The following is a 459975-nucleotide window of genomic DNA, read 5'->3' on the forward strand; positions in this document are numbered from 1 at the left end:
TTTGGCCCTAAAAAGACAAAAAAAAAAAAAAAAGAAGACCTCTCGGGGTGGGGGGTGGGGAACAGGAGTTCCAGTGTTGTCACTGCTGTGTCTTGGGTCACAGCCCTTGCATGAGTTTGGTCCCTGGCTTGGGAACTTATGCATGCCAAGTTTGCCCTACCCCTACCTCCCAAAAAGGATAGTGATAGTGGCTTTGACTAGGTGAAGAGTAGTTGAGGCAGGTAGAAGTGGTCAGGTCCAAGATATATTTTAAAGGGACAGTCCACAGGATTTGCTGACCAATTGGGTGCAAGGAAAAAGGAGTCATGGATGACTCCAAGGTTTTTGTCCTGAGTAACTGGAAGCAGGGAATTGCCACTCACAGTCCAGGGAAAGCTGTGAAGGAGACAAGGTTGGTTTTGGCTGTTAACTTCGAGATGCTCTTAGAAAGAAGGCCAAGTAGGAGTTCCCGGTGTGGTGCAGTGGTTAACGAATCCGACTAGGAACCATGAGGTTGCAGGTTCCATCCCTGGCCTTGCTCAGTGGGTTAAGAATCTAGTGTTGCAGTGAGCCGTGGTGTAGGTTGCAGACGCGGCTCAGATCCCACGTTGCTGTAGGCCGGTGGCCATAGCTCCTATTAGACCCCTAGCCTAGGAACCGCCGTATGCTGCAGGAGCGGCCCTAGAAAAGGAAAAAGACAAAAAAAAAAAAAAGAAAGAAAGAAAGAAAAAAGGAAGGCCAAGTGATAACTCTTAAAATAACCCTGGTATATAACTTCCCTGAGCCCTTGCCTTAGACTAATATTAATGGAATGATATCCTGGACTGCCTTCAAGAATAGTCTTCAGGAGTTCCCGTTGTGGTGCAGCGGAAAGGAATCTGATTAGGAACCATGAGCTTTCGGGTCCCATCCCTGGCCTAGCTCAGTGGATTAAGGATCCCGAGTTGCCCTGAGCTGAGGCCTAAGTCGCAGAAGCAGCTCAGATCTGGTGTTGCTATTGTAGGCCGGTGGGTACAGCTCTGATTAGACCCCTAGCCTGGGAACCTCCATATGCCGCGGGTGTGGCCCTTTAAAAGACCAAAAAAAGTCGTCTTGAATTTCCCGTGGGACTCAGCGGTAATGGACCCAATAGCATCCATGAGGATGCAGGTTCAATCCCTGGCGTTGCTCAGTGGGTTAAGGTCAGCAGGTTAAGCATATGTTGTCGCCTTGAACTGTGATGTAGGTCGCAGACGGGGGCTCGGATCCCACATTGCTGTGGCTGTGGGGTAGACCAGCAGCTGTAGCTCCGACTGGACCCCTAGCCTGGAAATTTCTCTATGATGCAGGGTGGGGTCCTAAAAAAGAAAAAAAATCATCTTAATTTCCATAAACCTCAATTTCCTCACTTGTAAATGGGTTTAATACTCACTTCCTAGGTCATTAAAATAAAAATATATTATTTGTAAAGGTTGTGGCCCAATAATCTAATCTACTTTTCAATGATGCAATAGGCAATCAACCTATGTTCCTTCTCTTAAAGCCAGATTAATCGTAATGGTTTACATCCTATCAGTGAAAGCAAACTGTACTCTCTAAGACCTTTGTAGCCAAGGCAAACAATTACTTTGCCTAATAAAGGTAAGAGTTCTGCAAAAGACAGATTGAGGACTTGGCGGTGGTTTTGAAGAAAGAGAAATACGCAGGAAATTGACACTGGGCGTAGTTAAGTGACAGGCTGCCCTAGCGACCACACTTCCCAGCAGCCCTCGCGCAGCCAAAAACCTTCGTGGATTGGACTTCTCCTTAGGAGGCGGGGGAGGAGGGGAAGGGATAGGCGCGAGGTACTCTGGGTAGGAGACGGCCTTCGACGGAGGCGCCATTTTGTGAAGCGGTGGACCCTGCTGCAATTCTGGAGCACAAAACCGCTACTGCTGCTACTTCTGTCTTTCTTGGGGGTAAGTGCGGCATCCACCCGTAATGACTGGAGGTTTTTGCTCTTGGGGTAGACTCTGTAGAGCCTTCCTGTCAGCCGCGGGCGGCGGCCCATCAGCCCCAGCCAGATCTCCCGAAGGGCTACCAGAGGCTTTGGAGGGCCGCGCCCCTCCTCGCCACCAGCATTGTCAACTTTCACAGGGCGTTCTGCCGCCCAGTTCGAGGCCTGCTTTTTTCGGGCTTTGAGTGTACCCCTACCGGGACGTGTTTCTGACTCCCCAGCTGAACTGAATCGTCGTCTGTTTCGGGTACTTCTCAGGGGCGCCCTGGTAGTCTCCAGCCGCCATCGCCCCGCAGCTTCGGTGAAAGCTGTTAGGTGAAGGCTGATCTTCGGGCTGGGAATCTCTTGGGAGAAGGCGCGTGTGCAGGCAGGAAGAGAAAGCAGGACGCCTGAGTCGGTCGCGCAAGCCGTGGCGCCGCCATCTCAGCCGCGACACCCCACGGAGGTGGGTCCGGGCACTGCCCAGGCGATCAGGGGCTGCATCAGAGATTATACCCAATGCCTTGTTTCTCCCAGATGGTTCTTTTCCGTTTATTAATTCAGCAGATGTTCTTTAACAGGCGCCAGGGACGGCTGTAACTAGTTTCTCGGACCTTACACACATCGAACGCCGTCTAGCTGTGTGATGTTGTATCACTCCCTGTGCGCCGCGGGGCCAGGCTGGCAGCCTCTGGGGTGGTTATTGTTACCTAGGAATTAAGTCATGTCGAGGTTTGCTCTTGTCTGATTGAAACAGCTTTGGACCAGCCGTTGCGTTATAAATGGAGTAGATTTCAGTCAGCTCAGCATCGGGTTTCTGAAAGATTTTAAGTTTTTTATCAGTAATTTTTAAACTTCATTTTGCTCCTTTTATTAGTAAAGAAACTTTGGTTAATGTTTTAACTACCCGGTTGGAGTTGCCTTGATCCAGAACACAGAAAGCTGATTGCAGCTGTGCCCTTTTTGCATTGTAATCCTAGGGTAGGAACAGGAAATGAATCTTCTGCTTTATGAATCTTCTGTTTTATGGGTTTGTTATGAATATGGAATGTGATATTTTAAAGTATATTTAATCTTTTTATGCTCATTGTTAACAAAACTTTAGCTTGATTTTAATGTTGACAGTTTGTTCCCACCTCCCTCCCCACCCCCAACTTAAATAATTACTGGTAAGGGTTTGATGACATTCCAGTCTCAGTAGTGTCCCAGTTTATGGAACAGTTGACTTAAGTAATCTCTCAGATTTGCAGCAACCAATCTTTCTTGTCTCCTAGAAAAGACAAAATTTGAACCTTTTGGAGCAGTGTGCTAGATCTTCAGTAGGACAATGGGTTCAGACAAACGGTAAGTTATTCCTGTACATGCCTTTGATCTCAACATTTCAGTAGGGACTGAAATATTTGTTAAAAATTGTTTATCAGGAGTTCCCGTCGTGGCGCAGTGGTTAACGAATCCGACTAGGAACCATGAGGTTGCGGGTTTGGTCCCTGCCCTTGCTCAGTGGGTTAACGATCCGGCGTTGCCGTGAGCTGTGGTGTAGGTTGCAGACGCGGCTCGGATCCCGTGTTGCTGTGGCTCTGGTGTAGGCCGGTGGCTACAGCTCCGATTCGACCCCTAGCCTGGGAACCTCCATATGCCGCGGGAGCGGCTCAAGAAATAGCAACAACGACGACAACAAAAAAGACAAAAGACAAAAAAAAAAGATTCTGAATTAAAAAAAAAATTGTTTATCAAACAAATATTTGAGTGTCTTTTGTGTCAGGCATTGCTGTGAGCATTTTCATACTTGCTCTCACAAGCACACAGTTTGATTAGAGATTAAAATACTGAGTGAACTGTGCTGTGACAAAAGAAGTTGAGGGTGCTGTTAGAACACTTAGGGAAAATTTCCTGGAGAAAGTATTCTCAACGGTGATGACTGAAGGGTAACAAAGAACTGGGCAAAGAAGGGCAGAGTGAAGTAGTCGCTGAGGGTTCCCAGTGTTGGTAACGGCCAGTGGCAGAAGCTAGGAGATCATACATTCTGGCACTTTGCACAGTACCTAGCTGTAGAAAGCAATCAGTGACTGCCAGTTTTCACCTCCATGATAAGATGGTCCAGATTATAGAGCTGAGAAGCTTTGGACCATGGATTACATTTTTAAAAAGAAGAAAGAAAAACTGCTAAATAATTAGTAGAAAATTAAGATGAGAGCATCTGTAGATTCTCTCACTCAAAGCTCAAAGCATTTGATTTAAACACACAACCTTTACTTATTCAGCCAGCTACCTTCTTAGTATTGAGTTCAGTCCCAGTGAGCGATCAAATTGATGGTCCATTGAGACTCAGGAAAATGTTCATGTCATATGATATCATTGTTTTAATGCTTTGTCAGTAGTTGGTGGTTCCAAATAAATTTAACATTTCCGTTTTAGGGTCTTTTAGCCACATATTGCATATGATGGAATTGTCCTAGACTACTTGTTTCATTCGTTTCTTTTTATTAAATGTGTTTACTCTAAATGAGGCCTTTATAAAAAGCCTTTCCTTTGTCTTTCTAACACAGTAGTTTTATGAACCTGGTAAGCAATTTATTAAAGAATTATTTATATCTGTGGTCAAATGAAATTAGGCTTCTTGTTATTATATTTTTCTGTGAAGCCCAGTGCTGCCCAGTAACCAAAAATAAATCAGCTGTTGTGGGGAAAAATATTCTCTGATGGTGCTAGTTATGTCTAACAGATGAACTTGGTTAACTGCCTAATGAGAAACAACACTTAAATCATCCAGGTTGTTGGTCCATTTCTCAGTAGTGAGATATCCTTCAGAATGGACAAGTCAGGACATGTTCTTTGAAATTGAGTGAAATGCCAATACAACTGACCTTTAAAATAGATTTGAATTGTGCAGGTCCAATTATTTATTGAGTTTTCTTCAATAAATATAGTACCACACGATCCATAGTTGTTTGAATGTGGATGCAAAACAGCATGCACAGAGGGCTGACCCTGAGACTTGAGCGTTCATGGGTTTTGGAATCTGCAGTGGGTCCTGGAACCAATCTATACTGAGAAGTAACTGTAATTGCACTCTTCTTGGATTGATCACTAGGATCTGAAATAAGGGATGAAAGAAGTGATATGGACCACAGGCTTGGGGGGAAGGCAGAATGAAACTAGCCTAACTCTCTCAAAAGTATTAGACCCAAATATTTGATAGCTGAATTTTTAGATTTAGTATGAATTCCTGAAAACTACCTGTGCATTGAAGGATATAGATGTTTTCTCAACGGTTGTCTTTGTAAATTGGAATTCGGTGAAAATTTTTAAGAGATACATTGAACTATTTGGATATCTTATAAACTGAGATGCGGGGTGTATGTTTTTCAAACTTATTTTCTAAAGGGACAAAATGTGATATACTTGAGAGTAAATGAAAATTATTTCCCCTGACAGAGTGAGTAGAACAGAGCGCAGTGGAAGGTATGGTTCCATCATAGACAGGGATGACCGTGATGAGCGTGAATCAAGAAGCAGGCGGAGGGACTCAGATTATAAAAGATCTAGTGATGATCGGAGGGGTGATCGATACGATGACTACCGAGACTATGACAGTCCAGAGGTGAGTGACCAGCAACTCTTTATGGAGTTGTTAGAGTTATGAACTATAAATTGTTAGAATTATGCACGGAAGCTCCAAGATTCTTGAAATAAGACCAGATGTGGAAATCTCTCAAATGTAAAATTATATTCAAATTCTTTATTATTCTAAAATCTGTTTGACTTGATTATAACCCTCAAAGACAGACTGAGCCCTGTAGTAGTAGAAGACTGGCTAGGGTTGACATAGGGCTCACCATGCATCAGGCACTCTTTTGAGCACTTGACTTAGATGAACTCAGGTCTCATTACAACATTATAAGGTAGATGTTATTCCCATTTTTAAAATGAGGCAGTTGGGGCATAATTATATACCATCCCTGTGCCTCAGACGTGATTCTAAAAGTTGTAGTTTAACATCATAATATACTTTGTTCAGAAGTAATTGTGGTGCCCACATAATCTTGCACTTTTTTTTTCTTTTCCCATTCAAATAGTCTTATTATAGCAAGTAATACTGTTTGTGTGTTCATATATTGTATGGTGAGTTGTTGAACTATTCTCCCTGAACTAAATGATTGTTGCCAGGTTTAGGGATTTCTGGTTTTGTTTTTTTGCTGTTTTAGAAAACATCATCATGGAGTTCTTAAATTATCTCTGTTCCTAAAGATAAATACCTGAGAGTGCAGGGACTGAATCAAAGGATATAAGTAAGCCTGGTGTGATTTGAATTATAATTTTGTTTATTGTAAATCAGAGAGAACGTGAAAGAAGGAACAGTGACCGATCTGAAGATGGCTACCATTCAGATGGTGACTATGGCGAGCATGACTATAGGCATGACATCAGTGATGAGAGGGAGAGCAAGACCATCATGCTTCGCGGCCTTCCTATCACCATCACGGAGAGCGATGTAAGGGGAACCAACAGTTCTAATGAGTCATCTAGTAGGCACAACAAAGTTTGAGCCTCTTTCATTATTTTCTTGTGTTATTTTATCTCAAGCTACTGTCTAGTTTCTATATTTAGGGTGGAGTTCTCTTACCTTGGTTCATAATTAAATTACCATTTATATTTAGGCTTTGAAGGTCAGTGTAGAGGTTTTCAGAAGTTCCTTAACTACAGGGAGCAGTTCTTATTCCTTCAGTAGCCCTTAGGTAGTCAGTACATTTTTATTGAACTGGCTACTTATTCACTGAGGATACATCAGTAAGAACATTTTATGATTTGGCCACCTTTTGACTTGATGGAAATTGTATTCTCCATTTGAAACCTCTGGAAAGTCTATTGAAAAGCCTGGCTCCTCACCTCTCAGACTGGCCACGTAGGACTTTGGTGTACTGGACATTGCCTGATTTCCATTGGTATCTTTGGCCCTCACCCATTCCTTCCAGCCATATCTACCATTTGCTTTCCTGCAGGCCACTTTGGATATGTCCATTGTTCTGCCAATGTACTTTTTTCTGCTTGAACCCATTCCTGACTTAGCAGACAGAATTTCTTATGTGTATTCCCAACCCTTGAATGCAGGAGGTTGCCCAGCTAATGCAGTTTGTGAAATGAATGTGATATGTTTTTTTTGTTTTTGTTTTTGTTTGTTTTTTGTCTTTTGTCCTTTTAGGGCCACACCCGAGGCATATGGAGGTTCCCAGGCTAGGGGTCCAATTGGAGCTGTTGCTGCCAGCCATAGCCACAGCCACGGCAACACCAGATCCAAGCCACGTCTGCGACCCACACCATAGCTCACAGCAACGCCAGATCCCTAACCCACTGAGCGAGGCCAGGGACCGAACATGGTTCCTTAGTCAGATTCATTTCCGCTGTGCCACGACAGGAACTCCATGAACGTGATGTTTTGAAATACATTCTTTTATGGCCACACCCATGGCATATGAAAGTTCCTGGGCCAGGAGTTGAACCAGTGCCTCCGCAGCATCAGAAGTCACTGTAGTCAGATTCTTAACCCACCGTACCACAGCAAGAACTCCTGAAATACATTTTTAAAAGATATAAATAGACAGTATTGTGCAAGTATCATGGAATATTCAGAGTAATGTTCTGACTAATGTTCACTGAATTTTATTTTTATTTTTCACTTTTGGCCACCCCAAGGCATATGGAGCTCCTGGGCCAGAGATCACATCCGAGCCACAGTCACAACCTAAGCCGCAGCTGCAACAACACTGGATTTTTAACCTACTGTACCGGCTGGGGATCAAACCCGTGTCCCAGTGCTCCCAAGACACTGCCTATCCCATTGTACCAGAGCAAGAGCTCCTATTTTATTTATTTTTAATTTTTTTATTATAGTTTATTTATGGTGTTCTGTCAATTTCTGCTGTACAGTGAAGTGACCCAGTTATACATATGTATACATTGTTTTTCTCATATTATCTTCTGTCATGTTCTATCACAAGTGATTGGATATAGTTCCCTGTGCTATACAGCAGGACCTCATGGCTTATCTATTCTAAGTGTAATAGTTTGCATATACAAACCCCAAACTCCCAGTCCATTCCACTTCTTCCCCTTCCCTCTTGGCAGCTGCAAGTCTGTTCTCCCATGTCTGAGTCTCTCTCCATTCTGTAGATAGGTTCATCTGTGCCATACTTTTTTTTTGTTTTTTAGGGCCACACCCATGGCATATGGAAATTCCCAGGCTAGGGGTCAAAGCAGAGCTATAGCTGCCTACCTACACCACAGCCACAGCAATACGTGATCCGAGCCATGTCTGCAATCTACACCACAACTCGCAGCAAAGCCAAATCCCTGACCCACTGGTTGAGGCCAGGCATTGAACCTGCATCCTCATGGATACTAATCAAATTCATTTCTGCTCTACCACAATGGAAACTCATGTGCCATAGTTTAGATTCCACATATAAGTAATGTCATATGGTATTTGAGTTTCTTTTCTGACTTAACTCAGTATAAGAATCTCTGGTTCCATCCATGTTGCAAATGTGACGTTATTTTGTTCTTTTTTATGGATGAGTAGAATTCCATTGTGTTTGTGTACTGCATCTTCTCGATTGGTTCATTTCTTGGCGGACATTTAGGTTGTTTCCATGTCTTGGCTATTGCCAATAATGCTACAATGAAATAAGGGTGCAGGTATTTTTTCTAGTGAAAGTTTTGTCTGGATTATATGCCCAGAAGTGAGATTGCTAGATTATTATGGCACTTCTATGTTTAGTTTTCTGAGGAACCTCTATACTTTTTTCCATGGTGGTTGTACCAGTTTACATTCCCACCAACAGTGTAGGAGGGTTCCCTTTCTCCACACCCTCTCCAGCATTTGTTATTTGTAGACATGTTAATGATAACCATTATCTTTTTAGGGCCACACCTGCGGCATATGGAAGTTCCTTCAGCTAGGGGTCAAATTGGAGCTGCAGCTGCTGGCCTACACCACAGCCACTGCAATAGCAACATGGGATCTGAGCCACATCTATGGCCTACACTGCAGCTTGCAGCAACGTCAGATCCTTAACTCAGAGTGAGGCCAGGGATCGAACCCACATCCTTATGGATACTGGTTGGGTTCTTAACCAGCTTAGCCACAACAGGAACCCCCCTCATTGTATTTTTTGTTTGCATTTCTTTAATAATTAGTGATGTTGAGCATTTTTTCATGTGCCCATTGGCTATCCATACATTTTCTTTGGAGAAATGTCTATTTAGGTGTGCCCATTTTTCATTTGGGTTGTTTTTCTGCTATTGAGTTGTATAAGTTTGTATATTTTGGAGCTTAAGCCCTGTCGGTTGCATCATTAGCAACTATTTTCTCCCATTCCATAGGTTGTCTTTTTGGTTTTTGTTTTGTTTTTTGTCTTTTTTGTTTTGTTTTTTGTCTTTTTTCCTTTTCTAGGGCCGCTTCCCGAGGCATATGGAGGTTCCTAGGCTAGGGGTTGAATCGGAGCTGTAGCCACTAGCCTACGCCAGAGCCACAGCAACGTGGGATCTGAGCCGAGTCTGCGACCTACACCACAGCTCACGGCAAGGCCAGGGATTGAACCCGCAACCTCATGGTTCCTAGTCGGATTCGCTAACCACTGAGCCACGATGGGAACTCTCTTTGGGTTTTTTTGTTTGTTTGTTTGTTTTTTTAAATGGTTTCCTTTGCTCTGCAAAAGCTTGTCAATTTGATTAGGTCCCATTGGTTTATTTTTGTTTTTATTTTTATTGCCTTGGAAGACTGACCTAAGAAAACATTTGTGTAGTTGATGTCAGAGAATGTTTAATCTTTATTTTCCTCTAGGAGTTTTATGGTATCTTGTCTTAATGTTTAGATCTTTAAGTTATTTTGATTTTATTTTTGTGCATGGTGTGAGGTGTGGAATTTTATTTTTTATTTTATATTTTGGTAAATTTTAGACAGCTGAAGAAAAATATTAAGCTTACACAGCCTTAGGAGTTCCTGTCATGGCACAGTGGTTAACGAATCCAACTAGGAACCATGAGGTTGCTGGTTCAATTCCTGGCCTTGCTCAGTGGGTTAAAGATCCGGCGCTGCCAGGAGCTATGGTGTAGGTTGCAGATGCGGCTCGGATCCCAAGTTGCTGTGGCTCTGGTGTAGGCCAGGGTCTACAGCTCTGATTAGACCCCTAGCCTGGGAATCTCCATATGCCTCGGGAAGTGGCCCTAGAAAAGGAAAAAAAGAAAAGAAAAGAAAGCTTACACAGCCTTAGTCTTCTAAACACTGGAAGTGACAAATGGGATGATAGAGTTACTAGTGGTCCACTATTAGCATTAGCGGATCCACAGCACACTCACTACAGTATGTACCTTTACACTAGTAATGCGGAACCATGATCCTGCTTCATAAAAGCTTAAGAAGGAATAATAGTAAGGTCAGCAGATAATGAAGACAAGGCAGAGTAGAAAGGGATAGATGTTAGAAGAGGTCCTGATTTTTTTGTTTGTTTTTTGTCTTTTTTTATTTTAGGGCTGCACCTGTGGCACACAGAGGATCCCAGGCTAGGGGTCCAGTTGGAGCTATAGCTGCCAGCCTATGCCACAGCCACAGCAACGCCAGATCCAAGCCATATCTGCAGCCTACACCACAGCTCACGGCAACATCAGATCCTTAACCCACTGAACGAGACCAGGGATTGAACCTGCATCCTCATGAACACTAGTCAGATTCCATTTCCACTGAGCCACTACAGGAAGTCCTGGAAGAGGTCCTGTTAAAAGTGGTTCTGTGGAATAGCTCTGGAGGCTTCCTTAAGGGAAGTGGTTTCTAGTGGAGGGTAAGGAAGGGCTACAGGGAGATATTAGTTGAGCTGATTCCTAAGGCATAGAAATGTTTTGATGTGGTAGAGAACTGAGGAAAAGGTGTGGACTGGCCCTGACCAGTCTGATTTGACTGAAATTAAACACTTTGGGAATTCCCTGGTAGCACAGTGGGTTAAGGATCCTGCTGAGTGCAGGTTTGATCCCTGGCCTGGGAACTTGCTCATGCCACACATACATGGTCAAAAAAAAACCCACCAAACTCATATTCCCCTAATAAAAATAATTTATTGACATAACGATGTAAACCAGCTATAATAGAAAAAATGAAAACCTTTCAAAAATTAGATTGTTATTTTTTTATTTTACTTTTATTTTTTTGTTTTTGTTTATTTATTTATTTATTTATTTTTGTCTTTTTGTCATTTCTTGGGCCACTCCCACAGCATATGGAGGTTCCCAGGCTAGGGGTCCAATCGGAGCTGTAGCTGCCAGCCTATGCCAGAGCCACAGCAATGTGCGATCCAAGCAGCGTCTGCGACCCACAGCACAGCTCACGGCAACGCCAGATTGTTAACCCACTGAGCAAGGACAGGGATCTAACCCGCAACCTCATGGTTCCTAGTCGGATTCGTTAACCACTGCGCCACGATGGGAACTCCTGTTTTTGTTTTTTTAGAGCCGCACCTGCGGCATGTGGAGATTCCCAGGCTGGGGGTTGACTCGGAGCTGTAGCTGCTAGCCTACACCACAGCTACAGCAGCGTGGGAGCTGAGCTATTTCTGCGACCTACACCACAGCTCAAGGCAACCTCCAGATCCTAACACACTGAGCAAGGCCAGGGATAGAACCTGCATCCTCGTAGATACTAGTCGGGTGTTAACCACTGAGCCATGACAGGAACTCCAGATTAAATTAAATTTTTAAAAAAGAAAAGACTTTGGGTAGGAGGGAGTGGATGGGAAGGTGCTTTGAGGGCCAGTGCTGGAGCCTGAAAGTTCAGCAAAGTATAAAAGAAAGCTACTAAGGTTTTTGCCTATTAACAAAACCTGTGCAAGTTAGAATGGTGGAGGGGTTGATGGAAGGCATAGCTGAGCTTAGGTAGCTGCAGCTCTGTTTTGTGGCGCAGGGGAGGCAAATCCTGCAAGAGTCAGTTGAGGAAAGTATATTTTGGTTTTTTGGGGTTTTTTTGTTCTTGTTTTTTGGTCTTTTGCCTTTTCTAGGGCCTCTCCTGTGGCATAGGGAGGTTCCCAGGCTAGGGGTCGAATCGGAGCTGTAGCCACTAGCCTACACCAGAGCCACAGCAACGCGGGATCCGATCCTCGTCTGCAACCTACACCACAGTTCACAGCAATGCCAGATCCTTAACCCACTGAGCAAGGCCAGGGATCGAACCCGCAACCTCAGTCGGATTCATTAACCACTGTGCCACGACAGGAACTCCAGGGGCAAAATATACTTTGGGGGAAAGTATACTTGTTGATCATATTGTCATCTTGAATCTATTAGGTCTGTGGCCCTGGGAACTCATAGAGAAAGTGGGTGGCATGGGGACAGCAATGCCCTAGCTAATTATGGGGGCCTTCCCTTTTGGTAATGAAGCAAGAATATAATACTTATGTATTTCAAGATTCTTAGAAGTGCTTACCATAAGAAGGCAGGTGCTGGGGCATTCCTTGGTAGTCTAGTGGTTAGGATTCGGTGCAGTCCCTGGTTTGGGAACTGAGATTCCCACATCAAGCCACTGCACACTGAGGTGGTGGGGAGGGGTATGTTTTCAAAGTAGAATTCCTCAGGTTTTCAAATATTGACACTATTCGTAGGAAATTTGCTTGTTGAGATCTTTAAAACATTTGGGTTGAGGCAGGCAGGGGCGGGCATGCCCACGTCATGTGAAAGTTCCCGGGCCAGGTATCGAACCTGAGGCACAGTAATGACAATGCCAAATCTTTATTTTAAAATTATAGTATTTAAAATATCTCCTGAACTTCAGTTTATCACTTTCATTATTATTTGTTAGTTTTTTAGTTCTCCCACTGAACATGTGAATTCTTAGAGTAACTATCTTTAATTAAGTATGTTACTGTATATGTTACTATATAGCACTGCTTTTATAGAAACTGTAGTTATTCTGGTGACTATGTTAACTATGTTACCAAGTATGAACTTGAGTCAAGTGGTTGGGTCTACTTCTGTGTAGCACTTCTCATACTCTTTGAAAAAAATAGGGTTGATTTTTCTTTTTTGTTTTTGTCTTTTGTTGTTGTTGTTGCTATTTCTTGGGCCGCTCCCGCGGCATATGGAGGTTCCCAGGCTAGGGGTCTAATTGGAGCTGCAGCCACCGGCCTACGCCAGAGCCACAGCAACGTGGGATCCGAGACACGTCTGCAACCTACACCACAGCTCACGGCAATGCCGGATCGTCAACCCACTGAGCAAGGGCAGGGACCGAACCCGCATCCTCATGGTTCCTAGTCGGATTCGTTAACCACTGCACCACGACGGGAACTCCCAGGGTTGATTTTTCTTATTTGTGGTAGCTACAGTCTATAAAGCCACAGGGAATACTGAACAATATGCTCTTAGGAAAAATATAAAGTTAGGTTTCTGTGAGTCTCTATTCACATTTTTATCAACGGATCAATATACAGCCTTGATTCGTGTGTGTTTCTGTTTAGAGGTGCCTTATTTAATATATATTGTGAATTCATTAGCATGGACCTCACAGCCAACAGCACTGTAACTCGTGTGAATGAAGCTTTTCTAACATACACATTTTCTTTGTAAAGGACATCATATCCTTCCTTCTTGGATTTAGAAACACTAGACAGCACTTCAGCCCTGTCCTTTTTTTTTTTTTTTTTTGGTCTTTTTGCCTTTTCTAGGGCCGCTCCCTCAGCACATACGGAGGTTCCCAGGCCAGGGGTCTAATCAGAGCTGTAGCCACCGGCCTGTGCCACAGTCACAGCAACTCGGGATCCAAGCCTTGTCTGCGACCTACACCACAGTTCACAGCAACGCTGGATCCTTAACCCACTGAGCAAGGCCAGGGATTGAACCAGCAACCTCATGGTTCCTAATTGGATTCGTTAACCACTGAGCCATGATGGGAACTCCAGCCCTGTACTTTGTAAACAGTGTATCACCAACAAAAAGTACAAAAACGCAGGGAGTTCCTTGGTGGCCTAGCAGCTAAGGATCCGGCATTGTCATGGCTGTGGCACAGATTCAATCCCTGGCCCAGGAGTTCCTGCATCTCACAGGCGTGGCCAGAAAAAAGTGAAAAACATAAAACTAAATAGACTGTGAGTAGGACACTTGTTTTAAAAAATGAACGCTGAGGAGTTTCTGTAGTGGCTTAGCAGAAACAATCTGACTATCATCCATGAGGATGAGAGTTCAATCTCTGGCTTCGCCCAGTGGGTTAAGGATTCAGCATTGCCGTGAGCTATGGTACAGGTTGAAGATGCGGCTCAGATCCTGTGTTGCTGTGACTGTGGCGTAGACCAGTGGCTACAGCTCCCAATTGGACCCCTAGCCTGGGACCCTCCATATGCCTCAGGTGCAGCCCTTAAAAAAAAAAATGAAAGAAAAAAGCTCGGAGCTCCCATCATGGCCCAGTGGTTAACGAATCCAACTAGGAACCATGAGGTTTGGGGTTTGATCCCTGGCCTTGCTCAGTGGGTTAAGGATCCAGCATTTCCGCGAGCTGTGGTGTAGGTTGCAGACGAGGCTCAGATCCTGAGTCGCCGTGGCTGTGGCGCAGGCCGGCGGCTACAGCTCCAATTAGACCCCTGGCCCGGGAACCTCCATATGTTGCCGGGTGGCCCTAGGGAGAAAAGAAAAGACCAAAAAAAGAAAAAGCTGAAACAAGGCAGAGCATCACCTCTGCCGGGAACATGTGCATGAGGCAACTCAAATGTTTTCACTACTCTGCACATGTTTTCAAATGACCATCAGAGCACTATAGGTTAGGTATTGATTTGGAGTTAAAATTTTTAATGAATAGGCAGCTCCACAAGTAGAGAATCCACAAACAATGAGGATTGAGAATCCTGCAGCGTTCACCCATAATTATGGAAAGTTGGGGCCACTAAGAATCTGCTTCACAAATTTGGCCCTGGTTTTTTTCCTGGGAGTATTGCTGCCTAGTGTGATTGATAAAGAGACTAAGGTACTTTTAATGTATTTTATCTTTTCTAATAGGGCTTTGATCTGACATCAGTAACAAGCCTACTAGCCAGAAGTCTTTCTTTGGGCTCAATTAATGTTTATATACTAAGAGCCTAAGAGTATTATGAGCTTTGTTAACTTTTATCATTAATGTAAATACAGGAAAACTATTTCTTGAAGACATTGTGAAGAAAAAAAAATTTTTTGGGGCCATGCCTGTGGCATACAGAAGCTACAGGGCCTGGGCTCAAACCTGGATCATAGCTGCGACCCAAGCCACAGCAGTGGCAGTGCTTGATCCTTAACCCACTTTGCTACCAGGGAACTTAACAGAAAATATTTATCTTAAGGGGGGTTCCTCATTTTTTGGCTATTGATTCTTGGTCATTGAATTCAGAGGATAGTGACATATCTTCTGCCTCTTTTTTTCTTTTTTTTTGTGGCTGTGCATGCGACACATGGAAGTTCCCCAGGTCAGGGATTGAATCTGAGCCATATCTGCAACCTGTGCCCACAGCTGCAGCAACACCAGGTAATAACCAACCATGCCAGGTTGGGGATTGAACCTGTGCCTCCTCCCCATGCCAGGTTGGGGTTGAACCTGTGCCGCCTCCGCAGCAACCTTAGCTGCTTCAGTCAGATATTCTGCCTCTATTTTATTTGATTTTTTTTTGTCTTTTTAGGGCCGCACCCATGGCACATGGAGGTTCCCAGGCTAAGGGTCAAGTCAGAGCTGTGGACACTGGTGTAGACCACAGTCACAGCAACAACAGATCCTTAACCCACTGAGTGAGGCCAGGGATAGATCCTGGGTCCTCATGGATGCTGGTCAGATTCGGTTCCTCTGAGCCACAACGGGAACTCCTATTCTGCCTCTTTTAAATCTCATTTTTCTCTTTGGTCTTTTAGAACAAAAGACAAAATTAGACTAAAGGAAGGAGGCTTGAGGGACAACCTCCATGTGAACTTACCATGAGCAATATCGTGTGTCACAACGTAAATAATTGTGCTTGAGGAAAGACCTAGTCAGCACAAAAAGAATGCCTTCAGGGAATTCCCATCATGGCTCAGTGGAAACAAATCTGACTAGCATCCATGAGGACGCAGGTTCGATCCCTGGCCTTGCTCAGCCATTAAGGATCTAGTGTTGCCATGAGATGTGGTATAGGTTGCAGATGCGACTCAGGTCTGGCCAGCAGCTAGAGCTTCAATTCAACCCCTAACCTGGGAATCTCCATATGCTGTGGGTGTGGCCCTTAAAAAAAAAAAAAAACAATTCAAATCTGTTATATCATTTTCTGTGAGAAGTATTCCTGCCTTTATTCCATTTTTAGAATAATTACATTTTGATGATAGAAGTTTTAAAAGCTTGGCTAATTAAGCAGTTGATGAATCCTTGAACTCTCTTTAAGTGTGGAGTAGTTTGTGGCTGAATCTTTAACTATAAATCTGTAAAACCCTGTTCAGATTCGAGAAATGATGGAATCATTTGAAGGCCCTCAGCCTGCGGACGTGAGGCTGATGAAGAGGAAAACAGGTGAGAGGTTGCTTAGTTCCTGCTATTCTGGTTCTCTTCCCCATTCCCACCTCAGTCCCTAAAGAACATCCTGATATCCCCAATCTTCAAGCACATGAATTCAGAATGAAAGGTTTGCCATGGCTAAGGAATGTGACTCTTTGAAAACGATGTTAGGAAGCATCTGAGGACCTTTTTAAAAACTTTGTTTCTAGGGGCTTTTTTTTCTTCGGTAAGTAGTGATTTATAAACTCCTTGTTTGACTGTTTGTAGTCGGTTGCATGGTTACTTTTTAAGCGTGGAATCAGATCGAGTGGCATTTAGTTCAGGCGGCTTGGTTCCTTGCCATGGCAAAGTATCAAGAAGATCCCCAAGTCAAGTCACATTTGTAAAGCTGCTTCCCAATTGGCTTTGTCACGCAGTGTTGAAGCAGTGGGAGAGAGATTCACCTGTTATAAAGGAACTGACTAACACGAGTATCCCGTCTATATCTGAATGCTGTCTCTAGGTGTAAGCCGTGGTTTCGCCTTCGTGGAGTTTTATCACTTGCAAGATGCTACCAGCTGGATGGAAGCCAATCAGGTTGCTTCACTCACCAAGTCTAGATATTCATGAAAATGGAACAAGTCTGTACAATTAAAAAAAAAAAAGGTTGAAGGAGTGGTTTGTTCCAAAGGAGTGACTTTTAAAAAAGAAAAGCTTTGTATATATTAAAATTGATATTACTAGAATAAATACCGTGCAAAGCACCACTACATTGCAGAATTTGCTCTGCCTTTAAACGTGGCTACCTGGCAGGGCTTTGTTAACCCCTGAATATCTTGAACATCTCAAATATTCCTCTTTCCTTGCCTGATTATATTCCTATTTATTATGTCAATTGAGAGTAATCTTAGAATATCTAACTCTCAATTTGACAGTGAAGAGAGTATAAAAGAAGTCTGCTACAGAAATTTTATAAGAAACTCTTTATTTCTGCTTTGAGATCACAAGCCTCTTGGAGGCATAACTGCTCATATGGGTCTTCAAGAACTATTTAAGGACCTAGTAGAATTTATGAACAATAAGTCTGATGAGACTGGCTTGGGAGCTGATGTCCTGCCACTGTCTGATCTAGTTAGAGTGGCATTAACATTCTAATCTCCTTGAGAATACCTTTTATAGTCTCTTCAAAGCAAATCATTGATGATTCTTTGATGCAGCATTAACTGAAGTGTTCTACAGTTTGTCAAGATAATGTTCAGGAGTTCCTGTCGTGGTGCAGTGGTTAACGAATCTGACTAGGAACCATGAGGCTGTGGGTTCGATCCCTGGCCTTGCTCAGTGCGTTAAGGATCCAGCATTGCCGTGAGCTGTGGTGTAGGTCGCAGATGCGGCTCGGATCCCGCATTGCTGCAGCTCTGGTGTAGACCGGTGGCTACAGCTCTGATTAGACCCTTAGCCTGGGAACTCTGTATGCTGCGGGAGCAGCCCTAGAAAAGGTAAAAAGACAAAAAAAAAAAAAGATAATGTTCAGTGCTTGGCACTTAAATAACATTTTTTGCAAGAACTCCAAAGCACAGTATCGAATGCCTTAACCAAGTGCATTCTGGGGAAGTTTGCTTAACTCATTATGTTGCTTTTCTGCAGCATTTTATGATTTGTCACTCATAAATAAGAGTTATATTCTTTGGTAATTTATTGTCATTTATAGCAAGACTCAGGAATGGGGGGTACATTTTGATTGACTGATTTGTTAGATTTTTCAGCCTATTTCCTTAACCCAGAGGTGACAATCTGGTCATATAAAAGTAGATCTTCATTCATTTCATACCATGACACCATCCTGATAAATTCAGAGTATATGCAAGTGTTATGTGAGTCCACTTTCTTTACATGATGGCATCTTTTAATGCAGTGAATATATCAGAATTACTTGTCTGGGAGTTTAAAGCTCCTAGGAAATTAAAACCTGTAAGACACTTGAAGATCTCCACAATTTTAATGTATACAAAGCTATGTTAATGTGTAATATTTCATTACAATTCAAATTCACTCCAAAAATAAAAGGCCAATAGGATTAGGGACTCAGTGGTAGTTTGGAGTCTCCCCTAGCACATATCCCTTCTAATGGGATGATCTGTTGACATATCTCCCAGCCTCTTTGTTTTTGCTTCTGTATAACACAGTGAGTGGATGGCCCTTCAGCTTTTTCCCTCTTGGCCAGACATGCAGTCTTGCCTTTAGATATTGCAGAGACAACATTCACAGCATGTCTTTAACTCTTCCAGGATTTGCAAGAATCAAATTGCTCAACAGTATGTATGTTTAGAGGGGTTAGACTCCTTTAAAATTTTTTGGATATCTAACCTCCTACTTAAATCTGTTCTGACAGTGTCAGAACATCCCACTCCCTTCCCCTCCCCCAAGAAAAAAAATTTTTTTTCCTGTTAAATGAAGGCTCTTTGGGGGCAGGTGCTGGGTGTACTCTTGGCTAGACTGATTCAGCTCAGAGTTTTGACCTTTGAAAGTTAAGTCCCTTTAGTCATGTGGTTGACTTGAAGGATGAGGTGGTATATGAACATTTACAAACTTCCTAACCCCCTGAAGAAACTTCATTGGCCTCCTGGTTACTCGTCTCGAAGAGAGTACCATCTATTTCACTGAAAGACGCATCTTTCACTCAGGACATCACGTGGTTGGAGTTGGCAGGAAGAAATCTTATTTAGCTGTTTTAGAGTCGATGGCATTCAGAATAGTCCCTCCTGAGAAAATTGTAACCAGATTCCCTTTAAAAATGAGTTCCTTCCCATTGTCCCCCAAAGGACACATCCTGAAGCAGGAATATGGGGGAAGGGGAAAAATAAAGGCTTTCACTTTGCATAAAGATGGGGGCCTGGGGAAAAAGTGAAGTGAAGCCCAAGGACACCATGTTTAAGGGCTGAAGTAGGAGACAACATCAGAACTGGGAAAGTTGTGTCTTCTGCTTTTTGAAATAGACTGTCACTCTCAGGCAGCCTGTCAATGCTGAACGTTAGGACTTCTGTCTCTGCTGGAGACACGGCCTGGTGCATGTCAGCGTTTAGTGTGTGGCAGCTTTCTCAGCACTCCCTGACTCCGTTTACCTTTACTCCGCATCCCATTCTCTTACTGCCTATCTGAAGGATTGGATGGGCAGAGTATAGGTGGCGGTGGTTGGTCCTCCCCGTATGTTGTCCATTTAATTCCAGAGCACTGATTTTTCCGAAGTGTGCTCTGCCCTGGGAAAATGGACACACGTTCCTCACAATGGAAATAACTAATTACTTCTTTTTTTACAGAAAAAGTTGGTGATTCAAGGAAAGCATATCGCAATGCATTATAGCAATCCCAGACCTAAGTTTGAAGATTGGCTTTGTAACAAGGTAAGCATGTGTTCTTCCCAGACAGACAAAACTTTTTCTGGGTTTTGTTATTTTCTGTTTGTTTCTTTGCCCAAACAAGGAAACTAGTAAGTATGCAATCACCAGCTTTTATTATAAGGTGATTTTTGTGCTTTGTGACTTTCTTGGGTTTTCCTGAGTAGGTATTAGAGGACGGAATCCCTCAAACATGAGAGATTTTTTTTTAAAGATCTGGGTTCTAAGCCCAGTTTTTCAGTTGAGATTTTAAGTTTGTTTCACTTGTATGGTTTCTTGAATTCCAGAGCTCTCAACTTTTGGCAGTTTCCTAATTACATTAGCAAAGCTCTTTGTGACCCTGCTCACATTATATAAGGTCTGTTATGGTCCTGTCACCAGTGCACCATTTTGAACTTCTGTTGCCATTGATATTTTGAGAGTACTCAAATTCTGTTCTTCACATGTCCCATATCCAGCAGGGGTCTAGACAGTATTCTCTTCACATCATATTTGTGTTTATAGAGTGGTCCATATAGTGCTCTTGTGATAAAAGGGAGAAGTTTTCCAGTAGCTTGCTAAAAGGATTTGGGGTGAACTGACTTCCCCAACTTGATAAAAATGGAATTCTACTTCAAAATACATCACAGTTTGTTTTTCTTAAGAGAATTCACATAACAAAGCATTCTGAATTTTTAGGTTAATACTCCTTTGTCTTAGATACATGCTGTCACTTTCTGTTTTTTGTTGCTCACTGACCCTATTCCCTATTACTCTAACCCACACTGTTACAGTAAGCCTGGCTTACTGTGATAAATAATTATAGATAAAACTTTTTTTTTTTTTTTTTCCAGTGCTGCCTTAACAATTTCAGGAAAAGACTAAAATGCTTCCGATGTGGAGCAGACAAGTTTGGTAAGTCCAGATTTAGCTATTTGGACTATGTATTTAAACCTGACTAATGGGTTTGTCTGTGAACCTGAGAAAAAGGCATTTAAATGAGTAATGTATATACTCTTCTTAAACCTTCTTACCTTAGGTTAGGTAGATGTTGCTGATGATTGTGAGAGTGCAGATAGTTCTTTAAATTTCCAAAATAAAGTCTGCTTGCCTGGTGTGTTCTGCATCTGCTCATCTGCTTTACTTTTGTATCGAGGTAGTGTCTGTCCTCCACTGGCCCAGTTTTTGCATTCCGCATTTAAAGTTCACATCAAGGAGATCCCTGGTAGCCTGGCTATTGAGGATCCAGCATTGTCACTGCTGTGGCGTGGGTTTGATCCTGGGCCCAAGGACTTCTGTGTGCCACGGGCACAACCAAAAATAATAGTAATAGTTTATGGTGTGGTGCATTGGGATCAGTGATATCTACATCACCAGGATGCAGGTTCGATCCCTGGCCCAGCACAGTTGGTTAAAGGATCCAGCGTTGCTCCAGCTGCAGCATAAGTTGCAACTGTGGCTCACATCTGATCCCTGGCCTGCAAGCACCGTATGCAACAGAGTGGCCAGAAAAGAAAAAACTTAGAAATAATAATAAAATTCATTTAGGAGTTGCCTGGTGGCATAGTGGGTTAAGGATCCTGCGTTGTTGCTGCTGTGGCGCAAGTTCAATCCCTGGCCCAGGGACTTGCACATGACATAGGCATGCCAAGAAAAATCTATATTTGTGTCAATTAATGGGGTTGTACTATAACCACAAATGGCTATAAAAGAAAAAAATCACTACTATATTTATTTAAAATTAAAACTTTGGGAGTTCCCGTCGTGGCGCAGTGGTTAATGAATCCGACTAGGAACCATGAGGTTACGGGTTCGGTCCCTGCCCTTGCTCAGTGGGTTAAGGATCCGGTGTTGCAGATGTGGCTCGGATCCCGTGTTGCTGTGGCTCTGGCATAGGCCAGTGGCTACAGCTCCGATTCAATCCCTAGCCTGGGAACCTCCATATGCCGTGGGAGCGGCCCAAGAATGAGCAAAAAAAAGACAAAAAAAAATTAAAAATAAATAAAATAAAAAATTAAATTAAAACTTTGTTGTTTGAATGTTTTTCTTTGCATTGGTTTATTGTTTGTCTTCAATTACTGAGTCTTCCCCTCTTTTTATAGATTCTGAACAGGAAGTGCCCCCTGGAACCACAGAATCAGTTCAGTCTGTGGATTACTACTGTGATAGTAAGTTCAAATGTAATCTTCTGACCTTTATGTGGAAAGTTGACCTCCATTGGATTTTTTTGTTCTATATCCTTTTTTAATGAGGAATGACAGCTTCAGATTGTCTCATGAAAGATTGGTTTTTAGGCATTCTCTTGTGTCACAATTGGTTAAGGATCTGGTGTCACTGCTGTGGCACAGGAAGAAAAAAAGATTGGTTTTTACAATCTTCTCCATGTCAAAGTGGAATATACACAGTTGACCCTTGAACAACATGGGTCTGAACTGTGTGGGTCTTCTTATATGCTTTTTATTGTCAATAAATTGTACAGTACTACACCATCTGCTATTGGTTGAATCTGGGGCTGTGGAACTACCAGTACAGAGGGCTGACTGTAAGGTTATACACAGATTTTTGATTGCATGGTTGGGGTGGGGGTGGGGTCAGCACCTCTAACCCCACTGCATTGTTCAAGAATCACATGTACTAGAAACCTCTCAGCATTTGTTTGTATTTGAACCTGCCTGGAAAGTCATTGGTGGTCGGAATGCATACATATGTCATTTGTCTCATTCACCCCCAGCAATCATACTTCGAAACATAGCTCCACACACTGTGGTGGATTCCATCATGACAGCGCTGTCTCCCTACGCGTCCTTAGCTGTCAATAACATTCGCCTCATAAAAGATAAACAGACCCAGCAGAACAGAGGTTTCGCGTTTGTGCAGCTGTCTTCTGCAATGGTGAGGAGTTTGTTAAATCTTTCCGTTTAAAAGAAACTGAGCTTTAATAGGCAAATGTAGTTCATCCAATTGTGATACTATATGTAAGGCTCCTTGAGCCCAAAGTTCAAGACTACATAGTGACAGTTATTGTAGTGCTGAATTACTGACTCATGACTTCAGTTAAGTGGTAAAAATAACATATATACTTGTAAGTAACTGGCATCACTGAAGTTTAAGCCATGATTTCATCCTTTCTTCATGCTTTGCTTTGTTTTGGATTGATTTAGCATTTATTCTTTTAATAATACTGGATACCGGAGCTCCCATCGTGGCTCAGTGGTTAACAAACCTAACCAGTATCCATGAGGACGCAGGTTCGATCCCTGGCCTTGTAGACATGGCTCAGATCTGGCATTGCTGTGGCTATGGCGTAGACCAGCAAGCCACAGCTCTGATTAGACCCCTAGCCTGGGAACTTCCATATGCCACAGGTGTGGCCCTAAAAAGCAAAATTAAATAAAATAATATTGGATACCTTCATGTTCTGGAGGAAGGAGGGTTTTTTTTTTTCCTTGAGATTTCATACCCACAAATAATAATGAATTGCTCTTCCGTTTTTGTTGTTGTTGTTGTTTTGTCTTTTGTCTTTTTGAGGGCCACGCTTGGCAGCATATGGAGCTTCCCAGGCTAGGGGTCTAGGCAGAGCAGTAGCCGCCAGCCAGAGCCAGAGCCACAGCAACACCAGATCCGAGCCATGTCTGCAACCTACACCACAGCTCACGGCAATGCCGGATTCTTAACCCATTGAGCAAGGCCAGGGATCACATCCACAACCTCATGGTTCCTAGTTGGATTAGTTAACCACTGAGCCACAAAGGGAACTCTGAATTGCTCTTCTTTTAAAATACTTCTTTGAATGGGATAGGTGGTAGGGAGAGATTTTCAATTAAATGACAAGATTATTTTTCTTCACATTCTCTTTTAGGATGCTTCTCAGCTGCTTCAGATACTACAGAGCCTCCATCCTCCTTTGAAAATTGATGGCAAAACTATTGGGGTTGATTTTGCAAAAAGTGCCAGAAAGTGAGTGGCTTTGTTGTCCTCACTTCAAACTATTGCATCCACACTCTTGCCTGGGGACAGACACCTTGCTAACTGCGCCCAAAGCGCCCAGATGCTGTCCTTCCTGGTTGCCAAGGCTGGAAGGAAACGGTTGTTGTCTTCTTATCTTTTTAGAGCTTATTTCTTCCTGTCCTTAGTAACCAGTTGCCAGAAAACTTCAGAGCAGAACAAAGATGGCAGAAGGGTTGAGAATATGTGCTGTGCAGACTGCTTCAGGACAGTGCAAACCCATCTGGAAATAATCCTTTCCTTCTAGAAAAGCATGCTAATATACAGCTTCGTGTATATAGAGCTCCACTCTCTCTAGCAATGTAAATTTCCCGTTTCTAGTATCATTGCTCATCCAGCAGACACCTTACTAGATGGCAGGGTACAGTGTGGAACAGAAATACTATGGGGACACTTGCCTACTGAGGGCTTTGTCCACGGAAATCCCTCCTTGCTCTGAAATGTGGCCTTGTTGGCATTAGAGAGCTTCCAACCAAGGCTGGAGTGAATTGCTGTTTGCTAGGTAGTGCGAAGTTAGTGTTTGGACACATACTAAGATAGAATCACATGATTGGATCTTTATGGTTTCAGAGACTTGGTCCTCCCAGATGGTAACCGGGTCAGCGCCTTCTCTGTGGCTAGTACAGCCATTGCTGCCGCTCAGTGGTCATCCACCCAGGTGAGATGGAGGATCTTTTTGCTCAAAGTAGTGTGGTGGTGGTACACAGATTCACAGAGGTAACCTCTGCTTCAGTGCTTGCCTTGGAAGCTCTCCAATGACATTTTAAAAACTTGATATCCACTAAGTTTGTCTGTTTCCTTTTTTTTGACATTTTGTAGTCTCAGAGTGGTGAAGGAGGCAGTGTTGACTACAGTTACTTGCAACCAGGCCAAGATGGCTACGCCCAGTATGCTCAGGTCAGTAGATTTGGCCAGCATCCAACTTCTGGTCTCCAGGCTGTGCCTGAGAATAGCAGCTTTAATGGTGGACTTGTCTTCAGTATTCACAGGATTACCAGCAGTTTTATCAGCAACAAGCTGGAGGATTGGAATCTGATGCATCATCTACATCAGGTAATAAATTTTATGTCCCTTTTATCTTTTATTTAAGTAAATATAATTGAGATTCAACTAGATATTCTCACTAGACCCAAATAAATCTAGAAGAGCCATTTACCTGCAAGACATGGGGGAGCTGGGGGTGGGGGCACATTTAAGGTTGTCACCATGTGCCTAAGATCCTGGGAGAAGATTGGGATCACTCGTGTACATCAGGAGCTGATGGGAACCTTTTAGAGACCATGTTGTGATAAGTGTTCATCCTTGGACTTCAATTTGGTATTTCCCCTCTCTGTGTTGTTAGGAATCATGGGTGCCCAAGTGGGTTCAGGTGATCAGAGACAGTGTGGCTCTAGAGTCTGGTGTCTAGGAGTTCACGTCATGGCGCAGTGGAAAGAAATCCGACTAGGAACCCTGAGTTTGCAGGTTCGATCCCTGGCTTCGCTCTGTGGGTTAAGGATCTGGCACTTCTGTGAGCTGTGGTGTAGGTTGCAGACACGGCTCAGATCTGGCATTGCTGTGGCTATGGTGCAAGCAGGCAGTTACAGCTCTGATTCGAACTCTAGCCTGGGAACCTCGATATGCCGCAGGTGCGGCCCTAAAATGCAAAAAAAAAAAAAAAGTGGTGTCTAGGCATCAGTCAAAAGGGTCACTTTAAGATTTTCCTTTAGTTTTTGTTCCAGAGGTTTTTTTTTTTTGGTTTTTTTTTTTTTTTTTTTGTCTTTTTGCCATTTCTTGGGCCACTCCCGAGGCATATGGAGGTTCCCAGGCTAGGGGTCTAATTGGAGCTGTAGCCACCAGCCTACGCCAGAGCCACAGCAATGTGGAATCCGAGCCGCGTCTGCAACCTACACCACAGCTCACGGCAACGCCAGATCCTCAGCCCACTGAGCAACAGCAGGGATGGAACCCGCAACCTCATAGTTCCTAGTCGGATTCGTTAACCACTGTGCCACGACGGGAACTCCTTGTTACAGAATTATGAAGATTCTCAACCCCAGAGCAGATATGAAGACGTTCTTCCCTTCCTTCTTAGCTGTCATATAGAATGTTTGACTTTGTGTGTCACATTCTAGTGGGATTATAAAAATGAAAATAATAGGTTCAAGGGAACTTACTGGGAATTAGGTTGTTAAGAACTGAAATATACAAAGACAGATGCTAGATTGGGCATTACAGATAACAGTATTTGGCTTCGAATTCAGTGCCTCAGCTCTTCCTAACCCCTATGTTTGTCATCAGGCACAGCAGTGACCACCACCTCAGCAGCTGTAGTGTCTCAGAGTCCCCAGCTGTATAACCAAACCTCCAATACACCCGGCTCTCCGGTAATCCTATCATCCTAAGTACAGAACTGATGACTGGGGGAAACGTTGTGTTGCTGTACAAGTGTTACCTTTTCCTGCTGTATGATATAGGGTTGAATAATATACACACACACACTTATTTCTCTCTGTCTGATAGTATTAGCTAATAAAATAGTTTTGTGTATATATTTTAATATAAGATTCCAAACAGGGTATATTTATACTATGCATGCTTCAACTTGACCTTTAGGAAGAAAGTTGTTAGCAAGTGTTTTGCTCAAGGATTGCCTTAGATCATTGCTGTAGTGTGTCTGTCAGGGAGCCCTACCTGCTGGATGATTGCAGTGATTTAGTTCTCTTGAGAGGCTTTACAGTTGAAATTATATTGAAGCTGCTGTTCTTTCCAGACTGAGGAAGCACAGCCTAGCACTAGCACAAGTACACAGGCCCCAGCCGCTTCCCCCACTGGTGTAGTTCCTGGTACCAAATATGGTAAGCTAAACCTCATGGGGCTGTTGACAGTTGGAAGGTCTTAGTTGTTGTCTCTGTTTAATAAGAGTTCCTCTCCCTTTGTGGGTGTCAGAGGGACACTTGGGGATGTGAGAGAAGAAGATCATTAAGGCCTGCTGCATTTCAGTGGCTTAGAATTGGAAGTAAAGCCAATTTCTTACCTGCAAATGACTGTGTGCTGGATCTTGTTTTTGCAGCAGTGCCTGACACATCCACTTACCAGTATGATGAATCTTCAGGATATTATTATGATCCAACCACAGGGCTATATTATGACCCCAACTCACAGGTAATTTAAAATATGTTTTGGGGGAGTTCCCGTCGTGGTGCAGTGGTTAATGAATCCGACTAGGAACCATGAGGTTGCCGGTTCGGTCCCTGCCCTTGCTCAGTGGGTTAACGATCCGGCGTTGCCGTGAGCTGTGGTGTAGGTTGCAGACACGGCTTGGATCCTGCATTGCTGTGGCTCTGGCATAGGCCAGGGGCTACAGCTCCGATTAGACCCCTAGCCTGGGAATCTCCATATGCCGTGGGAGCGGCCCAAAGAAATAGCAAAAAGACAAAAAAAAAAAAATATATATATATATATGTTTTGGGAAGTTCCCATTGTGGTGCGATGGAAACAAATCCTACTAGTATCCATGAGGATGCAGGTTCAATCCCTGGCCTTGCTCAGTAGGTCAGGGATCCAACGTTGCCGTGAGCTGTGGGTAGGTTGCAGATGAGGCTTGGATCTGGCATTGCTGTGGCTATGGCTCCGATTGGACCACTAGCCTGGGACCCTCCATATGCTTCAGGTGTGGCCCTAAAAAGCAAAAAACAAAGCAAATAAAATGTATATTTTGAGGTTTAATGTACATAACTGACACGTGCAGTTTTTTGAATGTTTACTTGTATATGTTTTCATACATTTACCAGCACTGAGATAAGAGCTAGAATAAACATTCCCTAGCATGCTGAACGTTCCTCATATTCTAGCCAGTCAGTACCCTCCCCCTTCAGTAACCACTGTTCTTATTCCTATTACCATAGATTGTTAAGTTAAAATTTATAGATGGAGAGTATTCACTTAAGTGGTGGTTAGTATATTCACAGTGTTGTACAACCATCACCACTATCTCATTCTAGAAATTTTGATCACTCTCCCCCAAAAAACCCAAACCCTGTCCCTCCTCACCCCAGCAACCACTATCTGCTCTCTGGCTCTATGATTTGCCTATTCTGAATAAGACATTTTATATAAATGGAATCAGATAATATGTGACCTTTTATGTCTGGCTTCTTATTAACAACCCTTTATATTCTTGAGAGTAGAAATTAGCAGACCTGTGGCATGATGTTTTATTTGTGGTGCTATATATAACTTTTAAAGAGGAAAAGCAACATTAACACTACATAAACAACTATTTATGATGAGGAGCTGTATATATATAGAGAGAGAGAATAGTAAAAATAAGTGCTTTTGACAGGAACTTGGCACTGAGAGCTTGTGGTTTCTGAGAGAGTCCGGTGTGAAGCTATGTGGGGCCTGCCTAGCAGGCCAAGCCTCTACATGCTTTACTGCTCTCGTTGGTGAAGTCTGGCCATTTCCTAGGCGGTTCTCCTTGGTGGCCACAGAAGTTGTGGCTCCTGTGTCTGATCCACATCACCTTCCCTGGAAGAGATACAATGTTGGCGGTCTCTCCTGGGTTCCTATTGATCAGGTATAATGAGTGAGTGGACATCAGAGAGGAAAGGAGAGGTAGCTACTATCTATTCTCTGTTGCAGTTCTCTCTACACATTTCAGATCAGGCTCCTTCACCCTGTTACCTCCTTCCAGGCTCCCAAGCTAGCATTTTACCACCTATGTGTGGTTGCCTAGGTGTGCACAGGCAGGATTCTGCATGATTGAACCCAAAAATGAAATGTTAACTGCTTGTCATGGAGGACATGTAAGAAAAAGCTCCTAAACCCTGTTCTGGCCACCTGGTTTGTATAAATGGTCTATCTATGGAAAAGAGACCCATTGCTCTTTGGGTACCTTCTAGGCCCAGGAATTAAATTAATGGGAATTGGACTCTTGGAAAGAAACCACATTCTGCTTTTGCCCCAGAAGTTTCACACCTCTTTGCTGATTGGTTCATCATCCTTACTACACCAAAGTGTACAAGCACGTCCTTTTCTCTGCAAGGAAATATTACTGGTGCACATGTTTTATGTCTTTATGTTTCACTTTTTGACAAAACAACTTTTTTTTTGGCCATGCCCATGGCATGTGGAAATTCCTTGGCCAGGAATACCTGTGCCACAGCTATAACCAGAGACACAGCAGTGACAACACTGGATCCTTAACCCACTGAGCCATGAGGGAACTCCCCGAACAACTTTGATGTGCTTTTTTTTGTTTTTTTAATAACTTTGCTGCAGCTGTGGCAATGCTGGGTCGTCTTAACTCACTGCACTGGGCCAGGGGTCAAACCCTTGCCTCTGCAGCAACCTGAGCCATTTCATCAGGTTCTTGACCCGCTGTACCACAGCAGGAACTCCTTGATGTGCCTTTTTGACAAAATACTTCTTTAAGTTAATGGTTCTACATAGCAGAAAGTCTGCATTAATTGTGTTTTATTTCAGTGTGTGACTGGGTCACCTTGCTGTACAGTAGAAAATTGACAGAATGCTGTAAACCAGCTATAATGGGAAAAAAATAAAAATCATTAAATAAAAATAAATAAATAATGTGTTTTATTTCTAGTACTACTACAATTCCTTAACTCAGCAGTACCTGTACTGGGATGGAGAAAAGGAGACCTATGTGCCGGCCGCGGAATCTAACTCCCACCAGCAGACGGGCCTCCCTCCTGCAAAAGAGGGGAAGGAAAAGAAAGAAAAACCCAAGAGCAAAACAGCCCAGCAGGTGGGAACATGACCCAACCAGCAGACTCATATTACTCTCTGGGGTATTGGGCTTAATTTGAGGAGGGGAGGGTTGGGGGGGTAGGCTGTGACATTTATATCAGCTTTATTTGGATTCTTTTGTGTCAAGTTTGTAGAGCATTTTGCAGTTTTTTTAGTGTAGTTGTGTGTTGTCTGTCAGTTGCCTGTGTACTTAGCGGAGGGAACTCCTGAAAGCTCACAGACTTTTGAGCAGTATTCATTAAAGACTTTGGTTAGGAGTTCCCATCATGGCTCAGTGGTTAATAAATCCGACTAGGAACCATGAGGTGGCGGGTTCAATCCCTGGCCTTGCTCAGTGGGTTGAGGATCCAGCGTTACTGTGAGCTGTGGTGCAGGTTGCAGACGCAGCTTGGATCCTGAGTTGCTGTGGCTCTGATGTAGGCCGGTGGCTACGGCTCCGATTGGACCCCTAGCCTGGGAACCTCCATATGCTGCGGGAGTGGCCCTAGAAAAGGCAAAAAGACAAAAAAGAAAAAAAAGACATTGGTTGTATGCATTAGCACCTCATATAGATAAGGGCAAATGGGGTTTTGTTACAGACTGTGTGGTTGAGATAAGACCCTCCTTAATGGTTTATTGTCATGGTATAGGAGACTAAGTGTTGTCCAAGTTCCTCCACTTAAGTGTTCTTTTCATGATTATTGTTTGACTTTAGATTGCCAAAGACATGGAACGCTGGGCTAAGAGTTTAAACAAGCAGAAAGAAAATTTTAAAAACAGCTTTCAACCTGTCAATTCTTTGAGGGAAGAAGAAAGGAGAGAATCTGCTGCAGCAGATGCTGGGTTTGCTCTCTTTGAGAAGAAGGTAACAGTATAGGAATAGCCATCCTTCGTCAGGGGAACTTAGGTAAATTAGGTGAAACTTCAGGTTTACGACTTGTTCTTTGTTTCCTAGGGAGCCTTAGCAGAAAGGCAGCAGCTCATCCCTGAATTGGTGCGAAATGGAGACGAGGAAAATCCCCTCAAAGTAAGTACCACCAGTGTGTAAAGGCCATATCTGTGCTTTGTGTCTCACTTTTGAAACTCAGCTACATCTTGGCTAATGTGATTCCTACTTAAAATGGGATGTGGTCACTGCCAGTGGGTATTTGGAACAGCTTCTACACGTAGTATCCATGTTCAAGGCTTTGTTTTCTCTGCATGGGAGCAGGTGAGATGGAGCAGAGAATGAAGCCTGAATTCCTGAGCTCAGTTAATTGAGTTTTATTGCATTTGTAAATAGAGAGTTTTAACGGTCTGGAGAGAGAAAATTAAGACAAGAAAAAAACGTATTTTACTTGGTAGACACTAATTGGGTGGGCCATTACTGTGATCATTGTATTTGGGATTTTCAGACATGGTCAGTAGTTTGCAAACAGCCATCCAGAAACTCTTCTTATGCCCCAAGAGGGTTGGTGCCGGGAGGCTGTGGGGCCCAGCACTAGAGGACCTGACCGCTTCACACAAGTGGTGAAGTGGGGTTTTCTCACAGCTTGGATTAGGCGTTACTTTTAGCCATTGCTATCTTTCAGTTGTGCTTCCAATGACCTACCCTCCTTTTGTCCCTAGAGGGGTCTGGTTGCTGCTTATAGTGGTGACAGTGACAATGAAGAGGAGCTAGTGGAGAGACTTGAGAGTGAGGAAGAAAAGCTGGCCGACTGGAAGAAGATGGCCTGCTTGCTCTGCCGGCGCCAGTTCCCAAACAAAGACGCCCTGGTCAGGCACCAGCAGCTCTCAGACCTACACAAGGTGACCATGCTTCTCTGACCTGATCTGAGGCAGGGTGGGGAGGCAGCAGGTACCCCGACAGTAGGGAAGGTTCAGTAAATACCTCTTGAGTAATTGCCTTTTAGAAGGCTACTCCTGATTATAGTGTCTCAGATTTTAAAGTGGAAAGGAGCATGGCAGCTCCATATACACCAGGCTCTGGCTTTCATACTGTAGTATAGTGGAGAATACAGTAGATACTGATAATGTGATATTTCAAATTGGGATGGTCTGAATTCTTTTTGTCTGTCAAATCTCTCATATAGCAAAACATGGACATCTACCGACGATCCAGATTGAGTGAGCAGGAGCTGGAAGCCTTGGAGCTGAGGGAGAGAGAGGTGAATGGGGGTCATTGTGCTGCTAGAAAGAGTGTCTTGGGGTAACTGCCTTTGGCTTTTATTTGTAGCACTTGTTCCAGGTCCCAGGGGCAGGGTGGGGATTTGTCAAACACTTGTCACCTGACCATTGTGGCTCATGTAGACTGGACTCAGGCAGTGTATGCTTAGTGAGCCCTACACTGTCTCTTTATGAGGGTGTTCAGGACTGCTTACAAGTCCTGAGTGCCAGATACTTGCTGGTGAAGTACGCTAGATTTTAGTAAGGAGAGTGAGCTGACTTGGCCTGGCCAGGGAAGCCTTCACGGGCAATGAGGGCAGCTTCAAATGATGCCGAGAACAGCAGGACTGCAAGTAATGAGGGAGGAAGCAGTGGGCAGGAGAGCCTGTGAGGCCAGTAATGGGCAGTCATTTGCTAGTTCATAAGGCGGGTTGAGAGCCAGCTGGGCAGGGTGGCATTTTTTGTTTGTTTGTTTGTTATTTATTTTGTCTTTTTAGGGCTGCGTCCACGCAGCATAGGGAGGTTCCCAGGCTAGGGGTCTAATTGGAGCTGTAGCTGCCAGCCACAGCCACAGCCATGCCAAATCTGAGCTGAGTCTGTGACCTACACCACAGCTCACAGCAACGCCAGATCCTTAGCCCACTGAGCAAGGCCAGAGATCAAACCCACAACCTCATGGTTCCTAGTCAGATTCATTTCCCTTGCGCCACACTGGGAACTCCTGGGCAGGGTTTTAAATATAAATAGAGGCCTGTATGTTAGAAATGAACAAGTGAGCAAATTACTCGAGATTTCTCAAGATAATTCTGAGGAATCTATAGTTAGGGCTTTTGTTTTCCTGGATTTTTTGTTTGTTCGTGTTTCTCCCATTGTTTATGGTGCCAGCTCCCCAGAGACTAGAAGGTCTCTAGAAGCCTCCTTGGCTCTGTCTGCTCTTGAAGGTGGGCCTGTCCCAATGCTGAGGGGAAACAGCAGCTCTGCCCGCCTCTCCCTCTAAGATGTTGGCAGACTCTGCCCATGCCCAGCAAGCTGGTTGAAGAGCTTGACAAGAGGTGACTCATTGGAGTTGTCTTGTAGTGTAGCAGGTTAAGGATCTGATGTTGCCATTCCCGTGGCTTAGGTTACTGCTGTGGTGTGGGTTTGATTTCCTGGCCTGGAAACTTCTGCATGCCACTGGTGCAGCCAAAAAAAAAAAAAAAAGGAAGGGACTCATCAAATAAAACCACTTGCTTGTTGGGAACTCAGTTCTGCCCCAGGTTCCACACATAATTCATCTCTACAAACCTGCAGTTTTGGATATGACCAAGTCTAGTGAGGGAGGCAGAGCATGTGGTATTTCAGACCACTCTAAAAGGCCAAGCTCCAATGGAAAAAATAAAAATCATTTTAAAAATAAATAAAAATAAAAGGCCAAGCTCCAGATGAAGAAAGCACTTGAAATGGTAATCTTGAAATGTGGGTGCCTGAGACTACCCACAGATTGTCTAGCAGTATTTGTTTTCCCACTTAGATGAAATACCGGGATCGAGCTGCAGAAAGACGAGAGAAGTATGGCATCCCAGAACCTCCAGAACCCAAGCGCAAGAAGCAGTTTGATGCTGGCACTGTGTATGTGTTGTGCACATTTTCCACTTTGTGAGCCAGGGCTCTGGCTGTTTTAAGTAACTGTGTGTTTGCCACTGGCAGGAATTACGAGCAGCCCACCAAAGATGGCATTGACCACAGTAACATTGGCAACAAGATGCTGCAGGCCATGGGTTGGAGGGAAGGCTCGGGTTTGGGAAGAAAGTGTCAAGGCATCACAGCCCCCATTGAGGTAAGCAGTGGGATTAGGCTTCATTGGCTTGCAGGCTTACCCCAAAGATGAGATGAGGAAGATGAGCCTTCTCCCTGCAGCTCTACCATGTTTTACCCTCCTTTTAAGATGTCAGTTGGGAATTCCCACTGTGGTACAATGGGATCGACAGCATCTTAGGAGTGCCGGGACACAGGTTCGATCCCTGGCCTGGCACAGTGGGCTAGGGATCCTGGCCTGGGAACTCCATATGCCGCGGACAGCCAAAAAAGAAAAAACACTACAGTAGAAGAGAAATATTAATTTTTTTTTTTTTTTAAAGATGTCAGTTGGGAGGGTTGGGTGTGGTCCCTGCTTGATTTAAAACCTTTTTCTAAGGACTGTGTATTTCTGTGTCCTTAACACCAACTCAGACCCATGTAACTTAGATTGGATTTTTAGAAAGGTGATGTGCTTTAATCTTTCTTTCTAAGTGATTTTGGTTACATATACAACAAATATAATTTAGTAGGGTTTTCATCCGTGATAAGAAATCCTTACTCCACCAGAGCTCAGGCCCGCAACCACTGGCCTTCTAGACATGAGCACCACCAGTGATTATTTCCTCTCTGACCTTGTAGCCTAGCATAGGTTATACTCTCACCATTGGTTTGTGCACATGAACTCTGCTGGCTTAGAGCTGTCCTGCTGCAGTCTGTGCCCAAGATTACCAGGCCTTCCCTGGGCTTCAGTGCTTTGGAGCCCTTATGCTGAGCAGGCATGGGGCTGGGGAGAGTGTGGTTCTAGCTACCTGTCTCCGTTACGCATTTGATCCCTTCAGTCCTTAAACCTGCTCCAGGTCTCCAGTGCAGAAAGCCATATCTTCCTCTTTAACTTCCTTTCTTGTCTCCCAGTGGGTGTTCATGCTCAGTAGGGAGTGGGCTGGATGAGGGGAGTGAGAGCAGTCTACACCCTACCCCACCGCTGCTGACAGCAGTTTTATTTCCCCCAGGCTCAAGTCCGGCTAAAAGGAGCTGGCCTAGGAGCCAAAGGCAGCGCATATGGACTCACTGGTGCAGATTCCTACAAAGATGCTGTACGGAAGGCCATGTTTGCCCGCTTCACTGAGATGGAGTGAGACTCAGAGGGGTGACAAAGAGCACGGAGTGCTCCAGCTCCTAAATTCACTCTGACCACCTTTCTCTTTAAGGGCATGCCTCATGCTGTTAATAGTTTTTAGGGTGAACCACTTCATTCTGAAGGGTTCTCCCACTTAAAGGAGTTCCCCTTGTATGAGTTATCTGGTGAATGGACTGCCTTCCTGCCAGAGGGCTTTTGAGCTGGCCAAGGGGACAGTGGGTCTTTTATACTTCTGTGTATATAGTGTAATGTAGTGTGTTTTACATGTGTAGCCTATGTTATGATCCAGCACCCCCTTGCATTCCTAGGGGTTGTTGAGATGCCCTAGGTGGTATGTAACACCAAAGCCGCCTCTGTCATTCGTTGTGCTGTCTTTTCTTGGCAAAAGCCTTGTGTATATTTGTACATTACACATTTGTACAGAATTTTGGAAGATTTTCAGTCTAGTTGCCAAATCTGGCTCCTTTACAAAAGAAATACCTTGGAAAATGAGTATCTGTGTGTCCTTATTCTTGGGTGACCAGGTGGGCATAGCATGTCAGAGCCAGTCAAGCCTGGTGTAAAAACTCTTCATTAGCCACTCAGTCATAACCGAGCCAGCTTTTCCATGTCCACTTTCTAAAGGCCGTAGTGAGTGTGAGCACTTGGGCCTCTCCACTTCCCACAGACTATATTGCATACACGCAGGGGTAGGCATGTTACTGCTGTGTGGGCAGGAACCTCCCTGCTTTTGGCCATGATACAGGTGATCCCCCTGCTGAGATGGAGGAGCTGAGAGGCCATCTCTGTCCCCCAAAGCGCTCTTCTCTGCTGTCATCTCAGCTGCCAGGGAGGTGGTCAAGGACATTGCACGGTTTTCCATTCTGGGTGGTGTCACCCCGTCCTTGCCATCATTTTGGCCAGCAAGACCATACTTGACAAGGTCAGGAAGAGTGCCTGAGTCTGAGGCTGCTCCCGAGATCAGACGTCGTGATGGCGTACCCATGCCGCCAATCTGGCTGAACTGAGTGCTTGGGCTCCCTGTTTGGCATGTAGTCAGGGAGGGGGAGCTTATTCTTAAAGCTCGAAGCCTATGACTTTTGTGGATGGTCATGTTTTTCAATTTTCAGACAGGGCTGGCCTTTATAAAATCAGGATACAAAATGCTCAGGAGCTTTCAGGGCCCAGGCCCTCACCTCAGCTTCCTAGGGAGTGTCTTGGAGAGACTAAGCCTAGCTTTGCTGGAGAGATGTCAAGGCAAATACAGAAGCCCCAGGCCTGGGCTCCTGTGGGCTAAGTTTTGGGAACCAAATGAGGATCCAACAGGCTCGCACATCTCCCGGGGTCAGCCACACCTGTAGCCCTTGCAAGCAGTTTAATTAGACACATCTGACAGCCACCCTGGACGTCTGTTCCAGGTGAGGCCACTCTTGAGGTTTGGGAAACTCTTAATTGCACATGCTGAGCTCATCAAAGGCTGAGTGAGTGTAAGGTTCTTTCCTGGGGAAGCCACAGCTGAGCCCTGGCAGCAGCGCTAGACCTCTGTCAGCCACCTTGATCCTTGAATTGACTTCCCCACACCAGTAAGGGCACTTGAATCAGTCCCAGCCTGCTTGAGGCTGATAGTCACCTGCTTGAGGTCCCATGAAAATGGCTCTGGATCTGCAGAGCATCTGCTGTCTGCACTGATACAGGCTTTAACATCTAATTACTCTCCATCCTCTGATCAGCCCCTCAGAGAAACTGGAGGCCCCCTCTCCCTTTTTCAGCCTGTTCCACAGCTATATCTAACACAAGCATACCTAGCCAGGTGACTGCATCTGAACTCATGGCCCAGTTTCTTAAGGTTTGACAGGCTGTACCTTCAACTCAGATCTCTCATGCAAGACTATATTTGGAAGCTCCTGCTAGCGCTGCATGACTCATCCCCTGAGGACCTGAGGCCCAAGAGTCCAGGTGTCGCCTACTGGCACGTTAGGATCTGCTTCAGCCCCAAGCCCAGGGAATGAGTGTGCTGTGTCCTACCATGCCACAGGGCCACTGTTCCAGTAATGCCTGATGCAGGTGCTGGAAGAGCAGTGCAAAGTTCCCAATCAGGGAAACCAAAATTCTGAATTTGGAAGGGTCTCTTGCTAACCTAGAGGGAGCCTCCAGGGATCCCAAATCCAGGCTGCCTTTGGCTGGAACAGCTGCTGCAATGTGCTGGGCTTTGAGGGCAGTCCAGGAGCAGCTGTCATGGCTGTGCATCAAAAGAATTTCAAAGCCCAGATGAACATCCACGGCTGAGCTAAGCTCCCCAGGCATGCACAGTCTGACTGGAGGTCTCAAGGGCACCTGGAGTCCAGCCATCAGCCACCCTAATTCCCCAAGGATGAATGCTCTCAGGGACAGGTGGGACTGGGGTAGGAGTACATGGTGGGGGAGTGGGGGAGGTGCCTTGGAGACTGGACTTTGGAGAGGGGGCTGTGCTGCTGGTGGCCACCAGGTGGCAGCACTCTATCATTTATAGGCTGGGCTGGTTTAGGTGCTGGTAGTAGGATGTCTCCCCAAGTCTGGGGTGTGGGAGGATGCTAGGGCCTCTTCCAGGTCTGAGATTCAAAGAGACCTGGCTAGAACTCCAAGCCTGGTGCTCTGTGTGGAACGGGACAGGAAACAAGTCTGTGAGCCCTGCAGTTTCTTGACAGTTCCCCCTCTTCCCACTGGCTGGAAGGGGAAGTTGTTGCCCAGCTGTGGGGAAAAGTCAGGATGGCCCTGCACATAGTAAGTGCTTCAGTCTCTTAGCAATTCTTCCCAACCTAGGTAAATAATTTCTGTGGTTGATAAAATGCACCTCTGCCTCTCACACTCCCTTCACCATCTGCCTGACTATTGGCTCACAAAAATATTCCCTTGGCAGAGCCCACATTGGATCCAGAGCCTCTGTCTCTATAGCCAGAGGAAGTTGGGGCTGAGCTCACCCAGGGCTCTCAGGAGGAGGCAGGGAATGTTCACATGCCCTCACCCAACCTCCCAAAAGGTGAAGGGGAACTTTCCAGCAGGAGACACAACCAGGGGCAAAGCCCTTGCATCTGCTTAGTCTCTGAACTACTTTTAGTCCCTGAATCACTTTCACCTAGTGTAAAGAGGAAACAGGCTCAAAGCAGAGCAGTTGCTGGGGGTTACCAGGCTGGAAGGTGCTGACCCTAGGTCCTAACCCAGGTACCCTGCCCAACTGACACCTGGACCAAAGGGACTCAGTGGAGGTGGGTCCTTAGCTGCAGGCACAGGATCAGGCTCTGGTTTGGGCAGCTCCGGCTGATGGGTTGGGGGTGGAGCAGCGAGCTGGGCCTTGGGATACCACAGCCCTCCCCCTTCCCCAGCCCCCCACTGCCCTGGGGAGAGAGAACACTGACAGGGAGAGGCAGGATAAAAGACAACTGCAGACAAAGCAAGGCCCGGAAGATGCGGGGAAGAAGATCCGGAAAGGTCTGCCATGGCAAGATAAGGCAGGGCAGGGACGGCAGGGACGGCAGGGACGGCAGGGTCTTGGGGAATAGGTTCTGCTTCAGCCCCTGGCTGCTTGAGAGATAAGACAGCCAAGCAGCAGTGGGTGAATTTTGCACACTGAATGGGGAGGCGAGGCCCAGACAGGACTGCCAGGCACCCCTTGCCAGCTTTTCAGACAGACTGAGCAGCACCCCCACCTGCTCCTGCCCTGAGTCTGGTGCACCCAGGTCAGGATCCCAGCTCCAGGCAGGCACCACCACCCCTTCTGCTGGATGAAGCTATTTGAGAATGATTCATGAATGCCGTTAAAGGTCCCCGTCCCCCCCCCCCCCCCCCCCCCCCCCCCCCCCCCCCCGTCCCCTTGCTTGGGTAGGAATGGCGGGGTGGGTAGTGGGAGGAGTGCAAATTTGGGAGTCCTGGCCTGCTTCCATAGGGTGGGGTTAAACACAGCCAAGTGCCCCAGGACACTGGCTCCAGATCTGCAGGCTGGAGCAAGGCAAGGCTGGGCCCAAAGCTTGGGGGATACCCAGGCGGGGGCTGCTGCTTCTTTCTCCCCATGTCCTAGTCTGTACTCACAAGCATGCGAGAGTGTGCCTGCACATGCACGCACAGGCCTGAATAGTCTTCCAGCGGCAGAAACTTCTCTGGCACCCTCAACAGTGTGTGTGTGTGTGTGTGTGTGTTGGGGGGTAGGACATGCAGATGCCTGCAGACCCCAACCTCCCCCAACCCCACCCATGCGTGAAGCACACAAGTTCACACATACCTCTTTCCAACCAACTGCACATGGGCAGGCCAGGTCCAGTCCTGAAAGCTCGCCCCTGCACACACTTAGAGCCTGTTCTGGCCCAAGGGCGCGGGAATCAGACTCTTGCTACCCCCTAAAGGAAGGAAGACTGGTCTGGCAGCCCCACTGGAAGCTGGGAAGAAGGAGGGAGACCCTAGGCCACAGTGGAGCAGGGCTCAGCTGGCAGAACAGAGGCACACCCTGTGCTCGCACGCAGTCACTCTGCAGCTTCCCCCTTCCAAAGTAGGTGGATCTTGGGGGTTTCCACCTTAAACGGGCTCCTAAGCTTAATGGGGGCAGAGCTGAAGGGAGAGGGGAGGCTGAGGAAAGGGACACATTGCTCCTGAAACATTGGCTCAGAGCTCATAATCTCCCCTTCTGTTACCACACTAGGTAAGGAACAGCAGCAGCCTTCTCAAACAGACTGGTAAACTGAGGCTCAGAGGTGGGCAGCTACTGCACACTTGACTGATAGGGGTCATTCACAGCTTCTGGTACCCAAGGCTCCTATCCCTGCCCCTAATCATCTCCGTGGGTTGGTGTCCTTTGTCACCCAAGATTGGCTTCTCCCCTCAGACTGGGAGACCCTAGGATCACCCCCTCAGCAAGCAGTCCCCAGAATCAGCTGGGTTCTGCCTTCTCCCTCAGACTGGAATCTCCTAGGCCTGGGCACCCCAGCATGGGTTTGGCTGGGCCTCTCCTCTCAGACTAGGATGGAGCCCCAGCCTGAGCCCCTGAGGCTCTACCAGGCTCAGATGCAAAAACGTGAGCAGCAACCACACACTGCTGTCCTCCCCCCTCTCAGATTTTTCTGGTTCTTATTAATGTAAATGAAATCTGCTCAGCGTCCTTAATGGAAAGCGTTCCTGGAATTTGTGCAAACGTGGTGGGGGTGGGGGGCAACCTGAGATTAACTCTTGTGCAGCCAGACAGACATTCCTCAGGCTGCACAGTGACCCTCAGGTTTCAGGCTGGGTTGGGGCTTGGTGGAACCAGGACTGTCCCTCAGCCCCTGCCAGAATCTTGTCCAGGAACATTAAGGGCAGCAGAGCACCATATATATTCTACCCTTTGTCCTGAGACCAGTGGGGCAGTCCAGAGGTTTCTCAGAGCCTGAGGAAGATGGCCTTGACAGGAAATGGGGAGCCCTCGAGGGAGGGGCCCAGCCAAAGCCCACAGGGGTAAGGGGTCTGAGGAGGGTGGCAACTGCTGGTCTGGCTGCCCATCCTGTCCTCATCTGGCTCTGTCCTGGGTTGGAGGGGGACCCAGGCAGCAGACCCTGTCTTTTTGAACCTCTGCACCCTGCAGGGAGAAGACCCCTCCTCTGTGGCGCCCCCACTTCCTCCTCCGCCAACCTTACTCCTGTGATAGATCTGCCAGGACAATTATCTTCCTAACCGTGGGGTCAGAGAGAGAAGCTGGAGACCCCAGAGTGGGTGCCCAGGGACGATTGGCTGTGAGGGTAGGGGGCAGAGAAGCCCTGGCCTGGAGCCCACACCTGGCCCTGCCTGGCTCCCTCGGCAAAATCTGGATGCTTGTTCTGGCACAGCCTTCCCCGCCCAGCCCGCCCGCCGCTGGCCCCAGTAGATCCCTGTTTTACTGCCTTTCGTAGCCAGGACGGGGATGTCTGCTTCATTGGCGGGGGTAGGGGAAGAGTCTAAGATTTCAATTTCTCCCAGGTGTGGCTCAGTCTGGAGGATGCCTTGGGGAGGCTGGCTGAGGGGCCAGCACCTGGGGGGGAGGGCAGTGCAGAGAGGGGGAGGGGCTCAGGAAGGGGAGGAGGCTGCAGAGGGGGTCTCCAAGAGGGAAAGGGGGCTTGACGGGGTGGGTTGGAGGGGCAGGGGACTCAAAGTGGGACTGACTTCAATGGGGGACAATAGGCTGACAGTCCTCCCTCCCACCCACACCTGTCAGGCAGGCTGGGGGAGGGGGACTGACCCACTTAGCTGCCTCCCCTCTCAGGCTTCCACTAATGAGCGCTCAGGGCTTTGGGAGGCAGCCTTCTCCCCCCACCCCAGGCTGTGCCTGAGGCTGTCCCTTCCCCCCAGCCCCTCATTATCTACTGGGGTGCTTATTGGCTCTGGCTGCCCCCCTGATCTGCAGCTATGCCTGCCTGTGTCAGTGAGGAGGCTCTGGGCCCCCAAATGTGCCCTCTCTGCACCAGCTCCCCTACACCCCCAGGGCTGGGAGACAAAGGCTCCGGCTCCCTGCTGTGCAGCTGGGCTCTGAGCAGAGGGCTTTGATTCCACCTATGGGCCCCAGCAGCATGCCAATGAGGGAGGCTCGGGAGACCTGGAGCAGAGGCGCTGGCAGGACCCCTGGGAGAGGGGGTCCGCTCTGCTCACCAGAGGACTTTCTGGCAGCTGTGGTCAGCCGTGCTTGACCAGGGGAGGGGACCCATGGTGGGTGAGGTGGGGGCGGCTCCCAAATGTGTGAAGGATGGAGAGTAGGGAGTGCCATTGGGGGGCGCAGTTCTGGGAGGAAGGTGTGGGGTTAGGAGAGCCGGTGGGGAGGTGGGGAGAAGTTTACATGGGCCAGGATCCTTATGGACAGTGTCGTGGGGGATCACGGCTCTGGAAGGACGATGCCCGTAGGAGCGTGAACGGGGAGGTTGTGCTGCGGGAAGGGCAGCATAGTTCTGGGAGGATTGTCTAGGGAGCACGAGAGTGAGAGTGTGGTCTGGGGGTGCTGATGTGTGTGGGTGGCACAGCTCACAAAGATATTCTGTCAGAAGACAGTCCAGCAAGGAGGCGGCCATGTCTCTGGTACCCTGGGCCTCTTCTGACTCCTCCTCCCCCACATTCCTGGGGTGCATGGGGAAGTCTGGTTGCCAGAGCATGCCCAAGGGCCCCCAGGCTTCCTCTGGCTCTGTCCCGCTGTCCATCTGCCTGCCCCTTCCCCAAGGATCCCAAGGCCCAGGTGGCACTCTCCCCTCGCAGCAGCACCCTCATTAGGAAAGGGCTTTGAGATCCTTCTGCCCCAACCCCCACCTCCAAGCCAGCTGCAGGCTCTGGCCCCTAGAGCCTGATAAATATTTATGACAAGATAAGTAGGATCTGCCAGGTCCCAGCCCAAACCTTTGTCCTGGGAGCTAGATGGCAAGGCAAGGCCAAAACCTCAGGACTTGAGTGTCTGGGGCAGAGCTGGGTCTCTGGTTCCGGTGGGTAGGGGCAGGCCTGATTGAGTAGGCCTCCTGGGCCCTTCCTAGGGAGGGGGCTGGGCTGCTGCTGGATCCCCAGGTGAGTGAGGGGGTTTTCTTCAAGGTGCCTCACTGGCCTAGGTCACTCTCCCCCAACCTGGCAGGTCTTGTTTGGGAGGGGCGAGGGAAGCATGGGTTTACACCAAACTTGGGACCCCTTTAATTCCACTGGGAACAACTGCTGTACCCAGGGTGGGGTTAAAGCCACACCTAGGGGCAGTTCTGAGCTCAGGGAAAGAAGCCCTGAAATTGAAGAGGGTATGACGACCAATTTTTTTTCTGGCTACACCCACAGCATATGAGAAGTTCCTGGGGACCAGAGATCAGATCGAACCTGTGACATAGCAGTGACCTGAGCCACAGCAGTGACAGCAGGAAACTTCGGGAATGAATACCATTGATGGTGAGTCCAAACTCTGGGTGTTCTAGCTGAAGAGGTGTGGCTCATGTGATCCAAGGGGGTCACCCATGGATTCCAACCCTGCCTAGAGTGTGTAACCCTCACAAGGCAGCCAAGCTGGGCTCAGGGCTGCTGAAGAGCAGGTGAGGGCAGCCTACGGAGGCCTGGAGGAGGAGTCCCCACTTCCCTCACTCTAGGGCTCCTGCCTAGTGGGCCCCTGATCTTTGTCCTTCCTGGGAGCTGGGTGCCACCTGACCAAGCCCTCGGAGAGAAAGGCCAGGCTCCTTGTGGTGCAGGTCAGAGGCCCAGACAAACCAGAAGGGTTTGGCCTCTTACATGTGGCCCCAGGTGCTCCTGGGGTATCAAGGGCTGGCCTGAAGCTGCAGCCACTGACTGCACCCTACGTGGCAGGTGTGGGCATGACGAGGGAGATGGAGACTAAAGCAAACTGGGACCCAACTGGAGCACCCTTATGGGCCCTGCTCTGAAGAGGGGACAGCCACCTTGTGTGGAGGCTGGGGAGCTCCCAAATCCCTAAGGGCCAGCTCTGCTGTTCCTATGGTCCCTGTGTGTGTGCCCACATGTGTCAGTGAGAGGTTTGGGGCCTGGGTTAGGGTCAGTGCCCTCTCCCCACCAGTCATAACTCCAGCCACCTTCCCAGTGTTGCCTGATAATAGCCCCATCTGACCCCAGTCAGGCGCTTCCTTCCCACAGCCTGCAGAGCAGGGAGGATGTGGGCTGTGAGGGGCTCCTGGAGCCTTTGCCAGGATGGTTTTGTGTTTAGCATCAGCTGTTCAGACCTCAGAATTCCTTAACCTGGGCCAACTGGGCTAGTGGGGAGGCAGGATCCTGAGGGGGCTGCTCTGGGCTGGATCTCCCTTCCCAGGGCTAGACAGAGAAGCTTCTACAGATGTTGGCCCCTTCTGGGCTCAGCTTACCTACCTGTGACAGAGGCAGGTGGACTGGGAAGCCAGGGAAGGAAATCTTCTCTTTCACCCACTGGTACCCAGCCTCCAAGAAGAACAGGCCCTGAGACAACCATAAGGAAGAGCAGGAGGCATTAGGGTCCCTTGGGGTCTTCTCCAGATTCAGGAAGCATCTCCTACCTGCCTGAGGGCTGCTTTTTCTCCTAGATGGACTTGCTCTTCTCCCCACCCATCCCAGGTAGTCACTGGGGTCACTCAGCATCCCACATGCTCTGTGCCATGCTCTCAGCAGAAGGGAATTCTGGGGGTGGGTCTGGGAATCTGGAGTGTAACAAGTCTGCTTGCGGCGGACAGACTGGGAAGGTAGACATCCTCACATCCTTTACTGACTGTCCTGCATAAACATACACACACAGGCACACACATGCACGTGTACACACATGTCTCCAAGGCCACAGGCAGCCCATATATTCTCTGAACTTGGCTACGCTAATGCATTAATGGAAAAGCCTGAGACTCGGAGCCAAGTTGCTCCCAGGTGTGTTTAACAAGCATCTTCTGGCGTCACTTGAAGCCCCAGAGACAGACTCTGATGGTAGGATGTCAGGCCTCAGGGCCAATGAGCCTGAGTGTCCAGTCCCTGAGTGTGAGAGGGTCACTTGGGACCCGTGGATGCAGAGGTCAGTCCTGAGCCCACATCAGGACCTATCAAATGCGACCTGTGCTTCTGGCTGCCAGGCTGTCCTCGGGTTTCTGAAAGAGTTCTTGGCAGTGACAGAAGAGGAGATTTTCTGTCCTGCCTGGACCCTGGACCAAGGTTATGATAATAGGTCTGGAGTCCTGGAGGTTATAGGCTCTTGGAGGAGAGGACTGCTACCTAGAGAAGCCATCTTCCAGGTGTGTGGTCATCTCCCAGGTGTACACATGTAGCTGTCCTCGGGGTATATTTTCATTGTTGTCCTCCAGGCCTCCTGTGGGTGATTCCTGCCGATACAATTCTTTCTTGGGGCCCAGTGACTGTGATGGTGACTCCCAGACTGCCACTCCCTGAGGTCAGGAGCAGACTTGAATGGTCTTCAAGCCCCAGGCTCTCAGTTAAGCAGGCTCAGGATCCCACTCAAGGCTACTATAGGCCAGAGACATGTGAGAAAGGAGTGGGTGGGGAGGTGTGAGGGGATCATTCCTGACAATATTTTCTTCTCTGACCCCACTGCCAGAGAAGGCAATCAGTCTGGCCTTCTGGAAGTGTGGGGGTGGGTGATCCCAGGCTGGATAGCACCCCCCCCAAAAAAAACCCTGCTCCAACCCAGGCTCAGCCTCCTCCACCCACCCCCTCCGGCCACCTCCCAAATCCCCAATCCCGGCAGCAGACCTCCGTGTTTGCTTGTTGCCATGGCAATGGGATGCACCTTTCTGTTACCATGGCAACCAGCCAGGGGTTTTTAAAATTCAGTTGAGGTAATTTCCACCCCTCAATCCTCATCCTCAGACACCTCATTCTTCTCTTTTCTTCTCTGAATCTTAGAAGGTGGGGGGAGCCCATAGCCACCAGTCAGAGGTGGAAGATCAGAGGGACCAGTAGGAAGACTTTGGCCCCATTCTTTCCTGACTCCTCCATGTGGACTAGACCTCAGAGAATAGGGCAGCCTCTTCCCCATTCTCTTTCCAGATCAGGTCCATGGTGGGAAGATGAGGGATTTGCATGGCTGGGCGGACAGAGGCCAGCACACCTGGGAGGCCTGGTTGAGGGTATGGTCTGCACAGCTATGCAGGAGCAGGGGGAGTCAGCGGGGACCCTCCCAGACCTCCCCCTTTGTTTCCAAGGCTTCTATGAGGATCTCAAGATGCTAGGGCCCAGACCCCAAGACAATAGGGGGCCGATGTTCTTTATGCTGTGTCCTGGTGCTAAGGAGCTTAGCTTAGTGGAACTCTGGGCTGGCTGGATTTGGGCAGAGGGCATCCAAGAAGGATGGAGGGAGAGAGATGTAGATACTGCCCTGTACCTACCCTTACTTAGGGTCCTCTTTCCCCAGGAATCAGGGCTTCACTGGTCTGGTCATTGTAAATTCATGAGGCCCAGCATTCCCTCCTGCCCTCACCGGCTTCCTGATTGGAAGAAGAAGAGCCAACAGCCCAGGACAGACAGGTGGATGCCCCCCTGAGCAGAGTAGACTGAGTTTAGGGGATGATGGGGCCCCAGGCCCATACTCTGGATTTCCTGTTGTGGTACAGTGGAAATGAATCCAACTAGTATCCATGAGGATGATGGGGTTTTTTTGTTTTTTGTGTGTGTGTTTTGTTTTGTTTTTTGTTTTTTGCCTTTTCTAGGGCCGCTCCTGAGGCATGTGGAGGTTCCCAGGCTAGGGGTCTAATCGGAGCTGTAGCTGCTGGCATACGCCACAGCCACAGCAACACCAGATCTGAGCCGCATCTGTGACCTACACCACAGCTCATGGCAAAGCGGGATCCTTAACCCACTGAGAGAGGCCAGGGATCGAACCCGCAACCTCATGGTTCCTAGTCAGATTCGTTAACCACTGAGCCACGATGGGAACTCCCAAAGATGGGGTTTTGATCCTTGGCCTCGCTCAGTGGGTTAGGGATCCTACGTTGTCATGAGCTGTGGTGTAGGTGGCAGACACAGCTTGAAACCCGAGTCGCTGTGGCTGTGACCTAGGCCGAAGGCTGGCAGCTGCAGCTCCAATTCACCCCCTAGCCTGGGAACTTCCATATGCCTCAAGTACGGCCCTAAAAGAAGAAAAAAAAACCAGCCCAGGCCCCATCATGCCTCATGTGCATGTAATTCCTTCACACTTTGACTTGTCTCTGTGGCAGGTTCATGCCCTACAGGTGAGGCCATGCCTCAAGAAGTGGATTCAAGGAGGGAGAAGTTGGGAAGAATCCTGCAAGCAAGAGCACCCTCCCCACCTCCCCTGTTCTCTCCCTATGCCTGTCCTTCCACCCCATCCATCAGATGGGTAGAGGGGTCTCCCCAGGATGAATGCGGAGGGACGGCAGGGCCAGCAGGTGGGTACCAAGGCCAAAGGGAAGTCACTACCAGCTTCTCTGTCCCTTGAGCTCAAGGCCCAAGACCCTATAGCAACAACGCTTCTGAGGACACAGATGGACAGGCCAACCTAGGAGGGTTACAGAGAAGCCCCCAGGTTGAGGCCCAGGCTGCCTGAGTCCCTACTCCCTTCTCCCCGCCTCACCCCAGGCAGGGAAGTTTTGTTCGGGTTAACTGCCCTCCCCAATCTATTATACAGCAGCCCCAGCCAGGGTCCACTCCACCCAGGGGTGGGGTTCCCTGATGTCCTTCCCAAGGACCCACAAAGGCCCTTCCAGAGTCCACAAGTGCCCAAACACCTGGATCTATGGCCCCCCACGTGCAGGCTAATAAGGTCTGTGTTTGACACTTTTCCTGAGTTATTATTCCCACTAGCCCTGCAGGCTCCACTGGCCCAGACAAAGCCACAGGGCTGTCCATGGCAAGCATGGTTAACTCTTCTCTGTTCCCCTGTCAGCAGATGGGAGAGCTGGGGGAGGGGGGGTTAAACCAGAGAACTCTGGGAAGGAGGGGATGGGGTGAGGTTGAAGAGGAACAGGACAGAGGAGTGTCATGGCCACCCCACCACCACCCTCCCACTTGCCCACTTTTCTCTCAGTCCCTGTTCCTCCCAGGTTCCCAGACCAGGGAAACCACAGGCTCGGCTGGGGAGGAGGGAGCCCAGCCCAAGCCCATGGTGAGAGTGGGGATGTCTCAGGTGGAACACCCTGGTAGCACCTCCAAGTGCTTATCACCCTGGCACCTCCCCTCCAAAAACATCTACTAACCCTGGCAAGCTTGTGCAACACTGGAGCCCCCTCTGCAGTCAGAGGAGTCAGGGCAGACCACCCCATCCTGGGATACCTGATGGCCTTGTTTCTGGGCACCTTCTCTCCTCTAGGATCAGACACAGCACCCTGTCCCTCACACGTTGGCTGTGTCACTCACATCATGTAGGGAGCTGGCCTCATACTCCACAGGTCATATCCTTGGACCAGTCTGATGCCTGAACATCAGGAGACCCCCAAATTGCCCAGCCTCACTGGAGAGGGGCCCCAGGGGCTTCAGCACCAGGAATGAGGGCCCAGAAGCCTGCCTCCCCAGGGGGCATTTAAAGGAGAAGCTGAGGAAATGCCAGCAACTATTTATAGCCTGTGGGATATGCCAGCCCCAGCCCATGCCCTCGTTTTCCTGCCAGCCACTTGCCCCCCGCCCCGTGGAGTGAGCATCGCTGTGCTGTGCTAGAGCAGAGACCCCCAAAGACTCAGAGCAGACTTCTCTGAAATGCCACAGCTCAGGACCTGCACAGTCTTGGGAACTGGGCCATGGGGGCAGGGAGCAGCGCCTGACCCAGGGCACGGCATGGTGGGGGCGGGGTACTGGAATGGGAACATTTACTCTGAAAGCCAGGCCAGCTTCCCATTGGGCAGGCCTGGCCAATGGGAAGGGGTAGTCAGATAGGCCTCCTGGTAGGGGAGTGGATTCCAGTTCCCTCTGCATGGAGCTAAGGCCGTCCAATTATCTGTAGGTTTGGGCACAGGGTGGTTGTCTTGGGAGCTCTAGGATGCAGGTCCGTCCCCAGCCATGCACAGTGGCTTAAGTATCCAGCGTTGCCGCAGCTGCAGATTAGGTTGTGACTGCCACTCACATCTGATCCCTGGCCAGGGAACTCCATATGCCCCAAGGCAGCCAAAAATGGGAAAAAAAAAAAAAAAAGTGGAGGGTAAAAATTGTCCTGCCAGCTCCTGTTTAGGAGCCTCAGCCACAGGAGCAGGGAGCAGATCAGAGCTGGGGATGTGAGGGGCACTGGGTGTCCCTGAGGCTGGTCCCCACCCCTAGCTGAGTGGACTGGAGATCAGAGGCTTAGGAACCCCTCCCAACCCAGCCACCTGATGAGAGTGCTTTCCACTGAGCCCCTCCAGGAGCACCCCTGAGCCCTGACCTCCCAACTACTCCGTATCCAGATGCTCTGACAGCCCATCTATCTTGGGTCTCTCTGGGTTTCTGTGGGGCCCAGGGGCATGGCATCTGTTTCCTTAGTCCTAAGCCTGTCCTCCAGGAAGATTCTGAGCTCTGGGAAGGCAGAAACCAAGCTGGCCAATGTCCATACCCTCCCCACCCACTGCCCATACCAGGGCCCAGGAAAAAGAAGGACACATGGACCATTCTGTGTGAGGCAATGAATGATTTTGCCTTAAAGCAATGGAAATGTATCTGTACTTTGCGATCAGTCCGTTGACTGAGTTGTTATCCAGTGCTGCCCAGATCTGGGGACCAAATGTGACTGAGACAGATGTGGTTTCCGTCCTACCAGAGCTCCCAGTCCCGTGGGCAAGGAGGACAAAGTCAATCCGAGTGGCTGGACCTGTGATGAGGGCCGCGGGAGACATGGGATCTCAAGGAGGAGCGACTAGGCTATCTTCTTTTTAGGAGAGGTCCCTGGGCAGAGCTGGCCCCTGGTTGGAGCCCAGCATCTCCAAACTGTAGCCCAGAGAAGGAGGCACATCAGGACCCAGGAAGAACCCCTCAGAGCTGGAGTTGACTTGACCAACTTTCCCCGAGATGAGATGGACTCCGGAGAGGATGGTGAGATGGGAGGTCAGAGGGGCCTGCAGGGGGCATCTTTTTTTCATCATGGATAGGCACAGAGAACCAGGACTGGAGGCAGTGGAAGGGCCTCGGGTCACTGCCTGTCACTGACCTGAAGGACAGGCCAACTCAGATCTCCCTGGAAGCTGGCTCTCCTGTTCTGACTGGAGACTGAGACCCCAACTAGGATGTGAGCAGGGACATTCTGGCCAGGAACACTGGGGAGCAGACTGTGAGAAGTACTTGTCATCTCAGCCTTATCTGGACTCATTTATGTTCCTTCCCAGCAGGCACCCCATTCCCAGGCACTGGTTGTTCTCCCCCAGGGCCTGCTAGGATGACCCCCAATGCACTAGCCAGGCATCCACCCGTCCCACCTTCCAGGGACACAGGGGTCGGATCCCCACACCTCAACAGGTGAAGCCCATTCTTCACCAGCTGCCAGCACGGAGCCAGCCTCCTTCCCGGGAAACCATCTGCTCAGCTCAGGTTGCCTGAAATGGGCACCAGCATCTGAACAAACAGTCCTGAGTGAGGCGGGGCTGGGGGTGTGTTGCAAGAGGTAGGGCCCCTGCCCCTAGCCCTGCTCTGGAGGGAATTCCCACGAGTTCCCACAGCTGCCGCTGTCCCAGTCCTGCCTGATGACTGCATAGACTTCCCACTCCTCAGCCCCATGGCTGCCACTGCCTGCACACTGGAGCTCTCCCCGGCCCTCCCCAGGCCACCCGTCTTCTTGTCCTGGCACATGAGTGGCCTCTGCTTCCCTCCAGGAAGACTCCTCCCATGGCTCCCATCCCTGTCACCACACCAGTCAAGCTGGGCTGTCCTTCTCAGTGTCCACCACTGCCCTAATGCCAAGGGCAGGCTGGCACACAGTGGGTAATCAGAAAGCATTGCTGCCTGTGGCCGTGACTGTGGAGTGAGTGCTCCCAGGGATGTGGCCTGTTTAGTTTGGACCAGCTGTTCTTCCTGCTCCTCAGTCGACGTGAAGGCCTGACCCAGACTTAGAGCTGGGCAGGCTCCTGCCTGGGGGCTGCCCTTGTAAGACCCATACTCAGGCCAGCTGACTCTGCCCCTGCCCACTTGGGGAAAGAAGGGACTGGCACGGCCCCTCCCCCATACCCCTCTGCTGGCATTGGCATTCAGAGGAGGGGGGGGCCCCTGCCACCCGGAAGGAACAGCCTCTCTGGGCCTCAGAGCTCTCATCTGGGAAATGGTGTCCCATCTATGGGGTACGGGGTTGCTGTGGACCTAGGATCTGGGCATTCTGTGCCTGGCACCCCTCAGAAGGCTTTGGACCCTACCTTGCCTGCTGCCTAGGGGTGGGGGCAGGGAGCAAGTGACCTTCGTGCATCTTTTTCCACGAGAGACTGTCAGTGATCTCTATCTCTAGGTGGGGGACTTCCAGACAGTACAGAGGTGGGACCCGCAGGACGGCACAGGGCTCCCCAAGGACCCGAGGGTACACAGGGGTCCCTAGCAAGCCTGATGGCCTATTTGCTATGTGATCTCGGGCTGGGGTTGGGGATGAGTGTGAGGTGTGGCCCCTCCTGCTGGGTACTCCAAAAAGCAGTAAGTGCCTCCCCCAAGGTTCATTTTCCATTTCCTGTAGGTCGGATCTCAACCTGACAGGCATCCCCTCTCACCTCCCAATCACCATTCCTCCCACCCTTCCCCCTCCTCCCACCCCCTTTTCTATTACCCGCCCCTTCCCCCTACCTAATTGGAGCGCGCCCCCACCCCCACAGAATGGCTTCCTCTCTCCAAGTCTCATTCCAACCGCAGTGAGGAGAGGCCCGCACCCCACCCCACCCCGGCCTCCCTGCCTCCCCACAGTCCCTGCTCTCCCTCCTCTGCCCTTCTGGAAGCCTCCACCCCACCCTGAAAGAGCCCACCCTTCTGAATCCCCCTCCCCAACCTGGGATTCAGTGTCGTGGGGCGCCCACCCCCAGCAAACTTGGCTCCTTTCAGCTCCCCTCCCTCACGGGCAGAGGCAGGGCGTTCAAGTCCATTTAATCTTGGCAGAATGCAATTTCCTGCTTCAGGGAGCTGGCGGGTTTAGGAGGCTTAATGAGGGGGGAGGGGGGAGGATGGGGAAGAAGAGAAGCTGAGCAGGGCTGGGAGATGGAGACAGAGTCCCTGAGAAGGGTGATCCAGGAAGCTCAGTGTCTGGAGGTTGCCTGAGGGGTCTTTGGGCTTACATAGGGGTCAGCTCTTCAGCTTCAGGCTCCCACTAGTAGGTCAGGGGCTCCTCAAACCTCCCTGCCCCCAGCTATGTGGGGTGGAAATGGGGGAAGGGGAGAGGCCCCAAAGTGGCCCACAGTATGTGAGTGTGTGTGTGGCACTTGGCCTGTATGACCAAGTGGTGGACGTGCAGGTCCAAGATTGCAGGTGGGGGAAGGGGGTCCCAGGGAAAATGTGCAGCTGGGGCCATCCTAGATGGCCCAAATCCTCAGGGTGGGTCTTGGGGAAAATGTACAGCTGGCAGGTCCCAGACCCCCAGGTAGGGAAGAGGGCAGCCGGGCTGGAATTTCAGCCCCAAATGGGATGTTTATCTGGATACCGCCACCTAGGAAGCAGAGAAGATAAGGGACAAAGGGGCCTCTCAGCTGCCGGAAGCCCCACACCTGGCAGGGGCCGGGCGGGGCGGGGCGCCGGGGGGGGGGGGGGGGGGGGGGGCAGCCTAGAGGCTCGCCTGGCTCCCAGAATACCAGCAACCTTCCAGAAGGAGACTGAGGCTGGGCATCTCCCTGCCTGCTTCTTCCTCTGACTGACACCTCCCCATGGATTGTTCCTCACTCTGCCTCTTTGCTGAGCTCAGCTCCGGCCCTCCTGGCTCCTCTAAGCGTCAGTCAAAGCGGAGCTCCTGTGCTACTGATCGTACCCCCCACCCTGCCCTGCTGGCCCGGCCACACACACATCTCTAGTAGACTCTGACACCAAAGTCCGCTCAAGACAGCCTCATGATCTGGCTTCCGGGACACACCTTAACAGGCTCTTGCCCGGGTTGTTCCTTCATCCTTTAAGCTGGGAGATTCCTGATTGGGTCTTTAAGGCTTCATGACAGGGTCACCTCCTCTACACAGCCTCTCCTGAGTCAGCCTCCTAGCCCTCTGAGGATACACACCTGCTAGGATGCCCCTGGCTGGACTAGGAGCTGACCTGGGGCCTCATCATCTTGCCAACTCCAATAACTCCTGGTTCATAAATGTTTGGAGGCACTGGGGGCTGAACCCTGGGGTCAGGGCCAGAGTGGGGCTGGCCTACTTAAGGAGGGAGGCAGGTGTGTGGCCCAGGAGTCCCAGGTGTGCTGCTTTGCTAGCACCACCGCCTTGTTCCCATGGCAACTGACAACCTGCAGGTGGGCTTCTCCCAGGGACAGGAGCATAAGGTTGCCTTTGCTGGTGGGGGTGCCAGTGGGGTGAGACTGCGCACCGCCCTGCAGGTCCTGGATGTCTGAAGAGCTAAGGCAGTGACAGGTACCCCATCCTGTGTGGACCCTTCTGCCTGTGGCAGAGCAGTTCAGGTAAGCCCTCATGCTATGCCCCTGGCGCTGGCATCTAGGTCTCTCTATCATCCGTTGGGAAGAAACAAAGGTGCTATGGGCAGAGTGTGCCCTACATAGCAGATACTGCTCCTAGCAATCTGCTCTTGGTGGCTTATTTCATCTTCCCAGCACCCAAGGTGGAGGAGGGACTTGCTCTCATTTTACAGATGAGGAAACTGGTTCTCAGAGAAAAAGCAGATGAATGCACCTAGGCCATGGGTGGGTGAAATCCTCAGGCTTGGAGTCAGGGGGGTCCTTAATGGGCCCAATAGGGACCTTCCCATACATGTGTACTGCAGCCCCAGCCTTGCTGGCCCTGATGTTTGGGTAAGCAGAGCGAGGTGCATTGAGATCAAGAGCTCGGTGGCCCTGCCTGCGCCTGCCCGTGTTCCCACTTCCATGGAAGTTCTCATGGCTGCTTGGAGAGCAAGGCCAAAGCTGCAGGGCTTCTGCCACTGCCCAAGCTGCACACTGGTTTCCACGCTTCCGTGGATCTCATGTCTCGCTAGATGCCGGGCCTCTTCCTGACTGGGGTCCACCTCCCAGTCCTCCTGGGGGATCTCCAAGGTGTAGGATCCTAGGTGGCCTAGACCCTGCAGAGACTTGATCCCCCCAATCCTGTGCCATTAAGGTCTCCTGAGGAGGCCGCCACCCCTCAGTCTCAGACCTGTAAGCCTAACCACTCCTTAGAGAAAATTTTGTTGAAATTTCAGGCCAAACTGGGGTGGAAAAATGGCATGGGGTGGGGTGGGGATTTGGTGCCTTACCTAGTGAGTGGTCTGGCCGATTTCGCCCATCCTCCCAGGACCAGCTCTACACCCTTAGCCCAGGGGAGACTCCACAGGCCCTTTGGAGGTCACAGTCCAGAATGAGAGTGAGATGGGTGGAGATGTCAGCCTCTGTGGCCTGGGATTGGGCACATGGGATGTCTGCAGAATGAATGAATCAGTGACATTTGAGCAAGACACAAGGTAGAGTGAGAGGTTCTTTTCCAGAAGCTCCGAGGACAGAGACTAGCTGGGCAATCAGGGAAGGCCTTTGCAGGGAGATAGCACTTGAATCTGGCCAGAAGGACTAGGAGAACCATCCTGGGGAGATAGGAAAGATATTCCTGGTAGGAGACTAGCCCAAGCAAGGGCTAGAGAGTAACATTGTACTCGGTGTGATGGGGGGGTGGCCCTTCAGGAAAGTTGGAGTGACCCAAGGAGCTGACCGGCCAGACCATGGGAACCTGGATTCCAGCACTGAGGTTCATCTGCGAGACCCCTGCAGAGACCCCTCTGACTGGGTCCCAGAACAGACAAACTGGGCTCTGGTGCTTCTGACTCGGACTTTCCATGGGCATTTTCTGGGTCCTCATCCTCTGCATTTGCTAAGCAGCACCTTTGCCTGGGAGGGGGTGAGGGGCCCCTGGTGTGGGAAAGTGTGGACATCTCATCTGGGGAGGCTCCGTGGGGAGAGCAGATGGCTAGTGGTGAGCCAGAACTCACAAGGCATGCGGTCTGATCTGCCAGGGAAGGGGCAGAAGGGTTTGTGCCCTTGATCACCAAGTGACAGAGGGGGCAGAATTGACCCTGCCTAGACAACTGGAAGCCCCAAGTTTCCCCCACAACAAGCCTCTCATCATAATGAAACACCCTGTCCAGGGAAGCAGATTGGGTGGGGTGGTGCTCAGGGGCATTCAACAAAGAATTTCTCTCATCCTCTGGCTGGGGTGGTGGGGTGGGGCTCTCAGGCCTTGTACCCTCACCCCCAGCTCAGCCCTCACCTCCTCCTCCAGGACCCCTCTCCCAACTGCAGGCCCCAGGATGATGGAGGCCCAACCTGGACCATCTTGTGGCCCCAAGGCTGCAGAGCCTGAGGCATGAGCAAACCAATGTCCAGGCCTGGGTCCCCCTGGATGACTAAAACCATAGGGAGAAACACCGTGTTATCCAGAGGATGGGCCCCAGCCAGCCCTGCCTGACCCCTTCCCGGAGAATGGGGCCCCCATAGCTCAAGCTAGGAAATGTGGGCTCCCTGAGGCTCTGTGTTAACCCAGGGCTTTGGGTTGCTGCCTAAGATCCCAGATTCAGGCTAGTGTACAGATGTCCTTGGCTGGGAGGTGCTGACTTGGGGGGCACTCAGCTGGTAGGGAGACGCCTGTTCCCAGGCAGGGAAGCTGAGACAAGTAGTCTGGGGGATGTGTCCCTCAGGGGAGTCTGGTAGGTCTGGGATCCAGAGACCAGCCCCCACCTCCACCCCATGCCTGGCTCCACCCCCCAGAATGGGTGCTGGAATTTCCTCCTCTTTCCAGCTGCCCAGCTCTCCATGTGCCTTGTCTCCTCCAGGCAGGTGCTGGGTACACAGAGAGGAGTAGGGAGAAAAGGGCAGCCCCATGGTGGAGGGTGGTGGGGAAGGACCACAGTGAGGAGTTGGGTGGACAGTTAGGGTGACTTGGGCTAGAGGACAGGAACAAGGGTGCTTCAGGAGAGGATAACGGGGACACGCTGGAGGACCTCACTGTCCACTCAAAGACTGTGAGGAGCCCAGCAATTGGAGTAGGGGGCAAGTGGCAGGGCAGTGGCCTCCTTTTGAGGAGGTAGCGCCCCTCCGGCGGTGCCCCTGACTTTGTCCTGGGGATCCAGACCTGTCCAGGGCTAGGCTGGCTGAGGGGTGCAGCTTGGGCCCCAGAGACCCTTCCTGGAGGTCTCTGAGCGAATGTGACTGAGGTAGCAGTGGCACCAGTAGGTGCTCAGGGAGGCTGTGGACGCTCCAATGCATCTTCTAGGAGGCAAGAGCAAGGCCCCTCCAGGTTAGCCTGAGGGTGCTGCAACAGGCAGGGCAGAGGGTGAAGGATGGATTTCCGATCTCTCCCTCTGTGGGCCCTGCCCCCTCCCCTCCTCCACATCCCCCTCCCACCTTATCCCCTGATCTAGGCTGGTCCCTGCTCCTTCCAGCAGCAAATATGAGCTTTGCAGAAACTTGTCCTCGGATTAAATTTTAAACCACGGTCTCAGGGGAGGGGGGCAGGGAAGCAGCCAGGCCACATGCAGAGGGTGTACGAGGCCAGGAGGGAAGCCTCTCTCCCCTCCCCCAAATCCCAGGTCAAGTGAAAGGTGAGGGGACCCTGGCTGGGTTTGAGGGTACCCAGCAGTACCCCTAGTAATCTAGCCAGGTCCCTATTCCCTTCTCTCCAGATTGCTCATAGCTTCCTTTCTGGCCCCCCAGGAGCCAAGCTAGAGGAATCCTTGAAATTTTAGATCAGATTATGCTATGCTTCATTACCCTCAGGCCAGTCCTAGCCTTTATTCCATCAGAGGCTGCACCCCAACATTCAAGGGGGCCCGAGTCTGGAATCCTCAAACAAGTTTGCCCAGGCCCCTCCTCCCCGAGGTCTCAGTATTATTTTCTAAGAAACGGGTACAGGGGAGTTCCCATTGTGGCGCAGTGGAAGTGAATCCGACTAGGAACCATGAGGTGGCGGGTTCAATCCGTGGCCTTGCTCAGTGGCTTAAGGATCCAGCATTGTCATGAGCTACGGTGTAGGTCGCAGACATGGCTCAGTTCCCCCTTGCCATGGCTGTCAGGTAAGCTGGGGTTACAGCTCTGATTGGACCCCTAGCCTGGGAACTTCCATATGCCATGGGTTCAGCCCTAGAAAGACAAAAAAAAAAAAAAAGAAATGGGTACACGGAGATGTTCTGGCCAGGGTGAGCCAGAGCCCCTCATCTTGCCTACGACTCCATAGATAGCGCAAGAGAGCCCCCAATTCCTGGATGCAGGGCCAGAGGCCAGGTAAGGCTGAGGTGTCCACTCTGCCCAGTTGTGTTTGGAAATCAAACCCTCATGGGAGAGGAAGGAACCCTCACCTGGGGTAGGGAGCTTGGGCTCTGCCTCGCTACCCTGCCAGCCACACCCCTGGGACAAAAGAGGCTCATCACTCTGGATGGAGAGCTTTGCAGGCACCAGGCTGGCCAGGACAGGCCCAGCTCCCTCCCACCGCCTGGCACTAGCCCTGCCACCCGACACTCCTTAAGGCACAAGGCCATGAGCTGAGAAAGGGAGATTCTTTGCAAGCAAGGAGCCTTCCTCCTTGGCCAGTCCTAATGCTTCTGTGCCACAAATCTTTGCAGCCCCGAAGAGGCAAGGTGCTGGCCGAGAGCCTGCATCTCCTGGGTCATGGGGAATGGAGGCCCAGATGGGATGCTCAGGCCTTAGACCTCATATTGTAGCCCTTCCTCAGGGAAGACCTGGAGCCAGACTTAGAGAAAAGGGCCAGGATGGCAGGGTGCCCAGGGGCGGCCCACCAGCTCCGCCCTCTTCCGGGAGGCTGCCTTCATCTGGGCCCCACTTCCCTGCTGGGGGAGGCCGTGCCGTGACTGTCACGGAAGGGACATTCCCCAGTCATTTGGAACTAAATAAGTCCAGATCCCAGCTTGCAGGCCTGGCTGCAGGACCCTCCTCTGGCCCCCCTCCCCCAAGACCATGGCCACACAGACACATGGAGGGTGTGTGTGCAGCAGATGTGGGCCTGGGAGGCAGCCAGAAACCCCACAGGATCAGAGCCTGGTGCAGTCAGCTTTGTTGGGGGGCTGCCCAGGTCTCCCTTAGCTCTGAGACACACCTCGGCCTAGGGGACTATGCCTGCCTCTGGGAGGCTCACTACTGGAGCACCCCTGCTTTTTAAGTCAAGGCAGAGTCTACTTTGATTCTCTGGGGCTATAGCTTGAGACACTCCTCAGCCCAGCTCTTCCGTAGAAGAGGGAACAGCCTGTGGGCACCCATCCCTGCCCCATCCTTGGCTCCAGGGAGTGTGAGCAGAGGCCTCAAGCAGCTCCCAGGCCCTGATCAGAGTAAAGAGGGGCCCTGGGATGAGCTCCCCTCTCATTTAACACCTAGTCTATACCAGTCTCCATTCTGGGTGCTGGGAAGCAACAAATAGACACAACAGTTCTTGGCCCTCTCTCTCTTTCTCTCTCTCTCTCGTGCTCTCTTTTTTTTTAAATTTTAATTTTATGGCTGTACCCATGGCATATGGAAGTTCCCAGGCCAGGGATCAAATAGGAGCCACAGCTTCAATCTACACAGCAGCAGTGGCAATGCTGGATCTTTAACCCACTGTGCCTGGTGGGGGATTGAACCGGCACCACCACAGAAACAAGCCTGCTCATTAATCCTCTGTACCACAGCAGAAATTTCCTGATGCCAATAGTCCAGCAGGGGTAGGAAAAGGGACATAAACAACAAGCATAAAAAGAAGTACATGATGGCGTAGGTTGGGAGGAGAAAATGAGAGGAAGGAAGGGAGTCAAGAGTGCTAGGGTGATGATGGAAGATTTACTGAGAAGCTTCTATCTAAGCAGAAATCTGAGAAGGTGAGGGAGACGCCATGGAGGGGCTTGCAGGAAGGGCATCCAGGCAAAAGGAACAGTCATTGCAGGGGCCCTGAGGCTGGAGTAAGCCTGGTGGGGGAGGAAGAGGCAGGAGACTGCAGCCAAAAGCAAGAGGACATGAGCTAGAAATGGGGCAGGGGCTGAGGCAGCCACTTCAAGAACTTGGCTCTCAATGAAATCAATGCCATTGAGAACTTTGGGCAAGAGAGATACATGTCCTGGCTTCCATTTTAACAGGGCCCTTTGGATCCTGGCTGGCTAGCGGGAGGCAAGAACCAAAACTGGGAACCTGGTAAGGAGGCTCCACTACTCCTCAGGCAGACAAGGTTGGGCCTGGAGGTGGTAGCTGCAGAAGCAGTGGCTGCAGAGCTGGTGGTCAGGGAGAAGGTGAGAAGTGATCACCTGATAGTTTGCATATTTTGAAGGCGAAGTTGAAAGTATTTACTTCACCAGATGGTTTAGATGTAGATGGGAGGGGCAATCATAACTGAACCGCGCAAAGCCAAGGAGTGGCTGGTGAGTACTTCCAGGTGGCTCCAGATCTAAGGTGTTTTCAGCCAGGCTCCACACCCCTTACTCGGTGGCTGGGGTGGCCCAACCACTACTGACCCAGGGCCCAGGCCCTGAGAAAAAGGCCTGCTGCTATGGGGCAGAGGAAATGCTGACTTCCCATCCCAATTCTTAGTAATGAGGAGTTCCCGTCGTGGCGCAGTGGTTAACGAATCCGACTAGGAACCATGAGGTTGCGGGTTCGATCCCTGCCCTTGCTCAGTGGGTTAAGGACCCGGCGTTGCCGTGAGCTGTGGTGTAGGTTGCAGACGCAGCTCGGATCCCCCATTGCTGTGGCTCTGGCGTAGGCCGGTGGCTACAGCTCCGATTAGACCCCTAGCCTGGGAACCTCCATATGCTGTGGGAGCGGCCCAAGAAATAGCAAAAAAAAAAAAAAAAGCCAATTCTTAGTAATGAGGCCTCTCTGAAGAAGATAAGGATTGAGCACTGAGCCCAAGACCTGGGCTCCCCAGCAGGGGCTGGGCAGGCCCAAGTGGGTGAGGGATGGCTGTCTGGCCTCTGTCTAAACAGGATGTGCTCAGGCTGGCTGACGGTCATGGGTCACTTGGCAGCCAGCCAAGCCTGGGCCCACCCAACCCCCACCTCCCTCACACACACACACGTATACAAACATGGGATGAGGGAGTGTGGGGCAACACATGAGGATCTCAGAGCCTAGTCTTGCAGCTCCCTCTCTTGCTCACTCTGAACTCACATGAGAAAGTTGCCGATGGCTCTGTGTGGGCCCAGCCAGGAAAATGCAGAGAGGCCTAGGGTCTCTTAGAGTCTGGATGGGGATGCAGAATCCACAGGGGCCCAAGGAAACTCCTGACCCAGCCACTAGGACTGGCTTCCTGGTAGGTAATGACTTCCTAGAAGTCTGCAGGATATATAAGGAAATAAGAAAAGCACTCTAGGCACAGGGGAACAACATACGCAAAGAACAGAGAAGGGAGAGAGGGCAGAGTTCCTGGAAGAGGCCTGGTATGGCTGCAGGGCTCCAGCAGGGAAGGGGAGGATCAGGCAACTTCAAGAAAGGAGGCCTGGGGAGTTCCCGTTGTGGCGCAGTGGTTAACCAATCTGACTAGGAACCATGAGGTTGCAGGTTTGATCCCTGGCCTTGCTCAGTGGGTTAAGGATCTGGCGTTGCTATGAGCTGTGGTGTAGGCTGGCAGCTGTGTCTCCGATTGGACCCCTAGCTTGGGAACCTCCATATGCTGCACGGCCCTAAAAAGCAAAAGAAAAAACAAGGAAGAGAGAAAGAAGGCCTGGAGGCCGCCCCTGGGGCAGAAAGGAACAGTGTTTGGGGGTGAAGGAGGTGGCCAAGGGCTCTGGGCTAGAGGAAACACAGGGTTTACAGTGGCACTGAAGTCAGAAAGAACATTCCTGGTAGAGGGGACAACAGCAGAAAAGGCCTAGAGGCAGCTTTGGGGAGCGGCCAGGGAGGTGGGTCTTTCCAGCTTTTGATCGGCTCAGAGCCAGTCCCTGGGGCAGGCTGGGCAAGAGAAGGCTGAGCGGAACCCCATCCAGAGCCCGAGTTATGGGTGACTCCTCACTGCCCACCCCCTCCTGGTCCTGCTGCACACGGCCGGCACCCCCTCCTGGGCCCCCTTTCCAACACGCCCCCTCTCAGAAATCCAGTTCCGGGCGGGTGGGGGATGGGCCAGAGAGCAGGCAGCGCCTGGGGCAGAGGAGATGAGAAAACCAGAAAGTGGGGAAACCTGAGCCAGCAACGCTGGGGCTGGGCGGGCCAAGGCTTGCTCAGCCTGTTAGGCCCGGGAAACAGGTTCCCCAGAGACTGGGCCAGAGGAGGGAGTGCTGCTTTAGTCGCCACCTTCATCAAGGGGGCATGGCCCATCCGTGAGGCTCAGGCCTTCCTCATTCAGCCTTCTAGATGCAGAGGCCCTGGGAGGGCAGGTCTTCTCTCAAGGTTCCCAGTACAGCAGGCTGCCCTCTCCCCACCAGGGAGGCCAGAGAGAGGCAAACAGTGCAGACAGAGTATAGACACGCAGCAGGAGGTTCAGGGCTGCACTTCAGTCCCCAACAGCACAGCCTGGAAAAGCCAGAAGGAAAAGAAACAGGCATGAGCATGGCCAGAGACAAAGGCTGGGCCAGGCTGAAGTGTTTAGGGGTGTTTGGGGGAGAAAACCTTCCTTCAAAGCTCTCCTTCCCATGGCCAGCACCATCACCTGGATGGAGGCTGGGAAAAAGCAGGCCAATTCCTCCCCATCTGTAACCCCTACTGTTGGGCTCTGTGGTACCTCAGGAGCTCTGGGAAGTGGAGCCAGGTGCCCAGAGCTCATCAGCCAGGATATCACCCAAGGGCCTGTCTGCATCTGAGAAGGGAGAGGAGGCTGCTCCAGGACAGGGACCCCAGGGGTCAGTCGGGGAACCAGTCCTGGCTTAACTATCTCTGAGCTCCACCAACTTGCACGTCCAGATTGGTACCAGGTTGGGCCATAGGGGAGCTGGAAAAGAAGCAAGCCTGGGATCTGAGGATCCACAGGAGAGGGAGGGAGGGAGACCTGGCAGGTAGGAAGTCAGCCCGGCCTGGCTGTCTCCCTTCAGATGACCACACAGGGCATCCAGGGTGGCTCTCAGGTGGAACTAGCACAGCTGAGTGGCGTTTGGAGGGAAAGAGAGAAGGACTGGGTGACAGGGAGAGTGTCTGCTGGGGGCAGCCGGTCCAAGGTGGCAAGGAGTTGGCTCCTGGCCTCTAGGCTCTTGGCTCGTGTTCCCTCTTGGACCTGGGGCTGCAGGGATTTGCCCTCTTATTCATTCAATAAAGATTTATTGAGCGCCTTAAGGGCCACGTGGAGCTCCAGCACTCGTTGCCAGCCCCCAGCACTGGGCCTGGTTTGCAGACCCTTGGCTCCATGTGGGCCCTGTGGCCTGGCCCTTCCCTCCTGGAGCCTTCCCATAGCTCTTGAAAATGGCATCTTTCCCATCCCACAGCATGGTGGTTACAGGCCTCACCCCACTTTTCGCAGTCTCCTCTTCCTTATCTGTACAATGAGGAGAGCAGGGCTTGCTTCTCAGTTGCAAAGTGCCAGGCAGGGGAGTAAATGACCATAAACTCTGTTGGCATGCAGGGACCTCCAACATGGCCTTGGGGGCTGGTTTCATGGGCTATTTGGACCCCTGAAATTGAAGGCAAAATCACTGGAGGCTCTACATATTTCTCCCGATAATACATATTATATATAAAATAACATTTATAATGATGCAACGCTCAGCCCAGCATCACACAGGGCAAGGGTACAGGGTAGATTTGCTGCCTCAATAATAATTGTTTTTATTCTTATTGATTACTCAGCCTTCTCACATTGATTATGCATCATTCCACTGTGTGTAGCCCTGCTCAGCTTTAGCTCTCTTCCCTCTTTCTATCTCCTCCTCCTACCCTCCCACCCCCGGCACCAAAGACCTCTGTGTGCTGGCGCTCTTCTGAGTGTCTGAGAGGAGCTCCAGGTACCAATCAACTAAGTCTCTCTCCTTTCCAACCCAGCACCCTGGAGTTGTCTTTGGCAAATCCTAACAGTTCTACTTTAGTGACTGTGATGGTGATCATGCCGGGGGTGGTGACAGAGGTGGCCAGGCTATGAGGAGAATATGGAGGCTGGGGATTGGCAGTGGTGGAAGTGATGGTTTTGGAAACCACAGTGATGGTGGCAAAGGCTGTGCTGGTAATGGTGGTGCAGTGGTGGTAACTCAAGAGTGACCTGGTGCAGAGGAGTGAGGTTGAGGAGGAGTGATTTTCACAGTGTTTTCAAATAAGGTATGGAGACAGGGACAAGGAGGAGATGCACAGGTGCTGTCACTGCAGCTAACATAACAGCAGGCTGGTGTTTCCTCACATCAAGTGGCCAGCCTTGGCTTGGGCCAGCACTCCAGGTCCAGGTCAGGAGACCCTCAACAGGATCCCTAACATCTCACCCCAGCCTGCATTTACAGTCAACCAGTCAATGGGTCAGAGGGAGAGATGTTTCCACCGGTCTCGTTAGCCAGGAAGAGAAGGGGAAGGAGGAAGAGGAGAGGAGGAGGAAGGAGAGGAGAGAGAAGAGACAGAAAAACAGGGGGAGAGGAAGGAGGGGGAAGAGGAGGGAAGGGCAGAGGAGAAAGGAAAGAATAGAGAGGAGAGAGGAGGAGAAGAGGGAGGAGAGAGGGGACAAAGAGGGTCCTGCCCATTGGAACCTCAGCAAAGTGCAGGGGGCTGGTGAGGCCTTGGCCTTGGGGATTGGGTTGGAGTTGGGTGGAGGTCACGATGGGCAATGGGCGCATGGCTCAGTCTCAGGGCCCTCAGGTCCTCAGGAGGCCATTTGAAAAGCAAATGTCCCTTTTACAAGAGGAGGCCCAGCCTATCGGGCTTCTCTGGGGTGTGGAACTCTGAGGGATGGGTCTGGGGGGCTACAGGCTTGAAATAGGGCTGGCTGCTGGAGGGATGGCAGGGAGCCCTGGAGCTGCTGAACTGAGCTGTAAGGCTGACCTGGCCCGGGCCGAGGCGGGAGGCATGTCCAGCGGTACCAGCCGTCCCAGGGGCTGTACCGCCACCTGCTGAGCGGCCGGGTGCAGTCCTGGGTCCTGGCTCACGCGGGGCCAGGCGCGGCGGGCAGCGGGTGGTAAGGAGGGACACCGCAGGGGGTGCGCAGGTGAGCGCAGGCTCGCTGCTCCCCGGCGCGCCTGCTCTTCCCGCCAGGGAGTTGAGGGCCCGGGTAAACACCAGGCGCGATGTGCGCGGTGTATCCACGGAGAAAGACAAAGCCAGGGCGGGGCGGGGGCGCCGCCCGCGAAGCCGGGGCGGGGGCGCGGAGGGCAGATTAGCCTCCCCGAGCGCGGGCTGCCCCACCGACGGGGAGCCCTGAGCCCAGTCCTCGGACAGGTGGAGCGGGGGCGGGACAGCGGCCAAGCGGGTCCCGCCCCGGGGGTGGGGCCGGGCGGGGCGGGCGGGGCGGGGCCGCGCTATGCAAATGTCGCCCACGGGCGGCCAATTGCTGGCGCTCCCCGCGCGGCTCCGAGCGTCCCGTCCCGCCGGCGGCCGCGAGACCAGAGCGAGCGAGCGAGCGAACCGCGGCGGTCCGGCAATCCCAGAGCGCAGCCCAGCGCGGCCGCCCGGCCCCAGTCCAGAGACCAGGCGAGCACAGCGCCCCGAAGCCAAGCGCGCGCCGTTGCCCGCGCCCCGCGCCGGGGAATGCGCCCTCGGCGCGCCGGCCAGGGGGCGCCCGCAGCCCACCTGGGGGGAGGCGGCCCCTAGCGCCCCTGAGCCTTCCCATGGCCCGGGATGGGGCCCGGGGCCTCGGCTGCTGACGCGCCCGAAGCCCGCAGAACCCGTTAAGCCGGGGCCGCTGCGGCGACCCCGGCTCAGGCACAGCGGCGAGAGGGCGCGAGCAGGGCCATGGCCCCGGGGGGCCGCTAGCGCGGACCGGCCCAACCGGGAGCCTCTCTGCTGCCGCCGCCACCGCTCAGGAGCCCAGGCCCCGCCGCTGTGGAAGAGGTGAGTGCGGCGGGAACCGGGAGGGAGCGGGCAGGCGGCCCGGCCACCCCGCGATCCCTCTGGACCCGCGGCACTGCAACTCTGCGGAAGTGTCTAGGTCGTGGGGCTCAGAGGGAGAGCCTGGGAGCTTCCCGCGGATGCAGGGTGACAAAACTGGAGTGGGCGCTGTCCAGGCTGCCGGGACCCTCCGTGTCGAGGCGACATGGGGATGTGTGATGGCCTTCGGGGTCGCCAGTGTGCAAAGCAACAACTTCCCCCCGCCCCAACGAAAGGTTCTGGGTGGATGGGTGCTTCCACACACCTCCACCCCCTTGTTCCGGGAGTGGGAGGCCTGATGCCCCTTCTTCTGGCTGAGCTGTCCCAGAAACGCCTCAAGGCAGTGCTCTTACAGTCGTACTCCTGCCCTGCCTCAATGTCCCGATCTGGGGATCCTCTACTGGAAGCAAAGCGCTATTCTGGCAGCCTCCACGTGGAGGGTCTCCAAGATCAGCAGGGCAGGAGGACAGCCAGCCCTAAGGCTTTTCTCTCAGCTCTGTGACCAGTCCCCTGATCCCCCACTGCCAGTTTGGGTTTGCTCTTCTAGCAGGAAGTCTTGCTTGGATTAGGGGCCCTACTCTATGTGGGGAGAAAGTGAGTTGGGAGAGCCTGCAGTCAAGCTCCCATCTGGACAGGTTGGGGCCAGTCAGAAAAGTGGGCAGGGGACACTAGGAGCTTGGTGGGCTTCCCTAGAGCAGGTGCGACCAGAGAATGTCAAGGTGGCCCAGGAATGAGGCAGGGCTCACAGAAGGGGTCAGCTGGAGCTAGGACTGGAGGGTTGGCTGGATAAATAACTTCCAATTCTTGAGATAACTGTATTGTGAACACCAGCCCATGATTATTTGAGGGAAGGGGATGAGCCGAAGGTACCGATATGTCCCCTCTGGTGGTTGAGGGTTCCTGTCCTCCTGAATCCATCCAGATTGTCTCCCGAAGCCCCTGTCTTAGAGATAGGGAGACTGCATCCAGAGGTTGGGAGGCTCATCCCAACCCAGGGGGGTGGATGAAGCTGGACACTTTTCTCAGGCTGCACAGAGAGTGTGCCTGGACCCTTCTGGTAAGGTATCCTGGAAGGTGAGGGCACCGGGCATGCCTCCTCTTGCTGTTGCCCCTGCTGCTGCTCCTCAGTTCTGAAGGAGTCAGACCCAGAAGTGCAGGGGTTGGGGAGAGAAGGCGAGGAGCCCAACCTCAGCCCCCTGCTGCTCTGGGCATGCCTTGAGGGGGAAGATGGAGCCAAGCCCAGGTGACCTTGACTTGGAAAGCCTGACCACTAAAGAAGGGGGGGTTTCAATTCCGTCTATGCTGGGGTGTTTCTGCTTCTTGGTCCATGGGGGGACTGGGGGAGGGGAAAGCCAAGAAGTCAGGAAGGAGCTCTGGCCTGCTGTGGGAATTATCAGAGGTGCTAGGAGGGGGGTAGGGTACTGTTAGTTTCTTCAGCACATTCCCTCAAAGCCCCTGCTGCTGCATCTCTTCCATCCAGGCAGTTCTCAGCTCGGAGGAGTCAACCTTCCTTCCCTGAGGCAGGCTGTCCACCCCCCCTCACCCCCCCAAGCCTGGAAAGTCTGGATCTGGCTGGACTATTCAACCTCCTAGCCCCCTGCCCCGCCCCCAGGTGCCTCCAGACCCCCTCGTCTAGCCGCCCCTTCCCTGCACCCCTTGCCAGCCCCAGCCCCTCGGTTCTTTGTTCGAACGTCTCTCCTCCGTCCCTCCCTCTCTCCTCCCTCTCTCCTCCTCCCTCCCGCCTGCCTGCCTCCCTCTCTTGCTCCCTCCCGCCAGCCTTCTTTCCTTCCTTCTCTGCTCTCCTCCTGGTGGGCTCCCAGGTGGCGGTGGCTGTTCCTTCTCTGTCCACCCACCTGGACTTGGCCAGACGGGGTTTCTCTGGGGCTGGGGCTGAGTGGAATGCATCTAGGGGCTGGCAGAGGGGAAACGACTGTGGAAATGCCTTCCCCTTCCCTCTCTCTGCCCTTCTCTTCCTCTTCTTCCTTCCCTTTCCTTCTCTCCTCTATCCCCCAGAAGTCAAAGAGGGGACTTGGACTTGGGCCTAAGGCCCCAACAGATTTGAACATCCCCTCATTCACCCCTTTAAAGGGCCAAAGCATCGTGGGAGGTCCCTGTAGGGGCCCAGTGGAGCAAGGCCCTTTCCACCTTCCTGGACACCTTGGGGGCCTCCAAAACCATCCTTGGTTACCATGACCTCGTCACCATGAAAATGGATGTAGGAGAAATGAGGTCACAAGGACGAGGGGAGGTGAGTCACTCAGAGCCCCCTGATAAGGAGGATCAAAGCTCTCCAAGGGACACAGCCTACATCTTGTCCTCCCCAAGTCAGGACAGTGTCTCCCAGCTTCCTTGAGCCCCACCCCACTAGCAGGTCAAGTTCTTGAGCAAACACCTGCTTGTAAGGATGAGTGCTGACTTGTAAGTGTGGATGTGTTTATATCCACAGCTGTTCGCGGGGGGCTTCCCAGGTGTACCTCGAAGGTGCTGGTAGCTGCACTACTCTTTCTCCCACCTGCCTGCCTCATCAGGGCCTGCCATTCAGTCAGCACCAGCTTTGTGCCTCAGCAGACTGGGGGAGGGGCTAATTCTGATTCTCACCATCCTCTGCAATGGGGGATCTTGAAGGAACATGAGAGATGTGTCAGGAGCTCAGGAGAGGGTGTTCCCACAGAGGGCACCGCAAGGGGAATGGGTCAGGCAGCCTGAAGGTGCACTTCCTGCATGAGGAACCACCAGTGGTTTGCTTGACGGGAGAGGCCAAGCTCAGGGGAGGTGACTAGGGACAGCATCAGGGTCTGTGTGGAGCCTGGGCCTTGCCTCAGGATGTGTTAGTGCCAGGGATTAACAGGCCACAGTACCTCTTACCCCCAGCCCCAAGGTCCTAGAAATAGGCCTGGGGTCCTGCCTCCCATGGGAGAAGGAAATAGACTGGGCAGATCTGGGAGAATGGGGCTCATATTGTCATTCTTAGTGCCCCCACCCCTACTGCCTCTGAGTTGGCGGCGGGGGGGGGGAGTTTGGAAGTTGGCACTGGTTTTTGCCGGGAGGGAGCAATATGTTCTGACAACTGGTGCTGGGCGACATTTACCCAACAGCCAGCCTGCCTGGGGAGACAATATTTGAAAAACATTGAATGGAAACTTGGGCCTGCTGAGGGTGTGGGAGTTTTGCAGGGGACACTGAGTCTGGCTCAGATCCTACCCCAGGTCTGCTGGCCTTCTGAGCTCCCTTTCTTTGCTCTTTGTAGGTAGAGCTGAAATTTTTCCAGGCAGGAAGTCCTTCTGTATGTCTAACCTGTATCCCTCCTGCTGTGATTTCAGTAAAAGTAGACCTTGCTGTTCCTTGCCTCTCCTTTTCTGGCTGCTGTCTCTCTCTCTCACTCTAGGTCATCCTTGTGTGACTTCCTCATCCTCTACTCTCTCTCTCATGCCCCCAACCCCAGTGATCAGGTTCAGATTTCCCTGTGCTGGGAGGAGAGGTTTGGTTGGAACCGGCAGGACTGGACCCATCTCTTCTCCATTCCTTCAAGCGAGAGAAGGAAGGAACAGCCCATTTACTTGCGGGGTGGATGCAAGGGAGAGAGCCTGCTGGAAACTGGAGAGGGCTGGAAGATCGCCTGCTTGAGCTGAGCCCTGTGAATGGAATTCAGGAGGCTGTGGTGGGGGGAATGTTTAAGTCTCCACTGGCTCCTATTAGCACTGATAACTCCAGGCTGCACCCAGTTGCTTGGTCTTCAGGCCCATTGGCAGGGAAAAGAAAGTACATGAGGTTTGCACACTAGGGCATTCATGGTTCCAGGCCAAGGGTGGGAGAAAGGAAACATCCATCACCCTCTTTATTTTATTTTATTTTTTTAATTTTTTTTTGTCTTTTTGCCTTTTCTTGAGCCCCTCCCGTGGCATATGGAGGTTCCCAGGCTAGGGGTCTAATCGGAGCTGTAGCCTCCGGCCTACGCCACAGCCACAGCAACGTAGGATCCAAGCCGCATCAGCAACCCACACCACAGCTCACAGCAACGCCTGATCCTTAACCCACTGAGCAAGGCCAGGGATCGAACCTACAACCTCTTGGTTCCTAGTCGGATTTGTTACCCACTGCGCCACGACGGGAACTCCCCCATCACCCTCTTTATTCAGATGAGGAAACTGAGGCACCTTGGGCAGAATTACACAGAGAAATGGTAGGGCAGGACATCCCCTAGCCCTGTCTGCCTAACATATTACAATCTTCTTTCCCTCCCCCAGGTTCCTAGACAGCTGCCTGCTTCCTGGGCCCTAGGCCCCTCCCACAATGCATGCCGCTGGTCTTCTCCTCTGGGCTTCCCTACTGACTGGGGCCTGGCCAGCCGCCCTGACCCAGGACCACCTCCCAGCCACACCCCGGGTCCGGCTCTCATTCAAAGGTAAGAGGCTGCCTTACTGTTGCCTGGCATCCTGCTCTGTCCAGAGCATTTGGCCATGTTGCACAGGAGAGAGAGAAGAGGTCAGGGCAAAAAAGGACAGATTGTGTAGCCACATGGGTCACCAAGGGTGTGTGGGAGGAGGCAGGGGAAGTGGTGACTTGCTGAGAAAGGCTGGAGACTGGACTACTTAAACCTTTGGAGAAGGTCCTGAGTCTGGGCCCCTCCTGGAGCCGGAATGTATGGTCTCTGGGTTCGGGCCTGCAGAACATCTCCCTCTGTGATATCCGGGGAGATAGGGACATCATGCCTTTCAAATTTGAGTTTGCAGAAGCCTTCCCTGCCCCTGGGCCAATCCTGCATGGTCTTTGGGGTGGAGGGTCAGACAGTTGGGCAGACCCTGAGGCCTGTTGGAGGAGCAGGACCTGCTCTGCTGGGGTGTGGGTGCTTGAGAAACCTTGCTGTGGGTCTCCAGGTAGGAGGGGTTCCCAGGAACTGGGAAGGGGGCTGTTGGCTATGACTGGAGGATAGGCTAGCTGGTGAGCTGAGAGAGAGCATGTGCTGTTGTGACAGGTCCGAGATCCTCAGTGAGTGCTTTGCCTGAAGTAACAGGAAGGTTTTTTTTTTTTTTTGTCTTTTTGTTGTTGTTGTTGTTGTTGCTATTTCTTGGGCCGCTTCCGCGGCATATGGAGGTTCCCAGGCTAGGGGTTGAATCGGAGCTGTAGCCACCGGCCTACGCCAGAGCCACAGCAATGCGGGATCCGAGCCGCGTCTGCAACCTACACCACAGCTCACGGCAACACCAGATCGTTAACCCACTGAGCAAGGGCAGGGACCGAACCCGCAACCTCATGGTTCCTAGTCGGATTCGTTAACCACTGCGCCACGACGGGAACTCCCCTGAAGTAACTGGAAGGTTTTTAATGATGAGTTGAGGTCTGCAGAGTGAGATGCGGTCCCCCAGCTCCATCACAGGCAGGTGCACACAGGTGGCACACATACCCAGGCATACAGATGGCTTACTCACTAGCCGCTTCCTCAAAGGTGTGTGTGATCCCAAAGAGCCTACCCTTGGTCTGAGATAATGGGAAGTGGCCATGCCTGGGGAACCTGGGGTCACTGCTGAGTTCTTAGCCTTGGCCCTCCTCTGGCCCAAGGTCACATTGTCCAGCCGTCTGCCCTGGGTGGGGCCACTTCAGCCCTGGCTGGCCAGATTTCCCGGCACACTTAACTAGGGTGAAAGGCTGGGCTGACCTTTTCTTCCTCAGGCTTGGCTGAGGCCCAGCCCCCACCTCACCATTTTCCCTTGTCCCCCAGCAGAACCCCTCCCGGCCCCATCCCACCCCTGCAACTTGATTGGGGGAATGGGGAGTGAATTTCTGAACATGTGCCTGTGAGGAGTCCTGACAGGGCCTGAGAGATGGGCAGAAGTGTCGATTGGTTTGGGTTGTCAAAAAACAACCCCTCTCCTAGGTCTGGGAAGGTGAGCTATTTATTCTGTGCATAACTCTTCCCTTCCCTGGTGGAATTCCTCAGAGCAGATTAATAAATACTGCAGGGGCTGGTCCCCCTCTCACCCTCTCCCCAGCCCAGGGTCCCTGCAGGAGGAATAGAGCATCTCCTCCCCCCACATGCGAAGAGAGGGTGGCTTGGTCTCCACACCCCTGGGATCTCGAAGCCCAGACAGCCACTCTGGGTATTGTTTTTGTCATCACCCTGGAGACCCATGAGAGGAACGAGTCCTAGGGAGGTCCTCTGTACGCTCCTTTCAAACCTTCTTGGACTTGCAGGGGCAAAGAGGCAAAGGCTTTTATTCCTGTTTTCCAGAGCGAGAAACTGAGGCTCAGGCAGGGGCAGGGCCAAGGTCAGGCAGGAGGCAGAGGCGAGGCCAGAAATAGAACCCTGGTGTCCTGGCTTTGCTGACGCCTGACACCCACATCGGTCAGGTCGATTCCCTCTCAATTAGCTCTGAAGCCAACACCCGCGGTGACTAAAAGCCCAACTCGCTGGCAGCCAGCCTGTGGGGCTGACTGTTGTGGCAGCCTGGGGTGGGGCGGTAGGTTGCCTAGGGCCACTCCATCCCCGGGCCTCTGTGCCTTTGCACACGCAGGTTTCCCTGCCCTGAATGACCTTTCCTGTTTCCCACGTGATATCTTGTCCTAGTTCTATGCTTAGATGTCACTTAGTGTAACATACTCGAGCACCTACTGTGTGCCAGGCCCTGTGCTCAGTACCGGGGGACTCTGTAGTGAGTTAAATGGGTTGCTCATAGACAAACTGGCTGAAAAAACAATGGCCACCCCAACACCCCCACCTCCACCTCTGTGCTGGATGGTCTCAGCCAGGTCACACCTACGATCTGGCCCTCAGTGGGGAGTAGGTCTTCATTGAGCGTTTGTGGAGTGAGAGTGGAACCCAACACCTACAGATTCTGGGTCCTGGCCTGGCTGTGGCCAGAGCTGGGGGAGCTTCTCTTCCGAAATACACACAGGGATGCAGAGAGGGCTACTTTTATATGCACTGGTGCTCACTCCGGCTCCATGCCTCAGTTTCTTCCTCTGTGCTTTGGTTGGATATAGCAGCTGGCCTCCCAGGCCTCAGGAACTCAGCCCAGCCACATCTCCTCCCCTGCCTGGGTCCTGCTGCCACTGGGCGGTGCTGGTTGCAGCCTGGTCAGGCCAGACCCTCCACGCCAGAGGTGCTGGTATGAGGGACCATGCTGCCCAGGGCAGATAAAGGAACAAAGGCAGGAACTGGGTCAGCCTTGGGCTTGTTGCCTGCCCATCCGCCTGGGCACCCCAGCCAGGCCTAAACCAAGAGAATATGTAAAGGAGAAGGAGTTCAGTCACAGGTCAGAGATTCCTATGGCCCATCTGAGTTTCCATGAGCAGCACAGTGAAGGTTGGGTGGAAATGAGGGGTCAAGTGGGGAAGATTTTCAGGAGCAGGAAAGGTATTCTTTGAGAGCTCGAGGTTGTTTAGGACTAGAGGGCCTGGGCAGCAGGACCCTCTTTCCTCCACCTGTCCTTGCCTGGGCTTGGAGTCCCCTTAACCCCATTGTCACTGGCCAGTGGGAGGGAAAATTTCTCCCTTCCTCCACCCTGAGATGGTCCACACCCTGGGGTACCACCTCCTGCTGCAGAAGGGATGTGCGAGAGCCCTGCCAGTTCCTTTGTTCAGCTTGGGAGAATGTTTACTTTTTCCCGGGAAGCCACCCCCACTGCTGCTGCCTGGGCTGGCTTTGGCCAGGACTTGGGGCCAGGAGGTATTTGGAGGGGAAAAGGGGTCTTGTGATGACATGAGGTGGCTGGGCTTTTGGGGAAACTGAGACAGGGGTAGAGAGATGGAGTGGAAGGCCACCTTGTCAGGGGAGGTCAGGAAAGATGAAAATAATAGAAATAACAGAAGGTACCCATGATGATAACCAAGTGGTAGTCCCTCTAAGGCCTGGGAAGGGGAGCTCCCTGGGTTTCCTGGGAGCAATCAGACCCAGAGGTCACTCTGGAGCAGGACTAAGATGGAGCCTGGCTCTGCCTGATGTCTGAGCCTGCCCCAGGACTGAGAGTGGTCAGTGGGTTGGGGGATGCTGGCACAGCCCTCTCCCATGGGCCAGGAATAGGGTTCCAGAGCCCTCCAGCACCAGCTTTAGCCTGCCTGGCCTCATTTCCCACGGAAAGGGCTGGGTTTGTCCTGGGCAAGCTTCTCGTGTCCTCTGCCGCAGAAGAAAGAGCACTTGGGTTTGCTTATGCCCTATGCATCCAGCCCTCCCTCACCCCAGCCTCTCCATTGATCAGAGTGCCCTAGGAGACTCTCCCTTTGGAGAAGGGAAACTCAGAGAGGAAAGAACTCCTATGTCCAGAGTGGCTCTGGAGTTCCACCTTCTTATAGTATGGGCATATCTGGCTTGCTCTGTGGGAAGGACAATCTGCAGATGGAGGGTGAATGGGGGGTGCTGGTCACTGCCCACCAGCCCACCTCAGCCCAGGATCTGAGCCTCTGGGGCTAATGGCCCAGAACAGTGCCACCACTTACATCATTTGCTTGTGGCATCAGAGAACTAGAGTCGCCGGGTCTCCTTATTAGGAAATGAGGAGATTGGAGGTTAGGAGGGGTCACAGTCCGCTTACTTCACCCAAGGGGGAGTGAGTACGGGGTGAATGTGGGTTGAGATGTAAGTGCCTTTAGCAAGCCTTGATTTAGCAGTAGTGGGGGTGGGGCTGGGGAGCTCGAGGACCTGCCTGCCCTCCCCTCCACTGCCAAGCAAGGGGGTGTTCCCTGGCCAGCCAAACAGGCTTGGAGCTTCACATTGCAAGGGAGGGGTGCGGAAGCCCAGGATCTTGGAGGCCAGGGGTGGCAGCAGGGAGCTGGGTAGGGGTCCAGTAGCTTTGATAGCTGCAGTGGGACTTGAAGCTAGCAAACTGAAGAGAGGTGGGTATTCCTGGATGATCCTGATGAGGGAGGAAGGAAGACCCAAAGTGTGAACTTGAGCCCAGATCCCTGCATTTGGGATTTCGATTTTCCCAGAAATGGGAGCTGCCTTACTCCTGAAAGAGGACTTGGAAGTGGCCACTTTGGGAGTTGGGAGGTCCTGGGGACTGGCTGGCTGCCCCTCAGCTGGCCAGGGATTGGCCCTCAGAGAAAGCAGGCCAGGTCCTTGTGCTTGCTGAGAACCTGCCTGAGGCCCAGCCAGGCTCAGAGGCCCTCAGCTATGGTCCTTCCAGGCCCAGCCAAGCTTCAGATGGGACCGCCACTGGCTGAGCCTCCGCAGCACAGGCCCTGTCTCTGGTTCACTGGCATGATGCCCGCCCCTCCCTCCCTGGCTCGAGCTTCCTTTGGCACCAAGTGAGGAGCTGGTGCATGCTCAAGGAGTAAATCATGTTCCTTGGCAGCCCTCGCTGCTTTGTAATCGTAAAGAATTTAAAGAGAAACCGCCAAGATAAAAATCTCATCCTGGCCCATAAAGGCATCTTTCACCCTGTGGCTTGGGAGGCAGAGCCCTCAAAGTGGGTTCCTGACTATCTGCACCTGCGCAGGTACACCTCCAACCCCGTGACCCCGCCAGAGGTGGTGAGGCCCCTGAGGGTGTCTTCAGAGGTGGGGGTACCTGGCCCCTGACTCCTGGGACACCTCTAGCTCCTTTCTCAGGGCAGATAGTGGGACATGTAAATTTGGTAGAACGCAGAGATGGTGCTGGTGGTGGTTGAGAGAGCTGGCCCTGAGGGTAGACACACCCCTATCCTACTTTTGTCAGCTGTGTGATCTTGGACCAGTGGCTTAGGCTCTTCCACCCCTGGTTTCTCCATGTAAGGAGACAGTGGCCCTATGGACGTGGCATCCTGAAGGCTCAAGCTGCCTAGCTTGCATCCTGGCTGTGGGTGGACCTTGCATAGTGAGGTGTCCCTGCTCCCTCGTCTATAAAATGGGGATAAGAATGGTACTGACCTCATTGTGTCTTTGAGAAGACCAACTTTATGAAGACAGTTATGGCTTCGCCCAAGGAAGTCTCAGAACCTAGGAGCTATGCTGAGGGTAACAGACAGGCGAGGGCTGATCCTGGGGGTGGCCACAGAATCCATGCTGCCTCTCCCTCTAGATTTCTAACCCTTGGTGAGGCAGACAGTATTTGGAAAGGACTGCAAGAGGGACCCTGAGCCCAGTGGGTGGAATGGGGTTAGGAAGAGGAGGATTCCTACCATGGACATCTGGACAGGCTTTGTGGAGGAGAGTACATCTCAAACAGGGGAAAAGAGGTGTTCCTGTCATGGCTCAGTGGAAACGAATCTGACTAGTATCCTTGAGGACGCAGATTCGATCCCTGGCCTCACTCCGTGGGTTAAGGATCCAGCATTGCTGTGAGATGTGGTATAGATCACAGACACAGCTTGAATCTGGTGTTGCTGTGGCTATGGTGAAGGCCAGCTGCTGCAGCTCCATTGGGACCCCTAGCCTGGGAACCTCCATATGGTGTGGGTGTGGCCCTAAAAAAAAAAAAAAAAACAGTCAAACAGGGGAAAGGAGATTTCAGGAGAGGGAAGAGCAGGAGCAGAAGCCAGAAGCGGGGTATATGGTGCAACAATTGGGGAAAGGGCAAGATCCCTAGCAACAGTCTTGTTCTTGCTGGTTATAGAGTTTGTACTTTCTCCTTGTGGTTTTGTGGGTTTGTTTTTTTTTTTTGTCTTTTTGCCATTTCTTGGGCCACTCCCACGGCATATGGAGGTTCCCAGGCTAGGGGTTTAATCGGAGCTGTAGCCACCGGCCTACACCACATCCACAGCAATGGGGGATCCAAGCCATGTTTCCAACCTACACCACAGCTCACAGCAACGCTGGATCCTTAACCCACTGAGCAAGGCCAGGGATCGAACCCTCAGTCTCGTGGTTCCTAGTCGGATTCGTTAACCACTGAGCCACAAGGGGAACGCCTCCTTGTGGTTTTTAAGCTTTTTTTTTTTTTCATGGCAGAGGTATCAAATACATGCTGGGAAAAATCCAATGATTTTTGCATTCAGGGAGGGGATGCCACAGAGGGAGCCCCTTCTGAGATGAGTGCCCGGGTCAGGTTGGGACCCACAAACAGCTGCAGTGACCCCCCCTTGAGGGGGGTCTGTTCTAGCTCCTACAGCTTCTGCTAGGGTTGACCAGACCCGGGTTGCTCTTGGCTGTCTGACCTGGTCTGGCGCTGTCCTGGGAATCTGAGCTCTGCCTCAAGGGAGCCCTTAGAGCTTTGGAGAAGCAGAGACGATTCCTGCTGCATTTTTCTTAGAAATAGCAAGAGGGCCTTTGCCAGAGGCCTGGATGCCAGAAGGCTCCGGTCTGAATCCAAAGCCCAGCTCACGTGGGTGCCTGAGCTTGGCAGGCTTGCGGGCTCCCACCCACCTCACCTCCCGGGACTGCTGAGCGGCCCTAGGGAGAGGGCGGAGGCCTTTGGGCCTCCAAACCCTAATCACTGATCCTACCCGGCAAAGAATGGGGTCTGGGCGGTGGCTGCTGACCTAGGATCCAGGAGGCTAGGCCTTGGCAGAGAGGATCAGCTGCATTGACTTGTGAGTTCTCACTGGGGCTGCAGGCAAGTATTGTCTGTCTGCTACACCTCTGCAGGGCAGGGACAGCCTCAAGGCAACAGGCCCCTCCAGAGACCAGGAGGTCTTTGGGACATGACGCCTCAGCTCCAGACCCCCCCTTCCCCCAGTCTTCTTCCTTCCTTCCTCCCTCCCCTCGATCCCCTCTTGCCTCCATCTCCTCCCGTCACCACCATGACCCCTCCTTGGCTTCCTACCCGGACATGCTCTTTCCTCTAGGTCTCTGCACCCAGCCAAGAGCTTTGTTTCTTCCCATTTAGGACTCAATGCTTTAGGACTCAATGCTGATGCCCTCATTTCCCTCCAAGGGCAGAGCCCACTTGCAGGTCGGCTAGCATGGGTGACTCCTGAGGGTCATACACCACAGTTGCCAAGCAGCAGCTAGACTGTGGGGGTCGTGCAAAGGAGCAGAACCTGAGGTGCAGTGGGTGTCACTCCAGGCTCCGCTGCCCAAGGCTGCCCCCACTGTCATTTTGTTGAACACTCTCCAGTCCCAGCACCAGGCAGCGCAGAGTACTCTCTGCCTTTCTAGTCTGGTAACCAGCTGAGTCCTGCCTGGACTCCTGACATAACTTCAGTGCGTCCCCCAAGACTGATCGTGAGCATTCTTCGGCACAGTGCCTCAATTTCCCCATCCGAATGTTGGGGAGGGGGCTAAGACTATCTCAGACATCCTGGGAATCTCCGGGTGGGTGATATGAAGGGGCCTCAGGGACATCAGGAGTCTGAGGAGAGCAGCAGAGACGGGGGCTGGGCTGAGGGCAGGGGGAGGGTCTTGATAGCTACTAGCCTGTTGGTCCCATCCTGTCTGCCTGGTTGATTTATCAGAGTAAATGAACCATGGAGAGTTTGTTGTCTTTTGCAGTCACAGGGAGGAGGAGGTGGCAGAGGAAGGAGTGAGGGGTTTCCGGGCCAGGTCTGGAATGTGGGAAGAGGGGTGGGTCCCAAGGCCTGTGGAACTAGAGGCTCTGATCCACTCTCCCCACCTGAGAAATGGATCAGTGCCACCCTCCCCTCAAGACCAGCCCCTCTTCCCACCGCCTTCCCACACTTCTTGGGGCACATTCCATTGTGAACTGCTTGCCTGGCCCAGTCCCCCTCCACCCATCCCTTGCACAGGGCCCGCCCTGCCCCTTCAAGCTAGCTTTCTTCATTTTTTTTTTTTTTTTTTTAGGTGCTGCTCCCAAGGCATATGGAGGTTCCCAGGTTAGGGGTCGAATCAGAGCTGTAGCTGCTGGCTACAGCCACAGCCATAGCCACACAGGATCCGAGCTGCATCTGCAACCTATACCACAACTCATAGCAACACCAGATCCTTAACCCACTGAGTGAGGCCAGGGATTGAATGTGTCCTCATGGATACTAGTCAGATTCGTTAACTGCTGAGCCACGACGGGAACTCCCAAGCCAGCTTTCTTGCCCACACTGTGTCTTTTCCAGGCTAGGCTAGAGCTCTGAACTTTGCCTGGCCGATGGATGCCCAAAGGTGTCCCCCTAGGTAGCTACATCTCATTTGGGTCCATGTAGGACAACCCAGCCTCCTGAGCTGGCAACCCAGACCTAGAGCACTTGGGTGCCGTGGGGCCCTGGGGGTGGGTAGGGATTAATGGAGGCACCTAGGCTGGAGGGCCCCCTACCTGCTGGAACAAAATGGTCGAAGGTCATTGAACATCCTTGGGGAGAGGTGCAGAACCTCTTATATCCACCTGGTGTGTGTGCCAGGGGACAGTGACCCTGCTGCCTCTTCTTTCCTGGCTTTTCCTGGGTCAGAAGGGGCTGTGCCCGCAGCCTGTCTTCTCTGGGGCGGAGCAGGTGGGCACTGGGGCGGAACGGGCGTGGGAATAGCATGCCTCATTCTGCTGGCCCCAGCCCCTAGCCCTCAGCCCCCCAAATGGGAGGAAAGGCTGCAGTGGAGCTTAGCCCAGCTGGGCTGCTCCAGCTTTGCCTCAGCTTGGTGTTTACTGAACAGCTGGGATGTTTACAGTAGCCCTTAAGAAGGGGCCCCTTGTTCTAGAGGATTTCCCTTCTTGAGGGTCTCACTGGGGGCTCTTCTGACCTTACTACCTCCCCACACTCCTGGGATAGGCCTGTCAGGGAGGCAAGGGCTCCACCCATATCCACCCTCTCCAGGACTGGGCGCCCGCCCCTCCACGCTTCCCTCTGGCTTTGGGGCCCTCTCCCTGGATGAACCGAGGAGTCAACATTCCTTGGAAGTGGCAGTTCTAAGTGGTGAAATACGGTAACCAGGTCCCCAGTTCAGACTTTTAAATTAAATTCAATCAGAGCTGTTATTGAATATAAACACACGGAGTCATTTACATGTTAATTATGCTGAATGGACTATGAGGCCATAATTAGTTGCTAATTGGGTGAGAGCGGCTGTAATTGGTTTTGTTGGCACCAACCTGGCTCACCTGCCTTGGGGGAAGGGGGGCCAGAGTGTATGGCTCCTAGGGAGGCCTTTGGGCCCCCCGTTCTGGACAGCCTGATCCAGGGATGGGATTGGAGAGGACAGATTTTGAGGGGCTTGGGGCCAGAGGAACCTGGAACTTACCCCCCGGTGGGGAGTCAGCTTGAGCCCCCCCTCCCCAGCAAAACCCTGGGTCTGGCTTCTAGGGGTTTTCATCCCTGGGGGCTGGGGCCTGGGAGGAGGGACTGGGGAGCCAACCCCTGGATCAAAGGTGACAACCTCCCCTGCCCAGTCCTGTGTGGGACCTGGACCTGAACAAATGGTAAGTGCCCAGGAGAGGGTTCATGGGAGCACAAGGCACATGTCACCTTGGTATGTCCCTGCAGATGCTGGGGTCTTGGGTTGGCCTGGCCAGGTTTGGGTCTTGGCATTGGAGTATGAGTGAGGTGGGTGTGTTGAGCAGGGAGAAAGGCTGCACGCAAGGGCTTTGGGGCTGCCCTGCCCCCTACTCGAATTGGTTGGGGCTCCAGGGTTGCAAGGCTGTGGCCAGAGGCTGAGGCCTTCCGGCTGGCCGCTCATTAAAAGAGGATTAGGCTGGGAGCCAGGGGACCAGCCCAGCCCCCGGGCCTTCCTCTGGGGCCCCTCACAGCTTGGAAGAGTGATAAAAAGGCTGGGGACCACCCCTCCCTAGAGCTCACGGCAGTGTCCAGGAGGGATTGTCTGGACCCTGCTACTTCTGCTGCTGCTGCTGCTGCTGCTGCTACCATCTCCTTTTCCACCTCAGTTTCCCTCCTCAGAAGGGCAGGAGGATAAAGCTGACAAAGACCCTGGCCAGCACCCCCACCCCTCACCCCCAGCTCCAATTCTCTTCGGTTTAGGGATTAGGGCTGCACCAGCCCACATGAGGTCAGAGGTCAGGGCTGGGCTGCAGGAACCTGTCCATCACCTCCCAGTACCCAAGCACAGCAGCCCAGGGAGGTGACACTCTCAGTCAAGGCCTGCTGCTTTGTGGAGCTGTAACCAAGGGGGCGGGATATCCATCTCTGCTCCAAGACCCCCCCTTTTGCTGCAGCCCCTGCCTCACTGGCAGCAGATCTGGTGTCCTAGAGACGAGCAGCAGGGGTTGTGGGCCTCCCACTCAGGGTCTGCTGGTGAGGGCTGCAGACACGCCTCCTCAGTGCTGTCCTCGCCCATCGCCTCCTTTAAAGTAAAACATCATCAGCTGCTTCCCAGAAAGGAGGAAATGGAGACCCCCCCCAGGATCAAGCCTCCTATGCATTGAGAAATTTCCTGCCTCTGGACCTTAGCCAGGCCCTTCTGGGCCAGGACCCCAAGTGTCTAATGGCCATGGAAGAGGGCTAGAGGCTGGGAAGGGCTGCGGAAATGAGGTGTCTAATTCCAGAAAAGGCTCTTCCTTCCTGATGACGGGAAAAGCTTTCCCGGATATCACCCCGCCTAACCTGTACCCAGCTTGGGTGAGGGCGTGGGGGTGGGGAGCCCTTTCCTGGAGCATCACCCAGGCACACCGCCCTCCCTCCCCAAGGTCAAAATTTATCCGCACTTGAATCCCTGATACCCACAGAGCCCTTGGTTGCACCCTAACCCCTTCCCCAATATTGTGTTGAGGGTGGGGGAAGGGTGACACTCCTGCTCTCATAGCTGGGCTTGGGACAGGTGGAGCAGAGATGGGGACTGGCCTGAGGACATGAGCAGCTGGGGACCATGCCAGCCCCCCTGCATACACTGATGCCCCCTCAGGCCCCCAGGTACCCTTGGCCCAAATCCCTGCTCCTCAAGGGGGCTGGGGGCCAGTAGACCCTTGCCCTACTGATGCCGCAGTTGTCAGAGTAGAATGCTCAGGGCTCCTCGACCACCTCCTGCCCTGCCCTGGGCTTTTTGGAGGAGTGAAACTCCACCCCCACCCCCTTCCTTTGCCCTGTGGCAGAGTGGGGAGGGGAGACAGGACACCAGTTTTACTCCTTACCCTGTGACCTGATGTGAACACCACTCTCCCCAAGGCCTCAGTTTTCCTGTCTAGAGCTGGGGCTGCAAGGCTGGCATAGGGCCTCTTGCTTTAATTCTTTCCTACAATCTGGCATGAGGGAGACGAGCACTCCATGACCCCAACCAGAGTCACGAAGCCCATGTCAGAAACACATGCCAGAGCCAAAAGATTCCTGACCCTTCGTCCCACCCCTCCTCCACCCCACAAGGCCTTATGGGGGCTCCCCGCCCCTGCCAGTTTCCACAGTGACCAAAACATCATGTCCTGTGACAACGGAGCCATTGACGCCATATCCTGTGGCCACAGGGCGGGATCCCGAGGGTCCTGAGTCATGTGCCCCATCAATGGAGGACAAGTCACCTTCCGGCCCTGGCCCCTCCCAGTGGGCAGTCCCTACCACCAGGACTAGTTTCACCAGGCCTGCCCCTCCTGTAGCCCAAAAGACCGTGGACCTGGATGGGAGTCCCACGCTTCATGCACTCTGACATGTCACTTCCGTGTTCTGCCTCTCCTCAGTAAATTGGACATTGTGAGCACAGGTCTTTGCATGTAATAGGTACTGGATAACTAAGTGAGAGATAACCTAAAGGGCAGGGGCATGGAGGGTTGAGAGAGTAGGATGTCAGATCAAGGCTGATCTCCTTCTGATGTAGGTCTGTTTCCTCATCTGCTGAATATCTCTCCTCTGCCCTTCTCACAGTGCTTTGAACTCAGAATGGGAACTTGGACTTGGGGCTCTGGCACTGGGGGTCATGGCACTGCAGAGGCAGAGGGTCCAGATTATATGGGCCCAAGTCTGGGCAGGGATGGAAGGTTAGGGTCATGGCTGGTTGCATGCCTGGGGCTATATGTTTGGCTCTTCACCCTCAGCTTAGGTGCCTGTGTCTGAAGGTGCCTGCTTGAGCCTCCCCTCCCCTACTCCATTGCCCCCCAAATGCCCCCTAGCCTAGCAGGGCATGTAAGGGCACAGCCAAGGCCATGCTCCCAGTCAGGATATAAATAACCCCTGACAGGCTGTCCTAACCTGGGGGTGGGGGTGGTGGGCTCCACTGGCAGTCCCATTTCCTCTCTGGCCACTTCCTGGCCCCAAGGGTGGGGGAGTGTTTACTTTCCTGTTGTCACTATGGCTGAGTGGCCAGGCGGGGGACTCCGAGTGGCCCAGCAACAGGTGCAGGACAGGTGCTTAGGCTGCCCTGCCCAGAACTTCAGAGGCACCGCCGGACAGGCGGGTGAGGCCATAGCCAGGCAGGGATCGGCCCTTTGATCCCTTGGCGTCCCTGCGTCCCAGTGGTTGGCCAAGGTCATCACCTGTATTCTCTTGTTGCCATAGGCAGGGCAGGGCCCTTTGCTTGCCCTGCCCAGCCCTCAGACTTGGGCTCTGGGTCCACTGTGGGAGTCCCCTGGCTCCCAGCCTACCTCACATGCCCATCTCAGCCCAACCTGAAGCTCCATCCAAAGCTGCTCTCAGGCACAGCCCCCGCCAGCTCCTCTCCAGGGTCCCCAGCACACAGCAGGGTTCAGGATCAGCCGGGCTAGTCAGAGACACCTACCTGAACAGAGGGCAGCCTTGACTAATGGGATGGGGCCACCTGCTGGTTCAGGCGGCATCTAGGGCTCTCAGTGACCTCAGGTCCCAGTATTCTCCCTCCCCAGGCCTCCTCCTTGATTGCCCCTGTGAAATGGGTTACCAGCTTTGGGGCAGGGTGATGGTACGTGTATGATCCCTTTGGTGATGGCTTATCTGATGTGTGATGTGTGTACTGGGCCATGTGCCTATGTATACACTCTCCTGTGTACTGCCGTCTCAAGCCTCTTGTGCTGGTGAATATTCATCACCCTCATTACAATCCCTCCTCTCCTGTGGAGCTAGAAATAACCAGAGGTGGGTGGAGGAGGGGCTTGCCAAGGGGACCCTTCCCAGAGAAGGGTTCCCAGGTTTCCTGGGGTCCTGCGTCAGTCATTGGCCTAGCACTGGTCAACCTTACTCCTGTCTCAGCCTCAGACAACCTGGGGTGAGAGGGTCAGGGCTGCCAGACTCACACAGAAGGGAAACGGCTCAACTGGACCCTGTCCCTAGCCCTGGGTGCTCTGTTGCACTAGGAGGAGGGCCTCTTTCCTGGGAAGGACTTCCTGGCTGGTTCAGAGTGGCCTGAGGATTCTACCATCAGCAGCCCTGTGGGGTCCAGGGGAAGCCTGAGGTCTTGCTGGGCAGTTTGGCTCCAGCAGGGATTTCCTGTGTCCTGGCCAACCTGCTTCAGTCAACGTGGGGACCTTGCTGTGTGCCAGCTTTGCCCTCTGTCTGGTGGGTAGCTGGGGTGAGCAAAGGGCACCCTGGCTCCATGCCAGCATCTTTGAGCTGTCCTGGATGCACCTGCCCCCCACCCCTTTGCCTCATAACCCTTTTAGGCCCCTGTGGGGAGCTGGCCCCACCCTGAGGGTGAGAACGTTACCCCCACCTGAGCAGAGAGTCTTTGATGCCATCATGTGCCCTGGCCCATACCCGCTGCCCTTTCATTGGGACCCGGAGCCTAACTGGGCTGCCAATGAATCAGGGCCCTGGCTTTGGGTGTGGCCACTAGGCCTGCCCACCTGTTCCCTGTTCCACTTTCTCCTCCCAGCATGCCAGGGACTAGAGAGGGAACCAGGTGGGCCCTGGAGGGGGAGCTGGGGGTTTAAGATGACTGTGTGTTGGGGGTGCCCCCTCTGTCAAAGAGGGTGTGGCTGGCTGGTCTCCAAGAACCCCGACTACTGCTCTGCTCTCTGCTCACAGAGCTTAAGGCCACAGGCACGGCCCACTTCTTCAACTTCCTGCTCAACACCACCGACTACCGAATCCTGCTCAAGGACGAGGACCACGACCGCATGTACGTGGGCAGCAAGGACTACGTGCTGTCCCTGGACCTGCACGACATCAACCGCGAGCCCCTCATTGTAAGGGCCAGCCCAGTGTGGGGCGGGGGGGGAGAGGGATGCGGGCCCCAGGGCTGGGGGCCCTGTCCGGCAGGCCCTCTGACCCCCATCTCTGGCAGATCCACTGGGCAGCCTCCCCTCAGCGCATTGAAGAGTGTGTGCTCTCAGGCAAGGATGGCAACGTGAGTGCAGTGGGACCCACCTATGGGGTGGGGGGGCCGGGGGACAGGGGACCCCAGGAAGGCAGTGGGGCCAGGCAGGCACCTGGGCACCTCCTTGGCTTTTCCTTGGCCCCAGGGTGAGTGCGGGAACTTCGTCAGGCTCATCCAGCCCTGGAACCGAACACACCTGTACGTATGTGGGACCGGCGCCTACAATCCCATGTGCACCTATGTAAACCGCGGCCGCCGTGCCCAGGTAAGCCCCGCACACCCTGGCCCTGTGCCGCCCCCACTGCTAGCTTCCTTCCAGGGGTCTGCTGGAAGGATGGGCTTGAGCCCCAGCCCTGCCACTTCCCAGCCCTGTGACCTGGGGTGAGTGACTTCTTTCACCTCTCAGAGCCTCAATTGCCTCACTGAAAATGGGGCTAATAGCTGCCTTTCTCACAGGTCGGTGTGAGGAAGAGGCAGTGAGCTGACGCTCTCAGAGTTCTTAGCACTGTGCCTGGCATGTAGTAAGCACTCGCTCCACATGCGGCAGCAGTTCTCTTGGCTATGCCTGTGGACCGTGCCCCTGCAGCCAAGCCAGAGGGCCTGGCGGGGGCCTCAACGTCAGGAGGCTGGACGCCAGGGTCAGCTTCTGCCATACGGCCTGGAGGAGAGCTGCCCCTTCCTTGGCTCTGCCCCACCCTGCCCGCTTCTGTCCTCCTCCATTTCCATGTGGGCATGTGTGTGAGCTGGTGCGACCTTATAGGGCCTGTGTGAGAGCGATTGGACCTAAGGGGCACAAGTGTGTACAGGCGTGCCCCAGCTGTACGTATGTGGTCATGCACGGGTGCATGTATGTGCTTTGGGGGCCCAGGTGCTCCCCCATGTTCCTGGCATGTGTGGTGTGAGAGGCTGGCAGCCCGAGCCCGCTCCCCCAGCCCCTGCCACCCCTGGCTCTAACCCCTATTCCTCATCTTCTCAGGCCACACCCTGGACCCAGATGCAGGTGGTCAGAGGCCGAGGCAGCAGAGCCACGGATGGTGCCCTCCACCCGACGCCCACAGCCCCACGCCAGGTGGGCCTCATCCCTCCAGGCCCTTGCCCGGCAGCACTGCCTTTGAAATCAACTCCCTCCCCCCTCCAGGCCTGGCTTTCCCACCAGGAACCTGTACCACAGCCCAGCCTCCCCAGGGTCTTCCATCTACCTCTGTGTCCCCCTACCCCTTCCCTGCAGTGCCCTCAGGCTCTGAAGGCATTCCCAGCTGGACTCATGTCAGCCTCAGTGTGACCCCTGCAGGCAAGAAATCATGAAGCCACCAGGTGGGGAAGACAGGAGCTCTGGGGACAGCCGTGCCTCTGCCCTCAGGACACATATGTGTAGATACATGGGCACCCACTGGGCATTCTCCACCCCTTAGCACCCAGCGTGGGGACGTGGCGCATGTGTGCGCCCTGACACACGACTCTCAGATGTTCATGCCCCTTGCTTCCCCTGGGTCATGGGTTAATACAGGTGTCCTACACACTCCCATGCTGGGGCTCTCTTCCCCAGAGCTGTGTGTCTACTAGACTTGACCTGGGACAGGGCGGGGGGCTGGGATGGGGGTTGGGGGGCTGGGGCTGGGCTGGGGCGGGCAGGGGGGCAGGGGCTGCCGGTGAGTGATAGAGCAAGTGGTCACTTGAATCTGTGTGTCTGTGGCAGGGAGTGATGAAAGGTAGGACTGCCCAGACTCTGCGTGCGTGTGTGTGTGTGTGTGTGTGTGCACGCGCGCGCGCCCAGGGTGTGAAAATGGGTTCCGTATGTTGCCAGTGGTGTGTGCCAAGCTGTGTGTGCAACCCCATGTGTGCTGGAAGTCGTGTGTGTGGAGTGTAACTGGAAGCAGGCCTGTGTACACCTTCCCATCACCATCCCTGCCACCTGCTGCCCCTTTCTTTCTGCCTCGGCTCTCTCCTTTCCCTCCCTCTCCCTCCTCATAAGCTCATCCTGGTCCCACTGCCTTCACCCACTTTCCTCCTAGCATCTGCAGGGCTGGGCTGGGAGGCATGGTGGGGAAGTGTTTGTGAATTCCACGTGGTCTAGGCTGGACCCCTCAACTCCCGGCTCCCTGCGGAGACGTGTGGAGCTGGGGCCCCTGCTGAGGGGCAGGAAAGGGCCTGGCCTATTAGTCTGTCCTGAGGACCACAGGTAGGGCATAAAACCTGGAGACACAATAACCTCTGAGCCCTCTGGCCTGGTGGGACCTGATGGCAAAGGATAAGACCCCAGATCCTTGGCCAGTACCCGCTGCCCTGGTCAGGTTGGCAGCCTCTTCATGGCCCAGGAGAGGCAGCCACAGGTCAGAGTTGTGCCTTTGTGGCTTAAGGGGACCCTGACCAGAGTCTTTCTGAACGAGCTAACATGGAGGGGCTTCAGCTCCTGTAAGCCCACCCATCCACCTCTCATGATTCAAAACCAAGTCCTCTGAGACTTGATTTCCAGGTCTTCTCTGAGGCCTAGACCAGGAGGCACCTCCCTTGGAACCCAGAGCACAGCCCTGCCCTGGGAGACTGGCCAGATAGGGTTAAAACTCATGAGACCTGGGAAACTAGGGGGGCTTCAGGGTGTCCCGGGGGCTTGCTCTCACCCTGGGAGCCTGAAGACCCTCACCTTTCCTGGCTGTGGGATGGCTGGGATGATGCTGAGCCCCTTTCTGCCCTGCAGGATTACATCTTCTACCTGGAGCCTGAGAGACTCGAGTCAGGGAAGGGCAAGTGTCCGTACGACCCCAAGCTGGACACAGCCTCAGCCCTCATCAGTGAGTGCCCCCATCCCACCCTCGTTCTGTAGGCGAAAGATGTGGCCTCTGCCTCTGGAGCAGGGAGCATGGCACTAACACTTACCCCAGGGCAGACCATGAAATTGCCACCTCTGAAGCCCCTGCAGTGTGGTCCCACTTGGTAAGGGGAGGGGTACAGAGCAGACCCCAGTGTGAGCTAGGGGCCAGAGACTGGGTGGTGTGAGCCTCCATCCAGCCCCTCAGATGGGGGTGGGTGGGCTCAGGGGCCAGATTCTACCCTGAAATCCACAGTGTAGTCCATGCAAAGGCCTCTACCCTCCAGGCCACAAGGTTCCTAGAAGAGAAAACAAGCCAAGTCTGCCCCAAGGGTGGTATTGGGTGGTCCCATAGAGTGTTCTCAGACTGTCTGGGATGCTGGGAGAGGCCCACGAGGCAGCACCAGTGAGGAGTCCTGGCACAGGGTCCAGCTGGGGGAGTTCGTTTCTGGTCTGACCAGGTGTCTGGGAGAGTTGGGAGAATGTTCTCTGAGGAGGAGTCCTGCTTAGAGCAGAGCCTCAGGAGCAGCTGCTGCCCTACTCCCAGGTTGGGTGAGCCACCACTGACCCTGATGCCTGCGCTCTGCCTACTTTCTGGCTGCCCAACCCAGCCTGCCTCTCAGAGCAGCTGCTGGGCAATGTGCCGCCTCCAAGCCGGGGAGAGGCAGAGGGTGGGCCTTATCCTCCCCATCTTGGTGAGTACGAAGGTCCTAGCCTGACGGCAGAGTGCAGACCAGGGAGTCTGATGGGGGAAGGCAGGGCCTGCCCGGGGGGAGACTATAGGGAAGACATGGGATGGTGTGCTGGAGCCGGTGTGGTTGTTAAATTTTCAGGTATTTTGTGGGTCAGCTGTTAAAAAACAGCTATTATTAAAAAGTAAATTATGTAAGATTACAATTAAATAAATGACTTCAAAAGCAAAGGTAAAATACTCAAACCTCTTGGCTTCTAATTATTTTACTCCACATTATCAACTATGTTCTTGAGATAATTTACATCTACTGTATCTATGCAATGGATATACTATACAATGGCTTTGGCAGCTCTTCCCAGCACCATTTTCAGTGACCTCAGGTTAGTAGCTTGAAGTCAGCCATGGTGGGAGTATTTACACCACAAAAATTTGGCGCTGGTTGCTCATCGGAGCCAATTGCTGCTATTAATCCCAGTCCTCCCGAAGCCAGTGGTGAAAACATTCACCAGTGGTGATCCTGCTGTGCCCTAGAGAACCTGAGGGGGAAATGGGACCCAGCTCTGGAGGGATTCTGTGCTCTGCACTGGCCTTAGCCAAAGGCATCCCCCTGACTGATACACTGGCCCACCCGCAGACGAGGAGCTCTACGCGGGTGTGTACATCGACTTCATGGGCACCGACGCAGCCATCTTCCGCACCCTTGGAAAGCAGACAGCCATGCGCACAGATCAGTACAACTCCCGGTGGCTCAATGGTGAGCACAGCCCACGGGACCTTTGGTGGGCAGCACGTCTGGAATGCTGCACGGAGATCATAAGGAAACACTGGCGGGGGGGTGGAGGGGTGGGATATTTGGCCCTTGACCAGCTAGGTTGTGGGTAGTTTCTTGTCCAGGGAAGAATTGGGGGTGTTCCTGTACTGGGCTAAGGAAAGAGGCCTAGTTCGAGGAGGGCTCCCCCAGCTGACCCCTGCCCCCCTGCAGACCCTTCATTCATCCATGCGGAGCTCATCCCTGACAGCGCAGAGCGTAACGACGACAAGCTCTACTTCTTCTTCCGCGAGCGGTCTGCTGAGGCACCGCAGAACCCCGCCGTGTACGCCCGCATTGGGCGGATCTGCCTGGTATGCACTGGCGAGGCCCCTTTCGGCCCCCTCCGCAGACCCAGTCCTGGCTGTCTCCACCCCGCTCTGTCAGGGTCTCGGGGGTGAGTGAGCTGATCTGACCCAGCCCCTGCCCCTGCCCCCCAGAATGATGACGGCGGCCACTGCTGCCTGGTCAACAAGTGGAGCACATTCCTGAAGGCACGGCTGGTTTGTTCAGTACCAGGCGACGATGGCATCGAGACACACTTTGATGAGCTCCGTGAGCACCCAGCAGGCGGGAGGGGGCCTGTGGCTACCATGGGGGCTGGCGGCCAGGTGGGTGGTCAGGGAGCGTCTGGTGTTCCCGGGCCCCCCACCAGCAGGAATGAGCAGGGCCTTTGGGCTTCTGGCCAAGGTACCCTCCCAGCACCCTCTCCCTCTGTCCCCAGAGGATGTGTTTGTCCAGCAGACCCAGGATGTGAGGAACCCAGTCATTTATGCTGTCTTTACCTCCTCGGGGTGAGGCTGGGGCCCAGGCCAGCAGTGGCAGAGTGTGGCCGGGTTGGGGGTGGCTATGATTTGTGGAGGATCCCATCCTGGTGGTGAGCTGTGGGTGGGGGCGGGGTGGGGAGGGGCCCCGGGCCAAGGTCTGCCCCACCTACAGCAGCAGCCTGCCCTGCCCACAGCTCTGTGTTCCGAGGCTCTGCCGTATGTGTCTACTCCATGGCTGACATTCGCATGGTCTTCAATGGGCCCTTTGCCCACAAGGAGGGCCCCAACTACCAGTGGATGCCCTTCTCAGGGAAGATGCCCTACCCACGGCCCGGCACGGTAAGGTCCCCACTCACTTCACCTGACCTTTTCCTCTCTTTCTATGAGGCCAGCCTTGGGTCAGGCCCTTTGCAGACGTGGGCTCCCCATCAAGGTGCTCAGAACCAAGTAGAGGAGGTGGTCCATACACACATATGGCATTTACCCTCAGTAAAGCTGAAGTTAAAACACAAAAACACTCTGCCATTTATGCAGTGTCAGGCTGTGAAGAACCCAGCAAGGATCCTGAAACAAAGACGGTGGGCTGGGTGTGGTGGGGTGCTCCCTCTGGGGGGCTGTTTGGGAGCTAAAAGTTGTAGGGAAGAATCTTCAAAGCAGAAGCCGGAAGGCAGGCTGGAGGTGGGGTTGGGCAGGAGCCCCTGCAGTGGTGGAAGGCAATTCACCTGATCTTGGTGTGACGTGGGCCACTGCAGAAGTCTAAGCAGGAGAGGTTCGTGATCTAATCACATGCCTAGGGTGTTAAAGGAGCTCAGGGCTGCAGTCCCACTGATCATGGGCAGGGTTGGGGGGTGGTGCCTGGAAGAACAGCCAGAGAAGAAGGAGACAAGTGGGAAAGGGGATGAGGACCTAGAAGGGCCATGGTCAGCTCTGCCAAATGCTGCCACAAGGTCATGGCACCTGAGGCCAGGGAGATGACCATGGGATCTGGCCATGTGGGACTTCCTTGGAACCTCAGCTGGAGCTGGACCTGCCGAGAGGTTGAGTGCAGGGCAAAAGCCGGTATGGGGGTTCTGAGGAGTGGAGTAGGTAGAACCCCTCCCAGCAGACTGACAGAGGAGAGCGACAGAGTAGAGACGTCTTCTGAAGCTAATGGGCCCAGAGGGCCCCCCCGGGTGGCCTGGGCCTGACGCTCATACCCTGCCTGTAGTGCCCTGGCGGAACCTTCACGCCATCCATGAAGTCCACCAAGGACTATCCTGATGAGGTGATCAACTTCATGCGCAGCCACCCACTCATGTACCAGGCCGTGTACCCTTTGCAGCGGCGGCCCCTAGTGGTCCGCACAGGCACGCCCTACCGTCTCACCACTGTCGCCGTGGACCAGGTGGATGCAGCCGACGGGCGCTATGAGGTGCTTTTCCTGGGCACAGGTACCCACTGCTGCTCCCGGCCCCTCCCACTCTGGGCCCTCTGGGTGGAGGGTGCTGATCCATGGGGCTGGGTCCTACCCTGCTAGGGGGTTGCCGTAGAGTTGTCTGGCCTCTGCCTTCTCTCTGTTGGAGCCTTCTCTCTGTTACCACAATACCTAAGAACAGGGGTAGGCAAACTCCATTTTCATCCCCATCTCTGGTGGCTGGAGCACAGGGACCCTGGGTGACTGGGGACCCATATTGAGACAGGAAAAGGGAGGACAGTTGGCATTCACCTCCAGTACACCCAGGTCCAAATATGGACACACATGCTATTGTGTGCACAGCACCTACCTACCACTGTTCCAGGAGCCCTTAACCCAAGGGAATACCTCCAACATCCTATTCTCAGCTTCCCCAAATGTGGATCTGGAGTCGGAGGGACAGATTCTAGCTGTCACCACCCCCGCTTATCCAGACCCAGTCCCCTCAGACCTCTTCCCCTCATCTGAGAGCAACTCTTCAACCTTGGCACAGAGCTCCTGCTCCACTGCTCTTGGGGAGTTTGGGCCCTGGTGGGGGAAGGGGCTGAGGCTGGTGCCCCTTCCCCAGCGTCCTCAGCCTCACTGAGGCCCTGCCCGGCCCGTTCCAGACCGCGGGACAGTGCAGAAGGTCATTGTGCTGCCTAAGGACGACCAGGAGATGGAAGAGCTCATGCTAGAGGAGGTGGATGTCTTCAAGGTGGGTGTGACACCACCCAGTCCTATCCTCCCCCTGCCTGCCAGCCTCCCTCAGTACCAGCTTCTGACCCCAGACCTCCAGGTCAGGACAGGGAAGGTGTGCCCAGGGTCATAAGCTGATCCCTGTCTTCTTCTAGGACCCAGCACCTGTTAAGACCATGACCATCTCTTCCAAGAGGGTGAGTTTTGGCAAGGTGGGCTAGGGGTAGGGATGGAGCCTGCTTCCCCTTGGGGCAGGCCCTTGGCACAGAGATGGGTCCCCTGAGGCGCAGAACAGGAAGGAGAGGAGCCTGGCCCAACTGGCTCCTGAGGAGGGCTAGCTGTGGGGAGGGAACTGACAAGCCCCTACTCCTGCCCACAGCAACAACTGTACGTGGCCTCAGCCGTGGGCGTCACACACCTGAGCCTGCACCGCTGCCAGGCATATGGGGCTGCCTGTGCTGACTGCTGCCTTGCCCGGGACCCCTACTGTGCTTGGGATGGCCAGGCCTGTTCCCGCTACACAGCATCTTCTAAGAGGTATGGACCCCCAGACCTTTGGAATTTCGGCCACCAGACCCAGGGCCCTGTCCTAGGGGGGTTGGAAGTGGATATGATGTTACCCTGGGGGACTCTGTGGGTGAGATATCCTACTCTGGAATTTGGGACCTAGGGGGGCGAGCTTTCTTGGGAATACTCCTTCAGGAGCTATCTTCATCCAGGCGGAGCCGCAGGCAGGATGTCCGGCACGGGAACCCCATCAGGCAGTGCCGTGGGTTCAATTCCAATGGTGAGTGTGCTATGTCTCACCACTGGGTGTGGAGCCACACAGCCCACAGAACTGCTCACAGGGTGCACACTGGAAGGATTCTCACATGGTCCATGGGGGTGAGAGGGCTCAGGGTTTTGGAGAAAGGATGTCCCTGGCCACCCCCTCAAGGAGGGGATGCCCAGTGGCCCAGCCCTGTACATGGTGGGCTGGCCCTGTATATGCCCCTCGCCAGCCTGCACTGGAGGCAGTGCTGCTTTCATGGAGCACCTTCCCATTCTACAGCCAACAAGAACGCTGTGGAATCTGTGCAGTACGGCGTGGCAGGGAGCGCAGCCTTCCTTGAGTGCCAGCCCCGCTCGCCCCAGGCCACTGTTAAGTGGCTGTTCCAGCGAGATCCCAGCGACCGGCGCCGTGAGGTGATTTCCTGTGCCCCACAGTCCTCACCGTGGATGCGGGAGTCCCTTGTCCAATCGAAATTCCACGTGGGTGAATGTAGTGTAGGACCCAGTCTGGGCCAGCCCTCCTTCTAAGAAGGCCATGCCAAGCTCCCTTCCCTAGGTAGAAATCATTTGAGTAAATCCAGTTGTAGGGAAACTCAGCAGGGTTTCCATATTATATGGAGACTGTTTGTAGGCCTGCCTTTTTATCTGAGAATGCTGTGTGTATACTCTCTCAGCGGTGCTTCTCATTGTATGGAAATGTCACATGGATGAGCTCCAGCATATGGAAATATGAGCTCCCGCATATTATGGAAATGCCTTCAAGGCATTCCCTTCTTACATGGAAATTCTATCAGGGTGCCCCAACATCTATTTATTCTCATTAGGTAGAAATTGTGTGTATGTTCTGGAATTCTCTCATTGCACAGAATCCCCTGATGGTCATTCCTCCTGACATGGAAGTATGTGTTATTCAGATGTAATGTGGAAACTTCATGTGGGTTTTTCTTGGCATATGGAAATTCCACCTGAGTGCCCCTACCATGGGGTGGCTGCAAAGGTGGTCTGATATGGGAGCTGGCTGGGGCAGCAGGGTGGTGCCACAACTCCTGAGCCATACCCTCTGCCTCTGCAGATTCGCGCTGAGGACCGCTTCCTGCGCACAGAGCAGGGCCTGCTGCTTCGCGCCCTGCAGCTTGGTGATCGCGGCCTCTACTCCTGTACAGCCACCGAGAACAACTTCAAGCACGTCATCACACGGGTGCAGCTGCATGTACTGGGCCGGGACGCCGTCCATGCTGCCCTCTTCCCGCCGTCAGCTGTGAGCGTCCCACCACCCCCAGGCGCCGGCCTCCCCACGCCCCCTTACCAGGAGCTGGCCCAGCTGCTAGCCCAGCCGGAAGTGGGCCTCATCCACCAGTACTGCCAGGGCTACTGGCGCCATGTGCCCCCCAGCCCCAGGGAGGCCCCAGGGGCACCCAGGCCTCCTGAACCCCAGGACCAGAAAAAGCCCCGAAACCGCCGCCACCACTCGCCGGACACATGAGGCCTGCTGTCTAAGCCCTGCAACGGGCTAGTCTAGCCCTCATCCCTTTTAATATAAAAGATATATATATATATATATATATATATAAAAATCTCTATATTCTATATACACCCTGCCCCTGCAAAGACAGTATTTATTGGTGGGTTGTAAATAGCCTGCCTCAGCGGCAGCATCATTCAAAACTTCAACCCACGCTGGTCAGAGACGGCAGAAAACAAAGCCCACCTAACGAGGCCCAGCCAGTTGGCCGGACCAGGCCAGGACCACACAGTCCCCGCAGGCTCAGCTGGGAGTCTACCTGCTTGGACAGCCACCACCGGGATCTAGAGGACACAGGGAGGGAGCAAGCTCTGCCTGGATGGGGCATGGACTACACCTTTGCCAGTGTGTGCTGTCAACCTGTGCCATTGGCATATGCGTGGATGCGAGGACTGCTTTGGAGACTGGGGGTGGGGGTGGGGGCTAGATGCACTCAGAGAAGGGAAGAAGGGGCTCGCACAGGATGCTGGCCCCTGCCTGGTTAGGGGCACTCAGTCAAGGCCAGTCCTTTCCTGGGTATTTATTCTCTATTTATTGGGGACAGGAGAAGAAGAGCCCCACCTGGGTGGGGTAGCTCCTCCAGCCCTTCCTTCCCTCCCTGCCTGGCCACTCTACCTCCTCTTTGCTTTTTCTGTGCCACTGTGATGCGGAGGCTGGGAGAATAGCAGAGGGGCCGGGCTCAGGCAGCGCTGAGGGGAGAGGGGGCCATGGTGGAGGCCTGGGGCCTGCAGGGGCTCCCTGGGGCTCTCTTCTGCCCACCACTTCAGATGATGGGTGTAAATAGCTCTGGGGGGGGCAGTTTGGTAGGTGGGTGAGGTCTCCTGGCAGCCCTCTGCTGCCCAGGCCTGCCACACCTGCCCTTGGGTTCCATCTTGCTAATAAACACTGGCTCTGGGACTGGACTTTGGCTTTCTCCTTGGCAGAGGAGGGAGGATGGGGGTTCAGCCTGCACCTAGATTCTGTCCCTCCCACACACACCTCCAGGTAGTTTGGCCACCAGTTCCCTCATTCAATTGTTTGATCACTTGTTCACACTGTTTTCTCACTTGCCTTTGTGTCTTGCCAGGCTCTAAGGACTCAGAATTGGCAAGACAAAAACCACAGCCCTGACAGTTCAACTGCCCCTGTCCTGAGAATCCCATCCTTCCTGCCTCTTTCCAGCCAGCTCTCAGCAGAGGGCCCAGCACAAGCAAATGTCCAGAGGTGGGGAAGACCAGAATAGGTGGGAAGCTGCTAGAGAGGACCAAGTAGGCCTGGGGGCCCCGTGCCAAGTTTAATGAGCAAGCCCTGGCAGCGGAAGCCAAGAGCTCGGGAAGCTCACGGATCCAGCAGGGCTTAGGGCCATACGTGGCAGGCAAGGGGAGCCAGGTGGGGCTGGGGAGGCCGTGTAATGATCCCATTAAGTAAACCCAATATGTAGAAAACAGGTTTAACAAATCTGGGCTTCTGCACCACTCCACCCCCACTTGGCAGTGTGTAAGGGGCTGCAGAAACCCCCCCAGGAACCACTTAAAATGTGGGGGTGGGGGTGGTAGAGGATGAATGGTACCCAAAGCCTAGAAGTGGCACAAATGATGTGTTGTTCCTGGATCAATTCTCCCTCACACAACAGGGTAGATGTTGAAGCCACCAACTCACAGAGCCAGTATCTGCTTGCCACATGTTTAGGGACAGTCTTCAGTGCTCAGTATCAGGCTCTGGCACTGTGTCATGGTCTCTTGCATCTGCAAAAGTTGAGTACTAAGCTGGGCCAGGTTTCCAAGGAGTCCAGCCAGGAGGAAGCCATGAGAGCCCAGGGTCTGGGTCTTCTGATGGGAGGTGGCAAATCTCCAGAGGCTGGAGCGTGATACTGCATGCTCAGATGAACCATTTCCACCCAGTAGCACTGTCCCATCTGAACACCCACACAGACCTCAGACCTCTAAGCTGAGGCACACGTGCCCTGAAGATACCCCTAGGCAGGCCCACTAGTACCCAGTAGGGACAGAAGAGGAGCAGAGTGGATGAGTCCCACTCCTCCATGCTCCTGGGAGCGCCAGACCTGCTCTGGGACAGCCATTCCCTGGAAGAGTCTGGCCAACTCTGCAGGTCAAGTACACATGTACACATAAGCACAGGCACATGCAAGTGTGCACACACATAGGCAGCCACATGCAGAAATATACATGCACACACTAGCACACATCTACATGCACTTACACATTCATGCACACACATGTCAACCCACACAAGCAGCACAAAGTACACATACACGTGCACATGAAGAGAAATGCACAAAAGCTCATCTGGCTCAGGCACACACGGTACACAAACAGGTGAGCAGAGACACACAGAGGTACGAACACACAGGTGCATGTGTACACAGTTGTATACACAAAGGTGTCATGTCATCGCTTTGCTTGGTTCCAGTAAAGGATAGACACACACAACCAGTACATGCGGCAGACATGCAAGCCCACTCAAGTCCATTGGAATCAAGGAGGCCTGGAGAGGCCTTGCCCAGGTCAGATTCAGCCCTGGGTATAGGGCAAACACAAGGTCCACCTTTCCCTCTTGACTCCCTGCTAAGGAAGGGACCCTGGTCTGGAGTTACGCAGCCTTTCTCAATCATCTCCTGCTGTGTGACCTTCTCAGCCTCCACTTCCTCATAAGTAAAAGGGGGCTGATGATGTATGCAGCCATCAGCATAATCTAGGTAAGAAGCAGTGCTGAGCCCAGTGCTGGGCAAAAGGCAGGTGCCCCATGCATGCCTCTCCTACTCCCTCTGGCAGCCCCATCCCCCATGGCCCCCACCCCCAGGAATTGAGGCCCTATCCTCCCCTTTCTGAGCCTGGATCCTCTGGAACATGTCTCCCTGCTCTGGAGCAGGGGCTGAACTATCTCCAGGGTCTCTCCCAGAGGGTTTGGGGAATGATGCAGAGGGGGTGCAGAGTCAGCAGTTGAGGGATTGGGGCCATGCCAGCCTGATTAGGATGGCTGGGGGCTGAGCTGGATTCACCTGTCCTTGTCTCTGATTGGCTCTTTGGTACCAACAACCCACAAATCCTACTAAACAGCCCCACCAGGGCCTGCACTTGTCTCTGGACAGTTGATTGCCACTTCTGGGGCCAGAAGGGTGTCTGTGGAGGCCAGACCCTGGCTTGGGCCTGGCTCTGGGGATCCCTTCCATCCAGAAGAACCAGCTGACTACTCTGTTCCTTCACCTCCTGCCGGGGCCATGGGGGCTGGGGCCAGTGCTGAAGAGAAGCACTCAAGGGAGCTGGAAAAGAAGCTGAAAGAAGATGCTGAGAAGGATGCTCGAACTGTGAAACTGCTGCTTTTGGGTAAGGGTTTGGGCCGAGCTGAGGCCACTGCAGCTAGAAGCCTGGGAGCAGGCAGGTGGCCCTTCTATGAAGCAGGAGTGACTAAGGAAACAGAATGCGCCTACAACCTGATAGGGAACAGAGTGGGAGCCCTGGCCAGGCAAGACCAGGCCTGACAAGTGATACCTTGGCTCCCTAAGGCTGGGTTCCTACAGAACTCCTCTCCAGAGGGTCCAGCCTTAGGCAACTCCCTCTCCCTCCACACTTTTGTAGATATGTGTGTACGAGACCCACTTTTGTCCTTGTTGGGCTCCCTGAAACTCCAGCCTTTGGCTTGATGGGCCTGCTGGGCAGGGCTTAGAAACCATGGGCCTCCTTGGGAACCTGTAATAGAGCTGCTCCCTTGGGAAAGAGAGGGTAACAGTCACCTGAGAGTTGGCAGCCTCTAGGACCACCCAGACCCACAGACAATGGCCCTCTGTATTCAAAGCTTTATTGTTGGCAGACCTGCAGAACAGCTAAACGGGGTTAGAGGGGGTACTAAGGCCCAGCAGGGAATAGATAAGGCCATGTCCATGTCCACGGTCCCATGGGTAATGAGGGGAGATGGGATAATCCAGTACCTTGAGGCCAATTCCTCCCCGCAGGGTAAGAGGGAGCTGATTTGAGAGTGCAGTGTGGTCTCTACTGGCTCTCCAGGGTCAAGTCAGACAGCTGGATGTGGGCAGAGGGACCAAGCCAAAGTACCCCAGGGAAGACAGGCTAAGCCAGAAATCCCATTAACTGTGCCCAATGCCTATAGGAGAGCAGGCTCAGAGGGGCTGTCAGCTCTGTCCTTTAACCCAGCCAAAGGCCCTAATTCCCTCTGAGCTTCTTGGAGACACTCCCTTCCACCCCAGGTGAAAGGCGGGGTTGACCCGGCTCAAATAATCCCATGCATGCACTACCATAATTTCCCACCAGGTGGCGTTCCAGGTTTCTTTATTTTGGCTTCACAATTATAAAGACTGCGTTTACCGTTTACCGGGTCTCAGAGGATCCCCAGCACAGTTGAGGTCGATTTCCCCACCTCAGCCCTCTTCTGTCACTACTGACATTTGCGTTTTGCTGTCAGGGCATCAGGACCTTACTCTGGGAGGTGAGGGAAAAATAGGTGGGACCAGGGTTTGGGACAGTGTCCTGGGCTCTCTAGCCATTTTCTGGGCCTCGGTTTTTTGTTTTTGGTTTTTGGTTTTTGGTTTTGTTTTGTTTGTTTGTTTGTTTTTATGGGCGAGAATTAGAGGGGGCGGTGTGGTCAGCGCGGCTCTGAGGCAGGGTTTCCATTCCAGGTGCTGGTGAGTCGGGGAAGAGCACCATTGTCAAGCAGATGAAGTGAGTGCCCCTGCCCTATCCCAAGGCCCCTGCGGGTGGGCACACGCACGAGGTCTGTCCTTCCCAACTTACCCAAGAGGTGCTGACCCGGCTCTCCACGGCCGCAGGATTATCCACCAGGACGGGTACTCGCTGGAAGAGTGCCTCGAGTTCATTGCCATCATCTATGGCAACACACTACAGTCCATCCTGGCCATCGTTCGCGCCATGACCACGCTCAACATCCAGTATGGAGATTCTGCGCGCCAGGTGTGCCAAGAGGGTGGTTGAACAGGGCCTCTGGGGACTCGATGCGCGAGGCTGGGCCCAAGTCCATGTCTCCACCAACCACTCCCCCTGCCCCCAGGACGACGCCCGGAAACTGATGCACATGGCAGACACAATCGAGGAGGGCACTATGCCCAAGGAGATGTCAGATATCATCCAGCGGCTGTGGAAGGACTCGGGTATCCAGGCCTGTTTCGAGCGCGCTTCAGAGTACCAGCTCAATGACTCAGCCGGCTAGTGAGAGCGCAGGCGGGGTGAGGGGAGGGGGGCGTCGGCGGGGCCCTGCCTTGCCCCTTCTCCCGATCCTATCCGCACTCCGGTCTCCCGCAGCTACCTTTCGGACCTGGAGCGCCTGGTAACCCCCGGCTACGTGCCCACTGAACAGGACGTGCTACGCTCACGTGTCAAGACCACGGGTATCATTGAGACGCAGTTCTCCTTCAAGGACCTCAACTTCCGGTACGGCCCGCACCCTCTCTCTAGCTCTGGGGGTCTGCCCCCAGGTTCACCGCCCGAGGCCCCGTCCGGTCCCAGAGGCCACATCCCTACTAGAGACCCTGCCTCTTCTCCGACACATTCCCGCCCCCGCAGAAAGGCCTGGCCCCTGCCGATGCCAGTCCCAACTGAGAGCCTCCCAGCCAGCATTAGAAAGTGAGGGGATGAGTGTGGGCGCATCCAGAGGGCTCGATGCTCGGGTTCAGGTCCAGGTCCTTACGGCCCCGCAGGATGTTTGATGTGGGTGGACAGCGCTCCGAGCGCAAGAAGTGGATCCACTGCTTCGAAGGTGTGACGTGCATCATTTTCATCGCGGCGCTGAGCGCCTACGACATGGTGCTGGTGGAGGACGACGAAGTGGTGAGTGCCCAGCAGGGCCTGAGCGTTAGAACTGAGAGGAGGAGTGTAGAGACGGCGCTGCGGGCGCGGGAAACGTCTGAGAGGAGACATTCGCCCCACTCAGAGGGGGCGAAAGGGGAGGCGGTCTTGGAGCTGTCTGTCGGGAAGAGGGAACCCAGGAGCCCAGGGATCAAGGCTCGGCCCGCGGGCCGCAACCAGGCGGGGCCAGCGGCCGCTGTCTCCCCGGTGCCCGACAGCCTCTGCCTTCTTCAGAACCGCATGCACGAGAGCTTGCACCTATTCAACAGCATCTGCAACCACCGCTACTTTGCCACCACGTCCATCGTGCTCTTCCTCAACAAGAAGGACGTTTTCTTGGAGAAGATAAAAAAGGCTCACCTCAGCATCTGCTTTCCGGACTACAATGGTGAGACCCTCGATCCGCCGCCAGGCGGCGCCCGGAACCCACGATCTCGGCCTGCGCTAGGAAGGATTCGGGACAGGGAATGAGAGCCCCCTTCCCCACCAGGGTCTAACACTTATGAGGACGCGGGCAACTACATCAAGGTGCAGTTCCTCGAGCTCAACATGCGACGCGACGTGAAGGAGATCTATTCCCACATGACCTGCGCCACCGACACACAGAACGTCAAATTTGTCTTCGACGCTGTCACCGACATCATCATCAAGGAGAACCTCAAAGACTGCGGCCTCTTCTGAGGTGGCTTCTCACTGGCCAGGATGATTCCCTGCCGTGCCCCTTAGTCCCCTTAGTCTCAATACCCCAAGCCCTATTCCCAGCTCCCCACCCTAGCTCTCTAGATCCACTTCAATTCCTGGCATCTGGCCCCCAACTTGCAGACCTTCCCGCTTCCAGGCCCCACCCTGGCTCCTCAGGCTTCACACCCCCGCCCCCGCCCCCACCACAGGCCCCTCTCCTAACTCTCAAGCCCCAGCCACTCAATCTCTTTTGACCCTGCCCAAGCCCCCAGGTGTCACCCCTTCCAAGCCCACCTCCACTTGTCTCTCAGCCCAAACCCAATTATTTTGGTTCTTAGGAATGTTGACTCTGTTCCTTTTTCTCTTCACAGGTGTCTGAGCTCATGCACCCTTGAGATCCTGTAGCCCTAGCTGCCTTGTAGCCCTGATCCACAGGACCCTATCAGAACCCAGGACTACTGGGCCCCAGGCTGTGGCCCCACCAGCCACAGATCTAAAGCCCTGAGCCCTGCTAGCCTGAGGCCCTAACCCTCCCTCATGGCTCCCAGGATTCCCATGTCTCTCAAAGCACAATGCCCCCAACCCAGCACTGCCCTTCACGGCCTGGCTACTCTGGCCTCCAGGACCCACCACAGCCAGCCCCAGCTAGGAGCAAGCAGGACCTGGGGCAGCTAGAGCTCATGGTGACTCAGCAGTACCCCAGTGACCAATCTCCTCCTGTGCTTCTGCCGCAGGAGGCCCGTGACTCACCTGGTGGGTCTAGGTTCAGCAAACAGCCCTCCCTCCTAGAGCCTCATGAAGGGCAGGGGGGCAGGCAGAGAGCCCTCCTCCAAGCAGGTCTGCTGCTTACCATCAGCCCATTCTAGCCTTTCCACCTCCATGTGACCAGTCTGACACCCATCTACCCAGTGACCAGTGACTGGCCCGCCCAGCAGCTTCAGGGATCCAAAGTTCAAGCCAGTGCTGGCCTGTGCCGCCCATACATAGATGATTAGTGAGTAGGGGCAAGCCTGGGACCTCCTGAGTGCCAGGAAAAGACTCAAGCTGGACCCTTCCCCACATACCCTATTCCCTTCCCCCATAGGTTCTGCTGCCTCCGTCCTTGGACACTGGATTCATGTCCTACCTCACCCACCCACCCACAGTACTCCAGGCCAGCCAGTCTGTTGAGGGAGGGTACTGTTGACACCAGCTATGGCCAATGGTCAAACTGTCCAGAGGGGTGGCTGGGAGCAGAGTCCGGCTCTCATCGATCAGCTCGGGCAAAGGATTTGGGACAGGAAGGAGGTCCAGGTTGTGCTCAGAGGGGTCTGCCTCAGGTGGGGTCACGAGCAAACTCACGTGACCCTCTTATCCCTGCCACCTGCTTCTTATCCTTCCCTGGTAGGAAAAACTGAAGGCCATGTCCAAACCATCAGGAACAAAGGCCCATGTCCCCACACCCCTGATCCCTACTTCTCATCAAATGCCACATCCTTGCTGATGCCTGAGGGCCGGGGCCTGTGCTGCAGTCGAAGGCAAGGAACTTCCTTCTGGCAAGGCCAGGGCATAATTTGCACTCCCATCAGCTAGATGCACAGACTCAGCAATAAACCTTTGCATCAGGCCCCAGTTGTCTTTTCTTGGGGGGAAGGGGAGAGAACGTTAATTATCACAAGTCATGGGCATTTATTAAGTCCCTGGTGCTGGTCTGGACATGAATAGGATGATGGTCCCTTCTGGGGAGATGACCTGACACAGCAAGGGGCACTCTTGGGGGCATGGGCTCCATCCATGCCTCTAGAAAGAAGCCATGGGAAATATTCACAGGGACAGTCTTGGATCAAGAGAGGGTTGTGAGGAGGAAGCTCATTCTGGCAGGGACAGTCAGATGTATAAGGCCCAGGAATGTGGGCTGGTGGGCCACAGGAGTTCAGTGCAGCAGGAGCAGAGAAAAAGATTGAGTGGGGAGGCAATGGGCTGGTGCCAGAGCCTGAGGGCCCGTGCTTCCTCCGAAAGATGATGGGTCCAGGAAACCCTTGAAGCTAGGACATAATTGCAGGGCTGGGATTAGGGTGAGGCAAATGAGGCACTCGTGTGAGGTGCAAAATATAAGTTAGTGCCAAAAATTCAGTAATCAAGATAAATATTAATGCAATACTTTCAAAAATAAAAATTACTGCAAAAAAAAACCCCATGATAAACAGAACATCAAATCTTTAAATAAAGACAAGATCCTAGTGCACCCTACAGAGCCATATTGGCCACTGAAGCAAAAGGGAAAATGTCCACACTCCTATGTATGTATTTTATGTGTTTTGTTTGTTTGTTGTCTTTTTGTCTTTTTAGGGCCACACCTGTGGCATATGAAGGTTCCTAGGCTAGGGATCTAACTGGAGCTGTAGCCACCTGCCTACACCACAGCCACAGCAATACCAGATCCTGGCCTCGTCTTTGACCTACACCACAGCTCACGGCAATGCCGGATCCTTAACCCACTGATCTGATCGAGGCCAGGGATCGAAACTGCAACCTCATGGTTCCTAGTCAGATTTATTTCCGCTGCACCACAACGGGAACTCCTATTTTATGTGTTTAAAAAGTTTAATTTTTTTTCACAGAACATTAAAGTAGTTGAAAAAACATCAAACAAATTGAAAGTTTGTATATTCAAACTCACAGTGGGAATTCCCTGCTACGATGCAATGGGTTTGGAGGCATCTCAGGGACACTGAGTTACAGTCTTTTTTGGGTTTTTTGTTTTTGTCTTTTTGCCTTTTCTAGGGCCACACCCGAGGCATATGGAGGTTCCTGGGCTAGGCGTCTAATCGGAGCTGTAGCTGCCGGCCTACACCACAGCCACAGCCATGCCAGATCTGAGCGGCATCTGTGACCTACACCACAGCTCACAGCAATGCCGGATCCTTAACCTACTGAGCAAGGCCAGGGATCAAACCCACAACCTCATGGTTCCAGTCGGATTTGTTAACCACTGAGCCATGACGGGAACTCTCCTGAGTTGCAGTTTTGATCCCTGGCCCCACACAGCCACAGTGGGTTAAGGATCTGGCACTCCTTCAGCTGTGGTATAGGTCACAACTGTGGCTCAGATCTGATCCCTGGCCCAGGAACTCCATATGTAGTAGGGCAGCCAAAAAAAAAAAAAAATTAAATTAAAAGTGTTAAAAAACTCACGTTACTTGAAGCTTAAATATTTTATTTATATCTAAAACAATTTGTACTTTTATTTTCTTGGCTTTAGTGGACATAAAATCATCAATGATATTTTCCAAATCTGTTTTTGGGACATACAATCTTTAAAATTTTTCATCAAATCACATATATAGGGACACACATCTCTCCTGGGGGCCAGGCATAGGGGAAGACAGAGTGAGGCTGGGGGGATTCATGAGGAAGAGACATGTCATTGCCCCATGGGGATCAGTGGCAAGGGTCTGGATCTGCAAGGAATGGAACTCAGTGACAAGGGTCTGAATTTCTGCAGTGACCAAGTGCATGGGATGCCTCCACCAAGCTGGGGCTGCAGAGCATTGCTGAGGGAACTGAGTTTTCTGGAACTGTGGCCACCTGGGGGAGAGGCCCAGGAGGCAGATACCTGGGGTAGGGCAGAAGGCAGCATGTGGGCAGTATCCTTGGTGTCGAGGTGGAAGTGGCCCTGTGAGCCTGAGCAGGGCTAGAAGGGGAGAGTAAAAGTGCCCAGCCTTAGCACGGGGTGGAGGGAGAGACACTGGATGGGTTAGGGAGCCCAGGAGACATGTGAGCAGCCACACTGGTGCTGCTCAGAGGCCTAAGAGGAGGAAGATGTGGCTGGGACCTCCACTGGGTGGTCTTGGTCCAGATGAGCTGAGGCTGCTCAACCCTGCCGAGGACCCTCTGCCTGAATAATTTACTGGAGTGAGGTGGTGAGTGGGATTTTATGGTGGTGAGGGGCAAGGCAAAAAACAGGCTTTGAGGAGCTGGAGGTGGCAGGTGACGGAGGAAGCTGTTGGCAGAGGTGGGCTGATGGGGTCTTCCATACAGCCACCTTGTCTTGGAAGGAAGGTAATGAGCTCCCCAGCCTTCCTAGGCAAGGAATAGAGAGGAGGCCAAACACCATGCAGGAGCTGGAACCTGTGCTCCAGGAAGTCTGACTCCAGGGATTTAGGACGAGTATTCTTGGCTCCCATGGACTGGGTTCACTGCCTGGCCTCAAGCTGCCCTGTCCATGGCCAGTTTCCCAGCCTGAAGCCTCCTTGGCACCACTTACCACACCGGTGTAATTGTACCCTAAGGAGCAGGATCAATGGTTGCCCGATGCCTGATTCACAGTCCAGGGCAGAAGATCAGAGAGAGCTGGCCCAGAGTTGGCACAGTGGCCACACCCTCATCATGTAGGCAGGGGGCATTTACTGTGGGTACCTCCAGCCACTACCATCCCTGCCTGACTTCAAACTCAAGGTGCCCCTGAGGGCCTTCACAGCCTTCAACTCTGGCTCTGACAGGACAAACCTGGCCCGGCCACTGACCAGAGATTAGACTGGCCTGGCGGATGGTTAATGCCACTGACGTCAGGGCCTGGTTGGGTGGCCGCTGGGGCCTTGAGCCCTCCCCACAGGCAATAGCATGGCCCACGTGACCTGGACTCATTAAGCCACTTCAGTGACCAGAGAAGCTGGGGGCCAGATCTCAGGGCAAAGAGGAGGTCTGCGGGGAGCCCTCCAGGTCTGCGGGAGCAGGCTTCAGCCAGGAGGTCAGCAGTTCTGGGGACCTGGGCCAGGGGAGACCTAGAGAGCAGGGTTTGCCTATGGGTCCCCTCTCTATTTCCATACCCCTAAAGTCCTGCTTGTGCTGCCCAAAGAGGAGGCTCCCAGACACCAGACTGGGCAGAGTGTAGTCAGGAGCTGTGGGTGTGGATCCTCAACTCTGGGCTGTGGAGGGGAGAACAACTCTCTCCTATAAGGCCTGGAAAGCCCCCAACATGACTTCAGGCCAAGGGTCCTGCCCCTACACACAGCCCTCCACCTATCAATGCTGATCCCACACTCACTCAAGCCTCCCTGTGGCCAACTGGTTTCTTCCACCCACAGTGCCCTCTCTTCCCCACCCTGGCATGTGCCTTTCCTCCCCTTGGCAGAGCCAATGCCACAGATTGCTTCTCCATCAGGTTTTTCCTGAGCCGCTTTTAGAGCTAACCTGGCAAGAGCTTTCCTGTCTAGAGGAAAAGACAGGCGCACCCAGAGACACTGAGGCTGTGGCCATGCAGTGGGGTGATGAAAGCAGCTGCAGTAAGTACAGGGAGAGCTGGTTCTTCCTGGGGGCTCAGGCAGGATTCTCAGAGGTGACCTTTCATTTGGGCTTTGAGGAACAAGTGAGAGTTTGCCAAGGAGGTGGGACAGGAACGTGTGCGGCCAACCAGGCAGTGGGGGATGAAGAGGCCAACTGGGAAGAGGAGCAGGTTGGGAAGATGTCAGGGAAGCCAGCTGGGTGCGAGACAGGTGCTTGCAGTATATCCAGGGAGCTGGTGGATAAAGATGCTAGGCTCTGGGGAGGACTGGGTTGGAGGTGAAGATGGAGCTCCACTGTAAAAGAGGGTCTGGGAGTTCCCATTGTGGCGCAGCAGAAACAAATCCAACTAGTAACCATGAGGTTGCAGGTTCAATGCCTGGCCTCGATCAGTGGGTTAAGCTGTGGTGCAGGTTGTAGACGTGGCTCAGATCCGGCATTGCTGTGGCTGTGGCATAGGCCTGCAGCTGTAGCTCTGATTAGACCCCTAACCTGGGAACCTCCATATGCTGCAAGCGTGGCCCTAAAAAGCAAAGCAAAACAAAAGAGAGAGAGAGAGAGAGAGGGTCTGGGGTTTCTGTGTAGATGGTGTGCCAGGGGAGGTGCTGGCATGGTGAGAGGAGCCTACCTAGCTGGAGGTTGAGAAGATGTGACTAAAGAGGGAGGAACAGAGCAAAGGGCTGCCGGGACCCTGGAAGGAGGGTCTGGGAGATCCTGGGACCCTAAGTTCTGCCTTGTGTGTTTAGCAGTTTCTGGAGATGAGGGAGCGGAGGCAGGGGGCCCGGCTGAAGGCTAAGATAAAACTTCCTCCACCTTCCACTCCACGTGGCTGCCCCCAGTGCTGCAGCTATGTGGATGGACATTCCCTCTGGCCTCTGGCAGAAGGCGCCTGGTACCTCTCAGAGCCCCGTAACGGCTGCCAGATGTCCAGCCACCTCGGGCTGGGTTGGGAGATTCGGCAGGTGGCGGGAAAGGCCTCCGAGCTGTGTTTGCCCTGGCTGGGGCCCAGGCCTAGCATCAACAAACAGGCAGCCCCTCCCCCAGCCTGGCCACAACTGGCCCGCCCAGGGACCCCACATCACGCTGCCTCGGTGCCTCCCACAGCAGCCCAGACCAGCCAGTCCCTGCTTCTTCCAGTTTGGATTGAGGACCCCAACACCCACATGATGAGTGACTTTGAAGCCAGGCCTGGCTCCTCAGGAACTGCCAGTGGGAACACCCAACCCTTTGCAAATGGCTTCTGTTAGCATCCAGGGTATCTGGAGATGGGAGGTGGGGGCAGATTGAAATGCTGTTCAGCGCCTCTCCTATGTGACTCTGTCCCACCGGCAGTCCTCAAGGCCCTTTGGAAGGTAAGAGTCTTGGGGTCTCTTATAATCAAGGTAAGCTGTGATCTGGGGATTACACCAGCTCCAGATCAAGAGGGAGAGCCAGTCCCTTCCTGTTTTTCAGCCATCAACAGGGAAGGAGCTTGGGTAGTTTAGGTTTTCAAGGATGCCACCATCCTAATGCCTTTCTCTTTAGTCCTCCCAGGCCCCTGGCACTCTCAGCCAAAGCTGAGTCCCCTGCCCTTTGCTCATAGCTTCCCCTTCACCCACTCCCTGAAGCCAGGGGAAAGGACAGAGCCATTTCGTGTAACACAGAGAGAAACTGAGGTGTGCCAGGGCTTGGCTGTGGTGGTGCCATGAGTCAGGAGGAAGAGAATTCTGGAGTCCTGACTCCGAGGGCAGGGGAGGGTTGTGGTTCTTCCCAACACCGGTGAGGGGGGCATACATGAGACAGAGACATCCAGCTTGGCTAGGAACAGCAGAGGCCATGGATTAATCGGATCAGAGCCAGTGGCTGAGAAGCAAGTGACACAGCTGTTCTACGAACACCCCCGCCCCAATTCACCCCCAAGGTCAAGGCCTCCCACAGCCCCTGAAGGGGGGGCCTTAACACCCACCACCCACCTCTGAGCACCAAGGCCTTAGGGGAGAAGCAGGCAAGGGTGGGATAGGAGCTTCCTGCCAAGAACCTGGCCACCCTAGAACCCCCTTCCCCAAGGCACCAAGTCCCAGGCCTCATTGCCCACGGGCAGACACAGCTGTCTCCTATTCCTTAGAAATAAGGAAATGGGGGCATGGCCAGGGGGATCCAGGCAAGGCTGAGCACCAGCCGAGCCCGGCTCCACCCCTATCCTCACTGCCCCAGCAATTGTCTACCCGCAATCTCTTCTGAATATTTGGGGGTAAAGATAGAACTGATATAGGGAATGTCTGTCCTCACCCTATCCCACCTCTGCTTGGGAAGGGTGAGGCAGGCAGAAAAGAAGTCCCTTGTCCTGAGTGATGTCTGGAAATCCCCCACAGAAGGCACCCTTCACTGAGGCCCTGCTCCCACTCCTCTTGGTGAAGAGCCTCTTCTGGCTTCAGGGAAGTGAGGGCAGAGTCTTTCGGGGGTAAAGGGGGCAACTCAGAGACCTCGGAGAGAATTTGCTTTGGACTAAAGCATTCCCCCCCACAACATGCAACTGAGCCTCTTCCAGAGCCGCTGCTCTCCTACCTAGGGACTCAGGGCTTGGGCTGCCCCCTTTGCTCCAGGCCTGCCGGGGCGGGGGGGGGGGGGGGGGGGGGGGGGGAGGGTGCGGGGGGGCGGGGGTAAGGAAGGGGCCCCGCCTCTCCCCAGACCGGCCCCTCCTCCCGCGGGCCGCCAGGGATTGGCGGGCCGGGGGCGGGCCGGGGGCGGGGCCGGGCGCCCTTCATCCCCAGCAGCTGCGCTCAGCCGGGAACAGAGCCGACAGCACCGGCCGGAGCGGAGTACCGCGCGTCCCCACCCGCGAGGCCAGGTACTGCTGGGGGCGCCGACCCCGAGTCCAGGGGCACCGGGCGGGCGGAGCCCTACTGTCCACTTTCACGTCCGGATCTGGACCCTGGGCAGCTCCCTTCGGAGCTGCCCAGGTCCCGGGCAGGCGCCCCAGCCTCCGGAGCTTCAGCCCCAACCGCTCCGAGCGCAGGTCTAGAGACCTTCCAGTTGGGACCTTCCAAGCTTAGGATCTTCCGAGCTTGAGCGGGTGTCCCAGGAGGGGCACTTCGTTGTTTCGGGGCCTCTCGCAGAATCTGGCAGGATAGCGGGAGATCCGTGGCACCAGGGGCTGGGGCCACAGGACGCCTTGTTGGGGGCTCGAGTGGCGTGCGATAGACTGTCAGAGGCATGGCCCACGGGGACGGGCTCGAGAGGGTCCTGGAGGGGGGCCTCAGAGGGCCCGGGAGCAGGTCCTGGAGCGCTGCCCCGACGGGCGCCTGACAAGCAAATCAGCCCGGCTGGCACACCGGGCCTCCGGGTATATTTATCCCGCTGTTTTAGGCAGGGGCTTGAGGGCAGATCGGGCCAGGTTGCCTAAGGGGCCGCGGGGCACATTTTGGTCCCAGAGCCGGTGCCATTTGCAGCCGGGCCAGCGGGCACCACGGGCACAGGGCTCGTGTGGCTCCCTGGCCTGAGGGCGGGGCTCCGGCCGAGCTCCTAACGGCCTAGCGCCAGGACAGGGTGCGAGAGCTGACCACACGCTCAGGGGCGGAGGGAAAGGACCAGGATTCGGTTTGCAGGAGCCCGCCCTCGCCCGATTGGCCACAGCGGGTGCATGCGTTTGTTTACACCCGGGAGGGGGAGACCAGGGGCGGGGCTTGTGGGAATTGGCCCCCTCCCCCACAGTGACCTGATCCCTGAGCCCAGGTTTAGGCACTAGGAGAGGTCTGAGGGGGACTAAGTCTAAGGCCCCTGCACTGTGGGGAACACCTACACCCAGGTCCATCCTTCCTTCAGCCTGCCAGTCCTTCCTTCCACGGCTGCCTTGGGCCACCGTGCTGTCCCTGAAAGAGGCCCTTTCTCTTCAGTACACAGTCTGGCATGGGGGCTCACTTCCTTCTGGAAAGGAAGCAAATCCCTCAGAGGTTCTCAATCTGGAGCACAGAATGCTGGAGAGATCTCGAGACAGTTCATTTTGAGAGGGGAAAGTTCTACACAAGCACAGAAGGCTTTCTGCAGGAAGCACCAAAGGTGGGAGGAATGGGGGGGGGGGCAGGGAGCCAGGCCTGGAACATCTCCACAAGGGCTAGAATGACTGAAATCAAGAATGAGAATCTAAGAGTTCCCCTTGTGGAGTTCCCGTCATGGCTCAGTGGTTAACAAATCAGACGAGGAACCATGAAGTTGCGGGTGCGATCCCTGGCCTTGCTCAGTGGGTTAAGGATCTGGTGTTGCTGAGCTGTGGTGTAGGTTACAGACGCGGCATCGATCCCATGTTGCTGTGGCTCTGGCGTAGGCTGGTGGCTGCAGCTCCGATTGGACCCCTAGCCTGGGAACCTCCATATGCCAAGAGAGAGGCCCAAGAAATGGCAAAAAGACCAAAAAAAAAAAAAAAAAAAAAGAGTTCCCCTTGTGACTCAGCAGATTATGAACCTAACTAGTATCCAGGAGGATGAAGGTTCAATCCCTGGCCCCACTCAGTGGGTTAAGGATCTGGTATTGCTGTGAGCTGTGGTGTAGGTCACAGATGCAGCTCGGATCCTACATTGCTGTGGCTGTGACATAGACCAGCAGCTGCAGCTCCAATGTGACCCCTAGCCAAAAAAAAAAAAGAAAGAAAGAAATGAGAATCTCTGATCCCTTCTGGCTGAGGGCAGGGGGCTGTGCCTCTGGGGTGGGTTGGGGTATACGTCTCAGAACTTTGTTCTGTGTGGGCCCATAGAGCCCCTGTCCTCAGTGGCTTTTCAAGCCACCCTTTGTTCAGTAATGTTTTCTGGAGTCCATGTCACAAACACCCATCAGTCCAGGGCTCCAGGTGGCCAGACCATGAGAGTTGTTTGCTCCTGTCCTGGTGCCTGCTTCCCCAGCAAGTAGACTTGGAGTCCTAGACAAATGGAGAAGCTGAAGAAGTGCAGGAGTACATGCTGGGTGGTTCATGGTCTCTACGTGGGGGCAGGAAATATTGTTGAACCGAACCGAGTGTATCCCGCACTCGGTCTGGGCTGGGTAGGGTACAGGCACTTAGTTTGAGGAGAAACTGTTTGGGGGGAGCAGTTGGCTGCAAGAGAGATTCAGTTTTGGCATCTATGTGCACAGAAAGCTGGGGTGGGATATGATGCAGCCTATACCGAACAGGGATAGGGGCCCTGCGGGAGAATGTTCCAGTGCAGTCATGGCCAGCCAGGTGCCACTTGGAGCAGGTGAGATGTGCTGGAGCCTTGCCAAAGACCTCAGACCCATTCCATTCACTTAATACTTACTGAGTACCTACTGTGTGCCCCAAGCACAGTCCAGTAGGGAAGAGTTGGACTTTGACTCTGGATAAGAAGACAGATGCAGGGTGGGGGCACTCTAGAGGACCAGGTGGGGCTTCTAGGGGCTAAAGGGAAGGACCAGCTGCTGGGGCAGGAGGGGCTTTCCGGTCAGCAGCCTGGGGTGGCTTGGTTTTGAATTTCCGCTCTGCGGGCCACGTCCTGTACACAGCCTTCAGCCGGCACGTCTGCACACGTGCATGGCCACTAAGGATGGGGGTCACTCCAACTGACTGTCATCTCCGTAGAGCTTTCCCATTGTGTGGGTGGACAAGCTCTGGGTGCTGAACTAGAGGGTTCTGAATTTTCCAGCTGGGCCCGATCTTGTGGCCCTAGTGGGCTCAGTCCCACCCTCCAGCTGTCCTGAATCTGGCTAAGGAGGGCATGACCTGCCCTTGTAAAAACTTGGAAATGCTGTGGCATCCTGCATCCTGCTGTGGCATCCACTGGGCCTGCTGCCCCTCACCTGGGCCTCTGGTCCCTTCTCAGCACCTTGCTCCTTTTGGGGTGCTCTGTCTCGTCTTGGCTATCTCTCTGTCTCTCCATCTGGCTGTCTCTAACTGGTTGGCTGTCTCTGTCTGTCTGTCTCTCACCTGTCTGGTTGTCTGTCTCTCTGTCTGAATGGCTATCCATCTCTCACTGTATCTTTCTCTGTTTGTGTCCCTCTGTAATCTGTCTGCATTTCTATTATCTCCCTGTACCTTGCTAGGACTGTCCCTCTGTCTGGATCAGTGTGCAGGGACACACATATCATGTGGGTATGTTTTCTCTCCCTGCCTCTCTTTTCCCTCCCTCTGCCTCTCTCTGCTTCTTCCTGACATTGGATGGTGTCTGTCCTCCAGGCTGACCTTGCCTTTTGCCCCTCCCCAAGCCAATCAGGGTCTCCAGTGAGTCCTGAGCTGCCCCAGGCCCCTGTTCCAGCTTTCTTTAGGGCCAGAAGTTCGGCTGTCCAAATATTTGGCTGCCTCCAGGGAATTCCGGGTCAGCAGGAAGGAGGATGGGCTGGCTGGCTCGGGGTCTCCCCTGCCCCTGGGGGGCCACATGCACGTGATGTCCTGTCCTTTGCCTCAGCTGGGCCTTGGGCTGCACGTCCTTCTCAGCGGGCTGGCAATTGGGGGGAAGCGGCTGCTGCTGGCTCTGGCCTGGTCTTGAGCCGAGAGGTTCTAACTGTAGCTTCTACTGGGGCCAACCTGAGCAAGGAGGGTCCAGGACTGGGCAGCGGGGGAGGCATGGGCGTTAGGGGGCTAGGCCCAATACTAAGCATCTGTTAGGTGTTTAAAAAATGTACCCTGTCACAGGAAAGTCCATCTTCCGGCCCCAGCTGGGGCCCTCAGATCCTCCTAGATGCTTCCGGATGCCCAGAACACAGAAGGACGGGGCCAGGGAGCTAGGGGATGAGAGAGGTTAGTGTGGCCAACACATCAATGTTCTGCACTGTTTGTCTTTGCCTGATGTGCCCCTCCTACATTGCCACCCCCTATGTACCAGCCCGGTGTTGGTCACACACTAGCCACTTAGTGTTGTTGACCACAGGGGAGTCGTAAATGGAAGACTGGACCTGCTGAGGTCAAAATCTGGAGTTGTGGGTCTGGGGGAGGGGCCAGGGCTTTGTTTTAGCATCCTCGCCTGCTCTGAACACCCTCCCACACGCCCTGTCCCTAGACCCCCGACCTCAGCAATCAGCTCTACACCAATCCCTGTGGCTGTGCCTTAAAAACATACAATCCAGACTTACCTGTCAAATCAAGTTTCCCTGTTAATGGAGAGCTTGTCCGAAGAGGGTGTTTTCCTTCTGAAGCCTGGAGAAGTAGGTGGACAAGGGGGTGCTATATTGGGAGGGGCACCTTCTCTCAGCTAACCAGAGCAGCAGTCAGGACAGGTGAGCTCGAACTGGGAGCAGCCCTGAGCCCCAAGAGATGACCACATTGGACCTTTAAACCAGGCCAGCAGCCTCTCCCCTAAGATCTGGGCTGAGGTGAAGGCTGCCCAGGCACACGGAGCTTGGGGCCCATGGCAGAAAGCTATGTGGGGTCTGCAATGCCACCAGCACATTCCCACAGGGCCAAGGAATGGCTCCCTGTAGCTGACCCGCTACTGCAAACCCACTCATGTTCCTGAGTGTTAGGGAGGAAAGCCAGGCTCAGAGCCCTGGTACCTCCAAGGACCTCGATGCAGGGATAGAGAGATGTGCTTCCCATAGCAGCTGACGCAAGCAGTGGCCCCACAGTGGCCTGGATTCCTGGGTCTCGAAATCTTTAATTAGCCGAACTCAACGCCTGCAGAGGAGGTGTGCCTGACGAATTCTCACCCTGTGATGTCTGCGTGGGAGGACGGTACCTGCTGTGCTACCCCTGTGGCTCCTGCTCCCCCTGGCCTTTATCTCCCAGCAGAGCAAACAGGCCCCAGGGCAGTGGCCTGGACCATTGATTTACTGCCTGAACCCATGCTACACCCCTGACAGATGCCATTCTGATGATCTGCCCAAGGTCGCAGTAATCTTCCCACCCCAGAGCCTGACCCCTCTCTGAGAGCCCGTGGTCTGCCCTGGGGCTGAAGTCCTGAGAGAGGCTCCTCGGTCGGTCCCCACCTTTGGTCCAATCTCACGGAACCCCTGGAGGACGGAGGCCACTGAGGTCCTGAGTGGGGAGTGCTTTGTCCATGATCACACGGTGTCCAGAGCCAGGTCAGGCCTCAGACCCAGAATGTCCACTCCCGCTTTCCACACAAGTGGGTCAGGATCTGCTGACAGCTTTTGTCAGGCAGGGGCTGTCATCTGAGTCTACCCTAATACCTGATGCAAAGGAGCTTGGGAGGTGGCAGGCCTGAGAGATGGGAACTTTCAAACATGAACTGCCAGCCTCAGGGAATGGCTGTAGATCCACATGCCAGGCCAGTTCTAGTCTCTGCCCTGGGCCCCCCAACCCTCAGTCCTGCCCTAGACTGAAGCGCAGACTCCTTCAAAGTCCTATCAGGCTTGTCTATGCCTTGGAACCTTCATTCTATCCTCACACTGCCTCATATTATACCTCAGGGCCTTTGCACATGCCATGCCCTCTGCTTGAGGCACTCTTTCCTGTTTCCACACCTTGGGACACCCTACTGGAATTTATGAACTGGTTCCATTGCCTCCTCCAGGAAGCCTTCCTTTTGCCTCTCTCTCTCTCCTCTTTTTATAATTTTTTTTTAACTCATGGTATGCAAGTTTCCTGGGTCAGGGATCAAACCTGTGCCATAGCTGTAACCAGAGCCACAGCAGTGACAACACTGGATCCTTAACCTGCTGAGCAGCAAGAGAAATTCTCCATCTTGTTTTGTTTGGTTTTGTTTTCTCTCTCTCCTTTTCTGAGTCCCAGGACTATGTGGCTCACACTCAGTTACAGTAGGAGCCATAGGGTAGGGGATGTGGGTAGGGGTTGTGTCCCTTCCAGACAAGAAACTTCTTGAGGAAATGTAGTCCATGTCTGCTCTGGGATGTCAGGCCAGCCTGAGACCCAGCAGTGACTGGTCATGAGGAATAGACAGGACCTGAAAGTCTAGGTCCAGGTCCTGCTGGGGGATGGGGAACCTGGATCCAGGACCTCAGACATCTTGGCCATGACCACGCCATGTCCTGTGGTCTCCCTGGAGGCAGTGCTTGGCTGCTAGGGAAGAATATTAAGGCAGAGAAATGCGCTTTGTCCAAGCTGCCGACTCAGCACAGTCTGAGGGCCTGTCCCAGCCTGCCCAGGGTGAGAGGCCCAGCAAGGGCAACCCCAGCTAAGAGCCAGGGGGCACTCTGGAGTGACTCTGGAGAAAGGGTACAGATAGCCTTGGAGAAGTGCTGTTGGTGAGGCTTGGGGAAGGGGCATGAAGGAAACAGGCTGATCTTGAAGACTCTGGTCCAGGGAATAGGGTGTGAGAAGAGATGCTTAAACTATCATGGTCATGAGTGGACAGGGCTGGAGGAGAGAAGGGTTCAGATGCCAGCATAAGAGGAACAAGAGGCAAGTTGAGGTGTCCAAGGGTGCTAGGTATGGGGTCCCTAGGACCGAGGTGCCTAGGATCTGAACTCTGGCTTGTGGTGGCCTGGGGCAATGGCAGGGAGGTCCTCTGGTCAGTTCCACATGGCTGCTGCCTCCAGGACATGGGGCCTGAGGCCTGAGCCTAAGCCTCCCCACCCACCCTAGCCCCGAGTGCTGAGTTTGAGACCCTGGTCCCCCAGCTTCCAGAGTAGACCTGAGACCATCAGGGTCTGGAGTGGGGTTGGGGGTTTTAGGGCAGAATGCAGGGTTCCCAAGCAGAAGGGCTGCCATGATGTCAAGATCAGGCTCTGGCAGTGCTGCCCTGTCCCTGGTTTCCACTCTGGCCTCAGATCTCCTGCTGGCCTGACTGGCCTTCAGAATGTCCTTATTGGAGTTCCCATTGTGGCTCATTGGTTAACGAATCCGACTAGGAACCATGAGGTTGCGGGTTCAATCAGTGGGCTAAGGATTTGGCATTGCCGTGAGCTGTGGTGTAGGTTGCAGACAAGGCTCAGATCCCATGTTGTTGTGGCTCTGGCGTAGGCTGGAGGCTACAGCTCCGATTTAACCCCTAGCCTGGGAACCTCCATGTGCCGCGGGAGCAGCCCTAGAAAGGGCAAAAAGACAAAAAAAGAAAAAAAAGAATGTCCTTATTGATCCTGGGGGTACTATGCCCAGGTACCTTCTGGGGTAGGTGGCTCCCCAGCCCCAGTGATAGGAGAGGAACCAGTGAGTTGTCTGGGCAGTAGGCAGGGTTGGGCATGAGGAGGAGTGGAGCTGGTTCCTTTGAGGCCCAGCAGAGCTACTTTGCTCTCCCTGAGAGCAGGGAGGCAAAGACTGACCCAGTGGTCCAGGCCCACCTAGAGCTGGCCAAGGCCCCGAGTTCCTGATCTGGGGCTCCAGGAAGTATGGGGTCTGCTCAAGAGGGGTGGGCACCTAAGTGGAGGGTTCCCCAGCAGGGCAGGAGAGTCTTGAAAGAGAACATGGCCCTGAAGTCAGGGCTGTGTGGAGGGTCAAGCCCATGTGGCCCAGAGAACTGTGCCCCGAGGTACCCATTTCCTGGAAGGTTCCCCGAGGGCCCTTCACAGCCAGGCGGGCAGGGCCCAGGTGTCCAGCCACCCAGCACCGCCTCAGGCCTCCTGGCTCGGTGGGGGGAGTGTAGCCTCTGCGCCTGCCGTTCCCAGCGCCAACTCTCAGCCCACAGAAGCTCCTTTGTTCTGGCTGCCAGCAAAGCCCGCCGGGCGGCTGGGAACAGGGCCCACAGCCCTCACCCTCTCCCGAGGCCTCCAGCCATCGGGTAGTGCCATTCTAGGTTGGCTAGGAGGCCCCTGGCACACAGGGCCGGCACAGGAAAACGTCTCCCAGTGTTACTGTCAGGGAGGGGGGGGTCAGTCCAGGGTGCACCCCCAGAGTGGGGTCTGGAGGCCTTGGACTCAGCATCCTGGGGTCCTGGCACCACTGGGCTCTGAACTCAGGTCATCCACTGACTCCACATCACAGATGGGGAAACTGAGGCCCCACAGGCTTGCCTGGGCCGATCTGTGTCTGTGGTAGGCGGAGCGCTAAATCCTGGCTGAGGCATCCCCTCAGCATGTTCTGGAGAACTTAGGTACCTGAGCTCTGCCCTGAATCAACTTCTGGGAGATGTGCTACAGCGGCAGACTTCCTGTGGGAGTGTGAGCCATGGGCCCGAGGAGCAGGGTTGACCAGAGGGACTGTCTACCCCGTAGACAGCTGACCACGTCAGTGTGGGAGCCTGTGTTCCCGGTGGTGGTGGTTCCAGAGCGATGGAGGCACCTCTGCAGACGGAGATGGTGGAGCTGGTGCCCAATGGCAAACACTTGGAGGGGCTGCTCCCAGTCACCACCCCCATGGCTGGCAACCAGAGGTGAGCCAGGGCCCCAGTCATGGCTTAGGGTGGGGCAGGGCAGCGTGCGGGCCCAGGCGCTGGAGCTGAGCTGCCTGCTGTGGTCTGTGCCTGCAGGGTCGAGGGCCCCGGACGGAGCTGTGTTGAGGGTGAGGGCTTCCTACAGAAAAGCCCCAGCAAGGAGCCGCACTTCACCGATGTGAGCAGGGGCAGCGGTGGGGGGCTGGGGTACCACTGGGAGCTTGGGTGCAGTAACGAGGCACTCTGGGGCAGCGATGGGAGGCCAAGGGACAGTGGTGGGGAACCAACACTAATTTGCCCTCCACACTCACCCGACACCTCCCATCTCACTCTGGTGCCTGCAGTTCGAGGGGAAGACATCATTCGGTATGTCAGTGTTCAACCTTAGCAACGCCATCATGGGCAGCGGCATCCTGGGGCTCGCCTACGCCATGGCCAATACAGGCATCATCCTTTTCCTGTGAGTGCCCTCAGCAAACCTTCTAAAGATAGGAACCCTAAACAGGCCACCAACCCTGACCTCCCAGGACCTGCTGGTTTCCTGTCCCAAGACCCAGGCTACAGTGGGTGGGCCCTTACAGTCAACCCAAACCACTGCTGAAAAAAAGACAGCCATGGCCAGACAAATATACCTCACTTCCCTGTAAACCCACTGAGCTGACGACACAGAGCCAGCCTAACAGACCCAAGTCTGTCCTTCTACCACATTTCTGTGTGACGGATAAACCCTCAGGGCCAGGCTGTATGTGGGTACACGTGTCCTTACCTGGGAGCACTGCCCTGTGGCCTAAATGGAAAGCACGTTTGTTCAAAGAACTCAAGGGGAAATGGTGCTCGGAGGGCCCTTCTGGGTCACGGCCACCCTGGGTCAAGCCAGGTGAGGTTCACCACACCTGGGGTCTGCTGAGCTTGCATCCACACATGTGGGGGATCCGGACAGCTGGGTCACAGACCCAGCACTCCCAGGCCTCCTGGAGCTCACCGCCCCCGCCAGCCTGGGGAGGCCCTGCAGCCTCTTTTCGTCTAACTTCCCCAGCTTCCTGTTGACGGCCGTCGCCCTGCTCTCCAGCTACTCCATCCACCTGCTACTCAAGTCCTCAGGGATCGTGGGTGAGCCCCAAATCTGGCCTGTAGCAGGGAGGGGTGGGCTGGGTCAAGCCCTCCTGACTGGATCCTGATTCCCCGGCCCTGCAGGCATCCGTGCCTATGAGCAGCTGGGCTACCGTGCCTTTGGGACCCCAGGAAAGCTGGCAGCAGCCCTGGCCATCACGCTACAGAACATCGGAGGTGAGGTTGACGGGCAGGCGATGGGTGGTAGACAGGCTGAGGGCTGGCTGGTCTGGCTGGATTGGCTGACCTGCCCCCTCTCCCCCAGCCATGTCCAGCTACCTGTACATCATCAAGTCTGAGCTGCCCCTCGTCATACAGACCTTCCTGAACCTGGAAGAGCAGACCTCGTGAGCCCCAGGGTGGGGTGGGGCTGGGTGAGCGTGGGAGGACCCAGTCTGTCCCTCTGCGTCCACCACTAATGGCGCTCAGGCCAGGCCAGCAGAAGAGACAAGGCAGGGTGGAGGCGGGGAGCAGAGAGCTGCCAGCAGAGCTACCTTTCAGTGGACACTCGATTATGAAGCATCTAGGGGAGGCCCCAGGAAGGCCATGTGGGGCCGGGGTGGGTGAGGCCGCAGAAACTGCCCGCCTAGCCCTGGACCCAGCCTGAGAGCGCGGAGGACCTGAGAACCTCGGGCTTAGCTCTAAGCTCCTGCTATTCCTGACCATGGCTTGGGTGTTAGCCCCCCCTCGCGCCCCGCCCCAACCAAGAAATTAAGCCCACAGTGTCCCAGTTGCCTGTCATCAGTTTAGCCAGCACTGATGGCATCAACCATGTTTTGTGGGTAGAAACAGAGAGGACAGCCAGGCCCTGCCCTTGGCCACACAGTCCGGACAAGCAAAGAGACTGTGCAGCTAAGAGATGCCCCGGGAAGAAGGAAACATCCAGGATTCTGCCCCTGGCCCTGGGGGCCTTTCCCAAGGAACTAGCCTTTGAGCTTGCCCTGAAGGGGCATTTCCTCAGTTCCCTGTATCCACTGTCCATTGGGGGGCGGGTCAGGATGATACAGGATGCAGATGTGGGGAGGGGGGACCACAGGGAGTTCAGGTGGTTGGCAAGTCCCTGAGGCCCCCATAGAAAATACCTCACCCCTCAGAACCAGGTTCTTTCACCCCGCTGGCCCCCTTGGGGCTATTCCCTGGGAAGACTAGACCCAGACTTAGGTGTCCTGGGAAAAACAACAACCGTGACTATTATCGTAAGGGTTTCCAAACAGGAGCTGAGTGCATTAGTCTTCACATCTCCCGCAAGGAGAGCGCTAAGAGTATGCTCACTTGGCAGATGGGGAAAGGGAGACTCAGACCTGTGAACAAGTATTCTTCAGAGGTCACTCAGTGGTGTGACTCAGTGGCACCCACCAGCTGGGGGTGAAGGCAGGTGACCCCACCCAAGGCTGAGTGGGCTCTAATCTTGGCTCCCCACTCCTGGCCCTGCAGGGACTGGTACATGAATGGGAACTACCTGGTGATCCTGGTCTCTGTCATCGTCATTCTGCCCCTGGCATTGATGCGGCAGCTTGGTGAGCGTGGTGGGACCAGATCCTTGGAGGGATGCCTGGGAGGGGACCCTCAGTCTCACAGCCCCCCTTCCCCACTTTGCAGGCTACCTAGGTTACTCCAGTGGCTTCTCTCTCAGCTGTATGGTGTTCTTCCTAATCGCAGTGAGTCACCCTCCAGGCTGGTTCAGGGAGGGGGCAGGTCTTTCAGGAAGCCTGGGTCAGAAGGCAGCTCCTCCAGGAGTTCCCTGTAGTGCATCGGGTTAAGGATCTGGCATTGTCACTGCAGTGTCTTGGGTCCCTGCTGTGGCATGGGTTCAATCCCTGGCCTGGGAAGTTTTGCATGCCACAGGTATGGCAGGGGGAAAAAAAAAGAAGGCAGCTCCTCCAGTCCTGATCTAGATGTGGCTTCACAGTGACTTCTCAAGCAGCCTAGCCTGGCCCTGATTCCTTCATCCTTCGCCATCCCCACCTAGGTCATCTACAAAAAGTTCCACGTGCCCTGCCCACTGGCTCCCAATTTAGCCAACATTACAGGCAACTTCAGCCTCATGGATGTTGTCAAGGAACAGGCCCGGCTGCAGGTCGAGACGGAGGTCACAGCCTTCTGCACCCCGAACTACTTCACACTCAACACACAGGTTCCGACAGCCCAGGGTCAGGGCAGTGGGCCTGGTGAGGGGGGGTGGCCATCCTGACTCAGAACCTGTATTTCCCCAGACGGCATACACCATCCCCATCATGGCCTTCGCCTTCGTCTGCCACCCCGAGGTGCTGCCCATCTATACAGAGCTCAAGGAGTAGGTGGCTGTGGCGGGGAGAGGGGGTGGGGCTGCCATGAGTTGGCCTGGGGAGGATGGATGTGGTCCTAAAGAAGGGAGGGAGTGGAGTTCCCGTCGTGGCGCAGTGGTTAACGAATCCGACTAGGAACCATGAGATTGCGGGTTCGGTCCCTGCCCTTGCTCAGTGGGTTAAGGATCCGGCGTTGCCGTGAGCTGTGGTGTAGGTTGCAGACGTGGCTCGGATCCTGCGTTGCTGTGGCTCTGGCGTAGGCCGGTGGCTACAGCTCCGATTCAGCCCCTAGCCTGGGAACCTCCATATGCCGTGGGAGCGGCCCAAAGAAATAGCAAAAAAAAAAAAAAAAAGAAGGGAGGGAGTGATAGGAGCCAGATCATTTTATCAATGATTTCCAGGGGCACCACGAGGGGCCACTGGGGGCAAGAAGGAGGCTCCCTCAGCTGCCAGACGGTGAGGGGTGGTGCCAGAGAGAGACCCTGGGACACACGGGGCTTTCCCAGTGTGGCCCAGTGTGGCATCACTCCCCTCCCCTGCTGCCCCATAGCCCCTCCAAGCGGAAGATGCAGCACATCTCCAACCTGTCCATCGCCGTCATGTATGTCATGTACTTCCTGGCCGCCCTCTTCGGCTACCTCACCTTCTACGGTATGGCTGGACCGAGGGCAGAGGCAGGCCAGGCTGGGGGGCAAGGGGCTGGCCGGTGGCCATGGCGCCCTGCAGGCTCTAGGTGCTTTATTAGGTCTGTTAACTGTGCTCTGCAGCTATGGAGGTGAGTCTGTTGCCACTCCCCACAGTGTCAGGGTCAATCCAAGTTCAGAGCCCAATCCCCTCCCTGGACCTCCCGCTGACCACTCCCTGCCTGCCACAGATGGGGTGGAGTCAGAGCTGCTGCACACCTACAGCAAGGTGGACCCATTTGATGTGCTGATCCTGTGTGTGCGTGTGGCTGTGCTGACGGCAGTCACTCTCACGGTGCCCATCGTTCTGTTTCCGGTGAGCCGATGTGCAGGTGACCAGGTGGCCAGACCAATGGCAGGTGGGATTATGCGGCTGACAGATTGATGACTCTCCCCAACCTCCTCCCCAGGTGCGCCGTGCCCTCCAGCAGATGCTGTTTCAGGACCAGGAGTTCAGCTGGCTTCGGCATGTGCTCATTGCTATTAGCCTGCTCACTTGTATCAACCTGCTGGTCATCTTTGCCCCCAACATCCTGGGCATCTTTGGAGTCATCGGTGAGGGTCCGGCCCTGCTGTGAATGGAGGCAGGGTATCACCCCAGAGAACGTCCCTCCTGCAAACCCTGTTGGATTCCTGAATCTGTATCCTACATTGAAGGGATGCCTGCTGGCCATGTGCACAATTTGGCTTCCTGTCTGAGATTCTGAGGGCTAACCCATTTTGAGGGCTCAGAGAACTGAGTCAGTTACTCTTTCTGGGGGACAGGAAGCCCAGAGGTTGGGGACCTACGCAAAGGATTTCATTGGGTTTTGTCCCCATCTCATGTATAAGGCAGTTTGCAGTGATTCAGGGAGAGCCATGTAGCTGGTAAGTGGAGGGCCTTCATTCAGCCCTGGGATTATGGGATTATAAGGTTTGGGGTTCTGTCCACTGTCCCATCTCAGTTGAGGCTCTGAGCTGGAAGATCAGACAATTCCAAGACATCTTTGGGGTGACCCAACTCAAGAGGCAGATTCTCCAACCCAGCTCTGCAAGGACCAACACACAGACCTGGGGGCTGAGTATCCTGGATATCATAGACAGGATTCTCGGTTGGATGTCTGAAATTTAACTCAAAATGAAGCAAGCAGAAAATAATGTATTGGCTAAATTAATGGACAGCCTTCAGGAATAGCTATATCCAGGAACCCAATATCCTCAAGGTTTCGTCCCTCTCCTCTCTCTGCCTGCCTTTTCTCTTTGCTAGCTTCATTCACTGATAGATTCTTCTGACACCAACTGCACTAGCCTTCTGCTCTCTAGAATCAGGCAGAGCTCTCAAGTGGAGTCTCAGGATGAGACTCCCTCAACAAGGAACATTTGATCTCAGTAAGGGTCTACCCCTGAGCCTCAGCCAGGACGTGAGCCAGCAGAGGCCATGTGCTACTCTTTGCAGGTGCCACGTCTGCCCCATGCCTCATCTTCATCTTCCCTGCCATCTTCTATTTTCGCATCATGCCCATCGAGAAGGAACCTGCAAGGTCTACCCCCAAAATCCTGGTGCGAGGGGCCTAGAGGTTGTGGGGCTGGTGTGGGGCTGAGGAAGGTGCCCTGAAACTCAGACCTAACTCTGACTTCTGACCCCACAGGCCCTTTGTTTTGCTGCAGTTGGTCTCTTGCTGATGACCATGAGTTTGAGCTTCATCATTATTGACTGGGTCTCGGGGACAAGCCGGCACGGAGGAAGCCACTAGGATGAACCCCCCCATCCTGTTCTGTATCCCTGCCCAGACTCTTCGTCCTGTGGCCAGCTGAGGGAGAAGGAGAAAGATGTGGTGAATACTACGGCATTTGGCCCTGCCCCACGTCCTCTCTGTTGTAGTTTTTGTTAGAGCCAGGACCAAGGCCCTTGGGCCACTACCCTGCTGGGCTCCTGGGCCGCAGGGACTTCCTGAGCCGGGAACAGGGCGGGGTTGTAACTCCTGCTCCCTTCCTGCCGCCGCAGACCCCATTCAAGCCCCTCACCCTCTTTGCACAGGTGCATAGACTGAGGCCCAGCAGCTGCCGCAGAGGTCACACAGCCTGTAGGGAGATGTAGAGCTGAATCAGGCCCGCAGTCATCCCCCTACCTTGCTGCTGGGCCACAGTCCACACCCTGAGGCCTCATCTCCCCCAGCCCACTGGCCTTTCCTCCTTCTGTCCCCTAGAGCCTCTTCAGGCACTTGGGCTCAGGCCCTTAGATAATCTAGTCCTGTTCTCCCACCTCCTCCACCAGGAGCAGACCCCCCCCCCCGACCCTCCGGCTGGGGCCAGCAGGATCTTTTGAGGGTGAGGCTGGTGTGGGCACCCCCAGGGACCCCTGCCCTGGCCCTTCACCAGTCCCAGGGAGGCTGGGACTCCCCCCACCCCCAGCCCCGGCCAGAGCTCACATTCCACTGCAGGGAGAAGGAAGAGGCTGGAGGGCCCTGGGAACCAGAGACCCCCAGGGCCACACTGGGGCCAGGGTGGAGAGGCTGGCAGCCCCCTTTTATAAATATTATACATAAGACCAGCTGTGTTTTATATTCTTTTTTAAAAAAAAATTTATTATAGTTGACTTACATTGTTCTGTCAATTTCTGCTGTACAGCAAAGTGACCCAGTCATCTGTATATATACCTTCTTTTTCTCATATTATCGTCATCACATTCCATCACAAGTGATTGGACATAGTTCCCTGTGCTATACAGCAGGACCTCATGGCTTATTCATTCTTTTTTTTTTTTGTCTTTTTGCTATTTCTTTGGGCCGCTCCCACGGCATATGGAGGTTCCCAGGCTAGGGGTTGAATCGGAGCTGTAGCCACTGGCCTACACCAGAGCCACAGCAACGCAGGATCCGAGCCGCGTCTGCAACCTACACCACAGCTCACGGCAACGCCGGATCATTAACCCATCTGAGCAAGGGCAGGGATTGAACCCGCAATCTCATGGTTCCTAGTCGGATTTGTTAACCACTGCACCACGACGGGAACTCCCGGCTTATTCATTCTTAATGTAACAGTTTGTGCTTTATATTCTTTTTTTTTTTTTTTTTTTTTTAGGGCCTTACCCATGGCACATGGAGGTTCCCAGGCTAAAGGTCAAATCGGAGTTGTTGCTGCTGGCCTACGCCACAGCCACAGCAACGCCAGATCAAAGCTGCGCCTACGACCTACTCCACAGCTCACAGCAATGCCAGATCCTTAATCCACTGAGTGAAGCCAGGGATCAAACCCCCAACATCATGGTTCCTAGTCGGATTCATTTCCACTGCGCCACAAAGGGAACTTTCTTGCGCTTTATATTCTTGATCGCCGTGGTTCCTGGGTTCCTGGAAAGTGGGGTAGGAGCCAGGACATGGAAGCCGATGGCAGCCCGCCCGCCCTGCCTCTTTCCCTGGGCTGAGGGTGGGGACAGGGTGAGTCCCCTAGTCCACCCAGGCACCCCCCCACCGCCTCCCAAACCAACCAGTGGCGTGCTCAGACCCGGTTCTGGGCTGGGGCCAGGCTCAGCACAGACCTGCTTTCTCACGGGGTGAGGTGGGGAGGAATTAATGAGGCCCCAGGAAATGGGACAGAGAGAGGCCTCCGGAAGGAGGCAACGTGAGGTGCATCCCCAGCAGCTTCAGGGAGGGTCTGAGCTGGGGGCCACGGAGCCACACGGAAGCCCTGTGGAAGGGCCCCCTGCCCTCCCTGGCTGCCATGTCAACCTCTGACAATGCCTTGAGTCCGGGGATAAAAATCCAGCGGTCCTGTGCCCAGTCAGGCTAATCTTTTATTAATGGTAAAAGCTGCCATGAATAAGGGTGGGTTGTTGAGTGCCCATCTGGGAGGCCTGAGTCTTGAGTTGGGGCGGGGGGGTGGTGTGCAAGACAGGGCAAGAGCCACCCCAGGTGCCCTGGGCTGGGTGGGATTGGGAAGCTGCCCACTGCCTGAATCAGCTGGGATCCAGCAGGACAGAGCTGCCCAGGCCTTGGCATCAAACCCTCATTAGGAGAGACCCCGCACCCAGCTAGGATGCCGGGGAAAGGGCAGCAGGAAAAATCCAGTTTGAGAGCCGACAGCTGCCAGCTTGAGAAACCCCTGAAGAAAGAACTTCCCCAAGCTAGTGGCTGCTAGGCCCATGGCAGTGCCAGCTGATCAGAGGGGGACTTCCTGTGTCTGGTTCTCATTAGCCCCAGGCTCCTGACTCCAGCCTCGGGACTCACCCAGAAGCCCCATGGCCCCAGAAAAGAATTGGACACCAGCCAAGAGGTGGCCGCAGCCCAGAATGCCCCTGGCATGCAAGGCCACCCTCAGGGGGTCACCTTGTCACCTGGGGCCATGGCCTGAGACCCTTGCCTCCTGGGGAGTAGGAGGCAATAAAGGCCAGGGCCCTTCCTGCTGACAGACCCTGGAGGTCTCTTCTCACACTCCCTCCATCCAAAAAAGGCTGCAGATCTGAGCCGCTGCAGGACTGCCTGGAGTCTCTTAAGACCCCAGGTCTGGCTTCAGGCCTCTCAGACCAGGGGATGTTCTGACAGTAGGTCCACCCACCCCTCCCCCAACAAATGCATCTAGGATGGAGGAAGGACCCTGGCCCTGGAGGCCATCTCTGGCTGCCCAGCAAGGTCTCCTCCAGACCAGGGGGGAGGGGGCAGGTGGTGTGGCCGCTACACTATATCCAAAAGTCAAGTGTCCACAATAATGTTTGAAAATTAGTATCCTGGAAATTCCCATTGTGGCTCAGCAGTAATGAACCTGACTTAGAATCCATGAGGATGCAGGTTCGATCCCTGAGCCCACTCAGTGGACTGGGGATCCAGTGTTGCCATGAGCCGTGGTGTAGGTCATAGACACAGCTCGGATCTGGAATTGCTGTGGCTGTGGTGTAGGATGGCGGCAACAGCTCTGATTAGACCCCTAGCCTGGGAACCTCCATATGCTGCGGGTGCGACCCTAAAAAGACAAAAGACAAAAAAAAAAATTCCCAGGTCTTTCCCCTTCTTTTTTGCTTTTTCAATCTTGCTGTGACTGGAGTTCACAGCAAGCTCAGCGGTTAACGAACCCAACTAGCATCCAGTGAGGATGCAGGTTTGATCTCTGGCTTCACTCAGTAAGTTAAGGATCCAGCATTGCTGTGAGCTGTGGTGTAGGCCTGCAGCTATAGCTCCAATTCGACCCCTAGCATGGGAACCTGCATATGTTGCGGGTGCAGCACCGCACCCCCCCCAAAAAAAGGCAAATTTTGCTCTGAAAAAAAAAATTTTTAATCTGCTTGAAATATTAACAAATTAGAGCTCCATCGAGGTCATCTATATATCTTTTCACTGCTTTTCGTATGACTACTTATAACAGAAAAATAAGATGATGCAGAAAAGGGGCCAAAGCATGGACCTTGGACTCCCTGATCAGCAGCTGCCCTTGCCTGCACACTGGTCTCCGGTGTGTGCATGCGCACATTCCCCTATCAACTGAAAAGGAATTCATTCAGCGAGTATTAAGTACTCTTCCATCACCTGGACACACAACAATGGACAAGGTGAAGACCCTCGCCTTCCTTGAATTTACATTCTAGGTTGAGGATTGGATTCAGACCAGAAATATGAAGCATAATCAGTAAGTTCTATCATTCGTTAGAAGATGGTCAGTGGTACAGGGAGTAAAAATGGCAAGTTAAGGGCCATGAAGAAGAAGGGCTGGGAGGTGTTTGATGTTTACTCAGACATTGGAGAGATAGGAAGTCATGTGGATATCGGCAGGGAACATTCTAGACAGAGGAACTAGCCAGTGCAAAGCCCTGAGGCAGCCGAGAAGCCATTGTGGCTGATGTGGAGGGAAGCAGAGGATGGGAGAAGGGGTGAATGGGGGCTAATGGGGGGCCTTGTCAGCCACCACAGGACTTAAGATTTTTCTCTGGAAAAGGCAGGAGCCAATGCCAGGTCCTGAAGAGAGGAGGTGGCTGTAGCAACTCTAAGTGGATTTTTCTGGCTACTGCATTGAGACAAGATCCTGGTGTGTGGGGTAGGGAGCCAAGGGTGACACTGACACCAGGGCTATTACAGTTTTTCCAGACAGACATGTCAGGTGGCTCTGTCCAGGGACTGGCACAGTTGGGGTGAAACGCTGGGCATGTCCTAAAGATAGAGGTGCCATGGTTCCCTGATGACTCCAGCACCTATGAGGGGAAGGGCAGAGGCAAGTCCAGGGTGACTCCAAGTTGCTACTCTATCCACTGAGGAAGGCTGGGGAGGAGCAGGCTTGGAAGGGACATCAGTTTTGCTGATGGGAAGTTTAAAACACTAACTGGACATCAAAGTGGAAATGCCGAGTTTGCTGCTAGGTATGTGACTCGAGTTCAATAGAGTGGCCAGTACTAGAGCTTTGGATCTGGGAAGCAAAGAGAGTGAATAGGTACTTAAAGCCAGAGGCCTAGATGTGATGGAGGAAGGTGGGTTTAGAAGGAGGAAGGCAGCAGTCAGGACTGAGCCCTGCAACATTCCTGGTGGGAGGTTGAAGAGATGAGGAACCAGCAAAAAAGCTGAGCAGGGAGTTCCTGTTGTGGCTCAGCGGGTTAAGAACACAACTAGTATTCATGAGGACACAAGTTCAATCCCTGGCCTCCCCCAGTGGGTTAAGGATCAGTGTCGCCATAAGCTTTGTTGTAGTTTGCAGAAGCAGCTCAGATCATTCATGGCTGTGGTGTAGGCTGGCAGATGCAGCTCCAATCTGACCCCTAGCCTGGGAAGTTCCATAGGCTGTAGGTGTGCCCCCCCCAAAAAAGAAGCTAAGTAGGAGCAGCCAGAGGTTGGGAGGAAACCCCAGGAGAATGTAGGCTCCTGGGAGTCAGGTGAGCATCAGCTGCTCCTGGAGGTGAGGGTACAGAACTGACCACTGGGTTGTGGGTTGCTGGGGACCCCAACCAGGGCTTTTGTGTAGAGGGAGGGGCAGGCCTACCTGGAAGAGGTAGAGGAGAGGGAGGTAGGAAGTTTAAAGAACAAGTGCAGACAATTTATGTGAAGTGAGAGGAGCAGGGCCAACAGAGGCAATTATGGATGACTGGGGAGGGGGTTACCTGGTAGGTTAATGATCCAGCCTTGTCACTACTGTGGTATGGGTTTGACCCCTAGCCAGGGAACTTCCGCAAGCCAAAAAATAAAATAAAAAGAGAAGACTAGGGAGAAGCAGGTATTGAGCATAAGACACTGGAAGAAGCTGGGAGGGTGGTGGGTTGGAGGTAGTTGAAGGACTCCTGGGCCAGAACCCCGGAAGTACTGACCGAGCTGGAAGACAGTATATGCAGTTTGAACAGTGGCCTCAGGGAGCACACAGGGTGGCCACCGTGGCCACTGCCTGGCCTGGCCCGGCAAAGCGCTGGTAGTTAAGACATCATGGGTCCAAGATGCAGCCAGACACATCAAGGAACCTGTGGAGGGATCCCAAAGACCCATTCAGATCCCTGCCTTGACCTCAGTTTAAAGTCATCCAGCAACTAACTTTCAAACTACTTGGAATAATAATAATAGACTACAAGTTACTTAGAAAGAAGAAGCAAGAGCAGCCCTGGAAGAATATCGGAAAGAACAAAACTGCATTCAAAACCCCACAAGACTGCAAACCTGCACTGCCATGCACAGCTGGACCTGAACAGGATTAGGCAGGGACTTAATCCCCACCCTCAACCACCCCGCCCCGCCCCCCGAGAACATATAAGGCGGTCTCTGCTACCCTCTGGCGGTCAACGCCGGAGTCCGCGCTGGACAGGATTAGGAAGGGATTTAGTCCCCACCCACCTCCTCCCCGCCTACCCAGATAAGGTGGTCTCTGCTGCCCTCTGGCGGTCAACGCTGCGCTGCACGGTGACCCACCGACCGGTATTAAGACCGGGTCGGCTCGGGGTGCAGCAGGCCCTGAGACCCCAAGGCTTCAAGACAGTCCAGGAAGGCGTCCTGGCTGACGCATGGGAGGAAGGCAGGCAGGAAGACTCAAGGCTCGGGGCAGGGCGGGAGGGGTGAGGCCGCTAAGAGAAGGGCCAGGGCTTCAACACCAGATATCCTGGGCTGGTGAGGAGCTGCCAGTCCCACCCTTGCCTAGGTCCTCCAGAGACCAGGCCTGGGGTCCCCCACGAGCTGCCTGATCTTGGATGGTTTCCTGGCGCGGAGGAAGTGGCCAGAGTCCCAGACCCACCCTTAACCAAGCATTCTGAGAGAATCAGACAGCTCCTCTCCTCATACTGCCCAAGTCTCTCCTGGGGTCAAGCTCAGCAAGGCACCTGAAGCTCCTAAATCACACACACGGGGCCCCGGCCCAGCGCAGGCTATGGGCACTGAGCCGCCCCAGCTTCAGGAAGCAGAGGGAGTGCCCACCAGGATAATCAACCAGATCAGCGTTTATTCTCCACGCTGTGAATTTGGGAAGATGGAGGGCGAGAGAGCATCTTGGAAAAGAGCGAGTAAAGATGCCATCATTCAGGAAGGCAGATGTCGTGGCACGTTCTGCGGATCGGCTGAGGGCGTCTAAGGCTGGAAGGAGGCCAGGTGGGCTGGGGTCATAGCCAGGCGAGGGCCATGGGGCGCCACGGAGAACTCTGAGCAAGAGGACGCCGAATGGCTGCTGCCCTGTAGAGGGAAGGCCTCGCTGGCCACCGAGTTGGCGGATCGGCGGAATTAGGGGCCGGGTTGAGGGTAAAACAAGGCAGAAGGTCAGGCCCGATGGGGGTAATGGTGAGAGGCAGTCAGGAGGGAGGAGCGGGCTGTGAGGAGGTGGGGGGGGCTGGGCCCGCCTCAGCTCCCGCCCTGCGCCAAAGACCCGCTAGGAGGCGCCACTGCACCGTGATGCCGGTCGCCGAAACCCAGCCTAGAGAAGCCCCGGAAGAGGCGGGGCGGTGCACACAGAGGCCGCTTCCGGCTTCAGCTCGCGCGGGTAGGCGGGCTGGGCGGGGGCAGGATTCTGAGAGGCGCGTGGCGGGCGGGGGTGCGGGCGAGTGCCGAGGGGCGGGGGCAGGGAAGGCCAATGGGCGCGGGGATTAAGAACTGGGGAGGAGGGCGCGAGGGGGTTGCCTTAGGCTGAGGAGGCAGTGTTGGGGGTTCATAGAGCAGGGGCTACAACTACCCGGGGCGGGACACCAAAAGCAAAGGGAAGGGCTCTGGTCTGCAAGACTTGGGGGCAGGGCAAGCGAAGGAGAAATGGAAAGGGAACTCCCGTAGGGGAGTGGAGAGGTGCACGGAATTGGGGAAGCAGATATAGGCGCCTGGGGAACCCTTTAGACAGATTTATTTATTTGTTTACTTTTATTTATTTATTTTTTTGCAGCACCCCAGGCTTGTGGAAGTTCCTAGACCGGGTTTGAACCTGCACCCCAGCGGCCACCCCAGCTGCTGCAGTGACAACACGGGATCCTTAACCTGCTGCGCCACGAAGGAACTGTATATAACTTTTTTTTTTTTTGTCTTTTTAGGGCCACACCGGCATTATATGCAGGTTCCTAGGCTAGGGGTCCAATCGGAGCTGCAGCCACTGGCCTACACCACACCTCATGGCAATGCCGGATCCCTAACCTACTGAGCAAGGCCAGGGATCGAACCTGCGTCCTCATGGATGCTAGTGAGATTCCTTTTCGCTCATCCATGACAGGGAACTCCCCATATACTTTTTTTTTTAATGTTTGAACAATGTTGTTTTGGAGAAGAGGCCAAGCCTGTGGAGAAGACTGAAAGGGAACTAGTCAGCCCAAACATGCTAAAGGAACAAGCGCAGCCCAGTTATACATGCCCTGCCCCCAACATGTCTCCAGCTACCCTCTCCTAGAAGATGTGGGACCATCCTGTCTCCATAGGCTTCACTCCATCTCCTTCATCTCCTGCACCACATGGTGGTCACCCTCTGCCTCCTTCCCTTCTCTCTTGTCCACAAGAACCATTCTCTTCATAGCCACCAGAGGGAACTTTAAATAGCAGATCACGGCCCCCACCCTTAAAAAACCCTCCAGTTTTTTCCTTCACATTTGAAACAAAATTAAAACTCTCCCTGCCCTATGGCCCTGATGATTGCAGCCCCTGCTGACTGCCCTCTGGCACTTGCCCACAGCCTGGCCTGTGCTGTGATGGACAGTGCTGGCCCAGGGCCTTTGCACCAGCTGATAGCATCTCAGAAGCTTTTCTCTAGCTGTGTTAAGCAATCCCAATGAGGCTCATTCCTCTACTCTGTCTAGTTGGCTTCTGTGGCAGTATTTGCTCCCTGCACTACTGCAGAGCAGTGTCCCATGCTCCCAGGGCTCAGTGACCAGCATCTCTCCCAGGACATGTCCCCTGGCTCTTCCCTCTCTACTCCTAGTCACCATCTACAGGCGGCATCAGAGCCCTGGTGGCTGGGCCTTGGAGGCACCTCATGAGCTGCTTGCAGTTGCATCACCTTCATTAGGGCTGTTTTTGCTTCTTCATTAAATTAAATTCCAGGAAGCAGTGCTAATGAAAGTCCTAACAAGTCGCAGGAGAGGTTACCAGCCCCAGCCTGTGGACAGCATGACAGGGGAAGGCGCAGCAACAAGGTGAGCAGAGGAGTGGCTCCTGGGGATAGGGCTGATTATCATCTCCCAGGCCCTCTAAGGACCCTGGGTTTCCCAGGGGACCTGGCCTTGAGAGGCTGCATAGATGGCAGACACAGTGGCAAGTTGGCAAGAGCCTTCAAGGACAAGGAGGCGGGGGCTGAGCTCAGGCTTGGTCCCAAAGCTTTGGGTCTCCTGCTAAGTCACTGACTGGGCAGTTCTCCCCCAGTCTTATCGCAGCACCCTAAGTGCCAGGATCTGTTGGATTTTCAGGGCCAGACATGGGTCACTGGCTTGAAGATGCTGGTGCCCACTGCAGGCTCATATGTACTCCTACCTCAGCGTCTTTGGGGCACTTGGGAATCCCCTGCCTCATGGCTGTCCCCCCTCAGTCTAAGGCTCCCCTCACTGTTCTGGCCAGTCTGGCCTTTCTGTTCCGGAACACCCAGCCCCTTCCCACCTCAAAATCTGCATTGCTGTTGCCTCTGCCTGTCACCCTCTTCTCTTGGCTTGTCACATGGCTGGTCCCTTCTCATCATTCAAAGTTCCCCTCCTCTGACCATTTCCTCCTGTGTGCACCTCCCAGTGGCTCTCATGCCACCCTGCTGATTTCCTCCGAAAAGTGTGGAGTTCATTTCCCTGTAAGCATGTTTGGTGTGTTCTCCTGAAGGCAGGATCCCAGCTGCTTCCCTCACCCTAAGGTTCTCAGCACAATGGCACACAGTAGGTAGTAAACAGTAGTTGCACAGGTGACCCCTTTCACAGAGTTTCCTGCCTCTGTATCAGGTGGAACCCCCTAGCCCATCCAGAAACTTCTGGCATGGAGTGTTGGGGCCTGAGTTCTCCAGGCCAAAGCCACTTGTTTTTGAAGGAGGAGGATAACTGGGAAGGGGGACCCTGAACCCCAAGGCCTGCTAGGCTTGTGATCATTTCTCTGAAGGCTGGGGATAGAGGTTTGGGAGGAAAGGGCAGAGAGAGCAGAACAGCTTGACTCCAATCTCAGAAGTGCTGCTGGGCTCAGAGCAGGAAAGGGGAAGTGGCGGGGATGTACCAGGAGGTGGAGCCTGGCTCAGGGCGGCAGGGAGGCAGCCAGCTCAGGCCGCTGAGATGTACAAGCAGAAGTTGCCAAGGAGGTTATGTCTGCAAAGCTGCTATTTGGTGGTACAGAGTCTTGCCTGCCAGGGATTCTCTGCCATCTGGGGGCCATGGAAGTGGGGTGGCCGGATCCCTGTGGGGGCCTGCCTGTTCCTGGACTCTGTGTTGGGGCAGACACACCTACCCTGAAACTGCCTTTGGGGAAGTGTTGGCAGCTTCCCCTTTCTGGAGCCTGTGACTGGGGTGTCCCAGCCCACCCACGGAGGGGGTCTCCGTTCCTCACTCCATCCAGCCTGGCGCACAACAGGAACTCAGGACAAGCCGGACCTGTTCTGTGGCCTGTGGTCAGTCCCAAGGCTCTTCTGGTTGTCCAGTGAGCCGGTGGCCGCCACTTCTCCATTCCAGCTGGAGTGCCAGGCCATCCTCAGTTCTGCTGAACGTCACTTCACTGTCGTTTATGGTCTTGTTCACGTGGTGCTGGACCAGTGTGCACAGGGACACGAGTCATGCCTCCTCCCGTGAGGCCCCGGTGGGGCAACTATGCTCTGCCCCCAGAACAACATCTCTTGAAAGGATGAGAGGACTTCTGGTTTCCCCAGTGTGGAGGAAGCAGCATGCCTGTGATGTCCCTTACTGGATGACCGTGGATGGGTCCTGCCTTCTTCTGGGCCTCAGCTGTGAAGCCAGGTGTTTCTGTAGTTTCGACCCTTGATTTTCTCTCCCCAGCGCTGCCCCGAAGGAACCCATCCTCCCATTCCCTGTTCCCTCTTCCTGGAACATGATTCCTCCTCCTCAGTGACCTTTTTCCTCGACCTTTTTCCTCCTTGCCCTCCACCAAGGAGGCACCCTGACCTTCCCAGGCACCATTAGTTTCTCCCCTCTCTGCACAAACAACTATGGCAATGTTTTTGTTTGTTTTTCTTTTTTGGCATATAGAGCTCCTGGGCCAGGGATCAAAGCCAGCCGCAGTTGACACCTAAGCCACAGCTGCGGCAGCACCGGATCCTTAACCACTGTGTCAGGCTAAGGACTGAACCTGTGTCCCAGCACTTCCAAGACACCATAGATCCCATTGCACCACAGTGGGAACTCATAGGGCAAATATTTTTATAGTGACAACAGGATTAGTTGTTTACACCTCTCCCCGCTCCAGGATGAGGGAGCCCCTGGAAGGGCGGGTTAGACTCTGTGTGATTCATTTCATTGCATTTGCCAAGTATTCACCTGCCACCCTCAAGGCTTAAGCTGCAAGGGCTCAGGAGTCAGAGACCCGGGTTGGTGGGAGAGGCTCAACAGCAGGATAGTGGGATCTGGCTGGCTAGGGCAAGCCCCAGGACAGTGGGAGTCAGAGATGCCAGCTCAGAGCTCGGTAATGAAAGATGGGGAGGAGGGATGAGTGGGGGAAGGAAATGGGGGGGAGGTATAAGAGGATGGGGAGGGCAAGGCAAGCCAGATGGCTGGAGTGCTGGTGTGTTGCAAGTGGAGGGAGATGAGGTGGGCCTTGGATGGGGTCAGCAGCTATAGGGCCTGGCAGAAATTACTGTTATCACAGCTAACCCCTGCTAAGGGTGTTCTATGTACCATGCACATTCTGAACATCTACTTACATTTCTTCCCTTAGGCCTGGCCTCACCCAGTGCAGTGGGTATCTCTTAATATTAGGTCCATTTTACAATTAAAAAAAACTGAGACACAAGGAATTTCTGATACTTGTCTCAAGTAATACATAGTCAGTAGGTTGCAGACTGCTCCCCAGAGCCCTTGCTGTCAGCTGCCACTCTACCACCTCCTCCCCAACACAGTCCAATGCAGTGTTGTTTGTGGGCTTTATCCTCAGGGCCACAGAAGTTTTGTATGCAAGAGTGATATGATTTCTTTCGTCAGGATCCCTTCATTTGCCATATAGAGCATAGATTGTAGGGAAAACAGGAGGGCCAGAGAGGAGGCTGGAGGCCTAAAATAAGGGACAGTGGGGACAGAGAATGGGGGTATGTTTGAGGGGGAACTGAGGAGGGAAAGAAACTGATGGGGTGTAGAGTTGGGTGGGAGGGTCATGGCTGTGGCTGGTGAGGGGCCCCAAAGTGGAAAGCCCAAGAACAGGGTGAGAGGTACCCCAAATGTCTGGGGGGGAGGCTTCAGGGCATCGGTGGACATGGAGCTTGTGATCAGGGGAGAAGTTGGGCTAGAGATGGCCCTGTGGGCCTCTGAGCCCCCAGAGCCTCCAGTATGTGACTGGAGGAGCAAACAGAGGCCATGCAGTAGCCCTGGGAACCCCCATGAAGACAGAGAGGGAGCAACTGGGAGTGCTGGAAGCAGGAGTTGCTGGACTCTGTAGAAAGAGCACTTAACTGGTGGGAAGGGTGCAAATACCACAGAGCGTGGCTTGAGGCTGGAGGAAGCTCTGGGTGCTGCCCTGCCTTGCCTCCATTGATTGGGGTCTGAGTCTGCCCACCTCTGGTGAGCCTGGCCTCCAAGGGGCTGACAGGTTCTCCCTGTTGCCTGGCAACTGCAAGAGCGGTTGGCTGTTGCTAGGAGCAGGCTGGAGAGGCCCGAAGAGGGAGGATCAGGATCGGCTCTCATGCAAGGGGTGGGGCTGGCAGGGGATGAGGCCCGCCTTGAAGCTGGGTTTGTAGTCTGTGTGGACCCGCTGTGTTCTTGGCTGTGTGCACCCGTTTTTACAGTGTGTTCTGTGAATTTGAAGCATTTTGGAGGCCGGGCATATGTATAGATGTATAGAGCATATCTCTGGATGTCTGTGTCCCTGGGAGGGCATTGTGTATTTTCAACAGGTTTGCTGCATGCAGGGCCTGCCTGAGATTTGGCTCCAGACAGGAGGGAGCCCTGGGGAGACTAATGGAAGGCTTGGAGGACAATGCTGCTCAAGGAGGGAGCAGATGAGATATGGACACACACACACACACCAGGGAGCTGAAGCAAGGTGTGTGCCAAGATGGTGAGGAGGAAGTCTATGCTGAAAAAGAGACTGTGGGTGGCCAAGCATTGATGAACAAATATTGGTGGCCAGTTCCCTTCCTGGCTTTGTGAACCTTCCTTGTCTTTGAACTGGGGCCTCGTTGCATCAGGTGACATCTCTCCCTCTCTTTTTCCCTCTCTCTCTCCTCTTTGGGTCATGCTTGCTGGGTCCCAGGTTGGAGTCCCAGGATGGCTACCTGCAGGAGGATACCTCCCAGAAAATCAGAAAAGGATGGATGTCTTGGATGATTAGAGAAGTTATCCCAGTTGAATGAGATAGTCTGGGCAAAGGTGGCATTAGACCTTTTTCTCTTTCTTCTTTTTCTTTTTCTGTCTTTTTAGGGCCGCACCTGGTGCATATGCAGGTTCCCAGGCTAGGGGTTGAATTGGAGCTGCAGCTGCCCGCCTACGCCACAGCCACAGCAATGCCGGATCCGAGCCGCGTCTGCAACCAACACCACAGCTCATAGCAACGCCGGATCCTTAACACACTGAGCGAGGCTAGGGATCGAACCTGCGTCCTCGTGGGTACAAATCAGATTCCTTTCCGCTGAGCCACGACAGGAACTCCTCTCTGTCTCTGTCTCTCTTTTTTTAACTGCAGCTTTGAGAGAGAAGGGGCCAAACCCACTTTAAGACGAAGAAAAGCGGCAGTCCAGAGAGCCTCCGGGGCACTGTAGATCCCAAAACAAGTTTATTGGGTTCATTAACTTTAACAAATGACGAAGACACGCCTCCTCTACTCATCTCGCTCGACTCTCAGAAGCTTGGAGGGCTGGTTCCTGCTTGGCCCGCGAGGTGCACAGGATCCTCATCCTCAGGCTACGAGATCCGCCCGCCCCCGCCGTCGGGCAGCGGAGCTCCAGGCGCTCCGCACCCAATCGGAGCCCGGCCCCGCCTGCGATCAAAGCTTCTGTGCTAGGCTCTAACCCTACAGCTATCCCTTGGCGTGGCTCCGCCTTCAGCCCGCACCGAGTTTGGGCTGCGCCTAACTTCTCCCTCGAGCCAATCACTGACCCCGGGTCTCCTGTGGCCCCGCCTCCGGGCCCGCCCCGGCCCAGTCCTCGGCCAGACTAGCTCGGGCCCCACCCCCGGCCCGCCCTGCCGTCGGTGCGCGGCGGCCTGGAAGGCACCGCCTGCAGACGCTCGGAACTGCGGACCCGAGAGCTACCCGTAGAGGGCCGGCGGCGGCGGGAGCCGAGTGGGTCGGGCGGGGCCGAGCCGGGCCGGGGCCGTGTGGTGGCCGGGCAGCGGCCGGGCCGGCGGACGGCGGGATGGGCTGCACCGTGAGCGCCGAGGACAAGGCGGCGGCCGAGCGCTCCAAAATGATCGACAAGAACCTGCGGGAAGACGGCGAGAAGGCGGCGCGGGAGGTGAAGTTGCTGCTTTTGGGTGAGGCCGCGTCCTGCGCTGGGACCCCTGATTCCCTACCCAAATTCCCTACTTTGACCTGCGGACTAGTGTTTCGAACTCCCACACTCGGCCTGGACTTAACCCCTTAGACCCGCCTGGCAAGGACATACAAATAATGGATCAAAACTCAGGATTGGCCTAGACCTCTCAGATCCAGAGCCCAGACTCTAGATCAGACTCAACTCATCCCAAACCCCGGGCCCCCAAACCCAGACACTGGTGCCTCAACATCCGCTGCCCAGAATTCTGTCTGACCATCCACCCTTACTGACCAACCTCATAGACCTTCAGAGCCTCTGCCTTGTCTTTTCATCCTTACCTAGACTTTACCCAAACCCCCAGAATCCCACTCAGACCCCATCCTCAGGCACCACCTGTTCCCTCACTAGCTCCTCTTCTTTCTATTGGGCATGAGTATCTCCAGGGCCCCTCCCAGGCCCCCACTCACTCCCTCCTTTCCCCTCTGTGCCTCATCTTCATTCTAGACCCTATATCCTCCACCTGTGCACCTTGACCCCAAGAGACCTCTCAAGTGGGATTTTGGTTTGGACCTATCAAATGAGATGATTACTTAATAAGCTCTCCCTCCAGCTGGAACCCCCAAACCTTTAGAGACCCCCCCTGCTCCCTGCATCTGCCTCTGCCTCACTGACTCCCTCTCTGCATGCATCTCACCTCAGATCCTCTGCTCCCCAGCTCTTAAGTCCTCTCTCACACTCTGGCCTTTTCTAGATTCCCCCACTCTTCCTGCACCAGGTAGGCTGAGCTGGGAAGACAGGCCCCAGACACCTAGGGGGCTGGACTGAGGCTCCACTTGGTCACATCCGGGAGGGGACCAGGCCTCAAGCTTCCCAGAGAGTTCTGCGTGCTGTCTATCTGCTTCCTAGTTTCTAAGCCCTGTCTGGGCCGGTGGGTGGTGGGAGGGGGTGTCTGGGAGTAGGAAGGAGTGTGGAGGAGTTCGGGTTGCGTGGCCTCCAAGGCCAGGGAAGATGGTGGCTGCTTGAGGGGTGGGGGGAAGTGGAAGTGGTGAGACAGCCGACATATTGTTGCCCCCGGCGGGCAGGCCAAGGAGATCTGCTGACGGGTGTGGGCCTCCCACACCCCTTCTGGGCCCAACGGCCTGGGACATGGCCTCTGGGAGTAGGTGGGCTTGTCGGATCTTGCCCTGCAAGGGAGGGAGTGGTGGACCAGCTGGTTGAATAGTTGGGGGCCCTCTAGGGTGGGCATCTGAAGTGGACTTGTGCAAAGACTGTGGGTCTGGTAGTGGTCCCCGTCCAGCCTCCCACTGCGAGCAGGTGTGCCCAGTGGCAGCCTGATTTAGAGGGATTTCAGGGGGGAGGGGGGAGGGAGACCCTCCTGGCATCATTGGAGGCTGGACTGTATATGTGGGGGGTGTGGCCCCTGATCCCCAGAGCTGTCTTGGGGTCCCCAGGCTGTGAAAAGTGGGGCTTTTCACGCCGGGCGTATGGCTGAGAGACAGGATGTCTTCCATCCTGGGCCCATCTGTTGACTGTCCCTGGGGGCCCGGCCTCAGGGGCACAGCCCCGGAGATTTCAAAATGGCATCCGCTCCGCCGCCGCCGCCGCCGCCGCTGCGGGGAGGAAGAGAAGGGGCGGGAAGGGGCGGCGGCCCAGCCTCCTGGGCTGTTTTGCGTTGGGCGCTTGCCTCTTCCTGTCTCTGCTGCGAGTGCGGCAGCGGCAGTGAGTGGCAGTGAGTGGGTGTCACCGCGGTGGAATGCCCATCTCTGTTGCCCTTTGGGCCTGGGGACGGTGCTTCCGGTACTGCTGCCTCCCAGTGCCCGGCCGGGGGGCCTCTAGCCAGCCCCTTCCAGGCCGATGGCAGTTATGGTGGCTCCTGAGGAGACCTGAAATTGGGCCATGGAGCTGGGGCACACAGAGCCTCTGGCCTGTTCCGCGTCTTGACCCTATCCCACCAGTCTTGCTCCTTGAACCCCAGCTCCTGTTTTGGGCCTGGAGACCCCTCCCATACCAGGCTGGCAGCAACCAGGGGTGCTCAGTATTTTCTAGGCTGGGGAGTCCATCTCAGCATCCTGGCCCTCTGGCCTTCTCTTCCTTTGTGAAATGGGCTTCCTGGGTTTGGGCCAGAGGAGTGCTGTGCCCAGGATGGGGAAAACAGGGCCCTCGTGGAGTGGGGGTTGGGGGCTAAGATCCTGCAGAGGATGCACGGTAAGGGGCTGGGCCACCAAACTTTGCCTGAAATTGAGGACCTGATCTGCCACGGCTGCGTGGGGAAGGGTCCTGGCTGGCCATCCCTTTCCCATCCAGGCACAGGGAGGTGATGCAGTTGAGCCCAGCTGAGGCAGCTTCAGAGTGCTGGGCTCCTGTCCCACATAGCGGGAAAGACTCTGTCCAGGCAACGGGACTCAGGCTGGGCAATTGCCAGCCTTCCCTCCCAGCCAGAACCACGCCTGCTGCCCCACCCGCATACTGGCTCCTTCCTGTCCTGGGTAGCCCTGCCAGCGAGCCGGCACAGTCACTGTCACCAGGGCAGAGGCAGATGTGGAGCACAGTGGCAAAAGAGTTTTTCCTGACAACTTGGTAGGGGGAGCAGAGTTGCTGATATCAGTCCTACTTCAGAGATGCCCTCTCTCCCTCACCACCCAGTTCAGCTTGACTGATCACCTATCCCCGGGTATCCCCAACTATCCCCAGTGCCCTTGGGCTGGGCACTTAGGGGAAAGTTAGCCCATGTGTGTTTAGGGGGAGTCTCTGATTTGGGATGGGCCTGTGTGGGCAGCTTATAGAGAAAGGAGAGACAGTGTCCATCTTGGCTCCGGAAGTCTTCAGGATATAAATACAGCAGTTCTCTCTTGCCCCTGGGACTTTGTATCTGTTCCCTTTACTGGATGTCCTTTTCCCGTTTTACTCCTACTTGATTGTTCTTTAAGACTCTGCTCAGGGATCACCTCCCAGGATCCTTCCTTGACAACTCCCCCTTTCCCAGGCTGGGGAACACCTCCTCTGTGACACCCCCCCCTCCTATGCCCTACCCCCATCAGACCATGGTATTTGCCCTCATTACAGCTGGTCATAGCTGCGGTCCCCTGAAGCAGGGCAGGGCTGTGTCCTGTTCATTTGCCAAGCCTTCTGAGCCAAGCATGGAGCCTGGTACCTACTGGGTGCTCCTTGTCTGTTTGTTGAATGCAAGAAGTGCTGCTTGTGTGAACTTGGTTTTGGGGATGGGTAGATGGAGGAGTATGATGGCAGTCACCCATATCATGGGCAGGTGACAAGAGCTCGGTGTAGAGCCAATGACCAGGATTGAGGGGGAGGCTGAGGGAAAAGTTCTTCAGGCTGTTTCCTTTTGGTCTCATCACAGCCAGCCCCTGTCCCACTCCATGCAGACCTCTTGCTGATGAAGAATCTGCAGCCTGTCACAGGGCACAGCACTCTGGAGGGACTCCAGCTGTTCAGATGGAAGAGTGGCTTTGCGTTCTTCCTTTCAGCGCAGGCTGCTCGGGGACTGTTGCAGACCTGCTCTCTCTGCTGCTCCAGTAAAGTCTTTCTCTCTCTTAGGGCTGGAGTTGCCCCCCTGCCATGGGGATCAGACCTGAGTAATGCTGCAGGCATTCTTGACCTGGCTAGGGCAAAGACTGCACACACAGGGGCGCAATTAGGTTTATCCAAAGAAAAGGAAGGGAGTTTTGTGACCTTTGTCCGGTCTGTGTGTCTCACAAGGAGCTGGGCACACTGTAGGTACCTGCTGAGTGTGATGGAAAGAATGAAACTGTGGAGCACATCTGTGAACAGGGATCAGTAATTCTGGGGCTGTTGGCCTGGGGCTTGGTGTAGCTCGAGTTGGTGGCAAGGGCTCGCCTAGGATCCTGGCCACCTGCATAATGAGTAGAGTCTAATGATGCCTGTGAATGGAGGGTGCTTCCTGGAGAAAGGTGTCCTCTGAGTAACCCTGAAAAATTAGTCACATTTGCCAGGATCAGGCATTGGGCTTGGGGGTGGGAGGCAGAGGAACCAACTCACCAAGGGCACTGAGGTAAGAAGTCCTGGCCTAAGTTCCCAAGCCTTTGAGTGGATGATGTTTCCTGGCCTGGGGGAGGAAGGCTCAACCTCCTTAGACCAGTTCTTAGGGTTACACAGACCTGAGTTCAAATCCCAGCTCCACCTAGTATACTGACTGAGAAACCCAGCAACAGGTGAGATCTCGGTAGATGACCTGCTCTCCAGCTATAACCTGGGACCAGGTGCCTGCCTGCAGCCCAGGTGTTGTGGGGAAAGCACACCAAAGCCTGGAGGTATGAAAACAGGTGAGAGACCTTCTGCTGTCTCCTGCAGAGCTGAGAGTTTGGTGGGGGTGGTGTCCCCAGCCTGGAGGCTGCCTGGCCACAGTATGGGGGCCCTGGGAACCCCCTCCGTGGCCCTTGGCAGCTGGTCACAGCAAGTGGGAGACTTGTAGACATTTGGTGCCATCTGGAGTGACACGTTGTCTTGGGGACCTTTGGCCCAGCTTCTGGGGGCTGAGCCACCTTCCTGGGGGGTCTGGGGTTGAGGGTGTGGCGGGGCCCTGGCTACCAGGTGGGCTGGTACCCAGGCTGACCTCCAGCCTCCCTTTTCTCCTCAAAGCTTTCCCACTCCCACCCTCCTGCCATCCGCCATCCTGCCTGGAGCTCATTAGCACTTGAATGGGAGGCGGGGCAGCTTGGGCCTCTTGAGTCTCTTCTTCCCACCCCTCCCCCAGGCCAGGCTAGGCTTTGTCTTCCAGAGCCAGTGGTGCAGCCCTGGGGCTCCCAAGCCAGGGAGGGAGTAGGGGGTCTAAGCCATTTCTGACCCCCTCTGGCTGGGTCCTGCCTTGTCCCACTGGGCTCCGCTCCCGCCCATGACTCCAGTGTTGGTGCAGCCAGTAAAAGTCGTACCTCTAGGATAGGAGTGAGAGTGGGTCCTTCAAGGGATAGCCCTGAGCTGGGAGACTGGGCAAATCAAGGTGGTTTTACAAAGGAAGTGACACAGGAGCTCAGCTGAGGGCATCCCATTGAGGGGTAGGAGTGAGAACCCCAGACAGAGGGCAGAGCAGGTGGTGAGGACAGAGGGAATGCCTGCCGCTGTGGCTGGAGGTGGAAGTCAAGCCAGCTGGGGAGCTTAGGCTTGCCAGGCCCTGAGGCAGTTGAGCCACCCACTGTGCTTGAGTTGAAGCCTAGGCTGCCAGATGGGGCTTGGCATGGTCCAGGACCCCTTCGGGCCTGAACAGCCATTCAGGGTTGGCCCTGGGCTGGCCTGCGGGGCCACCCGGTAGCATCACTGGTATACTAGGCTTGCAAACTGTTGCCTAGTAAGTGACAGCAGGTAGTGCTGGGCATGGGGCCTGATGGGTTCCCAGTGAGGTCCTAGGCTCCAGCACCGCAGGGGCTGGTGCATGGGGCAGGTTGGGTCACAGGCCGCACACTGGTCCTGTACACTCTGCCCTTGGTCTCAGTCCCTGGTTGTCTCTCTCGGTCTTGGTCTCTCTCTCTAAAAGGCATCCCTTTTGGCAGAAACAGGATGGAGGAAATGTCCGCATAAGCTCTTAGCCTCTGAGTGATCAAAACTTGTCCCACCACATCCCCAGCAGAGGGCGAGACAATCTGAGTTTGAGTGCTGCCTCCCTGGCAGGATGGGGCAGATGGGGGCAGGGCCCAGGCCAGCTTTGGGCTCAACCTCCCAGTATCTCGGAGCAGGAGAGTCCTAACCTCCAAGTTCAGAGTGGGGAAGGTGTCAGCAGATTTTGGCCAGGCCTCAGCTGATGGGACCTGCCTAAGAAAGCCCTGGGGAGGGCAAGGACTAGGCCCTTTGATGGTGGCTCTAGTACCTGATACTTGCAGGCGGTCCCTCCCTCAGCCACAGGTGCAGGGTGGGGCCCCCTCTGCCCAGCCCCACCCCTCCTCTCCAGCCCGCCAGCCTGGAGCTCTTGTTCTTACTAAACCCCAACCCACTCCACCCTCACCCCAATGCTGCTTCTTGGGGCTACAATCATCTTGGTTTGGGAGGAGTAACCTCCCCGGAATAACCACACATTCTCTTGGCTGGGCCAGGCCTTCAGTCCTGGGCTTCTGTGTACACTTCCAAGGCTTGGCAGTAAGTGCCGGGCCAGTTTGAGCCAAAGCCCGAAGGTGGGATCATATAAGGCTTGTGAGAAGGTGTCCTTGTAGCTTGGAGGATTCCAGAGTGCCAGGGTGCTACAGCAGCACTTACTGTGCTCCGGGCTGGAGGAGGGGCAGTGAGGTCTGCATGGCAGGGCTGGGCCTCTCGGGGAAGTGGTGTCCACACCGGAGGAAAAGGAGGAAGCAGCTGGAGGAGGAGGAGCTCAAAAGAGGAAGAGGCCAGAGGGCTGCTCACACTCTGCACTGGGGTGGGGGGGGTGTGAGCCAGGTCATCTGGGGGGATTAGAAGGTGAGCCCCACCTGTGCAGGCGCATCTGCATATCTCCCTGGGCCACCCTACTGGTAGTCACTGGGTTGGAGTTAGTCCGCACAGCTCTGACCCTTGTCTTGCCCCAGCAATCACTGGATCCAGGATCTCAGAGAAGGTGGCCCCTCTGAAGAGGATTCCAGGCCCCTCCTCTGACCACAGGAAGTGGTGGCTGGGAGAGGGACGCCGACTGGGGGTGGCTAGCAGGAAAACAGAGGGCTGCTCCTATGTTCCCAAGCGGCCATTGCCCTCCAAAGCCGGAAGGCCGGCTGCAGGCCCAGATGAATGCCCGGAAATGGAGCAGCAGCCCTGGGATTAGCTCACTCTGGGTTTCCCCTGTCTATGGGTAGACCGAGGGGCCCTTGATCCAGCCTAAGGGTTCCCCCTGTTACTACCCACTGGGCCTGGGGGTGCTTTCACTGGGCCTCAGTTTCCCCTCTCGTGACAACAGCAGCTGCCTCTCGTTAAGCCTTGACTGTTGCATAGGGCTGTGAGGCTGGGACTGACATTTTATCCATTTCGTTCATGTAGAAACTGAGGGTCAGGGACATTACGTGACTCACCCAGTAAGCAGAGATACCAAAACATGACCCAGGTGGTGACTCTGAGCGCCTGCCCCCAACTCCTGTAGCCCCTCAGAAATCTCTGCCCAAGTGGCAAGAATTGGTCAGTCAGGTTGACAGACAGATGCTGTGGGTCCTGGTCCATGTCCCCTCACAGTAATACTTAGGTCATAGTCAGGCAACTTAGTGCTTCGCTTTGTCCCTAACATGCTTGTGCTCAGGAGACCAGGGCTGAGGAAGGCTCAGAGACTGTCATGGTCCAGCATGGGGGCCCCTGAGCCTGGTCTCAAGACCACGAGTTGTCCAGATGGGGAGAAGGGAGGAATGTCCTGCAGGGAGCCCCCACTAAGAAAGAGCAAAGGCTGTGGTGCGCCCGTGTAAGGTACAAGGTGGTGAATTGATGTGTCCATGCTGTGAGTTGGCCACAGCATGAGAGGTGTGGGGAGACTGGCCCTCATGCTTCTTGGCCTCCAAAACCCAAGTTTTCCTGCCTTGTCCTCCCCACAGAGGTTCCCAGAACTCTGCTCTAAGTTGTCAGGCCAAGAGCTGAGGAGCCTGAGAGGCTTAGGAGAGCTACAGCAGAAGCAGTAGATGCATCAGGGTCTTAGTGGGCTCTGAGGTCACTCACAAAGCTGAGAACATGCATCCTCATGGCCAGTCAAGACTTCAGGTCCCAGAGGGCCCACTCCCCACTTTCCTCACCATGTGACCTCAGGCTGTCCTTTCCTATCTCTGTGCCCATCCCTGGGACCTATGATGTCATGTTTCTCAGCATGGCCCATGGCTTGTGGGCACATAGACAAACCTTGGGCTTGGACCCTGGAGCAGTTTGGGGTGGGTGTGAAGGCCCAAGGGAGGCTCCTCTTGGCAGGCATTGGGCTTGGTACCCTCCCTTGAGGGGTACTTTTCGTAGATTGGGCCATGAGGCCCAGGCATGGGCATCTCACCCAGGGTCTGCCACCATGAATGAGGAGAGGTAGGAGTTCCCATGTGGGTCAGTAGGTTAAGTATCCGGTATTATTGTCACTGCAGAGGCCCAGATTGCTACTGTGGCACAGGTTTGATCCTTGGCCCAGGAACTTCCACATCCCCTGGATGCATCCTCCAAAAAGGAATTCCCGTTGTGGCTCAGTGAGTTAAGGATCCGACTAATATCCATAAGGATGTGGGTTTGTTCCCTGGCCTCACTCAGTGGGTTAAAAATACAGTGTTGCTGTGAGTTGTGGCATAGCTTGCAGATGCAGCTCGGATCTAACATTGCTGTGACTGTGGTGTAGGCCAGCTCCGGATTCAACCCCCAATCCGGGAACTTACAAATGCCGCAGTTGTGGCCCTAAAAAGAAAAGAAAAAAAAAAAAAAAGAAGTAGGAGTTCCCAGTGTCGCTCAGGGGTAATGACCCTGACTAGTATCCATGAGGATGTGGGTTCAATCCCTGGCTTCACTCTATGGGTTAAGGATCTAGTGTTGCTGTGAGCTGCAGTGTAGGTCGCAGATGGTGTAGGTCACAGACGTGGCTCAATCCCACATTGCTGTGGCTGTGGTATAGGCCAGCAGCTGCAGCTCTGCTTTGACCCCTAGCCTGTAACTTCCATATGCTGCAAGTGCGGCCCTAAAAAGGAAAAAAAAAAGAGAGAGGTAGAAGTTATTTAGATTCTTTACAGCCGCACTTGTGGCACATGGAAGTTCATGGGCCAGGGATCGAACCCTCACCTCCACAGAGCTTATACTGGATCTTCAACCTACTGCGCCATGGCAGCAACTCCCAAAATCTTTGGGTTTTTGGGGTTTTTTTGTCTTTTTTTTTTTTAGGGCTGCACCTGCAGCATATGGAGGTTCCCAGGCTAGGGGTCAAATCTGAGCTGTAGCCGCTGGCCTACACCAGAGCCACAGCAATGCGGGATCCAAGCCACGTCTGTGACCTACACCACAGCTCACGGCAACACCTGATCCTTAACCCACTGAGCAAGACCAGGGATCGAACCCACAACCTTATGGTTCCTAGTCGGATTTGTTTCCTCTGAGCCACAACGGGAACTCCCAGGAACTCCCAGATTATTTGAAAACAGCAAAGGCAGTCCTTAAATGAAGCATCAGGAAGAGAGGTATGCCAAATGGCCTGGCTCCTTGCATGACCTGGGCCCTGTGCAGCATCACTCCTGTGTCCCAAGGGGCCAACGATGAACAGGCCTCGGGGCCTCCTCTCCTCTGGAGTGTCCTTCCTTACCCAGTATCTCACTTTCCCTCTGTACAGTGGGCAGGGTCCCACTGAGGGTGACAGGGCCCTACCCTGGGGAGGCCTCTCCCTTGCACTGAGAACTCTGAGTTGGCAGTGGCCGGCCAGGCCCTGGTTGTTAGTGCCTTTGCTGGTCAGCATCATGAACTCCGGGAAGCCGCTGGAGGCTTCCCAAGTTGACACAGACTAGAGGGAAGGAGGTTCCGTGTTTCTTGGGGCACCTGGGGGAAGGCGAGACCACACATGTGGATGGGGATGTCGCAGGGTCAATCCAAGACCCACATCCCTGCCCTTCATAGTGCCACACCCAGGCTGAGCCTCCTTGGAGGGAGTGAGGGGGCCAAAGAGGGGCACCTGGAGGAAGGAAGAGACGCCAGGGGAGGGGCTTGGGGGGCCTTTGTCTGGCGGGCCCTCTCCCCCTTCCTCCCATTCCCATTGTTCCCTGGTGTGCCGCGTCTCAGTAGGCTCCTGGCTTCCCAGGCTCGGGAAGGGGCCACGGGCGAGGCACCTCCCCCAGCTGCCCGTTGCCGGGACTGCTTTTCAGAAACAAATGCTCCCCTGCGCCGCCCAGCCCCCACCTTCTCCACTGGGTCTCTGGCTGCCGGGCTCCCCCTGGTGGTGGCGGCTGGGACCCTAAGGCTGCAGGGGAGCGGAGGGAGCTACCGCGGCCCTGAACCACAGACTGGGCGGGAGAGAAGACGTGGCACCTTCCCGGGATAAGAGTGGGAGGTGGTGCCGGGGCTGTCTTTGGGATGGGCTTCCCAGGGCGGGATGGGCGCCCCCGCTTTCCCCCAATGCCCCACCGGGGTAGGCCAGTTGGGGGTGTGGTAGGGGGGTGGCAGTGGGGACAGGCCTGTGCTGTGGGTTTGAGCTGGGCTGCTGCCCAAGCCTACCCTGTGGTCCCAGCCACTGCTGCTTCTGAGAATCTCTGCCCTCAGGCCTGCCACGTCAGCTGGCTACTGTCCCTGGCCCCACATATTCCAGGGGAGCCCACCAGCACATGAGCCTCAGCCGGGCTGCCTCTCACCCAGCCTGCCCAGCCATCTGGGTGCGGAGAGTCAGTGAGCAGTGTCTGCGGTGAGGACGCAGGGCGGGCCGGAGTACCCTGCTGTGTAGGAGTGCTGGGTTGGGTTGTGTGAAAGGGAAGTGACGAACTTGGAGCAAAAAGCCTGCAAAGGAGTGAGTGGCTCTGACTCCTGTCCCAGGTTACACAAGTCCCGGCAGGGAACCGCCACTGCTGAGTCAGCTTCTTAGCCACTGGTCATTGCCCTTCACTGTACTTTGTCTGAAAGCCTCAGAAACTCGCCTTCAAAATGAGATGGCCACAGCAGGCCTCTCTGCAGGCTGTGGTCACAGCGACCTATGCAGTGTGGTCACTGTGGGTTGTAGGAAATGAGAGGTTTGGGAAAATCTGTCATCTTCCAGAGGGTAGAAAAATAGTGATAATAACTTTGATCTGAATGCTCGCCGTGTGCCAGGCACTCACCCGTCTCCTAGAAGGAGATGATGGTGGTGTCCTGTTTCACAGATGAGGTGCCAGAGGAAGGGCAGGAAGGGCCTGCGGCTCTTGGAGGTCTCAGGAAGGATGAGGGTGGGTCCAGGTCTGGACCTCCCTCTGGGAGAAGATCTGAAAGTGAGAGATGGGCCTGCTGGCCACTTGAAGCTTTGCAGCCTCTGCAGAAGGGAAACTGAGCCCAGAGAGGAAAGCAGCACATCAGGGCCTCACAGCAGGACAAAGCCAACTGGGAGATAGAGGGTCCAGAATAGACAGAGACAGCAGAGACCTGATGCCGGGACTTGGGATCAGCATCAAGCTTTTGGACCAGTGGCCCCGTCTCTGCTGCAGAGGCCCTGCTAGCCTTGTTCAGGCAGGTGGAGCTGTTTGTTCTCCCCTCCCCCATGTGTTCCCTCCTCTGTTGAGACCCAGCATTCACAGAGTGGAAGCAGATGTTCTAACACAGAGCAGCCGCTGTCACCCAGCACATCATAGCAATTACTGCCCGCCAACTGGGGGCCCAGCAGCTGCACCCCAGGGCAAGGGCTGCAGAGGTTGCTTCCTTGGTGGGACGAAATATGGCCCAGTGGGAAGTCTTAGGCCACCCCAGGGAGCCTCTGCGGGTCCTTCTGGTCTCCCTCAGCTGGAAAAGGAGTGCCTGGTGGGCCCCCTGTGGGTAGGAGACCTGCCATCTTCTAGTGACTGAGTTCCCCTACCAAGCACCTTTGCCACAACCCAGAACCAGCGAAAGCCCCCTCCTCTGAGGGCAAGGTGCAGGGCTGGCTGGGGAGAACTGCGTGCCCAGAATCAGTCAGGTACAAGCAGACTCTGAGCCATGTACCAGCCTATCTGATAGGGTAGCATCATCAGGCCCTGATGGAAAAGGAGCCCGCTGCCCCACAGCTCCTAGGGCACCTAGCTTGAGAGCTCTCCTGGAACCACGGTGTCCACCTGGATGTCATGCTGTGGTCCCACCCACCCCGCCCTCTGATCTGATCTGCCGCAGCTGCTCCTGGGCCAGGCCTGTGATTCTGTCCTGGTACTCCCCCCGGGCTTTCTGCTTGTCTGCCAGCACCACACCCTTTCCTGCCACTTATTTCTTCCCTCTTCAGTCACAGCTGCTAGAAGGACAAAGGGACTGCTCTGGGTCCAGGGCTGGGGGCCCCATGACCTTGGTTTGTCCACCTGTCAAATGGGAGTCTTTCTACGATAACCCCTGCTGGGGGACAGAGAATGTTCTCCTAACTCTTGGAAGGGAGACTGAGGCTCTAAGGGGACAGAAAAGGGGACCTTAGTGTCTACCAGGTCTGCCACTGCTAGGAAAATCAGATGCAAAGCAAGTTTGTGCTGTCCTCCCCATTTCTGCCCAGGGTCACGGAGTGGCCCCTACCACTTACCAAGAGACCAATCAAAGGGAGACTGGTGCCTCAGGTGGACAGTAGTGCCAAAGTCACCATCACCTGAGGTCCCTTGTACCCTGGAGGTGTCTACTCTGCCTGCTGTCTGCTCTGAATCTCATTTCGCCTGACTGGGGATGGCATGATGGATCTAACTCGTCACTTTACATCCTTGGCCTCCACTCTTGCACTGGGCCCCCCGATCCTGTCTGAGACGTGGGGTTCCTGGGTCGTCCCTTCAGAATGTGCTCTTTCCTGCCTCCTGCTCTGCAAGAGCAAGCACCAAGGTGGGGAAGAAGCCAGACGATCCCCTGGCCCTCGTGGTTCTCCAGTCCAGTGCTGTACTCACTGCCTCACGAATATTCTGGGCCCTGGGGGATGGGCCTCAGTGATTAGGCATCACTGTCAGGCCTTCCCAGGCCCTCTCCCTATGTCCTCACTCAGCAGGTGGGGCATGTTATGTGGGGGATCTTGGCTGCTCCTCTGCCCTGCACAGCACCATGGAGAGGGAGGGGTGCTGCCACCTGACTGCAGCCCACACTTAGGGGAATTCACTGGGGCTGGGGCGTCTAGTGCCAGGAGCTGAACTAAGAGGGGAATCACACCCCAGCCTTCCCAGAGCATGCTCCTTTGTGCCACCCCCTGTGCTCCTCTATCCTGAGAAGCAGGCCTGGGACAGGCAGAAGCCCAGTGATTTCAGGTAGCAGGTGCCATTTGTGAGGCAAGCCCAGGCCCCTCTCCTCCTGGGTTGTACACATCTGCCCACAGTGGCGAGGGCTCTAGTTTCTCCCAGTAAATGGGCATGTGGGCATGGAGGTAGGGCGGATGCAGGCAGGCAGGGGCCTCAGCAGGATCTGCTGCTGCCTGGCAGACACTGCAGAGACTTAGACCTGTGTCTGCCCTGGAAGGCAGGGAGTGGACCCAGTGGTGAGCGCCGTGTGGCATGTGGTGCAGTGCGAGGAGGTACCAGGGAGTGGGCCACCCGCAGAGGGGCAGAGAAGCCTCGCTCTCAGTTTCCTCCTTTGTGAGCTGGGGTGAGAGTAGAGCTCCCCGTCTCCTCAGGCTCGCTGCAGGATGACTTGGTGGACATGATAGGCACAGAATAGCATCTGACACGTAGAGGGCACTGCTTACTTGGTCGTGATCATCAATGCTGGTGTTAGTCTTGCTGTTCAGGGTCGTTTGTGTGTTAGCCCCTCTATCCTCCGTGGTTGTCTTGACCAACCTTGGGGAATAGGGGGGACAGAGTTCCACTTCCCCACTGACCCCGCCACCCACCCTGCTGAGCTGGGCAGAGTGACAGACCTGCCACAGTGATCTGGAGGTTTGGGACACATGTAGATGGGGCATGTGGTACAGGTGTGCCTGGCAAAGAGAACTGCGTGGGCCAAGGCCTGGAGTTGGCAAGAGGCAGTGCCTGGCAAGCGCAGGTGTGACTGGCAGTGATGGGGCAGAGCAGAGGGAACAGGCTGGGCAAAGGCTGGGAAGGAAAGCTGGGCCCAGCTGAGGTGTGCTCTACTTGGAACTTAGGACAGGGAGCAGCAAAGGGAAGAGCTGAGGCCCTGCCCCCACCTCCTCCACCCCCCTAACCAGGAGTTGGGTGGCCTTCTGGGTCTCACACTCCCTGCACAGACTCCCTGGGGAATGCAGGTTTCTGGGCTGCACCCCTCAGGATCTGGCTGTGTGTCTGGGATAAGGCCGGTGAGTCTCTGCTTTTTTTTTTTTTTTTTTTTAAATACCCACCTGAGGCATCATCCCATAGCATCTGTGCATATTTTGTTAAGGGCTGGGTAGGCCAGCCATCATTATCCTTCATGTCTTCCTGCCCTTCTGAATCCTGGCTACTGATCTTGGGCCAAGACTACTTTTATGAGCCTCAGTGTCCTCATCTATAAAATGGGGGAATCCATACCTATTTGTGGGGCTGCTGTGACAGTCACAAGAGAGCCCCTGGAGTTCCCATTGTGGCTGAGCAGGTTAAGAACCTGACTAGTATCCATGAGGATGCGGGTTTGATCCCTGACCTCGCTCAGTGAGTTAGGGATCTGGCGTTGCCACGAGCAGTGGTGTAGGTAGCAGTGGTGTAGTGGGTCGGATCCCATATTGCTGTGGCTGTGGCGTAGCTCAGCAGTTGTAGCTCCGATTTGGCCCCTAGCCTGGGAACTTACATATGCTGTGGCTGTGGCCCTAAAAAAGAAAAGGAAAAAAGAGAAAGAGTGCCAACAAATCCCTCAGCACTGGTCAAAGAGAAATACAGGGTGGGCTCCCCAGGCCGGGGAAGTGTCTTGAGTTAGTATAGGGGTGTGTGTGTGTGTGTGCGCATGCGTGTGTGTGTGTCTAACGCTGCATGTCTCTCAGGTCCTGGTCTCTCCGCCTGGAATAGACCTGGGCCCCGCGAGCAGGGGCCTGGGCCTTGGGCCATGTCTGGGAGGCAGGGGTGTGATGCCATGCCCAGATCCAGGCCCCTTGGCAGCTGCCCCAGGCCCCAGGGAGAAGAGGCCTGCTGCCATGCTGGAGCGCACAAGGCTCCTTTTTGCCAGCTGCGCCAGGGCTCCAGGTTGGGGAGCCCTGGCCACAGTGTGGCAAGCCTCCCTGTGTGAGAATGACAGGGTGACTCCCGAGGGGCTGGCCTCAAGTCTCTGGCCAAAGCCCCTGAATTTAACCAGGGCAGTGGGATCCATGGTAGGCAGTGGAGCTCGTGGGAAGCCAAGGCCTGCAGTGAGTCCACCATGGGGTCCAGGTGGCCTAGGTTTCCTTCACCCCTGTGGCCCTGCCAGCCGTACCCCTGTAGCTCTGCTGCCCACCAGGCCCAACTGCCCCCATCTCACTGTGCACTTGATGGGGAGGGTGAGTTCTGCCTCCGGGGCTGCATGGCTGGGCCGCTAGTTGCTTGCCTGTGTAGCCCCACTGGCCTGCGCTGACCGCCTATGCCCTTTGTTCCAGGTGCTGGGGAGTCAGGGAAGAGCACCATTGTCAAGCAGATGAAGTAAGTGCTGTGTGCAGGAGGCAGCCTCCAAACCTTGATTTCCCCTCTTCTTCCTCTGGGCCTGTCCTGCCCCCGAGTGTAGGCCCAGCCAGTGTGAGCCAGGCCCAGAACCTTTCCAGAGGCAGAATCCATCCTCAGGTCCCAGTGGTTCAGAGGCAGTTTCCTCCTTTCTGAAGTAGGTTCCCACAGGCCCCAGCAGCCCCAGGCGACCACGTGAGGTCCCTGTGCACCCTAACCCCTGACCCCTGGCTGCCAGGATCATCCACGAGGATGGCTACTCAGAGGAGGAATGCCGGCAGTACCGGGCAGTCGTCTACAGCAACACCATCCAGTCCATCATGGCCATTGTCAAAGCCATGGGCAATCTGCAGATTGACTTTGCCGACCCCTCCCGTGCGGTATGTGGACTCCCCCGTCCTGCCTGCCCCCATAAGGCTTCAGGGCAAGTCTTGGCCTGGGGAAGATGAGAACACCCCAGCCTGGGCCCCGTTCCAGAGGCCTCCCTGCCTCTGACAGATGGGGTGGGAGTGCACTCCTGCACTGGCTGACCCCTCACCGCTGTGCCCAGGACGACGCCAGGCAGCTGTTTGCGCTGTCATGCACGGCTGAGGAGCAGGGCGTGCTCCCCGAGGACCTGTCCGGCGTCATCCGGAGGCTCTGGGCTGACCACGGTGTGCAGGCCTGCTTTGGCCGCTCGCGGGAGTACCAGCTCAACGACTCTGCCGCCTAGTGAGTGCTCCGAGGGGCTGGGCTGTGGGCACCTAGACCATAACCTGGACCTGAGGGCCTGGGCGCCCTCAGACAGATATGGCCAGTCTTTTCATGAAGCTGCTGTCAGCCAAGGCCTTGGTGGTGTGGGGCTTGACCTGCTGCAGGATGCTGGTCACCCCACAGGGAATAGGGCAGATAGGCTGGCCCCTGTGGGGAGACATCCACAGGTTCTGGATGGTGTCACCCTGATGGGCTGCTGACCCCATACTCTCACATCCCCTCTCCTACCTCTGCATAGGTCAGTCTCTATATCTGAATACCTTTCCCACTCCCACTACCCATCAATCCTGAGCCCACATCACTCACAGAGACAGCCTCCCCCCCCCCTTGCAGTGAATGCACTGGGGAGTGTATGCCCCCCTCAGGAGCTGTGGGGTCACAGCCCTTCACCACGGGGGGCCTCCCAGAGGTCACAGACTCAGTGCCAGCAGAGCTTTTGGGTCCTGGAGGCGGGGAAGCATGGGTCCTATCAAAACCACTGCCATCACAGTGCCCAGGATACTCGAGGAGGCCAGGTCACCTTCTGGCCACTTCCCACTGTTCCACAGCCCCGTCCTTCCTTCTCCAGATGTTAAGTACCCATTGTGTGCCCAGCACTATTCTGGGTGTGGGGATTCATCAGGGAGCCTGGGCTGTGCCCTCCTGGGCAGGTTTATGCCGTGACAAGATCACCTGGGGTGGGAGCAGATTGGAACATTCCAGGGAATGGGCACACTCCAGCCCCTCTTCACAGCCATCCTCCAAGGCAATGGGTCCCTGGGGTGAGCCCACCTGTTGGGGACAAGGGAGAAACTGGTGTAGAACCCAATGGGCCTCTGGGCTGGAGGCTCTCAGTAGGGGCCAGGTCACAGCATATGCGTCATGGTCCCCCATAGCCCTTCCTGTTTTTCTGTTCTGTCCCTGTGTCTCTGAGTTCATTTCCCTCTGGCCTAGCTGCTGGTGGGAGTCAAGAGCTGGCTTAGGGAGTTCCTGTTCGTGGCTCAGCAGTTAACGAACCCAACTAGCATCCATGAGGATGCAGGTTCGATCCCTGGCCTCGCTCAGTGGGTTGGGGATCCGATGTTACCATGAGCTGTGGTGTAGGCTTGGATCCCATGTTGCTGTGGCTCTGGTGTAGGCCGGTGGCTACAGTTCCGATTTGACCCCTAGCCTGGGAACATCCATACGCCACGGGTGCAGCCCTAAAAAGACAAAAAGACCAAAGAAAAAAGAGAGAGCTGGCCCAGCAGTCCTGCCCCAAGAGTGAGACATAAGTACTGGGCAGTGGCTGAGAGGCCTGGACCCAACTCCCAGGACACAGCAAGGATACTGAGGCAGGCGCAGAGCCGGTCTCAGGGCTTGGCTGGGGCATCACTGATACGAATTAGAGAGCTGGTAATGAGGAGCCCCTGGGACCCCAGCCAAGCAAGTGTCAATGCCCTCCCCCTGAGGAGCCCAAATTTTACTGGGCGCTGGGCAAAGAGCCCACTGGGCCTGGCAGGCCCCAACCTGTCCAGCCCCGAGTCAAGGGACATGCCAGGCTGCTCTGCAGTGAGTGCCGTAATTGTGCCCATTAGCATCCTGAATCCCTCACCTAAGGACTAATTTGCCTCCTCCTGCCTCCCTCGCCTGCAGCTCCACCACCCTGGATCCTGTCTGAGGCAGGCCGGGCTGAGGCCTGGGGGCTGGGCCTTGGCTGGCCAGGTCCAGAGCTGCCCCTCCTCCCAGGCCTGGTCCACAGGCAGGAGGCAGGGACGCTAGCGCAGGCTTCCTCATCTGAGCAGTGAATGCAGCACAGATAAGGGCTCTGCCTGAGAAATAAGGGGATGGGAGGGAAAGGGGCCAGTTGGCCCCCGGTGACATTCTGACCCCCACCCCAGCTACCTGAATGACCTGGAGCGCATCGCACAGAGTGACTACATCCCCACGCAGCAGGATGTGCTGCGGACCCGAGTGAAGACCACAGGCATCGTGGAGACGCACTTCACCTTCAAAGACCTACACTTCAAGTGAGTGGGCATGTAGGCAGGAGCTGCCAGCCTTGGGGGTGCCAGGGCCTGCTGGTGGCTGTGTTGGGAGAGAGGGCTGATCCAGGATCCCCAGCCCCAGTCCGAGGTTTCTCAAGGCTGTGTGGTTGCCAGCAGCTCACAGCCTCTGCTGCCCTAGCCCCATGTGGCCGCAGCCAGCTCTGCTAACCAGCCCGACCCCACTGGGCCAGTGTGGATGACTCTGTGGAGGCAGCCGCCCTACTCTGAGTAGGCCTCTGTCCTCAGTCAACCAACCTGTGAAAGGTGGCAGAGAGACCTTCTCCCAGAACCCCCTTCTCTGAGCTAGGGCACTGGGTCCGCAGGATGTTTGATGTGGGCGGTCAGCGGTCTGAGCGGAAGAAGTGGATCCACTGCTTTGAGGGCGTCACAGCCATCATCTTCTGCGTAGCTTTGAGCGCCTATGATCTGGTGCTAGCCGAGGACGAGGAGATGGTGAGAGGCCCAGAGGCCACTGAGCCGGGTGGGGGCAGGGCTGGGGCTGGGGCTGGTGCTGACATCACCGTCCTGCCCCCAGAACCGCATGCACGAGAGCATGAAGCTGTTTGACAGCATCTGCAACAACAAGTGGTTCACGGACACGTCCATCATCCTCTTCCTCAACAAGAAGGATCTGTTCGAGGAGAAGATCACACACAGCCCCCTGACCATCTGCTTCCCTGAGTATACAGGTGTGGGGTCTGGGCCTCTGGGGAGGAGCTGGTGGTGACCAGGTGACCCCCAGGCGCCCCCCGCTGGACAGAAGGGTAACAGTGGGACATTCAAGCAGGAGCTGGTGCCTCACAAGCACATATACTTATACCTGCACGTCCCAGGACCCTTCTTAACACACTCAAGGAGGCACTCCGTACATGTCACTGGGCATCCTCCTTCACACAGTCAGGTGCCCCTCTGCACACTCAGAAGTGTGTTTGCTCTCACAGCCGGCACAATGTGCTCATCGTTTCACCTGCACAGAACCTTGCTGTACCTGAGGGCAGGGCCTGCCTGCCCCCAACACCGCACACGTCCTCACCACTTTGTCTCCTGCAGGGGCCAACAAGTACGACGAGGCAGCCAGCTACATCCAGAGCAAGTTTGAGGACCTGAACAAGCGCAAAGACACCAAGGAGATCTACACACACTTCACATGCGCCACAGACACCAAGAACGTGCAGTTCGTGTTCGACGCCGTCACTGATGTCATCATCAAGAACAACCTGAAGGACTGCGGCCTCTTCTGAGGGGCAGCGGGGCCTGGCAGGATGGTGAGCCAGAGGGGGCTGGGCAGGGAGGAACGGAGTAGGGCCAGTGAACCCAGAGAAGGGACCGGGTTAGGGCTGGGGAGGGTCCAGGTGGGCGTGGTGGACCTGGGGAGCCAGTAGGAGACCGGGGGGAGGGGAATTGGGGGGGCAGAGGGTGCTGAGTCAGGAGGGCGACCGAGTGCCAGGCACTGAGGAGGTGGCACGGGTAGGCCCAGGCGGTCCCAGTCCTCCCTGGAGAAAACTCACTTGCTCACCCATCAGGCCACTGGCCTAGCCGGAAGGAAAGGATGTAGATGACAGAGGGGGCCCAGCCACCTGCCACTCAGCATGACCAGCTCAGTACTCCTCCCTGCCCTCTTTCCCTTGGACCTATCTGAGGGTCCTGGGCTGAGTCTGGCCCCAGCAGCCCTGGGGAAGGCGGGAGGACTCTGCCAGTGCTGCAGACTCCCCTCCTCCACGTAACCCAGCAACACACACTGGATCTTGGGCAGCCACTGTGTCTCTGGTAACAAGTGGGTGGGGAAAAAAGGAGCAGGGTCATTGTCTAGGGAGTCTGGAGGAGAGCTACACAGTGGCTCCCTCCCAACCCATGTCCTGACTGTCCCCCACCTCCAGGGCCACCGCCGACTCTGCTCCCCCAGCCCGAGGAAGATGGGGGCAAGAGGACCGTGCTCCCCACCTGTCCCCCTGGCCGCTTTTCCCCTTCTTTCCTCTCTCTGTTCTTGGCTTCCACCCTGCCCTGTCCCCTCCCTCAGCTCCAGAGACTTGGGGGAGGAGTTGCCACAGGCCTCCCTGCTGGAAGCCCGCTCTTGTCCCTGGTGCAGGGAACGGCCGAGGTACCCCCTCCTGGCATCTGTTCTAGTTTTGACCATTGTCCTCTTCTGCGATGAGGGAGGGGAGCACATGCTGAGTCTCCCAAGGCCTGTATTTGGAGGGGCACCCACTTCTCCAGCCTAGGACCCCTGGCTTCGCCTAACACCAGCCCCTGACCCAGCCCAAGTCCAGATGTTTACAGGGAGCCTCCTGCCTGCTCCTCAAACCATCCCCCGCCCAACAAGCCACTCGGAGGCCCCAAAGGAAAAAGCACAAGAAGCGTGAGATGTCACCATTCCCGGAGACCACAGTCCACCTGCTTATCTCGTAGCTTTTTAAAAAAATTAAGTCAAGAGGGAGAAAAGAAAAAAAAAAAAAAAGAAAACTGCAAACCTAGAAAACTTTTTAGAGGAAAACTATTTAAAACTGTCAGATCCTGACCAGCGCCCACCCAGCCCCCTTCCTGTGATTCTGTGCCTTGAGTGTGTCTGCGTGTTTACACCCATCCCTCTGCTGGTTGCCCCCCTGTGTGGGCAGTGCCCTTGCCCTGCCCTCCACAGAATTGGGTTCCAAGGGCTGTTCCAGACAACTGCCAACGTCACTGAGGGCCCCGCTCCAGCGGCCCTGGGCCCTGGCTCCATTAACCTAAATGTAGCTCCTTAGCGCTAACCTAGGAACCGCCGCTGCCTGCTGAGGGGCCCTGCCCCTCATGCCCTCGCCCCAGGCCCGGGTCCTTCAGCGTTGAACACTTCCTTGCTTTTTTCACATGTTTTATGGAATTGTTCACCTGGTTTGAAATAATAAAATGTAGAAAGAAAAAATACCATGAACTGCTCACCATTCTTCTCTCCCAGGAACAGAGACCCAGGCTAAGACATGCGGAGGCAATAGTGGTCTGCACCTGGATGCTTGCTTGCGGCAGGGCCCCGGGTCATATTCAGCCCCAGTACTCATCGCTTCAGTTTTCCCACTTGGATTAGTCATCTTACTTGTTGGGACCTCCGTCCCAGCACCTGTGCAGTTTTGGATCTGGTGCAGCCTTCAAGCTTTGCTGGGAACAGTGGGGCAGATGTCTTAAGCTGCTCACCTAAGGGGATTCTTCCACATTGGAAGCAGGAGTGTCCAGTGAGTCTAGTACAGAAGGATATGTAACTTCTGGCCTCCCAAGTCCAGGGCTTAGAGACAGTGTGTGCTGTTGATTCTGCACAGCCCCACTAGGCTGCAGCCCCTTGAACACACTCCCCTGTCCCTCTCTGTGACACTGCCCAGAGCCTTGCCCAGATTTGAGGCCCCTTGGGTTTGACTAAACAAAGTTGAGGACAGCAGGGCCCTTGAGGCATGTTCAGAAAGGTCTCTGTCCCAGAGGTCCCCCCTCCAAACCTGAGGGGAATCGAACAGGCAGGTGGCAATACTTCCTGTGACGGTAGCTACCGGCGGGGAAGGGGAGCGCTGGAGAGCTGCAGGGCTGTGGCTGCGTTGAGACCAGGGCTCTCAGTGCAGAGACCCATGAGGTGATGGGACGTGGTCGTGCGTTGCTGGAGGAAGGAACGGTCGATGGCAGATGACAGGGCCGGGATACCTGTGGAGCGATCCCTGAGCGCCAGGCAAGGCACCTGGACTTTCTGCCCTGGACTACCGGGACTGCAGTGGACAGAGCCTGTGGGAAAAGCCCGCCTCTACTGGGCGGGGCTCGCAGGCGAGCCCTTCCACCTTCGGCCACCAGAGGGCGCTGCAGTCCGCGCGGGGCTCTACCGGGCTGGTCGCGGAAGCTGACGTCATCGGTCCTGCTGAGGACGCGGGGCACAAAGGCAGCTTTGTAGGGCAGCGGCGGCTGCTCCGCGCCCGCGGTGAGACAAAGCAGCCTGGGCCGGGGTCGGCGCCGCCGAGGCGGGGAGACGGAGGGTAGGCCCAGGACCTGGGACCCCCGCCTCCGCACACCTGCCAGTCCCCCCTCGGCCTTGGGGCCCCGAGTCCTGGCAGGAGTTGAGAGACTGCAACCGCCGCATCGGAAGCAGATCAACGCCTCTCAGACCCGGTCCCCGCCTTAGTCCCTCGGGCTTTTCCTGCTACCCCTGCCTCTGAGGTTCTGAGGAGCGCGGATTGACAAGAAGTACAGAATCCCACGGCTAAGCAGGATCCCTTCCTGCCTTCAGCGGTCAGCCCTAGACCCCGCTGAACTGTAGATATACGGGCGGGGCGGGCGCCAGAGATAGTTCCTTCCTTCCGTCCTGAGAGAAAACCCTGCACAGAGGGCCATTGAGGGGCTGGCATTGTCTGCCTGAGGAACCCAGTGCCTCCCTCCCTGGGTGGGCCACACAGGATTCTGGCCAGGAACCCCTTATACCCGTTGGCAGTGGGTCTGGGTGGGGTCCTGGCAAGCAGTGCTTCCCTGGGCACAGACAGCTAGGCTCCCACCTGCCCTTGGCCCTCCTACCCCTGCTCCAATTTTGAGAGCATAAGGCTTCATTGTCCCAGCACTGGCGGGGGCGGCCTCTCAATTCATCCTTGTTTTTGATGGTTGGGAAAATCCCAGCCATGGGGGGCAGGAGGCAGGGGTGGCTTCCCAGGTGTCCTACACCCTAAGAGGAGGGACTCCATGAAGTTGACTCCTGGGGATCCCCCATTGCCTAGAGCTGTCCAGGGCTGGACCTCAGCCATCCCTCATCCTGGGAGGAGCTGGGTGAGGAGAGCCAGAGATTCAGTGCTCCCTGGCCTGGCTGTGTGGTCCCTCAGAGTTCTCCCAGCCTAGGAAGGCCCATCTTCCTGGCCCCGCCCATGGGCAGCTGCATCTGTGAGGCTCAGAGCCAGGAAAAGGACCCAGGCTCCTGCTCCCAGACCAAGCCATGGATCCCAGTATGAAGTGGGCTGTCTCCCACCAGTGGGGACTGTCCACCTCCCAGAAGGCCTGCTGCACTCCAAATAGTTTGCTCAGGCTACTCATGTGGTAGCAGCCTTGCTATTTTTAATCCATTGCGGGGGGACGACACCGGGACACAGCTGGGAAGAGAGAGACAAGCCCTCAGAGTCAGAGAAGTCTGAAGAGGGGAGGATGCAGGGAGATGCTGTGGGGAAGAGGCAGTCCAGGCTTGCAGCCACTTCCCAGCGCCCCTGGGCCAGACCCCCCACCCCCAGCAGGTGGGTGGAGACTCAGTTGCTAGGTGCAGAAAGGAGGGGGTGCCCCATTAGAACCTGAGCACCTGAGGCTGTGGGGGCTGCTGAGGCCTAGAAGAACCCCTTACCATGTTCCAGGGCAGTCCCATGGCTCCTCCTGATGTCAGGAGAGCCTCCTCCCCTGAGGACCCCTCAGAATCATTCCCCACCCTTGACCCAGAGTTCCAAGTCAGGCATCAAGGCTGGAGCTCTGACTCCAGCCACCTGGCCTGTGGCATGGCCAGCTAGGTCCTAGTTGCCTTGGGAGTCAGGAAGAGGTCTGGGATAGGACTCCAGATTCTCTTGGCTGAGTTCTGGGTCCAGCCCACTCTCAAACAGCTGAACCCAATCCTTGGGTCTCTTGCCCTGAAAGGGATCCTAGCGACCCTCATTCCTGCCATAGGGCTATGTATTTCCCCAAGTCTCCCTTGAACACCTGGAGGGAAGCCAGCACCCAGCACACTCCCAAGGAGAGCCTCAAGCCTGCTGAGGTCTGCGTGCAGCTGTGCGACAGCAAGTGTGTCCATTCTGCCAGCCAGTCAGCTCCTCAGTTAACCACACAGTGATGGGCACTAGTGTCCAAGGGGGCAAGGGTCAAGGCCATGGATCTCTTTTCCTTCCCTGCTTTTGTTTCTCCCCTTGCAGGAGACCCAGCCTCACAGGTGATGTTATTTAGGAAAAAAATTTGACATTCCTTGGCATTACTCTGTTTTCTGACCTCATTATGGGTGAAGGGAGTCAAGTCCTGAGTGGCTGCTGCAGGGTCAAAAGGGGCCTGAATTATCCCTTTCCATAAACCCCCCCAAGACCCAGCAGGCCCCAGAAGGTGCAGGTCCTCCTGCAGGCACTTGTTTCCCTGTGCCTAAGGCCCTTAAGTGCTGGCATCTGCCGGGAACCCTGAGCCCTTGCAAAGAGGCTTGGACCCAGTGTAACAAGCGTCCAGAGCTCCAGAGGAAGGTGGGTGAGGAGGTGAGTGGTGAGGAAAAGGCCAGCAGGTGGCAAACGGGAAGGCCTAAGGGGTGGAGGGCCCAGCCCAGGCTGAGTCCTGGGGTGGCTGGAGTTCTCACGTGGTTACCCCGGGCTGAGCTAGGGAGGAGTGTATGAAATGCCCGGCTAAGAGCCTGGGGTGTGCCCAAGTTTCAGCAAGCTTTCTGAGTGAGGGACTGGGGAGGGCAGGGTCCTGAGGGGAGGTACTCAGAGGAGAACTGGCAGAAGGACCACCAAGTCTGGGTCCCCTGTGAAGGGGTCCGGCTTCAAGCTGCAGGGGGGGAGGTGAGGGGGTGGGGCTTTGCCCTGTTTTGAAGGAGACAGGAAGGCCTCCTTGAGTTGGCCGCTCTCTGGAGGGAGGAGTGTGGGCTTGGGCACTGCTGGGGTGGGTTGGAGACTTGGAGTAAGAAGACTTAGGAGTCCCCAGTCTCTGGGCAGGGAAAGAGGTTCAGGTGGAGGTTCGGGCATTGGGCTGGGGGCTGGGAGGGTGGGTAGAGGGGCGGTGGGGGAGGGAGGGAAACAGGAGAGGAGCCAAGCCTGAGAAAAGGTCCCATGAAGCTGGGCTGGAAGGGGCTGCCGTGGAATCTCCCTCGAGGCTGGTGGCCTGCATGCCACAGGATGCCCAATGCTGGGATGGCAACCGGAGTGCACACCTGTGGACCCCACATGTGCCAGACTTGCCTGGCCCGCCATTTACAACCTGGGGCAAGTGAGGAGAGGAATCTGAGAGATTCATTCTGCTTCTAGGGACACACAGCTGGTGAGCGACAGAGTCAGGATTCAACCCCGCCCCTCCTCAGCTACTTTGGTGGGGATCCCTGAGGCAGTCCATCCTCTTCGAGATGCATCTTGAGCCCCCCCACCAATACTCTCCTGATGCTCTCCCCCAGCAGAGTAAGGGAATGTGGGATTTATGTTAATGTATGTTAATGAGCACAGGGTGCCCCAGGAGTCGACTTTTGCAGCATTCTTGGCACCTCCTCCCCCGCTTCCCCCAGGCTATAGGAAAGGAGGGGAGAGGGAGGCCCCACCCACAGGCCCCTCTTCTTTCTCCCTCCCCCTTCCCCCCCCTGCTGGGCAACGAAGAAAACAGGAGTGAGTGGAGAGCTGTGATGTGGCTGATGGGGGGGGGCTCCCCCCATCCCGGAGGGGCTGACCTCAGCCGGGGAGGAATGTGCAGGAGGCGGAGGGCAGGGGCGGAGCGGGTGGGGGTTGGGCCCCAGCCAGAGGCCCAGGGTTCCTGGTGGCCCCTCCTTCAGCCCCTCCACCTCAGCTCTGACAGGGCTTTCAGAAGGGAAGGGAACAGGCAAGGAGGGGAAGAACTGATCTTTCCAAAAAGGTGGGCCAGGGTCCTGCGGGAGCCTGGAAACCGGTCTGGGGATGTGTGTGGGGGAAACGCCAGACAGACCCTTCCCAGGAGATCCTCTGGCGTGGGTAGCAGATTGTTAGGGACGTTAAGCCTCAGCTAGATTCTCCAGGGCCCACTTTCCTCCCCCCATGCCTAAATCCTCAGGGTAGCCCTTCCTAGTACCCACGTGGCTGGAAGAGGGGAGGGTGAGATATTGGAGCCACCAGCCCTGATGGCAAAAGCAGGTGTGTGTGGGGCGCCAAGGCCTGACCCAGCCCAGGCTGGACACTGGGAGGGTTGGCTGTAGCCTTCCCCAAATGGATGTCCTACCCCAGCCTAGTCATACCACCTAGAGTCCAGGCAGGGGGGGTGGGGGAGGCCCAGCTGGCGACGAGGGCTGGGGACGCAGGTGCTGGGACTTGGTACAACAATCCAGTTATTTCCAAAAGGAAAAACCAAGGCCTTGGCAGGCTGTGCCACTGACAGGCAGCACCAGGGACCTAAGCTGCCTCCCCTGGTGTGTTCTGTCCTTTCAAGACCCAGACCCAGGCTGCCTGATTCCAGAACCTTTGGGGACTTCCAGAGCCCAGAGCAACCCACAGTCAGTGACCCTGCCCCTAAAGGTTGCCTCTGGACAGTCCCTACCCCGAGCTGAACCTGCATACACTGGGACCTGGGACTGAGGAGCAAAAATGAGACCTGGGGAGGGGGGAGATGGGTGAGCTCTTTCCCCCCACCCCCCGCCAGAATCTCCCATCCTGCTCCACAAAGGCGACACATCTGGAGGTGGGAAGGCTCAGATGGGCCAGGGACAGCCCAGTCCCTCTGGCTGGTGGGTTGAGTCCCAGGGTGTTGGAAAGATGGTGGGGGCTCCTAGTTTCATTTTCCAGTATGGACGTTGGATTTGGGGGTGGTGAAACAGAGGCTAGGACCCTGGACACAAAGAGCTAAAGCAGTGGGGGCAAGTAGGGGGCACAGTAGGGGTAGGTGGGGACCTCAAAGGCACTTGCTGATCTTGGCTGCTTGGGTGGAAAATTGTAAACAGCCAAAGAATTTTGTTTGCTTGCATGGGGCCAGGGGAGGCTGTTCAGGTCCAAAGCAAAAAGAGCCTGGGAGGAGGAAGAGGCTATATCCTGGAAGCCCAGGAGCTCAGACAGGGATGCTTCCCCCACTCTCCCTCTTAAGGCCCCTGGTCCTCCCACCGACCCCCACCCTTCACCTGCCAACCGGCCAGCCAGTCTAGCCAGAAATACCAGGCCTGAGGCTCAGGAGACAGAGGCATGCCCCACCCTGGCTGGGCACAGACACTTCTAGTCCAGGGACTTGTCAGGAGATGAGCAGCAGAACTACGGGCACTTGAAGCACCCACACAGCCTCCCTCAAAGACCCCTTGAGGAGCTGCTGATCAGCCTTGGGGAGGATGCATTTTGGGAGGATGGGGAGTTGAAGCCCACTCTCAAGTCCTGGTATGTCCATCCAGGCAGAGCTGAGAGCCCCACTCTGTCACTGTCAACACTCAGCCCCTCCAAGGAAGTACCCCTGACGGTACAAATAGAGAGTATCCACCAGGCGCAGCTTTAAGCCAAGATCCCAGACCCTCCCCGGCTAAGAAACGGAGGTGTAGGAGGCCCCTCCTGCCCTTGAAGCTCCCTTGGGTACCTCACTGTGTTTGGTGGGGCAGTTCCCCCCATCTCCAACCTAGGAAGAAAGACTGGAGTTCACAGAGATGGCATAGAACCCCTCGCCTCCCAGCAGAGATGTGGGACTGCCCTTTAAGACAAGGTCGCTGGATGATCGCACACCCTGCAGGGCAGAAATGAGACTTAATCACCTGCCCCGCTACCTCTCTGGCCCTCCTCCCCTGCCCCAGACTGGCTCTCATCGAAGCCACTGCCAGCCAGGTGGCAGAAGTACTTCGTGGCCCAAGTGTAAGGAAGGACTGGGTCTTGGGGGCCCATCAGACCTCCAGCTGAGAACCCCCCTCCCCTGACCTCTGACTGCCCTTCCCAGCTGGCTCCTGGGAACCTAGGTGGCAGCTGAGCCGATCGTTACCCGCCTCCAGCTCCCCAGCTGTGGATGGGCAGGTGGAGAGCCAAGTCCCTGGGGGTGCCCCGTGTCTGGCTTTCCCTTCACCAGCTGCGCAGAGCCGCAGGGGCTGGGGGATCTCTAGGGCTTCTTCCTCCTTTGCCTTGACTGCCTGCCCCACTTCTAGAACCGCCGGTCTGAGGCATCCTATTGCTATGAAGCCCGACAGGACGGGGGGAGGGATCGACCCTACCCGCCGCCCCTCCCTTGTGCCCGCTCCACTCTGGCCTGGCCACCAACTCCAGCCGGTCCCGGCTGCCTGCCCAGTCACCCGATCCGCCCCGTAAACTTGACGGCGGGGCGCGGCTGGCTTGGTGGGGGCGGGGGCTGCTCCTTAAAGGAGCCGTCAGAGGGTGCCCTTCGGCCCCTAGGCTTCTCCCCTTCTCAAGGGTGAGAAGGGGCTAGGGTGAGGAGACGCTGCTGCCGGAGCTCTCTGTGGAGTGTGAGAAGGCAACCAGGTGTTTTGTGACATCGCAGACCTCACAGGCTTAGAAGCGGCAGTGGCAAGTGTCAATGGAAGGAGGGAGGGAGGTGGGAGTCCTAGGGTGGGAGGGGTCTGAGGCTGCCAGCTCGGCGCGGGCATTTGGGGAGAGCATCTGGGATGTGCCCCAGGACCTTGCCCCACACCAGGGCTCCTGTGCCTGGCACCTGCCCAGCCAGCTTCTGGGAAGGAGGGTGGGCATTGCAGCCAGAGCCCGGCCCCACCTGAGGGGTCCTGGGAAGGGCTCTAGCTCAGAGAAGTGGAGGGGTTCCGAGATGAGGAAACCTCCAGAGGCTCAGCTTAGGGAGACAGTGGAGGCTGGACAGAGAAGGGCAGTTCACCCGAACTGGGGCTGAGAGGCTGCCTCTGGCCCTTGGCTCTTCTCAGCTGATTCTTCTTGGGGCAGAAGTCTGAGCTCACAGAATTTCTGTGTGTGACCAGCCCCTCCCACTCTCTGGGGTGGGGAGAGTGAGGTCAAGTGCAAAGCTGGGGCTGCTGGATCCAAGAAGAAGCAGCCCCAAGTCCGAAACAGAGGCGTGTGCCCAGCCCTGGGTCTCCCCGCAGCCCTCTTTCCTCTGAGAAGTGGGTTTCCTGGGATGCCTCAGATTTGAAGGCAGTGATTGATGCCGCGGTTATATTTGCTTACCTGCATGTCCAGAGAGATGCATACACTTGTGTGCACACACACACACTCGTGCAACCCACACATATACATGCTTACAAAGTGCACACACCCCAGACATACACTCACGGTATAGGCATGCACACAATACCATGTGTGTGCATACTCACATGTGCCACACCTCCATGTTTAATAAAACACACTTGTCACGTGGTCTCACATAGATATGTACACATGTTCATATAGATAGACATACACACGTGTGCGATACAGATATACAGAGGGACCCTCAGGAGTGCATTCACACTCACAGGCGATCACACCATTGGCTCCAGCCCCAAGGTGCTTCTGTTTCTCTGCGGGGGCCTTGGGGGCACAGCCACATCCAGAGGCCCCGCCCCCCCATACTCTCACACCCATGATTGGCTTATTTTGCTCATTGCACTTGGCACCTCTGAAATAACTGCACCAATCTGAGTCCTTGCTGGCACTCTGCCTCCTCCTGCAGAGGGACCTTGTCTGAGTCCCCCAGTGCCCCCAGCCTCAGTCCCAGACTGGTGTAAAGTAGGCACACAGAGTTTGTGAATAAATGCCTGTGAGTGTGTATACAGAAGGGCGGGTTACTGGGGAGGGTGACGTGGTGGGGCGGGTGCCTGACACTGTGGGGTTGACCCCAGGCTGTGCCCAGCGTGGGTGTGTCTGTGATCGTGGCCAGGCAGGGCACCCTCTTCGGGAGAGGAGGGCTGAGGGCTGGGAGGCGGAGTGCGACCCCCCAGCCTCTTTCCCCGAGGGGCTGTAATATGATCCCTGGGGACTCCCCCCAGCCTCCCGCCCTCGCCCTTGCTGCAACTCCTTCTCTTCCAGATCCTGGGGCAGAGTCCAGGGCGGCTCAAGACTCCTCCACACACACCCGCTGAACCCTGAGCACCCTGAGCCCCGGGGATGGGGCGGGCCGAGGCCGCCGCCATGATCCCGGGCATAGCCATGTTCTGGGTGGCAGTGCTGGGGGGTGCTGCTCCCCACACCCCACGCCTTCGCCTCTCCTTTCAAGGTAGGTGCACCTGGCAGGCGGAAGGGCCCAGCTCCTGGTGGGCAGGAGAGGGACCCAGTGTGGGTAGGGGGCATGTGTTTGCTGTCACCCTGGGTGTGTGCCACTGGACCGAGTTGGATTGGGGACACTCTCAGGCCATTTCAGTTAACCCTTTCTGGTCTTGGTCCCCAAGCTCTCTGGCCACATTCTCATGCTTTCCCAGGAAGACCCCCTTCTGTCCCCATGGCAACCGATCCTGCCTCTGTCCCATCTCCTACTCCCAGGGCAGTTGAGGTGGGGCCATTAGAGCCCCCTTCCCACAACCACAGGGTGGTCATTAGGCAGCGGCATCAGCTTGAACCCAGGCACTGTGTGCCTATACAGTGAGTACATGTTTGGGGTGGCAGAGAACCCTCAGCTTGACTTTAGAGCTGGGGTTCCGGCTTCCCTACATGCGGGCCTACACCCCAGAACCCTTGCCTTCCTGTATGCTGGCCAGGAAACCCAGCTCAGAGACACCTCTTGTCTGAACACACCTGAGAAGCTGCACCTGCTTTCCCCATGGGTGGGGGCTGCACTGTCCACCCTGGATGCCCTGCACCTGGGTGGGTCTGTCCCCTCCAAGTGTAAACTCATACACATGTAAATTCACACGTGTGTGGGCCAGGTCACACACAACTTGGGCCTGTGAGAGAGACAACACGCAGGGCCTAGAGGAAGTTTGTAGCTTGGTGGGTGAATCCTTAGCAGCATCCCCATCCCACAGAGCTCCAGGCCCGGCATGGCCTCCGGACCTTCAGGCTGGAAAGGACCTGCTGCTACGAAGCTTTGCTGCTGGATGAGGAGCGTGGACGTCTGTTTGTGGGTGCCGAGAACCATGTGGCCTCTCTCAGCCTGGACAACATTAGCAAGCGGGCCAAGAAGGTGCCAGGGACCCTCAGCCCTAGCACTGTCCCTGGAAAGAGCCCCGGGACCCCACTCCAGGCTGCCTGGAGAGGCCTAGGAGGACAGACCCCCCCCCGAGTGAACCCCCTTAGCACAGAGAACAGCCCAAGTCCCTGACCTGTGCTCTCCCTCCCCCACCCTCCCCATAGCTGGCCTGGCCTGCCCCTGTGGAATGGCGAGAGGAGTGCAACTGGGCAGGGAAGGACATTGGTGTGAGTGTTGGCTGCCCGGGTGGGAGTGGGGAGGGTCAGCCCCTTACCCTAGAGATGGGCAGTGCTAAAACAGAGGCCTGCCTGTTCTAGCTGTGAGGGGGCAGGAGGGTCGAGGTGGCTGAAGTCCGGAGGTAGTGAGTCAGGGTCGGGGCTCATGTGATTCTTCTTGGGGGCCTCTGAGTCACAGGGGGCAATTCAGGCCTGTGCTTCCCCACGAACCCATGCTGGGGAGAGGTGGGCCGGGCTGGTCACCAAGGGCACCTGGGGGCCCGGAAGTCCATGTTAGTACTTGTCTGGGCCCATGCAGAAAAGAGGAAGGGGTGGGGGATGCCACTGGTGAGTTGTAACCCTTTACCGCCACCTCCCTGGGGGAGCCCTCATTGCTCCTGCCCCTGTCTGCGTACATGCCAGACCGAGTGCATGAACTTCGTGAAATTGCTGCATGCCTACAACCGCACCCACTTGCTGGCCTGTGGCACAGGGGCCTTCCACCCAACCTGTGCATTTGTGGAGGTGGGCCACCGGCTGGAGGTAAGGCCAGATCTAGTCAGGGAGGGCAGTTGGGAGGGTAAGGAAGGACCTGGCAGTAATGACTCCCCCCTGCCTCCCAGGAGCCCATGCTCCGCCTGGACCTTCAGAGGCTAGAGGATGGCAAGGGCAGGAGTCCTTATGACCCCAGACATCGGGCTGCCTCCGTGCTGGTGGGTGAGTCCAAAGGCTGGGACCCCAGTAGAACTCCTGGAACCCCTCAGAGACTCTAGCATCTCGCAAAGTCCCAAGACCCTACCTAGAGCCCTAGAGATCCCCATAGCCTCACTGAATTCCCAAAAGCCCCCCCACCCCCGTCCCTGAGCCTCCAGCTTTGCTAAGCAGCCCTTGCTCTGTCTATAGGGGAAGAATTGTACTCGGGAGTGGCCGCAGACCTCATGGGCCGGGACTTTACCATCTTCCGCAGCCTAGGCCAGCGTCCAAGCCTCCGAACAGAGCCACACGACTCCCGCTGGCTCAATGGTGAAAGGCTGGTGGGGCTGTTGGGAGGGTGCCCTCATCTCCAACAGAGCAGGTGCTGTGTCAGGCCCGTAAGGGGAGTGAGCCGTGAGTGCTCACCTGGTTCCTGCCCTGGTTCAGGCTCTGCACTAGGCACTGGGTCTCAGGGCAGACAAGATAAGTATGGCCATGCCCTCTTTAAGTTCACAGGCCTCAGAATGAATACACAAGAAGATCAGTTCCAACGGCCATGAGACACAATGAGAGAATAGAGAAGAAGGGCAAGGAGGCATGGTGGGGATGGTGGAGGTAGGGTTGGAGAAAGGAAGCCATCTGCTCAAGAGAGATGTGAGCTAATTCCCAAAATACAGCAGGATTGAGGAGAGAACATAAGAGCATTCCAGGCAGAGGGAATAATTAGTGCAAAGGGCCTGGGGGTAGGAACAAGCCAAGAGACAGACTCTTGAAGGAAGCAATGATAAGGGGCCTAGACTGTCAGGATAGGGTTGGGCCAGGGTAGATTATTCTGAGTGATGGGACCGAGCAGAGGATTTGAAGCAGGAGTGGGGCATCTACTTCCTGCTGGAGAGGAAGATTCATGAATGAAGGTAAAACCAGATACCCCATATCCCTCCTTTCTTGGCCCACTGGCATGGAGACATGCCAGGGGCAAGGTGAGAGGCCCACCCCTGGCCATGGTCCCCTGCCTGTGGACTTAGGTGGCCATGGTCTCTGCTGCCCTCTCGTGGTTTCTTCTTGATTTTACAGGCCCTCATTCTTTCGATTTGGGGTGGGGGGGGCTACTGTCTGAACTTGATCCTGGAGGTTGTGTCCGCTGCTGCCCCGAGGGTTTCTGCGGGCCTGAAAGGAAGGGGAGGTGGTGCGTGGGTCTCTTAGCTTGGGGAAGAGCCAGGACCTTGCTGACCCCACACCTCTTGCTGTGGCCAGAGCCCAAGTTTGTCAAGGTCTTTTGGATCCCAGAGAGTGAGAACCCAGACGATGACAAGATCTACTTCTTCTTCCGTGAGTCGGCAGTGGAGGCCACACCCACACTGGGACGCCTGTCTGTGTCTCGAGTTGGCCAGATCTGCAGGGTGAGGCATCCCTGGGCCACAGTCTGTGACCCCGTCCCCTCCCTTTTGCCTTTGTGTTGGTGTCCTGCCCTCATCCCTTCCCACTGACCCCACAGAATGATGTGGGCGGCCAGCGCAGCCTGGTCAACAAGTGGACTACATTCCTGAAGGCACGGCTGGTGTGCTCAGTGCCTGGCACTGAGGGTGACACAAACTTCAACCAGCTTCGTAAGTGACAGGAGTGGGGGATGGGGAGGTGGGGGATGGGGAGGTGGGGGATGGGAGGTGGCAGAGACTGCTGTGCACAGGCCCCCAGCTAGGTCCCTTCCCTGCAGAGGACGTGTTCCTGCTGTCCTCTCGAGATCGCTGGACCCCACTGCTCTATGCTGTCTTCTCCACATCCAGGTGAGGTGTGGGTGGGAGGCGGGCAGGGCTGGTTGGGCTCCACTTGAGCCCCCCCTACTCCACTTACATCTTCTCTTGCAGCAGCATCTTCCAGGGCTCTGCAGTGTGCGTGTACAGCATGAATGACGTACGCCGGGCCTTCCTGGGACCCTTTGCGCACAAGGAGGGGCCCTTGCACCAGTGGGTGTCCTACCAGGGCCGCGTCCCTTACCCCCGACCTGGCATGGTGCGTAGCCCAGGGCCTCCCACCACGACCTGCTTAAAGCTTCAGTGGTGAAGAACTTGGCATGGGGTTTTCTTGGTGAATGTGGTTTCTTCCTGTTGTTATTGGGAAAACATTGTGTTCATCAGACAGGGCTCTGCAGGGGAGGCCATGTTTCCCCCTCAGACTCCCAAGGGCAAGGCTGGGGCTCTTCTCTCAGATTCCCAGGGCGGGCCTCTGGCCATTACCCCTACCCCCTGCCCCAATGCCCGGTTCTGGGAGGTCTCCTCTGGAGGGCTGCCCACCAGGCCCTTATACCCACATCCTTGTTGTGCCTCCTCCCCACCCTCCAGTGCCCCAGCAAGACCTTTGGCACCTTCACTTCCACCAAGGACTTTCCTGATGATGTCATCCAGTTTGCCCGGAACCACCCCCTCATGTATAACTCAGTCTTGCCCATGGGGGGACGCCCTCTCTTCCTACAAGTGGGTGCCGGGTACACCTTCACTCAGATTGCTGCCGACCGAGTAGCAGCTGCTGATGGACACTACGACGTCCTCTTCATTGGCACAGGTCAGGGCCCTGGCATGGCCACCCACAGATCCAGGCCAGGCCCTTTGGCCTGTGAGTGGAAGCTCCCCCAGTTCAGTCCCATCTCTGTATCTTTGCTGGGATGGTGTCCCCATCTCCTTCTGGATGCTGCACTGATTGCTCTAACCCATGTTCTTCACCTTCCCGATCATGCTGAGGGTGGAGGTCTCAGAGGTGAGGAGAGCCCTGGCCCTAGCTGTCAGGGAACACAAGGAGTTGCTCGCCCCCTCTCATCCCTGCAGATGCTGGCACAGTGCTGAAGGTGATCTCTGTTCCCAAGGGTGGCCGGCCTAATGCTGAAGGGCTGCTCCTGGAGGAGCTGCATGTGTTTGAGGTGAGGCCTAGCCCCCATTATCTGGGGTACTCCAACCCCTTGGAGCCCTGTTCCTAGTGCTCCTTCTCCTTCTCAGGACTCAGCAGCTGTCACCAGCATGCAAATCTCCTCCAAGAGGGTAAGTGACCAGAATGCTTTGGGGTGGAATAGACCCACCCCAGCGTGTTCCCAGCCCCCCCCCTTTCCTCTCTTGGTAGTTGTAAGTCTTGGGTTCGAGTACAGGTTCTGCCCCCGCTAGACTGTGTGACCTGAGACCTCAGTGTTTCCATTTGTCAAGTGGGGAAAGAGATCCCTGACTGATGCGAGGCGGGTACAGGGCCGCCCTCGGTCAGCCTGGAGCCCCTTGTACCCCTAGCACCAACTGTACGTAGCCTCTCGGAGCGGGGTGGCCCAGATTCCGTTGCACCGCTGTGCTGCCCACGGCCGCGCCTGTGCCGAATGCTGCCTGGCACGTGACCCCTACTGCGCCTGGGATGGGGCCGCCTGCACGCGATTCCAGCCCAGTGCCAAGAGGTGGGCAGGGGTGGGGGCAGGGGGAGGGTTGCCTGGAGGGAGACTTTCACTGCCCCTGGCTAAAAGAAGGGCTCACAGAGGCCCCAATGTTCCCACCTCCCCAGGCGGTTCCGAAGACAGGACATAAGGAACGGTGACCCCAGCACGCTGTGCTCTGGAGGTGAGTGCCCCAGCTTGCTCCCACCCCTCAACCTTTGAAGACTGCCCCATCCTGCCTTGCCTGAAATCTGACATTCCTCTTGTCCCCAGACTCTTCCCATCCCGAGCTGCTAGAGCGGAAGGTGTTCGGTGTAGAGGGAGGTAGCGCCTTCCTGGAGTGTGAGCCTCGCTCGCTGCAGGCACGAATGGAGTGGACCTTCCAGAGCGCTGGGGAGACCGCTAGCACTCAGGTGAGCTCCCCCTCACCCCCCAGGTCCTTGTCCTGCTCCCAACGTCCAGGAAGTGCCCCTGATTAATGAGACCCTTGGCCTTCTTCGCAAGTCTGGACGAGGTCCAGCCCCGCCCAATGAGTCTCCACCTAATCAAACCCCTTACTCCAGTTTGGACCCTTGCCTGCACTCCGCTTTCAGTTGAGGCCCTTTTCCTCTAACTAGGCTCCTGGCGCCCCGCAGCGTCTGAGCGAAGCCCCGCCCTCGCCCCGCCTACCGGGGGGGCCCGCCCCCGACCCGCCCCCCACGTTCAGGCGAACTCTGCTCTGTTCGGGTTTCCACATGAAGACAAAGGTCCTCCTGTCCCTAACTTTCAAATGCATACGTGCAGGCACCCCTTTCCTGCTTCTGCTCGGCCGCTATTGGCCCTTTGCCCCTCCTGTCTCACGCTGGGAACCGGAAGCCCAGTTCCCCATCCTGACCCTGACGCTCCGCCTCACGCTGGCCCCGCCCGCAGGTGCCGGCAGAAGAGCGCTGCGAGCGCACTACGCGGGGGCTGTTGCTGCGCGGGCTGCGGCGTGGAGACTCCGGCGTGTATCTGTGCGCAGCAGTGGAGCAAGGCTTTTCGCAGCCGCTGCGTCGTTTGGCGCTGCACGTGCTGAGTGCCACGCAGGCCGAAAGGCTGGCCCGGACAGAGGAGGCTGCTCCTGTCGCACCGCCAGGACCCAAGCTCTGGTACAGGGACTTCCTGCAGCTGGTGGAGCCCGGAGGCGGTGGCAAGAATTCCTTGCGAATGTGTCGTCCACAACCCGCGCCGTGCCCACTGCCTCCTGAATCGCGGAGGAAGGGCCGCAACCGGAGGACACACGCCCTAGAACCGCGTGCTGAGCGGGGGCCACGCAGCGCAGTGCACTAGTGATTCTGTCGTCCCCACGCCGGGGACTGGGGAGGAGGTGACAGGCGGGAGAGGGGGCAGTTAGACCCTGGGAGACAGCTAGGGGCCCGACACTGCGGTTCCTGGTGGAGGGAGACACGGACCGACAAGCCCTGGCCAAGGGGCAGCTGTGCCCGCTTATTTATTAACAGGATAACGCTTGAATGTAATCCCAATAGGGGTGGCCCAGGCTGGGTACAGGGTACAGATGGTCGGGAGGAGGCAGAGAAGCGGGGTTCCCGAGCGTTGACCTGGGTGGGGGAGGTGCCCGGAATGCCCACCCTGGGGAAGGACCATCTCTTTGGGCGATGAGCAGAAAGCTGTGAACAGGCTGGGTGGGTGGGATGGGGCAGCCTGGTTGTACTAATGCAATAAACATTATCAGCTGAAGCTGGAATGTCCCCAGTAGAAAACCGCTGGTCCTAGTATTACCAAATCAGGTTCTTGAACTCTTTTTTTTTTTTTCTTTATTTCTTTTTAGCTTCTTGTCTTTTCTAGGCCCACACCTGAGGCATATGGAGGTTCCCAGGCTAGGGGTCGAATTGGAGCTGCTGCTGCCGGCCTACGTCACAGCAACACGGGGTCCGTGCCTCATCAGCGACCTACACCACAGCTCACAGCAACGACAGATCCTTAACCCACTGAGTGAGGCCAGGGATCGAACCCAAAACCTCATGGTTTGTAGTCGGAGTCCTTAACCACTGAGCCATGACCGGAGCTCCCTTGAACTCTAACCAATAGAAATTGATAAGAGGTTAGAGGGGCTTTATTGGGACTCCCGTTACAGTATGGGGGGCAAACAAGAAACAGGTGCCCAATAAGCAGCAGGTGCCCTTGCTCACACCATGAGGGAAGTGGGGAGGGGGCAAGCTGGTTCTTTAAATGGAGTGATGGTGGTGGCAAATTGATTGATCAGTGGGAGGAGTGGCTTAGGTGGTGTGTCCACCCCCTTGTTGGTGCTGTGTGCAGGGATCAGGCACAGTAATCTGCTTTTGCTCCCTATCCCTGAGAAGTGGCAGTTTGGGTTTTGGCCCTTTTGTTTCTTATTGTTCATAATTTACCCCAGCTGCATGCATGTAGTTATTTTTAGTCCCTGATAGTTTGTCTGTATTCTTTTGCTTGAGGAAGAGACATTTGTCCAGGTATAACCCTGCAGCAAAGAGTCCTAGGTTGCACCCTGTCTCTTCACCCACTCCCCCCTGACTCCCACTGCCCCCAAGGATTCCTCAGCTCTTAAGGGCTAAGGGCTGATGATCTCTTCTTCTGAAACTATTCCTGCTGGGCAGGGGATGCAGACCCTATCCTACCCTAGGGGTGTAGAAATCCCTTGTTGACTGTTTTAGGTTCCTATAGGGACCTGGGCTACCCTCAGCTGGAATGAGTTGGAATCCTTGAGCCATCTTGAGTCTTGAAACTGTTGGAACCTAGAAGGCACAAACTTAACCCCAAGGTTAAACAGGGGCCAAAAAGGAGGATAGTAATAGCCACTAAATGGCCCAGAGTGGGCAGGAACCAAGTTCATTTGGGGAGGCATTCCCTAACTGATGACCACACAGCCGGTGGTATCTCCCCTGCCAAAAATGTGAAGCTGTTCTGCTTGGGTGTGTATTTTTATAATATTAACATTTCTCCTGTCTCATTGATTCAGGTGCAGGAGGAAGTATTAGTTATCCCACAAATTCTGCCTTTTTCTGTCAGAAGGCAATTAAGAGCTAAACGATTATCTAGAGTTAAATTAGCCAACGAAACAAGAGCAGCCTTAAGTCCTGATAAGGCCTACCCTGTCTGGATTATCACATAACCAAGCTGTCTGGTGAGACTGCTCAGTGTTGCTTCCTGATAGATAAAGCCTCCCTGTGGAGCTGCAGTCCTGTGGCTAGCCTTGCCACTGCTAAGATCATTGCTCCTGCTCTCTGGGTTTGGTGGTGAAAATCCCTCTTATACCTCTAGTTCCCTCTCCTATGAAGGGGACATCATCACTGCAGTTAGAGGCCATAGGTTGATTGGAAAAGGTCAGGGTCTGGCTATAATTCCATAACACAGGGTGGTTTGGGTGTCTGCAGAACAAAGCCCTTCGGAGGTGCAGAAGTGAATGTCTGCCTCATGGTTATTTGGAGCTGGGAGTCCTTGAAGGACAAAGCTATTGCTAGTATGTGTGCAACTCGGGGGAGAAGTAACCATTCTGTTGGTCGTTTAGATCATATGATGTCATAAAAGTCTTAATAAAAATCCTCCAGTATGATTCTGTCAGAGAGCAGAGGCGGGAAAGTCAGCTCACTATTTGTTCCGTATCCCACAAGTGGGTTGAATTTGATTTCAAGGAGATGGAAAATTTCCTTATTTGAAACAGCACACATGGGTGAGGTTGTAAGTACAGTGTATTGTTGTATAAGAAGCAGAACATCTGATATAATTATACCTGGGGGCGGGATTGCATTGGAGGTGTGTGAAACAAATGCCATTTGTGGAATTTAACTTAGTGTGCCCCATGCCTTGGGTCCCATTGTATGGGGGAGTCAGGTAAAAGCCCTGGGATAGCCCCCTGGAAGGTGCGAGTGTGCCTAGCAGAGGTCAAGGGAGTAGTGATTTAGGTAGTCATCGGAAATTGTAGGTTCAGGTGAAATGCAAGAGAAAGGCTACTAGCCAGCTGGGGCTGTTGATGGCATGGCCAGCATTCTTGTAAATATTCCTCTTTGAATATGATTTTGGAAATGTTAAGTGAGTTTTCTTGTCATTGTCCCTATTCCACCCCTAGCCTAGGAACTTCCTTATGCTGTAGGTGTGGCTCCTAAAAAAAAAAGGGAAAGAAAGTCATTTTCCTGCCTGCAATGTCAAGGGTGACTCAAGGCTCCCTTGGAGCGATGAGGATGCATTGTCTTAGGATCTGGAGCCCACCAGGTCCTTGGGGCATGTTGGTTGATCATTTGGTCTGTAGGTCCCTCTTTGTGATGGTATCTCATCCCAATTTCGCCAGGAACTCGGGCTGCTTAGGGTTGTTTCTTTGTTGCCCACAAGAGGGAGCTTGCAACATGCCCCCCCCCCCACCTCCTTCTGACAAAAGGCACACTGGTTTCCCCCCAGGTGGCTCCTAGGCTGTCAGCCTGGGTTTGTCAGCCCTTTAGGGTCCCCTCGACGACACAGTGGGTCAATCACAGCAGCCCAAAGCTGTGTTTTCTTCACTGGCCTCTGTTAAGTCTCACTGCTGAGGATGGACCTTGAAGGCCTCCTCTACCAAGGCTGACAGCGGGGTTTGGGGCCCAGCCTCAAGCTTTTGTAACTTTCTCCTGAGCGCGGGAGAAGACTGGGTGGTCAAATGCAGGGCTAAGAGCGATGTCCCTTGTGCAGACTCAGGGTCTTAATTGGTGCCCTTCCTGAATGCCTGTCACCCGGCTCAGGAAGACTGCTGGGTTTCCCTCTTTGGGTTCTGCGTCACTTCTGGGACCTTGTCAGAATCTAGGCTTTGCCATCCACCTTTTCATTGCTTCTGACAGACGAGGAATATACTGTCCCATCCTGGCCTATGTGCTTGTGACCTTCCGAGTGTTACCCCTGCTTGATCCATGTGGTGGTGTGGATTGGTGGCTACTGGGCTCTCTGTGTGGTTTGGGGATGTCTTTGCCTCCTTCTAATAAAAGGCACACTGGTTTTAGCCCAGGTATCTTCTTGTGCACAGGAGTCCCTTCAATGTCTTGGTTACCATGGGGGACATCACTGGAGGTATGAGGAGGTTTGTTTGGCTGAAGGCTCCATGTCCCTGCACGTGTGAGTAGCAGGGTGTCCTGGGAAAGACCGTAGCCCCAGGCCCTAGTTGAGGTACATCCTCCCCTGGGCTCCAGCACCAGGCAGAGTCCAGGCTGGTCTATGTGGGTCACTCTGCCCCTTCCCATGGTGTTGCCCCCTCTAAATATAGCCCAGTGGGCTGAGCTCAGTCCTATTTTCAGTGCAGGCTGGGAGGTGGCCAGGCCTTCCCCAGGGTCATAGGAGCCACTTCTACTCCCTCCTGTCCTGCTACTGGGCACGCTCATCGGCTCCTGGCTGCCCACCCACCCACCATGCCCGAAGGAACCCAAGAAGGTAGGAAAATAACTTGAAGGGAGGGTAAGGCCCCAATCCTCTGACTCTGTGGACCATGGGGAAACCTGGCCTCTGTCCCACTGACCTCATTTTCTTCACTCATTCGTCACTATATCCCAGAAGAGAGACCTGCCCCCGCTGTGCATGAAGGAACGGCTTACTGAGTCTGGAAAGCCTCTTCAGCTCAGGCCTATTCCTCCTGCAAGGGACTGCAGGGGGTGCTTAGAGGAGCTTCCCCACTTGGGGGAAGAGTAAATCAGAGCCTGTGCTTAAGTGGGCCAGGCAGTCTGGCCAGTGCAGTTCTTCCTTCGGGGAGGACACTGGGATTGGGGGTGGGAAATGGTTTTGGATAGCGTTTGGGTGCATGGCCCAGGGACTGGGAGTGTATAGGATTCTAGCCTGAAACGTGGGCTAAAAAGTTGGGGTCCCTTGGCTTGGCCTGTCTGACTTCTAGTTAAGACTTTGGTGGCTACCACTCATTGCCCCACTGTATTCAAGAGGGATGGAGGGTCGGAGGGACAAGAGCATTGACTTGGGAAGCTTCAGATACAGTGCTGCTCCAAGGCTCCAGCCTGATCTAATCACTCCTCCCATCACATTTTCAGCATTTTATACTGGATGGGAGGGGCCTGGCCCCGGGTGTGGGGGCATCTTAACAATAACATTTACTAGGGTTTTTCCTGGTAACAGAATCCAAGTTCAATTTAAAGTGTGTGAAAAGCACAGCCAAGTGCAAAGAGGGAATTTAATATGAACCTCAAACTACCATCACCCAGTCATAATGACAGCCAGTACGTGTTTTTGTTTCACTTTTTTTTTGTCTTTTGTCTTCTTGGGGCCACACCCACAGCATATGAAGGTTCCCAGGCTAGGGGTCAAATTGGGGCTGAAGCTGCCGGCCTACATCACAGCCACAGCAACTCGGGAGCCAAGTTGCATCTGCGACATACACCACAGCTCACGGCAACGCTGGATCCTTAACCCACTGAGCGAAGCCAGGGATCAAATCCACATCTTCATGGATCCTATTCAGGTTCATTAACCACCGAGCCACAATGGTAACTCCTGTTTCACTTTCTTTTGAGCATGGCAGAGGCCCGTTTGAAGCAAATCACAAAGGTTGAGGTACTGTACTGAAAGTGATAGGCCCAGAGTCCAGTCACCCTTGCCTGTGTCAGGAGGTATCCCTGCAGTGTCCCTCCATTTGACATCTGAAGATCTCAAGGGGCCAAGATTTAAAGGAGGGGAAAAAAAAACAACACAAAAAACCCCAGGATACAATGTTTAGAAATCACAAAACGAACACTCCACTGGGTCTGAAAATAATTAAAATCACAGAAAAAGTACACAGATTGCAGTGACTACATGGGCAGAGGCTGTGAACTAGGAAACCACACACATATTGGTCAGGCTCCCCAAGCAAAGAAAACCAACCAAATTGGTCAAGAAAAGCCTTTCCTCATTTCCCAACTTAGCAAATATATGTGTGCACTTAGGTATATTAAACTTTTTTCAATGGAGATGCTAATGGTGGCAATATTGTACTCTTTGGGTGGCTGTGGACAGCCATTCCTGAGGTCGCTTTGGTAATAGCCTAAAAGAAAAAGTCCCTGTCTTGGATCCAGTAATCCTACTTCTGGGAATCTGTCGTTAATAACTATGGGGAAATTGGGGAAACCTTTATACTATCATGCATGTCCTTTTCTAGGGTTTATTGGAAACAACCGAAATGCCCAGGCAGCCTAGAAGGGATGCCTGAGGGGAGACCTCAGAGGCAAGCACAACAGTTTGATAACAAAGGCCGGTCTCCTGTGCAATGTTAAGTGAAAAACAGTAGCGTTCCCAGAAACAGAGCAGAATCATGCTGAGTACATCTAAAGGGGGCAGAGTGAGGCTGGGAGGGAAAGGCACAAGGCTGCCTAGAATGGGGCTGCTGCTGCTGGGGACAATGAAGAGACCCCAGGCACAGGGTCTACAGGGAAAACTGATAGCAGAAAAGGCAGGAATGAATTTCATGGGTTGTGGGTTTAGTCCTCCCAGTCAACGGCACCTGCTATTACTGTGGGCGAAAGGGGTTGTTTTGGCTCCAAATCAGGGATCATTCCTCAGTTGGTGTTAGGAGCTTAGGAGCCAAATGCCCCCTCTCCTCCCTACCTTTTCTGAGCTCCTGCTGCTCCTGGAGGCCATCTAGGAGAAGAGAGGGGGTGAATCCCCGGCTGAAACACCCTGCACTACCCCTGCAGACACCGCAGCACCAACGACAAGAAACCGGGCACCGGTGGCCCCCAATCACGTGCAGGAGGTGCGCCTGTACCAGGTGGAGTCCATCAGCGATCTACACAGCGGAGGTGAGAAGGGGCGGGGGAGCGGGACAGATGGACTGGGAGGAAGGAGGAAAACAGGCACACCTGATGCCCCATTCTCCCTGCAGATCCACTGTGCCCCTACCTGGCGGAAGAGGCGCAGCCATGGGACGAGCTCCTGGGTATCCTGCCTCCATCACTATGCGCCCAGACCGGCTGCAGCCCTGTGCACAGTCGCGGCGGCTTCCTGCTGCTGCTTGCGCTGCTGGTGCTCACCTGCCTGGCGCTCGCTGTCCTGGCAGTCTACCTGAGTGGTAGGGAGGGTACAGGAAGCCACTGGAATGGAGAGTCTGAGCCAGGGAAGGGCTGGGTGGGTAGGAAGTCGTGGGGTGCTCTGTCGTCGGCTAATCCCTTATTCTCGCCGTCTGTCTTGCAGTGCTGCAGAGTGAGTCCCTCCGCGCGCTGGTGCACACGCTGCGCGCGCAGGAAGAGGTGCTACTCAAGCTCCGGCTCGCCAGCCTCAGCCAGCTGCGGAGACTCAATTTCAGTGAAACCCGAGCACCTAGCTGAGAAGCCCCTTGGACCTGGGGCCTGGGGGGGTATCTGTAGGGGAGATAAAGTGGTCGCTGACAGGTTTCTCCTCTCCCACTGCGACTCGACACTTCCTTGGTGAGGGTTTTGTATGACCCTGAGGTGACCCCAAGGCTCCCTGCCTTTCTTGACTTCTCAGGCTAGACCTAGCCAAGCATTCTAATGCCAAGCCCTGCTTTGGGTGGCCCAAGGTTAGGGGAAGCAACACCAGCCTCCTGGCTCCTCCTCTGGCCTCCTGCAGCTAGAGGTTCAGAAGTCTAGAAATAGTTGCTCACCCCAGTCACCCAAACTGCCAGGCCCCCTGGTGGGGGTCCAGCCTCAGCTCTCAGAAAACAGGCTGGGCTCTGAGCAGGGGGAGGAAGGCCACTGGGGAGAGACTATCTTGGAGGGCAAAGGGGAGCTGGAGATAAGGAGGCCCAACTGGGTCAAGCCTGGGTTAGTGGAGAGAGAGAGGGAGGTCAGGCACAAACAGCCAGAAGCCAGGGCCACAGAAGACTGAGCACTGTTTAATTATCTCTAATACTCTTTAAAAATCAGCACATAAATCCATTCCAGGTAGTCTCACTTCCCCACCTGTTGTAGTGGCATGTGTCCAGATCCCACCCCCTGGAAGTGGTTCATCCCAGGGGAGCAAGACCTGAGAAAGGAAGGCACAGCCCTCTTCTGCCTGCCCCACAGCCCTGTGACAGGCTCACAGCTGGCCTGGCCTGAGACAGGGCAGGAAGAAGCCACAGGGCTGAGTGCAGGGGCAAATTGCCAGGGTCCCAAACGGCCTGGCCTCTAGCCTCCCATACTCATCTCTGTTTTTGGTTTTGTCATTAAAAAAATAAAGTGACAATTCCTGGCAAGTACCAGGTATTGCACTGTCTTCTGTTAAAAGTATAGGCAAGGACGTGGACAGTCTCCACTTCAGCTGGTCCTGCCTCACAGGATGTCTGCCCGCTTGTCCCGCACACGGCTGCGAGCCTTGGTCCTGGCTTTGAAGGAAGCAGCGTTGTACAGGTGCTGGAATGGGGGCAAAGAATGAGGATCTAGTGAGATGGGGAGGGGGCGGCCGGGGCTTCTATTCCAGCCCCTGCAGAGCTCCAGGCCTCCAGCTTGTGGGAATGGAGGGAAGACAAACCTTCTCAAAACGTGAGATTTTGCAGGCCTTCAGGGCAGTGGCATCCAGTACCAGCACAGGGCCCAGGCCAAAGATGTCACGGAGTAGCTCATTGTTCTGGGGGCAAAGAAGGCAGTGAGCTCAAGCTAGTCTGAAGCTGCCAAAAAGGCTACCTCCTCCCTGTCCGCCTCCCCACCTGGAGGTGGTGGTGCATGCCAGAACCCAGCACATCCTTGAAGGCAGCGTAGATCCGGCGCCGAGCCCAGCTGTCCACATAGAGCACCTCGAGCCCAAAGCGGACTGTCTCTTCCTCACACTCACCACCCTGCAGGGTAGAGGGGCTGTGACTGGGCTTGGTGGCTGTGCCTGGGGCACACTCTTGCAAGGAGGCATCCAGTCTCACGCGTACCTCAACAAAGTGCAGCACAGAGCGGAAGGTCGAGCGCTGGCGCCGGCGGTCAGCCTTGGCACGATACTTGTTGCTATCGGTGGCCAGAGTGCGCAGCGCACCGCAGAGGGCCTCCATGTCCTCATAAATGAAGTCTTCCTGCAGTGGGGGTGATGGAGGACGTGTGAGCGCAAGCCTAAGCTCTGCTGCCTCTCAACACATGGGAGTTGCCCAACCCTTCCTTTCAATGAGGAAGTCCTTTTCTTCTTGGCCTAGCCCTCCTGAATCGCTTCCTGGTCCCTGCCTGTGTGGAGCACTCAGGCTTACTGGCCCTATCATAGCACTCAGCATCTGAGTCTGTGTTGGGGCTACTCCCCTGCCATAACGACCTAAGGCAGCCTTGTTTTCAGTAGCATCCCCTGCACCCAGCCTAAGATGGGCAGGTGGTATCAGCAAGCACCTCCCTCCGCCCCCCACCTCTCACACCTCAAGGTCCCGGGCCAGTTCAAAGAGCAGTGCGATGGTCTCTCCAGCAGCAATCCGCAGGTTCACGCTTTCACTGGATAAGAGCTGGGGCAGCTGGGGCAGCTGCCTGGGGAAGGGGCAGGCTGAGCTATGTGTATGTGGGTTGGGCGCCTCTTCACCCTTCACCTCCCACTCCCAGTGGGCAGTCGCCCCTACCTGTCCAAGATGTGGCTGATGTGGGTGCTGGGGCAGATGGTAAGTAGCAATGCCCAGGCCTGCAGGGCAGCACAGAGCAGGCCATGCAGGCTGGCAGGGACCATAGGAGCTGTGGCGCCACCCACACCACAGGACCGGCTGAAAACACCTTCCAGACAGGTGAGGCAAGAGACCAGGTCCTAGGGGCACAAGGAGTGAAGTGAGTCATTCCGGGGCAGAGCTAGGGCCTGGGTGCTCTACTGCTTGTGTCCAAAGACCACTTACCTGTACATCGGCAGCAGCCACGTAGCAGCCCAAGCCAAGAGCAGAAGCGCACTGTGGGGAGGAGGGCAAAGCCAGGCCTTCGTCAGAGGGTGACCCTGGGTTCCCAACCATGGGACTCACCCTAAAGTAAGGGAGCCTGAAGGAAAGTGGAACCCACCTCTCTGCTTAGGAATGGAAGGGGATGAAGGAAGGAAAGGGATCACGGGGCATGGAACACTCACGTGGAGCCGGGCAGCAGGGCTAGCTGTGCCATCAGTGAGCACAGAGACCAGCAGGGGCTGCAGGCTGTGGAATAACTCCTCCCCCTTGGGTCCAGGGCCCAGCTGCACACACAGCAGACCTAGCACGGCAGCGGCCAGGGCCTGTTCCTCGCCCTTCCCTGCAAGGATGCCTTCCAGTCAGTCCATGCAAGCAAGGGTTGGCACCCAGCCAGTTCAGGCGCTCCACTGGCTCCCAGGCCCAACCTTTCTTGAGGCACTTTTCCAAGGCATCAGCCAGTGTGAGGCAGCGTTCCAGCAAGAAGTCGGGAAGTAGGTGAGCTGCCAGGGCCAAGCGCAGGCTCTCAAGAGCACCCTGCCGGGTCTTGGCACTGGTGGATGAAAAAAAGGCCATTTTGTGGGCTAACCCTACCCACTCACATCTGGCATGGGCTGAGTGGGGAGATGGGGAAGGGGTTGGCTGGCAATCAGGGGTACCTCTTGTCTGTGAGGCAGTCCACATACTCCTTCAACTTCTCCTCAAGGTCTTCCTGCTGACCCTGCTCATCCACGGCATCCCCCCCTGCAAGGCCAGCTGGTCATCCCTGCTTCTTGCCCTAGCCCACAGAGCATCCCCCTGAGTCCCTGCCCAACTCCCACCCACTCTTACCAAGGCCTTCCTCTGCAGCGGTGCTCAAGAGGCTGGGGCATTCACTGGTGGTGCTGCGAGCCTCACTGGCTGCCTCATCCTCGCTGGAACCTGAGTCAGCTTGGGTACTGCTCCGGGCACCTGCGGAGGGTGGGAGGAGAACTTAGGCTGCCTTCATGGATAAGTGATGGCTGGGTCACCTCACCCAGCCTCATGATCCCACAGGACACTATGCTGCCCCTCTTTCAAGGCTGAAGTGGGAGGCAAGGAAGCTGATGCTGGGGAGTCTGAGGCTGGAAGCAAGAAAAAGAGAACGAAGTCCATCTGCTGGAGACAGCTGAACACCGGGCCCAGCCTAGGATAACTTGGCAGACTTGGTGAGCAGAGCCTCCTTGTCTAGAGCCTACTTTAAGGGAGAGACCTAGAGCTGGGCAAAGGCAGAAGGGGCTGCAGTAGGCCTCACCAAGGCCCAGGGCCCAGCATAGAGTGGAGGCATATTCAGGAACACTATGCGGGAGACTCAACCACCAGCCCATATGATGCCCCCGAATTGCCAGGGCAAGCACCAGGGACCTTACAGAGTCAGACCCAGGGTTCAAATCCCAGCTCCAGGGTTCAAATCCCAGCTCCATCTCTTACTAGGGGTGTAACCAGGTCAGATACCTAGTCAAGAAAAATTAGCAAATTCATTTGCAGGGATGCAAGGTGAATTAAAGGCACTGAAGAGCAGAATGAATAATGCACAGGAATGAATTAGTGACTTGGAAAATAGAAAAATGGAAATCATCCAGTCAGGACAGCAGACAGAAAACCAAATGAAAAAACATGAAAGCAATATAAGAGATTTATGGGATAATATAAAGCAGGCCAATCAATGCATAATAGGGATTCTAGAAGCAGAAGAAAAAGAAAAAAGGATTGAAAATGTATTTGAAGAAACTATGGCCAAAAACTTTCCAAATCTAAAGAAAACAGATATCAAGATACAGGAAGCACAGAGGGCCCCAAACAGGCCCACACTAAGACGTATTAGAATACTCTACCCAGCAAGAATATAATTTAAAATAGAAGGTTAAATAAAGAATTCCTCCAACAAACAAAAATTGAAAGAGTACAGCATACTAAACCCATTCTAAAAGAAATATTGAAAGGGCTCCTCTAAATAAAGTAAGAAATAGGATGGAGAAAATCACAACTGGAAACCAATCACTTAAATAAGCCAGTATATAGAACTAAAAGGTGGGGGTGGGGGCGGGCGGGGAGGAGACCTATTATAAAAGTGATGATAAACACAAGGAACAGCAAAAAGATAAACATGAAAATGTTTTAAAAAAGGACATCAAAATCATAAAATGTGGGGAAGTACGAAAACCTAGGCTTTTGTTTTGTTTTGTTTTTTACAATGTGTTTGCACCTATATGACCACTAGACTAAAGCAAGCAGATATAGGAAGGGGTTGACAGACTTGAAAAACAGGGCAACCACAAATCACAACCAGGGAGTTCCTGTCATGGCTTAGTGGTAACAAAACCAACTAGTATCCACAAATCAAAACCAAACAATGCATTCACAACAACTGAAAAGAAAAGGACACAAGCATAAAATAAAAACAAAGGAACAAAGGAGAAATATAAACTCCGCTGGAAAAAAAGGTTTCAAATGGCAATAAATACATATTTATAATTACTGGAGTTCCCATCATGGCTCAGCAATAATGAAACCGACTAGTATCCATAAGGATGCAAGTTCAATCCCTGGCCTTGCTCAGTGGGTTAAGGATCTGGCTCTGCCGTGAGCTGTGGTGTAGGTCAAAGACGCAGCTCGGATCCCAAATTGCTGTGGTTGTGGCGTAGGCCAGCAGCTATAGTTCCAATCCGACCCCTGGCCTGGGAACTTCCATATGACTCGGATGTGGCCCTAAAAGGACCAAAAACAAACCAACAATAATGACCTTAAATGTCAATGGACTGAATGCTCCAATCAAAAGACATAGAGTGGAAGACTGTATAAAAAACCCAGAGTCTACAATATACTGCCTATAGAAGATTCACCTTAGGAAAAAAGGACACATGTAAATTGAAAGTGAGGGGATGGAAAACGATATTTCATGCAAATGGAAAAGACAGGAGGAAGGCAGGAGTTGGAATACCCACATCAGGAAAAAAACAAAACAAACAAAACAAAAAAAAAACATAGATGCAAAATTCTCAACAAAATTTTCGCCAACCGAATCCAACGAAATAGTAAAAAGATCATATACCAAGACCATATGGGATTCATCCCACCTTCACAAGGATGGTTCAACATAGGCAAATCAATCAACATCATATACCAAGTTAACAAAAGAAATGGCAGAAACTACATGATCATCTCAATAGATGCAGAAAAAGTATCTGACAAAATCCAACATCCATTCACGACAAAAACTCTTATCAAAGTGCGTAGAGAGGGAACATACCTTATCGTAATAAAAGTCATTTATGACAAAGCCACAGCCAAAAGAATGCTCAATAGAGAAAAGCTGAAAGCTTTCCTGCTCCAATCTATAACAAGAGAAGGATGCCCATTCTCACCACCTTTTTGTGTGTGTGTGCTTTTTGGGGCTGTACCCCCAGCACATGGAGGTTCCCAGGCTAGGGGTTGAATGGAAGCTATAGCTGCCGGCCTATACCGCAGTCACAGCAACACAGGATCTGAGCTGCATCTGTGACCTACACCACAGCTCACGGCAACACCAGATCCTTAACTCACTGAGCAAAGCCAGGGATTGAACCTGCAACCTCATAGTTCCTAGTCGGATTTGTTTCTGCTGCACCACGACAGGAACTCTAGGAATGCCCACTCTCACCACTTTTCTTCAACATAGTATTGGAAGTCCTTGCCACGGCAATCAGACAAACAAAAGAAATAAAAGGTATCCAAAATGGAAGAGAGGTAAAATTGTCACTCTATGCAGATGACATGACACTATACATAGAACACCCTTAGGACTCCATGCAAAAACTACTTGAACTGATCAATGAATTCAGCAAAACAGCAGGATACAAGATTAACATTCAGAAAACAGTTGAATTTATATATATTAACAATGAAATATTAGAAAAGGAATATATAAATATAGTACCTTTTAAAACTGTACCCCAATGGGAGTTCCCGTCATGGCACAGTGGTTAACGAATCTGACTAGGAACCATGAGGTTGCGGGTTTGATCCCTGCCCTTGCTCAGTGGGTTAAGGATCCAGCATTGCCGTGAGCTGTGGTGTAGGTCGCAAACATGGCTCGGATCCCGTGTTGCTGTGGCTCTGGCGTAGGCCAGTGCCTACAGCTCCGATTAGACCCCTAGCCTGGGAACCTCCATGTGCCGCAGGAGCGGCTCAAGAAAAAGGCAAAAAGACAAAAAAAATAAAAGTAAAAAAAATTTAAAAAATTGCACCACAAAAACTTAAATACCTAGGAATAAACCTGACCAAGGAGGTGAAAGACTTATATGCTGAGAATTATAAAACAATCAAGGAAATCAAAAGAGGATTCAGGAGTTCCTATTGTGGTACAGTGGAAATGAATCCAACTGGGAACCATAAGGTTGTAGGTTCAATCCCTGGCCTTGCTCAGAGGGCTAGGGATTCGGAGTTGCCGTGAGCTGTGGTGTAGGTTATAGACACAGCTCCGATCTGGCGTTGCTGTGGCTCTGGAGTAGGCCAGCACCTACAGCTCCGATTAGACACCTAGCCTGGGAACCTCCATATGCCACAGGAGCAGCCCTAGAAAAGACAAAAAGACAAAAGCAAAACAAAACAAAACAAAACACCAAGCAGGAGACATAACTCGCCCAGACTTTAGGCAATATTACAAAGCCACAGTAATCAAGACAGTGTGGTACTGGTACCAAAACAGACATGGCGATCAATGGAACAGAATAGAGAACTCAGAAATAAACCCAGACACTTACTATCAATTAATTTTACACAAAGGACACAAGAATAGAAAATGGGAAAAAGTCTTTTCAGCAAGTGGTGCTGGGAAAACTGGACAGCCACATGAAAATCAATGAAACTGGAACACACCCTCATACCGTGAACAAAAATAAAACTCAAAATGGCTTAAAGACTTAAACATAAGTCAAGACACCGTCAAATTCCTAGACAAGAACAAAGGCAAAACATTCTCTGACATCAACCTTACAAATGTTTTCTCAGGTTGTCTCCCAAGGCAACAGAAATAAAAGCAAAAATAAACCAATGGGACCTAATCAAACTGACAAGCTTTTGCACAGCAAAGCAAACCATTAAAAAAACCAAAAAGACAACTTAAAGAATGGGAGAAAATAGTTTCAAACGATGCAACTGACAAGGGCTTAATCTCTAAAATATATAAACAACTTACACATTTCAACAGCAAAAAAGCCAACAACCCAATGGAAAAATGGGCAAAAGACCTGAATAGACATTTCTCCAAAGAAGATATACAGATGGCCAACAAGCACATGAAAAAATGCTCAACATCACTGATTATTAGAGAAATGCAAATCAAAACTACTCTGAGGTACCACCTCACACCAGTCAGAATGGCCACCATTAATAAGTCCACAGATAACAAATGCCAGAGAGGGTGTGGAGGAAAGGGAACCCTCCTGCACTGTTGGTGGAAATGTAAACTGGTACAACAACTATGGAAAACAGTATGGAGGTTCCTCAGAAAACTAAACACAGAACTGCCATAACATCCAGCAATCCCACTCCTGGGCATATATCTTAAATTTACACTGAAAAAGATATGTGTACCCCTATGTTCACTGCACCACTATTCACAAAAGCAAAGACATGGAAACAATCTCAATCAACAGATGAACGTGCTAAGAAGATGTGGTATACATACACAATGGAATACTACTCAGCCATAAAAAAGAATGAAATCGGAGTTCCTGCCATGGCTCTGTGGTTAACAAACCTAACCTAGAGTCCATGGGGATGCGGGTTTGATCCCTGTCCTTGCTCAGTGGGATAAGGATCCGTTGCTGCCATAAGCTGCAGCATAGGTCACAGATGCAGCTTGGATCTGGCATTGCTGTGGCTGTGGTGTAGGCCAGCAGCTGTAGCTCCAATTCGACTCCTAGTCTGGGAACCTCCATATGCTGTGGGTGTGGCCCTAAAAAAAAAAAAAGAAAGAAATCATGCCATTTGCAGCCACATGGATGCAGCTAGAGACTCTCATACTAAGTGAAGTCAGTCAGAAAGAGAAAGACAAATATGATAGAATATTTACATGTGGAATCCAAAATATGGCACAAATGACAAATGCTGGAGAGGGTGTGGAGAAAAGGGAACATTTCTACACTGCTAATGGGAATGTACATTGGTACAACCACTATGGAAAACAGTATAGAGGTACCTCAGAAAACTAAATACAGAACTACCATATGACTCAGCAATCCCATTCTTGGGCATATATCTGGACAAAATTTTCTTTGAAAAAGACACATGTACCCATATGTTCACTGCAGCACTATTCACAATAGCCATGACATGGAAACAACCTAAGTGTCCATCGACAGATGGATGGATTAAGAAGATGTGGTACATACACACAGTGGAACACTACTCAGCCATAAAAAAGAACAAAATAATGCCAATAGCAGCAACATGGATGGAACTAGAGACTCTCATACTAAGTAAGTTAGAAAGACAAATACCATATGATATCACTGATTTCTAGAATCTAACATATGACACAAATGAACCTTTCCACAGAAAAGAACATCATGGACATGGACAACAGACATGTGGTTGTCAGGCAGGAGGGGGAGGGAGTAGGATGGACTGGGAATTTGGGGTTAATAGATGCAAACCATTGCCTTTGTAATGGATAAGCTATGAGATCCTGCTGTGTGGCACTGGGAACTGTATCTAGTCACTTATGATGGAGCATGATAATGTGAGAAAAAAGAATGTATATATGTATGTGTGACTGGGTCACCTTGCTGTACAGTAGAAAACTGACAGTATACTATAAACGAGCTATCATGGAAAACATTAAAAATCACTAAAAAAAATAAAAATATAGCACAAATGAACCTATCTATACAACAGAAACAAACTCATGGACATAGAGAACAGATTTGTGGTTGTCAAGGGGGAGGGGGAAGGAGTAGGATGGACTGGGATTTGGGGTTAGCAGATGTAAACTATTGTACTTGCAGTAGATAAGCAATGAGATCCTGCTTTGTAGCACAGGGAACTATATATCTAATCACTTGTGATGGAAGATGATAGATGATAATGTGAAAAAAAGAGTGTATATATATGCACAACTGGGTCACTTTGCTGTATAGCAGAAATTGACAGAACACTGTAAATCAACTATAAAAATTTTTAAGTAAAATTTAAATTAAAAATAAAATCTATTCTGAGAATTTCTTTCTTTCTTTTTTTTTTTTTTGGCCTGTTAGAGCCACACCCGCAGCATATGGAGGTTCCCAGGCTAGGGGTCGAATAGGAGCTGTAGCTGCCGGCCCACACCACAGCCACAGCCACACAGGATCCAATCCCCATCTGCGACCCACACCACAGCCACAGCCACACAGGATCCAATCCCCATCTGCGACCCACACCACAGCTCACCGCAACGTCAGATCCCCAACCTACTGAACGAGGCCAGGGATCGAACCTGCAACCTCATGGTTCCTAGTCAGATTCGTTTCCATTGTGCCAGGACAGGAACTCCTATTATGAGAATTTCTTTGCCTCTCAGCACTTGGGTCTTAAACTCCATGCTGCCTTCCACAGCACCCAACTCCAGTTTCCCAAGGGTTCGGTTCCTCTTTGCATCTATCGGACCCCCTTTGCTCCAGGCCTTGGCAGCCTATATACTGCTATGGACAGCCTACTGGGCTGGCCACCTCACAGAATCTCGCATTATAAACTTTGTAGATGCTCAATAGTGAGGCTACACCACAGTAAGGGAAGACGTCATAGGGCATAAGCTCTATAAGCAACAGATCCCCCGTAAGGGGAATCCTGGCAACTGTTGTACACTGATACAAATGTCTTCCCCTGACAAAGGGGCAGAATATCTTGCACAAGGAATTAATTTTGACCAGAGACGTCTCTCGATGGGAGAGTAGAGGATGCTCAAAAACCTGTCAGTTTCAAAGGGAATTTGGGGGAGGCTCCGAACCCCTTCAGGTTAAAGCCTCCTGGTACATTCTTCCAGCACACCAGATCAATTTCTAGATTTCTTTTGTTCTTGGTTGCAGGTTACTCAGCATGGGAGGATGCTCTTCCAAGAGAGAAGAAACACCCCGGGAATTTAAGCGGAAATTAAAAAAAAAAAAAAAAAAAGGCTGAAAAAGGAAAAACTTAAATCCTACCCCAGCACTGCCTGGCCTTTATGTAATTTGAGGGATGGCGAAAAATGGCCTGAAAATGGGTCTCTAAATTATAATACCACTCTGCAATTGGATATATATATTTATTTTATGGCCACACATGCAGCATATTGGAAGTTCCCAGGCTAGGGATCCAATTGGACCTGCAGCTGCCAACCCACACCATGGCCACTGCAACACAGGATCCAAGCCACATCCGCGAACTATACTGCAGCTTGTGACAACACTGGGTCCTTAACCACTGGTGAGGCCAGGGATCGAACCCACATCTTTATGGATACTAGTTGGGTTCTTAACCCACTGAGCCACAATGGGAACTCCTGCAATAGGGTCTTTACTGCTTCAGGATGAATAAATGGACTGAGGTTTCCTATGTTCAAGTCTTCATAGTTTTTTACCAAAATATTATCCTATGTGGCTCTTGTAAATCAGAAGCCTGGAGAACCGAAAAACTCTCCCAACATTTTAGATGATCCCCTTCTGGAGTTCCCATTGTGGCTCAGTGGAAATGAAACTGACTAGTATCCACAAGGACGCAGGTTTGATCCCTGGCCTCACTCAGTGGGTTAAGGAGCCGGTGTTGCTGTGAGCTGTGGTGTAGGCTGCAGATACCATTCACATCTGGCATTGCTGTGACTATGGTGTAGGCTGGCAGCTGCAGCTCTGACTTGAACCCTAGCCTGGGACTCTCCATGTGCCATGGGTGCAGCCCTAAAAAACAAATAAATAAATAAATAAAAGTAAAATGGTAAATGATCCCCTTCCATTTTTTTTTTTTGGTCTTTTTGCTATTTCTTTGAGCCGCTCCTGCGGCATATGGAGGTTCCCAGGCTAGGGGTTGAATTGGAGCTGTAGCCACCGGCCTACACCAGAGCCACAGCAACGCGGGATCCGAGCCGCGTCTGCAACCTACACCACAGCTCACGGCAACGCCGGATCGTTAACCCACTGAGCAAGGGCAGGGACGGAACCCGCAACCTCATGGTTCCTAGTTGGATTCGTTAACCACTGCGCCACGATGGGAACTCCAATGATCCCCTTCTAATCTTCCCCTACTCCTTTTTAATTTATTTGATTTTTATAGCATTTTTTTTATCAATTACATTTATAGTTGTACAATGATCACCACAACCAAAGTGTATAATAGCATTTCCAACCTAAAATCTTCCCCTACTCCTGACAGTACCCTTACTTCTTCGGAGCCACCCACTTCTCTGGAATCACCTACCTCTCTGCATCCCTCTGAATGATCCCCAACTCTACCTTCCTCTTTCCCTCTATAGCCTCCATTACCTCAAGACAGACAGACTAGTCCCTATGGTAACTTGTAGTGGAACTTCCTATCACTCAGGATCAGGGAAAATATGCCCTCTTAAGGAAGTGGCAAATGGTGAAGGGGCAATCAGAATACATGTGCCCTTCTCTCTAACTGATTTAGCTCAATGCAAATAGCGACTGTGCTGATTTTCTGAAAACCTCAGTAAGTTTGAAGGGTTTTAGGCCCTAACTTTGGCCTTTGATTTAACCTGAAAGGATGTCCAAATAGTACTTGCTGTACTTCTGAGGAAAAACAGAGAATTTGGGCAGCAGCCCAGCAGCACAGCAACCAGCTTGCCAGGGACCAACCCCAATATTTTGTCATGGGTGCAGATTCAGTCTTGAATCAGAAGCCTTGGTGGAGTTCTAATTCCCCAGAGGGGAGTTCCTGTTGTGGCGCAGTGGTTAACGAATCTGACTAGGAACCATGAGGTTGCGGGTTTGATCCCTCCCCTTGCTCAGTGGGTTATGGATCTGGCGTTGCCGTGAGCTGTGGTGTAGGTTGCAGACGCGGCTCGGATCCCGCGTTGCTGTGGCTCTGGCATAGGCTGGAGAATAGCTCTGATTGGACCCCTAGCCTGGGAACCTCCATATGCTGCAAGTGTAGCCCTAGAAAAGACAAAAAGACAAAATAAATAAATAAATAATTCCCCAGATGGAACAGAAGCCAAGAACCACATAATCCAACGTGTATTAGAAGGGATAAGAAAGTGTATCAGGAGTTCCCGTCGTGGCGCAGTGGTTAACGAATCCGACTAGGAACCATGAGGTTGCGGGTTCGGTCCCTGCCCTTGCTCAGTGGGTTGATGATCCGGCGTTGCCGTGAGCTGTGGTGTAGGTTGCAGACGCGGCTCGGATCCCGCGTTGCTATGGCTCTGGCGTAGGCCGGCGGCTACAGCTCCGATTAGACCCCTAGCCTGGGAACCTCCATATGCCGCGGGAGCGGCCCAAGAAATAGCAACAGCAACAACAACAACAGACAAAAAGGCAAAAAAAAAAAAAGTGTATCAAAAAGTTAACTATGAAAAGGTTAAAGGAGTGACCCAGGAAGAAAAAGAAAATCCAGCCCTCTTTCAGGGACAGCTTGTGGAGGCTTTTAGAAAATTTACTAACACTGACCTCTCCACTCCCAAAGGCCAATTCCTTCTGGGACAACAGTTTACTAAGCCAGTCCAGTCCACTCCTGATATTAGGCAGAAACTCCCAAAGTTTCAAGTAGACTCACAAACCTCTAGGCCCCAACTCCAAGAGGTGGCCTTTGGGGTATTTAACAGTCGAGATCAAGCTGAGAAGGAACAGAAAACCCTACATGAAAGCAGGCTGGCCAGGGCTCATGCTAAACTGGCAGCCATTGCTATCAGCCAGGCCTTGCAACCTAGGACAACTCAAGGGGGCCAAGGAAGTTTGACTATCCATCTAGAGGTAAGACCAGCAAAGGGCAGTTCTTCAAATGCAAGGAAACTTGCCATTGGGCCTGAGAAGGCCAGTAAGAGCTCCCTGGGCCCTGTCCAGCCTGCAAATGAACAGGTCAATGGAAGTGGGACTGCCCAGGCCCTCAGCAAAGAACTAAGGGAGGTACACCTAAAAGGGGCTATTCTACAGTATGTGGGTGATCTACTAATACATAGCCCTTCCATGGAGGCCTTGGATCAAAATACCACTGAAGTCCTCAATCTCCTTGGGGCCCGAGGTTATAGAGTCTCTCAGATAAAGGATAATATTTCAAAGCCACAAGTTAAATATCTGGGATATATTATAAAACTCAGAAGTAGAGAGTTATCTCCAGATAGAAAACAAGCTATATTAGACCTAAGTACTCCAAAAACAAAGAAACATCTCCATACTTTTGGGGGCATCATAGGATTTTGCAGAATTTGGAGTCTAAGATTTGGGCAATGCCAAACCCCATATGAAATCACTAAAGGCCCAGACACAGAATTTTGGACTGGGGAACAGGAAAAGGCTTTTAATAATATCAAGCAGGCCCTCACCAGAGCTCCTGCTCTGTGTCTCTCCAATTTGAAAAAGACATTCATCTTGTACGTGGCTGAAAAGCAGAGTACAGCTCTGGGGGTCCTAGTACAGAAGCAAGTAGAAGTTCCTCAGCCTATATGATATTTTTCCAAACAAACTAGACCCTGTGGCTCAAGGTTGGCCTGACTGCCTTCAGGCAGTAGCTGCCACCACTGTTTCATTAGTGGAAGCAGCTAATAAGCTTATCTTTAGACAGCCACTGGAAGTCCAGCCTCCTTACCACCAAATACAAGGGATTCTAGAGATAAGAGGCCACCATTGGCTAATGGAGGTTGCCTTACAAAGTACCAGGCTTTGCTCCTCAACTCCCCAGAGGTAACTCTAAAATTTGCCACACTCTCAACCTGGCTACACTTTTGCCTCCTTAAAGCCCAAAACTAACACATTCTAGCCTTGAAACCCTTGACCAGGTTTATGCCGGTAGGTCTGATCTAAGGGATCAAGCCATAGAAAACCCTAAGGAAGAACGTTTACTGATGGCAGTGGCTTGATTACAGACAGGGTTAGGAGGGCAGGGTGTACTATCATGAGCACTCACAGTGTTACAGAAGCAAAACCTTTGCCAGCTAACACCTCAGCCCAAAAGGCTGAACTGATAGCTCTAACCAGAGCCTTAACCCTAGGGAAAGGAAAAATTATAAACATATACACAGACACAAAATAGGCCTTCCTTGTTAAAGGATCTGGTGTTGCCGCAGCAGCATAGATCACAAGTGTGGCTCAGATCTTAACCCTGGCCTAGGAACTCCATCTGCCACAGGGCGTCCAAAAAAGAAGATATTCTAAGCTTGTTTCTGAAGCTGATTGCTATAGTCTATCTTTGGGTGAAGAGCAGATGCCCATGATAATAACCGAGATTATGCATGCTGGGAAAAGCATCCTTTAAAACACTGTCTGGGAGCTCCTGTCATGCTGTAGTGGAAACGAATCTGACTATAGATAGCTTCCATGAAGATGAAGGTTTGATCTCTGGCCTTTCTCAGTGGGTTAAGGATCCAGCGTTGCCGTGAGCTGTGGTGCTGTGGTGTAGGTGGCATACGTGTCTTGGATCTGGCGTTGCTATGGCTGTGGTGTAGGCCAGCGGCTATAGTTCTGATTCAACCCCTAGCCTGGGAACCTCCATTTGCTGTGGGTGCGGCCCTAAAAATAAACAAATAAAATAAAAAAGACAACCCCCCCCAAAAAGCGAAGTCTATAATAAGAGAAAAAAAAAGGACTCAAATCAATAAAATTAATAATGAAAAAGGAGAAGTTACAACTGACATCACAGAAACTGAAAGGATCATAAGAGATTCCTACAAGCAACTATTTGCCAATAAAATGGACGGCCTAGAAGAAATGGAAGAGTTGGATAAATTCTAAGAAAAGTACAATCTTCCAAGACTAAACCAAGAAGAAATAGATGAGCAGACCAACGACAAGTAGTGAAATTGGAACTATGATTTAAAAACTTACAAAAAACAGGAGTTCCCGTCGTGGCACAGTGGTTAACGAATCCGACTAGGAACCATGAGGTTGCGGGTTTGGTCCCTGCCCTTGCTCAGTGGGTTAACGATCCGGCGTTGCCGTGAGCTGTGGTGTAGGTTGCAGACGCAGCTCGGATCCCGCGTTGCTGTGGCTCTGGCGTAGGCTGGTGGCTGCAGCTCCAATTCGACCCCTAGCCTGGGAACTTCCATATGCCACAGGAGCGGCCCAAGAAATAGCAAAAAGACCAAAAAAAATAAAAATAAATAAAAAAATTAAAAAATAAAAACTTACAAAAAACAAAAGCCCAGGACCAGATGGCTTCACAGGTTGAACTCCACCAAAAATTTAGAGAAGAGTTAACAACTATCCTTCTGAAATTATTCCAAAAAATTTCAGAGAAAGGAACACTCCCAAACTCATTTTACAAGGCCACCATCACCTGACACCAAAACCAAAGATATCACAAAAAAAGAAAATAACAGCTCTTTGCTGATCGTTTTCAGCAATCAGACTGTCGACATTCCAAAAATGTTGACATCATTCCAAAAGGACACACAGTTATTACGAAGGGCCCCAGAGGCACTTCGTCCACATCAATCTAGAACTCAGTCTCCTTGGAAAGAAAAAGAAGAGGCTCCACGTTGAAAAATGGTGGGGAAAAAGGAAGGAACTGGCTACTGTTTGCACTATCTGTAGTCATGTACACAACATCATCAAGGGGTTACACTGGGCTTCCGTTACAAGATAAGCTCTGTGTATGCTCACTTCCCCATCAACATCTTTTTTTTTTTTTCTTTTTAGGGCCAATCCCGCAGCATATGGAGGTTCCCAGGCTAGGGGTCAGATGGGAGCTATAGCTGCCGGCCTACACCAGGGCCACAGCAACGCGGGATCCAAGCTGCCTCTGCGACCTACACCACAGCTCACAGCAACGCCAGATCCTTAACCCACTGAGCAAGGGCAGGGACCAAACCCGCAACCTCATGGTTCCTAGTCGGATTCGTTAACCACTGTGCCCCGACGAGAACTCCCCCATCAACACCTTTATTCAGAATGGTTCTCTTGCTGAAATCCGAAATTTTGGGGGTGAAAAATACATCCACAGGTTTCTGATGAAGCCAGGCATTACGTGTTCAGTATCTCAATATGAACACGCCCAGAAAGATGAGTTGATTCTTGAAGGAAATGACAATGAACTGTATCAAATTCAGCTGCTTTGATTCAGCAAGCCACAACAGTTAAGAACAAGGATATCAGAAAATTTTTGGATGGTATCTATGTTTCTGAAAAAGGAACAGTTCGGCAGGCTGATGAGTAAGATCTGAGTTGTCTGGCTATAGAAACAATATGCCAGATGATTCTTCAGACTCATCTATAATGTTTTAAGATATAATAAAAAGCCTATTGACCTAGGACAAAAAAAAAGAAAATTACAGACCAGTATCACTGATGGACATAGATAAAAAAATCCTCAACAAAATACTAGCAAACCAAATCCAGCAATACATCAAAATGATTGTATACCATGATCAAGTGGTATTTATCCCAGGGGTGCGAGGATTTTTCAATATCCACAAATTAATCAGTGTAATATACCACATTACAAACTGAAGAATAAAAACCATATGATCCTCTCGATAGATGCACAAAAAGCTTTTGACAAAATCCAACGCCCATTTCTGATAAAAACTCTCCAGAAACTGGCCATAGAAGGAAGCTACTTCAACATAAAGGCCATATGTGACAAACCCACAGCTAACATCATTCTCAATATTGAAAAGTTAAAAGAATTCTCACTAAGATCAGCAACAAGATAAGTATGTCCGTTCTCACTTGTATTCAACATAGTTTTGGACGTCCTAGCCACAGCAATCAGAGAAGAAAAAGAACTAAAAAGAACTGCGAGTTCACGTTGTGGCTCAGCAGAAACAAATCTGACTAGTACCCATGAGCATGCAGGTTTGATCCCTGGCCTCGCTCAGCGGGTTAAGGGTCCAGCATTGCCATGAGCTGTGGTGTAGGTTGCTGACTCGGCTTGTATCTGGTATGGCTGTGGCTGTGGCTATATGGCAGGCAGTTACAGCTCTGATTCAACACCTAGCCTGGGAACCTCCATATGCCATGGGTGCAGCCCTAAAAAGACAAAAATAAATAAATAAATAAATGAAATCCAAATTGGAAAGGAAGAAGTAAAACTATCACTGTTTGCAGATGACCTGACACTATACTTAGAAAATTCTAAAGATGCTACCAGAAAACTGTTAGAGCTCATCAATGAATTTGGTAAAGTTGTAGGATACAAAATTAATACACAGAAATAAAATACATTTCTAATTTCTATATACTAACAATGAAAGATCAGAAAGAGAAATTAAGGAAACAACCCCATTTACCATCACATTAAAAAAAAAAAGAAAAAAACCTAGGAATAAACCTACCTAAGGAGAAAAAGACCTGTACTCTGAAAACTATAAGATGCTGATGAAAGAAATAAAAGATGACATAAAGGGAAAGATAGATATACCATGCTCTTGGATTGGAACAATCAATAGTGTCAAATTGACCCAAGGCTATCTATAGATTCAACACAATCCCTATCAAATTACCAATGGCATTTTTCACAGAACTAGAATAAAAACATTTTAAAGTTTATTTGTAAACATAGAAGCCCCAAAATAGTCAAAGCTATCCTGAGAAAGGAATCAGGCTCCCTGACTTCAGACTATACTACAAAGCTATAGTCATAACAACAGTATGGTACTGGCAAAAAAACAGAAATAGAGATCAGTGGAACAGGCTAGAAAGCCCAGAATTAAACCCACACAACTATGGTCAACTAATCTATTGACAAAGGAAGCAAGAATATACAATGGAGGAGTTCCTGTTGTGGCTCAGTGATAATGAACTGGACCAATATCCATTAGGACACAGGTTCACTCAGTGGGTTAAGGATCCAGCATTGCCACAAGCTGCCGTGTACGTCGAAGACACAGCTCACATTCCTTGTTGCTTGTGGCTGATGTTTAGGCCTGCAGCTATAGCTCCGATTTGACCCCTACCCTGGCAACTTCCATATACTGCAGGTGCAGCCCTAAAAAGAAAAGAAAAGAAGAAAAGAATATACAATAAAGACAGTCCTTTCAATAAGCAGTGCTGGGAAAAATGGATTATTACATGTTAAAGAATGAAATTAGAACACTCTCTAACACCATACACAAAATAAACTCAAAATGGATTGAAGACCTAAATATAAGATGGGATACTATAAAAAACTCTTAGAGGAAAACATAGGCCCTACACTCCAGCATAAACTTCTAAAATATCTTCTCAGATCCACCTGCTAGAGTAATGACAATAAAAATGAAAATAAACAAATGGCACATAATTAAACCCAAAAGGTTTTGCACAGCAAAGGAAACCCTAAACAAAACAAAAAGACAACCCAGAGAATGGGAGAAAATATTTGCAAATGAAGTGACAAGGGATTAATCTCCGAAATATACAAACACCTCCTGCAGCTCAATATCAAAAAAACACAACTCCATCACAAAATGGGCAGAAGATCTAAACTGACAATTCTCCAAAGAATATATACAGATGGCCAAAAAACACATGAAAAGATGTTCAGCACTGGAGTTCCCATCTTGGCTCAGTGGTTAACAAACCCAACTAGTATCCATGAGGATGCAGGTTTGATCCCTAGCCTCAATCAGTGGGTTAAGGATCCGGCATTGCTGTAAACTGTGGTGTAGGTCACAGACACAGCTTGGATCTGGTGTTGCTATTGCTGTGGTTGTGGCATAGGCTGGCGGCTGTAACTCCAATTCAACCCCTAGCCTGGGAATCTTCATGTGCTGCGGGTGCGGCCCTAAAAAAAAAAGAAAAAAGAAAAAAGATGTTCAACCTCACTAATTATTAGAGAGATACAAAACAAAACTACTATGAGGTACCACCTTACACCAGCCAGAACAGCCATCATCAAAAAGTCTACAAACAATAAATGGTGGAAGTGTGGAGAAAAGGGAACCCTCTTACACTGTTGATGGGAATGTAAATTGGTGCAACCATTACGGAAAACAGACTCCTCAAAAACTAAAAATAGGAGTTCCCGTTGTGGTGCAGCAGAAACGAATCCAACTAGTATCCACGAGGATGCAAGTTTGATCCTTGGCCTTGCTCAGTAGGTTGATGATCTGGCCTTGCCATGAGCTGTGGTGTAGGTCACAGACTTGGCTGGGATCTTGTGTTGCTATGGCTGTGCCAGAGGCCGGCAGCTGTAGCTATGATTTGACCCCTAGCCTGGGAAAACTCCATATAGTGCAGGTGTAGCCCTAAAGAAGGAAGAAAAAAAAAAAAAACAAACCAAAAAAACTAAAAATAGAATTCCCATATGATCCAGCAATCCCACTCTTGGACATCTATCCAGAGAAAATCATGACTCAAAAAGATACACATACCCCAATATTCACTGCAACACTATATACAACAGTCAAGACATGGAAGCAACCTAAATGTCCATCAACAGAGGAGGAGAGGAAGATGTAGTACATACACACAATGGAATACTACGCAGCCATGAAAAAGGAATTAAATAATGGCATTTGCAGCAACATGGACACAGAAATCATCATGCTAAGTACAGTTAGACAATGAGACACAAACATCATATGCTATCACTTATACATGGAATCTAAAAAAAAGGATACAATGCACTTCTTTGTAGAAAAGAAACAGACTCACAGACTTTGAAAAACTCATGGTTGGTTACCAAAGGAGACAGGTTGGGGATAGGGGCAGCCATGGCAGAGGAATAGACTGGGGGTTTGAGATGGAAATGTTGTAAAATTAGGAATGTGATGATGGTCGTACAACTATAATAAAATTCATTCAATTAAAAAGAAAAAAGAAAAAACACTGCCAATGCCAGGATTAAAAGATGATGACATCAGAAGTAGACATCTCTCTCAAGACTGTCAGACCTGACTCATACAGCTGCTTACGTTTTCTTGAACTTTTACACACAAATTAAATTTTTATTTATAATGGGCACGATCCTATGCAAATCAATCCAACTGTTGGGTGTGTGGTAGCTGCATCTGGTACCTTTTTGTTGTTGTTGTCTTTTTGTTGTTTTAGGGCCTCACCGGCGGTATATGGAGGTTCCCAGGCTAGGGGTCTAAACAGAGCTGTAGCTGCCGGCCTACACTACAACAACGCAGGATCCAAGCTGTGGCTGCGACCTATACCACAGCTCACGGCAACGCCAGGTCCTTAACCCACTGAGCGAGGCCAGGGATTGAACCCGCAACCTCCTTGTTCCTAGTCGGATTCGTTTCCGCTGCACCACGACGGGAACTCCACCTTTTTTTTTTTTTAACAGTTGTACCTGCAGCATATGGAAGTTCCCGGGCTAGGGGTCGAATCAGAGCTGCAGCTATGGCCTACACCACAGCCATGGCAACACCAGATCTGAGCCCCATCTTCAGTCTACACCACAGCTTGCTATAATACCAGATCCTTAACCCACTAAACAAGGCCAGAAATTGAATCCACATCCTCACAGAGACAATGTCTGGTCCTTAACCCACTGAGCCAGAACAGGAATTCCTGCATCTAGTTCTGATTTACCTAGGTGGGTTTATACCCTCCACGGCTCTCCTTAGTTAGCCCTTTGGAAATTTATTCTAGCAGACTAAGCCAGACAACCTGGGGACATACTGAGCTGCAGATAACGAAAATTCTTGATTTAAATTTTCACTTATGACCTTATTAATATTGTTAGCTGTATTATTTTTTAAAATACTGCCTGTTTTACAAAGTTGTAGTTTCTTGCGTCACCAAATCTGTGACTGAGCCTCTGATAAAGTGATGATATACAGTTCCATACGAGATCAATGACAGTGTAATTCTGGATATGGGAAGAAGCAACAAGAGGGAATATTCTCCTCATAAGACACTAGAAGACAGGTAGTCCAGAGATTTTTGCTACTGTTAATAAAGCCCAGTCCAGTAGTAGCACATCAAATGGCCTACCAATGAAATCTTTGTCAGACCTAGGAATGAGCATTCCTAGTACCATAGGACAAAATGGTCATGAAATTCCCCCAAACCATCGTCAAATTTATGACTGTAAAGGGGCCCTGCTTACTGGAAACTAGCACTTATCTACCTTTATAAGGATTATATCATGAACCACTGCAGTGGCTGACCTTCAACACCCCCTGAAAGGAGTTCAAGGTGAAAAATCAGCAATGAGGCAGGCACTCTGTGCTCTGAAAAAAACCTGGCAGAACAGACCTTTAGATATATATTTTTTTTTGTCTTTTTTTTTGTCTTTTGTTGTTGTTGTTGCTATTTCTTGGGCCGCTCCCGCGGCATATGGAGGTTCCCAGGCTAGGGGTCGAATTGGAGCTGCAGCCACCAGCCTACGCCAGAGCCACAGCAACGCGGGATCCGAGCCGCGTCTGCAATCTACACCGCAGCTCACGGCAACGCCGGATCGTTAACCCACTGAGCAAGGGCAGGGACCGAACCCGCAACTTCATGGTTCCTAGTCGGATTCGTTAACCACTGCGCCACGACGGGAACTCCTAGATATATATTTTTAGGAAAGGATTTTTATGAGCCTGAATTTGTACATCTTCTCATATCTAGAAAAGCACTAAACCCACTAACAGTGACATGCACTTTGGCCATTAAGGAGTGATGTGAAAGTCAGAATGAAGTAGCTGTGGTTCAGACATCCAAAGTAATACTAGGTGGCATTATGGGCATAATTTCAGACAAGTCGTTGTATTCCTGAGAGTTTAAGTTTTATAAGCTATGTCAGACTTGATGCCACCAGCCATTCTCAAAGCAGCATCAGCTGGCAGCTGGGAGCAGCAATCTCAATGAGGTGTTTTTTTTTTTTTGTCTTTTCAGGGCTGTAACTGTGACATATGGAGGTTCCAAGGCTAGGGGTCTAATCAGAGCTGTAGCCACCGGCCTACGCCAGAGCCACAACAACGTCAGATCCGAGCCACATCTGCAACCTACACCACAGCTCACAGCAACACCTGATCCTTAACCCACTGAGCGAGGTCAGGGATCGAACCCACAACCTCATGGTTTGTTTCCACTGCGCCAGGTCAGGAACTCCTGTAATCTCATGTTTTAAAGCTCTCCTCTTGTAACAAATTATTAGACAATAAAGTTGCTTTAGATAACACATTAACAAAAAGAGAAGACGTGTAGGCGTTCCTATTGTGGTGCAGTGGAAACGAATCCGACTAGGAACCATGAGGTTGCTGGTTCAATCCCTGGCCTCACTCAGTGGGTTAAGGATCCGGCATTGCCATGAGCTGTGGTGTAGGTTTCAGATGCAGCTCGGATCTGGCATTGCTATGGCTGTGGTATAGGCCAGCAGCTGTAGCTCTGATTCAATCCCTAGCCTGTGATATGCCTCAGGTACAGCCCTAAAAAGGAAAAAAAAAAGGGGGAGAGAGAGAGAAGATGTGTATGATGACCAATAATATATATATAAAACCAATAATAATATAATGACAAATATATATATACACATATGCATACACATATATAAAACCATGCCAAGTGGCTCCATTCCTTTGGACATGTAGCTGAAAAGTAGGGCACAGTTCTGAGTCCTTGTACAAAAACCAGGAGAAGTTCCTCAGCCTAGACTAGTTTTCTATACAATTGGCTTGACGTTGGCCTGGCTGCCTTGAGCAGTAGCTCCCACCACTTTAGTAGTGGAAAAAGCTAAAAAGCTTACCTTAGTAAAGCCACTGGAAGTCCAGACTCCGCATCAAGTATGAGGGATTCTGGAGATTGAAGGCCAACACTGGCTAAAAGGAGACCATCTCTTGGCTCCCCACCACAGTTAACTCTCAAAACATACTGCACCCTCAATCCAGCCATGCTTAGAAAGCCCAAAGCTAATACATTCTTGTTCTGAAAACTTCAACCAGGTTTATGCCTATAGACCTGACCTAATAGATCAGGCCATAGAAAACCCTGAGGAAGGCATTTCCGTCGTGGCTCAGCAGAAACTAATCTAACATCCATGAGAACATAAGTTCGATGCCTGGCCTTGCTCAGTGGGCCAAGGACCTCGCGTTACCATGAACTGTGGTGTAGGTCAGAGGCTACAGCTCCAACTGGACTCCTAGCCTCAGAACCTCCAACCGCTGCAGATGCGGCCCTCAAAAGACAAAAAAAAAAAAAAAGAAAAAAAAAGAAAACCCCGAAGAAGAATGGTTTATTGATGACAGTAGTTTCATTAAGGACAGAGTCAAGAGGGCTGGATATGCTACTATGAGCCCTTCGGGTGTCATAGGAGCAAAACCTTGGCAGGCTAACGCTTTAGCCCAGGAGGCTGAACTGAGAGCTCTAACCCAAGCCTAATCTCAGGAAAAGGAAAAATTATTATTATTTTTATTTTTTTGCTCTTTAGGGCCACAACCGTGGCATGGAGGTTCCCAGGCTAGGGGTCGATTCAGAGCTGTGCCCACCAGCCTATGCCACAGCAACGCCAGATTCGAGCTGTGTCTGTGACCTACACCTCAGAAGGAAAAATTATAAATACATACACAGACTCTAAACATGCCTTCCTTGTTTTACATGCCCATGCAGCTATCTAAAAGAAAAGAGCACTTACAAAAGCAAAAAAAAAAAAAAAAAAATTCCTTTGTGGTTCAGCAAGTTAAGGATCTGGTGTGGTCACTGCCAAGGTTCAGGTCAGTATTGCAGCGCAAGTTTGATCCCTGGCCTGGGAATTTTCACATGCTGCAAGTGCAGCCAAAAAAAATCCCTTGTAAATTATGGAGCTGAGATTTTACCACTTATAGAAGTAGCTCAAAGACCAAAACAAGAAGCAGTCATTCACTACTGCAAATAACTACTGTGGCCACTGAAAGGTAATTTCTCAAAATTATCCGAGGAAACAATAAGGGAGATAAGGAAGCAAAGAAAGCATCCCTGATGCCCATAACAGAAATGGCACTGGGTCCATCCCTTACCCCATCTAATGTTATACCCAGGTACTCAGCTTCTAAAGAGACCTGGGCATGAGACAGAGGGGAAACTAAGGAGACAGATGGCTGATTGGACACAGATCAAAAACTGCCTATATCTCTTTCAGACCAATGGACAATCGTTAAAGGGCTACACGATTCTCTCCATGTGGGGAGAGATCCACTGTCTACAATTGTTTTTTGACTTTTTATAGGGAAAGGGCTTCCAGATACAATCAAGAGCATCACTTGAGCTTGCACCCTCTCTGCCACTCACAATCCAGGAGACAACATCAAACCACCTCACCTTTTGTTAGCCCAGTCCAGTGACATGGGACTTACCCAGGAGAGGAGTGACAGATTTCACTCAGATGCCCTCTTTCCAGAGCTTTAAATACTTACTAATTTTTTTAGATACTTTTACTGGGTAGCTAGAGGTCTTCCCCACCAGAACAGAAAAGGTAACTGAGTTCCCATCGTGGCGCAGTGGTTAACAAATCCGACTAGGAACCATGAGGTTGTGGGTTCGGTCCCTGCCCTTGCTCAGTGGGTTGACGATCCAGCGTTGCCGTGAGCTGTGGTGTAGGTCGCAGACGCGGCTCGGATCCCAGATTGCTGTGGCTCTGGCGTAGGCCGGAGGCTGCAGCTCCGATTTGACCCCTAGCCTGGGAACCTCCATATGCCGAGGGAGCGGCCCAAGAAATAGCAAAAAAAAAAAAAAAGAAAAGAAAAGGTAACTGAAGCGGCTAAAGCACTTCTGAAGGAAATTATTCCTAGGTTCGAGATGCCCTGTCATCTCCAGACTGACAATGCATAGCAAAGGTCACGCAACAGCTTTCACAGGCTTTAAAAATTAAATACCACCTCCAGGGAGTTCCCGTCATGGCTCACGGAAATGAATCTGATTAGTATCCATGAGGACACAGGTTCGATCCCCGGCCTTGCTCAGTGGGTTAAGGATCCAGCATTGTCGTGAGCTGCGGTGTAGGTCACAGACATAGCTCAGATCCTGCACTGCTGTGGTGTAGGCCAGCAACTATAGCTCCAATTCAATCCCTAGCCTGGGAACCTCCATATGCCACAGGTGCGGCCCTAAAAGACAAACAAAATACCACCTTCGTTTTGAAGCAGGAGATAGATGGGGCCCAGTCTGAGCAACTGTAATCTGTTCTCTGTGGACAAACAACTTCAAGATAAACTCTGCATCCTGTTGGACAAAAGAAAGATCATCTCTTTCTCATTTCTGAAGTCAAGGAGACCTCCAGAACTGCACACTTGAAGAAAGGATCCTTGGGGGTCAAAGAAAGGAGGGGCACCAGACCACAGTATATCCTGTCAACTTCCCAGAGACCCCTGTGCTAAAATACATCCTGAAGGCGGGGCCCTGAGTCAAGCCAAAGCCAGACGAAGCAAGATGACTGGCCAGAGGAAGCCTGTAAGGACTGCCCCCATACAAGTGATTTAAACGATCTCCAAAGCACATGTTGATCTCTTCCTCTCTTGCTTTTTCTCTGTGTGTCTTTCTCTCTCCCTTTCAACTGCTCCCACCCAGCCTGCCTGTGCCTCTGTTTTCTCCCCACCTATCTCCTCTCTCTAAACAAACATTTAATTGCCTCACTACCCTCAGTCTCTTTGCAGAATTCTTTCTCTAAAGGGACAAAGTTCTGGGAACCTACATCAAGTGGTTAGGGTTCAGCATTCTCATCCAACAGCCACCCGAGAACACATTTGTTCTGGAGACCTCAGTCTTCAGAAAAAGTGGAACAGGCTAATCACAACCTGAAGAAAACCTTAAGCAAATTTTGTCAGGAAACATCAGAACCATAGTATCATCTGCTGTTAATAGCCCCCTTAAGGGTCAGGGCAGCCGCTAAAACTACTAATACAAGCACCTTAGAAATGACAGACAGATGGAATTCCCATCACAGCTCAGCAGGTTACGAATCCAACCAGTGTCTATGAGGACGAAGATTAAATTCCCTGGCCTTGGAGTTCCCATCGTGGCGCAGTGGTTAACGAATCTGACTAGGAACCATGAGGTTGCGGGTTCGGTCCCTGCCCTTGCTCAGTGGGTTAAGGATCCAGTGTTGTCGTGAGCTGTGGTGTAGGTCACAGATCAGCTCGGATCTGGCGTTGCTATGGCTCTGGCGTAGGCTGGTGGCTACAGCTCTGACTGGACCCCTAGCCTGGGAACCTCCATATGCCACAGGAGCAGCCCTAGAAAAGGCAAAAAGACCTGAATAAATAAATAAATAAAAGTCTCTACTGATTGGGTCCATTTGTCCAGGATTAAACTGTCTCTACTGATATGTTACAAAAACACACAGTCCAGCCAAACCTGTGAATCTGTCCCTTTCCCCAAGTCTTTGCAGGACACAAAGAATCTTGAACAGCCTGAAAAATCCAGGTGGACAAGTGAACTTGTTTAAGACCTGATGCTTTTACCCAAGAAGGACAGAAAAACTTCATAAACCTAGCAGAAGGAAAAAAAAAAAAAGTCCAATTGTAGGGATGACAAACTGACATTATAGCAGTGTTTTGTTTTTGGCTTTCAAGGGCTGCACATGCAGCATACGGGAGTTCCTAGGCTAGGGGTCAAATGGGAGTTGTAGGTGCCAGTTTACACCACAGTCACAGCAACTCGGGATCCGAGCCACATCTTGGACATACACCACAGCCCACTACACACTGGGCTAGTTGATTAAACCTGAGATTTACTTGGTGGCATCCTGGAGTGAGATGCCTATTTCTTAGGGTATACATGGTTACTACGGTGCAGGGTGGCTGCCCACCAACATGTCCTTCGAAACTTGTCTCACACTTACCAGAGCCAACAAGACTGCTAACTCTTTCTCTTACTAATTTACAGAGCTCCCTTGATTCACTGGTCAAGGTGGTACTTGACAACATGCTAGCCCTGGATTATCTATTGGCAGAACAGGGAGGGGTCTGTGCAACTGTCAATATTTCTTGTTGCACATACATTAATACCTCTGCTCAGGTAGAAACCCACACTGAAAAAATTCAACAAGCCACCTGGCTTCAGCTGACACCCATTAATCTGGGCAGGGGAAGTAAAAACTGGTTCTTTGTTCTTCTGGATAAAAAAACTTCCTGACAGGAAGTTTTCAGCTTCTTATAACCATTCTCTTTTCAGTCATACTGACTTCTGCTGGATTTTGTCTAGTGCTCTATTGTCTTCCTTACTGTTAAAAATCTGTGACTGGAGTTCCCATCGTGGCGCAGTGGTTGATGAATCCGACTGGGAACCATGGGGTTGCGGGTTCGGTCCCTGCCCTTGCTCAGTGGGTTGGCGATCCGGCGTTGCCGTGAGCTGTGGTGTAGGTTGCAGACGCAGCTCGGATCCCGCGTTGCTGTGGCTCTGGCGTAGACTGGTGGCTACAGCTGATTCGACCCCTAGCCTGGGAGCCTCCATGTGCCACGGGAGCGGTCCAAGAAGTGGCAAAAAGACAAAAAAAAAGAAGAAAAATCTGTAAGACTTTTAATCCCAGAGAAGAACCTGGGACCAACAAATTCAGATCTTCCATTTTAAAAACAGAGAGGACAGAGTTCCCACTGTGGTTCAGGGTGTTGAGGATCGTTATTGTCTCTGGGGTGATACTGGTTCGATCCCCAGCCTGGTGTAGTGGGTTAAAGATCTGGCATTGGAGTTCCCGTCGCGGTGCAGTGGTTAACGAATCCGACTAGGAACCATGAGGTTGCGGGTTCTATCCCTGCCCTAACTCAGTGGGTTAATGATCCGGCGTTGCCGTGAGCTGTGGTGTAGGTTGCAGACGCGGCTCGGATCCCGCGTTGCTGTGGCTCTGGCATAGGCCGGTGGCTACAGCTCCCATTAGACCCCTAGCCTGGGAACCTCCATATACCGCGGGAGCGGGCCAAGAAATAGCAAAAAGACCGAAAAAAAAAAAAAGATCTGGCATTGCCACAGCTGTGGTGTAGGGCACAGCTGTGGCTTGGATTTAATCCCTGGCCTGGAAACTTCCACATGCTGTGGGCACACCAAAAAAAAAAAAGAGAGAAAGAGAAAGAGAGAAGTCAAAATAGAAAAACATATTAAACTTTAACCCTAGGATTTAATTTTTTTTTTTGTCTTTTGTCTTTTGTTGTTGTTGTTGCTATTTCTTGGGCCGCTCCCTCGGCATATGGAGGTTCCCAGGCTAGGGGTTGAATCGGAGCTGTAGCTGCCGGCCTACACCAGAGCCACAGCAATCTGGGATCCGAGCCGCGTCTGCAACCTACACCACAGCTCACGGCAACGCCGGATCGTTAACCCACTGAGCAAGGGCAGGGACCGAACCCGCAACCTCATGGTTCCTAGTCGGATTCGTTAACCACTCGCTACGACGGGAACTCCTAGGATTTAATTTGATTTGATTTTTGCTTTTTAGGGCTGCACCTGCAGCATATGGAGGTTCCCAGGCTAGGGGTTGAACTAGAGCTGCAGCTGCCAGCCTATGCCACAGCTCACAGCAATGCCAGATCTTTAACCCAATAAGCAAGGTGAGGGACTGAATGCACATCCTTGTGGATATTAGTCGGCTTCATAACCCACTGAGCAACAACGGGAACTCCTAATCCTAGGGTTAACAAAAATATACTTACTAATCACTCATGATGTAACCTGATTACAGTGACTACAATAATATTTTTACCAACTCCTGTCTTGTTTAGTCTATTTGTTTAGTTTTTTCTCTCTGGAGCACAACAGTTTTCCAGATAAGATGGTGGTGATGCAGAGATTGAAGGCACTCCTCAGAACAGACCCTGCTGACTAATAGCGGAAATCACCTTGGGTCTTATTAAAGACAGGGCAAGAGCTCTGTGGCCTCAGTTAGGTAGGATCTGCAAGCTCCTTACCAGACTGATGAAGTTATGGAACATGGACATAGCTTCCACATTGCCTTTCATCTTCCCAATAAAGATTTTTTTAGGGAGTTCCCGTCGTGGCGCAGTGGTTAATGAATCCGACTAGGAACCATGAGGTTGCGGGTTCTATCCCTGCCCTTGCTCAGTGGGTTAACAATCCGGCGTTGCCGTGAGCTGTGGTGTAGATTGCAGACGCGGCTCGGATCCCGCGTTGCTGTGGCTCTGGAGTAGGCCAGTGGCTACAGCTCCGATTCAACCCCTAGCCTGGGAACCTCCATATGCCGCGGGAGCGGCCCAAGAAATAGCAACAACAACAAAAAAGATTTTTTTAGGGTCCACATCAACCAGGGGGGTGATATGAGGTAGGAGGTAAATGGACCCCAGGCTGAGATCAGTTGAGACTTGTTAGGCTGAGTAAATTGGACCTTGTGGGAGTTCCTGTTGTGGCTCAGCAGAAACAAGTCTGATTAGTATCCATGAGAATGTGGGTTCAATCCCTGGCCTTGCTCAGTGGGTTAAGGACCCAGCGCTGCCATGAGCTGTGGTGTAGGTCAAAGACATGGCTCGGATCCCACATTGCTGTGGCTGTGGTGTAGGCTGGCAGCTATAGCTCTAATTCCTCCCCTAGCCTGGGAACATCCACATGCTGAGGGTGTGGCCCTAAAAAGCAAAAAAAAAAGGAGAAGGAGAAAGTTAAGGAGATAGTTGAAGGAGAAAGTTAATAGCAAGAGGCTGAGCTCTGCGGGAGTATAAAGATAAGATGATCAGATTAGTCACTCTTGAAGTCAAGACTTCTCTGACTACACATGGGCAAAAAGACTCCTAGGGGTCAAAAAGAGAGGAGACATCAGGCCGTATTAAGTTCTGCTAACCTTTGTGTAAGCCCTTGTGCTAGAATCCATCTTGGGTAGAAGGCCAATAGGTGCACGCAACTATTCACAATAGCCAAGACATGGAAACAACCTAAAAGTCCACTGACAGATGAATGGATTAAGAAGATGTGGTACAGGAGTTCCCCTCGTGGCTCAGTGGTTAGCGAATCCAACTAGGAAACATGAGGTTTTGGGTTCAATCCCTGGCCTGGCTCAGTGGGTTGGGGATCTGGCGTTGCCGTGAGCTGTGGTGTAGGTCACAGATGCAGCTCGGATCCCGCGTTGCTGTGGCTCTGGTGTAGGCCGGCAGCTGTAGTTCCTATTAGACCCCTAGCCTGGGAACCTCCATATGCCACGGGTGCAGCCCTAGAAAAGACAAAAAGACAAAGAAAAAAAAAGATGTGGTACATATACACAATGGAATACTATTCAGACACAAAAAAGAACAAAATAATGCCATTTGCAGCAACATGCCTTACTTCACTTATTCTCATACTAAATGAAGTAAGTCAGAAGGAAAAAGACAAATACTATATGATACCACTTATATCTGGAATCTAATACATGGCACAAATGAACCTATCTATAGAAAAGAAACAAACTCATGGACATGGAGAATAGACTTGTGGTTGCTGAGGGGGAGGGGAAGGGAGTGGCTTGGACTGGGAGTATGGGATAGTAGGTGCAAACTATTGCACTTGGAGTGGATAAGCAATGAGGTCTAGCTACTCAGCACAGGGAACTATATTTAATCAGTTGTGATGGAACATGATAGAAAATGAGAAAAATCATGTATATATATGTATAACTGAGGCACTTTGCTGTACAGCAGAAATTGACAGAACATTGTAGATCAACTATAATAAAATTTTTAATTTAAAAAAATAATAAAACAAATTAAAAATTAAAAATAAATAAATAAAAGATGTATATGTGTATCTGGGAGGGCCCTGGGTCTGATCATGTGTGAGAAATAAACCAATTGGCCAAAGGAAAACAAAGACCCAGAACTGCCCCCAAATAAGTGATTTAAAGCCTCTCTAAAGGCTTGTTAGCAGAGCTCCCGTTCTGGCGCAGAGGTTAACGAATCCAACTAGGAATCATGAGGTTTCGGGTTCGATCCCTGACCTCGCTCAGTTGGTTAAGGATCCAGTGTTGCTGTGGCTGTGGTATAGGCCGGTGGCTACAGCTTCAATTAGGCCTGGAAACCTCCATATGCTGAGGGTTCGGCCCTAGAAAAGACAAAAACAAACAAAAAAGACAAAATAAAGACTGGTTAGCTTACTCAGATACAGCCTGGTGCTAATAAATCACCTTTCATGCACATTCCTCATTCAGGATGCCCACACCAGCACTCTTCTTTTGGGTGTGTATTACTGCCTTGCCTCTGTCTTAAGTAAATAAACTACTTCTCGGAGTCCCCCGCTGTGGCACAGTGGAAACTAATCCGACTAGGAACCACGAGATTTCGGGTTTGATCCCTGGCCTTGCTCAGTGGGTTAAGGATCCAGCATAGCCGTGAGCTGTGGTGCATGTTGCAGACGCGGCTCAGATCTTGCATTGCTGTGGCTCTGGCGTAGGCCGACAGCGACAGCTCCAATTCAACCCCTAGCCTGGGAATCTCCATATGCCACAGGTACGGCCCTCAAAAGACAAAAAAAAAGAAAAAAAAATTTTTTTTTAAATTAAGTAAATAAACTACTTCTCTGTGTGCTCTCCCACAAGTCCTGCTTAGCCTCTGATAATAAACCTTGTACCTGTTTTTACAGTTTTTGCCTCCTTGAAACATTCTTGTTTTCAAAGGGGGCAAGAATCAGGGCAACTCTGCTTTTAGCCTCTAGCTGGTCTAGTGGCTAGGTTTCCGGGTTTTCACCTAGGCTGCCCAGGTTCAATACCTAAGCAGGGAATTAAGATCTCACTTCAACCCATCACTCACTGTTCTCTCTCAGAGATCATCAGGATCATACTGAGCCTTCCCGCAACAGAACCCTACCATATATCCTCTGCTGTGGCTCCTCTCTAAAGTACCTAGAATTATCTATTATTAAGTATCTAATGCAAATTTCCTGAACTGTTTTACAGATGTTAAAATCACCACCATAATGGAAGAAATTATCTACTTACTGATCATGAGTGGGAAGCTCCCAGACTCACTGGCACATAAGGACTGATAATGTTAACACCTGTGACCTGTTACCTCACCATTAATCAATCAGATAATTGTGCAGGAATGATAATATACCATAGGACACCCCCCCCCCCGCCCCAATCCCTCACCTGGCCTGTAAAAACGCTTTACTGAAACCCTTTGAGGAGTTTGGGGGTTTTGAGCACCAGCCATCCCTTCTCCTTGTATTGACACCATAGGCAAACACTGTACTTTCCTTCCCCACAAGCCAGTGTCAGCAGATTGGCTTTACTGCTTGTAGGCAAGTGAAACCAAGTTTAGTTCAGTAACACCCGCACCCAAGCCCCGTGAAAGAGGTTGCCAAATCTGAACTGTGCCTAACAGGCACCCCATCCCTGCAGAGTAAACATATGTGTTTACTGCACCACTATATGCTTCTTTCTCCAGGTCTGACCGAGCTGATAAGCGACTCTCAGGGCTGCCTCATGTTCCAGGGCACTCATCCACCTTCTAGGGCCAAGCAGCCCAGGACCAAAATTTGCATCTTCCCTATCATCCTCTCTCTCTGCTCTCTGGGATAGGCCAGGCTAGCCCAGTCCAGGAAAGGATCAAGTCTCGGCGAGGGGGCTGGCTTCCTGCTCCGTCCGGCTAGATTGTCCGGCAAAGCAGGCAACTGGAGTAAAGGAGCAATGAGAAAACCAACCAATGCCAGTAGGTACGGACAGGGTCAGGGCCAAGAGAGAGGGCTCCAGACAGGCAGGCAGCACACTCAAGTTGGGCGCACACGTGGCCGCTGACTCCCGGGGCACGTGCCGACCACGGAGGAGCTGCAGAAGGTGGCACCAGACTGGTCAAAGAAGGAGTCCCTTGCCCAGGACCCTCCGGGACACCGACGGGAACCCACGCAGGGGCCCCTGCTCGGCGTTCCTCAGTTTCCCCGTGACGCCCCACCTACCTCCTCCGCGGCGCTGGCCGCCTCTGCGGGGCGCGTTGCCCTTTCGGGCGCGGGGCATGCCGGGAATCAGGTGCCCGACGGGCGCGGGGTCAAGGACCCGGTGGGTGAGGGCTCCAGACCAATGAGTCACCGGCCAGTGCACTGAGCTGAGACTTGAGCAGACGGTGGAAGGCACACGCCGCGCGCGCCACCATCTTCACCAGGCGCCTCACCCTGCCAAACGGGTCGAAACGCCCCGCCCTGCTAAATGGGCGGCTGGGAAGGCGAGTCTCTGGCCACTTGGTTCAGCGCCACATCCACGCCGGTGAAACTACTATTCCCAGGATGCTGCGCGCACAGATTACAGCGGGCCGGATGGGCGCAGGGCACCTAGGGAATTGTAGTCTACTCCCGAGACCCACACCCACAAAACTCTCTAGCTGAACTCTGCACCCACAATGCCCTGCGCTTCCCCTCCTCCCATACAAACACGTGTAGTCGTTAACTCTGAAGCTGCTCCCTTGGAGCTGCCCACCGTGCATGACGGGCAGCTCTGGGCATTTGCAGTTGTACCCTCACGACGGGAAGAGGGTGGGTTCTGGTAGAAATGGGGATAAAACCTCAGTGAAGAAAAAGTAACTTTATGATGAAAGCAGGATACAGACAATAGCTTAGCACTGACACATCTTAGCCAAGCTCATGGGGCCAACCTTTCCCTGAACGAGTCGTCCCTGACCTCTCCATGGACTCAGTGAGGTGTAGAACAGAGCCCTAGGCTGGCAACCCTAACCTTCTGGAACATTGACTTTTCTTGGGGCTGCTTCCCTGTCATCAGGGATCAGGTGAGCTCACAGGGCCTCTAGTTTTAAAATAGTGTGTTTCCTCTGGCCTCTCCCACTCCCCAGGGATCCCATGGGAAGTGGGGTGTGTGAGGGGAGAGTTGACTGTAACGTAAATAGAAGAAGAGTGAGACAGAGTCCTCCCTCCAGGACTGGAAAACTGGCAGCAGGAACAAGAAGGTCCGGGACAGGTGACTCCTGGCTTTACGTTGCTTCTTCAGGCCCAAGCTCAGGCCTGGGCTCCTGACAGGTAGGGCCAGCCCAGCCCCAGTAACAGCGGCAGCTGAAGGACTCCCAAGCTCCAGGGCTGCCACCTGGGTGCAGGTGCAGAAAGACTTTCAGCTGCCCTGGGTCTTGCCAGGCACAACGGCCATGACCATGGCACCGCTGGTGACTGCAGGCCATGGCTGCCCTGGTAACGTTGATCACGTAGGGGCCCAGGGTGCCCACTAGGTAGTCACGGAGATGCCAACACTCCTCCTGAGGAGAGGGGAGGAATATATCAATGCTCCTGCTCCATGGCCCTGATATGGGATGCCAGCATGGGCTGTGTGGCAGGCTGGACAAGGCAAAAATCACCTCAGAACTGGAGAAGCTCAGATCTCCCCAGAGCACCACGCCGGCTGCCCCCAGTGCAGCACTCACACCAATGGTCTGCACAAGTTCATCCTGGAAGCAGAGAGCTGCTAAGCCAGATCTGTGCTGGCCAGATCCATCTGGGCCTACCTCCACTTTCATGGCTCACTGCCATGATGTGATCCCACCTCTACAGTAGGGCCACTTGGCCCTGAGCCTCTGAGTGGCGTCTCAGGCCCTTCACTCAGAGAACATCATGCCTCCCCACTCAGACCCCTAGACTTAAGCTTTCACTTACCTGGGACAGGAACCTTCCAGAGTTCCGGTGTGTAAGGCGGGCATAGGCCAGGACAGGCAGGGGATGTGGGTGTCCAACAAGGGCCACACGGAAGGCCTCCTCCAGGCGGTATCGCACAAATGCCTGGTGATAAGCAGGTGGTAGCCCAGGTGGGAGGTAGATGCTGGGGAAGAGGGCACTGGAGGCAGCCCAGAGCCAATACAGCTGGGTGTTGCGGGCCAGGGCAGCTGCATGGCAGTGGCCTGTGTAATTAGAAGCCGTACCATGCCAGCCATTGCCACAAGCTGGGTAGTGATAGAAGCCCCAGAGCCCATGGGGCCGCAGCATGCGGCCTAGCCGCAGTGTGTCCTCCATCAGTGCACGGGCTGCCTCTTCAAAGCCAGCACGAGCCTTGCAGAGCTGCTCCTGGGGATCCAGGTTGGGATATACCCGCTGTGCCCAAGCACAGGATGCTGCCTGATAGGCTTGGCGGCGGCCCCAGTTCCCAGCCCAGAGTGGACACCATTCCTCCCAGTCCAGCACTGCCAGGCCAGTGAAGCCAGGTCGCAGGCTGCGGTGGATCTGATAGGCAGCCCGTGCCAGGTGGTGGTCAAGGGGCACAGCCTGGGGGATGCCGCCATTGTGAGCTGTGCCCCTAGGCCCAAAGTAGGGATAGAGGCCGAGCTGGTTCTTGTAGAAGATGGTGATATTCTGGCCGTGGAATCGTTGACCATGGTTGGCTGTGATGCCCAGGGCCTCTAGTGGCAGGTGAACGCCAAAGAGGGCCTTACAGCGTGCCGAGGGCACGTTCCACAGCACACAGAAGGGCCGTTCAGGGGCCCGCAGCAGGGGCTGGCCACACCCCAAGCACATGGCCACCCCTAGCACCAGGGCCAGGCCTAGCTGCATGGTCATGCCCCAGGGATGGTAACCTGCAGGAGAGAAGGGATGTGAACTTAGAGTCCATGGCCACACCTTCCACACAGCAGAGAAAGCTGGGAAAACTCCAGCTCCTCCCCATAAGGAAGGGAGGTGGGGGGAGAGCGGTCCCCAAGGGGTCTCACAGGCCTCTCAGAGCAGCCACAGCCCAAGCTGGCCTGGGCAGCTCCCTTTCCATGTTGTCTGTCTCTGTCATGGCATCATAGTGCCCTCTGACACCTCCCTCCCATGACTCTCACAAACCCCCTTCTTCCCTCTGCTCATCTTGCTTCCTGCCCCAAGAACACTCAACCCCAACCTTTCCTGGCTTAATTCTACACAGCACTGAGCTGTCTGCTACAACATCTCCTCTGGGAGGTCTCCTGTATCTCCAAGTGGAGTGAAGGCACTTGAGCTCCCACTGTCCTGACATGGATCCTGCCGCTGTATGCCTGCCCTGTCCCCTGGGTTGAGACCCTATCTGTCTGTCTAGTTCACTACTGCCTGTGTCCAAACCAGTGCCTGACATACAGTAGGTGCTCAGTGAATGGTGATGAGTGAATGTGGAAGGAAACAGACACTGTGTCCCCCGGGCCTGGCAGAGTGAGAGGAGCAAAAGGCAGATGTCCCTCCATCTGTGGCCCTAAGGCCAAGGTAGATATGGGGGCTCCTGCAGAGATAGGGGAACTGAGCCAAGGCTGGGAGGTGAGAGAAGGAGGTCAACAAATACACTGTCACAGCCACACCCAACAGAAGCCTTTATTCAGCCACACTAAGCACTCTGAGCCACAGCCATGGAGCCACCCTCTGGCCCCCCTAGCATTCAAGAAATATGGGTAGGCTAAAGCTGTCTTCAGGGGCTAGAGCTGAGGGATGGCCAGTAGGCTTAGGCTACTACTGTCCTGGGCAGTGAAAGGACCCAGAAAGTCAGTATCTTGCCCTAGGTAGCCCTCAGATGTCTTTCTCCATCCAGAATATGGGGCATCCTCTCAGGTCTTGGTATTGTGTCTTCAGCAGGCTTTGTGGAAGGGGCCCTGCTGGGGGTGGGGGTAAGGTGGTCACAGGCTCAGGCAGGGGAGGGGGGGGCGGCACTAATGGCCCCCTGGGGGCTCTTGGGGCAGACTGAGCAGTCAGGCTAGGAGCCTTGCTGGGTGGCTGGGGAAAGGGGGCCTTAGGGAAGGCACTGAGCAGAGTGGCAGGCAGCCGCCGACTGGTGAAGACTAGGCCCTGCACAGGCTCACCCAGCTGGTAGCCCAGATGGGCATAAAAGTGCAGCTGGTCATGGGTGGTGAGGTGTAACCGGTGGAAGCCCCGGGCCTGAGCAAAGGCCTCGAGGCCCTCCATGAGGCGGCGGCCAAAGCCACGGCCCCTCAAGGCCCGGGCCACCACTACTGTCTCCACTAGGAGGCTCTGGGGCCGGTCCAGCACGCGTGAGAGGCGAGCATGGCCCACCACAATGGGGGGTGCCCCCGGCATGGGATGGGGGCTCAGCAGCATCAAGCAGAGGGGGAAGGCATCTGAGGACTGGCCCAAGGAGTGCAGGCGGGAGGCACGGCTGCGGGGCCACTGCTCGTTGATGAGGTCGGCACAGGCATCCAGGAGCTCAGGTCGGCAGTGCACAGGCTCCAGGGTCAGCTCAGCCAGGTTGGGGACTGGGGTCTCCTCTGGCTGGCATGCAGGATCCAGGGTCAGCTCTGGATGGCATGTGGAACCCAGGGTCAGCTCATCTAGCCTGGGGCTCAGAGTCAGCTCTGGCTGGTGTGTAGGATCCAGGGTCAGCTTGGCCAGTTGGATCTCAGGGTCACCTCTGGATCCAGAGTCAGCTGGGCTGGGCTGGTACTCAGGATCAACTCCACCTGGTGAACAGGGTCTAGGGTAGGGGTCAGCTTGGCTGGGCCAGGGCTCAGACTCAGCTTTCACCTACATGTAGGATCCTAGGCTCAGCTGAGTCAGGCTGGGAACCGAGGTCATCTCCTGCTGGTTTGCAGGTAGCTCAGTGCCAGATTGGGGGTTAAGGCCCTAGGCTCCAGCAGTGGTATCTCCTCAGACCTTAAGGGTGCCTCTCCTGTGGACAACAGCCATGCTGGGCAGAGCCATAAGGGAGGATGGAGTTGGGCAGGGAGTGGCTGACAGAGTGCTAGCGAGGGCCACGCATTCTGGAACTGGTGGGCTGCATTTTGTCCCCACATTCATCTGATGGCATAGGTGACCTGGAGGATCCCATCCCCTATACCTGGGGGAGCTGACTCAGGTGGAGAGGAGAGGGGATGGGTCCAAGGTGCCCTGCCTTACAACTGGACAGAGGCTGAGGGCTAAAAGCTGGGGCAGAATCCCAAAAGTCCTAGCCCCAGCCTGCTCTGGTTATAGCTTTGTCCTCCCTAGGACAGTTGATCTGGCCCTATACCATTGCAGCTGGCTGGCTATCAGACAGACCATGCAAACTAGACACCACAACCCCCTGACAAAACCCATTATTCCCTTCAGAGGGAACACAGCTGCCCCAGGATCTCCCCTGTCCCACCCTTCTCCCTATTCCAGGTTCCAGCCTCTTTTTTTTTTTTTTTCTTTTTTCTTTTTCTGCTGTCCCCATGGCACACAGAAGTTCCCAGGCTAGGGATCAAATCCAAGCTGGAGCTTGACCCATGCCACAGCAGCAGCAATGTTGGGTCCTTAACCCACTGCACTGGGCTGTGGATCAAACTGGAGCCTCTACAGAGACAAGTCGGATCCTTAACCCATTGTGCCACAGTGGGAACTCCAGTCCCAGCTTTTTTTTTTTTTTTTTTCCTGCTTTATTTAGGGCTGCACCTGGAACTTCCCAGGAAGGGGTCAAGTTGGACCTGCAGCTGCTACTACATGGGATCCAAGCCGCATCTGCAAACTACACCACAGCTCATGGCAATGCTGGATCCCTAACCCACTGAGCAAGGCCTGGGATCGAACCCGCGTCCTCATGAATACTTAGTTGGATTTGTTTCCACTGCACCACAACAAGAACTCCTCAGTCCCAGACTTTTTGAGTATCTGGGCCATGCCTGCCACCTAACTGATCCTGAGACACTATTCACTCATGCATCCAGCTCAATTTTCCCTTCCTGGATTGCCTCCCCTGCCTGGGGCACAGAGTCCATGGCCCCCTCCCAACACTGCCCAGCTCAGGACTCTTTGATTGGGCATGCACCCTACTGTCTCCTCAGCAGGGGCCCCAGCAGCACTAGCAAGGGGCCTGGATCACATAGCACTGTGACTCCTGCTGGCCTAGTTCCCCACTGGCCTGAGTTTCGTAGCCACCCTAGATAAGAACCACAGCTTCCTTCCTACATCCACGGGGTGCCCAACTGCCACCAGGTAGGGGGCCCATACCTCCCACCCCCAAGCTCCATTGTTTGTCCATCCTATCCCAGGTTCCTGCTGGCAGGAGGGCCTATGTGGGGGATTGCTAGCGGTAGGTAGCCACTGGGCTCCACCCTTCTGCTGACCTGCTCCACGGGGAATGCCTTGGGTCCCCTTCCCAGTAAAGCCCCCTGAGCTTGAGGCCAGTCCACACTGGTCAGTAACAGTAGCCCCCTCTCCTCACACCACATCCCATTAAGAAGGCTAGAAGTCCCTCACCTGCATCAGCCACCTCCGCAACAGCTGCACCCGCGGGCCAGGAGGTAAGAAGCCCCAAGATCCGCCCCTGGGTCTGGAGCCCCCAGACTTCCCCATGGGCTTGCCCGCTTCTGTGCTGACCCCACCCACTGTGGGCGGGGCTCCCGAATCCCCAGAGAAAGCTGCAGTCTCTCCAGCCTCGGTTTTCCCCTTCCTCCCAGTGGGTGACAAACCGTGGAGTCTGGGGGTGGGGGCTTTGGGTGGGTGTGGCTCGGCATGCTCTGGGAAGAAAGGTCAGACGCAAGAGGGGCATGCAGGGAGGCTTAGTAACTTAAGGACTCTACGCCCTCTGCGGACAGGGAGAGCCGGGAACAATGAGGAGAACACGCCGCGCGTGGGGAGGAAGCAATACTGACATGTTGACGCCGGGCTCCGGGATGCTCCGCGTCCTCACTCCGCACGGCTCCGTATCTCGCTGGCTCTGGCTCTGGCTGTGATTCTTCCCTCTCTCGGCGCTGGCCCCTAGCGGTGCGGCGGACGCACTGCAGCCGTCCCCGCCCGCGGCGCACCACCCGGTCGCGGCGACTACAGAGCGTCCAGGCCCCGTCCCCTGCCGGGCGCGTAATAACGCAGACCAAACCCAAAGCGGGTTCAATGCTAGCTCCACCTCTGCCCCTCCCGCCTTTGCTTTTCCAGGCCCTGCTCCAGTTGAGTTCGGACCGAGCTCCGGGTCCATCTCGGGTTGGCTGGACTTCCGTCTCGCCCCGCCCCAGGCCCAGATAGGTCACACCCCAGCTCAGCTTTGTCTTGGCTTACGCCGGTATCTCCCTCCAGGTCAGCATGGTAGCGGTCAGATCGAGTTGCTTCCTGAAATTGAGGACCCACCCAGGGAAGCAGCCGCCTTTGGACAGAAATCTGAGTGAGAGGAAAGTTTTCCTGTGCTCTTTGGGTCCCAACGCCTGCACGTTTTAGGCGCTCAATAACAGCCCTTGGGGAGTTCCCGTCGTGGCGCTGCGAAAGCGAATCCGACTAGGAACCATGACGTCGCGTGTTCGATCCCTGGCCTTGCTCAGTGGGTTAAGGATCCGGCGTTGCTGTGATCTGTGGTGTAGGTCGCAGACGCGGCTCGGATCCTGCGTTGCTGTGGCTCTGGTGTAGGCCGGTGGCTACAGCTCCGATTAGACCCCTATCCTGGGAGCTTCCATATGCCGCAGGTGTGGCCCCTAAAAAAGCTATGTAAATAAAAAATAAACAGCTTCTTGAAGTAAGAATCATGTCTGCTTTGTTTGTGAGGCTAGTACCTCTGAGCAGATTCTGCATGGCTGTGGTTAGGCCAGCAGCTGTAGCTCCGATTAGACCCCCTAGGCTCTGAGAACCTCCATGTGGCCCACGTGCTGCCGTAAAAGGACAACAAAAAGAGATGGCGTACAGGGCTGGTTACCACCAACACACAGTGGGAGCCAAGGAGCTCTACCTCTATAGCCAGACAGCCTGGGTTTGAATCTCAGCTTCTCTTCTCTATTTTCTGGCTGTGCAACTGTGGGTAAAATGCTTTCCCTCCCTATGTGTGTCTCAGTGTCCTCATAGCGTCGTGTTAGGATTTCACAATTAAGTCAGCCTACTTAAAATGCTTAGCATAGGACTTGGAAAGAGTATACGTCCAGTAAATATCAGTTCTTATGATTGCTGCAGTTTAAAGACTGGCTTGGGTCTCTGGAGGAAATAGTTCTGATCCTACTGGGCGGGTGCCCAAGGCTCTAACTCCTCATGCAACTATCCTGGTCTGTAAGCACATGTGCATGTGCTAGCATATGCTCATGACAGTGGCTGAGTGTACTTCTGACTGTGATCATGACTCCTGTGACTGTGTCTGTACTTGAGAAAGCCATAGCCAGGCCCAGAGTGCATTAGGTATCAATGTATGCATGTGCCAATCACCACGTGCCCTGCTGCTCACACCATGTTCCCCTCCACCCAGGGTAGCAGCGACATTGGAACTCCTCAGCCATCTGCACCTGATCCTTGAGTGAGAGGGCACCTTGGAGAGTCAGAGGCCCACCACCAGGTGTGGGCTTGATGGAGAAACTGCTGGGGTTGAGAATGGGGAGGGCCTCGGTGTGGCTGGGGCGCCGGACACAGCGGCCATGGCCAGAGCACACGGCCTGACTGCACAGAAGAGCCCCGCTGGTTACATTCAGGATGAAGGGCCCAAGCGTCGTGTCGACATACTCCTTGATGGACTGGCATGATTCCTAGATGGGAGAGGGAGTGTCAGGGACACCATGGCCAGGCATGGGTCCACCTAGGGCATTGAGGCACTCACCTGCTGGTCAGCCAGGACTGCAGGGGTAAGGGTGGGCCAGGGTCTCCCCAGTCAGCCTGGCAGCTGCCCCCACCCTCACCCCCATCCTGAGCCTGAGCTCACCTTGGTTCTTGTGTTCTCCCAGCTCACCCAGAGCACCACTCCTGCTGCCCCCTGGGCTGCACTCTCCCCCAGGCTGTGTTCCAGCTCCTCCTGGGGAAATGATAGCATAGCTCTGTGGGGCCTCCCCACAGCAGACTGCTGTGACACTCCTGGATGGGACAACCCCTACCTGGGGCTGCTCTAGCCCTGCTGGCCAGTGGTAACCCTGCCCCCACTCTAGCTTGGCACACAGTAGGTGCTCAAAGAATGTGAAAGGGAAATGGATGAAAGCACCCCAAGGCTAAAGTGCCCCAGGGCCATGTGGCCTCAGGTACCAGACTAACTCCTAACAAGACAGGCTATAACGTGGACAGGGTCACAGGAGACTCACCCGAGACAGAGGGCGGTTAGTCATGTCGTAGAAGATCTGGGCATAGGGCAGCACTGGCAGATTGGGGTCCCCAGCAGCCGCAGCCACACGGAATGCCTCACTGACGCGATGCTGCACATACAGCTGAGTCTTATTCGTGCCCTCCAGTGCTGCGGGCAGGTAAATGCTAGGATAGAGGGCACGGCTCTGGCCCCACAGCCACCCTAGTTGGTCATTCTGGGCACTGACTCCTGGGGGGCACTGGCCTGTGTAGTTGGATCTTTGAAAATCATAGTTATAGCAGTCAGGGAAGCCATAGAAGCCCCAGAGCCCATGAGGCCGCAGTGTTTGTCCCAGCTTGAGGGTGCCTGCCATCCAGGTTTGTGCAGCCTCCTGGAACTGGTCCTGAGCTGCTGCCTCCACCCAAGGAGCTGGCCAGTCTGGGTGCTGCTTCTGTACCAGTGCCCGCGAGCGCTGCCGGTAAATGTCCTTGGCATCCCAGTTGAAGGCCCAGCGTGGGCGCCATGCCTCCCAGTCAATGACCGCCAACCCTGAGAAGTTGGATTCAGGCATGGCAGCCAGGATGTCCTTGAATGTGCGGTTCAGGTGGACATCCAGGCTGGCATTCTGGGGCAGGCCACCAAACACAGGCTCCCCAGCAGATGTGTAGTAAGGGTAGGTACCCAGCTGGGAGCTGTAGAAAATTGTCATGTTGGGGCCGCGGAAGGTCTGCCCTGGGTTGACCACCACCTCAAACACACTGACATCCACGTCCACGCCGTGCCTCTTCAGACACCACTGGGTGTTTGCATTCCAGATGGTGGTGAATGGCCGGTTGGGTACCACAGGGTCCCTGGATCCTTGGGCCACGCTGAGCAAGTTCAGGAAGAGGGTGCAGATGGGAAGCAGGTGAGCTGCCATGGCACAGGGCAGGTCTAGGGAAACCTGGCCAGGGGAGGCAGAGCTGAGAGCAGGCTTTGAACTCTCTGACCCCTACCGAGAGCAGGCAGGCCAAGTCCCTTGCTCATTAATCCATCTCTGTTCTGGTTTCAGAGAGCTATTGACCAGTGGGGCTCAGGGAGGTCAGAGGGCAAAGGAGAGGCACTGAAAGGAACATGACCACTAGAGGGCTCATATGAGTTGCCTCTTGGGCAGGCCACTGCCCTCTGTCTCCCACAGGCCTAGTCCTGTTCTAAGCTTGTCCACCCGCCTTCCCAAGGGCCACAGAAACCATAATAGCTATCTAGAGAAGTGCAGCTGAGGGCTAGGCCCTCAGCCTCCAGGCTGACCGGCTGACAGAAACAAGTGGGGGCTTTCCTGTCTCTTCCCCCAGGAATCCTGGCCAGCCATTGGAGGTAAGGATGCTCAATGACATAGGAAAGGTCAGCCCAGCCCTCCTTACACCCCCAGTCTGCCCACTTGCCCCTGCTGACCTCAGGGCTGAAGGGCCTCATTCTCCAGATTTCCTGACCCAGGGGTGAGGGCCTAGGCAGGGCTCAGCAAGAGCTCAGCAAGATTCTGTTCCTTAACTCTGGTCCAGCTGCAATGAGACTCGGAAAAAACTGCAGCAGGAAACTCTGACTTTATAGGGAGTCACCCCGCCCAGTCTCGGGGCGGGCTAAGGGGGTGGGCCCTGGGCTGGAGGGCTGGCTCAGACAGTGGAGCCGACTGTGCACTCCTAGCAAAGTGCTCTTGGTAGGAGGTAGGTCTGGGCCGGAAGTGACCCCTCCCATTCCGTCAGCACTTGAGCTGGACTTTGTGCTTTATTTGGGATGAGGTGGAGTGAAGGCAGTACAGGAGGTCAGTCAATCCTGGTGGCAGATAGGACTGGGCAGGCCTGTCTGCGATACTGGCGTCTGGGTGCCTTCCCTGCAGGGCTGCATTATGACGTCTGTGGGCCCTAGGTATTTTCGCCTTTGTTGGCCCCTTCCTCACAATATTTTTAAAATATTTTATGACTATATTTGTATAAAGACATATAATCCAAACTGAATTCATTATTACTTATTAATTATTAATATATTTTTTCTTCTGATTAAAAATTTTTTCTTTTTTTCTTTTTAGGGCCACACCTGTTGCATATGGAAGTTCTCTGAGCCACGGTTGCCACCCTACATCACAGCCACAGCAATGACAGATCAAACCCACATCTGTGATCTGTTCTGCAGTTTTCAGCAACCCACTGAGCAAGGCCAGGGATTGAACCTGCATTCTCATGGATACTATGCTGAGTTCTCAACCCACTGAGTCACAACTGGAACTCCAAAAGATTAAAACATTTCTCTGGGGAGTTTCTGCTGTGGCTCTGGGGTAACCAACCAGACTATTATCCATGAGGATCCAGGTTCAATCCCTGGCCTTGCTCAGATAGTTAAATATCTTGTGTCACTCTGAACTATGGTGCAGGTCATAAACATGGCTCAGAACTCGCATCACTGTTGGCTGTGTAGGCCAACAGCTGCAGCTCCAATTCAAACCCTAGCCTGGGAACCGCCATATGTTACAGGTGCAGCCCTAAAAAGAGGAAGAAGAAAAAGCTTTCTCTGGGCCCATATAAGTGTCATGGCCCTGTACCTACCGGGTAAGTCACCCCTGCTTTAGGGACCTGCATCTGAAAGGCACTGTGTTCCTCTAGTCAGGGCTGTGTGTGTCGTCACCCTTTGTATATGGGCTGGGTCAGTGACTGTGTCTTTGTGAAGCCCCAATTAGTGGACATCTGGGCCTCTCCAGAAATTCCACTAGAGTCAATATGTGTGAGTGTGGGACCCGGTACCTAGGATTCTGTGTGTGCTTGAGACACAGACATCTTATGTGTCTTATGACTGTGTGACCCCATGTTTGTGTGACCACATGTATGAGCATGGATGTATCACTGATGATGAGTTTATTCATTCCTATGTGATTTTCCTTGTTTGCTGATTCAGACACTAGTAGCTGAGACCTGCTGGGTGCCCAGGCCCAGGCTTGCCTGCCAGAGTTGGGTGAAGGAAACATTATGTCCCTGGCTCATGTGAAAGCACTGCCAGGGTCCATAGCCAGTCTGAACTTGAGCTCATGGCCCCCTGGCATGGCGCTTACTGGAGCAGTGACAGTTGGCTACCATCTGGATTGGTCTTCTAGGCTGGCTTCTAAGCTGGCAGTGCTGAAAGGGAGGAGGGCCTAGGTGCTGCGGGCTGTGGGCACATCAGCCACCACCTAGGCATGGGATCCAGCCAGAGATGGTAGCTGTGAACTACTGCTACTAGCTCCGACTAGATCCCTAGCCTAGGAACGAACCTCCATATACTGCAGGTGCGGCCCTACAAAGCAAAAAAAAAAAAAAAAAAAAAAAGGAGTTCCCGTCGTGGTGCAGCAGAATCAAATCTGACTAGGAACCATGGTGAGGTTGTGGGTTCAATCCCTGGCCTCGCTCAGTGGGTTAAGGATCTGGCATTGCCATGAGCTGTGGTGTAGGTCACAGAGGCAGCTTGGATTCCATGTTGCTGTGGCTGTGGACAGAGGCCAGCAGCTGTAGCTCCGATTGGACCCCTAGCCTGGGAACCTCCATATGCCCCGAGCGTGGCCCTAAAAAGACAAAAAAAAAAAAAGAAAGCAGGTCTCAGAGTAATGACTATGTCAGAGAAGCTAGCAAAACTCCCAAGGGCTGAGGGGGCAAGAAAACATCAAGACCCCTTCTTTCTGAGGCTCAATGCTCCATGCAACTTTCTGAAACTGGGGTAACTCGGAGGTCACCCCCAGAAACCTATGGCTGCGTTGGCACAATCCAGCTAACCAGCAGGCCAGCATTCTCTTGCTGGCCTCAGTCCCAGGGAGAAGCCTAATGGTGGAATAGCAGGAAGAAGCCTGGCAGCCCAAACCCCTCCTCCACCCCAGGGCCCTGCCCACAGGCCTGCTCCTGCCTGGCTGGCTGGTGGCTGGTCTGATTGGTCCAAGCGGTATGTGTGCTCAGGGTCAGCCCTGCCTGCTGTCTGGTTGTGTTCCCTCAGGCCCCTGAGTCATCTCCCTATCACCCACACCCAGAGGACAGCTCCAGCCATCCCCAGGCTGCACTTTCTCCAAGGCTGTCTTCTAGGCCTTGCAAGGGAAGCGATGTGAGGTGGTCACAGGTATGGCAGGGTCACAGCCATGTAGAGGTCACAGATGTTTGGGAAAGATAACAGCTGTATAGGATCACACATGTGGGGGATCACAGCTTTGCACATAGGGGGTTTCAGGGGTCATAGCTAGGTGGGCAAGGTCACAGCTGGGTGTAGGGGTCACAGCTCCTCCTTCCTTGTCCTCCTTCTGCTGGCTCTGCCACCTCGTGGCTTTATTGTCCAATACCTGAGTCTCCAGCAGGCCTCTCCCCACCTTGGTCACAAGCAGCTGGGAACCCTCCCTGCTGGGTATCCTCTTCCTCCATGTGATTTGACACCTCCTTTCCAGGGCTACCACCCAACCCTCTTCTCTCCATCTCTGCCATCAGCAGCCAGAGGGACAAAGGATCCCTCTGCAATCTGAACTGATATTGATTTGGTGGGGACTGCTTCTCCAGGCTCTGACCACACCACCCTCTCGCCTGCAGGCTTCTCTGGGGAACACTCTCCACAGTTCAACATCTGACTTGGTCTTGGCATCCAACATGTGTCTGCCTTTACACTGTCATTCCCCTGAGGATGGTGGTGTTTGTTGGTTTTTCACGGACAGATCTCCAGCACCCAGCCCGGTCCTGGCACACGTGTGTGCTCATGTGTTCACTGAATAGGTGAGACAGTCACCACAATGGAACAAAAGCTGTGCCCCAAATAATACCCCAGCCTCAAACTCTGTGCTGCTTTTTTCCCAGCATCAAGCTTCCCCTTCTCCTTTCAAAACTCAGTGTATTTTTCCCCCTTTTCATTTTTGGGCACCCCACAGCATATGGAATTCCTAGGCCAGGGATCAGTTCCGAGCTGTAGTCGAGACCTAAGCTGCAGCTGTGGCAGTGCTGGATCTGTAAACCACTGTGCCAGGGTGGGGACTGAACCTGCGTCACAAGCACTCCCTAGACACCACCGATCCCGTTTTGCCACACGAGAACTCCTTAAAATGCAATGTAGAAAAGCACTTCCTCGTGGTTACTTCCGAGTCCTTGCAGCTGGGGTGCCCTCCTCACCACTCGGCTGTTTCCTGAGGGCAGGGGCTCAGTCATCACTGACAGGGACAAGAGGACCCCAGGTATGGGTCTTACGCTGAGGGGAGGGACAGAGGCTCACCCAGGGTAACTCGCTTCAGAAGCAGAGGGAGGGAAGCAGGTCAGAGCTGATCTGCTTCTCTCCTCTGGGACAGCTGTGGACAAGCTATGCTCTCCCATGGCTGGGACAGAGCTGATCATGGAGGGTCCTCGTCACCTCATCATCCTCTCTGCAGTTGTACAGGGACTGGGCCTCAGGACCCAGACCCCAACGCCCTGCTTGCCTCCTCCCGACCACACCTAGTGGAGGACTCTGACGCAGATGGGCAAAGTGCGTGTGACTGAAGTCCATTTCCCTTGCCAGCAAGGCACGGAGGAGACACCCTTGTCTGTGAGAATAGCAGGAAGGAGTGGTCTGGCTACCTGCCCAGCCAGGGAAGATGAAACATCCGCTTTCCCCTTTCTCCTTGGGTGGGCAAGGTGAGGTGGCTGGCAGCAGCCCAGCTGGAAATACAGTGGCAAGTAGGAGAAGCCCAATGAGCCTGTCCCTCACAGAAGCTTGAGCCTAACTGCTTTCCAACTGATATGGAGAACAAGGTCCTTGGAGGTGGGGTAGAATGTGAGCCCCACCACTACCAGGGGCCCCTGCCCTAGCAGGATGGCTGGAGCAGGCAGCTCTGGCCCACAAGTCCCAGTGAATGCATTTTATAGACGAGAAAGAGTCTGAGACAGAATTGAGCTCAAACCTTATATGGAAGACTCTGAAACCTCCCACATGCCCTGGGGCAGGCTCAGACAGTCCAAGCACAGAAGCAGTTGTTTTATATTTAATTTATGAAAGAGACCCGAAAATAATAATAATAAACTATACAGGGACAGGGGAGTAGGGTCAGGTCCTCCCCAGCCCGGCTGTGCCCCTCTTCCTCTCTGGCAGGGAGAGAAGGGGCCTCCCAGGGGACTGCCCCTCCCCCTTAGAACAGGGGGTGGGAGCTGGTACGAACACCCTGCTGGGTATCCCAGGGGCTCTGCCCCTCCAGACTCCAGTTTGTCCACCCCGTGCAGGCTCCTACATGCCTGGCAGAGCCCAGCTTGTCTGGCAGCCAGGTGAGAGACCCTTACAAAGTCCAGGTGAGGGCCAGGGCTGCCAGAGCCAGCAAGCTGGTGAGGTGGGACCCAGCCCAGGCCCTGCTGGCATCCCCACCTGCCCGCCTAAGGTCCCGCTGGCATTGCTCGCCGCCCCAGCCCACATAGCACTGGCAGCGAAAGTGCGTCTGCAGGTGGTTGCGATCGGCCCAACTGAGTTCCCCTTCTGGTCGCAGCTGCGGCTCCCCAGGTGCATGGCTGGCCACTAGGCGGAAGCTGCTGGCACTGAGGTGCAGGAAGATATTAGCACTGGGGTCTCGGCGCACACAGCGCCCATGGCCATGGCACTGGGCCCAGCTGCAATACTGGGCAGCCCAGGACACATTGACGACGTAGGGTACCAGCAGCCGTGTCAGGTAATCCTTGAGGTATTGGCAGGTCTCCTGTGGGGAGAGAGGGTAAGGGCTCAGGGTCAGCTGCCTCAGCTCATAGGCCCAGATGGAGACTGTCCACACTGTGGTGACTGTACCATCTTTTACCAGCGCACACGTGCACACACATGCATGTCTGAGCCTCACTGTCTCTGTTCCTTCTAGGAAGGGGGTAGGGGCAGGGACTGGACCCCAGCAGGGCAGAAGGGACAGGGTGGAACTCAACAGCAGTTCAGGACAGCAAGTCCCCTTTCCTGGGAACAGGGGAGGGGCTTTGTCTTCTCTGTTGGGACCAGGGACGCCTTGGGTGGGAGACAGGCCAGGGGACCAATCTAAGGTTTGTAGCCAAAAGCACAAAGGCCCTGGCTGCCCCCACAGACTCAGCTCTGGTAGGCTGGGTGGGTCTTACTTACCATGCTGGTGGTGTACCCTGCGTCTCCCCAGAGGATGACGCCAGCCGCACCTAGGGCTGCACTCTCACCAATGGTGGAGATGAGATCCATCTGTGTGGGAAGGAGATGGTCACTGGGGAAGACCGAGACTACCGGGTGAGGACAGACAGGGTGGGCAGGCCCTAGCCTGTTCTGAACTGCTGATGACCCCCGGCACAGGCCTCCCCTTCTCACCCTTAGGCAGAGGCTCTGTTTCACTTTCTCTTTTACCGTTTAAACCATTTCCACCCCCCACTGTTCGCTTCCAATTCTCAAGCCAATTCTCAGGTCCACGTGAGCCTAGGGTGTCAATCACGATGGACTCCGAGGTCAAAATGCTCTGCTCAAGTCCCTGCTCTGCCCTGAGCTTTCTGGGGAACTCTGGGCAAATTTCTCAGTACTTCTGGGCCTCAATTTTCTTATCGGCAAAATAGAGATAATGATGCCACCCTTTCATAGGCTTACAGAGAGAATGCGGTGAGAGGATGTAGCGCAGCCAATAAACTTGGGGGTAGGAGGCCTCCTGGTAAGCCAAACCTACAGTGGTTTCCCAAGGAAGAAAACAGGCCCAGGGAGGCACATACCTCGCTAAGCCCTGTGAGCCCGCGGCTATAGGTGGGCCTCGTGAAGACGTAGACCGGGAGTGCATGGTTGGCATGGTGGGTGTGAGCCACACGAAGGGCCTCCTGAACACGGAAGCTGACAAAATTGCGGCCATGAGTGGAGGAAGCGAGTGTCTCTTCCAGGTAGACAGAGGGGAAGAGGGCCGTGCTCTCAGCCCACAGCCAGGCCAGCTGGTCGTTTCGGGAAACCTCAACATCAGGGCAGCGGCCGGTATAGGTCTCCCAGTTCTGCACATAATCATGGTTATAACAGTCGGGGAAGAGGTAGAAGCCCCACAGATGCTGAGGCCGAAACGCCTTGACAAATCGCAGTGTCTCCAGCATGAACTGCCGGGCAGCAAACTCAAATTCATACTGCGCCTGCTTGACTACACGATCTGGTGGCCAGTCAGGGTGACGACTGGCCACCAGCTGGCGTGATAATCGGCGGTACACGTCCTTGTCCTGCCAGTTGCGCACCCACACTGGCCGCCAGTCCTCCCAGTCAATGACTGCCAGCCCTGCAGGTTCCTGTGTACGAATGTAGTGTTCCACATGTCCCTTGAGCATCTTCAGATGTACCCAGAGACTGCCATTCTGTGGCACGCCGCCATGCACAGACCTCCCCACTGAATCAAAGTGTGGATACATGCCCAGCCGGTCACGGTAAAAGATGGTGATATTCTGGTTCACGAAACCTTCATTAGGTGAGGCCTGCACATCGAAAGCCTTCATGTCCTTTGGGTCCAGTGGCACCTTGTGGCGTGGGCCACAGTCTTGTGTGGGCACGTCCCATGCTACCACAAAGGGCCGGCCGGTGAAGATAGGTGGTGCTGTGGGCTTGAACTCCGTGGCCCACGCCACCGCCAACACCACAGCCAGTGTGACGGTGGGGCCCAGGCCTGCCCACATGCTGGGGGCTGCAGGAAGACAGTGTTACCTGCCTGGCACCAGCTCAGGAACTGGGGGGAGGATAAGAGAGAACAAATCAATCTAGACAATCTTGGAGGTGCCCACCCCAAGCACATCAATAGTCCCAAAGCCCATGCTGTGTAGGGCACTGTGTCCAGGGTTGTTCAGACCCTGTTAATGGCTACAACAGGTCAGTTCTGAGAGACCACAGGCCACTGAAGGGCAGGCAAGGCACCCTGGGATCTTGCTGCCAAGAGCATAGGGCTCCTTCCTGGAGCAGGTAGCCTACGGCTGGGCAGAAACTTCTGCTAGGTCTGTAACTGCTCTTTGAATTGCAAAACTGAGCTATGGATTCACTGCTGAGACCCACACATGACTCAATACCACCCGAGACATGGTTTCCCCAAACCCAAGGCCTACCCTGTACCCTGATAAGAACTCTTGGTCCTGAGAAATCAGCATCTGGGTAAGGCAGAGCACAGCTCAAGCAGCAGCTAGGAAGCTGGAACGCAGCCTCGGACCGGGTTATCTTTTTTAGCACCGCCCAGCAGGAGTGAGGCTATCGGACTCTGTCTCGGCGAAGACACTCTCCCAAGCTTGGTGGAGGCCCCGCAGGGACAAAGGGGCGGCGGATCTCTCAGAGTGGCGCCCGGCAGACCGGCTTTTCTCTCTCTACAGCCAACAGGAATGCGCGCGCCCGCGCTCCAGGCGGGTCTGGGGCAAAGCCCACTCCACCTGGCCTTTGTCCGGGACCCCGCCCCCGCCCCGCACGTGGGGCCTGAACTCCGCCGGGTAGGGGGTAGGGCCCCTGGGCCTCCTCCCTGAGGGTTCAGAACCGAGACCGCGGAGAGAGAGCCGCCAGGCATGCACTGCCCTCCCTCACCTTGCGCAGGCCGCCACCGGGACCTGCGCCACGGCCATCGCTACCGCCATCCCCGCCCCAACCCGGCCCGCTCAGGCGGAACGACCAGGCACGGCCACGGCCCCGGCCCGGCGCCCCTGCTGGCTCCGCCCCCCCAGCCCGCGGGCCCTTTAAGAATCCGGCGCGGAGGCGGACCCAGAGCAGGACTTTCGGCCGGGGAGGGAAGGTGTTTCTGACTTTCGCGCCGCCAGTGCCGCGTTTTAGGCTCCACGGTCCCCAGACCCTCTGCCGAGAAATGTGGCCACCGGTATGGAACCGTGAGACCCCTCGGAACGGGGCTTTCTCTTGGAGTCTCAGCCTCGAGCGTTAGTCAGCCCCAAATTCCACCCCCGCAGCCGGCGGCCGGTGGTACAGTCCTCCCGGCTTCGCTACGCGGCCAGTCGCTTAAACGGACGGCATAAAAGAACGGGATGGGGAGCTTGAATAAAGGAAATGTTGGTCCCTCGCCCGGCCATTAGGAGGTGCTGTGGGACCCCGAGGTCTTGGCTGAGGGCAGTAGTGAATCTGGCTCTGCACTCCTGAGTGCAACCTCCAGCCCAGGGGCCCCTTTGTAAAAGGGGGACAGTGACCGGAGCCGATCTCCAACCTCCTAAGACAGTTTAATGCCCAGCCCCCTCCGGATCAGAGTTCCCTTCCCGCGTCCCTAGTCTAAAGGGAAGCCCCGCCCCCTGCCAGACTCGGGTAGGAGGCCGAGTATCTGCGTTTTAGCCCTTCGAGGGCTGGGTGGTTGCAGTGGTAGTGCTGGCAACACGAGCTGTGGGTCGCAGCTAGGCCTGCCCTGTTCGGGGCAAGTATGCCGCAGGGGTTAGGGCGTCCCCTTGCCCCTGACCTGCACCACGGACAGGCTAATGCTTGTTTCGTCTCTGGGGTCCTGTGGGAGGCCGCAAGGCTTCCTTTCAACCCTGAGGGAGCGCCACCCTTGCTAAAGTTCCTGGCCAGATGGCAGAGAAAGCCGGACCCGGCCAGAGGGGTTCCCCTGGTCCTCCCGGTGTACTGAATTCTTTTGCCCTCAAGCCCCTCCCTCTGGGGGAGCAGGCTTCGGGCTGGAACAATGCAAGGATTTCTTGCCGCTTCCTCAGCTCCTCCAAAGGGCCGGATCTGCACTCCCAACCCATTCCACTCCGAGCGCCTGGGAAGAGAGGGAGAGAGCGCTCCTGCGAGCGCATGTACCGTGGTACAGAGCTGTCTTCTGCGTTGGGCTCACCTGTGTAGGAGTCCGTCGGCCCAATAAGTCCGCAGCCTCCCTCCTTCTGGGGTAAGCCTCTCCAGCCAAGCTACTCACACCAGCTCCTGCCCTCTGGGCAGCGGCCGGCCGACTTGATAAACCCCATCCCTCCCACCCACTCCCGCCTCCCACCACAGCCCTTTCTCCTCACTTCCTGCTGCCCCTCTGAGAGGAAAAGGCCAGGAACATGCGTGGGGGAGGGGACCGCCTTGACCCTGTTTCCCTTGGGCATGCCCAGCTGGCTGGCTGTCTGCCCCACCCTTCCCTAGTAGGCCATGGCCTGGCAAACTGCACCAGGTGACAGGAAGGCTAGGGGGCGAAGTCAGGTGCCAGTCTCCCACATGCCAGCATCTACCTTAACACTGAAAATTATTCTGCCCTATCTACCCTTAGGGTTGAGGCCCATTCTCAAATCCAGCAGTTTGTGAGTAGAGGGGCCCTGGTGCTCACGCTTTGGGAGTCAAACTACTTGGGGGATGTTTGGCAGATGGTCCCCCAGAAGCAAGTGTTAAAGAAGGGAACCAACCCTGGGGTGGGGAACTTACAGGAGCTGAGTCAATTTTTTTCCACTGAGAACGGAAGCATCCCAACTGTGACAGTGGACAATGTGTTGATGTGGGTGACTGTGGGGTGGGGGAGGGCCTGGAAGGGTTCTGTGGGGTGCTCTCCTGCCAGAGGACATTTCTATGTGGATTTCACTAAGATGCTGCAGAGAAGGGGGCTCCTTACAACACAGGTGAGAAAGGGGTGTATTCCTGTGGGAAGAGTACACATAATGTAGCTGGGTCCAAGGAGGGCTGCAGCAGGGTCCCAGCTGTCCCCTTCAGAGGTGGACAAATCAACACCCTCAAATCACCCTATTGGCTCACCTCCTTGATGTCCAGGGCCTCTCTCCTAACAAAAGGCTGTGTAAGACTGAGTCTGGGGAAGGTGAGCACATATCCTAGTCTAATGCTGATAACCAAGAAGTCCAGGACATGGCATGGGAGGGTGGTATCCCTGGACTACGCTGGCTCCACAAGGGACACAGGCCTTGGAAGCTCCAAAGGTGCGGGCCCCTGAGGAAACAAAGGCCAGACCAGACTGTCCCAGGGCAGGGACACTTCCTTAGGCAGCCAGCAGGAAGGAAGTGAGCACAGCCCAGTGGGAGGGAGTGGGGAAGCATAGCCATAACCCCCATTGTTTTCAGCTTTGGGGTCAGCCAAGGCAGGCCCAGTACAGGGAGTTCCCCCACACTGGGACAGTGGTGATACGATGCCACTTGACATGGCAGAACTCTGGCCCTGGGGCAGTCAGTATGAGGGTCAGTGGAAGATCACAGGGGTTCATGACTGGCATCTTATTGGGAAAATGTCCAAAGAACTACAAGGCTAGGCTGCACAGGGTGATCCTGCTCCAGACTTGACAAGTTTAAACCCCCCAAAGACAGGCAGGTCAACTCTACAGACCCAGCAGCCCATGTCTCTGAACTCCCTCCTCCCTGAGAGCTGGGCTGATGGTCAAGGGCTAGGCCTAGCAGAGAACCAGCCCCAACAGCAGGGCCTGAGGAGTGTAGGCCAAATGTCCATAGGGGGCAGGGTGCAGGGTGCAGGGTGCAGGTGAGAAGACTGGGTGGAAGGGGCCAGAAGTATTCGGTGGCTGAACTTTGCCTGCTGGAATAGAAGTCCCAAGCGTACTCTCCAGGTAGTACTCACAGGCAGCCTTGGGAGAAGGCAAGAGGGTTTGGGCTGCAGAGCTTCACAGTAGGTCAAGGGCAGTGGCACCCACCTAGCTGCTGTCCACCTAAGGCTGGGCTTTGTAGGTCCAGGGGGCTCAGGCTCTGACCACATTATGGGATTAGCTGACACTGCTGGGGGCAGAAAAACTGTTCCAGACCCCTCTGAGGTCACACTTTCACCTCAGGTATGCGAGATGGGTCAAATCCCGAGTGAAGCATCCCAAGGCCTTCCAATTCCAAGGGTCCCCACTTATTAACGCAGAGAACAAGCTACTCTCCATCTTAAGGGGGCCTGCAGTAAGGGCTGTGTGAATACACTGCCACCTGCTGGTTATGGCTGGGTTTGCAGCAGGCTAGGCTCAGGCTCACTCTGACCCTTGCTGGAGATGGAGGTGACCAGAATCCTGGGCCCACACCTACCTACTAATAAGCCCAACTGGTGGTCTAGACACTATGTATCACAGCCTCAGAGGATGCCACTCTTGTATGCAGGGTCTACAAACAATTTTATTGAACAAACAACACAACAGCCTCCCTAGATTGAGGGCTACCCTCCCCAAGCCATTTCTCACACTCTTAAAGCACAGAGTTCGCACAGTAAGGATTTAAAAACAAAAAACAGTGATTTCTATGTAGAAATCAGACTCTGCTCCAACAATATCATGGACTAGACTATTTACAAGCTTTCACATTTTAAGTATTCCTTTTATGGTTCTCTCCTTTCTGTCCCTATCCAGGGGTTCCAGTACTTTCTCTTGACTGATCCTGAAGAGATGGGTATACTGTAGGGGAAGGGGAGGTGGGCTCCTCAGAGCTACTGGCACCAGCGCTCAGGTGCTGTCCCTTACACAGGGCACTGGATGTGTAAGGGCAAGGGAGATTAGACAGAGTAGGTGGGATAGGGCAACTCCCGACAGGCACAGGCATCCAGAGCCCTTCCTGATCCCCATCCTATGCCCTCTCAATTGGTGGTGCAGTGTGTGTCTGTGGGGGGGGACACAACTAGTTGTAGTGGGGAGAGATCAGCTTCACCCTGGGTCGAGGGAGATGCCTCCCACACCAGTCCTAACTCTTATTAACAGCCAGCAAACTGTCCATCCATTTGGGGGTGGGAACAGATGGGCAGGTAGGCAGGAAAGATCAGGCTTGCGCTGCCCTTAGCCTCTGTCCAACACAGGAGGAATCGAGGTAGCAAACGGCTGAAATGCTCCAACGAGAGGGTAAAGGAAGTGAGGGAAAGGAAGTTCCCACTGTGTACAGCTCCCACAGCCCTGGGGCTGGAAGAAGGCAGACCTTGCTTGTAAAGTGCTGTAGCCTCTATCAGGGCTGGGCCCTAGGCAAGCGTGGAAGAAGGCAGGCCAGGCAAGGGCACAGGAACCTGGCCTTCCTGACCAGCATATGCCCTGCCATGCTCCTCGTAGGGATTGCTGGGAAAGGTGGGCTGCTAACTTCGCCATCAGCCCTCGCCAGCCATCAGCCACTTCTTGTCCATATGCAAACCAACACCCAACCAACATTGTAGGACTACCCTGCTCACAGCTGAAGGTTCCAGGCCAGTGGAGTTTATTCAGGGTTGTGGCCCCAGCCTAGGTTCCTCAATGGAAGCCACACCTTGTGCCTGGGGGTTTCTTGCTGGGGCAGGGGGTGTTTATGCCTGCCACCTCCCAGGCTCACACCTCATAGAGGATCACAGGGAAATCCACGTGGATGCGGGGGGGATCCAGCTTCACGATGCCCTGCCATGGAAACAGAGGCTAGTGAAGGCCAGCTCAGGGCCCCTACTCCAGGAAGCCTTCTTGTTCCTCCCAGCTCCGCCCCCAAGAGCCCCCACCATGACAGCAGACCCCATCTGGGTCTACCTCCACACACTCAACACAGGCTCTGTGACCACTGCCCAGCCCCTCACCTGAGGAATCAGGTTCTTATGCACCCGCCTCAGCTTGGCCCGCTTCTGCCCGTTCTTGGTGATGATTGTCTCCTCATAGAACTCGTGAGCCAGATCCCCATCCTCGTCATAGAACATGGAGCTGTGTAGAGGGAGAGGGGAACAGGCTGGGCTGAAGTCCCACACCTAGTCATGGCAAATGCCACAGACCACAGGGAAGAGCGCCCTCACCCAAATGCAGAGGAAAAACTTTGGTGGGAGGAAGAGAGGATAATATGCCTGGAGAATCCCTTGCTTAGGGTCTGGGGTCTACTAGAAGGAAGTGGGGTGGTGGCCAGTCCTACTCTGTCAGACCCTGAAAAGAGAGACCATACCAAAACATCACTGGCTTGTTCAGCAAGAGTAGCCCTTACATCAGGCTCTTGTCTTCACCCAGGACTTCTAAAGTGAGCAGGATGGTGGCCTGGGCATGTTGGTGTCACTCCAGAAGACACTGCTGGCCCAGGACCAAAGCCTGAGATAGCAGATGCCTGAGCTAAGAGGAAGCCTAAAGAGGAAAAGGCTGCATATTCCCCCACCCAGGTGGCTGATGCAGCCACTGTTGGGATCCCCCTAGTATCTTTTTTTTTTTTTTTTTTTAAGGGCCGCACCCGCAGCATATGGAAGTTCCTGGGCTACGGGTCGAATCCAAGCTGCAGCTGTGGGCCTACACCAAAGCCACAGCAGATCCCCAACCCACTGAGCAAGGCCAGGGATCAAGCCAGCGTCCTTGTAGTTACTAGTCAGATTGGTTCCCACTGAGCCACAAGGGGAACTCCCCTCCTAGTATCTAAAGACAAATCTAAACTAGCATCATCTGAGTGCCAGTCCCCAGGTGCGAGTCAGGGACAGGCCAATCTAGAGCTCCTGTCTAGACCCCCTAGGGGAGGGGAGAAGTCAGTGTTCCAGGTATGGGAAACATACCTGGTTGAGGGTCTTTTCCCAGGGCCCCATCCCCAATGCTAGGGCCCAGTCCTGCTTTCCCGGCCATTACCCAGAGATCCAACCCCACCACAGTGGGAAACGGAAAAAAGACAAAACAGAGGGTCATTCTCCTCTAGGAAGAATTAGAGGTGAGGGAGGATAGGAGCCTTCAGCTTGTAGGCTGGAACGGAAGGAATAAAAGTGGCTCTGAAGTCTCTAAGAAGAAATCCCTATCTTAGGTTCACTGTGCGGAGGGCATGCCCAGGGACAAGCCTCAGGCCCGCTCTTCTCCTCGAGAGACCTTCAGAGCAGCCAGACCGCTGGGAACCTACTACTCCGTTTCTCCGACCCCTTGTTCCTATGGGGACCGGAAATAAGAAAATCATCCTGACTCGGGTGTAGGGGTTACAGCGGCGGGAGCGCCCCATGACGCGGGGCGCCCGGCCGCCCGTCTGTCTTCCCGGGGGCGGAACCCCGCGCCCTTACCCGCGGCGCGTGAATACGAAGGGGGGCACGACTCGGCCCCGCGGTCGCACCAAAGCTTGCTCAGCGACCGCCGCCTCCGGGCCGCCGCCCCCCGCCGCCGAGGCGAAGGGCCACAGGCCCCGAGCTTTGGAGCCGCTGGCGCCCATGTCAGGGCCACCGATGCATGGCGGGGTCCGCGGCCGCTTAGCTCTTACAGGGCCGACAGCACCGCCATGCCCTGCCTCAGCCTCCGCTCGCAGGTGCCGCCGCCGCCGCCGCCGCCACCTTCTTCAGGCTCCGCTGTCTCCACGGAAACCTCACTTCCGCTTCCGAATGCTCTTTACTTTGCCCCCTCTGATTGGTTGCTTCTCTCGTCCATCCGCGGAGCAGGGCCAATAGCCGTCCTCCGATGCTAGGCATCCTAGCATGCACTGCGAAACGTCAGTTCCCAGCAGGCCACGCTCCCTCCACCTGGGGCCGCTCCCACACAAGAAACCTGTGGCGGTGTGCTTCTGGCTTTTTCGGTGTGTGTGGCGGCGCAAACGTCCACAACCTATAGAGGTCAGGCTCAGCGGACCCGTCCAACCACCAGATCCTCTCAAACCAGCACTTTAGGGCCTGACTTTAGGCCAGGCTGGGAAGTGCCTATCTGGCCTCATTGTATTCCCACCGTGGCATGCAGAGAAAATACCGAACTTAAGAATTGGCCAGTGGTTGTATGGCTACATTCGGGACTGAAGAACTTCAAATCGTGTTCTTTCTAAACCCACCAGAAACCATGCTTCATGAAGGTTAACATCTGTACCTTCGGTCCCACAAGCAGTGTCTGCTCCACACCAGTGTCTTGGCGAAGTGTGTGGTTTCCCTAAGCTCCGGCCGCAGCTGATGTTCTTGCCTCTACCATGCCCTGAGCTCCCAGGTGTTGACTAATGACCAAGTACATATCCATATCCCACAACCTTCACAAATTGGTCCCATGGTCCCCGTGGAAAAGGTGCTTTATGAGGCTGTCTGTCAATCTTGGCAGCCACTGGCATGAGGGGCAACTGCAGATGAGGGCCCGTAAAAGAATCCAAAAGCAGAATGCTTAAATCTTTATTCAGCCAATTCTCTCAAGCCCCAGGCCCTGATGCCCTTCACCCCGACCCCTTTCCCAACAGGAGGCACTGAGCTGAGGTCACAAAATATTACATACATTCGCACACATCATCAAAAATACTCAAGGGAAAGACCCTGGCTTTGACTGGCAAACAAGGCACAGAGGTGGGCCAGTGCCCACACATAAACCCTGACCCAGGGACACCCTCCTTGGAGGAGGCACTGAGGCACCATTGCTGCACCATGAGCTAGCACTACCTGACCCCAGAGTGTCTGAGGAGTCAGAGGGTGCTACAGAGAGAATCCTAGACTTCCTTGATGCCTAGAATATCCATCCTTGGTTCTGACAGGGCTGTCCTGAGACCCTATCCAAGACCTAAAACACAATCTTTCACCATAGATGAGGGCCCTCATCCCTGCAAACATGACCCTATTATTTGTTTGTAGGATCTCAAAGATTCTTGTATCTAAGATACAAATTAAGGAGACTTCTGTCTGCTCCAGCCCCACTGGCAACCCTGGAGCAGCTTCCCAGGGCAACCCTGGCCCACCATGACCCAGTACACGAAGGGCAGAAGGGTGCAGAGCCATGCTGTTACACCCACTTGTGGACACAGGGGACCAGCTCCTTCGCTGTTCTCTGGGCTCATTCCCCCAGCAAGAGAGGGCCTCCATGCACATTCATTCCTCAGGCCACATGGGCCTTCGCACACTCACACGGCACGCCCTTGGCGCTGCCTACTCTCCTCCTTCCACCCAGGGGTACAAGAGGTCACCCCAGGGGTACAAGAGGTCACCCCAGGGGGCAGGCATGCAGGGCTTCCTGGATCTTCTGGCGGCAATAGGAGTACTTCTTCAGGATCTGGCGGAGGTGTTCCTCTTCTTCCCGCTGCAGGATGCGTAGGAAGTTGTGTAATTCAGGCATGCTGAAAGCATCCCACTGTAGAGGGGGGGAGACACAGGCTGCAGCAGACACCAACAAGCCAGCAAGCCCTCCCCAGAAAAGACCAGAGCATCATGATCACACAGGTAGGATGGGGCTTTCTAAAGCCAGCTTCTTGCCTGATGGCCTCTGCTAGGATTTCCAACGACAATCCACATACAAGATGGGCCCCACAAAGTAGGGCGGTCACCTCGTGGACAGGCAACCAAGCCAAACGTTCCCAAGTTACCTGTGGATACATCATACCCACTCTCTCTGAGTTAAATCTCACTCTGCCTGTGTACTACCTTGGAGCTAGAAAGATTCCAGGTAAAAAGTTCTAATGCCTGAAGGGGGTGCCTCCATGTCATCCTGTGCCCATCTGTGTGACTTTGATCTGACTACCACACTGTAGAAGGGGACTCCTGCATCACCGGAGGGCTTTCCACAATAGGAAAGAGCAGAGCAAAAAGACATTTCTTCCTGGCTTCTTGAGTTAGGCCCTAGACCTTGGCATGAGTGTCACTTTAGCTACAAGTTTCAAATACTCTTGGGAGAGGTCTTGCAGGGCTACTGTAGCTGCAACTCACCAGTCCTGCCCAGTGACAACCAAGAAACTAAGGATAGCTGTATACTCACGTTCACCTCCCCAGAGTCATTTTCTTTCAGGACAAAGCTTAGGGCCTTCTCATTGGGCCCTGCGAGGAGCCGGAGCCGAAGGGGCTGCTCATCATCTGACAGCTTCCGGAGGTACACTGAGGACCAGGCAGGGGGAAGGGAGTGTTTGATTAGTCAGGCCCAGTCCCCTCAGCTGCTGCATGCACAAGCACATTTACTCTCAGACATGGTGGGGTGGGGTGGAGTGGGAAGCCCACCTTGGCCATGGCGCTCAGCCCGCTCAAAGAGCGCAAACTTGCGGGGATCATCTACCACCAAGAACTTGCGCAGCAGGGCCTCGATGACTTCACGTGCCCGGGTGCGTGACAACACATGCAGGTGCTTGACAGCATCTTTAGGCAGGTAGAAAGAGGTACGGCGTTTCACAGCTGTGCCCCGCCCTGGGCCCCGCCGGGCATCCTGCAAGGAGGGTGGCTTCTTGCTGGAGGGAACAGATACAGGACGCACCAGCTTCAGCTGAACCTTGATGAAGCCTGTATAGGAGCCGTCTTTGTTCTGAAGAAGAAAAAGCAAACCATGACTAAGTGCCAGGTGAGATGGAACAGATTTGGATGCTACCAGCCCACTTGGGGCTAGGCTGGGTATGAATAAATCACTGCTTGGGCCTACCCAAGAAAACCTCAGCTGTGACCCTCGGGTATCAGGCACACAGCTGGGTTCCTGCCCCTCTCCAAAACAGGATGTCAACTCACAAGGCTCATGAACAGGTTGCTGTTGATCTGGCTGTTGTACTCCTTGATCTTCTGCTCAATCTCAGCCTGAGAAAGGTCAGGTGTTTCCCACTCCACGGGCTCATCCTGAAAGACGGGAAGGTGTGGACACAGGATTCTTAAGGAACCCATTCCTCTGTAATGTGTCACAGGCAAAGGAAGTGAGCCCTGGATGGACCACTCTGAAAAGTGGCCTATAGAAAGTGACAACAAAGCTTGAGGTCTGGAGTTCCCTGGTGGCTCAGTGGGTTAAGGACCTGGCATTGTTACTGTAGTAGCTTGGGTCATAGCTGTGTTGTGGATTCAATCCCTGGCCGCGGAATTTCACAGGATGTGGGAGTGGCCAAAAAGCAAAGAAAAGTTTGAGCCTTGATGAGAACAACCTATTACTTCCTGCCTGGAGCCACCTTAGCACTGGGTAAGGCCCTAAGAATACCTGGAAACCAAGGTAACTGAAGGCATGAATGAGGCTAGGGGCTAGGAAAAGGATGGGGATTCTGAGGATGGACAGCTTATCTCAGCACCCTAGTTGGGTGGGGTCAGGGCGTGTCCTGGAGAAGGCAGTCCACTTTGCTACTCTGCCCTGACCAAGACCCACTGTACAGTGAGAGGTGTAGGGACTGGTGCATACCAGGAGCTTGGCCGCCAGTGGGCAGAAGGGGAACAGCAACCTCTACAATGTTAACAATTAATACCCCCTGGTGGGGGACTTGGGGCCAGCCCTGTATATCTGACATAGTGAGGAAACCACTGTGACATGCCATTTGATCTTGACACAAGCCACACAAAAGGTAGCTTTAGGCCAGGCTCCAATCTGCTGGAGGTGTATGGGCAGCCTTCTGGTAGAGCCTGTCCCACAAGTGCCAAACAGGTAGGCTTCTGCACCTTTTCCCCGCTGCCTCGACGTTTAGTCCAAAGATTTTAGCTCCACCACTCAGCCCTTCCCCTGTTCCTCCAGGGACTGGATTCTTGTCAGAAGGGTGGAGTATGCACCAGGGCTTCCGCCAAACTCCCTTGGTCCCATTGCATCAGCCTTACTTCCTGTTGACGTCAGACAGGCTCCAGTAGGAATGAAAGTGTCACGGACACAGCTGAGATCATCACTGAGTAATGCCCTGTTCTAGGGGAGTTCCCACCAGAAGGTCTCCTGAAGAATAACCTTAATCTTGTGCTCAGCTCTGAGCCCAGTACAGCCAGGCTTCTCCCTGACTAATGCCTGGGAGCCCCCTAAGCTTAAACTATTTCATGGGGATATAAAGGAAGAACAGATGGGAGGGGAGGGTATAATCCACAGCTTTCAGCAGTATGCTCATCTAGATCCTGCTGCTGTTTGGCAGCTAGCAAGTATGCAACACAGAGGATTGAGGCTGGGAGAGAGGTGAGAACTGAAGCCTATTGGCTGCCCCATGTTTCCAAAAGTCTCCTACATGGAAAAAAGCACTGAGAAGTGAAACTCTAGTAGAAACCTTGGTGGAGACAGTGGGAAACCCTGAAGAACTAGTAAGACCCAATGGTGTGGGCCCTGAAAATAAGGCATCTGGGAGTAAGAGGAAGGCTGGAGGCTGGGAATAAAGGGTGGATGTTGTTTGTTAAGACCCAAGGAGAGATGTGATGGGAAGGAGTGCCAGTGCCAGGAGAAAGTTGAGCACTCTAGTGCTAGGGCAACAAAGAAGAGAATTCTACTTACAGAGCAGGGTGATCAAAGGGATAACACTATCTTATCCCCCTTCCTTGTGATGGCTCTGAGCTCTAGCCTGGATCCTTCCTCTTCCCTTCCTGGGTTATCCAGGAACCCTGAGCTGGATGCAGTGACCTCAGTTCCAGCCCTTTCTCTTCTCAGGTGGATCTCCCTTCACATCTCTACTCATAAAACAAAGGACTTGGACTGGAGGCATTTCAGTGGAGGATTTCAGCAGCTATCCCAGAGGGATACACAACAGGATCATGCAATTTCCCTTCTGCACTGTAGCCACCCACCCTCTACTCTGCCACTGCCCAGAATAACTGATGGTTTTATTTTATTTTTTTAGTCTTTTTTTTTTTTTTTTTCCTAGGGCCGCACTCGTGGCATATAGAGGTTCCTAGGCTAGGGGTCCAATTGGAGCTGCAGCTGCCGGCCTACGCCAGAGCCACAGCAATGGCAGATCTGAGCCACGTCTTCGACCCACACCACACACAGCACACGGCAACCCCAGATCCCCAGCCCACTGAGCAAGGCCAAGGATCAAATCCGAAACCTTGTGGTTCCTAGTCGGATTCGTTAACCACTGAGCCATGACGGGAACTCCTGATGGTCTTATTTTACATACAACTTGGGACTCCCCAGCCTCCTTTTCAATTGCCTGGTGTGATGTGATTTTCTCACCTTTCCACAAAGGAAAATGTCTCAGGCCAGAGTGACACAGTCCCAGGGATCCACACTCAAACCTTGCACCCTAACTCTGGCCTGAGTATTTGAGGTACAAAATTTTCATCTAAAGAATTATCTACAACTCCCTCTTCTTGGCTCACGTAAGGAATTCTGTCCCCATTGCTGCCAGGTATTAGTTTAGTAACTTCACTTCGTGGTACCCATCTCTCTTTCCTGATGCCTTGGCCAGGGTGCTTCTCTGAGATGTATCAGCTCCAGAACTGTTATTTGAACCCAGTGGTCACACTGACGTCACAGAGCATAGAGGTCTCTGATAAGGGGGACACCTGGGAGATTGTGAGAGGCATAGCTGTTCCGGCACCACACCTTAGTCCTGAATTAGTAACTCCTATTTCTCTTGGCTACTCTCAATCTAACTTTCCTTACCTCTTGTGGATAAAGTGCTCTTGGATGCTTACAGTCCAAAATAAAACTTCCTTCCCACCCATCCCCAAATCCCCTTTCTCTAGGTCTGCTCTAATTTCAGTAGATGTGCTGCCCAAGCGAGCACTCCTGATACACTCCAGAGGAAGGAGCATCAGAATCTTTCACATTCCAGCAGCTGGTAACAGGCCAAGAAGTGGGGACTAAATTGGCTCAATTCAGGAGTGCAAATGGAGGGGCCCGGACCCTCTGCTGGTCTCCCAAATACACTTCTCAATTCCGGGCGACGACTCCTCCTCCTCCACTTCCTCCAGATCCCCGGAGCGAGGGCGGGAGATGGGGGGAGCGCCAGCCCGCGGAAATCAAGGTGTTAGTCCAGACTGCGCAGTGAGCCTCAGTAATGGGTGGGTAACGCCCGTCCCCCGTCTACCCCAAACTACTTAGTTGCCACCTCTGGTACCAACACGGTGAAAGCCCAACACACAGTTCAGAGGGCTGGCTAGGGTCGAATCCCGGATCCACGTTGACGGGAGGGCGGAGCTGCCCACAAAGTGCCGACACCTCAACTTACCGGGGAAGGGCGAGGTCCCAGCGCCCGCCCGCAGCCCGCCTCCTACAACCCCTGGCCCCCACCTGGTCCCGGCGCGGCCTCCGAGCCAGCGAGGTACGCGCGGTGAAGTACTGCTCGAGCTCTGAGTCCGAGTCCTCCTGGCTGCAGTAGCCACTGCTTGTCGTGCTGCTCCAGGTCATCTCGAAAGAAGGCGTCCCCGCGTCCGCCTCACCCATCGCCGCGCCCGACAGCCAGCCCCCGTGCTCCGGTAGCCTCCAACCACCGCCCCAGGCGCGTGTGCGCACGCGCGCCCATGTATGTGTGCGCGTGCGCCGGAACCTGTATCCACGCCGCAACCGTTAACACTGAAACGTAGACAGCCAGGATCTAGCTCTCATGTCATTGGAGGGGAATGTCGAAGGGCGGGACCACAGAGGCCACGCCTCCAGGAGCGATATCACCGCCAGTGCCGCGCAGCTCAGCTCTGCCTCACAGGCCTCACTTCCCACCAGGAACTAGTCCGAGAGTGTGCGCATGTGCACCAGCGTGGCCACAAGACCGGATGCAGATGTGGAAAGGTGTGGAAATTGCGCTTGCGCGGAGCCTGGGCGGCTCCTGGTGGACAGCGCCTAGTCAACACCCGGTGTACCCCTTCGAGTCCTCGCACAGAGTTAGCTTCTCTGCCGCGGAGAAGTTGGCTATTACAACGTTCCTTGCGCGTAGCGCCGGACGGCTTTAAGGAACGCCTGTAATGTGCCCCGCTTGTCTGTTCCTCCCTGCCTTGCCCATAAACTCCCCTGCCCCGTGCTCACCACGTTCGTATCCCGTTCCAGCGCCGGTTCCCAGCCCAGGTCCCGGGGCCCGCAGCAGTCTAGGCAGACAAGCGCGCGGCAACGGTAGTGGCAGGTGAACTTGCAATCTGCAGAGAGGTCTGGTCGTGAGGCGGAGAAACCCCAGCAGCAGCTTGGAGAAGCGTCCCAGGGACAGAAGGGAAGCCTCGGTGTGAAGGCCTTTGCTCTCTGTGCTCTGCATGACCTGCCTCATCTCCGGCCCCGTTACCGCCCCACTGCTACACAGATTTTCAGTGTTGGTCCCGGGGGTGGGGGGGGGGTGGGGGGTGGGGGGGGGCGCCTGAAAACTGGCGGGAAGGCCTCACGCGTTAGGTTAGGCCTGCTTAGCAGTGCGCCTAGGACAGAACTTTCCCCTTCCTTATTATCAGTGCCCCTCCCTCCGCCCATTTATTTGAAGGGGAAAAAAATAAAAAAAATTTTAACCCAATGCTCTCTACCCTGTAGGTGTCATTTGTACTCCCCTGGCACCAAAAGCTTACCAACACTGGTCTACAAACACTTAATTCCTCGCCTTCACCCTTTACCCATCCCAGTTAGGCTTGCCTCTTCCTCCAGACACTGCACTGTTCAGGGTTGTTAGCGACCTGTGCACTACCAAATCCAGTGGGCCCTTCTCCATCTTCGCCTCCTCAGCATTGTCTGATGCTTGCTCTCCTTGATCCCCACCCCGGGGAGGGGGCGCTACCCTGGTTTTCCTCCCACCTCTCTGCAGCTCCTGCTCAGCTCCTTTGGTTCTGTTTCAACTTCCAGATTTAGCGGAGTGTCAAAGGCTCAGTCCTGGTCATTTCCCTGCTCTGTGTACACTGACCTACCTGAGATCCAAGGCTTCCCTCACTGACTCCAACCCCATCAAATCCCATGTGTCAGTTTCTTCGTTTGGATGTTGAATAGACATTTCAACCCAACATAACCAAAATTTAACTCACTTTCCTACCCTTTAAAACTCACTTTTCCTCACTCTTACCCTTGCCAGAGCTTCTCATCTCAGCAAAAATTTCCCAGTTGTTTGAGGCAAAAAAATCACCCTAACTCATCCTTAATTCCTCCCTTGTTTCTGCCTCTGACACACATCCATATTTTCCTGTTTTTCAATTCCATATTCATTTTATTTCTACTTGGGAACAGTGCTAATGTTCCAGCCCTTGTTCATGCTTTGCATTCTGTAACAACTCCTGTGCTCCTCCCAGCTGAATTCAGGACAAACTCCTGTACCTGATGAGGCTATCCTTGGACACACAGGCCTGGGACAGCTTCCCTAAGTTCCTAAATGGGCCAGAGCACTGATTCACAACCCAGGCTGCACATTAGAATGATCTGTCTTTAAAAATTTCTGATACACTCTCGTGATTGATTCAACAGGTCTGAGGTAGGATTCAAGCATAGAGGTTTGGAGGACTGTAAAAGCATACCAAGTGTATAGCCAGGGAGGAGAGCAACCTCTTATTGCTGGTGGTTCCTGGAGGGCAGAAGCATCAGCTGGTGTGTGGACACTCCTATTTTTTTTTTTTAAGGGCCGCACCCATGGCATAGGGAAGTTCCTGGGCTAGCGGTCTAATTGGAGCTGCAGCTGCCGGCCTACACTACAGCCACAGCAATGCAGGATCTAGGCCACATCTTTGACCTATACCACAGCTCATGTCAATGCCGGATCCTTAACCCACTGAGCAAGGCCAGGGATCGAACCCATGTCCTCATGGATACTAGTCAGATGAGATACCGCTGAGCCACAAGGAGAACTTCAACAAAAACTCTTGCTTGCAGGGGGCCTACCCAAGAGTCTAACTTTTTCAAGGCCTTCTCCCATTGTCCGGTAAATTCTCTTCACCCCAGGAATTCTGGAGGGGGACTTGGTGAGTGAATCTTTGAAAGGGGCAGGTGTGGGAATATGAACTCAAAGACTGGTAGGTACAAAGCCTCTTTCAAGAAGGATCAAGGCACTTTTTAAACTTGAAAGCAGCACCTTGTTATTCACAGGCAACCACTGCTGCCTATGTCCCATATGCAGGTGGCACACTTGTAAGATATCAAGGTTATAACCCATCTGCCTGCACTGTCTTAGGCTATTTGGCAAAAGTAAACTACCTGGTCCGTGGTCCCCACTGACCCCCTCCGTAGCAACTTGGCCTTCAGCTTGGTCACCCGATTCACTCTCACCAATGCCCCGGGCGCTACTCACGTGCGCACTGCAGGCCCTTGCGCACGACGCCCCAGATGAAGTCACCACAGAGGTCGCACCACGTGTGCGTGGCGGGCCCCGCAGGCTGGAAGCGGTGGCCGCGGCCCGGGACCAGCTGCCTTGCGTTGTTGCGCGCTGTGCCCGGAGCAATGCGCAGCGCGTTGGCACGCTCCAGCCGGGTGCGGACCGGGGCGGCGCACTGAGCGGGTGCCAGTTCCTGCAGCTCAATGAGCTCGGGCTCAGCGGACATGTCCCGGTCCGGCCGGGACTCCTGCTGGCTCTGGGGGCCGAGCGAGCTCCTGACGGGCGGGGCCACGGGGCGGGCCCCCGATGCGGCGCCGCCTCCGGGGTTCAGGCAGAGCGGCGGGAGAGCAAAGGAGCGCGGCGCCAGGGATACCCAGCACCCAGGCTGCGTCTGCCCTCCCGCAGGAGAAGTGGAGCCCGGAGGGCGCTGCACGGGTGCTGCTGTCGCGGAGTCCCCGCCCTCCTACCTCCCTTCATCCCTCGAGCTACTCCCCTCCCCCTAACAAACACGACGACCACGCGGAAAACAGGCGTCTTTCTGGAAGCCAGCTTTACTTTACTTACTGAAGGAAGAGGGTCCCCACATCCGGTTCTCACCCCCACAACCCCGCCCAGGGCCTCTCTCCCCAGCTTGCTGAGGCTGCACCCTAAGCCGGGTGGGGCAGGAAGTGGGGATGGCTTTGCAGGGGAAGATGGGTCAGCAGCACTTCCCTCCTGCTGTCTTCCTCATCTGGGAGGCTGGGGCACTTGCAGAGGCCAGGCCGAGATCCAGAGGTTCAGGGGTACACTCTAGTGGATTGTATGGCATGGTGGTTGGCCCTCAGCAGCTGCATCCTTCACTTGGCTCTGTCACCTTGGGCTGCCACAACACAAGACTTTCCATGTTTTTCCCAGTGCTTGACTTGGCACTCCCTGCAGGCAAGTGGGCCAGTGAAGATTCAGTGTTTGTGAGGGGTATGGAAGTGGGATTTAGAGATCCAAGATCCTAGGATACCCTCACCTGCAGCAGTACCACTCATTCTGGCATCGTGAGCAGCGCTTGGAGGCCTCTGCACTGCAGTAAGCACAGCGGGGTCGCTCTGGAGCCACTGCCTCCAGCACATCCAGTCTGTAGGTCTCAGCCCACCTGGGAAAAGGGTCAGGAGGACTTGACTGGACCTGGTGGGTAGGGGGACAGGAGCAGCCCTGCCCACATCCATGCCTTCTGCATCCCTTCCACCCCTTCCAGCAGGCCTCACCTTTGTGCTTGCAGCCTCAGGTCCTGCTCTGAGGTGCTGAATATATGCTGCAACTGGTGCTTGGCAATAGCCTGCCACTTGCCTTTGTTCTCTTGCTCTAGCCGCTCCCAGATTTCTGGGATCTGGGGAAGAGAAATGGAGAGTAGCAGGGAGGAGCTAGCAAAGTGGGCAGTGGTCCTGAGCAACTAACTTTCTAGTGCCTACCTGTTCCAACACCAGGTCTTTCTTAGGGGGCTGGGCTTCGGCCAGGGCCAGGTGGGCTAGGAAACCCTGCAGGTCTGCCAGGTTGGGCATCTGGTCCAGCAGCGTGTCTGTGAGGAATGCCTGAAGCTGCAAGGGTTTCCAGGGAGGCCAGTGTGAAGCAGTGCTGACCAGAAGGTCAAGGAACAGAGAGACCCTGGGCTGGGTTGGACTGAGGATGCCCTTAGGACCCACATCCCATTAGCTTCTGTGTGTGTCACCTGCGGCCCAAGTTCTGGAGAGAGGCCTAGGGTTGAGGCAGGTGGGTAAAAATAAACAGGGGTGGGGTGGGGCAGGGCTAGGGGGCTGTGGGGCTGATATGGGAGGAGTTCCTACCTTGAGTAGCTGTCCTTTGGCAAAGTTGGTGAGGCAATAGTGGGCTCGGGCCTCGGGGCTTAGCAGCAGGTTGTACAGGGCAATCCACACCTGCCCATCCAACTTGCTCAGTTTTTGCTGCTCTGATGGGGGCACTGTCTGCCAACGGCCACTCTCAAATTGCTGCAGCTTGCCTGGGGAGAGGAATCAGCATACTGGGTACAAACATCACATGTTCTTTGAGTGAGCCAGCTGCGTGGGCTGGGAGACTGACCACTGCCTGGGCACAGGACTTGCCCAGGCTGGGGTGCTGCTTGCTTTAGAGCAGGGTGAGTTCTTTGCCTGCTGCAGAGAACAGGCCTAGGTCCAATTTGTTTTTTTTGGGGGGGGATGTACCTATGGCCTGCAGAAGTTCCCAGACCAGGGATCAAACTTGCGCTACAGCAGTGACCAGAGCCACAGTAGTGAAAATGCCATATATATATATATTTTTAATACTTTTTTTCCTTTTTATGGCCATACCTGTGGCCTATGGAAGTTCCCAGGCTAGGGGTTGAATCAGAGCTGTAGCTGCTGGCCTACACTACAGCCATGACAATACTGGATCCTTAACCCACTAAGTGAGGCCAGAGATTACACCTGCATCCTCATGGATACTATGTTCAGTTCTTTACCCTCTGAGCCACAACGGAAACTCTGAAAATGCCAGATTTTTAACTGCTAGACCACTAGAGAACTCCCTAGGCCCACTTTAGGTGAGGCATTCTGGTATTCTCTGTGGGCAAGGGGGCAGAGTTTGTCTGCTTGTGTGCAAGCTGCCCCCCTGTCAATCCTGGAGGATGTCCTGGAAGCAGTGGGCTGGGGCTTAGGCAGGTGGAAGAGGACCTTACCTCCTTCCTGCCGGCTCCAGGGACTATGCTCCAGCAATTCCACCAGGAGACAGGGTAGGTTGTGGGTGCTGAGCATGCGGCTCAAGGTGCTCAGGGAAAGGCTAGGGACAGAGATAGAAAGGTAAGGAGAAACTACAAGCCCAGTCTCCCCGCCCTCCATTTCAGGCCCCAGGCCTGGTAGGGCTGCCTACCTGTCCACACAGTCTGTAATGTAGCGCAGCACTGAGAGGGCCTTCAGTGCAATCTCAAATTCCATCAGCTCTGCCTGCTTTTGTAGTTCCTGAGTTGGGGGGTGGGACACACGGCATTCAAGGTGGGCCATCTTCTTGCCTGCTTAGACCTGGGGGAGCCTGGGTCTAGCCCTTGCCAATCCTAGGGAACCTCAGCCCACCTGTATGGGGGTGCTGTACTGGGACTCCTCTTCCTCTGAGGGGCCATCATGGCCACAATGGGCCACCAACAAAGTTAGTTTGCGGTGGCAGTAGTCCACAAGGTCCAAGACAGTGTCCTCTGCTGATTCACACACCTCCTGGGGGTCAGGAGGAGGGGAACATTCTGCCTCTGATGCCCTTCCCACACAGATACAACCCCCCTTGCTGCCAGGCTCTGGCCTGGGGCAGTAGCCAGTGGGCAGGGCGGGTGCCTCACCTTGTGGAAGAACACTGTCTCCAGGAGGTTGATGATGGAGGCTTCGTGGTGTATCTGTCAATTAAAAAGGAGAACAGGGCCCTGGGCTGCTGAAAGAGGGATAGGGGCTACCAGCTTCCTTCTCTAGTCTGGGTCCCTCTGAGGGGCTGAACAGGGGTATGAACCAATGGCCCAGCTCACCACCATGTATATGGGAAAAGTATTCTGGGGCTTGAAGTCCTCCAGCTTGCACAGCACAGGGAACACCTTCTGCTTCCACATCTCCACTGCAATCAGCTCCTCCACCAGCGTGGGGATCTTTGGGGTGAGGGGGTTAATACAGGGATGAGATGGGCCCGCCTTGGCCTGGCAACTTTTCTGTTCCTGGCTCAGCCCAGCCCAGCTCTTGTCAAACTCCCCTGGGCCCGTAGACCCTCACACACCCCACAAATTCCTTCGCAACCTCTCTTCTGCACCTTAGCGCTCCATTTCTAGCTGCCCCCAGTATCTCTGTGAGAGCATCTGGTGTCCTATGACTGGCCCTTGCCTTGTCCCCAGGATGCCAAGCTCCCCCTGCATCTGAGCCCTTATCCCCTCCTTCTCTATTCAGGTGTACCTCTCAGCTCATGCCCTCCTGCTCATGCCTTCCCTCTTGTCCTTGTCCTCTGGCCTCAGTGCTTTTCTGTGCCTTGGCCTCACTCTTACTCAGCATCCCCCTCACAGTGCCCTATTCCTAGCCTCCCCCTGCCCCCAGTAGAAGTTTTCCTTGCAGAGGAACCTTACTGTCAGGTGCTATCTCAGGTCATTACTGTACCATCACCTGGCACATGTTCCAGCTGAGCCAATCTCTGGTTTCTAACTCCCTCTCTCGTTTTGGGAAGGTTGCCTCCTTCCATGCCAAAGTCTCATCCTCACTTCAGTGGGGACCTCCTCCAGTCTGTCAGTCTATTCAGGAAAGGCTTTAGAACTTGGGACCTCTCCCTACAGCCTAGGGTGTTCTAGGATCCAGGACTATCTCCCTAATCAACCCAGGCCCTCTACCCTGCCTGGCATGCTAGGGTCCTGTCCCATAGGGCTGTAAAATCAAATTGTAATAATACACTATTCCTTCTCCTTTAGGGAGGACAGGTGTGCCAGCCAGAGGGAAGCACAGGCACCCAAGTTACCCCTGAGGTGTAGAGTGGTGGGGTGGGTGGTGGTGAGAAGGCAGGAACCCTGTCTGTGATTCCAGCATACCTTCCCATGGGTGACAAGGAGCTCCTGGATGGGTTCGCCCTGGCTAGCGGTGGCATCAAGGATGGCCTGCATGTTCAGTTTCTCCAGATTCTCATGCTGCTGGTTCCATCTGTCCCACAGAGGGTGTGTGTGTGCATGTGGATGCACGTGTGTGCAGTGGGGGTGGTGGCTGGGTTCTGTTGAAGCCTAACCCGGATCCTGAGGCGTCCGATGTAGCGCAGGACCATATACGCCCCCGCTCCCCCAGTCTCTAAGAGCTTTACCTCCCCACCTGGGGGCCCTTCCACGCTGGGCAACCCCTCCCCCCAAGGTCAGGGCTACCCTCCCCCACTCAAAGACTCTGACCCCATGACTCCGCCTGCCCCAGGATCCAGCTGCCTCACCCTCCGGAGCCCATCTCGCGGATCTGGAAGCTGCGCAGTCCCCGCACTAGTACGTCAGCCTCCCCGGGCAACAGTAGCTCCAGGTCGCCCATGTCGGCGGCCCAAGGTTACAGAGGGCAGGAAGGCGGGGTCCAGCTGACAGCGGGCAACAGCCGGCTCTGAGGTAGGGGTGCTGACACTCTGGGGGACCACGGTCTCCAGCGGGGCCCAAGTCTGGGACCCTGCAGTTGCAGAGCGGTTGGGAAGTGTGCGTCTTTGCAGCCATGGAAACGGTTAGCACGGCGCATGCGCAGTGCGGCCTAGGCCCCGCCCCCGCCTGCAGTGTTTCGGGGTAGGGTGGCAACCCTCCACTCTCCCTTACAGCCGGCTGCGGCTCACGGGTCCCTAATTCCCAGAGTCTTGTGGCCTAGGCTCCCTCCTTGGATGGACATCAGGTCGGCCGGACCTCATCAGCTCTCCCTGCCGCTGGTCTGTGGCCTCACTGCCGTAATCTCTCGTGTCCAGCTCCACTATCCGCGAAATACTGCGCAGGGCTCACTTCTCTCCATCCTAGTCCAGGCTGCCATCACCTCTCATGAGGTAACTACTACGGCTTTTTTACTGAACCCACTTCCACTCTTGACCTTTCCTGAGTAGCTAGTCTTTTAAAGACGTACATGGTGAGTCTGGCTGCCCCTGGCCATCAAAATATTATGTCAAAGGCAGTTTACCAGCAGCTCTGCAGAATCAGGCTCTTGCCCCCTCTGCTACCTTGGGCCTTCGTTTCTTGCCCCTTTTGCTTTTTATGTTCTAGCCCCATGGGCCTCCCTTAACTTTCTCATACATCCCAAAGTGGCTTTTGCTTCAGGGCTTTTGCAGTGTTACTTCTGCCTGAAATACTTTTCCTCCTTCAGGGTTCAGTTTAAGTCAGTTCAGCCAGGCCTTCCTTGCCCCTCTAACCCAGAGCAGCCCCAGCACCCGTCCCCACTCAACTTTTCATCTCCGCTTCCTCAGTTTATAATTAATTAGTAGGCACTTTCACATGCCCATTGTCGATCCTGACCACCAGATGGCGTTCCAGGGCGCCAGGACGATGGTTATCTCCTTCACTGCTAGTTGCCACTTCTCTCTGGTGGCTGCCTCAGAGTTGGTACTCAATAATGGTAAGTTGAAATACATTACTTTATTTACAGAAATGGGGGTCAACCTTGAGACCGAATGGCCTAGTTTTCTGCTCTATTCCTCATGCACCAGGCAGGGCTTAGCTGGAGAGAGCAGCCATAGCTGTGTGCCTAGTTTAGCTCCCATCAGCCTCACTTCCAGCAGATGATGATGTTGGGGTCGTTTTCCAGCCGTTCATCCAGCTCTTGGTAGCTCATGCCTGGGTGGTGTAGTGGAGGAGAGGTCAGCAGCCTTGGCTTGGCCACCCTGCTCTGATCCTACCTCAACTGTCCTGCCTGCCTCTACCTGTTTTACAGCAGATCTCATCGTAGCTGTGGCAGCCTGTATAAAGCCTGGCAGGGTGGCTCCGCTCCTCCCGAGACACCCGCACAGGATACTTCTGCAGTCTCCGGATGAGATTCTTCATAAGCCCGAACTGGATCAGCTTCCTAGGGTGAGGGTTGAGGGAGGAAGGGGTGATGTTCTAGCCAGCTCTGCTTCTAGCCAGGCCAGTCTCCCCTCCAGTTTTGTCTCAGTGACCAGGATAGCCTCCAAACCCATCACCTCAAGGAAATCCTCCTGGAGCAGCAGTGCCACATGATTCTGTTCACTGGGGATCTCCTTTTTTTCTCTCTGACCCAGAGCTACAGAGAGACCCAGAGAGTGTACTGCCCTCAGGAAAACCCCTCATGTCCCAGGGGTCCCCTCTGACCGTTCATCAACGTGCTGCAGCTGTTGGGGGTGGCGGCCAATGAGATCTCTCACAGTAGTGCCAGGGCTCAGACTACAGTACAGCTGGAACACATCCCGAAGACTGGCCCTCTTGTGCCCTGTAGGCATCAGGGGTTAGCTCTCCAGGTGGCTCTGCCCTCCCTGAGATGGCCTCCCTCAGAGCTTGTGCCAGTACCTTGCTTGGTCACGTAGGATAGACATGCCTCCTGCAGGGTCTTGTCATCTACCAGGTCCTGGACCTTGGGTGTTGGGCAGTACACATTGGAGTACTGGAGGGGAGTAAGAAGCACAGGGGCCTGAGCGAGGGGCTTGGAAGTGTGAACAGTCCCAGGTGGGCCCAGCCACATGGTCCATTCTCCACTTAATCAGACCCAGACTTGCCTACCTGGAGGATGGACACCAGTGTCACAACACCATAGTACCTGGGGAGACAGTTGCACTCAGCTTCTGAGGGCCATGCCTTCCCAGCCCTCTTACTCAGGCCCCTGGTCCCTTCCTGATTAGAGACCCCGTCCTGGGTGTCACTGTTGCCCTACTCACAGCAGGTTCTGGATGGCGATGCGCACCAGGTTGAGCTCCACGTCTGCTTCAGCTGAAATCTTCTGGACATGGCGGAAACCATCAATGTAGGGCAGGATCTGGGCAGGGCACAGCAAGGTCATTAGGGGTGGGATGAAGTCAGGACTGTGACCAGCCACAGACTTTGAAAGCCAGGGAGGGCTAGCATACCTGTTGTGTGGTGAGGTCCCACTGCGAGTTGAAGAAATCCTCCTTGTCTTTGGTAAAGACAGGCACATCATATTCCTGGGCCACAGGAGGATCAGGCCGTTGCTCAATGACCTTCAAGTGGATGGTGTTGGATTCATCTGCAGGGGACCCACCCATATCCTCAGTGCCCCCTCTTCGAAGAGGTCCACAATTACCATCCAGTCCTCCCAGCAACCCTTGAGGCAGGCAGGTGGCTCTGGGTAGGGCCAATCTTCTCCTTTTATCGAGCAAGACACTGAGGTCCTGAGAGGGGAAGAAACATGCCCACGGAGCAGAGCCAGGGAGCTCTACTGGCCTCCCCTCCCCAGCCCCATCACGCACTGGACCCTGGACATCATCAGCCCAGCTTATAGCTATCTTGGTCACCAATTTGTTCATGAGTCTTGTCCTTGGCTAGGCTCACCTTCCTCTGCTACTTTCCCATCCCTCCCCAACACCTTTGCTATTCTTGCAGAGGCTGGGCCATACCGATGGGCAAAGTGCACCGGCCTGAAGCATTTAGCTCCTCCAGCAAGATAGTCATGATGGGCACCAACTTCTGCTTGCTCTCCTCCGTGGACACGAAGCTGCTCTCTAGCTGGATGGAGCAAGGACAGCATGGTGGGCACACCCCAGGACCCTTAGCTGGCATCCCGCCTTGGCAAGCTCTCAGGTCCAGAGGGCTTTGGAAACATGCAACACCTTCCCTAACTCTGCCTGCCCATCCACCCAAGACCATCATGTTGCAAACCTCCAGTGTGGTCAGGTAGCCAGCCAGCTTTTTGACAATGGGCTCCAGGGCACAGGTCTTGGCCTGGGCATCACAGACAAAGCCTAGGTTGAAGAGCAGGGCATTGCGGCTGTACTTCTTGTGCTCAATGCACACAGGGCAGCCGATCAGTTTCTTTTCCATGGCTGTGCTGGACCAGGGGAACAGGTGGGAAAAGAGTCAGGTTTCTCCCATCCCCAAGTCTTTCCACACCTCCTGGCAACCTTCCCTCCCTTCCAGCTAGGGCCTCACACAGTGATGAGCTTGTTCTGCAGCTCTGGCTTGGTGATGATGTACACCTGGACAGTGTCAAACAGCTCCCGGGAGATGAAGTCTTCCGGGACCTGAAGGAAAAGAGTGGCAAGAAGTTCTTGTGGATCTTGTAACCAGGCAGGGTATACAGGGTGACCCCCAAGGCCTAAGTCCTCTTCTTCAGGGTTTCTCCCCCCTCTCATCCACCCAGGCCTATTACTCTTTTGTGTTTCCAAACACACACTATGTTCTCACCTACCTCTGGCTTTTGCATATGCTATTCCCTCTACCTGGCATACTCCTTCCTCACCTTAATTTCTACGTATCCAGGGATACTAGTGGACTACCTATTCACACCGCTCCTAGGACCTGGCGCCTCCCCTGGGCCCCCAGAGCCGATTTCCCCTAATCACTGCCTAGGTGATGTTTGCCTCGCTGAGAGCCTGGGACTGGGTCTGAATATCCTCTTGGTTCACGATTCTCCGCGAGTGGAGGAGTGGCGTGCCTGCATGCAGAGTGGGGCACGGGGTTCCACCGCTTCCAGGCAGCCAGCTGAACTCTCCCGAGGGTTCCTCTATCCCACAAGCCCCGCGAGCCCGGATGGCACCTGATAGGTGATCTTGGGTCCCAGCGTGGGGTGGAACTCGCTGAAGAATATGCATTCGATGCGGCAGCCACTGCCCATGGTGCTGGTGGGGTCCAGGTCGGTAGCTGGCTTCTCTATCCCGGGGAACACCTGTCAGAAACAGCTCAGTCTCGGGCAGCCTGGTCAAATACGCCTGCGCGCTGACACGCCCACGAACCCATCGGCTCAATAGCGCCTGCGCAGCGCGACTCAGCCCTGTGGCTGCGGAGGGGACTGTTCCAGGAAGTCTTGGGTGGGTAGGCGTCGCACCCGGAAGTTAAGCGGCTCCGCGACGGAGCGGCAGTGCGAGCGGCAGAGCCCCGAGTATCCCATTTTTTTCGGGAGGAAACCACCGCATCGGGTCGGCGCTGCGGGTGAGGCAGGCGAATCCCTGGCGTGGCGGTGCAGCATGCTAGCGACACGTGGGGAAGCTGTGTGCAAAGGGATTCAGGCTGTAATTTCCACGCAGCCGGGAACTACAGTTCCCGCAGTGCTTCACTACTTTCCAGCAGGCGCTCCCGCCCGGCGACGGCGTAGTGCACGCTGGGATTTGTAGTCTATTACATGGCCTTGGGACGTCTACCTGGAAGGTGGGCTAGTTAATGATCAGTACCAATTTAGATGGGGGTACACGCTGACAGGCCACCAGTCCTCTACTGTTCCTGCTGCCAGCCTTAGTACTGTCCCTTCCTACTTTAACTTCTTCGAAGAGAGTGGCATTCCTGCCCTCCCAACCCTTGCTCCAGTGAGAAGAGTAGACCCTGGAGACCCTTGTTCACTGTTACTATGCTTTCAGGCTACAGCCACCGGCCTGGTTGACCATGGCCCTTTCTGTGGAGACTGAGTCGCACATATACCGAGCTCTGCGCATTGCCTCTGGGGCTGCTGCCCACCTTGTGGCCCTGGGCTTCACCATCTTTGTGGCTGTACTTGCCAGGCCTGGCTCCAGTAAGTAGAGTTCAGAGTCGACTTTTGGAAAGGAAAGTGCCACTTTTCTTGGTGACTAGAGACAATAGGAAGCCTTAGTTCTGACTCCTGGGAAAAGTCTGGCTAGCTGAGGGACATGCTATGCTGGAGGGATAATTAGGGTGGAGTGGATGAGAGTGGGGACTCTACCAGCTTGGCTAGGCCCCACAGAATACCTGGCTTCCCTTGTCTTGGTGTTCCAGTTTTACAAAGTGCAGGGGGAAGGAGGGAGGACTGCCAGAGGAGTGGCAAAGCATGGCCTCTGATCCATGGATGGACCAGGAAGAGAGAATGGTTATAGGGTCAGTTTGTTGCAGCAACAAAGGGGATTACATTTTGGCAGCACCTCCTTGGGTGATGGGCTGCTCATTTTCCTCAATCTGTGAAAATTGGTGTGGCTGGGTTCTTCTTGCTTTTAAGGCTTACTCTTCTCATTCCAGGTCTCTTCTCCTGGCACCCCGTGCTTATGTGTCTGGCTGTAAGTAGTGGGCCTGGCCAGCTGTAAGGGGTGGGGGGGAATATAGCTGTGGGTGTTGGTCTTAGAGGTCTCTAAATGGTAAGGGACACTTAATAGCTGTTTGGAGGGATGGGAATATGGGCTTGGCAGAACTGCATGCTCCAACTCCTGCCCATAGTTGATATCCGAAATTTGAACCAAAGTATTCAAGATGCAGGGTCAAGGGTTTGTCTAAGCACAGAATGAGGCTTGATCTATTTCTAGGCAGGAAGCTTAGAATATGCATTTGGGTATACCTGTGTCCCTTTTCACCTTCATTTATAGTGATGCATCTAACTTTCCCTGAAACAGTGCACCCGTGTGGCCAACTTCTGCCATGAAATTGTATCCAATCCTGTGTCAGGGAAACAAAGCTTGTGAATCATTTATAACTGCCCCATCTCAAATCCTGTGTTTGCTGGGTAACAGCAGAGATGACATTTCAGAATAGCACCTAGGAAGAAGTGTGGAGAGGTACCCCTTGCTGGTTAACTGGAGCAGATGTTCTGTTCCAGAAGGAGTTGCCCCACCAAAGAGACGACAGGCCAGAGAATGAAGGGGAATCTAGTAGCTTAGGTTATATCTAAAGCTCTCTTCCTTTCTGTTGGGCAGCACTCTCATTTAGTGTCCCATTTTTGTCTCCCCAGTTCTCTTTCCTGATGACGGAGGCACTGCTGGTATTCTCTCCTGAGAGTTCGCTGCTGCGCTCCCTGTCGCGGAAGGGCCGAGCACGCTGTCACTGGGTACTGCAGCTGCTGGCCCTGTTGTGTGCACTGCTGGGCCTGGGCCTTGTCATTCTCCATAAGGAACAACTCGGCAAAGCCCACCTGGCCACATGGCATGGGCGGGCAGGACTGCTAGCTGTGCTGTGGGCAGGGCTGCAGTGCTCAGGTGGGGTGGGGCTGCTCTACCCCAAACTGTTGCCCCGTTGGCCCCTGGCCAAGCTCAAGCTGTACCATGCCACTTCTGGGCTGGTGGGCTACCTCCTGGGTAGTGCCAGCCTCTTGTTGGGCATGTGTTCACTGTGGTTCACCGCCACAGTCACTGGTGGGGTCTGGTACCTGGCTGTGCTATGCCCTGTGATTACCAGCTTAGTCATCATGAACCAGGTGAGCAACGCCTACCTGTACCGCAAAAGGATCCAGCCATGAGCTCTTCCCAGCCTAGGGGAAGCCTGGATTTGCCCCTCAGTGTGCTAACTGAGGCTGAGACCTTCTGGACTCTTCTCCGCTGACTCAGTCATGGGACACCTCAGGCACTAGGGCCATCAAGGGTAGCCAGAGTCCTGCGTGTGTGACATTTTTGCTTGCTCCTCATGCTGGAGTACCCCTTCCCCTTTTCCTTCTTTCTCTATTCCCAAAGGAGTTTCATGGATCATGTGTCTGGATGAAGTCGAGGTTGCAAGACTGTCTTCCCCTTCCCCCCATACCAGCAACTCTACTTGTGCTGGAATGTCCAGAAATTACAGAAGAGAAAAAGTAAAATAAAAAAAAAAAAAAAGGCTGAAAGACTGGAAGGAAAAGCCCAGAGTTTGAAAGAGTTCTTTCCAATGCCATAAGCATGAAAAAATGGGCAGCTGGGCAAGACGGGGACACATCCCTGGCTGCTCTCTGAGGGGCTTAAGCTCTCCTGGCACACCAGCCCCCCAGGATCTGGCTGCTAAGTGTCCCCATGCCACCAGTAGTCCCTAGAGCTATAGCTGTGAATGGTGCACTGTGTCCTTGCAGTCTCCCAGCTGCCCACTGTGCTGGTATCCAGACTGTGGTTGTCAGATCTGGACAGTCACAGGATGGGAGCTCAGGGTGGGCTGCCTCTACAGGAGTTAAGCACTGAGCACTGTCTTAGAGATGAGCCACAGATAAGAACAACTCCTTATGATAGAGAGGCCCTTGATCATCAGATCCCCTAGACAGGGCCACCCTGGCCAGATAGTACAGGGAGAGAGAAAAGCAAGGGTCCGAGATGACAGGTCTGGGAAGCCTGTTTAACAGTGGGTGTGTGGTAGTGGGGGACGGGAGCATGGTGGGGATAAGGGAATGAACACAGTGGGCTTTTTATTCAGCTGGAGTAGCCTTGGGGACCAAGCCCTTGAACCTAGAGTAAAGTCCCTGGCTAACTCTGCAACAGAGCACGATGAGGGAGTTGTACAAGGTGGTCCAGCAGAGCCCAGGAGCCATACTCAAAGAACTGCTTTATTGATACTGTGAGGCTGGGCTTGGCTGCCCACTCAAGTGGTCCTGTAGAAAATACCTGGGAGCTGTGACTGTTCTGGCCCAGAAGCAGCCATGGCCACAGCAGAAAGAATCAGAAATCTTGACGTGAACATAGTCTTTCTGGGGGTGGGTGGGGATGTGCAGCCCTGTGCCGGCTCCTGCACTGGCTGGACCCCCAGAACATTTTTGGCAAATTCTTGCCTTGGCTCAGGGCTTTCGCAACCAGTATTAGGTGTGGGGGTTGGCCCAGGACCCATGGCACAAGTGTCCCTACAGCCACTTGCTTGGGGCTGCTTGCAGAGGTACAGTCTTACCTCAGATGGCCCAGGCTGGCTGATGCTTCAGAGGCCCTGTGCCTGGCATAGTGGTTGTCTGGACTTGGAACCAGGTAGCAAGAGTCCTGGGTAGTGTTGGCGAGAAATAGCAGAAGGCTGTGCAACCCCGATCAGGCCTTCTTTCCTCTCCTCAGAGCAGTCAGTGCCCTGGAGTAGCTGAGAGGGTGTCAAGGGGGGCTTGGGAGAGGAGGCTACACTCAAGGTGGTCTGGAGTTACTGCTTCGGGGGAGCTGCCTCAAAGGTGATCAGGCTAGATTCTGGGACAGCCCCCTTCCCGGGAAATGTGGGGGCCTTGTCTAAGGGCAGGGGGCTGTCCACCTTGACCCCAGCTTCCTCTTCATCGTCGTCCATGTTGGGCCAGACGGACTGATCTTCCACTCTCTTCAGCCGCTCATTGAGGGCCTTCAGAGCCAGTTGCCTGGAACAGGGGAAAGATGACAAGTCACTCTGGGTCTGGCCTTGGCTCATGCCCTACACTCTTCCCCATGAAACTGACTTGCCTTACCACTCAGACTTCTCTTCCTATCTTACAATCCTGTGTGTTCCCCTTTCCCATGCAGGGCACAGGGTTCCCCAGGGATTTGATTAGGGCCTACTCTGCTATCAGAATGAGGATCCAAAGGCTGAGAAGGCCAGGTGCATGCCTGCCAGCCTGCCAGCCTGCCCCAGGCCAGCTCTGGGAATGGTTCTGGGGATGGTGCCTAAGATTGGGCAGAGCTGATATCCCAGGACAGATGGTAGAAGGGCAGGTCCCTGGACAGGTGAGTTTCTGCCAGGCACCAGCACTGAATTCAAGGAGAGGGTTATTACTTCTTCTGTCCTTGTTAGGAGCATTATGGGCTTCCTGGCAAGGGTGTGTGGGGAAGTTTGGAACTTAAGCACCTACCGTGGTTCTCAGGCTGGGAAGCAGGGCCAACTTGGGTCAGCCCACCCCTCCAACTGACTCTAGTATTCTCCTCCCCAGAATTCCCAAAGCCACCAGGGCCTGTGTTAGAGCAGGAATACACCGCGTACTTGCAGGAAGAGAGGAAGGAGAAATAGCCCACGTGGATAGGGCACAGGCCAGAGCCTACGGTTCCACTGGGCAGACCCCTGGAGACCCCACACTGCAGGGAAGTGGGAAAGTTCGCTAGAAGAAGGTACATACAAGCATTTGGGACCCTACCCACCAGGAGGTGTGATGCCCGTAATGCCAGATAATGTTTCCAGTAGTGGCCACTGTGGACGCCTGATGCCTCAAACTCTGTGCCACTAGCATGGAGGAGTTGTAAAGCTTTCCAAGTTCCAGCAGAGAACCAAAATCTCCACCATGCCAGAGAACATGACAGGAGGGGCAACAAGAACACAGGCATAGAAAGCCAAAGCACACTTCCACTCTTTCCTCTAGCCTGGCACATGGCAGGTTGGTACAGACAGGACAGTCCTTCCCTGCTGCTACCCAGGCTCATTCTGTTTAAAGCCTACCAAGGCAGAGAGATAGTGGCAGGCTAATCCATCACTTTGTCACAAGGGTCAAAGATAGGAAACCCTGCCTCCACTATTAGTAGCCCGTTGGGTGAGGGAGTGGCATGCACCCAGATGTCAAACTGGTTGGAGGAGTAGCCCCTATCCCCAAGTAGGTAACAATCACAAGACTGTGCCAAAGAACCCACTCCTTAACACCTCATCCAAATGTGCTTCCACGTGTCTATTTTCTTGGGCGTGCAGAGGTTTTTCAAATGTCCAGCCAATCCCAACAATCCAAGATCTCTCAATTGAGGAGGGGCCACCACTGTGGCCTGGGCCCACCTGAATAGCTTTAAGGGCAGCTCAGTCCCCCCGCCCCCGCCTGCCGGCTTCTTAGGGCCACACCCACAGCATATGGAGGGTCTCAGGCTAGGGGTCAAATCGGAGTTGTAGCTGCCGGCCTACACCACAGCCACAGCAGGATCCAAGCCGCATCTGTTAACTACACCACAGCTCACAGCAATGCCAGATCCTTAACCCCCTGAGCCAGGAATCAAACCCGCAACCTCATGGTTCCTAGTTGGATTCGTTTCTGCAGCACCACAACGGGAACTCCAAGGACAGCTCGATTTCTACCCGGACCGGCCCTCCTGGCCGCATCACTCCACTTAATAGAGACCCCGGTCTTGAGGATTCATCAGCCATAGAGACACAAACTGTAGGGCCCATAATTATGCTCTGCAACCTGCCATGTGTACTTTTCAACACCTGCCACCTTGGAATATAGTAATCTGTGGCCCTTTCCCAGCTGGAAACTTCAAGAAAAGGGTGTGTCCCACACTCTACAGCCCCAGTGGAGAGTAAGTGCAGGGATGACTCCAGCTGAATTCATAAAGCTGCCTAAGAACCCATTTCACAAGTGAGAAAAAGCAGAAGCTTTTGACAGACGTAGAAAGTAGGAACAGAACCTACTCTAGATTTCATTTCTCAAGTAACTGCGTCAACAAACCTCAAGAATAATGTTGGAAACAGAGCTGTGACTACTATAGTGAGTCCACAGACCTGTGAGAGAGAGAGAAAGAGCTGGATTAAAAAAGATCTGTCCTGGAGTTCCTGCTGTAGCTCAGTGGTAACAAACCCAACTAGTATCCATGACGATGTAGGTTTGATCCCTGGCCTCGCTCCGTGAGCGAGGTGTTGCCGTGAGCTGTGGCAGCTGCAGCTCCAATTTGATCCCTAGCCTGGTAACTTCCATAGGTTACAGGTGTAGCCCTAAAAAGCAAAAAAAAAAAAAAAAAATCTGTCCTGCCCTGGCCAAGGTGCATTAAGTGAATAATTCACTGGGACTCCTGGTGGTACTAATGGGTAGGTTTACAGATAATGAGAAAGTCAATGCATTCCCTAATGTGGTCAGTAGGCTCCCTCCGTGGGTCACATGGCTGTCTCCTGGGTTTGGTGACATGCTTCCCAGAGTGGGGTGTGGGGGGCATGGCTAAGTCTAGTTATACACCAGGCTTCCTTCTCAATAAATAAAAGGCAGAGAAGCACGGCATCGGAATTAAGGCCCAGAGAGAGGGTATAGATTAGCGTTTGGAAGCTGCGGTGGCCCCAACCACCTCTTAAGGATCCCAAGACTCCTCCTCTGTCCCTCTCTCACAGGAGAAAAAGGACCACCAGCTTGATTCTGGTTCCCACAGGCCCAGCGTCTAGGATTCTGAGACAAGCCCAGTGTTAAGTGTACCTCACTCTCTATTAGCCCTTCATGCAGCTCCAAAGGAGGCAGGGCATTTCTGGAGACTGAAGTGGCCTGAGTGGTGATAAGGGAACTTTTACTCCCTAATTTTGCAAAGCACTTCCTGCAGCCTAGACACCTAAATGCTGATCTCAAGGCCCCAAACTGGACTTTCTCTTTCTGAATCTACCCAACATCTGACTGTAGGCTGCCAGCCTATGTACAGGAAGCACCTCAACAGATGGAATGTGACTTCATCAGTAAATACGCTCTTAACAAGGTTTGGAAGATCCCACGGTACCTTCTCCGCTCTGCATCTTGAGGGTCTGTGCCTGGGAGGCTGATGGTGATGGAAGATGGTGCGCCCACATCATAGCGCTTCACTGTCTTCTGGCATATCTTTACCTTCACCAGGAGGCCATGTACCAAGTTCGCCAACAGCCCCACCACAGGCTGCAGGATCTCAGGGAAGAAGGTGGCGAAAGCAAAGTGGTCGGCCATGTCTCCTCGGCCTCGGCTATGGCGCTGGTAGAAGCGAAGATACACCCAACTGGAGAGCAGCCCAAAGCCATAGGAGGCCAGCGCTGGGCTCTGGAGTAGTGTGGCCAGCCGCAGCAGCAACAGCAGCCCCAACAGCAGCATGGGCACCACACTGACACGCACCTGGGGCACTCGGAGCACCACACAGTCCCCCATGGTTTGCTTGAGTGCCACCAAGACACCACCTAGGAAGCCCAGGGAGCCGTGAATGCGGATAGTAAAAAGGTACACCAAGTTGAAGGAAGCCATGTAGGTGAGGAGGTAGGCGAAGGCCCCCAGCAGCCCCACAGATACGTTCACCACTGAGAAGAAGATGAGCAGCTCCAAGGCTCCCCAGAGGGGCTCCAGCAAACGTCCAGCTACCACCACTGTGGCCAGGCTAATGGCCACATCCCACACATGCTGTTCCATCAGCCCATGGGTGGCCAGGGTCCAGATCCAGAAGTTGGGTGGAAAGAGATAGCCTGGGGTGACAGCCAGGCAGCTCGTGTCCACGGCAAAGGACAGCAGGTAGAGGAATAGTACAGCCGCACACAGAGCCTTCACCACCACGCTGGCGCTGGCCAGGATGGCCCCCAAGTGTTGGCGGGCGCCCGGTAAGGCGCGCTGCATCTTCCCAGCTGGCTTCGGTCTGAGGGAAGGGTTTAGTGGGCTAGGGGCCTCCCCGGGGCCTCGTCCAAGTCCGGCCCCGACGGGAGGCCCGGGCCCGGCCTAGTCAATGGCCTATGGCCCGGGTGAAAGCTCCACTTCCGGTCAGGTCGACTCCGGTCATAAACGGCAGAGCCGGGCCTGGTCGCCGGACCGGGGACTAGGCCCCTAGCAGGGGATCTGAGGGAAGGCCCTGGGTAGCTTCTGCACGCCCGCCTGGTCTCCCTGCAGGCCCCACGCCACACCGACGGGTCTGGAGGTGATCTCAGGGTTCGATCTCCTCCATCCACTCTGGGATCCTACGGTCCGCGCGGCACTGGAGCCTAGTTCTGGGCCGGAGTCAAGTCTGATCAGTCCCGCCTCGGCCTGGGTCTCGGCTTCGACTCTACCTCCTCCCTTCTCAAGCGCCGACAAACAGGGGCGCTGCGCCTGCGCGCCCCGGGCGGCGGCAGGATGCCCTCTGAGCGTCGGCCTTGCGGCTCCACTGCATGCTGGGATAAGGAGTCCTGGGCCGGAGCCGGAACCAGCGGAAATCAGGATTCCGGGTAGAACACGTCCCAGGAGGCTGTGCGTCGGGCTGTTCCTGTTGGTGGTGAGAAAAGCGTGTGCTTGGGAGTTGTAGTTCCCAGGACCGTTTCTGCCAGATCTCTGGAGGTGGGGGAAGGTGCACTAGCATCGCTAACCTTGAGAGAGCGGCGAATACCAGCGGCAGCACAACCGCAGGTCACACACTTGATGAATTTCCCATGAGGAGTGGCTCAGTGTATGCCTGTACACCTGGGTGGGTGTCTCCTTGCGGGCAGGTATGCGGGTAAGAATGCTGGATGATCCACTGGGCGCGAACTCCAGGAATTAAGGCGGTCTGCTGTATGCCTGATTCAGGTTGGAATTCTTGCTTTGCTATTTGGCGGCTGTGTGACATTGGCCAAATTCCTGAACTTTGTTGAAAATCAGTTTCATGGACAGGAAAATGGAGATGATGACTGTACTTACTGTGAGGATCCAAGGGGACTGGGCTGTAAAATGCCAGTCTACTCTGGGCGCTCAGTGAGGGTGTTGCCCTGGCTGCCCTTGTTACAAATGAGGTGGAGCCAGTACTTGAACTAAGGCCTCCAGTCCCCAAATGGGTGATGTTGGGCCACTCTCAGTGGCTCTCCTCCCCACCACAGACAATCGCTGACCATCATGAAGAGAGGTCTCTCCACAAACTTGAGTCAGGCTGGCCTGGGGCCCCCACTTCAGTGCAATGGTGGCTTCAGGCAGGTTGTGTCCTGTGCAAATTGATTTTTTTTTTATATTGAGTTACATTTTAAACAGTTGTAAAATAAAGTACATTTATGAAGTGCAGAATCCCTTCCTTTCCACCGCTCATCTCAGTTCAGCTGCCACTGTGCATAGCCTACCAGGTTACAAAAGGTGTTGCTGTCCTTTATCTTTGGCATCCCACTGGATGCTGCCCCAGTGTAGGATTGCCAGATTGAGCAAATCAAGAGGGCACTCAGTTAAATTTGAATTTCAGGTAAACAATAATTTTTTCAGTATAAGCACGACCCCAGTTTTTAGCATTGCTTTGTCCCATGCAGTGTTGGTAACATACTAAATATTTGTTGATTATCTGAAATAACAAATTTGACTGGATGTTCAGTATTTTATACTCCAGGATTTTTGGGACTGCTGCAGAGCATGGGAGCTGTCCAGAGGTTGCTAGTTAGGCTTTGCTCTGTGGCCTGCCCTTGTGGAGTGAGGAAAGTTGTCTTCACTAAGGCCTGGAATGCCATCTTTCATTTATTTACCATCCAAGTTCCCCCAGCCATAGGCCACCTCCTTTCTGAAAACTTTACTGGTTTCTTGCTCTTCTTATCTGGGAGAAAAGAGTTCTCCTGTCTCAGTTTGTTCATCTGGGATATGGGGATAAACTAGTATCCAACTCTTAGGTTGTGGTGAGGACTTAGCTGGGTGAGTGCAGAGTTTGGAGGGTGTATTCTAAGAGAGTAAGTGTCAGAAGCACTGGGAAACCTCTGCACTGGTGGCTATAAGTCTTTCCCCTTGAAAAGAACTTGAAGGTCACACAGAAGAGAGCTATTAAGAGAGCTGGCTTTAAAATGGACAAGGGTTAAAAAACAAAACAAAAAAACGGACAAGGGTATAGCGCTTTCCAGAGGAAGTCCGAAAGGATTTGCAGAAGCTGACTCAGAGTTGTGTTCCAATGTCGGTGGCCTCTGAGAGCACCAGGCCTCCACTGGGCTGGGAAGGAGCAGCCATCATGCTTGTGGGTGGGCCAGACCCCGGCCTCCTCTGGACTGGGTGCTCAAGGACCAGGTACTCACTCTTTGCTCCAAGTGGGGGACCTGCTCACTTGGCCCAGGTGGTCTGACCCTATGGTCAGAAGCCTGCTTAAACCAGCATCTCATCTCCATCTTATTTGCTCCACGGTCTTGGCCTTGAGCCTCTGGGAAACTCCCCCCCCCCCCCCCTTAAAGACAGTGTTTCCTGGAGGCTTTTGAAAACATTACACAAGACAAAAGATTCTGCCACCTAGGAGGCCTGGGAAGCATCATGCCCTCCACCCACTGGATTGCTATGGCCTTCACTCCCAGTTGAGTGGTCAGTGTGGGTCTGAGGTCATATCTTCAAGCCACCCAATCCACAGTCAGAGGCACACATAGTGGATGGGAACCATTTGAAGTGAAAATATGAACATTATTTAATAACTGATCTTCTGTAATAAACCATTTGAAAATATTTTACAAGGAATCACACACACAATATTTTACAAAGTTTTCTTGACTTTTTTGTCACTGTTGTTTTTCTGACTTGTCTGTACAAAATACAACAACCAAAAAAAAAGGGCAGATAAAAGGAAATGGCCCCCTAGTCCCCCACAGATCCCCCGAGCCCGAGGTGAGGGGGTAGCCAGGTCGGGTGGGTGATGAGAAAGATCAGACCCAGCTGGGGGTTGGACAACTACCTGATGGGAATTGTTTTGTCTGCTTTTCTGTTTTTTAAACTTAAAATATATATTAATTTTTCTGTATATGTTTCTTATTTTTATATTCTCCATTGAGCACCTGACTACACTACAGTTACACACACGCCCCTGCAAGACATGGCTGGCATCTAGGCTGGGTGTACAGCATGGGCGCCCACCCTGGCACCAGCAGCGGGCATGGACACACACTGAGAAAGCGACAAGCAACGTGACATTAATTAACGGAGCCATTAATTAATGCATCACCCTCCCCCCTCCTCCCAGTCCATCTGAGCCCCGTGGCAACATTCCCCTGCCCTCAGTCCCCCAATGGCCCCCAGGCCAAGATACCTTTGGGGGAAATGACCAGAATGAATGGTGTGAAGAGATGTGCCCAGGCCCCAGCCTCTGCGTGTGCACAGAGTGTGTATATGTGTGTATGTATGGGCAAGTGTGTGTTTAGCAGGGAGGAGCAGTTTGGCCAGGGAGTGTGTGTGTGAGTGGGAAGGAGACAGGGAGTGGGCACAGGCCTGAGTGTGTAAGGGCCAGATTGGGGGTGGGATGACCCAGCTAGGAGTGATCAAGTCACCCCTAAGGCAAAGGGCGATGTTTGGTGAGCGTTCCTCTGCTGAGGGGTGCAGGCAGTGGCATGTGGTCCCATGGGGGCGGCCTGACACTAGAGAGAAATGGTTACAATGAGCACCTGGTGGGGTCAGGGGCATTTAGGGGACACTGGCAGCTAGTGTGGGACAGAAGGGTCTTCACTCCTTGCCCCAGCATTTGGCACTGTTTGACATTCAGCTTTAGAGACAGAGGACCAGCTAGGCGGCAGGTCAGATTAGAGGCGGACGGTGAGCAGGAGATGGAGTGTGCATGTGCCAAGCCTCCCACCAACCCCTCACCCTGTGTAAGGCTTCGTGAGCCCCCACCCTGACCCTACCCCATGGTGTGTGTGTGTCTGCATGCGTCTGTGCGTGTTTGTGTCCTGGCTATGTCTAATCTAATGTGAGTCCAGTTTCTGCCCTCAGGGCTCCAGGTGTGTAAGGGATTGTGTTTTAGCCAGTGTCACTGTCACTGTCCTGCCCCCTGCAGGGCTTGGGGAGGGAGAGGTGGCTATAGGCCTGAGAGAGGCAAGAACTCATTGGGGGACTGCCCCTGGGACCTCTCTCCTGCCAGGACTTAAGCTGGGATGCACAGGCCTCAAAGTGCCCATCTCAACTTCCTTCATTATTCCCAGAGAATCCAGGTTTGGTCCTGGGTGGGGCAAAAGGGCCAGGCTAGAGGAGTCTTGCTGGGGCAAGGCCTAGGTCTTCCACACAAAGGGAGCCTCCGGGCAGGGTGAGCAGTGGAGGCCTGGTTTGGCATCAGTACTGTGGCCTTCCTGGCCCAGCCCTCAGGGGTAGGTGAGTCCAGTGGGAATGAGGGGTCTGGGGACACTTGGACAGTTCAGCGGTGGTACTGGCTTGGGGGGGTCAAAGACCTGTGGCACCTTCCTTTGGGACCCCCCCCCCCTTCCAAGGCGCAGACTCTTGGGAAGCCAGGCGCATCAGATTCTTCAGCGAGGGAGCTGGGAGGCTCTAAGGGAGGTGGTGTGGGGAGAGGAAGCAGGGGAGGGAGGCCTGGGGTTGGGAGGGGGCGCTCAGAGGTGGCGAGAGGCATGGGCGTGGACTTGAGGCTGTGGCCGGGGAGGCAGGCCTAGGAGGAGCAGCAGCTGCAGGGACACCAGGACGCCCAACGACGGCGGGAAGGAGGCTCCACGGCCGCAGTCTGAAGTATCTTCCTGCGGTAAGAGAAGAGAAGCAGCTGGTCGGACGGGACGGGCAGAGGGGGCGAAGGGCCGCGCTAGCCCTGGGGGAAGAGAGCTACACGTTAAGGCCTCCTCACCGTGGCATTGTAGTCGAAGCAGATGTGTGGGCCTCTCCGGTATCGTGGTCTCTGCACCAGTTCACACTGCTCCGGGCCGTCCGCTGGGCATGGGTGGGGAGTCAAGGAGGCGGCGGCAGGGAGGGGACACGAGGGGCGGGAGGGGGCGCGGGGAGCGGCGCGGGCAGGATACAGTGTGTTTCCTTCTGCAGCAGCCGGCCTGCCTCACACTGGCTGCACATCGGCTTCTCGGCCACCACGAAGAGAAGGTTGGTGTTGGTCAGCCTCTGCGCGTGGAAGAGCCTGGAGACAGCACAAAAGGGCGGGGCGCCGAGGTTCGCCCCACCCTCCGCCCCACCTCGCCCCGCCCCCCTGGCTAGCTCCCGGCGCGCACCTGGAACAGTTTCCGCAGTCGATGATAGCGTTGTAGGAGGCGTTCACCGAACCGAAGTAGTACTGGGTCTGTTTCATGACGCAGCTGCTCTCGCGCACCTCCGGGTTCCCTTCGGCCTCCGCCGGGTCTGTGAAGGCCCAGAGCGCCTCAGCCCCACCCCTACACACCCTGAGCCTCGCCCAGCTGTAAGCCTGGCCCTCCCTTTGGGGTCAGTCTCAGATTGGGAAAGGGCTTTAAAGAAAGGCATCCAAAGCCCTACCTACCTGCGTGGAACCAGCTGTGGTAGATAATGCCATAGAGAAGCTGCTGGAACAAAGACCTGCAGGGCATGGGCCACTAAGTGGGAGTGGTCAGCAGAGGCCAGTACTATGCTCCATTTCTCTCCAGCTCTTCTGGCCAGAGCACCCTCCCTCTCCCATTTTCCCCTCCTACTCACCAGGCCGCAGCAGAGGTCCACCAAGCTAGGTTAAGGAAGTCTGCAATGGTGGGCTGCAGCGGAGAGAGTGGCATGGGCTCCCACTGCTGCCTCTGGACCCATGTCACCTCCAGCTTTCTTGTTGGTGGTTGGGGGGGGGGTCATGTGTGAGCAGGTCTCCCAGCCCTCCCACACCCTCCTTCAGGCCAGGCATTGCTGGAGCTCACCACAAAGATGCCTCGGGGTGCAGATCCCAAGTTGCCTGGGGGCTGGGGAGCACAGGCCGCTTGATAGTCATAGGACTCCTTGCGGGTGTAGAAGGAGTTATTGTAGAGTGCCAGCATCAGGTTGGCATCCACCTCACTGAAGAACCTGCCCACCTGCTGGGAGGGAGTGGTAGTCACAGGGATGGCGGTGCCACACCCCCAGAAGGCTCACACCCGAACTGCCTCTTCCCTTTTTTTTTTTTTTTTTGCTTTTTAGGGCCGCACCCATGGCATATGGAGGTTCCCAGGCTAGGGGTCGAATTGGAGCTACAGCTGCCAGCCTACGCCACAGCCACAGCAACGCCAGATCCGAGCCGCATCTGTGACCTACACCACAGCTCACGGCAACGCCGGATCCTTAACCCACTGAGCAAGGCCAGGGATCGAACCTGCAAACTCATGGATACTAGTCGGTTTCATTTCCACTGCGCCACAACGGGAACTCCCTTCCATCCTCTTCCTGACCCTCACCTGGTCCCACTGATGGTTCTGGTTTGACAGTACCAGGAATCCCCCGTCGTCAATGAGGACACAGAGCAGGTCCTGGGGGCAGGGGTTGGGTGGGGGGAGAAAGATGGAGAGGGGCTTGGGCCCAGATCTTCCTCCCCAGGCCTTGGCAGTCCAGTGGCTGAGTGGAGGGAGTCCCATTCCCCAGTTCTGGTAAAGCTGAAGTCAGGGTGGGATGTTGAGCTCTATTGGCCAAGGGATAGGCTAGGAACTGTAGCTGGGACTAAGGTGTTCAGGAGAGGGGTAAGCTAGGGTTCAGGGCACACATACCTCATTGTTAACTTCGCAGTCCATCTCACAGTGGCTGCTGGGGCCGCACTGCTGGGTAGAGAACAAAGACCATAAGGTGGCCACCAGTTTTCCCCCTCCCGTCACCTTTTATACATGGGGTTCCCTGGGTCATCTGCAATAGCCCCTAACCTCTCCAGAGGCAATAGAGCCACACTGAGTGGGAGGACTCGTAGGGGTTCCTGGGGACACCAGAATGGCTACTGCTGGGCTTTCTGCCCCCATCCCTGACCAAATACCTTCTGAGGCTGGTCCTGGTGGGTACGGTTGCTGGCTAGCACCTTGAACTTCTCAGCCCATGCCTCTAGGTCCAGTTTCACGCCCACGACTATGGGGGAGAGCAAGGGGCCATTAATAGCTACCTACCTGGGCAGCACACTGCCCACTGTCTCTTTCCCCACCTCCGTCCTGGGTACTCACCTGCTGGTCTCAGTGTGCGTCCGCCTAGGCTGAGCTCCACAGCCGTGCTGACCAGGATGCCCACCGTGTCATTCTCCAGCTCCAGTGGCCTTAAAAGGGCTGGGGTGTGTGGGGTGGGGTGGTCAGGAGTAGGGTCCGGCAACCATACTGACCATTCTAGTGCTGGGCTCTGTGAGCCCATGAGCCTAAGCCAAGGCTGACCTCAGCCTAAGCAGCCAATATAGTGTTTGGCCCAGCATAGCCCTTTTTATCTGCCCCAGTTCCAGCCAGCCTCCTGTTTGAGAGGAGCCTCACAGAGTTGAGCCTAGCCACTGCTAAGCAGATAGGGAAGCCTCAGCTTCCCCTGCTGCTGTGCACCTGGGAGGACACTCACCATCCTGATGCGGTGGCTTGAAGACGTAGCCATGGTTATCTAGGCTGCGGCGATAGAAGCTGGCATTGAAGGGCTCGGGGTTCTCTGTCCAGTCCTCAGCTGCCCTGGTCACCCGAGACAGGCAGAGGTTGGTGGAAGGGTGGCATGTGGGGGCGATGGTCTCAGCAGATGCAAGGAGGGCTCTGGGTAGCGGTACAGGCGGAGTCCCAGGGAAGGGCAGGGTGTTGGGTAGTGGGGCAGGTCACTTACTTGTTGGGGAATACGCGAGTGATGCCGCCATCAGTGGCAGCGAACACGGCCAGAAGGCTGTACCTGGGGGCAGCAGGGAGGTGAGGTCACAGACCTGCTTTCTGCAGGGCAGGGCCAGGGCCTCTGGGCCCATCCCAGCTTCCTGCCCCCACAGGCTGGGTGGTGCCTACGTGTTGAGATCCTGGTCCCGCCACACACGCTCCACCAGCTGCTGTGTGATGCCTGTGTCCAAGATCAGGTTGTGCAGAAGGAAGTTGTTGCCTGGAATGGGAGGGTTGGGGTGGAGGAAGTATCTTCATGTGGATGCCTGCCCACTCTCCTCGCCATCCCCAAGGCTCCCAGCCTGGCCCAGGAACTGGCCCAGGACCTGCCCTTGGCTTGGGCCTGCATGTTTCCACACCTTCCCATTCTCTGGGTTCCTCTGGGCTGCCCCCTTGCTGCCTGGGCACTGCCCAGACCCAGCTACCCCACCAGGCACTTACACTGCTTGGAGTCTGGAGTCACTTTCTCCATGAGCTCAATGAAGTTTTTCAGGAACTCGGTGTTGTTGTCTGAAGCATTCAGGTCCTTGCAATACTCTCTGGAGGTGGGGAGGGGCAAGAAGAACGGGCTTGGGGGACTGGACAGGGAACAGGGTTGAGGCTTCCCAACAGGCCTGCCTGGCTATTTGTTGAGAAGTCCAGGCCACAGGGAGGGGCGTGTATATTCTTACAAGCTGCAGCGACTATGTGCCGGCAGCTGCCAGGCCTGGACAGGGGCAGAGCTGACCTGGTTGGGTGTAGGAAGCAGAAAATGACGGTCTGCTTCCTCCACCCAAATAGGTTCTCCCTTCTGGGCTTGGCCCTCCAGAGCTTCCCACCTCTCTTGTGTAGCTGGAGCCAGATGGTGCACCTGGAAGGCCCCAGGAATTGCCTTATGGCCAGCTCGTCCACGTGTGTGCTGCAGCATTCCATGGGCACAGTGGGTAGAATCCCAGTACCGGCTTAGTCAGCATGAGTCTAAGACCTCATCCTGCCACTTCCTGGTTGTGTACCTTTGGGCAATTCACTCAAGCTCCTTGAGCCTCAGTTTTTTTCATCATACCATGGAGGGTGTCAGGAAGTCACTGGGAACATGTGGGTCCTTGGATTGGCTGTTCCCTCTGCCCAGAATGCCTTCCCCCAGAGAACACAAGGGAGTGGGGAGAGCTGCTTGGGGTTCTGCTCCCCAGGAAGTCTTGGCGAGCTGTCCTTTTTACCCTGGTAGGTGGAGCTGTCTTTCTTGCTTGCCCTCTCATCCATACCCCTGCCACCAGAGACCTCCTTGCTGGGCTGTATGGCAGCAGCTTTGTGGGATTTTTTTTTTCTTTTTTGCTTTCTAGGGCTGCACCTGTGGCATGTGGAGGTTCCCAGGCTAGAGGTCAAATCAGAGCTACAGCTGCCAGCCTACGCCACAGCCACAGCAACGCCGGATCAGAGCTGCATCTGTGACCTACACCACAGCTTGCGGCAATGCTGGATCCTTAAGCCACTGAGCAAGGCCAGGGATTGAACCCATATCCTCAAGGATACTAGTCAGATTCATTTCCACTGCACCACAGCAGGAACTCCCTGTGGGAATTTTTTAAATGCTCTGGTTCTCCAGGCTGTGTGAGGGCCTACAAATTGGTGACAATACCTGGGACTGGATCTCAGCCCCTACTTGCTCCCTGGCTCCCAGGGCCTTCACGTGGAACAAGCCTGCATCTCTGTGTGAGAAGGCCATATCTGATCTGCCCAGAGTGACACCCACACATCTATACTTGAGATGCAAGTCACCTCAAGTCCCTCCCTCTCACATAGTATGCACATTTACACTCACCTAACACATATGCATTGAGCTCTCCTGTGCCAAAGATACAGAGAGGACAAAAACAAACATGGTCCCTGCCCTCAGAGCTCCCTCAGGGTCCTGTGGGCCACACAGGCCTTCTCACACATTCCCACAGTCACAGATGCACACAGCCACCCCACATGTACATTCGGACTCATAAATGTACATGATGACTCACAAATACAAACACACATTTACAGAGAGTCACAGAGTACTCTGTGGGTGCATGCACGCACGTGCACACACCAAGGTTAGGAGTGTCCAGAGCCCTCGTGTGGTGCTTGGGAGTGCTCATGGGTCTCTGTTACACCTACCTGCCCCCATCCAAAGCCCAGGCCACACAGGAGGGCTTCACCACTCAGGGGCCTGCTGGCCTCCTCAGACATGGGCCAACAGACAGAGGGTGTACACATGAGGGTGCATACCAGGGATGGTCCAGGCCCAGGCCTGTGCTGGGCCTTGACCCCTTAGTTGCCAGAGCAGCTCTTCACAGCCCCGACCCGTCTTCCCTGTACCTCCCCTCAAACTCAGTGAGTCACCACACGTGGACCAGGCACTGCTGACGTGGACTCTGGCTAGCTCAGCCCCCACACCCACACAAACACTGACTGACACAGGACAAGGATGGGTGCAGGGTGGGGGTGGGGTGAGGAGGGCACCACAAACCAGAGCAGCAGCTGCCCAGTGAGGGGTGTGCTTCAGACAGCCAGCTCAGGGCAGAAAGGGCTTCTTCCTGGTGGCCTGGGAGGGCAAGGAAAGTCAGCAGTCTAGAGCCCTCTCATCTCAGGCCTGGTGGGAGCTGAAGCTGTGGGCAGCTGACTACTGCTGCCTGGTGTGGCTACATGGCCCAGGTATGCACGCAGCCGCACATACAGGGCTATGCATGGCGGGGCGACACTGCACAGGACACAGACACACACAGCTCCAGGTAGCAGTGCAGGAGGCAGGGCCAGGGAGGTCAGGTTGGGGGAAGACACCTCAGCAAGGCCACACGCAAGCTACCTGGGAGCAATGAAAACATGTCCTTCAGACTCAAAGCTGCTGGGGAGCAGGAACTCAAAATCTGCAACAGAAACGGGGGGTTATCCGGCGGGGGCTGGGGAGGCAGGAGGCCAGGGGCTCAGAGCTGAGGGGGCTGGAGGGACAGGGCAAAGGGTGGCTTGAGGGAGGGAGACACCAGCAAAGAGGAACCCGCCACTTCCACGTTCAAGTTCGAGCCAGAGAGAAGGGATGGGTGGGGAGGGGTGGAGGGCCTGTGGAGACTACAGCATCGCAGGAGGAGGGCAGTTATAGCCAATATGTTGCCCGGGCCTGGTCCTCTGTCGGCAGTGAGTCCCTTGGCGTGGCTGTATATGCTTCCATACGGCTGTATAGCACATATACACGGACACACACACACACATATATATATACACACACTGCTATATATATGCATGGTCTGGGGGAGGCGCCAGTCTCGCTCTTATCACATCCATAATGGAAAAAACCGCATGCTGAGCTTCCTTGGCCTCCAAAGAGACTTTGAGGAAGGGAATTGGCTTTTGGCTGCGGATTTTTATCTCTCTTTGCTGCGGCTGTTTGCATTTTGGTAGGTCTTGCTTTTGTTCTGTGTCAGGCATCAACATGGCCAAACCGAAGGGGTTTTCTCACGGGTACAGACAGTCCAACCAGAGACGGTGTGGGCAGCTGGGGGTGGGATGTAGTGCATTGTGGGGGGTCCATGGATCCTCCCTGGGAGAGGAGGCTGGGTGAGGGGAGATCCTTCAGGTGCCTGGGAATGTTCCCACACTGAGGGAGGAGAGTCTGAGAGCTAGGAGGGCACAGGAGCACTGCTTGAACCTGCACATCTGCCCTCTTAGGCTGGGGGCAGGAGGGCAGGTGGGAAGAAGAGCTGAGTCTCTACTCTTCCTAGGACCTGTCTGGGCTCAGAGCAGCCAGGGAGGAATGCTGGGGGTTCCAGAGAAGGCATGGGGTGCTATTGTGCGTTCTGCCGCGTGTGTGAGTGAGCACCATGTGTAAGTGTGCATATGCAAGCTTGTTTGTGTATGTGTTTGCATGAGTGTGTATGCATGTGTCTCTGTATGGATCTGTGAGTGAATCCGGGGATGTGGCTACCGGTGCTCCTCTGGGGCCTCTCCCTGCTCAGCTGGACTGGCCACTTTGCTGCTCTGCACCTGGGAGGTGTCCCTCTGCTCTCAGTCTGTCTGTCACACCCTGGGCAATGCACCTTCCCATCCTTTCACCCAGATTCTGACCTCAGTGTCACCCCATGAGAAGAGGGGTCTTTCTTGTTTCCAAATACTTCCACAATGCACTGCTAGATTCTGGGGAGTGGGGGCTTACGGAGGTCACTGGTTGGACTGCTGCTTTCTGAGAGGACTATGAGGCAGGGTTTGGATACAAGCCGACAGGGAGGGGTTGGGGTGGGGAGAGGAGGAGGAGGAGAAAGAAAAAGGGGGTGGGGGACCAGGAAGGGAGACTATGCCGTGGTTGTCATTGTTACCAGGGTCCTGCATTTCTGGGGTCACTGGCAGGGATGTGGGAGGGGGAAAAAGACAACTCAAGCCAGTGGGAATAGGGCATGTTCTCCACCTCCATCCAGGCCAGTGGGGGCAGCTGGATCCACTTTTCTGGACTAGGCTGGACAGGGCCCCTAGGGTTTCTTGAGGAGCCCCTGCTTCCTCATGGGGAGTGGGGACAGAGCATCTCCCTGTGGCTCTCCATACCCCATCTGCTACATCTGTTCTGTGGGAAGGGCGTCTCTGTGTATCAGAGGCAGAGACCCTTGTGTGCTGTCCTCTCTCATGTCCCTTATTCTTCACCTCTCTCATGTCCCTTGTTTTTGGCCTCTCTCATGTCCCTTGAACTTGAGCCTGCAAGTTCACTGCCTCAATTTTCTGAAGTCTCTGGCTTGAGTACCTCTAAGTGCCAGAACCTTTTTCCCCACCCCCCAGCCTGATTCCCTCTGAGCTTCTTTGCTGGCCCTTGGGGTCCAGACAAATCCTCTTCCGTTCTCAGCCAGGCCCAGGGTCCCCGAGTCTACCTTTATTCCCCAGGGGAACACTTTTCCCATACCTGACCACTCCCCAGCAGCAGAAAGCACCCCAGGGAGGGCTGGGCCAGTGGACTTAGCAAAGTCTCCAGAAGCAGTGGGGGGAGCAGGGGACACAGGCTTCAGCACCTAGGCCAGCACCCAGGATGGTCTGGTCTGCCTTGCTTTCCTGCTGCTGCCCCATCCTGACCCTCTGCCCCAGAGTCAGGGTGTGGGGCTTCCAAAGCTTTCTGTCTCCTCTTGGGAGGGCTGCCAGCTTCTGGAGAGAAACTGGAGAGATGAGAGGAGGGAGAACTATCCCAGAGGAAGCCTCACATAAGCCTGCCTCTGAGAACTGATCTACCCCCTGCATCTCAGGCCCCCTGCCCTGCTGGGTGGGAGGCGGTAGAGAGGCATATGGCCCTGTCCCCACTGTTGAGTTGTCTTGGAGGGATGGAGTGGGGGATGGGGGGGCAGAGGCCTGCCCACAGGGAGAAAGGAGGGTGAGGAGAGGGCCTGAGCTCTTAGAACACGCCGGAGACCACCCTGCAGGCAGGGCCAGGGGAAAGGGCTACTGGCTCTAATAGAGGTTTAGGGATCAGAGGAAAGGCAAAAACTAGAGGAGCCCAGGGAATGCTGGGGGTAGTCCTGGAGAGCAGGGGTTTGGCTGGTCCTGGGCAGGGAGGGGGGCAAGCAGGGGTGTGAGGACTAGGGTGGGGTGGGGAGAGGAGGGTGCACTGGTTCTGAATATACTTGCCCTTCAGTTTGCTGATTGGCACTGGGACAGTCCACCAAGAGAGAAAGCGAGGAAAACAAAAACAACACAAACACAAAAACAAACGAAAAGGGGGAGGGGAAGGGGAGGGGCACAAACAATATTTTATTCAATGGCTGTTTGAATGAAAATATTGTGTCTCATCATCATACCGAAAGGAAACTTCTTGCAAAAAACAACATGAGAGAGAAAGAGAGAGCAAGAAAACTCAAAGGAGATGAGCCCCAGTCGGCCAGGCAGGTGGGGGGCGCCCGGTGGGGCCGGAGCCCCAGCCTCCCTCCCAGTGACCTTGGGGCATTGGGCAGGCGGGGCCAAGGCTCTGGAGGCCTCTCAGGGGAGGACCAGGGTGATCAGGACATGCAGGGATGAGCCACAGGCAGAGGAGCGGGAGCGGGAGCGGGAGAGGGAGGGAAGGAGGGAGGGAGGGAGGGCAAGAGAGTGAGAGATGGGGAGGGTGGGGAGGCAGGGATGAAGGAGGGAGGAAAGGAGTGAAGGAGGGGCTGGGAGGAGAGAGGAGGCGAGAGAGGAGGAGAGAGGAAGAGAGGCTGAATGAGGAGTGGGAGGGAGGGAATGTGGGAGAGAGAAAAGGAGGGAGTGAGCAGAAGAGAGAGGGAAAGAGGGAGGGAGATAGAGATGATGGGGGTGTAGGGAGGGAAAGGAGAAGGGAGGGGAGGAAAGAGAGAGAAGCAGAAGAAACGGGAGGAAAGAAGGAAGGACAAAGGGAGAGAGTAAGTAGGCAGGAAGGTGATGGAGGCAGGAGGTGAGAGAGGGGGTGCAAGAGGAAAATGAGGGAGGATGAATGAGGGGGACAGACAAGGGAGCAGAGCAGAGAGAGACCCTCGGGATGGTGCCACAGGGGCAGAGAGCTGCGCAGGGAGCAGGGGGCAGGAGAGATGAGAGGAGGGGGTGTCTTCCAAGAACGCAGCCCCCAGGGGTGTGCGGGGGAGGCAGACTAAGGAGGGAAGACACGGAGTAGGAAAAAACCAAAAACAAAAACCTCAATGGAAACCATGAGATAATGGTCTAGAACCAAATCTGAGAAAAGGCGAGCATGCAGAGTTCCACAGACTTTCTGATGGCCATGGCCGGTGCCCCAGCCTGCGGGCACCTGGGGGTGGGCAGACTGGGGAGGAGGGGCTGCCTGGCCGCAAGCGGCTGGCTATGCTGCCTGGGGCCGGCCAGGGTGCAGGGCAGAGGCAGGGGTGCAGGGAGCAGGCAGGGGCCGGGCCACTTACACTTGACCTGCAGGATCTGGTCACTGAGGTTGGCTTGGAGGTAGAAGGTGCTGTAGGGCGGGAGCACTAGCCCTAGGCTGGGAGGGCAGGGAAGGGAGGAGCACGGGTCACTGCTGGGGAGAGGTGGGCCACATTGGCACTCTCCTCCCCATGGCTTTGGAGCTGGGTAGAGAGGCCCAGGCTGTGGCATCCCCTCCCCTGACCACCAGGGACACCTCTCCCTGGTTAGCTGTGGGAGATTTATGGCCCTAGGGGCTGGACCCTCCACTCCCCGAACTCTTCAGGAAGCCTTGGAACTCCCAGCCCCAAGGTGAATCCTCACTCCATCCAGCAGCCCAGCAGCCTCCCCCAACACACCACCTGCCCAGTCAGCCTCTTTCAATCTGGCTGGCAGCTGGCAGCACTCTCACAAGGGGTAGAATGCTGTCAGTGAGCCAGGCTGTGGGGGTTGGAGTGGTGGTGCTGCCACGAGAGTGCTGCCACGCTCATGGGGGCCATGGTCCCCAGAGACTTAGGTCATGTGACAGCCAGCTAAAAGCAGAGCTGGCACTAACACAGTGAGGGAGAGTCATGGGCTGGTACTGGGGTATGAAGGAGACCTGCTCTTGGGGCACACAGAAGATACCCTGCACTGAATGGGTCTGACCCACAAGGGGTCGTGCTCTGAGTCTTCGATGACTGCTGAGAGCAGGCCTGTTACTGTGCTGAGGATGACATCCTGAATGCGGACACCCAGGGATTCAATCCAAGGCGGAAGGGATGTAGAGAGGGTGGTAGGGCATGTGGAGACATTTCTTCCCTGCGCTCCCAGGAAATAGTGCTTGTTCATGAAGGGACAGTGACAGCCCCGGCTTCTGGGACCCCACTAGGATTCTGGTCACAGCTGCAGAGAACTGGCAGATTGGGGAAGGGGAGGCAGCTGGGCTCAGGCCATGGGCTCTGGGGCCTCCCTGCCCCTCCCTGCCTGTGCAGCCTGACCCCACTCACCTGTAGTTGGTGCTCCTTATAGGCACCCAGGTGTAGTTCCGCATCACCTCGTCTATGTACCTCTGGGAGAAGAGGCTGGGTCAGGAACTTGAGGTAGCAGGCAAGGGTGGGGTGAGGGGTAGGAGGGTGCCCACCCTGACCTTCTGTCCCCCCTCTGCCACCTTCTCACCTCATCCAGGGACTTGACCAGGGTTCTGATCTGCTTGTGACCCTTGTTGCCATCGATCATGCTCCGACGGATCTGGAAGGGCCGGAGACACGAGAGTCGGGGTTCTTACCCTCCTCTGCTCTGGGTGCCCCCTATCCCCTCCTCTTCTCTTTACCTCCTCTTTGTTCTCATCCTCCAGCTCTGCATCCAGGAAGTCCAGAGTCACAGGCTCCCGGAAGTTGGTGGTCTGAGGGAGGAAAGGGAGGGAGTCAGGAGGCCCTCTCTTACAGGGTTTACACCCCCTCTTCAGGCCACCCATCTGGCTCACCTGGGGCTTGAGGTTGGGGTGCAGCAACACATAGCCATTCAGGTCAATGGCAAACACGTAGCCGTTGGCTCCAAGCTGGGGATGGACATAGGGGGGCTTAGGGCCTGGAAGGCTGGGCAGGGATTCCCTGGGCTCTGGAGCTCCTCTTTGTCCTGCCTTCCAGGTGGCTGGGGGGTGCTGTTTACCCACCTGGGCCAGGAGCCCCCACATGCCACATGGCCCCAAGTCCACCTCTGAAGCTAAGTCCGGCAGGCTGGTGCCCTGCATGCACCAGCTCTTGCCCATTGGCCAGCTCCATGGGACCTTGTGATTTGGCCTTCTCAGGCCCTCCCCGTGGTTCTCATGGAGTGTCAACAGGACCTCTCCACCTCCACTGGACCAACAAGCCTGCTGTTGCCCTCCCCTGCCCTCCCCAACATGGTCTCTTCCTGACCCCCTTCTTGGTAGAGCGCAGTGGGAGGAATGTATTCTTAGACTCCCTGGGGCGTCCCTCTCAAGTGGAAGGGAAAGAAGAGCGAGACCCTGCACTTACCCCTTACGTCTCTGAGGCAGTTTTCTCATTGCACATGGAGGCCAGTGACACAGGGCCTTCATGTGGCTTAGGTGTAAGCATGCTGACACACATCTACCAACCCTTCACAACCCAGTCTCACACTCCCTTTGCCATAGGCCCTGGGCCAGCCTCATTGACCGGGCCCCTTCCCTGGCTTATGAGTCTGTTTTTCTCCTTCAGTCCTTTGCAAAGAGTGTTTAATTCGTTTATTTATTTACTTATTTATTTTTGCCTTTTTGCCATTTCTTGGGCTGCTCCAGCGGCATATGGAGGTTCCCAGGCTAGGGGTCGAATCGGAGCTGTAGCCACTGGCCTACGCCAGAGCCACAGCAACGCAGGATCCGAGCCGTGTCTGCAACCTACACCACAACTCACAGCAGCACCAGATCCTTAACCCGCTGAGCAAGAGCAAGGCCAGGGATCGAACCTGCAACCTCATAGTTCCTAGTCAGATTCGTTAACCACTGAGCTACAACGGGGAACTCCTCAGAGTATTTCCTTTGCTTTCAAGGTATGACTTCCTCTCCTTTCTATCCAGGACACTCCTGCCTATGTGACAGTCCAGGGGTTGGCAAACTAGGGCCCATGGGTCATGCCTAGCTGGCTGCCTGCTACTGTACTGCTGTGAACTAAGGACGGTTTTTACATTTTTAAATGGTTGAAAAAAGGGATTCTATTTCATGACATGTGAAAATTATCTGAAATTCACATTTCAGTATCCACAAACAAAACTGTATTGGAACTAGCCATGCCCATTTACTTATGTTTTGTCTCTGTTTTTCTCCATATAGCAGCAGAACTGAGTATGAATATTTCGGCTGGCAGAACCTAAAAAATGCAGAGTCTGGCCCTTTAAAGAAAGTTTGCTGATCCTGCTCTAGGTCCAAGGTCACCTCCTCTGGAGGCCTTCCCTGACTGCCTGAACTCAGAGGACTCTACAAAGGTGTGGGAACCCCCATCAGTCTGCTAAGCTTGGCCTGTGTCCACATGGGAGGCTGAACAGACAGATGGGTAGGCAGACACTCACCGTGTAGTTGGGAGTCAGCCTCTTGATGTCATTCAGAGCCACATCAATGCCCATCACACCCAGGATCAGCTGGTTCTGGGAGCAGAGGCATGGGGGTCTACAAAGGGCTCAATTCCATGGGGGGGCTGCCCTGCCCAACCCACCCCCCAGGCCTGAAGGAGCTCTCACAAACAGTTGCCCTCAGTTTGCAGGCCTACCTATCCCTTCTCCATCCCAAACCTGCCATGAGCATACCCAACCTTCCCCAAGCATGCCTTGCCCTTGGGGGACCTCACCTTCTTTTCCCCAGGGCCGTCCTGTGTCAGGTTGAAAACAGGGAGGGTCCCTGTCACCACCAACCCCAACCCCTGAAGGGAGAGGAAGAGGGTGGGTCAGACTCCTGTGGCCAGCCATGTCCCCATTCTGAGTGTTCAGAGCAGGGGGGCAGGGACAAGCCTCTTTCTCCTGTTTGGTTTAAAGTGGGTCCTCAAGGGACTTGACCCTGTTGTCACATCCTGGGGGAAGGTCGTCAGCCCCACCTCTTCCTTGCCTAGAAGCCTTACCAGCGCATCCTCGTACACGTTGGTCCATTGCACCTGCTTGGCCTCCTTGCCTGCCAGCACCATGGGCCTGCCCAACACGTCTAGGTATTCCTGGGGGGGGCGGGGGTGCGGAGTGCGGATTGAGTTTGCCCCTCCCACTGTACCTTCCGGGTCCCGCGTCCCCATGTGTCAGAAAGCCACAAGGGGGCGCTCTCACCCCACAGGAGCCCATCATTCCTTCCATTTCCATTGAAGCAAGGACAGGGGCCGGGAGGAGGAGGCTCGCAACAGTCTTACCTGCGTATTGATGCGGATGGCACCAATGGAAGGGATCTCAAAATAGTAACCTGTGAGGGAAGGGCAGACAGAGGCGGGCCTGAATGTTGCTTGGGATCCACAGCACAGGGGGCCCTGTACCCTGAGGTGTGTTACCAGCCCTGACTGTCCCTCAGGCTCCCTCTCTTTTTGGTGTCATTTCCCCTGAACTCATGTCCCTCCAGTGCTCCCTGCCATTACCCTGTCAATGGGACCGATGTCACAGAAGGGGCTATGGGTGTAGAGGTGTAAGGAAGCAGAAGTGGGGTGAAAGGAGGAGCCTGAGGCCTGAAGTCCCTCATTCTAGGATGTCAGTGACATTCAGGGTCCACGTGGGGGCCAGGCTCATTTGCAGAGAGAGATGGATTGCCAGCAAACAGATGCAGGAGCAGAGAAGCTGGGAGACAGAGGACCAATGGGCAGTCAGACAGATGGGCAAGAAGATGCTCAGTCAGATGGATAAGTTAGCCAGAAAGAGAGATGGACAGTCATACATATGGAAAGATAGACAGACAGTAGATGAACAAGCAGCTGGGGAAGCTGGACATGTGGAAGGACAAGTGGACAACCAGCTCAATGGACTGCAGGACACAGCAGGCAGGCCCTATGGCAGTGATGCCCAGACGAAGTACCTTTGTTGGCGCAGGCCATCCATTGCAGGGGAGTGACGTCATAGTTGTGCTGCCCCACGGAGAAAGTGAACACGCGAACCTGTTTGAGGCCTGAGGTTATTGCCACGGCCACCAGAGGACAGCCCTCCCTTGTACTGGGCACGGTCAGGGCAGCCCCTGCCTGGGCTGAGCCTCACCGTCCGGTTGGGCCAATTGTACTTCTCAAAGACATCCTGCACACGGTCCTCGCCACCATCCGTGAACATCATGATCATCTTATTGCAGTTGGCACGAGTGATGTTGGACTGGGCAGAGTAGGTGTGGAGTCAGGCAGCTCTTAATCCCTCTTCAGTCCAGGGGTGGGTCTCCTTCCCCTGGGTGAGCCTGGCCCTCTGGCCCTCCTCCCCCACTGCAGTGCTATATGCCTGACCTGTGTGTTGGGCACTAACAAGCCCATCTGTCTTGATTTCCCTGATGTCACCAAGCCCCAGCAGCCCGCCTGCCCACCCAGGGGGCTCACATTTTGCAGCTGGTCGAAGGCATACTCAAAGCCGGCCTTGTAGCCTGTGGTGCCCTTAGCCACCATGCCCTGCACAGCTTCCTTGAACACCTTCTTGTTACGCACGTTGGCCTGTACCAAGTGTGTGAAGCATGACACTGGCTGTGCCTTTTCATTGAACTGTGGGGACAGTGAAGGTAGTGAGTGGCCTTAGGCTGGCCTGGTGAGGCAGGGGTTGCACGGGGTAGGAGGGAGTGACCAACTGTTTGCCTGCCTGCCGCCCCGGCACTCACAGAGGCCACGTTCACATAGTCATCATCAGAGAGCGTGTCCAGCATCTCACAGACAGATGTCTTCATCAGCTTCAGGGTCAAGCCGCTTACGCTGCCACTCCTGGGGGGTAGGGTCATGGAGGCGCCAGGTAGGCCTCAGGTGTTCTCCTGCTGTGCCCGCATGATGTCCCCAGGCAGCAGATTCTAGTCCCTAGTCCCTAGCCCTGGCCCCACCCCACCCGCCAACATGCTCACTCACACATCCACGATGATGACCATGTCCTTGGGCGATGAGGCCCCCTGGATATACCTGCCCAGAAGAAACCTCAGTTAGGCCTAATCTCACTGGGACCTGTGGGTCCTTTCTTCCTTCAGCCACATACTGATTCAACATGTTTCCATTCAGTATCCATGGCATGGACCAGACAGCATTCTAGGCAATGAGGATACCATTTTTTTTTTTTTTTTTTTTTAAGGATAGCACCTTTAAAAAAACAGACAGTCCTCATGTCATGAGTGACCTGGTCCCCCATCACGCGAACAACCCGAGGGAGGGGTGAATAGGTGATCCAGAAAGGGGACAGGAGGCATGTTCCAGGGCCTCAGTGGCTTGTCATTTCCCTCTGGCCCAGGTTGAGGCGCCAAAGGCAGAGTTCTAGCTGCACATGGAACTGAACAGGTGGCAGGGGAGGAGGCCAAGTAGTATTTCAGGAGAGGGTAGGGGTGTCTAGGGTAAGGGTGTCAGATGGGTAAGGCCAGGGGCTGGCCAACCCCACAGAGGATACGTCCGCCCTTGGAAACCCTCACTGGCCCAGTCCCTCAGTCCCGAGGGGGTGGAGTGCTGGGTAGTGGATGGAGGGCAGAGGCAGCTGGGAGGCCTGCCTGGGTGATGGGATCCATTTTCCAGTGGCAACGATGTGTGAAATGAAAATTGGATAGAGCTGGCTGCGCCCTGCTCGGAGGCCTGGATATGGGGAGGGAGGGGAGCAGGCAGGAGAGGTGGGGGAGCTGAGGGGGGTGTCCTTGCCCAGCCCCTCCTTGCTTGCTCACCAGGGTCTCCTTCGGACATCGTACAGGTCGATTTTCTTGGGGGCTCGCCATGGGGTGGCTGTGGAAGGAAAGGAGGTGAGGGGGGACTGGTAGGGAAGGGCCCTGCCCTGGCAGCAGGACTTGCAGTGGTGGCCAGGCCACTCTGCAGCCGACATGGTGACCATCCCGCCCTCTAGACCCCAGGATGTGGGGGCTGGGAGGTAGAGGGTGGGGTGCTGAGTGGACTGGGGAGACAGGCTGGTGCCCACCTGGATAATAGCGAGTGACTCCTGTGGCGCTGCCAAAGACCTGCCACAGCAGTGTGGGGTCCTGCCTGCGGTTCTCAATGAACACATTCTCCAGGGCTTCTGTCCAGTTGAGCTCATTGAGAATGATGGTGGCTGGGGGAGGGAAGCAGGGGGCTGGGGTGGGAAGCGCTTGGGCTGTTCCCCTGTTGAACCAAACCACAACACCCGTGCACGTGCTTCCCACTTAGAAATCCTCACCTGTTCTCTCCCTATCCAGACTTTCCCTTACTTCCCAGGGCTTGGCTGGGGCTGCACCAGCTCCTCCAGAAAGACATCCTGGTCCTCACCCCCTCCCAAAAAATGGCTCTGCCTACCCTTCGGCCAGGCTCCACAGGATCAGGCAGGGCAGCTGTGGCCTGTGGCCCCTATAGAGGGGCCATCCAGGTGTCAGGGAGCTATGAGCTGGGATGCCCATCCAGTATGCTGCCTGGAGCTTGGGCTGGTCCCCTGGGAGCTCACCCACTCAGCATGCACTCCGGGCTGCAGCCACAAGAAAGCAATTAAGAGCCCGATGATGGGGCTGGAATTATTCAGCTATTAAGGTACCTGATAAGCTGGAAGCCACTCAGTTCCATGATTAATCAACTGGGGCCAGGAGCAGGCAGAGTGGGGGCGGGGGCTCTTGGAGGGGCAGGGGCTGTGCCATGATCCTGCTGCAACACTGGCGCGTGTGTACACATGCACGCGTGTGCGCACGTGCACACACACCCACACCCCTGCACTTGTATACTCTATGCAGGTGTATACAACAGTTATATCTATATCCAACCTCCGTGTTTCCAGCCAGATTTATCATTCCCTCACCTCCAAACCTATCTGCCTAGCAGCCTGACTGCTGCCATGGGCACAAGGGCACACATGCTCATACCTACATACCACTCTGCCTCTATAGGAGGACACCAATAGGTCCTGCTTCCACAACCCCCCAGCACCAGTTACCCCCACCCTCCCTCTCCCCCAGCCTCTGCCTAAACATGTGTGATGTCCTGGCCTGACCTCCCCCCCACCACCACCCACAGAGCCAAGGCTTGTCTCCGATGGACTCACTCTATTCTGTGGATCCCTCAACCTGGGCAGAGACTCAGGATGGCTTAAGCAGTAAGGCCAGCACCCTCCCATCTCAGGACGGTTCTAAACCTGCCCAATGTGTTTATGTGGCACATGTTCTCACATGTGCAGTGTACCTGTCCCTGCATGTGGGACACTCACATAAAACAGCAGAGTTTAGACACCTGCTACTGCCAGGCTTCTATAGCTCACCTCCTCCCCTAAGGGGCTCCTTCTTCCTCTAATTTCTTCTACCTTCTTTCTTCCCAGGTGGAGCCTGACACCATCACCACCCTCCTGACTATCCCCAGCAAAGATTCACTCTCCCAGTGGGAAGGAAAGAGCAGTGATTCAAAGATGCAAATGTTCCAGGCTTGGCCCACCACCTGGGGGCGCCAACACATTCGGGAACATTCTGCCCTCTGCTCTCTTCTTTTAAGAGTGTGGGGCCTCTGCTGTATCTTGTCCACTGTCTAATCCTCCCCCTCTGCTCTCACTCCCTTTTCTCTGTCCCTTTCCTTAGCTGACCATAATGTGAAAACAAAACACATTTCTAGCATTGGCTGTGCCTATTGAACAGTATGTTATGGTCCTGTTCCTAATTTAGAAACTTAGTGAGTTGTACAATTTCTATTTTTCTCTTTAAGGAAAAAAATAAAATCAGGCTCTCCAATGTTTCACACAGTACTGTCTGCCCCTGGGGAGAATCTGCCTGAGAGAACCCACCCCTCACTGGACCTCAGTTTTCCCACCGGCATGATGAGAGGCTTAGAGCAGACAGACAATCCTAGAAGCCCGTCTAGCTGCTGGCAGAGGAGTGTGCCTGAGTCCAGTCAAGAGCCGAGAGGAGACCGGGCTGGGCCGGCCCTGTAGGAATCCATGACCACAGCACACACACGGATTCACTGTAAGACACACTTATGCACACATTATAGTACCCCGACCCGGAAAGGGCCTGCTCCTCAGCCCTGTGTGCACACACTCGTACCCACGTGCCCTCATGCTCAGATCATGCTGAGTTGGGAAATGGGGACCATGCCCCCTCAGGCAGGCGATTACAGATTTAATTAAAAGTGACACAGTAAATAAAAAACATATAAAATGTAATTTGTGTGGGTAGCGAGGGGTGACTGGGAAGGGCGGTGTGGCTCCTGTTTTAATTAGCATGCCTGCCTGTGATAGTGCCTCTCGACTGGCTCAGGCAGGTGGCCTGTGGGCGGCCCTTGGAGAGGGCGGCTTTCGGGGAGGCATCACCCTCACCCCGGCCTGAGGCTGTCCAGGGTCTTCCTGAGGGCTTTCTGAAGACCACCCAGAAACTCTGGGACCTCTGCTCCAAGAATCCCCACTCAGTAGGTTCCTTGGATTCTAAGGCTACTCTGTAGGTGCCCACAGAATTATGTCAGAACCAAGAGACCCCAGGGCCTTAAATGCTACTTCTAGAGCTCTCCATTCAGTGTTTGACTCTTGGTCTCTTCTCCCTACACTTCCCGAGTTCTTCAGGAAGCTCATCCTCACGTCTGACTCAAATCCTTCTAGCTGGAGTGAACTGGTTTCCCTATTGTGCAAAGCTACACTGTCCCTAGAAAATAGAATCTCAACCACACTCTACCCAATCTCCCTGCCCCCCATCTCCACTTCCCTTGCCCACCAAGGAGAAGGAGGGAGGTGTTAAGAGGGTTGGTGTCTGTGAGTGAGGAGGTGCACCCTGTCCCCTCAAAACCTCATGTCCATCTGATGTGGTAGTTCTACAACCATTCCCACGTGGGGCCAGGGAACAGGGAGGGTGGGGAGAAACTGCTTTGGGGATGAGTGGAGACTTGGTCCAGCATGTGAGGAAATGGTTGCATACATGCATTTGTGTGGACATGTGTGTACACAAGGGCAGGAGACCGTGCATGCACGGGGGTGAGAGGCTCAGTGTTTCGTAGCTTGCTGAGAGTTAGCAGGAGGCTGTGCCTGACAGCGGCTTGATGCCTGTGTGGGGGTGAGTCTGAGAGGTGAGTATGTGTGACCCTGGGTGTAGGGAACTGAAGGTGCATGGCATTGGCTGGGCACCTGGTACTTGGCAGTGCCCGGGCAGTGGGACTGGCCTTCATGGTGGGTGGAGAGGGCTGCTCCCGATCACTTTGCACACTCACAGCCTTTGTAGATGTCCGTGGGGATCTGCACAGCTGTGTATGAATAGTTGACCTTGTTCTTGAAGTTTGAGTCCTCAACAAAGTCCAGCCTTAGGGTACTGGCCTTGGACCCCCTTTCCACATCCTCACTCTCAGGGTCGTCCTGCAGAAAAGGACCCCCCCCCCAAAAAAAAAACCATGACAGTGTCAGGGCTAGGAAATGGTAGAGTGTAGTAGGACAGAACTGCAGGCAGGGGGCCAGAGGCTAGGAGATATGGGCATCTCAGAATCAGAGACTACTGCAGTCAGAGACAGAGAGATGGAGAGACACAGGGCGAGAGGAACACTGGGCTGGACCCCTTATCCAGGAGGCTTGTGACTCCCACCTGCACCATCCACCTCATCTATCATCTCCACATTTGCTAAACTTAAATTCTAAAACCAAAACCAAACCAAGCCCTTCCCCACATCTTTGAAAATCAGTTATCAGTAAAGGAGGCAAATCTTGGAGCCAGGGAGAAGGAGCCATTTGCAGACAACCTGCTCACAAGGACATGCCTTGTGCAATCACAGGAAGGCCTTGGCATCCCCTGCCAGGAGCTTTGCGACCCATATGCCAGCCCCAACTTGGCCTCACTCATCCCCTGCAAGTAGTTTCTGTGGCACAAGGGAGAGGTCCCTAGCCCCATCTGGGGGAGGGGCACCACCCCCTGCAGCAGGGTGGCTCTAGGGGCTGAGCTGTGGGGGGAGTCCCAGGAAGAGCTGGGCTCAAGGGTCTAGCACCGAGACTTGATAACCTCTGGAAGGAGGGTCTGCGGTACCTGCTAGCAGCAGGACTATAAAGGCCCCTGTTGACTTCTAAAATGAGCTGTAGTCTGCTGACAGGTGCCAATTACGGCATCTCTCGGCCTGAGAGATGCTGGGCAGGCTAGGCATGCGCTGTGCGCCCCCACCCACCACCACAGACTGGCAGGAGTGGGTCTGTGACTATAGAGTGTTGATGCTGCAGCCAAGGAGGGGGGGCTGTCAAGGGTGCAGGTGTGCAAGGGGGAAGGGAAGATGGAGGTAGAGACTGAAGGGAAAGACAGGGAAAAGCCAGATGGAGAGGCAAGGAGAAATAGAGACCAAGGCAAGGCAGGGGCAGAGCTTGGGGGGCTTTGCGTAAGCAGCAGAACCATTCACATGCTCCTCACCGCCCCTCAATGCCCCTGTGACCACCCTCAGCACCAGGCTCAGCTCATTTCCTCTCCCCTGTGGATCTCACATGACAACTGACCCCACTGCTCACTGTGTCCTGGGCATGTGCCTCTTGTTCCTGCCTCCAGGCTGTGTCTTGTCTGGGGGAAAGGGCGACTGTGACTCCCCACCCAGCCAGCTGTGCCTTTCCCATCCTGGGAGTGCTCATTCCCTCAGGCCTGGGGAATGAATTACTGCCTGGATGAGGGCTGTAGCAGGCTAGCCTATGTGCGGCTCGGAAGGGCCTGCAGCAAACACCCTTTTCATCTTTTTTTATTTTTTTAATTTTTTTAAATTTTTATTTATTTATTTATTTATTTATTTATTTTTTTGGGTCTTTTGTTGTTGTTGCTATTTCTTGGGCAGCTCCCGCGGCATATGGAGGTTCCCAGGCTAGGGGTTGAATCGGAGCTGTAGCCACCGGCCTACGCCAGAGCCACAGCAATGCAGGATCTGAGCCGCGTCTGCAACCTACACCACAGCTCACGGCAACGCCAGATCGTTAACCCACTGAGCAAGGGCAGGGACCGAACCAGCAACCTCATGGTTCCCAGTCGGATTCGTTAACCACTGCGCCACGACGGGATCTCCCCCTTTTCATCTTTTTAACAGTGGATTTTGTACAGCAAAATCCAAGCCATCTGCTGCCCTTCCATTGCCCCTCATCCAGGGTGCCACCCCTCTGCCTACCCCGGCACACCCTAGGAAGACACTCAGAAGCTCCTGGAGGCCTGGCAAAGCCGGCCAGGCAGCTGTTGAGCATGGAGGCCAGAGTGGGGGTGGGGGTGGGTGGGGACCGCCTCTGAGGCGTGAGCCACTCACGTTCTGCTGGGAGGAGGGGGAGGCTCGGGAGAAGAAAGCCCCCGAAATGTCAGCAGCAGAGAAAGGCGCTGGAAAATTTAATCTCCCAACTTTCCCAATGAATGTGACATTTGGATTCTGTTCTGATAAGCTATCAGCTGGTGAACTTTTTCCTTCCTTCTTTTCCCCCCTCCCCCACCCTCTGGCTGGTAATTTAAAAGTAAATGGTCTAGAAAGATCTCTAACTGTACCTCTGGCAAAGATTAAAAAAACAAAACAAAACAATACAACAAGCAGGAGAGTTGGGGAATGTGTTCGCGTGCTGATATTTACACCAGGGCTGGGAGGGCTGTGCTTTCAGCGTAACTGACCCTGGCCTAGCCGAATTCGGTGTGCATTTGGCGAATGGCCCACCCTAGCCCTCCCTAGCTCCCAGCACATGCCCAAGGGGCTGAGGGGGGGAGTCAGTAATTTAGAGTCAGGGTTTGGGGGCTGCTGGGAGCAGGGAGTTCAGGGTGTCCTGGTAGGGGACAGGCGAAGGAGCCCCTCAGTGCTACCCCCACGCCCAGGGGCTTTGTATGGTGGGCAACTGCAGTCTCTTGGTTTATATTTAATGCACTGATTGCTAAAATTACAGCCTGCTGTCGAGGGGGGTAAGGAATTAGATTCAGGGTCTAATTAAAGGTTTGCTCTTCATTTGAATTTCAGATTCCAGCTTTAATTTTAGCAACTTCTCTGGGAGCCACGGCGGCTCAGCCAAGGGGGAAGCACACCTGCTTTAGCCCACCCACCCCTCACCCCTCCTTCTTGGGCCCCCTGTCCGCCTGCCCTCCTGAAGGCTTACCCAGGCCACCCTGGCACCACAGACCCTCTGCAGGGATCCCTTCCTGCCTGTTTACCTCCTGGTGCCACTGGATACCTCCTGCCTGCCCCAGGCAACACCCTAGGCCAATAGGCCTGGGAGTGGAAGTCTGGATTTTGGGTCTCCTGCACCAGCCAGCACAGCTGAGACTCTATAGAGACTGAAGTGTGACACCTTTGTGTCGGGTTAAACTGCTTTTGCCTCAAAGGCAGGCGGATGAATGACAGGTGGACCAAACACTGTTTGTTTCGACTCCTCCGTAGGCCTCCTCACATTCCAAATGGTCACACATTCTTCATGTGAGTCCTTTGGTGACTCTCTGTGTCACAGGGCTCCCCAAGCAGACGTGAACCAGTCAGTGAGGCAGAGGCAGGAGAGTAGTGTAGCTCTGGGTGCTGTGGTCAGTCTTAGCAGCACCACTTCCAGTGGGCTGACCCCTGATGAGCCAGAACCTTCTCCCTCTTCTGAAAAAAAGGCATAGGGACTGGGCTGCCTCTATAGGTGGGGCAAGACTGATTTAACTTGTGGCCCCAGGCTGTGGGGAGGTCAGCACTCTGAAGCCCATTTCTCCTCACCACAGGGCGGGTACCTGCATAGGCCTGAGACATACCTGCATCCCGGCTCTGCCTGCCTACCTCCATTCAGAAGCCCTCCCCACCTGCTCCCTCTCTCCCATATCTTGTAGCACTCAGTATCTCTCTGCCCTCCTGATGCTGGCACCTGAGTTGACCTAGGGGAGAAAGTCAGAGCCTCACCACTTTGCGGGGAGAAAGTCTGAGAGCCTCACCACTTTGCTCAGGGACGGGGCTGGGCCCACCCCACACTGTCCAGTGAAGCTGTGCTCCTTGGTGCCACAGAGACACAGCCCTGGAAGGGTCAGGGCCCCTAGGGCGTTGCGGGAGGTATAGGGCGGGGACCTGTGCAATCACAACTCTGCAAGGCCAAACTCAGAATGCTGAAGTGCTGAATCCTAATGTGCACTTTACAGCCAAGGCCATTAGATCCCAGAGAGCGGGTGTGGCTCTGGCAGCTCCCCTCCCCGCCAGCATGGGTGGGGGCACTTACCAGCTCAGCGTCGGCCTTGGCATCATAGTACAGAATGTCTTCCTCCTGGTGGGGGAGAGAGGCCTCAACATTCATGGTCTCCTGGGGTGCAGCCAAGAGCCCCAGCTCCACGGGGGAATGGCCTCCTCAGATTTCTCTGGGGCACAGACTGGCCCCTCCCCCCTCCAGAGCTGCCGCGGGAAGGCTGGATGAGTCAGGCTAGGGATGCCCCACCCCCACCACAGCCAGACTGTTCTCAGGGGCTTTCACAGGCACCAGAGGGATGTGGTAGCCTCCGTTGGGTCAGGACACCCCAGGGCTCTCTGACTCCAGGACCAGGGTCTGAGCACTGGAACCTTGCTGGGAGGTAGGGTTAGAGCCAGCCTGATTGCAGAGACTCTGGCTGAGGCAGTACAGAGGGGGAAGTGAGGAAGATGGAAAAACAGCCGAGTCTGGGAAAGAGTGAAATAATGACTCGACACCACATCTTCCAATTTCTTCTATTAAAAAGCCTGCTCATTACGGGCATGTACTTATTAATTATCTGTGATTTGTTGTGAAATGCAAGGGGGTTTACACAACAGGAGCGGGAGAAAACAAAGCCCAGCCCCCGCGCCTGCCTCCCAACTCGCCTGCCTGCACTGAGCCGCCATCCTGGCCTCGCCCACCAGCCCACTGCCTGGGTTCTTGGCCATCTGCACGTCATAATCACTGGCCACCCCGGGGACCCGTAATACAAACGGGCTAATTTCATGTTTAATGATCTTTAATCAGAACTGAGCACGGCTGCCAGAGGCTGCCAGAAGGTGAATCTGGTGCCATCAGGTGCCACCCGCTCAGGAGGGACCACCCCACCCTTGCCTCAATAGGCCCTGGAGCTAGGACAAGAGATAGGGCCACTGTCCAAGTCATCCTCCCCTGGTGCTCCTCAGCTCCATTTTATACAGCAAAACCCTGCAGCATGGCCCTGGCAGTCCCTTGTTCACCAGGAGCCCATTTCTTTGTGGTGTGCAAATGGGGGTGATGACCAAGTGTGCTCCCAAGGCTCCGGCTCTAAAACAGCCATCACAGAGCCAGCACTTACTCCATGGGGGGCCACCCCTTACTTGGGCCTGTGTGACCTCAGGGCTGCACTGTTCCCTCTCTGAGCTCAGGCTCCTCATGCTTCAGGCAGGGGCTTAGCATTGGTGACTATCCAGGTGCTATGTCTGAGGCATGAACTGAGGTGGTTGGTACTGGGGCTTGTGGTGAGGAACAGCCATGAGGTGTTACTCACCAGAGGTCTGGGGAGTGCAGGCCACTGGCTAGTCCTATAGGCATAGTCCAAGCATTCTAGAACACTGACTACATGCCTGGCACCATGGCTGGGCAAGACTACAACCTCCTGGTGAATGAAAGGCCAAAGTTTCAGTCCTCTGGGGCATCTGCTATGGCTAGGCCTCACACTCACTGCAGCACAGGGTTCTCCCAACAGCCCAGTGACCCCGTTATACAGACAGGACTCTGTGGCAGGGATAAAAAAAGGTGTCGCACCAGGCTCTAACCTCTCCCACACCTGTCCACCCACCAGTCGGAAAGACTGGAGCTCAGGTGGGCCCAGGTGGGGGCAGGGGCTGGGGCCCAGGCTCCAGGGTGCTCGGCCTTTCCCTGGGCTCAGCTCTGACTGAAGCAAGTAATGAAAGCTGACATTACATCAAACACAATAAGGAGTTTCAGTTGATGAAGATCATTCCTGAACACACAAACCCATTAAACCGAGGGGAAAAAATATCAATTCAACACACTCGCTGGCGAAAAGAAAATGTGATTTGTTATCTAAAAGGGGGTTATAAACACGGCTCTGATGCTCTTTCCCTCCATAATGAAAACAGGCAGACGCAGTAGGAGAACTACAGATTAGAACATGGGGCTTCGCTCACCAACTTTTTAGACAAACCTTCTGCAAGGACGAGAAAGGGCGTGGGTGGGGGCTGGATGCTCTAGGCCTCCAGAGTGACTCACAGTGACCCTCTTCTGGGCTCCCCTCACAGGCCGTGCCTGGGTCCTGCCTGACCTGGGCTGTCCCCAGGACACCTGGCATTCACTTGGGCCACGCTTCCAGATGCTCCAATGGTTCCCTCTGCCTCTCTGTCCTGCTGTTTCATGGCCTCAGTAGAGGGTTAGATGTTGGTGGCACAGGGGGAATGTGTCACACAGGATTCTAGCCCCTGCAGAGTGAGGGCAAGGCTCTGGGATCTGCATGCAGTCCTTGATCCCCAGGGGTTCGGATTCATGTGGCCAGGACTCCTCCCTATCTCTCCCACCTTGACAGGCCCATCCCATCCCCCTTCCTTGGTAGAGAGTGACATTAACTTTGGATGGTGGTGAGCAAGGTCACACGGGTGAAAGTATACTGTAAACCCAGCTGTGGTCTCTATGCTTGATGTAATGTGGAGCTGGAGATGTGGCAGGATGGGGCCATCTGGGTCTGGTAGGAGGTTCCCTGGAAAGGCCACTGTGTCTCCTTTGGCCTGCAGTGAGTGCCCTGCCTCTGGGACATAAGAAAGCAGTACCACCTAGCAATTATGTGCAGGGGCCTTAGCAAAGGGTGCTGGCCTCAAATCCTGACCTGAACATGTGAGCTCTGGGATCCTGAGCAGTGAGTGAAGACCGAGGCTGAAGCCTCACAAGACCTCTTGGCCCCGTGAGGACTCCACGGGGTCCCCTTCACCTCACCCAAGGGGCAAGGTGCCTGTTAAATCCTACAGCCTCAATGAGGCAGTACCTCAGGGTTTTAATTTTCCACTTGTAAAATGAGAATGATGATACCTCCTCAGGGGACTCTAAGAGGACAAGAAGTAACGCCTCTCCAAGGGTTTGGGCCAAATCGACTCATGAGTGGGGCCCCTAATGTTTGCAACTGCATAGCCACAGGACTGGCCTGCATATGGAAGAAACCCCCTGATTGGGGTGAAACATGTATCCTTAATCCAGGGTTCATACCTCTGATAACGTCTCCATTACTTGGTATTTTAGGGGCCATTTTGCTCAAACTGGGCAGGGAGTGGGGGGAAATCACTGCCTCTGAACTCACGCACACACCTTCCCCAGGGTGGATTTCTGTGCATACATGACACAGGAGGTGGGGCTGGGGGGCCCACATGGCTCTTGTATAGATGACACATATGTTCTTCTAGCTGCAGCTGAGCCCAAGAAAGGGCACGAGGGATCCAGGGATGCTGGTAGGTGGGGAGTGGGGTAAGGAAGTGAGAATGGGGTTAGCATGGGAATAGCAGTTGGCGTCTACGTTTGCTGCTGTGGAAGGTGGCTGCCATGGCCTGGTCAGATTTGACTGCTGCTTGCTCACCAGGCCCTTGAGCAGGGCCCAAGCCAGCTACCCGGCTGCACCAGTGAGGATGCTTGGCCTTCTTGCCCTGGCTCACTGCCAGCTCAGCTCAGCCAAGAGGACTGTTTTCTGAGAGAGCCGTCTGTCGCTGGCCTGGCAGAGAGGCAGGCAGCAGGCTGATGGCTGGAGCAGACCTCAGGCCGGGGAGCCACCTGTCCTGTCCAGCCGGCTCCTTGGCCTGGCCCAGCCTTCACAGCCTTCCCTTTAGGTTCCCAGGCAGAGCTACCTCTCCCATCAGACTCCTCAGGGTAGGGCTGTGTCTTTTCCCTCAGACTCTCCAGGGCAGGGCTTTGTCTCCTGAAAGCTCTGGGGCTGGCATTAGGGCCCTGGGACCAGTAGCCTCCTGGCCTCCCTGACCCATGCCCTGTCCCCAGCTCAGCTCCTCCCTGGTGGCGGTTTAGATGACAGTTAATGCTGGCACAATGAGGTGCTGGCACCAGGCACAGTGTTCGGCAGGTGAGCTATCTTCATCTATCCTAAACGTTATGGGCACTAGAGCACCTGTTGCCTGTCTGCAGGGGCCATGAGAGGTGCTGCCTGCTAACAAGGGCTGTGGTGCCCAGAGGCTGTGGCTACAGGTTCCTTACCCCTGCTATGGCCAAGATTGTGGGGTCATGACATGGGACTAGGGAGATGAGCATGGGGTGTGTATGTGTGTGTGTGTGTGTGTGTGTGTGTTTCACGTCCAGACATTTCCCACTCACCCCCTTGTCCCAGCTTTGACTCTGCAGACTCCAGGCTCTCTCAAGTCCCTGGGCTGGTGTCAATGGTGTAACTGTGTGGGCATGTATGTGGGTATACCACTGTCTGTTTCTCAGAGATCTCAGAGATCTGCATGTAGACCTACTATGTGCTCTTGGCATAGGCAGGGCCACACTCAACTGATCACGCAGTGGACTCCAGTCTAGCCCCCCAGGCCCAAGGGTTTCCTTTGTGCCTAGAAGTGCTCAGTACCATCCTCCCCATCTCAGCAGTAAGAAGACTGAGACCCTCATCACTCTGTCCTCAGGGCACCCAGCTGTGTACATGGACAAGTGATGGGCAGCACTGAGTCAAGCCCAATTGCTTCTGGCCTAGAGGAGCCATGGGTGGGACACTGGCCTGGGGAAGCCTGCACTGGGAGCCATCTGTGATGGGGGTATCAAAGGCAGGTGCTGTGGGCAGTGGTGGCCAATCCTAGGGTTGGAGCCAGAAAGAAGAGCCCTAGGAAGTTAAGTGGAGAGGGAGGTGTTGCCCTTCTGAAGGAGGTAAGGGCATTCCTAGGAGAAGGTCTGGCTTGTATAAAGGGCCTGAGTTTGACACTGGGCTTGTGGCACGGGCTGGGTATGTGCCTGAGTGCTGGGGAGGAACATGGCTCCTTGTCTGTCACCTCCTGGAGGGTGCTGGGAAGGACATAGTTTCAAGGGGGGATAGGGGCTGGCAAAGGACAAAAACATCATCTTTTCCATGGCCTCAAGTCTCCATATCCCAACCTCCCCATGGGTACCCCCCATGGCCAATCCTCACCCTGGCAGCTCTCCCCAGCAGCCTGGGTGGGGCTAGCTGGTATGTGGGCTAATAGGCCCATCATTAGCACTGATGCCTTTCAGCCTGGCAGCTGGACAGGTAAGTGCTTCCGGGGAAGAGAAGGATCCTGAACTTGGGAAGGAAGGGGTGCCCATAGATCCACCCTGCTCAAGATACCAGTGGGACAAACAGGAAGACTGATGGACTAGTGGGGGTGGGTGATGAGCATTGAACAAACGAGGCTGGGCCCAGCTGGCCCTGTGGTCACACCATAGCTGGGGGCATTTCAGGTGAGGCCAGGGAGAATGGGGCCAGTGAAGCCATCTCCTGCCTCATCTCAGGCCAGGAGCACCTAGAGCCCAAAGGCTGCTGTGGCTACAGATGCATCCACACTGTCACCAACCTGTACCTACATGGCCTGATGTGTGGACCGAACCCTTCACACATCAGGCCTGAGCTGACAGCCCCAACACCAGCCAGTCCTTTGCCAAATGGGGAAACTGAGGCCCAGAGAGGGGCTTGCCCTTGCTGGGTGCTATAGGAACTGTGATCAGTATGCAGGAGTGGGTCCTCATGCAGTACCTATCTCAGCAACCCCTGGACACCCCTGACCCCTGGGCCTTCCTTCCGGGTAGCACCCACCCCCTACCCACCCTGTGGTGCCCACTCTGGCCTGGGATAAACTGTTCCTGTCTCAGGGAGTAGCTGAAAATCATGGGTCAGGGGGCCAATATGATGATCCTTGGAAATCTTAGGTTTTCTGCAGAGTCAGGAAGAAAAAACAGGTTTGGAGCAGAGGAAGCCTCTTCATCTTCCTGTTTGGGTTCTGTACTGGGAAGATGAGAAAGCCAGGCTGAGGGCTTTCCTTCCCTCATTCCCTGATTCTTTCATTCCCTCTCCTGTGTCTGCTTTGCACACCTGTTCTGGGCAGATGCGGGGTGGGGCAGGGGTAGGAAGCATTTATGTCAGAGACAAAGCAAGGGCCAGACCAGGAGCCAAGGGTTCTAGGTACCCAGAGGGTGGAGTGGCTGATGAACAGGGAGATGGGAGCAGCCTCACTGGGAAGAGGCATGACAAGCTGGGCCTTCAGGAGGAACAGAGGCCATTCTGGGTGGAGGGGACAGAAGAGGCCCGGTGTGAGGTGTTCAGTGTGGGTGGAGCATGGGAGGAGGAGAGGGAGGTGGGACATTAACAAGAGAGGCAGGGATAGCCAGATCCTGAGGCCTTGAGCACAGGCTCAGGCTCGGCCTTGTGGGGAGTTGCCAGGGTGGAGTTATTTGCAGGTGGGTGCAAGCCCGAGTGGCCAGCGAGTGCAAGTGGCTGCTGCTGTGCATATTTCTGATCAAGAGGCTGAGAAGGAACGAGGTCCATTAATGGGTGGTGGTGCTGGAATGGAGAAGGAGAAAAAGGCCAGCCCCGTGCTCCCAGGGATGGGGGACTGGTCCAGGGAATCATTAGCTCATTTATGTGTTCACTGCGAACAATCTGTTACCCTCCAACCCCACGTGAGCTCCTGAGGGCAGCACCCAGCACCCACCGGGCAGCAAGGGAAGAATGCTATGGTGTGGGCTCAGGTGGCCTAGGGATGGGGACAGAGAAAAGGAACAGGGTTGGGGGCCTGCATCATAGGCATGAATCCCTCAATACCTGACAGTCCAGATGTGACTCTGCCCCCAACAGGTAACTTCAGGTAGGCCTGGCCACTCTATGCTTCAGGGCTTTCATCAGTTAAGGAGGGATAGCGATCCCTCCTGCCTCCTAGAGGTGCCAGGCTCAGAGCTGGAGTGAGTCAGGGGGCTGCCCAGATCCCTTATTGACCCCTGGGTTCCAGGGGCAGCTCTTGGTAACACTCCCTGCATTTAGCACAGAGACCACCAGGAGGCGTGGCCCACATGCCTGACTGGCTGTGGAGGACACTGGGATTGCTGCCAACTAGAATGGTCCCTGAGGGGTCCACCATCCTTGGCATCAGGGCTTCCCTGGGTCTGGGAGGAACCCTGTCAGTCTCTCTTCTGGTTTACTGTGACCCTCTGACAGAAAGAGTGCAGGTGTATCCAGCCCCATCCCAAATCAAACACAGCTGCTGAAATATGTGAGCATATTTCAGCATATGTGGGTTTGAGGTGCCGGGGCTGTGGGGGTTGGGGGGACAGTTGGTGAGGCTTTCCTTCCCTCCCCCACATTCTGGTCCTTCCATCCTCAAGAAGAGTCCTGCTCGCAGCTTCTTACGCCTCCACTTAATGGGCACCTGAGCTTCTCCTGAGCTCTTCAGGTGGAAGGAGAGGCTTTTGTGGCAGTGGCAGCCTGGTCCCTGATCCCAGCCTGGGGGCCTTCTAGTAGACAGGGTGGGTGCTGTGCAGACAAGTCTGGGAAGGGGATAGGGTCCCCTTCCCCCAGCGCCTCTTCTAGGTCTGTGTATTAAAGTCTGAAAAGTCCTGGAGTCAGGAGGCATCTTTGCCCCAGGGGCTCTCCAGGAAGTCTGGGCACCCCCTGGTGGTTAACTAAGGATATCAACTTTGGGAAGCATCACTTCAGAGCGACCTTTCTGCCCGCAGGGGACTCAACAGCTCCTCCTGGGGTGGAATGAGAGGTTCATATCTGCACTCTGTGTCTCAGCACCAAGGGGAGCCTCAAATGTTTGCTGAACCTGAACAAAGATTCCTGGCTCCACACAGAGCCCTTCCAGTGGGTTGGGCAGCATCCCCCCACCTCCTCCCCTGCATCCATCCTTGCTGGGGGTGAGCAGGTCCTAGGGCCTGGGGAGGGCACTGCAGTTCTTACCTTGATGTTGTCCTGCCAGCGGTGGGCTTTCTGGAAGTTCTCTGCAGCATCGGCCAATCTCTGAGGGACAGAGCACAGGGAGGTCAGAGGCTGAGGATGGTTTGTGGCCAGCCCAAAGCCTTATCCATCTCCAGCACTTCCCAGGGCCAGGCTGGCTCAGCGACTCCCTGAGCATCCTGCCAGACCCCCAGACATTCTCCGGCTTGCTGTGGGAGTCCATCCCCCCCAATAGTGGGCTCCCACAGGAAAGGTGAAGCCTGCAAAGAGTGATCCGAGTGGCCTCTCAACAAGACTTCCTGGATTTCAGCTCAGCCACATCCCCTCCCACAGGACCCAGGCCCTGGAGCCAAGCCCACTGATACTCTCTACTCACCACAAACCAGTAAGACCCCAGAGCCAAGAGGAAGACCTTCCCCAGCCAAAGATGAAATGCCACGAGTGACAGAGTGCCTCGCTGATACACCTTTGCCCCCAGCTTGCTCAGGACACAGCAGGAGGTACCCATGGCCCACCCCTGCCCACCCAGGCCCACCACCACTGTCCTTGTCCTAGCTTTCTGAGTCTCCTCCAGCAGGGCTCTCTAAGCCTCTTGTCCACACAAGCCTGGCCCATCTTTGGGTGCTGGTTCCTGTGGCCTTCTCCACTGAGGCCCCTGTGCCTGTGAGGACAGCTGTCTGTCCAGCCCATACCTTGTTAGCGAGTACACCTGGGGCCAGACTGTGCAGACATGTGGAGATAGAGCCAGCCCTGCTCTCTCATAGTCCAGAGGAGAAACGCAGAACCAGGCAGAACAAGCAGAGCAGGAGTAGCTGAGGTGCTTCTGGAAGCTCAGTGCTATGGGAACTTCCCTTCCCTGAGCCTCAGGGAAGTCTTCCTGGAGGAGGTGCTGGAACCTGGCTACCCTCTGGGCCTAAATGCTGGCTGTCCCAAGATTCTTATTTTGTGCTTCCATGGATCCTGCCCCTTTAGGAAGTCTTAAGCCTTCTGAGGACAGGACTGAGCCTGGCCCTTTAGTGCCTCCCTTAGAGGTGAGTGTGGCAAAGTCCTGTTAATAATAATGATGACTGTCATCCTGAACTAGTCAAGTACTGCATCAAGCCCTCCCTCATGTGTACCTGTCACCATTCACAATGTGCTTGGCATGTTCTCCTCAGATGAAGATACCCAGGGATGGAGATGGTGAGTATCACCAGGTCGCATAGTGACTCTGGGCTGGGCTGGGGCCCTTACCACCGAGTTTGCTTTGCCCAGCCCAAGACCAAGGTCTGAAGGTATTCTCCACAGGGCCCCCCATTCCCCAGGGAGGGATAGAGTGGTTCTTTGCAGGATAGAAGGCTCTTGTCCCCAAAACCCCACCCTACTTGACCCCATGAATTGAGCAGTAGGGTCCTGCCTTCTGGCCTCCAGCCCCTATTCAGAGGCTTGTGGCCCCTTGGTATTCAAGACAAATGTTCCCATCCATCATTTCAGCCTGATGGTTTGTGGGCCCTAGAAAGGAGGTTCTAATAAAGTCTGGCAGCTGCCCATCAGGGGGAAAAGAGAGACCAGCCTTTCCTTCCTCCCAGCATGGAAGCGTGTGGTGGTGGGGCCTTGTGGTACTCCCTGCAGAGCTCCACCATTTGGGCAGCATTCCACCCCCAGGGCTGGCCATGGTTAAAGGGGTTGTCCAGAGTTAACTCTACTTCTGCTGGTCCTGGCTCCCCCTCTTCCTCAGGCTGAGAGCATTGAATGCTGGGAAGGCTATGAGGTTGGGGGACCTGGGGGCAGGGAGGGACAGTCCCTTTCAGAGTCAAACCCCTCACTTCACATTGCTGAGCCCCTCCTGCCATCCTATTTGTCTCTTTTTTGTAGGTTCTCTCCTCTGCACACCTGTTACTGCAGTGCCTGCCTGGGTGGGCCTCACCATGCTTATCCGGTTCAGGGACCATAGGCCTCTCTACTCCTAGATGGTTCCCAGGTCTTGCCTCTAATCCTGGCCCTTTTGGAGCTCCTGAACACTTTTTTTAGGGTAAAGCCTCAGGCCCACTGGAGCTTACAGCACCCCCTCTGGGAATGAGCCCATCCACCTTGTTACCTACTGTCCCCTACATTCCACCCTTGATGTTAACTCAAACCACCTACTGATGACCCCCAGCCTAGGCTCTGTCCTCTCTTAGGCTCCTGCGTCTTCTCTTGCCCTTCATTAGCTTTCTCCACATAGTACCCGAGGCCTTCAAAATGTGGCTCTGAGCACATGGCCATCTTGCTCCCCCCCACCCCCGCCCTGCTGCCCCAAACCCTCAAACCCTTTGGCAGCTCCCCACGATGCTGCATATAAAAGGCAAAGTTCTCTTAAGGCCCCAAGGGCTCCCCTGAGCCCAGCTCCTGCCCCTCCCTTTCCATCCTGGGGCCTCCTCTCAGCCTAAACCACAAACACCCCTACTCTGACCAGAGCCCCTGACAGATGAGGCCCCTGATTTACAAACTGGTAGTGCCCTTGCGCAGAGGACGTTACTGTGTGACAAATATGGCTAACATTTGTCACCCCTGTTAATAGCGCTGACCATGCAAGCTCAGCACCTGGCCTGGATGGAAGTGTGTGAGCCTAGAGAGCAGCCCCCACGGCTACACCTCAAGGTGCGCGCCCCTTTTCCTTTCCTTACCTGGTGGCCCACCACCTTCCCAGGGACCCCAGACCCCTCTCAGAGTGGGCCTGGAGCCACTGTCATTTCACGGAGGATGAGGCTGGGGCACATGTGGAAACAACCAGATCAGGTCCCTTGCCACAGAAAAGCCACAGGGTTGATGGGGTTGTAAACACCAAACTGACACTAGTTGAAGTCTCTGAATTGGCCATGGCCTTGAGGCCATGTGCTCCAGCCCCTACCTTCCCTGCTGGCCAAAGGATGCCTGTTCCTTCATCCTCTCAGGGCTTAGTTCTGACTCTGGGATTCACAGGCCTCAGGAACATGGGGGCTGATGGCCCCTTGGGCTCCCTAGCCTAGCGGCCAAGGTGATGGAGACCCAGGGAGAGAGGGCCCCAGCCCCAGGAGTCCCACGGGCTCAAAGGCCCAGGTCAGCCCGCTGACTCGTGAATAACGGAGTTGCAATAGCCACAGTGAAAGGATTACTTTTAATCTTCAATAACGATCAAGCCATTACTATTTTTTCGGTGTTACAGATCAATCAGTCCATCCCTGGGTGCTGGACGTGTGGAAACTGCTAAACATGCAGGCCTGGTGGTGTGGGAGGAAGGGCTGAGGCAGTTGAAAGGGGTGGACCGAACAGGCTATGGCTGCATGTGGCTCTATGGGCCCCAAAGTGAGAGGGGAGAGGACTGAGCATCCACACAGCAGCACAAGAGGCCCCAGGTGGGGGGGACGCTGGACCCTGGAGCCTTGGTTTCAAATCCTAGCTTCCACCCACAGACCTCAATTTCTTGCCTAAAAATTAGAGATGGTAACCATTTCCACTCAGAGTGTAGTTAAATTCTTGGTAGCCCCCTTGCTCCAAACCCCAGAAGTTGCCCCAAAAGCCCACTCCCCAGGGATTTCTCTCACTGCCTCTGAGCACACACAGCCTTTGCCCTCCTCTGGGCATGCCTGTTATCTACTCTTTCTGTTTGGGACGTGTCAGACTATCACCTCCTCTGGAAGCCTCCTTTTGCCCTTGTCCAGCCCATGGGCTCCCTTCCCTTCTGTCCAGAACGCAGCCTTGTGCACCTGTCTCCACAGAGCCCACAACAGTCAGGCCTGCTCGGGGATGGCTAGGAGGCAGCTCACAGACCTCTCTCTGCCCTGCCCGAAGGTTCATTCTTCTCTTTCCCTCCCACTTCTCCCAGGTCCTCCTGATGGCCTGGGGAAGAAAGGATGGGGAAGGACACGGAGGCCCAGAGGTAAAGGGAAAACCTACAAAGACTGCCAGCAGTGCAGGGGCAGGGGTGGGGATGTGGCTTGCCTGTCTGGGAGAGATACGCTCCATTCCCATCTCTGACCCTGAATGTCTGTTCCCTGGGAGCAGCTCCCTGCTCAGCCACCGCAGTCCCTGGCTCTCTTGCTACCAGGCTCCTGCACATTCTGCTCCCTCCTTGTGCAATCTTACCCAGACTCCTCTAGCCTGTTTCATTCCTTCGCCCTTGAGGCTAATGCCACATTCTTAGACCACATTCTCCTCCTAACCACTCCTTGGCCCCTGCCAAGCTCTCACTTCTCCCTATCATGGAACTCAGAGAATCATCTGCTTTTCCCCTTGAGCTCTGAGCTTGGTGAAGGCTATATCTGGCAGCTGTCAAATTTACAGTCACCTGGCCCTTGGCACATAGTAGGTACACAATGAACATCTGATAAATCAAGGTCATAATATCTCTGAACCTGGGTAAAGAGCTTGAGTCTGGATCTGCCTGGCCAGCTGTGTGACCCTCAGTGTGTTGTGTATCCTTCCTGAGTCTCTTTTCTTCATCACATCCTGGAGTGGGAGGGCTGCCTATGAGGGTGATGTGCTATGAAGTTGCTGATGGTGGCTTGCCTGGCCTGTGATGTCTCCATCATCGCCAGGGCGCTGGAGGAAACTGTGGTGGGACTACTGAGCAGGGCTGCTCACAGCCAAGTCAATCATGATAACAGCGGGCATTTCAGAGGCAATTATCAGAGAGTTTCACTTAACAATCAATTTCCCTTAGCTCCGGAAACTGTTCTTACAGGAAAAGGCAAGAAAGTAGAGGACCGAGCTGTGGACAAAGCTCCCCTGGGGAGCAGCCCCCTCCATAGATACCTTCAAATTTCACTAAGTTCAAAGTCTTTCCATTTGCTGTGGAGCCGAGACAGACCATGACCTGACATAGGGGACTTGGGGCCATGGTGGGCGCCTCTCAGAGGCCAATACCTGGAGAATAAGGCCCCACTGCATGCTGGGAGGGGTGGGCTTGGGCCTGGACCCCAGAGCCCTTGGGATTCTTCATCCTCTTTGAGGGCCAGCTCCTCCCTGCAGGCTGGTGACCCCAATTTTCTTCAGCCTCCTTCTCTACCCCTCTCACCTGGAACCCCTCCCCCATTGCTGGCCTAGCCTACAAGGGCCTGGGGAGCAACTGCCCATCAAACAGGATTTGTTTTGTGCAGCCCAGAGGGAAAGAGTGAACAAGTTTTTTGGTCTTAATTAGTTATAGTTACTCTTTCTTCCAAGAGGATATGAGAGGCTTAGGATAAAAGGCCCTGAACCCGTGGGGCACACACAGGATACTGAGATCTGTGTAGCTGGGGGCTGAGCCTGGCAGAAGCTGTGATGGGGGCTCTGAAGTGGAGGCTGGGGGGGGGGGCAGCAAGCCCAGAGGGAAGTCCCAGCACAGTGTAGGTGTCCTGAGAACACTGCCAGAGGGTTGCAAGGAAAGTAATGATGACAGGCTGATACCAGACACTGTCCCTGGAAATACCTCGGGCCAGGGCTTCAATGACTGGCATCGTTAATCCATAGACAGGTAGAGGATTGTACCTCTTCCTCACCCTTCCCACTCCATCCCTAGCAAGACACCTGAAAGGTGGATTCTTCTATTCCTCCTCTGTAAGGGGACTGAGCATTAGTGCCACTGCCCTAGGCCCCTGGTGAGGAAGTGGTGGAGGAGGCATCAAACCTAGGTCTACTCACGGGGCTGGATGGTGAATATCCCAGAGAAGACCAGGTCTGGCTGGGTGGGGCCTGGCTGGCTGGGCCCAGGTGCTCCCTACCTGCTTCCCAGGTTTCTTTGCTCTTTCCCCAGCAAAGGGGATCAGTAATTGGACTCCCAGATGCTGCTCTGGGCATACCCCCCAACCTTTGTGTCACTGGACTCAGACCCTGGGAGAGGGTAATAAGCACCAGGGTGCCCAGAAGTCTCCGCCACTCTACTTCTCCCCCCACCAGAGGGCCCAGTATTAGCTCTTTATTGTGTACTGATAGATACTAAATACAGATTTCCAATTTCCAGAGCTGTTATGGTCTAATGAGTAAATAATATACATATTTAAAACTGTCTAAAAACATATCTGCATAATTAAGATATCTGCATAATAATGAAGGAGGATGCAGCTCAGCAAGGAAGTTGCTGGAGCCCCAGGGCTGACAACAAGGGTAGATGTGCCGGCTGGTGAGCAGTCCTAGTCCTGTGGGTCCCTTCTTCCTGCCACCTCAGCCTAAGTGGGCATTTGTCTGCCTATGCCTAAGCAGGTATATCATTGCCAGGGACTATGAGAATCCTAACTTGGCCTTGTCCTTGCACAACCTGTGGCCTGGGGAAGGCTCATGTGTGGGTGGACATGTGTCATGTGAGCAATGGGTGTCCTGATGATTCTGACTGCTCAGAGCTTTACAGGCACAACCTCATTCACCAAGACCTTCTGAAGATGGGTCCTGTCCTGAACCCTGTTTTGTTGGGTTCTGAGGGGTGAAGAGAAGTGCACCAGCATGGGCAGAGCAGGCTGATAGGACCCATGACTTACACATGGCAGGTGATAGAGAGACCCATGGTTTTGCCTTCTTGTCAAATGCACTGCTGACACGGGTACCTCCTGGGTGTCACCGGCACTCAGCCCTGCCCTCCCATCCTCTCTACCCCTTCTCTGAGGTGCCTTTTTTTTTTTGTCTTTTTGCCTTTTCTAGGGCCATTCCTGTGGCATATGGAGGTTCCCAGGCTAGGGGTCCAATTGGAGCTGTAGCCACCAGCCTACACCACAGCCACAGCAACGTGGGATCCAAGCCGCGTCTGCAACCTACATCACAGCTCACGGCAACGCCAGATCCTCAACCCAGGGACCGAACCCAAGACCTCATGGTTCCTAGTCGGATTCGTTAACCACTGAGCCACGATGGGAACTCCTTCCGAGGTGCCTTCTTACATTGCTTCCTGCCTTTACCCACACTGGGCACACCTGCTTCCTGTCTCATGACGCATCTGCCCCACGCATTCTGGATTAACTGCTTCCAGCGTAAAGATGAAACAACAATTGAAACAATGAAAAACAAACAAACGAGGAGTTCCTGCTGTGGCATTTCCACAGAGGGTTAAAGATCCTGCATTATCACAGTTGTGGTTTAGGTTGCAACTGCTGCTCAGATCTAATCCCTGGCCCAGGAACTCTGTGTGTCACATGGTGATCAAAAAAGGAAGCACAAACAAACACCTAAAACCAAGACCAAAGTTCCAGCAACCAAAACTGCAGGGAAAACAGCAAACACTCTGAGCTGCAAAGGGCGCTGGTAGAGGGGGGAGCCATCACGTGAGCCTGCTGTTGTTGGCAGTGATAGACAGGCTCCCTGACCTTTTCCCTCAACAGCTACACTCGTCCTTCAGAAGTTGATAAAAAAAATTAGTAAAATGGATTTTTTTTCTTTAAAAATAAGGTCAGAATGCATGTAACAGGGAAAAACTCATTCGAGTTTTGGTTCCCCTCTGGAAGGGGCACCCGTCTCTCCACTCCCAGGCCTGGGCTTGCTCGCTCCCCGTGGGCATCCTGGCCTTGGTTATTGATTCCTATGCCCTCTTGGTTCCACCTGCAAGGAGCAGCCTGTTTTAATTTCCCAGGAAAAAAAGGAAGAATTGAGGGCTGGTTTGTGATGGAGATGTTTTGGAACCTAGTGTCTGGAGGCTTGAATTTCAATCCAGACAGGCTCATTCTGAACATCTAAGGATGGTTGCTAGCTTGTATTTTTCCATGGGAAGACATTAAAAACGTTCTGCCCAGCCACCAGAACTATTACTGGTATGTAACAACAAAAGTGGAATTTTCACATCAGGAGTAGGGAAGCCATGTACTCTGAGACCCTCCTTCCCAGGAAGCAAAGGAGGTGAAGTAGCACTCAAGCCATGACAGAAAGTCCACTGGCTTCAATTATTTAGCTTTCAATGGGAACTGCAGTCAATAAAAATATGTGTGAACAGGGCAAGAGGTGAGGAAAGGGGCCTCTGGTGGCTGGGAAGAACATTCACAGGGGCCAGCTTGAATTTACAGAGAAGTTGTCAGGAACCACCGACGAAGTCCACTCTCAGGAGACTTCAGCTCTGGAACTGGGCTGCTTCAGGAGGGGACATGTGTTGCCCTGTATAGCCTCATGCTGAGTGTGGCAGGACAGGCCCAGATCATGGGACCGTGCCCTGCTGGGTGACTGGTGCTGCTTCTGGGTCCCCTGTTGGGCACCTGTGAGAGGTTCCCTAGTGAGAAACAAGCCAGTAAGTCTAACACACTACATCAGGTCCATGTTTGGGCTGTGGGGCTGGAGCCCAGCCGTAAGGAGGCACCTTAGCTCCCAGGAGCCCAAGCCGAGGGCTGGGCTATGTGGACTCTAAGGCTGTTGGGGCTCCTTCCAAGGCACTGACCTGCTCAGCATAGTCCCTCAGGGGGATCATGGAGATCAGAACCTGCCAACCTAGCTGGCACCCCTTCCACTCCCAGCATGAAACCTGCACATCTCCACAGTGAATCCGTCCCTAGTGAGCTAGGTGGAATTCCTCATAAATCTGCCAGTTTTGCCAGCTTTCCTCCCTCTGAATGATGACCTGGTATAATTCATCAAAATCTCTTTCATCCTTTTAAAAAAGATGCAGATAGCATCAAGTGAAGGTATCAGGCCCAGCTTTGTTGGCCACTCTCTGGTCAGAGGAGCAGGGCTACATGTCATTTATTTAAGTGCATGCAATGTCTCCTTTCCCTTCATTGGGTCATGTTCTAAAGACACACATGTGGGCATGGGTGTGTGTGTGTGCTTGTATGTGACAATGCCCCTGCCACTTAGGAGGCCCAAGCTTGGCTACTTTGTACTTTGGGAAGCAACGACCTTTTCTCTCTGGACCTCAGCTTCTCACCTGTGTCCCTTTTGACCAGAACGCCAACCGTGCCCTCCCAGGGCTGTGGGGATGTGAAAAAGGTGAGGACAGAGGGCAGGATGTGGACTCAGTCTGGAAATTGGAGATAGAGCTCCAGGTCCTGGATTGCCTCTTCCCTCTGCTTTACCCCAGGGACCTCCTGACTGTTCCCCTCAACCTCAGCTTCTGTCTTGGGCCTTTTAACCTTGGCTTGACCTCTCCCCCTCTGAAGCTCATGTCAATGACTGCCCCCCCACCTCAGTACTACTTTTTCCACCAACCCTGCCCTGTCTCCGCTGCCTCATAGCACCCTGGCCTCGCCTCCAGCCCAGCCCTGCCCCATTTGGGTGTTCTATTCAACAAACCCCACCCAAGCTGAGCTGTCATTTCCCCAAGGTCACCCCTTAGAAGCTGCTCCCCTCCAAAGCCCCTATTCCCATGACCCCCTTCTCCTTTCCAGACCAGCTCTCTAGAACCCCCCTCACCTACCCCAACCCAACTTGAGATCCCACTCAAGCTGCTTGGCATGAGCTCATCTGCCCCAGGTCCTCACACCTTCAGGCTTCGCACTCAGTTCCATGTGCTCCCAGCCAGTGCTTCCCAGATGCCCTGACCACGTCTCCCTTTCCTGTTGCCATCCTTTACATGGCCCTGTGTGGCCTAGCGCCACCAACTTCGTCACTCTGCCACCACATTGACCTTGAACTCTGCCCTCCTGCCATACTGAGGTTCTATACCCTTGATTCTGCTGTGCCCTGAACCTGGAATGCCCTTCTGCAGCTCCACCTCATCCTTTAGGAGTCAGTGCCATCTACCTCCTCCAGGAAGGCTGGTGCCCTTGCCAGGCTGGGTGTCTCCATTACTGTTGTATCTGACTCCCTCCTATGTGTGGTCTCCTGAGGGCGGGGACTTCATTCTTGGATCTGTGTAGACCAGAGCTGAACACGGGCTTCTACCATGGTCAATGGGATTAGGGTGGGTCAGGAGGTGCCCTTAATGATTTTCCAGCTTGGAGGACCTGGGTTTCCTTGGAATGAAGACAGCAAAAATCAGGCCAGAAGCAGCACTGACGGAGCACAGGGACCTAAGATGGTGCAGAGGTAAAGGTAAGGGCAGGGTGAGGCTGAGTCTAAGTATGGGCCACACTGGACACTCTATGTAGAAGGGCCAAGGGGTTGCCTCAGGGGTCTGAAATGTTGATGTCTGCTCTCTTAGACCCCAACTCCTCTCTGGACCTCATGAAAATGTCATCCACCAGTCCCACCCAGCTGCAGCCAAGTCAGTGATGAGATAGATAGTTTGGAAGCAAAAGCCATGAGGGCCCTGCTGGAGTAAGGGGCTGGGTGAGGTGGACACGAGCTCCCTATCTGGCCAAGTCAGCCATAAGTTGGGTCCCTGGGGAGTTTGGCACCCCCTGCCTGGGCCCCAGAGCAGTATGTCCTCCTTACATGTTCCAAAACTTCCTCTAGGAAGTCTCTTCAGATGCCTCTACACCCCACCACAGTTCAGGGACAGGACACGGGAGGGTGATGGTTCCAGTGAGAAGATGGTGATGTGACTTTCCTTCTTTGCTATCAACAAATGTTTATTAAGCACCTACTGTGTGCCAAGCCCCTACTTGTGCTAGGCATGCATAGGTCGTAAGCAGTACAGATATGGTCCTGCTCTCCTGTGGTGTGCCATCAGTAGGTTCTTCCCATCTTCCCACTGCAACTCAGTCCCACTGCCCTGAGTACAAAACTTGATAGAGGCCTCTGCAGTAACAGCTGCCTGGGGTAGCAACTTCACTGGCAGAATTTAGGGGTGCCAAAAGGCCCCTCTCCTATGAAATGTATTTCCACCTAGTTGGTAGGCTGAGCCCCCTACCAATTAGAACAGCAGAGGCTGAGCCCCTGCCTGTGAGGACAGCAGAGCCCAAGCTCTTGCTCAGCCACCATGCTCCCTTTCCTGGATGTTATTTTTACACTTTTTCCTAAAACACAGCCTGAGCGGGCCCTTCTCAACTCTATTAACATTAGGAATCTAATCAGTAATCAGGCAGCTCATAATTTTCTGATTAGCTCTGATTAGGCCCGACCTCAGGGGGAGAGGCAATGGGACAGTGAGGAGGGAGGTGGGCCCAGAGGGGCATGGGGATGTGCCTGAGGGGGTACTGGCTGGGCTGGAGGTGGAGGGCAGAGGGAAAGAGACTCTGGTACCACTGTTTTCTCTCCTGGGGGAGGGAATGGGGTGAAGTCTTGGGTTGCACTGAGCCAGAGAGGTTGCAGAGGTCAGAGAGCAAGGGCAGCAAAGCTCCTGGCTCACCATGCAGCAGGGACCCTAGAGCAGGTTGGGCCCAGACTTTCAGCACCTTGGACAGAGCAAGAGGGATGGGCAGGTGGCCTATACGACTGGGTTTGGGCACCCACCTGGGTCCTGCTCTGCCTAGGGCCCCTGTGTCCCACTATAGAAATGATCCTAAGCGTAGCCTTAAGTGGTGGGACAGTGACAAGATGGGCCTGCTCAGAGGGGCGCAATATGTGACCTTGACATGAAGAACTGTGGCTGAGCCACACCACAGGCAGAACCTAGCTTGACGATTATCACCTTCAATGTGCAAACAATGATGCTGGGGACCCTACTGCACAGTGGGAGAGAGCCCACTGGAGGAACTGCCCAGGCGATGGTGCCAGTTAGAGGCAGAGCCTGGACCTGTACTGAGGCCAAGGCCAGGCCTCTCTTTTGCCTGAGGCCTGTTTGTCACCTTTGCAATACATGCTCAGATGGAACCATGGTGCTGGCCAAACCAGACCCATGGTCATTCCTGGCTGACCATGAGGTGCCCTTATCCACTGGACTTTCCCATAAACCCAGACTCCTAGGTGCCACACCCTGAAGCCCTGGTCAGGTCAGGGTCAGAGTGGCCTTGACCCTGCCCCTGGTCTGGATTACCCCTTGTTGAATGCAACTATTCAGGTGACCTCTGATGAAATGCATGAGCCTGCTGGAAGAGACGTGCACAGCTAATGCCATGCAAATTGGCATGGAGGCAATCAGCCTGACTCTAAAAGCTGCCCCATCGGCCGCAGGCTGGCTCATTGTCTTTTCTGTCAATTTGCATCTCATTACCCAGAAGGCTGTGCTCACTGGAGGTTAAAAGAAAAAGAAACTCAAGCAAGCCCACTATGTCCTGCCTCTAGCTAGGACACAGCACACATGTAGCACAGGGCTGCCTGGTGGACTGTCCCATGACAGACATTCCACAGGAAGCCTTGCCAGCCCTATCAAGTCCCTTACCACCATCACCATTACCCCTGCCACCACCAGCATATTCCCATCACCACCATCACCATTACCTCCATCATGAGCACTGATCCCCACTTAACCACCATCAACATTCCCATGTCTACCACCAACATTCTCCATCACTACTGCCAATATTATTCCATCATCACCACCACTGCTAGCCGTATCACTATGTCATCCTGGCACTACTCCCATCATTACCTCCAAAGTTATTCCCATCACTATTACCACTGTTGTCCCCAGTGGTATTCCCATCCCCAATCACCCGTGTTATTCCCATCACTACTGCCACCATCACCAGCAGCTCCACCATTGCTACCTTCATCTCCACCATTAGTCACCAGCACCATTACTGCCACTTCTACTACCATGACCATCTACCATCACTTCCACTATCAACAGCACCTCCACCACATTCACTACTATGGCCATCACTCCAGCGTGGCACCTCTGCTAGCATCTCATGTCTCCTTGTGATCACTGCCATCATCATTGTCCTCGACACCACCTGCCCCATCCCCTCTTCATTCATGAGGAAAGTTTAATGCATGGGCAGAGGCTACTTACTCTTTACCTTTCTCTGCCCATCACCCTCCAGCATCATTGGAAGGCTAGGGAACCTGTGAGCAAATAATTCAGTGATCAGAGATCTCATAAATCAACTAACCAAATCTGACCTGGACACCAGTGCTTGTAACTAGGTGTCTCAGGAAGGAAACCCTCACTGCCACGGGGTGGGGGTGCCTGACCTCTCTGGCAGAGTCCCTGGGAGGGTAGGGCTTACTTAACTCCCCTGATCAGCAGCTACAGCACCCCATGGGGCAGAGCCAGAGCTTCAAGCACGTGCGTGTGTGCGTGCATGTGTGTGTGTGTGTGTGTGTGTGTGTGTGTGAGAGAGAGAGAGAGAGAGAGAGAGAGAATGGGGGACTGATTCTCATCCCTCTCTGAACCTTGATTACTTTAGTTTCTAAAATGAGGCTTCTAATACTCCTAACCTCACAATGTCCTGCAAGGACAAAGGCAGACAATAAGAAAGGAATGTTGAACATTAAGGACCCATTCAAAGGGTCACATAAAACCTTTGGGAGAGGAGTATGGTTAGATCAAGACAGGAAGGCTTCTGGGAAGAGGGAAGGACAGGCTGAATTTGAAGGACAAGGCTAGGCAGAGAAAAGGAAGGGGATTCCAAATGAGAGCCTCGGCAGTGCAAAGTTATGGATGTGGGAACAAGTAGGCTTCTTTGTGGGGAGAGAAGGGCAGTCTGAGTAGGGCAGCTGATGTAGGCCTTTGCGCCTCCTGAGCCTCCCTCTGTCCAACGGTGTTTGTGGTCACAGTGCAGCTGAGCCTCTTCCACAGGACATTGTGACTTGCGCCTTGTTTCACATATATGTTTCCTCTGAACCAAGTGAAGCCCAGTCATTATTCCCATTCCATCGACAAGGACACCAAGGCTGAGAGATGAAGCTGAACTGAGAGGAAGTAAGGGGTCCCTGGCAGAGGTCATCCTGAAGAGTGGGAATTGGAGTCAGATCCTTCCACTCAGGACGCAATTCTGCTGGGTGTGGACTGCTGAGACGCCACCTCATCACGGCCCACCAGCTTTGGAGGCAGCAGCATGGGCACCGCCTGGGACACAAAGCTGGGCACTGGCTGGCCTGGGGGTGATGCTGGGGGCCTGGGCAGAGGCGATAGGCAGACAAAGACCTGGAGGTGGAGGGTGGGGTGGGCAGAGCCTGGCTGCCAGGTGGAAATGTCCAGGGTAAAAGCTGCTCTGAATACTGGCTGCATCCTGCTGCTCCAATCAGCCTCGACACTCGGTTATTACGAGGAGTAAAGGCGGCCGGAGGGACAGCTGGAGCCTTGGCGACAACATTTAAGGCGTTTGTCAGAACCGTGGGACACGGGCTGCCAGGCGCTAATGGCTTCTGCTCGCTGCTGCCAAGTGAGAGGAGGGCAGGCAAGCGGAGGCGGCCTTGCTCCTGCCCGGGCCACGTGCCCACCCCACGCTGAGAGGCTGCTCCACGACAGGTAGGGCCCACCTGGGCCTTACGGATGCCTAGCAACAGCCACAAAGCCACGGCGCCAGCTGGGAAGGGCGGGGCAGCAGCCATGCAACATGTGCCTGCCTATTTGAGGCACCTCTGTCACTACAACCTCCATTCAGGTTGCAGCCCTTTTCCCCTGGGACAAGAGACTGGGATTCTGTTCTCTACCATGCCAGCTGGCTAAGGCCACCTCAGCCCCTGATCTCCACTGTCCTTTGGGTTAGACTTTATGTGGGAGAGACCCCTCTAGTGATGGACCCACAGTGGATTCAGATCTATCCTGACTGAGTGATTTCAGCTCTCCTGGCCTCAGTTTTGCTCCTTGTGAAATGGGAAAATGGCACCATCCACCATCACTACATCAGTGAGAAAACAATACTGATGTGCTGGCCACATGGAGTCCGATGGCACTTGGACTTATTAGGAAGGGCCAGTAAGAGAGTTAGATGTTACTAGGAGGGGTGGGGAGTGTGGACCTGGGGCTGCTGAAGAAGGGAGTAGCTCCTGGAGGGAGGCCTGAACAACCTGGAGGGAAGGGGCAGGAGTTTTTTAAGGAGGTAAACACCACGGCCAGGTGATCAGGTGGGGCTTTGAGCACAAAGTGTTCCTGAAATGTACAGGGTTGGCGGGGTATTCCTGCATCTGGAAATGCACTTGAAGGTCCAGTGCTTCACTTGGATCTGTTGTTACGGCCACATCACTGAGGGCTCATCGAGCCCCAGCACTGTTCATGAATCCTGACAGAGCAGCTCTACAAAGCAGGTCCCATCCCAAACCCATTTTACAAATGGGGAAACTGAGCCCAGAGGTAGTTTTGCAGTTTGTCTGTAATCATAGTGCTTTAAGGGCAGGGTAGGGGTTGTCCCTGGGGCTGTGTAACTAAACCTTCCTCCCCTACTCACTGATTTACCCACAAGACATCCCAAGCCCCCTCTGAGACCCTGAACATCCTCAGAGGAGGAAGTGAGCCTTTGGCTGGCTGTGGATCAGAGAGCATGGGATGGGAGAACACAGTGAGGCTGGGTGAAAAATCCAGGGGGCAGGAGAAGACCTGGGTAGGCCTTAGCTCAGCCTCCGCTTTACCACATGACCTTTTACTTGTCATCCTGAGTGGCCTTTGAGTTTTTAGCCCTTTCCAAGGGCACATGCTGAGGCTGTAGAAGACAGGAGGGGTACCCGAAAGAAGGTGGGGAGCTATGTGTCCTGCCCTCTTCTATCTGTAGTCAGCCTCTGGCACTGCTGCCAGGGATAGCCTGTGACCCTCATGGCATCAGGGCAGGGGTGCTGCTCTGGGTTTGTGTTCATCAGTGTTGAGCCTAGACATCCTTTGGGGGCAGCTGTGTTTGGCTCTGCCTAGATCTGAGATAGCTGCCTGAGCTGAGGGCTTGGAAGGGCAGAAGGCCAGGTCTAGGTCCATCCCTCAGAGGAGTAGACTCTGAGTCCTGGGCTGGGTGGACTGGTCCCAGGGCCATCCTTCCATACCCATCATGGCAGAACCTCCCTGAGCCATCCTCATCCCATTTCACAGGTGGCAGCATCAAAGCTCAGCTGAGCTGGGACTCCCCTAGGGTGGGGGTGAGCAGTGAGGTTAAGTGCAGAACTTGATCACCACCCTTGGTCTTTTTCCCTTCCCTGAATCCAGAGCCAGGCATTCTTTTTTTTTTTGGGGGGGGGTGTGTGTCTTTTTGCCTTTTCTAGGGTCGCTTCCCGCAGCATATGGAGGTTCCCAGGCAAGGCGTCTAATCGGAGCTGTAGCCGCCGGCCTATGCCAGAGCCACAGCAACGCCAGATCTGAGCCGAGTCTGTGACCTACACCACAGCTCATGGCAACGCCGGATCCTTAACCCACTGAGCAAGGCCAGGGGTCGAACCCGCAACCTCATGGTTCCTAGTCAGATTCATTAACCACTGCACCACAACGGGAACTCCCAGAGCCAGGCATTCTTTAGGGAAGGAAGGGTCTTTGTGCCCTAGGGCCAAAAGTATTCAGCCCATCAAGTTTAAGCCCTCCAGGCCACCCAATTCTCAGCCTTCCACTCTGCCTGGTCCAAGCCTGCTGGCCTGCCCTTGGGGTTGGGTTCTGGCTAGAAGGGCTTTCTTTCCCCAGTACTTTGGAGCCTGATGTTGTTCCCCTGCCCCCAGAGCCCCCTAGTACTCTCCCATAAGAAAGAGGGGGGCAAGTGGGACTCCTGCGACTGGGGACTCTTGGGCCTCTACTGAGGGAGGTCTGCCGAGCGGGAGGACTGTGGTGGTCTTTAGCTTTGGCAGAGAGTGGAAGAGGAGGCCTCTTCCATCTGATTTTGTGGTCGACAGCTTTGTAGTCCTGGGGTGGGGGGCTTGGAACTAGAGAAGGAGGATGTGTGCACATTTACGCTTGAAAGTATACCCACGAGTACCTGCATGTGAACATAAGTGCAGACATAAGAAACCTCATGTATGTGAATACATGTGTACATGAGCATGGGAACACATGTGCGGATATGCATGCATGCAAACACGTGTTCAGGCCCACTGGCACACGGTAAGTGGGTCCTCACCTTCACACCTGAACTCACCTCCTGAGGCACAGGAGGGGCAAGGCTGCTTTCTGCTGTGGTGAGAGGTAGCTCACTGGACCCATGGATCCTGGACACATAGGCCCTCCTGCCTGCCATGCATGCCTGACCAAATGGCCCTTCTGGCTGCCACCTGCCTCATTCATGTCTAGTGATCCGCTCCTCAAATGTGCCCTCAATTTGTCCATTGGTTTACTTTTTTCCCATCCCTCACTCCACCGGTGATCACTTTGTTTTGTGTTATCTTACCACAATTAACACCGCAGTAAGGAATAAATGACAAGGAGACTCCCAGGGTCGCTCCTTTTCTTCTTTCAACAAACATGTTCATGGCTTGCGCTGGCACCAAAGATGCAGGCTGAATGAGACTCGGCCTCATTCTCATGGAGTATGCAGTGGAGGGAGGGGCTTCTCTTGTCTCCATGCTCACCTCCATCCCTACCTGGCAGTCAGAGTATAGCCAACAGCAGGCTAGACACATGCTTGGAGCAAGGGAATCCTATGCACCAGTCCCAAACTGACTGCCCACCAGGTGCCTTTGTGACTACAGTTATCACTTATGGGGGGAGGCTGGTGCTACTGGTCCATAATCAGAAGAAGGCTCAGAACAATGCAGATTGGTACTCCATGGCCACAGAATTGGCAGGAGGGACCAGGACATGACCTAGGTCTGTTGAGATGCTGAGCCCAGGTCTAAGGCACTATAGCCTGTGTTGGCCACACCTGTGTGCCCAGTGATCTCAGCACTGTCAGCAGCTCCTGCCTACAGTTACTGGCAAGGAACAGATGGGGATCTGAGGCCTGGAGAGGAGGGACATGCTCAGGACTGGAGCCCAAATGCCAGTTCCCAGATTTTGCTCCTAGGAGAGGCAAGGGGAGCTGAGGGGCACATCGTGAAAGTCCCCCCCCACCCCCCAGCGCCAACCAATTCATGGGAAGCAACACGGCTTCCATGGGGAGTTGATCTAAATGTCTCAACTCCCGTTGTTAGAGCACAAAGCACTGGGTCTCCCTTTTTTCCTTTGGCTACCAGAAGGCTCAGAGGTCACCCGGTAGGCTCAACTAGACCAAGCACTTGGTCCTGAGTTTGCTGACCTTGGCTCTTTCATCTCATCCTTATCAGTCATATTCTATGTTTTAAGAACCCTGTGCTTGGAGTTCCCACTTTGGCCTGGTGGGTTAAGGATCCAGTGCTGTCTCTGTGACAGTGGAGTGGCTTGGATCACCAGCCAAGAAACTTCTGCATGCTGTGGGTATGGCAAAAAACAAACAAACAAACAAAGCTGTGCTTTTGTGATGAGCTGCTCAATACTTTGCCAAATGAACTGGGAAATAAACCAAATTAAGCTGCGCTCCCCACCCTGCCCATTCTCTCCTCTTCTAGGAAGCAGGTACCCATGACAAGGAAAACTGTTTAGGGGTTAGGAGGCCTCAGTGCTCTGTCGGGTGTCACACTCTCCCCAGCTTCTGTCTCCCCCTTCCTGGACCCCTGTTTTTGCCTCCCTCATCCCCCCAGGCCGAGGAGAGTCAGTGACTCTGTGAGGCTAGACTGACTGAGGGTAGATGGCAGGGCCCTGCTCCAAGCCACTGCTCTGCCAACCGTCATGCTGGCATCTGGCTGGCAGGCACAGCCGTCTCCCTGGTAAATGAGATGCTTCTTACTGAGATAACGAATCTCTCTATTTAGATCCAAATGAACCTCCCCCAATTACCCCATTTTCTACCACATTTCACCAGATCAAAATCCCCTTCTGCCCACAGACTGAGCCCTGCCCTTCCTCACTTCCAAAGCGAAGGTCCAACCACATTCATCAGCTCCAGAAGGGCTGGCAGTTGCATGGTCCTTCCACGGTCATATTTTTCTTTTCTTCCTTTTTTTGGGAGGGGCGGGAGAGTGAGGTGAGATGAGAGGAATGGGAAGCTTGATGCAGCTGTCACTCTGAGGAGCAGGAATTTTCATTTTATTTTTTTAGCTCATTCTTTGAAATAAGGATGCAATATGGGATCAATTTTTGATGACAGTGAAGTAAAAGGGGAAAATAGTAGCAATTTTCTCTTCTGAACATGCCCTATTTAATGGAAGGATGTCACAGTGGAGCTTTATCCAGAGGAGAGAGAGGGCCTGGTTCCCAGGGACACATGGTCAATCAGAGCTGCGTGGAAGGATCTCAGACTGGGAGTGGCTGGACACCACCTCCATCCCCCACTAGGATGGCTGCCAGGATCCAGGACTTGGGGTGGGGAGAGACTGAAGCCATAGGCCTCCCTGTCATCTTCTGGGGCCCAGGTGCTGGGGCCATCTTCGCTGACCCAGCACCAGGGTGGACCCTCCCTGCTTCATGCTCTTCTGGTCTCGGCCTGCATCACAATTCTAGAGCTGGGTCCCCAGGGAATCTGGTGTTAATTAGGGTTATAAAATCCTGCCCGGCTGCTACTGCTGCCTTTTGTGTTAAACGTATGGAGCTGAGCTTCCCTTAGCCTGGAACCAGGAGGGTGGAGAAGAGCGGCAGAGAGCGGGAGTGGGTGGGGCACGATCCTGAGCTGGCCAGGACTGCAGGCAGTCAGGGCATCCATCCTTTTGTCTTGGGGCTCAGGAAGGAGGGATCAGGTAAGGCAGGGAGCAGAGGTGGGAGGCTTTCTCAGTGGGGGTACTTCTCAGGGGATACTGTAGGAGGAATAGTTCCCCCAGCTTCAGAGATGAACTAAAGTCAGACACAGGCTGTGCAGAGTCAGGTGGCCTTCAGACTCAGTCCAGTGGGAATCTCGGGTCCCCTGCTTGGGTGTCGGGGGAAGCTCCTGCTCCCCTGCTCTGAGTTGCCCCTGGTGTGAGGTTAAGATCTCTGGGCTGGATGGACTGGAGCCCAGGGGTCTGGCTGCCAGGGCCATATTTCCAGAGGCCAGGAAACCCACCCCCAAGGTTCATTCACCATGGAACCTGTGAAACCCAGGGCTCCCGCAGTGGCTGAGCGGAACCCTGGGCAGCCTTAGCCCAGCCCTCCTGAAGTCCAGTCCCCTCTGGCCATCTGCTCTTGCAGTGCAGGGACCATGGACAGAAATGAATTAAAATTGTGTCTCAAAGGCCTGAGCTCAGCCACAGATGTCTTATTTACAGATACATGCAGTCATGCCAGGTGACATGTAACTCACAAGCGCAGCACATAGTCATGCCAAGCCTCTAAGTGACTGCACAGAGCCCACAGTTGTGAAGCTATCCAGCCAAACACCTGCACAAGCAGGGCCCCACCCAGGTGCGGTCCTTACAATCAGGAAGTCACTGTGTGACTTTGGCTTCACACAGTGAGAAGAGCAGTGGCCTCTCTGGAGCCTTTTCCCATCCATCACCCAGGACCTACTTGGACCCATCATCCAAGACTCCCAAAGTGACCTGAGAGAGTTTCCACAGTGAGGCCAAAACAGTCCTGGCAAGAATAGACCCTGCTGCCTCTTCCAGGTACTCCATGAAACAGAAATGGAGGGGCTGGGCAGCCCCTGCCTACAAATGTCTACAGGGAGGAGAGTGGAGAAATGGCAGACTGGGTCTAGCATCCCAGTGCCTGCCTATTGACAGATGCCACCCAAAGCTGCACCCACTTCCCTCCCCTCCTAGGATGTGGCCAGGCCTCTGAAATAATTAGCAATTCTGCTCAACAAAACGCTGGCCCGATGGGATAATAAACTCCAACATCTGTCACAAGAGCGAGCTCCTATGGAATTGCCAAGAGAAACATTTTTCTCCTCATTCAATTCACATTTAAATAGAAAACAACCCCTCCAAGTCTGTGCCAGGCCGGCGGCACGGGGCTCCGGGAGCCCACAAGCTGTTCCTGGGCCTGCAAAGAGGCCTGGAAGAGTGGTGATCACTCACTCAAATTAACAAATCATTTTATTTAGAAACGAAGAGAATTTGTAAGTGACGGATGACTTGAGAGCTCTGAGGAGGAGGGGAAGCCAACCATCAGCCCTTCTGCTGTACCAGCAGGCAGACCTAGGTCACCCCACCCTTCCCCCCGGGCAGAAAGGCCACTGGACAGCTTCGGTCATGGGGGCCAGCACTCCCTATTTTCACAATCACCTAGTGTGGTAGGCAAGCCAGAAGCCACATTGCCATTCTGTGGTGGGTAATCGAGGTTCATTGAAATGCCCAAGGTTCCCAGTTGCTCCTGCCAGCTTGAGAAGGACACAGGCCCCACTCTGAGGGCACTGATCCAGGGTTGGCTCTGCACCCAAAGCAGCCTCCTGGGCCTGCAACTCCACCTCTGGGCTGCAGGGGTGTTGCCCAGAGAGGACTGAGTCCTGTGTGAGTCTATGGTTGGGTCTGGCTATGGACTATCTGATACAACTGCACTCTTGAAAAGGAGCCCTGGAGACTTGATTTCCAGGCTTAGGGCCTCTGATTCCTGTCTATTCAATGAAGGATAAAGACTTGGATTGCCAAGGGCCTTTCCAGCCATGAGGGCCTCCTCTGAAGATCAGGTACCGAATATTGACAAATGAAAAAGAAATGCTGACAAGTAGGCCCCAACCTGGCCAGACCCCTCCTTGGAGGTCCCACAATGCCCGTATGTCTTCCATCATACCCCTCCTTGGGGTTCCCTCAGTGCCTGTGTATCCCCGTCAAGACCCCCTTCCAGGCTCCTTCAATGCCTGTGTGCCCTCATCAAGGACTTCACTGCTCCATCCTGTAATTTCCCAGCAGACTGTGCTGTCTCTGACATAGGGACAATGCTGTTTTTTTCCTTCCTGGAAGCCCTAGGGCCCAGCTCTTGGTAACTGTTTGGTGAATAAACAAAAGAATGAATGTCTAGCTGAACAGACACTCAAGGGTATGAGATGGGGGCTTGACAATGCGTGGTTATCATGACACTCTCCCACCTCTGTGCTTTTGCACATAACACTCCTGCCTGGGATGCTCTTCTCCTCCTTCTCTGCCTGGACAGTTCTTTCCTGCCTCTTAATGCCCAGCTCAGGTGCACTCTGCACAAGGCCTCTTCCTGCTTAGCCTCTCACAGCCAATGGTTACTATGGGGCAGGTACCAGCCTGGTTTACAAGGCTGGCTACCCTGGGCCAAGTTCTCTTGAGGTCATAGCGGGGTCTGATTCTTCCTGTGTCTCTATTTGGGCCAGGGCTGGGTCTGTGGGGGCTGAGAGCATGGCCTACCTCTGAGAGCTTCCCAGATGGGAATGTCAGGAGCTGCTGAAATAAACCCAGAAGTGTTCCTGGAGGGTAGAGGGGAGTGTTGGAGGGCTAAGACAGGAAGCAGGGCCAGAGGGACAGACCGGAGAGCAGAAAGTCCCAGAAAGGCAGGAGGAGGAGAGAGAATGTCGGGGCTGGCAACAGAGGCCTGGCTGACACCTTTATTTCTCCTCTACCTGTAGTCCGGCCACCTTTGTGCATGACGCTCAGGAAAAGGTTTCTCCTCCCCAAACTGTTATGACTGTGAGCTCAGAGGCTGCCCTGTGGGGAGACCTTGGACGTGCTGCTGATTTGGTGTTCAAGGAGCCCCTTCTGAGGGGAGAGCAAACAAGAATGGGGGTGCTCTGAAAACCCCAACCCTCTGTCCTGGACCCCATAGGTGGGGCAGGGGAGCGTGGGTCCCAGCTAGGGCTAGTGAGTCTATGGCAAGCCTGTTTTCCCTTCAGCACCTCAATTGCCCCATCTTAAAATAGAGTTATTCATCCTGGGCCTGCCCGCCCGTAGGTGCAGCCGTGCGAGGACTGGAGAGAGGGATGAGGCAGCTGTGAAGGGCTGCATGCCAGGAGTGACAAGGGCTTTCCAGGCAGGGATGTGCATGTGCATGTGTGTCTGCCTGGTACACACATATATATGTGCGGGCATGTAAGGGTTGAGACATACACTTGTACATGTACTACCTGTGGGTGTGTGTGCCAGTCTACCTGCAGGCACTCTCGTGAGGGCCTGGGACTTGGGTGTGTTACTGGGGTTGTAGACCAGGACGTGGGACACAAGCACACGGTTTTATACACACAAATGTTTGTGGGTGCCTGAAGCATGCCCACATGAGTGCCTATGAACAAGGGATGTGGCAGTGCAGCAGGAACCCTGAGGTAGTAGAGGTCTCCCTTCTCTTCCTACCCCAGCTCTTTAGACTCCTCTGGCACATGCCACACGTCTCTCACATCCTCACGCATGCAGACTCTGCCTCGGAAAGCCCTGGCCACCCCTCAGCGATACACGTGGGCACAGATCTCTACCCAGCACCATCCCTGATGTGCACATGGGGCACATTCCAGCCAGAGACAACCTCCCATTAGTACACACACACTACACTTATCTTTTGGCCTCAGGTGGGTCCTCCCATCATTGCTGTGAACTCTAAAGGGCACATGGAGTTCTCTTGCTGACGCCAACAGCTGCTCAGGGTGGCCTGGGCTGGGCAACCCAGGAATATCCAGTACCACCTGCTGTGCCCACCCTGCGTGGTCTCACCACCTGCACAGAGGTGCCACTCAGCTGACCCTGCTGGGCATGGGTGGTGCCTGCAGAGCTTGGGGGATGCTCCTGTCCACTCAGCCTCCTGGCAGGGGCAGGGCTAGGAAGTGGGCAGGGGAGACCCCACCAATTCTCAGGAACCTATGTCCCTGGTGGGGAGATGGGGCTCGATGCTGAGCTACCACCACCTTCTCAGTTCCTTCACCCCTGCTCATGCTGCAGGTCTGCATTTGTGGATGGGGCAGGGAGCTGACACTCGCTCTTGGCCTGCGTGCTGTGACTGTCCTCTGACACTCCATTATACACCTTCATGTCAGTTGTCTACCCTCTGCCTTCCATCTGGACCACAAGGTCCTAGAGAGTAGGACCAATCTTGCCCCTGTCAATGGGGAGTCCCCAGCAACCAGCACAGAGCCTGGCGAATGCAGATACAGATGGGTACCTGGGGAATGAGTGCATAAGTGGAGCCTGGCATGGCAGGGTTCAGGGAGCACTGAGATGTGCTGTGGTGGGAGGAAGAGAGCCCCCTGCCCCATGCCTGTCAGTATCGGCTTTGGAAATTACTGGATCTTAATGGAAAAGTGAGACAGGAAGAGATGGCAATGCTATCAGAGGCAGGACAGTGCTTTTGCTCCTATTTGCCCAAAAAGGCTGTATCACCCCCTCCTCCCCCTGTAAGGGATGCAGAGGGTCTCCCCTAGAATCAGCCTACTCCGCAATCCCAGAGCCATGGAACATATGTAGGGGATGTGGGCACTGCCTGGGGGCGGGCCAGGCCACAACACAGGCATTGGCACACAGTAGGTGCTCGACATATGCTGTAAAATGAGTAATACCCCTGCCTTACCCAAGAGGCTACCAGGGCTTCCAATGCCTGGGGTCTAAATCCCATGCCCGGGGTTTGAAGCCTCCCGCTGCTGCCATTTCTACTTTCCTGGCCCTGCACTGCTCTCACCTCCAGCCAGTCCCTGCTCAGAGCCCTTTCTACCTTTGCTTGTGCTGGTATCCCTCTCTGGCCTGCCCATCCTTCCTCCCAGCTAATTCCCCAAATCCCGCTGTGGCCCCACCCATCTCTGTGGGTTTGTCTCCCTGAGTGTTCCCAGGGCCAGTCAGGGTGACCTCCAGGTCTGTGAAGCAGGACACATGCAGGGGGTGTCAGGAGGGGTGCTGAGGACAGCCTAGAAGGTGAGGGTCCTAGCCCCTCAGGGCCAACGCCCTCATCGCAGCCCCTTCTCTGGCACATGCTGATGCTTGCACCAGGGCCAGCAGTGTTCCCTGTCACTGCGGCAGACTGGAGAGGAGAGTGAGGTGAGGGTCACGGGGTGGGCCCCATGGAGGCGCAGGCCTTGCTAGTGAGGTCCTCACTCCTCCCTTGAGTTTGGGCCTCACCAAGTCCCTTAGCCTTTGGGGGCAATAAGGGGGCCTGCCCTCATTGTGATAGAAGTACAACCTGTGGTGGCAGCATCTCAGGACGGGACATGGGGATGTGTCTGGAGGAGCCTGTGAGTTTGAGGGAGGTTTCTTGGGCTGGGCCAAAGATGGAGGTCCTTACCTGCAAAGGAGCTGGGAAGAGACAGGACCATGAGGAAGTGGTGACTCAGTGTCTCTTGGGCAAGGGAGGACTTAAGGACAAGGAAGTCCAAGTTAAAGTTCTCTAGAGGTGGAACCAAGGAAAGGGTCAGCAAGAGGACTCATGGTCTGACTCAGGAAGAACTTGCAGAGTGGGTCCACCTCTGAAGTGGGAACCTGAGGACATGGTGGCATCTCCCTCCAGAATCAAGGATAGTCTAATGGGCTGCTTCCTGAAGCAGGGGGCATAGGCCAGCCCGTATCCAGCCCCAAAGTTTGAGAAGCTCTTCTGGCTCTCTGATGACAAGGATCGGTGTCCCCAGCATCCCTGGGGCTCTGATCTCATGAACCAGGACTTGACTTTGTGCCCAAGCTGAACCAGTAACTTGTGAAGCATCTGGACCCAGTTGGTGATCTTGAGGCCCACGATACAATCCGGGGCTGCCTCTTGCCCGACGGGTACCCTGTGGGACATTCCCCCCTCTGAGAACAACAGGTGAGGTGGCTGAAGCTAAGAGCACTCTCAAATGAAAGCAGGGGTGCTTTCTACTCAGTGCAAATGGATACTGCTGTTGCAGTCTTGAGTGACTATGTGGAACGTGGTGGGAGTGCACAAAAGGCCCTTGGGGGCTGGTATTATTCCTCAAATCTGGCTGTGCACTCAGGGTGGAGCCCTTAGAGCTGGGAAGTCAGGAAGGGTGACCCAGGGCAAGGAACAGCCGGTAGCCTCCTCTGGGCCAAGCCTTGGTTCCCCTAGGGAGCCAGGGAGACCCAGAAAGAGACTAAGAAAGGCCTGACCTCCACTCCTTGCCCGCTGCCCGCCTTCCCCCATCTCTCCTTCCAAGAAGAGAATCATAGGAAAGCAAACCTTGGGGGGAGAAAGGAGAATGTTTTTAATTAAAAGTTTAAGAGAATTCACATCCCGAGGGAGTCGAAGCAAGAGAAGGCAGGGAGATAGTGGGGGTAGTTGGGGGGAGGGGTGCGAGGGAAAGTAGGCCACACCAGCTGAGGGCTCGCGCCCAATCCTTCCAGCCACCTGGGGTCCCCACTGCAGCAGGGTCTGAGCCACTGAAAGCTCTCTGCGCAGTCGAGGCCTTGGAAGTCTCTAGTTTCCATCTGGGAATGGATGGGGGAGGTGGGGCGGGGGCTTAGCAGAGATGGCTCTCTCCACGCTGCTCCGTCTGCCTGGCCCCACCTCTGGGGGCAAGAAGGGCAGATATTCAGCTTCCAGGGAGGAGGACAAGGCTGGAGCTGTCATGGTTTGTCAGGGCAAAGCCTGGGCCACATGTGACCCACTGTCCACGGTTCACCGCCCCCCACAGCCCCCACCTCATGGCTGAACCAGACCCTGGCTGGGGTGGGTGAGCGGGAGGGTGTGGGGGTTGGGGCACCCCACCCTTTGTGGGACCTTATCCAATGGGTGGAGTGGGTGGAAAGGTAATAATGAAAGATCACTGGAGTTCTTATTAACCAAGTGTTTGCTGCACGCCTGGGGCTCAGTCCATCCATGCATGGCCACATGTGCCGAGCAGAAGCCATCAGGCATCCTGTCCCTCCTCCCTGCCTACTCACTTCCAACCTGCCTGCCACACACATGTCCACCATGGGCTAAGCCACTTAGTAGCTCATTAGTCTGAGCTTGGCTTGGGCCTGAGCAGTTCCTGGGTGTGAGCAGGTACGTACAAGGGCTCCCAAGGGCAGGGCTCAGTCAGGCTAGCACCATCCCTTTCTTCTGACACAGGAAGGGCTCTGACACTCTCAGGTCCTGCCACCAACCTTCATCTGCTCACGAGGCCCTCAGTCTGGGATGTGTGTTGAGGGCCTTTGTGCATGTATCTGTACATGTAGGAGGCAGGGCCAGAGCAGACCTGTGAGGTGGCCCCATGCCTACAAATCTTTCCCCATCCCATCCACTCCTACCCTTTCCAGGGAGAAGGAAAAGGCAAGGGGAAAATATGACAGATGCAATATTTTGCAAAATGAGCTAATTACACGGCAGTCAACCAGGGAGATGAGATTAGCAGAAGAATATTTGATAAAAGGAGGCCTAGGTATGCACATGGGAGGTGGGGAAAGGTCTGTGTCATCACTGGAAGACTGTGGAGCTCTCACACACACACTCACATGTGCTTCCCCCACTACCTCCTCCCCCACCTCCTCTTTGGGTTGAGGCTTGCACTTGTGGTGGGGGTCCTACACATGAATATCAGTGACTCAGAGGGGCTCAGCCCCGCTCCCCACCCCCACTAATTCAGCAGTCACAATGGACTCTGCCTGATCTTCCATCTTCACCCCCAGGACCCCTTCATGCTATTCCCTTTTTCAGAATGCCCTCTGAGAGGCAAATACCTCCATTCCTTCAGCATCTGCCTCAGGGCTACTTTCCTGTGCTTCCAGGTATCTGGGATGCTTTTCCACAAAATACCAAAGTGAGGTCAAGTGACTGGGATCTTCCCTGTGGCCCAAGCCCCATAGTTATAACAGTGATAACCCCATGGGACGTGCGTGTCTAGCTGGCCAAGTCTCAGCTAAGCCAATCCTCTCAGCAATCCTGCTGGGGGGACTCTTATCACTCCATTTTATGGATAAGGAAACTGAGATGCAGAAAAGGGAAGTCACCAGCAAAGGCTATGCAGCTGATGTATCAGTGCTGTAGCTGAGACCTCATGGGCCCTTCTGCCTTTTGATCCAGCTGCCAGTACATGACCCAGAGGCCTCTGTCTCCTGGGTGAGTGACCCTCAAAAGCTCATTTCTGGAAAACCTATTGATGAAGTAGGTGTGTGTGGGGGTCTCATTTAGAAGTAAATAGGATTTAAAGGTCCAGCTCTGCCATGTGGCACACTGACCTGGCCCCAAATGGCGAAAGAGCTTTGGTTGAAGAGTGGGAACCAGAATCTCTCCAGGCTCAGAGCAAAGTACTCCCCTCTCTGGACCTCTGTTCTGTCTGTCTCTGACAGGCACTGCCCACCCCTCCCTTCCCCAGGGCTGTAGCTCCCCACCCACCCACCCATGCCTACACAGTGCACACATGGATGTCAGCTTGCCTAGCTCAGGCCCCCTTGAGTCCTCTCATGGACGCTGTCTTGCTGACTGTCCATACATCTGTCCATCTGCCGGACTGTTCAGGCCTCCTCTTCTCTGAAGCTTCCAGATCTGATAACTGGGAATCCCAGAAGGGGCTGGTGCTGGGGCTGGAGAGGTCAAGGGGATTCTGCAGAGGGTGTAGGAAAGCCCCAAACTTTGCCTGCAAAGGCTTGAGGGCTGACTCTGCCAGGAAGTCCTCCTGAGCTATGCCAAGGGGTTTGCCAGCTCATCTCAAGTTCTATTCCCTTGCTGGGGCTGCCCTTGATGCTTCCAGATACCTGCCTAGCCCAGGCCTGGTAGTCCTATGGGTGAATGGGTTGGGTATGGGAGCTGCCCACTCACCCACCCACTCCAACTGGTCAGGGAGGGGCTGGACCCCAGGCACCTGGGCAGCTGGCGAATGGGGACTTGTACCCTCTGCTATCTTGATAACTGGGCTCCAGCTGGTGTTGACACAGCAAATATGCCGCAACTCCCATTCACCGAGGCACAGAGTGGGCAAACACAGGAAGGCTGGAACAAAGGGCCCGGAAACCATGACCAGCCTCTCAAACAAGGGCCCTGAGGCCTGTGCCAGGAGGCAGGAATCCTTGAGCAGCCTGGATAGTGTGGCCTACAGAGGTGGGAGCTGGGGATGGGACCTTGCCGAGGCGTTCAAAGAGGAGAAGGCTGGCCATAGGTCCTACAGCCCAGGGTTGGCCTATGCGCAGGGTGGAGCTGAAGAAGCACAGGTCAGTCTTGTCTGTTGGGGCCTATCTCACATGACACCTCTGTGAGCATCCCTTACTGAACTGGTGGCACCAAGGCCTGGGCACAAACTCTGATGAAAGATCTGTGAGGCTATGTTTGTTGCTCCTGCCAAACAGGTAGGAAAACTGAGGCCCAGAGACTGTGATTGTTGCCAAAGGCTTGGTGCTGCTCAAGTACACAGTGGGGGCTGCAGCACAGCTGTGAGTGGGGCCCCTAATTCTTTGCCACCTTCTTGCTCTGGGCCTGGTCACATGTATTACATGCCACGCTGCATCTTTCTGAGGGAGACTCTTGGCTAGACTCCAAGGATCTGCATTGGGCACAGCCCATGCCCGCCTCTGCCTCAAGCCCCACCTTATCTGTGCACCTGCTCCGCAGAGCCAGGCCTGGTCAATATCCATGGGCTTATTACCACCTTGGCTACACACTCTGGGGCATGGGTCACATCAGCATCACCTTGGGCAGACTGTATTCCTTGAGGGAGGTGCCCCACAGGTAAAAGGTACACTGTGCCTGTCCCTGGCAACCTAGTGTTGCACTTATACATAGCAGGTGCTCAGCACTCAGTAAACAGAGGCCGAAGGAAGCAAAGGACACCTGAAGCACTGATATCCCATGATGTGCTGAGCCAGGGTAAATTTTGGGGCCCCCTGAGGTCACCATGGCACCTGGGGTTGGTCCAAATGTAGGCTTGGAGAAGACAGCTGAGGGATCCATGTGAGGCCTGAGGGCCTTTGCAGCACCCCAGTGCTCCCAACCCTGGGGTCGAGTCCATTGCACTGTGTCTTCCCTGCCAGCATCCCCAAGATTCACTTCTCCCTCAGGTGCCCACTGGCACAACAAAGGCACTACTAACTGCGTATTTTAAACCACAGCAAATGGGCTGCGAGAGCTGACTGGCTGCTTCCAGGGTTGCCTGTACTGCGAAGGGGTCATACTTACAGATATACAGGTACTACCCCAGAACTCAGGTGGTGAGCCCTGCCTCCTGCCTTTGTCACCTCCCCATTCCCTTCCCTCCAATGGAAACCGTTATGCAAAACTGCATCTTCTGGGCTCTCTTCCCAGCCCGCAACCCTTGTCTCAGCAGACTCAGTCTGAGTCACTTCTGCTCATTTCCACTGCTAGGCCAGGGCTAGGCACCTTCCTTCTTTCCTTTCTCCACCTTTGGGATTCCCCAGGCACCACCCCTCCCCTCCAAGGCTTGGCTCAAACATCACCTCTTACAGGCTGTCTTCTTCTTTTTTTTTTTTGTCTTCTGTCTTTTTTGTTGTTGTTGTTGTTGTTGCTATTTCTTGGGCCGCTCCAGCGGCATATGGAGGTTCCCAGGCTAGGTGTCGAATTGGAGCTGTAGCCACCGGCCTACGCCAGAGCCACAGCAACGTGGGATCCGAGCCGCGTCTGCAACCTACACCACAGCTCACGGCAACACCGGATCGTTAACCCACTGAGCAAGTGCAGGGACCGAACCCGCAACCTCATGGTTCCTAGTCGGATTCGTTAACCACTGCGCCACGACGGGAACTCCCAGGCTGTCTTCTTAGACCTGCCCCTCCCAGGTCAGCTGTTCTGCACACAGGGGCCTCATGCCTTGCTGTCTGTCTCCTCTAAGTCTGGGGTCCTAGAAGGCAGGGACCAGCCTGGCCACTGGCTTGCCCTGACTTAGAGGCACACTACCCTCCCCCAGTCCTTGTACATGAGGATTTTCAGAACAAAGGGTCAGACGCTATTAAAACTCAATTAAATTTCTCGCTTCTCTGATCCTGAATTAGACTGGTTTGTCCCTGTGGCATCTGCAGGCTCTTTTACTCTGCCTCCTAACATTGCCAGCTAGGACCCCCTGGGAGGTGGGCAGAAGCAGGAGAGGATCCTCGCTCAGTGGAGGCCTTATCTGGACAGTGGAGTCCAGTAACTTGCCCTTGGTCCCAGTGTTCATTTTCTCCATATGGCCAAACCCACCCTCCATGCCCTAGATTCCTGCCCTGTGGTAGGCAGGGCACAGGGGTAGTAAAAGGGGAACGGGACCAATGGTTCCCAGCCTGCACGTGTAACCCTCTCCAGCCCAGCCACCCTTACCTGCTGTTTCCCAAGGTTCCCAGTTGAGATACTGCCTCTAAGCCCTGATTATGCTCTGCCCTCTGCCTGGGAGACCCCCACCTTTTCCCTTCCCAACCCTGGGCCTCCTCTTTGCCCCAGCCAGCATGGCTCTGCTTCCCCCCAATTCCTGGGAGCTCTGGGAGGAACAGGCGCATAGGAGCCAGGGCAGCAGGGGGAATTCTGCCTGTCTCACCCAGCTGGACTGGCATCGTCTCTGAGCCTCTGCTTCCTCATTTGTTAAATAGGAATTCTGGCCCACAGTGAGCGGAGAATGGTACCGTGCCTAGGGTCAGGCTGGGGGCAGTGGAGAAAGTTTGCTAAATGACTGAGTGAGCAAGAGAATGGCAGGGAGACTAAATGCTGCTCCCTGGGGATGCACCTGGCATCATGAGAAGGGCCATGGAAGAGGCTCAGAAACCCCATCTTGGGGTGAGACTTGAGCCTGGGACACCTCAGCCATGCCCCTCATAGGAGGTGGGCACTATTGGTCAGGGAAAGCAGGATGCAGAGCTCCCTGGCCTGATACGTGGCTGCAGTTAGCCCTTCCCTCTGACCTTCAGGGGGAGAACTGGGCCACAGGGTGTGTGTGTGTAAGGCTGATCCATCAGGCTCTGTGGGCCTCAGGGACATCGCACTCCAGGCCCCGAGACCCATCCTTTGTTTGTGGATGTGAGGAATAACCACAGCTCTTTTGACCCCTCTTGAGGCTCCTGTACCTCGGAGGAGGGGCAAGGAGAGGCAATCCCAGGGACCAGAGAAGCCCAGCCTCAAGCTCACAGCTTGGCCCTTCCTGAGGCCTGATAGGCCAAGCCAGGCCCTCATCTGACCCCCACTAGCACAGGCAGGTGGGCAAAGAGAAGGGAATGGCATATTTTTCCTGAGGATCCTTTGGCCACTCCCTAGCCACGCCCCACTTGCACTGTCTCCCTCTTTGTTCCCAGGGAGGCCAGCTCCCTGCCCTGCCAGCTCAGCCTGGGGGCCTTCCTAGGGTCTCTGGGTTCTCAGCTACTTGGTGGGGATGCAGGCAGGGGAGGCCATCCCATACTCATGTCCACCAGCTGCTGGGAGCAGCATCTTTGCCCAAAGCTCATGCCAACCCCAAGGACCCTTGGGTGTATGGTGAGTGGACATCAGTTTGCCATCCCTCTTGCACCCAGGAAGGCCACCTCCTGCAAGGAGCTCCCTCTGACCTCTGTTCTTGAGCCGTTGCTCTCAGTGGAGGTGCCTGAGGGCTCCCTTTCAATTGGCACTCAGTGGATGCCCATTCATCAATTCAATGTTCCCCTATCCCTGGGGGCCTCAGTTGGCTCCTCTGGGTGGTGGTGGCACCCTGCCAGGAAGCAGCAGTGCTGTTTGGGTGAGGGGAGAATAATCAGCCATAAATGCTGCAATCAGGGAGAAAAGGCTGCTTGGGCTCTCAGCACCCACGCGTGCGTCTAATTGGCTCCATGTGTCTGTGGCTCCTTTCAAGAGTGGGAAAGTGGAAGGGTCAAGATCTCTTAATGTTCATAATGGAGGGGGGACAGAAGCCATTGCCAGGCCCACATAAACACCTTTTAATTGCCCAGAGAAGGGTGGGTGGAGGCAGCCAATGGTACAGAATTCCCTGCCTGTGTGTCCATCTTTACCGTGCCTTTTAGAGCTTCCCTGGTCTGGAGTCAGACCCCAAAGGCTGACCTCTAGCCAGAACCCAGAGCCGTAGCCTTGGTATCTGTTCTACAGATGTTCATGAGGCTCCTATGCTGGGCCAGGTCTTGGCAGTAGGTGATACCCCTGGCCTTGTCTTCCCAGGGCCAATCTGCTTGTCCAACCCCTACCAACCAATGCATTTGTGGACTCAGCTCTGAACTGTTCTCCAGCTGCCCCCGAATGCCGGACTTTCCCCTCAAATCCTTGATGCTTCCTCCAGGCTGCCCTAGGCTCGCTATTACTGCCTTGAACTGAAGGGATCTTTCTCCTGCTGGGGCTGTTCCATTCTGCCTGTACTTCTCTGAGGTCCCCAATATCCCCCCTGCTTGTAGGGCTTCTATTTAATATGGCTGCATCTCTCTGTCCCATTAGACCAGTGGTTCTCAACCAAAGGTTACTTTGCCCCCAGGGGACAATATTTGGAGACATCTTTGGTTCTTTTAATTGGGGGAGTGGAATACTACTGGCATCTTAGTGGGTAGGGGGCAAGGACACTACTGAATACTCTTCAATGCACAGGGCAGCCCCCACAACAAAGAATCATCCTGCTCAAAATGTCAATACAGTGAACAGTGAGAAACCCTGCATTAGGTGAAGGCTGCGGAAGGAAGCAGCAATACATGGGAACAAGGCAGAATATTCTCCCTCCTGAAAAGAGGGGTTGTCTGCCCCATAGACCCTGGCACCTTGGCTCCCTCCTTGGCTCATTCCTCCTGCTCCTCTGAATACCCAGCCCAAAGCCCAGTTCCTGAACAGACCCAGCCACGCTGCCAACAATGCATCAGTTTAATTGGGTTAAGTGGCCATTAGTGGCAAAAGCAGGGCGGCTGTGTGCAGAAGGGTTTTTAATTTTACTCTTTAAATGATGCTCGCTCCCCAGAGAGGCCACTTATGGTGGGAACACTGCTCACTGGAGCCCCTAAAACCAGAGCCACAGCTGCACCTCCCCCATCCCATCCACCTAGGCATCTTGGTGTGAACTGGGAAGGATGCTCAGGGTTTGTTTCTACTGCCCAAGGATGATGCTGCGGGGAGTAAGGACTTGTCAAAGGTCAAAAGGTCGTCCCAGAGCAAGCCCCTGCCAGAGGGGACCCATCTTCTCTTCCCTCATCCCTTTCCCCCTCTGCACAGCAAATGCCAGGTGGCCACCAGTGGTAGCACAGAGGAGGGCAGTGTTGGGGGAGGGCAATTTTTTGAATCTGGAGCCCAAGTGCCTGGATCTATAGTCTGGTTTTGCTGTGAGACCTGGGGGCCAATAGAATAACCTCTCTGGGGCTGATTTTCCTCAAATGTAAAATGGGAATAAGAGGATTAACCTTTGAACTGTATGGAGGATTTGGATAGATCTGCAGTGTTCTGGGTGCTAGGGCAGGTGCTGAAAATGGTACAACCTTCAGGGACACTGTTTTCACTGTGGCTTTTACAAACTATGGCTCCTGGAGCTGTGAAACCAGAAGCACTGGGCAGGGACAGTCTCAGGTCCCCATTTCACAGAGGAAGAAACTAAGGCCTGGAATGAGATCAGACAGCGTTCCAGAAAGACAGGAATGGGGTCTGTCCTTCCACACTGTACTCCCAGCACCAGCCTGGCATCCGGTAGGTCTTTCCTGAATGTTGATGAGTGGATGGAGGAAAGACTACAACCAAGAGATGACCTTTCTGAGAAAGGGGCTCTGAGAGAGGCCCCAGCTGGGAGCACAGGAGAGACCTGATTTGGGTCCAGCTCTGCCTCCAATGGGCTATAAGAATTTAGGCACCTCCCTACCCCTCCTGGGACTCAAGACCCTAACAGAGTAGGCCCTGGCTCAGAGAACCCATCTGGAGAGTAGAAGCTCTTAGAAGATCCCCTCTGTGTCTCCTAAGCTGAGGCCCCAGCAGGTTTCCTGCACTGGGGAATGCTGGCTGCGTGTGCTGCAAAGTCTCTGACCTGGCCTTCTCAGCTTGACTCTTTTTTTTTTTTGTCTTTTTGCCATTTCTTGGAGCGGCATATGGAGGTTCCCAGGCTAGGGGTCGAATCGGAGCTGTAGCTGCCAGCCTACGCCAGAGCCACAGCAATGCAGGATCCGAGCCGCGTCTGCAACCTACACCACAGCTCATGGCAACGCTGGATCGTTAACCTGCTGAGCAAGGGCAGGGATCGAACCCGCAACCTCATGGTTCCTAGTCGGATTCGTTAACCACTGCGCCACGACGGGAACGCCTCTGCTTGACTCTTCACCTGGTAAATCACTCTGTGTAGCTTGGAGAAACTTGTTACAAACATCTGATTGTCCCTGATTAGATGAGACAATGAACTTCCGTCCTGCACTGCTCAGTTCTCTCCTTGCAAGCCCCACATTAAAATTCCAGACCAGAGCAAGGGGATTTAAATTGGATTACTGGATGGGGTCCAGAGAAAGAGGGACAATGGAGTGCGTGGGGGGGTCCAGACCCCAACATCCCTCCCTCCACAGGCACTCAGGCTGCAAACAAATGTGGGAAAGGAGAAAAGGGCCAGGACTTGATTAAAAGCAAATTTAAAACATAATTAAGACCAAAGCTCATCTTGAACAATTAGGACCAAGGCAGGAGAAGGACAGTCGTTTTCTTCCTCTGGGGATACAGATAGGAGCATCTTTCCAGCCTGGAGCTGGGGGCACTGCAGGGGGCGTTCCCTGGCCAGGAGAGTGCTGGGCTCCATGTATACTTCTGGAATAATGTGGGAAGTGAAGGGCCTGGCTTAGGGTCACAGTGACCTGGGTTCAAATCCTGACTCTGTCACATCCTGGCCTAATGCATGCCATGTCCAAGACTCAGTGTCCCCCCTCCCTTAGGGTGATGCTGTCGGAATGACGTGTGACAAACTCAGTGCACAGTGAGTACCCAATAAGTGAGTGCCTGTTCCTATCATTCTTACCCTGAGAGCCAACTGTGTGCCAGGCCATGGGCACCTGGGCTGCGGGCGCAGTGGGAAGGAGGCAGACATCTGCACTGCCTCGTGGGGCAGAGTCCAGCATGTGGGGTGTAGGGAGAGGGTTGGGATTAGAACCCCACGTTTTGGGCTCCTTCGTCCCCAAGCTGTCAGCGTTGCCTGTTCCTCTAGAAGTGGGGAAAGGAGCATGGGGAGTGACTCCAGCCCTGTGATGGTCAGAGAAGACAGGCAGGGCCTGGGTCCTGGGCTCCATGTGTGGAGGGCAAGTTGGCATCTTGTCACTGCTGCCACTCAGCACCCCGCACCGAGGTGACTAGTTCTAAAGCTGGGGTAGGAAGCAGGCCTAAAGGCATGAAGGGTGCCAAATCCATTAGACGTTTTTTTTTTTTTTTTGGTCTTTTTGCTATTTCTTTGGGCCACTCCCACGGCATATGGAGGTTCCCAGGCTAGGGGTCGAATTGGAGCTGTAGCCACTGGCCTACACCAGAGCCACAGCAACATGGGATCCGAGCCGCGTCTGCAACCTACACCACAGCTCACGGCAACGCCGGGTCGTTAACCCACTGAGCAAGGGCAGGGATCGAACCCACAACCTCATGGTTCCTAGTCGGATTTGTTAACCACTGTGCCACGACGGGAACTCCCATTAGACGGTTTTGATACAAGTTCAGAGCTGGTGGCCTGTACTTTTCATACTGGGTGTCTGTGGGGGATGGGCAGCAAAGCAAGGAAGTAGTGGGCAAATGGGAGGTCTGGAATGAAGCAGGGAGAGAGAGACAAAGAGACAGAGACTGAGAGAAAGGAGGGGAGAGTGTCCAGGTCGTGATCAGTTCTAGGAAAGGCAAGGAGGTGGGACATGGTGTGCTGGCTGGGTGAGGTGAGTGGATGGTTCCCACAGCCGGGGGACACTGCTGGACCCCCACAGGGATGATGGTCGCAGCTGAAGATGTGGCTTTGCCTCCTCCTCATGACAGCTCACTTCCTCAACTGTCTCCCCACCTGACTAGGAGATCCCCCAGGTCAGGCTGGGCTGGGCCCAGTTCTGGGTCGTCCGGGTCCATACAGAGTGGGAGGCCCTCAGGGTCCACCTCCTCCGGTCCCAGGATGCCAGTCTCTCCCTATTCCATGATTCCAGGTCACACAGGGGCAGCAGAGCCCAGTTCCTGGAAAAGGGGGTCCTAATTCTCTCCCGGGGCCTAGATGTGGTGGGGGTTTAGGCGGCTCTGACTTGACCCTGTCAGGCCCTTGGCCTGAGCCTGGGCATGGCTTGTACAGACAGCCTTTCTCATTTAAAAAGAAAAAGAGCTTTACTGAGATAACATAAAATTCACCCACAAAAAGTATACAATTCAGTGCTTTTTTAGCATATTCAAAGTTGTGCAACCATCAACACAATCTAATTTTAGAATATTTTCATTACCCCAAAAAGAAACCCTGTACCCATTAGCAGACACTCCCTATCCCCTCCCTTCCAGCCCTAGGCAACCACTAATGTACTTGCCGTTTCTATGGATTTGCCTATTGTGGACATTTCACAGAAATGGGATCACACAATAGGTGGTCTTTTGTAATGAGCTTCTTTCACTTAGTATAATGTTTTCAAATTCATCCATGTTGTCATGTGTATCAGTACTTCATTCTTTTTTACTGGACGCTTCTCTGTGACACAGCTGGGGCAGCAGCAGTTCTGCCTCTGATCTGGGGGCAGCTCAGAACCCCCTCCCCCCTTTACTGCACAAACTGCCCAGGGCATCCTGCAGCTCCAGAAGCCCCTTCCCTCCCGCTGTCCCCACAGTGGGTTGAGTACTGGGGTTTGCTGGCTTTGTAGACATGATCAGGGTGGACCAGCAGGTCTTGTCACATCACAGAACCTTGGTAGCTGACAGGCATGACCTCTCTGAGTAGAGCGTATAGACTGAGGCCCAGAGGGAGGCAGAGAAGTTGTGAGCAGAACAGGAGCTCCAACTCTCAGCATCACATGGCCATGTTCTTCTCTGCGGGGTGTTCAGGTCCCTCTACACCCTCTCCCCTTCAGAGCCTGCAGTGTACCCTCCCAGCTTTCAGTAGGTCACTATCCTGGCCAGGTGCTCCCCCAGGGCACACACAAAGGCAGAGCAGAGGAACAGGAGGACCCCAGGCCCAACAGAAGGGAGGGGAGGGCCCAGGTCACCCCTTTGCAGCCTACTCCAGATGAAGCCATCCTGCTCCTGCCGAAGCTGCCACAGTCCAGCCTGCCAGTCATGACCCAGCCAGAACTCTGAAGGCCAGGCAGGCCGTGTGTTCACAGTGGGTCGGGACGCTGCCCTCACAGTGCAGGGCCCCTCTGCCTAGTCATCCTTCAACCCAAAACTGCACCTACCTTCAGGGCCTGCACCTTCCTGTCTAGCAGGCTCTCAATGTCCCCCGCCACCTTCTCCACCAACTTCTGGGGCTCATTCTCCTGCACCTCAAACAGGTTCCTGTTGTCTTTGTAGATCTGGAAAGAAGCAGAAGCCTGGGGTGATCCAACATTGCCATGTCATGGTGTGCATATATCTTCTCTGCACAGCTCACCACAGAACAGTCCTAACCCGACCGTGACCCTGGCTTTAGCCACAGAGAGAGAACAGGGAGGTCTGGGGGGCAGACTCACTGCTCTGATAGACTTGGAAGAAGTGCAAGGCCATGGGCTCCATAGCTGTGTTGGTTGTGCGTGTATGGTGGGACAAAGTCGTCACTGCCTTCTCTGGAACTCAGTGTTCACCATCCAGGGGCTATGAGTGGCACTCCCTGACCAGCTCAGAATGGCTAAGAGCAGCAGAGTGGGCAGGGTGCCAGGGTGGGAGGGAGATGGAGCCAACAGTCACACATTGCATACCACATACCAACATGAGGATGCTCTCACACCCACATGTGTACATAAACCCACACACTCACACATTCATCACACACATAGCTGCCCCTCTACACAGCCTCAGGCATCCATTCCCCCTTTTGCTAGTGCTGCCCCAAGGCATTTATGGAAACTATTGTGGGAGCTCTGGCTGCCCTAGGGGTTCTTCTGTCATTCCTCCGAAGGATCAGGGAGGAAGAGGTATATGGAGGGGATGAATCTGCCCCTCCTACTTCCTTGTTGGGTGGGGGTGACAGCCTGACAGTCTGTATGTACAGGTGTGAGTGTGTGCTACGGCTCAACACACATCCATCTGGGTGCATGTGCCTATGTGTTGGGGTGGGGTGGTGTTAGGGCTGCTAGATGAACCCGGGGGCTGTATATGAACTGTAGAGGCAAGTTTTTGCAGGTGTCTTTGTGGCAGGGTCTTGGGTATACGCACATGCATGCATGTGTGTGTGTGTGTGTATGCACTGCACACCCCTGCCTGTGTCTCTGAGCCTGCCTGTGTCCATCCAGGTGACCTCAGGGAGGCTATGCTACAAGCTGGCTCCTTTACCAGAGGTCACAGGTTGGTCGCAACAAAGCTGCCACCACCAGACTTTGCCAGCGGGCTGTGAAGGAATGTGGAGAGACACAAAGAAGAGGTGAGAAGGGGGAGATAAGGAGGTGGGAGAGGCTGCTGCTGAGAGACAGACAGGCAGGGGAGATAAGGTTGGTAGAGTGACAGCAAAACGTGGGGAGATAAAGGCCTCTGGCATTTGACAGAGGGAGGAGGTGGGGGACTGGGTGCCTCCAGAGCCCTTGTCCTGCTGCCCACCCAGCACCTGGCAGTACAAGGGTTAAAGCACTGCTCAAAGCTAGCTCAGGCAATCTCCTCCTCCCACCGCCCCCCCATCCCTCCCGGCTTCTCTTTTCTTTTTGTCCTTCTCTTAGAACAAAATAATTTGTGGTGAAGTCGCTCCTTCCCACAGAGCAACGATTACAGGGCGAGTCACAGGCCTGGCTGCATGGCCAGGGAGGATGAAGGCCCCAAGTGGGCACCAGGCCAGGCTGTTCCCTGGGCCCCCAGGGCCTGCCTCAGGACAAAGTCCTCCAGATGGAGGACGGTGATGGATACAGAAGCCAAGGCGGGTAGTAGTCAGAGCCTGGGAGTCACTGAGAAATACAGGGAGCCTAGAGCTCAGTGGCCACTATTAGAGAAAATCGGGCTCAGAAATAGAAAAGGATAGGTCAAGGCCACATGACTGTGAGTGAAAAAGTTCACCTGTTCTCTTTGACACATTCTTAGGTTTGGGAGCATTAAAAATACACCTTTTACAAAGTTCCTGTCGTTGTGCAGCAGGTTAATGATCTGGCATTGTCTCTGCAGTGGTTCGGGTCATTGCTGAGGTGCAGGTTTGATCCCCCACCTGCACAATGGGCTAAGGATCTGGCGTTGCTGCAGCTGTGGCATAGGTGGCAGCCACAGCTTGGATTCAATCCCTAGCCCAGGAAATTCCATATGCCGTGGGTGTGGCCAATAAATAAATAAATACATAAATATACCCTTTCCTAATCCTGGATCACTGCTTGCTCCTGGCTGAAACCTTGCTTGAGTGCAGCCCGACCCACTGATGCCAGCAGGGGGAGCAGCTGCCTGACTTCTCAGGGCAAGGGACGAAGTTCCCATATCTGATTCCACTGTCAAGGTCATTCCCAGCTGCTCCAATCAGGGCTGTCCACAGCACTGGCAGCCCTGGTTTTGGAGGCTGGACCATGCAGCCTCCTGATAACTCTCCTCAGGGAACTCGGGGGTCCCTCCCCTCTGGGTCCAGGATGCCCCTGGCAACCTGGCATGGCAGGCAATGGCATGGCAAAGGACCAGGGCTCAGGGGCCGCAGAGGGAGTGGGTTTTTCAGGTGACAGTGACAGAGTCACACTCAAGGACCCTAAAAGTTGATGTAAGGGCTTGGAAGAAGGGACTCCACTAAGAATTACTCCATCTCTGAACCTCAGTGTCCAATCTATTAAATGAGAGAACTGTAGTTCTTGCCTCACAGGCCAACCAAGAACCTGAAAGATTCATGCCACAAGAAACCTATACTATTGTCACTATTTATTGTTTAGGATCGCCAGAATTCTGAGAAGGAACAGTCCCCTCACTGTCTCCACTCTCTTCCAGCTGGATCTGCACCCTTAGGATCCAAAGCCATTGGCTCCCATTTCTGGGCAGGAGACCCCTGGTCTCCCTGGTGTCTGATCACCTCCAGCCCCACTCCTCCTCCCAGGCTTCTTTGGACAGTACCTCTTCCATCAGCCATCCTCCAACACTTTGGCCTCAGCCCTAGAGGTGATAACAAGGGAGCCTAGACACAGGGACACCATGGATAGGATACAGCCATGGCTGGCTCCCTTCCATCTCTCCCCAGGCACCAGGCCTGTGTGCAAGGGACCCTTGGCCAATGCATATGCCCAATTCCATGTTCAAGAGCAGAGCTCTGGGGCCAGTCCTCCTCTTTTGCCTTTAGGTATGCTATCCCTTGGAGCCTTGGGGCTTCATCTGCCATGCCTTCTTCCTGAGTCTACCCAAAGACCCACCATGACATCCTTCTGCTTGGCCCTGGTGCCAGCATTTGAGGCTTCTCCAGCTCACTGACCTGGCACGTGCACATGGGCCTCTGGGTCCCCAACCCATGTGGACTCCTATTGCCGCACCATTGCTCATGCTGTGCCTGCTTCCCCTCCACCCTTCCCTGCCTATCTAAACCCTCCACAGAGTGAGGGTGGGAAATGATCTAGAAGGAGTTTCTGGGGAGAAGAGGGCAGAATTCCAGAGCTATTGGGGCTGGTTGAGCTACTAGCCACACCTGTCCCCAATCCCAAATGAGATGCAACAGTCCTTGTTCCTTCCATCCCAGGTGCTGCAGCCCTCTCAACATTCCCCTGGACCTGCTCCAGTTGTCCCTGTCCCAGAAGATGGTCTCATCCTGGGGGATAGGTCATCTCTCCACCAATGTGGTCTATGGGGATGCTTTCCACCTGCGGGCCCTGCAGGAAGCCTGGGAGAGCCCAGGACAGCTCCTAAGTACAGCCAGGACTGGCTCCCCTTGACCCCAGTCTCTAGCCAGCTTGGAAGCAACAGAAAGGCCAGGGTGCCCTGGGTGCAGGGCCTCAACAACCATGGCAAGACTACATGCCCACTAGTGTCCTTGGCCCAGCAAGCTAACTGTAAAAACCCAACAGCTCCCACAGCAGCACAGCCTGCATAGCCCCCAGCTCTGCACAGGCAGCTGGACTAAGGGGAGAGATGGGTCTGGCTGTTCTCAGGTTGCTGCAGCTCCATGCCAACCACGATAGAGGAGGAAGAGACAGGGGTTTCAGCCCAGAGGAAATGGTGAATGGTAGTGGTATAGGACAATAGACCAGGGGACAGGCTGGCTGGGACCAGGTAGACATGTGGGGGAGGGCAGGAGACATGGTGACAGAAGGGTGGAGGAACAGGGAAAGCAGCGGTAGCTGAGGCCCTGACGGACAATTTAGGAGGCAGTTTGGAGTCCCTTGTCCCTGGCTCCTCCATTCTATACCATATACCAATGGCCACTGCTCGCCTAGGCATCCTCTTCCTCTTGAGGGCACCCATTACCAGTTAGACCCTCCCTCCATCTGTCTCATCTCCTCCCCACCCCACTCCTTATGTGCTAGCCCCAACCCCAATTCTCTCCCAACTCCAGTAATTCTTTTGTTAAGCAGCGTGTCTGGCCAGCCTTCTGGTCTTGGAAATTCCAGGGCCCGAGGGGCCCAAGGCCTCTTCAGGGGCTTTAGGCCCTCTGCCCAGCTTCCTCCTTCCATGGGTGTCTCCACATAAAGGGGAGGTAGGCCTGAAGGACACTTGAAGGAATGGCGACCTTGGACAGAAAGCTTGGATACTTGCAGGGGCAGATGGAGCTAGCCTCATCCCCACAGCCCCAAACAGTGCTGACTCAAAGGGAGAAGCTCTGAGGCACCAGGGACACAGAAAGAGCCACCCCAGGAGACACAAGGCTCCAGGACCAGTGACTGGGACAGGCCTCCATCATACTAGAGAGGCATTTTGTTAAGTCCCAGAAAGCCAGCAGCAGTGGGGCCTGGACCTAAGCTAGCACCCAACCCACCCAGGGAGAGAAGGAAGGTGGGGGAAAAGGAGAGGAGAAGGAGGGCAAGAAGGGCAAGGGAGAGAAGGGAAAAGGGGGGAAGAGGGACTGTGGAGGCCACAGGAGCAGCTCTGCTTGTCCAGTGTTTGTTCTGGCCACCCTAGGCCAGGTGCTTCACACACTTGACCTCACTGATGTACAGCTTCTGAGAAGGGATCATTCTGATCATGCCCATTTAGCAGACAGGACACTGACGGCCAGAGAAGTGATGTTACGCAGCAGAGTTCAGATCTGAACCTGGTTCTGTCTTATCGAAAGCTTGCTTTGCTTTAGACCGCACTGCATTTCTGTTCATTTTATTTATCCCCAGACTTGAAGGTGAAGGACAAGGTAAAGGTAAAGGGATCACAGGGGATCAGCTGGGAGTTTGGGGGAGCCTGGGGGACCCAGGATGACCCTAAAAGCCTGAAGCCCATGGAAGGCAGGAGGGCCATTCTGGAGGGGAGGAGGGGGAGGGCCAGCAGAACCAGCCCAATCGACTAACCAACCACCCAAACCTTAGGAGTAAAAACAAGCGTGCGTGCGAGGCTCCTCTCTGCAGTGAAGGTGAACGGGCCCTAATCTCTGGAAAATTAAATCAGAAAGAAAATGGAACAAGAAAGATTTGATGCAGGCTGGGCCCTGCTGCTGCCTGTCTCCTCAAAGGCCCAGGCTCTGCTGCAGGTTTGGCTGGGTGCTCCAGCAAATCAGCCGTCTCCCCATGCCCACGGCTGAGAAGGGTGCAGGGTGGGTGAGGGAGGGGAGCTTCCGGAACCTCATGAGATGACCTTCCTGGGGGATTTGTTGTTCTCAAACCCCCTCTAGCCACATCTCAGCGTCTGGTCCCTGGTCCTGAAAGGAGAAGTTGGTAGGAGTTTTAATTGCCCAGTTCTCCTGTCAACAGGTCCCTAGAGATGGTAGACTGGGCCCTCTAGGCTGGCCTGCATGGGCAAGCATTGGAGAAGCCACAGGGTCTGGGATTGGAGACACAGGACAGCTACTGGGATGTGCCAGAGATCAGGGGAGACTTTGGTGGGAGGATAGGGGGCTCATGGTGACACAGGCCAGGAGGGAAGCATGGGAATGGAAGGATTGGTAGTGATCAGCTCAGGGACCTCAGCTGGTCAGGACAATGCTGGCCCTGCCTTCGCCCCCACTAGGCTTCTGTCCCCATCTCCTGCCTTCTTGGGGAAAATCAAAATGTAGCTGCTAATAATCACCTTTGAAGACCACAGGATGGATAGAATAGCCAGGTACCTGGGGACCCTTCCACTGAGAGCACTCAGGACACATCCAGGACAGGGTGTACAACCTGGCTCTCCCCATACCCTATCAGCCTTAAGCTCCACAGCCCAGTTCCTTTGGGCTGCACCCAACCACGAAAACCCTGATTCAGCTCTTCTGGGGACACACCAGGCCCTGGACTGTGTGTGTGGCCAGAGCTCCCTGGGGCAGGGGTTGTGGCCCCTCCCTGGCCTGCCTGGTTTGGGGCTTACAGTAGGATGAGGGTGAGGGGACCCGGGAACTGTCAGAGCACAGAGTTGGCATATAGGCAGCCACTCAGCTGCATGCTTCATCAGCAGCTGAAAATCACCAGCTGCCATGGTAGGGTCCATGTGGCCAAGCCATGTTGCCACCATCCTGGAGAGGGGTGACTCCATAGTTAGCTGTATGTGGCATCATAAGCAGGGTTTGTACATCGTGATGCTAGTTGTCACACTGTTAACAAATAACCTTCACACTGAGTATGGGTTTCTGGGGAATGAACCCTCTGTTTTGAGAGAGTTGGAGACACCTACCTGGGCCATTACAATGTGGCCCCTGTATAGGTTATGATGAAGGACACAAAGGCACTGTGGGAACAGGGAGGAGGGCTTGTGGCCTGCCTTCCAGAAGCAGTTAAGGATGTGGCCCTCCTGGGTAGATGGCCCATTAGTAGCCTTATTTCCTCTCACCTCCACGTCATGTCCTTACAGCCCCACTGGGGCACTCACGTTCAATGTCATAGGCTCTTGTTGGGACCTCTTGAGCCTGGAGCAGCAGAGACAGACCAGGCCTTGTCCCTGGCCCCATGGGACTCACAACTGAAGAGGATAGATGTCTACCATTCAGACTGCTAACAGCAGAGAGGTGCAGGAGACATCTGAGGGTGAGACTGGCGTACCTGGGTACAGTGTGGGGGGTTGTAAAGGCAAAGACTGAAATGGTTTTTCAGGGAGAAGCCATCTGAGAGCATCTAAAAGGCTGGGCAGAAGTCTGCCAGATGTGGGCATGACTGGGGGATAAGGGACTCTAGGCAGGAGTAACAGCAGGTACTGTTAGGCTGGGAGTAGGGAATGGACAACTCAGTGGGAGGAGCACAGGGCTTGTGGGGGGCAGAAGGGAAGCTGCAGGGACAGGTTCTGATGGGCAGGGAGGTGGATATCTAGGTGGCAGGGAGTGAGATGGAGTGGGGGTCCTCATGGGAGGAGGGAGTGTGGCCTAGATCACAAGGCAAGAAGGCCCTGGTAGCTCTGTGGCCCCCAGGCCCCCAAGAGGCAGCTGCTAGATCTCACCAGGAGATTGCCTTTAAAAAACTCACAGGGGCACAAAGCCCCCACCGCCACCCCCAGCAACGCCTCCCTGTTTTTAAAGTTAAAGTTTAGTTGACTGTCATCCATTACCGCAATTAGTACATTATGTCTAATTATGCAATTAGTGTAAAAAGTGCACTTGCTGCTGAGAATGGGAAATTACACTGCCTCGTTACGCTGTAAAATCCATGTCATAAAAAGGCTCAATCTCTTGTTTTTCAAAAGACACAAAACCCAACACAAAACAATAAACCAAATCCTCCCAGTTGAGTTAGGGCCAGTCTCTCCCAACCTCCCTGCACTTGCCCCCATGTGACCCCTTACCTCTGCAAGGCCTGCCCTATGTTGGCCCCAGGCAAGGCAATAACCTGCCACAAGGGAGCGCTGATGCCTGGCCCACTCCTGGGTGTGGCCAGCGTTTGCTCCTCTGAAACAGATGTGAATTTCTAAACTGACTTTAAAACTGTGGCAATCCTGATTATCCACCTGTTATCCCAGATCAGACTTGGAAAGAGGCCTCCAGCATTTATATGTATATTTTAGGTGAGGGCATCCTGGAGGGTATGGCCTCTACCCAGCTCTAAGAGTGCAAGGCAAGGTTCCTGAGGGCAGAACTCTGGGGTTCTGGATGGCGCCTGTGGGGAGAAGGGCATATTTCAGCTCAGGGGAAACTGGAGGAATTTTCTTACACACAAAGCTCTCAAGTCCTAAGAGCATTGTTTGGATAGATAGTGAGCTCCCCACCACAAGAAGTATGCAAGCCCATCTGTTAGGGATACTGAGAAGGGATTCACCCATGGTCCCCCTACACAGGAGATGGACTCTAGGCTGCCACTGTTAGAAAAGAGCATTCTCATGGTTGTGAGCCTATCCGATACTTGCAGTGTATGACTCTATCTTCCCCAGATTTTGGCTTCCTTGGCAGTCAAGGGGATACTTGGGACAGGTGAGAGGGGAGAGAGGAATCTGACAGGGTTCTCCCTACCACAGAGGTGACAATGCCAGATGGCCAAGTTCATGGGAGCTGGGGAGAAGGAACACTCCTGTGTACTACAAAAGCAAATGCTCCAGGGCCAGGTCTGTCACCTGCCACCCACCTCCAAGGCCAGAAGTTAAAGCTCTAGCATAGGCTGCTTAGTGCCTGCCTAAGAAGCCCCATCTTAGAGCCCCTTCTTCTAAGTTCCCATCACTCCTTGAGTCCAAGCTTGACCCAGGCATGGTGGTAGGGCGGTGCAGTGTCATAAAGACTCCTTCCCAGCCAAGAATCTACCCTGACCTCGTGGGGAAGACGAATGCACCTCTTGCAGCTGTCCCTGGTGAGCAGAGAACCTGGGTCGAAGAGGCAACAAGGCCCCTACAACTGCCCCCACCTGCAATGTGCACGCATCAGTTTTGGGCGTGCTGGGGTACCTGGGTGCTGTGCACACCCCTTTGGGAAGCACTTTCTGAGAAGGCAGCCAGACTGTAGGCAGGGACAAGGGCCTGGACACCACTAGAGGAATACCTGTTGCCTACACTCAAGGCCTGGGTTCCTGGACAGTTCCAGCCTTCAGGCCTTTGTCTGTTTAGGGGAGCCTGGAAAGAGGGAAACTGTGTAATGGCTCATTCAGGTGGACACCTGTCATGGAGACTCTCAGGGCCTCATCTTCTTGATTTGGTCCAGGAGAGCCCCAGGATTGGGGGTTTTGAGCCTGAGGTGAATCAAAGTACAGGCAAGATCTGGGGGCCCCTGCTTTCTTCCCCTCCCTGAGCTGGGAGCCGCCGGCTGTCGAGGCAGCTGGGAGGGAAGCTGTGCCCAGCATGCCAGCTGGCACGGGGGAGTGTGAGTAAACATACCCACACTTTCCCAACTTGCAGAAGTCACCGGGTGGCGGCGGCCGGCTGGTGTGGGCGCCCATGTTTACGGGAAACAGATTGTTTGTGCCTGCGTCTGGGTCCCCTTGCCGCCCGCCCTGGCTCAGCTCTCTCCCACTGCCTCTCCACGCAGGTGGCTCTGCCTTCCTTCCCCCAGGACTTCTCAGCCTCTTAAGCACTGAAGGACAAGGATGGTAAGGACAGCCCCTGCCCCCCCTCATGTGGCCAGATAGGGCTCAGTGTGTCACCCACTAAGCTACCATCATAACAATCCTAAAAGACAGGTACACTTACTGTGAAGGTACACTTCACAGCTGAAGAAAGCAAGGTTCTGGCAGGTGGAGAAGTTGGCTGGAGACTGTAGGCAGTGAGTGAAGGACCCTGTGATAACAGGCTTCTTAAACCCTAATCATCAGTTCCAGGCCCCAGGGTCCCTTGGTCCCACCACCCCTAGACAAGCCTAGTCTGCCCCTTACCTGGGTCACCACCTTGAGCAGCCCTGGCTTGGAGAGGCGTGGTCTTGGAAAAGGACCCTGCCCCCTCTCCTACACAGCAGCCCCAGGAAAGAGACCAGACCCTGGGTACTGGCTTGCCATCTGGCCTCTCCAACCCCTCACCTCTGAGTTCTCTGTAAAAGACTTCGGCTCTGTAAGGCACGGTCTCTGCTCTTAGGAGCAAGAGTGGTGGCAGGGTGGGGCGAGGGCTCTGGGAGCCAGGGTAGGCAGAAGCTCCAGTGGGCCGTTGGTTGGCCAGGGAGGACTCCTACTCATTTCACAGAGCCAATTGTTATCAAGATCTCACCTAAGGTGACTGTTCCTCATGCCAGAGCTGGCAGAAATTTACCTCCATAAAGAGGCTCCCGAGACGGGTTTGAGGCTGGGCCTGAGGCACAGTTCTCAAGGCCAGGGAGCAAAGGGCAAAGTTGGCTTACTCTGCCCTCATCACCTCCATTTCACCCCTCCCAGCATGGATAGCCCAGGGTGGGCAACCCTCTTCAGAGGCTGGGGCAGGGCTCTCAGGGACTCCAGAGTAGCCAGAACCCTACCTTTCCCCCAAAGCTCCCAGGTGGGCTTCCTGGAGGAGTTCAGATTTTTCTTCATCCACCCCCCCTCCCTGAGCTGTGACAAGGGTGCCAGGAGGGTGCTCTTCTTATCACACAGATGAGGAAACTGAAGTGCCAGGAGGGTCAGAATCTGTCCGAAGGGGAGACCTTCAAACCCCCAGTGCCCTGTACTCACAGCCAAGAACTGGCTAAAAAGCCACAGGCCTGAGGCCTGAATCCCTATGCTATTCTTTACCAGCTGCAGGCTTGGCACGAGCCTTCACCCTTAGCGTGCACCCAGCCCTGAGCTGCCTCAGCCAGACTTTCCAGGGCATTCCTGGAAAGGTCAAATGTAAGGTAAAGCTGGCTCCTCATGGGGCCTCGTTCCAGGGCTGCTCCTGAGGCCCTGAGGGTTCTCCTTGCCCCACAGTTTCCTGCAGAGCCTGATTTTCCAGGTCTCACAGGCTGGAAGTCAGCCCTTTGCTGCTGAGACTTGCTGCTGAAGATGTCGCCAAACAATGACAGCGCCAATCGCAAGGAGAGGCCCTCAGGCTGGCTGCTCTTGTGAAAATAGAGGATCTTGGCATGTCAGGTATGGGGGATAAAGACAGAGATAGAGGTAAGCCTGGGAGTGGCTGTGGCTCCCATGGTATCAAGGGTCCCTTCTGGGCAAGGTCATCCCAAGGTCCTGCCCCACACCCAGATGCTCACTGTAGTTCCAGGTACACATGCCTAACCTCACATGCCAACTTTACCACGTTCACACCCGTGCCCAGGAAGCCACCTGCAGATCCTGCCCATGTCTCACACTTAGGCTCCCAGAAAAAGCACCACAGCCTGGAGGCTTGTCTACTGTCCCTGGATGCCCAGCAGCCCCAGGCCTGGGTGAGGCACTGAGGGTTCCCACCTGCACCTCAATAGGTAGCCATCTGAAATGGTTTAAGCATTGAAACTTTTCTGGCCCCAGATGGGGCTTCCTAAAGGTCATGGCCCTAAATCCTCCTGCTGGACATGGCACTGGAGAGGTTCCTAACAGCATGGGGGGCTCAGGGGCTCACTGGGGACAAGGGCATGGTCTGACTGACAGCCGGGCTCTGAATCAGTGTCTCTGGGAGGGCTGGGGTCCCTCCTCTGGCCACAATGCCTGAGTGTCAGGCACTGATATGGCAGTGGGTACGAGAGCCATGCTGGAGCTGCTGTCTAGAGTGTGTGAGTGTACGTGGGAGCACCCCCACGCCTGGGCCTCTGCTGGCATCTCCCAGCTCCATCTTAGTCCTTCCCCTGGTTTTTCTTTTATTTTTCTCCTACTTCCAATTTATAGGCTCTTCTTGAATTTTATGTATCCTTGTAAGTGCCCTTAAATCTTCTGTAGAATAAGTCAGAGGCAGAAATAAATAAACAGGATGGAAACAGTGAGGCCCCGCACATGCTGAAGATCCACTGAAGACAGGTACATGTTAGGGACATGCGTGTACTGAGAACACACACACACTGGGGACACCCCCCCTCTTCCTTCACAGGCTCTCCTGAGCCCTCATAGGAAAGCTCAAAAAATCCAGAGTGGTGACCACACAGGGTTTCCTAGAGCTGCGAGGCTGGTGGTCTCCATATGCGCTCCCAGTCAGGGGCTGCTGGGCAACCCCTGGCCCCTCTCTGTACCTCAGTTTCTCATCTCACTGTAGGGAGAGAAGAACAGTCCTTGGCATCCTCAGATCCAGGTTCTGTCTCCATGAATGCTTAAACCTCAGCAGCTACCAGGGCTAACATTTACCTTCACCATGACCATACACACTGTTTGCCGTGCAAATGAACTGTGGAAACTCAGGACCCACTGCCTGGCCAGTCCAGGGAACACTGCAGGGGCCTCTGGTCTGAACAATCATGAACTTTAAAGTAAGTGTGCTGTGCTCAGGGCAGGCAGACACTGCTCCTGGGCTCCCATTCCAGGTGGGCCACCTCCTCACTGCCCAGCTTTGGGGACTGCTTGATGGGGTGATGACTGCCACAGGAATAGCTGCCAGCACCAGTGGCATCCAAGCGAGCTTCCATGCTAGCCATTCATAGTACCAAACTCTTACAAGGCCCAGCTGCTGTCTCCACTTTCCCACAGGTGAGGCAACTGAGGCAGAGGATAACTGGTGCAGCTGGGATTCAGTTACATATAGACTAACCACATACCTGAACACAGACCCTGTTCCACACTGCCGCACCCACCTCCCAGCAGTTGCTCTCCATTCCATGGGATCCTCTGACTCTCCTCAGCCCCAGTGCTGCCTCAGGCCCCCTCCTCTGGGAAGTAGCTGCCCCCTCAGTCACATCTATGGGGCTGCGTGCCCCCAGAGCTATTAAAGTCAGTGGGGGTCAGCTGAGTCCAGTGTTTGCAAACATCCTGATTTGAATGTCCCTGAAGAGCTCATCTCTCAACATTGGTCCATGCTCTCAGGGTACAGATGGGTAAACTGAGGCCCAAGAGGGAGGGGTGAGCAGCAGGACAGGGCCAGGAAGCCCCAGGCTCCAGCCATTGACACCTCCTCTGTGCTCTGAGGTCAGGGAAGAACTTCTAGAAAGGGGCTGTGAATAGATGGGCCAAGAGAGTGCCTACCTGGCAGGGGAACAAGAGCGAAGGTGGAAATGAGTGACCAGCCAGATACAAGGGCCTATGAAGAAAGCTGCCAGGGGATCCAGTGGCAGGACAGAGGCCACTCTGTCCGCCACCCCTCACCAGGGCCTTGGGGGATGGTCTGCTGGTGTGAACTCTCTGAGAACCCACGGAGTCATCTGGTGGGCTAGGGGCCCCTGGATGCCCAGGTCCCTGCATATGGTGTGAACTTGTCCCCCTGCCCCCCACTTTCCCCAGGCCTAGACACCTCAGGTCTTAGCAGAGAAGATGCTCTGAGCTCCTGCATCCTCTGCTCAGCGACCTCCAGCAGGAGGGAGTGACGCCTGCCTGAGCTTCCAGCTCCATCACAGGCTCCCTGAGCAGGAAGACAGTGAGGGCAGCGATATCAGGAGGACAAGAGCGGAACAAATTGCCCCAATTATGTAAGGCAGCCCTACTTCCTCCTTAGCAAGGAGAGAACTGGAAAACTAGGTTCCTCCTACCCCACTCCCACATATGCCACTGGGCCTGCTGGGAGACTCTCACAGGGGAACTACTCAGAGGTCACCCCAGGCAGGGTCTGTGAGCCCAGGCGGTCCAGGACACTAGGGAAAGATCTTGGGGATGGACTCCAGTTGGCCCTTTCCTGGGTCCTGAAGGGAGGATTAGGGCAAGAGGTCTGGGTCAGCCCTGTTCCGGCACTGTTCCTTGAGGGTCTCTGAGCACACCCTCGCTGCTCTGCTTTTCTTGCCTACATACTGGGGTGGCTAGCCTCCCTGCCCAGAACTCCGGGCCCCAGTCCTTACCCCTGCCCCAGCTACCATGGAGTCCTGGGAACTCTGAGCCCCTCTAGAATCCAACCATGCTCCTTGCCCTACGGCACCCCCACTGGAACATGGCTCAGGTCTACTCTTTCTGATGCTACATAGGGGCCAAGCCGGAAGCCTCCTCCTTCAGACTCAGCACAAGGCTAAGATGCCAGAGGTGCCATGTCCTTAGCATGGCTACAAGACTGTCCTGCCATACACAGAGTCTAGCTTCCACCCCAACCCCAGGGCCTGGATTTCTGAGTTTCTGTCTCTTCCCTATATCCTAGGACCTCTGGGGAACATTAGTGATGCTTTAGGCCAAGGCCCCAAGGTGGTGCCTTGCCTCTCGGCCCCTCCCTAGCACAGGCAGTCCCAGCATAGGCCCTTTTGCCAGCTGGGCCTGGGTAAACTCTGCCCTGGAGAACTGGATGGAACAACCGGCCAGGGAACTCCTCTTATATGGTCCCATGCTTTGCTGAGCTGCCAATACACTGTGATGACCTGGCTATCAAGCTCTTTGAGTTTACAGAGCTAGCAGGTTAGGGTTGCTAAACTACAAATTTATCTCCTGCCATAAATCCAGGTGATGCAGAAGCCAGCGTGTGTGCCTGAGTGTGCGTCTATACATGTATGTTGGAAGGTACATGTGTAGTATACATCAGGGTGTGTGGACACAAGTGTTCACCAGCCTGCACATGAGAAGGATGATGGTGTTGCTGTGAGTATGCAATGCATCATGCACAGGCATGTGTCCTGGTGTGTGTGTGCGCAGGCACACATGCGCATGTAGTGGGGAAGCTCGCTATGAACGAGGCAGCCCCTCCCTGAGTGCAGCCCCAAGTCCCCTGTATCCTCTGCTCAAGTGCAGCACACAGAAGGCCTGAGGGGATATCTAAGTGCACGGGACAGACCTGGGATGTCCTCAAGCAGACCCAGTCCCCCGCCTATTTGCCCATCGTCTCAGAGGGACTGGAGCCCAGCACAGGCCACACATCTGGACTCAGGCCAGCCATACTGGGCTGGTGTGTCTTTCTAGCCACTGGCCCAGAGACACAGAGAGCCCTCTGGATGATGCGAGGCTGCAGCAGAGAGAGCTCCAGGGCACACATTTCCTCCTGTGCATGTGAAAGAGTGACAATGGAACCAGCAGACAAAGCAGTCTTTCCTGGCCACCCCCACCCATAGGCAAGAGGATCCAAAAACACCATGAAAACAATTGATCTCCTTGCTGATAGTGGGTGAGAAAAAAATTATCTTTTCTGAACACTAAAAATAAAGCCCAGTTTCCTAAAAGCAAGGCCCACGGCTTAGAGAGGCTTTATTGCTAACTCTAAACGTAGATTTGTTGGAGAAGCTAAAAGTGCTAAGCCCTCACCCAGGGGCTCAGCCTTGGGGCAAGATGGTGCCCCCTCAACCCCTGCCCCCGTGATCCAAGCTAGAACTCAGCTACGCAGTGAGCGCAGATGCTGCTGTCCAAGATAGGCAGGAAGAGGGCAATAGGAACCAGGTCCATATGTTACTTGTGCCCAGCTAATGGGCTGACAAATTAGCAAGTGTCCCCTCTAAAGGGTGATGAATGAGCAGCAGCTCAGGAGCACCAGGGGAATGGGCCACCTCCACACAGCACTCCTCAGCCTCAGCCCTGACTTGGCATCTATGGGGTGCCCAGCCCAGCCCCAAGACTCCCCAGGTGGGTGGAGGTGACTGTGGGTATGGGCAGGGGAAAGGGCAGCCCCAGTCTTAGAGGACTTCCACAAACAAGTCCAGACAGGGAGGCCTGAATTCCCTAATTCCCTGGGCCACTGTCATGCTGTCCAAAGGGTGTCACTGAGGAGGGGGGTTGAAGCATCGCCCTCCTCAGACTCCTCCTTATGATTGTCATTACAACACACACAGCAGCCTGCAGCCCTTAAAGAGAGAAGCGGTCAGGCTGTGGGGAGGCATGCAGCCTGGGATTCTGTGCCCTAGAGACTGACCAGGATGGGGAGGAGCCTGAAGCTGGGTCCCCAGAGTGGGGCTGCTTCTCCCACACAACCACAGGACTGTAACCTCCTAAGCTTGCAAGGGCTATGGAGGAGACCCACTGGCAGAGGTGAGGAGCCATGTCGAGGTGGGATCCAGGGGCCTGACTCAAAGCAAAGGGCAGCCTCCATTTAGTGAGTGAGCCCCCATCACAGAGGGGGTCAGGAGAAGTCGGCCCTCAGGCCTCAGCCGGACCCCTTTGGTGAGGTGTTAGACCAAATGGTCTTAAGTGTCTTTTCTGATCTAAGAGCCCAATATCCTCAATTTGCCTCCAAATCATTATACAGTCTCCCTCCTCCAGGTCCTCAGGACATTTCAAATGGGGCAGGATTTCTGCACACTTCTGACAGAGGATCAGCAGGACTCCCTTTGAGAGTGCTCTGTCCAGGTGAGGCAGTCCCTGACCCAGGTCCTCGTGAGCTCCCTGTCCAAACAGCCCCAACCCCCCTGCTTGCACTGCCACCTCTTACCCGCCCCAGCCTGCCCCCACCTAGTGTAAACAGAACCTGCCCGCTTTCTCCCAGGGGCTGCTAATTCCTCACCAGAACTGCTCGGACGTGAAATTGGAGTGAGACAATGTGTGTTTAAGGAAATGAATCTCGCATCTTAAGAGGCTCAGGGAGCCCGCCCTGCACCCCCATCACCCTGCCCGCCCACCCAGAGCCAGGAAAGGAGCACTTGGCATCAGGGAAGAGAAAGGCGGAGGTGACATTCAGTGCCAAATTAGCAGCCGCCACAGCCAAATATTGTACTTGCCTCCAATCTTCTTTTATTTTTCAAAAGAAAAGGCTTTTACAAAGTGAAAGAGGCTGTTGGAACACTAAAGCTGATGATCGTTTTAAAAGGCATGCCCGCCATGCGCATGCCCATCTCGGAGTGTTCCCTTCCTCTCAGCTTGCCATCTCCTCCCTGCCCACAATCACAACCCTAAGGGGCCTGCTCCCACAGTCAGGCCCCACCACACCAGCCACACAACTGACATCCCAGGTGTTCTTGGCTAATGTGACCCAGGGCCTCTGATCCTGGGCCAGCCCTGGACATGGGACCTGCTTCTGAGCCATCTCCCATCATGCATGGTGCCCTTGTAGGTGAGGGGTCATTTGTGGCAGGCTCAGAACCACCTGGCCTACAGAGACCTCAACAGAAGTGACCAGCTCATGGCCTCTGCAAGGGCTGCTTGTCCATCACCTGATGGGCCTGAGTGCTCCCACCATGAACAGCCATGCTGCCTGTGCTAGTTCCCATCATCTCTATTATCTCCTTCCACTAGATGCCTGACGGCTCCTACTTTCTGGTCACTTTGTTGAATGAATAACACCACCAGCCCAGTATCCAGCCCCCAGAACCCAGGCTGCCTCCATGTGCCACTAATTTACTGACTCACTGAATAGGCTGAGCAGACAGCCTCTGCTTGCCCTTTCAGAGTAAACACTATTTTCACCCCAAGCCCTTGACCAAGTGCTAGGTTGATCTCACTCATTGCCAGGAGCCAGTCAAACATGATGGGGTTTTATCCAGAGTGAAGACTTAGCCCATGTGTCCTATTTCTTCAAACCTGGTCTGCCCTGGGCCTTGGTTCCTTGTCAAGGGAGAGGATGGGGAGCCTGGTGGATTGAGAGCCTAGTGGATTGAGCCACCCAATCTGGCTTTCTTTGTCCCCTGAGCCCCAAGCCCCCACCTGGATGGTGACTGGCCCTGGCTCTGCCCCACATATGTACAGCCTTCATGTTCTCACCAATCTGAGCCACCCTCGGATCCCAGCCCTGAAATGAGAAGAAGGTGGGGGCCTGGAAATGCCCTGTTTAGAAGAAGCACGAGCCTTGCAGAGCTCTTGGGACTTGCCCAAGTTCTCAGTTGGTGGGAGGAACGACCAGAACCTGGATCCAAGTTGTGTGGTACCACAACATGGATCCTGGGGTGTGCCACCCAGACTCCCCCATAAGGATGCAGTTCTCACTCCCCTAGGTGTCAAGGTGCTGCCTACTGATGGCTCTCAGCTGAGTTCCTGCCTAGACTATGGCCTGAGCAGAAGGGAGCTGCCTTACCCACGCTCTGCTTTACAAGCGGGTAAGTGGAGGAGTACAAAGGTCCGCCTCAATCAGGGACAACTCTGAAGGGTGAGGCCAGCTCCAGAGCCCTCTGTAGAATTGGCTGAGGCTTCTGTTAAGAATGCATCACAACCAAACTTGTCCTGCCACCCAATCCGGCTTTCTTTGCCCCTTTCGAATGTGGTCCTGGAGAGTACTCTCCCAGGAAACACCTGTACACAAACCTTCATCTCGGAGTCTGATGCCAGGGACCCAGCCCCATCATAACTGGTGCTGGGAGTGGTCCCAGAAATCTGACTTGGAAGTAAGAGCTGTCCTCCTGGCATAGGGAGCCTTACCACAGTGGTTGGTGAAGTGCTGACAATCCTGGTGTGTGATAAAGGTGCAGCTGAAATGTTCACTCATTGTGAACTGAAATGGTATACGTGTGGATGGGCACAACATTTCAGGTTGTGACAATTTCAGGGAAGTGTAATTATAAAGACTATGGAATGGGATGGCTGTTGCTGAGGGCTATCAACACTTTGGAGAGTGGCAACGAAGGGCTGAGTGTGATTAATCACGAATTTAAGGTGAAGTGTGAAAGTCAGACTCTCATTTCTTGCAGCCAGAGGCAGAAAAAGCTGAGGGTTGGGCACAGGTCTTAAGCAGAAGGGTGGCAAAGATCCAGAGAAGTTACAGTCTCAACACCAGCAGGTTGGCTACAAAGTCAGGACACTGATTGGAAGGGAATGGGTCCCTGAGATGTGGGGTGGGATATCGGGTTCCCTAAATTCTAGAACCTTAAAACCCCAGACACCCTAAACTTTCTGAGCTTATAGAAGTGGCTGCTCCTCTCTGTTAAAGGCGAGGACCCCTCTTGATTAACGATGAAGAGGAGGCCTCCACATGTTACAAAACTCACTCCTCTCCTTCCCACCCACCAGACCAAAAACTAGGGTCAAATTACAACACAACCAACCCACCAACCCCAGGAAGTGCTAAGCCTACTAAGGGAGAAAAAAGGACTATATTCCTTTTTTTTTTTCTTTTGCCTTTTTTGTCTTTTTAGGGCTACATCCACAGCATATGGAGGTTCCCAGGCTAGGGGTCTAATGGGAGCTAAAGCTGCTGGCCTACGCCATGGCCACAGCAACATGGGATCTGAGCTGCGTCTTTGACCTACACCACAGCTCATGGCAATGCTGGATCAAACCCGCCACTTCATGGTTGCTGGTCAGGTTCGTTAACCCCTGAGCCATGATGGGAACTCCAAAAGGACTATATTCTGATGGTACTATAGTATCTAGTCAGCAGTTGGGACTGGATCCTGAGGTTGCCGGATCGAGGACAGTAGAAGGTAAGGGTGGATATGGGAGATGTTATTTTTATTTTTATTTTTTTTGGTCTTTTTTTTAGGGCTGCCCCTGCAGCATATGGAGGTTCCCAGGCTAGGGGTCAAATCGGAGCTGCAGCTGCTGGCCTACACCACAACCATAGCAACACCAGATCCGAGCCACATCTGCGACCTACACCACAGCTTAGGGCAATGCCGGATCCTTAACCCACTGACCCAGGCCAGGGATTGAACCCGAATCCTCATCGATGTTAGTCAGGTTTGTTTCCGCAGAGCCATGACAGGAACTCCTAGGAGAGGTTATTGATATGAGAGTCCTTTCTCATGATATAGGCTCTAACACCCCAGCAAGGACCCCAGGAGATGTTGGAAGCCTGGAAAAAGGGATGATTGAGAGTAGCTGAAATGCCAGAACTCCTATAGAAAAGCTGAGAAAGGGACCAAAGGCTTTAGACAAGTGCACATACAAGAGTGGTTCTACAACCAAAGACCAGAAAACCCACCATGACCATGTTTCATGGGAGGGCCCAGAGGACACTGTTTACTAAAGTAAGAAATATGTTGGTGAGAAAGGCACAAGCATCAGAGAGAAATTCAGTGCAGGCTCTCCTCTGTTCTTAGGGCTAGCCTGGGACTACTGCTCCATCTCATATGCTAGGGGACATGGAAGGATTTTAGCTCTGAATGAGGCCTAAAAGGAGCTAAAAGGGGGTCTGCAGTAGGTTCAAGCTGAGGTGAAGGTGGCCGTGCAGCTTTGGCAATATAACATAGCAGGCCCGAGGGGACTAGAGGTATCTGTTTTGGGAAAAGATGTTATGTGGAGTTTATGGCAGGTTCTAACAGAATCACAGAAGAGTCTGAGGCTCCCAGAGAAAACTACACACTGTTAAAAAAGCAGCTCCTGGGAGTTCCTGTCGTGGCTCAGTGGTTAACAAATCTGACTAGCATCCATGAGGATTTGGGTTCAATCCCTGGCCTGGGTCAGTGGGTTAAGGATCCGGCCTTACCGTGAGCTGTGGTGTAGGTCGCAGATGTGGCTCGGATCTGGTGTTGCTATGGCTGTGGTGTAGGCCAGCAGCTGCAGCTCCGATTTGACCCCTAGACTGGGAACCTCCATATGCTGTGGCTGCAGCCCTAAAAAAAAAAAAAAAAAGAAAAGAAAAGCAGAAGAAAAGAAAAAAAAAGAGCAACTCCTGGATTGCCACCGGGCCCTGGCAGAGACTGCACATGGCACATGATTAAATGACCAAGGCATTAAATGACTTAACTTCTGTCATATTCCTGAAGTCATGAGGTCTTGTGAGCCCAAGAGCAATCCACTCTAAGAAGGAAGGTATGCATCCTTGATCAAGTATGAGCTGGTCAAAGGGTACAAGAAAGCTGCATGGACAGGTGGTGCTAACTTCATTCATTTACCACTGTTGCATGAATGCTCCTCTCTCAGGTAAGACTGCACAGAGTGTGTGTATTGGGGAATCTCTCATGACCCCCTGATAGAGGAGGAAAAAGACTGAGCTTATTCTCAGATGGGTCAGTGTGGTATGTTGATGTGAACTGAAAACAGACACAAGCCAGGAGTTCCTGTCGTGGCTCAGTAGAAATGAATCTGACTAGCATCCATTGAGGACGCAGGGCTCGATCCCTGGCCTCGCTCAGTGCATTAAGGATCCAGCATTGCCGTGAGCTGTGGTGTAGGTCACAGATGCGGCTCAGATCTGTTGTTGCTGTGGCTGTGGCGCAGCTCTGATTCAACCCCTAACCTGGGACCCTCCATATCAGGGAAGGCTGTAAAAAAAAAAAAAGGAAAAAGAAAACAGACACAGTAACATTACTCCCAACTCAGGGATGGCCTGGAAAGACAGGAGAAAGGAGAAATCCTCTCAAAGAGCAAAGCTTTGGGCAGCACACCTGGGGTCATCAACTTTGTACGGAAAGGGAAGCGGTCTGAGATACAAATATATACAGACTCATGGGGAGTGACAAATGGCTTGGCTGGCTGCCAGGATGAATAAAGTCTGGAACATCAGAGACAAGGAAGTCTGGTAGAGAGGCATGTGGACGAACCTATGGGCATGGGCACAAAATGTGAAGATCTGTACGTGCTGATGCTTATCAGCACCACTAGGAAGGAGGCACCAAGTAACTGGACAAAATGACTTGGCCAAATACCATCAGTCAGCCTCTGTCATCAGCCACTCCAGGGCCAGTACAATGCATGTGTGAACAGAGTAGCTATGATGGCAGGGATAGAAACTATGCATGGGCCCCAAACCAGGGCTGATCTAGCTACTGCGGCTGTTGAATCCCCAACCTGCCAGGAACAGGGACCTAAACCCTGAATATGGCATATTTCTCAAGGGATCAACCAACTTGATGGCAAGTTGATTATACTGAACCTCTTCAACCTCAGAAGGGGCAGTGAGTCATCCTGACTGGGACTGGCACATATGCTGTTATAATATCACATCAGTTCTCCTCTCCTACATGGAGGGGATTGGTTATCCAAGAGCTTACCAAGTGTTTCATCCATTTCATGGATGCAGGGAACCCACTTTACAGCAAGAGATGCTTTAGTGGGCATATGAGCATAGGATGCACTAGTCCTATCACTTACCTTGCTACCCTGAAGCTACTGGCCTGACAGAATTTTGGAATGAATGACTTTTTCCCCTTAATAACGGCTTTACTAAGATATAATTCACATACCACAAAATTCATATACTTTTAAAGTATACAATTAAATATTTTTTTATCTATTCACACCATTGTGTAACCATTAATACTCTAATTTTAGAGCATTTTCATCACCCCCAAAAGAAACCTTGTATCCCATTCCTGCCTCCCAAAAGTCCTTGGCAATCACTAATATATTTTCTGTTTCTAGGATTTGTCTATTTTGGACATTTTGTATAAAATTAATCACACAATATGTACCCTTTGGTTAATGTTCTCGAGGTTCATCCATATAGCGTGGATCAGAACTTCATTCCTTTTTATTGCTGAATAATATTCTACCATATGTATATACCACATTTTGTTTATGCATTCATCAGTTTATAGACACTTGGGATATTTCCACTTTTAAAAAATATTACAAATAATGTTGCTATGAACATTTGTGTATAGGTTTCTATGTGGAATGTCCTTCTGAAGCATAGCAAACCAGGTTGGAGATGGTATTCAGCAAGAATGGGGAGCCATCCTCTAAGACACAGTATGCACCCTAAATGTATGACCGTTACAAGTGCTGAGTCCCTAACAGACAAGAATACACAGGTCCAGGGACCAAGAGGCAGAAGTAGGAGTGGAGTGGTTTCACTTCTCGTCACTCCTTGTCTCCTACTTGGGGGAATTTTGGCTTCTAATCCCCTCAATTTTAGGCTCTGTCAATCTACAAGTCCTACTTCTCAGAGAGAGAATGTTTTCACAAGAGACACTGAGTTCCACTAAACTCTAAGTTTCAGCTACTGGCTTGTCACTTAAGGCTTCTCAGGCCAGGAGAACAGCAACCATGGAAAAATAATTGAGTCTCATTATCAGGAGATGCTGGGGCAGGGAAAAATTTGTTAGACATCCAGAGGACCCACTGGGATATCTCTTGGTGCTCCCCCATCTAGTTTTAATGAAGGATGAATAAGTGCATAAGTCATGGCCCGAGAAGCGCATGGGCGTGGAGGCTCAGGCCCACCAGGGAGGGGTCAGGGTCTGGGTGAGGGGAATCTAGGATGCGTACCAACTGTGGCCTCTGTTGGAGCCCATGGCTCTTCCCACTCTCCTTCCTCCTGCAAGTTTCCCAGGCAAAGGGAACAACCAAAATTATAAAGCAACTGAGCTTCCATAAAGACAAAGTTCACTATACGAAGCTAGGGTCCAAGTGACTCTAGAGGTGGGCTGTTGAGGGTTTGGCTGAAGGTTCCCCTTCAGGATCAGTGCTCATTTCCTAACTGCCAGATGCTGATGGCCCATAGCTGAGCCTATCTGGGACTCTCCCCTGAGTAGAAGGAGACACCTCATGCAGGGTCATGCTTCTTCCTCAGTAGCAGCCTGCACCTGGTGACTGGGTTGCAGGGTACAAAAGCCAGGACATCTGGCCTCAATTTAGGAGATCTCTAAAGAGCCATCTCAGCCCCAGAGCTCTCCAGGGGGCTGGCTGAGACCTCTGTTGAACTGCACTGTGGTCAGCTTCTCTTCCTGCCCAGGCCTGCTCCACACATCCCCTTATAAATGTTCTTTCTCAAAGTTGCCCCTCCCTGCTTCCTCCCAAAAAACCTTCTGTATGCAGATCTTAGTGTCTCAGAGCCTGTTTTCCATGAACATGACCTAAAGCAGGCTATCCACCCTCACCAGTGCCAAACCCTGGACCAGCCTACCTACAGAGGCTCAAGAAAGCCCTACCATGTGGCTGCTGAACTTCTAGCACCCCCACTCTTGCCTTCACCCCCCCTCAACTCCTGCATTCAGGCCCCATCCCCTTCAGGGAGGTACAGTTTTGTTTTTTTTTTTTTTTGTCGTTTTAGAGCCACACCACGGCATATGGAAGATCCCAGGCTGGGGGTTGAATCGGAGCTACAGCTGCTGGCTTATGCCAGAGCCACAGCAGCACAGGATCCGAGCCACATCTGTGACCTACACCACAGCTCACGGCAATGCTAGATCCTTAACCCACGGAGCAAGGCCAGGGGATCAAACCCGCGTCCTCATGGATGCTAGTCAGGTTCATTAACTGCTGAGCCACGAAAGGAACTCCCAGGGAGGAACTATTATTAGGCCCTTTTAAAGGTGAAGAAACCAAAGTTCTAGAGGGAACTAGCTCATCCAAGGTTCTAGAGTTGGGAAGGGCCTGTAGAAATTGAACCCCAATCTGTTTGAATTTCCTTGACTACCATCCTCATGACTTCTGTATTTTCTGGCAGAGCAAGAGAGGCAGCAAACAGACTCTGGGAGCTTGGAGGAGACAGCTCACTTTGGCCTGGAGAGGTAAAAATAGACACTATGGAGGAGATCTTGAGGAGTTGGGACAGACACATGTGCAAGGAAAGGTTCTGCAGGAAGATGGAAGAGTGAGGGCAAAGGCTGGGAGGCAGGCCTTACTGGGGGTAAGGAGCCCTAGTTCGGGGGGATAAGTCAGGGAAGGGAGGCGTGATCTGTGTGTGAAGATCATGTGGACACAGGCCAGGCTCTGGTCCTATATGCATTCTGCCCTGCCCCCACCTCGCTGTGTCCCATCTCCCCCCCAGGTCCCGGTGCCTGCTCTGAATGGCCAATGAGACCATCTGATTGGCTCATCAAGGGCAAATAATAGCTTTTGCTGAATTCAGCTGCAGCCAATCAGAGGCAATCAAGCACACAAGAGGCCTGATGGGCCACAAGGGCGGGCGCCCCCACAGGCACCAGAGCTGGCCCCTCAGTCAGGTTCTGGTAGCTCCCTTCCTCGTGTGGGAGCACTGGGGTGGGGTGGGTCAGGGGAAACACGAGGCCTCAGGAAGAGAAGGGGAAGGGAGCCAGCTGGGCTCCAAAGCATTTACTTGGACCTGCTGTGTACCCAGAGCTCTAGAGAAGCAGTATACTAATGGGGGAGACCAGGCAGAGGACACACTCATCCAGGCACATGCTCTGCAGAGCATCCAGCTCACAGGCACTGGGAGGGGGCCTCCTTAGGAGAAGCTGTTCTGAACCCCACAACAGCCTCCCAGCATTTGTCCCTCAGCTGTACCCCCACCCTTGCTCACCCTGGCGTCTCTGTGCCGAGTTCTTGCCTCTTCCCTGTGGAGAGCCAAGCCTCCAATCAGACCCTGGGAAAGCAATTTTTCAATCTCCAACTGCAAACACTAATACCGCTGAAGCTAATTTTACAGATTTCCACTCTGAGGCCTCGCCTTTGTCCCAGAATCCCTCAGCCCAGGAGATTAGTAGTTTAGAGACTGGAAAAAATAAGGTATCTTAAAATTCAGCATAAAACTCTCTCTTAGACTCAGTGATCTAAAAAAATAAATAAATAAAAATTAAAAAATTGTTTTTTGATCAGAAAAGAGCCTGTTAGTGAAGTAGGAGCCAGGTCCAGCCCCTGTTCCATTGGTGGCTGAAGGAGAGGTGCTATTCCAGCTGCCAGATGCCTACAGTCCCTGCAGCAGGCTCAAACCCACAGCCCAGGGAGGGGCAGAGAATGAGGCAGCGTCAGTCCCCATCCTACATGATGGGAACACTTGGGCCCTCTTCTCAAGCCTCTGGGATGTGCATACCCCTTGAAGAAACCCAGGATTTCTCTGATTCCATTCTCAAAGCCTGCTGAGCTGCGGGGAAAGCTTCAGTCCCTTGGAGAGAACAGGCCACAAGCATGCTGCCCACTTTGCTCGTGAGGCTGATTCCATTCCAAATCAGGCTCTCTCTGGGCCTTGGTTTTCCCACTGAACCAAATGACCAAAGTCCCTAGCTATATGGCCCACTCGGTGCCACACAGCCCAGCACTGCACCCCCTCTGCACACACACACCCTAGGCCACACTAGCTCAGACCCCTGCCCAGCACAGGCAGGCATGGGATGCGTTTGGTAGATCTCATTCCACCAGTACCTCTCTATGGCATCTCTCACAGACTAACAGTGTAATCACTCCGGCTCTCCAGGGGCCAAAAGCTCAGAAACATCCTAATGAAAAATAAATGTATTTACAGGGAGACATCAAAGCTGCCAGGACGAGTCAAAGTAATATGCCTGCGACCAGCACATGGACTTTTATTTCTTCCCCCTCCATGCTCCAGAGCTGCTCCTGCGGCGTGGAGAGATAAATATTTTAAATAGCGACACTTTGGCGATGCACGGTTATGCAAGACAAGGAATAATTAGAAAATAAATTACTTTTTTAAAACACAGCGTTACAAACATTGGGCGCATCAGATTACTGCTCTCCGCAGTCCCGGGCTGTGTAGCTCCGGAGGCCAGAGCAGCAAGGACCTCAGGGAGCAATGGCGCACCAGCCTGTCCCCACAGCTCCCAGAGTGACGTCCCCCCTCCCGCCTGCTTGGGGAGGCTCCCAGAATGGAGTTGAGGACCACACTTGGCAGCTTCCAGAAAATTTCAGCGATGGAAAGGCTTCCTCCAGCGTCTCACCAGCAGTGGCGCAGACTAAAAATAGTTTAATCTCCTTGAAAGCAAAAGGAGCAATCAGCAAAACAGACACTCGGGCCTGCATGCTCCCCCGCATCGATCCTCACCACACTCTGCCCCCATCCGTGTGTGCCTGTCCCCAGTGCCAAGCATCATCAACTTCTGACTGACCCCTGGGCAGCATCCTGCGACCCCGCCCCAGAGGGCATCTCTCACCCCTCATCCAGGACTCACCATGCCTGCGGCTCCAACTGAGTTACATGCATGCTATGTGTTCTCTAAACCTTGTGACGGCAAAGGAGGGACACAGGACAGGGAAGGTTATCTCTGCTTTATAAACGTGGAAACTGAGGCGCAGTGACATGGAATCATTTGCCTGGGGTGAGAAATGATGGAGAAGGACTCAGGCCCAGGTCTTGTCACCAGTGTGGGCTGTGTGCTAATGGAGGGGGCTCAGCCTCTATAGAAAGGAGGCTCAAGGTTTTTATTATTTTTTATTTTTGGCTGTGCCCACAGCATGTGGAAGTTCTCAGGTGAGGGATCAAACCCTCGCCACAGCAGTGACCTGAGCCACGGCAGTGACAATGTCAGATCCTTAACCCGCTAGGCCACCATGGAGCTCCTCATGGTTTTTAACTAGCACTTAACCTATGTCTCTGTGGTTGGCTCCCAAGAAATAAAAGCCACCCAGGGGAAGAAGGGGCAAAGTTGGTAGGGTGAGGGATGGGACAGGCTCTCACATTCAGGAGATGGGACCAGTTCCTGGCAAGGCTGAGTAGGTCTGTCACACAGATATGTTTTGCCTACTGTGGCCAGAACAACTTTGTGATTTCACTATTTTCACCCATTGGGCCTGGCATGGGGTGAATACCTGTGTTCTGGCCTCAGATCTGCACCATCTTTCTGTGTGTCTGAGGGCCTGTCCTTGGCCTCGATTTTCCTCAGAGATTGGCCAAGATCTGAGGGACTAAGGACCTGCCAGGAACTCTGAGGCCCTCCCAAGCCTGCCCTGCATACTCTCTGCTCCTCCTCACTCAGTCCTTTGTCCACTTGCTCTTCCTCTGTGCCCACCTGTGCCTACCTGCCCCCAAACAGAAGCATGGACATGAGAAACCTAAACACAGGCAGGGGAAGTCATGTGCCCGAGGCCACTCTACAGAGGTCAGAGGAGGCAGAGCCAAGACTAGGACTCATCTCTGATCCAGGACTATACCCTTCACAACACTTTGTGGCCTCCCAAAGAATGCTGCAGTCTCTTCCAAGTTCTGAAGTGCCTTTTGGGCCCTTCCACCATCCTTAAGAGAATGAAGCTAGGACATGAAACAATAAATTGGGCTCTGGCAGGTGGTTCAGCTCACCTGATCTCCTAAAATGCCAGCAGGGAAGTTGGAACTGAGGCTTCCTTTCCTACCACATATCTTTCCTGGTAACCAGTGGCTGCTGCAAAAATTACTCCATAACCTTGCTCTGAGCTTTTCAAAAAATAGGCTGTGGGCTCATTTCTAGGAGGCACTTCATTGCCTAGCCTATCTGTAGGAGTGAGGAACACAGCTCCATTCCCCCTCAACTCCTGGAACCCTCCACCATGGCCCCCAGCCCGTCCCTTGGCCCTCTGGTTCTCAGGTCCAGCTGTTCCCTCAAGTCCAGTCCTTGCATCCTGCTCCACCCTCTGGCCCCCAGTTTAGTCCCTTGCCTCCAGTCTCAGTTCAGCCTTTGGTCCCTAGTCCAGCTCTTGCCCCTGCAGCTCCATGTCTTTCTGTTGCTGCCTCAGCATATAAAGGGCCTGGTTCTGTCACTTGCAGCTACTTCACATCCTTATCATCTCAACATGACCCTGAAGGCAGAGACGACCCTCCCTCTTTTACAGATGAAGAAACTGAAGCCCAGGCCACCTGATCTGTGAGGGGTTTCTTTAGGTCTGATGGCTCTCAGGCCTGAGGAAGGCACCCCAGGCAGATGGGACAATTAAGGCAAGGGCATGGCCCTGGGTAGGCTCAGAGACCTGGGGCTGAGTTTGAGAGAGGACCTGACTCACTCAGAGCAGGCTGTTTTGAGAGCTACCCCAAAGGGTTGTGCCCTCAGCCATCAGCCAGATTCAAGGGTATGCCCTACTGACCATGAGAACCTTAGGTAACTCCACTCACTGGCACTCACCACCTAGGTAACCCCACCTGAGTGCAAAGAAGGTGTTGGTTCGGGGGCAACCCAAGGAATAGCTGGCATGCTGTCAACCAAGTCAGAACTTTATCAGCAAAGCTCTTCCCCACTGCTGTCTGTGAAGCCAAGCCAGCCAGGGCTTCCTACCACACAGACAGGGGAAGTGAGGGTCAGAGGGATAACCAGGCTGTTCAAGTACCCTGGGAGGCTGGTTGAGGCCCCTGCCTCTCTAATCCCCCTCCTCTATTTCCAGAGGCTTCCTGCTGCTAACCCCAAGCCAAGCCCTGGGTTTGACACACTCCCAAGCACAGGGCAGCAGTTCTCAAACTGTTTCCTGGAGCCCTAGGCAACAGGCAGGGGCCCCCTGGGCTTGTGTAGAGGGTCATGTATAGTGATAGGGAGGTCAGGAGGCCAGCCCTGCCTTGCCACCTCCCTCAGCCAGAGAACCTCTTATTCATCTATTTGCTGACTGGGGCCCTGCATGGATTTCAGTAAACAAATAGTAAGGGCTCAGCTGCTGCAAGAGAGTGAAAGCAAAGTACCTCATGGATTGAACTTTCATTCTGTCTCAAAACTCCCTGAAACAACAGTAAAGGGCTATTCAAAATGGCAAAAACCCATGGGTCAAAGAAAATGACAATGTAGACGAGACACCAGGAATCTTTTGGAAGTTGGAAGCAGATGGGCCAAGGATAACTAACTCGGCAGGCTGTGGAAGGGTCACCTCTGCTGGCAGTAGGTTAATGTTGGGGAGCTCCAAAGACTAAGGCTTAAATTCCAAATAGAAGACTGAAAGAAACTTCTCTGGGGAACCTGCAGCCTAGGAGGGGAAATTGGCCAGAGTGCCCACAATGAATCCCAAGGTTCCCCCACCATTTCCAGGGTCCCACCACTACACTCAGTGCCCCACACTTGGGTGGTATTTTGACTCGAGGCCCAGAGGGTTGTTAACCCCACTCCTCAGCTTCTATCACATTATCTTCTCTGTCTGCTCATATTCTCTGTTTTGGAAGATTATTTGCAAGCCCAAACACTGGGGGGAGACAGGCACACAGGAGTCAGAGACAAAACAAACAAACAAAACCCTGAAGGAATGTGGGCTATATGAGGAGATGAAAGTGTAAAAAAAATAAAAAGGCTATGCTATGTATACCAGTGTTGAGGAAAAAAAGCATACATAGCAGATAATGAGAACTAGTTTTCTCACTGTTGGAGAAGTCACCAAAAAGGAAAGGAAGACTTTGGTGGGCGGGGCTGCACCTGCAGTGTGTGGAAGTTCCTGGGACAGGGATCGAACCCCTGCCACAGCAGTGGCTTGAGCCACTGCAGCAACAACACCGGATCTTTAACCCACTGTGCTACAAGGGAACTCTAGAAGACTTGAATAAGCCAAACTGTGCTGGATTGGAGTCAGAGGTTTCAGGAGGCGGGATTAAGATGGAGGAGGAGTAAAACATGGTGCTCACCTTCTTCCACAAACACATTAAAAAATCCCATCTACATGTAGTATGATTTGCATAGAACATCTACTGAATGCTGACAGAAGACCTGAGACCTTCAAAAAAGGGCAAGAAACCCTCCATATAACTGGGTAGAACAAAAATGGAGTCAGAGGTTTCAGTATGTTAATGTATATACAGATAGACAGATAAATATGTAATTATAGATATGTATGTGTGCAGGGATTAGCAGATGTACATATATTTCTTAGCTCTCCTTGTGAGAGGGCCTAGAAGCAACGAGCATATTCAAAACCCAGATCTTGATTTCTAAATAACATTCACCAATAAATGGAACCAGAACTCTTTGGAGAAGTAGCTGATTCCAGGGAAGATACACAATGAGCTGGAGATCTTGTGGTAACAAAAAGTAAGGAAGTGCTCCAGTAAAGACACAGGCATGTCAAAAGGGCACAGGAGCCAACCTGAAAGAGCTCCAATGCCAGATCTGGAATAATTTGGGCAATAAAACAATAAATAATTGAATAAGTAAACAGGGGAGAAGGGACAGTTTTCCTTACAGAAGAATTCCAATTAATAAATGTAATAGGAATGAGAGACATAGAAAAGTACCATGAGAACATCACAGTAATAAATGCTGCAGGCAAGATCTACCAATGGATGCTAAAATTAACGAGCAAAAGTTTGAGAGAAATGGTGTATTTGCATCGCCTCAAAGTATCTCCCAAGAAATATATTAATTACAAAGGGAAAAAGAGAGACTTTACAATGGAGGAACAAAGCAGATACCAGCTTAACCAAATGATCAAAGTTAGCATCACCAATAATAAGATATACTGATAATATGGTCTCCCTGATATGGTACTCTGAAAAGGACACATTTCTATAGTGTTTTTCCTAAAAATGCATGACCTCAGTCTAATCAGAGGAAAACATCAAACACAAATTGAGAGGCAGTAAGCAAAATAACTGACCAGGACTTTAAAAAAAAAAGTATCAAGGTCATAAAAGACAAAGAAGGATATAAAAACTGTTACAGACTGGAAGTGACTAAGGACACATGACCTCTAAATGCAATGTGGGATCCTGCACTGGACTCTGGTATAGAGAAAGGACACTAGTGCAAAACCCAGTGACATCCAACTACAGTTTTCACTTTGATTAGTATTAATGTACTAATATCAATTTCTTCCTTAATTGACATTTGTACTATGATTATGCAAGATGATAAATTTAAAAGAAATTGGGTGAAGGGTTAGGGAATTTCTGTACTGCTTTGACAACCTCTGTAAGTCTAAAATTATTTCAGGAGCTCCTGTCGTGGCGCAGTGGTTAACGAATCTGACTAGGAACCATGAGGTTGCGGGTTCGGTCCCTGCCCTTGCTCAGTGGGTTAAGGATCCGGCGTTGCCGTGAGCTGTGGTGTAGGTTGCAGACGCGGCTCGGATTCCATGTTGCTGTGGCTCTGGTGTAGGCCGGTGGCTACAGCTCCGATCGACCCCTAGCCTAGGAACCTCCATATGCGCGGGAGCAGCCCAAAGAAATAGCAAAAAGACCAAAAAAAAAAAAAAATTATTTCAAAATAAAAAGTTTTGCCAAGACATGGAAACAACCCAAATGTTCATTGACAGAGGAATGGGTTAGGAAGATGTGGTATATATACACAATGGAATAATACTCAACCATAAAAATAACAAAATAATGCTATTTACAGCAACATGGATGGAACCAGAGACTCTCATACTGAGTGAAATAAGTCAGAAAGAGAAAGACAAACACCATATGATATCACTTATATCTGGAATCTAATATACAGCACAAATGAACCTTTCCACAGAAAAGAAATCACGGACTTTGAGAATAGACTTATGGTTGCCAAGGGGGAGGGGAGGGAGTGGGATGGATTGGGAACTTGGGTTTAATAGATGCAGACTATTGCCTTTGGAATGGATAAGCAATGAGATCCTGCTGTGTAGCACTGGGAACTATGTCTAGTCACTTATTTATTTTTTTGTCTTGTCTTTTTGCCTTTTTTTTAGGGCTGCACCTGCGGCATATGGACGTTCTGGGCTAGGGGTCTAATTGGACCTACAGCTGTTGGCCTACACCACAGCCACAGCGACTCAGGATCCGAGCCACATGTGTGACCTACACCACAGCTCACCAGATCCTTAACCCACTGAGGGAGGCCAGGGATCAAACCCGCAACCTCATGGTTCCTAGTCGAATTCATTAACCACTGAGCCGCAACGGGAACTCTGATGTCTAGTCACTTATGATGGAGCACGATAATGTGAGAAAAAAGAATCTATACATGTATGTGTAACTGGGTCACCATGCTGTACAGTAGAAAACTGACAGATCACTGTAAACCAGCTATAATGAAAAAAAAAATTATATATATATATTAAAAAAAAAGTTTGGGTTTTTTGCAGCATATGGAAGTTCCTGGGCCAGGGGTCAAATAGGAGCTGCAGCTGGGACCTACATCACAGCCAAAGCCACACCAGATCCTTAACCCACTGAGCAAGGCCAGGGATCAGATCCATATCCTCACAGAGATGACATCAGGTCTATGAGTCACAATGGGAATTCCTAAAAAGTTTTTTTTCTTTAAGCTATAATAAATAGTCCTCAGAGAGCCAACAGACATGAATGGCAAACATGAAATAAGAGCAAATTGTTATTTTTAAAAAGAGATCCTGGAAATTAAGAATATGGTAACAGGAGTTCCCATTGTGGCTCAGTGGTTAATTAATTTGACTAGGAACCATGAGGTTGCGGGTTCGATCCCTGGCCTTGCTCAGTGGGTTAAGGATCTGGTGTTGCCGTGAGCTGTGGTGTAGGTTGCAGACGAGGCTCGGATCCCATGTTGCTATGGCTGTGGCGCAGGCCAGCGGCTATAGCTCCGATTTGACCCCTAGCCTGGGAACCTCCATATGCCAAGGGTGTAGCCCTAAAAAGCGAAAAAAAAAAAAAAAGCAAAAAAAAAGAAAAGAAAAGGAAAAAAGAGAAAAGTATGTGAATTAAAAGTTCTAGAAAGAAAAGAGGCAGATGGGAAGGGAGAAAATAGTCAAAGAAATCACTCACGAAAACTTCCCAGAACTGAAGGGCACAAGAATCTAGTTTGAAAGTGTCCACTGAGTGATAAGGAATGAAAATAAACCCCACTAAGGTATATCAGGGTGGAATCTCTAAATGCTGGGCACAGGAAGAAAATTTTGAAGTTTCTAGAGATAAAAATCAGGTCAATGGTTGGGAATCTGAATGGCTTTGGATCTCTCCATAGCAACTCAGGAAGCTTAAAGGAATGGAGTTCTGCCTTAGAAAAATTCTGAGGCAAATCGTTTCCACCCTGGACTTCTACACTTAACACTCACCTAAAATTTTTGCCAGGTGTGGGGGAGAAGGCAGGCCTTCTGACACATAAAAGTCTCACAAGTCTGGTTCCCATATACCTTTTCTCAGGAGCAATTGAAAATGTTCTCTATCTAATGAGGGAGAAAATCATAATCCAAGGAAGGGGAGCCCACAGTATTTGGGAGAGAGGGTCTCCAACTCAGAAGAGAAGTGAGGGAAATCCCAGGCCCATATCGGAGCCGCAGACTGTGTGCACAGGCACACGTCAGGAGGCTCCAGGCAAGACTTCCCTGGGCAGTGACACAGAACCCCAGATGCGTGTGCATCCATGAGAGGAGGTCAGATAGAAGGGCAGGGAGTTTGGGGCAGAATAGTAATGTTCACAGAAAAACTAAGCAAAGAAATACCAGTTGTTACCTGTAGGAAAAAAAAATGTAAAAATTGTACCCCAAAGTGTACACTACGAGTTACAGTTCTAAATAGCACTTGCTCCATCAGGACAATGTTGGCACCGAGTCCTGACCCGCCACATCACAATATGACATGGGGCCTGGAGGGTGAGGGGTGGGCGGCAAGTGATAGGACTATGCCTGGGCAGAGGGAGAGCTACGTCCTCCACTCCTCCAATGGATGTCCATGGATAATGCCTAAAACTGAACAATCATGAAGCAGTGACAGAAGTATGTCACTTAGAGATATGGAGCTCTGAGATTAGAAAGTGACAGCCTCTGGGGAATGAGAAATGAAGAGGAGGGGGTAGCTGTGCTCCTAACACAACATGCCTGGTAAAACCATGTACATGTGTGACTGATTTTAAAACCTAATTTTAAAAGTCCATCTGGACATGTAGGAAAGGGAAAAAAAATAAGAAAGGAAGAAAAGAGGTGGGGAAGGGGAGAAGGATGGGAGAGAAGGGGGGAGGGGAGAGAATAATGGAGGCAGAGGAGTTAGGGACAGGGGACTGACTGCTTTGACTCCAGCCCCTGGTCTGGAGACGGGGACCTCCAAAGGGTGGCAGCCGACATTATGCTATGTTGACATCACTGCTATTTACTCTTACCACAAACGGAGACAGTTCCCTGATCAGCTGAACACACAGACCAGGTCTTTAAACCAAAACACCAATTTGGTACTGGTGACCCCTCACCCCCAATCTTATATTTTCCCAAAGTTGGGGGTGATAAAAAACCAAGTTGAGAGACAGGAGCCCACTGAGAGAGAATGCCAGCCATCCCAGGGGCAGTGCTGGGTGGGGAGGAAGAAGCTCTGAGTCTTCCACAGTGTCTGTGCAACTATGAAAGCACTAACTCCCTTTGTACCAATCTCTGTTGAAGCCTGTGCCAGGGTCAGGTGGCCATGCCACCCACAGCTAAAGGCAGCCAGGCCTGGGGAGGGGTGGGGAGAAAGGGACTGCCTGAGAAATGAGCCAGGTGTCTTTAACTGGAATCCCACATTTTCTGGGAAACACACAAATCTGTGACTCCTTCCAGTGATCTCTTTGCGCTGGACAAACAGCCTGCTCTAGGGAGCCCTCAGTCCCAGGGAGAGACAAGACAAGTGCGAGGCCTTCATCGACTAGCCTCATGCAAAGTTCAAGCTCAGATGAGAGTCCAGCTCAATTTGGAAGAAGCTCAGAGTGCTTGGATCTCTGGATGGTGTCTTGTGCCTCAAAAGAGAAGGTGGAAAGTCAGGAGAGTCACTGGGGGAGCCTGCTCCACCACCCAGGTCTTGTTCAGACCCAGGAATCTTCACACCCCTACATGCCTCATTGAGATAGTAGACCCCTGGAGACCCAAGAACTTGCTGGTGCGCCAGGGTATCATGTGCTCCAAAATTCACCCTTCTATTTCCTGAATTCACCGGGTGTTCTCTGCAGAAGGAGCCCCAGGGCACCCAGGGGGTGCGGTGGGGGGGTCACCCAGCCTCACTCGTGAAGGAGGGAGAAGCATGCCTCCTTGGGCCAGAGGGGCACGTGTTCTACCCCAGGAGCCACTCTGAGGTGGGAGGCAAAGGCCCAATCTGACAGCCCTGTCCAATAAGGGAGACCACCTGATCTCTTGAGAGCCCTCAGTCTGCCGCGGTATGTGGCCACCACCCTTGCCAAGCTGTGGTTTGAAGAGGAGATAGTGCAAGCCCAGGGGGCCCTGGTCTGAGCTGGGAGGCTGCCAGACCCTTCCTGACACAGAGCAGGGAGTTTTCAGGGCCGGTCTCCTGCCTTCCCCCTGAAGGCTCCAGACCTCCGTTCCCCCTCAGCAGCTCCTCCACCACTTAGCAACGGAGGCAATTTACATAATGCATCAAGTGTGAGAGCAATAATGGCTGGGGAAGCAGGGTACCGGTAGTGGCTCCTTGGGAGGGGAAATACCTGCTCCCACACCACCACCGCCTCCCTTGTGGAATGGGGTCCCTGAGGCAGCCAGGAAGCAAGGTGCCTCTAAGTGCTCAGCTGCTGCCAAGAGGGGCCTGGTAATGCCATGCTGGCCCTGGAAATGGAACAACCTCAGGACAGAGATGGATGAAGGAGGAACTTTTCAAAGCACCCAAATTTTGAACATAAATCCACCCAGCCATGCTCTCAGAGCCCACACCCCTACTGGGCCTGGGCCCTGCATCTGGAGACTTCCTGGAGGAGGAGATGCCCCAGCAGGCGGTAAGCTGTAGCCAGGAGGCTGGGGAGCCAGGCTGCAGCTGTCAGGGAGGTGGTCACGTTCAAACACAAAGGCAGCTATAGAAGGGCAAGAATACATAAAAATTACTGGCATGGTAATTGCTTTTATATAAATGTTCTTTTTCAAAGTTTTCCCCAGTGTAAAAGTCCCTCTTTAAAAAGAATAAATTCACAGCACACCAATTTATTCCATGCCTGTAGATGGAGCATAATGAAGGCTCTATCAATACCTGATCAAGAGGCAAGTGGCTGCCACTTGACCGGTTTCCGGGTCTCCTGCAGGACAAGACAAACAGCGGTGCAGCCCCAGGGCCTTCGAGCAGCAGCAGGAGGGGGTGGCCGGCCTGCCCACTGAGAGTCAGCATCAAGTGAGACTCTGGGCCTCAGGGCCAAGCCCGACAAACCCAATTGGTCCCCCAGGAGAGGCGCCCCAGGAACTGTGCTCGAATGGAAGGCAGCTACAATCATGCTGATGGGGAGACACATGGGGCTGTGGGAGCTGGGGAGCATGGGGCTCTCTCTTTCTAGGGACAGGATCGAGGAGGAGGTCAGCAGGTTCTGGGGTAGGGTGGGGGATCAGACCCTCAGGCCTGCCTGCAGGGCATGTGGAAGAAGCTGGCTGGTGACAAGGCACCTGGGGGTCGTAAGTGGGAGTGGCCCATTCCAAGCTCTAGGAAGCTGCCCATAGACTCCAACTCTGCTCTAAGCCCACAGGCACCACACCCTTCCTTCTACCCTGGGAAGGGAATGCTCAGGAGGACTCCAGCATAGGTCAGGAAGGGCTGCTCCCCTTCACAGGAGGCCCAGAACCTGGAAATGAGGCTCTTGTCCAATATTCCTTACTGGCCACAGCTTTCTCATCTGTAAAATTCACCCTTCTGTGAATGCTGGACTGGGGACACTAGGATTGCATGCAAAAGGCCTGTGCTGTCCACAGAGGGACTCTTGGTTCACAGCCCAGGGCACAGATACACATGGGTGTGAAGACAAAGATCCACAACTGACTGGCACCTTGCCCCCCTGCAAGGCTCCTGAGCACAATGTCAGGCAGAGTGACCTGGGGAGGTGTGCACTGCGCCTGAGGACATGGTGCATGTGTGTGCGTGTGTGTGTGAGAGAGAGAGAGCAAATGTGAGCTCCTCACCCACAACTGAGATTTCTCAGCTTCACTAATTAAACGGTTAAGTAGTTCTCGCCTGCTTGAGTGACACAGAGCTCTCAGCACCTGCCCCCTCATAGTCCCACCCTGGCCTGTGACTGTGCCTGCTCACACGAGCACACAGATCACACAGAACTATGCACTCAGCCACATATATATATATGCTTGCCTGGTTACACATCCCATGAAGCACACACGTGCGGGATCGCATGCTCTCATGCACATACACACACACACACACACACATGCGCGTGTGCTCGTGTGCCTTGTCACGCCCCTACATGCACCATTCCGTGAAGGTGTGGCAGCTCCCTTCCGCAGACACACAAATCTCACCTACTCACGTTCCTACTGGCAGCACATGCGCAAACACAGGTTCACGCATTGTAGCCTACCTGTGCGAATACACTCCCACAAGCAGTATCATGCTTCTCTCATCTGCTTTCCACATGTGATCAGCCACATCCCACCTCGCACAAACCTCCCACAAGTCAGAGACTGTGTCTCCCAGTGAGTTATGGGACCAATAGTCACCAGGGGCTAGCTGCCTTCTCGGTCTGACTGCTCACGTTCAGGTGGACTACCCGAGGTCCAGCATGACCCTGCCCTCTGGTCATGGTGTCCCTATCCCATATGATGGGAAGACTGGACTGGGCCCACCAGAGGTCCCTGGCAGCTCCTATCTCCCATGCATACCCGAAGGATGCAAAAGCAAAAGGGAGAGGGGAGCATAGGACACCACTGGCCTCAGCACTGATTCTGGAGGGCTTCCTGGGGGAGGGAGCTATGGGCTGGGTTTAAAACTGGGGAGAGGCCTGAAGGGGACAAGAGTGAGTCAGGAGAGCAGCAAGTAGAGTAGGAGGAAGAGGCTGAGAAGGTACTGGGGCTAGGGAACATATAGGGATGGATGGAGGCCTAAAGCCTCTCCACCTCTCCTGCCCAGGCCACACATGTTGGCCAGACCTTTGAGTCACTCCAGGAATAGCCCAGCCTCCCTCGCTCCAGCCTGATGTCTGGGTGCCAGCACACTGTGCAGCCAGCTCTTCTCCTGGGCCCTTCTCCACAGCCCCCACACCCTCTGTTTCCTCAGAGAGAGCAGTCAGGGACCTTCTATTTGGGGCTAAGCCTGGCAGACTCCATGCAAGTCTACCTCTCCTGGGGCATCTGGCACTGAAGGGAAGCTATACCTTTTTTGATGCAGTTCCCCTAGGGGGCTGGATAGTTCCCACAGTCCTGTGGGATGAATCAGAGCCCCAGTTTCTCAATCCTCAGATGCCTGCCCCTTTGCTAATCCATCCCTTGCAGAGTTACTAGCTGAGCACCTACTCCAAGCCAAACTTGTGGACACAAATACTCATGTTTGTACACTGTATGCATGCATGTATATGTGTACCCTGTGTGTGTGCACAGCTTGCTCCTCCACCCAGACTGCATATCTTCTCAGGAGGGGGCCCAGTCCCTGACGGCATCCTGAGGCCAGAGCAAAAGAACCCCAGTGTCAGTCACTTGCTTCTTTGATTCATAGGAACCCAAGGATGGATGAGGAGGGGGTCTGGAGAGTGTCTAGGATCCACCCCTGTCTTGGTTCCCCACCCCCCACCCCCAAGGAGCCAGCCATCTCCAGTGCAGAGCCACTAGGTCCCAAGGCTAAGAGACAGATACAGGAAAGATGGGGAGTTTGGGGCTCTGTAACTTTCTCCAAATACCAGATCTCCACTCATAAGGAGAGGGGAGCCCTGCTCAGAGAAGGTGGAGGGAGGCCATGCTGAGCCTCTGTCTCCTGCCTGGTTGTGGTAAATGCTGCTCATGTTGCCCCTGGGGCTGGCTGTGGTTTGTCAGAACCAATTACTTCTCTGCCTCTGCCAAGTGCTTGGGGCTCCACGAATCTCAGGCAAGTGTCCTCGTGGCTGCCACTGATCCAGCAATGGATGGGGGAGGAGGAGGGGGGAGAATCGCAGATGGGGTCAGCCATCCCTGGGGGCTCAGCATGGAAACTCATTGGGCCCTCTATCGCCATCCCCATCTCCCACCGTTGATCACCCAGATGAACCCTCAGCTCTGGACAAGCAGCCCCATCGCTCTCCAGAGATGGATGCCGAGGGGAGAGGTGGGTAAACGCTGGCCTTTCCTCAACAATCGGCAAGCCCTATGTCCCCATCAGAGCTGACCCCTAGCTGTCCTGCTGCAAGGTCAGCCTCCCTAAGGATCCCAGTGGAGAGTCAGGGTATTTATCAGAACACTCTGCCATGATGGGGAGGGCTTCTTCCTTATGAAAATTTGACAAACTTCCCAGGTTCCCAAGATGGAAGGACTAAGGGGCATCCACTGCAGGGAAGGGGCCTACAGCAAAGCCAGGGGTTCTCAACCAAAACTTCCAGACAGCATGGCACTGTCTGCCGAGTGAAGTTCTGATCACGCCTCTTAGAATGTCTTTCTTAAACTGAGGGACCTCAGTCTGACAGCTGTCACCCTCAAGAACGGAGAGCTTGGTGGCTTCCTACCACCCCTACTTTAAGGCTGGCCAAGCCCTATGTCCTTCTCTGAGCCCACAGGGCCTCAGGGACAAGCTGCTAACTGGCCGATTGATTTGAGGGACAGACTCACAGACTGCAAGGGCCCTCCCCTCACAACCGCCTGCTTCCGCCCCAGGGATATCTCTGCGGCTGGCTCTCTTCCCTGTCCCATAGGCTTTGTTTCTTCAAGATCTAGTGGCCTTTGTGCCTCTTCCAGTAAGGTCTGCAAAAGATGTCATGGTCAAAAAGTGCTACAGACTAAAGGTCTGTATCTCCCTCAAATTCATATGTTGAAACCTAATCTCCACTGGGATAGTACTTAGAAGTGGGTTGCTTGGGAAGTGAGTAAGTCATAAGGACCTTGTCAATGGGATTAGTGCCCTTATAAAGGAGACCCCAGAGAGATCCTTTACCCCTTCTACCACATGAGGACACAGCAAGAAGACAGCTGTCAAGGAACCAGGAAATGGGCCTTCACCAGACACCAAATCTGCTGGTACCTGGATCTTAAACTTCCCAGCCTCTAGAATCATGAGAAATTTCTGTTGCTTTTAAGCCACCCAGTTGATAGTATTCTGTTATAGCAGCCCAAACAGACTAAGATGGCAGAAAAGAGGAAACCAATTTCCAAATTCGTGGGCTTCAGTAAGCAAAGGTGACACCTTGGGCACCTGAACTTTCTGAAACTAACTAACTCCTGGAAGGGCAGGCAACTGATAGTGTAGGAGGCCACAAAGGCACCCCCACATTTGCAAGGCTCTGTCTGCAGCCTTTCCTTGAGATCCTCACATCTCCTGAGGACAAGGGTGCTTGGATCCCCATTTCACAGATGGGAGAAGCAAGGCTCAGAGAGGCAGGACAACAAGTGGCAGGTCCTACTGTGTGGGGAAGCCCAGCCCTGCCATTCCTCCCCAACACCCGCCTCCACTGCTTCATTCTTTCTTCTGCTACCCAACATTCAGTGTTGCCCATGGCACAGGCTCCATTATCAGCTATAGCTCCTTGGGCAGGGGCTACCTTCATATAGCTCCTGCCCTGAGCTGTTCTCTATCCTCTGGGAACTGACCTCGGATACGGCCCCAGAGTGACCTCTTAGCACATGGCAGAAGTTGGTGACCCTTCTCCCATGCCTGTATCACCAGGTGTGGGTCTGCTGAGCCCACCCAGAGATGCTTCTCCCATAGACCTGTCCCCTCCCCACCCACAACCTCCACAGGAACCTGGGCAGCAGCTCTTTGCTGAGGCTGTCCTAGAACCAAAGCCTCTGAACAGGGCCCTCTGCCCCGGTCTTTCCCTTCAAGACTCTAGGAGCAAGGGGTTCCTCTCTGAGGAGAAGGAGAGACCTGGGAGGGGCAGGGGCTGAGAAGGGCATGGGTACTGGCCCAGCTCAGCAGCTCCAGAGGAGCTACGGGGGAGGCTCCAGGCAGCTGGCGCCCAGACAGCATGGCCAACATGAGCCAGGGCCCCTGAACCAGTCTGGGGGCAGCTCTCCCCCAACACTGACCTCACTGTGCCCCTTCTCTGGTGGGGGCATGTAGAAGGGGTGCAGGAGACCTGGCCAGCTGACCATCAAGTAGGAGCTCCTGCCACAGACGAATGAGCTTTAGAAAACCTTCTCAAAGATGGACTTTTCTCCTTTAGGCAACAATATGTAGGGGGAGGGGGCAAACAGGAGGCAGCTACCACCTCCCTCCAACCTGTCTCCCCAAAGAGTGCTCAGGCCTTACATTGGGGAAACGAGGCCAGAAGAGGCCACCTCCGGGGCAGGACCTGGGAAGGAAAAAAGTGGGGAGCAGGCTGGGCTAGGGGGACAAAGAGGGGGTCTAGGCAGGGCTTCAGCCAGGCTCCCATGGATCTGCCTCTGTATATCCAATTATGCTCAAGTGGCAGCCTTACCACGTTTCAGACGCCCTCCCAGGAGCCCCCCCCTCAGCCCTATGCATCCCCGCTGGGTGCAGAGCAAGAGGACCATATGGAGGGAATAATAAGACAATTAACTTTCCATTAAAGAATAATATATGTGGGTTTTTAGAGAGGCGAGCGGCAGCAATCCCTACCCAATGGCATATTTCACACCCGCACCCCCCCCCCCCAATCTCACACGTCCCACATCATTTATACCAGGAGAGAGGAGGGCACTGTTGGGCCTCAGTGGGAGGTGGCTGGAGGAGGGGTGGGGCTGCACAAGGAGCAAGCACAGAGCCCCTAGGATGACATTTCTGAGGCTTCTGGGAACCCTGGAGAAGGGGTGTGATGGGCCTGGGTGAGGCTCCCTCACCACTGCTCACCTGACTGAGCCCATCAGGTGGGACAGCTGTGCACATGCTTGGCTACCTGGCTGGGGCACTGTTGCTGTAGGCTTGCCTCTTGGGGTGCATGTGAACCAGAGTGCTCTGATAGAAGGACCAACTACAGGTATGGGGGGGTCACAACCACTTGAGCTCCCCTTTCCTGGCCCTCTCAGGGCTGCTTCTGTCCCCCAGCACCTTCCCCCACCCAGCTTCCTTCATCCTCTTCTGTTATAACTCCTCTAGGGTTCTGAGTGTCCCTGGCACTCCTGGACACTGCTGCTCCCACCTGAGATGTGCAGAGAGGACCCCCACCCCAAAAGGGGGCCAAGCACAGCCTTGGCCAGCACTCACAGATCTAGTGAATGAGATTGCATGGGGGTACCACACTGGCAGTATCAGTGAGGGGTGGGGGTGGGGACAAAGAGAAGCCTTTTTCGAGGGAACCTGTCGAGGGTCCCATTCCTGTCTTCCTGAGCCCCTCAGGAAAGAGGTCCTTAATACGGCCAGACTTCAGTCCTTGCTACAAGCCAGATCCAGATGTGGCTCTGCAAATATTAATTACACATTCCCAGGGAACACTGAGCAAATGTGGTGTGGAGATGGCCAGGGGCAGACAAGATGGGTTGGGACTATGGCACTATCACTGGTTCAGAAACCCGAATCCTGGGGACTCACAGAAGTAGGGACACATGGACACTATTTGTCTGATTTCACCATGGCTGTCCAGAGAAGCACAGCACTAGGGAGGGGGGCAGGAGACCTGGGGTCAAGAGTTCCTGAGTCTTGGGATCTTGCTCTCTGTGGGTGTAGCTCAGCAGTCCTGGTACATGCCAGGTTCGCACCTCTGCCTTGATACTTCTTTTTTTTTTAATTTTTTTTGTCTTTTCTAGGGCTGCACCCGTGGCATATGGAGGTTCCCAGGCTAGGGGTTGAATCAGAGCTGTAGCCACCAGCCTAAGGCAGAGCCACAGTAACGCGGGATCCAAGCCACGTCTGCAACCTATACCACTGCTCACGGCAACGCTGGATCCTTAACCCACTGAGCGAAGCCAGGGACCGAACCCAAAACGTCATCGTTCCTAGTCGGATTCATTAACCACTGAGCCACAATGGGAATTCCTGCCTTGATACTTCTTACCAATCCCCTCCTCTACCACCAAGGGTTAGCATGTCAAGGCTCCAGGATGGAACTGGTGGGTAAAGACAGGCAGCCATGCTTTGGCTTCCTCATGAGTGACTAGCAGCATACAGCCGGGCCAAGGCTGTCATGGGGGTTGAAGCAGCCAGGGGTGTGGGCAGGGCTCTAAGCCATCTCTGCCTTGACCAGACACATGTGGGGGTTGATGTGGACTGAGAAAGGCTCCATTGGTCCAGCCTTGGATTGAGCTTCCCCAGAGGGTGGCCTGTAGTCCCCACACACAGCCATCCCAGATCTCTGCTCCCATAACAGCTCTGGCCAGGCAGCCTTTCCTCACCCCCAACCCCCAACCCATAGAGATCTTCTCACTTTCTTCTATAGGGACCCCACAATGGTGCACCTGATGAGCCACTGGTTCTTCTTCATATCTGACTATAATCTACCCTGCTTTGCTTTCCTATAAGGTCACCAGAGTTGTTCCTTTTCTATCCTGGACACACAGGCAGAAGGGGACAGTCCCTGGCTGTACCCATCAGAGTGACCTGGGCTTCAGAGGGGGGAGATGGGCTATCTCTGCATCATTCCCCTGCATCCCCAGGCACCTCATGAATTATTCATCCTGATCAGCTTCATTATGTAAATGAGCTCAGAGCCCAAGCATATGCTCTCTGCTATCCCCTCCCAGGATGACAATATGGTGCTGATGGGGGAGGGTAGAGAAGGGGCTCAGGAAATCTTGCTCAACTTCCAGGGGCCCTGAGGGGGCAGTGTGCAGTAGGGTCCACACTTTTGCGGCATGTTCATGGCAGAAGTAGGCAGGGCTGAAGGGGAAGGTGGGGCTGAGGTACCCAGTGGGGCATAGCTCAGGAGCACCAGGCCACAGTAGGAGTTCCTACTATGAGCTGGCCTTGGGGTTAGGTGAGCAAACGTGATAGGGTCTTTGCAGACAGCCCCCACATTCCGCCAAGGTGTGCCATGGTGTCCTATCTGTAAATGGGCCATGTTCTGCACCCAGCCAGGCCCTCCTTGGGGTTGTGGTGAGGTCGGGAGGAGGAAAGTGCCAAGGCAAGGAAAATGTTCCTAAATGCCACTGTCTGCAGTTTCTGAACTCTTGCAGCTGCCAGCTCTGTGGCTCCCAGCTTCTGGGGGTGGGGCTTCTTCCAGGACTGGGGCCAGTGGAGAGAGGATCCATGTAGGGGAAGAAAGCCAAGAGGTCTTGGATACCAGGGTCACCCCAGTGGCAAGGTGTTTGGGGGCAGCTCAGCATCAGCTCAGGGAGGTATGGGGAGGGGTGTGTCCTCAATGGAGGCTAGGGCTGTTAGCCTGGCAGAGGTGGTGCCAGGATCCACAGAGCATCATATCTGGATCAGGGCTCCACTGCAAACATCCTCCTGAGTCTCAGAGCTGGGCATGGGCTGGGCATACAGGCCTTCTCATATGTATCCTCTCATATGCTGCAGAAGCTTAGTCTGGGTTGTGGGAGGGTGGGGCCGCTTGGCTCCCTTCTGCTCCCATGGGTTGTCCTTTTCCTCCAGAACTCTTTACCTGCTCCCTTGTCGCCCACCTCACAAGAGTGTCCTGTGCCAAGAAGCAGCCCCAGGGCTGCCAGCAGGAAATAAGAGGCTGAAGAAGCAGGTGAGAAAGAACTGGAGCAGGACAGAGCGCCACTGGAGAGCTGGCAGCCATCGACAGGCAGAAGGATGCCAGAAGGAGCCAGGAATGCCAGGTTAGCACTTCTCTGCCTGGCCACAGCCTCATCAAGCCTGGCCCAGAGCCCCTCTTCCCCAGGCTCATCCTGCCCACTCCAAGAGGGGAGGCCTAGCCAGAGGAGGAGCAGCACCCTGAAACAGGAGTCAGGAGCCCCCTTGGCCAAGCCTCAGCTCTGCCATACCCAGCTGTGTGACTTTGGTTACCACCAGGAAAGTGGGCAAGGGAAAGATGTGTTCTTTGATGAAAGTGTCTGAAATCACTCAACTCTCATCAGAAAGGAAGGGAATAACACAGCCTAGGAATGGAAATGATCAATGAGAAATTCAAATTTGATTTCTAGAAAAGGGTGTATCTCTGTCAGCCTGTCCCCTGTCATTCTCACCACCTCATCCTCCAGCTAGACCTCCTAGCCATTCCGCAGACCAAGAATGAGGATCACTGAGGGTCTAGGACTTGCCCAGGAGCCACACACTGGGTATGCTGAGCCAGAATTCCATCTCTGGTTCACAAAGACCCAAGTCTCAAGAATGAAATGTGTACATTTTCCTATTGGCCAACTTTTGGAGTCTGAGTTGCCCATGACAATAACATAAACACAATATCCTTGAGCTGAGGATTCAAAGCACCAAAGATTCGTGACCAGAGGTGCATAGTTACCTCTTTACGTGGGGGACATCTTATGTCCCAATGTGAAAATTGGAAAGGCACACCACCCACATTCCAGGGAACTCTCATTTCTTCATTAACCTACACGACTGCACTTGGCAGTACCCACTTAGTACCTAGTTAGCACTGGGTGCTATTCCTGAGCATAAACTGACTTCTGTTCCGGAACAGCTTTTCCCACAGCGCCTTCTCTGGAAAGCTCTGCTGGCCTCTGAGTGCAGCTGAGTCATTGAGAGTTCACAGGAAGAGAGTAGGATGGGGGTTACTGCAATTCAAGCCTAGCAACCAGGAAAGGGGGTGGCTCAGAGAGGCTGGGCCACCAGGCTGGAGGGAAGGACACCTAGCAAGTTGGTGGCTCCAGACGCAGCCTCCCCCTCCCCATCATGTTACCACCTCGTTAGCCACCCCTGATCAGCTCCATCCTATGCCAGAGGTCCTACCTCCAGAGCCAATGTCAACACACTGCCACCCCTACTTCCTGGGCACTGGCTATAAGCTAATAAGCATAGGGAAAGGCCCCACATATATTACCTTCTCCAACCTGGCCCTAAGAGGGAGGACAGGAACGCAGTGCAGTATCTAATCACAAAGCCTGGGACCTGGACCCTCGGAGGAACCCCCAACAATAACTCTACTTACTCAACTGTTCCCAGGTCACCCACTGGCAGGAGATCTCCATTAATCCCCTGTTTGGTTCTGGTCATACTTGCTGGCCCAAGTCCCCAGCAAGAGCTCCTCAAAGTCCAGCCTGTACCTGGGAGCCCCACCAAACCACTCCAAGAACTCAGCTTTCCAAGCCTCTGCGTTTCCACATAAAGAACAACAGCTCAGGAGCCCATGGCCTGACAGCAACACATTTTGCAGCCTTCTGGGGGTGATGGCCTGTTCCTCACATCACTATTTCAAACATTAACATAATCTCCCAGGATGAATGTCGTTGCTTGTGCCTAATCTATCACCCCTCCCGCCCCTTGATCCCTCATTTTGCCAAGCACAGGCTTTCAACTTGTGCTGCAGCGCCCTGAGCAGGCGGCACAGCTCTCCGGGGCTGCTCGGCCTAGCACTCCCACTCATTCCGTGGACAGTCCCTCTGGCTTCCGTGCACAACTATATTCACTGGATCCGCCAGGGCCTGGACTTCCACTCTGAATGCTGCCTCAAACACAGACCTCACCAACCTTCCCATCAGAGCTGACTAGGTACGGCTTCAGCCCCACGGTGACCTGGGGAAGAGTAGGCCAAGAGGCAAAGGAGTCACTATTTCTGTTGCCTCACCTGCCCCCATGGATCCAGACTGTCCCGTCATGCCAGATCCTCAACCACGTCAAGCCTTCCTCATTCCTTACTTCTGAAACCCTTCTCCCATTCCCACTTGAAGATGGTCCCTGAAGGGAAAGCCAGAAGCACCAGGCTTACCTCACGGAGCTGCTGGACGCCCCCAAAGATCCTCATCACGCCATCAATCTCCTGCTCCAGGCGCCGGGCCCAGTGCTGCATCCTGTGTGCAGAGAGGAGAGAGGTGTCAGGAGGACCTGCCTGGCACTGGAACAGCCCTGTCCCAGCCACCTAGGGGTGACCCACAGTGGCTGCCCCTTCAAAACCCAATTTTCACTAGAAGAGAAACAGAGGCTAGGAACCAAAGCATGTGCCTGTTTCCCTTTGAAGTCTGGACCGGGTGGCCCAGGCTCTTCTCACATACTGTTGGACAGTCAGGGAGGGGAGTGGATTATAGTTTAAATGCACTGAGGGAGTCCAGTGGCTCCAAGGAGCCTGCAGGGAGACTATTTTTCACTGTGAAGAGTCAACCCTTGATGCTGTCGCTCTGAACATGGGGACTCAGGATACCAGGGAGGGGACATGAGTGAGCCTGGTGTCTGTTGGATCTTAGAGCCTTCTGCCCCCGAGGCTGGATGTGACCTGGGGAAGGGGAGGGACCATGAGAGCTGCTGCCACCACCATGTCACTATATAACTGGGGCAGGTCTCTGCCCCTCTGGACCTCATCTGAGCAGTGAACATGGAGACCTTCCAGATTAGATGGCCCTGGCCTTTCTAGCACCCTGGTAAAAAGATGCTTATCTGAAGCTCATTGCTGGATGCGCTGCATGAACTGCCCACTGAAGGGTCCAGTTCAGACCATCCTGCCCCTTTCTGGAGGCGTAGCAAGTCCCATGTACAAGCCCTTCACCTAAGCTACCAACCTGAGCAGTTCTCCTTTGCACTGTGCCACCCTGAGCTCATTTTAGCCCATCTGGGTCTCACTATCCTCCTCCAGAAAGTGGAGATAATTTGGGGCTATCTCGTAGGGTCTGAGAAGTACACATGAGAACTGGTAGGTCAAGGGTGCTGCACGGGAATCTGTGACAGGCAAGGATGGACAGGTGGTCACAAGGCCCTATATTCTCAGGCTACACCCATGAACATGGATGATGCCTGGTGAGAGGTCTAGCCTGTTAGCCCATCTTTAGGCAGTGGCAGATCAGGTGAGCAAAATCACACTAGTCCTTGCCAGGGCCTGCCGGCCAGAAAGACACTCTCCAAACTGCCAAAGGCACTTTCTGCTCTAATCAAGGCCCCTGCCCTAATGCATCTGAGGCAGCTCATCCTTCCCTTCCCACCAAACACAGAATGAGGCCCTTCCAGGGAGGGCTCATAGAAGAATTACCACAAAGACTAAAATACATCACAGGTCAAGTTCATTCCGTGAGGCCAGGTAAGGGTGGGGTGAAGCCAGGCCCCCAGCCTCTTGAGGGGTACTGCAGGAGCCATGGGACCTGGGAGACGACAACTGACATCAACTCCTGCTCTGGACCTGCTCCCCCTCCTACCTCCCCTAGTGCCACTGGGGGCCAGCACTCTTATTCCCTGAGTCAGAAGAGCTTGAGCCTCTACTCAGGCCCCCAGCCCCATATCCCTATGGCTAGGCTGGGCCCTTGTCATTGCGTGTGCCCAGGTCGGTTGGCATGGGAACTCAGATCAGGAGGTGGGCAGATCACTAATTGCAATTTGCTAAGCTGAATGTCAGGGCTGTGATGGAAAAAAAAAAAATCAACATCAAAAGAGAGAGGTATTTGCTTCAGCTTGTTGCTGGCTGAGCCACAGTCTGATGCCCATCTCTGCCCCCCACTGTAGGGGAAAAGCTCACCCAAGCCCAGGTAGAGGCCAGGCTGCAGGCCAGGCTATGAAGGGTGATCAGGACTCAACTACCAGCTGAGGAAGGGCAAATCCCAGCAGAGAATAGAGAGCCTGCTTGGCCCCTGGCTCTTGTCCACTAGGTACTGATTGCTTGGCCGTAGCCGTGGATGGACAATGTGGCAGGTGGCTGTTTTATGCTCCTGAGACAGAGCCCAGGGAGTGGGGGGGGGACGGGGGGGCGGTGACTAATGTTGAGATAGGCTGCTGCACAGTCTTGTGGCCAGCTAGGCAGGTGGCACATGAATGGCTGAGGTCAAGGAGCTGAGCTCCAAGGGAACCATTAGCTCTGCCCTGGCCCTCACTCTGACCTTGGCCACTCACTAGTCTAGGGGACAGAATGTCAGTCATAATCTTTCCTGGGACTAATTAATATGTACAAGGGCTCCCACTATGTCTAAGGTGTGGTGCCAGCATGTTACCTACTCTCTTGCTTCAATTCTCACAAAGATGCAAATCCCATTCCTCGCCCCTAATTTACAGATGTGGAAACTGAGGCCCAAAGGTTTTAAGTGATCTGCTCAAAGTCAGCTGCCCAGGAAGTGGTGAACAGAGAACTTGACCCAAGAGTGTAGTGGTGTCAGCAGAGATAATTGCAGGCACCTCTTCTCTGCATTCAGTGGTCACCTCAAGAGCTTGAAATCAGCCACAGTGGGAATATTTATACCACAGAAATTTGAAAATGCTACCAATCTCAGCATCTAGGGGTGGCTCTAGCCCTTGGTGTGGCATGGTGACTCTTATGGGTAGACCCCAGGCCCCAGCTGCACTGCCCATCATCACGATGCCAGGGAAAACAAGTTATGATTATTCACTTAATCTAAACCCAACTATGAAGGCAACACTTGTCCAAGAGTTTAAAAGAACATGATAGGTCAATCATTTCACCATCACAGAGACATGACTTTGTGGGTTCTAGGGTTTGGCTAGTGTCCCAGTGCTGGCTCCAAGGGGTGACACATGGGGCTGAGGAGGCCAGAGGTCAACTATGCACCTGCAGCCTTCCTGCCGAGAGGTCAGAAAAACCACCCACCAAGTCACTCTGGCCAGGCATAATTGTATTCACTCCAACAGAAGGGCATGGGGCTTTGGAAGGATGGGGGACACATCAGGATCCATAGCCCCACTGGGTCAAAGGCAAACTGACCAAATCCTGCCTGGGATCCCCTCAGTCTGGGCCCAAGTGCCTGGCTCTGGCACCATCTCCCTGGCCAGACAGTGTGGCTCATAGGTCACCCTCCCAACAGGGTAGATCCACCTGCTAGCTCCCCACCTCCCTGTGATTTTCCATGCTCTTCATTGAGATGACATTGCTTATCTCCAAGTGTCTCTAAGTGCCAAATTAGCAAGACAGTGAGGAGAGAAAGTGTCTGGAAGGAGGCACGTGCAGCCAGGGACTGCAGCCGGCATGATGACTGGTGTGGGCACAAGAAGCTGCAGACAGCCCCACACCACTATGTCTTCCAGCATTCCTGAACCCAGTAAAGTACAGGCACTGAGCCTTCATTTCACAAACAAGAAAACTGAGGCCCCTGGCAAGGATGGCTACCGAGCTGTTCTCTACAGAGAGAAGCCAGACCTGTCCTCCTGGCCTCTTCAGCTCCATGACTCACCCCGCACCCCCAGGACAATGCAACCTTTGGGAAGCCTCAGGGAGAGACTACCTCTACCAGCTGTGTGACCTCGGAGAGTTCTGGCCCCTAGAACCTCAGCTTTCTGTCTGTAAATGGGGAGGATAATGACTGGCTGAATAGCTTTCACAGCCAAATCCACACAAAATCGACACGACAACCTTGATGGGCAGTATTATTATTGGTCTGTTTCTTGAGGGCTAGAAGCTCATCCAATCCAGCCCCCGCTCCTTACCCTCCAATGCTCATAAATCTTCCCTGAGGGCCTGCTTGGTGGGAGAGGGGGCACGGAGGGAGGGTGCTGTGGAAAGAGTTTCCCTAATGGCTCTCTGCAACCCCCTGCTCCCCAGGCGGAGAAAGGTTGGGAGGAGACACAGAGCAGGGAGACGTGTGTCCCAGGACTAGAAGGCCTAGGGCAGCCCAGCAAGAAGAAGGTGACACCAGGTGCTGGGGGGTCTCCAGAGCACATTTCATAACCAAGAGGAGTATGTGAGGGAAGAAGAGGGGTCATCATCAGACAGAGAAAAATCATCCATGTGTGGGGTGAGGATCTGGGGCTGAGGACCCCCTTTAGCAGAACCATTAAGACCCTAACTAGATGGCTGGGGAGGACCCAGGTCAAACTTCAGAGGACTCAGGTGGGGGCCTCCAGCTCTGAGGCCAGCTGCATAGGCTCCCCCAGGAAGGGGGAGGTAGGGAAGGCAAGAGAGGAGGAGGAAGGGCAGAGAGAGATGAAGGGGTGAGGGAAAGAGCCTGTGTGCAGATGCAGCAGCATAGTTTAAACTGTTGCCAGTTGTTAATTTTATACATGAAGTTGTTGATCAGAATGTGATTTAATTGTACAGTATAATCCAGGCTTTTGGAATAAATTATGCAGAAAACTCATCTATAATTAAACAAATCAAAAAACCAGAGACAGGTGACACTGCAGGTTCACCCTCAGAGGGCAGGAGTAGGTGTGGGCGGCTGGACCCTGCAGCGGGGCAAGAAGGAAGGGGGAGGGCTTTGTTTGAGAACAGACAGGGGAAGGTCCAGGAGGAATGATGGTCTCTGGACCCTTGACTATCTATCTCTGCAGGCCTTCTCACCACTGCCAAGGAGGCATTTTTTGCCATTTAGGCCTGACTACAGACTGTTAAAGATTGCCTCCACCAGGCAGTTGGCCTGGATAAACTCCATTCCATGGACGCCTAAGAGCAGTCTATAGCTCAAGCAGGGTAGCCACCACGGAGGGGAAATGCTGAGGGTGAGCAACAGAAGAGGTGGGAGGACAGGGCTGGGCTAGGGCAAGTGAGGGGTGCTGGGGAGCAGGCACAGTGGAAGCCACTTGCTGCCAAGAGTACTGTGAACCAAACTTGGCAATGGTGGGGGCACACAGGTCTCCTGCTTTCTATGTGACAGACTGGCCAATTATTCTCTTAGCTCTAGGGGAGGCAACAATTTAAAATAAAGTGCTATTTAATTATTCTGACTATATTTCAGCTGGCCTGCCATCTCCTACCTTGGTGCCTTCTGTCTTCTGAAAGGGAAAGAAAGATAGGGCAGGAGGGCTCGGTGGTGTGGGAGAGACTAGATAGGAAAAAAACCCAAGAGAGTTGGTCTACAGGGCTTGTGTGTTAGGCTCTGCCCATACCAGGGGAAGTCACTCCTCATTGTGGCCTGGAGAGGCCATGGGAAACTCAGAGAGCAGTTGAAGCCCTCGTTGAGGCAGGGCTTGAGGCATGGTCGGTCCCTCCCCTAGGCCACAGCCCTGCTGCAAACAGCAGGAAGCTCAAGGCTACACTCTAGGATGGTGGCATCTCCAGAGCCACCTCCCCTGAGAAGTCCTCCCTGACTACTCAGTGGATGTCCTCTACCTAGACTGAGTGCCCAGATTCAGCCTTGGTTCTTCAGTGATCCTATATCAGATGTGCACTCTTAAGCCTGTTTTCCCATCGGAAAATGGAGATAAAGCTCACCACTTGTCCACCTCCCAGGATCCCAAACGGAGGCAGGTGGAAAGTTATCAGTGACGACTGCGCCTCACACTCGTGTGCATACAGACCCATCTGGATGTCAGGGTTGCTCTCCCCTCAGTCCGATCCCCTTCCTCAGACATGCAGCTCATTAAGCATGGGATGGCTGTGCCTCCTCCTTGGACTGGGGCCTCTGGATGGCCTGCAGCACCCCCTGCATTACCTGAGAGTCTCTGACAGAGGGGAGATGCCTTGGGAAAGGCAGGACCTCCCATGATCTGAGGATCCTTCCTGCTTGTTTGCTCAGGAGAAAAGACTTTTGGGCCTCAACATCTTCTGGGGATCAAGCCCAGGGTAGGGCCCCTGACTTAGCTTCCTAAGAAAGAGGGCAAGTCTAGCCAAAGTCACTCACTCTCAAGAGGCCACGTAGGCCAAGCCACTCCAGGCCATCGAGATCAGAGTGCCAGAGGATGGAAACCAGTCAGCACTGGCCTCGCACTGTGCAAACCATGGGAAACTGAGGCCAGGGGAGAGGGAAGCATGCTGGCCCAGCTGATTCACGATGGAACAAGGCTCCCCAGACAGCCACCCACCACTTCACAAGCAGGTAAACGGAGATGCAAGACTCAAAGGGACAAGCTCATCTTCAAAGAATTTGTGATTCAGCTTAAGGGACTCCTAGTGTGGGTAACAGGATGCTCCCAGGAGCACCATCCCCTACCCCACCCACCATCCCGGGCTCTCGGAGACAAAGGCAGCCCACTCATCACAAGGGATCCTCAAAGATCCCCTGGAGCTGGGGAGGGGTTGGTGCTGCTGAAGCTCCAATTAGTCCAAATCCATCGGCCTCTACTATGTGTGTCTTGGGACCCTGCCCAAATACTCCTCCTTAATGAGGTTATTAATTACGGGGCTGTCCCTTCCCTTTCTTTATCAGGGGGTGGAGGAACTTTCTTTTCCAGTCAGCTCTTGGCTAGGAGGCATCAAGTCTGTGCCTCTCCCTTCAGATTAACGGTGAACAGTCATCCGCTCTAATTAGGGCACCAGGTCCAGCCCTGTATTTACTCCTAACAGTCTGATGGGTGGAGGGAAGGAGAGGAGAAAGCCTAGAACTGGGAAAGAGGATCACCCAGGGCTCAGAGTTGGAAAGTGGGAGAATGGGGTAGTTCGCTTTGCCCAGAGAGGGATGGAGAGTATCCCAGTATCACACAGCAAATGGCCACAGCACTCTGCCTCACTCCCCACCATCACTGCAGGATTGAGGGTCCACAGGGGCACCAGCATTTAGGGAGGACCACAAGGAACAGGGCAAACTGGGGATGTGCAGGTTGAGAAGGGGAAGGAGGTTTCCTAGTGGAGGTCAGGAGGACAGCATGGAAGGCTCTCCTGAACCTGACTTGTATTCCCGCCATGGTTAGCTGTGTGACCTTGGTAACATCCTTTCCCCTGTCTGTGCCTCAGGTAACTCATCTAGAAAGTGAACTGGGGAGTTCCCACTGTGGCTCAGTGGGTTAAGAATCTGGCCTCACTCAGTGGGTTAAAGATCCAGCATTGCTGTGAGCTGTGCTGTAGGTCCCAGACACGACTCGGATCCCGCATTGCTGTGGCAACTGTAGCTCTGACTCGACCCCTAGCCTGGGACCTTCCACATGCCACAGGTGCGGCCCTAAAAAGCAAAAAAAAAAGGAGTTCCCATCATGGCGCAGTGGTTAATGAATCCGAATAGGAACCATGAGGTTGCGGGTTCGATCTCTGGCCTTGCTCAGTGGGTTAAGGATCCAGCATTGCTGTGAGTTGTGGTGTAGGTCACAGATGCAGCTCGGATCCCACGTTGCTGTGGCTCTAGTGTAGGCCGGCAGCTATAGCTCCAATTTGACCCCTAGCCTGGGAACCTCCACATGCCGTGGGAGCAGCCCTAGAAAAGACAAAAAGACAAAAAAAAAAGTGTTCTTAAGTAATACGAGGTGGTTATACATCAATATCATCACATCCAGAGCCATAGGACTATGGAGCAGCCCCTCAGCAAGACCCTCCTCGCCAGGCCTGGTCTGGGGTTTCCAACAGGGGGAGAAGCCCATAAGAGGCACTGCTCTAGCTTCCACGAGAACAAATTCTGCCCAGTAGCTGCTGCAGAACTAGGAGAAAGGCTAGAGAGGCGTCAGGGACCAGGGAGATGAAGGATGTATGTGTCAGGAAGGAAAATGCTGGTCCACGGGGGACTTGGGGACTGAGGCCCAGACCCAGGCTGCAGGGCTTGGCTAGGGTGGGGAAGGGCCCAGGTCTCTGTGTACCAGGCTCTTCTCTGTGGTTTTGTCTCCCCAGGTCTCAGTTTCCCTCTCTGCCCAAGGAGGGGTGGCCTGCAGCCTCCACAGGCCACATAGGGATTCATTTCCCAAGGGGTCTGACTGGGGCCTTCCTTCCTGCGCCAGTGAGGTCAGGGCCCTCACTGCACTGCTGTAATTATCTTCACAGCAGTTAGATCATCATCCCCAGTTCTCAGAGGGGAAAACTGAGGCACAGAGCAGCTGATGCTACACCCAAGGTCACACAGCTAATGAACGCCAGGCAGGATGATACACACCTCTCCTCAGACTCCAGTCCCAAATGCCCAGCAACAGTGTGGCAGGTCCACTTGGATGTCTAATGGGCCTCTCAAACTGAATGTGTCCAAAACTCAGACCCTAATGTCCTTCTGGATCCCCTCCTCCCTTCTCTCCCCACCCTCTGCCTCCTGACTCAGCTGATGGCAGCTCCTTGGTTCAGGCCCAAGGCCTCAGGGTGACCTGGTACCTGCTTTCTCTCAAACCCACATCTAATCTCTCAGCAAGTCTTGTTGGCTCCACCTTCACAGTCTGCCTACTCCTCACCACCTTCCTGGCCTCCCACCTGGCCTGGGCCACCATCATCTCTCTCTAGGACAAGTACAGCTGCCAGTTCCCTGGTCTTCACCTCTGCCCTTGCACCCCCCTGCCCCGGGCTGTTCACCTCCACACGCAGCCAGAGTGTCCTGCTGGAACCAGGTCCCTCCCCTGTCAACACCAGGCTGCAGCTCCATGGCTGAGAGGAAAAACAAAGCCCGTTTAGTGCCATACTCTCAATTGCCTCCTTGACCTCGCTCCTCAGGCCACAGTGGCCTCCTCTTGGGGCTTGAATGCACTCCTGCACTCCCTGTACAGGCTTTTGCACATGCTGTTCCCTCTGCCTGGGAATCTCTCCTCAAAAGTGCCCAGGGCTCCCCTCTTCCCCTCCTTCAGTGAAGTCTACCCGTCCCTCCCATTTTAAGTTGTGCTTCCTCCCACCCCCTCACAACGGATCTCAGGTGCTCTCCTGGGATTATTGTTTTTGCTAGAATTCCATCAGACCTCTTCTCTCCCTCATTTACTGCCCACCTCTGCCCTGGGCTATGAGCCCTGAGGGAAGAGGCTCCTGCTCTCTAGCCTGGAGGAACAGACCCTTGGGCTTAAGCACCCCTCCCTAGAGGGGTCCCGACCTCCCTGCCATCCTGTCCTAGCCTGTGTGTGGATGGTCACAGGGGCAGGCAGGTGGGGAGGGCAGTGGCAGGCTGGGGGGTGAGGTGGCTGGAAGTGCAGTGGCTGCCCCAGGGACAGCCCAGGAGGCCCTCCCTTTTCCCGGCTCCTCTCCATATGAATTATTAAAGCTCATTTATGATGGGCCTGCCCAGGCCTGTGGCTTCCCTGCATAATTCATGGCTCTCCCAGAAGGGCTCGGTGCTGGAGCAGACACTTCTTTCAGGAAGCAAGAAGAGAGTGTGGGCAAGGAATGGGCCAGACCAGGCTGTCCTCCACCCTATTCCCGTCACAATGTCCCCATCTCAGACAGCTCAGTACCTCCACCCACCCTGCCCCATGGTGTCATCTCTTGCACACAGATTCTGGTTCCCCAGACCAGAGTCCAAAGGCTCTGCGCAGACTCACCTACTTCCCTCTCTGTGCCTCAGTTTCCCATCTGTGGACTCATGGAGTGGGTGATTTTTAAATTGCAGAAGACAGCGGAATCATCTATCTCCATGACCCTGGAGGCCAAGGCCCATGGGCTCCCAAGGTACCAACACCTAGGTGTCATTGTGAATTTCTCAACAGTCTAGAGCTGGGATTTAGCAATGAGCAATACTCTTGGAGCAATGGTCCTGGGAGCTCATGAACTAGCTAAGGTCTCCCCAGAGCAAAGCAAAGGGCCCAGGCCAGGGACAGAGGTTCAGACCGTCACTCTGCTCAGGATCCACCACCTGCTCCCCAGGCCCGAAGCCATCTGCCCTAATCACTGCCATAGATCATGGGCCTTCTGGGGTTTGTAGTGCCTCCTTTTCTCCCCAGCATGTTCCCCAGGTAGTCAGGCACAATGCAAATGTAATCCCTGTCCAAGCCCATTTAACAAACAGGTAACCTGAGGTTCAGTGAGGCTGACCCTTGGAGGGAGAGGTAGAGATACAGGTGTTGTAATGCGAGAGCCACAGCAGGGTTGAGGCACCTGTGGAGGTCACCAGGAGAGTCAGGGAAGAGCCTGGGAGCTCCAGCTGCCTGTTCCTGCCTCATACTAGCAGCTGAAGCCTGACTGAAGGTGGCAAGATAGGCCCTGCCCACATGCCACCAATCGCTCTGGTCAGAGTCTATGATTCACACATCCCCATCTTCCCTCCCATACATCTTCCCCACCCCCCGGCATGAGTCAAATCCTCTCTGAGCCACAAATAGCCATCCTCCATGTGCATCCTCGATATGGTGCCCTGCCTTGAGGAGGACAGAAACCCCCTCAGGGTCCTCTGTTCCTTTTCAGGGCAGAGATTCCCCACCCCCACCCCAGAAGCTGGCAGGGACCCAGAGGACGCCCAGGTGCAGAGGAGAGATAGAGCAAAGATCAGAAAAGAACTCAATCCATCAGGCCAGCTTTGTTTTCTGGCCTTGTCCCCTCTCTACCTGGCCAAGTCACCTCCTCCAGGAAGTCTTGCTGGATTTTTCTTCAACCTCCTCTCAAACCCATAGTCCTCACTCCACTTTACCAACTCTTGCCTTAGGTTGGGGCTGCCGTGTGGTCCCACCACTAAGCTCCCTACAGAGCTTAGCTGGTAGGACAGCAATGAAGAATCTTCTGGAAGTGCTTGGGGATAGATTTCCCTGAACATCCTCCCATTACCAGACTGGTGCCTGCCCTATTCACCTCCCTCTGCAGTGGGTGAGAGGCTGAAAGGGCCTCCAACTTTAGCAGACAGCAGAGCACCAATGGATGATGGAGGGTACCCGCTGTGTGCTCTGTATGTGAGCCTATTGAAGTCATATGGCACTCTTGGCTGGGTGCTGATTGATTCAGGTCCACTTCATGGATAAAGACTGAGGCCTAGGGGATGTAGCAATGCACCCGAAGCCGCACAGCCAGTCTGTGCTCAATCAGAATTCAAATCCAGCAAAGGGTAGCCCCAGAATCCAGGCCCTGTCCCCTAGACAATTAGGCCTCAATTCCCCAAGTGGATTTCAAGGGCCAAGAGTTAGGAAATAGGGCACAGGTAAGGGCCACCCTCATTTATGACCTTTTCCACCTTTGAGAAGAGGTCTATTCCAAATCAGGGCCCTCGCTGCCTCTGCAAGCAAGCCGAAGCCAAGTACAGTCAGGCGGTTCTTCCTTATACACCACCTGAGCAACTCTGCTGTAGGTGGATGCAGCAGTGCAGAGTCCAAGCTCCTTGAAATCCCTCCCATGAGGGGGCGTGGGCCAGGGAGGGGGAGATGACCACTTCCTCTGGGATTTGCTCCTCACTACTGAGCGCAAGGCTTCTTAGCACAAGCCAAGCTGCATGTAAATCAAATGTGAGTGCTCAACTCGCTTTGATACCCAGTGGGCCAGTAACTCTCCTTGCTCTAAGGTGAATCCTTTACCAATGCAAATTCCCTCTGAGAGCCACAGCAAGGAGGGGGCCTTCCTTCAGGTGTCACCTCAGAGGCCCCATCTCCTTCTGAGACATCCCAGGTTGGTGGCTAGGCCAAGAGGAGCCACTGCCTGGTGAGCCTATGCTGTCCTCAGAGCTGGCTTGATGAGTGGCAGGTTGGCCAAACCCAGCAGGGTTTATCACAAACAAAATACTCCGCAGATGTTTCCAAGCATCTACAAATTCCCTACTAGCTCCCTCACTCCTCATTCATTCATTCATTTATATAGCTACTGAGTCAGGCTCCAGGCTGGGCACTAGAAAGAGATGCACAATGGTGAGCAGGGCAGAGGTGGGCCTGCCCTCAGGAGCTTGGAATTCAACCAGAGCAGATATCTGATCTGATTTAGACTCAATAAGTGGAGGGAGGAGTCTAGCGAGCCTTGTGGGGGTGGGGAATGTCCTTCCCCCTTCCTTCCCCTCCCTCCCCCCATGCATAGGAAGGGGGCTGACTCAGCCTAGGGGGCTGACCAGGCGAAGGTGGCACTGCAGAGCAGTATGGCAGTTCAGACAGAGGGGAGAGCACATGCAAGGAGGCTCAGCAGTGAACTCTGCACACGGCGATACCCTGTGAACACCCACAGACCGACCGTGGACATCACAGCAGGCTGTTCCCACACTGAAGCCTGCAGTGCTCTGTCCTCAAGGACATGGTAAGTTGCCTCCAAGTGATGGATGGTGAAGGACAGTGAGTTCTCAACAGTGGGGAGATGAGGAGAGTGGGCATGGGCAGAGTGGATAGTAAACTAAGGGTTCAAAGAGCAAGACTGCTCAGTTCTCAGCACCCAGCCTGGGCAGGCACAGTATCTCTGGGACCTCTCCAGAGGCACACATCCAGTTCTGACACTTTTTTTTTTCTTTTTAGGGCCGCACCTGCCGCATATAGAGGTACCCGGGCTAGGGGTTGAATCGGAGCTGCAGCTGCCGGTCTACACCAAAGCCACAGCAACTCGGGATCTGAGCCGTATCTGCGACTTACACCACAGCTCATGGCGACGGCAACGCAGGATCCTTAAACCACTGAGGGAAGCCAGGAATCGAACCTGCATCCTCAAGGATACTGGTTGGGTTGGTTACCACTTAGCCACAATGGAAACTCCCAGTTCTGACACATCTTTACCTGCAGGCCCTAGTCTGCATCGCAAATTCAATGTGTACAATACCCAGTGGTCCCCTGGACCAACTTCCCTGGACCAACTCCCTCCCAGCCTCCTCTAGCTCACCTGGCAACAACTCTGTCCTTCCAGCTGCTCAAGCCAACCCCCCAGGGGTTGCCTGGGACTCCTTCTCTTTCTTATACGCAGACCATCAGCAGGTCTCACAACCACCAGGACCACCACCCCACAGCACTCCTGTTCACACCTCTCCCAGGGGACCCACCTCAAAGTCATACCCATTTCCTTTTTTTTTTTTTTTAAGGGCCAAACCTGTAGCATACAGAAGTTCTTGGGCTAGCGGTTGAATCAGAGCTGCCGCTGCAGGCTTATGCCACAGCCACAGCAATGCTGGATCAGAGTTGCATTTGTGGCCGCAGCTCACAGCAATGCCAGATCCTTAACCTGCTGAGTGAGGCTAGGGGTCGAACTGGCATCCTCATGGATACTAACTGGGTTTGTTTCCACTGAGCCACAATGGGAACTCCAAAGTCATGCTAATTTAATGACCCCGTCTGGCCTGGCCCCCTCTGCCCTCTGACCTCCTCTCTTCCCACTCTCCCCTTCTCCTCCAGCTCTAACCACATTGCACCTGAGGGAATTTGCACTGGGCTGCTCCCCTGCTTGGAACACTCTTCTCCAGACACCTATTTTTAAATTTAAAATTTTGCTTTTTTAGGGCCATACCTGTGGCATATAGGAACTTTTGGGCTAGGGGTCGAATCAGAGCTGCAGTTGCCAGCCTACACCACAGACACGGCAACACCAGATCCGAGCATTTCCACAATCTATGCCACAGCCTGTGGCAATGCTGGATCCTTAACCCACGAGTGAGGCCAGGGATTGAACCTGCATCCTGATGGATACTAGCTGAGTTTGTAACCCACTGAGCCACAATAGGAAGTCCCTCTCCTTCTAGGTTTTGCTCAAATGTTTTAGTGAGGCCCACTCTGACCAGTTCCCTCTAGTTAAACACTCCCCCAATTCATCCTGTTTCTTCTCCATGACATTTGCCACTTTCCAACACAGTATGTCCTCTATCTACATCACCTCTCCAGACTATTGTCTGCCTGTCCGTCAGTGTCTGGAACATGGCAGATGCTCCTGAGTATGCAGAGAATGAATGAATGGCAGGCTGTGGTGAGTGTCTATGGAAGGAACGAATGTGCTCAAGGGGGAGGCACTGACTGGAAGCGGATGAACTGAGTGAGAGCCTCAGGCAGCATCAGGATTTCTCTGAGCACAGCCTGTGTGGCCAAACTATGGGCTGCCCCACAGCCATGTGGCCCCCTTGCACTGACCTGTGGGCCACCCCTACCCTGGCATTCAATCTGCCCTGTGCTCACAACCACAAAATATAGGGAATATGATCCCATTTTAAAGATAATAAGACTGAGGCACAAAATGACTCATGGTCACGCATGGGGCTCTTTTTATGACCCCTACTTCCTCTCCTTCTCAAGCCCCATTCCCTGGACCAGGCTTTCTAGTAGGCAGCAGGAAGACAGAGTTGAGGCTGACAAAGCCTGTGGCTCCAGGTCCCTCTAGATGGTGATATCCCCACCCTTCTCCATTTTAGAGTAATGGCATCCTCCATATGCCACCAGTCTGGAAATCGCCTGTGAAATACATTTCCCCCAGTGCTAGCTAGGGAACCACGTAAATCACTTGGTTTAACGGCCTCTGGGATTGTTCCCCACCAACTCCTCCCCAGCCACTCTGTGCCAGGGAATGTGGGGCCGGAGGGCACTAGGTAAGTGGGGCCCCAGTCATGATCTGTGGGCAGCCCAGGGCATCCCGGTGCCAGGAGGCACACTGCAGGGGTGCAGTGGCCTCAGGAGCATGTCAGCAGGAGAGGGATGGGGCTTGCCTGAAGCTTCGGGACCTAGAGCCGGATCCATGTGGGCAAGCCTGTCCCTAACCCCACCCCTACCCTTTGTCCTTGTCCCCCTAGCAATGGCTTACCCTCAGAGGAAGGTGGGTCCTGGTGCTTTCCTTGGGGACCCCATGGCTCTGACTGGGGGAATTCCAAGCCGAGGGCCTTGGAATGGCTGGGAACTCTGAGAAGGCCTGTCAGAATCTGATCTGAGTGGAAGCCCCACACCCACCTCCACCAGCCCACCAGGGACTATGTCTCATCACCCCTTAGATGCTGCCTAGCACCAGCCATGCATGGTTATTATTATTCAGCCTCAGTTCTATTTCTTCCTCACTGACGATCTCCACCACAGACTGAGAGCAGCCCCAGCACACAGCTGGGGTGTGGGGAGAGGGCTCTGGTGGGGCTGTCGGGAGGCAGGTCCTGAAACATGGGTGGGCGTGGAGCAGTCAGCAGGGTAGATGACCATGAGCACATGTCAACACAGAGGGGCAGACGGGAAGGAGTAGGGCAGCCAGCTGGGGAGGCCTGGTGATCTCCCTGGAACAGGCTGCAGACTCTGGCCACTGGTCACAGGCATCTAGGAATAGCTGCCCCCCAACAGATACCCCAGCCAGAGACTCCCTAGAAGCAGTATGCTGGCCCCCACCCCTTTTTCTGAAGGCCTTGGTTCTCCTTGCTGGCAGAGTAGGGGAGGGGTCCTGTGTTTCCCTTCCTATTCCCTATGGTCTTTCTACCTTGGCTCACTGGGGCGGCTCTGGGAAAATGCTGATGCCCAAGCCCTGTCCCACCCAATTAAATAATGGAGCCCCATGGAGCCCTGGTCCCCCACCTTCACCTCTTTTGCCAGGGCAGCCCTTGGGGGCAGCCCCTGGGCTGGGGCAACACATGTAAGAGAGCTACAGGAGGGTGTGTGGCATGGCCTCTGCCCTATTGTACCAGCAAAGCAAGGGCCATTAGGGGCTCTATCCCAGAACATGTAAAAGCTGCTCCAGTTTCCAGAGACATAACCAGCTTGGCCTGCAGACACCTATGCTGACTATCTGTTCAGCAAGCATTTTTTGAGCACTTGGTGTGCGCTAGACTGGAGCTTCAGCCAAGGACAGGTGGCTGTGATCCCCGCTCTTCTGAGGCACACAGCCTGGAAGGGGAGGCAGCAGGTCTACAGCAGGACAAGAATAGAGGAGACCTTGGTGGGGGAAGGGGTGCTAAGAAGTCTCTGATCCACACGGGGAAGTCAGGGGAGGCTTCAAGGAACAGTGACTTCCAGTCACCAAGGGACTAAGTATTAAGGGACAGGCAGAAGTCAGCCAGACCACAGGTGGGTCCTGCTTGGGGCTAGCAGAGCCCTTTGCAGCCCATCCAACCTTTCCTCTGCTTATTTTATGCTCAGTGCATACTAGGTGCTTGTTAAACCCCCGTGGAAAGGGATGGCTGCTTCTACTTGGTTTTGAGGGCACAGATCCCCTCCTGTACCTAGTTCATGCCCATCAGAAGCAGCCCCCTCAGCCCAGGGTCTTCACAGCACCAGCTGATGGGGCAGGACAGAGCTGCCAGCTATGCAGATGGGGTGACAAGGGAGCATCATCATCAGCTACAGAAGGATCCATCACTCTGGAGGGTCTGGGGAATGATGAAGACCCTGAGTCTGGGAGGAAGAGGGCAGGTGGTCTGCCAAGACTTCCAGAGTAGCTAGACAGGGGCCAGGGCTAGGGTGGGGTAGGAGGAAATTGAGACAAGAGGGGCAGAGGGACAGGTATGGTGGATAAATGTAGGCATGTAGGGAACCCTGAGGATCCTGTGGTCAGGAGGCTGCCTGGAGGAGGTAAGCTACAGAAGGGCTGTGTGTGGCAGTGGCTGAATGCTTAGACCCAAGTGCCAGCACATGAATCCTGCCTCTACCACTCATCTTCTGTGCAATTTCAGCACACCTTAGCTCTGCTGAGCCTCAATCTTTCTTGTCTGTTAAATGGGAATAAAAATGGACTAATTTTATTGGATAGCATATGTAAAATACAGCACCCAGAGCCCAGCTCATAGTGATTGATGATATGGTTAAAATTACTTCTGTTACAGAGTTCCCATGGTGGCTCAGCAGTAATGAACACAACTAGTACCCATGAGGACGCAGGTTCCATCCCTACCCTTGCTCAGTGGGTTAAGGATCCAGCGTTGCTGTGAGCTGTGGTGTAGGTCACAGACATGGCTTGGATTCCACGTTGCTGTGGCTGTGGAATAGGCTGGCAGCTATAGCTCCAATTTGACCCCTAGCCTAGGAACTTCCATATGCCGAGGGGGAGGCCCTAAAAAGACTAAAGGAAAACTACTTTTTTTTTTTTTTTACAAATGTTTCCTTGAACATGGACACTCTTCCTTTTCTTCTCCTCCTACCTTCTTCTTCTTTCGGGCCTTTTGTCTTTGATCCTGAAGCAGATCCTGCCTCCCCATTCTTCATCATTCGCCATTTTCTTGCTAACAAAATCCAAGGCTGCAAGAATCTCTCCCGCCTCCAACCCCAAGGTGACTCCATCCTTAGCTCAAGCGTAAATCTTGATTAGCTTGAGCGAATCACAATACATATTCCCAACTGGTTTAGAGTGTACATGTGACCCAGTGCTACCCAATGAGCTGTGAGGGGAAGGTGGCTTGGGGCTTCTGGGTGAGGGATCCTAGCCTCCCTTTAAGAACCCAGAGAAAATAGCTCTCTTATTCTTAATGTCTGGTACATGGAATGTCTGGAGCTGTGGCAGCTGTCTTGTTGCCATGAGAGAACTCAGCCAAGGCCAGACAGCCACACAAACTCAGTAAGGCCAGCCAGGCAGAAGGCAGGTGAGGACTTGGTCCTCAATGACAGCCTATATGCACCCACCTCTGGACTCCCTGTCAGAGGGCCTAACCATGATGAAAAAAATTAACATGCAGCGGTTGCCAAGGTATGTACAGAAGCAGCCTCTTTTCCTTGCAGCCATTCCTTGGACTTGGCTTTTGAGAAGTTAATAGTCAGCTCAATGTCTACTCCTGGAAAGCCTCTGCAAACTGGGCACAGAACTGGTGGGGAGGCACAGGGTTGCAGGAGAGGCCCACAAGGGTTAGGGAAACAGAAGAAGATATTGGTCTGGAAGGCTACTTGACCCAGTACTCAGGCTGAGCAGGCCAGCCTGGTAGAGGAACATGGTCAGAAGAGGGAGAGGCCAGAGCTCCTACTAGGATCTACAAGTGGCTCAGCCTGGCTGAAGTCTGGATAGTCACAGAGCTAGTGGCCAGAAACCAGAGCTAGCCCGGGCCTTGAATGCTAGGTGAGAAGTGGGGCTCTGCCCATGGCAGGCTTCTTGGGTGCAAGGTCAGAGCTAACCCTCAATGACAGGCACTGCCGCAAGCCTGGCAGGTCCAGGCAAGGAAGGGAGGACTCCTGGGCTCTCACCACACCCACCCTGACCTCAGCTCACAGGGAGAAAGGAGAAACATCCATCTGTGAGAGCCCTCCACACAGAGGTCTGTTCTGCTATATCATTTCTGTGTGTGTGTGTGTGTGTGTGTGTGTTCTTAGGGCTGCACCTGTGGCATATGGAGGTTCCCAGGATAGGGATCGAATTGGAGCTGTAGCTGCCGGCCTACACCACAGCCACAGCCATGCCAGTTCCCAGCCACGTCTGCGACCAAAACCACAGCTCACAGCAATGCTGGATCCTTAACCTACTGAGCGAGGCCAGGGACCGAACCTACATCCTGATGATGTTAGATTCATTTCTGCTGAGCCACGACAGAAACTCCATCATTTCTTTTTTCTAATAAATGAAGTTGGGGGCAGGGCTGAGGTGGATTGTTTTGCTGTTTGTTGGAACCGGTGGCAGCACCAGACCTGACCTTTAAGGCTTCAAATGCAGCATTTCAGGCGGCGCCAGAGGGAGGAGAATATGGGCTGAGCAGGGAAATTATCAAGCCTAAAATGCCACATCAGGCTGGAAACTAGAAGAGAGCAGGGGCCCCTAGCCATCTCAGGTACATTCCGGCCTGTTCATGCCCACCCAGTAACAAAACTATCCTTTCCAAGGGTTCCCTGAAGCCTCTCTGACTCTAAAATGGCACAAGGGCACCAAGATCTGCCCCAGAGACACACCAGGAGCTGAGGCCCCACACCTCAGGCACCTTGCTCTGTGAGGTTTGTCAAAGGAGGCCTCAATTTGCTCCTGCGTCTCATGCCAGGGATGTTTTTATTTAAGAGAACTAGCTGTACATCATAGTGCAAGGACAGCTGAAGCGGGACAGCCTGGGTGGGGGGACTGGGCCCTGACTACAGAGTGTATGTAGCCAGCAAAAATGTGGGGCCTGAAGGCTCCTTTCTGCCATCCAGACATTCATTTCCATGTCTGTTCAATGGAGGTTTTTGGGGGCCCAGGAGCTTCTGTGGCTGGGATATTCCTTCCCAAATCACAGATCCAGGCAAGGCCTATTATCATCCAAGGAGATGGTCGTCCCCAGGCTCCTTGCCCCTGGTAAGAATCCTCACTGGCCCTGTAGGTGCCCAAGCCCTGCGTAGACACTTCTGCCCTAGGCAGAAGCCCTCTCTCAAGATGCCTAGGATGCAGGGCCATCCCAGCACTGACAGCACACAGGCACTGAGAGTGCCAGGAAAGCAAAGCTTATGGTTCTCTTAGGCATCAGAAACCATCATCTCAGGGCCCACAAAGCCCAAGGGGCAGCACCCAGCATAGGGCACTCAGACAGCCTTGTTTATGAAGACCCAGTAGGCAAAAATTCATTCTTGAAAGATGAGCTCTGCTGGAGGTGTCCCAAATAGAGGCACATACAGGCATCATCAAGCCAAAGCTTTTATACCCAAATCATGGCTGCAGCTGACTGTACCAATGTCAGACTAGGAGTAAGAACCCCAAACCTACAACAGATGCTTCAAGGGATGCCAGTCTCCCTCCTTGCAATGTGCAAACGAGAAGCACCCACTCCAAGTGGGAAAAACACCAGGCCAAGGTCACACAGCAAGGATTTCCATTTTGCCTAAGCCCCGACCTCCATGCCTACCCTCCAGATTCCACATAGGAAGGGCTGTGAGCAAAGATGCTTCGCTTCACAAAGGACTCACCAATTTTCTCAGAGTCCCAAGTCCTCCAGTGCATCTAAATACCATTCCATTTGCAAAAATTTGAATTACAAGGACACAGCCTCTGTGTATTTCTTTTGCAGACTGTCACTGAGCCAGTTGGTAGATGATCAAACTTCCCAGCTCAGCCTTAACTCAGGCTGTTCTTATAAAAGTTTGCAAAACACTGGTCCTAACAAGCAGGCAGCTTTATTTCCCACTGCCAGCATTTGCCCAGCCAAGCCCTGGCATTAACCTCAAAGATGGGTGCAGAAGTTGGGCAGTAGGAAAGCTTCCTGGGTGCAGAGATAAACCGTACATGTGCCCACACATACATACGCATGCACACACACACAAGCACACACCCAAATTTGCATTCATAGGCACACACCAACATGTGTGCATATACACACGCATGTACAAATACAAAACCTGCACATATACATGCAAACAACATGCAAGCACACACACAGGCACACACATTCACGTGCACCCACACAAGCACATCTTCATAAACAAATGGACACTCACATGTGAACATACTCATCACATGTGAACAAACACATATAAGAGCAGAGACATACAGACACTTTCGTACACAAGCTTCCATGTGCACATAGGCCAAGGCAAGGGCTAAGCACAGAAGGAAGGACCCAGAAACCACAATGGTGTCACAGGTGCTGGTAGGGCCTGGCCAGGCAGTATGCGCTATAGGTGATGGGACAGGTGCCTGGCACTTGGAGATAGGTCCGGCTGGACTGAGAACACTCAAAGACCCAGTCAGAATCCACATGTCCTTGTCATATGCACTCCCTGCAGCCAGGCCCATCCCTCATGACCTTTCACACCCCAACTCAATGAGACAGTGCAATCAAGGGAATCCTGTTTTACAAATGAGGCCCCAAGACTCAAACAGGCTGAGGAGGTTCTCAAGGTCACACAGCTGGTGAAAGGTGTGGCAGAGTCTCTGTGTATGTTAAGAGGAGACTCATTCATAAGGATTTGTTCATCAGGGAAGGAAGGCACCAAGGCGGGAACAAGGGGCTGAGGGTCTAAGGGGGGCAGGGTAGAGGGGCAGAGGAGGTGACTTCTCCCACCTCTCATCCACCCCTTTCCCCTCTGCTTAACGAGTCATTTCCAAGGTAGGGAAACATGGTTAATAATCAGCAGCAAAGACTGCCTGTGCCTCTCCTTCTCTGCTAAACAATTAGCCTGATCAGAGCTCAAAGTGGGTCAGTCTGAGAAGCAGATTCCTACACCCAAGGTGTGGCCAGAGGCCAGTATAGGAGGTGCAGGCACCTCACACTGGGGGAGATGGGGCTCATCTGGGCCAGGGTCAGGCCTCACCCCTCAGCTAGAACAGAGTGTGGAGAGGAATAGGAAGACCTTGAACCTGTCTTCATAGGGCACTGCAATGTCAGAGTCAGAAGGGCCATGGAAGAGAGGAAACTGAGGCCCAGTGGGTGGAGGAGACTGACCAAGGTCACCACCACACAAGCTAGCCAGCTGAGAGGATTGGGTTGGGTCTGCCTTTGACAGAGGCCCACCCAGGACCAGACCAATCCAAAATGGGGACCCCCCCCAGGTCTCCCCATGAAGATTTCTCACAATGTAATCCCAGCTAGCCAGGGTTTCCTGCTGTGTAAGGCCCAATCCCTCACAAACTCAGTCACCAGCCCTGGCAGTAGCCAGTGGCCCAGCAGGGTGGACTAGCCCTAGGAGGAGGGAAACAGGTGGTCTGTGAGCAGGACCAGGGCCAGGGACACCAAATCAATGGCCTGAATCTCACAGTGGTAGGGCAGGGCTTGGATGAGTGCTGCCCCCAGCTTCAGCCTGCATAAGGTCAGGCTCAGACTGTGTGGCCCTAAATGACAGCATCATTGAGTCCCTTGCAAGCCCCGCAGGAACATCTCAATCCACATGGTCATGATCACCTGTACCAACAACTCCCTCCTCTTAGCCACAGGCAGCTCAGGAGGCTCTCCAGGTTACACAGGACAGGAGAGGGAGGGGAAGGGAAAAAAAAGCAAAAACCACACATACACCTCCCTCTGGGAATAAGAATATTGATTCTGTAGCTTCTTATTTAGGCAGTAGGCACCAGGAAAAAAGAAAAAGAAAAAACCAACCTGACACGAAAAGAAGCTCCCAGTTGGCTGAAGGGATGCAGCCAGCAGTGGGAAAGCCCCCCACCCAAAACTTTAGAGCCCTGTAGTCTCTGGTCTCCCTCCCTAAGCCTGAGGCCCTGAGCCCTCACTTAAGGACAAGGTCGTCAGTTCCCAAGGCAGACCTCAAATATGGAAGCCCACAAAGACAGAACCAGGGGGATGCTGGAAGGGAAAGGAGAAAGAAAGATACTATCACCACCCCCTGCCCACAGAGAGCACTACCCTCCAGGCAGGGCACATGCTACATGCTTGCCTGCTTTGACTCCCAAACCTCTAGCTGCCCCTTGAATAGTTTCCTAGCAAAGAGAGCCCTGGTACTCCAGCCCCTCAGGCCCTACTTGTCTACACAGGATGAAAACCCAGGCATCTATAAGGTTCAAGTCCTTTGAAGTCCCCTCGAGCATGAAAAAACTGTTATAGCACTAGAGGACCCAGCCTCAGGTTTCCATGAACGACGCCCCTGACCTTTCTCTCCGAATCATACTGGAATCTGGAGGGGGAGATGGCTTCTCAGAATCTCGAGATGAAGTCCCTCTTGCCCACCCCTCCACGCCAGGCACATATAGCCCATGACCCGAAGCCTCGGAGAAGGGAAAATCCTGGGCTGGGAAGGACTCTGTGATTACCTGTGTACTATGTAGGAAGAGATGGAAGCAGGCACAGGAGCCATAAGCATTAGGCTGGCAGGGCAACAAAAAAGGCCCCCTCAGGGTCTTCTGAGGGCAGAGCAGGACAGAAAAGGACAGAGCAAGAAAAGTTACAGTTAGGAGCCTAGGCTTGCCTCACATGTCTTAGGCTTCTTCATTTTCTTCCCAAGACCCAGGTTTTGAGTCCCTACCCCCAACTTCCTGGGTCCACTGCCTAGATATGCCCATCCTCTGGCAGGTCAGCTAAGTGTCTGACAGATTAGTCTTCTTCCTGCCCTGTCCTAGTAGCTGTGGGGCTTTGGGCAGGCCTTTCATCTTTCTGAATCTCAGTCTCTTTGTCTGTGGAATGGGCATGACCATGGGGTCTGAGGTCAAGGGCATAATGTGGATAAGGGACCTGGCCTGAGGTCAGTGAGGGGAGGTCACCATTAATTCTGGTGACATCCCCCACTATAGTCAAGTTGGACTTCTGAGAATGAGAGAGCAAGGCGGCCCAGTGCTTGTTCTCACAGAGCTGATATTCCATGCAGGTAGGTACAATATGAGCTAGTGGCCTCTAGAAGGTGTGGGTATGAGATCCCGAAGGAAGGATCTAAACCCCTGAGAAAAGCAGGCAGTGATGAAGAGAGAACATAAGCAAAGCAGAGAGACAGGAGGCACTCAGCCCATGGGAACGATATGAAAAGATCGGTGGGTGGGTGCCCATCAGGCTGTAGGATCAGGGGCTGATGTTAATGTTATCAATAGCTGCCATGGCTCCCACCTAGGAAACCCTCCCTGCCTGCCAGAGGTGACACCCGTTTCCATTCTCACCACCAAACTCTTAAGCAGATTCTGTTATCTTAGTTGGGGAAACAGAGCTAAGGTCATCCCAAAGGAGAGGGTCAGCTCTGGAGAACAAAGTTTGGACCAGCAGGGTCTACATCTGACACCCACCATGGCCCCAAACTGCCTCCTCACAGGAGCTGGCAGGGTCCACCTGCACACGGGCAGAGGGGAAAAGGAGGTACTGAGGGAGGAAGTGCTCACTCCACACGTGAGTCAGTCTCTCCTTGGAGACACCAGCGTGACTGAGAGTCTGGAGGGCGACTCACTCGCACACTATGAGGGGGCTCATCTTAAAGCGGGTTTCTCCCTTTTCAGGGGCCAGTCTGACAGAGGTGTCCCAATACCAGGTGGGCCCTGGGGGGGACAGCAGCCAAGGGTCTCCCCCAGTCCTCAACACTAGGAAGGATGTGAGCCAGTGGTAGCGGCAGCAGGGTCTCCCCCAGTCCTCAACACTAGGATGGATGCGGCAGCAGGCTGTGAAGCCTCTCCCCCTCCTTCTTCCTGCAAAAGGTGTTGGTAGGTAGTTGGGGAAATGCGGGACCCAGATGTGCAATGTTGCCTCCCTAATAGGGAGAGCTACAGGGAGGTGAAGACGTGGGCTTGGAGGCCCAGACAGACACACGTCACCCACCATTAGCCATAGCTAGACTGATGCATGCCCCATCCTGGGCCCTTGGGAAAAGGAGCATGTACTCAGGCTGTCATTAATTTGCTAGGGGACCCAGACCCCTTGGTTCCCCATCCACCAACCCACATCCAGAGGAAGGGAGGTGCTGGCCAGCACCATCACCGGGGAAGAGTGGGGCTAAAAGAGTGCAGCCAGCTGGGCAGCTCAACGAGGACTCCATGGAGCAGGGGACAGAGAAACCCAGGGATGCCAGAGAAAAAGGGACAGAGGTCCAAAAGAGATGACAAAAGAGGCGGGCAGGGTGGGGTGGACACAGAGAGATGAGAGGGATAGGCAAGGAAGTGGGGGGAACAGGTGGGAGAAAAGATGAGAGATAGAGGGCAGGGGAGAGGGAAGGTGACTGACAGGACTGGGAAAGGAAAGACACAGCAGAGGCAAAGCAGTGAGGGCTGCCCCTCAGTCAGCGGCAAACAGGAAACTGGAGGAAGCAGGTGAAACGGAGAATGTGTATTCTGACTCCATCTCCCCCTACCTCACTCTAGACACACAAGCGCATGTATGCACACATATGTGCTTGTGCATATCTGGCCTCCTTCTTGTTTGAAATCCTGATCCAGGTCCAGGTGGGATGAGAGTGCCCCCGAACCAAATTCCTGTCCTCCCTCCAGCTGTAACGCCTCTGCCCTCCTCCATCCAGCAGCAGCCTGGGTTTGCTTTGCCTGGTGGGTAGACAGTCACGCTGCCAGAGCTATTACAGAAATAATGGCTACCAGACCCCAAACCCACACTTGCTTAAAACCTAGCAGCTTGCAAAGCTGTGCCTTGTCGCACTGCCAGACACTAACGAAGAAATGACTTTCCTGTCAAGGGCCCTCTCCACTGAGGGGTCATCACCCTAATGCCAGGAGGCAGAGGGTCCCACCTCAGAAAGCCACCTGTACCTGTATCATATCCCATCCTAGCCTGGCCATGCTAACCCAGGAGAGTTCAGGGAGGCCATTGCCCCCCCCCCCCCCAGCAGCCCCAGGGCTGCAGCCTCAGCCTTTCACGTTAGCGTTAGCACAACAAAAGTCTCAACTCCAACTAAGCCTGGTCCTGCAGTGGAAGGAGGGGAGGGACCCTCACTCAATTCCCTCCCCTTCCTCCCTCCAAGGATCAATGAGCGTCTGCATCTGCGGGACCAGGGCGGCTGAAGGGCGCTGGCTGTCACCGCCAGCCCTGTGTGTCGTCGCAACATTAGTCACCTCCCTCTGGACCCTCAGAGCTGCACAGCCCCCACCCCACCCCCACTCTCATTTTCTAATTACGGTTTGCAAGACATGTCCCAAACCCTCAAATTAGCTCCAACTATATCGACAAGAGAAGAGCGTCCAGCTGGAAATGTGCCGCTGCCATCATACCCGCCTCACCATCTTCTGGCTGGGGACAGAAGGACAGGTGTCCACTCTGGTCAGGGTCTCTCGAATGCAAAATTTGTGCATTGCAGCCACCTAACCCACCGCAGGTTGCAAGGAGAGAGAATGAGGTGGGAAGAGGTGAAAAGAGACGTCCACTTAAACCTTCACTCAAAGAGCTACAAAATGGCAAGGGAAAAAATAACTGTTTCTTGGCTTTGAGGAAAAAGAACAACAAAAAATCCTGCTTTTGCTCTTTCTAAACATTGTGGCTTAAGTCCATTTTCATCACAGCAAATGAAAGACAATAACACACTCTCAAGCCCTAAACTTCCATATGATTCTCTTCTCCCTGTGCACACTCCACACAAACACACACACACACAGGAAAAACCCAGACGGTTGACAGAGGACACGTCCGTGCGGCACCTGTAATTTGCCTACTGATCACCCGCCTGAGCACAACGAGGCTGTTTGAGGAGAGAGATGATAAGACAGAGAGAGACTCAGGCAGTGCCTTTCCTGAGTTTGTTTTTCCCTCATTTGGGAGAACCAGGGGTTCCTTCCCTTGGGCAGAACTGGTCTAATGACGCAGAGCCAGCCTTTTCCCTTCCCCGAGGCCAGACCCTTCCCCTTGGCCACTAGCAGCCTAGCTACCCATTTCCCGAAACCCCAGCGTGGCCAATGGTGCAGGAGTCCAGAGACAGGTGGCTCCTCAGAGACAGACAACAGCACAGTGTTCACTGTGCCCCAAAGCCAGTGGGGTGTCTGGGCACTGACATAAAGCTGGGTCATGGTGCCCACACAAACAGCTGCTGTCCTAAAGGCCACATGCACTGAACACCCATTCCCAGCTCCAGACACATCTGGCCAAGCTCACCCACAGGATGCCTGAGTTTTCAGGCTCTTCGGGAGGGAGAGACGGAGAACCAGCAAAAGCTGGCCAGGGCCAGGAGATGCTATTACCCTGTTGACAGCAGCAGGGTCAGGAGGGGGTCCTCCCTGTCATTCACCTTCTGCTCCCACCCTGGCACCTTCACCTCCCAATTGACCTCTCCAGGGGAACCCTTCCCCCAGGTGCAGTGGCGGGGGCAAAAACAGGGACACTGACCCCTTCTGTGGCACTGGCCGAACAGGAAGGTGCTCACATCCTCTGCATCCACCCTCTCCTTCAAAGGAAAATGCCAAGGAAGACAGGTGTAGGAGGGGCCCCCCACGTCTGGATCTAAAGCGCCAGGTTTCTAGCCGGGAGGAAACATGGGGCAGACTCGGGGCTCCGACTCCGCGGCCAGGCAGTTGTCACCGGCAGCCCCGTCACCCAACCCCAGGTTCCCCTCTCACCCAGACGGCGGCAAGGGAATCAGCTGGCAAGCTCGGACCCCCTACTCCAACCCGAGGCTTGAAGATCCTGCTCTGCCCGGTGTGGGGGGTGAGGGGGAGAAGGGGCACCGCAGGGAAGTTTCTCGACGCAGCCAGAAGCTCCGGGACCCCGGCTGCCCGCCCTCTAGGCTTGGGGCCTCTGCCCCCGGGTGCAGCCGGCAATGAGACCCAGGCCCCCGACCCGGCGCGATGTGCTGGGAGGAACCGGCGCTGGCTGAGGGCTAGAAGGGGCACCGAGCTCGCCCGGGGTCCCGCGGCCGGCCGAGGCCACTTACGTGTGCTGCTGAGGGAAGCTGTAGGCAGAGGCGCCGGGGGCGGCGAGCAGCGGCAGCAGCAGCAGCGGAGGCAGTAGCAGCGACAGAGGGCGCGGGGGCCCGGCCGCCCGGCGGCAGGCGCTGGGGCCGGGCCGGGGGCCACGGCCAGGCAGAGAGCGCGCGGTCCGTGCTGGGCTGGGCCGAGAGGCGCCGCAGGTCCGAGCCGGCACCGCCATGTTTCCATTCAAGATGCGGCGCCGCGGGGAGGGCGAGTGGGGGGGCGGCGGCGGCGGCGGCGGCGGCGGCGGGTTGGAGGGGGGGGCGACGGCGGGCGGCAATCGGCCTCTCCTTCACCTCCGCCTTCTTCGCGCTGGGCCTCGGGGGCTGCCCAAGCCGCAGCGCCTCTGCGGGTTGCGCGCTGAGATGTCTCTGCCGCGCTGCCTCGAAGCGCTCTGAGCGCTGGGTCCCGGACAAGCGCTCAAATAGCGGCCGCCGCCAACCTGCCGGCGCCTCCCTCCCTCCCTCTCTCTCTCTGGCCGGCCCGCCCCCGCGCGCCGCCGCGGCGGCCACGCGCCCGCCGGTGCCTGCGCGCCCCTCGTCTCCGCGCCGCCCGGAGTCTGCCCTGCTGGCCTGCGTGGCCGAGCCGAGCCTGGGTGCGCGCGTCCTGCGCCCCAGCCTTGGTCGGAGTTCCCAATGTGCGCACGTGTCCAACGCTCGGACCGGGTTGTTCTTATCTGCAACACCTGCGGGAAGAGTCCCGGGCCCCCGAGGCTCAGGGAAGGTGCAGGTGTGACCATTCTTCGGGCTCGACCTTCAACAGGCGTAAGGCCTGGAATCACAGGTTTAATGGTGGAATGGCAGGTTTCAGCAGAGGCCAGAGTAGAGGGCAGGGGTGCTGAACCCACACAGCAGGGGCTCCAGCTGCCTTCAAGAGTCCTCGGGAAGAGGAGGAGGGGGCAGGACCTGAGTTCCCAGCCCCTGAGAGAAAAGTGTCTTTGCTCATCATCACCTGGATGAGCCCTGCCCTTCTCTCACCCCTGCACAATCCAATCATTTCTGTCTGGGAGGCTCCTGGCTCGTTTCTGCTGCCAGAATAAGGCTGGGCTGGTGTCAATTCTGACTCCGCAGCTTGTGGGCCTTTCAGAGCCTCAGTCTCCTCCCTTGTGAAAGCTTGTGTGGGTGTCCACCCCCGTTTCCAAGATGAAGTGAGAATGGGAGTGAATTGCTTGGTATATTTAAACATTCATGGCTGGGGGAGAGCATCCCTGGGATTCCCCTGAAGTTGCCCTGGGACCCTGCTCTGCCCCTGGTATGGTCAGGCTGGGAGAATGCTCCCTGCAAGCCTGGCACAGGGCAAGACTTCCTTAGCAGTAACCACCCAGAGATTCTGTGCCTAAGATGAATGAGGACAAGCAACCACCTGAGCAAGAGCCCCCACTTAAAGATATCTAGGTGAGTCTCCCACCGCCTACTCACAAGACAGCCTAAAGAGGATTTGCATTGAGGAAGAGTGGTGACACCTGGGCTGAAGAAGGCAGAGGGCAGGGACTGGAAATAGGGCACAGGACAACCTTTACTTGCTACTCAGTCCTGCCTGGGTTGTCGCATCGCTGCCCTTCCCTCACAACCCAGGGGGACAGCTTTGTAGTGTCCTCCTTCCCTGGTCTGAGTGGGTCTTCAGGGGCCAGACTTAGGATTGCTATAGGCCCAAAGGCTCTATAAGAGGAAGGCAGTACCCTGGGCCCCAAACCTCTGGTAAGCCTGGGGGCATAGTGAACAGGAAGTAGACTTTGGGAAGCCACGCCAAGCCAGCTCTGTGGGAGACAAGCAGGACCCTCACTGAGCCAGATACCCGATTACACCAGAGGCCCCCACCCCTACCTCTGGCAGGGCAGTCGTTCCAGCTGGACAGAGTGGGGAGAGTACTTCACAGGGGAGTCAACAAGCTTGAGCTAACCGAACCAGCCCCCTCCCAGACCCTCCTACTGACAGCTCTTTCTAGCACCTCTCTCTCTCCCATGCCCTATCTGTTTTCTGGAAAAATGCCTGTGCTCATGGGTCCAGGAAACCAGCACAAAGGCCATCACCTCTTTGGGGTTCCCTCTTGGGTTAGGTGGGCTCCTTCCCAAGGCTGACTTAAAGTGGAAGAATGAGAAATGTCAGGGGCAGCCTCTCTGCCCTTTGACACCAGGATGGCAGTACTATCCCCAAAGAGTGCCCAGGCTGCCAGGCACCTGCAACTGGGCTGGGTGCAGCAAGTGGGCATTGGTAACTGGGCATTTCACTTCCAGCCTCCACAGATGTGCACTTAATTGAGGCCTCTGGTGCCAAGGGAAAGGCAGGAGATTTGGGTTGACAGGCCGTTAAAAGAAGACAAATAGGGAGGGGAGGTAATTAAGAGTAAACAGGGGGTAAGGGTTTACACTCTTCGACTTCCAAGGCTCACAACATCTTGTGGCTCCAGCCACAGGATAAGATCATGGGAGGAAAAATCAAGGCTTCTCAGGGAAGAGGGGGACTTCCAGGGCAGGAATATTGACAGGTTTGACAGCAAAGTCTTGGGGCTATCCACCTGGCAAGAGGTGCCTGTGCTAGAAGATGTAGAGCAGTAGGGACAGGTAAAGCTGAGGCCAGCAGAGAGTGGCAGGAGATCTGGCAGGTGCCAGTTCTGCATGCAGGCTGAGGGGACGTCAGCTGGCAGGCCAGAAGAGGCTGTGTGCCAAGCAAGTCCTGAGGGATGAAGAAGCTCATCAGGAATGTCTGGGATATGGGACAGCAAGATCCCCACTTCAGCTGGCCCACCTTCAGGCTGCCTTCCCATCATCCTTTTGCTGCTCCATAAGCCAGTGGGCTGGATAGATCCTGGCTTTCTTAGGGTTTTACCCCTGCAGTTCCTTCTACCTGGAACACTCTCCCTCATCTCTACCACTTGAACTCAGACTGTTTATGAAGCCATAAATACCAAATACCACTTATGCCGGGAAACCTTGCTGGGCCTCCACTCAGTTAGACAGGCTTCCCCATCCCAGTATCTACTCTACTGCCCCCTCCCATCTGCCATGCACACATGTAGTGGCCTCTGCCTTAGGTTCAAAAAACCATCTGCACCCTGGACTCTTGCCAAGGTGGGACCTGAGTCTCTCTTGTCCCTGTCACCCCCTCAGGAATCCACACAGAGCCTGGCCATTGGGAGGACATAGAAGTGTGGATATACGCCTTTCGAGTGGTGTCTCCAGGAGCCTGAGGGTATGCCTACGAAGAGTGGTCTGGCCTGGGCATAAGGAATGTGGCATTAGATATCACATGTTGTATAAAGTCATTTTGCCTCTCTGAGCTTTTGTTTATTCGTCCGTATAATGGGAGACATGATACCCGCCTAGTCAGGAATGGTATGAAGACCCAAAACATGGAACACCCTAAGGGTAGGATTTGGAACTTAGCAAGAGCTTAATGAAGGGAAACCACAGAGAAACTCAGGCATCCCTGAGAAGTGCAGGTCCTACAGGCTGGCAGGCAGGAAGACTTTTGGGAAAAGAGGAGGGCTTCCAACTTAGCCTTGCAAGATGGATATTGTATATTAGGGAAGAAAGGACCTGCCTTCCTGAGGCCCATTGACCCAGCTCTGTCTCCACTCAGGTCAGGTGAAATGGCCTTAGCCTTGGCAGATGTCCTATTACCTGCCTCATCCAGCCCCCTCTGACGTACCTGTTCTCTGCCCACTTTGGGCTGGACTCTCTGGTTCCCAAATGCCCCCAATCAGGACACACTCAGGTATGGGCTGACTGCCAGTGCTTGCACCTGCAGGCTTATCCACTGGTTCCTTGGAGACATCCAGGAATGTGATGGTCCCACAAATGCCCTTGCCTGAGCATGGTGCAGATGCGCCTGGCCTCTAGGTGTAAACAGATGGGGACCTCACCTCCAAGAGTATCAAGAAGCCATTAAGGATCCTCTCCAAAACGACCAACCCACAGTCAGTTTTATTGTAATAAATGGAGGGGGCTGGAGTTGAACACTTTTAGGCAGTGTATAAGCTGTCACCATCTGCACACCAAAATTAGGACCAAGTCCCAGGCTATAGACATTGGAGCCTATAGGACCCTCTTGTTAGAGAGAAGGGGAAACTGAAGCCCAGAGAGGGGAGGAGACTTGCACAAGGCCACCCAGTGGCCAGTGCAGATCAGAACATGAAGTTTTGAATCTGGAGACCTGGGTTGTCATCCCAGATCTATCTCCCATTATCAAGCATGAAGCTAGTCAGAGACCCCAGATCCTGGGCTTTAGTGTTCCCATCCCTGCCTCCAACATCCAAGATGCTGAGAATCCAGCACGGGACTCCTGGGGAAAATCAGACCTCCTTGTACTGCAGTGGAACTTCTTGGCTAGACCTCTGTCATCATGAGGGTCACTGAACTCAGATTATTTAATGGAGAGAGGACACTAGTTAATCAGGTAGGACATGGCAGGTGTAACAGGCTCGATCCTTGTTCCCTTGGAGCTCTCCACTTAGGGGGAAAATATGATACACAGGATAAACACAGTGACTACTTTAAATCCGGCATAGTTGTGTCATGTGGGTGAAACAAAAAATGTGATCACTCAGTGCTGTGAGGCCTAGGTGGCAAGGGAACACTTGCTGGAGGAAGGGCCTTGAAACTGGCACAGAAGGACAGGGAGGGCTGGATGGATGAATGGCTGGAGGTGGGGGAAGGAGCATCCCTGGCAGTGGGTCTGAGCAAGCGCCTGAGGCAGGACTGGGCTGAATTTGTGCAGGAACAGTGAAGAGGCTGCCTGTCCAGGGACCAGCTTCTTCCTTGCTTCACCTCTTCACTAACCGAGAGAAAGGAACTCAGCTCCTAGGGGAGTCCCCATTAGAGGCAGGGAGACAATGGCATGTCTTCCCAGGCAGAGTGGGGCCAGGCCCAGCTCAGAGGTGAGGGTGAGAGCCAGAGGGTGGAGTTCCCGTCAAGGCTCAGTGGTTGGCGAACCCGACTAGCATCCATGAGGACATGGGTTCGATCCCTGGCTTTGCTCAGTGGGTTAGGGATCAGGTGTTGCCATGAGCTGTGGTGTGGGCCACAGATACGGCTCAGATCTTGTGTTGTTGTGACCATGGGTATGGCTGGCAGCTGCAGCTCCAATTCGACCCCTAGCCTGGGAACCTCCATATGCTGTGGGTGTGGCCCTAAAGAGACAAAAAGACCAAAAAAAAAAAAAAAAAGAAAAGAAAAGAAAAGGAGAAGAAGCCTGTTCACCACTGATCTAGTTCTCCAGGACCCGAGGTGCCCTCATACATGGAGAAGCACCATTGGCTGTGTGAGTTCAGGGAAGCATAGTGTCAGCTTCCAGGCCTCAGCTGCCTTACAAAGCTCGAGTTCTCCCAGCTCAGGCACGAGTGCCCAGCCAGACAGCCTTCTCCCACCAGGAGCCCCTGTCTTCATAGTTCCCATTCCAACCAGGATGGTCTTGAGTTTTCCTCAGAGAGCTCTGGTCCACCTGCTCATTTTACAGATGAGGAAGCTGAGGCTGAGAGAAGGGTAGGACTCGTCCTGGGGAGATAGTGAGCAAAATGACTCGGGCTCCAGACTGCGGTTGAGACTCTGTCCTCTGTGCTCCCTCCCGGGCACTGGGGCCCATAGAGTCCTCGGAAGCCACCTTGGGAGGAGCCTGACCTGAACACCTTCCCCAAGGGAGTGAGAGGCCCCTTGCTGCCTGCCCCCCCTGCCCCTTGTCCCACACACAGTGGTGTGTGTGGCACAGAGGCCCTGACGCTGGGTTGGCCGCCCTTCCCTGAGGCCTTCATCCCACTGTGGCAAGAGAAAATGAAGACAAATAAAAGAGAGAAATTCTCCCCTCAGAAGAACATTAGGTGTCTAAACGACTTCCAAATAAATAAAAGTCTCCTTGGAGCCCCCGGCCACCACTGACAGTGGCTCTAACTCTCCACAAGACATGTTTTTCTGCCTCCAGGTGGAAGTGAAGAGTGTCAGTGGTGGCTAAGTCAGGCTCTGAAGGAGGCGGCCTTCCATCACCGCCTAACGCCCCATCAGCGCCTCGGTGGAATGGCCACGGCAAATTGCCTCCTCTGATAGCCGCCCCTCCAGGCCCTCCGAGAGCGGAGAGGAACAGGCGCTGGCCTCCCCCACCGAGGTGGGGAAAGGGCTTCCTGGTCAGCTCCCGTCCCTGCCCAGTGCTGAGATCCAGTGGTCTGTAATTCTGGAAACCGACAGTCCCTACCTTGTTCATTTTGCAAATGAGGAAAGTGAAACACTGAGGGCTTTGGTGACTTGGTGAATGAAACCAGCAAGCCGGGGATGTGTCTCCTGAATGAGTTGGCTCTGTTCTCTGTGAGGGCAGAGCGAAAGATGTTTCCTGAGACGGGGATCTTCAAGGGCAGGTCCACACTTTACACCATTCACCTTCACTCCGCGACAGCAGAGGCAGCTGACATACTGATGGACATGAAACAGCAGGAGGGATCAAGGTCAGACCCCAGGAAGTACCTCCTTGAGCCATGGGCTGGGGAATCACCCTGAGAAAAATCCTCAAATCTGCTTCTGCTAAAAGTATCTCTTGGCTTTTGCCCATCAACCCTTTAGAGGATTATCCTCTGCTAGGTGGTTGAGGGGAAGACAGGACCTGGATTCACTATCACTTAATTTAACTGATGGTTGCTGTTCCTGTGAGGGGCAGTTAGTACTTCATTTGTCGAGCCTAGAAGACAGATGAGGCGAGGTGTTCTTTGATTACTGAAAGAAGTTGATGCTGTGGGAGATGGTGGCAGGGCCAGTCAGAGGAGAAACGTGTGATAAGAGGCTAGCAGGCCCAGAGGCTGCCTTGCCTCATCTTGGGGCGCTCCCCTTGAATACCTTGGACACCAGACGGGGAGCAGAAGGGAAGCCTCCTGCCAAGAACCAGACCAGCTTTCCCATTAGTACTGGGCATGGGTCTTTCCACACCCTGAACCAGAGCACCACTGCAGCCCTTGCTGCTCTGCCTTGGTTAGGGCCTTGAAGATCTCTGTGTGTCCAGGGCCTGAGGTGACATGGGGCAGGGAGCAGAGAGGAAGGAAGCATGGACTCCGCCCCCACTGGTTGGAGTAGCTTAGAGGTGAAGATCCTGGAGGATCCCCTCTCGGCCTGAAAATGTTATCCCCGCAGCCAGGCCATTAGGCTCAAACACAATCCACGTGCATTTACGATTCAGCTACTCCCCAGGCCCTGGGAGAAGAAGGGTATTTTCCAACTCAGTTCTTTATGAAATCTTTTTTGGCATTGACCCTAGGGGGAATGCATGAGCCACTAGGATCTGCTGAGGAAGGTCATGCTGGATTGGAGGCTACTTTGCTGCCTGGGGGTACAGGGGTAGCTGGAGACACTCAAGACACATGGGCCCACATTGGGCAGGCAGCAGGCACCTCCAGCTCCTCAGGCCACACAAAGGGGCAAAGCAGACAGGGCTGTTCCTCTCCCCAGCCCGGGTGGTAATGTGTTCCTTTCTCTCCTCTGCCAGCATGAAGGAGCACCAGGTTAGGCAAGTGGAGGGAGCGTCTAGTCTTAAGAAAAGGCACAGCCTGTGAGGTGGGGCAGGAAACAGGGGCAGGCATGTGAGGAGGGGGACAAGCAAGGCAGAGGCTAGCCTGGGGCTATTGTATCCCAGGTAGGGCTAGCTAAGGGAGAGACATCACTGCCCAGAAGGGTGGGATGGGGAAAGGGCAGTTGTTGAGGGCGTACATGGCCGTGGGGAACCATGGCTTACAAGAATTCAAGATCTCTTCCCAAATGGGCCCAGGGTCTAGGCAGGTTGGAAACAACCTGGATGTTCTCAAGATGATCAAGCCCTGGATTCGCTTTCAAAGGACAGCAGAACCTCTGTGGACCCCTCACTCTATTCTATAAATGGGTAAATTGAGCCTCAGTGATGCTCTGTGCTGGGCCTAAAGTCACCTAGTAAACAGTGACACCTCTGAGACCAGAACCCAGGCCTCTTGGATCCTTGCTCAGGGCCATCCATGGCACTCTCTTGTTGTCAGAGCTGGCCCATGTCCCCATGTGGGGTGTCTGTTTTCCACTTGCTGATTAGGGGCCAGCACTGTGGCCAGCAGAGCAAGGCAGGTACCAGGACAGATGCAGACAGCAGAGGGCCCCTCATTGGCCTAAAGACAGACCCTGGAGGTCTGGGAATTCCCAAGGCAGAGCCAAGCCCTCTCCCTGCAGAGTTAGGCTGTCAGAGGGCTTTGCTGAGCTCCAGGGAGGCAGAAGGGGATGCTTGGTGAGCAGCACCCAGGTAAGCCAGTGAGAGTCTGGAGGAGGTGGAGGAGGCTTCTGCCTGCTTATGTTTCCACCAGCTGGAAGGCCTCTCCCCTACACCTACTGCCACGGCCTCCCTGAGCCCAGTCTGGCAGCTCCAGAGCACCATCTTGCTGAGGTCTTAATTTCTAAATGAGCGAGGAGGAGCTTTGGAGAGGCAGAGGCGGATGGAGAGACTCGCTGAGAGAGACAAGAGAGACCTCGGGGAGGATCAGGATGTAGACTCAGCAGTTTGCAATGAGCCACTCAGGTCTTGCCTGAAAATCCAAGCCAGCTGCCATCGGGTAGCTGGGAGCAGGCCATGGGCAGGAAACACTGGTGATGAGTCAGGCTTGGGGCAGAGTGGGGGATGGTGCCTGAACCTGGGGGCAGTAGGTATGCCAGGCAAACTCAGGCCCCTCAGAGGACGGGGCATTACGTAGTGTTGATGAATGACTAAATAAATATGTCATAATATATCACTTCCATCATGCTGGGGGCTGGATCAGGCCTGCCATGTGATCCCTGCCTGTCCTGCAGGTCACATCCTTGGGAGTGAGATGGACCCTGCCCTCACAACTCCATATAACCCCCTCGCGGCTTCTCTGCCAGCTGCATGTCTCTGATCAGACTGAGGGATCCCCATAAGCCCCAGCTACCCAGTGCCCCCCACGCCCACATACACACTGTGGAGATTCTGTTTGACATGCCAGGGCAACGGCTGCCCATTCTGGCTGGCCTCAGATCTCTGGCCTAGCTGCTCTTCCAGAAAGCTGGACACATCTGGAGTCTCCTCACTCCAGGCTCTACTGACCCCCTAGGACTCTACCTGCTTCCAGAGTCTTGCTATAGCCTCTTGTAGGTTCAGCCCCCTCACTGGAGTGTCCCTGCTCCCAACCTTCCCCAGGGACTGAGAACCTTGTATTCACTATGCAGAGGGAAAGCACTTACCCAGGCATTGTGGCCTTCCTTTGTTTTCCAATAAAGAATTCTCGATGTTTCCTCCGGAAAGTGAATGAGAATCAGAATCTCCATCACTGTTCTCCCTCTCCTTTCCCACTACATACCAGGCACAGGGTGGGAAGGATACCTAATTCTTACAGCAGCCTTCCCAGTAGAGAGCATTAACTCCATCAAACAGATGAGGAAACTGAGGCTCCAGTGGTTTCAAGTGAGTTGATTGATCTGGCTGGGAAGCAGTGGAGATGGGAATCTGACCTCCAATCCAGCGCCTCCTCCTGCGTTGAGCCATGAGGAGCATATTGTAATCTTAAAAAAATTTTTTAATAAGTCCATCTTATCTCAATATGCAAAACTATGCACATTATATGCAAATTAGCACATCCTACCCACTCCCAGCATGATAGTGCAGCCTTTGGGTCTGACCAAAAAATGTCTAAAAGATGTCCCCTTTCTGCTCTCCCTGTCCCATCCAAGGTACCTCTGGGCGGAGCTTCGCAGGAAGCAGTTGGGGATCTGTCTGCACATAGCCAATGAGCAGGCTTCAGATCCCATGGGTAAGGCAAGGGAACTCTGCCTCATGCCTTCCCTTCCCCTCCATGGACTCCTGGGCCCAGCAGAAATGAACATCTGCACTTTGGGAACTGCTTTCTGCTGTGGGGATATAGGAAGTCTCTCTAGAGGTAAAGGAGAGGACACTCCAGGTGAAGAGAACATTGGAGAACTAGCAAAAGGTGTGAAGGTAGGCTCTGCTCCAGGGAAAGCCAGTGAAGCGTTTAAGGTCTGCTCTGTTTCTAGAAGTGAGGCTTCTTCATGATGAAAGAGCCCATTGCACTGGAGCAGGAAGGCCAGGAGGCTGGGAAGCAGGTAGAGGGACTGGATACAGGCAGTGGCCACAAATCATGGGAGAAATGTCCCATGAGCACAGGGTGGAAAGGACAGTCATCCCAGCGTCTTGGCCTGATTCATGGCTGGGGAGGCAGCAGACAGCCAGTGGGCCCAGGTGACCTTGAGCTCATTATCTAATGTTACTGCACGTCAGTCTCCTTGCAGCTAAAATGGGTTCAATAAGCCCCCTCCACTTCCCCTCAGAGCTGCTGGAAAGCCACTGGGGCTTGATCTTTTGTTACAGAGTCATAAGCATGCATAGAAAGGCTGTGCCCTTAGTGCTCTCCAGGCCCGTGGAAGGAGGTGGGGCATAGTGCTGCTCCTGCCTCTACCTGCTCCACCCAGTTGAGGGAATGAGCCTACCCAGGACACACCAAGCTGGGGGTGGTGGTGCAGGACTGGAACTGAGGCACATTTCAGAGCAATTGGTCAATGAGGTGGAGGCCATGGGCAGAGGCCTTCCTGAGGCTGCTGAGGTACATGGGGAGAATGGGGTGGCCTGTGAAGGGATGTGACAGGGGCAGGGGGTGGGTGGCCCAGGTAAGTCTCTGATCTTCTGTTGGGGAGGTCTCAGGAAGGATCCCAGGGACTCAACAGATGTGCCCATGAAATTGTTCATGTGGGAGCAGCCACCAAGCTGGGGGTGGTCCACTGAAGTTTTATGGGCCTCTTCCAGGACGCTGGATTTCCAACTATTTTTTTAATCAACAGGAATTCATTTTAAACTAAATTTGACCCTCATATATATCAGATTGAAGTGGCACTGCTCTGATGGAGAATGGGGGCTCCAGAGGCTACAAGAATGGAGTTAGGGTACATACCCCATGACAGAGGAAGGCATAAGGAGCTGTGACAGGAGCTAGGGACCAGGGTCTAGATTCATTTCAACCCTCCCTGGACGACCTTAGGAAGGCCTTTCTCAGCCATGGGCCTTAGGCTCCCATCTGTAGAACAGGCACCCATTAGTACACTTGCCCTCCGTGGCCCTCCTGGGTGGTCCCCCATCATGGACAGAGGGCTATTTATTCCTCCCCCTGAAGCACTGAGGTCTTAGCAAACTCATCTGCCTCCCGCCTCAGCTAATTGGAATCGTTTTCCCCCTTCTCCTCTGCCTCTCAGTAAATTATGCGAATTGCCCCAGTCAGAGGCCTGGGTGATGGACAGCCCTGTCACAGCAGCCTAAGTGTTTAGAGAGCAATTGTTCTGGGGAAAGCTGCCATTCCTCAAGCCTGTGCTGAGCAAGGTGCCACGGGGAGAGCCAGCCTGGCCCTGCCCAGGCGGTGGCCCCTGCTCCACCCCTGCTCAGCCACCAAAGCCTGCTCCGCCTAGCCTGCCAGCCACAGGCTGCCAGTGAGTTATCCTTGTCATAACAATCAGAGCAGCCGAGAGGTATTGCTCTTAAACCCTCAACACACATTTTTATAACCTTTCTGTTTAATAAGAAAGAGACAGCTCCAATTAGCTGGGAATATTCTGCAGAAATGGGATTATTTTAAAAGCTCTGGCAATATTACAAAATAGCTTCAGTAAGTGAACAGCTGTTGCTGGGCCCCGCCCGCCATGCGCACTGCGCCTCCAGCACCCTCTCACCAGGCGGGGGGCCTCTATCCCCTCCCCAGGCGCCCCAGAGTCCCTGAGAACTCTGCTCTGGCTGGCAGTAATGGACCCCTCTTCTGGCAGCAGGATGTAAGCTGTGAGATGGCGGGCCCAGCGCCCCCTGTTCCAGGCTGGAGGAGAGGGGGAGCGTAGACCTCCTCCTATGGTTGGACCATGGCCTTGCTGGAGTCCTGCCTTTCTCAGAAAAGCCTATGTGGGATATTACCTCCAAAGGGCCTCCAGCCTCCTACCATTGCCCCATGACCTGGACATGTCCCCTGCTGTGACAGGACTCCCATTCACTGCTAAGGTCTTCCCAGTCAAGGGCAGGACACGGCTACCTGGCAACCCCAGTTCCAGTTACTGTGCATTGTCTGGGTCCATTCTGCCCAAGTCCACCCCAGGGCCAGAATTACCTAAGAGTTCCCTGCTCCTCCTTCTTGGGGCCAATTACCATCCCCTCTTTGGAGATCCCTCTACTCTCACCCGCAACCTGCTGCCCTCCTCCTCTCTAGATGGGAACTTCTCTCAGTTTCCTTGTCCACTCTAGCTGGCAGCTTTATCAGTAACAGAGTGTAAGCCTCATAGCTGTGGGCAGGGTCACAGGTGTCTTGTCCTTTCTCCTTCTTCCCAGGTCTGTTGGCAGAACTCTGTAGAAAGGGGTTCTAAGCTCCTCCCACCAAAGCTCTTGGGTTGTAGCTTATCCACAGCCCCCACATGGGAGGCCAGCTTCACCTAGGCCACTTTGGATGCCACCTCTTCCCTGGAGTCAGCCCAGCCTCTGTGGGGAGGCTTGGGGGGCAGGGACTTCAAGGAGGTCTTGGGTCCACTTTGGCTTCCTGGGCAGAGAGACAGAGGGCCCTGCCTTCCTACCCCACCGTATGCTTGCCCCTCAGCCCATAACAGTGACCCTCCATAGGACTAGGTACCCCTCAAGGTTCAGGATGAACAGCAGATCATGTCTGAACACCTTCGGGGAAGGTGAGATTTGGAAGGGACCTCAAAGTTCAGCCCATGGAGCCTGTCACTCTGTGGTTGGGGAAACAATCCAAATGAGAAGAAGATCCAAGGCTATATTCTTAAACCTGATGGGAAGCAGGACCGAGGCTATCCGCCTCATTTGACCCCTGTGGGTCTAGCACAGCTGAGGATGGGATTTGAACCCTCGACCCTGATACAGTGGGACGGAATGAGCCCTGCCTCAGCTTCTCAGTTGACCATAAGCAACTCCCTCCCTTCCCAGGAGCTTAGTGAGGCCTTGCCTCTGAAGGCAGGACTCCTGGGGCTGAGGGGCAGGGGGATGGGGGGGATGTGAATTGAACACCTGGGCACTCTGCTGGGCAGGGCAGCCTTCTGTGGGTGCTCTGTGGCAGAGCGGGGGTGAGGCTCCTTGGGATCACCAGGTGCCCCACTCACCCATCCCTGCCAAGTCCCTCCAGGCCTGACCAGAGAATGCAAGGTCCCTCAAGGCTCCTGGGAGGATCCCAGCACCACTGCCCCTGCCTAACTAGGCCCAGGTCCTGGGGTCACTGCCTGGGGTATAGGAACAATTTCGAGGCATCCTTGGGAGGAGACCTCAGCCCAGCAACTGCAGCGCGATGCAAATACACCATGTGCTAAATGGGGAAAAATGAATTTTACACCCAGACAAAGTGACTTTTATCATGTTAACGACCATGGTTTGCTCATCGTGTCTGCTGCAGTGAAATGGGGCCTGTGGATGTTTTTCTTTTAGTTCTGCTTTTAAATGGAGGCATTTCCCCTCCTCATATCAGGCAAGCCAAGCCCCTCAGATTGGGATGACAGAAGTGCCAATTCAGCAAAAACAAAACAGAGGAATTTATGTATGTATGTATGTGTATATATATATATATATATATACACATACATCTATATATGTTCTTCATCTGTGCCTTCCAGCAAAAATAGAGCTTGGGATGAGTTGCTGGGGTGTGTGTGAGGAACCCTGGCCTGGAGGAAGTAAAATGGCTCTGTCCCAGCTCACCTCCTACTCCCTGGGATGAACCTCAGCCATTCCTGACCTCAGTTTGCCCAGTGGTACTGAAGTGGGCCTAGGAGGTGGGCTGGAGCTGAGGTCCTTATGGTCAGAGAGCTGCTCTGTCCTGGCCCTTGCGCACATATCCATGTCATGCTCAGTCTGGGTCCAGAACTGCCTTTTCCATAGGACCGGGACTCCCAGAGGACAAGACAGGCCCGTCATCACTAAGTCCATGATGCCCCCAGTGGCCAGTACAAGGCCCTGCATGGAAGGAGCACAGATGTTTGCTGATGGAGCCAGGACTAGTTCCCTGACATCTACAGGAAGTGTCCAAGAGTAGACCCCGTTAGCCAAGACCCTAAGAGTTCCCCCCACCAGCCTACGCAAATCATCGACACATGGCAACTCCATATTGTTCTCATCAAGAGTCAGGAAAACACCATCTGATGGCTTTGTACAGCTGCCCAGCCTGGCACCCAGCTTCCCAGGAGGAGCCTGTGATGCGCCCAGTGGGGAGTGCTCTGCTAAAGCAAATGAAGAGGCTTTTGACGGTGGCATATCTGGGAAACCTCTGCTCTGACACCACATAGTATTCCTCTGGAAGTCTCGCCCAGGTCAGGCAGGCAGGGCATTTGATGAGCAGAGATCAGTGGACAATTAGCCAGCCTCAGCGGAGGTAATTAATCAATGTCTGAGGCCTTCCATCTGGGTCTGCTGTGATCACTGCCATGCTGGTGCCCTGGTGGAAGTCAGAGTCTGAGCCAGGCTCACAGGAGTGGTCTCGATTGCTGTCAGTGTCCCTACTGCTAGCATAAACATCAGCACCAACACTACCTCCAGCAGCTCAGAGCTCAGCAGCTCAGTGTTGCCACCACCATCACAGCCAACCATCATTGTCACCCCCACAGTAGTATCATCACCCAACCACGGACACACTGTCACCATCTCCACCTGCACTCACCTGTGCTAACTTTTCCTGCCCCAAGATACTTTCTCACTGTCTCCTCATTCCCGTCTTCCCAGTTGTAAAAACACACAGGTGGCTCGCTAGGGACACTGAAGCTAGAGAGGGGAAGGGCCAAGGTGGTTAAATCAGGGTAAGAATTTGGCCTCCTGGCAGTCAGCCTGCTATTATTGCCATCCCCCCTCCTCCCTTCTCCTAGTACCACCTGCTTACAGAGAATATACTTCCTTCCCACATTAGCCAGGATGGGTTAGTGGCTTAAAATAATGTAGATTTGTTTCTTTTTGCTGCTATATGTCCTTCATAGACCAGCCAAGGCTCTGCTCCATGTCATCCTCATACTGAGACCAGGCTGACTAAACAACTAAAGTCTATAAAACTGGCAGGGGGAGAGAGGATTTTGAAGGGTCTTACATCAGCAATTAACTGCTCAGGCATCAAAATGTTGCTTCTGCTTGCCACTCATTGGTCAGAATCAGACCACAGCCTCACTTGATCACCGGAGGCAGGAAAGGACAATTCTACTTTTAGCCTGGAGGCAGGGAGATGAGGGGCATTTGGCAAGTGCCAAAAATGCCTCTCAGGGAGTTCCTATTGTGGTGCAGTGGAAGCAAATCCGACTAGAAATCATGAGGCTGTGGGTTCAATCCCTGGCCTTCTTCAGTGGGTTATGGATCTGGGGTTGCTATGAGCTGTGGTGTAGGTCACAGGCGTGGCTCAGATTCTGCATTGCTGTGGTTGTGGTGTAGGCCGGCAGCTGTAGCTCTGAAGCAACCCCTAGCCTGGGAACTTCTGTATGCCTTGGGTGTGGCCCTAAAAAGCAAAACAACAACAACAAAAAAAACAACAACAAAAAAAACAAGTGGCTATCAAATTTCCCCTTCCTTTTCTCCCTGTGTCCACCTCCCAGCCCCATGCACCAATGTTCTCTGGCCACCTGGCCCAGCAGGACTTCCAGGGTCAAGATGAGGCTTCCTCAGTGCCCCTGGGATCCTGCAGGGATTCCTGCTCCAGGAAAGGATGACCCTGGGGATAAGGCCGATGGAACCAAGAGGATCTGGGAGCCTGACCTCTCCCAGTGGTGCCTTGTGGAAATGGAAGAAGGGTCTGAGCTGAGCTTCAGGCAGAGACTCTGGCCTTAGATAGTGGGACTGGGAGAGGCTGCATCAGAGACCAGCCAGTAGAGTCTTGTGAGGATTCAGAAAGGCAGAGAATGGGCTGGCTGAGGGTGGGAGTCTCAGTAGAGAGGCCAAGACACAGGAGAGTGATGAAGGAGGGAGCCAGAGAGACCTCCAGTGACTCTGGGTGATAAGCTGGCTGGCTGGTTCTGGGCTGAGCCTCCTGGTCTGGGCAGGCATTTATAAGGCACCATCTGGGACACCGTAGTCACATACTATTCCTCCAAACCTCTACCCTTGCAGCCTGGCCTCCCAGGGGCTGGGCTGCAGGAGGGGAGGCTGCGGGAGGGGCTATGTGGAGGCTCTGCATATCAGGTCTGGAATTCTGGAATTCAGCCCCAGGCTCCAGAGTCCCAACTTAGTGTTCCTTTTGACCATTCCTGTGGGCCAGGGCTGCTGGGGGGCAGTGTGGTGATGGGACAGGGAGAGTCTCCTGGTGCTGGGGTGCCTGTGCCAGGGCAAATGTGGCTCTTCACACATCATCCATCACTGGGCTACAGAAGGCTGGTCATGATCAATAAAATAAACAATTATCCTGTCATTACTGATTGCGGGCCTGGGGCAGAAGCAGCAGCAGAGGTGGGAGCACTTGGGGTCTGGGGGAGCTTCCGATGAGGACAGTATACATCCACCGTGCTGGCCCAGGTTAGGGGCTGCAGGGGATGAGGGCTATGGAGGCTGCCAGGCAGAGCGGCCCTGAGTTGGGGCAGGGCCCAGAACCTGCAAAGCAGGTTGATTAAGTTCTGTCTGAAGGAGGCGCGAAGCAGGGCAGTCTCCAGCAAACTGGGCAAGGAGGCGGCTCTGAGGTGGGTTGACTGGCCCCACTCTCTTGCTCACTCCTCTCCTTCTGGTATCTCTCTGCGGGGAAAGCCTAAGTTTGGGGAAGGGGACACATCAGGGAAGGGAGTAATTGTGAGCAATCCCAGCCACAAATTAAGAACCAATCCCTCCTCCGCCTTCCTGTCTTACCTCCCCGTATTTTAGGATCTTAAACACTCAACCGCCACCTTAGCTCCCCAGGCAGGGGAGTGGCCAGTGCAGTGGTATGGGTCTGGCTATGGGGATGGAGGAGGGGGCAACCACCACTCTGGACCCTGGGTCCCAGCTCCCGAGAGATGCTGGACTTCTGACCTTGGAAAGGAGGACCTGTACCCCAAGCCCCCTGGAGGCTAGAGCAGGCCCATGGCCTGCTAACTCAGTGGAGAGGATGCAGGGCTGCGCAGGCATGGCCGTATCGGTCCTCCAGTTCTGTTCCCTGTCCTATTCCCAGCCCCACAGAGGGGAAATCTCTCTCCATCAGAGGGAAGGGACGAAAGGAGAAGTGATTTATTATTCTATTCCATTATGCCTGTTTCCAGAGAAACTAATTATGGTGCATTGTTGTATTAGATACTTTCAGAAAGATTACATTTTCTTACTTTGGCCGATAAAAAAATTAAATCCATCAGTTTTCCTAAACACATTACAGTAAAGACAGACTTGCTCCTTATAATTATTAATCAGTCGGATTTGGGGATGCAAAGCATTTGACTTAAGCTCAATATAGTCACGAACAATGTCCCAGGATCACATTTGGTATTGAAACAATTTTTCAATTTATTAAAAAGTCATTAAGGTGGTTGGAGTGGGAGGTGCAGGGAGCCAGGCTAAGCTGCTGAGTCAGGGCTGTGGGTCCGGGGGGTGGTGGTCGGCAAAGGGGGCCCTGCAAACAGGAAGAGACCCCAGGACTGTCTCATTCCTAAGCCGGGCTCTATCCAAGGGTTCTGTTTAGGGTGAAACAGAATGCTGCCCCTACCCCAGCAACACCATCCTCTTCCTGTCCAGCTGTCCAGAGTCTGTCCTTCCAGACTGTGACCTCTGTCAGACAGAGCAGTGGCAGTAAATGGTTCCTCTGGGAACAATTTGGCTACTGGACCTTGAGCCCACTTTCTGGTGGTCTGGTGCTGAGAGCTGAGAGTCTGCCTGACTCCCACCCTTGGTGGGGCAACAGGCCCCTCCTACTGGCTCAGGTCTTTGGAGCCCCCAACTGGGGACATGTGGCTATTTGGAAGGATACCTGGTGTGGCTGAGTGCCTTGTTCCAGTCGCTGGCCCTGCTCACTCAATCATTTAATTACTCCTCTGACACTTCCTACTCCCAGGAGGGATTTGCAGGGGTTTAGGAGGCTGGTGAGCTACAAGCCCAGCTTAGCCTGTGTCCCGGCTGGGGTGGGAGCTGAGATGTGGCAATAGGACCTGGGCTCAACCGCATGCAAACTCTTGACCTTGGACAAGTTAGTTAACCCTTAGTGTCCACTCTCAGAGAAAGGGAGCGCTGATGCCTGTGTCCGCAATGGGACAAAGGAGATCACAAGATCTTGGTTGTCCCTCCTGGTCTGGAACTTTGTCATGCCACCCCTTTACCCCTCTGCCAACAAGGCAAAGTCCTGGCTCATCCCTCAGGGGGTACTTCACACATGTTCCCTCCGACCACCTCCCCCACCACCCTAGGCCTAACTTCTGGAAAATTCCACTAACCCTTCCTCTAGGCCACTGCTTTAATGATCTTGCTCAAATTTAAATGGGGCCTCTGGGTGATCCCATGGCTCCCGGGCTACTCCCCCTCATCACATAGTGCCGAACCAAGGCTTCGTCTGTCCCTATTAGGCAGGGACCCTCCAGAAGTGCCAAGTCCTGTTCCTGACACCCAGCAGCAGAGCTGAAACCTTATGTCCTCCCTCTACGTGAGGCCTACCCTGAGCCAGTCTTGAACCTTGCTGCACCAGGCTGGCCATTCTTTTTTTTTCTTTTCTTTCTTTTTTTTTTTTTTTTGGTCTTTTTGCCTTTTCTAGGGCTGCACCCGTGGCATATGGAGGTTCCTAGGGGCTAGGGTGTAATGGGAGTTGTAGCTGCAGGCCTACGCCACAGCTACAACTCCCACAGCAACGCAGGATCCGAGCCATGTCTGCGACCTACACCACAGCTCACGGCAACACTGGATCCTTAACCCACTGAGCAAGGCCAGGGATTGAACCCGCAACCTCATGGTTCCTAGTCTGATTCGGTAACCACTGAGCCACGACCGGAACTCCCTGGCCATTCTGGGGCTGCACTGGGGGGATCCTGGATCCCAGAGACAGAGGACCGGACAATGCTGAACCCTCTCAGGCTCTCTTGATCCAGTGTTGAGAGACCCTATCCAGTAGCAAGACTGCTTAGCTCTGTCCCTACCCCACCTCCATATCCTGCTCTGGATCTGTTTCACAGAGGGAGCCAAGGGTGGGGGTGGGGCAGCCTCACCCTCAAGATGCCCCATACCCAACAAGAAATCCAGGAGGAGGCAGAGGCTGGAGCCAGGACTTGCATTGTTAGCGACTTTGGGGTTGCCTTGGCTCGCTCTGCCTGTGTGTGCTGCAGCTTTTCCCATCTGTATGATCTCCCCCCACCCCATTAGCTGAAAAGAGATGAAACAGGGGATTGAGTATCTGAATGGAAGGAAAGACTCTAGGATAGGAAGAAGGAGCTGGGAGTAGGGCTAGGGTTTGGGCACCATCATAACTGGGGGAGACTGGTGAGGCTGGGGCTGGGCCTGGTGCACAAGGTTGGGTTCCACGCCTGTCTTACTCCCTACTGTCACAGGCCATAGGTCACAGAGAAGGAACGCTGGAGGCTGGGCACCCCGCCCCCGTCCCTTAACCTCTCACCTGCAGGCAGGTAGAATTGAGCGTGTTCCAGACACTCCATTTCCCAGGAATTTATGGAGGGTTTTATCTTCCCTCCTTGATCACCGGTGAGAGGAAGGAGAGGGCACACTTGGCTCCCTCCCTGCCAGAGGGGCAAAAGCAGCAGCCTGGCCACCCTGGAGCTTGGAAAATACTATCTAAATCCCACCTCAGTAAACCCCCCTTCTCCTTATGGGGCCTCGTCAGGGCCCAGTGGGTACGGGGAGGGGATGGCAGCCATTTAAACTGTCACCAGCTCCATCAGAGGATTTAAATCACTGACACAGAGTAACAGTGTTGTAGATTACAGTGCGGGAGCCACGCGGCACAGCGCGCAGAGGCAGAGGAGAGGTGGCAGGGGAGTAAGGAGGTACGGGCTGAGAGAGGCATTGCCCTGGTACTTCACTTGGGGGGCGCTTCACAATTGAGGTGGGCCCAGCAGCAGGGAGCCCCTGAGCACCCCGTCTACCCCTCTACTCAGACCAGCCCCTCACAGAAGCCCCCAGACTCCTGGGCTACCTCAGGGCCCTCCCTAGCGGGGAACCCATCCCCTGTGCCCTCCAGATAATGGCTGAGATCATGGCTCATGTTTGTCCCCAGCTCCCCATCGATCTTTCACCCAGAGGCCTCACAGCCATGGGCACCCCGTGAGTTGTTGGGTGGGGGGCTGGGGGCACCTAGCAGGAAGCCTGCCTGTGCCTGCTCACAGGCACCCAACCATTGTCTTTGATTGCATGGTATTAGCCGTAAATTACAGCCTTTGGAAGGCCGCATGTAAAAATAAAATAAAGTAAGTGTCAAAAGACAGAGAAAATATTGATTCTCCAGGGAAAAGAAAGGATGGCTTGGTTAAATTAAAACTTTGAGAGGAAGGAGAATGTGGGAAGATGGTCCTTGGGACTGGAGAGGAGCCTGGGGTGTGGTGGAGGTTGCCTGGGAGACCATGATTCAGTTGGTCAACAAACACGCTGGTCCCAAGATCCTGTCCTGTCCTGGAGGAGACATAGGCAAGATGTGACAGCACTCAGAGTGGAGACAATAGACCCATGAGGCTCACAAGGAGGGGCTCCAGGCACTGCCCCATAGGAAGACCAGCATCTGGGCTCAGGCGCTGAGGAGCCCCCATGGCGCTGAGATCCATCTCCTTGCCCATCCTTCCCTCCCAGCCCCCAGAGAATCCCAGCCCCGACCCGCTCTCCTTGGGTCTGAGGACTGGGGATAGGCCCACATTAGGGCCTAGCTTGCCCCACTCACCCTGTTCTACAAACCCTCCTCTTCTGGTCCCCGTCACCCTCTCCCATTGAGAAAGACAGGTAGATTTGCCTTAGTAAGGGCAGAAACGACAAGAAGATAGATTGAAGGATGGACAGAGCCTCTGACTGCCTGGCAGATGGACCATGAACCACAATGTTTCTGTAGCAGGTAGTACTTCCTATTGGTGTCTGATACAGATTCCAGACCTATAGGACCTAAGGCCAAGGCAGAGAGGACACTCAGAGCATGGGCGAGGGGTGTCAAGACCCTTGGGACAGACAGGAGCCCCTGGAAGCACTGGCTAATAAGGGCAGGAGTGGTAGCAAGTGCCTCTGCCCCCTGCCCCTCATCACAGATTGCCTAGACCTCCAGGAGGTCTCCCTTGAAGAAGCTAGAACAATTCTAAGGCTGCAGTTATTTATCTAGAGACTCCTGGACCTCAGGTTGGGGGACTTACTTGTTTCTTCAATCACAGCCTTAGGAGGAGGGAGACTCCAAACTAGCCTTCCCAGACTCCCTTTCCTGTTTGGAAACGGGTGACAGTGGGGGAACAGAAGAAGCAGGAACAAGAACTAAGGCTGGACCTGGCTTCTGCTAGAGGTGGGGCGGGGTTCCTGGAGGTGAGATGCCTCATAACCAAGGACATCTGCCTCAACTCTCCCCTCTCCCTCACCTACTGTCCCTGGCCCCACCCATCTCCACTGGCACTCAAGACCAAAGCCTGGCCAGGACCTCCTCTTGCCACATGGGCTCCCCAACCCTGCCATGTCCAGCCGCCGTGGGTGCCCATACTGGTGACAACTCCAGGACTCAGGAGGGGCAAACCCGCCTCCCAGACCAGATGTCTCAAGGGCCCCACCAGGACTGAGCCTAAGAGCCTCCTCCTCAGTGCCTGTGTCCTCCTCAACAAGACCCTCCACCTCTGGTGTCCTCGAACTCATTCTCCCCTGCCCAGAGCCTGGCCCTTAGTCTTTCTCCTCATCCCTCCTTCCTCAAGCTCCCTCACCTGGAAGCTGCTTTGAGTCCCCTCCTTTCAGCCCCTTTCATCTCCAAACCTTCCCCTGGCCTGCCAGGGGCTATGCTAGCTGATTTCACCTTGAAGCTCCCTTATCACAGTCTCCATCTCTTGCTGGCCTTAGCTGGAACAAAATTGTTTTCTTTGTGCCTGCCCTGAGCAGTGGGGCCAGAGTGGAGGCAGGGATGGGAATGGGCTATGGTGGGTGGAAATTCAAGTCCTGAGATCCAAAGGCCTCCTCCACTTCCTCTTCCAGCACCCAGACCCTATCCCTCCCTCATGCCCACCATCAGACTGAGGTCCAGGCCTGACTTACCTTGACTTGCTGCTCCTTCCCACACTCACTCCCCCTTCTCACCCTGGGCTACGCTGACCCAGCAGACACTTGGGATGCCCCCTCCCCTGTGTGAACACACTCCCCAAGCCCATGGCCTGGGACCCACACAAGCACACGCTCAGATTCTTTGGGACCCCTATGTTATACTTGTGCCCCCCTCTGGACATGCACAAGCTCTGCTACATAAAACACGTGCCAACTTACTTGCACATATGCCTAACACAGAGTTCCAGGAGGTTAGAGCCCAGAGAAGCCCAGGAGTACTCCATCCCCTAACCCCATCCAGAGGCCCTGTTACACAGATGGGAAAACAGAGGCCCAGAGGGGGGGAACGGAAGCAGACGTTCTGGGTGGGAGGCGGGTTTGCAAAGTCCCAGGGAGGGGATAGGGGTCCAGCTGGCTTCCCCTAAGCTTTGAAGAAAGGCCTCTCTACTGGGCCATTCCCCCTGGAGACATTCTCTCTCCAGCCTTTTTTCCTGTCCAGGGCAATCAAGAGCTCAGTGTTCTGCCCTGGGGTGCTCTAGCACCTCATTTTCCTCAACCCTTGCCCTTCACTCTCTCCTCTCTCCCCATTTTCTTTCAGAGCTACCTCCTCATCAGGAATATCGTTTCACGCCCCAGCCATGCTCTAGAGTCTCAGCTCCAGGACCTGCTGTGTGACCTCAGTCAGGTCAACGCACCTCTCTGAACCTCCATTTCCTTGGCAAATAGGAATGGTAACAGAGCTGACCTTACAACCTCACATGATCTTAGGAAGCTGAAAGACTCACCTGAAAGGGACTTAGTGCAGGAACAGGGTTCTGTACCAATATAACAGTAATAGCAGCAATAATCACAAAGCTGCTGCTCTTTCCTGCTCTCCCTTCCTGGCCTCACCCTTGAGGATTTTTAATTCTTTAACAAACTCCTTGCAAGAGCTGCCTGCATCCCAGCCACCACTTCCCCTCCATGCACATACTCCTAAACACGCATGCCCATCCACAGGAGTATGCCTCTCAAATCCACACCCCCATCTGGTACCCGCACATGCTCACACACACGCACACACAAATGGTAAACAGAATATAATTCATTTGTAAAGGAGACTCCAGTCGTGCCATCCATCTTAAGCTAAAATTCAATACTTCCCTGCGCGGCCCACCGGGCCTTGATGAATGGAGAGGACAAAAGGCTCCATCCCACGCACCCCACTCTCTGGAACAAGGAATGCCAGCCACGAGGGGCCTCATGGGATGGAGAGGCGGGGCAGTGTCCCAGCTATCCAGAGGGTGGTTCTAACAGACTAGCAGCCCAGATGGGGCCAGAGCAGGAACCACTCTGACTTGGGCCTCCCAACTATAGCCTCCCAAGGGTTCAGACAGTCCCTCTCTGGTTGTGTTTTTTTTTTCCCCCTGGACCTTCTGCAGCCAGTGCAGCCTGACCAGAGGGTGGACTGAGCCCCCCAACTACAACCACAACTACCTGGATGCCAGCCCCCACCCCAAGTCCACTCCTCCATCCCCAGCCTCTCCCCCTTCCCTGCTTGCATCCATACCCTTAGAGCCTGGGGCTACTTCGCAAGTATCCCTGACCTTTGCATAAGCTATTCCCCACCTCTGAACACCATTCCTTCCCTCCTTAACCTGGTGAAGTTCTCCACGTGACTCAAAGTCCAGTTCAAACTCCCTTCCTTCAGGAAGCCAGCCCTGACCCTCCGGGAAACAGCCACTTCCCAGGCAGTCAGGGTGTCTAGAGCCATGAGGTGGGCACCGTGAGGGAGAGCCCACTATGCAGGCCCTGCAGGCCAAGGAGGGGGCTCAGCACCACCCAGGAATGGGGGCCATGGAAGGGATTAAGGGATAGCAGCCTGGCCAACTGAAGTGCCTGGGTGTGGCTTTAAAAGACACCTCCGGAGTTCCCGTCGTGGCGCAGTGGTTAACGAATCCGACTAGAAACCATGAGGTTGCAGGTTCGATCCCTGCCCTTGCTCAGTGGGTTAACGATGCGGCGTTGCCCTGAGCTGTGGTGTAGGTCTCAGACGCGGCTCGGATCCCGCGTTGCTGTGGCTCTGGTGTAGGCCGGTGGCTACAGCTCTGATTCGACCCCTAGCCTGGGAACCTCCACATGCCGTGGGAGCGGCCCAAGAAATGGCAAAAAGACAAAAAAAAAAAAAAGACACCTCCACGTCCTCTTCCCACCCGCAGCCTGGGTGAGGAGCCGGCCTCAGCCGAGGCTGTCAGGGCGGCTCCAGCGGAGCTGGCTCTGGGCGCGCTAAGCCAACATTCCTCCGCTTGGGCGCTCGGGGGAGTTTTATGGCCCGCGGTGCTTCCTCCGCAATGGCCTGTGCTGTTTACGCACCCCTCTCTGGCTTGGAAATAGACTGTCTTTCCTGAACGATTTTCTCTTTTCCCATTTACTAAACATTGATTTCCCCCCTCCTGCGCCTCTAATAGAGCAGAAACCAATACGTCTTTGTTTGCTTTTCTCGCGCGTTTGGGGCGCAGGCGGCGGCGGGGGGCGAGGGCGGCGGAGGGGCCAGGCGGCTGCTCCGCGCATGTGCATCCGTCCAGGTGGCACTGCCCTCCGCTGCGGCGCCCCCGCTGCCCCCGCACCGCTGCGCGCTGCCCGCAGGATACCAAGGTAGGGCACAGCGGGACGGGGTGGGGCTGTCCGACAGATCCTACCAGACCCCGAGTCTCGAGGCTGCTGTGAGGACCGGTAGCAGGGGTACCAAGAAGGCCGCAGGTCCCAATCGCCTCCTAACCCTTCTCTGAATGCAGTTCCATCACCTCCTCCAGCGCTTCCTTTGAAGTCCAGGAGCTTCGGGATGAAGGGCCCATTAGTGCCTGGGGCTATAGGCAGGAGCGGCCAAGTGGGGATGGGATATTCATTCCCTCTTCCCTTCCTGCTCTCAGTCGCCACAGGTGTCAGAGCACCTGTTCTGAGCCAGGCGCTATGCTGGTGGCTCAGCCTGGGGGACAGTGAGCAAGACAGATGTGGTTCCTTTCCATCCTGACCATGCCCTCTGAAGACCAGGGCAGAGAAGAAGGATAACTGGGTGTGAGAAGATCTCAGTCACCTGTGAACACAGCCTGATTCACACATTCTCCAGGGCAGCTGGGGGTGCAAGCCCTCCCCCTGCAGTTTGGGGACCCATCTCCCTGCTATCAGGGAGCTGGGGAGCCCCCCAGACAGAGCCTCTGCCAGGCCAGGATTCATCTGTGACTGTGACCTTCCTCTTTTGGGCCTCAGTGTCTCCATTTGGAATAAGAGGCCAGCACCCAGGTAAGCTAAGACTGTTCGCTGACCAAGGCTGGTGCTGCTCAACTCAACCCTCAGGAGTACCCAGCTCTCCAGCACCCAATGACCCACCCCAAGACAAGCTGCCACAGACCTGCGTTCAGATTATTCTCTGTCCTTATTAGCTGTGGGATCTTAGGCACATCTCTTCCCTCTGGGGCTGCTGATGGTCCCTACTTCACAGGATTGTGTTGGGGATCAAATGGCATGAGGAAGCTCAGCTCCTGAAACCTGGTAATGATTTCCTTGATGTGGAGGGCAGAGGGACTCAGAGAGGGGAAAGTGGGCCTGGGTGAGAGATCCCAGAGGATGTGGGAAAAGGCCCCTGGCCTCCCTGCCCACTGGTTATGTGGTTACACATCCACCCAGAACCCCGTGAACCTCACAGCAGCCCTATGAGGGGCCATACAGGAACTGTGGCTTGTTCCCACTTTGTAGGTGAGAAAAGTGGGAGCTCAGAGAGGGAAAAATCTTGCCCAAGTCACCCAGCAAGAAAGAGGCGGCCCTAGAACAGGGCCCAGTCTTACTGACTCTACGTTGGGAGGTCTGTGGTCATTGGATGGGTCAAGGGGAAGAGAGGGCACATCTGGTAGGCATACCTGCTGGGAGCAAGGGCTTGGGGGCAATAATATCTGTGACATAGGCTGGGGGGAACAGAGGTCAGATTCACTTTTGAGACTTCCCAAGAACTTGGCTCTGGCTTATTTGGGACCAAGTAAATTGCAGGAGGGGGCCTCCTTGGAGCTGTGGCTTATGGAGAAGGGAAAGCCAGAGGTTACAAGTGGGCAGACACCAGGGGAAGGAAATAGGCTAGCCCAGATGCCAAGAAGGGTTTAGGTAAACTGAAGGGCAAAAAAACCAGACTAGGTGCCCTGCTGACAGCTGGAAAATAGACAGACAGGCAGGCAGATGGGTAGATAGAGGGATGCACAGATAGATGGGTAGACAATGGACAAACAAATGGACAGACCCGTGAACAGTCGGAGAGCACTGAGCAGGATTCAACAGAGCCTGGAGGAGGATAGGGCAGCCCAGATGGGAGTACCCTGTGACAGTAGGTCAGAGGTGGGGCTGGGAGTGACCTTTGGGCTTTGGGCAGTGAGGCAGAAGGCTGGTGTCCCATTGCAGTAAATCTCAGAGGCCCAGGACCACAAAGGAAGCAGGGTGGGGTGCCGAGTGGGTGGTAGTTGGGAGAGGAGGTGGTTTCATCCCTGCCAAGCGCAGGCAGCCCTTTCATGACAGGACAAAGGCAGTTCTCATGTGGATCCAGTCATTCATATCCCCCAGGGTCATCGCACCCACCACCCTCTACAGTTGGTGCCCAGTGTGTATTTGGAGGATGGACCTGAATCACAGTGCCTTCTCTGCACCAGGCACCAGGTGTCTAGTTGGCCTCTGGGGCAAGACTGTAACCACCCGGGGCCAATTGATGTGGGCGGTGGGCAAGCCTCAGGCACCCTGAGGAAGCCAGTTGCAGCCACAGCACAGGGAGCTTTAGGAGGGGCCTGGACCAATTAGGAAAGAAGGGGAGGCAGCAATAATTAAAAATTAAAAGCCAATAAGGCAGCAGTTTAAAAATGGAAGGAGTGAGTAAAAACAATTAGAAGAGATGAGCCAATAGGGCGGGCACGATACAAATGGAGCTGATCACAAAGCACTAATGACATCGGAAACCTAATTTTTATAGTGTCAGGACTAGGTGATGAAGCACTGGGCCTTCTCACCTAGACCAGTTCTCGTGCTGTCTGAGGGCCGTGGGACTTCATCTCCCTCCATACAGGTCCCTTGCAGAGGGACCTGGAGGGGCCAGGAGGCAGAAGGTGGGGAGGCTTGGAGGAAGGGAGGCCAAGAGACAGCTCTGGGAGGCAGGACCGGGAGACTGGGGAACCAAGGCATGAGCTGGGGAGCCAGCCAGACGTTTGCCCCTCAGTGTCCACACCGACAAGGCGACAAGGCGGCAGTGGTGAAGTCACAGTCCTCGGCAGCACCCCGTTGCCGCGGAGACCAGGCGACCCTCCTGACAGAGAGAGGCTGAGTCAGTTTGAGTAATGGCGGAGAACGCTGCTGCTGATGGGGAAAAATACATCTTCATAACAGGGTGAACCTTTTGGAAAATGGAATAAGTAAAATAATTGAGAGAAAGAAAATTGAGTTTTTATTGCTTTTTAAGTGTTTAAGTGGAGGTTTCATTTAGGGAAATTATCGTTGCTTTTATTTTTAGCCACCCAGTGGGGTGGGGTGGGGCCTGGGGGAGCTTTGATCCAGGGTGGGGGTCAGGTCTCCCACCCCCTCCCCAGGAGCCCCAGGGACACCTGCATTTCACAGAAGAGAGAAGGAGGCTGAGGCTGAGGTCTCAGCGGAGATCTGGATCCTGTCTTGCCTCCTGTGCCTCTTGGCTCCTGCCAACAGGCTGACCTCTTGCCTCCTTTCTTGTTGGTCCCCTGACTGCACTGGAACACCCCCCTCACCTCCACAGCTCTTGCCACACATTCTAGGGCTGGTGTCCCCTCACTGAGCTCCCTCACTCTCCTAAGTCTCTGGATGCTCCCCGTGTCATTTCCTGGCCCTTCCTGACTGGTCCTGTGTCTTCTGCCCCCAGTACCAGAGTGGACTGACTCATCTCCTCCATGGGAGGCAGGGGATTTTGAGCAGGGACTCAGACAGACTGTGGACCTGACGCCCAGAACATGCTGGTTGAGCCTCTCCAGCAGCCCCTGAGGAGTCCAGTTATCTGAGATCTCATCCATGCATCCCATCCCCATTTTCTCCCCTGTCCCAACTCTGGCTGGAATGCTTCTACACCCTGAAGGAGCTCAGGTGAAGGCCACCAAAGACCCCACCGGGCAGACCGCGCAGTGGATGGGGTGGCCAGTCTCTCCAGACCCCACTGCCCCCTACCCTGTGCCCCATGTCTGGTCTGGTTCCACCCTTGGTCTACTCCCTTACTCCTTTTCCATCTCTGGAATTGGCCTCTTCAAGGCTGCAGTCTTCCCAGGATCTCCCGGATGCCTCCTGAGCCCCAGATGGAAGCCCCTGCTGGCTGGTCTTCACTCTTCACTGGACCTGTTAGCATCCTCCCCTGCTCAGTCCAACCCCTGATCCCTTTACTCCACAGACCCCACAGCAGCCCAGCAGTGCCCCAGTTTCCTGCCTCCACTCTTGGGCTCCCTGTCCCAACAGCTTCTTTCAATTTCTCAACAGTGTCAAGCTTTTCTCAACCCCAGGGCCTTTTCTCATGCTGTTCTCTCTGCTGAGAAAGTTTTTTTCCCTCACTTGACCTGACCCAACACAGGGGGCACTCTCACCTTTCAGGTCATGAATTAGGAGGCACAAAACATGATTCATGTTATCCCAATCACAAAAGAGAATTTATTGCCATGAGTAACTGAAAAGTCCAAATCTATGAGCTTCAGGCATGGCGCCTATAGGTGCTCAAAGATTATTACCAGAATATGAACTCTCTATCTTGTACTTCCTTGAGTGTAAACTTCATGCCTGGTCAGGCCCTCCCATGTCCTACCCCTTCAATACACCTCATGCCCTGCCCCTTGCAGAAGCCCTAGCATCAAATAGGTCACATATCCATCCCAGAAAATCACTATTGTCCTGGAGATGAAGGAAGCCAACTGGCCATGCCTGTGCCAAGATAGAGAGATGGGAAAGGGCACCTACCATGGAGAAAGAATGACAGTCAGGGATTTCCCCAGGGGCAACTGGGAGTGAGCATCTGAGCAGGCCCAGCCTCTGCAAAGCTTACACAGGGCCTTCACTCCCCTTTCCTTGATTAATTCCTCGAGGGGTGATCCTCTTTCTGTCCAGCCCCACCTCTAGGCTGTGAACCCAGAGGCAGGACCCAGGTTGTCTTGGTCCCTACGGGATCCCAAGTGCCCTTGAGTGAGGGGAGCCCCTCATGTTACAGGTGGGGAACCTTGAGAGAGGGACTTGGCCAAGATCACACATCTACATGTGTGCTAAGGCGCCCTAGGCTCTGCTCGCATGTCATCCCCATTTCTCCCTCCACCAAACCCTCCTCCACTGCTTGCACATCTATCTTGCCCTCTAAACCATCCCTGTTCCCACAAGTGGCCTCCAGCTCTGCCTGTCCGTCTGCCCGTCTCTCCTAAACTCCTCCCCTGGTGCCTACACTCTGTTCTTCCTATCCTCAGTCCCAAAGCTGCCCACGCTGGCCCTGCCCAGCCCGATGCCCTCCAAGGGCCCTGTGGCCCCAGTGACTCTGCTGTGCACACTGCGCATCGTTAGTGTGTGGCTTGTCAGCGACTACTCTCTACGTCCCACACCTGCCTCCTCTCCTGCCCTCTGGCCACAGTGTCTCAGTCCATTCAGACAGGTCTTATTCCAGCTGCCCCTGGACCACAGCTGTCCCCAGGCCTTGTCTCACACCTCCTCTCCCAGGCCATCCCTGCCTGGGGCCTCTTTCCCACCCCAGGGCCTAGTACACACACTGTATTAACCTCTGCCTTCAGTCATCCCATGTGACATGTCTTGGGGTGTCCCTGAGGGCCTGGGCCCACGCTGAGCTCAGGGTCTATCCCCAGCCACGCTCCCCCCACCCACATGCAAATCATCCGTCTTCCTGGCCCTGCAGTCCCTACAGAGACCAGGTTATAACACTCCGGCCTGGACAATCCAGCCTCCAGATGGGCTCGCCCGTCCCTCCACTGTTCAAAACCATCCCTTGCTCCCTATTGTCCTCAGGACCAGAAGAAGCTCCTCAGTGGGCCCCAGGCCTCTCACTCCCACCATGCTGACTGCCCCAACCCCAACCACATGCCTGGACACTGGCCGCTTGTCCCTACAGATAGGCAAGGTGCCATCTCCGGAGGGTGTTCTCATCAGCCCTCTGCCTGTGGCCCTGCTGTTCTCCATGCCCATGTGCCTTTCCTACCTGGCCTTCCCCTACACCCACTCCTGTCCCTGGTTAATAACTCTTCTTCAGACTTAGCTCAGGGGTCACCAATTCTAGGAAGATCTCCATGCCCATCTCCTGAGCCAGACTCCCTCCCCCAGATGTACAATGCAGAAATATGTGCACACCGCTTCCGGCACCACTCTGCCCCCTCAGGGACAGACAGCAGATGCCCCCTCAAGGTACCTGTCTTGCCAAACCCTAAGCCTGGGGCTTAGTGGGTGCTCACTGCACATCTCTGAAGGAAGGAAGGAAGGATAGGATGGATGGATGGATGGATGGATGGATGAAACTTTCCAGTGATACAGGCTTTCACACTTTGTGCCAGTTCTCTACGTGCAAGATGTGGTAAGTCAAGTAGCCCTCCCCAGAATTCCTGGCAGCACCAAGGGCCAGCGTTGCCAATGCAATAGGTCATGAAAAGTCCTGAAAGCTGGGTGATATGTCTGCATCCTGACTGCGGGCCCTGCTCTACTGGGAGAGGACCCCTGGGGAGCTGAGAGGACATGAGCTTGTCCTTCTGTCCACCTTGGCACCCTCCTTTCCATCCTTTCCATTCTCTCCACCACCGCTCAGTCCTGGCCTGTGACCTCAGTCATAGTTCCCTTTCTCCTCCCCTTGGCTTCTGCTCTCCTCCTCAGGGTGCACTCCACAGCTGTCTCTGGCAGCTCCCCCTCCCACACGGCCCCACCAGGTCCCCACGCCTTCCCCATGCAGCCTATCTCCTGCAGGCCTGATGTCCCTCCGCCGAGAACGGCTGCTTTCCTCCAAGAAGTTAAGTTGAATTGATCTGCTGTTTAATGACCTGATGTGTTCATGGCCCACGTGGCCCGCTGGCAGAGGTGGCTGAGGGCTGAGCCAGCAGACGGCTGGGATGTCTCAGTGCTTGGCAGGTACTCTCCTGCTCACCTGGGAGCACAGCAGTGCAGGGGTGCTTCCTGGAGAAGCCAGGGCAGCAGGAGAAGGGTGCGTACACCCACCACGCATGCAGTCACACCCCCCCCCCCGAGTATCCACGAGCATAAACACATGCACGCAGTCACATTTCCATGTCACACACAATCAGCTGTGTCTTCCCCACACCTGCCCCAGCTTAACTGTGCTTCCAGCTGCAGCCAAAAGCTGTTATTACCACCTTTCCTGGGCCTGGCATTCAAGGCCTCCACAATCAAGCCTCCAGGGACCACAACAGGCACACTTCCTAAGGTGTCCCTGGACACAGGGACAGAGGAGGGGAGGCTCTCCATCTCTGTCCATTATTAGCCTGTCTGTGTCTATAGAGGTGCCCGTCACTCTGCGGGAGCCCCCAGGGCAGACACTTGGAGCTCCTGCACAGGCAGCTTCTTTCTGAGCCCAAGAAGGAGTGTGCCATCCCCTCCTCTCTCGACTCTGTCCCGGGCACGACCTGAGCTGTCTTCTGCAGCAGAGGGGGGCAGAGCTCAGAGGAATGAGCCCTCACTGAGCACCTACTCTACGTGGCGCTTTCACATGGCTGTTACATCTGGTCTGTGTCACAGTCCCAGTCACCCTGTCCCTGCCTGCACACCTTCCATCCCCCAGCTTCACACATAAGGAATGAGGTCCTCCCTCAGGAACTGCCGTTCCCAAGTCACACCTGGCCTGCCCAACCCCCTCCAGTGGTCCTTGCCTGTTATGCAGGGTGGGGGATAAATCCCAGTTGCATCTTTCTTTGGACCAGGCAGGAGCCGGAGGTGGGCAGGAGGGACCCCATCAGAGTCTTTTTTGCCCACCACTAGCCCGGGTTCATCTTGTCCAGTTCAGCTGTGATATCCCGGGCCTGCCTGCTGTGGGCAAAGTCTGTGTGCCAGGCAACTCCTCGGGTCCTCACACGCCCCGCAGCAGAGGTGAGCCTCACAGCCCTACTTTATGGATGGGGAAAGTGAGACCTCGAGGATCTAAGCGACTTGCTCCTGTGGGAGCCCACAGGTAAGAAGTAGCTGAGGCAGGAATTGATCTTGGGTCAGGTCATCAGCTAGGCTGGCTGATACCCTACAACCTTCCATACTGATGGGAAGACCACAGCCCCAAGGCCAAGAAAGATAGATGTATGGTGGCATGTGGTGCTCAGTGCATGGTCTTCTTTCTGGAACTGGAGGACCCAGCGTCCTCTTGCGACTTTCCTGAGGATCTGGGTCCAGATTGCAGGGCGTGTATGTAGGCTGCAGCAAGTGGAATACAAACCCTTCTAGGCCAGAGCTCGTATTTGCATCTGGTGAAGCGATCATTGCTGGACCTTCCTATCTCCACTGTAAAACAGCCCCCAGGGGCTTCTCTTTGTGGGGTATCATTTGCTGCTCCTCCCCTTGGGAGAGAAGTGGCCAAAGGGGTCTTTGTCCAGCAGCTCTTGAAGGCTGACCTTGGATGACTGAGTACCATGGCCACTGTCCCTGCCCCCTGCCCCTGCCCCCACCCCCACCCCCAACTCCTTTCTCTCCCTAAGGGAGGGCCTAGCAGGGGAGAAGAAGAAGGAGGTGGAGGGAGGAAAGGAAGGAGGGGGAGGAGGGGCGATGGGGAGGACAGTAAGGAGGCTGAGGGGGAGGGAGGGCGGAGAGAGGGAATGAGGAGGAAGGCAGAGGGAGGGGAGGGGAGGAGGACACTCCAAGCTGACCTGCAAGGAGGCTGGAGGGAGGGGAAGGCTGGCCTCAGGGGAGTCAGCGATGGCTGCATGAGACAGATAAGGTTGGGAAAAAAGACATGCTCCGCTGATGGGAGCACAGGGATTAGGGGTGCCAAGGGCTTGTCCTGGACCTGTGGGTGGAAACTCAGGAAGAAGGGAAGCTGCCCTAATGAGAAGGGAGGAGAGAGAAGAGCAAGCAATCCCACTTCAAGGGACCCCCCCCCTGCCTTTCGGGAGCAACGGAAAATGCCCCCACCCCCACTTCACCTTATTGCATAGGGAGCTGCCTAAGCGGCTGCCAGGCCTCTGGGCCAGGGCAATGCAGTGTGGAAGACTCCGTGAGTTCAGGGCTCACCCCCAGTCAAAGAAGATAAGTCATGGCCATGGCCCATCCTTCACATGCCAACTGACGTGCCCACATCCTGGCAGATGTACGTCCCAGCCCCTGGTGACAACAGTGACCTCTTGTGCCTGGGGTGGAGTGTGGCCACCCTTCACACATGTGTCCTCTACCACAGTGTCCTCACACACTCGTGACCAGGCAGGTCTCCCAGATTCCTGTGCTCTGCTTGGGGCCTATGGCCTCTCACCTGGGGCAGGTAAAGACCTGGAGTACCAGCTGAGCTGGGCCCAGTGCCAGGTGAGGGAAGAACCCTGCACAGCAGGTTGTCATTTTCAGGGCTAGATTCTGAGGCCTTGCTCACTGTGCTGTGCCCAGTGCCCCCTCCATGTGGGCATGCTGTGGGCACTCATAGATGTCCAGGGTGCATGAATCTGGAGCTGTTAGAATCCAGGACTCCTAGAGGCTTGGTGGGAAGAAGTCCCCCTTCTAGGCCTGTAGAACTGTGCAGAGACCTGCCTGAGGTGGCCTCCTCCCTGAGGGAGTCCAGCTGATGAGACCAAGAATCAAGGAAGGGCTGTGAGTGTCAGTCCTGTGGGATGGAAATAGGACCTGTTGGCCAAGAGCCTGGCTGCTGGGAGCAGCTTATGGAGGTAAATGGTCCTTGTCCTGGGTGGGGGTCAGGGCTGGGTAAGGTGGCCTTGAGCCTGATGGATGACTCAGGACTGGGCCAGGAAATCGGGGACACCTCCTGCAGGGGATCTGCCTGGGGACCAGGAACCCAGTCATCCACAGCCTACCAAGGCCACCTCCATGAGGGCAGAGAGCACAGGGGAGGGTGAGCCAGCCCCACCCTGTCACGAGTATGGAAGCTGAGGCTCTGCTGGGCCCTCATCTGTCCAGTTGGGCAAGCGCCCTCCTGGGCAGGAAGTGGGTTTTCCTGGGCATATTTGTCAAGTAGGCCAAGATGTTCCTTACAGAGACTTCAGAGTAAGGGCTGGAATGCTAGAAGCTGCCCTCAGTCCTCATTTGTTCTTCCTTCCTTCCTTCCTTCCTTCCTTCCTTCCTCCTTCCTTCCTTCTTTCCCATGCTTGTCCCTGATATTCTTTCTGGACTGTGATAAACTCCTCTCCACCCAGGGAGTTAGGCTCTCCCCTCTGCAGGAGAGGGGTGTGTACAGCCACCCATGCATGCATTCATGCATACCCTGGCATCTCTTTGCCCATGCCACTCTTCTGACACATTAGCCTACTGGCTGTTTCTCCAAGAAGATATAGGACATTTACACTTGCCGGTTTGTTTTTGTCCCTGCCATTATTTATACACATAGTCCTGGTTTGTTTCCTTCAGAGCCAAAACATACCTCATTTGCTGTTTCATTTGTTTATCATCTGTCTCCCCCAGGCACTAGGAACCCAAAGCCTTATCCAGCCCTCCCTAGGAGCCACGGTCTCTGCTGCTTTCCTTCCTGGTCCCTGAGTGCTCAAGTCAGGGCTACTCAGGTCAGTGTAAAGCAGTACCTGTTCATGGGCCAGTAGCAAGACTATTGTTAGGGCAATGGGCTGCCCATTTCTGCGAGTCCCATGTGAAGGCTTAAAGCTTTGGATCCAGGTTGCCAGAAGGAGGCCAGATGACCAGGACCCCAAGGACCCTACACACCCAGAAAGCAGGTTCCCCAAGCCCTGTCTGGGTGTGGCCCTATGGCTGGAGCCCAGAGAGGATGCACATGAAGATTAGCACCAAATCTGGGTACCTCCACCCCCAACATGATGGAGAAAAATGAGAGCTGTAGTGGATGACAAGGAGGCTGGTGCAGCCTGAGCGATACAATTTCTGGAGGGTCACAAGGCAGTGGGAGACAAGATGCTAGAAGAATCTATAAGCCCTCCAGGATACCCACCACCCTCTTTGGAGAGGTGGGGAGACATGCTCCACGAGTGGGGGGTAGATGGCTTCAGGGCCCAGTTCAGCCTCAGCCCACAGGGGGTAAATCCAGAGTCTTTAATGCCACCCTGGTGCTAAATCCTGGGTGGGGGACTGTGGAAGTTTACCCAATAGTCGGGGCTCCTCTTCCTACCTACTCCCCTCTCCTCTCTCTCCCTCTACACGCCTGGCATCTTCAGGCTCCAGGGAGGGTCTTCTTCATTACTGGCTAGGAACCAGTGGTCCTGCTTGAGGTGTGGCTGTGGGTATCTTGGCAGCCTAATTTCCAAGAACAACCCTAGTCTCTGTTCCTTCCGCCCAGCTACTACCCCAAAAGCTCCTCAGGGAGGTGCTGCAAAAGGAGACAGGGCCACAAGCCCTTTATGTCTCTGAGATGGAAGAGGGTCCTGTGCCTTAGAGAGAATATGGCCTCATATTTCTTCGCTCCCTGGAGGTCCAGGGCCACGGGATAACCTCAGGATCTCTTTGGAGGTCAAGTCCACAGCTCCAAAGAGAAAGGATGGAGTGGGCTGAATATACCTTCTACTGCTGCCACCTGGTGGCTGAAAGCAGAAAAGCACCTGCTATTCCAATTCCCAGGATGGGGAGGGAAGGACCTCAGGGTTGCAGGCAGAGGCACAGGTGACTAATACATGCACGAAGGCCCCCAAATCATCCACCAGCATTCTGGCCAGGAACCTAGGCCTTCATTTTCCTTGGATCAGTGCCTCCCCAGGTGCTACCAGAACCTTTCAGAATGCCTTCAAAGCAGATCTGGCATTAAGGAGAACCTAGAGCCTGAACAACACCCAGAGCCATACCTAATGGACTTTAGTGGCAGAAAAGAGAGGCAAGAGTGGGAGCTGGGAGGGAATCAGGGAGAAGGGGGAGCAGGAAAGCTGGTGTAGCCAAGGGAACCTTGCCTACCCTGTTCTTGCCCTACTCACAAATGCAGCTGGTTCTCTCTGTGCAGGACCTGAAGTGAGTCCCATGAGGCTCTCCTTAGCACCCTGAAGTCCCCCACTTGTGTTGTAGTAACCCTTCTTCCTGCTTCAGAATGAGGGGTGGAGGTTTGCTCAGGACCTACAAGCCTCGGCCAACTGACCTCAGCAGAGGGTCCTCAGGAAGGAATAGAGGACCTGTTACTCCTCAATTCCCCACCACTCTGCCTGCCTCAAGGTTATGTCAAGGTTGCCAAGTCTACTGAAGGAATTATGGTATGGCAGGCAAAGTTAAAACTGGGTATTAAAAATGACCTTCTTGGAGTTCCCTTTGTGGCTCAGTGGAAACGAATCAGACTAGCATCCGTGAGGATGCAGGGTTGATCCCTGGCCTCCCTCGATGGGTTAAGGATCTGGCGTTGCTGTGAGCTGTGGTGTAGGTCGTAGATGTGGCTTGGACCCTGCGTTGCTGTGGCTGTGGCATAGGCCAGCAGATATAGTTCCAATTCGACCCCTAGCCTGGGAACCTGCATATGCCGTGGGTGTGGCCCTAAAAAGACAAAAAAAAAATTACCTTGGAGTCCAAAGGAAAAACACCAAATGCATCACTTCAAATGGATTTTCGTCTCTTTTTTCTTAACCTCCAGGAGGCACATCCCACTCTGCCATCCTGTCCTACTGGGCGGGTCTCCTGGTCTCTCCCTCCACCCACCACAAAACATGCTATTTCCCCAGTGGTACATTTCATAAAGTCTCAATAATTCAGTCAAGAATAACCTCCAAGATGAAGTTCCTGCTGTGACACAATGGGATTAGTGGTGTCCCTGCAGTGCTGGGACACATGTTCGACCCCCCAGCCCAGCACAGTGAGTTAAGGATCCAGCATTGCTACATCCACATTGTAGGTCACAACTGTGGCTCAGATCTGATTCTTGGTCCTGGAATTTCATATGCTGCTGCCAGGCGGAAGAAGAAAAAAAAAATCTTTGAGAAAAGGAAACCCTTCACTGTAGGTGGGAATGTAAATTGGTACAATCACTGTGAAGGACAAGTATGGAGGTTCCTTAAGAAACTGAAAATAGAACTACCATATGATCCAGCAGTCCCGCTCCTGGGCATCTATCTGGAGAAAACCATAATTCAAAAAAATACATGCATCCCAGTGTTCACTGGAGCACTGTTTACAATAGCCAAGACATAGAAGCAACCTAAATGTCCATCAACAGAGGAATAGATAAAGAAGATGTGGTACTTATATACCATGGAATATTTCTCAGCCATAAAAGAAGAATGAAATAGGGAGTTCCCATTGTGGTTTGATGGAAACAAATCTGACTAGGAAACGTGAGGTGGTTGGTTCGATGCCTGGCCTCGCTCAGTGGGTTAAGGATCTGGCATTTCCGTGAGCTGTGGTGTGGGTTGCAGACTCAGCTTGGATCTGGCGTTGCTGTGACTGTGGTGTAGGCCAGCAGCTATAGCTCTGATTTGACCCCCTAGCCTGGAAATCTCCATATGCTCAGGGTGTAGCCCTAAAAAAAGCCAAAAAAAAAAATGAAATAATGCCATTTGCAGCAACACAGATGGGCCTAAAGATTATCATACTAAGAGAATCAAGTCAGAGAAAGCCAAACATCATATGAGATCACTAATATGTAGAATCTAATTAAAATGATGCAAAAGAAGTTATTCACAAAACAGAAACAAAGATTTCAAAAGCAAATTTATGGTTACCAAAGGGGAAGCATTGGGCAGAGGGATAAATTGGGAGGATGGGATTGATATGTACACACTACTATATTACAAACTCCATAGGTAACAAGGACCTACTGTATAGCACAGGGAAATCTACTCAACAGTTTGTAATACCCTATATGAAAAAAAGAATGGCTATACACACACACACACAAATACCATATGATAGCACTTATATAGACTAGAATCCACTTATAGAATTTATAAGTGGATGGCATAAATGAACCTATCTATGAAACAGAAACAGACTCATGGACATAGAGAACAGACTTGTGGTTGCCCAGGGGGAGGAGGTTGGAATTAGCAGATGAAAGCTATTATACACAGAATGGATAAACAACAAGGCCCACTGTAGAGCTCTGGGAACTATATTCACTATCCTATGATAAACCATAATGGAAAAGAATATTTTTTAAAGAATGTATATATGTGCATAACTGAATCACTCTGCTATACAGCAGAAATTAACCCAACATTGTAAATCAACTATATGTGGATAAAAAAATCAAATAAAAAAGAACAACAGGCAAAAATAGATGAGGTTGAAATCACTGGATGATAATCTGTGAAAAAAAATTAACTTGGCTCCCTACCTCACACCTTAAAACAAACACTAATTCCAGTTGGATCAAAGTTAGAAGGACTAAAGAATGGAGAACAAATTGCTGGAAGAAAACAAGGGGATTTTTGTACAGCTTTTATTTGACATGACCTTTTCTAAATATGACAAAAACCAGAAAAGCCAGAAGGGAAAAAAAAACTGGGTACATCTGACTATTCTCTCTGCTTCCAGACTCTCCCATGCTCAGTTCCCTCTGCCTGCAACCCTCCTCCTCACTCTGTGGTCAGCCTCAAAGGGCCTCCTTGTTTACTCCTGGCTGCTGTGCTCTGGCTCTGAAAGCAGGGAGCACTCTTCTCGGCATCCCAGCCCTGCTCCCGGAGTGCAATTTGACAAATGGACAGAGGTCGCCCCAGGCTCTTGGCCCCGGAAACCCTTTGGAGTCTGTTTTCTGCTGCAGGGCCCAGCAATGGGCCTTTCAGACTTTGGAAGGAAGGTGGCCTGCCTGACTCATGTCGGGGAGGCTAACCAAAAGAGGCCAGGGGGGACCTGGTGGGCGGGGGGCGGGGACGACTAGAGACCAAGACTCAAGGGACAGGCCTCATGGGAAAGGCTGTCAGCTGAGGCAGGGTAGGATCGCACGCAATCAGTAAGAAACCATGTTTTTAAAAATAACTCTGCTGTCAGCAGTGGTGAAACAATATAATAAATATGAGAAATAAATCTCGTTACCATGTAATGAGCTGCCTTATTAATGTGTTAAAGTTGTAAGAAATGCTTAAGTGTTTAATTGGCACCTAATGAGGGTGCCAATTAGGGATCATTATACATTTCTTTTAAAAAAATCTTAATTGGCAGGGGGGCATTTCAATCAATGCCACAGAGCCAGCTCCATGGGGACCCCGTCCTGGAGGTGCATCTGGTTGCTGTACCTGCAGGGCACACTTCTGGTCTCTAGCCCCACAGGAGCCTACAGCAAGGTCAGGTTGGACCTGCCCCAAACCCACTAGACACCAGGATGCAGTGTCTCCTGGGCCACCAAATCCTGCTACCGATGAAAGCCCATCTGAAATGGTGCCTCTGTCAGGAGGCTGCCCTGTCCCTCTGCCCAGTGGGGGGACTTGCTCTGTCTAGAGGCTTTGAGAGGCTCACTGGGGTCCATGACCATGGCTCTCCCCCAGTGCCCAGCACACAGAACTTCCGCATCCCTCACTCAGCTAAACCTCATCCAGGCCACCTTTACAAGCAGCCCCCGTGTGCCTGGCAGGGCCTGGGGGGAGGGCAGGGGAGGGCCTCAGAGTGTATTCCATTCCTCCTGCCTTCAAGACTCAACCCTCCTTACCAGGAGAAGTCAAGCCAAGCAGATGTATATTGCAGGCCAGGCCAGCAGAAGAGAAGGGTCCTGAGCAGCTGGAGCATGATTAATTACCAAATTAATCGGCTAATTGCCAGAGAGCTGGGAGGAGGGTGGGGAAGAAGGCTGCTGCCCACCAGGGTCAAGGCCCAGCCAGGGGCTGGATGGGGTGTGACTCTGGCCAAGGCAGGGGGCAGGAGGGCAGGGGCCGACTGGCTGCAGTCTGAGCAGATGACCTCGGCAGAATGAGGGTCTTGGAAGCCAAACTAGGGGGTTCTAGAGTCCTGGGGAATCTTTGCAGGCCCATGAGGGGAATATACAGGGGCCAAGGGGGCATGGCCAGGAGCCCAGCTGGGGCAGGTGGGAGGCCCAGGGAGAGATGGCCAGGTGGACTGGGTGGGCACGTTCATGAGACTTGGAGGAATGGACGGAGCTAGCCTTGGGGGCTGCTGGGTTGGGGAAGGGTCAGTTTTTTGCCTGGGATCTGAAAGGCAGTTGGCATCTCTGAGCTGGACAGGAAATTAGATGGGACAAGGGACTAGCCCCTCCCCTGTGGCCTGTGGATCCAGACATCTCCAATGCCCTGAGCCTGCCTGTGGCTCTTATATTAGGAGTGACTGGGGTAGGGGCTGGGTAGTCACTGTCATCCACTAGTTTTCAAAACCTGAGAGATCCCATCCTGCCTGGTGGAAAAATACTCAGGGCGGCCAAGTGGAGTCAGGTCAGAGGGCTCTGTAGCCCCAGAGCTCAGGCTCTGCCCTAGCTTTCTCTCCTGCCCCACCTGCTTCCACTCTGCCCTCCCAGGCCAGATCCCAGAGGCTGGGCCATGTTACCAGGAGGCCACAGGTCAGACCAGGTCTGGAGCTTTGGATGCCCTATGGCCCTGCCCCTGCCCCATGGTAGGGGACTTAGGGCCATACGTACTCCTGGACAAGACTACAATTTAAGCCAGAAGATTTGACCCAAACCAGGTGGACCTGCAACCCCTGTCACCCCCCGGGGCTGCCAGAAGCCTGAGTCTATGTGATTCAGGTGCTCTGTACCCCCTGGACCACCCTTTGAATCTTTGGTGTGTTATTTCTTTTCTTTTCTATTTTTTAGGGCCACACTGGCAGCACATGGAGGTTCCCAGGCTAGGAGTCGAATGGGGGCTGTAGTGCTGGCCTATGCCACAGCCACAATAATGCAGAATCTGAGCCATGTCTATGACCTACACCAGAGCTCACGACAATGCGGATCCTTAAGCCACTGAACGAGGCCGAGGATCGAACCTGCATCCTCATGGATACTTGTCAGATTTGTTCCTGCTGAACCACAAGAGGAATTCCTAGTGTGTCATTTTTTTAAACAAATATGCAGTGTTTCCCATGTGTCAGGCACTGTTCTAGGCCCTCTGCAAACATGAACTCTTAATCCTATCAACAGGGAGGCTCTGCTTTCCACTTTACAGATGAGGAAACTGAAGCAAGAGGTTCAGGAACTTGCCTGGGGTCACGTGGGGGCTGACCTAGTGCTTGTGCTTCATAGCAGTTGGCTCATGCAGCAAGAGGCATTCAAGTGAGTCCAACGGTCCCAGGGTCCTTGGCCAGGGGTCTCTGGGACACCTGGCAATGGCACCCACAGTGGAAGTTTAATGTGTCATTAGCCCCAGCCCCTCTTGGTAACTCCTCAGAATTAGGCTGCCTACAGGGACTCTATCACCAGTAATCACTTTGCGAGAGCTGCTTGTTTCTTGCTATCTGCCTTGGAGATGATGTATGGAGAGGAGATGGTGCAGCTTCTGTCTTCCCCACCCATACAGTTTGGCTGCTACAGGTGGCAAACACCCCATCTCATGTGTTCAGGCATGGGGGTGCAGGAGCTAAAGGAAGGGGGACTCTCAGTGACCCACCCAGGAACCCACCTAGAATCCAGCCCAGAGTGGGGCCAGCCACGAGGAATGCAGGGATGAACCAGACCCAATCAGAGCATGACCTAGGAGTCCAACGGAGCTGGGTACAGATCCTGTGTAACCGAAAACAAGTCACTTAGTCTACCTGAAATGCAGCTACAGCTGGGATAGCTAATTAATCTCATAAGAGCTCAGCGGAAGGAAGCCGCCATGGTGGGGGGAGGGGAGAGATGCTTATTGTGCAGTTCCCTGGTAGGTGCTGAAAGGAGCTAGGATTTGAGGTAAAGATAGGACAGGAATGTACAGTAGAGGCCCCAGTGCCGGCACAGGAGGCAGTGACAAGTTTCCAAGAGGGAGTGACTTGTAGATACTATGAGTTTGGGCCATGACCATGGAAGGTCATGTCCCACAGCCTCCAGTCAACATGAACCTGCTAGCAGGCCAGCCCTGTCAGGGACAGGAGAAGGTTGGCTTTCTCCCTACCATGGAAGCAGCCTGGTGGAGTAGAGGGTAGGGCCTAGTGCCTGTGCTTCGGTGCTTGGCCCAGACCCCTGCTGTCCCCCAACACCCACAAAGGCTGCTCCGTTAAATGGCGAGGCCTTGCGGTACAGTCTTTATTCTCTGCTGGGAGAAATGTCTAGACATCAGGGTGGGGGCTCACAGACTGGACCTTCTGAGCACAAGATGGTTGGGGACCTCTGAGGTGGTTCTGGGAAGAACCATCCTCTGTAATAAAAGTACAAATACCTGCATACATTTATGGAAGGCTCTTCATGTGCTTTTCATATATTAACTCATTTAATTCTCACTGGGCAAGAATCCCTTAATAATCCTCCATTCAGCGAACAGCCCTGAGCACCTGTGAGGCAACAGGCTCCAATCAGGAGGCTTAAGACACAGCTGTGAGTAGCCTCCCTGATCTGGCCCCGGGCAGGGACGAAGCAACATCTTCAGTGCATCAGCCACCCAGACTCTCAGGCTCCAGAAAAAGGCTGCAAGGCCAAATTTCACCCAGAGCACCCATGAAACTGGCCCCACCAGTGGAGCTCATACCGAGCCCATAATCTGGGCCTGTGCTGCCACCTGCTGGTCATGTTGGGAAGGGCGCCAAACAGAGTGTTTCAGCTCCCCACTGCACCACCAAGGGAAATTGGTCCACTCACCCACTGAGGCCCGGGGAAGTCATCACTTGAGATGGCAACATGCCTACTGTGTCCCTCTGGCAGGCATGCAGATGTGTGTGGTCTCTCTGGGGGAGTCATTCAGCAGCACCCTTGGCCCAGTGATCCTCTCAGGGCAGTCTGACAGACCCACTCCCCTCTAGCACTAGCGTGAACACGAGCCAGGCAAAGACACAGAGAAGGCATGGCTTGTAGGGCTGGCCCAGTGCAGTGTAGGTGCCCCATGTTTGTGGGGGGTTATCTCGTGAGGTCTCCATGACTAATGTCCATTGTCCTTTATACCTTGTCCCTGCCCAGCCTGAACTGTCCCTCATCACCTCGTGTCCAGCACCAGCAAAGGCCTAGCACCTTGCCTTGCCCCATTCACAAGTGATGTTTCCTCTTCTGCATTCCCCTGTCGCCTTAGCTGTATCTTTTGTCAATTCCTCTCGAGGGATGAGTTGTTGTTGTCAGTGTCATGTTCTGGCTCTCACACTGGGTGGGACTCTTCCGAGGCCAGCCCCCTCTGGGCCGCTCAGCTCTGGAGTCCAACAGAGGGCCTGGAATGGAGGAGTTGAAAACAGGTGAAGAGAATGAATGAGTGTTGGAGCGAGGAGCGGGGGGAGGGAAGCTGTATCGTCAGGGCTCAGAAAAAAAAATTTTTTTGTGTGTGGCATTTTAGTGCTGCACCTGTGGCATATGGAAATTCCCAGGCTAGGGCTCGAATTGGAGCTGCAGCTGCCAGCCTGCACCACAGCCATGGCAATGTGGAATCCAAACTGTATCTGCGACCTATACCACCGCTCATGGCCAGATCCTTAACCCACTGAGTGGGGCCATGGATCAAACCCGCATCCTCATGGATACTATTCGGGTTGGTTTCCACTGGGCCACAATGGGAATTTCCAGAGAACATTCTTTCCCTCTTTGGGACAGTCTTTCCCTCTTTGGGAGTGAGCTCCTGAGTGAGCTCTGGGGTTAACCCACCTGGGGTCAAGTCAAAACCCTGCTGCTTGCTGGATTACCCTGTTGCTATGTGCCTCGGTTTCCTCATGTATAATATGAGGCCACAAGTGGTGCCCACGCCCTGGGGCTGCTAAGGGGTTAAATGAGCTCTGATTCTATCTGTGAGAGCCCCAGGAGGCTCACATGCAGACTCGGGGTCTGCCACACTTGCAAGGATTTACAGAGGAGTTCTGTCCTCCTTCACCCTGGGCTCTGGGGCATCGCCTTATTGACCTATTACTGAGTCCCTGCTAAGCCCTTTAAGTCTCTCATAATCTGGTGTTCTCAGCCTCCTCCAGATAAAGAGCATCTCCTGAACTCCACAAGGGAAGGGCCTACACTTCCATTGCTTGGCCTCTGGGGCCTCCAGCCTACAGGCCAGGGGTTCAATGTCTGCCTCCTGGGTGCTGACCAGAGGGGCTGGAGCAGGGCCGGGACTAGGATGGGTGAGGCACTCTCGCTGAGGCTGGTGCAAGTGTCTTATCAGCACCTAAGCGGCTCCTGCATTTTGAACCCTAGACTCCCATTCACCTCACCCTAGTCCTGGCCCTGCCAGCTGAGCCCTCAGGTCAGGACCTGCAGTGCAAGGGCTGCTCTCCATACCACATGGCAGAGAAGCAGGGGAGGGATCTGAGAATAGGGCTACAGGAGCGCCTGGGGACCACCAAAGAAGTCACCAGGCTGAGGGTGAGGGCAGTAAGGCCACTTGCAGTGTCTATAGATGCCAGAAGGTGGCAGCACAAGAGGGCATTAGAGGCTGGAAGGCAGATTGGGAGGCCAAGTGGGCAGTGCCCACTGGGTGCCCCCTCAGGCCCCAGTACTTTCCTGTTCTAGGTTTTTTCTGAGACTCTCTTCTCCACTGGTGTAGAGGAAGAGCCAATCCTGTGGCTCTGAGCCTGGTGACCCCATTTTCTGGATGCTGGCTCTCTTCCTCTGTAAGATAGGTGACAGTATAACCCACAGAACGGCCCTGGGAATAAAGTGAGATTGTGCCGGGATTAGGTCAATCGAAGGTAAATTTGCTGGAACCAGATTCTAGCCCTTGAGGTGGCCCGAGGCCCATTGTCAAGACCCCTTCTGGTTGTTGTCTCACTGTGAATACCTGTGAACAGCAGTGGGAAAGATTAGCCTAGCATTTCCTATGTGAGCTGGTCCACTGTAGCTGGCACATGGCAGGAGCTCAGTAAACCACACGTCATTATCATTACTTTTATTATTATTGGTATTGTTATCACCCCGAGCCCCTTTATCACTTGTTGCACCCCCAGGAAGTAGACCTGACTTCCCTCTCCTAACCCAGGCCTCCAGGCCTCCAGCAGAAGGACACTAAGGGCTGGGTAGATGGGATCAGCCAGGCCTGATGTTCTCCTGCTTGACCAGTGGCCAGAAGACAGGAGGCCCATCAGTCCCAAGGGCTGGGACATCTGCACTTGTCCCCTCCTCATTCTCCCAGGTCAGACAACAGGGGCAGCTGGGGTAGGAGAAGCTGAGGGGACAGCTGAGCTTCCACCTGGATGTCACTAGGAGGCACTGGGGAAGCCCCAGCAGTGGGGCACACCCATCCAAGTTGCCATCCAGGAAGGCGGAACTGGACCAGTGGTGTGAGAGGTTAGGAGATTGAATGCTCCTTGACAGTGCCCTGTGGGACTTTGGCAGCCCCAGGTGAGGGGTGCAGGTACTCAGGCACCATGTATCGGGAGAAAAGAGGGGTCAGACCAGGCCATGGTCTCCCATTCAGCAGCACATATGTATGCCTAGAGGAAATGGGGCTGGGATCCAGGCCGCCATGGAGCTTCTGAGGTGACCCAGTCCAAGCCCTGGCCTTGGAAAGCTGGGCTGATTCTATGGCCCTTTGCCCTGGATGCCTAGGAATAGGGTCACAGGACATTCCCAGCCTCCTGTCGGGTTAAAGGGAGGTGGAGGCTTGGATCACCTTGGGCCACCCTAGTAGGCACAGGCAGTGTTGCTCTCCTCCATGTCCAGGCCTGCCTGCGCCACATGAGCTGTGGGCCATGGGCCCAGGCTGTACCAGGTTCAAACCCCAGCCCTGATGTGTCCTGCACCAGTGGTACAAAGAGCCCCGGGCTGCTCTCCCCTGGCTTCTGTCTCAAGGTCCTCACTTGTGAAACGAGAGTGAGACCACCCACAGCCCTCAGGCACTGTGGGCCTCAGAGAGCAGGTGTGTAGTTCCCGAGCTGAGAGACTTTCTGGGCCCCCTCTTTCCCTGACCCCTAGCCCACACAGGAATCCCTTTGGACCCAAGTGGGCACCCAGAAAGTCACCTTTCAGGCTGCACCCTGAGAGAGAAGGGGACCCCTTAAAGCTGAGGGGAGGTCTGGAAGCAGGGCCTCCTCCCCTGCCTGGGCCAGAAGGTCTCTAACACAGACTGCATTCCTGGCCAGAGGAAGACGCCCTTTCCCACGCAGGTTTCAGGCCCACTACCTCTCTGCTCCCCACACACCTGCTCTGGGCCTGAGAGCTCTAGAGCAGGATTCTCTCTGCAACGGCAGATACACTCTGCATCACCCTGCACTCCTGCATTGAGGGGGCATCCCCCCCAGGGGCGGGAGGACTGAGACACCAGCCCCGATCTTCCACTTGTGGAATTAAAGCACCCAGGGTGAAGGATGGGCGTTGGGGACCCCTGCCAAGGAGTGGTGAGGTGGGTGTGGGAGACGTGCCAAGGGCAGGCCCAGGCCCAGATGGAATGGTACCCTGGTCTCACCTGGTTCTGCTCCTCCATCCTCTCCTCCTTCTCTCCCTGAACCCGATGCTCACACTCTTCTTGTTCATTTCTCCCGGTCTCCGGCTTTTCGAGAGCATCCTCTGTGCCTCCACAGATGCCCCTGCCTACAGTTGCCCCCGTCCTGAGCCCACAGAGGTCAGGAGGGGTGGGGCTGCCAGACCAGTGGCTCTTCCCCCTGAGGATATCTGTGGGGTGCAGCTGGACAGGATAGGGTGGCAGTGTCTGCTGTCAGCCTCTGAGCACTCCCTGGGCACACCACACCCTCCCCCTGCCTTCTTTTTCATACAGATGCAGATATAAAGCTATAGACATGCAGAATGTGTGTGTGTATCCTTTCTTCAATCATCCTTTCTTCCTATTCGACATCTGTCTCCTCCCACCTAAAATGGTGACATGGAGGCAACTGATGCTGGGCCCCAGGAAGGGCTCAGTAAAGTTTCTGGAAGGAATCCATCACAAGCTCAGAGTACTCTACAGGAGTTTCTGGGCTCACCACCCTCCAAGAATTTTCCTTTACATTCTGAAGGCATCCTCAGCATCTGCCTGCAGCCCGGCATCAGGATTATTGTATTCAGGCTTGAAGATGACACTTCACTTGATTAAACAAGGTGGCTGCTCTGAAGGCACCCCTACCCTGTGCACCACGGCCGCCTCTGCCTGAAGGCCGGGTTGCTGCCCACGAGGGAGTTTTCATGCATTGATGTGCACATTGGGGAGGCAGAGGGCCAGCTCCCATGGGTTCCCTGTCACAGGCACTGTCTGGAGCAGCAATAGCAGGCAGGCAACGCCATCTCACCCCCCTGCCTGGCCGAGGCAGTGAGGAGAGTTCTGATCAGCCCACCAGGCCCATGGTCACAAGGACAGGTCACCCAGAACTTTTTATCCCAGTGTTTACTGATTGTCTACTCTGTGGAAGACCTGGAACCTTTAGAGGGGGAATTTGGGTTTCCTCCATGACTGGGAAAGAGCTAGAAAACAGAAGGTAGGTAGAAGGGAAGAGGGGACTTGAGGGAACAAGGGATGAAGAAGCAGATCCCTTCACCCACAGAAACCCATCCTGTGTCCATCACTTAGCCAAGCCCACTCCCCTGGAAAGGGGTCTGGGGAAGGCGGTGAGAGAGGATGGGGACAGGGGTCCTCCTGGAGCCCTCATCCCAGGCCCTGGCCCCTGGGTGCCAGAATTATTCTACAGAGCCTACCTTTCAGGGTCCCGCAGACATTGGGCCTTCTGCAGCTCCACATGCCTAAGCTGAGGGGCTGCCCAACAGATAAGGGCGCAGAGCCACACATCCCTCACCCTCAGGAATCCTTGGGCTAGTCGCTGAGGAAAGGAGGTCCCTCTCCAAGTCCAGGGCTGTCACTGACAGGCCCGGCTATCTGACCCCCATGCAGGAAGCCAGAGGGGTGCTTGAGGCCCTGACCCTTACCCAAGGCTCTGTCCCACAGCCCCCACCTCCAGCCCAGCCTTCCACCATGGGACTGGGGGCTCACTACCCTCCGCCCCCACCTTGTTTCCACATGGGCCTAGCCTGAGAGCTCAGCTCTCTAGTGGAGGATCTAGACGTCACTTAACATCCTGGTTTGTGGGATTTCCAGTGCTAACATTGTGCAGTCCTGATAAAACAGGACAGTTGGTACTCTGTTGTCATTCTCCCCCAAACCCTTCTGAACCCTGCAGTTGGGCCCCAATACCACCATTCCCTGCACCCTTGTGCTCTGGTAAAGACCATACTATTTTGTTTCCTTTTGTGTTTCAGACCCAGCTCCTATGGGCTCTGAGGCGTCACACCTCCCCCAGCCCTTGGGGCTCAAGGCCCCTCCCTCCTCTGGTCCCACAGGTCCTGTCCACTTGGCCTTTCCCATCAAAGGGATGGCAGGCATTGTGACACCATTCCACAGTTGAGGCGTGAGGTCCCAGGGCAGCCTTGAACTCAGGACCAGAGGCCTTTCATAACATGGGTCAAGGAAAGCCAGCTGGGCTGCCACCTTATGGTTGGAATCCAAGGGACTGTCCCCAGTTCCCCAACAGCCCCTCACCCATCCCACTCCTCCTGGAGTTTCACACCCCCAGTGTCAAAGGCTCACACTTTCTTTGTGTAAACATCTTAATTACATCTTTAATGCTCTCACATGGAGATGCTGTGAGTTAAATTACAGCTTCTGTGCATCCTAAATTACCCGCAGCCCTCCAGTTGGCTCAAATGCTAATGTATTTATAGCATCTAGAGGAGGGAA

General features: G+C 53.9%; 19 protein-coding genes across 55 annotated transcripts; 8 read left to right on the top strand and 11 right to left on the bottom strand.

Annotated features, from left to right (window-relative positions):
* The first annotated feature begins 1768 nt into the window (after positions 1–1768).
* On the top strand, positions 1769–35081 carry RBM5 (RNA binding motif protein 5). Of its 2 annotated transcripts, none has more exons than XM_047774707.1 (25): positions 1769–1916; positions 3208–3277; positions 5369–5534; positions 6270–6425; positions 16391–16460; positions 16948–17021; positions 19739–19822; positions 20650–20710; positions 21898–21963; positions 22527–22687; positions 23655–23752; positions 24371–24458; positions 24620–24697; positions 24781–24853; positions 26081–26166; positions 26553–26637; positions 26853–26944; positions 29388–29549; positions 30246–30395; positions 30486–30557; positions 31139–31318; positions 31603–31677; positions 33186–33283; positions 33362–33491; positions 34462–35081. In XM_047774707.1, exons 2-25 carry the CDS (start codon positions 3261–3263, stop codon positions 34585–34587), a joined length of 2448 nt encoding a protein of 815 aa, XP_047630663.1. In that variant the 5' UTR covers positions 1769–1916; positions 3208–3260; the 3' UTR covers positions 34588–35081. The 2 variants fall into 2 exon arrangements, with proteins under 2 accessions (XP_047630663.1, XP_047630668.1); XM_047774712.1 differs by lacking the exon at positions 1769–1916 and adding an exon at positions 2380–2399.
* Positions 35082–63512: 28431 nt separating this feature from the next.
* On the top strand, positions 63513–93354 carry SEMA3F (semaphorin 3F). Of its 3 annotated transcripts, none has more exons than XM_047774721.1 (19): positions 63513–63963; positions 68244–68401; positions 82662–82822; positions 82921–82983; positions 83099–83218; positions 83930–84022; positions 85649–85742; positions 87088–87207; positions 87436–87575; positions 87702–87816; positions 87986–88055; positions 88223–88367; positions 89236–89458; positions 90090–90178; positions 90315–90356; positions 90539–90696; positions 90879–90946; positions 91211–91344; positions 92003–93354. In XM_047774721.1, exons 2-19 carry the CDS (start codon positions 68290–68292, stop codon positions 92411–92413), a joined length of 2358 nt encoding a protein of 785 aa, XP_047630677.1. In that variant the 5' UTR covers positions 63513–63963; positions 68244–68289; the 3' UTR covers positions 92414–93354. The 3 variants fall into 3 exon arrangements, with proteins under 3 accessions (XP_047630677.1, XP_047630686.1, XP_047630683.1); XM_047774730.1 differs by having other exon boundaries at positions 90862–90946; positions 92003–92313; XM_047774727.1 differs by lacking the exon at positions 83930–84022.
* A 71-nt stretch (positions 93355–93425) lies between these two features.
* GNAT1 (G protein subunit alpha transducin 1) lies at positions 93426–100552 on the top strand. Of its 5 annotated transcripts, XR_007134306.1 has the most exons (10): positions 93426–95775; positions 97083–97125; positions 97233–97374; positions 97472–97629; positions 97723–97851; positions 98094–98247; positions 98500–98653; positions 98756–98947; positions 99318–99940; positions 100031–100552. XR_007134306.1 is itself a non-coding variant. In XM_047774736.1 (9 exons), the coding sequence occupies exons 1-8, from the start codon at positions 95670–95672 to the stop codon at positions 98944–98946; spliced, it is 1077 nt and encodes a 358-aa protein (XP_047630692.1). In that variant the 5' UTR covers positions 93426–95669; the 3' UTR covers position 98947; positions 99318–100552. The 5 variants fall into 5 exon arrangements, 4 of the variants coding, with proteins under 4 accessions (XP_047630692.1, XP_047630697.1, XP_047630712.1 ...); XM_047774736.1 differs by having other exon boundaries at positions 99318–100552; XM_047774741.1 differs by having other exon boundaries at positions 98118–98247; positions 99318–100552.
* A 6400-nt stretch (positions 100553–106952) lies between these two features.
* SLC38A3 (solute carrier family 38 member 3) lies at positions 106953–122017 on the top strand. 2 transcript variants are annotated; one of them, XM_047774764.1, is made up of 17 exons: positions 106967–107035; positions 110822–110926; positions 115255–115412; positions 115509–115590; positions 115757–115872; positions 116449–116522; positions 116607–116699; positions 116788–116869; positions 117957–118039; positions 118122–118180; positions 118492–118656; positions 118736–118815; positions 119358–119458; positions 119682–119806; positions 119901–120045; positions 120926–121029; positions 121119–122017. In XM_047774764.1, exons 2-17 carry the CDS (start codon positions 110918–110920, stop codon positions 121221–121223), a joined length of 1581 nt encoding a protein of 526 aa, XP_047630720.1. In that variant the 5' UTR covers positions 106967–107035; positions 110822–110917; the 3' UTR covers positions 121224–122017. The 2 variants fall into 2 exon arrangements, with proteins under 2 accessions (XP_047630730.1, XP_047630720.1); XM_047774774.1 differs by lacking the exon at positions 110822–110926 and having other exon boundaries at positions 106953–107035.
* A 13057-nt stretch (positions 122018–135074) lies between these two features.
* Positions 135075–156256, top strand: GNAI2 (G protein subunit alpha i2). The gene is made up of 9 exons (XM_047774789.1): positions 135075–135469; positions 150539–150581; positions 150838–150979; positions 151150–151310; positions 153212–153340; positions 153682–153811; positions 153894–154047; positions 154409–154623; positions 155236–156256. The coding sequence occupies exons 1-8, from the start codon at positions 135352–135354 to the stop codon at positions 154597–154599; spliced, it is 1068 nt and encodes a 355-aa protein (XP_047630745.1). The 5' UTR covers positions 135075–135351; the 3' UTR covers positions 154600–154623; positions 155236–156256.
* A 6980-nt stretch (positions 156257–163236) lies between these two features.
* Positions 163237–171720, top strand: SEMA3B (semaphorin 3B). Of its 4 annotated transcripts, none has more exons than XM_047774802.1 (18): positions 163237–163506; positions 164971–165157; positions 165903–166060; positions 166231–166293; positions 166705–166824; positions 166905–166998; positions 167185–167304; positions 168229–168374; positions 168470–168581; positions 168689–168758; positions 168840–168984; positions 169314–169533; positions 169794–169885; positions 169962–170003; positions 170241–170398; positions 170503–170558; positions 170648–170787; positions 171284–171720. In XM_047774802.1, the coding sequence occupies exons 2-18, from the start codon at positions 165049–165051 to the stop codon at positions 171680–171682; spliced, it is 2244 nt and encodes a 747-aa protein (XP_047630758.1). In that variant the 5' UTR covers positions 163237–163506; positions 164971–165048; the 3' UTR covers positions 171683–171720. The 4 variants fall into 4 exon arrangements, with proteins under 4 accessions (XP_047630758.1, XP_047630775.1, XP_047630766.1 ...); XM_047774819.1 differs by having other exon boundaries at positions 168843–168984; XM_047774810.1 differs by lacking the exon at positions 163237–163506 and adding an exon at positions 164684–164701.
* Positions 171721–172406: 686 nt separating this feature from the next.
* LSMEM2 (leucine rich single-pass membrane protein 2) lies at positions 172407–179516 on the top strand. Of its 2 annotated transcripts, XM_047774903.1 has the most exons (4): positions 172407–175774; positions 178018–178122; positions 178206–178391; positions 178514–179516. In XM_047774903.1, the coding sequence occupies exons 1-4, from the start codon at positions 175753–175755 to the stop codon at positions 178645–178647; spliced, it is 447 nt and encodes a 148-aa protein (XP_047630859.1). In that variant the 5' UTR covers positions 172407–175752; the 3' UTR covers positions 178648–179516. The 2 variants fall into 2 exon arrangements, with proteins under 2 accessions (XP_047630859.1, XP_047630849.1); XM_047774893.1 differs by having other exon boundaries at positions 178206–179516.
* IFRD2 (interferon related developmental regulator 2) lies at positions 179155–212239 on the bottom strand. 2 transcript variants are annotated; one of them, XM_047774857.1, is made up of 12 exons: positions 212006–212239; positions 181971–182090; positions 181799–181883; positions 181568–181692; positions 181325–181482; positions 181104–181154; positions 180840–181018; positions 180645–180750; positions 180180–180317; positions 179967–180095; positions 179792–179887; positions 179155–179673 (listed from the first exon to the last, which is right to left on the bottom strand). In XM_047774857.1, the coding sequence occupies exons 1-12, from the start codon at positions 212061–212063 to the stop codon at positions 179593–179595; spliced, it is 1326 nt and encodes a 441-aa protein (XP_047630813.1). In that variant the 5' UTR covers positions 212064–212239; the 3' UTR covers positions 179155–179592. The 2 variants fall into 2 exon arrangements, with proteins under 2 accessions (XP_047630813.1, XP_047630822.1); XM_047774866.1 differs by lacking the exon at positions 181799–181883.
* A 370-nt stretch (positions 212240–212609) lies between these two features.
* On the bottom strand, positions 212610–218595 carry HYAL3 (hyaluronidase 3). Its single transcript, XM_047774844.1, has 4 exons — positions 218207–218595; positions 213698–214608; positions 213403–213492; positions 212610–213303 (listed from the first exon to the last, which is right to left on the bottom strand). The coding sequence occupies exons 1-4, from the start codon at positions 218496–218498 to the stop codon at positions 213028–213030; spliced, it is 1569 nt and encodes a 522-aa protein (XP_047630800.1). The 5' UTR covers positions 218499–218595; the 3' UTR covers positions 212610–213027.
* On the bottom strand, positions 215334–219222 carry NAA80 (N-alpha-acetyltransferase 80, NatH catalytic subunit). Its single transcript, XM_047774880.1, has 2 exons — positions 218602–219222; positions 215334–216464 (listed from the first exon to the last, which is right to left on the bottom strand). The coding sequence occupies exons 1-2, from the start codon at positions 218919–218921 to the stop codon at positions 215546–215548; spliced, it is 1239 nt and encodes a 412-aa protein (XP_047630836.1). The 5' UTR covers positions 218922–219222; the 3' UTR covers positions 215334–215545.
* A 618-nt stretch (positions 219223–219840) lies between these two features.
* HYAL1 (hyaluronidase 1) lies at positions 219841–222509 on the bottom strand. 2 transcript variants are annotated; one of them, XM_047774915.1, is made up of 4 exons: positions 222393–222509; positions 220981–221904; positions 220611–220700; positions 219841–220437 (listed from the first exon to the last, which is right to left on the bottom strand). In XM_047774915.1, the coding sequence occupies exons 1-4, from the start codon at positions 222411–222413 to the stop codon at positions 220120–220122; spliced, it is 1353 nt and encodes a 450-aa protein (XP_047630871.1). In that variant the 5' UTR covers positions 222414–222509; the 3' UTR covers positions 219841–220119. The 2 variants fall into 2 exon arrangements, with proteins under 2 accessions (XP_047630871.1, XP_047630880.1); XM_047774924.1 differs by lacking the exon at positions 220611–220700.
* Positions 222510–226923: 4414 nt separating this feature from the next.
* On the bottom strand, positions 226924–231830 carry HYAL2 (hyaluronidase 2). 3 transcript variants are annotated; one of them, XM_047774941.1, is made up of 4 exons: positions 231697–231830; positions 228641–229620; positions 228039–228128; positions 226924–227637 (listed from the first exon to the last, which is right to left on the bottom strand). In XM_047774941.1, the coding sequence occupies exons 2-4, from the start codon at positions 229568–229570 to the stop codon at positions 227227–227229; spliced, it is 1431 nt and encodes a 476-aa protein (XP_047630897.1). In that variant the 5' UTR covers positions 229571–229620; positions 231697–231830; the 3' UTR covers positions 226924–227226. The 3 variants fall into 3 exon arrangements, with proteins under 3 accessions (XP_047630897.1, XP_047630907.1, XP_047630916.1); XM_047774951.1 differs by lacking the exon at positions 231697–231830 and adding an exon at positions 230454–231682; XM_047774960.1 differs by lacking the exon at positions 231697–231830 and adding an exon at positions 229991–230435.
* A 2091-nt stretch (positions 231831–233921) lies between these two features.
* On the bottom strand, positions 233922–237065 carry TUSC2 (tumor suppressor 2, mitochondrial calcium regulator). Its single transcript, XM_047775120.1, has 3 exons — positions 236769–237065; positions 235341–235461; positions 233922–235170 (listed from the first exon to the last, which is right to left on the bottom strand). Exons 1-3 carry the CDS (start codon positions 236912–236914, stop codon positions 235105–235107), a joined length of 333 nt encoding a protein of 110 aa, XP_047631076.1. The 5' UTR covers positions 236915–237065; the 3' UTR covers positions 233922–235104.
* A 763-nt stretch (positions 237066–237828) lies between these two features.
* Positions 237829–247160, bottom strand: RASSF1 (Ras association domain family member 1). 4 transcript variants are annotated; one of them, XM_047775088.1, is made up of 6 exons: positions 247115–247160; positions 244312–244418; positions 240138–240242; positions 239643–239940; positions 239407–239522; positions 237829–238785 (listed from the first exon to the last, which is right to left on the bottom strand). In XM_047775088.1, the coding sequence occupies exons 1-6, from the start codon at positions 247134–247136 to the stop codon at positions 238639–238641; spliced, it is 795 nt and encodes a 264-aa protein (XP_047631044.1). In that variant the 5' UTR covers positions 247137–247160; the 3' UTR covers positions 237829–238638. The 4 variants fall into 4 exon arrangements, with proteins under 4 accessions (XP_047631044.1, XP_047631025.1, XP_047631035.1 ...); XM_047775069.1 differs by lacking the exon at positions 247115–247160 and adding an exon at positions 246527–247019; XM_047775079.1 differs by lacking the exons at positions 244312–244418; positions 247115–247160 and adding an exon at positions 243583–244304.
* Positions 247161–247326: 166 nt separating this feature from the next.
* ZMYND10 (zinc finger MYND-type containing 10) lies at positions 247327–252498 on the bottom strand. 3 transcript variants are annotated; one of them, XM_047774971.1, is made up of 12 exons: positions 251480–252498; positions 251097–251205; positions 250062–250178; positions 249882–249935; positions 249625–249762; positions 249425–249513; positions 249234–249334; positions 248365–248537; positions 247993–248118; positions 247789–247910; positions 247551–247676; positions 247327–247462 (listed from the first exon to the last, which is right to left on the bottom strand). In XM_047774971.1, the coding sequence occupies exons 1-12, from the start codon at positions 251569–251571 to the stop codon at positions 247387–247389; spliced, it is 1323 nt and encodes a 440-aa protein (XP_047630927.1). In that variant the 5' UTR covers positions 251572–252498; the 3' UTR covers positions 247327–247386. The 3 variants fall into 3 exon arrangements, with proteins under 3 accessions (XP_047630927.1, XP_047630934.1, XP_047630944.1); XM_047774978.1 differs by lacking the exon at positions 250062–250178; XM_047774988.1 differs by lacking the exon at positions 249625–249762.
* Positions 252499–252622: 124 nt separating this feature from the next.
* NPRL2 (NPR2 like, GATOR1 complex subunit) lies at positions 252623–255862 on the bottom strand. Of its 5 annotated transcripts, none has more exons than XM_047775019.1 (11): positions 255625–255859; positions 255120–255211; positions 254850–255018; positions 254588–254696; positions 254081–254217; positions 253892–253989; positions 253737–253773; positions 253527–253620; positions 253332–253449; positions 252926–253068; positions 252623–252839 (listed from the first exon to the last, which is right to left on the bottom strand). In XM_047775019.1, exons 1-11 carry the CDS (start codon positions 255628–255630, stop codon positions 252772–252774), a joined length of 1071 nt encoding a protein of 356 aa, XP_047630975.1. In that variant the 5' UTR covers positions 255631–255859; the 3' UTR covers positions 252623–252771. The 5 variants fall into 5 exon arrangements, 4 of the variants coding, with proteins under 4 accessions (XP_047630975.1, XP_047630965.1, XP_047630990.1 ...); XM_047775009.1 differs by having other exon boundaries at positions 255727–255855; XM_047775034.1 differs by having other exon boundaries at positions 254850–255013; positions 255727–255763.
* A 166-nt stretch (positions 255863–256028) lies between these two features.
* Positions 256029–258709, top strand: LOC125124870 (transmembrane reductase CYB561D2). The gene is made up of 4 exons (XM_047775109.1): positions 256029–256118; positions 256541–256692; positions 257151–257188; positions 257854–258709. Exons 2-4 carry the CDS (start codon positions 256566–256568, stop codon positions 258355–258357), a joined length of 669 nt encoding a protein of 222 aa, XP_047631065.1. The 5' UTR covers positions 256029–256118; positions 256541–256565; the 3' UTR covers positions 258358–258709.
* A 671-nt stretch (positions 258710–259380) lies between these two features.
* Positions 259381–264613, bottom strand: TMEM115 (transmembrane protein 115). Of its 2 annotated transcripts, XM_047775054.1 has the most exons (3): positions 263234–264613; positions 262210–262262; positions 260042–260172 (listed from the first exon to the last, which is right to left on the bottom strand). In XM_047775054.1, exons 1-2 carry the CDS (start codon positions 264082–264084, stop codon positions 262244–262246), a joined length of 870 nt encoding a protein of 289 aa, XP_047631010.1. In that variant the 5' UTR covers positions 264085–264613; the 3' UTR covers positions 260042–260172; positions 262210–262243. The 2 variants fall into 2 exon arrangements, with proteins under 2 accessions (XP_047631001.1, XP_047631010.1); XM_047775045.1 differs by lacking the exon at positions 262210–262262 and having other exon boundaries at positions 259381–260172; positions 263234–264605.
* Positions 264614–266639: 2026 nt separating this feature from the next.
* On the bottom strand, positions 266640–411284 carry CACNA2D2 (calcium voltage-gated channel auxiliary subunit alpha2delta 2). Of its 11 annotated transcripts, XM_047775225.1 has the most exons (38): positions 411068–411284; positions 384321–384402; positions 337735–337851; positions 300133–300192; positions 292482–292526; positions 288539–288680; positions 285315–285446; positions 285067–285124; positions 284276–284326; positions 284038–284137; positions 283766–283924; positions 283443–283550; positions 283267–283345; positions 282617–282666; positions 282341–282430; positions 282074–282145; positions 281799–281873; positions 280219–280293; positions 280066–280137; positions 279912–279983; positions 279743–279804; positions 278756–278832; positions 274717–274777; positions 272346–272443; positions 272034–272124; positions 271864–271926; positions 271615–271718; positions 271242–271340; positions 271061–271149; positions 270804–270851; positions 270498–270569; positions 269988–270140; positions 269782–269834; positions 269609–269664; positions 269346–269472; positions 269145–269254; positions 268973–269055; positions 266640–268868 (listed from the first exon to the last, which is right to left on the bottom strand). In XM_047775225.1, the coding sequence occupies exons 1-38, from the start codon at positions 411280–411282 to the stop codon at positions 268728–268730; spliced, it is 3441 nt and encodes a 1146-aa protein (XP_047631181.1). In that variant the 5' UTR covers positions 411283–411284; the 3' UTR covers positions 266640–268727. The 11 variants fall into 11 exon arrangements, with proteins under 11 accessions (XP_047631181.1, XP_047631118.1, XP_047631108.1 ...); XM_047775216.1 differs by lacking the exon at positions 411068–411284 and having other exon boundaries at positions 266642–268868; positions 384321–384408; XM_047775198.1 differs by lacking the exon at positions 411068–411284 and having other exon boundaries at positions 266642–268868; positions 268973–269061; positions 384321–384408.
* Between the last annotated feature and the right edge of the window lie 48691 nt (positions 411285–459975).

The sequence above is a fragment of the Phacochoerus africanus genome, chromosome 1, assembly GCF_016906955.1.
Source record: "Phacochoerus africanus isolate WHEZ1 chromosome 1, ROS_Pafr_v1, whole genome shotgun sequence".
Taxonomy (NCBI): domain Eukaryota; kingdom Metazoa; phylum Chordata; class Mammalia; order Artiodactyla; family Suidae; genus Phacochoerus; species Phacochoerus africanus.

Excerpts from the sequence above, each read along its gene's own strand:
- NAA80 (XM_047774880.1), bottom strand. The coding sequence starts at position 218,921 with ATGGACCCGGAGCTCGGTCCGAACTCAACTGGAGCAGGGCCTGGAAAA. Across the intron at positions 216,465-218,601 it reads CCGGAGCCCGGCGTCAACAT|ACCCTGTTCACCAGGTGGAG; the intron begins GTCAGTATTGCT and ends CCCCTACCCTAG.
- HYAL2 (XM_047774941.1), bottom strand. The coding sequence starts at position 229,570 with ATGTGGGCAGGCCTGGGCCCCACCGTCACACTGGCTGTGGTGTTGGCG. Across the intron at positions 228,129-228,640 it reads GGCTCACAGGGCTTAGCGAG|ATGGATCTCATCTCCACCAT; the intron begins GTATGTGCCTCC and ends CTTCCCACACAG. Across the intron at positions 227,638-228,038 it reads CAGGGTACACCACCAGCATG|GAGACCTGCCAATACCTCAA; the intron begins GTAAGTAAGACC and ends CTCTCCCCACAG.
- TMEM115 (XM_047775045.1), bottom strand. The coding sequence starts at position 264,084 with ATGCAGCGCGCCTTACCGGGCGCCCGCCAACACTTGGGGGCCATCCTG. Across the intron at positions 260,173-263,233 it reads CAAGATGCAGAGCGGAGAAG|GCAACTGGCTCTGAAGGCCC; the intron begins GTACCGTGGGAT and ends CCCCTGTTCCAG.
- SEMA3B (XM_047774802.1), top strand. The coding sequence starts at position 165,049 with ATGGGGCGGGCCGAGGCCGCCGCCATGATCCCGGGCATAGCCATGTTC. Across the intron at positions 165,158-165,902 it reads CCTTCGCCTCTCCTTTCAAG|AGCTCCAGGCCCGGCATGGC; the intron begins GTAGGTGCACCT and ends CCCATCCCACAG. Across the intron at positions 170,399-170,502 it reads TTCCAGCCCAGTGCCAAGAG|GCGGTTCCGAAGACAGGACA; the intron begins GTGGGCAGGGGT and ends CCACCTCCCCAG.
- HYAL3 (XM_047774844.1), bottom strand. The coding sequence starts at position 218,498 with ATGCCCCTCTTGCGTCTGACCTTTCTTCCCAGAGCATGCCGAGCCACA. Across the intron at positions 214,609-218,206 it reads TGCGGAGGTGGCTGATGCAG|GTTACCATCCCTGGGGCATG; the intron begins GTGAGGGACTTC and ends TCTCTCCTGCAG. Across the intron at positions 213,304-213,402 it reads TGAGCTTCTCCAGTTCTGAG|GAGGAGTGTTGGCATCTCCG; the intron begins GTGATTTTTGCC and ends CCCTCTCCTCAG.
- RASSF1 (XM_047775069.1), bottom strand. The coding sequence starts at position 246,776 with ATGTCCGCTGAGCCCGAGCTCATTGAGCTGCAGGAACTGGCACCCGCT. Across the intron at positions 239,941-240,137 it reads GCAACCTGTTCATGAGCCTT|AACAAAGACGGCTCCTATAC; the intron begins GTGAGTTGACAT and ends TTTCTTCTTCAG. Across the intron at positions 238,786-239,406 it reads ATGACTCTGGGGAGGTGAAC|TGGGATGCTTTCAGCATGCC; the intron begins GTGAGTATACAG and ends CCCCCTCTACAG.
- CACNA2D2 (XM_047775225.1), bottom strand. The coding sequence starts at position 411,282 with ATGGCGGTGCCGGCTCGGACCTGCGGCGCCTCTCGGCCCAGCCCAGCA. Across the intron at positions 271,150-271,241 it reads ACGCACACTGAGACCAGCAG|TCGTGGGCGTGAAACTGGAC; the intron begins GTGAGTACCCAG and ends TCTCCCCCATAG. Across the intron at positions 269,473-269,608 it reads CCACAGCTGGTTCCACGCAG|ACCCGGCGGAGGCCGAAGGG; the intron begins GTAGGTAGGGCT and ends GGGCCTTCACAG.
- HYAL1 (XM_047774915.1), bottom strand. The coding sequence starts at position 222,413 with ATGAGGCCCTTCAGCCCTGAG. Across the intron at positions 221,905-222,392 it reads TGAGGCCCTTCAGCCCTGAG|GTTTCCCTAGACCTGCCCTG; the intron begins GTCAGCAGGGGC and ends TCCCCTGGCCAG. Across the intron at positions 220,438-220,610 it reads GGGAGAACACAAGAACCAAG|GAATCATGCCAGTCCATCAA; the intron begins GTGAGCTCAGGC and ends TCTCCCATCTAG.
- RBM5 (XM_047774707.1), top strand. Across the intron at positions 21,964-22,526 it reads TGTGGATTACTACTGTGATA|CAATCATACTTCGAAACATA; the intron begins GTAAGTTCAAAT and ends ATTCACCCCCAG. Across the intron at positions 31,319-31,602 it reads AGCTCTCAGACCTACACAAG|CAAAACATGGACATCTACCG; the intron begins GTGACCATGCTT and ends TCTCTCATATAG.
- SLC38A3 (XM_047774764.1), top strand. Across the intron at positions 115,413-115,508 it reads CCCATGGCTGGCAACCAGAG|GGTCGAGGGCCCCGGACGGA; the intron begins GTGAGCCAGGGC and ends CTGTGCCTGCAG. Across the intron at positions 118,040-118,121 it reads GGCATTGATGCGGCAGCTTG|GCTACCTAGGTTACTCCAGT; the intron begins GTGAGCGTGGTG and ends CCCACTTTGCAG.
- NPRL2 (XM_047774999.1), bottom strand. The coding sequence starts at position 255,322 with ATGAGAGGGGGGAGAAACCCTGAAGAAGAGGACTTAGGCCTTGGGGGT. Across the intron at positions 254,697-254,849 it reads GCTACCTGACCACACTGGAG|CTAGAGAGCAGCTTCGTGTC; the intron begins GTTTGCAACATG and ends TGCTCCATCCAG. Across the intron at positions 252,840-252,925 it reads TGAGATCTGCTGTAAAACAG|GCATGAGCTACCAAGAGCTG; the intron begins GTAGAGGCAGGC and ends TACACCACCCAG.
- GNAT1 (XM_047774736.1), top strand. The coding sequence starts at position 95,670 with ATGGGGGCTGGGGCCAGTGCTGAAGAGAAGCACTCAAGGGAGCTGGAA. Across the intron at positions 97,126-97,232 it reads ACCATTGTCAAGCAGATGAA|GATTATCCACCAGGACGGGT; the intron begins GTGAGTGCCCCT and ends CCACGGCCGCAG. Across the intron at positions 97,375-97,471 it reads ATGGAGATTCTGCGCGCCAG|GACGACGCCCGGAAACTGAT; the intron begins GTGTGCCAAGAG and ends CCCTGCCCCCAG.
- IFRD2 (XM_047774857.1), bottom strand. The coding sequence starts at position 212,063 with ATGCCCCGCGCCCGAAAGGGCAACGCGCCCCGCAGAGGCGGCCAGCGC. Across the intron at positions 181,155-181,324 it reads GCCCTGCTGCCCGGCTCCAC|TGCGCTTCTGCTCTTGGCTT; the intron begins GTGAGTGTTCCA and ends TCCTCCCCACAG. Across the intron at positions 181,019-181,103 it reads TGGCTGCTGCCGATGTACAG|GACCTGGTCTCTTGCCTCAC; the intron begins GTAAGTGGTCTT and ends TTGTGCCCCTAG.
- SEMA3F (XM_047774721.1), top strand. The coding sequence starts at position 68,290 with ATGCATGCCGCTGGTCTTCTCCTCTGGGCTTCCCTACTGACTGGGGCC. Across the intron at positions 82,984-83,098 it reads TCTCAGGCAAGGATGGCAAC|GGTGAGTGCGGGAACTTCGT; the intron begins GTGAGTGCAGTG and ends CCTTGGCCCCAG. Across the intron at positions 87,208-87,435 it reads CAACTCCCGGTGGCTCAATG|ACCCTTCATTCATCCATGCG; the intron begins GTGAGCACAGCC and ends GCCCCCCTGCAG.
- LOC125124870 (XM_047775109.1), top strand. The coding sequence starts at position 256,566 with ATGGCCCTTTCTGTGGAGACTGAGTCGCACATATACCGAGCTCTGCGC. Across the intron at positions 256,693-257,150 it reads ACTTGCCAGGCCTGGCTCCA|GTCTCTTCTCCTGGCACCCC; the intron begins GTAAGTAGAGTT and ends TTCTCATTCCAG. Across the intron at positions 257,189-257,853 it reads CCGTGCTTATGTGTCTGGCT|TTCTCTTTCCTGATGACGGA; the intron begins GTAAGTAGTGGG and ends TTGTCTCCCCAG.
- GNAI2 (XM_047774789.1), top strand. The coding sequence starts at position 135,352 with ATGGGCTGCACCGTGAGCGCCGAGGACAAGGCGGCGGCCGAGCGCTCC. Across the intron at positions 150,582-150,837 it reads ACCATTGTCAAGCAGATGAA|GATCATCCACGAGGATGGCT; the intron begins GTAAGTGCTGTG and ends CCTGGCTGCCAG. Across the intron at positions 153,812-153,893 it reads TAGCCGAGGACGAGGAGATG|AACCGCATGCACGAGAGCAT; the intron begins GTGAGAGGCCCA and ends TCCTGCCCCCAG.
- LSMEM2 (XM_047774893.1), top strand. The coding sequence starts at position 175,753 with ATGCCCGAAGGAACCCAAGAAG. Across the intron at positions 175,775-178,017 it reads GCCCGAAGGAACCCAAGAAG|ACACCGCAGCACCAACGACA; the intron begins GTAGGAAAATAA and ends CTACCCCTGCAG. Across the intron at positions 178,123-178,205 it reads CAGCGATCTACACAGCGGAG|ATCCACTGTGCCCCTACCTG; the intron begins GTGAGAAGGGGC and ends TTCTCCCTGCAG.
- ZMYND10 (XM_047774971.1), bottom strand. The coding sequence starts at position 251,571 with ATGGGCGACCTGGAGCTACTGTTGCCCGGGGAGGCTGACGTACTAGTG. Across the intron at positions 247,911-247,992 it reads AAGACCTGGTGTTGGAACAG|ATCCCAGAAATCTGGGAGCG; the intron begins GTAGGCACTAGA and ends TCTCTTCCCCAG. Across the intron at positions 247,463-247,550 it reads AATGAGTGGTACTGCTGCAG|GGAGTGCCAAGTCAAGCACT; the intron begins GTGAGGGTATCC and ends ACTTGCCTGCAG.
- TUSC2 (XM_047775120.1), bottom strand. The coding sequence starts at position 236,914 with ATGGGCGCCAGCGGCTCCAAAGCTCGGGGCCTGTGGCCCTTCGCCTCG. Across the intron at positions 235,462-236,768 it reads TTCGTATTCACGCGCCGCGG|CTCCATGTTCTATGACGAGG; the intron begins GTAAGGGCGCGG and ends CCCTCTACACAG. Across the intron at positions 235,171-235,340 it reads ATAAGAACCTGATTCCTCAG|GGCATCGTGAAGCTGGATCC; the intron begins GTGAGGGGCTGG and ends TTTCCATGGCAG.